The 576,716-nt window shown below is 42.0% G+C and overlaps 1 protein-coding gene and 1 non-coding gene across 2 annotated transcripts; both read left to right on the top strand.

The window, feature by feature from the left end:
* Positions 1 to 224,794: 224,794 nt before the first annotated feature.
* On the top strand, positions 224,795 to 224,869 carry Trnas-cga (transfer RNA serine (anticodon CGA)). The gene has a single exon. It is a non-coding gene; the product is annotated as a tRNA-Ser (tRNA).
* Positions 224,870 to 258,661: 33,792 nt separating this feature from the next.
* On the top strand, positions 258,662 to 573,365 carry LOC126092653 (neural-cadherin-like). The gene is made up of 25 exons (XM_049908375.1): positions 258,662 to 258,700; positions 258,756 to 258,926; positions 281,202 to 281,339; positions 305,995 to 306,181; positions 316,639 to 316,872; positions 327,232 to 327,404; positions 327,499 to 327,648; positions 327,787 to 328,092; positions 328,173 to 328,446; positions 329,400 to 329,608; positions 345,804 to 345,967; positions 359,798 to 359,966; positions 395,840 to 396,052; positions 434,108 to 434,370; positions 445,407 to 445,612; positions 445,758 to 445,900; positions 473,133 to 473,393; positions 474,966 to 475,304; positions 494,407 to 494,520; positions 505,092 to 505,263; positions 527,407 to 527,596; positions 533,195 to 533,436; positions 533,571 to 533,771; positions 561,183 to 561,341; positions 570,859 to 573,365. Exons 1-25 carry the CDS (start codon positions 258,662 to 258,664, stop codon positions 570,975 to 570,977), a joined length of 4,836 nt encoding a protein of 1,611 aa, XP_049764332.1. The 3' UTR covers positions 570,978 to 573,365.
* Positions 573,366 to 576,716: the final 3,351 nt, after the last annotated feature.

Here is a 576,716-nt window from a genome sequence, read left to right as displayed (position 1 = left end):
GCAGACCGCGTGAGACGACGCTTCATCCAGTCCCAAACATGCTCAATGGGGGACAGATCCGGAGATCTTGCTGGCCTGGGTAGTTGACTTACACCTTCTAGAGCACGTTGGGTGGCACGGGATACATGCGGACGTGCATTGTCCTGTTGGAACAGCAAGTTCCCTTGCCGGTCTAGGAATGGTAGAACGATGGGTTCGATGACGGTTTGGATGTACCGTGCACTATTCAGTGTCCCCTCGACGATCACCAGTGGTGTACGGCCAGTGTAGGAGATCGCTCCCCACACCATGATGCCGGGTGTTGGCCCTGTGTGCCTCGGTCGTATGCAGTCCTGATTGTGGCGCTCACCTGCACGGCGCCAAACACGCATACGACCATCATTGGCACCAAGGCAGAAGCGACTCTCATCGCTGAAGACGACACGTCTCCATTCGTCCCTCCATTCACGCCTGTCGCGACACCACTGGAGGCGGGCTGCACGATGTTGGGGCGTGAGCGGAAGACGGCCTAACGGTGTGCGGGACCGTAGCCCAGCTTCATGGAGACGGTTGCGAATGGTCCTCGCCGATACCCCAGGAGCAACAGTGTCCCTAATTTGCTGGGAAGTGGCGGTGTGGTCCCCTACGGCACTGCGTAGGATCCTACGGTCTTGGCGTGCATCCGTGCGTCGCTGCGGTCCGGTCCCAGGTCGACGGGCACGTGCACCTTCCACCGACCACTGGCGACAACATCGATGTACTGTGGAGACCTGACGCCCCACGTGTTGAGCAATTCGGCGGTACGTCCACCCGGCCTCCCGCATGCCCACTATACGCCCTCGCTCAAAGTCCGTCAACTGCACATACGGTTCACGTCCACGCTGTCGCGGCATGCTACCAGTGTTAAAGACTGCGATGGAGCTCCGTATGCCACGGCAAACTGGCTGACACTGACGGCGGCGGTGCACAAATGCTGTGCAGCTAGCGCCATTCGACGGCCAACACCGCGGTTCCTGGTGTGTCCGCTGTGCCGTGCGTGTGATCATTGCTTGTGCAGCCCTCTCGCAGTGTCCGGAGCAAGTATGGTGGGTCTGACACACCGGTGTCAATGTGTTCTTTTTTCCATTTCCAGGAGTGTAGAAAGAAATATCCTTTATCATTTAGCTACAATATAGCAGGTCAGCAACTGGAAGCAGTTAATTCCATAAATTATCTGGGAGTACGCATTAGGAATGATTTAAAATGGAATGATCATATAAAGTTGATCGTCGGTAAAGCAGATGCCAGACTGAGATTCAATGGAAGAATGCTAAGGAAATGCAATCCGAAAACAAAGGAAGTAGGTTACAGTACACTTGTTCGCCCACTGACTGAATACTGCTCACCAGTGTGAGATCCGTACCAGATAGGGTTGATAGAAGAGATAGAGAGGATCCAGCGCGCTTCGTTACAGAATCATTTAGTAATCGCGAAAGCGTTACGGAGATGATAGATAAACTCCAGTGGAATACTCTGCAAGAGAGACGCTCAGTAGTTCGGTACGGGCTTTTGTTGAGGTTTCGAGAACATACCTTCACCGAGGAGTCAAGCAGTATATTGCTCCCTCCTACGTATATCTCGCGAAGAGACCATGCGGATAAAATCAGAGACGCATACCGACAATCTTTCTTTCCACCAACAATACGAGACTGGAAGAGAAGGGAGAACCGATAGAGCTACTCAAGCAGCCCTCCGCTACTCACCGTCAGGTGGCTTGCAGAGTATGGATGTAGATGTAGAAACGGGGCTATTTATCCAACGTCCAAAAGGACTTGATCATTGGTTTATGTCCAAGCAAACAGACGTGCGACAGTTGAACAATCGTCGACCTAGATGAACCAAGGGCTAGCATCAGTGTCTCCCCAGTGACCATTCAGGGAACATTACTGTGTATGGGCCTCCACAGCACCCACCTGTTTCACGCAGCGATCCCGACTGCTGTTCACGGGCGACGATAGCAGCCATGATGTTCACTGAGTGGCGACGTGCCCTTTTCAGATCAAGGTTTATTGTCTGTCAGATAGATGGAGGTTGACCTGTTCGGCGTGAACCATCGGAAAGAAAACACCCTGCATCAATTTTCGACTGGGTCCAGGTAGGCGAAGGGAGCATTACGGTCTGATGAATATTTTCGTAGTATTCCCTGGATAATCTCGTCAATGTGGAAGTCAAGATGAATCAACACAAGTACGAACACTACTAGCCATTACAATTGCTACACCAAGAAGAAGTGCAGATGATAAACGGATATTCATTGGACAAATATATTATACTAGAACTGACGTGTCATTACATTTCCACACAATTTGGGTCCCTAGATCCTGAGAAATTAGTACCCAGAACAACCACCTCTGGCCGTAATAACGGCCTTGATACGCCTGGGCATTGAGTCAAACAGAGCTTGGATGGCGTGTACAGGTACAACTGCCCATGGAGCTTCAACACGATATCACAGTTCATCAAGAGTAGTGACTGGCGTATTGTGACGAGTCAGTTGCTCGGACACCATTGACCAGACGTTTTCAGTTGGTGAGAGATTTGGAGAATATTCTGGCCAGGGCAGCAGTCGAACATATTCTATATCCAGAAAAGCCCATCAGGACCTGCAACATGCGGTCGTGCATTATCCTGCTGAAATGTAGGGTTTCGCAGGGATCGAATGAACGGTAGAGCCACGGGTCGTAACACATCTGAAATGTAACGTCCACTGTTCAAAGTGCCGTCAGTGCGAACAAGAGGTGACCGAGACGTGTAACCAATGGCACCCCATACCATCACACCGGGTGATACGCTAGTATGGCTATGACGAATACACGCTTCCAATGTGCGTTCACCGCGATGTCGCCAAACACGGATGCGACCATCATGATGCTGTAGTCAGAACTGGATGTATCCGAAAAAATGACTTTTTGCCATTCATGCACCCAGGTTCGTCGTTGAGCACACCATCGCAGGCGCTCCTGTCTGTGATGCAGCGTCAAGGGTAACCGCAGCCCATGGTCTCCGAGGTGATAGTCCATGCTGCTGCAAACGTCGTCGAACTGTTCGTGTAGATGGTTGTTGTCTTGCAAACGTCCCCATCTGTTGATTCACGGATCGAGACGTGGCTGCACGATTCATTACAGCCATGCAGATAACATGCCTGTCATCTCGACTGATAGTGATACGAGGCCGTTGGGATCTAGCACGGCGTTCCATATTATCCTCCTGAACCCACCGATTCCATATTCTGCTAGCAGTCATTGGATCTCGACTAACGCGAGCAGCAATGTCGCGATACGGTAAACCGCAATCACGATAGGCTTGGATCTCGACTAACGCGAGCAGCAATGTCGCGATACGGTAAACCGCAATCACGATAGGCTACAATCCGACCTTTGTCGAAGTCGGAAACGTGATGGTACGCATTTCTCCTCCTCACACGAGACATCCCGACAACGTTTCGCCAGGCAACGCTGGTCAACTGCTGTTTGTGTATGAGAAATCGGTTGGAAACTTATGTCAGCACGTTGTAGGTGTCGCCAACGGCGCCAGCCTTGTGTGAATGCTCTGGAAAGCTAATCGTTTGCATATCACAGCATCTTTTTCCTGTCGGTTAAATTTCGCGTCTGTAGGACGTTATCTTCTTGGTGTAGCAATTTTAATGGCTAGTAGTGTATATATCCTTCCACCCCAACACGCAGTTTGTTCTTCCTCGACGTGATGGCATCTACCAACTGGACACACAGCCCGAGAGTACGTGCGTAGTTCAAAGAGCAACAGGATGAGTTTACATACTCCCCTGGCCATCTTCCCCGGATTTAAACCCTATAGAGAATCTTTTGGACCACCTCGATTCTCAACCGAGAAATCTGGAGCAGCGAGCCACGACACTGGCGTCAGCGTGACCTTCATAACCCTGTCGGCATCTTAGAGAACCGCATCCACTCTCTTCCTGAACGTCTTGCAGCGGTCCACACTCCAAAAGGTGGTTGTCCGGGCTTCTGGCAGGTGGCACATTAATGTGACTGGACAGTGCTATTCGCTCTTGCAGATATGCAAGGCAATGAACAGAGTTCCAAAGTGAGCGTCTGTCTCACCTTCTCATTCAGTTCGTGTTATCAGTTCAGTAAATAGTGGCACGTCACAAACCGTGCCTATACTGGGTGCGTGCAATGCGAGTTAAAGGCTTGGCGCGATGCTCTACCCACTGATATGTGTATATTTTCTGCATGTGTTGTCATTTTCGTGCTGTAGTCTTCTGAAGCCCTCAAGATACTTAAAATAGCCCTGACGAATACGTAATCATCTAACAACGATACGAATCGCCAATAGGTAAATCCATTCACTTAAGTGATTCTTGCAAAAGTCAGACTGTTATGGTCCTGCACCTGCGAACGAACATCTCGGTAATGGGGAGCAGGTCAGCTGCTTGCGTGTAACTGCCCACAGCGGAAGTGGTCGTCAGACAGTGAAACAAGGAGTCAGCTAAAAGTTGATGGAAGTCGACGTCTCGTCACAGAACGTGCAAGTCGGAGCCCTACCCACTATTTAAAAACAGTAGGTGGTGACCTCTGCCACATTTGACTACAGAAAAGAAAGCCGGTGAAAGCAAATAGATCATTATGTATCGAATGATCGTTGTAGATACAGTGCGAGTTCTGCTGTTGCTCTGACCAAATATTGCTCTGCAGGTGACTCCACTCCACTCCATCTACAGGTCACAAGTGACCCATCGGGACCATCCGACCGCCGTGGGGTCGGCACACGGCTCTCCCGGTCGTTATGATGGTATTCTTGACCGAAGCCGCTACTATTCGGTCAAGTAGCTCCTCAATTGGCATCACGAGGCTGAGTGCACCCCGAAAAACGGCAACAGCGCATGGCGGCCTGGATGGTCACCTGTCCAAGTGCCGACCACGCCCGACAGCGCTTACCTTCGGTGATCTCACGGGAACCGGTGTATCCATTGCGGCAAGGCCGTTGCCCATGACCTGTCATAGTTAGCCTAATTTTTTTACACCCTGTATATTTTCTGTCGGGCGTGGTCGGCACTTGGATGGGTGACTATCCAGGCCGGTATGCGCTGTTGCCATTTTTCGGGGTGCACTCAGCCTCGTGATGACAATTGCGGAGCTACTTGACCGAATAGTAGCGGCTTCGGTCAAGAATAACATCATAACGACCGGGAGAGCGGTGTGCTGACCCCACGCCCCTCCTACCCGCATCCTCCATTGCCGGCCGGAGTGGCCGTGCGGTTCTGGGCGCTACAGTCTGGAGCCGAGCGACCGCTACGGTCGCAGGTTCGAATCCTGCCTCGGGCATGGATGTGTGTGATGTCCTTAGGTTAGTTAGGTTTAATTAGTTCTAAGTTCTAGGCGACTGATGACCTCAGAAGTTAAGTCGCATAGTGCTCAGAGCCATTTGAGCCATTTGAACGCATCCTCCCTTGAGGATGACACGGCGGTCGGATGGTCCCGGTAGCCCACTCGTGGCCTGAAGACTGAGTTAACATGACAGTTCGTAGAGGCTGACATACGGGAAGTGTTGTGAATAGAAACCGTTGTATGGAAACGTCATCCAACAACGCTAGAAAGCGCAGAACCTGTAGGAAATAATGCCTGCCACTAAACAAACACTTCGACAGCATTCATAAGGTTTTGCTGTCTACAGTGATGTTTTTACAGGCGTGGACGCGACCGACGCACATCTGACGTCGTGAACACTGTCACACCCATAGTGAAATGCTCGACGTGCGCTCTGTCAATGTGGCAACTCAGGTTGGCTGCCGAAGCGGTGCCCTAGCGGTAGGTGTTGACCACTACAAATTCGACGTTCTGAAGCGTCGTTCAGTGAAGTTTCCCAATATGAATTCCTACCCTCAATTTTTTCCTGAAGACGTCTCAAAATTTGTCGTTATCGTTTTGCTACATCATGTATATGTTTCATCGATCATAGCGTCGTCATCATCATCATCATCATCATCATCAACAACAATAACAACATCGACCATTTGAAATCCTCTGATGGGTAAAGGGTTCTAGACTTAATTTTCCATTACTCATTAAAAATATCATTAGAATACTTTTTTAATCAAATTGTCAATAATATATTCAATTTTCTACGACCTTCTGAGAGAATGCTCGCATTACTTCTTGCATTAACTTACCTATTTACGTTAAGACACTGTGGCGTTTTGCCACACTGCGGGCCACTATTCATTATATCGTTTCGAACTACGTACGCTTCCGTAGCTTTGCGAGCCAGAAGGAAAGACCGACTTCCCATTCCACAAGTGACAGATGGTCGCGCCGTATGAACCGAGAGTGTGGGAAAGCGATGACAATAGGCTGAGTTGTCACTGACCGACGCCAGGATGCATAAGAATATTTTATGTTTACATGATTACAAAACCAATCTCACAATTCTGAAGACTTCATCCACACTGATTTCTATATAACTACAAGCATAGTTTCAATTATTAAACCTCGACCTGCAAAGATTAACGAAAGAATTAATTTGATATTATGAACGATTGTTAGACTTGACCAACCAGTCTCTAATGTGTATGAAACGGTGTATTCCCGTACGGAGTTTAAAACTAGACTTCGTACAGTCAACATGTGGTCGCCAGAGTGGTTATTTCATTTACTTTAAATTGAGTTTAATTTTAGCTTTGCCTCGAGAAACATCCTTATCCATTCTAGTTCTGTAATCCAGACTGTGAAGATGTATACATCGCGAGTCCTCCATTTCACTTAAGAAAATAACATGAAGTTTTGTTATGGATTTGCGACGATTTGAACGGAAGATACGTGGAAACAGATGGAGTACACTGTTTTGTGAATATTGTGGTGCCCGAAATGTTGTGATCAGATTCCGCGATCGTTACTGTTGTCAGTTAATTGAGATTGGCTCACGCTTGCGACTGATGGGTGAACACAAAATTTTGAATTAATAAATGGGAGTTCATCCCATGTGTTAGGACTTTACCGTTACAACGCAATAATATCACCGAAGGCCACACAAGAGGTGTCGTTATATCTCGTGATATGAGCCCCAAGGGCTACGGAGAAAAAGTTCAGTAGGGTCAGCGAGACAGCTTTAGAAGATGTAAGGTAAGCAAACTTGCACAGGATTATCTAGGGAAAAATCAGTTGCAGATAGAGTTTACCTTCACAGGTCATTCAACATAGGCCTCCAGATGCAACCTTCCGCAAGCTACGACTCACGTCTTTACAGTGTGTAACGTAGTAATATGAATCACAACAGGAACTTCTTCTCATTTTAAGACGCGAAACGCTGCGATATGTGCTACTATACAACTTTCGTAATTAATTTTTGTTTGTGGAAGCACATGAACACATCATGCTTCACATTATATTGCGTAAATCACAAGATTTGAAATGAAAATGAAAGAGTGTCCCCTCCATTAAATGTTTGTTGTGCAGCAGAAATTTAGTGAAGATATGACGACTGCCAAAATCTTGAGAAAGTGCTTCTTACCCTGCAGAAAAAAGAAAACGGTAACCACGTTAAGCGGCTATCATTCGCTCGAAGATGTCATCAACGAGACTACTCTCTCAGTTTTCATTATGAGTGACAAAGCATTTTCCCGCTCTGAAGACGAAGACCGCTGATTCATCACAGTGAAATAACTTACGGTCTGTAAGCGAGGTGGCGAGGGTGACACCATTGCAAAGAGACCATAAATACATTTATCTCTCTGATTTATCAGCTAAAATGGAATAAATTGGATACTCAGTCATTACCAGCATGTGATAATATCACACTGAACTTCAAAATCTGATACAGTATGATTTGCGTAATGATGGAGTACCAAATCGCCTAACATTTCCCCGTGCGAAGTTTCAAGCACAACCAAAACATTTATCCACCTGTTAGGGTATAAATTCCTCAGTACATTCATTAATCCAGTATTTACACTTTGTATAAATTCTTTGTGATCTCTGTTAACAACATAATGATTTTAATTGAATCAACTGTGCGTTCTAGGTGAAACATTGTAAATTAACTAAACAAACACTGTTTTTGTCTTGTTTCACAAATTTTATTATTAATGTTACTGTACAACCTAGGTTTCGGGTTTGAGCCCATTTTCAAGCAAATGGACTTATAGCCTGATACCTAAATTGTGCGGTAACATTAATAATAAAATTTGTGGAACAAGAGAAACAGTTTTTGCTTCATTAACTAATGGTTCTACTGAAGAACTGATGACTGTAAAAATCCAGCAGCGTGATAGCCTGAGAATTTGCTAACGCTTATTTTAGTTTAATTTAGTTTTGTTCGATAAGTGAGCGAATGGAAGAGAGACAGGTAAAGAGTCGTTGGGCCTTCAAATGGTTTTCTCTTATTATTAGGTTTGAATTTCAGATGGTTTAAAATGGTTTCTTGCAGTATTTCAGTACCTTCATTAATAACTGCGATGCTGAGCCCCCTACTGCTTTAATAAAGATCGTTACCACGGCAATCATCATCAGTGTAACATGAGTTCGAGCAATTAGGCTAACAGGAGTTTCAGCATCTGCAGAATTGCAACAAAGTACGAAACGATTACCAATTTGCACACTTCACATGTAATTGCACAAAGCCTAAAGCCCGAATTTTGCCTGCTGGATTCCTCTAAAAACCTAGTGTGAAACAGCGTTAACATCAACCGTATCTTTTACCCGGCCAGTGCTGCAATATTTAACAGCCCATTTGGCCGAAACACGTTGTTATTTGGAAAGCCGTAAATAACACAGCATTATCGATCTCTGAACATCCGCCAATCCTCCGAAAGCTTTCAGGCTGGTCCCCTTCGGTAATAAAGAAGCGGACTTAACGGAACACTGCAGAAATCGTACTTTTGTTTCATAATAAATTTTTAATTTAGAATTACAAGAAATAGATTATCAAGCACTTACAAAAACGCTGCAGATTTAAGTAACATGGGCTAGTAAGAGAACAGAACTACTGAGAGGCACTTTAGTTTTAAATGATACTTTTTGTTTTATTTATTTAGTTATGTGTTTATCTGCAGTTTCAGTAGCTTCATCTAGAATGTTCTTCTATATTCCTGACTTGAGATTTTCGCTTGTGTTATCCACTAGTAAATTTTTGTAGGAATTACTATAGTCTTACAAATTACTATTGTGTTATGAAATTTCTCCAAGTCCAAAGGTCAACCATCAATTTTTTTTCTTAGGAGATTCTTTTCGCGATAAGGAACAGTTGGTAGCTAACCATTTGAACTTAAGAAGTTTTAATACTATTATAAATTTCAATGATGGTGCAACATTCATAAAATTTGTTGCATTCAAACCAGCACAGTAATTTTGTAACCTAAATCTGACTTTAATTAGTGGTTTTGTGATTGCAAAGAGTCAGCAATCAACGTTGTCGCAGTTTTTAACGTGACGTCTGGTAATGAGTGCAGAAATAAGGCGTCCAATATGGACAGACTTGGACGCAACCTGTTGATGCAGCGCGTGGTCTTCAGAAGTGATGCTACACAACAGAGATCTTGACTAACATCCGTCCACATAAGAAAATAAATAAATAAGTGGGTTACGTGTCACGCACGAATGAAGAGTTATATGCAGCTTTAGATATGATAGGAATTATCACACATCCGATGTACTCTACCACATGCTTTGAACACCATGTTTTGAAAAACCACACCTTAATATATGGTGTAAATCGATGAACATTTCAGGAAGAACGTAACTGGTGACCCGTACCTTTAGTGTCGAATCGTGTTTCTCGTGAAATAAGGGACAAGGATAAGCAACTTACATCTGACAGCAATACTTTAACATAATCTTCTGTGAACTACTGATGTTGGATTTTACCACATGTTTGGTACTTATAGAGGTAGCGTTCGTTACTCGCTGTAGGAACTACTACTCACTAATTGTATAGCGCAGCAGGATACAGGGTCTGGATAGCTGATGGAATGTATGAAGAGAAATATAGCTGCAGACGTCGTCGTCATTCAAAGAAGTTCATCGCTATTGGTAAAAACTTGCGACGTACTGGATCGCTCAAGCCACAGACAGACGTTTAACGTTCTCGAGAAGTACTTGGTGGCACAGTAGACTTTGGGAAATTGGTTTTGGATCATATGGGAGAAGATTCATCAACGAGCACTTGTCAACCTGACCAGTTGTATACAATTACTACATTTGCATACAGAGGGTATCTAGCACCACCACTAATCATTTCGATTCCTTTTCCACTTGCAAGCGGAAACATGGAAAAACTACGATCTACATGCAGCCGTACGAGCCCTAATTTCTCGTATCTTGTCTTTGCGGTCTTTACGTGTAGTATACGTTGACGGTAGTAGAACCGTTCTGCAGTCAGCCACATTTGAGAGTCTCTAAATTTTCGTAATAGTGTTTTGCGTGTAGAACGTCGTCTTCTTGCCAGGAATTACCATTTGAGTTCATCGTGCATTTTCGTGATACTGCCGTGTTGATCGAAGTTACTAGTTACAAATACATTGAAGTGCCAAGTAAACTGGTATAGGCACGCGTATTCAAATACACAGATATGTAAACGGAGAGAATACGGTGCTGCGGTCGGCAACGTTCACATAAGACAACAAGTGTGTGGCGCAGTTGATAGATTTGTTACTGCTGATACAATTGCAGGTTATCAAGATTTAAGTGAGTTTGAACGTGGTGTTATAGTCGGCGCACGAGCTATGGGACACAGCATCTCCGAGGTAGCGATGAAGTGGGGATTTTCCCGAACGACTATTTCATGAGTGAACAGTGAATATCAAGAATCCGGTAAAACATCAAATCTCCAACCTCGCTGCGGCCCGAAAACGATCCAGCAAGAACGGGACCAACGACGACTGAAGAGAATCGTTCAGCGTGACAGAAGTGCAACCCTTCCGTAAATTGATGCAGATTTTAATGCTGGGCCACCAACGTCAGCGTGCGAACCATTCAACGAAATATCATTGATATGGCGTTTGGGAGCCGAAGGACCACTCGTGTACCCTTGATGATTGCATGACACAAAGCTTTACGCCTCGACTGGGCCCGACCCGTCAATACCGACACTGGACTGTTGATGACTGGATCCATGGACGGGTGTACGGGTATGAAGACAACACCATGAAAACATGGACCCAGGATATCAGTGGGTGAGTGCTGAAGCTGTTGGAGGCTCTGTAATGGTGCGGAGCGTGTGCAGTTAGAGTGATATGGGACCCCTGATATGTCTAGATACGATTCTGACAGGTGACGCGTACGTAAGCATCCTGTCAACCTGCGTCCATTCATGTCCATTGTGCATTCCGACGGATTTGGACAATTCCAGCAGGATAATGCGACACCCCATACGTCCAGAATTGCTACAAAGTGGCTCCAGGAACACTTTTCCGAGTTTAAACACTTCCGCTGACCACCAGACTCCCCTGGCACGAACATTATTGAGCATGTTTGTAATGCCTTGTAACGTCGTGTTCAGATGAGATCTGCACCCCTTCGTACTCTTACGGATTTATGGACAGCCCTGCTGGATTCATAGCGTCATTTCCTTCCAGCACTATTTCAGATATTAGCTGAGTCCATGCCACGTCGTTTTGCGGCACTTCTGCGTGCTCGCGGGGAGCCTACACGATTTCAGACAGTTGTACTAGTCTCTTAAGCTCTTCAGTGAATAACAGCAACTCTCTGAATGACATTGATGCATCACTTCAATCCGACCTGCGGGGGATTCAAAACACTCGAGCAGTACACACGAATGGGCCACACTAGTGTTGTATATCTGCTCTCCTTTAGAGATGGGTTACACTTTCCTAGAACTCTTCCAATGGGCCGAAGTCTACCATTCGTCTTTCCTACTACCGAACTTACGTGCTCGTCCCATTTCATATCGCTTTTCAGCTTTACACCTACATATTTTACTGACTGACGCTGTTTTTCCAACTCGTCTGCGTCACCTTACATTTCTGCTATATTTAGAGGAAGCTACCATTTATCACACTAGACAGAAATTATGTTTAAGTCTTCCTGGATCCTCCAACAGGCCTTCTACGACGACACATTCCCGTTCGCTGCAGTGTTATCACCAAATAGTCTAAACTGCTGCTCAATCTGTCCGTAAGATCGTTTATATAAGCAGAAGATATCGGAAATATGCTGCTATCGGAGCACAAAAAATGAGAAAGTGTTCCTCTGTAAAAGGCTCAAGCTGAAAAGTGGCGTACTAGCGTTCTCATTGCGCCTTCCCCTGCACCTTTAAAATTTTCCCAAAATCTGGCAATGGGGGCTTTTTTCCGCTGGTTCCCTTCATCTCCCTGCTACAGTAGGGAATGTCACTCTCGAGGAAAGAACTTTGTAGAACTAATATTTTGTGATTTTACTTACGTGAAACTGAAGTAAAGCAACTAATTTTACACCTCAGACTGGGTTTTACGTGCACAAAAACTTTGCTTGTGTGTTTTGCTGAAACATGGGATTCCCATAATCCTTCCGATGATAACTGAAACACTTTACAGCTTATTTTCCTCTGCTACGTAACTTTACAAACTACGTTTTCGCCTCACACCGGATTTTAAATGTGTGTTTTACGTCTACAAGTAGGATAACTTTGAACCTCTATATTTCGGAAACGGATAAAAATACACTCCTGGAAATTGAAATAAGAACACCCTGAATTCATTGTCCCAGGAAGGGGAAACTTTATTGACACATTCCTGGGGTCAGATACATCACATGATCACACTGACAGAACCACAGACACATAGACACAGGCAACAGAGCATGCACAATGTCGGCACTAGTACAGTGTATATCCACCTTTCGCAGCAATGCAGGCTGCTATTCTCCCATGGAGACGATCGTAGAGATGCTGGATGTAGTCCTGTGGAACGGCTTGCCATGCCATTTCCACCTGGCGCCTCAGTCGGACCAGCGTTCGTGCTGGACGTGCAGACCGCGTGAGACGACGCTTCATCCAGTCCCAAACATGCTCAATGGGGGACAGATCCGGAGATTTCGCTGGCCAGGGTAGTTGACTTACACCTTCTAGAGCACGTTGGGTGGCACGGGATACATGCGGACGTGCATTGTCCTGTTGGAACAGCAAGTTCCCTTGCCGGTCTAGGAATGGTAGAACGATGGGTTCGATGACGGTTTGGATGTACCGTGCACTATTCAGTGTCCCCTCGACGATCACCAGTGGTGTACGGCCAGTGTAGGAGATCGCTCCCCACACCATGATGCCGGGTGTTGGCCCTGTGTGCCTCGGTCGTATGCAGTCCTGATTGTGGCGCTCACCTGCACGGCGCCAAACACGCATACGACCATCATTGGCACCAAGGCAGAAGCGACTCTCATCGCTGAAGACGACACGTCTCCATTCGTCCCTCCATTCACGCCTGTCGCGACACCACTGGAGGCGGGCTGCACGATGTTGGGGCGTGAGCGGAAGACGGCCTAACGGTGTGCGGGACCGTAGCCCAGCTTCATGGAGACGGTTGCGAATGGTCCTCGCCGATACCCCAGGAGCAACAGTGTCCCTAATTTGCTGGGAAGTGGCGGTGCGGTCCCCTACGGCACTGCGTAGGATCCTACGGTCTTGGCGTGCATCCGTGCATCGCTGCGGTCCGGTCCCAGGTCGACGGGCACGTGCACCTTCCGCCGACCACTGGCGACAACATCGATGTACTGTGGAGACCTCACGCCCCACGTGTTGAGCAATTCGGCGGTACGTCCACCCGGCCTCCCGCATGCCCACTATACGCCCTCGCTCAAAGTCCGTCAACTGCACATACGGTTCACGTCCACGCTGTCGCGGCATGCTACCAGTGTTAAAGACTGCGATGGAGCTCCGTATGCCACGGCAAACTGGCTGACACTGACGGCGGCGGTGCACAAATGCTGCGCAGCTAGCGCCATTCGACGGCCAACACCGCGGTTCCTGGTGTGTCCGCTGTGCCGTGCGTGTGATCATTGCTTGTACAGCCCTCTCGCAGTGTCCGGAGCAAGTATGGTGGGTCTGACACACCGGTGTCAATGTGTTCTTTTTTCCATTTCCAGGAGTGTATTATGATAATTTTCAAGATTTTCGATAGCCGGTTCTTAGGAATATAGTGTAAAAATTAGCTGTGTATATCCGTCTTGGAATCCGCGTCTCGGTTTCGGTATCCAAAAACCATGTTTTTGGGCTGTGTCTCGATAATGGATGAATATTTTTGAAAACGGTAAGATGTCGCCTGTGTATAAATGCCTATAGAAATTTCAGCATTTTGGTGCAGTTATTTATTTAGACATCCGCTGCTGACGCGAGAACAAATGGTGGAAACCGCTTTTCTCTGGGTTTCCCGTGAACAACTCATGAACTAAATGCTACCTCCATAGGACCCTTAGGGCGCATAGTAGACCACATCTAACGCAAAAAGAAGCAACCGATTTGTTCCATTTGCCTAAGCAATTGAAGCTGTGTAGTATTCGAATGTAGGACAGTAACAGATAGACCATAACTGTGCTGGGTGCACAAATGGTCACTAACACAAAGTCTGTCCAATACACTTGTAACTACATTTGTATCACCTACAGAAACAAAGGTATGAATCCCGGAAAAATCCTGTTTTCATGGGTGGCGTTTTGGAACGTATTAGGTAGCGCAAGGTGTCGCATGGATATCGATAACGGCAGTCCTGTCACACTTCTCTGGGACACTCATGATGATACCCTTGTCTCTGATGAACGCTCTCCATCCAGGACAACTACTGGGTTCTATCCTTTCGATTCACGGCCTTATCTTAAAATAAAACAATTTCCATACGCTCCGACATTCGTTTATAAAGGGGCACTATGCCAAGTGTTTTGCAGTAATCTGTGTATATGGAATATCGCCGTTGCTCTTCATTCACGGTTAGTGGGATACTGCGGGAGAGAAGGGCAAGCTGAGTCTCGTTTGAGAGATGATTTCTGAATCCTTGCTGATTTTTGGACATCAGATTTTGTTTCTCAAGAAATTCATTATGGCAGAACTTAGAATATGCTCAAGAATTCTGCCGAAAGCCTATTATAAGGGTATTTGTCATAATTTTGCATGTCAGTTCCTTTATTCTTCTTAGATACAGAAATAATCACCCACTTTTTTCCTGTGACTTGGGACTTCGAGCTGGGCGAAAGATTCGTGACATACTGAAGCTAAGTAAAGGGTCATTGCGGAGTAGTACTCGTTGTACACTGTGGGCGAGCGCTAGCAGAGCAGCCGTTAATTCCCCTATCATAAACAACGATTGTCCAAAATAGAGCTAAATAATTTCGAACCCGGAGATCAACTTGCTAATGAAGTACCCAGTACTGAGACTAGTGGTTGTTAGTATCAAGTTGTTGCACTGATAATCATGACTAAACTAACAAGTAACAAGACGTTAAAGTTGTTCCTATAAGCTGAAAGATGTTTACGTCAAATAAAAATCGAAATATCCGTTTCTGTAATAAATGGGAAACACTTTCCTAATGTTCTGCAAAACACACTGTAAGACAAAAGAAAACGACTCACCACGAAGGCATTATCCGAATGGGACGCAAATCGGTAGATGTGATGTACATGTATGGACAAACAAGAGATTGCAGTTTCAGAAAAACTAGATGATTTATTCAAGAGAAAGAGCTTCACAAATTGAGCAAGTCAATAAGTTGTCGGCCCACCTCTGGCTCTTACATGAGCAATTATTCGGCTTGGATGTCCTCCTGAGTTATATCGTGCTAAATTCAGTCCAACCGGCGCGAAATATAGTCAAAAAGCGGAGCTGGTTTGAGGGCCCAATCCATAATACTCCAAACGTTCTCGGTTGGGGAGAGATCCAGCGACCTTGCCGGCCAAGGTAGTTTTTGCGAAGCATAAAGACAAGCAACAGAAACTCTTGCCGTATGCGGATAATCATTATCTTGCTGAAATGAAAGCCCAGGATTGTTTTCCGTGAAGGGACAAAACGGGGCGCAAAGTATCGTCGTATATACCGCTTCTGTAAGGGTGTCGCGGATGGCAACCGGAGTGGTCCTGCTACGAAAATATATGGCACCCTCGACCATTACTCTTGGTCGTTGGGCCGTATAGCGCGAGACGGTCAGGCTGATACCCTACCGCTGTCTGGGGCGTTTCCAGACACGCCTCCGGCCTGGAATCTCATTGGCTGGACTAGAACTGCCTTCAGTGCTGATTCCCGCTTCCAACTGAACTCTCATGACAAGCGATTACTTTTCCTGAGACGCTCCTGTGGGCTACCAATCTGACTGTCGACCAATCTGACTGCCGTGCTACAAACGACCCGAAAACCAGGAATGATGGCGCCGTCTGCCATTTCGTTTCGTAGCAGGACCACTTTGGTTATGATCCACGGCACCCTTACAGCGCAGCGGCAAGTTGACAACATTCTATGCCCCTTTCGTTTCCCTTGATGGCAAACCAATCTGGACTTCCATTTGAGCAATAAAATGCCCTCCCGCACCGGTCAGAGTTTCTGCTGCTTGTCTTCATGGTTGCCAAATCGTACATTGACCACACGATCTGCGGATCTCTCCCCAATTGAGTCTTTCTGCAGCACTGTCGGCAGGATTCTCCCACCAGCTCGGGATTTTGACAGTCTAACGCCCCAATTACATAGAATTTTTGATGCGATATCCCTCAGAAGATTATTCAACGATTCTGTCAATTAATGTGCAGCCGAATAACTGATTTCATAGGGGCCAGAGATGAACCAAGGTCTTATTGAGTTTCTCCATTTGTGAAGCTCTTTGTCGTGAATAAGTCTTTCACTTTTTCTGAAATCGTAATCTTTTGTTCATATGTACATGGTGCACAACTTTGCTTCAGCCGTTTGCCGATAAGTGGCGACAATGGTAAGTAGTGGTCGAAAGAGACAGATCGCAGACGTCAGGCAGTTAGCTTGGACCTCGGTCAACATAACCTCATTCAAACATTAGTCGATTTGTGTCTGCAGCATAAAGTTGTTCTTGATCGAAAATGTCACTTTACGAGTCTAATTCTCGTCATTTGCGGGAGGTGTTACTGTTTTGTTTCAATATGAATAAAACAGCGGCTGAGTCTCATCTAATGCTCTCAAGTACGTATGGTAAGGACGCTATTAATAAAAGAACGTGTCGTGAGTGGTTTCAACGCTTCAAGAACGGTGATTTTAACGTCGCAGACCGGCATAGTGGTGGAAGAGAGAATGTTTACGAAGATACAGAATTGGAGACATCGCTGAGTGAAGTCTCACGTCAAACTCAAAAAGAATTGGCACGATTAGTGGGAGTCTCACAGCAAAAAGTCTCAAGGCTATGGGCATAATTCAGAAAGAAGGAACTTCGGTCCAGTGTGAGCTGAAACCGAGAGACGCTGAACGTCGTTTGTGCGTTTGTGAACAGTTGCTTCAGAGGCAAAAACGATAGGGATTTCTGCATCGCATTGTGACCGACGACGAAAAAGGGGTTCATTACGACAACCCTAAACGCAAAAAAAAATCATGGGGATATCGCGGCTATGCTTCCACGTCGACGGCCAAACCGAATATTCACGGCTCCAAGATCATGCTCTGCATTTGGTGGGTCCAGCTCGGCGTTATGTACTATGAGGTGTTAAAACCAAGTGAAACAATCACAGGTGCTCGTTATCGCACGTAATTTATGCGTCTGAGCAGAGCATTAAAAGACAAACGGCCGCAATACAACGTTGTTGTTGTTGTTGTTGTTGTTGTTGTGGTCTTCAGTCCTGTGACTGGTTTGATGCAGCTCTCCATGCTGCTCTATCCTGTGCAAGCTTCTTCATCTCCCAGTACCTACTGCAACCTACATCCTTCTGAATCTGCTTAGTGTATTCATCTCTTGGTCTCCCTCTACAATTTTTACCCTCCACGCTACCCTCCAATGCTAAATGCCTCAACACATGTCCTACCAACCGATCCCTTCTTCTAGCCAAGTTGTGCCACAAACTTCTCTTCTCCCCAGTCCTATTCAATACTTCCTCATTAGTTATGTGATACAACGAGAGTCACGATAAAGTGATTTTGCAGCTCGACAACTCTCGACCCCACGTTGTACAACAGGTCAAAACGTTCTTGGAAACGATATAATGGGAAGTCCTACCCCACCCGCCGTATTCTCCAGACATAGCTCCCTCTTACTATCACCTGTTTAGATCAATGGCGCAAGGCCTGGCTGACCAACACTTCCGATCTCATGAAGAAGTCACAAATTGGATCTATTCTTGGATCTCTTCAAAAGGTGAACAATTTTTTCGACGTAGGATTCGTACATAGTCCGAAAGATGGGAGAAATTAGTGGCCAGCGATGGAAAATACTTTGAATTATACATGTATAACCAGTTTGTTTCATAAATGCCTCAAATGTTGGGGAAAAAACGGCGGAAGCAAAGTTGTAGACCTTGTACATGTACATGACAGCTACCGATTTGAGTCAGATTCGGACATTTATTTCGTGGTGCGTCTTTTTTTTCTGAGAATACATACAATTTTAATTATTTGGTCACAAACTGGCTTTCGACTTCATAGGAATCGTCAGTCGACAACTGAATGTCGTAAATACAAAAAATGATAACGCATGGTGTTTACAAAGGAAAGTATTACTACATGCTGAAATAGTTACATTTAAATGAAAGTAATGCAGTTCTTGTGAATATCACTATACTGATGAAAAAGTAAGTTGATTTTACAACTGCCATTTTGTATTTGTGTGAATGAAACTTAATTTAACAGAGGCGGAAAAGGAAATCGAGTTTGGCAACTTGAAACCTTTATCACACATTTACTGATTTCAAGTATTTCCAGAAGTGTCATCTTGCTAGTTTTCTCAACAGTGTGGAAAACTTCACATTGTGCAGTGTGCGGGTGGTTTTGTGTTGAAATATATTCCGCAAAGGTTGAAGCTATGTGTCATCAATTTTTTTTTTTATTTTTGACACTTCTATGCAAAATCTGTGTAAGTCGCACCACAGTCCACGAGAAACAGTCGCTAAACTGTATATGATGGAAAAAATATGTAATCTTTTGACAGCTGCAGTAATGTTGGAGCTCCAAGCGCCTGGTATCTATCAACAGAAGATTACCATGTTATCAACAGAGAAACTGCTATTTTTAATACTGTTCCTTCCATAGTTTTCAGTCACTAAACCGGAACGTAATTTTTCCAGTATGTCCTTCTAATGATAACATGTGATAAAATCTGAGTGAAATGTAATATATAGGATGTTAGGAACGTATGTGCAGATATTGTTTTTCGTGACCGAGGGCAGTTTACTGAACAATATTACATCAGTATTTACTCCATTTTCTGGCTGTTAATTAGAGCTGTTTCGAGTAGTCGGTTTCTTAGATGGTTAGTACCTCCAAATACACGTGGAAAGAGCAAGACATTACAGCTTATTTGCCCCCGGGGAGCAGGTCAGCTGCTGAAGTGTGGACGCGAAGGCGCAAAACCGTTAGTCTATATTGACACACTTTGTGGTACAGTTACGATAATACAGAAAACGTCAGGTAGTAGAATATATGACATGTTTGTGCAAGACTGTTACATGCAGAGAAAAAACAATAGAATGAAGTGAATATATACTGCATTAACGTTCCAATGATCATAATATCTTCACCTACAGCCTTAACCTGAGGCGTAAGTCTATTATAGTAAATCGTTTAACACGAGAAAATTAGAGCGTCGACTTCGTTGTAGATCCCAGCCTCAACATCACTTTATAACCTTCCTACCTCTCCGGCTAGTTAGGCTTTTCTGTATGACCGTCTACGTAAAGTCCCTAATCTCTCGGGAGAAGACATCTGAAGAATAATGCAAAACCGAAAGAAATAAATGAAGTTATAACCGAGTCGCCACTGCTCAGTATTTTAGCAATGACGATTAGAAAGAAAGTTCTGTTAAGTTTATATATTTTTAAATAAGTAAACTAGTTTTTTCATTAACAGTAGTTAGTGGAAAATTTGGAAGAAAGGTTTTCGAAGTATGTCATTAATGAAATAACCAAGGGTCGCCAGTTCCTTACCGGAACAAGAACAATTAAACTGGAACTGAACTTCATACTCTTAAGCAATCATACATAAGAATAGTTATTGGCGTCATGGCGTAGGAACAGTACCTAGCGCACACTTTCAAGTACTTCACACCACACATGTCACAGTAGTCAGTTAATAATCAAACAATAAACATATACAACATATCATATTAATTTTCAAAGATAAATTAAAGTAAGACTGTTAACTGGTTCTGGACAGAAACATTTTCTTACTTTACTCACCGTAATACTGACTGTCGTAATTGTAACAAGCAGAAAGATTTTTTGAATGTAGCAGTTACTTTGATATTTCTTTGTAATAAAAGTTACAAATTATGCCACAAGCTATAAATTAGAACTGTGCATCGAGAATGAAATCAGTGTCCAAGTTACGTAAAGGTTTACTACCAATCTTTTCTTATGAAAGTTACTCTGTTTTTAGCGAATGAATTAATACTGGTTTTTGCTTCATTCTATTTCTGACATTATTCATACTACAGCCAAGCCAAGGATTTCATTATTATGTAATTTTCCAAAAGTTGTAAAAGATATGTTTTGATAATTTAATAAATTAAAGTTCACTTGATTTTCAGTTCATTTTCGGATTATCTTGATTCATACAAAGGGACAGGATGGATACTACTTGGATAAGGACTTAGGAAAATTATTTACGTGACATTATGCACGAAATACAATGTTATTCAAGCAATAAAATTGCAACTACGCTGGTCAGTCTATTACACTTCTAGTTATAAAAATTCTTGATCTTACTTCACTTCATGATGCCGTTGGTTTGTCGAGTGTCTTCATTTAGCGGTAAATAGGGCACAGGATGATCTTCTTTCCGTACCGTAGCCAATAACAAGGGCCCACAGTACTCTTGATGTTATATGAATTACTCTTGCTGCATTTATACTGAGGCCAATAAATGCCACGGCTTGCCTATATTAAGCATCCACCAAAACAATCACTTCAGTTTTCACTGCTCCGCACTTCGGAAACAGATATTTTGCCTCCGCACTTTTGTATAGCTACATCGGCGAATACACACACACAACGACACCATTCGTCTCCTCGCGACTCCCAACTGCTACTTTTTTGGCGCTCTCGCACGCCCAGCGATAATGCATTTACAATTTATTACACTCTTTGACAATAGCTTTTCCCTGACTAGGCCAGCTTGTCTACTTACAAAATGTTAACATTCCATGCGTATTCTCTTTCTTAAATAACAAATACCATTTGTAACTTGACACCATATTTACAAGAATAATATTCGGCACAACCAATAAAGCAAACTTCGCAAAACACGTAGAAATTGTATAATCATCCACAGAGTTTTGGTGTTACAACATGCCCGCGAAAGGCAAAGGTCCCGAGTTCGAGTCTCGGTCGGGCACACAGTTTTAATCTGCCAGGAAGTTTCATATCAGCGCACACTCCGCTGCAGAGTGAAAATCTCATTCTTACAACTTCTTTCTTAGCTTCTGGCTCTTGAATAAGAATGAGCTGTCATTTTTCCAAAGACATTACGACAGCTCATTGGAAGTGTCCCCAGTAGTGTGCAAGCCGTCGTAAAGACGAAGAGCAGACACTTCCCACATTAATGTCCATTAATTGATATCCAGATACTTTTGTTCAGAGTGTTCCTGATGATAAGTACAGAAATATGTGTATGATTGATTCATTACTACGATAGTGTTGGTATAAAGAAAAGTAAGTGTACAGTTGTCGTTGGCAGTTAATTTCAGTACCCCACCCATCAGCAGGCATAATGCTCTTAGAAGTGATAACATACACCCCGTCTGATTTATGTAGCCAGATATGCCGATCTAGAGATGATGTGGACAAGGTATAACTTGGCAGTTTTTGCGTTGACATCATTGCTAGGGGTGAACGAAACCATAAGTGACAGAAGAACGGTTGAACCAACTGTGGACTGAACTCTGGGCGTTTCATTTCTTGCCTGACACTTAGCCAGACTGTCATTTTCTTTCTTTTCCTGTGACAGGACATTTCGATACCACCTCACGGGCTTTGCGAAGTTTTCAAGTTTCTGTCAGACAGGCAACGCTCTTCCGGGATCCGGCGGACCCAATGGAACCCATCCACTGAGCTACGTTTCCAGCAGTTCTGTAGCACGAGCGTCCTCTGCCGCTGCAATATAGGGCGGCTGGTGGCAGCCACTTCAGTACGACACCATCGATCGTGCTTAGCTTAGCGAGAGCCTCATCGTTGTTTGTGTTTTAATAGTAGGATGTATTTTTGCTACAATATTTGTGATGATTCTTCGTACTCTTGGAGAAATACAAGCTGAGTAAATCTTCAGTTTGTTGTGCTAACTTTTTCGCTCATCACGTCTGCTTCCATCCAGCTTTCCTACGACGACAATAGCCGCATTTCTCAGTAATTCATCTCTCCTTACTGGTGCGTACTAATTCATACACAACATTCTGTTCTTTTTGTCAGGCTTCCATCCACACTTTCCCGGCCACCTTTCGCCAAAATCACCTTCTTGGTTTTTGGAAAAAACGACTCTTTATAACAAAAGTTCACTTCAAACTAAGGCTCCTGCTTTTTTTTCTCTTCTTTTTTTTTTTAATTCTGCCCAATAGTCAGGTCTTTAGATAATGTGTCTCCATCGTTCTCTGTTTTGGGCCGTTCTTTCGGTCATTACATAACTGTTTTACAAATTCACCATGCTCTCGCAAGCATCTGTCAGTGAACACTGTCTTCTTATACAGTGTTCTAACCATTTCTTTTTTTCTAGTCTTGCTTAATTACCCCTTTTTAATTCTTCTTCATTTACAGGGTGTTACAAAAAGGTACGGCCAAACTTTCAGGAACCATTCCTCACACACAAATAAAGAAATGATGTTATGTGGACATGTGTCCGGAAACGCTTAATTTCCATGTTACAGCTCATTTTAGTTTCGTCAGTTTGTACTGTACTTCCTCGATTCACCGCCAGTTGGCCCAATTGAAGGAAGGTGCTTGTGTTGACATGCGACTCATTGCTCTACAGTACTAGCATCAAGCACATCAGTACGTAGCATCAACAGGTTAGTGTTCATCACGAACGTGGTTTTGCAGTCAGCGCAATGTTTACAAATGCGGAGTTGGCAGATGCCCATTTGATGTATGGATTAGCACGGGGCAATAGCCGTGGCGCGGTACTTTTGTATCGAGACAGATTTCCAGAACGAAGGTGTCCCGACAGGAAGCCGTTCGAAGCAATTGATCGGCGTCTTAGGGAGCACGGAACATTCCAGCTCATGACTCGCGACTGGGAAAGACCTAGAACGACGAGGACATCTGCAATGGACGAGGCAATTCTTCGTGCAATTGGCGATAACCCTAATGTCAGCGTCAGAGAAGTTGCTGCTGTACAAGGTAACGTTGACCACGTCACTGTCTGGAGAGTGCTACGGGAGAACCAGTTGTTTCCGTACCATGTACAGCGTGTGCAGGCACTATCAGAAGCTGATTGGCCTCCACGGGTACACTTCTGCGAATGGTTCATCCAACAATGTGTCAATCCTCATTTCAGTGCAAATGTTCTCTTTACGGGTGAGGCTTCATTCCAACGTGATCAAATTGTAAATATTTACAATCAAAATGTATGGGCTGACGAGAATCCGCACGCAATTGTGCAATCACGTCATCAACACAGATTTTCTGTGAACGTTTGGGCAGGCATTGTTGGTGATATCTTGATTGGGCCCGATGTTCTTCCACCTACGCTCAATGGAGCACGTTATCATGATTTCATACGGGATACTCTACCTGTGCTGCTAGAACATGTGCCTTTACAAGTACGACACAATATGTGGTTCATCACGATGGAGCTCCTGCACATTTCAGTCGACGTGTTCGTACGCTTCTCAACAACAGATTCGGTGACCGATGGATTGGTAGAGGCGGACCAATTCCATGGCCTCCACGCTCTCCTGACCTCAACCCTCTTGACTTTCATTTATGGGGTCATTTGACAGCTCTTGTCTACGCAACCCCGGTACCAAATGTAGAGACTCTTCGTGCTCGTATTGTGGACGGCTGTGATACAATACGCCATTCTCCAGGGCTGCATCAGCGCATCAGGGATTCCTTGCGACGGAGGGTGGATACATGTATCCTCGCTAACGGAGGACATTTTGAACATTTCCTGTAACAAAGTGTTTGAAGTCACGCTGGTACGTTCTGTTGCTGTTTGTTTCCATTCCATGATGAATGTGATTTGAAGAGAAGTAATAAAATGAGCTCTAACATGGAAAGTAAGCGTTTCCGGACACATGTCCACATAACATCTTTTCTTTCTTTGTATGTGAGGAATGTTTCCTGAAAGTTTGGCCGTAGCTTTTCTGTCAAGCTTATCTTTTACAACCTCCACCAAAACCAAATCTCAAAGGCCTCCAGCCTTATTTCGTCTTCTTTTTTCATCTTTAGTCCTTAAATTCCACGTTCCTGACCCATAAATAACCATGCTCGACAGAAAACATTTGGCTGTTCAGTTTCCCACCCAGAGGCCTCTCCTTCCTGTTCAATCCTTGAGTATCCACTGCATTTCTGGTTTTAAATTCTTGGGTGCGTGTTCTGCCCTACTTTATTAAGGCGCCTAAGTATTTCAAATATTTGAAGCGTTCAGTTATTTCCTATCTGTATCTTACGGCTGTATTCTTTTCGTCTACATAAGTGACCATATCTTGCCATTAATTCTAATCCCATATCCTCGGCACGCTGCACTCAGACCTTATATCATTTCGTTTAGTGTCGGTTGACCTTTAGCCAAAATCTCCGTGTCACCAGCGAATTTATTCATTCTACTCTTCTTCCACCTACAGATCTGAAAGCAAAATAAAATTATTCTTGAAAACTAGATTCTGTCGGAAACAAAATTTCTTGACAGAGCGGAACTTTTTTGGAAATTAAATCCTTGTAAACTGATAATCCTTCGGGAAACTAAATTCTCATTGGACAATTAATTTTTTTTGCGATCCAAATATTTATTGTAAAACAAAAGCTTTGCTATAAACCAAAATCTTCTTGCATATGAGAATATAAATATGAACTCCAGTTGCCGTTACTGTTTTAATAACTCAAGGAGAAAATCTACCACGGTGTCAAAAAGCAATATGCTCTCTAATATCTTCAAAATCAGCGACCCAAAATAGTTTTAGAAATATCTGAAGCTATTTTGCAGTACCCATTCCCCAAAAGTCGAACTATTTTGACAGGGTAGCTGTTTTTTAGAATCCCTTCAGGCTCTGGGGAAGTTGTTCCCGCTCTGAATAATGCAAACAAGGCTCACGTCCAACAGCGCGTTGCTTCTGATCGCCAAACAACGGCATTCGATCAGGAGTAGAAGCGAGTGTGTGTGTGTGTTCAGGCATTCCCTCGCGTCACCGCAGTGTCGTCGCGTTTGTTTGCTGGACACACACTGGCCGTGCGGATGAAGTCCGGAGCGGCGCGCGTGTGCTAGTGGGGCCTGTGCTGGCGAAACAAAGGCGCGACGGCTCGGCTCTGGCTGCCCACCTCGTTGGTAGCTGTGACGCCGCATCTGGTGGTCACGGCGTGCGGTGTCCTGTAACAGCAAATACCTTTTTATGCTCTTGAGAGAGAATATAAGGAATTATGTCACAGACCAGGCCACAGTGGTAACAGATTCATGATAACGATGAGTAACATCGGTATATCAGTTAGCGCTTGTATCAATAATTAGTTGGTCCGTTAGTTACATGCTCTAGAATGTTTTTATCGAACTGATGTGGAATGAGTCCGTTTGCAAACTATTTATACATGGTTTGGTTTACTTTTTTCTTAATGCCATTGTTAAATTTAACAAAAACGAAGATATTAGTCTTGTCCTGCACAAGTTACTAGTGAAACACCATTGTGTACGTCACATGCCAACAGTATTAAATATGGAGTAAGAGCAGGTGTGCGTAACAAATTATTTCAGATTAGACATTAATTTTTTTCTTTTCTGTCTGATAGACATTTTATGGTATTGGAAAAATAATGAATGATGCTTATAGTTGAGTCACTGAAGTTCTACTAACTAAGGAAGGGCCTTTTTGTGGTTTCATACCTCAGTCGGTAAACATGGAACCGTGATAGGATAACTTTGACACCTGTCTGTCAGTCCGCCCGACTTTGCAATACCCTTTTTCCCAGGAACTTGTAGACGCATCACGTTGAAATTTATGTCAATATATTAAGGATACAGGGTACTTTTCCGGATCAATACTATGTAAAAATCAACACCTATTTTTTTCAGGCACTGTTTATAATGTATACGTTTTACAGATTTTTTGTTGATATCAGATATTGCAGCACACATTCTAAACAAATTAGAAGTATTCAGAATATTTTTGGACCTGCTTAGGGTTATTAAAAAAATTACAAAGATATTGATGCAATTTTTTTCCCAAGTGCTTCCTCAAATTGAGGTACCATTTAATCCAATGTTGAAGGAGACGAAATTTTTACGAGATATGCATCACATGTTGGCTGAGGTACTAGACCTATTTAATTCCACCTATTATGTATATTACAACGATAAAAGATATCATATCTTAAATTTTAATTTTTATAATTTTTTCCTAATAACAATGTTATTTTTTCTATAATTTAGTTGATTCTGCAATAAAGCTTAGGTCTACTACATAAGTGTGGACTATTACAAGTTACAGAAAAAATCTCAGCAATGCTTTATAAATTTTAGGAAATAATTGTACTTGAATTCTGAAAAATACAACTTGCAGGAAATTGCGAATGAAGATATGAGTCCAATTAAATTGTGCCTCAGAACATTCCTGAAGCATAGACTTCGTCCTGCAGCATTTCTTCATCTTCAAGCTTCCTCTTGGCATTCGTTTTAGCACTTCTTGCTTCTTTGGTAAATTGAAGGGCGAACCTTTCAGCATCATGCATCCGTTGTCCATCACAAGCAAGCAACTGATCTTCCATATTAGAGCCACATTTTATGCCTAAATTTCTCAGGACTTCCAACCTTTCTACCACTGAATCATTCAAACATATCACTTCATCTAGCACACCAACGTTTAATGTATTTAGTCCTACAAAAACATTCTTGAGTAATCTTTCCCATATACAATGGTCGAAACTTTCATTTGTATTCTGAGTGCCTCCATAAAGACATATACTACGCAAAACAGGGTCACTCAAGTCTCTAAAAATTGGTTTTATTTCATTCATAACAGGTTCAGGAAGAAAATGCTTATGATGGTGTATTTGACCACTTTCTTTTACTTTTTGATAACCACACCAAGAATCTGCTCCTTTAGGGCAAAGTCCATGAACTGGGTGGTCATCTGTGGACAACTTATGAAAGTAGGTGGCCCATACAGCTTTTCTCATAGCTGTGGCATCATTCAGAGGTGCAGTTCATCTAATGGCCAGTCCATAATAACTCTGAAGAAGGTCTATTTCAATTTCCGTCAATCTGCCTCGGCCAGACAGAGATTTTCCATCAGATAGTAACTTTTCTTTCATTTCTCTTCGTAGCTTCCTCAATCTAGCACCCATCGTCTTTTGCACATATCCACACACCCCAGTTTTGTCACCAAGGTATCACCGTAAACGATGAACTCATTAATTTTACTGAAAGCTTTAGAGTCCCAATAGACTAGGTACTTCGTATATCTAACGTTATAAACGGGCACCGACCTCTTTAATTTTTTTATAACTCCATCACACTCCTTACCTCCACTGTAACCATCGTAATTCTTAGAACACTGATGTTCAATATGTCCTTCAGTGTTGCTATGGCAGGTGTGGCAGCACTTACATAAGCACTCTCCATCAACAACTTTCCCATTCTACAGAGAAGTAGCACTTACAACACCATTCAACGAACGATGTCCTCGACATTCCCATGTCCCATCAAGTGCAACAGCAATGTCCCTGGTTCCAATAATATTTACAATTTCTTCTACTGCAGGTTTCATAGATGCTTTAAAAACAACCGTCAAGGCACCTAAAAGTATTTTTATGTACATTCTGAACCTACTGGGGGGAGGAGGAGGAACCACAAAACGTTTGGGCAGCCCTTTTTTCCCTTTCCTATTGCACGCATTGCATACACTAGCTTCAAATTCACATCATACGAATTATGCACAATGTTCGAAGTCATTTTCGAGGTAGATTTATTTCAGGATCTACACAGAACAACTCATTTTGACGCTAAACCCCTCCTATTACTTTGTTGTTCAGTTATTTCCAGACAGACTACACCATCACATTGCTTACATTTCGCCACTTCCTTTATCAAAGAATATAAGGTGCCCACATCAACAACAACAAATCCACTACAAGCAGCTTCATTGTTAATACAAAAATTTGAATCACTAGGAGGCGTGACATGTGGGAGTTCCTTCCCTGAAGAACTGATGCATAGGTTACTTTCAACAGTGTGGCTTGCTTTGTTAGTGAACTGGTTACCACGGAATTTCTTTTTATTGAATTTCTTGGTGCGTGGCATACTCCGTATTTATTGCACACTAAAGGATATGTACTTCCACAAATATATGTAGCATTTGGACAATAAACATTCAGTAACACGTGAACAAACTGCTTTAGTGAAACAAAAGTAAATACTAGCAAAGATAATCATTTACAGGCATTAGAAACCTGCACTGTTACCAACATATACAATGTATTATACGTCTAATCCCTGGAAACAGAAAGTTCACAGTTCTTTTCGAAATAATACAGATTTCTGCAACAGAAATTGCCTTATCACCTCCAAACCTAATACAGGTCTCTACATCCAATATGTACGCCAACATCCACATCGAAACTTCGTAATCCGCCTTACGGCTTGTGGTGGATGGTACCCCGTACTACCATTAGTCATTTCCTTTCCTGCTCTACTCGCAAACAGAACAGGCAAAAATGGCTACCTGTATGCCTCCGTATGAGCCATAATTTCACGTATCTTATCTTCATGGTTCTTATGCGCGATGTATGTTAGAGGCTACAGAATAGTTCTCCAGTCAGCCCTAAAAGCTGGTTCTCTAAATTTTGTCAGTAGCGTTCCTCGAAAAGATCGTCCCCTTCCCTCCAGGGATTCCCATTTGAGTTCCCGAAGCTTCTCCATGACACTTGGATGTTGTTCGAATCCACCAGTTACAAGTCTATCAGCCCACCTCTGTATTGCTTCGAAGTCTTCCTTTAATGCAATCTGGCACGGATTCCAAACACTCGAGCAGTACTCAAGAATAGGTCGCACGAGCGTCCGACATGAGGTCTGTTTTACAAATGAACCACACTTTCCTAGAATTCTCCCAATAAACCGAAGTCGACCATTCGCTTTTCCTACCACGATCGTCACATCTCCGTTCCATTTTGTATCGATTTGCAACGTTACGCCCAGGTATTTAAACTACGTAGCTGTATCAACCAGGACACTACTGACCCTGTATCCTAACAAAACGGGTTTGTTTTTCCAACTCATCTGATTTAACTTACGTTTTTCTGCATATACTGGTTCATCTCGTATCCTTCTGGACTCAGTCGACTTCGACTGTACACCACGGCATCATCAACAAACAACCGCAGATTGCTGCCCACCCTAACTACAAAATCATTTGTGTATATAGGGAATAATAGCAGTCCTATCACACTTCCCAGGGGGACTCCTAACGATATCCTTTTCTCTGATGAACACTCGCCGTCGAGGACAACGTACTGGGATCTATAAGAAGTCTTCGAACCACTCACATGTGTGTGAAGGTATTCCATACGCTCGTACCGCTTTTAAGAGTCTGCAGTGGGACATCGTGTCAAATGCTTCTAGGAAATCTAGAAATATGCCCGTTGACCTTCATCCACAGTTCACAGTACATCACATGCAAAAAGGGCAAGCTGCAGTGCTTTCAAAAACACGCTGATTCGTGGACATAAGTTCCGCCATCTCAAGGTACTTTATTATATTCGAAATGAGGATATGTTCTTGTATTCCACAGCAAACCAATGTTAGGGATATTGGTATGTAATTTTGCGGGTCCGTTCTTCAGCCATCCTTATACATAGGTGTCTCATGCGCTTTTTTCCAGTCGCTTGGGACTTGGCGCTGGGCTAGAGATTCACGATAAATGCAAATTAGGTAAGCGGCCAATGCCGTACTGTTTAAAAAATTGAACTGGGATTCTGTCTGGACCTGGTGCCTTATTTGTTTCAAATTCTGATGTAAGGAAATATTATAATTATAATTATAATTATTATTAATAAGCATCAGATTGAGAAGGGGGAGCAACATATGCTTGCGTGGCTCCCTTTCCCGTTTATAAAATGCCGCGTACCATTTTGGAACAGTGAGGCTTTGTGCGAGCGATGTGCGATTTGAGAAGTGAAGTTTGCTAAGGCATTCCCGAACGTCACTCGCACTGAAAATGTACCTAAGGCCCACTTTAAAACTGAGTTTGAAGAATATTATATGTATGTTAACGTCGGCCTCGACTGTTCTGTCGACAGGTTCTAGGGGCTACAGTCTGGAACCGCGCGACCGCTACGGTCGCAGTTTTGAATCCTGCCTCGGGCATGGATGTGTGTGATGTCCTTAGGTTAGTTAGGTTTAAGTAGTTCTAAGTTCTAGGGGACCGATTACCTCAGAAGTTAAGTCCCATGGTGCTCAGGGCCATTTGAAGCATTTGTTCTGTCCACACAACGACACGTCTGATACTGTTGGCTCTGTGAAAAAACTTGGCACATAGAAAGGAAATGATTAAGGTTGCCAAGGCAAACACAAATTTAGAATAATTGACACTATAATCACGAACTTGGATTTAAAATACACATAACATGTTAACACTTACGTCAATAACAATGACAGAGCCTGAGTGGTTTGAAAAGTTTAGAAATCACATACAAATATCCATTCATTAACCACTCTGCGTTTTTCACACATACTAGTGCCACATGCAACAAAATGGCAGTATATCTCTGTAAGTTTTAACAAATTACAAATCTTATAATGACGCCTATGTAATGTCTTCAGAGTCTGCCTTTAATATCGATGTTTTTGCAAGCGCGCTGAATTAGTCTATAGTGTCTTTGGCGCTGGATTCATTTCTCCTTGTAAATCGTCAGAATACATCGTTACAATGCGTAGTTAGATATTACACATTAGCAAATAAATGGCTCTTGGCATGTTTCATTACTCAGATCAGTGTTTTATGTGACGAGATGTGGTGGTATGAAAATATAACATCTCAAACTCCTTCGGTTGTTTCTCTAAGTCAGGGGTTCTTATCATTATAGTGCCCATAAGGGTCTCCGTTCGATGGTCAAACGACGGCGAGTGAGCACGATTCTCCGGCATGAACGATTTCTTGAACGTGAAATGTAAAACTTCGGCTTTCGTTTTGCTGTATGCAACTGCCTCACCAGACCGGTAACCAGTTGACTTGATGGAAGCCTTAGACCCAATTAGCGATTTTACATAGTACTAGATTTTCTCAAGTTCTCTGCCAGATCTTTTGCTAAGGTACGACGGTGGTAGTAGTTGTACGCTTCGCGCATAGGTCTTCTTAAAGACGCACGAATCTCTACTAACCTTTGCTTGTCGTCTTTTGCACGTTCTCTTTTGAACACAGAGTCTAACACCCTTTACTTAACCGATAGTTTTCGAATCTCGTTATTAAACCATGGTGGGTCTTTCCCGTCTTTAATCCACTTACTAGGCACATAATTCTCCAGATCATGATTTAGAATCTGCTTAAACTTTGGCCATAATTCCTCCACTTCCATCTTACTGGAACTAAGTGATGCCATTTCACTGTATAAGTGCGATGCTAACAACTGCTTATCTGCTTTTTCTAGCAGAAATACTCTACTAGCCTTCTTGAATGATTTATTAACTATCGTAACCATAGTTGCTATAATGCCATCATGATCGCTAATGCCCGTTTCTATACTGAGGTTATCGATACTGTCGGGCCTATTTGTAGCTTCAAGGTCCAAGACATTTCCATTCCGTGTGGACTGCCGAACTAGCTGATCAAAACAGTTTCCAGAAAACGTGTTCAAAAGTATTTCGAATGACGGTATATCTGCGCCCCCTGCAATAAACCCTTAGACATCCCAGTCTATACTTGGTTGGTTAAAGTCACCTCCAATTAGCCACTTGGGTGTTTACGCGCTACTGACCTAGACATTCTTTGAAGGACTCTGTAACTATCACAGCAGACTGGAGTGGCCGGTAAAAGCATTCAATAATTAACATGGTTTCACCTAGACCTGTTATAAGTGACCAGAGAACTTCACTGTCACACTCAACTTCGACCTCAATAGAAACAATATTTTTGTGAACTCCAATGGGCACTCCCCCTCCTACGACCTCTAATTTGCTTTTCCGATGTACGTTCCATGACTCACTAATCATGTCAGAGCTTTCCACTTCGGATTTCAGCCACCTCTCGGTCTCGGGAGTAATTTTAGAGCGGAAACCTTCCTGGAGGAGTAAATTGGGGAACATGGTTAAGAATACTTCGACAACTTACTGATAAAATTTTGACAGACGAAGTGTCTTAATTCTGAACATTCCCTGACTTCTCGTTCTTCAAGTTGACTGGCGAGTGTTCATCAGAGTACCTCAAACTACCGCCTAGCCTAAAAATCCCTCATGTGCCCTCCACAAGTCCTCTGCTACCAGTGTAGCTGCTTCCTTTGTGTAGGTCACCCCTGACCTTTGACGGGGAGTCCTACAAATCCACAACTGCTAACGCAGGTCTAGAAATCTGCTGCTAAGAGCGTCACAGAATCGACGTATCGTTTGGTTGAGACCCTACAATTGCCTCCAATACGAAGGATCCCGATCACCTCTGGGAACAGTGTTGCAAATTGCGAGCTCTGCTTGCACCCCATGACTGAGGCCAACGGCCTTCACCACTTCCAGCAGTGGCCCTGTATGAACTGAGAATGGCCTCAGAACCCATGCGACAGACTTCGTTGGTGCCTACGCGAACCACAACTTGCAGACAGCTGCACCCTGCACGCTCGATAACCGCATGCAAGGCCGCCACAACAGGAGAAGAAACTCCCTTGACAGACGTAGCGAGTGCACATTGGCTTTCTTTCCAGCCCTGATCGCTCTCTTCCTACGTGGCTCCATAACGCGCCAAACTTTGGAGCTCCCGATAACTAGCAAACCACTCCCGCCCGTGCACCTGTACTGACGCTGTGAAGGAGCGGCCACCTGTCACTCACAGGATGAATGGGCCAGGCTGGACGATCAGTCTCAACACTGGCCCTCCGCTTCGAGCGATGCGAACGCGTTACCATTCGCCATTCACTCTGTTGTGAGAAGGGATCCATTGTGTCGGGTACACTATGAAGTGTCTTGGTAGCAGAGCCCGTAGACGAAATGATCGACACCTGAGGTGATCCATGCGACGCGCCAGATTTTCCACCACCTTTACACCACTTGGCAGCAGTCTGAAGGTGACTGACCGTAGCCAAAAGCGCAGTCAAGTATTCGCGAATTCGCGAACTGCGGCCAGCTCTACCTGCGTGCGCACACAATATGCACACATCCTCCTTATCCTAGCAAGACTAGCTGAAGAAGTAAATTATCGAAGCAGATGTAATCTTAGATATGAAATTTGTCAACCTGCTGATGTGTAACCGACGGACGCTGATGCCTCACTGAGCTATGTAGCTGGTGGTTCAGAAGAAACGAAAACTGCGCTACAGATTGTCCGAATTTAGACTTACAAAATGCTAGCTTACACCTCTTACATGGAAACATGGGCGAAATTTAATAAATGTACTACGAGAAAAAGATAGAAAAAGATAAACACTTAACATTCCGCTCTGTATATCTGTATCAGCCGAGTGCAGGAGCGTGACTCATTAGCTTACTAAACGAACGGACGCGTGTCTTCAAAACAAAGCAAATGAGAAACTACTGCCCTAAGACGAAATGAATTTACACTTCCAAAAACTCTTAAACAGAAAAACGCGCAAGAAATTTAGTAAGTACGAGGGCTATTTGGAAATTAAGGAACAATAGAACGCTAAATGGAAACCACAGTGAAAATCAAAACTGTTTTATTTGCAACAGTTAACTACAGCTTCCAGCTACTTATCTCCATAGACGCCGATTCAACTTAGACGTTTGTCGTAGCTTTGTACCAACTTTCCAATACCCTCGTTACAGGAGGCAGCCGCCAGTGCTTTCCGCCAATTCTCTACGCTGGCCTACAGCTCGTTGTCTGTGCCAAAATACTGTCTTCATAGCCAGCGGTTCTTGTGAGCAGAGATGAAACTCAGAGGGAGACAAATACTGGCTGTATTGTGGGTAATCAAACGTTTCAGATTGAAAACGATGCAGCATCATCTTCATTGCCCCTGCAGAATGAGCGTGAGAATTGTCTTGAAGAAGAAAACGCACTTACAGTTATGGGATGTTGCTTGCATACCTTCAGGCGAAATTTGTCACCAGGCCCTCGTACTTGGCGGGAGACACTATTGTCCTAGGACGCTCCCCGTGTGCTCAGAACTAAAAAGAACTATGTAGCGCGATCGATGGGCGTACTAGAGACGCTGCCCAATACACCTGTGCAAAACTTCATCGGGTTTTCACTGTGGTTTCCATTCCGCGACCGATCGTTCTTCACTTTCCGAATAACCCTCGCATATTACGACTAAAAGACAGGAAAATATAAACACTTAATTTGCCACTCTGTATACCTGTAGCAGCCGACAGTTAGAGCCTCACCCAAGCTCTGACCGCTTAGGTTGCTCTACGTGGGATATTATCAGACTAAAAGGTCTACCACGTGAAGATTAACACTATAGCACAACTAAATCAACGAATCATAAACGCAGTTGATGAAATCTCTTCGGTTACTTTGAACAGTGTATTTCCGTCTGTTTAAAAATTTTGTCTCACCCCAAAAAGTATGCCGGCCGGTGCGGCCGAGCGGTTCTACATCTAAATCTACATACATACCCTGCAATCCACCATACGGTGCGTGGCGGAGGGTACCTCGTACCACAACTAGCATCTTCTCTCCCTGTTCCACTCCCAAACAGAACGAGGGAAAAATAACTGCCTATATGCCTCTGTACGAGCCCTAATTTCTCTTATATTATCTTTGTGGTCTTTCCACGAAGTATAAGTTGGCGGCAGTAAAATTATACTGCAGTCAGCCTCAAATGCTGCTTCTCTAAATTTCCTCAGTAGCGGTTCATGAAAAGAACGCCTCCTTTTCTCCAGAGACTCCCACCCGAGTTCCTGAAGCATTTCCGTAACTCTCGCGTGATGATCAAACCTACCAGTAACAAATCTAGCAGCCCCCCTCTGAAATGCTTCTATGTCCTCCCTGAATCCGATCTGACAGGGATCCCAAACGCTCGAGCAGTACTCAAGAATAGTGTTTTATAAGCGGTCTTCTTTACAGATGAACCACATCTTCCCAAAATTCTACGAATGAATCGAAGACGACTATCTGCCTTCCCCACAACTGCCATTACTTGCTTGTCCCACTTCATATCGCTCTGCAATGTTACGCCCAAATATTTAATCGACGTGACTGTGTCAAGCGCTACACTACTGATAGAGTATTCAAACATTACAGGATTCTTTTTCCTATTCATCTGCATTAATTTACGTTTATCTATATTTAGAATTAGCTGCCATTCTTTACACCAATCACAAATCCTTTCAAAGTCCTTGTATCCTCCTACAGTCACTCAACGACGACACCTTCCCATACACCGCAGCATCATCAGTTCTAGACGCTTCAGTCTGGAACCGCGCGAGTGCTACGGTCGCAGGTTCGAATCCTGCCTCGGGCATGGATGTGTGTGATGTCCTTAGGTTAGTTAGGTTGAAGTAGTTCTAAGTCTAGGAGACTGATGACCTCAGATGTTAAGTCCCATAGTGCGTAGAGCCATTTGAACCATTTTGAATTGTCTTGAAGAAGAAAACGCTCGACAGTTATGTAATGTTGGCTGCATAGTTTTAGGCGAAATTTGTCACCAGGCCCTCGTACTTGGCGGGAGACACTACTATCCTAGGACGCTCCCCGTGTGCTCAGAACTAAAAAGGACGATGTAGCGCGATCGATGGGCGTACTAGAGATGCTGCCCAACACACCTGTGCAAACCTTCAGCGGATTTTCACTGTGGTTTCCATTCCGCGACCGATCGTTCTTTTACTTTCCGAATATCCCTAGTATATTACGAGGAAAAGATAAAAATTTAATTTGCCGCTCTGTATACCTGCACCAGCCGACAGTTAGAGCCTCACCCAAGCTCTGACCGCTTAGATTGCTTTACATGGGAAATTATCGAGACTAAAATGTGTACCACGTGAAGATTAACACCATAGCACAACTAAATCAACGAATCATAAACGCAGTTGATGAAATCTCTTCAGTTACTTTGAACAGTGTATTTCGGTCTGTTTAAAAATTTTGTCTCTCCCCAAAAAGCGTGCCGCCTGGTGTGGCCGAGAGGTTGTAGGTGCCTCAATCTGGAACCACGCTACGGCTACGGTCGCAGGTTCGAATCCTGCCTCGGGCATGAATGTGTGTGATGTCCTTAGATTAGTTAGGTTTAAGTGGTTCTAAGTTCTAGGGGACTGATGACCTCAGATGTTAAGTCCCATGGTGCTCAGAGCCATTTGAACCATTTGAACCAAAAAGTGTATAGAGATTATATTTTAATCCTATACAGGGCAAAGAAAAAATGCTGCTCTTGGAGGTCGGCATGCGATTCCTCATCCAGTTTCAGGATAAAAGTTTATCTGGGAGTATCAGGCCGAGTGCCTTTTGAACAGACATATATGGAAACGAGGAGAGCAAAAGTCACAATGTATAGAAGAACTTTTGTGAGGCTGCACTATCGTACTAGTCGTCGTAGCTCACTGGATAGCCTGCTGGAGCAGCAAACATTCATCAACTACGGAGTTAGGGTCGAATCCTCGCTAGCTTTTTTTTTTTCATTCCTTAGTTCTCGTGGTTTACAAGCAGATCTGACTTTTTCACGTGAGACTAGTCCATCACATGATAGTGGCATCCATTAAACTGCATGCAGATATCTACTAGCCATACAGTACACAACCATAGTAAGTAGTGTGAAGTTCATGTAGGGTGGCTTCCCGACGGAATACACAAACGATGAATACGTCGATATGCTTTTGGTGCTCGTTGCATTCGATGACTAAGATGCTCGTGCGTATTCCGCACGGTACACTCAAAAGTGCCATCCCAATAAGAATGTTTTTCGTCGCGTGGAGCACATCTTCGGGAAACTGGTAATTTTGTCCACAAGTAAAGGACAGAGGTCGTCCAAGGACCAGACATATTCCACAAACGGAGAACGCGGTTCCTGAAACTATTCACCAGTCACTCCGGGGAAGTTACCTGAAAAAGCAAGGCCGTTCTAGACATCTCAAACACTGTTTGTTGACGTGTTACACGGCGAAGAACTGCATCCACGTCACTGCACCTTAGCTCATCACCGGCGGCCACAAGATAACGTTCGACGAGTATAGTTTTGTAAACGGTTTTTGTACCAAGCAGAAAATAAATAACATTTTATAAACAACTTGAAATGGGCTGACGAATCTAGCATCACTCGCAAAAGTATTTTCAACCACTACAACAATCATTATTGGTCGGAACACAACCCGCATCTCACCTGTGAATTTGGCTTTCAGGCACACTTTTTCATAAACTTGTGGGCTGGAATCGTGGGAGAATTGTTTTTGGGCCTGTACCTACATGCTAGACAAGTTGAATGCGTCGTACGTTTCTGTGCAATACTTTCCGTGACGCATTAGCAAACGTCCCACTTGGTGTTTGGCGACAGGAATTGTTTCAGTATGATAGTGCACCGCCACACTTGGGAGTGAATGTGTGCTCATATTTAAATGAAGCATTCCCAGGAAAATGAATTGTTCGTGGACATCTGATGTTCTGGCCTTCGATAGATCATAATTAACTAATTTTTATTTGTAGGGACACTTAATGGAACAAGTTTATTGTACTCCGCCCACGGATGTACACATCCTAATAGTTTGTGTGCATGTTGCTTCGGCAGTGGTGGGTGCAGGTATGTTGCGTAGGTTCAAAGCATGATCCAGCGAGTGTTCGCAAATGCAGGCTCAACGTTGCTCGTGTGTGTACGTACCGGCTATGTGAAGATAAGGCTGGACAACAAACGTACAGAATTGAATTATTGTGCTTAGCATAATGTGTACTCTAGTGTAAGCCTACATGTTGTATTTTTGTAGCTCATTGAATACAGATGATGTTACTGTATCCAGCATTTTTTCCTGTTGGTTTTATTTGTATCATGGACTAAACAAAGTGGTCGTTCACGTCTGTAAGAAGTTTATGTTATGTCGCAAAGTTTAAATGAAGGTTAACAGAAAGAAATACACAGGGTACCACACTGTGAGAGTGTAAACCGGTTACATTTTGATGCTTTAATTGGAAAAAGGTTTGCTGCGAACGTGATTCGCACATCGGCGAGTCTGCATGTTGTTCCACACGACATTTCCTCGTCTCATTCAGCTAAATGGACAGTTCCATCAGAAAGCAGAGTTCGTGCTATTTCTTCTGTGCAACTCCACAGGCATGGCCTACAACAGACTCACGCTTGTGCCTGTGCGATGCCCTGGACATGTAGAGGCTGACAATCTTCGAACTATATGAAAAAAACGTAAATTAATTACAGACTACCACATGCACACACTTTATTCAACGTGTAACGGTTCTACAGATATTCAGATTTAGGTTATGAGATGTTAGATATGCCTGCCATCATTGACGATAATGTGGCGGGGACGAATAGCGAAATTCTGCATGATCCGCTGAAGTGTCGGAGCATCGATGCTGTCGATGCCCCACAAAAAAAGAGTCGGGCGTGTTCATATCCGGAGAACATGGCAGCCAATCAAAACCCATGACGGCCCCCCCTGCGGGTCCGGGGGTTAGAATAGACACGAGGTATTCCTGCCTGTCGTAAGAGGCGACTAAAAGGAGTCCCTCCCCCTCAAGGGGGTAGTTAGCGCCTGCGTCCGGAGACGGACGTTTCCACGACCTATATTTGCGGTCATTTTGGTTTTTCACTTCTTCTGGTTTCTTCCTTCCTTTGGTTGGTTCCTCTCTTTGTTCTTCTCCATCTCACTGTCTTACTTACTTTTTCCCTTGCCTACTTCTCCTTGCCTTCTTCTCCTTGCCTTCTTCTCCTTGCCTTCTTCTCCTTGCCTTCTTCTCCTTGCCTTCTTCTCCTTGCCTTCTCTGGTCTCCACCTCGGCGTTAGAGACAGTCTGTCCTTTCTCTCCCTCTCTCCCTTCTTTTTTCCTCTTCTTACTTCCTCCCTGTGCGTGCCTGAAGGCCGACCCACGCGTTCGCACGCGTAGCCGGTGACGGGGTAACGCGTAATTCCCCGCCCTGGGTAGACAAGTAAGGCACGCACGTACCCCTGGTAAAGGCCAGGCCCAGGGAGGGGTGATTGCCTGAGCTGACACCTTCTGACCATGCCGATTGGTCCCTCCGTCCGTTTCTCGGGGGTGTGACCTGAGGTGTAAACATTCACCTAAGGCGGGAGTGCCCTCTGAGAGGGTCCCCACAAGGAAGGAGCGCACCATCGGAGACGCTGGCAATCATGGGGGACTCCTCCGCAATGGATTTCTCTTCTTCTTCTCTCTCGACTTCTGCCCAAAAACGGAAACTTGACCAGCCACCAGTGACAAAAGTACTACCGCCTGCCCCACAGTTCCTCGTAGTTTCTCGATCTGAGGACGGAAAGGATTTTTCCTCTGTCAACCCTTTCGTTATCCAGAAGGGCGTAGATGCTATAGCCGGATCTGTCAAGTCTTGTACCAGGTTGCGTAACGGTACCTTGTTACTAGAAACTGAGAGCGCCTTTCAGGCACAAAAACTGCTTCGGGCCACACTCCTGTACACGTTCCCTGTCCGGGTAGAGGCTCACCGCACTTTGAATTCGTCTCGTGGTGTGGTATATACTAGATCACTCGACGGATTGACTGACGAGGAGATTCAGTCTTTCCTCGCTGAGCATGGCGTGACGGCTGTCCATAGGGTCATGAAAAGGTCAACAATGACCTTGTACCAACCCGGACACTTTTCTTGACCTTTGATAGTGTTCAGCTGCCGTCGCGCATCAAAGCGGGCTACGAGGTTATTTCTGTTCGCCCCTATGTCCCGACACGTACGCGCTGCTACCAGTGTCAGCGTTTTAATCACACTCGCCAGTCTTGTTCTAATGCGGCTAAATGTGTCACTTGTGGCAGGGATGCCCATGAGGGTGACTGTCCCCCTCCGTCTCCTCGTTGTGTGAACTGTCAGGGTGACCATGCAGCGTCCTCCCGCTACTGTCCCATCTACAAGGAAGAACGCTGTATACAGGAAATTCGGGTCAAAGAGAAAGTGTCGGCTGCTCGCAAGCTATTTGCTAGTAGGAAGCCCACGCTGCTCCCAGCGGGGAAATACAGTACTGTCCTCCTCTCTCCTCGGACTACCAGGGAGGTGGCGACGCAAACATGCGATCTGACCTTCAGCACTACGGTCATCCGTTCGGCCAGTGCTAAGATCACCCGGTCGACGTCTCCTCTTCCTCCCGTCACCCCTCAGACACAAGCACCTTCATCAGCTTCTGCCAAGACGAAGACTCAGAAGTCAGATGCACGGGCCTTCAAGAAGGAACCGTCCCGTGCAGACTTCCTACGTACCTCGAACTCCCAGCCATCGACCAGTACTTCCACTGAACGACCTTCCAAGAAGGCTCATAGGAAGCACAGTTCTCCTTCTCCGCCACGGCGCATTTCTTCTCCTGCGCCACCCAGCGGTTGCCGCCCCAGGCCGTCATCCGTTTCGCCTGGCCGCGCCGCTGGTAGCCGAACATCTGGCCGTTCATCGGTGGCGGAAGCTCCCCCTCGCGGCCATCTTAACAAGATGGCCGATGAACCTATTGAACCAATGGACGATGACTCTCCGCCTACTGATAGCGGTGGCAGTGCTCGCTCGAAGCCAGGCCCTCAGCGGCCTTCGAGGTGACCCCTTCTTGCATCTTCTTTTTCTTTTTCTTCTCACGAGGGCACTTATTCACTGGAATATTCGCAGCATTCGCTCCAACCGAGAGGACTTAAAGTTGCTGCTCCGCTTGCACCGTCCGCTCGTCGTAGCCCTCCAGGAAACGAAGCTACGCCCATGCGATCAAATTGCCTTGGCACGTTACATCTCTGTGCGTTTTGACCTACCCCCTGTGGCAGGTATTCCGGCTCATTGAGGGGTTATGTTGCTGGTCCGGGATGATATTTACTACGATCCCATCACATTGCACACCGGTCTGCAGGCAGTTGCCGTCCGAATTACTCTCCCCACTTTTACATTTTACATTTGTACCGTTTACACTCCATCGTCGTCTGCCATTACCAGGGCAGACATGATGCAACTTATTGCTCAGCTACCTGCACCATTTTTGTTAACTAGAGACTTCAATGCCCACCATCCCCTTTGGGGCTCTCCAGCATACTGCCCGAGGGGCTCCTTGTTAGCAGACCTTTTCAACCAGCTCAATCTTGTCTGCCTCAATACTGGCGCCCCTACTTTTCTTTCGGACACATCTCACACCTATTCCCATTTAGACCGCTCTATATGTACTCCCCAACTTGCACGCCGGTTTGAGTGGTATGCACTTTCTGATACATATTCGAGCGACCACTTCCCGTGTGTTATCCATCTCCTGCATCATACCCCCTCTCCGTGCTCAACTAGTTGGAACATCTCCAAAGCAGACTGGGGGCTCTTCTCTTCCAGGGCGACCTTTCAGGATCAAACCTTCACAAGCTGCGATAGTCAGGTCGCACACCTCACGGAAGTCATTCTCACTGCTGCTGAATATTCCATCCCTCACACTACTTCTTCTCCACGTCGCGTACCGGTCCCCTGGTGGACCGCAGCATGTAGAGACGCTTTACGTGCTCGTCGACGTGCTTTACGCACCTTTAAACGCCACCCTACAGTGGCGAATTGTATCAATTATAAACGATTACGTGCGCAGTGTCGTCGTATTATTAAAGAAAGCAAGAAAGCCAGCTGGGCTGCTTTCACAAGCACCTTCAACAGTTTTACTCCTTCTGTTGTCTGGGGTAGCCTGCGCCGGCTATCTGGCACTAAGGTCAACTCACCAGTTTCTGGCTTGACGGTCGCGAATGACGTCCTTGTGACCCCTACAATGCCTTCGGCCGCTTTTGCGCAGAGGTTTCGAGCTCAGCTCATTACCACCCTGCCTTCCTCCCCCGAAAACAGGCAGAGGAGGCTAGGCCACCTAACTTCCGCTCCTCGAATCGTGAAAGTTATAATGCCCCAATCACCATGCGGGAACTCGAAAATACACTTGCCCGGTCACGGTCCTCCGCTCCAGGGCCTGATTCTATTCATATTCAGATGCTGAATAACCTTTCTCCTGCGAGCAAAGGTTTCCTACTTCGTACTTACAATCGCATCTGGATTGAGGGACATGTCCCTGCATGCTGGCGCGAGTCTATTGTTGTACCGATTCCTAAGCCGGGGAAGGACAAGCACTTGCCTTCCAGTTATCGACCCATCTCGCTTACCAGCTGTGTCTGTAAGGTGATGGAGCGAATGGTTAACTCTCGTTTGGTTTGGTTGCTCGAATCTCGACGCCTACTTACCAATGTACAATGTGGATTTCGTAGGCGCCGCTCTGCTGTTGACCATCTGGTTACCTTGTCGACTTTCATTATGAATAACTTCTTGCGGAAGCGCCCGACCGCGGCTGTGTTCTTTGATTTGGAGAAGGCTTACGACACCTGTTGGAGGGCGGGCATTCTCCGCACCATGCATACATAGGGCCTTCGCGGTCGCCTCCCTCTTTCTATTCGTTCCTTTTTAATGGATCGACAGTTCAGGGTACGTGTGGGTTCTGTCCTGTCAGACACCTTTCGCCAGGAGAATGGGGTGCCACAGGGCTCAGTTTTGAGCGTCGCTCTCTTCGCCATAGCGATCAATCCAATAATGGATTGCCTCCCAGCTGATGTATCAGGCTCCCTTTTCGTGGACGATTTTACCATCTATTGCAGCGCGCAGCGTACATGTTTCCTGGAGCGCTGTCTTCAGCGTTCCCTTGACCGTCTTTACTCCTGGAGTGTCGCCAATGGCTTCCGTTTTTCTGCCGAGAAGACGGTCTGTATTAACTTCTGGCGCTACAAAGAGTTTCTCCCAGCGTCCTTACGACTCGGTCCCGTTGCTCTCCCATTTGTGGAGACAACAAAATTTTTAGGTCTTACATTTGACAGGAAACTTAGCTGGTCTCCACATGTGTCATATTTGGCTGCCCGTTGTACCCGTTCTCTAAATGTCCTCCGTGTTCTCAGTGGTATGTCGTGGGGATCGGATCGAACCGTCATATTTCTCCTATATCGGTCGATCGTCCGCTCCAAGCTGGATTATGGGAGCTTCGTATACTCCTCTGCACGGCCTCCATCTTACGCCGCCTCAACTCCATACAAAATCGGGGTTTACGTCTTGCGATCGGAGCGTTTTATACTAGTCCCGTCGAGAGTGTTCATGCTGAAGCCGGTGAATTGCCACTCACTTACCGGCGCGATATACTGCTTTGTCGGTATGCCTGTCGGCTACTGTCAATGCCCTGCAACCTTTATAGTGGGCGAGAGCCACACGCCACCTTGGCTCCAGGCTCCGGTTCGCGTTCACCTTGACCTCATCTCGCTCCCGGAGGAGGTTACCCCCGGTTCGGTATACCACTCCCGTTTTGTCGAACTTCGTTCGAAGTTCATTAATACGACCTTCATTTATACAGATGGCTCTAAGACCAATGACGGTGTCGGGTGTTCTTTTATTGTCGGCGCACAAAGTTTCAAATACCGGCTCCATGGCCATTGTTCGGTCTTCACAGCTGAGCTCTTTGCCCTCTACCAGGCGGTTCTTTACATCTGCCGCCACCGACATTCTGCTTATGTCATCTGCTCCGATTCCCTGAGCGCCATCCAGAGCCTCAGTGATCCGTATCCGGTTCACCCTTTCGTGCACCGGATCCCACGCTCTCTTCACCAGCTGGTGGACAACGGTTCTCCGGTTACCTTTATGTGGGTTCCTGGCCATGTCGGTATCGCTGGGAACGAAGCTGCAGATGCCGCGGCCAAGGCTGCGGTCCTCCAGCTTCTTGTTGTGTCCCTTCATTAGATTGTAGCAGGGTCATTTGTCGGCGCATTTTATCGTTGTGGCATGCCGATTGGGCTGCACTTAAGACAACAAGCTTCGGGCCTTGCAACCTCTTCCGCGGCTTGGACGTCCTCCTCTCGCCCTTCTCGCCGGGAGGAGGTCGTTTTGGCCCGGTTACGAATTGGACACTGCCGGTTCAGCCATCGCCATCTGCTGACGGCTGCGCCGGCGCCGTTCTGCCCATGTGGGCAATTGCTGACGGTCCGCCACATTTTAACGTCCTGTCCGGATTTTAATACACTGCGTCTTGATCTTGGCCTGCCATGTACTCTGGATGCCATTTCGTTTTATCAACTGGACAAACCTGTCTAAGGACATTTGATTATGATGTGTGTGTGTGGTTTTCTTTTAAATCCGCTGCCTGTCTATGTCTGTTATAGTATTGTCCTTTTTAGTTGCTGTTTTAACCTTGTGTCTCGCGGTGCATTCCTAACTTAGTCTGGGCGCTAATGACCATTGTAGATGTGAGCCCTAAAACCACAAAAAAACCATGACAGTGACCTCTGCGTACTCTAGACCTAGAATGCAGTCCCCAAAGTGCTCCTCCAGGACATCACCCTCCTGCTCCGATGGGTTCGAGCTCCGTCCTGCATGAACCACATCTTGTCGAAATCAGGGTCACTTTGGATAATGGGGATGAATTCATCTTCCAAAAACTTCACGTATCGTTTGTTAGTCACTGTGCCATCAAGGAATATCGCACCGATTATTCCTTGACTGGACACTGCTCACCACACAGTCACCCGTTGAGGGTGAAGACTCTTCTCGATCGAGAAATGTGGATTCTCAGTCCCATCCAAATGAAAGTTGGCTTCATCGCTAAACCAGACCACACATGCACATACTAATTCCCATCATACTCCGCGGACATCCGTGCAATTTGAGAGTCCTAACGTAAACCGTTTAGAAATTATGATGATTTTATTTCTTACAGTTCAATATGTACGATTATGTAGTACTGGGGTATGAAGAAGCTTGCACAGGATAGAGTAGCATGGAGAGCTGCATCAGACCAGTCTCTGGACTGAAGACCACAACGACAACAACAATAGTTCAATAATTGTCACCTTGTAAAAACGAGGTTAGGGAACCTAGACATAGGACGGTCAATACGCAGACAGAATGACTGAAACTGAATTAACAATGTCACAGACCAAGTATCCCGAGAAGCACAGGCTCTTATAAACAGGAGAGACCATACGCTAGAATAAGACAGCCGCCACATCTGGCATATCAGCAGAACATACGAAAGGACACAGACACTGACTCAGATGCTCACATGCAGGAAGTGAAGATGAGATACGCATACAAACATAGTAAAAGCAAGCAAAAATGGAACCTGAAAATGTAACTTTCTATATAGTTGGTTGTTATACTATTTCATAATACGTAACGCTATCTGAAAATGTGACATTTCTTCCCCTTTCACTGCACACTGCATCATATGTGACTGGCTCGAAGTTTTACCGAAACCTCGCACCTGATGCAGCTGACTACGACATATTAAAACAACTCCAAATCTCCACTGTTATCTTAAGTTCGGAAACATATTGTAACCTAATAATCAGTACATTATTAATTAAGTATTTCACTGTCAAGACAACATTTCTTACAGATTTATACCAAATACATACAAGGTATAAAGGGAAGAATTGCCACATCATTTCTAAGCTAAATTTATTGTCATCTCTTATTTCTTCCACTAAATATAATTTTAATTTTAACTTTAAATACATTTACACACACACACATATATAATATGTGTGTGTTAATATGTGTGTGTGTGTGTGTGTGTGTGTGTGTGTGTGTGTGTGTGTGTAAATGTATTTTAAGTTAAAATTAAAATTATATTTAGTGAAAGAAATAAGAGATGACAATAAATTTTGCTTAGAAATGATGTGGCAATTCTTCCCTTTATACCTTGTATGTGTTTGGTATAAATCTGTAATTTTGTGCAGACATATATATATATATATATATATAGTGTGTGTGTGTGTGTGTGTGTGTGTTTTATATTTTTTCATCCTATTGTAAAATACTCAAAAAAGTACTAGTAATAAAACTGAGTTTCTTTGATATAACACGTAAAATCACATAATGTACAACCTGCTATATAACAACAGGCAGCAGGGCTTTGCTTCAGAAATAAATAAATATAAAAATAAAATTCTCCTCTTGGCCATAGAGCGGTTAACAGAGGCCAAAATATGCGTTTTTGTGACTATAGCAACTTCACGCTGAATTCACAGTCCGCAGAGTCTGAAGTAAATCAGGTGAAGAGCAACAGAATGAAATACACCAGCCTCTGACAGGAACTTAGGACCAAGGAATTTGAAGTACTCTCCTGGGAGTCAGAATTCCGGAAAAATTGTTGTTTTGTGCAGACGCTAACCTTGATGGGTGGCCTGCGAGGAGCTAAATAGCAGAAGTTGAGAGGAAGGGAAATTTTGTGGGAATTTGTTCACTTCCCAGAACAGGCATTGGTCAGCACTGGGAAACGACGTATAATTAGCGTGACTTGCGTTGGAATTGGCATAAGTGATTTTGCTGGAGGGGAAACCGAGGTGAAGAGTGGACTGGGAGAAGTCTCCGTAGTGGTCTTCCATTCCCAGCTTGCCTAGAGTGCGGACGTGGCGTTCTTTACTCAGCTTGCCTGAGAGAGAGTGAGCATCTCTGCAGCTTAGGACTTAGCAAATGGAACGATTGAGCTCGGAGCTATGTACTGAGCAAGATAGCTAGGAGTGAATAGACGAGCACAGCCTTGCAGCACCATGAGGCTGGCCGACGACCTCACAACGACGACGCCCCGCCACACTGCATTCGGTGATATTGCACCCATTCCGGCTTGAATTACGCGACTGATTAATTTGTTGGATCACATCGGCAAAGTTTCCACGAGGGTTTCATGGGCCGTGTATTGGGGAATTCTTCTTGCACTTCGCATTACGCCTGGGTCAGTCGATAGGAATTAATTTTGATTTATTGCGCTTTACGCCACGTAAACGCAATTTATTACCACTGCCTGATAGGAGAGTCATGTAATGTGATGATTGAAGGTCGGGAGTTAACATAAATTTGTGCTAATCGACTGCATCTGTTTTCAATCAAGTAGTTGAAATTCCAAGTCACTTTCTTAATTGATTTTATGTTCAACATTTGCATCTGGTGTTCAATAGCTGAATATAACATCAATGTGCACCCCTTTTTAATTAAAAGTGATCAATTCTGAATCAATGTCAACACTGCCACTGCAGTTCAATCAGGAGTCACAGGGCGTTATTACTTTCTTTGCATTATCCGATATTGCGGCAGTTTTGCACTCTCTGTTGATCTGTTAGTCAATTAGCTGGGGTGAACACACGTCAAAACCAGATAAGTGATGGGTGGGATGTTACAAGGGATATACCAAAAACAATCATTCGAAATAAATTAGTGTAGTAAACACAGGCTCTAAATTACATACCTTAAAAGTTATGAGTGCTTGTTCATCTTCAGTACTCTCTTCTACTGCAAACTCTTTGTTTTCCATATTCTGGGAGGAGGCAGCTCGGACCAAAACAAGAAAAAATTGTTCAGTAAACGTGAGCTGTACAATGCGTATGCATGAACACGTGTTCAATAGAAGACATGTATTTCACGGTAGCGAAGATGAACATTAGCTCGTAACTCTTAAGGTATGCATCTTAGAGCCCAAGTTTACTGGAATTTTTTACTTTGACTGATCGTTCCTGTCATATCCCTGAGTACAGACCATTCCTACTGGGACACCTCATATATATATCGCGTGTTTGTAATCAAGATGATGGACTGTGCGTAATGATTGATGAATGAATGGAGAGATGAAACGCCCGCTCCGTCCATCTGTCACCGAGTCGCCGGTGCTCCCCCTGAGTTTTCTGTGACTCCGAAGGCGGCATTGTTCGGCGATTGACGAAACTGCGAAGGCCCTGGGATTTATGGCTCGGGCGCATCGCCGGGCGCCCGGCTGCGAAGTTTGCTTAGCTTCAGCTTCGGCTTTATCGCCGACATTAAAGTCTGCTGGCGCCATCTGCGGCCCCCACTCCCCAGACGCGTTACGGGCCGACAACTTCAGATGCGGTGGTGGAGAGGGGGGGGGGCGGGCGGCCCGCCGATCGCACCCTCTGTTGCCAGCGATGTTTTCTGTTTCCTCCAGAGAAGAACTGCGATCTCCGCTTCCGGTCGCCAAAACAGAAACGTCTTTAATTCTTCTACAGTCATCCAAATTCAGACATACCTAACGCTCGCCATATCGCCGACAGAAACTATCGTTGCGTGACCTCTTAAGATGATGTTTATTTGGTCTGTGTGCAGCTTGCATTCGAAACATTGGAACGTCATTCCTGGCTGGAAACAGATCGAAAAAGGCCAGATGAACATGTGTTCGGAAACGCATCGTTGCCGCTGACGAATGAAAGTTCCTCTGAGCACGTGCCGTGTGTGCCTTGCGAGTTGCAGGTTGTGTGATTCATGCAGCGTACTGTAAGCAGCAGAATGGTCCGGTATTCACGTCCGGAACAAGCCGAGATTGCGTTTATGTACGGTCGAGAGGCAGCACGGCTATACCAAAACGAGAACCCTCACAGACACCAACCACCTCAGACAAGGACCATGTTTTACATGATACTGAGATGAACCCTACTACAAGCTCCAAGCAAGTGGCCTACCATCATAGCATAAGCCAAAGTACGATTATGTGTATCCCGCATGACATCCGCTACTATCCCTATCACCTGCAGTCCCATGGATGCCACTTTTGAACATCTGTTGTGACGTGGATGTGATGCAGCTCCGTATTGTGTTCTGGGACGATTTGTTGCCGTTGGTCGCACGCAGTCCATTTCCGCATATAATATCATAAGACGTTTTTCCCTTCATTTCCCGTCAATTCGTCCGTGCAGTTTGTCGGTTTTATTAATGTTCACCCTGAATGTACTGTCTTCGCCAAAACTGTCACTACTTTACCTACCTATACCTGGACATTCACTGAAGAGCCAAAGAAACTGGTACACACCCCTAATATCGTGTAGGGCCCTCGTGAGCACGAAGAAGTGCCTCAACACAACGTGGCATGAACTCAACTAATATCTGCAGTAGTGCTGGAGGGAACTGACTGTGAATCCTGCAGGGCTGCCCATAAATCCGTAAGAGTACGACGGGGTGGAGATCCATTCTGAACAGCACGTAGCAAGACATCCCACATATGCTCAATAATGTTCTTCTTTGGGGAGTTTGGTGGCCAGCTATTTTACCTACCTGTACCTGGACATTCACTGAAGAGCCAAAGAAACTGGTACACACCCCTAATATCGTGTAGGGCCCTCGTGAGCACGAAGAAGTGCCTCAACACAACGTGGCATGAACTCAACTAATATCTGCAGTAGTGCTGGAGGGAACTGTCTGTGAATCCTGCAGGGCTGCCCATAAATCCGTAAGAGTACGACGGGGTGGAGATCCATTCTGAACAGCACGTAGCAAGACATCCCACATATGCTCAATAATGTTCTTCTTTGGGGAGTTTGGTGGCCAGCTATTTTACCTACCTATACCTGGACATTCACTGAAGAGCCAAAGAAACTGGTACACACCCCTAATATCGTGTAGGGCCCTCGTGAGCACGAAGAAGTGCCTCAACACAACGTGGCATGAACTCAACTAATATCTGCAGTAGTGCTGGAGGGAACTGTCTGTGAATCCTGCAGGGCTGCCCATAAATCCGTAAGAGTACGACGGGGTGGAGATCCATTCTGAACAGCACGTAGCAAGACATCCCACATATGCTCAATAATGTTCTTCTTTGGGGAGTTTGGTGGCCAGCTATTTTACCTACCTATACCTGGACATTCACTGAAGAGCCAAAGAAACTGGTACACACCCCTAATATCGTGTAGGGCCCTCGTGAGCACGAAGAAGTGCCTCAACACGACGTGGCAGGAACTCAACTAATATCTGAAGTAGTGCTGGAGGGAACTGACTGTGAATCCTGCAGGGCTGCCCATAAATCCGTAAGAGTACGACGGGGTGGAGATCCATTCTGAACAGCACGTAGCAAGACATCCCACATATGCTCAATAATGTTCTTCTTTGGGGAGTTTGGTGGCCAGCTATTTTACCTACCTATACCTGGACATTCACTGAAGAGCCAAAGAAACTGGTACACACCCCTAATATCGTGTAGGGCCCTCGTGAGCACGAAGAAGTGCCTCAACACGACGTGGCAGGAACTCAACTAATATCTGAAGTAGTGCTGGAGGGAACTGACTGTGAATCCTGCAGGGCTGCCCATAAATTCGTAAGAGTACGACGGGGTGGAGATCCATTCTGAACAGCACGTAGCAAGACATCCCACATATGCTCAATAATGTTCTTCTTTGGGGAGTTTGGTGGCCAGCTATTTTACCTACCTATACCTGGACATTCACTGAAGAGCCAAAGAAACTGGTACACACCCCTAATATCGTGTAGGGCCCTCGTGAGCTCGAAGAAGTGCCTCAACACAACGTGGCATGAACTCAACTAATATCTGAAGTAGTGCTGGAGGGAACTGACTGTGAATCCTGCAGGGCTGCCCATAAATCCGTAAGAGTACAAAGGGATGGAGATTCCTTCTGAACACCACCTAGCAAGACATCCAAGATATCCTCAATAATGTTCTTTTTTGGGGAGTTTGGTGGCCAGCGTAAGTGTTTAAACTCAGAAGAGTGTTCCTGGTGCCATTTTGTAGCACTTCTGGACATGTGGGGTGTCGCATTGTCCTGCTGGAATTACCCAAGTCCGTCGGAATGCACAACCGACATGATTGGATACAGGTGATCAGGCAGGATGCTTATGTACGTGTCACCTGTGAGAGTCGCATCTAGACGTATCAGGGGTCCCATATCACTACAAATGCACAAACCCCGCACCATCACTGAGCCTCCATCAGCTTCAACAGTCCCCTCCTGACATCCATTGTCCATGGGTTCATGAGGTTACCTCGATACCCGTACTCGTCCATCCGCTCGATACAATTTGAAACGTGACTCGTCCGACCAGGCTACATGTTTCCAGTCACCAACAGTCCAGTGTCGGTACTGACAGTCCCAGGTGAGGCGTAAAGCTTTGTGTCGTGCAGTCATCAAGGGTACACGAGAGGGCCTTCAGCTCCGAAAGCCCATATCGATGATGTTTCGTTGAATGGTTCGCACGCTGACACTTGCTGAGCACCCAACATCTGCAGAAATTTGCGGAAGGGTTGAACTTATGTTACGTTGACGATTGATTCTCTTCAGTCATCGTTGGTCCTGTTCTTGCAGGATCTTTTTTGGGCTGCAGCCATGTCGCAGACTTGATGTTTCACCGGATTCCTGATATTTACGATACACTCATGAAACGGTCGTACGGAAAAATCCCCGCTTCATCGCTACCTCGGAGATGCTTTGCCCCATCGCTCGTGCGCCGACTATAACATCACGATCAACCTCACTTAAATCGTGATAACCTGTCATTGCAGCAGCAGTAACCTAACAACTGCGCCAGGCATTTATTGTCTAACATAGGCGTTGCCGACTGCAGGGCCGTATTCTGCCTGTTTGTATATCTCTGTATTTGAGTAAGAATGCATATACCAGTTTCTTTCGCGTTTCATTGTATATCGGTATGATCCAGTTAATGTGTCGAGGCCATTGCACAAGGGCTTTTTAACTGTTGCACATTGATAAATGTAGTAATTCGGCCTAAGCAGGATTAACCTAAGTTAAGCCATCACCATATTGTATGTAAGACGATGTCCCTATCAGCAAACTTCAGAGAAGTGAGTTCTGAAGTGCCATGGGATATGCACGTGGACTTACGTGCAATATAACTTTTATATGTATATAATAATGCTCATTTGCTCGTCTGTCTGTTTTTAATGAATTTATCCCAAACAAGTCCAGGTGTTGCTAAATAAAGTACTGGTGCAGCTGTGTAAAGTTCGTGGCTGCCTCTTTGGCTGAGTGGTTAGAGAAAATGACTGCCATGCGAATGACCCCGGTACTATTAGAGATTTTCCCTTGGTGGAAGGACTGGATTGGGGTCCACTTGGCCTCATGAGGGCGGTTGAAGGGCTAACCGAATGAGAAGTAGCAGACTCCAAGGTCTGCAAAGCCGACAGTGGCCGAGAGACTGGTGCGGGGATGAGGAGGGAATGGAGCCGCGAAAACGGAAAAGGTAGGGCGGAGCCGGTTGAATCTAATAGTAGGGATGGATGGGTTTCGTTGTCAGCTAGTGGTAGTGTCTCAGAACAGAGTTGGCAGAGGGTAAGGAGACTGTGGCGGGCAGAGAGTAGAGTTGATGTGTGCACGGCACCACACCAAGATTTGTCATGGGGTTGTTAGAGATGCGTTTCTGGTGAGTATAGGCACATTGAGGTGTTTAATGTAGATGGGGAAAAAAGAGATGAAGTGACGAAGGATTGTCGTACGAGAAAGTAAGTGGAATTAGAAAGCAAGGCGAAGTGCACGACGTTTAAAGATTTGGAGGACTAGTGGAATGTTGGTAGAGCAGATAATCAGGTGACATTTGCGCAGGAGAGGATAAGTCGTATCATGGTTTTGTAGGTGTGGAACATGATGGAAGCATCCATGTTCGGTTGGTTAGTAGTTTTAGTCTATTGTAAGCTTCCCGTTGGATGCTTAATAGACGGAGTTTCCTCGTTATTTTGCGATCGATGATTAGTTTCACATATTTCAGTGTGGTGGTTAACTGGATATAAGTGGTACTAATAGTAAGGTAGCTGTCGTGGATTCGCAAACTGCATGTGGTTCGTCCTATAATTATTATATGGATTATGGAGGTATTAATCACGAGAAGCCACTGGCTGCGTCAGGATGTGAATTGGTTGAGATGTATCTGAATGGAGCGCTGGGACTTCTGGAAGGCAGGAAGGCGGTGTCATCGGAATACTGGAGGAGTTGGACAGGAGGTGCTGGTTTGAGCATGTCATCAGAGTAAATTATATATATAGGATTAGAGAGAGGTCAGGATTCTGGAGCACATCTGCAGCAGGACAGAAGATACGGTGATTGGCATTCTTAATAGAGATAAAGAACGGGCGGTTGATTAAAGTAGATCAAGAAGGGCGGAGATCGGCATTGGCCTGGAATTTAGAAATTGGGGTGCTACATGTGGTCATATGATTTTTTTTTTAGGTTAAGAACTGCATAAATGTTGGACTTACGATTTTTACGCTACTGTTGTAGTAGATGGATTGTACAGGAGTTCGTAATCTGATGAGAAATTGTGGCAGAAGCTACTAGGGTTTCTATGTAGATGGTTATTGATGTGTTGAGACGGGATGCGTTTAAAGAGGTTGCTAAACCCTGAGGTGTTGCTGACGAGGCGGTGGGAGTAGGTTCCATTAGAGGGTTGTTGACGGTTTAGGGAAGATAGGATTGTGGAGGTTTTTCACGATTCAGGATAACGGCCTGTGCAGAGGATATCGCTGTAACGAGTTCCAGGTGCTGGTAGGGCGGAAGGGGGCCGTTCTTTGATATGTCTGTACGTACTACAGTCCTGATATGGAGGATTTGTTTAATGTCGTTGCTGTGGTGGGTTCACTTCTATGATTTATTGTCGAAGTACTCGAACGTCGGTGCAGGGGGTGGTACAGAGATACCTTTATGTAAATAGGCTGTACGGAATAGGGAGTACTCGAAATGAAGGACAGAAAAGATATCGGAGAGACACAATGCGAAGTGATAATGAAAGTTAGTCTTTTTTTTCCTTTTTTTACATTCTGTAAGTCGTAGTGCCATCGTGGACGACGATCCAGATATCATGGTGGATTCGTTTTAGTATAAATAAACTTTTGAGGTCAACTTCTGAGGGCCTGTTTATCGATTCGTAAGACATCGCCAGTTGATGGAATGGGTGAGGATGTCATTGTAACAAGGAACGTCTCACGTCATTCCGATGTCACGATGGGGGGGGGGGGGGGGGGACGATATTGTCGTGCCCGGAGTTCTAATGCGGTACACCGAGTTACCAAAGTGTCTATTTTGTTGTGCAGGGTCGTCGCCCGTTTGCGAACTGCTGCCATAGAGTATCTTAAAGAGAACAGTCGCCTTGTATAATTGTAGCTTTACTGTGGTACTGACGTCAGTACTCTGGAAAAAAGGGAGCAGTTCTTTGACCATACCAGAAGATTTGTTCCTGAGAAAGTCAATATGTTTATTTAGAAAGAAGTGTTTGTCTGAAGTCACCCCCAGGGGATATCCCGCCCAAGCAGTCTCAAGTTAGAAGGCATCAAGACGCGTTTCCCGCTGAAGTAGATGGCTGTCGACTTGCAGGGATTTAGTTGCACATTATTGGTGTTACACCAAGCGGCTGTGGCATGACTTGATATACACTACTGGCCATTAAAATTGCTACACCACGAAGATGACGTGCTACAGATGCGAAAATTAACCGACAGGAAGACGATGCTGTGATATGCAAATGATAAGCTTTTCAGAGCATTCACACAAGGTTGGCGCCGGTGGCGACACCTACAATGTGCTGACATGAAGAAAGTTTCCAACCGATTTCTCATACACAAAATGGTTCAAATGGCTCTGAGCACTATGGGACTTAACTTCTAAGGTCATCAGTCCCCTAGAACTTAAAACTACTTAAACCTAACTAATCTAAGGACATCACACACATCCATGCCAGAGGCAGGATTCGAACCTGCGACCGTAGCGGCCGCGCGCTTCCAGACTGTAGCGCCTTTAACCGCTTGGCCACCACGGCCGGCTCTCATACACAAACAGCAGTTGACCGGCGTTGCATGGTGAAACGTTGTTGTGATGGCTCGTATAAAGAGGAGTAATGCGTACCATCACGTTTCAGACTTTGATAAAGGTCACATTGTAGCCTATCGCGATTGCGGTTTATCGTATCGCGACATTGCTGCTCGCGATGGTCGAGATCCAATGACTATTAGCAGAATATGGAATCGATGGGTTCAGGAGGGTAATTCGGAACGCCGTGCTGGATGCCAATGGCCTCGTATCACTATCAGTCGAGATGACAGGCATCTTATCCGCATGGCTGTAACGGATCGTGCAGCCACGTCTCGATCCCTGAGTCAACAGATGGGGACGTTTGCAAGACAACAACCATCTGCACGAACAGTTCGACGACGTTTGCAGCAGCTTGGACTATCAGCTCGGAGACCATGGCTGCGGTTACCCTTGATGCTGCATCACAGATAGGAGCTTACCCAATGACGAACCTGAGTGCACGGATGGCAAAACGTAATTTTTTCGGATGAATCCAGGTTCTGTATACAGCATCATGATGGTCGCATCCGTGTTTGGCGACATCGCGGTAAACGTACATTGGAAGCGTGTATTCGTCATCGCCATACTGGCGTATCTCCCGGCGTGATGGGAAGGCGTGCCATTCGTTACACGTATCGCATTGACGGCACTTTGAACAGAGGACGTTACATTTCAGATGTGTTATGACCCGTGGCTCTATCCTTTATTCGATCCCTGCGAAACCCTACATTTAAGCAGGATAATGTACGACCGCATGTTGCAGGTCCTGTACGGGCCTTTCTGAATACAGAAAATGTCCGACTGCTGCCCTGGCCAGGACATTCTCCAGATCTCTCACCAATTGAAAACGTCTGGTCAATGGTGGCAGAGCAACTGGCTCGTCACAATACGCCAGTCACTAGTCTTGATGAACTGTGGTATCGTGTTGAAGCTGCATGGGCAGCTGTACCTGTACACGCCATCCAAGCTCTGTTTGACTCAATGCCCAGGCGTATGAATGCCGTTATTACGGCCAGAGGTGGTTGTTCTGGGTACTGATTTCTCAGGATCTGTGCACCCAAATTGCGTGAAAATGTAGTCACATCTCAGTTCTAGTATAACATATTTGTCGAATGAATACCCGTTTATCATCTGCATTTCTTCTTGGTGTAGCAGTTTTAATGGCCAGTAGTGTAGAAGGCGTCGGATGTTGGCGTGAATGTGTCACTCGCTGATGAAAAACGCCGTACCATACAAACTGTGCAATTTGTACCCCTGTGACACTTGGCACGTTGGAAGTTAGTTCCGCATCTCAAGATTTCATGCAACTAGTGTGTGCAAATGTTCACGAGACGCTTATCTGAGTTGCCTGAGGGAGAGTATCGAGTTACTTCTTCACAACGCAATCTGGTTAATGTTGTAGTAGAGTTCAGTTCCAACTCTGCAACTGAAATATTCCTGTAACGTGACATCATGGGGACTCTGACTGTCTGTGATGTGCCTTCCGTGAAGTGCATGGTTCTTCAAATTGCCACATGAGTCGCTGCGTACCCGGCCGTACTCTCGGTCCACAGCGGTCGTAAATGTCAGCCGCCAAGGCCCGACGCCAAGCGCCCATCCGAAACACGAAAACTCGCCGATTTGCTGTCCGTGCTGCCGTTAATCAGCGCGTGCAGCCCTCACGCCCGGGCAGTAGCACTGCCGCAATTAGTAAACGGCCGTCGAAATGACTGCCAGCTGTAACCAGGCACAAATTACACCCAGCAGTCCGCGAACAACTGCGTAGCGGGGGACCGAGACACAGCAGCGGATAAACAAGCGTGGTGTATGCCGGGTCCCTCTGCCACGTCGTCCTATAAACACCTAAATACTGCCTCACATTTCTGTGATGACAGTTTGAGCTCCACATCTTGCCCTACACGTCTCACGGATAGCGGGAAACCCCCTCTTATTTCTCCATTTGGAATTCTAATAATGTGCTCTTAGCATAAGAGTCTTTATGCACTGAGTTTCCGTCATGGTACAAATTACAGTGCGACGGTATCTAACGGTTGATACTTCCAAGGAAACCTCCCCATCGCGCCCCCCTCAGATTTAGTTATAAGCTGGCACAGTGCATACGCCTTGAAAAACTGAACACAGATCAATCGAGAAAACAGGAAGAAGTTGTGTGGAACTATGAAAAAAAATTAGCGAAATATACAAACTGAGTATTCCATGAGCAAGATAGGCAACATCAAGGATAGTGTGACCTCAGGCGCGCCGTGGTCCCGTAGTTAGCGTGAGCACCTGCGGAACGAGGGGTCGTTGGTTCAAGTCTTCCCTCAAGTGAAAAGTTTACTTTCGTTATTTTCGCAAAGTTACGATCTGTCCGTTCGTTCATTGACGTATCTGTTGACTGTAATAAGTTTAGTGTCTGTGTTTTGCGACCGCACCGCAAAACCGTGCGATTAGTAGACGAAAGGACGTGCCTCTCCAATGGGAACCGAAAACATTTGATCGCAAGGTCATAGGCCAACCGATTCCTCCACAGGAAAACACGTCTGATACATTCTATACGACACTGGTGACGGCATGTGCGTCACATGACAGGAATATGTTGTGTAGCGTCCCCATACTATGGCGCAGTTACCTCGCATCGGACGGACGGACAGATAATAATTTTCTGAAAATAAAAAATTAAACTTTTCACTCGAGGGAAGACATGAACCTCCCGTTCCGCAGCTGCTCACGCTAACCACGGTACCACGGCGCTCCTGAGCTTACACTCTCCTTGATGTTGCCTATCTTGCTCATGGACTACTCAGTTTGTATATTTTGCTAATTTTTTTTCATAGTTCCACACAACTTCTTCCTGTTTTCTCGATTGATCTGTGTTCAGTTTTTCAAGGCGTATGCACTGTGCCAACTTATAACTAAATCTGAGGGGGGTGCGATGGGGAGGTTCCCTTGTTAGTAGCTGCTCGGCCTAACAGCCAACAATACGAGCAAACCAGTTGCGAATTTGCTTGATATTGCTCGTACCTTAAGTACTTGGACTGTCCACGGCTCTGTTTGGCTAGAATAGCACCATGTAGTCGTGGAGTCGAGCTGTGCACATCTGCTTCCATGACCCACAGCTAATTCGCTCCAAATAATATGAAGTTGTGATCCCGTTATCAAATAGACTATGCATTGCCTAGAACTGCGTATTAATAAAATACACATAAATACAAAGTAAAAGTTGAATGAATAATTTAATAACAAGGGTTCAGTTCTAACGTCCGTAAATTCTAACGTCAGGGAATTATGCTGAGTAATGTTTATTCAATACACGACATCTCAAATAAAGGAGAAGTGGTACTACGATATTCAGTTAAAATACAGACTGAATATACGCTTATCAAATGCATTATAATTACGTTGAAAAAGTTATGAGAGCGGTAACAAAATCCCCATAATAAATAGTCATCAAAGATACGAGAAAACGCAGTCCATTTCGTAATCAGAGTACACAAAATATTCACCAGCTCAAACCAGTTCAGAGTTCAACACGATGATTTACAATTTGACACAAGGGATACACAGAAGAATAACACTCTGTCTGTCCTCAGTTCCGTAACTGAAGCGATAAATTTAGAGTCGTACTATGGAGCACGTTCAGACCTCTAGAAATACACTACTGGCCATTAAAATTGCTACACCAGAAGCGAAATTTAATCGACAGGAAGAAGACGCTGTGATATTCAAATGATTAGTTTTTCAGAGCACTCACACAAGTTTGGCGCCGGTGGCGACACCTACAACGTGCTGACATGAGGAAAGTTTCCAACCGATTTCTCATACACAAACAGCAGTTGACTGGCGTTGCCTGGTGAAACGTTGTTGTGATGCCTCGTGTAAGGAGGTGAAATGCGTACCATCACGTTTCCAACTTTGATAAAGGTCTGATTGTAGCCTATCGCGATTGCGGTTTATCGTATCGCGACATTGCTACTCGCGAAGGTCGAGATCCAATTACTGTTAGCAGAATATGGAATCGGTGAGTTCAGGAGGGTAATACGGAACGCCGTGCTGGCTCCCAATGGCCTCGTACCACTAGCGATCGAGATGACAGGCATCTTATCTGCATGGCTGTAACGGATCTTGCAGCCACGTCTCGATCCCTGAGTCAACAGATAGGGACGTTTGCAAGACAACAACCATCTGCACGAACAGTTTGACGACGTTTGCAGCACTATGGACTATCAGCTCGGAGACCATGGCTGCGGTTACCCTTGAAGCTGCATTACAGACAGGAGCGCCTGCAATGGTGTACTCCAATGACGAACCTGGGTGCACGAATGGCAAAATGTCATTTTTTCGGTTGAATCCAGGTTCTGTTTACAGCATCGTGATGGTCGCATCCGTGTTTGGTGACATCGCGGTGAACGCACATTGGAAGCGTGTATTCGTCATCGCCATACTGGCGTATCACCCGGCGTGATGGGATGGGTTACACGTGTCGGTCACCTCTTGTTCGCATTGACGGCACTTTGAACAGTGGACGTTACATTTCAGATGTGTTACGACCCGTGGCTCTACCCTTCATTCGATCCCTGCGAAATCCTACATTTCAGCAGGATAATGCACGACCTGATGTTGCAGGTCCTGTACAGGCCTTTCTGTATACAGGAAATGTTCGACTGCTGCCCTGGCCAGCACATTCTCCAGATCTCTCACCAATTGAAAACGTGTGGTCAATGGTGGCCGAGCAACTGGCTCGTTACAATACGCCAGTCACTACTTGATGAACTGTGAACTGTGGTATCGTTTTGAAGCTGCATGGGCAGCTGAACCTGTACACGCCATCCAAGCTCTGTTTGACTCAATGACCAGGCGTATGAATGCCGTTATTACGGCCAAAGGTGGATGTTCTGGGTACTGTTTTCTCAGGATCTGTGCACCCAAATTGCGTGAAAATGTAATCACATGTCAGTTCTAGTATAATATATTTGTCCAAAGAATAGCCGTTTATCATTTGCATTTGTTCTTTGTGTAGCAATTGTAATGGCCAGTAGTGTATAAAGTCCCTCCGGAAGTTAATGTATGCTAGCAGCTGTTTACTGCCCAGAATCCGTCACCAATAGGACCGAATCATGCACATTTCTGCAGGCGGGACTTCCTTCTTCAAGAACTTGACATGAAGGCTCCCTAACCGCCCCCTTGACTCTTCACTCGAAAATGCCCAGTCTCCACTTCACATACGTCGTTCTTAAGCTCTAAAGACATGATTTCACCTATCATGACCACTTTCCTGCACTAAACTATTATATTACAACGACATTTAGGTAAAGATATGTTATAAACATCCTTTCACACTCAGATAATTTACAGTAATTACAAATAAAATTTGTCCATAAATAAATAAGCCAGTATTCTTGTGCAGGAGTGCTCACGATAAATGAGAAAAGATTGACGTTATTTATTATTTGAACAAGTATTGATACCTTCTTGACAGAAGCATCTTCTGGTTCTCTTCTGAATTTACTGGCTAAACAGTAAACTGTTCATTAAATAAAAACACGAGTACCGGTATGGCAAAATATAAGGTTTCATGCTGAGTTCATTTGTTGTGCAAATGTGGATAATACGATATTCTGACAAACATTTGGATAATAAAAAAGTAATAAATCAAAATATAAAATAGATACAGATATGTAGCTTTCAGAGCACGAAGTGACTAAAAGTTGTTGATTCATAGGGTCATTATGAAAATGTTTATTCAATGTGAAATATTGACTTCTTTAATTTTAAAGATGTTGAAATATTGTTGGGGTACTGGATATGCCTCATTTTTCTGAGATCACAAAGGTATTCAGATCTGCATTAATATTTGATTGTAAATGTAAGAAGTCGTCTTTCAGTTTGTCTCAAAGCCTTCCACTTCTAGGAGCATAAACGTCGCCCTTAAGCAATCTACGCATCGTCCAGATTCCCAATACAGGCTTTTCCGGTCTCCGACCACGTGCCCCTTGCCTCATCGCAGGCTGGCACGGAGCAACAGCTGCAGCCCGTACTCAGCTCCGGACCCAGAAGCGTTAAGCCCTACATCAAATACGCGTTATCTCGCAGCAATGCTGGGTGGCCGACTAGCTCACCTAAATACGCTTAACGTTACACACCTCCACTTAATGTAGCACATTAGCTTGTTGATTTGGCTCATTAAGTCGCATCAAACTTGACTTACTTACATAACATAATAAATACGCGCTAAACATAATAGATAGAATATACTACTTGTTTGGCAGAACAATAGCGTAAATACATTCGTAATTCTGTATGAAACAGCCTATACTTCCTAGAATATGTCATATTATCAGCTTCAATTATCAAAATGTAACACAAATTATGAAATTATGGCATATTAATTAAATATCAAATAAACAAATAAATTGAAATAAACTGCCGAGTCAGCCCAATCTTTACAAAAGCTTTTTAGCGTTTTTGCGCTCATTTGGTAGCGCCTTTTGCTTTGACCACATTATAGGATTTCACTACCACAAACACAGCACGTGATCGGTTTTCTGACATCGAAGTTCAAATCATTCACAGTCCAGCCGCCTCTGCAAAAATTTATGACGCCCTTAGCCACGTAATGCGCCGAAACATGCGTCAGTCCCACGTTATCGTTAGTGCTGAAGGACAATAGCTGTAGAAGCACGACTGAAGTTTAGTTACCAATAATCATACAACTTCCCAATCCCCATAGATCAGGCACTGAACGCCCTCTGCAGTGGAATCGATACTTTCACAGACTAGCAAGTAAAAACTGATTTATAGCCTAGGCAAAACGATTCAGCTAGTCATTTCAAGCACCCTGTGCACGTTACCACCAGAAAACACGCTTTTCGTGAAAATTTCTCGACATCATAGATCAACTAACATTTTATCATTTCTTAAGAATTTTACTACATCTAATTATAAACTTTAAAACTAATACTACCCTGTGCACAAATCGCTCACTTACATCTACTTTTCTCAGTAGCTAAACTATACTATAAATTCACCCACGTGCTATTTGCGTAATAAAACCGTCATCTGTAGGATTATTCTCACGACGTCTATAAGAAGTTATAACCAACATTTCCTTACAGAAATATTTTAACAGCCCTTCCAAAATAACATGCATCATAAAATTAACCTACCTAATATACTACCAAAATCTTAGCTTCTACGTTGCTCGTAACTTCATGTTTTGCTCCCACAAGCAAATAAGATTTTAATGGGGGCTGATGAACTCCACGCACTTAATTTTGTGCTAACAATTACTGCAAATAAAATACGACATGTAACACATTTCTCCCCAAATCTTATGTACTGTACAATTTATTTCGCTATTTCGCAAATAACGAACTTAATTATGTTATGCTGACGTCCGCGCACCAAGAGTCGTGCGGCCAATGTCGACACTCTCCTTGCACTGATTTGTGCCTTCATACATCTTAAATTCACCAAGTTTACCCATTACACCAAACAGAAATAGCTCCCAAAATGCTTACATATTAAACATGAAAACTCACTTATATTTCACACATGTTTTTCCACAGCACGTTCTTCAGTCACCAGTTGCAACTCTGCCACCGTTGCCTTTTAATGTATCTCGGCAGTATGAGTTTCTTTTAAGTCTCACTTTTTACGTTTTTTCACCTGCTCAAATTCCAGCCCCGTTTTCTCCTTCACCAACGGACTCGTATGTTTATATACAAAATTTGTTACTACTATTGGGCCACCAATTTTAAACTCAAGAAACACCCACTTTCTTTCTCCACCCATCAACTTCGATCATTTCACTTATAGGCAGCACATTTGTAATTTCGCCCCCGCTAAACACTTTTCCCTCAAACGGTAATTTTCAATGTGCCTTACTTTCTCATCCATATCTGTTGTGCACACTGGAACGTCAGATCAGTCCTCAATCTCTTTATCACCATCAAATAATTCATTAAACATTTCCTTCATCCCAGTTTCGTCTTTGCTCCCTTCAAGATCTCCTGCTCATTTATATTTCTCCTGTGCCCACCAGTAAAGCAGTAACGTCTACAAAATTCTTCCATACAATCTCCAATCATTTATACAGTAGTCACTTCCTTCCTTGTCGTACCATTCAGCACTAACATTATGTCCTACACAAATATTTTCCCTCTTATCCACCTCTATATTCTTCCAGTCCACCTATAAATGACATTCAAAATCCTTGTGTATCATCATCATCGTACGCATCAAATACACTGTCCCCTTCCTCTGAAGTACCGATATCAATAGCTGCAACATTCTCACATTTAACTACACGACTTAAACTTCGTATCCTTTTCACTAAACCTCTCTCATTTCCAAGCGAGCGAGGTGGCGCAGCGGTTAGCACACTGGACTCGCATTCGGGAAGACGAAGCTTCAAACCCGCGTCCGGCCATGCTCCTTTAGGTTTTCCGTGATTTCCCTATATCGCTTCAGCGAAATGCCGAGATGGTTCCTTTGAAAGCGCACGACCGATCTCCTTCCCCATCCTTCCCTCATCCGACGAGACCGACGATCTCACTGTGTTCCCCTTCCCCCGAATCAACCAACTCATTTCCATCGAATCACAACAACTTCATCACCATTAACTCCATTAACATCTACCGATAACGCATAAGCTTCTTTACGTAAATCATCCGTCGATACATTATGGAAATCACCATCAATAACTCTGTCAACCTAGCATATGAATTGCCGCTACTGCATCGTTGCACATTAGTAATCACAGTATGCATAAATTACGCCAAACTCGAATCTAGCCCCTTCTCCTTTACATTTTAACCACAGATTTCTCCAATACTTTGCATTCTGATCTGCTACCTAACACATTACTTTTGCATTCACCCTTCCACATCCACTCATAATTCATGCTTCCATTAAAAGGCGCCGGCCGAGGTGGCCGAGCGGTTCTAGGCGCTACAGTCTGGAACCGCGCGACCGCTACGGTCGAAGGTTCGAATCCTGCCTCGGGCATGGATGTGTGTGACGTCCTTAGGTTAGTTAGGTTTAAGTAGTTCTAAGTTCTAGGGGACTGATGACCACAGAAGTTAAGTCCCATAGTGCTCAGAGCCATTTGAACCATTTGAACCATTAAAAGGCCTCGGTTCACTTCCATCAACAGGAATTAATCCAGAAATTCCTTCCTTCGAGATATCTAAATCTGTGGCCAAACTCTTCAGCTCCTAAATCATAACCTCTACCTCCCATTAACAGTAAATCACCCACATCCGCTGATACACAATATAATTCATCACCAGCTGACGAGACTATTGCTACGCCGCCTTCACAAATACCTTCACATACTGCTGTCTATATACCAAGAAACTCATCTCCAGCTGACGAGACTACTGCTACGCCACCTTCACAGACAGCTTCATCAACTTCCTCCGATACAAAATCATTTAAATTACTTTTAGTTAGATTACTGTAATTGTTGCACTGACTAGTGCATCATCAAAATAAGTCACACAACACACCTTCATCAAATTCAGATCCACTCAGCCTCTCTCCTGATCACAAAACCTTTCAACAAACGTACATTTATTACCTCATTCACTTCACTTTAACAAAATTAATTTTTCAGCCCCATATCATTATCAAATTTCTCTACACATTTTACAATCTTTCTTACGCACTCTTTATGGTTCCTCTGCTTAAAATCCTTTCCCATTTTATTATCATTTATTATAATCTCAATCTCCAACATTTGTGATTTCTGTAACGAATTTTCGATATCCACAGAATTTTTAAAAGAACGTGTCCTTTTCAAAGCTGGTTTATTTCGCCATCTCGGACCTGGGATGTGGCGATCTCCAATTTCTCGACTTTGTATTCTGGCGCTGTATTTCGTAAGGCTCCTGCGTCTCAAATCTTCGTTCCTGGTTTTGATTTCCGTTATGGAAGTTCCCATTTGCCCTTAGAAAATTACTATCCCCTGCTGGCCTGGAGCTCCCGCTACAGCCAGTCCTTAGCCCTGTGCCCTCTAGCGTTCAGCACCTTACCTCGTACCAATTATGGGCGGCTATAAGCTCGCCTAAATACGAGTAACGTTAGAACACGGATGATAGAAATGTGCAAATGTTACAGTTTCAGTTACGAAACTCTGATTTCTAAAGAAGTGTAAAGTTTCGAGCGAAATTGAGAAAATTTAGAATATACCTTAATTAATCGTTATAAATGCGAAAACTGTGATGAAATATTTCTTAATAACTGTAACAACCTATACATACTAATAGTCAACAATTATTCTAAAACCATACCCGACTCCTTACTATTAGAAGAGAAGAACAGGTTGAGGAACGGAAGGAATTTGCTACACAAGTAAACAGCAAATATTCACACAATGTCGAATAGACCTAATAAGACATTTACGTTATTCTCAATAGCCATTAGTCAGTCCTGCGTCAACGTGTAGTGAGATAGTTCATCTCCTCAGGTCGCCTGCTGTAGACCCTCTAGTAGGAAAACTTAAAAGATAAACGATGTAGGCCCCTTCTTTCTTTATTTTTTTTCCCTTCAGACTGCAACCTTTCCTCTATTTCAGTGCTCTGTGCACAGATTTCGTCTTTTCTTCTTACTGTCCAGAACTCTAAGCGATATGTAAAAACAAGTGTAACTATTACTTCACAAAATTTTATTTTATTTTTTCTCTGTTCTTTGTTTCCTAGTGTTCTTTGTGTTGTATCATACATCATCTGATATTTATTTAATTGATTCTTTACGTAATTTTCAGACTGGTAGCTTACGTCGCAACCTAAGAAGTTAAAATGAAAAATTGTTCTAAAACATGATCATTTACCACTATTTTGCAACGAACAGGATTTTCTCCTTTAAAAACCATCACCTTAATATGTGAGAAATATAAAAATTGTGGTCGTTTCATATTTGATGTAGTCAATGTACTTCCATTTCCAGATTGTACTAGCACTCTTGTAAAATTATTTGGCCGTCAGTAAGCATCATTGTGTTAACCCAGTTATTTGTTCCTATCTTAATGTCTCAATTGAACTTTGTTTTACACTGTCTAACAATGTCATCAATACAGATATTAACAAGTGTGCAAGAAGCTACAGCCTTTTATTATGGTTTCTGTTTCTTGGTACAGGCTTCTAATAATTTGTATTAAGTGCTTGGGGACAGCTTATCTTTCTAAAATTCACTACATAAATTGGTAGATTCAGCCTGTTCTATCTCTTAGTCCACAAAACCAACATGTGTTTCCATATTAAAATCCCTCCATTTTTCTGTGGTTGGTCTTCTTCAGTAATCTTCCCACAAGAAGACCTTCCACACCGTGACAGATGGTACCACATTCTAGGTCCACTTCCCAGTTGTGTATGGGTCATTGGAAGAATGATTGCTGAAATACCCCTGTACGTGCTATAGTTAGTGTAATCTTATTATGACCTTACTGTATACTTGTGTAACCATTTTTATCACAGAGTTCATCATTATAGATAAATGCATCACCTGCAAAACGTCTAAAATTATATCAATATTGTCTGCAAGGGCATTAATATACAACATGAACAACAAGAGTCTCTGAACACTTGCATGGGTCACACCTGAAGCTACTTCTAATTCCTTAAATGACTCTCCATTCAAGATAACATGCTGTGCCCTTCCTACGAAGAGCTCAGCTGAGAATTTATTCAGATGCTGAATTTAGTGAAAGAGAGAAAAATAAGACTAACAAAATTGCTGAGTGACATATTAAGTATTTTCCCGTTTTCTGCCGCTCGTTGATTTTATTAGTTCGTTATTTACATACAGCGAGTCTCGTTTCGGCAGTTTCCCATTTTCAAGTAATCCTACAATATACAATATAGAGTTCGCTTGCATAAATTTATCAAAATATACGTTTGATGGCTTTCGTCTATTTCGCCACATAATTACGCTTTTATGTGTCACAATATAGTGTGTTGGAGTGTCTGCTAAGATTGTTTCTCAGTTTCCGAGTTGTTGAAGTTTGTCATATCTTTAAGTATTCTGTGCTCATTTTTATTTGCACTTATCGTCGTTTGACACCACAGTCCATTCCAGTGACACATATACTTTAACAATGAATTTACAATTTGTATTCACAGAATTTCAGTAATCGTAGCTATATACAATGATTGCAATATTCTATGGTGTCATGCACTATGTAAAGGTATAATTTTTGTTGGGAATTCCACTATTTTTTATTTATAACTTGGCATCATGAGGCGCTGAACATTATCTTTCTCTCTTAGGAAGTCTATAAAGTTTTCTACATATTGCTTGTGTTTAGTTCTCAAAACATATTATATCTCTGCACCGTAGAATAACACAGTCTTCATAGAACAGGTGGCTTCGCTGCCCCTATGGGCTTTATGCAAACCGCATCACCTTCAAAAACCATGAGTGAGATTCTCATATTCTATCAAAAATGGTTCAAATGGCTCTGAGCACTATGGGACTGAACATCTGAGATCATCAGTCCCCTAGAAGTTAAAACTACTTAAACCTAACTAACCTAAGGACATCACACACATCCATGCGCGAGGCAGGATTCGAACCTGCGACCGTAGCGGTCACGCGGTTCCAGACTGAAGCGCCTAGAACCGCACGGCCACTAGCGGCCGGCCGTATTCTATCGCTCACTATGTACAAAGTATTAGTCCTACAGAAAAAATTAACTGGATCTCTTAGTACTAAATTTAATATAGTCAAATTTTGCACTGGGATATGTTTTCGCTAGAGGCTATAGTTTACTAACTGTTCAAGAAAAACGTAAAAATGTTTCCTTCAAACTCGTTTTTTCTCGAATAAATCGAAAACCGTGGCATTCAGAGAAAACGTTTCCCAGCGAGCAAGAGAATATCAAAGTCTTTCATGTGGTATTTGAAGGTGCTGCAGGTTGCATAAAACCCACAGGTAGGTGTGGCTGAATTACCCTATGTAGCTGTTCTCACATAAATTCCACTAATATGAATTGTAAATTCATTGTAAATATATATGTGTCATTTGAACGGGTTGAGTTGTCAAACGAACGTAAGTGCAAGTGCAAATAGGAAGTGCACACAATACATTAAGTTCTGACAAACTTCAGCAGCATAGAAATTAAGGAACGATGTCAACTTACATTCCAAGACACTATATTCTGACAAGTAATGATGTTCAGTATCTACCAGAATGTACGTAAGCCATCAAACTCATATTTTTATAATTTTGTACAAAAACATTGTAACGCTATTTTGTCGAAAGTCGACATGTTAAGAAACGTGGCTGTTGTACTTAAGGTTTATAATTTATATAAAAAAACAGCTACCAGCCACATGTATGGTTTAAAAAGGTTTATTATCTTCAGACCATGACCGGTTTCAGATTTATCTTTACACATCCATCTTCAGATGGCAGATTACAAGCGTTCTTAGTTGGACCTAGTTTTGTTTATGTTATTCATTTGCTGCACTGGGAAAGAAAAGAAATATTTTTGTTGTCATATCGGTAATGGTATTTTTACGAAAGATTTACTTCTTTTACAAGGTCTAATTGCTCAGAGATGGTTTTTATAAACATTAGTAAACTTGCAGGTTAGTGTACTTACTTTCGTCAGGCAGAACTACACATCTCGTAAGTACACTAACCTGCAAGTTTACTAATGTTTATAAAAACCATCTCTGAGCAATTAGATCTTGTAAAAGAAGTAAATCTTTCATAAAAATACCATTACCGATATGACAACAAAAATATTTCTTTTCTTTCCCAGTGCAGCAAATGAATAACATAAACAAAACTAGGTCCAACTAAGAACGCTTGTAATCTGCCATCTGAAGATGGATTTGTAAAGATAAATCCGAAACCGGTCATGGTCTGAAGATAATAAACCTTTTTAAACCATACATGTGGCTGGTAGCTGTTTTTTATATAAATTATAAACCTTAAAAACATTGTATATTGTATGTTGCAGAATTACTTGAAAACTGCCAGCAGGAGATTCGTGGTGTGTAAATAACGAGATAATAAACAGTGTACAGCACAAAACGGGAAAGCACTAATACGTAACCCAAGAGTTAATGCGTGCTATGGGCCCATCGAAACAGACGTTTTTGGAACAAAATAAATGTTGGTGTTATAATACCGGGTGGTTATAATTAAATTTCCCTGCTTAACACATTATAACACACAACTAACTACCGTACGATTACCAAACTTGGTAGCATTAATGTGCAGAGTATGGTGTACATGATTTTCATGCACCACATCGCCACCGTCCGGTTCCTTCTATGGCCACCAGGTGCCGTGATCAGTCATCGTGACCATAGTCTCACACACGTGCTCGTCGCAGTGCACTTGCTGATGTGTCACCATGAATTTGGATAAAAGCAGCAGGGCATTATTCGTGAAGATCTGTTATCAAAACAACAGTAATGCTGCAGCTGCCCTTCGATAATATCGCCGGCTGAAAGGATTACGAAAAGATCCATTTTCTCCACCTACTGTGCGGAGCATGAGGAAGAAGTTCTAATGAACTGGAGAACTAGGCGGCGCTCCGGGAAGAGGCCAACGACCGGTTCCACCACAGGTGGTTGATGAAATCGCTGTTGCTATGGCAGACAACGCTGTGCGCAATTCCCGATAGTCAGGCAGTGCGCGTACTGTGTCACGACAGTTGAAAAACCCGTGGTCCTCTGTATGGAAGGTGCTTCGAAACATTCTCAAATTGTAACCGTACAAGATTCATATCGCACAGCAACTTGCACCATACGACTCACAACGACCTATTGACTTCGCTCTCTACTTTCTCTCAAGGATTGAAGCAGTTTAAGAGGGCTGGCCCTGGACCATCCTGTGGACAGACGAAGCTCATTTTTCTCTGATGAACAGCCGATTGTGGGGCTCTTCGCCTCCAGTCAGTGTGCATAAAATTCGTCTGTTTTGTGAACGTGTGACCGTATGGTGCGGCTTCACGGCTTCGTTCCTCAGTGGCCCATTCTTTTTCGAATAGGTTGGTGCTCAAGGACCAAAGACGAGCAGTATGACTGGCCAGGGTTACTGCGATATGCTTCGCCAGCATGTCGTACCCGCCCTACAGGAGAGATTCGCACTGCACTCAACGGTTTTCATACAAGACTGGACACCACGGTAAATCGGTCTTCAAATTCGCCTGCTTCTCCGAGACACACGAAACGATCGAATTATCAGCCAATCGTTTCCAAATGTTTGGCCAGCACGATCCCCTGATCTCACTCATTGTGATGTCTGGTTGTGGGGCTACCTGAAGGACAAGGTTTACCAGTGCTGATCTGAAGCGCAGCTTATCAACAGAGGTAGCAAGCATGCTTAGTTCTGCTGTGCAGAATGCTATCCTGCGCTTTCAGACTCTTCTGGACACTGATGGGCGCCATATTGAGCCCCTTTTGTAGGAGTTATGATACCGCTATGTAATGGTATGAATGTATCGTGTTGTTGTTGTTGTTGTGGTCTTCAGTCCCGAGACTGGTTTGATGCAGCTCTCCATGCTACTCTATCCTGTGCAAGCTTCTTCATCTCCCAGTACCTACTGCAACCTACATCCTTCTGAATCTGCTTAGTATATTCATCTCTTGGACTCCCCCTACGATTTTTACCCTCCACGCTGCCCTCCAATACTAAATTGGTGATCCCTTGATGCCTCAGAACATGTCCTACCAGCCGATCCCTTCTTCTGGTCAAGTTGTGCCACAAACTTCTCTTCTCCCCAATCCTATTCAATACTTTCTCATTAGTTATGTGATCTACCCATCTAATCTTCAGCATTCTTCTGTAGCACCACATTTCGAAAGCTTCTATTCTCTTCTTGTCCAAACTATTTACCGTCCATGTTTCACTTCCATACATGGCTACACTCCATACAAATACTTTCAGAAACATCTTCCTGACACTTAAATCTATACTCGATGTTAACAAATTTCTCTTCTTCAGAAACGCTTTCCTTGCCATTGCCAGTCTACATTTTATATCCTCTCTACTTCGACCATCATCAGTTATTTTGCTCCCCAAATAGCAAAACTCCTTTACTACTTTAAGTGTCTCATTTCCTAATCTAATTCCCTCAACATCACCCGACTTAATTCGACTACATTCCATTATCCTCGTTTTGCTTTTGTTGATGTTCATCTTATATCCTCCATTCAAGACACCATCCATTCCGTTCAACTGCTCTTCTAAGTCCTTTGCTGTCTCTGACAGAATAACAATGTCATCGGCGAACCTCAAAGTTTTTATTTCTTCTCCATGGATTTTAATACCTACTCCGAATTTTTCTTTTGTTTCCTTTACTGCTTGCTCAATATACAGATTGAATAACATTGGGGAGAGGCTACAACCCTGTCTCACTCCCTTCCCAATCACTGCTTCCCTTTCGTGCCCCTCGACTCTTATAACTGCCATCTGGTTTCTGTACAAATTGTAAATAGCCTTTCGCTCCCTGTATTTTACCCCTGCCACCTTTAGAATTTGAAAGAGAGTATTCCAGTGAACATTGTCAAAAGCTTTCTCTAAGTCTACAAATGCTAGAAACGTAGGTTTGCCTTTCCTTAATCTTTCTTCTAAGATAAGTCGTAAGGTCAGTATTGCCTCACGTGTTACAGTATTTCTTCGGAATCCAAACTGATCTTCCCCGAGGTCGGCTTCTACTAGTTTTTCCATTCGTCTGTAGCACATTAAAAGTGTTTATTTGATCTGATTCTGCATTATTTCTCTTCCCCATCCCCTTGACATTAATGCTATCAAGTTTGGCCCTCGTACTGTAATTAGTTTCCGTGTTATAACGTGTTAAATATGGAAAGTTTAATTACAACCACCTAGTATTAAAAAGGAAATCACTTGCTAATAAAAACTTGGAAACTTATGGTAAGGTCTTATGGGGCCAAACTGCAGGGGTCATCGGTCCCAAGCCTACACACTACTTAATCTAACTTAAACTAACTTATACTATGGACAACACACACATCCATACCCGAGGGAGGACTCGAATCTCCGACGGGGGAAGCCGCACGGACACCGACAAAGCGCCCTAGACTTCGCGGCACTTCTTGATAATCTGGAACATTTTGCAGAACATTAGGAAGATTATTCTTTTTTACTAGTAAATAAGTATTGACTACAAACCGAAAAGCAAACCATATTGCATAAGCCCACTGACGAGTTGGATAGACAGATCTACATCTACATCCATACTCCGCAAGCCACCTGACGGTGCGTGGCGGAGGGTACCTTGAGTACCTCTGTCGGTTCTCCCTTCTATTCCAGTCTCGTAATGTTCGTCGAAAGGAGGATTGTCGGTATGCCTCTGTGTGGGCTCTAATCTCTCTGATTTTATCCTCATGGTCTCTTCGCGAGATATCCGTAGGAGGGAGCAATATACTGCTTGACTCCTCGGTGAAGTTTTGTTCTCGAAACTTCAACAAAAGCCAGTACCGAGCTACTGAGCGTCTCTCCTGCAGAGTCTTCCACTGGAGTTTATCTATCATATCCGTAACGCTTTCACGATTCCTAAATGATCCTGTAACGAAGCGCGCTGCTCTCCGTTGGATCTTCTCTATCTCTTCTATTAACCCTATCTGGTAGGATCCCACACTCCTGAGCAGTATTCAAGCAGTGGGCGAACAAGCGTACTGTAACCTACTTCCTTTGTTTTCGGATTGCATTTCCTTAGGATTCTTCCAATAAATCTCAGCCTGGCATCTGCTTTACCGACGATCAACTTTATATGATCATTCCATTTTAAATCACTCCTACTGCGTACTCCCAGATAATTTATGGAATTAACTGCTTCCAGTTGCTGACCTGCTATATTGTAGCTAAATGATAAGGGATCTTTCTTTCTATGTATTCGCAGCACATTACACTTATCTACATTGAGATTCAATTGCCATTCCCTGCACCATGCATCAATTCGTTGCAGATCCTCCTGCGTTTCAGTACAATTTTCCATTGTTACAACCTCTCGATATACCACAGCATCATCCGCAAAAAGCCTCAGTGAACTTCCGATGTCATCCACGAGGTCGTTTATGTATATTGTGAATAGCAACGGTCCTACGACACTCCCCTGCGGCACACCTGAAATCACTCTTACTTCGGAAGACTCCTCTCCAATAAGAATGACATGCTGCGGTCTGTTATCTAGGAACTCTACAATCCAATCACACAATTGGTCTGATAGTCCATATGCTCTTACTTTGTTCAGTAACCGACTGTGGGGAACTGTATCGAACGCCTTTCGGAAGTCAAGCGATGGGCCTACTCCTTGAAGTGAAGAAGAAGATATGTCCCAAGCCCTAGGTTGAGTTGCGTCTCTATTAGCCTCGCCGTCGACCGGAGGCTCATCCCTAATCTTCCTTCCTTTTTTAACTGTGGCTTGTTTGTGAAAACCTTTCCACGTTGTCGGCTTTTAAACAGGGAGGACAGTGCTTGAGCCACGAGCAGGTTCGCTTTCAGAGTGGAGATCTCACACGCACCGGCTGACACGTGTCGTATCGCCGGTCCGCAGCGCCGCTTTCTCTCTGTGTGCTTTTTCCATCTCCAATTTCTGGCCCGCCGGAGGCGCCTACGTGCCTCGCACGGTTGCCTATCTCTCCCACCAGCCAGGGGCGTTTCCCGGACCGGGGGGCAAATTAAATTTCGGCCTCAATTGGTGGAAAGTCGTCCCTGGTGCTTCCCTACGCGGCCATTGTTGCGGTAATTCACCTCGCGCTTCTGCCTGACTTTATTGGCTTACATTTGCAGCTACTCCGGGTCGTAGAAATTCAACGGAAAGACCCCCCTGTAAATTCAACGTGCGTGCTTCTACCATTGTGTTACGCCTCGGTAAAGTAGTTAACAGCGGATATTAAGTCCCTGTCGGGACGAGCTATCGTTGGAATTTTGAGTCCATCACGTTAGGGACTTTACAGCCGCCCGCAAGCTTCTTCGTTCATACTCCTGAGTTAAAGTAACAAGCTACGCAATGATAAACATCAACAAAAGCAAAACGAGAATAATGGAAAGTAGTCGAATTAAGTCGGGAGATGTTGAGGGTATTAGATTAGGAAATGACACACTTAAAGTAGTAAAGGAGTTTTGCTATTTGGGAAGCAAAATAACTGATGATGGTCGAAGTAGAGAGGATGTAAAATGTAGACTGGCAAAGGCAAGGGAAGCGTTTCTGAAGAAGAGAAATTTGTTAACATCGAGTATAGATTTAAATGTCAGGAAGTTGTTTCTGAAAATATTTGTATGGAGTGTAGCCATGTATGGAAGTGAAACATGGACGATAAATAGTTTAGACAAGAAGAGAATAGAAGCTTTCGAAATGTGGTGCTACAGAAGAATGCTGAAGATTGGATGGGTAAATCACATAACTAATGAGGAGGTATTGAATAGGATTGGGGAGAAGAGAAGTTTGTGGCACAACTTGGCTAGAAGAAGGGATCGACTGGTAGGACATGTTCTTAGGCATCAAGGGATCACCAATTTAGTATTGGAGGGCAGCGTTGAGGGTAAAAATCATAGAGGGGGACCAAGAGATGAATACACGAAGCAGATTCAGAAGGATGTAGGTTGCAGTAGGTACTGGGAGATGAAGAAGCTCGCACAGGATAGAGTAGCATGGAGAGCTGCATCAAACTAGTCTCAGGACTGAAGACCACAACAACAACAACTACGCAATGCTGCATTTTTTAACATAAAGTATCCTTTTATAGCGTCCCAAGAGCTGCACTGTAGACTTCCACAGGGGAAACTGGAGTCAGGCCGGCTTCATGTAAAGCCTTCATGTAAAGCCTGATCCTGTTTGCGAACTTCAGGAACTACGCGAAAACAGGAAATTGGGGATTAGCTGTATTCATTATCAGACAAATTGTAAAAAAATGCGGGGAGATTTGCAGAGGATCGACGCTTAGTGTAAGGACTGACAGTTAACCCTAAACATAAATAAATTTAGTGTGTTGTTCATAAATAGGCGTAATAACACATCCCTACATAGAGTGCTAGAGAAATGATTGTTAAGAAAAAAATTCAGTACATTGCACCGTTTACGAGTTATTTAGCACTGAAATGAGGCAACCAGGCCGTTTCGCGCGCAATTTCAAGCAACCCCGCCAGATGCAATTAGCGTCAGTTGTTCTCATAGCGTAGATGACAACGCAAGAGACTGGTCACCCTTTGGCTTGGGTTCGATCCTTACTACCGTCCCATGTCCAATTTTTTTATCCTCTCTTGTTCGGTTTAAGGGGACCAAACGAAGAACACGATTGGCGATAACGTCTAGTGGATAGCTTGAATTTGCGCGCCCAGTTACCTGCTTGGCTAACTTTACTGATAATTAATTCGGAAACGGCGCAACGTATCGAGTTTTTTAACATTTATTTCTCAGCACGGCTTACTCTTCAACATTCTTACAAGCTTTTCAGACTGTTTCTGACGACCTTGTATAACTACAAAATGTCTGTACAATCACTGGGATCAGTCAGATCCGTTATACAGGGTGTTACAAAAAGGTACGGCCAAACTTTCAGGAAACATTCCTCACACACAAATAAAGAAAAGATGTTATGTGGACATGTGTCCGGAAACGCTTAATTTCCATGTTAGAGCTCATATTAGTTTTGTCAGTATGTACTGTACTTCCTCGATTCACCGCCAGTTCGACTAGTTGAAGGAAGGTAATGTTGACTTCAGTGCTTATGTTGACATGCGGCTCATTGCTCTACAGTACTATTATCAACCACATCAGTACGTAGCATCAACAGGTTAGTGTTCATCACGAACGTGGTTTTGCAGTCAGTACAATGTTTACAAATGCGAAGTTGGCAGATGCCCATTTGATGTGTGGATTAGCATGGGGCAATAGCCGTGGCGCGGTACGTTTGTATCGAGACAGATTTCCAGAACGAAGGTGTCCCGACAGGAAGACGTTCGAAGCAATTGATCGGCGTCTTAGGGAGCACGGAACATTCCAGCCTATGACTCGCGTCTGCGGAAGACCTAGAACGACGAGGACACCTGCAATGGACGAGGCAATTATTCGTGCAGTTGACAATAACCCTAATGTCAGCGTCAGAGAAGTTGCTGTTGTACAAAGTAACGTTGACCACGTCACTGTATGGAGAGTCCTACGGGAGAACCAGTTGTTTCCGTACCATGTACAGCGTGTGCAGGCACTATCAGCAGCTGATTGGCCTCCACAGGTACACTTCTGCGAATGGTTCATCCAACAATGTGTCAATCCTCATTTCAGTGCAAATGTTCTCTTTACGGATGAGGCTTCATTCCAACGTGATCAAATTGTAAATTTTCACAATCAGCATGTGTGAGCTGACGAGAGTCGGCACGCAATTGTGCAATCACGTCATCAACACAGATTTTCTGAGAACGTTTGGGCAGGCATTGTTGGTGATGTCTTGATTGGGCCCCATGTTCTTCCACCTACGCTCATTGGAACACGTTATCATGATTTCATACGGGATACTCTACCTGTGCTGCTAGAACATGTGCCTTTACAAGTACGACACAACATGTGGTTCATGCACGTTGGAGCTCCTGCACATTTCAGTCTTTCAGTCGAAGTGTTCGTACGCTTCTCAACAACAGATTCGGTGACCGATGGATTGGTAGAGGCGGACCAATTCCATGGCCTCCACGCTCTCCTGACCTCAACCCTCTTGAGTTTCATTTATGGGGGCATTTGAAAGCTCTTGTCTACGCATCCCCGGTACTAAATGTAGAGACTCTTCGTCCTCGTATTGTGGACGGCTGTGGTGATACAATACGCCATTCTCCAGGGCTGCATCAGCGCATCAGGGATTCCATGCGACGGAGGGTGGATGTATGTATCCTCGCTAACGGAGGACATTTTGAACATTTCCTGTAACAAAGTGTTTGAAGTTAAGCTGGTACGTTCTGTTGCTGTTTGTTTCCATTCCATGATTAATGTGATTTGAAGAGAAGTAATAAAATGAGCTCTAACATGGAAGGTAAGCGTTTCCGGACACATGTCCACATAACATATTTTCTTTCTATGTGTGTGAGGAATGTTTCCTGAAAGTTTGGCCGTACCTTTTTGTAACACCCTGTATATCTCGGACTACACGTAGAGTGCGATTTAAAGTGGAACGATCACATAAAGCTAATAATAAGAAAGCTAACACACGAAATTTCGAATCTGGAGACGCAAGAAATTTTCACTGCCAGTATTTGGCCTCTAACTGTTGTGTTAAATTTCTGGTCACTAGACATTGCACCACGATCCCCAGTTCAAAATCAGTTGCCTGTGCAAAATTAACGATTCTGTTAAGCTACTACAATTCGTGAGATGTATATTAGACGATATGTTACTGGTTAGGTGTACTTACTTTCTCCTCTGCTTGTTATTCCGATTTCCGCGAAACTCGGAATAACAACAACCGGAGTGCAAGTAAGTACACCTAATCAATAATATATCGTAAATTTACAACTCGTGAAATGTAGTAGCTAAACGGAATTTTTAATTCTGCACAGGCAACTGCAACATTCAAAGTGCTGGCGGTGTTTTAACGATGTACTTACTGAAGATTCAAATACGTATAACGCTGCTGAACATGGATGAAAGCACGAAATCCGTATTGGCATAAATAACAATGCATAAAAAAGAGGCTGGTTGCTGTATTTCTTAATATAATTCTCACCTTTTTATTGAATTGGTATTTCAACTATTGTTAGCATTTCGTCAAGCTCGACGTTCTTCAAAAATTCTGGTGTAAGCTTGTGCATTACTGCATTCTCGAGCACTCATCTGAAACCGTTACATGACTAACTAGCTTCCAACAAGACAACAATCAATGTTATAAAGAAATTGTTTCTCACGCTTAAATTCTTCCAAGGGCTTTTAACGGCAGTATCCACACCATTCAGTCGATGCTATAAGATAAAAGTAAAAACTTGAGACCAGCAAAAGATTCATGAAAAACAACGTGTGGAGAAAAGCTGTTTACGGGTGTGAAACAAGGACTAAGGGGAAAACAGAAATGAAACTATTAGATGACTTTTGAAGATCGAAAGAATTGATGAAGGAAGCAATCCAGACGTTCTGTATCGTGTCAAAGAGATAATACACCCAACAAAAAACGTAATTAATCGAAGACAGACAGTACTTTGGCACATATAATACACGATACGTTTCTAAGAAATGTAGTTAAAAGAGTAGATAAAAGAAAGAATCGCAGAGTTGGTAGTTTCGACGTTGCCGAACGGTTATTCGGCTGAGTAGTTGCTCTCTAAACAGCATCCCACACGAGCAACCCAGTTGCGATTTTACCTGATGTTATTCGCAGCTTTGGTAGCTGGACTATGCACGGCTCTGTATAAAAAGAATAACACGATTTGGTCATAGAGTCGAGGCGCATGCGCCTGGTTTGATGCTCAGCATCTAACTCGCTACAAATAATAATCCGTAAATGTGATACTGCAGTCCAATAGTCTATCCATTGTCTAGACTTGCTAATTAATAAAATAAATCGGAATATTAGAAGATAAATGAATAATTTAATGAAAACGGTTCTATTCTAACGCCTGCAACTGATTTTGACAAAAGAGATTTTTTTTTGTCAACGTTTATTCATGGAAGTATATCTCAAATAAATGGAAAATGGTTCTAAGATATCCATTTAAAACGAAGTCAGAAAATATTCTTATCAGAGGCGTAACGTTGCACCGAGAACGTTACGAGAATGGTGGCAGAATCCTCAAGCTATATAGCCTTCCAAGATGCGCGAAAACTATGTCCAATTCATGATCAAAATACATGAAATATTCACCAGCTCAAAATAATTCAGAGTCAGTATGATGATTTACAAATTAACACGAGTGAGATTACAAGTAGAAATATACTCTATCTATTATCATTTCCATAACGCAACTGGAAGAAATTAGAGAATTGAAGTTCCCAGAATCGATCACCTACACGTTCAAATACCATACAGTACCACAGGCAGGTCTCTCTTCTTCAAGAACTCTACATAAAGAGCCTATAATCGCTCCCTTCAGTACACCACTGTAAAAGTATACCTTACCACTGCTTACTTCTCCACTGGATAAAGGAGATGTCCACCAAAAACATATCGTTCTTAAGTTCTACATAGATGATTTGACTGAGCTTGATGACTTTCCACACTAAACTAACACACTAGAACAATATTTAAATAAAAGAAATTTTATAAACGTTTGGTCACATTGAGATCATTTACAATGAATATAATTAAATAGTCAGGTCATAAATAAATAAGCCAGCATTCTTGAATCAAGAACAACTGCCAAGATGAGAAACATAGAAGTAGATATCCTCGGCGTAACAAGGCAGCTGAAATCACTTAATAAGGCCAAGGCCTCCGGTCTAGATTGCATACCAGTCAGGTTCCTGTCAGAATATGCTGATAAAATAGCTCCATATTTAGCAGTTATATACTACCACTCGCTCACAGAAATATCCGTACCTAAAGACTGGAAAATTGTTCAAGTCACACCAATACCCAAACAGGTATACTTTTCTTAAAAAATTTCACTAAATAAATGAGATAAATAAAATCTTTAAGCCAACAAAGAAAATAAAAAAATTCAAAGATAAAGTTAAAAAACTTTTTCAAGCTAAGTACATTAGTCCGCTGAATTATGGGCCTATATCACTAACGTTGATTTGCAGTAGGGTTTTGGAACATAAACTGTGTTCGAACATTGTGAAGTACCTCGAAGAAAACGATTTATTGACACATAGTCAGCAGGGATTCAGAAAATTCGTTCTTGTGAAACAGAGCTAGCTAATTATACTCATGAAGAAGTAAGTGTTATCAACAGGGTATGTGAAATTGATTCCACATACTTAGATTTCCAGAAGGCTTTCCACATCGTTCCTCACAAGCGTCTTCAAACCAAACTGCGTGCCTACGGAGTATCGTCTCAGTTGTGCGACTGGATTCGTGATTTCCTGTCAGAAAGGTCACAGTTCGTAGTAATAGACGGAAAGTCATCGAGTAAAACAGAAGTAATATCCGGCGTTCCCCAAGTAAGTGTTATAGGCCCTCTATTGTTCCTGATCTATGTTAACGACAAAGGAAAGGAGACAATCTGAGTAGCCGTCTTAGATTGTTTGCAGATGATGCTGTCATTTACCGTCTTTTAAAGTCATCAGATGATCAAAACGACTTGCAAATAATGATTTAGATAAGATATCTGTATGGTGCGAAAAGTGGCAATTGACCCTGAAGTTATTCACAAGAGTACTAAAAGAAATCAGCTAAATTTCGATTACGCGATAAGTCACACACATCTGAAGGCTGTAAATTCAGGTAAATGCTTAGGGATTACTATTACAAATAACCTAAATTGGAACGATCACATAGATAATATTGTGGGCAGAGCAAACCAAAGACTGCGATACATTGGCAGAACACTTAGAAGGTGCAACAGGTCTACTAAAGAGACTGCTTACACCACGCTTGTCCGCCCTATTCTGGAGTATTGCTGTGCGGTGTGGGATCCGCATCAGGTGGGACTGACGGATGACATCGAAAAAGTACAAAGAAGGACAGCTCGTTTTGTATTATCGCGAACTCGGGGAGATAGTGTCACAGACATGATACGTGAATTGGAGTGGCACTCATTAAAACAAAGGCGTTTTTGGTTGCGACGGGATCTTCTTATGAAATTTCAATCACCAGTTTCCTCCTCCGATTGCGAAAACATTCTGTTGGCACCCACCCACATAGGGAGAAATGATCATCACGATAAAATAAGAGAAATCAGAGATCGCACAAGAAAATTTAAGTGCTCGTTTTTCCCGTGTGCAGTTCGAGAGTGGAACGGTAGAGAGACAGCTTGAAGGTGTATAGCAGAGTAATCACGTAGATGTGGATGAGATGTGAAAAAGAAAGAAAATTTATTTGTTGCGGACGAAGATTAGCGTAATCACTAGTTCAACACGTTATCAAAACCTTAAATACACTCTCTAGATCTCATGAACAAACTAAGCAATCTGGAGGTACAACGCTGAGTTCGACATGGAGCAGATCGGTCTTCAGAAAAGTTATGACAAGTGAACAGAAAACACGTTCCGTAATTCCATAACGAATCTGTGTCTGTCTGTGATGCCGCAGTTCTCTGAAATTGGAGTGTGTTGGCTATAGCAGTATACGGAGTAACACAGTCTCTGCAGCCTCTTCCCGGGCTTTGAAAGGAGACGTTAAAGTAAAGCGGCACTATTCCGCCCGTCGAATTGGCGGCCCGGCCAAAGCTGAACGCGTTCTCTGCGATGGGACCCACTCTGTCTGAGTGGTTCTCCAACAAGTGCTGCGGTCAGAGGTGCGAGCCTTTGCCAGCTGATCGGAAGATTCGATTGGCTGCCGTTACTAGCGCTTTCCGTAAACGGGTGGCGCAGGGCTTCACGATTGAGGATTTGTAGGTACGTTGCAAATCTGTTACGTTGGAAATAATGTAGACTAACACTTTGATACACTGAGTTATTGATTGGGAATGAAAATCTGGGTTCTTGTTTTACATAAAGCGATTACAAATTTTGTCAAAATCTAAAGCTTATAGAGACGATTGATAGTCTTACTGCGTATGCTACAGAATCCTCCATTCATGCTACTGAACTGTCAGAATGTAAGTACTTAGTGTCTATAATCAAACTGACGGTTTTCTGAGTGCTGTAGAGCGGGCTGCATACACGCAGGACGCTGAAACATTGTAAGTGTGTTCATAAATCGGTACGCTCGTGAAGCGCGCTGAAAAAAATAATACGAGTAGTTCCACTTCTTTCCACCAGAAGAAAATATGGCGCTGTAAGCAGTCAGAATGTGAAATGTTTCCTGTTTTACTGTCACTATGCTGTATGGTGCTTAGAGACGCTTCTTGATTTGTTTCTGAAATGAGACCTGATGTAAACGGTTAAGAAGGTTGAAGTTTTCCGTACAAGTAAGAAACTCAAAGGCTATTCGGAAGAAAGACCGTGCTCTGCTGGTGAAGTTGTTTTATCGGAATACTAGCAATAGCAGCGCTGCGTTGCGGAATATCGCAGACAGATAATGCTGTGAAGAGGCACCATGTCAATATCTTAGCTAAAGAATAAAATCAAGAAATTTCAAGAAGAAGGTGAATTAGGTCACTCAACAGGGAGATGGAGGCGGCCGTTGAACCATGGCAGTTGTTGATGAATTTGCTGCAGCTCCAGTCGACTGAGCAGCACATGCTTCAAATCCTGCAACCAGTCCTCGAGTTCTGTCACGGGAATAACCTCTCCCCCGAGCAACATTTCACATAATTTTGCGGTCGATTTTGTACTGGTACCCCTACACGATTCAGAATGTGCACCAAACGAAGCCCCACGACAGGCTACAACGTAATGACGTTGATTGTTGTTGTCTTCAGTCCTGAGACTGGTTTGATGCAGCTCTCCATGCTACTCTATCCTGTGCAAGCTTCTTCATCTCCCAGTACCTACTGCAGCCTACATCCTTCTGAATCTGCTTAGTCTATTCATCTCTTGGTCTCCCTCTACGATTTTTACCTTCCACGCTGCCCTCCAGTACTAAATTGGTGATCCCTTGATGTCTCAGAACGTGTCCTACCAACCGATCCCGTCTTCTGGTCAAGTTGTGCCACAAATTTCTGTTCTCCCCAATTCTTTTCAGTACCTCATCATAAGTTATGTGATCTACCCATCCAGTCTTCAACATTCTTGTGTAGCACCACATTTCGAAAGCTTCCATTGTCTTAACTATTTATCTTCCATGTTTCACTTCCATACATGGCTACACTCCATACAAACACTTTCAGAAACGACTTCCTGACACTTAAATCTATACTCGATGTTAACAAATTTCTCTTCTTCAGAAACGCTTTCCTTCCCATTGCCAGTCTACATTTTATATCCTCTCTACTTCGACCATCGTCAGTTATTTTGCCCCCCAAATAGCAAAACTCCTTTACTACTTTAAGTGTCTCATTTCCTAATCTAATTCCCTCAGCATCACCCGAATTAATTAGACTACATTCCATTATCCTCGTTTTGCTTTTGTTGATATTCGTCTTATATCCTCCTTTCAAGACACTGTCCATTCCATTCAACTACTCTTCCAAGTCCTTTGCTGTCTCTGACAGAATTACAATGTCATCGGCGAACCTCAAAGTTTTTATTTCTTCTCCATGGATTTTAATGCCTACTCCAAATTTTTCTTTTGTTTCCTTTACTGCTTACTCAATATACAGATTGAATAACATCGAGTAGAGGCTACAACTCTGTCTCACTCGCTTCCCAACCACTGCTTGCCTTTCATGCCCCTCAACTCTTATAAATGCCATCTGGTTTCTGTACAAATTGCAAATAGGCTTTCGTTCCCTGTATTTTACCCCTGCCACCTTCAGAATTTGAAAGAGATTATTAAAGTCAACATTGTCAAAAGCCTTCTCTACGTCTACAAATGCTAGAAACGTAGGTTTGCCTTTCCTTAATCTAACTTCTAAGATAAGTCGTATGGTCAGTATTGCCTCATGTGTTCCAATATTTCTACGGAATCCAAACTGATCTTCCCCGAGGTCGGCTTCTACCAGTTTTTCCATTCGTCTGCAAAGAATTCGCGTTAGTATTTTGCAGCCGTGACTTTTATCCTTCGTATTTTGGAGTGCATGAAAACAAATTAGATGTAGCCTGGAAATATTCCTTGGTCTGACGAGGCACATTTTGCTCTACAAGGTGCCGTGATTTCACAGAAGTGTCGCATGTGGGGTTCCACTCCTCCACATGTTGGGCAGGAACATCTACTGCACTCAGTTTATGTGACTGTGTGGTGTGGTTTTACAAGCTCCTTCATTTCAGTCCGTTTATCCTCGAGGAGATGACACCTCGCACGCATGTTAGGTGTACAGTGACCTCTGCACGTTACAAGGACTTTGCAAGAACGCAACTGTGACCACTTCACTATTTTCATGCAAGACGAGGCGACAACATATGTCGCTTGGCAAGTGAAAGATCTTCTTCGAGAAACATTCGGTAACGTCCGCATCATCTCTAGGCGGTTTCAAGGTGTGTACCAGATCCTCCGACCTAAATCCAAATGTGTTCTGGTTGTTGGGATATCTGAAAGATCGTGTCTGTCAAGTACGTATTCGGGCTCTTCCTGACGTGAAGGATAGCATACGACGACATATTGCTCGGATTACAACGGATATACTGCGATTAACTGTCGACCTTTCCGTGTTACGCATGCACTATATTGCTGAGTTGGGAGACAGTAGGGAACACATGTTGTAACTTGTGACCAAGTCCTAATAAACGAGCCAGAACCACCGTCATAATTTGTTTGATTGTTTCTCCCCTTTTCCTGCTCCCATACCACATGCAGACTACTTTCAGCGCCATATTTTCACCTTCTGACAGAAAGTGTAACTATTATTTTCTCAGAATACTCCGCGAGCGCACTGGTTAATGAATACAGGGTGGTACATTGATCGTGACCGGGCCAAATATCTCACGAAATAAGCGTCAAACGAAAAAACTACAAAGAACGTAACTTGTCTAGCTGGAAGGGGAAACCAGATGGCGCTATGGTTGGCCTGCTAGATGGCACTGCCATGGGTCAAACGGATACCAACTGCGTTTTCTTAAATAGGAACCACCATTTTTTATTACATATTCGTGTAGTACGTAAAGAAATATTAATGTTTTAGTTGGACCACTTTTTTTCGCTTTGTGATAGATGGCGCTGTAATAGTCAGAAACATATGGCTCAATTTTAGACGAACAGTTGGTAACAGGTAGGTTTTTTAAATTAAATACAGAACGTAGGTACGTTTCAACATTTTATTTCGGTTGTTCCAGTGTGATACATGTACCTTTGTGAACTTATCATTTCTGAGAACGCATGCTGTTACAGCGTGATAACCTGTAAATATCACATTCATGCAATAAATGCTCAAAATGATGTCCGTCAAACTCAGTGCATTTGGCAATACGTGTAATGACATTCTTCTCAACAGCGAGTAGTTCGCCTTCCGTAATGTTCGCACACGAATTGACAATGCGCTGACGCATGCTGTCAGGCGTTGTCGGTGGATCACGATAGCAAATATTCTTCAACTTTCCCCACAGAAATAAATCCGGGGACGTCAAATCCGGTGAACGTGCGGGCCATGGTATGGTGCTTCGACGACCAATCCACATGTCATGAAATATGCTACTCAATATCGCTTCAACCGCACGCGAGCTATGTGCCCGACATCCATCATGTTGGAAGTACATCGCCATTCTGTTACGCAGTGAAACATCTTGTAATAACATCGGTAGAACATTACGTAGGAAATTAGCATGCATTGCACCATTTAGAGTGCCATCGATCAAATGGGGTCAATTATCCTTCCTCCCATAATGCCTCACCGTACATTAACCCGCCAAGGTCGCTGATGTTCCACTTGTCGCAGGCATCGTGGATTGTCCGTTGCCCAATAGTGCATATTATGCAGGTTTACGTTACCGCTGTTCGTGAAAGACACTTCGTCGCTAAATAGAACGCGTGCAAAAATCTGTCATCGTCGCGTAATTTCTCTTGTGCCCAGTGGCAGAACTGTACACGACGTTCAAAGTCGTCGCCATGCAATTCCTGGTGCATAGAAATATGGTACGGGTGCAATCGATGTTGATGTAGCATTCTTAACACCGACGTTTTTGAGATTCCCGATTCTCGCGCGATTTGTCTGCTACTGATGTGCAGATTAGCTGCGACAGCAGCTAAAACATCTACTTGGGCATCATCATTTGTTTCTGGTCGTGGTTGACGTTTCACATGTGGCTGAACACTTCCTGTTTCCTTAAATAACGTAACTACCCGGCGAACGGTCCGGACACTTGGATGATGTCGTCCAGGATACCGAGCAGCATACATAGCACACGCCCGTTGGGCATTTTGATCGCAATAGCCATACATCGACACGATATCGACCTTTTTCGCAATTGGTAAACGGTGCATTTTAACACGGGTAATGTGTCACGAAGCAAATACCGTCCGCACTGGCAGATTGTTACGTGATACCACCTACTTATACGTTTGTGACTGTTACAGCGCCATCTATCACAAAGTGAAAAAAGTGTTCCAACTAAAACTTTCATATTTCTTTACGTAATATGAATATGTAATAAAAATGGGGGTTCCTATTTTAAAAAACGCGGTTGATATCCGTTTGACCTAGGGCAGCGCCATCTAGAGGGCCAACCACAGCGCCATCTGGGTTCCCTCTTCATGCTAGACAAGTTTCGTTCTTTGTAGTTTCTTCGTTAGAGGCTTATTTCGTGAGATATTTGGCCCTGTCACGATCAATGGATTACCCTGTATACGTTAACCAGTTGATCGGGGCTAAAGTTCAGTCATTAATAGTTATACTAGCACACACTATTCATATATTTCCTAAGTCCCAACACTTAAACTCATGCAGCTCGCAGTCGCTCAAACTTAATCACACAACCCTAGCCATCAACATCAAAAGACACCGAAACGTGCTCTGCCTCATGTTATAAAACTTTGTCACGTGAACAACCAATAAAGTCAGGTGATCACCTTATATCTAGACCAACAATCCTATGATTGCATTTTTACAGCCTTTACATTTCTTACGTACATTGCATATAAATTTAGATAATTAGCAGTCTGATAATACATCATTACTTGCTAAACATTGCAGGACGACGAACTTAATTCAGACTTTATACATCGTTATTGAACGGCGAATGCCATGCAGGTGTGGGGAGCGATCTCCTACACTGGCCGTACACCACTGGTGATCGTCGAGGGGACACTGAATAGTGCACGGTACATCCAAACCGTCATCGAACCCATCGTTCTACCATTCCTAGACCGGCAAGGGAACTTGCTGTTCCAACAGGACAATGCACGTCCGCATGTATCCCGTGCCACCCAACGTGCTCTAGAAGGCGTAAGTCAACTACCCTGGCCAGCAAGATCTCCTGATCTGTCCCCCATTGAGCATGTTTGGGACTGGATGAAGCGTCGTCTCACGCGGTCTGCACGTCCAGCACGAACGCTGGTCCAACTGAGGCGCCAGGTGGAAATGGCATGGCAAGCCGTTCCACAGGACTACATCCAGCATCTCTACGATCGTCTCCATGGGAGAATAGCAGCCTGCATTGCTGCGAAAGGTGGATATACACTGTACTAGTGCCGACATTGTGCATGCTCTGTTGCCTGTGTCTATGTGCCTGTGGTTCTGTCAGTGTGATCATGTGATGTATCTGACCTCAGGAATGTGTCAATAAAGTTTCCCCTTCCTGGGACAATAAATTCACGGTGTTCTTATTTCAATTTCCAGAAGTGTAGAACAATTCATTCACGCTGATGCTAATCGATAGTGTGTCCGTGGAGAACTGTTCGTTTCCGCGCTATTTTCTAAGGTACTAAATAATTTATTTACAACTATTTGGGTATTTGTTCAGCGATAAGATGAACGTTGTCATTTCATACCTGGCGTCAAAACCTATCCAGCTGTATGTTGTGCACGAGACTGTAACAATTGATAATGATTTTACAAACAATTTTACATATTAATTCTAATAACTTTGTTAATATTTGCTTTATAAATGAGGGAATAATTTAGTGTATTGATCTCATTACTGCTACTTCAGAACTGTCATTAAATTTGCAGTAGAATGTCTGAAAGTTTAGTTTAAGCACAGTCAGAGGCTGGCCATACTTCTCAGTGTTGATAAGCATGCGGCGGCGTAGTTTACCGGAAGGTCGCGGGATTCCCAGGCAGCGGTTAACAGATGTATACCATTCTGCGAGTGAGCTGCCGCAGCAAATGGAATACACTCCAGAGCCGAAGAACGCGAGACAGTATGATTCTTGTGAGCGGAACGGCTAAATTGCACACAGATTCAACTAGTAATACAGGCGATATTGGACCTGATACGCGGTGCCGCGTCCAACAGTAGTGAAGTGGCGCCACAAATTTGACTCACACCGCACAGACGTGGGTGAAGCTGATTGGGAAAGAAGGCCGTCGACAACACCAGCTACCGGTGATGTCCAGGCAGCGAGGAACAGATCCGCAGCAGCCACAGGCTTCCCAAAGGTCGGGACGCTCATGCAGCGGATCTCGAATGGCTCCGTGACCCAGAAGCAGATTTCTACCGTTGAGGAAATCAGCGATTGGTTCAACATGCCGACGTTTTCAGAGACTTCGTGATTATGTTAAAAAATAGTGTCATGTATCTGTGTCACTTTAAAGTGTAGTGCAGCATTCAATAAAAAATCATGGTTAATAACATTTTATTTTGCAGAAAAAGGATATCAAGTTTTTAACATTGGTGTGTGGTTGGTACGGTTCTAGACGATCTTGTATGCAGTACCGTGTGTGAGATTCCGGGTATCTCGCTTTATGCGGAAGAAAGTTAGTGACATCCCCTAAGCATGCACTATTACTCTGTTCTTCGAGAGGTTTTACATCTGGCCTGGTAATACATGCCATGTACCAGAGAATTACTATATTAACCTCTTTTAGTTGATTCATGTGGACATTCTGTGTACCAGAAGATGGGGCTGTAATACGGCACTGTTATCCTGACACGTGGTCCTGCTTTCCTTTTTTGCAAACTATATGACATAATAATGTACAACTTACTTTTTTGAATTCGCCTAGTATTACCTACCAGCGTAAATGCCTGATACCTTTAAAACTACGTAAGCGGATACCAGAGTACTTTTTCGACGTATTCTTACCTTTTTTCTCACATATCAAAATATTCCATGGAATTTAATTGCGTTGTAAACCGATTTGCTGTTAGCATCACAAATTATTATTGAGCTAGACCTCCAATAGGTTTTTTGTAGTGAGACACAATAAATAATCGTGATGAAATTATCGTTTACTTGTCATTACATCCATGCACGTACTAAAAAGTTATCGCAGAGATGTCATCATAATTATTCGTCGTCACTGGTAGACTGACAACATTTTGGGTAGAATCTATCGCAAAAGCATGAAAGACGTAGCACAAGCGTTTGATTTCTAATACTGATACCAGAAAATGTAACATTTAACAAGAATGGTCATTCAGATCTCTTGACGCAAAACCATGCATATTTCAACTTAGGTACGGATACTGGAACTGTCAACTGATAGGGTACTAGCGAGCGGAGAGTTATTTCTCACAGGGCCTGCAACAACAGAGAAGTAGGGTTCCATCCATACGGCAATCGCTTCAGGAAAAATTCTGTCGCAACGCTGTCCTCATCAGTGTGCCATTATTATTATTATTATTATTATTATTATTATTATTATTATTATTATTCCTTTCCGAAGCAACACCATTCCAGCACCAGCTCTTCAAATTCCATTTGCAAATAATGCTTCGTCAGGAACATTGTCCAGCTCTCTGTGGCTTGAATGGTCCAGATTCTCGTAAGCTCTCAGCAACACTAATAAATGTCTTCCAGTTAGGGTGACACCTGTTGTAAAACTTTTCTCTATACATTCGTTCTGTTTTCGGAGCACTCCATCGACCTGCATTATACAAGGAATGCATATGTACTGCACTGTACATCCAATACATGTGTGCTGTCTCCTATAATGAGTACTGCCCCATGTTTGACAACCAGCCATAAACAGTAAAAAGAGCTAAAATTCCATCGTCTTCATCTCCCATGAAACCATGTATTATTTTTTCAAGGTAGAGCCACAAACATCATTTCGGTCGACAGTTGCTTGCAATGAAACACGATCGCACTACAACCACGTGACTCACGTGCAATGCCCGTTTGGCATCTCGCACCGTTGAAATATTCATTTCTAGTCACTTATTACTTGTCTCATGATACCCGCTTTAGGTCCCCCCTCACTTACTGTACTTTAAGTGATCAGTCCTAGAGCACCGCGTGCAGCTACAAAGACCTCTTCCACTAGATACAATTTCCTGCTTATTGCCGCCAAACACCCTCTATGCCGATCTGAAGCAAGTTCTCATGGATTCCATCTCTCCATCTCTCTTTGGTGTTCTTCATCAAGAAACAAAATACATGGATTTCAGAGATCGTCCATGTGTATCCATCGAAGCAACATGACAAGCCCACCTAATAATTATGCCTGTTTCTAAAAATGGTTCAAATGGCTCTGAGCACTATGGGACTTAACATCTGAGGTCATCAGTCCCCTAGAACTTAGAACTACTTCAACCTAACTAACCTAAGGACATCACACACATCCATGCCCGAGGCAGGATTCGAACCTGCGACCGTAGCGGTCGCGCGGTTCCAGACTGAAGCGCCTAAAACCGCTCGGCCACTCCGGCCGGCCATGCCTGTTTCTCCATTCCCTGAGTAGTCTCATACCGAATCACTGCTGTCAAAAACCTCACTCCGCAGCATCAGTTCTCCTATCATTGTTCCTATGAACCCATGTCTTCCTACCGCACAACAAAGCTGGTCAAGGCATAACGAAGCAGAACTTCGGGACGGTATTCTTCAGAGCCTTCTTAAATTTTCATATATTAATCTCATTCATTGTTTGGGTTCCTTTACATCTTGAGTGTTTAAAATGTATAACTTGGTTTACTTTCTTGTCCACTAAAAGCCATGATTTTGCTCTTCTATTGAAATTTTCACATTTGTAATCTACAAAAATATTTTTGTGTACCATCGTTCTTTTCTTGTGTCAAATGGCTGACAGTGAATAGCAGCGTGTTCAAGTAGCTGCCGCTCGCTAGATGTATTTCATCGCGGTGATATATTTTTCATTTTTTTAAGTACAAAGTAGCTGCCGCTCGCTAGATGTATTTCATCGCGGTGATACATTTTTCATTTTTTAAAGTACAACTGGTGTATCGGAGTGCATGGAAAAAAGGGGGGACAAGTTGGCCCATTGATTAGTCCTGTTTCGTTAGCAGTTTCTTCATTGACTTCGTTGCAGCATGTAGCTAACAAGAGTTTGAGTTTTGATAACCCGTACCATCCGATGCCAGTAATAACTACCATCCTCTCCGCAATTAGATCTGAAGATGGCTTTACATTGGACGAAATCAGTCTAAATTAAAAACTTTGATCTCAATTGATTTTTTTTCGTAGTAGCTAATGACAACAATTGTAAAATTTCTTTGTCAAATGTTATTCAATGCTCCGTAATACATCTGCTTCTCCCACTACTGATTTTCTTCCCTTTTGTCTTCACACGTTCATTCTGTTGTATCCCGAACAGCACGATGAGCCGTCTGAAATTCGGTTCATTGCAGAACTCGGTTGTTCTTTAGCCAAAACCCAGTGAAACTGAAGGGGGCAGCGGTGTTCCGAAGCGGGGGTATTCAGGAGGTATTAACGTCTCTGGAAGCCTTAGAGTCAAGAAACAACGTCCGAAAACCGCAGTCGCAACCTAGGGATTAGAGTTATTTTTAATTTGTTTGTCGGATAATACGTCCCTTACAAAGATATAAACTATTACGTGTACATGTACGTGTACGATGCTCAGTTGCATAGTTTTAATTGCTGCCTCGAAAAGTTAAGAGTGCGAAATTAATGTTTTGTTTACTCGCAGGTACACGTCTGCAGTCCTGCTACGCAAAAAATGAAATGAGCGTAATCCGCTGAATTACAGATCCATATTACTGACGTCGGTTTGCAGTAGGATTTTGGAATTACCTCGAACAAAACGAAATATTGATACACTCCCAGCACGGATTCAGAAAATATCGTTCTCGTGAACCGCATCAAGCTCTCTATACACGCGAAGTAGTGAGTGCTATCAACAGGGGCTCTCAAATTGATTCAGTATTTCTAGATTTCCGGAAGCCTTTTGACAGTGTTCCTCACAAGTGGCTTCTAATCAAATCGTGTGGAGTATTGTCTCAGTAGTACGACTGCATTCACGATTGCCTGTTAGAAAGGTCACAGTTCGTAGTAATCGACGGAAAGTCGTCGAGTAAAAAGAGTGATATCTGGCGTTTCCCAAAGAAGTTTTATAGGCCCTCTGCTGTTTCTTATCTTTATAAACGATTTAGGAGACAATGTGAGTGGCCGTCGTAGGTTGTTTGCAGATGATGCTGTCATTTATCCTCTGGTAAAGTCATCAGAAGATCAAAACCAATTGCAAAATGATTTAGACAAGATATCTGTATGGTACGAAGAGCGGAAGCTGTCCCTAAATAATATAAAGTGTAATGTTATCCACATGAATCCTAAAGGGATCCGCTAAGTTTCGGTTACACGATAAATCACGCAAATCAAAAGCCCGCATCTCGTGGTCGTGCGGTAGCGTTCTCGCTTCCCACGCCCGGGTTCCCGGGTTCGATTCCCGGCGGGGTCAGGGATTTTGTCTGCCTCGTGATGGCTGGGTGATGTGTGCTGTCCTTAGGTTAGTTAGGTTTAAGTAGTTCTAAGTTCTAGGGGACTTATGACCACAGCAGGTGAGTCCCATAGTGCTCAGAGCCAATTGAACCAATTGAGCAAATCAAAAGGCTGTCAATTCATTTACACACCTAGGTATTCAAATTATGAAAAGTTAAACTGGAACGAGCGCAGAGTTAACGTTGTGGAGAAGGAGAACCAAAGACTGCGTTTTGTTTGCAGGACACTTGGAACAAGCAATAGCCTCCTAAAGAGATTGTCTATACTACGCTTGTGCGACCCCTTTCGTAGTACTGCTGCGCAGGGTGGGATCCGTATCTGAGAGATTGACGGAGGACATCGAAAAAGTTCAAAGAACGGCAGGTCGTTCTGTATCAACGGGAAATAGGTGAGATTGTGTCACAGATATCATACGAGAGTTGGAATGGCAATCATTGATATGGCATTTGTCGCTGCGGTGAAATTTCAATCAGCAACTTTCTCTTCCGAATGTGAAAATATTTTCTTGGTGACAACCTCCATAGGGAGGAATTACGATCGCAATATAATAAGAAAAATCAGAGTTCACAAGGAAATATTTAAGTGCTCGTTTCACCCACTCGGTTCTCGAGAGAGTGGGACGGTATAGGAGTATTCAGAGGGTGGTTCGATGAACCCTCTGTCAAGCACTTAGTGTGAACTGCAGAGTAGTCATGCAGATGTAGACCTTGAAATTACCGAGCCATAACACCGCAGCACACCGCTAGAGGAGTCCGCCGCTCGTGGTCTCGCGGTAGCGTTATCGCTTCCCGAGCACGGGGTCCCGGGTTCGATTCCCAGCGGGGTCAGGGATTTTCACCTGCCTCGAGATGACTGGGTGTTTGTGTTGTCCTCATCATTTCATCATCATCCAGGAAAGTGGCGAAATTGGACTGAGCAAAGATTGGGTAATTGTACGGGCGCTGATAACCACGCAGTTGAGCGCCCCACAAACCAAACCAAACCGCTAGAGGAGCCGAGCAAGATGTCGCAACCTGTCAGCAACTTAGAGTATCGTGCGCTAACTAGTTTTCTGCATTTGAAGAGGAGCGACGCTGCAAGAATCCATGCTGAGTTGTCTGAAGTGTACGGAAGAATGCTTCACCATATGACAAACTGGTTAGATAGCGCAGACGTAGAATAATCAATGGAAAGATCACTGTAAAAGGCGAAGATCCAACCGTCATTAGGCAATGTGACGCTGACTGCTTTTTGAAACCACCGTGGTGTGGTATTATGCTCACGGGCACACATCACCGAAACCACCTTACGAGATTACGAGATGCTTCCAAGATCCACATCAGCTCAATCTGCACACAACACAAACATGCTGATTCCTTAGTGTGTCAAATTTTGTCCCACGACTCTATTCTCTTCCTCTTTCCTCTGATTCAAGAACCATTTTGTGGCACACATTTCCGGAATGATGACAAGCTGATTTTCGATTATAACGTTTCCTGAAAAGCAAAAATCTAGATTTCTACAACCACGACCTGCATCAAGCCATCCATTTTTGGGAAGTATGGGCGAGAACCAAGGGTTGTGCTTTCATATTCGCAGCTTGATTTTTTCGAGGTTGCAATTATAGCTCTCTTACGTCACAGAGTGCGTAATAAACTGATATTTATGACAAGCGCAGCAATGTAAAAAGAAAAAAAATTTTCACTCTCGCAGTATGTAAATACAGCTCGCCCACTGCGAGCAAGAGCATTGAAACGTGGCGTTTTCAATCACGAATTTTAACGGTTAAAGTTAATTACATTATGTCAATTTGAGCTACATTTTTCACCTATTTCCCCCAATGCGCTTTTAATTTTGATCGCAGCTCATTTACAAAGTTCCAGTTTCATGGTTTTGACACGAAACGTTCGCGTTACGAATCGTTAAAACTCGGAGTTCCACTTCGAAGGGTCAAAGGGAACAAACCACTGTCATTACAATACTAGGATCAGTTTCCTTGTCATTTATAATTAATTACACAGTGCGTCACGGTTTTGTGTACGTGACATATAAATACTTGTCCTGCATACGCCGAAATAATAAAATTGTAGAGGCAGTACCTGTTCAGCGAATAACGTAATTTAACGACAACACACGTTTCCCTGTTGATATCCTATACTGGAACATGTTATAAGCTGAAACATTGTGGCGTTTTTTGAAGGAAAGGCCGTCTCTCAAATAGTCAGCACGATTCCGGGTAAAGACATACATGCATACCTGTGTTTCTGTTATTCATATTTCTTGAAAATCGTAGACGCGGGTGCTGATTCATCTTTCCCAGATTTCTAAATGGTTTTCGACGCTGTACCCCATTATATAATGTCGAATCAAAACACTTTTCTGCCGTCTAAATTTCCAGTTGTTATTTTATATGAGCAACTAGTTTCGGCGCTACATTACGCCATCTTCAGGCCTACTGACCGGAGTGTAGGAAGATTCCCACCTGGCCCTTATTTTGACTGGATCAGAGGTGGACATCTTCCTACACATCTGTCAGGGGCCATGAAGAAGGCGTAATGTAGCGCCGAAGCTGGTTGTTGAAATAAAATAACAATTGGAAATTTAGACTACTCAAAAGTGTTTTGAGTAAACATTCTATAATGAACTGCCGAGGTCTCGCAACTATCTGAACAAAGGCGCCTTGTCACGGTTCGCGCAGCTCCCCCCGTCGGAGGTTCGAGTCCTCCCTCGGGCATGGGTGTGTGTGTTGTCCATAGCTTAAGTTAGTTTAAGTTAGATTAAGCAGTGTGTAAACTGAGGGATCGATGACCTCTGCAGTTTGGTCCCATAGGATCTTACAACAATAATTCATACAAAAATCCACAAACATGGACTTCCAGAGACGGTGCTTCATTGTCGACTGACAACCAAGATATCATCGGATGGGCTGTTGCCCACAGATATATGACTGGCTCGGAGCATTTCTGTCTAATAGCTCTCAAAACGCTAGATCGGATGGAGAATGTTAAACAGATACATAAATAAAATCGATTGTGCTCCAAGGAACCGCAATACAAGTACGGTCTCTAATGTTCCTAATATACATGAACGATTTATCAGACAGAATAAGCTGAAAAGCGTTTCGATTCGACATTCTATAATGAGGTACAGCGTTCCCAAACTTCCAAATGGTTTTCGAAGCTGCATACAGCAGAGCACGGAACGACCTAAATCGAAACAAGGCCCCTGGTGCAGTCGACGTTCGTTCAGAATTACTGACAACTCTGGTACAGACGGCTATGACACTATTCCACCTGGTATGCGAGGTACACGAAATAGGTGAAATAGCCTGAGGCCTCAAGAAGACTGTAATAATTTCCTTTACAACGGAGGCAGGTGCTGGTAAGTGCCGTTATCAGGACACCATCACTTTAAGAAGTAATGGCTGCAAAATACAGACACGAATTATTTACAGAAGAATGGAAATGTAGACATAAGTGGCAATACTGACCCCGTGACTTATCTTAAAAGATAGGTTGAAGAAATAAAAACTTACATTTACAGCATTTGCAGATTTGGCAAAAGCTTTTGACATTAAAGACACTCTTTGAAGTTCTGGAGGGAGCAGAGGTAAAACACACCGAGAGTGCAGCCTGTCCCCAATGTTATTCAATATGCACATTGAGCAAACAGTAAAGGAAGCGAAGGAAAAATTAGGAAAGGGAACTGATGTTCAAGGAGAAGAAACAAAAACTTGAGGTTTTGCCGATGACATTGTAATTGTTCAAATGGCTCTAAGCATTATGGGACTTAACAGCTGAGGTCATCAGTCCCCTACACTTAGAACTACTTAAACCTAACTAACCTAAGGACATCACACACATCCATGACCGAGTCAGGATTAGAACCTGCGACAGCAGCAGCAGTGCGGTTCCGGACTGAAGGTCCTAGAACCGCTCGGTCACACAGGCCGGCAGTAGAAGGGAATGAACAGTGTCTTTAAAAGAGATTATAAGATGAACCTCAACAAAATTAAAAAATGGGTAGTGGGATGTAGTAAATCAGGCGATGCCGAGAGAATTAGATTATGAAAAGAGAGTATGAGTACTTAATGAGTTTTACAGTATTAGCTTCAAAATAACTGACAATGGTCAAAGTACCGCAAAGGAATTAAAATGCAGCCTGGCAATAGCAAGGAATTCATTTCTGAAAAGAGAAATTTTTTTATAGCAAACGTGAATTTAAATGACAGGAAATAGTTTCTGAAGGTATTGCACTAATGTGAAACGTAGACAGTAAACTGTTCAGACAAGAAGCTTTCGAAATGCGATGCTTTAGACGAATGCCAGAGATTAGATGGGTAGACAGAATAACTAATTCAGAGTTTGTTGTTGTTGTTGTTGTTGTTGTTGTTGTGGTCTTCAGTCCTGAGACTGGTTTGATGCAGCTCTCCATGCTACTCTATCCTGTGCAAGGTTCTTCATCTCCCAGTACTTACTGCAACCTACATCCTTCTGAATCTGCTTAGTGTATTCATCTCTTGGTCTCCCTCTACGATTTTTACCCTCCACGCTGCCCTCCAATACTAATTTTGTGATCCCTTGATGCCTCAGAACATGTCCTACCAACCGATCCCTTCTTCTAGTCAAGTTGTGCCACAAATTTCTCTTCTCCGCAATTCTGTTCAATACCTCCTCATTAGTTACGTTATCTACCCATCTAATCTTCAGCATTCTTCTATAGCACCACATTTCGAAAGCTTCTATTCTCTTCTTGTCCAAACTATTTATCGTCCATGTTTCACTTCCATACATGGCTACACTCCATACAAATACTTTCAGGGACGACTTCCTGACATTTAAATCTATACTCGATGTTAACAAATTTCTCTTCTTCAGAAACGCTTTCCTTGCCATTGGCAGTCATTCAGAGGTATTAAGTCGAATTTAGGAAAAGAGATTTCTGGGACAACTTGATTAAAGAACAGATCGGTTGCATCCAGATGCATAAAAAATGGTTCAAATGGCTCTGAACACTATGGGACTGAGGTCATCAGTCCCCTAGACTTAGAACTACTTAAACCTAACCAACCTAAGGACATCACATGCCCGAGACAGGATTCGAACCTGCTACCGTAGCAGCAGCGCGGTTCCGCACTGAAGCGACTGGAACCGCAGGGTCACAACGGCCGGCCAGATGCACCAAAGAATGATGAATTTGATAAAGGAGAGAATTGTATGGGGAGGGGAGGAGGGCGGTGAAAATTGTAGAAACCATGGCTCAAATATAGCAACCAGATTCAAATGGATATGGGTTGCAATAGTAATGGTAGAAATAACGATGCTCGCAGAGGGTAGACTACGATGCAGAGCTCCGTCAAGCCAGTTCTCGGACAGAAGACCACAACAGAAAAACCAAAATATATTTATGCATTCAGTAAAACATGGACAGAGGTAGGTGTGATGGCGTCCTTACTTGTTACACGATTTGCCATCAGCAGTGATACTGGTGATAGCGGACACGAGGCCTCGAACAATGATAGACATAGGGGGAAGCGAACGAGGGAGACGCAGAGAACGAATGTAGGGAAGACCGCGGGCAGCTGATGGTAACAGCTGCGAGGTCGCTCGAGGTGAGCGAGCTGCTAAGCACATTAGAGGCTTGATGGACGGCACTGGTCAGGTGGGTGGCTTAGCCTCGCTAATGTAATGCGGTCACACGCAGGGACCTGTGAGTTGGGCACATTTGCTCATCGCTTTTTCACGGATTGCGCGAGCGAGAGCACACACACACACACACACACACACACACACACACACACACGCACACACACGCAGGCACCCACGCACGCACACCCCAAACGTCAAAAGGGGCTTAACACGGCTGATGCGCTCTATACGACACAGTACTCTGAGTGCTCATGATTTAATTATTTCATTCTGAAACTGGCCACCTGCGCTGTCAGCTTTGATGGCTACTGATGCTTAGTTCGCTGTAACCACTTAGAGCTTTCCTGTGTGTCGCACATCAGTAGAAACTACTATATTTATTTATTTTTTAATTTTAGGTTGGTCTTATGAGAACGGCAGCAGATGAATGTGTTAAGTCCGCAAAGGATGCACTTGAAGCTTGGTGACCTTACATGTTGATGACATCCAGCGGATATTTACAAAAGCTGTTACTTATCGTATTTCTTATGATCATGGTAACAGACTAGTGTATAGCGATAGCAGAGAGAGAAACTCGCTTCTAACGGTTCCTTTATGTAACGATACGGATGAAATACACTACTGGCCATTAAAATTGCTACACCAAGAAGAAATGCAAATGATAAACGGGTATTCATTCGACAAATATATTATACTAGAACTGACATGTGATTACATTTTCACGCAGTTTGGGTGCATAGATCCTGAGAAATCCGTACCCAGAACAACCACCTCTGGCCGTAATAACGGCCTTGATACGCCTGGGCATTTAGGCAGACAGAGCTTGGATGGCGTGTACAGGTACAGCTGCCCATGCAGCTTCAACACTATACCACAGTTCATCAACAGTAGTGACTGGCGTATTGTGACGAGCCAGTTGCTCGGCCACCATTGACCAGACTTTTTCAGTTGATGAGAGATCTGGAGAATGTACTGGCCAGGGCAGCAGTCGAACATTTACTGTATCCAGAAAGGCCCATACAGGATCTGCAACATGCGGTCGTGCATTATCCTGCTGAAATGTAGGGTTGCGCAGGGATCGAATGAAGGGTAGAGCCACGGGTCGTAATGTAACGTGCGCTAATGCACACGATACTCTTTAAAGCCTGTACTATGGTAAGTTGACGGGCTTCACCTTATAAGAAAGGATTTTAGTAAATATGTTGACCGTGTGTACCTGAATGGAGGCAAAATCAGACTTACACCCACCCAGTAACAACAATGATACGTCAACCAAGTCTAAAGTGCAACTGCACGTTAGGACGGACAAGAAACATACACAGCAGATGCTACCAACTGTTAATAATACGGTCGCCAGCCTAATTAGGCATTAACTGAGTTTCTTCCCTGTACAAGAGGAAGTACGTTCAAGTGTAACAACACGTAGTAATACTGCATTATATATGGTAAATTTTAGAACCAGAAAAATCTACTGAACTAATATTTTCACTTTCTGTACTAATATGGACAAGCTATAGATACACAACATTACACTATAATGTTTACTACAAACTGCGTTTTGTCTATTGATCCGACAGAAATCAGGCATAGCTTACCCTAGAAATAGCACTTTTGAAACACACATACAATGTTAATTTTAAGAAGGGTAAAACACTAATAAATTTAGGTTTTATATTGATTTTAACTTTACTGGTCAAATCAGTTCAGTACACTTCAGAATTCAAATGAATAGAAAAGAAAAAAGGGGGGGAGGACCCTGAAACTATTATTATCACTGTAGTGAAAGTTTGATTATTGAGAGCATTAAGCATTCAAGATTTCCTAAATATGATTTACCGCTCTTTTTGTCTTATTTCCTGCTCATTTAACTACCGTTATTTTTGTCTCAATTTAAATAAACTTCATAACTAAACCAATTTCAACATTACCTTCCAACTTTGTCATACCTATATTATTCGTCCAGTATTTCATTAACAACAAAGTTCTTTAAACATCATTCTAACATAGACAGGTCTGCAGGTAATTATTATTAATATAAACTTTAAATCTTCATCTTGGGACACTCGGACTGCACAACGTGTGGAAAGGACCATGTCTAGGTTAATTGATAGGACAGTTCTGGTAAAATTTAAATGTTATTGCACAGTATGTAGCAAAAGTAACACTGGTCCACACGAATACAGTACTAAAAGTTTCAACCTGTTCGCATCGATGAGGCGGTCGGCAGGCGGTGAGATGGTGAGGCACAAAGCACACATGCAATTACAGCAATGGCTCATGAAATATTGGCACTTCACTTCTTCATAGCGTCGCAATGCTTTTCCATTTAGTGCCTATGGAATATTGCCATGCTGTATAGGCGTCGGAAACAGCGCATCCAAGGCTCAACGAAACCACTTTTTCCAGGAGAGCCTCCTCGATCCAGCACGTGTTTCTCAGATCGATGCCCAACTCCGACTACTACTGCTGAGCCCGTTATGCCGTACCGCGCCCGTGTGCATTTTCCCGCGCTCGCCTGCCTCCACCTTTTACCGCTCCCCTACAGACAGGGTATTCACCAAAGGTTTTGCATTCTACTTATCCTAATACATTGCCTACGTATGGACCAGGCGTATAATTACAACTTTCACATCTTACAGTAGTTTCAACATTAGTTACACTCCACTTTGATTACAACATTGCTTGAAATTTGACATAAATATTAAAATTTACATTGAAAATTGTTTATAGTTTCTTCAACATAATCCAAAAAAGAAATGAAATCAGAACATCGATTAGGCTAATTTATTGAAATTCAGGGGAAAAATTTATTATAAGTACAATAGTATAGTGTTATTGTTGTTACAGTAACACATCTGAAATGTAACGCCCTCTGTTCAAAGTGCCGTCAATGCGAACAAGAGGTGACCGAGACATGTAACCAATGGCATCCTATACCATCACGCCGGGTGATACGCCAGTATGGCGCTTCCAATGTGCGTTCACCGCGATGTCACCAAACACGGATGCGACCATCATGATGCTGTAAACAGAACCTGGATTCATCCGCAAAAATGACGTTTTGCCATTCGTGCACCCATGTTCGTCGTTGAGTACACCATCGCAGGCGCTCTTGTCAGTGATGCAGCGTCAATGGTAACTGCAGCCATGGTCTCCGAGCTGATAGTCCATGCTGCTGCAAACGTCGTCGAACTGTTCGTGCAGATGGTTGTTGTCTTGCAAACGTCCCTATCTGTTGACTCGGGGATCGAGACGTGGCTGCACGATCCGTTACAGCCATGCGGATAAGACGTCTGTCATCTCGACTGCCAGTGATACGAGGCCGTTGGGATTCAGCACGGTGTTTCGTATTACCCTCCTGAACCCATCGATTCCAGATTCTGCTAACAGTTATTGGATCTCGACCAACGCGAGCAGCAAGGTCGCGATACGATAAACCGCAATCGCAATAGGCTACAATCCAACCTTTATCGAAGTCGTAAACTTTATGGTACGCATTTCTCCTCCTACCACGAGGCATCACAACAACGTTTGACGAGGCAACGCCTGTAAACTGCTGTTTGTGTATGAGAAATCGGTTGGACATTTTCCTCATGTCAGCACGTTGTTGGTGTCGCCATCGGCGCCAGCCTTGTGTGAATGCTCTGGAAAGCTAATTATTTGCATATCATAGTATCTTCTTCCTGTTGGTGAAATTTCGCGTCTGTAGCACGTCATCTTAGTGTTGTAGCAATTTTCATGGCCAGTAGTGTATTATACGACACTGGAGATAAGAGTGCGATGCTGATCTCAGTGAATTCCTGGCCAGAATGCCCAGTTACGCACTACTTAAGATGAGAGAGATCAATCAGAACGGGACGGACAAGCTAGCATTTTATGAAGAACTCTTCATCATGTAGATTACATTGGGTTACGAAGTACACATGAAGTGGATCACGAAGTGTACTTAAAGTCGTAGTTGTGAAAGAAACAAATCCTTAATAGCTGCTCCATACAAGAAAGCAGCCACATTTGAGGCCAGATTAAATATAGCGGAGTTCCTGTTTCCTGGTCTTATTTCAGCGTAATGGACGCTCGTCTGTGGGCCCCAGCATAGCTTTCTGGACCGAAGAGCTGACACAATTACGGCCAAAGAAAGTTCCCCCGCCCCCACTGTCAGAGTAGCTCCATCTCCCCTTTCCTCTTCGAAGCGGCCTCATCTAAGTGGTCCTCTCAGACTTTCAGCGCAAAGCCGCTGAATTCCCCGGTCAAGCAACCAATTTATCGAGTTATAAGGAAAAGAAAGCACCGTCTTCTGTAAGAGTCACTTCTTTCCATCCTGGGTATTTGCACCGTAATTACCTGTTTCAGACCTCCTTTCCAAATCATTCTTTGCCACTTCATCAGTTTATCGTTCGGAAATCCCGACACCATCAGTCCTTAATAACTCCCGCAGTATTTCCGACTACTTCGACGCATCCTTGTGGGGGAGGGGGGGGGGGGCTATATGTTAGGAATTCGTTCTCAAAACTATAGCAGCAGATAGTAATATACTACCGCACTGAATTTTTTTTAGTCAATCTGTCTCTGCAGTGGAATGAAATTTGTGGTCTATAACGATCTCCAAACTTTGTGTGCAAACGCTCTTCACACCTTAGTGATTAAAAAAATGGTGCAGTCACTTATTAAAACTATTTTTTTTTTGCATACTCTACCTGATCAACAATACCGGACACCTATTAGTGGATATTAACGTGGAGTGTGTCCAACATTGGCTTGGACTCCGCAGTGAACCCTGCCAGACATTCAGGTGTTTGAATGTACGTGGAGAAATCGCAGCCCATTCTTACTCAAAAGTCGAAACCCGAGAAGGTAGTGAGATTTGGACGCTGATGTTTTGTGCGAAGTCGACGTTCTAACCCACTCCAAAGGTGTTCCATTGGATTCAGGTCTGGACTCTGGTCAGGTCAGTCTATTTCACGAATGTAACTGCGCACCAACCTTTGCCTAACAGATGCTGCTTGATGGAAGGTTTCACTATCATTCTGATACAATCATCGTCTCCTGATTGGTTCTCTATTGATGCAGCACATTTGCGTTTTAGTAAGAGCAATAAGGGGACCACACACTAACCATGAAAGTCACCTTTTTTTACCGCAATATCAGTCGCTCCCTATTTCACGTTGACACTACACACAATAGCAGGTAGTACTCTGTCAGCTTATTTTACATATACGTCCAGTAACACTCGTATCCTGTGTCCCTCTATACACGTGGATGTCTGATGCTTGAAATAAATTCGAAACGCGTCAAGTGAGCGATTTGACTAATAAAGTCTTTTTTCGTGAAGCGCCCTATTCAGCTCCAATACGATATTACAGTATAATATAACGATGGTCGCCTGCCACCTACGAGACTTCGCGTCTCCGCTATATCGCAGGTAATGGAAATGCCGTTGTGGCTAGGGCCTCCCGTCGAGTAGACCGTTCGCCTGGTGCAAGTTTTTCGAGTTGACGCCACTTCGGCGACTTGCGTGTCGATGGGGATGAAATGATGATGATAAGGACAACACAACACCCAGTCCCTGAGCGGAGAAATTCTCCGACCCAGCCAGGAATTGAACCCGGGCCGTTAGGCATGACATTCCGTCGCGCTGACCAATCAGCTACCAGGGGCGGACATACCGCAGGTAACGCTGTCCAAGCGTTCACCAAAGACGAACCCTTCCATCGGTCTGCCACAGGATATAGCGTGATTCATCTTTCCAAATCACCCGTCTCCAGTCATTCACTGTCCAACAGCGTCCCTCTTTACACCACCTCGAGCGTCGCTTAGTATTCACTGCACAAATATGTGGCTTATGAGGAGCCGCTCGATCGTTCCTTTTAGCTCCCTACGCACAGTCAATGTGCTAGTTGGACTACTGGAGCTCAACAGTGATTCCTTCCGCTGATTTCAAGCGATATTTTACAAACAGCCTCCGCAATGCTCGAACGTCCCTGTCCGTCAGTACACAGAGGTCGTTCTTTCGCGTTTCCACTTCAGAATCAGATCACCAACAATCGACTTGGACAGCTGTACAAGGGTTGATAGATCTCTGATGGATTTGTTACTAGGTGATATACAACTGACTAGTCTACATTAGATGCCACTGAGATCTCCTGACCAACTCATTCTCCTGGTACTGCTTGTCTGCTGGCAAAACGTTATTCTCCGCCTCATTTTGTAGTGCCGGGACCGCTCCTCGCGACGCCTAGTGGTCAATTCCGCATTACATAGCAGTGTTGGGACACTTCTTTAGGAGGTGTAAGTCTCCTTATGCGAGTCTATGTGATACTACAAATCGTTATTCCATAAGTATCGGCAGGAAGGGTGAGGTAATGTAGTAACTGTTTAAGTAAATTATTCAGTATGTGCACAATTTAATTGAATTAAGCCATTAGTCGTTCAGTGTTCACCACTCATTACCACATGAAACCACCTGTAACGCAAAATACCGGAAGTCAATTTGTGTGATGTCTGCCAACGGCAATTGCAGGCGTGTGCACAAGTCCTCCAAGTACCGGGCAGCCTTCCACTGCCTTACTGGTACCCATCGCGCCCCACATTACCCTCTTCTTCACGACAACAGCCCCTTCCCTGACAACCTCAGGAACGCTAACCATTTTGCATCCCACCTCTCCAAGGTCATCTCCATTCCTGACGATCCTCATTCTGGTTACTCCCTCTTCCCTACTGAGCTTTAATGCACCGACACATCTGTCCCATCACTCGCCCCTAGTTTCCAGTACTTAGATCAGTTACCTCTGTCAGACATGAACACTCCCATTGCTGCACACGACATCAAACTTGTCTTTTGCTCCAAACAAATGGTTCAAATGGCTCTGAGCACTATGGGACTTAACGTCTGTGGTCATCAGTCCCCTAGAACTTAGAACTAATTAAACCTAACTAACCTAAGGACATCACACACATCCATGCCCGAGGCAGGATTCGAACCTGCGACCGTAGCAGTTGCTCCAAACACAACACCACCCCTGGTCACGACGGTGTCACCTACCGCCACGTCAAGGAATCACCCCCCTCCTTCCTGGCTGCCCTTGCTACCCTTTATAACATCCCCCTCTCCACCAGCTTTCACCCTGACCTGTGGAAGACTTTCCGTATCCTACTGTTCCCTAAACCCAACAAATCCTCCACTGTCACCTCTTCCTATCGTCTGATCTGCCTCACCTCCAAGTTCAGTAAAGTCTAAGAGTCCTTCCTCTCCTGACGTACTCATCTCCACCCTAACCAGCACCACCTCCTTCCCTTTACGCAGTGTGGCTTCCGGACCTCCTTACCAATCTTCTTTCCCTCCAACTTAATTCCCGTCACGCTGCTATCTTTGTTTCCCTCGACCTCCAGAACGCCTGCAACTATAATTTCGTCCATCTCATTGCTTCCTCTCCTGTAATCCCTCATATGTCACTATCCATAATGCCAACACCCGTACTTTCTATCAGGCTGCCAGCGTGCCCCAAGGTTCCGTCCTTTCCCCTCTCCTCCAGCCTGTTCATCTCCTCCAGTTCGATAGTTCGATGATGACATCGCCTTCCTTGCCCTTTATCTTTTTATCAGTCTACTGACTGGTTTGATGTGGCCCGCCACGAATTCCTTTCCTGTGCTAACCTCTTCATCTCATAGTAGCACTTGCAACCTACGTCCTCAATTATTTGCTTGACGTATTCCAATCTCTGTCTTCCTCTACAGTTTTTGCCCTCTACAGCTCCCTCTAGTACCATGGAAGTCATTCCCTCATGTCTTAGCAGATGTGCTATCATCCTGTCCCTTCTCCTTATCAGTGTTTTCCACATATTCCTTTCCTCTCCGATTCTGCGTAGAACCTCCTCATTCCTTACCTTATCAGTCCACCTAATTTTCAACATTCGTCTATAGCACCACATCTCAAATGCTTCGATTCTCTTCTGTTCCGGTGTTCCCACAGTCCATGTTTCACTACCATACAATGCTGTACTCCAGACGTACATCCTCAGAAATTTCTTCCTCAAATTAAGGCCGGTATTTCATATCAGTAGACTTCTCTTGGCCAGAAATGCCTTTTTTGCCATAGCGAGTCTGCTTTTGATGTCCTCCTTGCTCCGTCCGACATTGGTTATTTTACTGCCTAGGTAGCAGAATTCCTTATCTTCATTGACTTCGTGACCATCAATCCTGATTTTAAGTTTCTCGCTGTTCTCATTTCTACTACTTCTCATTACCTTCGTCTTTCTCCGATTTACTCTCAAACCATACTGTGTACTTATTAGACTGTTCATTCCGTTCAGCAGATCATTTAATTCTTCTCCACTTTCACTCAGGATAGCAATGTCATCAGCGAATCGTATCATTGATATCCTTTCACCTTGTATTTTAATTCCACTCCTGAACCTTTCTTTTATTTCCATATTTCCATCATTGCTTCCTCGATGTACAGATTGAAGAGTAGGGGCGAAAGGCTACAGCCTTGTCTTACACCCTTCTTAATACGAGCACTTCGTTCTTGATCGTCCACTCTTATTATTCCCTCTTGGTTGTTGCACATATTGTATATGACCCGCCTCTCCCTATAGCTTACCCCTACTTTTTTCAGAATCTCGAACAGCTTGCACCATTTTATATTGTCGAATGCTTTTTCCATGTCGTCAAATCCTACGAAAGTGTCTTGATTTTTTCTTTAGCCTTGCTTCCATTATTAGCCGTAACGTCAGAATTGCCTCTCTCGTCCCTTTACTTTTCCTAAAGCCAAACTGATTGTCACCTAGCGCATTCTCAATTTTCTTTTCCATTCTTCTGTATATTATACTTGTAAGCAACTTCGATGCATGAGCTGTTAAGCTGATTGTATGATAATTCTCGCACTTGTCAGTTCTTGCCGTCTTTGGAATTGTGTGGATGATGCTTTTCCGAAAGTCAGATGGTATATCGCCAGACTCATATATTCTACACACCAACGTGAATAGTCGTTTTGTTGCCACTTCCCCCAATGATTTTAGAAATTCTGATGAAATATTATCTATCACTTCTGCCTTATTTGACCGTAAGTCCTCCAAAGCTCTTTTAAATTCCGATTCTAATACTGGCTCCCCTATCTCTTCTAAATCGACTCCTGTTTCTTCTTCTATCACATCAGACAAATCTTCACCCTCATAGAGGCTTTCAATGTATTCTTTCCACCTATCTGCTCTCTCTCCTCTGCATTTAACAGTGGAATTCCCGTTGCACTCTTAATGTTACCACCGTTGCTTTTAATGTCACCAAAGGTTGTTTTGACTTTCCTGTATGCTGAGTCTGTCCTTCCGACAATCATATCTTTTTCGATGTCTTCACATTTTTCCTGCAGCCATTTCGTCTTAGCTTCCCTGCACTTCCTGTTTATTTCATTCCTCAGCGACTTGTATTTCTGTATTCCTGATTTTCCCTGAACATGTTTGTACTTCCTCCTTTCATCAATCAACTGAAGTATTTCTTCTGCTACCCATGGTTTCTTCGCAGCTACCTTCTTTGTACCTATGTTTTCCTTCCCAACTTCTGTGATGGCCCTTTTTAGAGATGTCTATTCCTCTTCAACTGTACTGCCCACTGCGCTATTCCTTATTGCTGTATCTATAGCGTTAGAGAACTTCAAAAAACGTATCTCGTCATTCCTTAGTACTTCCGTATCCCACTTCTTTGCGTATTGATTCTTCCTGACTAATGTCTTGAACTTCAGCCTACTCTTCATCACTACTATATTGTGATCTGAGTCTATATCTGATTTCGGAATCTCTGTCTGACCATGATGTAATCTAATTCAAATCTTCCCGTATCTCCCGGCCTTTTCCAAGTATATCTCCTCCTCTTGTGATTCTTGAACAGGGTATTCGCTATAACTAGCTGAAACTTGTTACAGAAATCAATTAGTCTTTCTCCTCTTTCATTCCTTGTCCCAAGCCCGTATTCTCCTGTAACCTTTTCTTCTACTCCTTCCCCTACAACTGCATTCCAGTCGCCTATGACTATTAGATTTTCGTCCCCCTTTACATACTGCATTACCCTTTCAATATCCTCATACACTTTCTCTATCTGTTCATCTTCAGCTAGCGACGTCGGCCTGTATACCTGAACTATCGTTGTCGGTGTTGGTCTGCTGTCGATTCTGATTAGAACAACCCGGTCACTGAACTGTTCACATTAACACACCCTCTGCCCTACCTTCCTATTCATAACGAATCCTACACCTGTTATACCATTTTCTGCTGCTGTTGAGATTACCCGATACTCATGTGACCAGAAATCCTTGTCTTCCTTCCACTTCACTTCACTGACCCCTACTATATCTAGATTGAGCCTTTGCATTTCCCTTTTCAGATTTTCTAGTTTCCCTACCATGTTCAAGCTTCTGACATTCCACGCCCCGACTCGTAGAACGTTATCCTTTCGTTGATTATTCAATCTTTTTCTCACGGTAACCTCCACCTTGGCAGTCCCCTCCCGGAGATCCGAATGGGAGACTATTCCGGAATCTTTTGCCAATGGAGAGATCATCATGACACTTCTTCAAATACAGGCCATACGTCCTGTGGATACACGTTACGTGTCTTTAATGCAGTGGTTTCCATTGCCTTCTGCATCCTCATGTCGTTGATCATTGCTGATTCTTCCGCCTTTAGGGGCAATTTCCCACCCCTAGGACAAGAGAGTGCCCTGAACCTCTATCCGCTCCTCCGCCCTCTTTGACAAGGCTGTTGGCAGAATGAGGCTGACTTCTTATGCCAGAAGTCTTCGGCCGCCAATGCTGATTATTTATCAAAATTTAGGCAGTGGCGGGGATCGAACCCGGGACCGAAGGCGTTTTGATTATGAATCAAAGACGCTACCCCTAGACTACGGGTCTACCCCTTTATCCTACCAATGAACAGTCCCAACGTACCCTTCAAACCCACCTCAACCAGTTCACCACCTGGTGCAACCAGTGGCTCCTTTGCATCAACCCTTCCAAGACCCAGGCAATCATCATAGGTCGTACCACCCACTCCTTCCAGCTCCACGATTTTTACACCATTTACGGTTGCCCTATCCCCCTCTTTCGTACCCTGAAATACCTTATCCTCACCCTCGACCGTCACGTCACCTGGACTCCCCATCTCCTTACGATCCATCACACATCCGCAACAGCCTTCACATTGTCCACCAACTCGATCCCCCCATTCCCTGGTGTCTTCTATCCTCTCTGTCCCCAGCTCGTTCGCACAGCTTTACATCTACATCTACGTGATTACTTTGCTATTCGCAATAAAGTGCCTGGCAGAGGGTTTGACGAACCACCATCAAGCTGTCTCTCTACTGTTCCACTCTCGAATGGCACACAGGAAAAACGAGCATTTTTCTTTGCGAGCCCTGATTTTACTTATTTTATCGTGATGATCATTTCTCCCTATGTGGGTGGGTGCTAACAGAATATTTTCGCAATCTGAGGAGAAAACTGGTGATTTAAATTTCCTAAGAAGATCCCATCGCAACGAAAAACGTCTTTGTTTTAATGATTGCCACTCCAATTCACGTATTATGTCTGTGACACTATCTCCCCTATTTCGCGATAATACAAAACGAGCTGCCCTTCTTTGTACTTTTTCGATGTCATGCGTCAGTCCCACCTGATGCGGATCCCACACCGCACAGCAATACTCCAGAATAGGGAGGACAAGTGTGGTGTAAGCAATCACTTTAGCAGACCTGTTGCACCTTCTAAGTATTCTGCCAATTAATCGCAGTCTTTGGTTTGTTCTACCTACAATATTATCTATGTGATCGTTCCAATTTAGGTTATTTGTAATTGTAATCCCTAAGTATTTAGTTGAATTTACAGCCTTCAGTTTTGTGTGACTTATCGCGTAATCGAAATTCAGCTGATTTATTTTAGTACTCATGTGAATAAGTTCACACTTTTCCTTATTGAGGGTCAATTGCCACTTTTTGCACCATACAGATATCTTATCTAAATCATTTTGCAAGTAGTTTTGATCATCTGATGACTTTACAAGATGGTAAATGACAGCATCATCTGCAAACAATCTAAGACAGCTACTCGGATTGTCTCCTATGGCGTTAATATATATCAACAACAATAGACGGCCTATAACACTGTGTCCTGCCCTCACTCCATCTCAGCACCCTCCACTACCTTTCCCATTGCATCTTCCAGCAGCTACCCCTCCCGAATGATGAGCTTCGCCCTGATCTCTACCCTCCTACCACATCTAACCCCCCCCCCCATCCCAACTTCTCAGGGCTCCCTCTCCCCTCCTCTTCCCTTCCTCTGAGCAGTTTTCCTCCCTCCTGTACTCCCTCCCTTTCCTGTGCCCCTTCTGTGTCTGTGTGCTCCCTCCTGACTTGCCCGCATCGCCCATCTCCTGCCCCTTGAAGTGCCCCTCGGTCCCCCTTTTTCTTTTCCTCCCACCCCCTCCAGCCCCCACACCTCCGCTGCACCTTCCTCTCTAATTTTTTTCCCCCTCTTCTCAGGCCTCCTGTCCCTCGGCAGGTCCCTCCCAGCAGTTTTCATTTCTTCGTCGTGCGTGCCCTGTCTCTTACAGTGATTTTAAACTCTTTGTTCTGGGATGTCTTAATGCTGTGGACAACTTTTAACTTGCGCGTGTGATTTCAGTGTTTTTTTTTTAATGTGCTACGCACTTCACCCAGAGTGTTTTCTAACTTTATGTGTACCTTTTTTAACTGTCCCACATAACAGCCACCGCGTACATGAATATTTTAACCCCCAGTGTCAACCCTTACTATGTTCTCTTGCCAATCTTTATCGCCTTTTATGTATTGTGTTTCTTCTCTTTTATCATCTGTACCACTCGGCTGAAGAGCAGCGGATTGTGCTGCTGCCGGCCTTCCCCTGCCCATATGGGGCAGGGGAGTGAAACGACAATAAAGAAAAAGAAATTGTGTGCTATGTACACTCCATTCACTTTTCCCTAGCCACAACCTACAGCCGTGTGCACCCGCATGGTGCCTTATGGTGTTTAGCTGGTGAAGACTGCAAAGGGTACTGGTATAATTACCCTCCCCCATACTCCCATCCTCTGTGGATGGTACGAGGGAAGGAATCGGTACCACTCTACACAGGGTGTCACAGGAGGAATGGTCAGTATTCTGGCATGTGACAGGAACTTGCCCCCCTTCTAACAGCCATGTACCGCAAGTCTCTAGAGGAACGGAAGGTTCCAAATGATTGGAAAAGAGCACAGGTAATCCCAGTCTTCAACAAGGGTCGTCGAGCAGATGCTCAAAACTATAGACCTATATCTCTGACATCGAACTGTTGTAGAATTTTAGAACAGGTTTTTTGCTCGAGTATCATGTCGTTTTTGGAAACCCAGAATCTACTCTGTAGGAATCAACATGGATTCCAGAAACAGCGATCGTGTGAGACCCAACTCCCTTTATTTGTTCATGAGACCCAGAAAATATTAGATACAGGCTCCCAAGTAGATGCTATTTTCCTTGACTTCCTGAAGGCGTTCGATACAGTTCCGCACTGTCGCCTGATTAACAAAGCCTACGGAATATCAGATCAGCTGTGTGGCTGGATTGAAGAGTTTTTAGCAAACAGAACACAGCATGTTGTTCTCAATGGAGAGATGTCTACAGACGTTAAAGTAACCTCTGGCATGCCACAGGAAAGTGTTGTGGGACCATTGCTTTTCACAATATATATAAATGACATACTAGATAGTGTAGGAAGTTCCATGCGGCTTTCGCGGATGATGCTGTAGTATACAGAGGAGTTGCAGCATTAGAAAAATGCAGCGAAATGCAGGAAGATCTGCAGCGGATAGGCACTTGGTGCAGGGAGTGGCAACTGACCCTTAATATAGACAAATGTAATGTATTGTGAATACATAGAAAGAAGGATGCTTTATTATATGATTATATGATAGCGGAACAAATACTGGCAGCAGTTACTTCTGTAAAATATCTGGGAGTATGCGTGCGGAACGATTTGAAGTGGAATGATCATATAAAATTAATTGTTGGTAAGGTGGGTGCCAGGTTGAGATACATTGGGAGAGTCCTTAGAAAATGTAGGCCATCAACAAAGGAGGTGGCTTACAAAATACTCGTTCGATCTATACTTGAGTATTTCTCATCAGTGTGGGGTCCGTACCAGGTCGGGTTGACAGAGGAGGTAGGGAAGATCCAAAGAAGAGCGGCGCGTTTCGTCACATGGTTATTTGTTAAGCGTGATAGCGTTGCGGAGATGTTTAGCAAACTCAAGTGGTAGACTCAGCAAGAGAGGCGCTCTGCATCGCGGTGTAGCTTGCTGTCCAGGTTTCGAAAGGGTGTGTTTCTGGATGAGGTATCGAATATATTGCTTCCCCCTATATACCTCCCGAGGAGATCACGAATGTAAAATTAGAGAGATTCGAGCGCGCACGGAGGCTTCCCGGCAGTCGTTCTTCCCGCGAACCATACGCGACTGGAAAAGGAAAGGGAGGTAATGACAGTGGCACGTAAAGTGCCCTCCGCCACACACCGTTGGGTGGCTTGCAGAGTATAAATGTAGATGTAGATGTAGAACGATCAATCGAAGCTAAAAAAATTTCAGTAAAAAATTGAGTGTTTAATGCATACTGTAACAGGTGTTAGCACTTCATCTTCGATACTGTGAAACGAATCTCCTTCACTGAAAGCTCTTTGCTAGTTTTACGTGGAATGATTTTTGGAACTACGTCTTTTCCTCTAGAGGCTTCCAGTAGTACTTGTTCATTGTTATGCCCAGGCCAGGAGTCACAAAGCAGAAGTGACTTTGCCGAAAAATGTGGATTCAAATCTGACAGAAAAAAACGTCTTCATATGTTCTTTCGTCATCTTCCCGCTCACACTTGCATATACGAACACACCTGGTGGGAACCGTTTTCCTCACAAGTGACCCAAACTTTCCATTTTGTTCTTAAAAGAATGGGTAGAGTTTGTCTGCCGTTCATGTAGCAACATCGATCGTGTAGCTGTGTGTTGCAGTACTAACTAATCGAAACGTGAGACAGTGTTTCTCTCCCCTTTCATGGATAGCATTCTTTCCGAGGAAAGCTCATAGTTGGACTCTGATAATTGTTACATATAGGACACGTCTGGATGCGGTGACATGCGCATTGACTTAAGCAGAAAATGTTTGAGCTGTCTCAATCTCTTTTCTTTGTCGTCCTTATCATTTAGTGTTTGGAACATAGTATTACGGCGTGATGTTATCCTAAACTCATTTTTCTAATTAGTAATAAATTCCAATGACGCTGTGAAGTCTGTACACCCGAGATTTCTAACTGCGTCCAGTGTCCGATGTTGTAAATGCCAATAGTGAATGGAAGAACCGCATTCTCGAGCTTCATCTAAATTTGCCAACACACGCTGTTTGATGACACTGAACTGCAGCGTATTTCTTTCAAAACTGTATTGCGTTTCCTTTTCCTTGTCACATAGTCTAGTACAGTTTTAATGTTGCTTTTAGCCTTCATTTTACGATATGTTTTCGGGGGCTTGTCATAAGTGTTGAAAACATTGACGTGGTAATCATTGTATATATTCTCTAGCGTGTTGTTATCAAACACCGTGATGACACTTACGACTTTAAACTTCCTATCAGGAGAAGATTGGAAATCACTTGCACTGCTTCCATCACCTCTTCTCGAACTTGCCGTATCAACCTTGCAGCATTTTGCTCGTCATTATCATCACTAGCATCATAATTATGTGTTAGTGTTACAACAGTATGCGTTTCTGACCGGTGACAATATTTTTTGAACAATAACTGGTACCGGAAAACATGCGAATAATTTATCAACTACACCAGTACGCACTTCACGAAGAAGAGTTCGCCCTAACATCGTGTCAACCAACTGCAATACATAAGCAGGTTTGATTACCAGTCTCCGAATCACGCGACGCTTCACTACACAAATAAGTTCAAAATACAACTTCGCAAAATGTAGCTTCAGGTATAAATTGCACCGTCTCTACTGGTCGAATGACTACTACTACTCAATGAGCCAGCGGCATGCAGAGGTCGAATTCGTCACAGCATACTCAGTGGCCTCTGATGGACGGCTGTAATGGTTTTCAGATAAAGAAATATCAGCGGTGCTGTTGTGGACCTTTAGTCCCCTCACGGAATTGTGGTGTAAATTTGTTTTTTCGACACCGAATACTTTCCTTGTGAGTCACGTCTTCAAGGATACTTCAGTCTGTGTGAACTATTCACTACTCACTGCTTGTGGGGTCATGTGCGCAAATGCACGAAAGCGTGGAATGCATCCATATCGGCGCCCCGTGGGGATGGAGCTTTACATTCTTTACCCGCACATACGAATGCTGCTCTCACATACTCCACCCTCTCCCGGATCGCCAATTGGGTCTTTTCTTGGCATCCAGCAGGAAACTTCCTTGGTTCATCTATCATCCAACCGCCTTCTATATGCCCAGACGAAATCTGTTTATTTTCGTTACAACAATGCGCATCAGACCATTCCCTGCTGCGTTTGGATGTTTTCCTATCTCTCGTAGTTATTCCCAAGTCTTACTGCTGCGAGTAATACTGTAGGAGCTTCAATATTCGGCGGAGTTGGGGCTCTTCAATGCTGGATTATCAAATATACCGGATTATTAAGGTCATTTTAAAAACATCGTTAAAAAAAGGGGATACAAGCAAAACTTGTAGGTTTAACGTACAAAGTCAAGTTATTAAACTCAACAGGAGAGATCACAATAAAAGTTAAACGTATGTATTACTTTCCTGTAAAAAAAAAAATAGAATGCTATACTGCTCGATTAAATCAGTTCAACGCTCGAAGTTTTACAAAAGTTCAATACAGACAAACAATTTTGTGTACGCATGTCACAAAATAAAACAAGCAGCAATGATATGAATAGATAAAGAACAAGCTAATTAATGAAAATTGTTACGGAAATGTGGTACATTTTAATTGGAATCATTATTTATAGAAACAGCTCAGATGTCTGACGTTTCAGCTGATGGTTAAGCTGAACAATTTTTTTTTTTCTGAGCCGTGTCAAACGTTGCAGGAATACTAATTTGCTTCTTGAACTGAAATCCCTTTTGCCAAAAATGATTTTGTATGATGTGCAGATTCAAAACTTCAGAAGGTTTGTTTCTTGGCTACTCCCAGCGAATCTCACAAAGGTTTTTAAGAGTTCTGAAGTCTCCTCCCAATAGATGTGAATTGTAGGCGGTTTTTTTTCTCTCTCGCTCTGTTTCTGGTGCCTCCTATGGGTTGAAAACACTGTAATGTCACATCCTCAGCTTTTTTTTTTATAGCTAAACGTCAGTCAATGTCGATCCATTCTTAAACTTCGGAATAACAGCTCATCCCCGTTTACAAGGGGGGACGTTGAACAGATGTGCAGAACTATAGACCTGTATCTCTAACGTCAATCAGTTGTAGAATTTTGGACAACGTATTATGTTCGAGTATAATGACTTTTCTGGAGAATAGAAATCTACTCTGTAGGAATCAGCATGAGTTTCGAAAAAGACGATGGTGTGAAACCCAGCTCGCGCTATTCGTCCACGAGACTCAGAGGGCCATAGACACGGGTTCCCAGGTAGATACCGTGTTTCTTGACTTCCGCGAGGCGTTCGATACAGTTCCCCACAGTCGTTTAATGAACAAAGTAAGAGCATATGGACGATCAGACCAATTGTGTGATTGGATTGAAGAGTTCCTAGATAACAGAACGCAGCATGTCATTCTCAATGGAGAAAAGTCTTCCGAAGTAAGAGTAATTTCAGGTACGCCGCAGGGGAGTGTCGCAGGACCGTTGCTATTCACAATATACATAAATGACCTTGTGGATAACATCGGAATGATGCTGTGGTATATCGATAGGTTGTAACAATGGAAAATTGTACTGAAATGCTAGAAGATCTGCAACGAATTGACGCATGGTGCAGGGAATGGCAATTGAACCTCAATGTAGACACGTGTAACGTGCTGCGAATACATAGAAAGAAAGATCCTTTATCATTTAGCTACAGTATAGCAGGTTAGCAACTGGAAGCAGTTAATTCCGTAAATTATCTGGGAGTAGGCATTAGGAGTGATTTAAAATGGAATGCCATTTAAAATTAATAGTCGGTAAAGCAGATGCCAGACTGAGATTCATTGGAAGAATCCTATGGAAATGCAGTCCGAAAACAAAGGAAGTAGGTTACAGTACACTTGTTCGCCCACTGCTTCAATACTACTCACCGGTGTGAGATCCATACCAGATAGGGCTGATAGAAGAGATAGAGAAGATCCAGCGCGCTTCGTTACAGGATCATTTAGTAATCGCGAAAGCGTTACGGAGATGATAGATAAACTCCAGTGGAATACTTTGCAAGAGAGACGCTCAGTAGTTCGGTACGGGCTTTTGTTGAAGTTTCGAGAACATACAGGGTGTTTCAAAAATGACCGGTATATTTGAAACGGCAATAAAAACTAAACGAGTAGCGATAGAAATACACCGTTTGTTGCAATATGCTTGGGACAACAGTACATTTTCAGGCAGACAAACTTTCGAAATTACAGTAGTTACAATTGTCATCAACAGATGGCGGTGCGGTCTGGGAAACTCTATAGTACGATATTTTCCACATATCCACCATGCGTAGCAATAATATGGCGTAGTCTCTGAATGAAATTACCCGAAACCTTTGACAACGTGTCTGGCGGAATGGCTTCACATGCAGATGAGATGTACTGCTTCAGCTGTTCAATTGTTTCTGGATTCTGGCGGTACACCTGGTCTTTCAAGTGTCCCCACAGAAAGAAGTCACAGGGGTTCATGTCTGGCGAATAGGGAGGCCAATCCACGCCGCCTCCTGTATGTTTCGGATAGCCCAAAGCAATCACACGATCATCGAAATATTCATTCAGGAAATTAAAGACGTCGGCCGTGCGATGTGGCCGGGCACCATCTTGCATAAACCACGAGGTGTTCGCAGTGTCGTCTAAGGCAGTTTGTACCGCCACAGATTCACGAAGAATGTCCAGATAGCGTGATGCAGTAATCGTTTCGGATCTGAAAAATGGGCCAATGATTCCTTTGGAAGAAATGGCGGCCCAGACCAGTACTTTTTGAGGATGCAGGGACGATGGGACTGCAACATGGGGCTTTTCGGTTCCCCATATGCGCCAGTTCTGTTTATTGACGAAGCGGTCCAGGTAAAAATAAGCTTCGTCAGTAAACCAAATGCTGCCCACATGCATATCGCCGTCATCAATCCTGTGCACTATATCGTTAGCGAATGTCTCTCGTGCAGCAATGGTAGCAGCGCTGAGGGGTTGCCGCGTTTGAATTTTGTATGGATAGAGGTGTAAACTCTGGCGCATGAGACGATACGTGGACGTTGGCGTCATTTGGACCGCAGCCCCAACACGGCGAACGGAAACCCGAGGCCGCCGTTGGATCACCTGCTGCACTAGCTGCGCGTTGCCCTCTGTGGTTGCCGTACGCGGTCGCCCTACCTTTCCAGCACGTTCATCCGTCACGTTCCCAGTCCGTTGAAATTTTTCAAACAGATCCTTTATTGTATCGCTTTTCGGTCCTTTGGTTACATTACACCTCCATTGAAAACTTCGTCTTGTTGCAACAACACTGTGTTCTAGGCGGTGGAATTCCAACACCAGAAAAATCCTCTGTTCTAAGGAATAAACCATGTTGTCTACAGCACACTTGCACGTTGTGAACAGCACACGCTTACAGCAGAAAGACGACGTACAGAATGGCGCACCCACAGACTGCGTTGTCTTCTATATCTTTCACATCACTTGCAGCGCCATCTGTTGTTGAAAATTGTAACTACTGTAATTTCGAAAGTTTGTCCGCCTGAAAATGTACTGTTGTCCCAAGCATATTGCAACAAACGGTGTATTTCTATCGCTGCTCGTTAAGTTTTTATTGCCGTTTCAAATATACCGGTCATTTTTGAAACACCCTGTACCTTCACCGAGGAGTGAAGCAGTATATTGCTCTCTCCTACGTATATCTCGCGAAGAGACCATGAGGATAAAATCAGAGAGATTAGAGCTTTCCACGAACAATACGAGACTGGAATAGAAGGAAGAACCGGTAGAGGTACTCAAAGTACCCTCCGCCACACACCGTCAGGTGGCGTGCGCAGTGTTGATGTAGATGTAGAAACTTCTTCAGCTGAAAACGCACTAAGTTCATTTATCACTGGTACAACTTCACAGCAATCAGTCGACTGCTGATAAACATTTACAACGCTTTACATCTCGACTTCCTCGACCAGCGAAGCAGACAACTGTTACTGACGAGCCGCCTCCCGTAACGGTTCCGATGTTCCTCAAAGGCGTCCAACTATTACCGCACCGAGCACAAAATACGAAAAAAATTTGTGATATGTGCCAGACCATCGGGTCTGCCGGATTATCGAGAGCCAGATTATCGCAGTGTTACTATAGTTGGTAATATACACTGACTGTGAACTTCCCATTGCAGGACACCGGATGTTTATAAGAGGTCATCAAAAAGTTTCCGTTTGAGGCCGTTTCTGCAGCGTATACGCAACGTAGTGTGACTCCGATTTGAGTATATAAGCAGCGACACGTGGGGAAGGAATTCGTGTGGCATTCGTGACGTGCGTACGGTACGTGCGGAAAAGTGAATTGTGGCGACGTTATCATGAAATGCGTCCAAACAGAATCAGCGTCCTGTTATCCTTTCTTGGCTGCCGGAGGACTAACACCGGTAGACATCAATCGGAAAATGAAGAATGTGCATGGGACACCTTGTCTGCGATAATAGGTGCAGCCGCTTCGTGATGCACGCACTTCCCCTTATATGATTTGTAACGCAAAAGTTACGCCAACTCAAATGGGAGACATTCGAGCACCCGCCCTATAGTGCTGCAATTATTACGCCTTCAGTTTCTTAAAAAAGGGCGTTAAGGGACGACTACTCATGCAGAACGAGGATGTGCAGAGGGCAATTGTGGACTTCTTCACGCTTTTTACCGAACGGATGACTTCGACCTAGTGCGTCGGTGTAATGATTGCCTCAGTGCTCACGATGATTTCGCCTGATTGACATACTGATTCTGGACTGTTTGGCCTTCGAACGGAAACTTTTTGATCGTCCCTTACAGTTCTTAAAACCCTGTTTAGTTTACCAAATGCACTGGAGGCATGTTTGGTCTCCTGTCGGTCATCCTCTACCACTCTACATATTTACATTCGACATATATTTCCACGCCTTCGTTAAACATTTGTGCTATTTACTTTTCGATAGGTTGGTTGTAGATTATTTCATTCTTACTGCAATTAATTACCAAGTCTATTCGCAAAATTTCTCACTTAAGTTCATCCTTTCCTTTCAAGTTTCTCTGCTTTAAAGGCAAATAGCACAATGTCATTACCAAATGTAATGTGGTATAAATATGTTCCATTTACACGTATTCCTTCCCAGTGTAGGGTATAACTCTTCCCCTGTTGCTGCTGATAATAGTCTAAGTTATGTGGAATCTCTTCCCCTGACTCCTCTTTCAACGCTGAACATTTCAATGCAGTCTAATGAAAATCGTACATTCTTCCGTACACAAACACAGGTTGAGTCAGTGCCTTATTTCTTAACAGATATTAGTACGCACTGTGTTGAAACTGAAACAAAACATTTCTCAAAATCTTTTAATCCCGAGAAAAACGTTAATTCACCCTCCACGCTCTGTTCTAAAATTTCGTTCACCACGCTGTGTATTGGCGGCTAATTCTCGTTGAATACAAGATGTATAAACGTGCTAGGGGAACATTTGGCTCTGCCTCAGCGCAGCTCATTGATTCGGATTTTATGTTGGGTCGTTTGCAAACAATCATTTCAGGTCGTCGATATGAAGTGCTGGTGGGCCATACCGAGTTTGGACACCGGCCAAGTTGCAGCCGCTCCGGCAAGCACCCCGCGACTCACCCGTAGCGACGTACTTGTTTTGCTCCCGTAGATTTGTCGCGCAAATAAGCAATAAGCGCCATGTTTAGCCAGGGATCATTCTTTCCATAACGTCCAGGGACCGAAACGTTCTGGAAATATTGCCATTTAGAACGTTACATTTTTTATTTTTTTCAAAGTTGTACGTTGTCGAGATGTAATGCTATATTCATTCGAAAGTCCGCCCCAGTAGCTGAGTGGTCAGCGTGACGGATTGCCGTCCTCCGGGCCCGGGTTCGATTCCCGGCTGGGTCGGAGATTTTCTCCGCTCAGGGACTGGGTGTTGTGGTGTGTTCATCATCATTTCATCCCCATCCGGCGTGCAGGTCGCCCAATGTGGCGCCGAATGTACTAAGACCTGCGCCAAGGCGGCCGGACCTGCCCCGCGTGGGGCCTCCCGGCCAATGACGCCAAACGCTCATTTCCATTTCCATTCGAAAAACTGAAGCCCCGAGCAACTTGGCGCAGTGGTTATAAAAATCAAAAAGACTTGCGTTCAGGAAGGCTGGGTTCGTATCCCTGGTCATTCAGATTATTCTCCCCGGTCTTTTCTTCAATTGCATAAAGTACATGCCAAGGTGGTCCATCTTCCATCCTCGTGTATTTAGAACTTGCCCCACCGTCCATGATGGTGTAATCACCAATGGTATGATAAACCTAAGTAATTGTTTTCGATTTTCACTACGAATGAGTAGTATACCTACACCAGCTAAAAATGTAATTCATCTCCCATGCCATTATTATATAATAAGGACATGTAGCTTAACCTACTATTATAAAATGTGTACTGTTAATTGTTTACTAACAACCAGTCTTCATTCGACCAAATGAATTTGCTACCAGTGCTATTGTTACAGCACTTAGTCCAGTTGTTCTCAACAATTTTGAAATTTAGTATGTGTCATCTGACAATTAGTCCAAATTTCGAGAATCCTAGGATGGTTCTGTTGAATTACGTTCACTGATATGAAATGAATGCAAAAAATGGGTATCACTTCCCTGAACATGCTAAGACTTGATATTATAGCAATTAAAATCGTTCATAAATGTAATTAATGTGTTCGTGGCAAATAAAACTTTGGGTCATACCGGAATTGTATCGCGGAGTAGCCTTGACTACCAGCCTGATAGACAGGGGTAATATCGCTGACAGTCAAATTCTGAGTTCAGCTCGCAGATGTTTTCAGATAGCGTGATGCTCAAGGTGACTGTTCGCAAAAAGTGGAAAATACGATTCCGATTCCCAGGTTGGCACAGTTTTCATTTGTTTTGAGGTAATGAAAGATGATTAAATTTATTCATGTTATATGGAATGTTTTGAGGGCTGTGGCTGTATTGTAAATTAATGAAATCATTTATACTGTTTCAGTCACTTATTTGCTAATATTTAATTAGCACGACGCGTTTCGGCGGCATGTTGTCATTATCAGGTGCATTCCAGTTACATATACGGGGTGCATTCAAGTTCTAAGGCCTCCGATTTTTTTTCTCCGGACTGGAAAGAGATAGAAACATGCGCATTGTTCTAAAATGAGGCCGCGTTCATTGTCAATACGTCCCAGAGATGACAGCACCGTATGGCAGATGGAATTTTACCGCCAGCGGCGAGAATGAGAACTGTTTCCAGTACTTAAAATGGCACCGTTTTCCTTACTTGAACAGCGTGCAATCATTCGTTTTCTGAATTTGCGTGGTGTGAAACCAATTGAAATTCATTGACAGTTCAAGGAGACATGTGGTGATGGAGTTATGGATGTGTCGAAAGTGCGTTCGTAGGTGCGACAGTTTAATGAAGGCAGAACATCGTGTGACAACAAACCAAAACAACCTCGGGCTCGCACAAGCCGGTCTGACGACATGATCGAGAAAGTGGAGAGAATTGTTTTGGGGGATCGCCGAATGACTGTTGAACAGATCGCCTCCAGAGTTGGCATTTCTGTGGTTTCTGTGCACGTAATCCTGCATGACGACCTGAAAATGCGAAAAGTGTCATTCAGGTGGGTGCCAAGAATGCTGACGGACGACCACATGGCTGCCCGTGTGGCATGTTGCCAAGCAATGTTGACGCCCAACGATAGCATGAATGGGACTTTCTTTTCGTCGGTTGTGACAATGGATGAGACGTGGAGGCCATTTTTCAATCCAGAAACAAAGCGCCAGTCAGCTCAATGGAAGCACACAAATTCACCGCCACCAAAAAAATTTCGGGTAACCGCCAGTGCTGAAAAATTGATGGTGTCCATGTTCTGGGACAGCGAGGGTGTAATCCTTACCCATTGCGTTCCAAACGGCACTACGGTAACAGGTGCATCCTACGAAAATGTTTTGAAGAACAAATTCCTTCCTGCACTGCAACAAAAACGTCCGGGAAGGGCTGCGCGTGTGCTGTTTCATAAAGACAACGCACCTGCACATCGAGCTAACGTTACGCAACAGTTTCTTCGTGATAACAACTTTGAAGTGATTCCTCATGCTCCCTACTCACCTTGTAGTAAGTAGGCTGTTTATGTTTTCTTATTGGCAACGTTACCTAGCGCTCTGTATGAAAATCACTGGCTGTGCTGTGTGCAGTCTGTGGCCAGTATCCATTGTTGTCTGCCATTGTAGTGTTGGGCAGCTGGATGTTAACAGCGCGTAGCGTTGTGCAGTTGGAGGTGAGCCGCCGCAGCGGTGGATGTGAGGAGAGAGATGGCGGAGTTTTGAAATTTGTAATACTGGATATCATGAACTGCTATATACATTATGACTTTTGAACACTATTGAGGTAAATACATTGTTTGTTCTCTATTAAAATCTTTCATTTGCTAACTATGTCTATCAGTAGTTAGTGCCTTCCGTAGTTTGAATCTTTTGTTTAGCTGGCAGTAGTGGCGCTCGGTGTATTGCAGTAGTTCGAGTAATGAATATTTTTGTGAGGTAAGAGATTTGTGAAAGGTATAGGTTAATGTTAGTCAGGGCCATTCATTTGTAGGGATTTTTGATAGTCAGATTGCGTTGCGCTAAAAATATTGTGTGTCAGTTTAAACACAGTCATGTATAATTTTTCAAAGGGGACGTTTCACATGGCGACCCTGCCAGGTTACGTAGCGCTCTGTATGAAAATCACTGGCTGTGCTGTGTGCAGTCTGTGGCCAGTTTGCATTGTTGTCTGCCATTGTAGTGTTGGGCAGCTGGATGCTAACAGCGCGTAGCGTTGCGCAGTTGGAGGTGAGCCGCCAGCAGCGGTGGATGTGAGGAGAGAGATGGCGGAGTTTTGAAATTTGTAAGAATGGATATCATGAACTGCTATATACATTATGACTTTTGAACACTATTGAGGTAAATACATTGTTTGTTCTCTATTAAAATCTTTCATTTGCTAACTATGTCTATCAGTAGTTAGTGCCTTCCGTAGTTTGAATCTTTTATTTAGCTGGCAGTAGTGGCGCTCGGTGTATTGCAGTAGTTCGAGTAATGAAGATTTTTGTGAGGTAAGTGATTTGTGAAAGGTATAGGTTAATGTTATTCAGGGCCATTCTTTTGTAGGGATTTTTGAAAGTCAGATTGCGTTGCGCTAAAAATATTGTGTGTCAGTTTAAACACAGTCATGTATAATTTTTCAAAGGGGACGTTTCAACCTGACCTGGCTCCTAGTGACTTTTGGCTTTTTCCAACAATGAAAGACACTCTCCGTGGCCGCACATTCACCAGCCGTGCTGCTATTGCCTCAGCGATTTTCAAGTGGTCAAAACAGACTCCTAAAGAAGCCTTCGCCGCTGCCATGGAATCATGGCGTCAGCGTTGTGAAAAATGTGTACGTCTGCAGGGCGATTACGTCGAGAAGTAACGCCAGTTTCATCGATTTCGGGTGAGTAGTTAATTAGAAAAAAAATCGGAGGCCTTCGAACTTGAATGCACCTCGTATATTATATAAATATATGTAGTAAATGGAAATTCCTGTATGTAGGCCAGAATGGGAGAGGTTTCAAGAATATGTAATGAACATATAAATGGCTACCGCACGAACAATTATAATACGAGTACACAATAGCAATAGCCACCCACATAAAGGACACTGGTCACCCTTTCCATAATATAGTACATTACCTTCAAATACTAAATAAAATGGACAGCAAATGGACTTTGAAAAAGAATTAGAAATTTTTATTCATTGCACAGTACATGATAACATCTTACTAAACTATAAGCTAGAAAGTAGGAATAGTAATTTCTTCAAAAAGTCTCCAGTTTTCAGAGCTTATGTCAATGGAAGTACTGGCTTTAACAACAACCAATTGTATTTACCGAGTTATCATAGTTTCTAATTTGGCCATGATATAAATACCTTTAAATAAAAAAGGTTTCGTCGTCACTGTATGTTAGTATCTTAACAATAGAATCTAGTTTATCTCAGTAGTTATGTCTTTGGAATGATGTAAAAATCTGTACATGGAAGTGTTAAGCTGTGACGTTTTTGTCATTTTGCTCTGTGTGCCAGACAACAAAATTACAAACAAAAATGTAAGTAAATGCATTAACTAAATTGTATAAACATGCAAATTACTTAATATACACTCTAAAATATCTTTCTGTACAGAATTCTATTTTGACACATAACCTTACCGGTACACCTAACAAATGAACATAATCACACTTCAAATTAATATAATTCACATAATGCATACATAGTTGGAATCCACCTAATGATGGCAACATGCTGCCGAAAAGCAGTATGCTAATTAAATTAGTAAAACAGTGACTGAAGCTGTAGAAATTATTTCATAAATATTCTAAGACTGTTTCTCGGAAAAGGTCTTTCTCCATTTGTTGTGTCTTCCATGTCCTGTCGGAGATATTGGTACGTCTGCAATGAGGTTTTCTATGAGATTCAGAATCTCCCTTACTTCTTCCGTTAGCTGAAGGCTGTCGTTACAATTCACTGCTTTTCTATTGTATAACGTGATATGAATTTGTACATTATCATTCACCATCGATTAGACTTTAAGCCGGCCACTGTGGCCGAGCAGTTCTAGACGCTTCAGACCGGAACCGCGTTGCTACTACGGTCACAGGTTGGAATCCTACCACGGGCATAGCTGTGTATGATGTCCTTAGGTTATTTAGGTCTAAGTAGTTCTAAGTGTAGGTGACTGATGACGTCAGATGTAAAGTCGCATAGTGCTTAGAGCCATATGAACCATTTTGAACACTTTAATTTTCACGCGTTCCTTACACATTTTTTTGGACGCGAAAAGCAGAGAGAGCAATACATGTGCAGTTTCCACGAGGGGCTTCAGAAAGTAAGTTATTATTACCATGACAGAGCAAGTAACTTTTATTTAATGCTGCACTACGCTTCAAAATGACACAGACACGTGACACTGTTTTTCAACATAGCCACCAAATCTCTGTAAACAATTAATAGAACGTCCCACGAATCATAGACCTGGACTGTATGACGGATAAGCACAACCCACGTCCGTGCCGTCTTTGTGAAATTGTTGGCACCTTTTCGCTACAGCTGGAATCGTCAGTGTATTAGGTCTATATACATCGTCAGAATCCATATGCCAGTGAATCTGTGTGCTGCTCAAACATTTTGCCCACAGTTTCTCTAGCGTACTTCAGCTTTGGAGGACCTTTCCAGTTGCCGCGCGACTGTGATGCACCCGTTATCCGTACCGCAGCAGAATTTCTCTGGACAAAACCCGGAACATGTTCTCTCTTCTGAAAATGTGCCATTCTTATTGCATAATGGTATTAGCTTTGAATTACATGTGTAACTTACTTTCTGAAGTCCTTTCTACGTGTTATAAATGTACGAAACAGTCATACTGCATAAGCGATCGAATTTGTTGTTGTGGAACGATCGAAAAGTTCCCAGTGAAAAGAAAAAAATATCACACACGCTTTATAGAGGTTGCTGCAGCAGCAACAGAAAAAGCAATCATCGGCCCTATTAGGTGGTCAAACTCAAACTGCTACTCGCCAATAAACGGCCAATAAACGCTGGGAGGGAAATAGGGTACCTGTGTAACTGCCCTGGGCAAAATCCACTTGAAGTGGTGTATTCTTATAAACTCAGTCAGACCCGTTATATAAGATAGTGGTAAGTGCTAGTGATGCTATGGATGAAGTAAAAGAGACGAAAGAAAATTTGCGACAGACTCAAAAGTAACCAAGGAGACCCCAAGGAGGCGAAATACGACCACTAATTTTCTCAGTGTGTATAAACGATTTATGACATCGGGCATCAGCAATCACTGAGACGATGGTCACCAGCCCCTTAAACAATTTTAAGGAAGATCAAGATGGAAGCATTGGGTTGCAGGTTCATCTTTATTTGCAACAGCATTCAGGGTTTTCAGTTTCTCAAATCAATTAATTTACTCAAAAAATCTTAAGATTTTAAAAAACACAGAGATATAAATTAGACCGATTAATATAAACCCAAGAACTCTCTAAAACGGGCATTTACGTTAAATTTTGAGCAGCAAGAAGTTCTTTACATGATTCAAAATTTGTTAAATTCGATTTTACAAATTTCTAAAATAATAAATAATCAGCCCAAGTAAAACTAAAACTGTTTAGTCAATACAAATTTTTTAAGTTCAATTTTACCAAAAATTCTAAAATTATTTATAATCAGCCTGATTACTATTAAGTAGTAAGAGTTGACAGGATGGGCATTTAATTTAAATTTTCAGAAGTGTGACATCAAAAGGATACAACATTTTCAGCCTTGAATAATCAAGTGCCTGTGATCAACCCTGAGCTGAGAAAATCTTCTATATACATTGGGGCTCCACTTGAATACTTATAAATAGATAAAAGTAAACTCAGACCCTTGAAGCGAGACAACTCTAAAACATAAATAACGTTTAGTTACGGCACCCAAGTGCCGAAAATGATCTGATCAATCAAAAGACTGACTAGGCTCTAAGGGAAAAGGCAGTGTTTTACTGTAATAAATGTTGCTTAAGGAACACAAGATGAATTAGGTACAAACGCGGGGAGCAGGAAAGAGAAGTATAATGAGAAAAAGCTATGGTGCCATGCACCGCGCTCCCTCTTCTGGACTGCCAAGAGGAAACTGCACAGACGAAATACGGGCCAAGGGGCGTTCAGACGACTCAGAACGTATTTAGCACTGGGCAAACAAAGGTAAGCATCTGCAACCTGCCGACTGTCACAACAATCCTCGAAAACTGTTTAGCACAGAAGTATGAGACGGCCAAAATTCTAGTAATTACAGCGGTATCTTAAACTTGGTCAGTACACTGGCAAGGTCACAACTAATAATGACAACTAAGGTGACCAAAATGACGCTCTAGTACAAGAGAATGAGAATGAAATAAGATAAGGAACTGCTAAGGCCAAGGAATCAGATCGCCAAAAAATGTACAGTTTTAAACATAGTTGTCTCAACAAACGTATACAATTTTCAAACATAGGAAATATACAAGCAACTGGTTGCAAATAACTGTTTGGTACAGTTGACCTAGGTTTCGACACTTACTAAGGTTGTCTTCATCAGAATGAAATTTTGAGAAATCGTAAAATTATATTGAGAGAAAGTAATGGTTGAACTTAGAGCAGCTATGCTCAAGTCAAAAATAAAATTAAGTACGTTTCAGCCTTGTCACGCATGCCTAGCTAGATGAAGTCACCCCTCGTAGGTGTCGAAACCTAGGTCAGTTGTACCAAACAGTTATTTCTAATTGGTTGGCTGTATAATTTCTATGTTTGAAGACCAAAAATTTTAGTCGCTACTTATAGTTCGCCAATCATGAATAGATTGTTACACCCAACTGGCATGTACCACGCCCATTATACAGGCCCACTATATCCCACATTTGAAGTCACACTACTATGAGACCAAGGCTTGGTAAAAACAAAAACAGTTTAAAACAAGACGTTACACAAGGTACATCATCACACCTCAAAAATTTTTCTTAATTCCTTTCATAGATTTTCCTTAATTAAATTCAGGGTTTGATTAATATTGAAACGCAACGTTTAAAATCTCATTTGCCGTACGAAATTTGTAATTGTCTTGTCCACATTTGCTTGAACGCACCACACGGCAACTCTAATCTTAACCCTTTAACTGCTCTGGACGTGTTAACGCGTGCCCCTTTGTACCTGTCCCTGTGTGCTCTGAACGTGTCTACCCGTAAACACGTTCAGAGTACCAGGTAGAAGGACTGGTGGCGCGCGTAAACACGTCCAGAGCAGTTAAAGGGTTAATTCTGCTGATTATTACGTTAAAAGACTATTCACAAGGTCATTGCAACTTGGCAGACAATAAACACTCATGGCCATTAAACGACACGAAAGGAAACCTCCACCTTTGAGCCTCATCCCCCCCCCCCCCCCCCACCATATAGACGACGAGAAGAATGAATTTCCCGGCATCAGGGAGGCCCTGCACCACCGCTTCTCAGCCACGGCTGCGTTCCACGAAGACAGCAACAACAACAGAAGCTACCGCACACACGCAAGCGACTTGCCGAACAACCACACAACAATAGCTCGGCTTTCGCTGAGCCGCATGCCTCTGTGTACAGCACAGGGACAGCCTCTCGCCGCAGGCGCCACCTGCCCGCCGGACACTGAAAGCGTGGAAAGATCAAATTTTGCGGTCAAAGATCGACCAGATCGAGCCGCCGTGGCTCACACAGGTTATTTTAATGGTGTCAACAGAAAACTACCGAACTACTGAAGCCACAATTGCCGCTTGGTGTACTGAAAGGCTTACTTTTACAGTATGACATTTTATAAAGAATTATCGCCTGAAATAACTCATTACAAAGTTATGACTTATTCAATGCTGCAGGCCCAGCCGAAAACAAAATTTTAAAATTTTATTTGTATGTGGATCCACAGCATCAACATGTTTTGAGAATGAAAACATGGTCCAGGCAGACTGTATTCTTTTTGTTATCTATGCTATTGGCCAGTTTCAGCCTTTGATCATTTTCAAGCGTATACCTTAACCTTCTAGCTTCATTTTACATTATAATATATCCTGCCCACGTGTACCAGCTCTATACAGGGTGATTCAAAAAGAATACCACAACTTTAGGAATTTAAAACTCTGCAACGACAAAAGGCAGAGCTAAGCACTATCTGTCGGCGAATTAAGAGAGCTATAAAGTTTCATTTAGTTGTACATTTGTTCGCTTGAGGCGCTGTTGACTAGGCGTCAGCGTCAGTTGATGCTAAGATGGCGACCGCTCAACAGAGAGCTTTTTGTGTTATTGAGTACGGCAGAAGTGAATCGACGACAGTTGTTCAGCGTGCATTTCGAACGAAGTATGGTGTTAAACCTCCTGATAGGTGGTGTATTAAACGTTGGTATAAACAGTTTACAGAGAATGGGTGTTTGTGCAAAGGGAAAAGTTCTGGACGGCCGAGAACGAGTGATGAAAATGTAGCACGCATCCAACAAGCATTCCCTCAGCTCGAACAAGAAGCACAATAATTCATATTTCAGCAGGATGGAACGCCACCACATAGGCACTTATCTGTCCGTAACTACCTGAACGTCAACTACCCGAGGCGATGGATCGGCCGCCAGGCAGCCCGTGACAGAGCACTTCATCACTGGCCTCCAAGAAGCCCTGATCTTACCCCCTGCGATTTTTTCTTATGGGGATATGTTAAGGATATGGTGTTTCGGCCACCTCTCCCAGCCACCATTGATGATTTGAAACGAGAAATAACAGCAGCTATCAAAACTGTTACGCCTGATATGCTACAGAGAGTGTGGAACGAGTTGGAGTATCGGGTTGATATTGCTCGAGTGTCTGGGGGGGGGGGGCATATTGAACATCTCTGAACTTGTTTTTGAGAGAAAAAAAAACCTTTTTAAATACTCTTTGTAATGATGTATAAGAGAAGGTTATATTATGTTTCTTTCATTTAATACACATTTTTAAAGTTGTGGTATTCTTTTTGAATCACCCTGTATTATAATGTAAAGGTGGTAGCATAGGACACGTGCTTGAAAGTGGTCAGGGGTTCAAATTGTCAAATCGCATAGATGATGAAAATGATAGTCTACTTGGACCATGTTTTCATTCTCGAAAAGAAAATATTTTCTTTTAAGTTATATGTGGCAAGGGCCTTATCAACGATACGACTGCTCTACGAGCCTCTTTCGTCGAGTGTACTGCTTGTCCAATGGTGTTTAGGTTCATCCCAGCTGTGTCCTCCCGGATGTTACCTCACCTCCTTATTTTCCGTCTTCCTCTTCCTCCCGTTCCAGCTATTGCCCAGCCGAATGCTGCTCTAGGCGGTCCACTCTCCGTCAGTCTTGCTGCATGGCCTGCCCAGTTGAAACTTCTTTTGTTGAGCACTTCTCTTAATTCTTCATCATTTTCTTATCCTCCTCTCCGCGTTATTTTATTCACACACAGCTCCCAAAATTTTCCATAGTATTTTTCATCCAAATATTACCAGTTTTTCTTCATCTTTCTTTCTAAGTATTAACACTTCACATCCAGATGCGTTCCTGTATAGCCGGCCGAAGTGGCCGTGCGGTTCTAGGTGCTGCAGTCTGGAACCGCGTGACCGCTACGGTCGCAGGTTCGAATCCTGCCTCGGGCATGGATGTGTGTGATGTCCTTAGATTAGTTAGGTTTAACTAGTTCTAAGTTCTAGGGGACTAATGACCTCAGCAGTTGAGTCCCATAGTGCTCAGAGCCATTTGAACAATTTTGCGTTCCTGTATAACAATCGACTGATATACTGTATGTGCATTTTGAATTTGACACTTATCTATTATTTAGAATTTTGATGTACCTGAAAACAGTTTTGTTCGTTGTTGTCAGGCAGATATCTATTTCTACATCCATTCCGTTGTTGTTACTAGAAAGACTCCCTAAGTGCTTGAAGGGGTCAACAGTCTCGAAAGTGAATCCATTTCCAGCCAAAGGTGCATCACTTCCGATTTTCTTACTTACCAACAGTTATTCTGTCTTTGTTTCATTAACCAGTAAATCAGTTTTCTCAGCGATTTTGCAATAACTTTTCATCATTCCGATTAGTTCTGTTAGTTCTGTTCTGGAACCACTTATTAATGCTACATCGTCAGAGTAGGCAAGTCTTGTAATGTTCACCCCCTGCAGTTGGATGACTTGTGGGTTAATTGAAGTAAATTCTCTATCCATCTTCTCTAACGCGAGGTTAAATAAAATAGGTGAAACGCAGTCCACTTGTCTCAGTCCAGTACACGAGTACACCTTAAAGTTTTCAGTTAAAGTTTTCAGTTTCTCAATCGGGTGTCTTTATATGGCATAAAGTTTCGTTTATAAATATTTCAACTAATCTTGATGGTATTTCAAATTCCTTCATTATGCAGGATGTTACAGGTGTAAGTGCTAATATTCCTATTGGTGTCTGAGAATGGTCTACTGAATAACACTGAATCAGTATTAAAGTCATTTGCAGACTCATAATTACAGCTATTTTAAGTCGTATGTTTTCAGATTGAATATCATCTCCAAGTACATGAGGCGAGAGCCATTAACTTATTTTCCCCTGGTCAGCAGGTCATGTGCTGAATTATGAAAGCAAGGACGTAAAACGGTTAGTCTATGCTGCCAACATACTCCACTTAAAGAGCAGTTATGATAGTGCAGAAAACAGCAGCTAGTATATTATGTGACGTTTTTGCGGGAAGACTGTTAGACACAGAGAAAAAACAACAAACACACTGAATTGGTTACATACTGAGGTACCACTTAAAAATACACTCCTGGAAATTGAAATAAGAACACCGTGAATTCATTGTCCCAGGAAGGGGAAACTTTATTGACACATTCCTGGGGTCAGATACATCACATGATCACACTGACAGAACCACAGGCACATAGACACAGGCAACAGAGCATGCACAATGTCGGCACTAGTACAGTGTATATCCACCTTTCGCAGCAATGCAGGCTGCTATTCTCCCATGGAGACGATCGTAGAGATGCTGGATGTAGTCCTGTGGAACGGCTTGCCATGCCATTTCCACCTGGCGCCTCAGTTGGACCAGCGTTCGTGCTGGACGTGCAGACCGCGTGAGACGACGCTTCATCCAGTCCCAAACATGCTCAATGGGGGACAGATACGGAGATCTTGCTGGCCAGGGTAGTTGACTTACACCTTCTAGAGCACGTTGGGTGGCACGGGATACATGCGGACGTGCATTGTCCTGTTGGAACAGCAAGTTCCCTTGCCGGTCTAGGAATGGTAGAACGATGGGTTCGATGACGGTTTGGATGTACCGTGCACTATTCAGTGTCCCCTCGACGATCACCGGTGGTGTACGGCCAGTGTAGGAGATCGCTCCCCACACCATGATGCCGGGTGTTGGCCCTGTGTGCCTCGGTCGTATGCAGTCCTGATTGTGGCGCTCACCTGCACGGCGCCAAACACGCATACGACCATCATTGGCACCAAGGCAGAAGCGACTCTCGTCGCTGAAGACGACACGTCTCCATTCGTCCCTCCATTCACGCCTGTCGCGACACCACTGGAGGCGGGCTGCACGATGTTGGGGCGTGAGCGGAAGACGGCCTAACGGTGTGCGGGACCGTAACCCAGCTTCATGGAGACGGTTGCGAATGGTCCTCGCCGATACCCCAGGAGCAACAGTGTCCCTAATTTGCTGGGAAGTGGCGGTGCGGTCCCCTACGGCACTGCGTAGGATCCTACGGTCTTGGCGTGCATCCGTGCGTCGCTGCGGTCCGGTCCCAGGTCGACGGGCACGTGCACCTTCCGCCGACCACTGGCAACAACATCGATGTACTGTGGAGACCTCACGCCCCACGTGTTGAGCAATTCAGCGGTACGTCCACCCGGCCTCCCGCATGCCCACTATACGCCCTCGCTCAAAGTCCGTCAACTGCACATACGGTTCACGTCCACGCTGTCGCGGCATGCTACCAGTGTTAAAGACTGCGATGGAGCTCCGTATGCCACGGCAAACTGGCTGACACTGACGGCGGCGGTGCACAAATGCTGCGCAGCTAGCGCCATTCGACGGCCAACACCGCGGTTCCTGGTGTGTCCGCTGTGCCGTGCGTGTGATCATTGCTTGTACAGCCCTCTCGCAGTGTGCGGAGCAAGTATGGTGGGTCTGACACACCGGTGTCAATGTGTTCTTTTTTCCATTTCCAGGAGTGTATATTAGGTAAGTGTACAGTGTGTAGACAGCGGCTTTGCCGCAGTGCTAACACTAGTTCCCGTCTGGTCACCAAACTCCCATATCTGCATCTTTTGGCACCCATGGCCTGAGGAAGACACGGTGTTTGGTCGGTACCATTGGGCCTTGCGAGGCCTGTTCGGATGGAATTCTGTTCGGTCCGTGTGAACAGTGTGTCACATTTGTATTGTGTGATAAGGACAGCAGTGAGAAGATGAATCCTGGTACCGCCTTACAGCCTACTCCTTCCAAAAGGGGCCGTCGGATTTAGGCTGTTGTCACAGTGGCGCCGACATCGGTTGATTCCTCCGACGGAAGACATCGGCGAAAGACCACAGATCTTTTCAAATCTGTAGACCACTACTCGCGCGGCCACAATGCAGCCGATCTCGTCGTCCGAACGTAAAGAATTCGGACCCCAATAGGTGAAATTCAAATCAATTTGTTTTCTTCGGTCGTATCGGACAACAGAAACTGATACGAACAGTACAAGATACGAATTTGTGGCATCGAGTTTGTGGCATCCTGAAGATAAATATCATAATAAAGATATAGCTCGGAATCTATGGACTGAAATCGCAGCTTTATTGGAAACCAATCATCATCAACATCATCATTTAAGACTGATTATGCCTTTCAGCGTTCAGTCTGGAGCATAGCCCCCCTTATACAGTTCCTCCATGATCCCCTATTCAGTGCTAACATTGGTGCCTCTTCTGATGTTAAACCTATTACTTCAAAATCATTCTTAACCGAATCCAGGTACCTTCTCCTCGGTCTGCCCCGACTCCTCCTACCCTCTACTGCTTAATCCATGAGTCACTTGTGTAACCTTGCTTCTCCCATGCGTGTAACATGACCCCACCATCTAAGCCTGTTCGCCCTGACTGCTACATCTATAGAGTTGGAAACCAAAAGTATGTAAAATTTTAGGCATACATTATAACCTCAAAAAAAATGTGTTCAAATGAGAAAAGTACCCTACTGTATGCTTATTATTACTGTGGCGAATTATTTCTCAGCTCCGACAGGTGGGCAATATCTACCTATACATTATTACCGCTTACTGGCGTTTTTCTGCCAGTACACTGGTGATTATGGTATATGAGCTGGTTCGCAAATACGGTTGTTCCCAATTTTCAGCGCATTATGTATTCACAGTACATTATTCTGAAATTTATGTTGTCTATCACACGGGCGCAGACGACGGTCATTGAAGGTTAATTGAAATACATCTGTTTTCCTGAATTTGGTTGAATTTTTGTAGAGTGTTTGTAGTTTTGCTTTTCAATTTTACCACGAATCATGGTACGCAAAACAGGTCCGAACGCTGTTGCAGAGGCAACCGAAAAAGCATGCGTAGTGCAGAAGAACGCGAAATCCCGAAGATTGGCTAAAATTTACAGACGCGCGAAATTTGGCACGGACTTCAATGCGTGATGCCTTTAATAGGTTCCACAACGAAACATTGTCTCGAAATTTGGTAGAAAATCTGAAGAAATCCTGGTGGTATGTAAAGTACACAAGCGGCAAGACGCAGTCAATACCTTCGCTGCGCAGTGCCGATGGTACTGACACCGACGACTGTGCCGCTAAAGCGGAGTTTTCCGAAATTCGTTCACCAGGGAAGACGAATGGAATATTCCAGAATTTGAAACACGAACAGCTGCTAGAATGAGTTTCTTAGAAGTAGATACCTTAGGGGTTGCGAAGCAACTCAAATCGCTTGATACGGGAAAGTCTTCAGGTACAGATTGTATACCGATTAGGTTCCTTTCAGATTACGCTGATACAATAGCTCCCTACTTAGCAATCATATACAACCGCTCGCCTACCGATAGATCTGTACCTACAGATTGGAAAATTGCGCAGGTCGTACCAGTGTTTAAGAAGGGTAGTAGGAGTAATCCATCGAACTGCAGACCTATTTCATTGACGTCGGTTTGCAGTAGGTATACTGTATTCAAACATCATGAATCACCTCGAAGGGAACGATCTATTGATACGTAATCAGTATGGTTTCAGAAAACATCGTTCTTGTGCAACGCAGCTAGCTCTTTATTCGCACGAAGTAATGGCCGCTATCAACAGGGGATCTCAAGTTGATTCCGTATTTCTAGATTTCCGGAAAGCTTTTGACACCGTTCCTCACAAGCGACTTCTAATCAAGCTGCGAGCCTATGGGGTATCGTCTCAGTTGTGCGACTGGATTAGTGATTTCCTGTCAGGAAGGTCGCAATTCGTAGTAATAGACGGCAAATCATCGAGTAAAACTGAAGTGATATCGGGTGTTCCCCAGGGAAGCATCCTTGGACCTCTGCTGTTCCTGATCTATATAAATGACCTGGGTGACAATCTGAGCAGTTCTCTTAGGTTGTTCGCAGATGATGCTGTAGTTTACCGTCTAGTAAGGTCATCCGAAGACCAGTATCAGTTGCAAAGCGATTTAGAAAAGATTGCTGTATGGTGTGCCAGGTGGCAGTTGACGCTAAATAACGAAAAGTGTGAGGCGATCCACATGAGTTCCAAAAGAAATCCGCTGGAATTCGATTATTAGATAAATAGTACAATTCTCAAGGCTGTCAATTCAACTAAGTACCTGGGTGTAAAAATTACGAACAACTTCAGTTGGAAAGACCAAAGAGATAATATTGTAGGGAAGGCGAGCCAAAGGTTGCGTTTCATTGGCAGGACACTTACAAGATGCAACATTCCACTAAAGAGACAGCTTACGCTACACTCGTTCGTCCTCTGTTAGAATATTGCTGCTCGGTGTGGGATTGACGGAGGACATCGGAAGGGTGCAAAAAAGGGCAGCTCGTTTTGTATTATCACGTAATAGGGGAGAGAGTGTGACAGATATGATACGCGAGTTGGGATGGAAGTCATTAAAGGAAAGACGTTTTTCGTCGCGGCGAGATCTATTTACGAAATTTCAGTCACCAACTTTCTCTTCCGAATGCGAAAATATTTTGTTGAGCCCAACCTACATAGGTAGGAATGATCATCAAAATAAAATAAGAGAAATCAGAGCTCGAACAGAAGGTTTAGATGCTCGTTTTTCCCGCGCGCTGTTCGGGAGTGGAATGGTAGGGAGATAGTATGATTGTGGTTCGATGAACCCTCTGCCAAGCACTTAAATGTGAATTGCAGAGTAATCATGTAGATGTAGGTAATAGAACGTTTCTCTCTTCATCTCACATAGTTGTAAGATTTGTCTGGTTAGTGCAATAACTTAGAAATGAAAGCACAGTACTCTCTACTTTCTTAGATATAGCTCTTCCATATGCATTAAGCGTGTTTTTAGTAGAAGAAGCCGCAATGTAGCACTTACAGAGGCGTCGTTGCATCCATCCCTCCCACGGAAGTTAAAACAGATTCTAACCTCCTTGATAAAACAGATTCTAACCTAATCCAACTTAACGTAACCTCCTTGATCCCGCCAAAAACTGACGAAGGGGATCGGACGCACAGTGACCAAACTGTCGGCCGATATTATCGGGCGACCTCTGGTGACGGCGTCTGGCGATTCTTTTAGGTGGCACTGTGACCGCAGCCGTAGCGTTCCCTTCTGACGGACGGATCACCATAACAGCGTCACCAGCTATTTTTTCACTAGGCACTGCACAGTGGTTTGGAATTTGATCTAGGACACTGGTTCGAAGTCCGGTGATCAGCAACTTTACGCCACCGCCCATCGTTCGAACCAGCTACCGCAGAGAACAAGACTACAACAGCGATCTGAGCTACAGAGGCAGGTAGAAAATGGTTATCCGAGGTCATCTTTGAAAAATATTCCACAGTTTCCATCGTACATTTCGCATACATCAATAATAGTAATACTGTAGAAGAGAGGTTATGGCCGTATTGAGCTTTCAGTTTTTTTATCTAGCGCTTAATACGCGTTCGGATCAGACCTGGGAAGTTCTCATATAGTCATGAAGCTATCCTCCACCATGCAGCATAATAAGGCTTACACAGGCGTAGTGGAACAGGTGTGGTGCAGATATTTCTATTGGCCACTGAGGAAGGCGTACTGAACAACAGTACATCAGTGTTTACGACATTTGGGGACTAATAATTATAGCTATTACAAGACATATGTTTTTAGGGTGGTTAGTACTCCCTGAGCACACCGTTAATGCTAATTTTCCCATTGGCAGCGCGTCAGTTGTTGAAGTATGCACGAATGGAGGCAAAACATTTAGTCTTTGCTGACGGGCGTAGTCCTCTTACTGATGTAGTTACGACCAAGCAGAAAACATCAGGTTGTAAAGTTTGTGATGTGTTTGTAGAAGACTGTTAGGAGCAGAGAGAAAACAACCAACACATGTTGTCTGTTCATATAAGAATTTCTGCACTTTTTCCCGTTACGCTCTGTGTAAGAGGTCGTAATGCTTTCTCGACAAAATAACACTTAAGTTCTTTCCCTAATTGAACTGGACATCTAGCATTAACGAAAAGTTACTATACTGCCTTGATTCTCTTCCGCTTTTGTGATGCTGAAAATTTTCTCTCCCCTCAGGATACGGACATAGCGTGCGTTCGTAATCTCAGCTCCTGGCAATAGTATAACTCTTTCATCCATATCGAAATTCCATAAACGTCGTCCTAGGGACTCAGTGTTGATTTTTCCAGAACAGTAGACATTGTTTTTAGTAGAATAAGGAAATTTTTCTTTGTAAAATAAAATACGGACCTGGCCTTGGACAGCCTCTCAGGGCTGTTTCTGCACTTTCCGCCACCGCTGTATAAAGGAGGCTTTCGTTTCCATATGCGCTGTGTTTGCCGGCAGAAAGAAGCGAGCAAATAAAATCTGCTCCAGTCCCCTGTTGCCTGCATTACAGCAATGGGGCTCTTGCAGTACATAAATAGATGCGAACAGCCCGCATGTTTTTCTTTCGTCGTCTCATCGCTGGAAGAAGTAGCTACAGTCGTTTCATTTATGTGAAACACTCGCGTCGGTGGCTGCATAAATACTCCAGTTACGGAACTCTCCCTGTAACGCTTTCTTACGACGAGAACGTTCTACAGGTTTTACGCCGATTCCCTTGTTGCAAGGATTTTGTTCCGTTAAAACATTTACAGAATGTAAAATAAAATGAATACTAATAAACTATAAATGACGTAAAACTATTGCAGGAGTCCGCAACCATTATCACTAGTCAATTTAACTGCCTGTCTTGATCGGTATTACACCTTTATTTTTTGTTTAATACCCCCTAACGCGTTTCGGTCACAGCCATCGTCAGAATTAGATAAACAGGACAATTTCTGCAATAATTACAATAAGATATTGCATAGAAACCGAGTGAAATAGTAACACATTTTAAAAATCCTCGATACACTGTACCTCGTCAGTTCACACGTACACTTGTCCCATAATTACTGCCGTTCAGTGAAGCGCCTTTAAACGACACTCAGTCGCCGTTAGCTGTCAGTGCAAGCAATATGACTTGTTAATGTTAAATTCCAGTTAACGTCTACAAAGTAAGCATTTCATAAAAGTAATTAAAAATAACTGGCTGGAATTCTCACGCTAAAATTCTACAAATGGAGCACACATTCATTTCCTAAAAAATGATCTATAAAAATAATGAATAGCTCTTGTCATGTTAAAAATTCAAATTTACATCACATTAAGCACGCAGTCATTTCATAAAAACTAATCTGTAAAAATTAAATCTGAGAATTTTGTCTGTAAAACATTTTAACCTAGGGCCTATAACATTATACAAGGCAGAGCTTAAAGTAACTTTACCCCCACTATAAGGTAGGTAAAGCTACATTGCAACATCTTTTTACTGTCGTAAGTTGAGGATATTAAACATAATGACTTTATATTAAAACACAAAGCAAGGCATGAACATAGAAGGAATTGTTCTGGGTGGTTATAATTAAAGTGCAGCTCTTCTAGGTCCATTGTGGGCTGTAATCATCGTACAGCAGCGAAACTTGGTAAAGACGCCAATGCGTTAATGCGGAACACATTTACACTGGTTAAAACATAATTCAGATGTTCAAATGTGTGTGAAATCTTATGGGACTGAACTACTAAGGTCATCAGTCCCTAAGCTTACACACTACTTAACCTAAATTATCCTAAGGACATTCCCCCCCCCCCCCCCCAGAAAAATTAATTCCAATTTTGATCAACAAGTACAAATCTGGCGCTGTACACTGTCTGTATGACGCTGTGACATTCATCCTGTCATTTGACAAGCCCTATCGTGAGTGAGCTGTATGGCTACCGAGAAGAAAGAACGCGTGCTTAAGTGAAACTGTTTTATTTGAACGTCAGCAATTACAGTGTTGCATTGCAAGGGTATCGCCGACTGAAACGTCTCAGGAAGGGCCCGGTGTCATTAAATGGTTTAAAGAAGGTGATAATAATGTTCTAAATCACGAGGGTGGCTGGTGTGGCATCTGGAAGAAGAAGGCGTCTTATCTGGTGGAAGTTAATCACGAGGTTGCTGTTACCGTAACTGATCGTGCAGCATTTTGTGCTCGTGGTAGTGCTAGTGCTCGTGCACTGACACGAGAATTGTGCATCCCATGATCAACAGTACCCGGGAGTAGACAACATTCCATTAGAACTACTGACGGCCTTGCGAGAGCCAGCCCTGACAAAACTCGACCATCTGGTGAGCAAGATGTATGAGACAGGCGAAATACCCTAAGACTTCAAGAAGAATATAATAATTCCAATCCCAAAGAAAGCAGGTGTTGACAGATGTGAAAATTACCGAACTATCGATTTAATAAGTCACAGCTGCAAAATACTAACGCGAATTCTTTACAGACGGATGGAAAAACTGGTAGAAGCCGACCTCGGGGATGATCAGTTAGGATTCCGTAGAAATGTTGGAACACGTGAGGCAATACTGACCTTACGACTTATGGTTCAAATGGCTCTGAGCACTATGGGACTTAACATATATGGTCATCAGTCCCCTAGAACTTAGAACTACTTAAACCTAACTAACCTAAGGATAGCACACAACACCCAGCCATCACGAGGCCGAGAAAATCCCTGACCCCGCCGGGACTGACGACTTATCTTAGAAGAAAGATTAAGGAAAGGCAAACCTACGTTTCTAGCATTTGTAGACTTACAGAAACCTTTTGACAATTCTAAAAGTGGCAGGGGTAAAATACAGGGAGCGAAAGGCTATTTACAATTTGTACAGAAACCAGATGGCAGTAATAAGAGTCGAGGGGCATGAAAGGGAAGCAGTGGTTGGGAACGGAGAGAGACAGGGTTGTAGCCTCTCCCCGATGTTATTCAATCTGTATATTGAGCAAGGAGTAAAGGAAACAAAGGAAAAATTCGAAGTAGGAATTAAAATCCATGGAGAAGAAATAAAAACTTTGAGGTTCGCTGATGACATTGTAATTCTGTCAGAGACACCAAAGGACCTGGGAGAGCAGTTGAATGGAATGGACAGTGTCTTGGAAGGAGGATATAAGATGAACATCATCAAAAGCAAAACGAGAATAATGGAATGTAGTCGAATTACATCATACGATTCTGACGGAATTAGGTTAGGAAATGAGACACTTAAAGTAGCAGATGAGTTTTGCTATTTGAGGAGCAAAATAACTGATGTTGGTCGAAGTGGTTAGGATATAAAATGTAGACTGGCAATGGCAAGGAAAGTGTTTCCGAAGAAGAGAAATTTGCTAACATCAAGTATAGATTTAAGTGTAAGAAAGTCTTTTCTGAATGTATTTGTATGGAATGTAGCCATGTATCGAAGTGAAACATGGACGATAAATAGTTTAGGCAAGAAGAGAATAGAAGCTTTAAAATGTGGTGCCACAGAAGACTGATGAAGATTAGATTGGTAAATCAGTTAACTAATAAGGGAGTACTGAAAAGAATTGGGGAGAAGAGGAATCTGTCGCACAACTTGACTATAAGAGGGGATTGGTTGATAGGACATGTTCTGAAGCATCAAGGGATTACCAATTTAGTATTGGATGGCAGCGTGGAACGTAAAAATCGTAGAGGGAGACCAAGAGATGTATACACTAAGTGGATTCAGAAGGATGTGGGATGCAATAGTTACTTGGAGATGAAGATACTTGCACAGGATATAGAAGCATGGAGCGCTACATCAAACCAGTCTCTGGACTGAAGACCACAACAACAACATCGCATGAACATAAATGTAAAGTTGACCGGCATGCAAAATGCCTTATTGTGGAATAAAAAAGCTATGTTGTTGTGGTCTTCAACCACGAGAGTGATCTAATGCATCTCTGCATGCTAGTTCGCGCTATACGTCAGCAATACTGTTCAAGAATTTAATTTTACATTTTCTCTGTCGCATTTTTCAACCAAACTTTAATGTGATTGCTCACATTTTTATGCGATTCGTAAGTAAAAATGTAGGATATTATTTTGATTAAAAATTATTATTTATCTTTTTATTAATTAACATTTTCTTTTGTTAACGAATGTGGGTTGTAAATAAAACCGGAAAAAGGGTTGCCATCAACGATGTTCGAAACAAGGACGTTACAGTTACTTACCGTATGCATTAGGCACCCGGTTACCAGCAATTATGCAATAATAATATAGAAATGTTTTGCAGTTAACAGTAATTGTGAATGTACTGGCTTAGAAAACTTATGACCAGCAGCCAACCCCCAAATCTCAAATGCTATAAAAATTAATGAAATGGAAGAGAGCCATTCTGCGACGTTCCACTTTTAGTACGTAATGAAACACATTACATGTTTCAGCATTACACTCAGAGTTAGTAGATTCAGTAACTTTTTAGAATTTGGGGTGGTTTGTCTGGTTAGCCACTGCCTAACCAAACGCTTTCTCTCCTGTCTTCAGGTCTGTTCCCTACAGACCGACTACAAGGCGTTTGAGAAACCATCGGCTACGTTCTTAGTTATCGAGCTGAACTATGGTGTGGGTAATATATTACTGTGAACATAATTTTTATAGTTTCAATGTTTTACTTCCCCATTTAGACTGTTGGTTGCATTGTATACTAAATTACAATCATAAATACATATAGACAAAAAGTAAGAAACAGGATATCTGGCTGTTTTCTGAATATCGTCTTACACTGTTAATTATGTCATTTTATGCTCATAAGATACTTTTACTTTCATGAATTTCACTATTTAACAAATTTAAATGAAATTCAAAGGGTCTTAAAGCCCATTAAACCGCTTCATTTAAGTCATGTGATGCCTCTGGGTAGCTCGCTGTCCCTACTATCATGAAGCTCATTCACAGTAATATCTTGTTTTGGAATTCACGTTTCGGACAATGGTTTGCCAATGGTGTGTGTTACTACATTGTACAGATACATTTATAAAAACGCATTAAAAATTGTTTACGACTGTTCCAAAGAATAAGTTGTGCAGAATGTAGTTTCATCGCGCTCGTAGACATCGAAATCAGATAGTGGTCACTGTGAGCATTTACTTCTGATGTAAGTTGTTTGTTGTTGTTGTGGTCCTCAGTTCAGAGCCTGGTTTGCTGCAGCTCTCCGTGCTACTGTATCCTGTGCAAGCCCATTCAGCTCCAAGTATCTACTGCAACCTACATCCTTCTCAATCTGCTTATTGTATTCACTTCTTGGTCTCCGCCTACGATTTTTATCATCCACGCTGCCCTCCAATGCTAAATTGGTGATCCCTTTTGTGCCGCAGAACTCGTCCTGCCAACCGATCCCTTTTTCTACTCAAGTTGTGCCACAAATTCCTATTCTCCCCAATTCTGTTTAGTACCTCCTCATTCGTTACGTGATCTACCCATTTAATCTCCAGCATTCTTCTGTAGCACCACATTTCGAAAGTGTCTATTCTCTTCTTTTCCAAACTATTTATCGTGTATGTTTCACTGCCATACATGGCTACACTCCATACAAATACTTTGAGAAGAGACTTTCTGACACTTAAATCTATACTTGATGTTAACAAATTTCTCTTCTTCAGAAACGCTTTCCTTGTCATTCCCAATCTACATTTTATATCCTCTCTACTTCGACCGTCATCAGTTATTTTGCTTGGCAAATAGGAAAACTCCTTTACTACTTTAAGCGTCTCATTTCCTAACGTAATTCCTTCAGCATAGCTTGATTTCATTCGACTACATTCCATTATCCTCGTTTTGCTTTTGTTGATGTTCATCTTATATCCTCCTTTCAACACATTGTTCATTCCGTTCAACTGCTCTTCCAGCTCCTTTTCTGTCTCTGCCAGAATTACAATATCGTCGGTAAAACACAAGGTTTTTATTTTCTTCTCCATAGTTTTTAATTCCCACTCCATATTTGTCTTTTGTTTCCTTTACTGCTTCCTCAATATATAGGCTGAATAATTTTATGTACGTAAACACTCCAAATAAATACGTTTTCGGTTGTAGTGTTAAAGCTAGCGAGCTGGACTTCTGATGCAATAATGTTCGCAAGATCGAGTCTCATTTGGTGCAAGTGCTTTTCTTCTTTCTTTTCCCTTCCTGTTCTCTTCGCTTAATACTGCTGCCTTCTTAAGTTTACTTTATTTGTAACACAGATATGTAAGAGCATCAATTTCTATATCGTACTACATTTTAATATATGTTTTCACTTACTAGCTTTATTTTACACCTAATAAATTAGAGATGAGTCACAAGGATGGAACTGTATTTCATGTAGACTTTAATTGTAGGAATCTGAGAAATCGTTTAATAATTACCGATCACATTATTCTACCCAAACAAGTGGAAGACAATAATTAGCTTCTTCCTTGTACCTGCCACTGCGCCATTTGTAAAGCTATATGATTCTGACAAAGAGAAAAATTGAATATGCTTGGAACCTACATGTAAGTGTATTAAGAGCAGGACATCACGATAAAATAAAAGTTCGTCTTGCTTAAGTACTTTTAAAACACAGTATTCTAGCGACAGTTAAGTATGTAGTGGATCAACAGATACCGCATTATTTATCGACATAATTTTCCAGTGGTTTAAATTAATGGCGTGGAGGAAGAGAAACAATGCAATGTGTGAAGCTGTTGAAGGAAAACTCGATGATGATTTGCAGTGTTATCACGCTCCCTCAAATTTTAATACTGAGAAAAGAGGTATCTGGAAATCAATAGTCGTTCTGGCACAAACCAGAATTATCTTCTGAATGGAAAAGTTTCTACTGCGTTTTATTGTGCACGTTTTGAAAAGTTGCCCTAGGAAACATTTCAGCGTAGTCCGAACAAATAATCCAGTAGGAAGCCCCCTCAGTTTCTGAGGCAATGCAGCGACTTATAGCTGTACCCCAGTTGCCATGCAATCCAGTCTTCGCGTTTCTTATTTCTGAGACATAAAAATCTGGGATGTTCTTGAAGAACGAAAAGACCATAAACGCATCAGTTTTTGGATGGTTTCTACCATCATCCTTCATAAAATTCCTTTCCATAGTTACTTTAAAGTTGTAAATGTTTCTCGATCAGTAAATAACGAAAGTTTCTACAGTAAAGCTACCGCAAAACACCAGCACCTTCGACTGTCACTTCTATGACACACGTACCGGATGATCAAAAAGTCGGTATAAATTTGAAAACTGAGTAAATCACAGAATAATGTAGATAGAGAGGTACAAATTGACACACATGGTTGGAATGACATGGGGTTTTATTAGAACCAAAAAAAGACAAAAGTTCAAAAAATGTCTGACAGATGGCGCTTCATCTGATCAGAATACCAATAATTAGCATAACAAAGTAAGACAAAGCAAAGATGATGTTCTTTACAGAAAATGCTCAATATGTCCACCATCATTCCTCAACAATAGCCGTAGTCGAGGAATAATGTTATTAACAGTACTGTAAAGCATGTCCGGAGTTATGGTGAGGCATTGGCGTCGGAAGTTGTCTTTCAGCATCCCTAGACATGTCGGTCGATCACGATACGCTTGCGACTTCAGGTAACCCCAAAGCCAAAAATCGCACGGACTGAGGTCTGGGAACCTGGGAGGCCAAGCATGACGAAAGTGGCGGCTGAGCACACGATCACCACCAAAACTACGCGCAACAGAAATCTTTCACGCGTCTAGCAATTTTTTTTTTTTGTTCTAATAAAACCCCATGTCATTCGAAGCATGTGTGTCAATTTTTACCTCTCTATCTACATTATTCCCTGGTGTATTAAGTTTTCAAATTTATACTGACTTTTTGATCACCCGGTACTTTAACCTGAAGACGATCTTCCAGTTGCACTAAATTTATTCGCAACTGCGGAATATTTCTGACATTTTCTGCACTAGGTATGAAGATATTATCTTTCACGCGTCGAGCAATATGGAGTGTTTTTTTTCTAATAAACCCCCATGTCATTCCAAGCATGTGTGTCAATTTTTTCCTCTCTATCTACATTATTCCGTGGTTTATTAAGTTTTAAATTTATACTGACTTTTTGATCACCCGGTATATCTTCGTCTTGAATCCTTGCCTGTGACTTCAACAAAGATGCAACCAATAACAGAACGTATTCGACCACGTGACCAAATCTGAAATTTAATGAGTTTTAATCTTTAATTACATAAGAAAACAAATATTTTGTGAGAATATAAACCAAATATTATTTGAATGTTGCAGTCATTCAGAATAGCAATTCGAACCATATTTTTGTCGTAGGAAAAAAAAATTCGCTAATGGATTATCCTTTTCTGATAGTTAACGTACAACAAATTCTAAATCTGGCATTAAAAGTGCGACTGGCGCGTGAAAACCCATAGCGGAGCAAAGGGAGACCGCACTTGTTCCCCTAATAGCTTCACTGCCTCAGTGGTGCTAGAGACATCACTAATACAGGTTCACACCAGTGAATAGCGTCGGTATTGAGAGCTGGCCATTGCAGTTTCAGATAGATGGCACCTCTGGCGACGCCACCCGGTCTATAAAATGAAGTGAACGTCGTTGTTTTTCAGAGCCAAGAATTTCTCGCGCTATAATGAACGAGTCGCCACGTTCCCAGAAACTTTGCGAAAGAGCGGCGCCAGCTATTGTGTGTCGGCGTCTGCCAGGCGGCCCAGAAAAAGGAGAGCGGGACAAGACTCGCCTCGCTCCTTCTTACTCTCTTTGCTTCCTTCCACGGCGCCTTCCTTCCCTTTCCCGTTTCCGCGGAATGCGGCTCGGCTGCGCCCGGTGGAACTCCGGTTTACCGGCGCTGAAATCCGGAAAGGTGCCAGCCGGGACACCGATGTCCTGGTGGTGTCGAGTGCGGGGTTTGGTGCAGGGAGGGGGGGAATGGCCCAGGAAGGAGCTAAAGGGCGGCGGAAATGTCTCCGGCTCTCGTCGCCCCGGCGTGAAATGTCGGCCTAATTATTCTAATTGCGCCGGTCTGCTTGCTCGGTACCGTGCAGGCGGGGGGCGTCTGTAGGGCTAACAAATGTCGCACAGGCGCCCTGCTGAAGTTGTTAACAATACGGGCGATACCCGCCCAGTGACAGGTACGCACTGCACGCTGCCGGAGTGTGTGTTTATGTGTGTGGGGGGGGGCGGGGGGGTAGACCTCCTGAGAAGTGAAGCACCAGCCGGAATTTCAGGTTTCACAGCTCGTGTTCGCCAACTTAACTAAGAACTCGGCGTCCGAACAGACTCGTATATTCACATAGCATAAAAATTGCATACTGAGTGCACGCACGCACTACGTCCAAATGTTTCCGCCCTTTCCCTTCCTCTTCGTCTCTCATTCCACCGCTCCCTCTTATTTTCTCCTTTCAGCTACCTTTCTAACGACATCGCCGTCGACAGGTCGTTGAACTCTACTCTTACTTTCTTGGCCCCTCCGAACTGTCCCCTCTCTCATACCACCGTTCCACTAATCGTCCTATCGTCCCCCCCTCCCCCCTCCACACACACACACCGCCGTCTCCTTATACCTTCACTTCTCCATAAGGTCACATTGAAGCTTTCTGTTGCAAAAAATTTTGATATAAACATTAATTACCACGCAGTCGCCAGCCGGGGTTCTAGGCACTGCAGTCTGGAACCTCGCAACTGCTACGGTCGCAGGTTCTAATCCTGCCTCGGCCATGGATGTGTGTGATGTCCTTAGGTTAGTTAGGTTTAAGTAGTTCTAAGTTCTAGGGGACTGATGACGTCAGAACTTAAGTACCATAACGCTCAGAGTCATTTGAACCACGCAGTCGTGTCCAGCACTTGTAGAAATGAAAATCCTTATCATGGAACAGATAACCAGCAGAGCAAGTGTAACCATCTCTGCACAGAAAACCAAGTTTATCACTAACACAAAATACGGTAGAACTTTTACAGATATAATTTGGTCAAACAGAAAAGTTCAGAAGTTTCTAGGAAACAAAATTCAATGAAATGCTTGAAAAAATTTGCCTTATGTAAAAGTGTACACAAAATGGAAACGACACCAGGAATAACAGAAAATATTTACAATAAAAAGTGATACCAAGAACGCAAAAATAAAGCATGACAACACGGTAGTGAAGCCAGAATGGCTAAACACTAGTGAATGCCGAACACTGAACTACAATTTAGACAAACTATAAATATTACAGGGGAGAACCACGAGGTCCGGTAAGAAGTTAATATTCTTGGAAATTAAGATGCAATGATGAAATAAATCAAAATATACAAAAAATAACAGACGCGCTAACAAAAATAAGACTAATATTTTTTTTTTGAAATTTATACAAGATGACTAAAAATAGGCATTCACAACACATCTTCAGATCTCTCTGCGAAAAGAAAACAACGAACTAGATTCCATATATTTAAAAATGGTTATACACGGATGTAAACAGAAAAAGCAGTAGAAAAATTGAGCATAATTGCCAAAAAAAACATACCTTAGTTACTGCGTTTTGACATATTCAGAGATTAATAATATTGAAAGCAAAATATAACACTTTTAACATAAAGTGTTACTATCCGGTACACACACAATACCTTATTCACTTTGACATTTATATTTGGATATATACTATTGACGTTTTCCCTTAGTGAAAAATACGACAGTGGTAAAGTTTTTACAAATGGAACGTATATAGTAGAGAAAAACAAGTTTGGTGGAGGAGAACATTTTTTAAGACAAACGAGGAATTGTCTAGAAAGATAACTTCTGTTCCAAGTCGTAGATTGTTGCTGTTGTTGTGGTCTTCAGTCCGAAGACTGGTTGGATGCAGTTCTCCATGCTGCTCTATCCCATACAAGGCCCTCCATCTCCGAGTAACAGTTGTGCAGTGTAGCCGCGCGGTCTCAGGCACCTTGCCACTGTTGGCGCGGCTCCCACCGTCGGAGGCTCGAGTCCTCCCTCGGGCATTCGTGTGTGTGTTGTCTTTCGCGTAAGTTAGCTCAAGTTATATTAAGTAGTGTGTAAGCTTAGGGACCGATGACCTCAGGAATTTCGTCCCATAGAACTTACCACAAATTTCCAATTTCCGAGTAACTGCTGCAACCTACATCCCTCTGAATCTGCTTACTGTATTCATCTCTTGGTCTCCCTCTACGATTTTTACCCCACACGTTTCCCTCGAATACTAAATTGACGATTTCTTGATGTCTCAGAATGTGTCCTACCAATCGATCCCTTCTTTTCATCAGGTTGTACCACAAATTTCTCTTCTCCCCAATTCTATTAAGTACCTCCTCATTATTTACGGGAGCTACCCATCTAATCTTCAGCATTCTTCTGTAGCACCACATTTCAAATGCTTCTATTCGAAACTCTTTATCGTCCATGTTTCACTTCGATACGTGGCTACACTCCATACAAACACTTTCAGAAAAGACTTTCTTACACTTAAGTCTATGCTTGATGTTAACAAATTTCTCTTCTTCAGAAATGCCTTCCTTGTCATTGCCAGTCTACATTTTATGTCCTCTCTACTTTGACCATCATCAGTTATCTTGCTCTCCAAATAGCAAAACTCCTTTACTATTTTAAGTGTCTGAGTTCCTCATCTGATTCCCTCAGCATTGCCCGACTTAATTCGACTTCATTCCATTATCCTCGTTTTGCTTTTGTTGGTGTTGATCTTATATCCTCCTTTCAATATTCTGTCCATTCCGTTCAACCGCTCTTCCAAGTCCTTTTCTGTCATCGGCAAACCTCACAGTTTTTACTTCTTCTCCCTGTACTTTAATTCCTACTCCAAATTTTACTCTTGTTTCCTTTACTCCTTGCTCAATATACAGATTGAATAGCATCGGGGATAGGCTACAACCCTGTTTCCCTTCTCAACCACTGCTTCCCTTTCGTGCCCCTTGACTCTTATAACTGCCCTCTGGTTTCTGTACAAATTATAAATAGCCTTTTGCTCCCTGTATTTTACCGCTGCCACTTTTAGATAGATTATAACACGGAATACTAACAGCGAGGGACATTTTGTGTAGCGATTGTATATACAAAATCAATTACATATAGAAAAATACGAACTAAAGATCCAATCGAACCAGTAGGTAGTGTGTCTGAACTTTCTCGGAATCCGCTTTGTGAAGCCGAAACTTTTTTTTTTTTAGCAAAATGATTACTCCAATGGATCATATGTATGTGAGTGGTGTAGGTGTTAATCGCAGTGAACACACCTTGCTGTGGCACTGGCGCTCGTAAATGCATATTCATGGCGGCCCAGATAATGTACGGCGCGCGTTGTTTACGGCTCGCGCTACGGCAGGACCGGCCGCCAGACACATAAACACCGCTCTCGCCAGACCCAGAGGCGGCTGCTGCCTGCAGACCCGCATTACAGGACACGGCGGCCTGCCCGTCCTCACCCACTGTTAATATAGTGGCCAAGAGCGAGCCGAGATGGGTCACTGCAGGTACTAGTTAATGTGTTCAGTAATAAGCACTAGGCACTAATTAAACACGAAACTCAACGGGGGAGGGGGGGGGGAGACAGCATGAAAAATTTGGCAAAAAGAATTTACGAATGCCGATTTCGATTGCGTAGTAAAGAGAGATGCGATTACTAGGTACATATTTCGGTGGAAAAAGAATTTTGCATCTAACGGAATCAAATCTTTTGTAAGCAGGCTGTTTAGATTTTTATGTTGTTAACGCCACGTAGCGCTCTGTATGAAAATCACTGGCTGTGCTGTGTGCAGTCTGTAGCTGGTTGGCATTGTTGAAATACTCTTTATTATAGTGGGCAGTTGGCTGTTAACAGCGGGTAGCGTTGCGCAGTTGGAGGTGAGCCGCCAGCAGTGGTGGATGTGGGGAGAGAGATGGCGGAGTTTTGAGAGCGGATGATCTGGACGTGTGTCCATCACAGACAGTAAATTTGTAAGACTGGATGTCATGAACTGACTTTTGAACACCATTAAGGTAAATACATTGTTTGTTCTTTATCAAAATCTTTCATTTGCTAACTATGCCTATCAGTAGTTAGTGCCTTCAGTAGTTAGAATCTTTTATTTAGCTGGCAGTAGTGGCGCTCGCTGAAGTGCAGTAGTTCGAGTAACGAAAATTTTTCTGAGGTAAGTGATTCATGAAAGGTATAGGTTATTGTTAGTCAGGGCCGTTCTTTTGTAGGGATTTTTGAAAGTCAGATTGTGTTGCGCTAAAAATATTGTGTGTCACTTTAGTGTTGATCAGAATAGGTAAAGAGCGAAATGTCTGAGTACGATCAGTTCTGCTCAGCTGTTTGAAAATCAAGTAACGTAAGGGGTTTTCAGTACAGTAATTCATTAATTTTTCTAATGGGACGTTTCACCTTACTTGAATGCAGTCAGCTGGTGTGCTCAAGCTCCACGTTGCACTTCATATATGTTTTTATGACAGATGTATTACATATCCAGTTACTGTTCCGTCCATTTTCGGCCCGCAGCTCGTGGTCGTGCGGTAGCGTTCTCGCTTCCCACGTCCGGGTTCCCGGGTTCGATTCCCGGCGGGGTCAGGGATTTTCTCTGCCTCGTGATGGCTGGGAGTTGTGTGATGTCCTTAGGTTAGTTAGGTTTAAGTAGTTCTAAGTTCTAGGGGACTGATGACCATAGATGTTAAGTCCCATAGTGCTCAGAGCCATTTGAACGTCCATTTTCGATTTTATATGGCTCAATGACGGGTGGGTTACATATCCAGCTACATTTGCACACACTAATGATACCACAGCAGGGTGAAACGAATCACTGGTATTAAATAATTTCGCAACCAATACTATTTTAATACCGAAATAATTCAAAACAACAATCAGGTCCCGCAGACCAAATTTTTTCGGCTTTCTTGCTAGCCTTGACGCCCAGTTCTCAGAAACAAACGCTGTGAACCCTTTGCAAAGCTGGTATTCCTTTGTATTGTTCATAATGCAACAGAAAGTGCTGCGCAGTAACAAGTATTTCACTTCATTCAGTGAGAATTTCATCTTGTAAGCTTTTACTCTTTTCATTCTTCTTACACTACTTTGTCTTCTTTACGTGAATACTTGAAATCAAGTCCGGCACCATCATATTTCTCCTGCCGTAATTTAGACACCATTGACTTGGGAAAAGGTGTTCGATGACGCTGAACCGCAGTCATACAGTATTTTTGGAAGGAATACACTGACATATAACTGTATATTTCTATACATTTCCTCTGTACAATACAGAATTCGGCTTTCGGGCCATTACCGTGTACAATGTTCTTAGACTATTAACATCATTTTGCTGTGTACAGTTCAGGATGACATACATGCGGTTCAATTGTCTCTAAGTACTGTGGGACTCAACATCTGAGGTCATCAGTCCCCTAGACTTAGAACTACTTAACCTAAGGACATCACACACACCCATGCCCGAGGCAGGAAAATACATGTGGTGGACTATGTGTATGTCATCTTGCACAGTACATAGCAAAATAACGTTAATGATATTAGAACATTGTACTCGATAATGACGTGAAGGCCTAAATATAGGTGGTACACAAGAAATGTACAGAAATATACAGTCAAATAGTCAAATGGCGGTATATTCCTAGAAAAAAACTAGGTCAACATAACCCTTTTGCTGCACGCTCCATTACATTTTTCGTCAGCACTGTCATTCCTTTCTCCTTCTCTTCGTCAATAAATTTATTTTCATTACTCGACGAGTGCAGAACTTTGTGATTGACAACGATTTGCACGTACGCGCACAGCCTTGTCTAGCATGATTAGCTGAATGCTCCAGCACTGCTCCTTCCCCCAGTTCACACTACAGTCTACCAATCTCAGTCCTTTGATTCAAACTGTAACGGCAAGTCGTCACTGCTGCCCACAAAGGTATCTTCCCTGGTCACTTCCCTTGCTTGCACTGCAAGGTAACAAAGTGCGCCACCTTGAACTGCAACATGGCTGTATCTATTCACCTGACCATGTTAATCACTGCTACGACCAGGTCTACGGTTCGCTTGAGTAAAAACTTTAGAATCCGTTAATCGAATTCGCATATCGAAGGAAATACAGAAATGTTCAGGGAAATTCAGGAACATAGAAATACAAATCGCTTAGGAATGAAATAAATAGGAAGGGCAGGGAAGCTAAGGCCTAATGGTTGTATGAGAAATATGAAGAAATCGAAAAAGAAATGATTGTCGGAATGGCTGACTCATCATACAGAAAAACCAAAACAACCACCTGTGAAATTTGAAAAATAAGCGAAGGTAGTATCTTTAAGAGTGCAACGGGAATTCTGCTCTTAAATGCAAAAGAGACAGCGGATAGTTGAAAAGAGTGCATCGAAGGCTCTATGAGGGGAAAGCTTTGTTTGATAGCTTGATAGAAGAAGAAACAAGAGTCAAAATAGAAGAGATGGAATCAGAATTTAAAAGAGTTGTGGAATACTTAAGATCAAATTCGGTAGAAGGGATAGATAACAGTCCATCAGAATGTCTAAAATCATTGGGGAAAGTGGCAACAAAACGACTGTTCACGATGGTGTGTAGAATGTTTGAGACTGGCTATACATCATCTGATTTTCGGAAAAAACATCATCCACACAATTCTCAAAATTGCAAGATCTGACAAGTGCGAGAATTATCGCACAGTCAATTTAACAGTTCATGCATCCAAGCTGCTGACAAGATTAATATACAGAAGAATGGAAAAGAATATTATGGATCTGTGGATGACGTACAGTTTGGCTTTAGGAAAGGTAAAGGCAGCAGAGAGGAAGTTCTGACGTTGCGGTTGACAACGGAAGAAAGAAGACATTCATACGATTTGTTGACCTGCAAAGAGTTTTCGACAGTGTCAAACAGCGATCTGACAAGTGCGAGAATTATCGCACAGTCAGTTTAACAGTTCATGCATCCAAGCTGCTGACAAGATTAATATACAGAAGAATGGAAAAGAATATTAAGGATCTGTGGATGACGTTCAGTTTGGCTTTAGGAAAGGTAAAGGCAGCAGAGAGGAAGTTCTGACGTTGCGGTTGACAATGGAAGAAAGAAGACATTCATATGATTTGTTGACCCGCAAAGAGCTTTCGACAGTGTCAAACAGCGTAAGGTGTCAAACAGTGTAAGATGTTTAAAATTCTGGGAAGAAGAGGGGTAATCTAGAGGGAAAGACAGTTAATACATGGTATGTGTAGGATCCAAGAGGGGATAATAAGAGTGAAAGACTAGGAACAGTGTGCTCGGATTAAAAAGGGTGTAAGACGGGGATGTAATCTTTCACCCCTACTGTTCGGTCTACACATCGAAGACGCAATGACGAAAATAAAAGGAAGGTCAAGAGTGGAATTAAAATTCAAGATGAAAGGATATGAGTGGTAAGACATTGCTATCCTAAGTGAAAGTGAAGAATAATCACAGGATCTGCTGAATGGAACGAACAGTGTAATGAGCACAGAACATGGATTGAGAGGAAATCGGAGATGACAACAGCGAGAAACTTAACACCAGGACTGGTGATCACGAAATAGGTAAGGTTAGGGAATTCTGCTACCTACGCTGCAAAATAACTCACGACGGACGGACCAAGGAGGCCATGAAAGGCAAACTAGCATTGGCAAAAAGGGAATATCTGGCAAAGAGAAGTCCACTAGTATCAAACATAACCCTTCATTTGTGGAAGATATTTCTGTCTGGAGCACAGCATTGTACGGTGGTGAACCATGGACTGTGGGAAAACCGGAACAGAAGAGAATCGAAGCATCTGAGGTGAAGTGCTACAGCAGAATGTTGAAAACTAGGTGGTATGATAAAGTAAGTAATGAGGAGGTTCTCCGTGGATTCAGCGAGGAAAGGGACTTATGGACAACACTGACAAGAAGAAGGGACAGGGGGACAGAATATCTGTTAAGAAATCAGGGAATACCGACAATATGCCGTAATATATGCGAGTATAAGCAGCGGACATGATGATTCCGAAAGCTAGACCGTTCATTACATTTCTGAATACACTACTAACTATCGCTGAAGCTATTGGTACGTTCCTCGACTCTGCATGAGCTCACTTTTGTAGTGACACTCAATGAAAGTCAATGCTGTCCACGTGGGAAGCCACTAGAGCAAAGATACAATGTTATACATCGATTGTTGGATAAATCGATACTACATTAAATACTTATTGTATAACACATCTCTGTATCTATTGCCGTATTTCAGATTCGAATTTAACGAACAGATTTAGTGCGCATAGTGTCTTAAAACAGTAAACGCATGTGAACAGTCAGGTTTTAATATATTTTGTATGGGATCTAAAATTTAAAAACCTCTCTCACACCGGCCTGATTTAGCTTCACTGATCAGGATAGTAAAAACATGCGTATATTAAGGGAATTTTCATTGACAAAGCAGGCTTATCACATTCACACAGTTCAATACTGTTCTATCCTGATTAAATTAAGCTTTACTTAAATTCCATAAGGCAGTGAAGCAATTTCGAAGTCTCGGTGCGACGAAAATTGTCAGTCGATCTCCTGGAAACATTTGTAATAATTATTAACTTTCGGTGATCACATGGGGAAGACCGGAGATCTGCTGGTAAGACCGTGTTAGCCTATTTATTTGAAGTAACTGGATATCTTGAGCATACAAAACGGCAGGTTCGTCCAGTGTAAATCAGACGTTCCCCACTGATCCCGTGCAACACAGCGTAGTGAGCAGACACTGTCAATAATAGTAATCCGTTAAATAATATGCGAACACACTTACTTTAGCTTACTTTAGTTTAGTTCATGTATTAAATTCCTTCTCATACAGAATCTCATCAAGATGGCGACTAGCTCAACAATACATACACATACATCCTCCTTTCACGACTACTCGGCAAGAAGTCCCTATTCTTTTTCCTAAGAGAAAATATAGATAGCAGAGAAGCTATTCCATGGAGTAAATGGACGCTCCAAGGAATAATTGGGCTTGAAACTACTTTGCATTGATAATCGGTAAGATAAGAAGAGATATTTCGAGATATGTACTGAGTTATATAATTTATAAAATTTCTGAAAATATCGTGGAGAGACCGCTGCAAGAGACATTACAAGGTGAACCTGAAAGAACCGAGAAGGAAGTTCTTTACTACATTTGACACGAATAATTAAGTTAACTATCATCTGATCCATAAGAATAACAGTACGTAACAAGTGACCAAATACATAAATATGACAAACGTCGTTTACAACAGCAAGGAGGCGACAAGGTGCAGGACTTACATGTAGATACAGTGTACAATAGAGAATAAGCTTTTTATCCTCTAAACACCATCCCCCTAACGTTTCTATCGGTGGCCAAAGGATTAGGCGCCCTAATCATCGTATGGCGGTTAACCGAAAGAAACATACCTAAAATCTGCTATGGCTGAACATGTTTCCGTAAATATTGACAACTGCGAGCAAATCAATAAATAAATATAAATGTCGCATTTTTCTAACGACATCAATGAGCGTTGCAAACTGTATGCCAAAATGGCAGTTACACATTGGCGGTACAGGATTCCGTCAATATAAGGTAATTTCCGGGTGCCCTATCGCAAGAAAGTCTCCATCCAGCGGAAATGTAAAATGCCCCTTTTTCCACTCGTCAGATTATCATGGCCGTGGTAACAGCTTTGTGAAGGGGCTTTTTTTTTTAATCCTCTTTGCTAGTCACGCAGCACACATTATCCGCCTTAATACCTCGACAATGCATCCAAACAGCGGAAAATGTTGTGCGTCGGAACGTAAAGTGCAACTTGGCTTCGAAATTGCTCAGTTATTCAGTCCTGAAATGCCACATTTACAACACTTGTGGAATGTACGAAAATCTTCGTGAAATATATTTTAGCGAGGAATCGGGAGACTCTTCGACTACGCTTATTGCACTAATTATCAAGGCATTATTGTTTATTCTGAAGCATTATCTAGTTTTTATCTAGTATTTTAACTGGTTCTTTCTTTTTAAGATTTTGTCCGGGTGTGTTTCATTCGCCATTTTTAGTGATTATCAAGCAAAGCAGAGTACTGATAGAGACAGTGACACAGTTGAAATCTTCGTCTAATGGTCTTGATGTAAATTTTCGTGATTTTTGGCAAACCCCTTAAAGTATTTCGATTTCGTCATCAAAATGTCCATCACCGTTCTCCAACTGTACGAGTGCCCCACCTCTAAAAGCTGCGCCAGCGATGACATATCTTCCTGCCAGTTATCGCCCCCCTCCCCAACCTAGATTCTTTAAAGAGTCAAATTACCGTGCGTAAAACAACTGCAAACGTCTGATTAAATTTTTGTCATTAATCACGTCGACGAAAGATAGTTTAGAAACTGTTGGAGTTGGTTAAATGTAACTGAGCGGTCTCATTGTCAAACACTGGATGAGTATAGTCAGGACAATTTACACTATCTTTTAAGCAAAAGCTACTTTTTCAAGCATCTCAGTGCGTATGACGTCATATCTCCTGGAGTATGTGTCGTATAGTGATATGATTTTGCGATTAGATTCAGTGTTATATACGGATACTGCCTGCAAAGTGTGTTTTGTTAGTAACAAAGTAAATAAATTAAAAAGCCATGCCTTACGCAGAAGTTTTACTGCAAGAACAGCGAAAATATAGTTAGCGATAAACTCTATTGTTTTGACTATTTTATGGGAGGGTAGAAACTGTGTGTAACCTTTGTTGGAAGTCGCTAAGTGGTCTCACTCTGCAATGCTGGATGAATAAACTCCGAGTAATTTGCCCGCATTAAGCTACACTGTCCCGAGACATAAACATTGTTTCTTGCTGTAAAACTTGTCTTAGTGTGATCAACCTTTCCCATGAGATTACACATCTTAATGAGTATACTGTGAAAGCCTTTTGAAGTTTTCAATTCGGTCAGTATTTAAATAAAATACAGAAAATCACGAGTCGTCTCATAAAGGATGTAGACGTAATTTCTTTGTATGGGCTTATTTAGCTGAAGTTCTCAGCTGATATCAATCGAGTAAATATTTACCTCTCAAACCCAGCTTGAAATCCCTAAAGGGGTCCAGTCGAAAGAATGGTACTACGTAATAAAATGAAGGCTTTCAAGACCGGGTGACAGTGTTACTGGTAAATTTTTCATGGTGCATTTCGTGGTCCACGAAACTCTTCTGTTAGTTAAGTTTCGTCCAGAACTGCGCTGGACACTATGGAGAGGCGTTGCTCCTCCTTTGAGTCTTGCCGACTGACGGTCGGATGTCTGAGAGTGACATATATACCACAGAAAAAGTGCGTGGACGGAATTACGCATGATAAGCAGAGATGGTCCTTGTCAAAGATAAAACACTGTTTGGCGATTCTGCAGAGCAACTGCCCATTAAGTTTTATCTTTGACAAGGATCATCCGTGCTTATCACGTGTAACTCCGGCTACGCCCTTTCTCTACAGTATATATGGCGCTCTCAGATATCCGACAAGTCAGTCAGCAAGATCCATCAGAGGAGCAACGCCTCTGAAGATGTCCAGCCCGTTTCTGGACGAAACGTTACGAACAGAAGAGTTTAGTAGACCACGACCTTGTACTTCGAATAGTTTACCAGCAGCATGACACCACAGCTGGCAAATCTGGTTCAAATGGCTCCGAGCAATATGGGAGTTAGCATCTGAGGTGATCAGTCCACTAGACTTAGATCTACTTAAACCTAACTAACCTAAGAACAACACACACATCCATGCCCGAGGCAGGATTCGAACCTGCGACCGTTGCGGTCTCGCGGTTCCAGACTGAAGCGACTGGAACCGCTTGGCCACACCTGCCGGTGTGTTAGCGTAATTTTGGTGGTGTCAAGGGTGTTCCATATTGCATACTTCATTTCATCCAAGCTGTCACCCATAGACGTTAGTGTAGAAATGAGTCTGTCATATAAGATCATAAAGGGTAGAGGAAGATCAGAAACAGGCTTTCATACGGCTAAACATTTTGGCCTCGATTAATATTGAATCTCATATTTTAAGACAATCAAGCTATAAAGATGTTATGAGTAGGCTGCTTAATATCAAGTGTGGGTGCAGTAGATATATCCAGTTCAATAACTTGAAACACTCATTTTCAGTGATTGTTATTGCAAAATATTATGTTTAAATTAAATATATAAATATAGATAAAATTTGTTTGGTTGAAACATTCTTTTTGCCTAACCAATGACTTTGATTATAGTTACACTACTGGCCATTAAAACTGCTACACCAAGAAGAAATGCAGATGATAAACGGATATTCATTGGACAAATATATTATACTAGATCTGACATGTGATTAAATTTTCAAGCAATTTGTGTGCATAGATCCTGAGAAATCAGTACCCAAAACAACCACCTCTGGCCGTAATAACGGCCTTGATACACCTGGGCATTGAGTCAAACAGAACTTGGATGGCGTGTACAGGTACAGCTGTCCATGCAACTTCAACACGATACCACAGTTCATCAAGAGTAGTGACTGGTGTATTGTGACGAGCCAGTTGCTCGGCCACCATTGACCAGACGTTTTCAGTTGGTGAAACAGCTGGAGAAAGTGCTGGCCAGGGCAGCAGTCGAACATTTTCTATATCCAGAAAGGCCCGTACGGGACCTGCAACATGAAGTCGTGCATTATCCTGCTCAAATGTAGGGTTTCGCAGAGATCGAATGAAGAGTAGAGCTACGGGTCGTAACACATCTGAAATGTACGTCCACTGTTCAAAGTGCGTTCAATACGAACAAGAGGTGACCGAGACGTGTAACCAATGGCACCCCATACCATCACGCCGGGTGATACGCCAGTATGGCGATGACGAAAACAAGCTTCCAATGTGCGTTCACCGCGATGTCGCCAAACACGGATGCGATCATCATGATGCTGTTAACAGAACGTGGATTCATCCGAAAAAAATGACGTTTTGCCATTCGTGCACCCAGTTCCTCGTTGAGTACACCATCGCAGGCGCTCCTGTCTGTGATGCAGCGTCGAGGGTAACCGCAACCATGGTCTCCGAGCTGATAGTCCATGCTGCTGCAAACGTCGTCGAACTGTTCGTGCAGATGGTTGTTGTCTTGCAAACGTCCCCATCTGTTGACTCAGGAATCGAGACGTGGCTGCACGATCCGTTACAGCCACGTGGATAAGATGACTGTCATCTCGACTGCTGGTGAACGTGATGCTACGCATTTCTCCTCCTTACACGAGGCATCACAACAACCTTTCACCAGGCAACACCGCTCAACTGCTGTTTGTGTATGAGAAATCGGTTGGGAACTTTCCTCATGTCAGCAAGTTGTAGGTGTCGCCACCGGCGTCAACCTTGTGTGAATGCTCTGAAAAGCTAATCATTTGCATATCACAGCATCTTCTTCCTGTCGGTTAAATTTCGCGCTTGTAGAACGTCATCTTCGTGGTGTAGCAATTTCAATGGCCAATAGTGTACAATATATTATTTTTGAAACAGAAACACTGATTTGCACGTGAACAAAATGTTTACTTCTGTTTCTTTTTGTAGTTCCGTGCCACAATCGGTAAAAAAAGAACCATCTGTCTGTCTGCCCGACTGTTAAGAACTCTTTTTCACGGTAACGGGTAGACGTACGTACAAAGTTGAAATTTATCTCACATACTAAAGTTTATGGTCTTCTTGCGACATAAAAAGTTTAAGCTTCTACGTCAATACAATCAAAACATACTGAAATTTATGTCACATACTTTGATACACGTGATTACACACATCAAAACCTAAACAAGGTTCCACAGTAAAAGTAGGGGAAAAATCCTAAAAATATTAATTCGTACTGACAGCACACAATTTTTTTATACGACTGTCTATCCGTCTCTTATGATCACTCCTCCTCAGAAACCAGTAAACGTATCAAGCTGAAATTCCTGTGGCATACTAATGTACGTATCGCATCTTTAAACTTCTAAGTCAATGCACTCAAGAAATGCTGCCATTTATGTCACATATTTTGATGTCTCGCCAGTATCGATATCGACAACAGGCAAAACTCGTCGAAATGCTCGATTCCCTGATGGATGAACTATCCGCATGCATAAGTAACTTTGTATGGATTCCTCGGTGCGCGAGTCCTGTTCGCACTTCTCCAATTTTTTTTATAATATAGCTATTCATAGCAATATTAGTAAATCCTGTTGAATTCACTGATTTCAATTAATTTCATTTTCTTAAACTGGTACTCCACTAAATCATAAACTGCACAGTAAAATTTTATAAGGTCAGGTAATAAACTTTAACCCTTTCATTACCATTTGTTTTCAGCGTGAAAGGCATTAATGTAGGAGTATTTTAATTAATGTAGTCAAAAGTAACAAAATGAAAAATTATTTCTCTCTGTTTTGTTCTCTAACTCGGTGTGGTATCATTACGAAGTACTGGATGAATGTATTCTGGTTAGTTTAAGCCCCATTTTAAGAAAAATCTAGCTTTTGTTGTATCTCCATGTAATGACGTCACATCTTCTGAACTATGTGTCGTACAATAACATAATTTTCCAGGTAAATTCAGTGATCTAGGTATATGCTGTCTACAAAGTGTCTTCCTAAAAAAAAATTAGTTATACAGAAATAATAAATTAGATCGTCATGCCTGATGAAATTACACTGCGTGCCATTTCAAGCAGAAGCTAGTTTTTGAGGCAGCTAAACGTTTATAACGCCATATCTCATGACCTAAACGTGGTTCAAAATGGTTCAAATGGCTCTGAGCACTATGGGACTTAACATCTGTGGTCATCAGTCCCCTAGAACTTAGAACTACTTAAACCTAAGGACATCACACACATCCATGCCCGAGGCAGGATTCTAACCTGCGACCGTAGCAGTCGCGCGGTTCCGGACTGAGCGCCTTAACCGCGAGACCACCGCGACCGGCCCTAAACGTGGTACAACGACATAATTCTGTAGCTACTTTCAGTGGCATCTGTAGATACTGTTTGCAAAGTGTGTTACGGATATAGCTGATAGTAAAGAAGTAATAAATTATAACGTCTGCCTGGTGCTTAAGTTTGACTAGATGAAGATCAGATCGTAGTAAGCGACAGGCATTTTTCCTTTCATCATTTTGTGAGTGGCGTCAGCGAGAAAAAGTTTCGCAACATTCAAAATTATGTGTAAGTTTGTTGGAAGTCGCCAAGTGCGCTCATTGTCACGTACTGAATGAATATAATCAGGGTATTTGCGCGACGTCTATTTCGCTGCCTTAAAACAACCATATACTTTCTAACTGTAATACTTGTTTTATTGTGTTAAACTTTTAACGTAAGATTGTAGCTCTTAATGATTAGATTATAACAGCAGCTTAAAATTTTAAATTCGGCCAATAATTACGCGAAATATTGAAAATGAAATTTTTTGTGTGCATCTGGAAGCCGTCTGCTAGACAACCCGCAAGTAGTCTTGGGTTCCAGGATATCGGTCTAGTAAAATAGATTTTCTTCTCTTTGACACGTAGCATTAATTCTTCATTTCAATCTATCCGATGCGAAATTTAAATCTTTTCCGGCATGCACATTGTTCCATGAAAGCTGTTCTCTGAAAATTTGCTGCCAACTTACTGACATCCGACCGTTCACCCTAAATTTCATGCAACTATCCATTTGACCTTCGACAGTCTCCGGTAATAGTCAGTTTCATTTCCGTCTTTCCAATATGCACATTTCCCACCAATACAATACTGCACTTCAAACATAGCTTTTTATGAATATGTTCCTCTCTCACGGTTAATAATCTTTCGTAGTTTCATTTTATACGAAATTCTTTTGCATTTTAAATCCGTGTAACTACTGTTTTCTTGCATCTGCAGCCTTTGTTTACACTTACGAGATACTGAAATTAGAGCAACCCTTCAAACTCCTGTTGTATGCTTACTCATTTTATCGTACAGCATGTTCACATACAGCACATTAATAGTTTAATTTTTTAAAGAAAAGTCTGTGACGCGAAATATAACTGCTGTACTACCTTTCCATTCCAAAGGTGATGAAAACTTGCAACAATGTCAACCAAAAAGCAGTGTCACAATAATCTTCTCTTCCCTATTGTAATCCTATTTTATTCTCTATCAAACTGCGGGTCATAAGTCTGAATTTTGATAGATGTAATAATTTTACTTTTAATTAGTGTGGTAAAATTTTTGGCAGTACGGGATGACGATGAGGTCAGTGAAGGCTGTGAGTTGGCGTAGTCAGTGATGGGTATCAGCTTCATGTTTATTATCTCGCTTGTTACACTAATTGCAGCAATCGAAAACGCAGAATTTCCGGGAAATACCTGCATGCCAAGGATTCCGCGAAATTCTTCCACATCTCAGTTTTTTACTCAGCCAGAAATCATGACATCAGTTCTTAATTCAGTGTCGAATACCCTGTATGAAACAGTAACTAATAAAACAACATGCCATGACAAAAAACATAGACGCGTCCTTATCTCGTGAATGCTACCGACGAACTGTTACTTAACCGCAAGTCACACAAAACTCATGCCCAGCTCGATCAACGACGATAAACCACACAACATGTTCGGCAGGCAAAGATTAATTTTTGCCACTATCACAGCTTAAGCACGTACTGTTGCATAACTGTAGATACTTAACGATGCATACCGCCAGAGGAAAGAATGAACTTAAGAAATATGAACGTAATAAATATCGAAAACGTGTGAGGATATAAGATTCTCACAAACTGCTGAATAGGTCACCCCTCTTTGGAAGTAAATGGCTCGATCACCACTCTACGTACATTTTCCGTAACAGCTTTGCGCCATGTGCTGCGGATCCCGGCGCCTTATCCCGCTCTAGTTCGCCCTACCCTGCACTGCGCTGACCCTGCCGTGAATCTGCACGCCCCCAGCGCTGGAGACGGCTCGCAGCATTTTTCCAGACCCCCCCCCCCCCCCCCCCCTTTGCCAACGTACGCTCTCGGTAGTATATTCGCCGGTGCCGCCTTTGCTATTGCGAGCGACACCGAGTTATGGAACCTGCCTGCCTCCCGATATCGCTGCTGTCGCGGCGGGTACTTTAACGTTATTGTCACACCAGACGATTGTCAAGAGGACGAAATACAAGCGGCCGCGCGGAGAAAGTGGTGCGAGAATTTCCGCCGCTTGCAGCACCTGTTACTCCAGGAAAATAGAAAGGAACTTCACATCCCCGTACAGCTGTCACACTGCTAAAGGAAACACAATGTTCCACAAAAATACACTGACAAACTTCTGTGACGGTCTCTCATATCGAAAAACGAGAAAGAATATCATATAAAAATGCATGTAGAAATGCTTTCTTTTTCAGTTACCATTCAAAGAACATTGTACCAAGACATATAACAAGTTTTCAGTTTTAAATTCGTAGGCATTGTTTACATCGCCATCAATTAAAACAGGATAAAACAAAGACGTGTGACCAAACATGATACATTCCTCAGATATGGAAGGAGAAAATACACAGTTTAATCCAAACAATACAGCCATTTTAACAACCGTAGGTTTTCAGTTTTACTTTTTTAACTCACAATGCATATGAATCCCATTACTGGAATATAAAACAAAAAACAAAAAAATTGAAATTATTTAATAAGGCCTAGTGGCATTCTTGCAGCAATAACAAGTGTCTGATTATACTTACACACACCAAAAAAAGTTTTGCATCACCCCCCGCTCCCAGAACTCCTGAAGATAGACGTTGACTGTGAATATTGTATCACAGAGACAGTCCCTTTGACTGTTCAGAGATGTCACTAAACCCGCACAAATATTTAAAAAACCAAGAATGAGCTGCGCGTATTACACGGAGGGGTCCGACAGCCGATCGAAAGTCAATACCGCGGTTCGATCGCCTCCGCATTGTTTCTTTGTGCCAGGAAGGGCTCTCAACAAGGGGAGTGTCCAGGCGTCTCAGAGTGAACCAGAGCGATGTTGTTCAGACATGGAGGAGATACAGAGAGACAGGAACTGTCTATGACATGCCTCGCTCAGGCCGCCCAAGGGCTACTAGACCACTGGATGACCGCTAACTATAGATTATAGCTCCGAGGAACCCTGACAGCAACGCCACCATGTTGAATAATGCTTCTCGTGTAGCCACAGGACGTCGTGTTACGAATCAAACCGTGCGCAATAGGCTGCATGATGCGCAACTTCACTTCCGACGTCAATAGCGATGTCCGTCTTTGCAACCACGACACACGCAGTGCGGTGTCCAATGCTAAACTGGTGATCTCTCGACGCCTCAGAACGTGTTCTACCAACCTAACCTTCTTCTAGACAAGTTGTACCACAAATTCCTCTTCTCCACAATTCTATTTAGTACCTCCTCATTAGCTAATGATCTACCCTCTAATCTTCAGCATTCTTCTGTAGTACCACATTTCGAAAGCTTCTTTTCTTGTCTAAACTATTTATCGTCCATGTTTCGCTTCCATACACGAATACACTCCAAAGAAATGTTTTCAGAAAATACTTTCTTACACTTAAATCTATACCTAATGTTAACAAATTTCTCTTCTTCAGAAACGATTTCCTTGCCATTGCCAGTCTACATTTTATATCCTCTCTACTTCGACGATAATCAGTTATATTGCTCTGCAAATGGCAAAACTTATCCACTGCTTTAAGTGTCTCATTTCCTAAACTGATTTCCTCAGCATCACCTGATTTAATTCGACTACATTCCATTGTTGTTGCTTAACTTTTGTCGATGTTAATCTTATATCCTCCTATCAAGACCCTGTCCGCTACGTTCAACTGCTCTTCTGAGTTCTGTACTGTCTCTGACAGAATAACAATTTCATCGGCAAACCTCGAAGTTCTTATTTCTTCACCATGGATTTTAATTCCTACTCCAAATTCCTATGTGGTACTAAGCTATTATCTAGGGGTATCGACAACGCTACCCCTACGAACTGGTTAGTTGAGTTTGAGAACGTGTCCTGCCCCTAGAAATAAATTTGATAGAAATTACACAAAGCCTATTATATCCAGCTAATATTTTTTTGAAAGTAGACTGTGCTATATCTTAAAGATAGGCGTACTTCGTTAGTGTACCCAAAGTACATCTCATTTTAATTATTTATATGGGTATCGATGGAAGAAAGTTTCGAAAACAATCATCAAATTGGTCGGTAGAACCAACTTATTAAAAGCCTAGGATTCAACCACAATGGTCTTCGTTTCCCTGGTTTGACACGTTGCTGTGTAGACGTGGCAACTTCATTTCGCACTGGGTTACATACTATACAGTTTAAGAACTGCATGGTTTAGGAAGTTTCAAACACCTTTTCGAAGATATCTCACCATTTTTTCCTCTCATCGCGTGGAGATGCATTTTTCCTCCATTGGAATGGCAGATACACTCCTGGAAATGTAAAAAAGAACACATTGACACCGGTGTGTCAGACACACCATACTTGCTCCGGACACTGCGAGAGGGCTGTACAAGCAATGATCACACGCACGGCACAGCGGACACACCAGGAACCGCGGTGTTGGCCGTTGAATGGCGCTAGCTGCGCAGCATTTGTGCACCGCCGCCGTCAGTGTCAGCCAGTTTGCCGTGGCATACGGAGCTCCATCGCAGTCTTTAACACTGGTAGCATGCCGCGACAGCGTGGACGTGAACCGTATGTGCAGTTGACGGACTTTGAGCGAGGGCGTATAGTGGGCATGCGGGAGGCCGGGTGGACGTACCGCCGAACTGCTCAACACGTGGGGCGTGAGGTCTCCACAGTACATCGATGTTGTCGCCAGTGGTCGGCGGAAGGTGCACGTGCCCGTCGACCTGGGACCGGACCGCAGCGACGCACGGATGCACGCCAAGACCGTAGGATCCTACGCAGTGCCGTAGGGGACCGCACCGCCACTTCCCAGCAAATTAGGGACACTGTTGCTCCTGGGGTATCGGCGAGGACCATTCGCAACCGTCTCCATGAAGCTGGGCTACGGTCCCGCACACCGTTAGGCCGTCTTCCGCTCACGCCCCAACATCGTGCAGCCCGCCTCCAGTGGTGTCGCGACAGGCGTGAATGGAGGGACGAATGGAGACGTGTCGTCTTCAGCGATGAGAGTCGCTTCTGCCTTGGTGCCAATGATGGTCGTATGCGTGTTTGGCGCCGTGCAGGTGAGCGCCACAATCAGGACTGCATACGACCGAGGCACACAGGGCCAACATCCGGCATCATGGTGTGGGGAGCGATCTCCTACACTGGCCGTACACCACTGGTGATCGTCGAGGGGAAACTGAATAGTGCACGGTACATCCAAACCGTCATCGAACCCATCGTTCTACCATTCCTAGACCGGCAAGGGAACTTGCTGTTCCAACAGGACAATGCACGTCCGCATGTATCCCGTGCCACCCAACGTGCTCTAGAAGGTGTAAGTCAACTACCCTGGCCAGTAAGATCTCCGGATCTGTCCCCCATTGAGCATGTTTGGGACTGGATGAAGCGTCGTCTCACGCGGTCTGCACGTCCAGCACGAACGCTGGTCCAACTGAGGCGCCAGGTGGAAATGGCATGGCAAGCCGTTCCACAGGACTACATCCAGCATCTCTACGATCGTCTCCATGGGAGAATAGCAGCCTGCATTGCTGCGAAAGGTGGATATACACTGTACTAGTGCCGACATTGTGAATGCTCTGTTGCCTGTGTCTATGTGCCTGAGGTTCTGTCATTGTGATCATGTGATGTATCTGACCCCAGGAATGTGTCAATAAAGTTTCCCCTTCCTGGGACAATGAATTCACGGTGTTCTTATTTCAATTTCCAGGAGTGTATATACAGGTGAATACACCCTTTGTATAGCATGACCGTATTCTTCATTCTTTGTTACAATCGCTCGCTCATGTAAAACAAAATAAAATTTCAGCATGCCTTGACGGTTCAGATGCAATCTTACTGCTTATACGAGGGTTGTCCAGAAAGTAAGTTCCAATCGGTCGCAGAATGGACACCACACTGAAAATCCGATGAAGCTTTGCACAGATGTGTTGGGTTGTGTCTGTAGTATGACCGTCGATCGCATCAAGACTCTCTTTTCAGTTGCGAGCGCACTGTGAGCGAGTAAAGATGCCTAGAACAACGATGTCTCCCGCCAAGAAGGAAGGCCCGCTGAGAGGCTTCGCCTTAATGAATGCAGCCCACCTAACACAACTGCCACGCACTTCCTTCTTCATGGCAATACTCAGCCACACTCTGCAGGGGCAGTGAAGACGATCCTGCAGCCTTTTCGATGGGAAGTGTTCGATCATCCACAACACAGCCATAATTGGCTCGTCCTGAGTATCACCTCTGTTCACATGAAACGCTGGATGCGAAGACAATACTTGGTCGCAGGCTACGCGCTATAGACCAGCGTAGAGAAGTATCGGTAAGCACAGGCGGCTGCCTTCTACGACGATGGTGTTGGAAATTTGGTATAACGCTCCGACAAATGTCTAAGATGGAGCTGCGACTATGCAGAGAAGTATCTGGAAAGACTACCCAACTCTTGCAAATAAAATGTTTCTGAGTTTCACTGTGGTTTCCATTTAGCGACCGATTGGAACTTATTTTCTGGACAACCCTCGTATTAAGTCGTAAGCAGGCGAAGCGGCTGTTCCTGTGAGAACTGGGAACTGGTCTCGGGTGAATGTAACGCAGCCACGTTTGTAGTGTGCTAGGTGTCCGTTTCTGTAGCTCATGATGGGATGTACAAGAAAGAGACACAAGAAAGATCGGGCACTCTATTTTGGTCATGTTATGCAATGGTTCACACATCCTAAGATCGTGAAACCCCCTGCACGACAAGAGAAAGGTACATCCTCACGCGAAAAACGTGAAAACCAAACAAAGTAAACTATTGTCCGTTAAAATTGCTACACCAAGAAGAAATGCAGATGATAAACTGGTATTCATTGGACAAATATATTATACTAGAACTGACATGTGATTACATTTTCACGCAATTTGGGTGCATAGATCCTGAGAAATCAGTACCAAGAACAACCGCCTAATAACGGCCTTGATACGCCTGGGCATTGAGTCAAACAGAGCTTGGATGGCGTGTACAGGTACAGCTGCCCATGCAGCTTCAACACGATACCACAGTTCATCAAGAGTAGTGACTGGCGTATTGTGACGAGCCAGTTGCTCGGCCACCATTGACCAGACGTTTTCAGTTGGTGAGAGATCTGGAGAATGTGCTGGCCAGGGCAGCAGTCTAACGTTTTCTGTATCCAGAAAGGCCTGTACAAGATTTGCAACATGCAGTTGTGTATTATCCTGCTGAAATGTAGGGTTTCGCAGAGATCGAATCAAGGGTAGAGCCACGGGTCATAACACATCTGAAATGTAACGTGCACTGTTCAGAGTGCCGTCAATGCGAACAAGAGGTGACCGAGACGTGTAACCAATGGCACCCCATACCATCACGCCGGGTGATACGCCAGTATGGCGATGACGAATACACGCTTCCAATGTGCGTTCACCGCGATGTTGCCAAACACGGATGCGACCATCATGATGCTGTAAACATAACCTGGATTCATCCGAAAAAATGACATTTTTCATTCGTGCACCCAGGTTCGTCGTTGAGTACACCATCGCAACCGCTCCTGTCCGTGATGCTGCGTCAAGACCAACCGCAGCCAAGGTCTCCGAGCTGATAGTCCATGCTGCTGCAAACGTCGTCGAACTGTTCGTGCAGATGGTTGTTGTCTTGCAAACGTCTCCATCTGTTGACTCAGGGATCGAGACGTGGCTGCACGATCCGTTACAGCCACGCGGATAAGATGCCTGTCATCTCGATTGCTAGTGATGCGAGACCGTTGGGATACAGCACAGCGTTCCGTATTACCCTCCTGAACCCACCGATTCCATATTCTTCTAACAGTCATTGGATCTCGACCAACGCGAGCAACAATGTAGCGATACGATAAACCGCAATTGCGATAGGCTACAATCCGACCTTTATCAAAATCGGAAATGTGATGGTACGCATTTCTCCTCCTTACACGAGGCATCATAACCACGTTTCACCAAGCAACGCCGGTCAGCTGCTATTTGTGTACGAGAAATCGGTTGGAAACTTTCCTCCTGTCAGCACGTTGTAGGTGTCGCCACCGGCGCCAACCTTGTGTGAATGCTCTGAAAAGCTAATCGTTTGCATATCACAACATCTTCTTCTTCTCGGTTAAATTTCGCTTCTGTAGCACGTCATCTTCGTGGTGTAGCAGTTTCAATGGCCAGTAGTGTAGAAGTTGCTGAAGCTATTGTCTTGCCCCATGCATGGAGCTGAGGACAATCAGAGATAATCATTTATAGAAATACGTGAGAATTTTGAAATTAATAAGAAGTCTGCTTACAAATTCGACGGGGAGGAGGTCCCCACTTGTAACCCCCAACACCAACCCTCGTAGGCACCTACGCGTCTACTGTACGACTAAACGCTCGTTTAAGGGTGTCCTTAATTCGTCCGGGAGGTGTCAGCCAGTTCTGGCGGGGCAGCTGGCGAACTGAGCTGCTGTGGGGAACCACTTGGCGGCCACCGGCTCCTGGCAACGCTCCACGCGGGCTGCGGGCCCTGCCAGACCGCTAATGGCCCGGGCTTTCTCTGCTCTCCGCCTCATTACTCTGAGCGAGCTACTCTGTCCGCCACCCCACTAGGCACGTGCCGTGGAGCGATGAATCGCTGGAAGCAAGATAAAACCTATGACGCGTGTTTGACAATACAGCGTGGGTCAGTGCCTCAGAGGGCAAGTGCTGCACCACAAATCAAAAGGTTTCAGATCGACCCCAGTCAGCCCGGTCATTTCATTTCTGCTGATTACCATCTGGTAACCAAGATGTATGAGATATGCGAAATTTCCTCAGATTTCAAGAAGAATATAATAGTTCCAAACCCAAAGAAACCAGGTGTTGACAGATGTGAAAATTACCGAACTATCAGTTTAATAAGACACAGCTGCAAAATACTAACGCGAATTCTTTACAGACGAATGGAAAAACTAGTAGAAGCCGACCTCGGGGAAGATCAGTTTGGATTCCGTAGAAATACTGGAACACATGAGGCAATACTGACCTTACGACTTATCTTAGAAGAAAGATTAAGGAAAGGCAAACCTACGTTTCTAGCATTTGTAGACTTAGAGAAAGCTTTTGACAATGTTGACTGGAATACTCTCTTTCAAATTCTGAAAGTGGCAGGGGTAAAATACAGGGAGCGAAAGGCTATTCACAATTTGTACAGAAACCAGATGGCAGATATAAGAGTCGAGGGGCACGAAAGGGAAGCAGTGGTTGGGAAGGGAGTGAGATAGGGTTGTAGCCTATCCCCGATGTTATTCAATCTGTATATTGAGCAAGCAGTAAAGGAAACAAAACAAAATTCGGAGTAGGTATTAAAGTCCATGGAGAAGAAATAAAAACTTTGAGGTTCGCCGATGACATTGTAATTCTGTCAGAGACAGCAAAGGACTTGGAACAGCAGTTGAACGGAATGGACAGTGTCTTGAAAGGAGAATATAAGATGAACATCAACAAAAGCAAAACGAGGATAATGGAATGTAGTCGAATTAAGTCGGGTGATGCTGAGGGAATTAGATTAGGAAATGAGACACTTAAAGTAGTAAATGAGGTTTGCTATTTGGGGGGCAAAATAACTGATGATGGTCGAAGTAGAGAGGATATAAAATGTAGACTGGCAATGGCAAGGAAAGCGTTTCTGAAGAAGAGAAATTTGTTAACATCAAGTATAAATTTAGGTGTCAGGAAGTCGTTTCTGAAAGTATTTGTATGGAGTGTAGCCATCTATAGAAGTGAAACATGGACGATAAATAGTTTGGACAAGAAGAGAATAGAAGCTTTCGAAATGTGGTGCTACAGAAGAATGCTGAAGATTAGATGGGTAGATCACATAACTAATGACGATGTATTGAATAGAATTGGGGAGAAGAGGAGTTTATGGCACAACTTGACTAGAAGAAGGGATCGGTTTGTAGGACATGTTCTGAGGCATCAAGGGATCACAAATTTAGCATTGGAGGGTAGCGTGGAGGTTAAAAATTGTAGACGGAGACCAAGTGATGAATACACTAAGCAGATTCAAAGGATGTAGGCTGCAGTAGGTACTGGGAGATGAAGAAGCTTGCACAGATAGAGTAGCATGGAGAGCTGCATCAAACCAGTCTCAGGACTGAAGACCACAACAACAACAACTGATTACCAAATCTTTCACTCCTGAAAATTAGTTCTTAATGAGAAACACTTAAGTTTCGCCGTTGCTCGCATTCCATGTTAAACAGGAAAACCAGACCATACCACCTTCAATACCACCGCGCCTAGTTAAACACTGTGGTGTTCAAACCAACCACCGGGCTATAGACCTGTTCACTTACGTCTAAAAACTAAATACACAGTTCACTATCATTTCGCACTGGGGACAATTTTCGAGTAAAATGAGGCTTACACTTCAGGAAAGCAACAAAAGAATGGGCTTCAGAATATACAACACATTGCGATCACAAATCTGTCGTAACATGAACTACGATGCAAGTACTCCATCCTAATATGTTGATGTCTAGGTACAACATCCTCTACATTTCCAACAAACATTGCCGAGAAGAGGACATGTGATCATCTAAATACATTCTGTACGTCATTTCTCTTTGCATGTAATCTACTTAATTATTTTTAATAAATACCATTCTTCATTAGATTGTCTACATTGGCAGTTGTTGGTAAGCACTGGCTGAGCCTCTGTTGAAGTAATACGTGCCTTCCCAATTGCTGTAGAGTATGTACTTGGCAACTTGTTTTATTATTACTCTTTCACAGTTCTGTTATCTCCAAATTTGCCAAATATTTATTACGTTTCCTAGTAAACAGTGATCATTATTTAATTTAAAATCCATAAAACACGAATATCTCCACTTTTCAAGTGGTTTTTAATGCGAACTGTGAAATCGATGATTTTTTAAATATTTGGGGTCTGGTATGTTGACTTGTTAACAACCTTCTACCTAAAGGAAAGATTCACTATGTTTAGATCATTCATCACCATCATCAGTTATCTGCTATATTAGCAGGTCCTTTGCCTCTCCATTTTCTGCGATCCATTGCTTCCTTCTTAAGGCTGCTGTATGTTGTACCGTACATCATGTCATCCAGTATCTGGAATCTCTTCCTTCCTCGCTTCCTTTTCCCTTCTCCATAACCTTCTAAAACTGTTTTTATCAGTCCGTCATTCTTTCTTAATATATGCCCAATCCAATTTCTTTTTCTTCTCTTTATTACATCTAGTAACTGTCTTTTCTCTCCCACTCTTCTCAGTACCTCTTCATTTTTTTACTCTGTCCATCCAACTTATTCTTTCCTTCTACCTAAAGGAAAGATTCACTATGTTTAGACCATTATAAGAGGCAAAATTCATCAGAAGGTCTGTATTTTGAGTTCCTTGGTTTTCTCTCAGTGCCAACGACTTGTGGTTTTGATTGCTTGCCTACCGAAACATTTAAAAAGCCACAATTGATTGTTTCATTTAGTTGTTTCCCCTTAATCATTGTTCATAACATTTCTGTTTAAATCAAATTTAAGATATTAGGAATACAGCCTAGGTATATTTACAGAGAGTGACAGAGAAAAACTGCCTTATATAGCTTACATTCCCCGATTTAACCGAAGCAAACATATGCAATGCGACATCTGTTTGTCTTGTGCACTGCTCCGTATCACAGTGCCGTACGTGGTAGGAACTTTCTACTATACCTCCTATCTGTACAGCAAATCAAAATTTCTGACTCTGCATTTTCGTACAACGACAAAGGTTCTGCATATTTGGAAACTGGCATTTCGCTTTAAGTGTCATAAACACAGTCTACTTCATTTTAACGTGTTCATAATAGCAAGTTTTGCCTAGAATACACATTTTAATTTCATTCAGTGAAAGGAAAATGTTTTTAAAATTTTTAAATTCTCTATTGTAATACTAATGGTCGACTGATGTGTAATGCGTAATTATTTGCGAGAGCAGGACGACGGTAGCTGATTATCTATTGACAATGAGCACACGTATAACAATCCTGTCACGGTCCCAATTTGTGGCACAACTGGCGCAGCGTAACCGTGGATAATTATTCACATGCAGGCAATTAGTGGGAGTTGCCAATTACTAATTTCACGAATTAATCTCATGTTTGACACAATGGTATATAATTTAAACACGAATGCAACGTTTATTTACTCATAAACAGAGTGATTACTTGCGTATCTGGATTTTCCATAAATTTTACAAGTCAACGACGCATGAGTGAGTCGTCTAGTTTAACCACCAACTGCGGTCTCACCGATCGAGAATAGATCACATTTTCATTGTAAGACTTTAAAAAAAAAAAAAAAAAAAAAAAAAAAAAAAAAAAAAAAAAAAAAAAAAACACTGTTAATATGGTAAATATATCTACAGTCTGTTCGTCAACTTTCAACGTGCATACTTCAACATCCATAGGAATAACTTATACAGTGAATTGCGTGACATCAGAATAGTAGAAAAGCTAGTGAGAATGGTGCAGACTTGTATGGATGGGTCACCGGCAGTAGTACGTGTCTGAGCGGTCACATCTGACATGTTAGAGATTGAGACAAGTCTGAGACGAGGGGATGCTCTCTCATGCGTTCTGTTCAATGTCATTTTAGAGAAAGTAATTATGGAATGTAGGTAACAGGAGTGGGCTGGACTGCAGATGGATAGTAATTTCAATTTGCTCGCATATGCAGATTATGCCGTACCTCTAAGTGAATCAAACCATGAGCTGAAAGAAATGTACCAGAAAATGGACAGCTGTGCGCAGATGGTTAGGCTAAGGCCGAACCAAGGCGAAACGCAGTTTATGCTATTAGGAAGAAAGAGCAAGAAGAGTTTCTTGAAACAAATGACATGAGTTTCAAGACAGTTCACCAGTTCACATACTGGGGATCTTGGTTTAACAGTGACAACAGCATAGAAATGGATATCAAGGAAAGAACAGCAGTGAGTATGAAATGCATGAGATGAGACTCTACAATACAGTGATATGCACAGCAGTCATATACGGTTTGGAAACGTGGAGCATGGCTAAACGAGAAAAAGAAAAACTCTTAATATTTGAAAGAAGAGTAATGAAAAAGATACGGGGTGGCCGATCATAGATAAAGAAGAATAGAGTAGGAGGAAGAACGAGGAAATCTATCTCTCGATGCAACATCCAACAATCCTACAGAAGCCGAAGAGCAAAAGAATCCAGAGGGTCGGCCATCTAGCCCGAATTACACAAGAAATACGGGTGAAAGAAACATTCGAGAGAAAACATAAAACCAGACGGCCCATAGGACGACCAAGGCAGCGCTGGATGGACGACCTGGCGAAGGACCCAGCAGCGCTGGGGACTGAGGAACAAACTGGAGGAAGCGAACACTAAACAGAAAGGAGTGGAGGCAGCTTGTGGAAGCAGAGCGTGGTCTCTCAGGTTCAAAAAATGGCTCTGAGCACTATGGGGCTTAACATCTGAGGTCATCAGTCCCCTACAACTTAGAACTACTTAAACCTAACTCACCTAAGGACATCACACACATCCATGCCCTAGGCAGGATTCGAACCTGCGACCGTCGCGCGGTTCCGGACTGATGCGCCTAGAACCGCTCGGCCACAAAGGCCGGCGCTCTCTCAGGTTCTGCGATCGCTAGATATGTACACTGAAGCGTCAAAGAAACTCTTATAGGCGTGAGCAATCAAATACAGAGATATGTAAACAGGCAGAATACGGCGCTGCGGTTGGCAACGCCTATATAAGACAAGTGTCTGGCGTAGTTCGTGGATGGGATACTGCAGCTACAATAGCAGGTTACCAAGATTTAAGCGAGTTTAAACGTGGTGTTATACTCGTAGCACGAGCGATGGGACACAGCATCTCCGAGGTAGGGATGAAGTGGGGATTTACCCGTACGGCCGCTTCACGAGTGTACGGCAAAACATCAAATCTCCGACATCACTGCGGTCGGAAAGAGAGAACGCAAGAATAGGACCAACGACAACTGAAGAGAATCGTTCATCGTGACAGAAGTGCAACCCCTCTGCAAATTGCTGCAGATTTCAATGCTGGGCCATCAACAAGTGTCAACGTACGAACGATTCAACGAAACATCGTCGATATTGGCTTTCGGAGCCGATGGACCACTCGTGTACGCTTGATGACTGGACGACACAAAGCTTTACGCCTCGCCTGGGCCCGTCAACACCGACATTGGATTGTTGATATTTTAAACATGTTGCCTGGTCGGACGAGTCTCGTTTCAAATTGTATTGAGAGGGTGGACGTGTACAGGTATGGAGACAACGTCACGAATACATGGGTTCTGCATGTCAGCAGGGGACTGTTCACGTTGTTGGAGGCTCTATAATGCTGTAGGCCGTGTGAAGTTGGAGTGATATGGGACTTCTGATATGTCTAGATGCGACTCGGGCGGATGACATGAACGTAAGCATCCCATCTCATCATCTGCGTCCGTTCATGTTCATTGTGTATTCCGACGGACTTGGGCAAATCCAGCAGGACAATGCGACGCCCCATACGTCCAGAATTGCTGTAGAGTGGATCCAAGAGCAGTCTTCTGAGTTTAAACAATTACGCTGACCACCAAACTCCCCAGACATGAACATTATTGAGCATATCGGGCATGGCTTGCAACGTGATGTTCAGATCTCCAACCCCTCGTACTCTTACGGATTTATGGACAGCCCTGCAGGATTCATTGTGTCAGTTCTTTCCACCACTACTTCAGACATTAGTCGAGTCCATGCCACGTCGTGTTGCGGCACTTCTGCGTGCTCGCTGGGGCCTTACACGATATTAGGCAGATGTACGAGTTTCTTTGGCTCTTCAGAGTACGTAATGCACAGTATCTTTTAAACGGTAGGCTTATTGCTTCTCATGCACGTTCTATTTTTATGGCATCGTGTGTTACGGATCACTAATGCAAATGTGTGGCAGACCAGATTCGGCCGGCCGCGGTGGCCGTGCGGCTCTAGGCGCTTCAGTCCGGAACCTCGCGACTGCTACGGTCGCAGATTCGAATCCTGCCTCGGGCATGGATGTGTGTGATATCCTTAGGTTAGTTAGGTTTAAGTAGTTCTAAGTTTTAGGGGACTGATGACCTCAGATGTTAAGTCTCATAGTGCTCAGAGCCATTTGAACCATTTTTAGACCAGATTCGAATCTGGTTTCTTGTGTTTTGTAAGCAGTCTTCTTAAACATCAAACTTTCTGAGGCCGCCTCTAAGCGTAACCCACAAGCCAATGTCTGTGGGTTTCTTGACATCTGTCTTCTGAACTGTTGAAAGTGGCTCTCCTGTGCCAACCTCTTGGTAACAGAGTAGCATTTACATCCAGCTTCAATTACTTTTTGCATCTGTCCAGGTTTCATCGTAACCTCCCTGTAGTACCATGTAAGTTATTTCATGTTCTGCTAAAACATGTCCTACCATCCCACTCTTTCCATATATTCATTTCGTTGTGGATTCAGTGGAGAACCCCGCTCACTTCTTATCTTTCCAGTGACCATAATTTTCAGCGTCTTCCTGTACTACCACATCTTAATTGCTTCGACTCTGTTCTCTTCAGGTTTCCCGCAGTTCATGATTTCCTTTCACAGAATGCTGTACTCCAAAAGCATATTCTCAAATATTTCTTCCTTGTGTTTCATAGCACGAGGACACGCTGAAAACCAATGCCTTAGAATTTTTATGTGAAAATTCTTAAAGCGTTTTACATAAAACAAGCTTTATTAACATTTTACATCTTTATTCTTATTATCTACATGTTTGTTTCTCAGTACAGTCCACAGTGCCAAAGAGAGACCAATTTGTTGACAACGTCACTGTATAATGTTTGGCTTTGTTGATGGAGCCACAACCCTACCTACGCTTGCAACCCTCCATCACTATCAGACTGAAGTCCTCGAAGGTTTACGTTTTGGAAACAGATGAAAATCAGATGGGGTGATCGATGACAGTGAACCCAAGGCGTTGGACTGTTGCAGATGTTGCGCTCGTGTATGGTCGGGCATTGTCATGCTGAAGGAGAGCGTATTCCACGTGTGGACGGCTACAAACTCGACTTCACCACCATGTTACACGTTACAATTTGGAGCCCTCTGGCGGCAGAGGGTTAAAGCTTTGCTTCAGCGAAGCGGGAAAGTCGACCAACTAATATGCATGGCACACAATGCCTCAGCCGATATTGAGAACGAATAAAAAATTCGGTGACCTTGGTTTCCAGCATGCCCTCGCAGAATTCTTTTAGCGAGGGAAGCTTTCTTTGTCTGTGCCTCTTATATGCTACTAGCTGTGTTCTTCAAGCATCATATTGCTTCCAATGTAGGATTCTTTCATTTCTATTACTTCTCGTTACTTTTGTCTTTCTTTGGTTTTCTTCTATCAGTATGTAATCAGAAGACCCTTGAACCCATTCAACAGGTTCCACGAGTCTTCCTCGCTTTTGCTGATAATAGCAATATCATCACCGAATCTTATCACTGACATCCTGTTTTAAACGACTTGCTTAATCGGAAATCATGTTTAATTTTTGAGCATAGAATCACCACTTTTGGATAGTGGCACTACCTGCTTCCATTCCTGTGGCGGCGATCTGTGGTGCGTGTGGTGTGGCGTAATGGCCAGCTTCGCTGGCTACTCTGTTATGGGTCGCCAGTTGAAACGTAGCCACCAGCAAATGTTTGTTATGTCATGTATCATTTCTAGAAAGTTCTTAAATTAAATGTTTCTAACGTTTGTTTATTCACTAATATTCTGTTGGTATAAACAGTTGCTCTCTTCACACAGGAGGTCAGTACTGTTCTGGATGATAGTCTATAAACGTCCTTTCAGTGCTGAGCGTTATATTTCATTGACGAACCTTTTTCGGACTTAGACTTGAATGTGGTTACGACGTGACAATATCGGTGATTTGTCGGTTTAACGGGTTAAATTTCCGTTGCCACCGATGTATCCGAATCACTCGTCCAACGTTGAACCGTGATTTATTTTCAAAGAATATTCCTAAGAATTTATTTTATTTACTAGCGATTCATCAAGAACATTAACACATTTAATCACACTATGTAAGCATGGAAGTAGTTGCCAGGGAGTAACTGATGAAACCATAACCAAATTCCTTTTAACAAATGGGAATTTTATTCACTTTAATAGTGCCTAAAAGCATTTTTTAAAAGAAACAGATTTAAAATGATAATCAGAAAGCACACTCTAAATATCAAAGTTACAATTTATTCAGAGGAAGAAAGAAACAAGTTTTGACTGTATGAGCTTTCGGGCAGAGAACCTTGCCGCTCCCTTTTGACACGGCCGTAGTTACGACCGCTCACAACAGCCTCTGAAAGACTACACTGGTGCAAATCTGCAGCACACCAGATAACTTTAAACTAAGAGTTTTAACAATTTACACAAGCACACAAACTATGCACCACCCGTAGGAGGCATGGAAATGGTACAAAACACTAACAATTAAAATATTTACCTTGCCACTGAAGGTGCAACTTGATTTTAACTTTTAAGAAAAGTCTTACAGTGAAATTTTGGCAGCTTTATACACTAAAATGATCATTTAAATAAAAGCCCATGAAATGCAATCTTATATAAAATTCTACAAGGTTGGCCAAACAATAATTAAGATGGTCTACAGTACACAGATACCGCCTCTCAAGATCATAGGCAGAAATATTAAAGTTTCCAAAGATGAAAACATATTTCAGGTATTAGGCCGTTACACTCCAAGCAATAAATTCGTTAACACACCGAATCCGACAAACATGACAGAGGCAGTTACTAACGTACGGTAGATTGATAGGGAGATTACCGAACAACCCGTACCGCTGGTTGCTCTTACCCGCCCCTACTCCACAAGGGAAAAACGGACCACCTAATTTATAAACAACCACCTTCCAACGGGTAGGCAAACGGAGAAGAATGGTGGGACGACCCCAAAGCAAAACGGCTGGTGACCTCACCAAGAAAACAAGTAGAATTTAACAAGAGTAAATCAAACAACATATCACCAATCACTTAACTTCTAATGAACTGCGATTTCTCTAGAAGACCTGGCGCAGCACCCCCAAATCGCTCTCCCGAACCGTCCGCTGCCAGCCGCTTCAACGGACGCAGGAAGGCGCGCTGATCTTCCGCCTCCCGCCGTTGCAGTTCGCACCGGCCAGACTGATGTCGTGGGTTGACTCCTGACGCTCTCGTGTCAAACGCGAAGTCACTACCCCTTACTACACGCCGCGGGCCACTGGATTCACGTGGCGACCTCACATGCGCCGACGCTCAAGACGGACAAGTCATCTTGTGTCTCAGTGCGCCACCGACCAACCGATCGATCCAACCGCCAATGACCATTGCCTGAGCAAACTCGAGCAGACTGGCGGCCTAACGCGCAGACTCAGATGCAGGAACTAAGCCCCGACCGGGCGACCACTCGCTGAGTTCTGTTACTGGCGGAGTGTAAAGACTCTCATTTTGCCGGCTTTAAAGATTGATCCGAACGACAGACATACTAGCACTCCGAACGACAGACAGACACTAACTGCCTAACAAATGCGGACGAGAGACAAACTAGCAAGCTGTGGACGAGAGACTGACCCAGACTACCCGACTGGCGAGCTCATAGCGCCCATTAGATGCACGTGAACAGGCAACCCTTCCCCTTTCCCAGCAGAGGGAGACACCAAAGCTGCGATTGCCACAGCGGCGCCACCGCCAGAAACGGAGGGCGACTGCTTCACACTACGCGCTGCGGAGCGCTCCTCAAAACAGCAATTTTTACCACGGCTCAAACGTGATTTTAACAGTAAAACAAATTACGTTTCTACTCGTAGGGCTCAATAACACAGAAATAGTATCGAGTAGGAAAAGTCAGTAGCCACCATTTAACCCATCAGGTTTAGCTGTAATATGGTTCGACTCATAAAACTTTATGCATACTGTTATACTATGTTATACAGTTTTCAGTATTTCAGTCACTTGCACACTATCTTCTTTCTAGGCACCGCTCAGACGTTACCTGGTGGTGGTCTATTAATCTTTAAAGCGAGAAAAAACCTAACAGACCAAATTAGTTTTGGGCGCTTTTCTCCATTGTAATGAAATCGGAATATTTCGGTATATTTTCGTATTTGCTTGATATGTACTCGTAATGCCAGAGGAAATGTTTTAACACCGTTGTAAGACTAACATTAATCCGCGGGAAATACATCAATAAATCTTAACGTTAGCACTGAAATGGGAGATGCCTCCATTTCAAGAGGAGAATTATGTTCCATCAACTGCTAACGGTGATACTCATTACCGAAAATTACTTCGTGCCATATGGGCTATGAAAATACTTAACCGTCGACTCGCTCCTCACTCGAAGCTTAGATTCAACGAATTTTAAAACCAGCAGCAAGTGCATTTCGCTTCAATAATGACCTTTCCCTCACGGGTTTACTACATAGTAACAAGTAAGCAGATGAAGAAGCGTAAAGTCTTTACTACGCGAGTCATAAAAATGCCATAACACCACCGAAACAGCTAATAAGGTTCCAAAGTCTGCAGCCAACTAAGAAATTTTCCCCAACGGTTTTGCCGCAACACATGGCAATAACTGTCTATGGAGAAACAGGCTTCCTTGCACCATCACTTAGACTATTTCAAGTTTTGATCAGAGAACTTTCAAGTACAACGGCATTAATCATGTTATTCGTTTTTGCATTTACCCATGTATTTAGCTTTAAGTGTGAACGGAGTTGAGAAATGTAGTAGGTCTACAGACCATACAAAATATTATCAAATAAGAATTTTGAAGAATGGTATCTTCACGCATGTCAAACGATAGCATTTGATGTAGGGACTATGAAACTAAAATTAGTTTTCGTCTGGGCAACATATATGAAAGTCATAAAGTAATCCATTTTTATATTTCGATGCTTTAATTAGCGCCTATTACTTAATACGAGGTCTTGTGAAGGAAACTCTAAATCTGAATGAAGGTATTTTGATCTCCTTCTTCGATTCAGATAGGTCAATTATTTCGCGAGGCTGTCTGAACACCTTATCATAAAATTAAGTACCAGAGGATTTTCGTTCTGTCGTTGCAACCACAAAAAATGCGTGTTTCTTTCACCAGACGCGTTTCGCTTTATTGCTGTAAAGCATCATCATTGGTCTGTAATTAAGTTATTTACATTTTCATTCGCTTTAAGATCGAAAAAACGTTCGTTAACAATATGTTGGTTTTTACTTACGGTGAGTTCAGCCGCGCGGAGTGGCCGAGCAGCCTGAGGCGTCATGTCACGGACTGCGCGGCCCCTCCCGCCGGAGGTTCGAGTCTTCCCTGGGGCATGGGTGTGTGTGTTGTTCCTAGCATAACTTAGTTTAAGTTACTTTAAGTAGTGTGTAAGTCTAGGGACCGATGACCTCAGCAGTTTTGTCGCTTGGAAACTCACACACACTTGAACATTTGAACGGTGATTTCCACTTGATTTCTCGCCTACATTGGGAAATGCAGTCTGCTGGAATAACAATAACGCGAAACGCTTCTCGTGAAAAAAAAACACACACACACACATTATTTTAAGTTGCAACGACAGAACGAAAATACCCTCAAGAATTGTAAAGCAACTACGGACAGTATGGCCACACAGTGAAGAACTTAAGTACCAGAACCTTGATGGCATTACCTGACAGAATGCGTCCTCCACTAAACATATTCCCCAAGCGACTGGAAAAAAGCGCCAGTGACTGCTGTATACACTGAAGAGCCAAAACGTTATGACCACCTCCTTAAAAGCGTATTGGAACGCAATTCAGCAGTGATTCTGCGTGCCATGGATTCGACAAGTAGTTGATAGGTTTCCAGAGGTTGTGGCACGAGATGCCCACGCACAGGTCACACACTTCCCGTAATCTACGGGCGGTTGGTTTGTGGGCACTGAGCTGGTACCCGATAAGGTCACAGTTGGGTTTCATCAGATTCACGTAAGCCGAATTTGATGGCCAAAACATTAACGTGAGTTCACTGTCATGCTTCTCAAACCACGGCAGCACAATTCTGGTCTTTTGGAGTCTGGAACCGCACGACCGCTACGGTCGCAGGTTCGAATCCTGCCTCGGGCATGGATGTGTGTGATGTCCTTAGGTTAGTTAGGTTTAAGTAGTTCTAAGTTCTAGGGGACTTATGACCATAGCAGTTGAGTCCCATAGTGCTCGGAGCCATTTGAACCATCTGGCATTTTGGCATCTACAATTACCCTGCTGGAAAAAGTCATCGTCGTTGAGTAAGACATAAGGGGTTACAGACAGTTCACAGTTGTCATCGTGGTTTCGATTACCACCGCAGGTACGAAGTCCAGAAAAATGTCCCCCACAACATACACTCCTGGAAATTCAAATAAGAACACCGTGAATTCATTGTCCCATGAAGGGGAAACTTTATTGACACATTCCTGGGGTCAGATACATCACATGATCACACTGACAGAACCACAGGCACATAGACACAGGCAACAGAGCATGCACAATGTCGGCACTAGTACAGTGTATATCCACCTTTCGCAGCAATGCAGGCTGCTATTCTCCCATGGAGACGATCGTAGAGATGCTGGATGTAGTCCTGTGGAACGGCTTGCCATGCCATTTCCACCTGGCGCCTCAGTTGGACCAGCGTTCGTGCTGGACGTGCAGACCGCGTGAGACGACGCTTCATCCAGTCCCAAACATGCTCAATGGGGGACAGATCCGGAGATCTTGCTGGCCAGGGTAGTTGACTTACACCTTCTAGAGCACGTTGGGTGGCACGGGATACATGCGGACGTGCATTGTCCTGTTGGAACAGCAAGTTCCCTTGCCGGTCTAGGAATGGTAGAACGATGGGTTCGATGACGGTTTGGATGTACCGTGCACTATTCAGTGTCCCCTCGACGATCACCAGTGGTGTACGGCCAGTGTAGGAGATCGCTCCCCACACCATGATGCCAGGTGTTGGCCCTGTGTGCCTCGGTCGTATGCAGTCCTGATTGTGGCGCTCACCTGCACGGCGCCAAACACGCATACGACCATCATTGGCACCAAGGCAGAAGCGACTCTCATCGCTGAAGACGACACGTCTCCATTCGTCCCTCCATTCACGCCTGTCGCGACACCACTGGAGGCGGGCTGCACGATGTTGGGGCGTGAGTGGAAGACGGCCTAACGGTGTGCGGGACCGTAGCCCAGCTTCATGGAGACGGTTGCGAATGGTCCTCGCCGATACCCCTGGAGCAACAGTGTCCCTAATTTGCTGGGAAGTGGCGGTGCGGTCCCCTACGGCACTGCGTAGGATCCTACGGTCTTGGCGTGCATCCGTGCGTCGCTGCGGTCCGGTCCCAGGTCGACGGGCACGTGCACCTTCCGCCGACCACTGGCGACAACATCGATGTACTGTGGAGACCTCACGCCCCACGTGTTGAGCAATTCGGCGGTACGTCCACCCGGCCTCCCGCATGCCCACTATACGCCCTCGCTCAAAGTCCATCAACTGCACATACGGTTCACGTCCACGCTGTCGCGGCATGCTACCAGTGTTAAAGACTGCGATGGAGCTCCGTATGCCACGGCAAACTGGCTGACACTGACGGCGGCGGTGCACAAATGCTGCGCAGCTAGCGCCATTCGACGGCCAACACCGCGGTTCCTGGTGTGTCCGCTGTGCCGTGCGTGTGATCATTGCTTGTACAGCCCTCTCGCAGTGTCCGGAGCAAGTATGGTGGGTCTGACACACCGGTGTCAATGTGTTCTTTTTTCCATTTCCAGGAGTGTAATACTGTTCCCACCGGTCTGCATCTGTGGCGCGCTGCAAGTCTCCAGCAGCCGCTCACCTGGTTCACGGCGTATCTGGGCACGAACATCAATCTGGTTTAACAACAAACGAGTTTCATTCGACCAGGCGACACGATTTCATTGACCCGAAGTCCAATCATGACGATCCCGTGGCCATTGTAATCATAAATGACGATGATTTTGGGTCAATATGGAAACTAGTAGGGTTCCTCTGCCGCAGAGCGCCATGTTCAACACTTGAACGATGTGCTCCAAAACACTTGTGCCTACATCAGATCTGACACAGATCGCCGCCTGTCCTGCTTTAGAGAGCGGACAATCCTCCAATCCCTATGTTCTGTGATACGTTGTGGAGGTCCAACTTCTTGTCGTGGTTTCAGTATTCTTCAAACACGTTCTATAGACGCTCACGACAGTAGCACGCGAACAGTCGACAAGCTTCGCAGTGTCAGAGGTGCTCGCTCCCAGGCACTGGACCACAACAGTCTGGCTTTTGTCAAAGTCGCTTAAGTCGGCCGATTTCCGCGTTCCCCTTTCGTCTCTGCTCCACTCATATAGTTGCCTGATCACGTCACGTGTCCTCAGCGCCATCTGGCGGTATACCACCTCGCTATGGGCAGTGATCATAATCTTTTGGCTCATCAGTTTATTAGAAGGGTAAAAGAATGGCCGTGCAGAATTGCAGACAAATATCTGCATGATCCTATTGTGATTTTTTTTTGTAATGTCATATAGACTGATGATGATGTATACCCTCGAAACATGTCGCACAATAAATGAATAATACATCAGTTAACAAATTTTGTGACTGGTAGCGGTAATTAGAAAACCTTTACATATTTTTTGAGACAGTCACGGTCGAAAAATAGTCAAGATGGCTTCAAATACCGATGACATTGGTTGGCTGCAGAATCTTTGAACGTATTCTCAGTTCGAATATAATATACAGGATGATTCAAAAAGAATACCACAACTTTAAAAATGTGTATTTAATGAAAGAAATATAATATAACCTTCTGTTATACATCATTACAAAGAGTATTTAAAAAGGTTTTTTTCACTCAAAAACAAGTTCAAAGATGTTCAATATGGCCCCCTTCAGACACTCGAGCAATATCAACCCGATACTCCAACTCGTTCCACACTCTCTGTAGCATATCAGGCGTAACAGTTTGGATAGCTGCTGTTATTTCTCGTTTCAAATCATCAATGGTGGCTGGGAGAGGTGGCCGAAACACCATATCCTTAACATACCCCCATAAGAAAAAATCGCAGGGGGTAAGATCAGGGCTTCTTGGAGGCCAGTGATGAAGTGCTCTGTCACGGGCTGCCTGGCGGCGAACCATCGCCTCGGGTAGTTGACGTTCAGGTTTCATAACTAACCTTTTTCGTAGGACTCTCCATACAGTTGATTGTGGAATTTGCAGCTCTCTGCTAGCTCTGCGAGTCGATTTTCCTGGGCTGCGAACAAATGCTTGCTGGATGCGTGCTACATTTTCATCACTCGTTCTCGGCCGTCCAGAACTTTTCCCTTTGCACAAACACCCATTCTCTGTAAACTGTTTATACCAACGTTTAATACACCACCTATCAGGAGGTTTAACACCATACTTCGTTCGAAATGCACGCTGAACAACTGTCGTCGATTCACTTCTGCCGTACTCAATAAGACAAAAAGCTTTCTGTTGAGCGGTCGCCATCTTAGAATCAACTGACGCTGACGCCTAGTCAACAGCGCCTCAAGCGAACAAATGTACAACTAAATGAAACTTTATAGCTCCCTTAATTCGCCGACAGATAGTGCTTAGCTCTGCCTTTTGTCGTTGCAGAGTTTTAAATTCCTAAAGTTGTGGTATTCTTTTTGAATCACCCTGTATTTCCTTGAGAGGGGAAAGCTTCTGGCCACAAACCAGCACGGTTTTAGAAAGATTCGCTCTAGCCAAACTCGATTTGCCCTTTCCTCACAAGAGATCCTGCGAACCATGAATAAAGAGCAACAGGCGGATTCCGTATTCCTAGATTTCCGTAAAGCATTTGTCACGGTGCCACACTGCCGACTGTTAACGAAAGTACAAGCACACGGAATGGGTTCCCAGGCATGCGAGTGGCTCGAAGACTTCTAATAAACAGAGCCCAGCATATTGTCCTAGACGGCGAGTGTTCATCAGAGACAAGGGTATCATCAGGAGTGCCCCAGGGGAGTGTGACAGGAGCACTGTTATTTTCTGTATACATAAGTGATCTGGGAGACAGGGTGAGCAGCTGTCTGTCGCTGTTCGCTGGTGATGAAGCTGTGGCGTACGAGGAGGTGTCGTCGTCGAGTGACTGTAGGAGGATACAAGGTGACACAGACAAAATTTCTAGTTGCTGTGACGAATTACAGCTTGCTTTAAATACAGAAAAATTTAAGTTAATGCAGATGAATAAGAAAAACAAATCCGTAATGTTCGAGTACAGATTAGTACTGTGCTTCTTGAGACAGTCGAGTCGATTACATATCTAGGCGTAACGATGCAGAGCAAAGTGACATGAAATGAGCATGTAAGGGTGACCCATTTCTGAGTACTGTTCGAGAGTTTGGGACCTGCACGAGGTCGGATTAAAGGATGACATCGAAGCAATTCAGAGGCGGGCTGCTAGATTTGTTACCGGTAGGTTCGAACAACACGCGTCTTTCACGGAGATGCTTCAAGAACTCAAATGGGAATCCTTGAAGTGAGGGAGGCGTCCCTTTCGAGGAACACTGTTGGGAAAATTTGAAGATCCAGTATTTGAAGCTGACTGTAGAACGATTCTGCTGCCGCCAACTTACATGTAGCGTAAGTATCATGAAGACTTGGTAGATTAGGGGTCGTACGGAGGCAGATGGACAGCCATTTTTCCCTCTCTCTGTTTCGAGTGAAACAGGAAAGGCCATGACCAGTAGTGGTACGGGATACCAACCGCCATGCACCACACGGTGGCGCGCGGATTCTGTGTGTAGATGTACATATTACTTCACTGCCGATCGAGGGTTGTTCTGAATGTCAGCAGGTCAGGCATAAGTTCTCGAAGAGGCACACCAAAATCGAAAATTGGGCATGTAAAGAAACCTTATTTTGTAAATACATGCTGCCGGGCCAAAACGATTTAACTACCCAAAAGTGAAGAAGAGGCGTATGTGACGTTATTTCAGCCAAATTTACAAAGACTTTGGCTGTATGAGCCCACTTACGTTGCACTCCCTCCGGCCTGGATATGTGCTCTGATTCAGTTGCGAAGGCTGTGATGAAGCCGTTGTAAACTCTCCTGTTACAGTCGGGCCCACAACTGTTGTAACTGTTCGTTGATATCCTGGACACTGGCAATGGGACGGAATCTACGTCCGAGCTGGTCCCACACATATGTTCTATCGGGGAGACATCTGGGGGTATATACCCCGATAACATTTCGACTAGTAGTTGCTCGGATACTTATGATCAGATAGTGCACATTTATTAACGCTGTTCAGAAAAAGTATGAAAACTGAGCGTTAATTCAGACAAACGTTTACAGTTGCAGGTTAAAGTAATAACAGATTACCACCCTACGTAACGACTCATACACTATTGGCCATTAAAATTGATACGCCATGAAGATGACGTGCTACAGACGCGAAATTTAACCGACAGGAAGAAGATGCTGTGATATGCAAATGATTAGCTTTTCAGAGCATTCACACAAGGTTGGCGCCGGTGGCGACACCTACAACGTGCTGAGATGAAGAAGGTTTCCAACAGATTTCTCATACACAAACAGCAGTTGACCGGCGTTGCCTGGTGAAACGTTGTTATCATGCCTCGTGTAAGGAGGAGAAATGCGTACCATCACGTTTCCGACTTTGATAAAGGTCGGACTGTAGCCTATCGCGATTGCGGTTTATCGTATCGCGACATTGCTCCTCGCGTTGGTCGAGATCCAATGACTGTTAGCAGAATATGGAATCGGTGGGTTCAGGAGGGTAATACGGAACGCCGTGCTGGATCCCAGCGGCCTCATATCACTAGCAGTCGAGATGACAGGCATCATATCCACATGGCTGTAACGGATCGTGCAGCCACGTCTCGATCCCTGAGTCAACAGATGGGGACTTTGCAAGGCAACAAACATTTGCACGAACAGTTCGACGACGTTTGCAGCAGCATGGACTATCAGCTCGGAGACAATGGCTTTGGTTACCCTTGACGCTGCATCACAGACAGGAGCGCCTGCGATGGTGTACTCAACAACGAACCTGGGAGAACGAATGGCAAAACGTCATATTTTCGAATGAAATCAGGTTCTGTTTGCAGCATCATGATGGTCGCATCCGTGTTTGGCGACATCGCGGTGAACGCACATCCTCATACTGGCGTATCACCCGGCGTGATGGTATGGGGTGCCATTGGTTACACGTCTCGGTCACCTCTTGTTCGCATTGACGGCACTTTGATCAGTGGACGTTACATTTCAGATGTGTTACGGCCCGTGGCTCTACCCTTCATTCGATCCCTGCGAAACCCTACATTTCAGCAGCATAATGCACGACCGCATGTTGCAGGTCCTTTACGAGTCTTTCTGGATACAGAAAATGTTCGACTGCTGCCCTGGCCAGCACATTCTCCAGATCTGTCGCCAATTGAAAACGTGTGGTCAATGGTGGCCGAGCAGCTGGCTCGCCACAATATGCCAGTCACTACTCTTGATGAACTGTGGTATCGTGTTGAAGCTGCATGGGCAGCTGTACCTGTACACCCCATCCAAGCTCTGTTTGACTCAATGCCCAGGCGTATCAAGGCCGTTATTACGGCCAGAAGTGGTTGTTCTGGGTACTGATTTCTCAGGATCTATGCACCCAAATTGCGTGAAAATGTAATCACATGTCAGTTCTAGTATAATATATTTGTCCAATCAATACCCGTTTATATCTGCATTTCTTCTTGGTGTAGTAATTTTAATGGCCAGTAGTGTATTTGTGATCATCAGATTTCAGTTATCTGGCTACATACATGGTGAACATAAACACCACTTATAAAATTTTTAAGGTTGTTTAAGTATACTTTCAGAGTAGTTTGGTATCTACATCTATATACTCCGTTAGCCACCAAGCGGTGTTTGGCGTAGGGCACAATTCGCGCCGAAATTTTATTTCCCTACCTCTGTTCTACTTGCGGATCGGACGAGGGAAAAACGACTGTCTGAACGCCTCAGTACGAGCTCTAATTTCCCTTATCTTTGAATGGTGACCATTACGCGATTTGAAAGTTGGTGGTAATAATATATGCTCTACATCCTCGGCGAAAGTTGGATTTCGGAATTTAGTGAGCAGCCCCTTCCGTTTAGCACGTCGCCTGTTTGCAAGTGTGTCCCACTTCAAACTTTCTATGAGATTTGTAAGCTAGCGCGATGGCGTAATGTACCAGTCACGATTCTTGCCGCTCTTCTTTGGACCTTCTCAATCTCTTGAATCAGACCCACCTGGTAAGGGTCCCATACAGACGAACAGTAATCTAAGACTGGACGAACTAACGTATTGTAAGCAATTTCCTTTGTTGAAGGACTGCATCGCTTCAGGATCCTACCAATTAACCGCCATCTAGAGTTTGCCCCTTACTTGTGTAATCTGATCATTCTACCAATTCAGTCTATGTCACCAGTGAACCGTTAGAGAGTAAATGCACTTAATTTGAGCTCTTGCCTCCATTTATCTTTGGATCAGTATTCCACTGGAAATATCTGCACAATAGTGTAAATGTTAACAGTATGCGTTGTGTGCCTTGCTTGCAAATTTCCATTCACTCATTGTATGCTCTCCGAACAAACATATAAAACATTACAGGCACTAATACGGTGTAATTCCGTCCCCGGACTTGACAGCCACCTGGATTCGGTTAGGGCGTGAGTTCACGTAGTTTTGCAGGTTCGTCGCATACAGGCTGTCACTCACTGAGGATTTAACCGCGCAATTTCACCAAATTGTGAAATTGCTGATGTTGGCGTTTTACCCACTGTTTCAACATGTCCCACAGATTTTCTATGCGGTTCAAGACAGGTTATGTTGCAGACCAGTCGAGATGTAATAGGTTTGGTGTGAGTGTTCAGAAAACCACTCACATACACTTCCAGCCCGATGAACTCTGTTATTATCGTCTTGGAAAATAAGGATCAATAGCATACTCATCATGCAGGTGTTGTCTGGAAGACAACACCTAATCATTCAGAATGTCTAAATAAACACGCTGGTTCATGTTAGCAATCACATCAGTGTTGTTGTTGTTGTGGTCTTCAGTCCAGAGACTGGTTTGATGCAGCACTCCATGCTACTCTATCCTGTGAAAGCTTCTTCATTTCCCAGTATCTACTGCAACCTACACCCTTCTGAATCTGTTTACTGTGTTCATCTCTTGGTCTCCCTCTACGATTTTTACCCTCTACACTGCCCTCCAATGCCAAATTGGTGATCCCTTGATGCCTCAGAATATGTCCTACCAAGCGATCCCTTCTCCTAGTCAAGTTGTGCCACAAATTTCTCTTCTGTCCAATTCTATTCAGTACCTCCTCCTCAGTTATGTGATCTACCCATCTAATCTTCAGCATTCTTCTGTAGCACCACATTTCGAAAACTTCTATTCTCTTCTTGTCTAAACTATTTATCGTCCACTTTTCATTTCCATATATGGCTACACTCTATACAAATACTTTCAGAAGCGACTTCCTGGCACTTAAATCTATACTGGATGTTAACAAATTTCTCTTCTTTAGAAACGCTTTCCTTTCCATTGCCAGTCTACATTTTATATCCTCTCTACTTCGACATCAGTGAGTGGAACTAATTCATAATAGGGACAATACCACAGAACATCACAGATCCACTTCCAGCTTGAACCTGACCTTGTACACATTCAGAAGTAAATGATTTTAGTTGGCCTTCGGTGCACTCGACGGCGTGTGTCATTTGACTATAGGCAAAAACGTGATTAATCAGATTACATTACGTCTCGGCAATCGGCTAATGTCGACATCCGATGATTTGTAGCAAACTGAAAACGCGCAGCTTTATGTGCTTGTGTGATAAGTGGCCTCTTGCGAGGTCACTAACACACTAACATAAAATGTTCATTGCGTGCAGTTACCGTCGCAATGTTCTCTTGCTAATAGTTTTATGTGCTTGTGTGATCAGTGGCCTCTTGCGAGGTGACTAATACACTAACACCAAATGTTCATTGCATGCAGTTACATTAGCAATGTTATCTTGCTAATAAGTAGGAATAGACCTTCACACACTGCTGCAGCAATTCCTGTCTGGTTTGGAAGCAATTTTAGTTCACAAGCCATTAGGATTTTTTTCCGACCACATTTCTGACGTCGTGGTTCCTGGCCAACTGTGTTACTACATCACTTCTTGTAAGTCCGCCCCGGTAGCTGAGTGGTCAGCGCGACAGACTGTCAATGCTAAGAGCCAGGGTTCGATTCCCGGCTGGGGATTTTCTCCGCTCAGGAACTGGGTGTTGTGTTGTCCTAATCATCATAATTACATCCCCATCGACGCGCAAGTCGCCGAAGTGGCGTCGAATCGAAATACTTGCACCAGGCGAGCGGTCTGCCCAACGGGAGGCCCTCGTGACACGTTATATAGTACTTCTTGTAGTCTCGTTGAACACTCCGCCGAGGACCACCAACAAAACCAGCAACGTCACACACGGTATGGTCACGGGCACAGCCAGACACAATTGCTCCTTTTTGCCACTCTGTCACGTCTTTACATTTACCCACCTTGACGTATGTAATGGTACTTGAATCACGTAACCATTACGGCACCTCACCTCAACCTCTCGATACCAGCAATATTCTACTGAGTTTCTGTAAAATAGTTAACATATTTCTGTGACAAAATTCAGATTTGATTTCATTAATGTAGAGGTACTTCGATACATCGATATGTTTATATTGCAATGATATTATTCTTATGTGTATTCTTTCTTTTGTCACTATGATCTTTGGGCGCGTAAGCAGTTATTAGACAGTCAAGTCTTGGTCGTCATGTTGAAAAGACGCAAATTGTAGTCAGTTTATGAAATGTGAACTTTAACAGTGAGGAAGATATTTTCAAGTACGTTTTATATTGTGAAGTGATGTTGCAACAAAAGTAATAAAAAGAAGTGTAACTTAACTTAAATTCGGAGAGATGATTACTTTTTTACGTCACCATTGTCCTAACTTGCAAAAGTTTAATCTTCAAGAATGGTTTATGAAACACATGTATAAAACTTTTGAATATCGCAGAAAAACACTTAGGCCTCTTTGCATCCGAGCTTGGAATCATCACTACCTAGATTTTCGACAATTGAGCCATGAATTCACAACGAGACCAGCGTGGGAAACTCGAAAAGATGAGTGCCTAGTTTATCCATTATTTCAATAAATGACTTTAATAACTGTGCTCTAATGACACCTGCCACATAATATAACTTTGTTGTTGCCCGAAAATGCAATATTTAGCAGCGTGAGCAACACTACAATCATAATTAATTTTTTACTTTTGTTGTGGTAGAGTTGTTAGACGTACAACGTCCGCTTGAAACATAAATGCCTCACTGTTAGCTACTTCCTTGTGCTCACATAGACACAAAGCGCGCGCTGATGAGCTCGTGACGCAATCGCTGCGCCATCTGTAAAGACAACAGAAAGGGTAGTTTAACTGAGGAAGTGTTGGTCGATATGCGCTATTGTATGCGTTACAGAATGCAATGGAAGAGCGGTGCAACTATGCAATGCTAAGCTGTTCCCGCAGCGATGGCGACCACAACACAGTGGTTTTTGCATTGGTCAGTCTGAGGGCTGGTGCTTTACTGTGGGCCTTGCGTTGTAAGTTTTGGTGGTACCATATAACAGCCAATTTCACTACCTCTAGGTATTTTCAAAAAAACAGAGGAAACTGGGGTAACAAACCGAATAAATCATAATTACTCTATTATTTTACAACAAGCCGCAGAAGGTCATGGGTGCCTTACGCGAAAATACACAGAAAATGTAAATGAACAGCCACCGAATTTTTGTTGGTGGAACTTAGTTTCGTTCGTGTACAGGCCGCCCCAGGAAGGGCGGTCAGTGTTCACGGATATGACAGGAACAATCATTCGAAGCACAAAATTTTAATAAATATTGGCTCTAAGGTATATACCTTAAGAGTTGTGAACATGTCCTTCTCTTCCATACTTTGAAGCTAATCTCTTTACTGTAACTATTTACTTTTCATGTCTTGAGAGCTGGAAGTATGGACTCAAACAAGAAAAACATGTTCATTAAACATTGGCTCTAAAGTGCATACCCGAAAATCTGTGAGCACTTATTTATGTTCGCTACAGCTGAACAAGTGCACACAGTTCTTAATTTTTGCATTTTAGATCCCACGTTTAGCTGACAGTTTTTCTTGCATTAGTACATATACCACCTCGTCGAACAACATGGAAAGCAAAAAGCTTGTAGTACAAGAGACTTGTCACTGTACGAAGATGAAGAAATGCTCATAACTCTTCAGGTATGCGTTTTAGAGCTCATGTTTACTGTACTTTTTTGCTTCGAGTGATCATTCCTGTCATATCCTTGATTGCTGATCACTCCTCCTGGGTTACCCCGTACGGAAACGAATGTGTGTGTTCCGGCAGAGCTCTAGAACACTTGGAAAATTTTCAACCAAACTTCGTACACATATGACTGATAACCTATGATGGCGAAGGGAAGACACCCGTAGTACAGCAACTTGCAAGGTAGGGTTGGGTAAGAGATGATACATAACCGTAACACTGGAATTCCTGTGTCAGTTTCAACCAAACGCGTATGAGATAGCTTACTATCTAGGAAAATATACTGTTCGGGTTGAGACACTCTCTAAAATAGCCCTGTGGTTGTTTGTAGAATGACACTTGCGTCTATGTCTGAACCAACTTGGGTCTATGGCTGAGAATCATGTCCCACGCCAACAAACTGAACTGTATTGTAAAACCACAATGCTTGGTACAGTGGATTCTTGTGTACCACCTATCAACGAACCACCGTACCACATTGTGTTGATATTCGTCAATCTGATGATGATTTAAGATCGCAACTAGTCGAAAATAGTAATAAAAATATTAATACAACATTATAACGAATCTTTTCTTAATCTTTATAGTATGTTAAAGAGGGGAAACACACAGATACAAAAAGTACCTACATACTCCACTTCACTCTTTCCTGTATATGAAGCGTTCAAAATCCCCCTCCCCCCCTTACATACTGACACATGCTTCAACGCACAGTCGCACTGAACCCCGGATGAGGTGATGTACCCCTACGATATTGTATATGGTTTCGCAGCCTTACACAATTCGCTCACGAAGACTCTCTGTATACACAATAGTTTTTACGTCTAAAATCGCTTAGAAATTACAATGTTCGCATTAGCAGGTTCAACACTTGATTGCCATCTTCAAAAAAATGGTTCAAATGGCTCTGAGCACTATGGGACTTAACTTCTGAGGTCATCAGTCCCCTAGAACTTAGAACTACTTATACCTAACTAACCTAAGGACATCACACACATCGATGCCCGAGGCAGGATTCGAACCTGCGACCGTAGCGGTCGCGTGGTTCCAGACTGTAGCGCTTAGAACCGCTCGGCCACCCCGGCCGGCTGCCACCTTCAGATGTGATTAATTCGCTAACAGTTTCGTCAAGATGTATAAAAATTTCAGTTACGCATGTGTGTTTGCGTATATGAAGAATTCATTAACATATAACACTTCATGATGTTCACAACGCGTAAATGGAGTTGTTGTACATCTTGACGAAACTGTTAGCGAATTAATCACATCTGAAAATGACGGACAAGTGCTGAACATTGTGATTTTTAAGCGACCTTGGTCGTAATAAATTTTTACATAAACATTTAAAATGTCGCAAACTTCCGTTTGGAAATATGTCAACTTTTAAAATTTGTGTATCTTGGCCCGTTGTTCGAGACACAAGAGCTTCCATACGCTCCCACAAATCAAGTCTGGACAGTTTAGGTCCAGAGAACGTGCAGGCCAAGAAATAGACGCACCTCCTCCTGTCCACGGATCGAAGAAGGAATGAAGAACATTTCGTGTAAGGAAGCGTTTCATGCGGTTTGCTGGTTCCTCTATGCTTTCGGCAGTTAACGCACTTTCAAGAGATGTACATAATGTGTCCTGACATCGAAATGAAGCGTGTACCGAACCCATGTCCGCAATTTTCTTCTTTTATCTGTGAGCAATATGTTGTGAAAGTTTCGGCGCGTCTTTTTTTACCCACTGTGTAAAAAAAATCTGGAGATATCTAAGGGTTAAGTATAAGTGGAAAACAGTAATGGGCAGTGTTGTACTTTGGAGCACTTTACAGACTTTCACCTCTAGTTAGCCATGTAATAGAACTTTAATATACTTTTCTATTCCATTTTTAAATTATGACATTCAGGTTTTACGTGCTGCAGTCTTTTTCTGAAATTAGATAAATTACTCCAGGAAAGTAAGGTTTTTCCAAATTTGCAAATATGTTACAAGGGATAACATGGTCATGTACCTTGGAAGAGTATTCTTTTGAAATTTAAAAGCGTTGCTATGGAGAGAATCATATCAATAGTCAGTCGTCTACCTGTTACATTATTACCCTAATACACACCAGTAATCAGTAACTGAACTCATACTAATCAGAAGTATTATCAAATACCACTAAGAAGTTAAATATATTTTGAAAGAGAAGCTATTTGAAACTAAAATCAATTTCCATTTTCAAGACAGGTAAAGTTATTAGGACGTTAAGGAAACTTACTTCATTTGCAAGTATCAAATGTCACTTTGTACAAGAAATCAGTCACTAGATTGCTATACCGAGCAACAAGCATCATGTGCTCCTACGCACACACCCTCTAAATACAACTCTCCAACGATCTAAAATAGTTACAGATCGACTAGGGAGTTCGAGAAAATGGTAGTGTGATTTGTGTGAATGAATATAAAACGTATTTCTTTTTTTATTGTGTATCTGAAGATTTCCACTACCACAAACTCAACTCCGCGATTCAGCTTCCCGATTTATGATGTTAGCTCCACGACAAACCAGACAACAATGCTAATAGCTAAGCGTACACCCTCTCTCTTCTTTAATTTTCTAAAGAATAAACCTGTTAGATGAGGCGGAATTTGCAGGATTAATACAACCTGCATTGTAGGTGCAGACCGTCAATTCTGACATGACACGAGGGGAAAAAGTAATTTATATGTGACTGGTCACTGGTAGTACGTTATTTGATCCACTGCAACGAGGCGGAAATCCCATGAGCCGAGGATTGATGTCAAGCGGAACAACCCGTAATTGCAGAACTAATTTAATTTTCGCGCAGATTGGAATTTAAGTGCTCGGATAATGAATGCTTGAATTGCGTGGAACTTCGCGAACCTGCAGTTAGGGGATGGCGGTTATGGGAATCTACTACGAGTAAGGCAAATGAATAACGATGTACAGAGGAGTTTTTTTCTCTCTAAATAACAAAAATAGGGTTTTCTTTGCCATACGACTAACGTTAAAGTAATTGGGGTATCTAAGTGAGTGTAATTGTTTCTCTGTTCTTGCGAATAGCGAGAACTGGGTGAAAAAATTATTCTTGGCCCAGCAGCTCTGGATACTGGCACGGAAAGGTTCTCAAACAGTTCGTCCGTTCTTCCCCCGTTTCAGCGTGGTGAACACGTTTCAAGCGAGGTGATCACCTCCAGTGATTCACATTGTAAGTTGTCACCTGTAAGTAGACACATGTTACGTATGTCATCCTTCTGGAGTGTAGCATCTTTGTCTTTGAAAGGCATCTTCCCACACCAACAAAAAAAAAAGCACTCCGTCTTCAGGCCACAAGTGGCCCATCGGGACCATCCGACCACCGTGTCATCCTTAGATGAGGCTGTGAACAGGAGGGGCGTGTGGTCAGCACGCCGCTCTCCCGGTCGTTATGATGGTTTTCTTTGACCGAAGCCGCTACTATTCGGTCGAGTAGCTCCTCAATTGGCATCAAGAGGCTGAGTGCATCCCGAAAAATGGCAACAGCGCGTGGCGGCCTGGATGGTCACCCATCCATGTGCCGGCCACTCCCGACAGCGCTTAACTTCGGTGATCTCACGGGAACTGGTGTATCCACTGCGACAAGGCCGTTGCCACACCAACAAAAGCCCCACATGAAATCGTACATATTTTGTGGAGACATTCCTGGACGCAAGAATGAGGCTGATAGTTCAACAAGCTTTCTCGTAATTCAGGTTGGCCTAACTCCTAAGAGTTGTCAGGTGCATTTTCTCTGGTGTGTTAAAGTGCGCGTCATTTATGTTGGCGGCCGAGTTTAGGTTCGTTCTGCGCATCTGACGTCACAAAACACAGTCAGCCAATGAACAGAGAACGACGTTGCCACATCTCGACTGCAGTGCAGAGCATGGACGAGTGTCTTCAGTTTTAGAAACGTTCAGTCATAAATAAAGTAATAGAACAAAAGCAATGTCTTGATAGCAGACATTCTTTTATAGAAAGTTTGGAAAAAGCATTCTTCATACCAATTGCTTCATATTCTATTAATTAATTAAACCAAACAAGCAATAAGACTCCTAATTCAGGCGATAGCAAGGAAAGGTGTTTGTATCACTCTCACGAACCGCTTTTTCGCAATAAAGAACAGCGGTAATTGTTTGTTTCCTATTGTACTTCGACGAAACGTGAGTAATTCATAATCATACCAACAGTGTTTGTCAGTATTTTGCGTGACGTGTTATAGTTCTCATGGCATCACATAGTCAGACAAGGTGCGTTAGCGTAACGGTTAAGGTGTTGAGCTGCTATGCGAAAGGTTATGAGTTCAAACCTTGTGCGGTTCCTAATACTTTCATTATTTAAAAACAATATCGAAGTGCCTTACTTCACGAATTATATTCGTTTTAATGCAATTTTTTGAAATTTCTAGTGCTTTTGTCTCTTCATTAACCCTTTCGCTGCTACAGACACGTGCTCGCCGCATTCCGCACTGTGCGCGATTTTGTCATCACTGCACTGCTCGCCTGTGCAGACACATGGTGTTCCCACTGCTTTGACACACTTATCATTCGATTTCACAAAAACTATTTGGCCTAAAAATTTGATTTTTACACGTCTTCTTGACTGATACCTTCCCCTCATAAATGACTTAATTTTGTTTCGATGTTCAACGCAGTTATTATGCAGCATTAAATATAGTAAACCATTGCACGAAATTTCGAAGAGTTTGCAGAAGTAAAAGTCCATAGAGTATACTTTCCCTATGGTCGAGTGGGTGACATAAGGACGACGTGTACTCTCCTGAGGCAACCTGGCGAACAACTCTTGCAACTGGTGCTAAATATATTACATACTGGTACCGGGGTGGAACCCGAGCTGGTTCCGGACATATTCTGTCAGGCAGCGATCTGGGGATGTTGCTGGCCATGGGAATACCTCAACATCAAGCAGACAGTTCATAGAGACAACTGCCATATCAGGACGAGCATTGTCTACGTCTTCATCTACATCTACGTGAATACTCTGCTATTCAAAATAAAGTGCCTGGCAGAGGGTTCAATGAGCCGCCTTGAAGCTGTGTCTTTACTGTTCCACTCTCGAACGGCGCGGGAAAAACGAGGATTTAAAATTTTCTGTGCGAGCGCTGATTTCTCTTATTTTACCGTGATAATCATTTCTCTCTATGTATATGGGTGCCAACAGAATGTTTTCGCAATAGGAGATGAAAATTGGTGATTGAAATTTCATGACAAGATCCCGTCGCAACGAAAAACGTCTCTGTTTTAACGATTGTCACTCCAGTTCACATATCATGTCTGTGACACTATCTCCCCTATTTCGCGATAACACAAAACGAGCAGCCCTTCTTTGAACTTTTTCAGTATCATCCGTCAGTCCCACTTGATGCGGGTCCCACACCGCTCAGCAATACTGCATAATAGGGCGGAGAAGTGTGTTGTAAGCAGTCTCTTTAGTAGACCTGTTGCACCTTCTAAGTGTTCTGCCAATGAATCGCAGTCTTTGGTTTGCTCTATCCACAATATTACCTATGTGATCGTTCCAATTTAGGTTATTTGTAATTGTAATCCATAAGTATTTAGTTGAATTTACATCTTTCAGATTTGTGTGACTTATCGCGTAATCGAAATTTAGCTGATACTTGCTTGGGGAACGCCGGATATTACTTCTGTTTTACTCGATGACTTTCTGTCTATTACTAGGAACTGTGAACTTTCTGACAGGAAATCACGAAACCAGTCGCACAGTTGAGGCGATACTCCGTAGGCACGCAGTTTGGTTAGAAGACGCTTGTGAGGAATTGTATCGAAAGCCTTCTGGAAATCTAAAAATATGGAGTCAATATGATATCCCCTGTCGATCGCACTCATTACTTCTTGAGTATAAGAAGCTACTTGTGTTTCACAAGAACGATATTTTCTAAATCCATGCTGAACATGTGTCAATAAATCGTTTTCTTCGAGATAATTTACAATGTTCGAACACAGTATATGTTCCAAAACCCCACTGTAAATCGACGTTAGTGACAGGGACCTGTAATTCAGCGTATTACTCCTATTTCCCTTTTTCGGTATTGGTGTGACTTCAGCAATTTTCCAGTCTTTAGATACGGATCTTTCTATGAGCGAGCGGTTGTATATAATTGCTAAATATCGAGCTATTGTATCAGCATACTCTGAGAGGAACCTGACTGTTATAAAGTCTGGACCGGAGGCCTTGCTTTTATTAGGTGATTTAAGCTGCTTTGCTACACCGAGGATATCTGCTTCTGTGTTTCTCATCTTGGCGGTTGTTCTTGATTGGAATTCAGGAATATTTACTTTGTCTTCTTTGTTGAATGAGTTTCGGAAACCCTGTTTAATAACCATTGTTATCGCGTTATGGAGGTACTGATTGCGTCTTGCCACTGATCTGCTTTATGTTTCGCTTACTGACAATCATTCTTCCCACGCACTCCTCGCGAGTGGAACAGGGTTGGAGGGATCAGATAGTGGTACCAAAAGTACCCTCCGCCACACACCATTAGGTGGCTTGCGGAGTATGATGTAGATGTAGATGTAGATGTAGATGTAGATGTATGACCAGACCCCGAGATAGAGTTTCGGTGTTCTGTTGAAAAATGTCACCAAGATGCAGCTGAGCGTGCTGGATGTCCATCACATGCCGTTCTGCCGTATGAGTATCTTCAGCGGCGACCGGAAGTCGTAATCGACGCCCGCATCTCGTGGTCGTGCGGTAGCGTTCTCGCTTCCCACGCCCGGGTTCCCGGGTTCGATTCCCGGCGGGGTCAGGGATTTTCTCTGCCTCGTGATGGCTGGGTGTTGTGTGCTGTCCTTAGGTTAGTTAGGTTTAAGTAGTTATAAGTTCTAGGGGACTGGTGACCATAGCTGTTAAGTCCCATAGCGCTCAGAGCCATTTGAACCATTTTCGTAATCGACGACTCCCCATACCATGACGGCACGACAAACACAGTTGTGCCTCTTCAACACATTTTAAGAATGGCGTCTCTCCCGCAGGTCGCCGTCATACTAGCCAACGATGGTCATCTGTCGTAGTGCAGAATCGTGATTCATTCTTGAACTCAATGCGACGTCATTCGTCGGCAGTCCATGATTTCGGCACCTCTCCAAACGCAACTGCTTGCGTTGTAGTGTTTACGGCAGCCTGTCCATGCGATGGTAATTGCCTTGTCTGGCTGCTGCTGATCTCCGTCCACTGCTACGGGATGACAAAGAAATACGCGAGAAATCTGTTGTTCTCGGATGCCAGGAGCACATGTGAAGAGGTTACCATGCGCTTGGTGCACAGTACTGCGATCATCTCCTTTGGTGGTCAGAGGCGGCCGACCAGAACCTGGTCAACGGGTTTACGTGCCCCATGCTCCCGTTTAGCCCAGCATCGGACGACCTTCCAATCCGAATGCCCCAAAAATCTGGATATTGCACGATCTACCAGCTGGTCGAATGGAGATCCACAATGAGCCCCCTTTCAGACTGTCGGGTACTGTCAGCTTTCTCACACGAGTACGAGGGAACTCTGTGTCCTTCAGAGTGATCAGTCAACATCTGATGCTTTCCACACGCCTTACATACCATACCAGATCTGGTAACAACACTAAACACGAACAGCGCTAATTCACTCTGGTGACCGTTCTACCTGTTACAGAGAATCGCAACTTGTCGTCTACATGTATATAATACTCCGCAAGCCACCTACTATTGCATTGCGGAGGGTACTGTTTGTACCACCAACTGACCCCTCCAACCATGTTCCATTCGTGAATAGCGCTTGGAAAGAATGATTGTCGGTAAGCACCGTATTGGATATAATTTCTCGAATTATCTCCTCATGTTCGTCACGCGAGACGTATTTGAGGGGAAGTAACATGTTGTAAGTAGGCTGTTTATGTTTTCTTATTGGCAACGTTACGTAGCGCTCTATATGAAAATCACTGGCTGTGCTGTGTGCAGTCTGTGGCTAGTTTGCATTGTTGTCTGCCGTTGTAGTGTTGGGCAGCGGCAGCTGGATGTGAACAGCGCGTAGCGTTGCGCAGTTAGAGGTGAGCCGCCAGCAGTGGTGGATGTCAAGAGAGAGATGGCGGAGTTTTGAAATTACATATATTATGACTTGTGATGATATTAAGGTAAATACATTGTTTGTTCTCTATTAAAATCTTTCATTTGCTAACTATCCCTATCAGTAGTTAGTGCCTTCCGTAGTTTGAATCTTTTATTTAGCTGGCAGTAGTGGCGCTCGCTGTATTGCAGTAGTTCGAGTAAGGGAGATTTTTGGTGAGGTAAGTGATTTGTGAAACGTATAGGTTAATGTTAGTCAGGGCCATTCTTTTGTAGGGATTTTTGAAAGTCAGATTGCGTTGCGCTAAAAATATTGTGTCAGTTTAAGCACAGTCTCGTATACAATTCTTCTAAGGGGACGTTACAATGTTATCCAATTGCCGGTCGTTGTGACAGAGCGATTCCAGGCGCTTCTGTCCGGAACAGCGCTACTGCTACGGTCGCAGGTTCGAATTCTGGCTCGGGCATGGCTGTGTGTGATGTCCTTCGGTTAGTTAGGCTTAAGTAGTTCTAAGTCTAGGGGACTGATGACCTCAGATGTAAAGTCCCATAGTGCTTAGAGCCATTTGAACCATTTTTTTTTTTTTTTGCCCAATTCTTCCCGGAAAGTGCTGTCTCGAAATCTCAGTCGTAAATCTCTCCGTAATACACAACATCTCTCTTGTAAAGTCTGACAATGGAGTTGGTTGAAACGTCCCGCTTTTCACTGGATCTTCCTCTCTTCTGTCAGTCCTATCTGGTATGGATCCCAGATAGATGAACAATACTCAAGAAGCGCCTTATAAGCCACTTCCTTCGTGGATGAGTTACATTTCCTTGCCCGCCCGGCTAGCCGCGCGGTCTAACGCGCTGCTTCCCGAGTGGGAAGGTGTGCCGGTCCCCGGTACGAATCCGCCCGGCGGATTAGTGTCGAGGTGCGGTGTGCCGGCCAACCTGTGGACGGTTTTCAAGGCGGTTTTCCATCTGCCTCGACGAATGCGGGCTGGTTCCCCTCATTCCGCCTCAGTTATACTAAGTCGGCAATTGCTGCACAAACACTGTCTCCACGTATGCATACACTACAATTACTCTACCGGGCAAAAATATGGGGTTACACTCGTCTGGTCTGGGACCTATCTACCTGCCAACTGGGGGCCGAACAGCACAATAACCCTGGGTTCTGTGTGGGGTGAGCGGACAGCTGTATCCTGTTGTGTGGTTGTGAACCACTGAGGGCTACGACGGGACGAAGCCTCTCCATCTTTTCTGTCCCAGTTCAATACACAATACATTTCCTTAAGATTCTTCCTATGAATCTGAGTCTGGCATCTGCTTTTCCCACTGTTTTATATGGTCATTCCACTTCCAGTCGCTCTGGATAGTTACTCCTAGATATTTTACGGCAGATACTGTTTTCAGCAGCTTGTCGTCAGTAGTGTAGCTACACGCAGTAGTCGATTTCTTTTCCCATGTATGAGCAATATGTTACATTTATTTACGTTCAGCGTCAACTGCTGAGCCTGCACCATACATCAATCCTCTGGAGGTCATTCTGCAAATCTTTACTATCTTCTGGCGTTGCTACTTTGTTATAGACAGCCGCATCATCTGCAAACAGCCTTAGACAGCAACCGACACTTTCTACTAGATCATTTGTACACAGTACATATTGTAAAAAGTAACGGTTCTATCAATTTTCCTTAGGGTACAACGGTAATTACCCTTACATCTGTCGATTTTGTTCCATTAAGACTAACATGCTGAGTTCTGTATGTAAGAAAGTCTTGCATCCAGTCGCAAATCGGCTTCGATACTCGATAAGCTCGTGTTTTTTCACTAAACGGCAGTGCGGAACGGTGTCAAATTCCTTCCTGAAGTCAAGGAACACAGCAGCAATCTCAGCGCCATTGTCTACGGCGATGTGGATCTCATGGAGGCACAGAACGAGCTGAATTTCACAGGATCTCTGTTTTCCGAATCCATGTTGATATCTATAGAGGAAGTTTTCCTTCTCCAAGAACGTCACAATTCTTAATCACGTACGTGTCCACCTGTAGTGTGTACGCGCAGTATATATATATTTCGTCTTTAGAATGCACAGATAGTTTGCTGAGTTATGCTTGCCACCTATCTACCTGGAATACAAATTAGTTTGCACCCCGAATTCAATCAAGTGTCTGGCAACTTGCCAAGAGGTCAGTGGAGTAATGTATGGTCCCTCCGATTAGCTGTGGCTCGCTGAATGTCGACGGTTAACCACACATCGCCACTGTGCTTTCCTGAAACTTGTTATCTGGAGTTTCCTAAGTTGTAAATTCAAATTATAGAAATAAAGGATCATTTGTGAATTTTATGCGAGATATGCCGAATTAGTCTCCAATGATGGAGTTTATTTCCACAAACAATACAGCAAACTGCTACTGGTGAATGAACACAGCGACGGATTACTACAGCGTTCCAGACCTCGGCTTAGTACTTCACAAGTTTCGAGTTAAGCTTCAACCTAATTAAATTTTCAGCCAAGTGCAGCGCGAGTGAATCCAATAATTATTCGCTGATACATTTCTAAGTCTGCAGTGCTTTCACTAGACCAACATTCTAACTTCAGATCGCCACGAAAAAATATAGTTCCAAATTGAGTGTAAGAAATAAATCAAACCTTCTACGCCATAGACTCATCACTGAATCTCGAAGTCAGTCGCGCCAAATTCTATAGGTCCTTTGAGTTATACCTAGATACTGAACGAGAACAGAAGTCAGCCTTCGCGAAAAATTGTCTAATAAGGGGATCACACGACTATCGGAGTGTTGTAATTTTTTATGATTACGGTACATGCAGTTCAGAGATCAAATACCAATCCCCCAAACTGGTTCCATACGACTCTAAAGAATTCTCGACAAAACCGACTTTGAGGTTCTTCGACCTATTTTAATTCAATAAAGGCAGGCTCTATCGGCAGTGCTCAAGACTGGTACTCGTTTGATAGCTGGTTCGAGTCTCGTTTTTTTTTTTTTTCGTTCAATTCGAATACAGAAGGCGTTTAAATATAAAATTAGTTATATACCTTTCCTTTCTTACTTGTGTCTTTAAAGCACAGGTTAAAAACTCTTTAAGCAGCTATCTAGTCAACTTTCCTGATTTTGCTGACGTGATTTTGGTGTTTCGACATTGTTTTTTTTATATACGTGTCGACCGATCTTTGACCCCAATGCCAAATGATCCCAAGTCCAAAGCGTTCTGTTAGACTTAAACCAGAGGCAACAATTTTCTTGATTGGGTGTCCGAGTACTGAGTTGTATCGGAACAAGGTGACTTTCTTCATATTCGGTTTCGTCACTAGCACAACTTTCGGTAGCTTAGTCATCAGAGTTCTGCCAAAAACTGACTGGTACAGGCGTTCTGAAAAGAAAGGCAAATGAATAAATAAAACCTACAACAAAAATAAAATAAAATGCAGCTTCCACTGCGTTCCTACCAGTGGGTACAGTCATTTGTAATGCCAGCAACTAAAAGTTACAACTTTCTAAGCCTATTTAAAATAAAAAACATCATTAGTTCCCTAAGCATTTAGATATAATTCATGACTTAGTTAGCTATATTTCTCTTCATGAAATGAAATACTTAATATTTTCAGTTTTTCGCAGAATTAATCACTTATCTTAGCTTTTACAAACATGATCAGACAAATACATTTTACATTTCGTCTGGAGCTAGCAAAACATTGTTATCTTGCACCGTTCGCTACTTAACCATCAAATTGGGATAATCGGATTAACAGAAACGTAACTGCACATGGTCGTATACACGGAAAGAAATGAATGAAAGGATAAGAATGTCCTAGATGCATACTGTGGTGTGTTATTATTTGTTTGTCAACATTAGTTAGTGATTGTGATTACTGGATTTATATGGTTTGTTAGCCCTCGTGGTCAAATAAATACGTTTATCAAGAATACCGTACTATCTCTAGACAGCGCTTCCCAAGTGCCAGCTAAAGTTGATTCAGAGATAATAGTTTCATCAGTGTACTTCATTACTCAAACAAGAATATCAACCCTTATTTTTAATATAAATTAGGCACGGCGTAGTACAACATTTTCTATTAATCTGCTTGAAAATATCTGTAGTGTCTTCATATTTCCTGTGGAAAATATTATGCACTCACGTTCACGTGTTATGTTGTTGTTCAGGCAGTAAGTGCGTGATAAACTAAACTTTAGAGATAGTTTGTTGTCACTCGGAGAACAGTCAGGCGTCTACCCGAGGAAGAGAGAACACCTCTTCAGTTTGCTAATGTGCCGGTTTCGCCATCGCCCTCCACTCAGTCTCTTTAAAAGCATGTGGCGTCTTAACGGCGAGATAAGCTGTGCCACCGAATTTTCCCATCTTCTCACCTTTCAGAATATAAGAGCGTTAGCCTTGTTTCAAGGGTTGTTGTTGTTGTTGTGGTGGTGGTCTTCAGTCCTGAGACTAGTTTGATGCAGCTCTCCATGCTACTCTGTCCTGTGCAAGCTTCTTCATCTCCCAGTACTTACTGCAACCTACATCCTTCTGAATCTGCTCAGTGTATTCATCTCTTGGCCTACCTCCCTCAAGAGTATTAAACCAAAAGCGTACCGCAATAAGGTAAAGAGGGATGTTGCACACATTACATCTTTAACAAAGAAACAGAGCAACTGAACATGTCGAAATTAAAAACAAGTTATTCCAGAAAAAATTACGCTAGAACAAAAATATGAATATTTATTAACCGTGAGCAGGCAGAGATGAAGGTCTTACGTCAGCAAAGACATCGTAGTACTTTCACCACGTGAGAAATCACAATACTACTGTCTGTCTTTCGTGTGCTATTACAGCTTCAGTCACGATTGTACCATGTTTTGTAATCGAAGGTGCTGCAAGCAATAGAATTTTCAAGTAGCTATATTCATTCCTGAGATAATCAAGCGATTTAAATATTTTTAAAAAGGCTTTTTTCTTTAATTGATCTGAAGATGGTTGTATGAAGAGCCGAAACTAGTCACCATTTTATATGCTTTTATTTACGATCTTCACTTTCAAAACTTCTGTGGAAAACCTTTTTACCTTTTTTTTACTTTATTTCCAAGCATGATCCTGAACGGGCTACAGCAGCATCAGCCTTCAGTCTCAGTAATTTAATGTGTAAATTAGGGTTTACCCCATTTATCATATTTCCTCTTATCTCTTTTACACATCATTACAGCATAGCTGACCAAAAACACCCAGTCGTTGCTATCCTAGTTCCACATATTCGAAGAAGAAACATATGCCTGTACAAGTATGCTTGAACTGAATAAAGGCGAAGGAGTTTCATGCACGCTTGCTCGAAACGCTCGATCAAGCAAGTCTGTCAATCTTGCAAGTACGTGTGTAGCCATCTTAACACTGACGAACAGCTTACTGCTGGTTACGCCAACGCCAACTCTGTACTACTGGAAGTGGTATGTGTTGGAAGACTATAAAAACGGAGCTAGCAGAATAGTGCGCACCTTTTCACACAATGGTCTCATCAGTCACACGTACCTTCAATCATTTATGCTACACTCCGGAACGTCTAGACTATCTTATCACAACTATCCAGACATCTATTAGTGTACATTAATACAGTCTGAGTCCGCCCTTCAGACTTACAGAGGCTTTGCTAGGGACATTTCCAGTGACTTTTCTGAATGTCTGCGGAAGAATAATTGCTTGTTCTTCTTCAAAAGCCGAAACTAGGGAAGCTGAGACTCGGAGCAGGCCAGTCCATTCCAGGAATGGTATTGTCCATGAACCATTGCCTGACAGATGGTGCTTTATGACAAGGTGCACTGCCATACTGATAGAATCTGTTGTTCTACTGTACAGAGTACACAATCCTTGAGCATTTAGCGTTCCCTTAAGTGCAGTATGGGAACCACACCCTAACCACGACAAACACCCCCTACCATAAAACCATCTCATTCATACTTACTGCTGGCACTATACATGATGACAGCAGGTAACGTTCTCCAGCCATTCGCCAAATCGAAACCCTTCCGTCAGAGTGCAGCTGGGTACATCGTCATTCATCAATCCAAATCACTCGTTTCCAGTTATCGACTATCCAAGGCCGTCGCTGTTTGCACCACCCCAGGCGGCGCTCGGAACTGAATACAGAAATACGAGGGTTATCCGGAAAGTAAGTTCCGATCGGTGGCGAAATGGACACCACAGTGAAAACCCGATGAAGCTCTGCACAGATGTGTTGAGTTGTGTCTCTAGTATGACCGTCGATCGCATCAAGACGCTCTTTCCAATTTTGAGCGCACTGTGAGTTAGTAAAGGAGCCTGGAACAACGATGTCTCCCACCAAATACACTCCTGGAAATTGAAATAAGAACACCGTGAATTCATTGTCCCAGGAAGGGGAAACTTTATCGACACATTCCTGGGGTCAGATACATCACATGATCACACTGACAGAACCACAGGCACATAGACACAGGCAACAGAGCATGCACAATGTCGGCACTAGTACAGTGTATATCCACCTTTCGCAGCAATGCAGGCTGCTATTCTCCCATGGAGACGATCGTAGAGATGCTGGAAGTAGTCCTGTGGAACGGCTTGCCATGCCATTTCCACCTGGCGCCTCAGTTGGACCAGCGTTCGTGCTGGACGTGCAGACCGCGTGAGACGACGCCTCATCCAGTCCCAAACATGCTCAATGGGGGACAGATCCGGAGATCTTGCTGGCCCGGGTAGTTGACTTACACCTTCTAGAGCACGTTAGGTGGCACGGGATACATGCGGACGTGCATTGTCCTGTTGGAACAGCAAGTTCCCTTGCCGGTCTAGGAATGGTAGAACGATGGGTTCGATGACGGTTTGGATGTACCGTGCACTATTCTGTGTCCCCTCGACGATCACCAGTGGTGTACGGCCAGTGTAGGAGATCGCTCCCCACACCATGATGCCGGGTGTTGGCCCTGTGTGCCTCGGTCGTATGCAGTCCTGATTGTGGCGCTCACCTGCACGGCGCCAAACACGCATACGACCATCATTGGCACCAAGGCAGAAGCGACACTCATCGCTGAAGACGACACGTCTCCATTCACGCCTGTCGCGGCACCACTGGAGGCGGGCTGCACGATGTTGGGGCGTGAGCGGAAGACGGCCTAACGGTGTGCGGGACCGTAGCCCAGCTTCATGGAGACGGTTGCGAATGGTCCTCGCCGATACCCCAGGAGCAACAGTGTCCCTAATTTGCTGGGAAGTGGCGGTGCGGTCCCCTACGGCACTGCGTAGGATCCTACGGTCTTGGCGTGCATCTGTGCGTCGCTGCGGTCCGGTCCCAGGTCGACGGGCACGTGCACCTTCCGCCGACCACTGGCGACAACATAGATGTACTGTGGAGACCTCACGCCCCACGTGTTGAGCAATTCGGCGGTACGTCCACCCGGCCTCCCGCATGCCCACTATACGCCCTCGCTCAAAGTCCGTCAACTGCACATACGGTTCACGTCCACGCTGTCGCGGCATGCTACCAGTGTTAAAGACTGCGATGGAGCTCCGTATGCCACGGCAAACTGGCTGACACTGACGGCAGCGGTGCACAAATGCTGCGCAGCTAGCGCCATTCGACGGCCAACACCGCGGTTCCTGGTGTGTCCGCTGTGCCGTGCGTGTGATCATTGCTTGTACAGCCCTCTCGCAGTGTCCGGAGCAAGTATGGTGGGTCTGACACACCGGTGTCAATGTGTTCTTTTTTCCATTTCCAGGAGTGTAAGAGGGACCGCTGAGAGGCTTCGCCTTAATGAATGCAGCCCACCTAACACAACTGCCATGCACTTCCTTCTTCATGGCAATTCTCAGCCGCACTTTCCATGGGCAGTGAAGACGCTCTTGCAGTCTTTTCGATGGAAAGTCTTCGATCACCCATAACACAGCCCTAATTGGTTCGTCTTGAGTATCATCTCTGTTCACATGAAACGCTGGATACGAAGACAATAATTGGGCGCAGGCTACGCGCTATAGACCCGTGTAGAGAAGTATCGGTAAGCACAGGAGGCTGCCTTCTACGACGATGGTGTTGGAAATTTGGTATAACGTTCGGACAAATGTCTAAGTGGGAGCGGCGACTATGTAGAGAAGTACCTGGAAAGTGTAGCTAACTCTTGCAAATAAAATGTTTCTGACGAAATAAATCTCGGGTGAACAGTATGAATGTGCATAGGACACAATATTTCGGCAATCGACCACGTTGCCATCATCAGGTGCGCTGATGTACAGCATATTGTGTCCTATGCACACTCATACCAGGCTGTTCACCGCAGATTTATTTCGTCGTAAAATACGCCTGAAGAAATTGAAGAATCACATCAAAATGTTTCTGATGTTCATTGTGGTTTTTTAGCGACCGATCGGAACTTACTTTCTGGACAACCCTCCTATTTGGCTTGTGACGAGCTGGTCGACCACTCTACATTCTTTTGAACTCCCCACCCACAGTAATTTCGCTGTCTGGAGTACTGGTAGCACTTTGAAAGTCAGGAGTGATTTCTTCCACTGATATCATGCCGTTTTTTATAACTGTCCACCTCAATGCCTCGAATGTTACTGTCTGTCAGTATGTAAGCTCTGCTCGGTCTCGGTTTAGCTGTGGTTGTTCCTTCGCGTTTCCACTTCATGATCACGTCAGCTAGAGTCGACATGGGGACAGCTTTAGAAGTACTGAAATGTTCCTGATCGATTTGTTACTCAAGTGAAGTGCAATGAACAGTCGACGTCCGAAGTCGCTGATTTCTCCTTGCAGAGTCAGTCCGGTGTAGCCTCTTCAATACTCCCCACCTCCTTTTATTTGATATCTAACGGTCGATTCCGCATTAGGGGACAGTCGTGCAGTATCGGCCGGCTTACAGCATCGGCCACCACTGTGATTTCCCTTTCTGCCACCAAATGACGGAAGCGAACAGTAAGCAGGAGCAAGCTTGTGTATCAGTGTACACTCGAATTGGTTACCTTCTTCACCTCTTCAGTGCTTTGTCTGCTCTGAGTGCTTGATGGTGTTACCTTCCCCTCTTCAGTGCTTTGTCTGCTCTGAGTGCTTGATGGTGTTACCGGAGCTCTTAGTTTAGTTTAGCTATGTCATGCTCCGTAGATAATTTTCACGATTATTTTATCGATGTGATGTGGAACAAGTAAGATATATATATATGATTAGTGCTAAAAATAATATTACTGAAAGTTTTAGTTCTTCACATGTAACTACATTTAGAGGTAAGATTAATTTTTTTTTTTTTTTTTTTTTTTTGCCAGTTCTGAAACAGAAACTCGTCCATGGAATAGAAGAAGCTGTCCAAAAGAAATAATTTTAAGCTAGATTTAAAACTTGATCTGCTACTTGCCAGACACTTTATGTTGTTGGGCATATAATCAAAGATTTTTGTTGCTGAATAATGTACTCCTTTTTGAGCAACTGAGAGCTTCAATAACGGATAGGAAAGGTCATTTTTCCCTCTAGTTGTACGTAAGCACATCACTGTTCTTCGAGAACTGAGATGGATTCTTTATAACGAATTTCATTAGCGAATATATGTGCTCTGATGGTGCAGTTAAAATCCCTAACTCCTTGAATAGGTGCCTACATGATGTCCTTGGGTGAACACCACTAATTATTCTCACTGCTCTCTTTTGTGCAATCAATACTTTATGTCTAAGTACACGGAAGATATTTTAAGGCCTGTGGTACCCGTTTTTAAGGTAGGGGATTAATTTCGTGTCTATATTTCGGTTATCTATATTAAGTGAGAAACAACGTCTAACAAACATTTCATGATAATTTCTATAAAAGAGCGTACAATATTACTAGATCATACTGAGTGTTTGTCGTACAGTACTAGCTGCCCGCGAGTCTTTCAGTACTGGCCAGAAGTAATTTCAGTGTTTGAATTATATATCTTCTTCTTACTTCCTTTCAGAATGAAATGGCGGAATATGTGAATAAAGTAAGAGGAAAATGGAATGAAGAGCGCATGAAAATGCCTGTCATCAAGGTAATGTCTAACGAAACGATCGCGAGGGAGGCAGCTGAAGCTTTTTCAACAATTATTAAAAAAAATTGCCGCCGAATGGAAGAAATTGAAATCAGAAGGAATAGTCGGGTAGAGTGTTGAAGAAAGCTGAACTTAAGCCGGGTGTTCCAAAATAAAATTATCAGGCAAAAGGTGGCCATGGAAAGCCAGTTACAGAGCGGCGAAGAAAATTGGAATTTGCTGGAAATAATGGGTCAACAGAAGAGACTGAAAAATTCATTATGTGTCTGGGTTTTTTTTTTTTAAAGAAGACTGAGTGCTATGTACAAAGTGTAGAGGCTGGACACATATTGGACGTATGGATCAGGAGAATATTTCGTATTTTATTTGCGATCTCTGTAAAAAAAAGTGTGCTAAACATTGGTGAATTTATCTGAAATAGGAGCAATGTTGTCATGCTCGTCTGTCCTATTATTATTCAATAAGCGTCAGTGTGTATCATTAACAACCGATATTATCGGGAAACAGACAATGGCCGACACTGCAAGACACCTTTGACATACCTTTTAATTGTAGCTCATTTACTTTAGATTTAATCAAGCACTATAAATGAAAAATGAAAAACACTATAATGTGCTACTCATAGAACATACACGTATAATGGGGTGAGAGAACAGTATATTAATGCTTCTATTAACCGCCACAGTTACACAATAAAGTCAAGAAACATGTTGGCCGTTCCTCCACGACAGTCCCCTACATATGCATATGGATACTTTGACCAGATAGTACACTACTGGCCATTAAAATTTCTACACCACGAACATGACGTGCTACAGACGCGAAATTTAACCGACAGGAATAAGATGCTGTGATATGCAAATGATTAGCTTTTCAGAGCATTCACACAAGGTTGGCGCCGGTGCCGACACCTACAACGTGCTGACATGAGGAAAGTTTCCTACCGATTTCTCATACACAAACAGCAGTTGACCGGCGTAACCTGGTGAAACGTTGTTGTAATGCCTCGTGAAAGGAGGAGAAATGCGTACCATCACGTTTCCGACTTTCATAAAGGTCGGATTGTGACCTTTCGCGATTGCGGTTTATCTTATCTCGACATTGCTGCTCGCGTTGGTCGAGATCCAATGACTGTTAGCAAAATAAGGAATCGGTGGGTTCAAAAATGTTCAAATGTATGTGAAATCATATGGGACTTAACTGCTAAGGTCATCAGTCCCTAAGCTTACACACTACTTAACCTAAATTATCCTAAGGGCAAACACACACACCCATGCCCGAGGGAGGACTCGAACCTCCGCCGGGACCAGCCGCACAGTCCATGGCTGCAGCGCCTGAGACCGCTCGGCTAATCCCGCGCGGCAATCGGTGGGTTCAGGAGGGTAATACGGGGCGCCGTGGTGGATCCCAACGGCTCGTATTACTAGCAGTCGAGATGACAGGCATCATATCCTCATGGCTGTAACGGATCGTGCAGCCACGTCTCGATGTCTGAGTCAACAGGGACAACAGGGGACGTTTGCAAGACAACAAACATTTGCACGAACAGTTCGACGGCGTTTGCAGCAGCATGGACTATCAGCTTGGAGACAATGGCTGCGGTTACCCTTGACGCTGCATCACAGACAGGAGCGCCTGCGATGGTGTACTCAACGACGAACCTGGGTGCAGGAATGGCAAAACGTTATTTTTTCGGATGAATCCAGGTTCTGTTTACAGCACCATGATGGTCGCATCCGTGTTTGGCGACATCGCGGTGAGCGCACATTGGAAGCGTGTATTCGTCATCTCGATACTGGCGTATCACCTGGCGTGATGGTATGGGGTGCCATTGGTTACACGTCTCGGCCACCTCTTGTTCGCATTGACGGCTCTTCGAACAGTGGACGTTAAATTTCAGATGTGTTACGATCCGTGGCTCTACCCTTCATTCGATCCCTGCGAAACCCTACATTTCAGCAGGATAACGCACGACCGTATGTTGCAGGTCCTGTACGGGCCTTTCTGGATACAGAAAATGTTCGAATGCTGCCCTGGCCAGCTCATTCTCCAGATCTCTCACCAATTGAAAACGTCTCGTCAATGGTAGCCGAGCAACTGGCTCGTCACAATACACCAGTCATTACTCTTGATGAACTGTGGTATCGTGTTGAAGCTGCATGGGCAGCTGTACCTGTACACGCCATCTAAGCTCTGTTTGACTCATTGCCCAGGCGTATCAAGGCCGTTATTACGGCCAGAGGTGGTTGTTCTGGGTACTGATTTCTCAGGATCTATGCACCCAATTTGCGTGAAAATGTAATCACATGTCAGTTCTAGTATAATATATTTGTCCAATGAATACCCGTTTATCATCTACATTTCTTCTTGGTGTATCAATTTTAATGGCCAGTAGTGTATATAGTGCAGAAGCTGTTACAGAAACGTTTCAGTGTTTGAATTCGTGTCTTTGTATGTGAATTATTCGTCGATTAAATGCTGTACAAAAAGGTTGGCCATACTGAAAATTTTTGTCTCTGGATAGGCTTTAAGATGCTGCATCTCAATAATTTTTTCAAGTTCATAGATGTAATGATGTGAATGTTTACTTTGTACGAAGTGTCCCACCAGTGTCTGTGTACTATACGCGGCTGTGCAGTTACAGAACAGCCCTGAGAATTCTCAGCTCGCTGAACGCACGGTGTAGTAGCGAGCCCCTATTTCAAATGACACTTGCTCGCTCTTCGATCCGGACACGAGAACATGCGTGACGTTTCACGTACTTAGATAGTAAGTGCCGTTCTGAGACGTGTTAACTCGTACACTAGTGACTGAGGTGTGTGTGGACGTGTGTGTTGCAGACCCGGAGGCGCGCTACGGCATCGCAGCCGGCAACGTGGGCGGCGCCTTCTCGGTGGACCCGGAGACGGGCGACGTGCGCGTCGCCAGGCCGCTCGACTTCGAAACCCGCAGCAGGGTGAGTCCCCCGCAGCCTCCTCCTCCGCCTCTCACTTCCAGCACAGGCGGCAAGGCGCCACGTGGCCGCTGCCGTAACTCTTTGAAGCATTCTCAAGAACGCTGCTTCTCTGTTAACAACACAGCTAAACTGACCTGCTTCTTGAACAAAATCATTTTGGTCGTTGCGTCGCGTCAATAAAAAAAAAAAATCTTGAAAGTGTTGTTAATAAAAATTCTCTATTTAAACTAGACTGAACTGCATGTGACTGCTTTAGTCTTTAATAAAACTTGCATCTGACTGCGTGTTTAACTGAACTTTATCTGACAGCATGAAAATATTGTTGGAAAATTAATACTCAAAATACACATCTGACTGCATGAAAGTTTAGTGGTAAAAATAAATGAAAGTCACCAACCTGCATCTGACTGCGTCTGCAGACTTAGCTCGTGCACTCCTTCCCGTTTAACCGATAATAAAACATATATTCAACTCAGCCGTAGTGCAATGGCATAAAATTGTCATTCTAGATAACTTTACTCATTTTGGCCCTGTTTGTTACTTAATACAAATTCTGTCCTGATCTGAATAATTTGCCAACTGTGCAATGGCATATAGATTATTTTACTCTGATAAATGAAATTATTAGCTTTACTCATGGGAACTTTAATGTACCTTTTGGTTCAATGCAAGCACAGGATGCGGAGAACGCCATAAGGTGTGAGATGAAACTCTAATTTTGTCTAAAAAATATTTATTGTTCAAACTTTTAAGGCACATGTGAAAAACTAAAAAAACTTCTATAGCATCAACAATGGGATTTCTGTCTAGCTTTTAGACATTATTTAACCAAAGAAAACATATTTTATTAATTATTCTTTCTAGTTTCCCCAGGTATGTCCTGAGTTTCGCTCAATATATAGCTTATTATGTGCGTAGCGCCAATTCTTACTTTGATGCTGTCACGACCCGGCTGCCTCCTGCAGGCATCTAGCTCCGACTCGAAATACGTCTGCTGTCTCTGCACATCTCCTCACCACTACTCAAACTTTTACCGCGTGCACCTAGCTCTGTTAGCTGCCAAAGATCTTACTACTCGAAGATGTACTACTCGTCCAACCTTGCGGTTGAGAACTATCGACATTTTTCACTGGCTCTATCCGGATCGAATCTCAGCACATACCTTTCAACCTAAACAACTGAAACGCCTACGTTTTAAGCGATTTTGTAGCCGACCTTGCGGCGGCGCGGTTCTTTCCGTCCCTTTACGACTGACCTGCACCTACCTGTGAACATTGTCTCAGCAGATCATCAGTAGGAAAGCCGAGCGAAACCTACTGTACTTCAACGTGAACCAGGCTGCAATTTAAGTCACTAATCTACGTTTCGGGAGAAAGTTTTCACACGAAATGAAAGGTTCCAAATTTTGTCCTCAATTAATATATTCTGAAAAGGTGAACAAGTATCACTGCCAAGCCCGTGCTAATCTTAACACAGTCACTCACAATCCCTTTCACTCACGTTAGCAAGTTTATGGAGCTGCATTTCCCGAAAACGTAATAGCCACAAAAATACTGATTGTTTTTTATTGATAATGCTCGCCAGATATTAAGTCTGTCGGTACCTAATGCAGTCACAGTTTTTAGCCACCGACCTGCTCAATACGCCACGCGGAATATATGTCTTTTGTCGTCACAAAATTCACTTAAAAATTCCGAAATTTCTAAACACACATTATAATAATTATGCCGTCACTTTCCAACACTTTTTATGTATGAACACTGCTAGATCCGGCAACTTATCGTTTCCATCGGAACTACTACTACACACGTCCGAACTGTTTCATGGCTAGGCTCCTACTCCTCTCTAGAATACTCTAAGTCTTCTCTACCAGCAGAGAAAGGCGCGCGAAGAATATTGCTTTACCATTGGTCAGTTTACTCAACAGCCAATACCAAAACAACATTCTCCCGCATCAGTCCGCGCTTTTCATCAATAACCAATCCAAAATAGTAAACCTAACGACTGCACTTTTTACTGACGTAGTTATCTAATATTATGAAGTTTTGTTTATGCATGAAGTTATTTACTATTGTTATTTATACCTGAATTAACTTTCCCTTCACCATAAACTTACTTTACAAATCTATTCTACAAAAATCCCCTTTGTCCACATCCATACTTCTTCGAAATGTTCCCACACTAAATCCCACTACATAACTCGTTAAACAATTATCTTCATATTAACCTTAAACCACAATCACACTTCATTCATACCGCTAAAACACATTTATAACATTTTACCTACACAAAAAGACATAATAACACTTTATGAAAATACTAGAACAGTTTATGAAAAACATTCTATTACTTCAGTGCACTCTAGTGGGCACAATCGACACTAAATCAGTCCCCTATCCAATATTGTCCTCTATCGGCTGCTACATAAACTACGTGCGCGTCCAGTCTCGCGTCACCATCTGTCACTATCCACACTCCAAGGCAGGATCGGTATACGGCGCTACGCCTCAACCTCTCAGTCCGCCGGGAGAGAATCACAGCAAAGGCGGTCGAAATGTCGTAGGCCTTTCACTTCTTTTAGTGTTTTATAGAGATGCGCCTAATAGTCAAAATTATTTCATTCAACCTGACACTTACCGAATAAAGCCTACGAACTTACAACTTGTTTTTTATTTCACTATGCCTGTGAACCATGACGTATTTCACAGTTTGGAATACCAGAAGTCACAAACCGCTACCTGTTGTATACAAACATACACTGATGAGCCGAAATACGGGGTGATTCGAAAAGAAACAACAGATTTCAATTGTTTATTACTGTGAAAGAGAGAAACATATTGCGCATGCCATTACATAGGGGAAGGTTCAAAGTTTTATATTCACACAGACTCTGTACCATGTACTCAACATGAGCACCGTGTGTTGTTCGAGAAACATCGAAACGGTATTCCAAATAACTTCCGGGAATTCAGCCAGGTAACACTTTCAGCGACCGCCGATATTTCGGCGGGAGAACAAGGCAAACTGCAGCGGACAGGAGACGTACATGCAAATTTAAAACCTCGGTTCTCGGACTGAAGCTGGAAAGATAACACACACACTGAACACTAGTGCCACCAAAGATGACCAAAGTCAAAGCTATCGATAGTGAGACTACGAATTCGCAGGTGAGGTAGCATTGACTCCGTCCCTCTGTTTTTTGACAAGGGAGAGAGCCGGATTCCAAACAGAGTTTAAACAGAAAACTCCATCCCTGTTAACAAGATTGCTCGCTAATTTAATAACAACTGCCTCCTTAATAACACTATCCCAACAGCTGGACGTGTATGCCAATATCTCGGTGTTTTTATGTAACAATGGGGTGACCAGTATCCAAGCAATGTTCTGCAATAGCAGATCTACTTGGCTGCTGTAATCGTGTGTGCCGTTTATGCTCAGTACATCGGTCCTCCACGGTCCTGATAGTTTGACCAATATATGCCATGCCGCAGCTACAAGGAATACGATATACACCCGCCTTACGCAGACCAAGATGATCCCTAACAGAACTCAAAAGCGCTCTAATTTTAGATGGAGGTCGGAAAACACATTTCACATCGTATTTCCGTAAAATACGACCGATCTTGTTGGAAATGTTTCCTACGTAAGGCCAAAAGGCAGCAGACTTAGGTGTTGACTCAGAATTATCATCAATCACCCGATGGTCGATAGTGCAACGCACGTTCAATCTGTCTATCACTATAACCATTTTGACGAAATGTAACTTCAAGATGGGACAGCTCAGCTGGCAAAGTCTCAGCGTCAGAAACGACACGTGCCCTGTGTACCAAGGTAGGAAGTATCCCTTCACGCTGAGCCGGATGGTGACAACTATTAGCCTGTTAGTACAAGTCGGTGTGAGTACGTTTCCTGTAGCTTGCATGTCCCAATGATCCATCATCCTTCCTCCTAACCAATACGTCAAGAAAGGGAAGGCAACCATCGTCTTCCACCTCCATCATAAAACGAATGTTCTGGTGGATCGAGTTCAGATGTTCTAGAAAGACATTCAAATTCTCCCTACCATGAGGCAAAACAACAAAGATATTGTCAACATATCTAAAGATACAGGTGGGATTCAAAGGCCCCGACTCCAATGCACGTTCCTCGAAGTCTTCCATAAACAAATTTGCGATCACAGGAGACAACGGACTACCTATCACAAGTCCATCTGTCTGCCCGTAATATTGGTCATTGAATAAAAAGTGAGTGGATGTCAACACATGCCGAAAGAGGTTAGTTAATTCAGCACCAAACCTGGCCTCAATTAACCGCAACGAATCAGACAGAGGAACACGAGTGAAGAGAGAGACCACATCGAAACTCACTAAAATATCAGTCATTCAACCGCAGTGCCTCTAAACGACATAAAAAATCACACGAATCAACAGGTCCCTGTTTATTGAACTGACAGCTTCGACAATTCGATTTTTCAGCTCTTGAAGAGTAGCTGCTATAGATGGGACAAAGACACTTTTATGTGCCCCCATAGAAAGAAATTCGCAAAATGTGAGGTCTTGTGACCTGGGAGTCCAGAAACAATTAACTAGATCTTATTGTCCACCTTTCCAATCCAATTTTGTGGGACTGTGGTATGAAGATAACACCACACGTCAAGATGAAAGTGAGACTTGGCTCCGTCATACATAAAAATGAAGCTACCAACTATTAACTAGTTGATGGTTGCAGACACAACATTGCTTTACAGTTTTCTACCAAAACTAGATCATAGATATTGGCCACTGATGGAATCGTTTATACGACTGGAGTTCAAACCCTCAACTTTAGTTAAGGTTGTCGAAACTGTTTGAGATATAATAAAACAACATCAAAATGACGGTTGCAAGTGTTTCAATTTATTAGGTAAGGGAACGGCCAAAGTCCAGCTGACCATCATTCGCAAAAATGGACATAGATGTTCTGTTTCGGTGAGTCTCTTTCGTGTTCGACGACGACGCCCTGGTTCTGTGACACCAAATTCTTACATTATGGCGGTTTATTTTACCCAAAAGATGAAATGTTGTTTCGTCCGAAAAGTTGGGTCCTTCAAAAAAACTGTCCTCTGCCATATCCTGGAAAACTAACACGCAAAATTCTGTTATGGTCGGCGGGACAGAACTGCTCAGTAAGTGCAAACATGTGAGGCTTCACATGCAGGCATCGTTTCAGAACACGCCAAACCGATGAGAAAGTTGAAGTTCCTGACCTTTACGTCTTGTGAACTTCAGAGAGCTCCGTGTGAACACATCTCGGATACCCTCGACATTTTCATCTGACGTGCGTAGCCGACCAGTGTTCTTCCCCTTGCATACCCAACCAACTTGCAAGAATTTTGTAAGCCAGTCACAAATCTGATTACGCAAAGGCGGCTTCCTCCTGAATCAACGGCGGAATGCACGTTGCACTTGAACAACGAATTGACTTCGCGCAAATTCAAAAACACAAAATGATTTCTCTTGTGGTGTAGCCGTCTCGTTGCTACAAACAAACACAGAGCAGATTGAATCAACCTTTGGACCTTCATCTATTCAACGACGTGCGCAGTGTGTTCCTATGTTTTATTGTTTGCCTATAATGTACAACAGAAATACGTTCTTTCTTTCTGAGTCAAACTTGAGGCAGCAGCGAGCTAGATTGGAGCGGTAAGGTGCTGGTGCCCAAATGAAAAATCTAGTACACAATACGAATTTATCAAACAAACTTGATGTCTTTAAATTACAGGTGTCCGTGATTAAACAATTTTGCATGTAACACGAGTCGGAGCCAATTAAAGTTTAACAAATTCTAACTGCACTTATTACTCTAAAGTCATTAAGCAAAGATTATTCAAACTTCGGAGATCAACACTGCTGGCTGCTGTAAACTTTACTCAAGAAAGGCATTCAATCAGATTCATACTTTGGAATAAGGCTGGGCATCTCGGACATATTCTGAGTCGTGGTCACCTTTGTGCTCATACGGCAAAGACTACCAAATCCACCGGTTAGTCCCTCAGCCGTTAGGGGTAAAACCCAGTGGGACTCGGGGCAAGTAAGGCTAGCAACCTGCTTCCCTGGTACTTTAAATATGATGCTGGCAACAGTCAGAGCAAAATGCCTCGGACCTTTGGAGGTGACGGAGTCCCACCTCTAACTGACAAACCAGGGGCTCCTAAGATACGACTTGGCAAACAAATGGTAATGAGATGGGGAGCTATTAATATCAATGGGGGCTACTCTGGGAAGAAGGTAGAGCTGGCAGAGGCTGCAAGTAAGATGGGGCTGGACGTTTTAGCTGTTAGTGACATTCGGGTAAGGGGTGAAAAAGAAGAGGAAGTGGGAGAATACAAGATCTACCTGTCAGGAGTCAAAGCAGGAATAGCACAATGGGGTGTAGGGCTTTACATCAGGAAAGAAATGGAACCCAGCGTAGTTGCAATAAGGTATGTAAACGAACGACTGATGTGGATAGATTTGACAGAGTCTAGCAAGAAAATTAGGATTGTGTCAGTATATTCGCATTGTGAAGGGACAGATCAAGATAAGATGGATAGTTTTTATGAGGCACTCAGTGATGTAGTTGTTAGAGTAAAGGACAAGGACAGTGTTCTGCTCATGGGTGATTTTAACGCCAGGATTGGAAATCGAACAGAAGGGTATGAAAAGGTTATGGGTAAATTTGGAGAGGATATGGAGGCCAACAGGAACGGGAAATAACTCTTGGATTTCTGTGCCAGTATGGGCTTAGTAATCACAAACTCCTTTTTTAAACATAAGAACATTCACCAGTATACTTGGGAAGGCAGGGGAACCAGATCTGTCATTGACTATATAATAACAGATCAGGAATTCAGGAAGGCTGTGAGGGACACACGTGTATTCAGGGGATTCTTTGATGACACTGATAATTATTTAATCTGCAGTGAAATTGGGATTGTGAGGCCGAAAGTGCAGGAGGTCAGGTCCATATGTAGGAGGATAAGAGTGGAGAAACTTCAGGATAAGGAAATCAGGCACAAGTACATAACAGCGATCTCAGAAAGGTACCAGTTAGTTGAATGTAGTCAATTACAGTCATTGGAAAAGGAATGGACAAGGTACAGGGACACAGTACTAGAAGTGGCTAAAGAATGTCTTGGAACAGTAGTGTGTAAAAGTAGGATGAAACAAACAGCTTGGTAGAATGATACAGTCAAGGCAGCCTGTAAAAGCAAAAAGAAGGCGTATCAAAAATGGCTACATACTAGAACCCTGGTAGACAGAGAAAGTTATGTTGAAGAAAGAAACAAAGCCAAACAGATAATTGCAGTATCCAAGAAGAAATCTTGGGAAGACTTTGGAAACAGGTTGGAGACTATGGGTCAAGCTGCTGGAAAACCATTCTGGAGTGTAATTAGCAGTCTTCGAAAGGGAGGTAAGAAGGAAATGACAAGTATTTTGGACAGGTCAGGAAAACTGCTGGTGAATCCTGTGGATGCCTTGGGCAGATGGAGATAATATTTTGAAGAGTTGCTCAATTTAGGTGAAAATGCGATCAGTGATGTTTCAGATTTCGAGTTAGAATGGGATAGGAATGATGATGGAAATAGGATCACATTTGAGGAAGTGGAGAAAATGGTCAATAGATTGCAGTGCAATAAAGCGGCTGGGGTGGATGAAATTAAGTCGGAACTCATCAAATACAGTGGAATGTCAGGTCTTAAATAGCTACACAGGATAATTGAAATGGCCTGGGAGTCGGGACAGGTTCCACCAGACTGGACAAAAGCAGTAATCACACCAATCTTTAAACATGGAAACAGAAAAGATTGTAACAACTACAGAGGTATCTTTTAATCAGCGTTGTGGGTAAAATCTTCTCAGGTATTGTTGAAAGGAAAGTGCGAGTATTAGTTGAGGACCAATTGGATGAAAATCAGTGTGGGTTTAGGCCTCTTAGAGGTTGTCAAGACCAGATCTTTAGCTTACGGCAAATAATGGAGAAGTGTTATGAGTGGAACAGGGAATTGTATCTATGCTTTATAGATCTAGAAAAGGCATATGACCGGGTTCCTAGGAGGAAGTTATTGTCTGTTCTACAAGATTATTGAATAGGAGGCAAACTTTTGCAAGCAATTAAAGTTCTTTACATGGATAGTCAGGCAGCAGTTAGAGTTGACGGTAAGTTGAGTTCATGTTTCAGAGTAGTTTCAGGGGTAAGACAAGGCTGCAACCTGTCTCCACTGTTGTTCATATTATTTATGGGTCATATGTTGAAAACAATAGACTGGCTGGGTGAGATTAAGATATGTGAACACAAAATAAGCTGTCTTGCATATGCAGATGACTTAGTTGTGATGGCAGATTCGATTGAAAGTTTGCAAAGTAATATTTCAGAGCTAGATCAGAAATGTAAGGACTATGGTATGAAGATTAGCATCTCCAAAACGAAAGTAATGTCAGTGCGAAAAAAATATAAACGGATTGAGTGCCAAATGGAAGGAACAAAGTTAGAACAGGTGGACGGTTTCAAGTACTTAGGATGCATATTTTCACAGGATGCCAACATAGTGAAAGAACTGGAAGCGAGGTGTAGCAAAGCTAATGCAGTGAGCGCTCAGCTACGTTCTACTCTCTTCTGCAAGAAAGAAGTCAGTACCAAGACTAAGTTATCTGTGCACCGTTCAATCTTTCGACCAACTTTGTTGTATGGGAGCGAAAGCTGGGTGGATTCAGGTTAGCTTATCAACAAGGTTGAGGTTACGGATATGAAAGTAGCTAGGATGATTGCAGGTACTAGTAGATGGGAACAATGGCAGGAAGGTGTCCACAATGAGGAAATCAAAGAAAAACTGGGAATGAACTCTATAGATGTAGCAGTCAGGGCAAACAGGCTTAGATGGTGGGGTCATGTTACACGCATGGGAGAAGTAAGGTTACCCAAGAGACTCATGGATTCAGCAGTATAGGGTAGGAGGAGTCGGGGCAGACCGAGGAGAAGGTACCTGGATTCGGTTAAGAATGATTTTGAAGTAATAGGTTTAACATCAGAAGAGGCACCAATGTTAGCACTGAATAGGGGATCATGGAGGAATTGTATAAGGGGGGCTATGCTCCAGACTGAACGCTGAAAGGCATAATGTCTTAAATGATGATGATGATGATGATGATGATGATGATGATAAAAGAAAAAGAGTCATTAAGCAAATTAAATTAAGATAGATTATTTGAGAGGATTCAGAAACACACGCTTGACGGCTGATCCAAAATCTACATCACGCTTATAGTCAAAGAAATTCATTACTTAGTAACCAATAGTAAAAGATTTACTAGTTGAATAAACAAAAAAATCAAAATGTCTTAATGAACAATATGGAGGCGCTCATGCAAGTACGTTTTTGCAGCAACAGCTGCATCACGCCTAACAGCTCACAACAAGAGTTTATACTAATTACGATTTTCAGGTAACTTAGCCAAGTCAGAATGAGATTTTCACTCTGCAGCGGAGTGTGCGCTGATATGAAACTTCCTGGCAGATTAAAACTGTGTGCCGGGCCGAGACTCGAACTCGGGACCTTTGCCTTTCGCTGTACTGGCAGAAGTAAAGCTGTGAGGACGGGGTGTGAGTCGTGCTTGGGTAGCTCAGTTGGTAGAGCACTTGCCCGCGAAAGGCAAAGGTCCCGAGTTCGAGTCTCGGCCCGGCACACAGTTTTAATCTGCCGGGAAGTTTCTTAGCCAAGACACTTCAAAGAATCTGAAATCACCCAAACTTTCCAGTGATCGGTCTGTGAGTCAATTTCAAATTACAATTCCGAACCCAAATCATGACAAGCCACTCAATTCAAACTGGCAAGTTAACGGCACTGTTTATTACTTAACAGGCACACGCCTAACCGGTGGAAGGTTCCAACAAAACATACGAGGTGCATTCAAGTTCTAAGGCCTCCGATTTTTTTTCTAATTAACTACTCACCCGAAATCGATGAAACTGGCATTACTTCTCGACGTAATCGCCCTGCAGGCGTACACATTTTTCACAACGCTGACGCCATGATTCCATGGCAGCGGCGAAGGCTTCTTTAGGAGTCTGTTTTGACCACTGGAAAATCGCTGAGGCAATAGCAGCATGGCTGGTGAATGTGCGGCCACGGAGAGTGTCTTACATTGTTGGAAAAAGCCAAAAGTCACTAGGAGCCAGGTCAGGTGAGTAGGGAGCATGAGGAATCACTTCATTAGTTGTTATCACGAAGAAACTGTTGCGTAACGTTAGCACGACGTGCGGACGCGATGTCTTGGTGAAACAGCACACGCGCAGCCCTTCCCAGACGTTTTTGTTGCAGTGCAGGAAGGAATTTGTTCTTCAAAACATTTTCGTAGGATGCACCTGTTACCGTAGTGTCCTTTGGAACGCAATGGGTAAGGATTACGCCCTCGCTGTCCCAGAACATGGACACCATCATTTTTACAGCACTGGCGGTTACCCGAAATTTTTTTGGTGGCAGTGAATCTGTGTGCTTCCATTGAGCTGACTGGCGCGTTGTTTCTGTATTGAAAAATGGCATCCACGTCTCATCCATTGTCACAACCGACGAAATGAAAGTCCCATTCATGCTGTCGTTGCGTGTCAACATTGCTTGGCAACATGCCACACGGGCAGCCGTGCGGTCGTCCGTCAGCATTCGTGGCACCCACCTGGATGACACTTTTCGCATTTTCAGGTCGTCATGCAGGATTGTGTGCACAGAACCCACAGAAATGCCAACTCTGGAGGCGATCTGTTCAACAGTCATTCGGCGATCCCCCAAAACAATTCTCTCCACTTTCTCGATCATGTCGTCAGACCGGCTTGTGCGAGCCCGAGGTTGTTTCGGTTTGTTGTCATACGATGTTCTGCCTTCATTAAACTGTCGCACCCACGAACGCTCTTTCGACACATCCATAACTGCATCACCACATGTCTCCTTCAACTGTCGATGAATTTCAATTGGTTTCACACCACGCAAATTCAGAAAACGAATGATTGCACGCTGTTCAAGTAAGGAAAACGTCGCCATTTTAAGTATTTAAAACAGTTCTCATTCTCGCCGCTGGCGGTAAAATTCCATCTGCCGTACGGTGCTGCCATCTCTGGGACGTATTGATAATAATGAATGCGGCCTCATTTTAAAACAATGCGCATGTTTCTATCTCTTTCCAGTCCGGAGAAAAAAAATCGGAAGCCTTAGAACTTCAATGCACCTCGTATCACATGGGCATGCCAAAAGGCTCCAAGTGTCAACAGCATTTAATGTTGCGCCCAGAAGACAACGAAATAGTTTTCTGACACAGAGATTAAAGTAGTGGACCAACAAATAGACTTTTTCTCACACAGGCTAGCAAGCGGTGGAACTAATTTTTAGCTCTCTCGGATTCACGCCACTTAGGTAATCAAACATCAACCCCAAGGCAGTGGTCTACATCAGTGCATTTAAAAGAAGTTGGCCGTTACTGAAACATACGACACACCAATTACTGAACCATCCATAATACAACGGTACACATATGTAAAATCAAAAGGAACAATTTAACACCAAATTATCTAACACCTAAGTCTCTGTTTCAAGTACAGCAACTTAACATATCTTTACCCTGCCACCTTCTTTGATCATGATCCGTACCAAAACCTTTGACTAACAAACATAATACAGGTAATCAGTTCAATGGCATGACCCACGCCCCTTTACACAGTATAATGTAGAAACCATAACTGGCATACAATCTGCTTACAACGCAAATATACAGAATCTAAGATTCTGTGTGGTGTCTGTTTGTTCTAAGTCGTGTCTCCCTACCACTTTCGTGCAACGACGCTCTGAGCGTGTTTTTTAGGGAATTGACTAGTTTGAACCTGGGACCTGTTGCTGGTAAGGAGACACCAGACCACACATGACATGTAGAGTTCAGAAGAGTTCAGTGAGACTAGCGATGATATAACGAAATACTTAATGATTTCACCGTCAGCTCCACTGCACTCCCTGTAAAAGAATCTTAATACTAACTAAATATAGTGAAAGGGGTTCAAGGCTTTCCTATTTTTAGTTAGCTGGTAAAATAACGTCGAAATCGCAGTTAAGTTTACCATTGGAAATTTTATTCTACTCACAAAACATTGTTTATAAATTGCACTATTGATAAAAGTAAATGTTTTAATACAGGATGATAAAAACCAATTGCATTCAACAAAAATGTGAACGAATATTCCCTGAGTGGGTTTCCAAGTTCTACAATGGATCGAAGGATGACCTATGCCATATCACATCTATAATCTAGGTTTAAATTAAGTTTCACAAAAGAGAAAACTATCAAAATGGTCTACAGTGACCCTCAATTATCTTTAATTACTTATCTAACTTGTCGTAAATTACAGTGGCTGATGTGGCTTCTCAATAATTATATAACAGAAAAATCATCGCATTTCATATTTTAACTTACGTAGCAAATGTGAATACCATGAGCTTCAATTGACGATCGACACTAGTATTACGTAAAAAGGGGATGTAACAGATGAGACTTCTGCAGTTCTGAGTGAAGCCTTATGCGCTCAAAAATGCAGCATCGCATGCATTCATTTCCTTGTCGGTGTTCGTCAGGGGGCGGCGGGCGGCACAGCTCCACGCACCGCGCCGTCTGGGAAGCAACTCTCTTCTAACTTCTCCTTACTACAATTTACCGAAGTTGGTTTAAAAAAAACTATCTGGCTGTGTTTTCACCTGACCAATCAGGGTCTCAATGTTAGCCTTAAGCTCCGCCTACAAAAATTCTGTCTATCCAATGGGCAATGTTTTTAACGTTTGCAACGTAACAGAGACGCGAAAAAGTCTCACGCTAAAACTTGCAGCTGGTGTGGCCCTTTTAGTGTTATCGTAAGATCTATACTATTCTTCTGGAGGGCTCTATCTTTTAACATGGGCTGTGGGGTGGTCCTGGTGGTTGGCTGGCGACGTGGGTGTCCGTCCCTTATTGTAGGGCCTTCTAGCTTAACACGGTTCTGCTCTCGGCTTCTGTTCTGGTTTCTTCCCTCGGAACTGCGTCTGTTTCACGGTGGGAAGGTATGACATGCATTTAGGCGTTCTTGTGTTAGTCTGTGGTATTCCATTTGCTCACTCGTTGATCGTATTACTTTGGTTAATTTAATGTGAGGATTTATTCGGAGCTATGCGACATAATGCCGGATTTGCTTATCATGTTAGGGTTTTCATGGAAGGTGTTGCATTTGCCTGACACCTTACAAGAACATTACGTTTCTAGTGTACAATATACAAATCCGAATGCACACGGTAAAAACAATTATGTGTGAACTGGAGCTGACATAAATCAGCCCACATGAATTCAAAGTAACGTCACCGCAAGACAAAAAGACAATTCTAAGCGTTAACGACTCTCTGCATTTAACAGAAAATTTATGTACCACAATAATTACAAAATACAAGTCCGAACAGGACTGCAAAGTGCGCGACCTGCAGATACATTAATTCCGATCACACTGTACAGGGTGGTCCATTGATCGTGACCGGGCCAAATATCTCACGAAATAAGCGTCAAACGAAAAAACTAAAAAGAACGAAACTTGTCTCGCTTGAAGGAGAAAACCAGATGGCCTATGGCTGGGCCGCTAGATGGCGCTGCCTTAGGTCAAACGGATATCAACTGCGTTTTTTAAAATAGCAACCCCCAATTTTATTACATATTCGTGCAGTACGTAAAGAAATATTAATGTTTTAGTTGTACCACTTTTTTCGCTTTGTGAGATGGCGCTGTAATAGTCACAAACATATGGTTCACAATTTTAGACGAACAGTTGGTAACCGGTAGGTTTTTTAAATTAAAATACAGAACGTAGGTACGTTTGAACATTTCATTTCGGTTGTTCCAGTGTGATACATGTACCTTGGTGTACTTATCATTTCTGAGAACACATGCTGTTACAGCGTGATTACCTGTAAATACTACATCAATGCAATAAATGCTCAAAATGATATCCGTCAACGCCAATGCATTTGGCAATAAGTGTAAAGACATTCCTATCAACAGCGAGTAGTTCACCTTCCGTAATGTTCGCACATGCATTGACAATGCGCTGACGCATGTTGTCAGGCGTTGTCGGTGGACCACGATAGCAAATATCCTTCAGCTTTCCCCACAGAAAGAAATCCGTGGACTTCAGATCCAGTGAACGTGTGGGCCATGGTACGGTGCTTCGACGACCAATCCACCTGTCATGAAATATGCTATTCAATACCGCTTCAACAGCATGCGAGCTATGTGCCGGACATCCATCATGTTGGAAGTACATCGCCATTCTGTCATGCAGTGAAACATCTTGTAGTAACATCGCTAGAACGTTACGTAGGAAATCAGCATACATTGCACCATTTAGATTGCCATCGATAAAATGGGGACCAATTATCCTTCCTCCCATAATGCCGCACCATACATTAACCCGCCAAGTTCGCTGATGTTCCATTTGTCGCAGCCATCGTGGATTTTCCGTTTACCAATAGTGCATATTATGCCGGTTTACGTTACCGCTTCGTCGCTAAATGGAACGCGTGCAAAAAATCTGTCATTATCCCGTAATTTCTCTTGTGTACAGTGGCAGAACAGTACACGACGTTGAAAGTCGTCGCCATGCAATTCCTGGTCCACAGAAATATGGTACGGGTGCAATCGATGTTGATGTAGCATTCTCAACACCGACGTTTTTGAGATTCCCGATTCTCCCGCAATTTGTCTGCTACTGATGTGCGGATTAGCGGCGACAGCAGCTAAAGCACCTACTTGGGCATCATCATTTGTTACAGGTCGTGTTTGACATTTTGCATGTGGCTGAACACTTCCTGTTTCCTTAAATAACGTAACTAGCCGGTGAACGGTCCGGACACTTGGATGATGTCGTCCAGGATACCGAGCAGCTTACATAGCACACGCCCGTTAGGCATTTTGGCCATAATAGCCGTACATCAACACGATATCGACCCCTACCGCAATTGGTAAACGGTCCATTTTAACAAGGGTAATGTATCACGAAGCAAATACCGTCCGCACTGGCGGAAAGTTACGTTATACCACGTACTTACACGTTTGTGACTATTACGGCGCCATCTATCACAAAGCGAAAAAAGTGGTCCAACGGAAACATTCATATTTCTTTACGTACTACACGAATATGTAATAAAAAATGGGGGTTCGCATTTTAAAAAACGCAGTTTATATCCGTTTGACCTGTGGCAGCGCCATCTAGCGGGCCAACCATAGCGCCATCTGGTTTCCCCCTTCCAGCTAGACGAGTTTTATTCTTTGTAGTTTTTTCGTTTCATGCTTATTTCGTGAGATATTAGGCCCGGTTACTATAAATGGACCACCCTGTATACGAGATCAGTACGCTTGTGGTAATTTAACAGATGCGGTCAGTGACCTAAATGCACCCAGTCTAACTCGCAGCCAAACGATCGCAACTCAACACCAGTGCCTCAGCAACAGAATTATCAAAATGTGCTTAATGACCAGACGCTGTAGTGCTCACCATAACGTCCAGTCTGTTACACGATCTGCAAATTAACGTTCAGTCGCTATCTGTGCAATTTCAAACAGCTGACAACAGCCTTTTCCAGTTCCTGTCACCTCCTTACGCGTTGCTCGGCCTGTATCACCAGCGCCGCGCCCTGCCCAACACTTCACAACGGGTCTCCGCACCGTCTCCAGAATTTAACCGCAACTCCCCTCTGCTCATGCCGTGCGAGCCTCCGTATCCGCGTTTCGGCAGCTCGCGGACTCCTCAACTCGGCAAACCCCAGGCCAAAATCGGGGAGTGGCGCTCGGTCGACAGATCGCCAGTGCCTTGCGCCAAAAGCTTTTTGAGTCACCTTTGGAGGGCAGTACAGCAACGATATTGCGTCACGCGGATTCGACAAGTGGATGGTAGGTTTCGGAAGGTATGTGGCACTATGTGACTGTGCACATTTTACGCAACTCCCGTAAATTACAGACCAGTGATATGTAGGCGTGCAGCACGCGATCTATAGCATCCCAGATGTGTTCCGCCAGGTTCAGATCAGGATAATCTGGTGGACAAGACTTCACAATTTCATTTTCACATTCCTCGAACCACTGCAGCATGATTCTGGCCTTGTGAGACGAACAGTTATGCTGTTCGAAGATGCCATCGCCGTCGGTGAAGGCATCGAACACGAGGCTTGCAGGTGGTTCGCAACAGTGTTCACATAGTGCTCTGCTTTCTTGGTCCCTTTGATTACTGGCATAGGTCTAATGGAAGCCCAGATGGACGTTCCCCATAGCATAATACTGCCCGTAGGGGTCTACGTCCGTGGAGCGGTGCACTTTTCGAGTAACCGTTGGCCTGACATGTCAGGAAATGTGATTCATTCGACCAGGCGAGACGGATCCATTGCCCCTCAGTCCACTGCAGCCACGACAGACGATGTCGTTGACATAAAATTTAGTGTGAAGCTCCGTATTCACTAATGCACTCTGTACGGCGTGATCCGAAACACTGGCGCCTGCACCAGCATTGTACTCTATCGTCAGATGTACTCCAATTAAGGCCTGGCTGTTGAGACGCTCTAGCTTATTTAACGTTACCCAGAGTGCGCGTGCAGTATTTCACTACGGACGCGAGCTAGATTTACACCCCAGTGCAAAGAGGTGTGCTGCGTTTCCCCTGTACTGTTGTGCTTCGGGTCCTCTGCGAGGAATTCCAGGTGTTGAACCAGATGAGTGGCTAAAGACTATAAAAATACCGTTGTGCTTCGATTACAGAAACAAACTCTCATCCTCTTCTGATTTGCTGCCGGCCGCGGTGGCCGAGTTATTCTAGGCGCTTTAGTCTTGCACCGCGTGACTGCTACGGTCGCAGGTTCGAATCCTGCCTTGGGCATGGATGTGTGTGATGTCCTTAGGTTAGTTAGGTTTAAGTAGTCTTAGTTCTAGGGGATTGATGACCTCAGATGTTAAGTCCTATAATGCTCAGAGCCATTTCCTTCTGAGTTTCTGAACAGTGTGATCTGGTTTCTCAAATGGCTTTAATCTGTTTCATATAAACTAAACTACAGCATGACTCAACTAAGACGGCATTGTCAGGGCTGACATTACACAAGAAAAGTGTTTTGTTTCCCACTGTGCTGCCGGTCGCAACTACAGGATGAGTCAAAAAGGACTTTACAAATTTGGAATGATACTGAAATTTATTGAGAAAACTTGCAAAATCGATAGATGCTTCATTTTCTAGCAAACAACCTTAAGTTTCACATAAAACTGTCAAATGTCATTTTGGTTTGATGTGACTATCATTTTTGTTACGGCAAACATTCCACCGGTAACCAGTTTCTTTCCACACTCGTTGCAGCAAATTGGGTGTACCTTGCCCAACGGCAGTATAGATTCGATTTTTCAGGTCGTCTAAATTGTTTGGTAGGAGAGGAACATGCACAGGTTCTTTAATGAAAACCCAGAAAGAGAACCTCAGTGGTGTGAAGTCTGGGGAGCGAGGTGACCATGCTATTGGCAGTACACGGCCAATCCACCGACCTCGAACTTCCGCGAGGAAATGAGATGATGTAGCGTCTTGCTAGCAATAAACCATCCCACCTCAGCCGTCCTTATCGATCTGTGGAATTAACTGGTATACACAATACCAGTGACAGTTTTCTCCACGAACAAGAAGGGGCCATACACCTTTAGTTTGCTAAGGGCACAAAACTCATTAACGTGTTCTAGGGTTGCATGTGCATTTTCGCTGCCCCATATTCTGCAGTTGCTGCTGTTCACCATACCACGGATACGAACTCATCGCTGAAGATTATTGTGTTCACGAATGTCTCGTCGTCCTCTATCCGATGCAACATTTACGCACATGATTCCCCACAACCAACCTTATCTGCGACACTAATGTGCTGTGCCATTGTGAATCTGTATGGTTTTAAGTGTTAACGTCTACACAGTACTCGTCAGTCTAGCGAGGCGCACGTCGCGTTGGCTTTTGTGGACTGCGGGCAAAGCTCTCCCTAATCTGTTCGACATAATCATCAACACGGGTGCGACCTGGTGATTAATCATGCCGCAGTGAGCAACCCGTCTCAACAAAGTTCTTGTGACAAGTGTAAATTTTAAGACTGCTTCGACGTTCTTTATTCGGTGCGAAATTTACGCCAAACAGTTTTCACAGAGTTCGTTCCATGAAACCAAAACACAAAGCGAGCACGCTTCGCATTTTAATAGTGCACTGCACTGCTGCTCCTGGTGGCGGAATGAGATACTGATGCACTACGTGAATCAACTTGAGGTTATTTGCTACCAAATGACACATTTACCGGTTCTAGAAGTTACATCAATAAATTTCTATGTCATTCCAAAGTCGTAAACTCCTTTTTGACTCACCCCGTGTATTGTAGTTGATCACAGCTGGCTGCAAGGTATTGCGTCATTAGCACAGTCGGGAAGAAATGAGAGGAAAAATGAGGTAGTCTTCGTAAACATGGCCGATAATTAGTTCTCCTCAGTCCGCGCCGTGCCGACAATATTCACACTCCTCGCCTGATGAGTCATCTATATGCAAATTATATTTTATTGCATATGTAAATTAGGCTTCATCCCCTGAGAAACTTTCAAAAAGGCTCCAGTGACGAAGTTCGCGTACAACAAATGATGAATTTGTCGGTTAACTGCAGAAATATTACAATTTCATCGTTTCACAGCTAATGCGCGACACTTAGTACCACAAAGTGAGATTGTCGTTTCATTGATTCAGCAAGAGGTAACCCTTCTTTATAAAAGTACAATGGATCAAATAATAAATAAAATTCTATTTCATTTCTAGTTTATGACGTTGCACAAGAAAATCTAGTACTGTATAGTTCCACCATGAAACTTTGTATGAGAGAGGATGCTCTAGTATTTGCGAACTTATGATGCCATGTATCATTCTACGAGTACTTAATGAAAATGGTCTTATTTGAAGTTTTCGAAGTTTAATTATGTAATTAGCCTACCATTTTTTCAGCAGTGGCCCTTACTCGAAATTTTTTTGCTGGCAATGAATGGTGTGCTGCCATTGATCTGACAAGCGCTTCCTTTCAGGACTGAAAAACGGCATCCATGTCTTACGCTCTGCCACAGTGGATAAGAAGAGAGCCCCATTCAAGCTGTCAACATTGCCGGCCAACATATCACGTGCGTAGCCATGTGGTCGTCCGCCAGCATTCGTGATAGCCACCTAGAAGACACTTATCGCATGTTCAGGTCTTCGTACAGGAATGTGTTCACAAATCACACGGAAAGGCCAGCTTAGAAGACGATGTGTTCCACACTCGTTCGGAGATCCTCCAAAAAAAGTTTTTCCACTCGGTCGATCATGGCGTGCGAGAGTGTGTTTGTTCTTGGTTTGTTACCACACGACCTTCTACCTTCTCTGAGGTGTCGCACCTGCAAACGTACATTAGACATATCCATGGCATCATCACCACATATCTCACTCAACTGAGGATAAGTTTCAATGGGTGTCACACCATGCAAACAGAGAAAACGAATGATTGTACGCTGTTCTTGTAATGAAAACGTCGCCGTTTTTAATGTCAAACACAAGTCCTTACTCTCGCCATTTCCGCTATAGTTATTTGTGTGTGTGTGTGTGTGTGTGTGTGTGTGTGTGTGTGTGAAATCTTATGGGACTTGACTACTAAGGTCATCAGTCCCTAAGCTTGGGACTTGACTGCTAAGGTCCTCAGTCCCTAAGCTTACACACTACTTAACCTATGTTATCCTAAGAACAAACACACACACCCATGCCCGAGGAAGGACTTGAACCTCCGCCGGGACCAGCCCCACAGTCCATGACTGCAGCGCCTAAGACCGCTCGGCTAATCCCGCGCGGCAGTTATTTGTGCCATACAGTGTTGCCATCTCCGCCACAAATTCACATCGATTGCACGCCGATTTTAAAATAAACTGCAAGTTTCTACCTGTCCCGAGAAAAAAACCAGAGGTGTCATAGCTTGAATGCGTCTCGCACAATAATCAACTTAACCGTGTTTCTTCTTTATTGTGTGTTTCATTCCCTGTCTAACAGGTCGAACCATCTCGAACCACCGGTTCTTTCAGCCGAATCCGGAAAGATGGGAGGCGTCGGACAGTTGAGAATATTTTTGAGGAAAACCACACTGCAAGCATTCACCTAATAATAGAGGGAAACCTCCCAAAAGCCTCGGATGAAATGGGAAATTGAACCTAATTTTAAGCACTTTCTGTGACCCTGTTGCCCCAGAAGAAAATATAAGAGACAGAAAGAGAGTTCGTGTGTGTGCACGTGCACCCGCGCAAACAGATTTCGTTCCATGAAAACAATAATCAGTTAAACTTGTTGACAGCTGTGCCTGCCAGAGTCGACATTTGCCCAGGAATCAGAATTTAGTTTCCTTTTTGACATTAACAGCTTACGTCTTATAGTAACAACTGAAGCTCTTAGAAAGTGTTCAAAGTAGTGACCACTAGACTCATTGCATGCATGTGAAACAGACCTCTCACGTAACTGAATTTGGATTCTATATTATTTGGCCGTACGACGTAGACACGTTGTTTATGCCATGGTTGTAACTGTTGCTCCACTAGTAGTCTGTGTGCTTTGACGGGCAAGGTTGCTGTACTGAGCACGCAAAAAATATTATATCAGTTCTACCAAGGTGACCAATTCAGCTGCTGGGCGACGGTTCTGAGTAACAGTTCACAACATTTGTTACTGAATAAACCTTGGAAGCGCTGATGTTAGACACTATCGTTGACTCGAAATCACTTTGTATCGAACTCCTGGACAGGTTAGTTCATGCGATCAAGAAGATCTAATTCCACTCGTAGTGGTGAATTGTTGGGCGATCGGCAGCTCTCGAAGACCTGTGATCCGCTGGCTCTCGTAGGACTAGCTGATAAGAGGTCGCTACTGGAAGTCGGCGCACTAACTCTCCGATTGAACTAAGTTGACTCCACTTTGCTATACTGCTGTCGGGTCGTGCAGCCTGCTAACTACCTTAGAGACGGAAGGATACTAAGAAACGCTCCAATTCAGCTCGGTTGACAGGCGCAGTAACACGCGGCGACCTGCTTACGCCGGAATGGAACGTCGGGGTCTTCTTGCCGCTTAACGCCTGCTGCTCAGGCAACCCCGCTGACTCTGCTGTATCGCGTGAAACCCGAGAGCCCCGTGGATACAGCGAGGATGAGGGATCTTTCACGCGTTACACAGCTATGAATTTGTTCCCATTATGTCCGCTTGCTTAGCTGGGTGGTAACGTGCTCGCCTCCCGTACAAGAGGGCCCGGGTTCGATTCCCGGCTGGGTTGGAGATTTTCTCCGCTCAGGGACTGGATGTTGTGTTGTCCTCATTATCATCTTCCTCGTCACCGACGCGCAAGTCGTCCATTGTGGCGGCGACTGAAATAAGACTTGCACTTCGCGGCCGAACTTCCCCGGATGGGGCCTCCCGGCCAACGATGCCATACGCTCATTTCATTTTTATTTTTGCTCCCATTATGATGACACCAGTTGTAAAACTTGCCATCCTACATTCGTTCGGCATTCCGGGCACTGTATCCCTTAGGACTATACGCTAGATGCTTGTCTAACGGTTGTTTTAAAGGATAATGCTCCATCTTCGAAACCCAACCATGATGTGTAAACACTAGCACTGCGAACACTTCACAGGCGACTGTGTATTCTTCTTCGCTGTAATGCCACCAATGGTGGCAATTGTCTGTAGGCCGGCCGGAGTGGTCGTGAGGTTCTAGGCGCTACAGTCTGGAACCGAGCGACCGCTCCGGTCGCAGGTTCGAATCCTACCTCGGGTATGGATGTGTGTGATGTCCTTAGGTTAGTTAGGTTTAATTAGTTATAAGTCCTAGGCGACTGATGACCTCAGAAGTTAAGTCGCATAGTGCTCAGAGCCATTTGAACGAATTGTCTGTTATGAAACATGACCAATTTACAAACACATGTCTCTTACACTCCGCCCCCGTTCAATACAGCATACCTACAGACAATATTAATTTCCAGCTGTAAGTTAGTCGTTTCGAAACGCTCCGTATCAACGTATCTACATTTACGTAGATACTCCGCAAGCCATCATTCGGTGCATGGCTGAGGGTACCCTATACCACTATTATACCTGGATCAGAATAATAAAGTGATCGACAGCTGAGCAGGGAAGGGGGAACTGTTGCGGTTCGCAGTTTCGCGCGAGGGCAATATCGCTCCGGTCAACATATGCTGTGAGGTTTCGTACTGAGTTTCTTCATGCGTTCCTCACTGATGTACAATAGTGAGTCCTCTTTGCAGGATAATAATGGTTCTATCACTTTCCTATCCAAATTTACAGCTGTCTTCAAATATTCCGAAAAAAAACATATCGCACAGACAAAGGAGCATATAAGAAGGAGTCGCAACAATATGTATAAACAATAATTGTCCGCAGCTGACTAGTAACCGACAGCTGAGATAGGGATATGACAGAAGTGCGCAAGACAAAAGTTATGCCCAGGATCGAACTCTGATTGCTTGTTGCTGTGACAGCTTTTCTGTAAACAAGTAGCTGTGAGTCACTTTCTTATTTTGATCCAAGTATAGTCATATTTGCTGATCCACTAGCAAATGAAGCGAGGGAATACGACTGTCTAGATGCCACCGTATGAGCCCCAGTTTTTGTCGTCGTGGTCCTTGAGTGAAGTACACGTTGGCAGTAAACGACTAGTTTTGCAGTTAGCTGTAAATACTGGTTCTCTAAATTTCCTCAATAGAGTTTTTCGAAGGATACGTTGTCTTTCCTCCAGAGATCCCCATTTGAGTTCACGAAACGTCGTGCGGTACTCGCATGTTGAACGAACCTGCCAGTGACAAACCTAACAGCGCACCTCTGAATTGCTTCTAAGTCTTCCTTTAGTCCTACCTGATAGGGATCCTAAACAAATACTACCGAAGAAGGGGTCGCACTGGTGTTGTTCGTGCCATCTCCTTCACAGATGAACCCGCAACAAACCAAAGTTGACCATTTGCCTTCCCCACTACAATCGTTACATGCTCTTCCCATTTATCATCGCTTTACAACGTTATACGTAGGTATTTAATGGACCTGCGTGTGTCAAGTAGCACACTACTAATGATGTATTCGAATGTCACTGCAGTGATTTCCCACTCTTTGCATTAACTTATATTTTACTACATTTAGAGCCAGCTGCCGTTCATCACACCAACTAGACATTTTGCCTAAGTCACCTCTGTGTCCTCCAACAGCTACTCAACGACGACACCTTCCCATACACGACAGCATCATCAGCAAACAGCTGCAGATTACTCCTCATCCTCACAGTCGGATCGTTTATGTATGTAGAGGATAACAGCGGTCCTATGACACTTCCCTGGGGCTCTCCCGACTATAGTCTTGTCTCTGATGAACACTCCACCCTCCAGGACAACGTACTGGGTCCTTTTCTTAAGAAGTCTTGTAGTCAGTCGCTGTCGGAACCTACTCCGTGCCGAACGCTTTCCGGAAATCTAGGAATACGGATTCTGCCTGTTGCCCCTCATCCACGGTTCGCAGGATACCATGCGAGAAAAGGGAAAGATGAGTTTCGCACGAGTGATGCTTTCTAAACCCGTGCTGGTTTGTGGACAGAATCATTTTATCTCAAGGAAATTTATTATACTCGAACTCGGAATATGCTCAAGAATTCTACAGCAAACCAATATTACGGATACGGGACTTTCAACTACCATTTGTATAATTTTGAGTCTGGTAATCTGGGCTACCCTGCAGATGTACATGTAGAGTTTAAAACCATCAGCATCACCGTCATTTCACTCGGCCAGTAGTAGGTGTGAAGAGATAATAATACTCCTGGTTGGATTTTGCTATTAGAATGTCCGGTTGCGAGGGATGCGATCATAATACTAACTCTGTTGTGTTTACTTACAACTGTACTAAGCCAATTTCACTGAGGTTACTACAATTGTAATCGTGGAACTGTTATCTAGATTTAGGGTAATTTATCAGATTACATTTAGAAGAGGCTGAAATAATTAGATACAACCGCGATATTGAATTCATTAATGAAACCAAGTCCCATAATAACGTGTAACACTGTACTTCATTAATATTTTAGTGATATACTATCTAACATAACTATGGATGCGAAGTATAATCCCACAGTAACAACGCTGATAAAATCACAGAGGATTAACACATCAGCAAAGTCGCAAGTACAACAGATAATATAATAATTGTTGGATGTGAGGTCCGCCAGTTATGCAAAACACCGTTTTTCTCAGCACCCAAACATGTTTCGGCACTGTGCCATCATCAGTGGGTTTTCGTTTCTATTTATTCTGCAATGTGAACATTTTTGTTAAATGGTTATAAAATCATGTGCATTTTTAGTTCAACAACACTTTTTTTTTTTTTTTTGTAAATACATTTTACATTTGGTGTGCATGAATTTTCTGGATCACTTGTGTGCAACCAACCGATGCCGATGAGAAAGTTTTTTTTGTTTTGTTTTTTGGGGGGAGTTAACATATTATCTAGAATGTAATTCAGTTTTTCGCGGTGTTTTCGCGCCTATGTTCGTTTTTACTTACGTTTTCGTGTGGCAAGCACTTCCATTCTCCGCATCATGCTGAGGTGTTGTGATGTACACGTAACAGTTTGCTGTATAGGCTGTGGCTGGGTGTTAGTATTCTTAAGTCTGTTTCTACTGAACATCTCAGACCTTTAAAAAGCAACAGCTCCATAGCACATTCGCTGACCACCTTGTAGCCAACAATCACCACTCAACCACAATAGAAACAGACTTAAGAATACTAAAACCCAGCCACAGCCTATACAGCAAAATGACCATTGAGGAAAACTTCCATATACAAAAGGCATTAGCAGAAGGAAAACAGGTCTTAAACGAATACACTATACTCTGCAAGGGCACACTATTTAACACATCAAAGGAACTTTACAAATAAAAACAGCACAAACGGATAAACTCTACACACACACACACACACACACACACAAAGATAAAATGCAAACAAAATTCAAATTTGGCGCCGAACTCTCTGGTGAACAAATGGATACTGACTGGGCTGGGACACATAACAAACCACAATCACACTATGTTCTGGTGAAGTGAAAAGTGATTCACTATGTTATTTGTCGAAAATGTTTGTTATAGTTACGTGTGCATCACAACACCTCAGCATGATGGGGAGAATGGAAGTGCTTGCCACACGAAAACGTAAGTAAAAACGAATATAGGCGCGAAAACACTGCGAAAAACTGAATTACTTTCTAGAAGATAGGTTAACTCCCTACAAAAAAACAAAAAAAAAACTTTCTCATCGGCATCGGTTGGTTGCCCATGACAAGCTACCCGTAGTAATTAACACACAAGTGATCCAGAAAATTCATGCCTACCAAATGTAAAAGGTATTTAGAAAAGAAACGATCTGATGTTTGAACTAAAAATGCACATAATTTTATAATCATTTAACAAAAATGTTCACATTGCAGGATAAACAAAACCGAAAACCCACTGATGATGGCACAGTGGTGCCGAAACATGTTTGGGTACCGAGAAAAACGGTGTTTTGCATAACTGGCAGACCTCACATCCAACAGTTTTAACTGCAAAAACAGCCAATACAAGGAACTGCAAATCAAAATGATGGAGATAATATAATATTATCAAAACTAAAGCAGTTCATAAAATTACCGCACATTTCTACAGTCTGTCATGGATAAAAATTGTGCTTTTGACTCGCAAAACCTTAGGTTGCAAAAACGTTACGCTGAAATTCTGACATCAGTGGATTCCATTTATGATAATACCTACAGCTTTGGAAAGCGGCAGGAAATAAAAAAAAACACCAATAATCATGAAACTTCAGTAAACATTTATGGATGAAACAGAAAACCTGAATTTGCTCAAGGCAGAATCCTTTTCCAAAATATGTGTATTTGAAAGAAAATACAGATACAAAAGTGAGATTTAGCCTTAGATGGATGTTTCAGAAAACTTCGAGCAAAGCCCCACGAATATCTACACCATAATGTCACATGTCGTTAACGTGACAGAAACAGCTGGACTACGAAGAGATTATGTTTGTCTGACGCAAGAGTGAGTATCTTGCGAGTCTTAAAAAGTTCTCCACTACAGGCGAAATTGCTCCAGCTTTACGTGGACCATCTGAAGTACAGTGACAATAGAAGACACCCAGATGGCCTCTACTTCGATCCAAATCCTACGAACCCCCTCCCTCGACCCTCTACGCTGCAACCGCCATTCAAATTAATCTGGTCTTTTTCGCTCGTAAAATGCAAATTCTGTATCCCAGGGCGCCGTTTGCCGGAGAGGAAGGGATGAAAGCGGCGTGCAAATCGGTAACGCGATCTACAATTCTAATGGGCGTCATTCAGAGCGCCCATCTCCCTCGCAGATGCGATCCGTTACTGGACACGCCGGCGCAATAATAGTGGCGAAATATTTTAGTAGATGTCCAGCCGGCATCTGTCACGCCAACTGACCAGTCCGCGTACTGCGCGTGTCTATGGAGAACGTTGGAGGGAGGAATGGAGGGAGAAAAATGTGGGGTATGAGGCTCGTGCGTGAACTGTCGGCTGTAAGGGTTCGCACGGAGTGCTAACTGCGGAAGGCGTGGAGCACTAGACTACAGTCTACTGTTTCTGTCGTATCGTATGAAACAAGACGACTAATAAGGTGAACGTGCCAATGCATCATCACCGTTTTCGTCCACATTTGTAGTGTATGCAGGGCTTGGCCAGAAATTAAAGTCACAGAATTGCGATCTACAGATGGACAAGTGTTTAGAGGAAAAAAAACTGCATTTTTGGCGAGCGTCGGGTGAGGCGTAGACCATTTACGTTAGCTCCGTTTCCAGACGGCGAATGGCGCAGCCGAAAGAATACAGAACGAAGATCCAGTTGTCATAGGTTCGAGTGCCTATGCGAATAATTTTTATTTATTTTCAGTTCTTATGTTATTTATACTGCAAATAAACCGAAATTATGGTCGATATACTATATTTATTAATATAGGTTTTAGAAAAATGCCGGCCGAGCGGTTCTAGGCGCTACAGTCCGGAACCGCGCAACCGCTACGGTCGCAGGTTCGAATCCTGCCTCGGGCATGGAAGTGTGTGATGTCCTTAGGTTAGTTAGGTTTAAGTACTTCTAAGTTCTAGGGGACTGATGAACTCAGAAGTTAAGTCCCATAGTACTCAGAGCCATTTGAACCATTTGAACCAATCTAGAAAAATAATAAATAAAAGTTTTTTTCATTAATATTTTCATAAAAGACGTGACAAGAAAAGGCAAAGGAAAATTTGGGATATCAAATAAATTTCAGGAAGGAATTGTCAGAAATACAGAAGAGCTTGGTATATAAAATTAGATGATTTTATTGTTTCACAATTGATGATTTATATGTGCTGGGGTAACACTCATCGTAAAAACAGGGAAAGCACTAGTTTTCTCGGCATATTGCACGTGTTGCTTTAAATGCGCTATACAAAAACAACCGTGGTTTACATTCATATTGACACTAACCCACGCACGACGGATCGTTTCACCAAATATAAGCGAGGACAGCTTTTGATGTACAGTGGAGTGTATTTTGATGCAGTCTTCTCTACATACGATATCTTTCTGTCTGTCGGTGAGATAAGAGCAGTTTTGAAGCTTTGTGATTAAATTCTTTAGCTGATGATAAAAAACAGATATCGCAGGGTTACACTAATGCTATGCATTTGGGGGCAATCACTTTGATGCTGCACGTTGGCAGTCCTCATCCGTCTTGAAAAATCACATATAATTATGCATCTGTTTGTCCTCACTATGAACCAATTAACAGAAGAAATTTATTCTCCTGCATCTGGGGTTTCATCATATCAAAGTTTTGCATCAACTTGGTTTCGAGAGTTCCGGAACCTGTACAGAAAATTGGAATACTGATCAATATAAACATAATTTCCGGCGTTTTTATTGCTCATGAAAACCACACATAGCATATTGTTCCACCAACAGCGAGACCTACAGAGGTGGTTGTACAGATTGCTGTACACACCGGTATCTCTAATACCCAGTAGCACGTCCTCTTGCATTGATGCATGCCTATATTCGTCGTGGCATACTATCCATAAGTTCATTAACGCACAGTTGGTCCAGACTGTCCTACTCCTCAACGGCGATTCGGGGATGATCCCTCAGAGTGGTTGGCGGGTCACGTCGTCCATAAACAGCCCTTTTCAATCTATACCAGGCAGGTTGGATAGGGTTCATGTCTGGAGATCATGCTGGCTACTCCAGTCGAGCGATGGTATCCTAAAGGTATTCATTCAAGTCCACGATGGGGGCGCGAAGTGTCGTCTACGGAGACGAATGCCTCGCCAATATGCTGCCGATATAGTTGCACTATCGGTCGGAGGATGGCATTCACGTATCGATAGCCGTTACGGCGCCTTCCATGACCACCAGCGGCGTATGTCGGCCCCACATAATGCCATCCCAAAACTGCAGGGAACCTCCACCTTGCTGCACTCGCTGGACAGTGTGTCTAAGGCGTTCAGCCTGATCGGGCTGCCTCCAAACACGTCTCCGACAATTGTCCGGTGTAAGACATATGCGACATTCATTGGTGAAGAGACCGTGATGCCAATCCTGAGCGGTCCATTCGGCATGTTGTTGGGCCCATCAGTACCGCGCTGCATGGTGTCGTGGTTGCAAAGATGGACCTCGCCATGGACGTTGGGAGTGCAGTTCTGCATCATGCAGCCTATTGCGCACAGTTAGAGGCGTAACACGACGTCCTGTGGCTGCACGAAAAGCATTATTCAACATGGTGGCGTTGCTGCTAGGGTTCCTCCGAGCCATAATCCGTAGGTAGTGGTCATCTACTGCAGTAGTAGCCCTTGCGCGGCCTGAGCGAGGCAGTTCCTGTCTCTCTGTATCTCCACCATGCCCGAACAACATCGCTTTGGTTCACTACGAGACGCCTGGACACTTCTCTTGTTGAGAGCCCTTCCTGGCACAAAGTAACAATGTGGACTCGATCGAACTTCGGTATTGACCGTCTAGGCATGGTTGAACTACAGACAACACGAGCCGTGTACCTCCTTCCTGGTGAAACGACTGGAACTTACCGGCTGTCGGACTCCCTCCGTCTAATAGGCGCGGCCCATGCATGGCTGTTTACATCTTTGTGCTGGTTTAGTGACATCTCTGAACAGTCAAAGGGACTGTGTATGTGATACGATATCCACAGTCAACGTCTATCTTCAGGAATTCTGGGAACCGGGGTGATGCAAAACGTTTCTTTGCTGAGTGTACTATATATGTGAGATGGAAAGCGCAAATGTACCTCTTGTCGGAAACTTGGGATCTTGAGCTTTTGTAATTTTTACATTCAGAATTAAATTCTGAACAATTTGTTAAAAGACTAGATTTCCGTCGCTAAATGTGAGTTATGGCAGGTTGAATATTGATCAAGGAGTTTAGTTGTTTTGAGATAATGTTTCACTTTATTTGCATCTTTTGATTTAATATATGTAAGAAACCAATTTTGCATATACAGGGTGTTACAAAAAGGTACGGCCAGACTTTCAGGAAACATTCCTCACACACAAATAAAGAAAAGATGTTATGTCGACATGTGTCCGGAAACGCTTAATTTCCATGTTAGAGCTCATTTTAGTTTCATCAGTATATACTGTACGTCCTCGATTCACCACCAGTCGTCCGCCGCTCGTGGACTCGCGGTAGCGTTCTCGCTTCCCGAGCACGGGGTCCCGGGTTCGATTCCCGGCGGGGTCAGGGATTTTCACCTGCCTCGAGATGACTGGGTGTTTGTGTTGTCCTCATCATTTCATCATCATCCAGGAAAGTGGCGAAATTGGACTGAGCAAAGATTGGATAATTGTACGGGCGCTGATAACCACGCAGTTGAGCGCCCCACAAACCAAAACATCAACATCATCACCACCAGTTGGCCCAATTGAAGGAAGGTAATGTTGACTTCGGTGCTTGTGTTGACATGCGACTCATTGCTCTACAGTACTAGCATCGAGCACATCAGTACGTAGTATCAACAGGTTAGTGTTCATCACGAACGTGGTTTTGCAGTCAGTGCAATGTTTACAAATGCGGAGTTGGCAGATGCCCATTTGATGTATGGATTAGCACGGGGCAATAGCCGTGGCGCGGTACGTTTGTATCGAGACAGATTTCCAGAACGAAGTTGTCCCGACAGGAAGACGTTCGAAGCAATTGATCGGCGTCTTAGGGAGCACGGAACATTCCAGCCTATGACTCGCAACTGCGGAAGACCTAGAACGACGAGGACACCTGCAACGGACGAGGCAATTCTTCGTGCAGTTGACGATAACCCTAATGTCAGCGTCAGAGAAGTTGCTATTGTACAAGGTAACGTTGACCACGTCACTGTATGGAGAGTGCTACGGGAGAACCAGTTGTTTCCGTACCATGTACAGCGTGTGCAGGCACTATCAGGAGCTGATTGGCCTCCACGGGTACACTTCCGCGAATGATTCATCCAACAATGTGTCAATCCTCATTTCAGGGCAAATGTTCTCTTTACGGATGAGGCTTCATTCCAACGTGATCAAATTGTAAATTTTCAAAATCAACATGTGTGGACTGACGAGAATCCGCACGCAATTATGGAATCATGTCATCAACACAGATTTTCTGTGAACGTTTGGGCAGGCATTGTTGGTGATATCTTGATTGGGCCCCATGTTCTTCCACCTACGCTCAATGGAGCACGTTATCATGATTTCATACGGGATACTCTACTTGTGCTGCTAGAACATGTGCCTTTACCAGTACGACACAACATGTGGTTCATGCACGATGGAGCTCCTGCACATTTCAGTCGAAGTGTTCGTACGCTTCTCAACAACAGATTCGGTGACCAATGGATTGGTAGAGGCGGACCAATTCCATGGCCTCCACGCTCTCCTGACCTCAACCCTCTTGACTTTCATTTATGGGGGCATTTGAAAGCTCTTGTCTACGCAACCCCGGTACCAAATGTAGAGACTCTTCGCGCTCGTATTGTGGACGGCTGTGATACAATACGCCATTCTCCAGGGCTGCATCAGCGCATCAGGGATTCCATGCGACGGAGGGTGGATGCATGTATTCTCGCTAACAGAGGACATTTTGAACATTTCCTGTAACGAAGTGTTTGAAGTCACGCTGGTACGTTCTGTTGCTCTGTGTTTCCATTCCATGATTAATGTGATTTGAAGAGAAGTAACAAAATGAGCTCTAACATGGAAAGTAAGCGTTTCCGGACACATGTCCACATAACATATTTTCTTTCTTTGTGTGTGAGGAATGTTTCCTGAAAGTTTGGCCGTACCTTTTTGTAACACCCTGTATATTACCCTTTAAATGTCCTTCTTCAGACGATACAGTCTTTTTTAAATTGTCATTGAACATTACGTAGTCAACCCCTTCAGACCTGTGGGACTCAGAATGTCCAAAACTATAAAACCGAATAAATTGGCCCCAAGTAGAGAAATATTAGCGTACCCTACACAGATTTTTTTTCACAATGTGGGTATTTTTTCTCTGTGTTATGGCATCTTGTACATCAAATTCTGATTTTAAATTTTTAATTCGCAAAACCCCTCAAAAATAGATCACTGAGATGAAATATTTTGTATTGACCAAAGGATTTGATTTTCTGCTTCTAAAATACTTGTGTCTGAAGGCGTTCAAGATCATTCACAAATAGTGTTTTCATCTCTCCTTCTATGGTTCTGGAAAATCTGGCTGGTCAATTCTTCTTCAGGAGCCTCATTGTCATTGACATGAGGTTCTAGTCCAGGTTCTGGCTCTGTTTCATAACACAGAATCTCTTTTTATCTTCTTTGCAGTAGCCCTGTTGTTTTCAGAAATATAATGTTCTCATTGTCTTATCATCCCTACTGGAATTACTGCACCAGGAAACCCAACACATCAATTTCCTTTGGAGGAGATACGGTGAGTAAATGCATTTCCATCATTGTCCATTTTGCAATGTACACTACCTTTGTAGCTAACGGCGAAATCAGGGTGGATATACTGTATTTAGTTATATGAGGTACTTTATTAGCATCGCAGGTCTTCAAGACATTTAGCCAGTAATATACACTCACAAATACTTCACCTTTTTCGTTTCTAGCAACAACAGCAGAATTAGCATGTGTTGTAGGTGTAGGTTTTTGTATCTATAGTAACGTCAGCTGTCAGCTGGCATTTTAAGGCTGCCAACTCCAAATTGGTAACACCTGTAGGCATTTATAACTCTCACATAAAAGGGGCCACTTCTCTTGTATGGCACTATTGTATTCATAAAACATTCTTCTTTGATGCAAAGCTGTTCTGAGCTCTTTAAATCCCTATAAAATTTAGGATATACTTATGTGTGAAGCATTGCATACACAGCTGCGACATTAGGAAAAGGGCCCTTTTGCCGGATCCATGTTATTTCCCCATAAAGACACGAGGTCCTTTTCCGGAAGACGGACATCAATTGCTTGTAATGATATTATTGAATCCTGTTGGGTTAAACAAATTGAAATCTACATGTACATCTACATACATAATCCGCAATCTACCATACGGTGCGTGGCGGAGAGTACCTCGTACCACAACTAGCATCTTCTCTCCCTGTTCCACTCCCAAACAGAACGAGGGAAAAATTACTGCCTATATGCCTCTGTACGAGCCCTAATCTCTCTTATCTTATCTTTGCGGTCTTTCCGTGAAATGTAAGTTGGCGGCAGTAAAATTGTACTGCAGTCAGCCTCAAATGCTGGTTCTCTAAATTTCCTCAGTAGCGATTCACGAAAAGAACGCCTCCTTTCCTCTAGAGACTCCCACCCGAGTTCCTGAAGCATTTCCGTAACACTCGCGTGATGATCAAACCTACCAACAACAAATCTTTCAGCGCGCCTCTGAATTGCTTCTATGTCCTCCCTCAATCCGACCTGATTGGGATCCCAAACGCTCGAGCAGTACTCAAGAATAGGTCGTATTAGTGTTTTATAAGCGGTCTCCTTTACAGATGAACCACATCTTCCCAAAAGTCTACCAGTGAACCGAAGACGACTATCCGCCTTCCCCACAACTGTCATTACATGCTTGTCCCACTTCATATCGCTCTGCAATGTTAGGCCCAAATATTTAATCGACATGACTGTGTCAAGCGCTACACTACTAATGGAGTATTCAAACATTACAGGATTCTTTTTCCTATTCATCTGCATTAATTTACATTTATCTATATTTAGAGTTAGCTGCCATTCTTTACACCAATCACAAATCCTGTCCAAGTCATCTTGTACCCTCCTACAGTCACTCAACGATGACACCTTCCCGTACACCACAGCATCATCAGCAAACAGCCGCACATTGCTATCCACCCTATCCAAAAGATCATTTATGTAGATAGAAAACAACAGCGGACCTACCACACTTCCCTGGGGCATCCCATATGATATCCTCACCTCCGATGAACACTCACCATCGAGGACAACGTACTGGGTTCTATTACTTAAGAAGTCAATCGATACGAGTGTGTCCAGAATGAAGTAAATTACTATAATGTACAAAAAACGAAAATAGATACTTTAAACATTATCAAACGTGTTTTCTTGTACTGAAAATTATACGTCTCCGACAAGTGATTCCTTTTCGCTTTCCGCCTCAGATATTGAGCAGTTTGTCACTTTATTTTCAGTGTACGTGACGTAAAAATCGAAGATAAAAGGTTTATGCGTAGTAATTCGAATCCACGGCTACAGGATTACCTTTCTGTACTGTTTTGGCTGGACCAGTCGCTGTCTGGGAACTAAGCTATCGTAAATGGCTCATGCTTCACCCGACCCTTGCCAAAAATGCTGTTTCTTCTAAACGCTTGGCCGTCCGGAGCTGCCAATTCCGTCACTTTCATTTCTGGCCAAGCTCTGGATGTATCACAAACATTGATGAAATGGGTGATGACAAGTAGACGCGGTCCCTTTGTAAACTGTACTCGTCGAATACTGAACTGCTTTTCGAGATGTTTCAGCTCCTCAGTCATTTTACAGTGGACGAGTAGAATGAACACTAAACTAGGTTGTGGTGATAATATTGTCACAAAGATTGGTTTCGTGTTACACAGCGCTGCCTATGTTCCCATCATAAACTCTTAACTCTACTAATTAAGGTAGATCTTTGGCAAAGAGATATTGCTCACTTATTTGAAACACAGTTAAATAATATCATGATAATCATACGCAATTTGCGTCATATATTGGACCCCAACAACGTATCAGAAAACAGCGAAAGACTTGGGTGTAACTTACCCCGATTAGGGAGAAGATAACGTCGCCACGTGCAGATTTACTTTCACTAGTCTCTATGCTCTCCATAAATCTCGGATCATATTTCCTCAGGTTGTGGAACGAAGACTTCTGCAGTCACTCATTTGTCCAGACTCCATTATTACGATGAAATCATGCATGGTATGAGTATCGAAAACTCCAAATGTTTAGATCTAACCAGGTGTGCTTGTATCCATCAAGACTGCATCACCCACCGGTTTTATCGTGTCAGTACGTCATGGACTCATTTAGAACCGTTGCGGCCAGATAAGTTAGGGGAATGTGTCTACTTCATCGCTTCCACATTGTGCTAGCATCCCAGTATCTTGAATCACACTTCAGGTACCCACTATCTTACTGTATTTGCTACACAAGGTCTAAAATATTGATGCTCTCCGACTCTGGAACAAACCACGCTACACACAACTGCAGATCCTGCTGTGTTTGAGAAAAAGTTGAAGTTTTTTTTTTTTTTGTCCTGATAACAGTTCCTGTAAAAATTTCACACATGATCATTTCGCTCTGTCCAACAGTGAAACATGTGCTCACTTCTCCTAGTTACTATCGCTCTTTTCATTTCTCATTGTGTTCTAATGCGTTCATTTTTCTGTCTCTCTCCCATCCATTACACCCACGGTCCGAAATCTAAATCTACCTGCCAATTTTTACCACTCTCCACAACTTCTAAACTTCATTCTCTCCACCTCACATTCTACATTTGCCAAACCTTCCCTACACGCATTCTTCACCAACAAATAATGTTTCCATCCTTCCTCAAGTTCCTAAAACACCTCCATAGATACTACATAACCCATAAACTTGCTTATCAAAACCCCATAAGGTCTCCTCTCGCCATCTATCTTGGGTTGCTGTCACGCTCCTGTCCTTCTCATCATATTCAGGTTCTCGACAGTATTTCCTGACGCAGCTTAGCTTCTGCTAGCTCATCCAGAAATCTGTCTTTCTAGCAGCTACACTCCTACCTTTTCTCTCCCCAGCACAAGCTCTGTCACATTTCACATCTTCAATTCCCACTTCCCATCCAAGGCCCATAACTCCCCTTTCCAAGCACCCAACGAACTCCACACAAAAATTTTGCTGTCCATATTATCTTAGAAGCTTGCACGCAATCATCCACCCATTCATACTACTCGCCGTTAACCAAAATCGTCAGAAAAGAAAGCGTTACAGTCAGCCATCGGGCTATCTTTGTTACGCAAATGTCGAATTGCTCTGTGCAATGATTCAACGGGAATTTTTTGGATATCGGAACCTCATCCAAAACATTGGAAGTTCAGTCCCGCATCAGTGACCAGGTTGTTGGTTGGTTGTTTTTGGGGAAGGAGACCAGACAGCGAGGTCATCGGTCTCATCGGATTAGGGAAGGACTGGCAAGGAAGTCGGCCGTGCCCTTTGAAAGGAACCATCCCGGCATTTGCCTGGAGCGATTTAGGGAAATCACGGAAAACCCAAATCAGGATGGCCGGACGCGGGATTGAACCGTCGTCCTCCCGAATGCGAGTCCAGTGTCTAACCACTGCGCCACCTCGCTCGGTCAATGACCAGTATTACTTCACTCTGAAACATTATACTTGCTGTACTTGTCGTTGGCATAGATTGTCAGGGAATGTTCGTATGCTGAGTGAGCAGTTCGCAAAGGACAGACGCTGGTGTGGCGCAGTAGCCGGGCGACCTTACACTTGTCACTTCTCGACGGCAAAGGCATCGACTTCACAGAAGCAGGGGGTTTCACTTCATCGTAACTTAGCCGTTTAGCTCGTAATATTTGTAAAGTAGACAGACAGACCTTCCTCTTGAATCTCTCTATTACTGAAAACCAGATCAAAATGCCTACAGTAGCTTCTGAGGTTTTTGCCGTATTACGAACGCGATATATGTTTGTAATAGAAAAAATATATTTATCTGATATAATTACAAATTAACAATTTTAGGATTTTTTCATGTACTTGTACTGTGAAACGTTGCTTCCTGACAAACTTCACGGTTCTACGTCAACGGGAAGTACCCCATGTGTTTTGATGAGTGAGTTTGCGAGTATCAATATATGTGACATCAACGGCCGTATCTTTTCACTGCACTGACTTAGAAGCTTCCATTCTTTACAACTTCAAGGGATTATAGGCTCTAGTATGTGACATGAATTTCAACTTGAAAAAACGGTTTTTAACAGTCCGATAGTCAGACGGAAAGTCATCCTGTAAGGATTCCATTTTTACGGATTGAAGTACGAGCCCTAAAAATGGCCAACATGCACGCTGAGGGGGGGAACAAGTGCCTTAAACGGGGAAGAGACCGCGTGGCCGCATGCTCAAACAGTCGATGCGTTACACTCCATCGACGAAAACAAAATATATATACGCAGGTTGAGGTTTCCTCTTTTGTATACAGTTGTACATTTATTCTCCACAAATCGAGAGTGTTAACTGTGTTACTAAAACTGGGCATACGGACCACATAATTGTGTATAATAATTTTCTATGTAATTATTACTACTAATTGTTATTATAAATACGAAAAGCTAATATTGTAAAATCAAACTAACAGAAGGAAAGAGGAAATATAGAAATATAGTTCCGTTTTGTCTGTATCGTTTACGAGTGTCAAGAGCTAGTTATTCTAAAAAAATAAATGTTTTTCATGAACCAATAATATTTAGATATACTGCTACTTCACAGAGAATGCAGAAGCAACATTTATTGTGGAATAATAGAACATTTGTACAGGCTCAAATGTAATGATGTACTTCGAACAGAATGACATCCTCCACGACAACCAGCATGGATTCCGAAAATATCGATTATCGATCGTATCAAACCCATCTCGCGGTTTTTCGCCCACAAAGAAGGACAGCACGAACGGTCACAGGTTTGTTTGAACCATGGGAGTGTGCCACAAAGATGTTGAAATAACTGAACTGAACTTGTAGAAACACAGAAACTAAGAAACTATCGGTTGAAAATTTCGTAGAACTAACTTTAATTAATGTAGGAATATGCTACAGCCCCCTACGTAGTGCATCTGTAGGTATCACTAAAACAATATCAGATTAATTATAGCATGCATAGAGACATTTAAACAATCATTCTTTCCCGCGGTCTATACGTGAATGGAACTGGAAAAAGCCCTATAAATGGTACAATGGCCGTACTTTCTGGCATGAACTAAAGAATGTTAACAGAATATAGAAGTCGACTGTGACGTTACATCTTCTGTCTCTCAATGAGGTATTCACTGGGAAGATTTCGCAAAGAGGAGAAATTAATTAGTAGCTAATAAGGTATGTGATTATTACATAGCTGAACAGTTAGACGTGAAGGCAATGCACATTGATGGTGGACAATCTCTTCACAAAGTACCATACACGGCAGCTCATTAAAACTTTTGTTACTTTAACTGAAACATTACTTTATTAAGATCCGTCATCAGAACGTTATCTTTTAATTGGGTTTGCATCACCTAGCAAGCAGGCTGCCCGACTTCATTATTCTATAGCGGTAACCGATCAAAGACACGCAATTCTCACAGTAGAATGTTATGTACGGCAATGGAAATGATCGGTTAATATATCTCAGGGTGCGGGGAGGGGGGGGGGGGGAGGCAAAGCAGTTAACGAAAGATCACGGATAGTATACAGGGTGTTCCCTTAAAAGTTTACAAAAACAAGACACAGAGGATGCTCCACTGAACAATTTGAGGTACGAACTTGAGGTCGGAGAAGCCATCTCAAGGAGATAATGGGGATAAAATCACATTACTGTGTGCTTTTTTATTTACGCTAGTTACAGTTAACTGCAAATACCATCACTGATATGGTGCAGGTATCTTTTGTGCTGTGTCTTACAAAACGTGCTGAAACTGACGGTTATCAACCTCAGTGCAAGCATGACATCGACGTAAAATATTCTGACGCATCCTGACAAATATCCTTGGTGTGTTTCGAGTCACATCACAGGAAGCTAATTCTGGCAACTACACTACTGGCCATTAAAATTGCTGCACCACGAAGATGACGTGCTACAGACGTGAAATTTAACCGACAGGAAGAAGATGCTGTGATATGCAAATTATTAGCTTTTTAGAGCAGTCACACAAGGTTGTCGCCGGTGGCGACACCTACAACGTGCTGACATGACGAAAGTTTCCAACCGATTTCTCATATACAGACAGCAGTTGACCGGCGTTGCCTGGTGAAACGTTGTTGTGATGCCTCGAGTAACTAGGAGAAATGCATACCATCACGTTTCCGACTTTGATAAACGTCGGGTTGTAGCCTATCGCGATTGCGGTTTATCGTATCGCGACAATGCTGGTCGCGTTCGTCGAGATCCAATGACTGTTACCAGAATATGGAATAGGTGAGTTCAGGAGGGTAAAACGGAACGCCGTGCTGGATCCCTACGGGCACGTATTACTAGCAGTCGAGATACAGGCATCTTATCCGCATGGCTGCAATGGATCGTGCAGCCACGTCTCGATCCCTGAGTCAGCAGATGGGGACGTTTGCAAGACAACAACCATCTGCACGAACGGTTCGACGACGCTTGTAGCAGCATGGACTATCAGCTCGGAGAGCATGGCTGCGGTTACACTTGACGCTGCATCACAGACAGGAGCACCTGCGATAGTATACTCAACGACGAACCTGGGTGCACGAATGGCAAAACGTCATTTTTTCGGATAAATCCAGGTTATGTTTACAGCATCATGATGGTCGCATCCTTGTTTGGCGACATCGCGGTGAACGCACATTGGAAGCGTGTATTCGTCATCGCCATACTGGCGTATCACCCGGCGTGATGGTATGGGGTGCCATTGGTTACACGTCTCGGTCACCTCTTGTTCGCATTGACGGCACTTTGAACAGTGGACGTTATATTTCAGATGTGTTAGACCCGTGTCTCTACCCTGCATTTGATCCCTGTGAAACACTACATTTCAGCAGGATGATGCACGACCACATGTTGCAGGTCCTGTACGGGCCTTTCTGGATACATAAAATGTTCGACTGTTGCCCTGGTCAGCACATTCTCCAGATCTCTCACCAGTTGAAAACGTCTGGTCAATGGTGGCCGAGCAATTGGCTCGTCACAATACGCCAGTCACTACTCTTGATGAACTGTGGTACCGTGTTGAAGCTGCATGGGCAGCTGTACTTGTACACGCCATCCAGGCTCTGTTTGATTAAATGCCCAGGCGTATCAAGGCCGTTATTACGGCCAGAGGTGGTTGTTCTGGGTACTGATTTCTCAGGACCTATGCACCCAAACTGCGTGAAAATGTAATCACATGTCAGTTCTAGTATAATATATTTGTCCAATGAATACCCGTTTATCATCTGCATTTCTTCTTGGTGTAGCAATGATAAAGGCCAGTAGTGTAACTCCATCTCTGTATCCACTGAGGTCTCATACACAAGTGAGTTTAGATATCTCCATAGGAAATAATCAAGGGAAATCAGGTGTGGTGACCTCGCAGGCCGTGGAATAGGACCTCCCCTTCCGATCCAGCGACCAGAATATACAGATTTGCGATGGTTACGGAAGTCCACACTGAAATGAGGCGGTGCAGCATCATGTGTTATCCACATCCTCTCACGAACAGCCGAGGCTACGTTCTACGACAACTCAGGTAGAGGTCTTTGCGCGAACCTCAAGTACAGGTGGTTATTCAGACGCCCAAGTAGAAGACATGGCCCAATGAGATTGTCACCTACATTGCCCTTCCAGATATTCACAGCAAAACTACTTGATGATTTGACTCCATTAAAGCGTGAAAGGTTTTCCTCATCCCACACATAGCTGTTCCTGCTGTTCGAAATACCATCAGGATCAAATGAGGCCTCGTCAGTAAACAGTACGATTTGGAGGATATCTGGTCGATCAATCGATTGTTGGAGCAACCACTGACACAATGCGACCCTTGGTGCAAAGTCAGTCACAAGCAGTGCATGGACTCGTTGTGAGTGATATGGGCGTAATTGTTGATGTGTAATTATTGTTCACGGAGTGCTTAACATACGCTAGTATGTGCGGCGCACATTTAACGTGCAGTGCGACGAGTACTTGTAGTGGCGCCGACTGCTACACATTCCAGCGCCACCTCTTCAAAACCGGGCTTGTGAGCGCTCCTCTTATCCTCTTGCTGCCATGTCCCCTCATTTCGACTTTCCAATGGACCAGTCTTCCGCATTCGTCGATCGAGAGAAATAAACACTCGTCGTGACGGATGGTGCCTGTTAGGAAATCGTTCGCTGTACAACCTTTCAGCAGCGACAGTATTGCAATGTATTTCCCCATACACAAAGTGCATGACAGTGAGTTCTGCAAAACTGTAACCGCACCTTTCCATCGTACTGTACTGTACGTCTCTGAATAGCACTGAGCAATGAACGCGTATGTCGTGGGACAATGTACATACGATACAACAGAGCCAAATTATGGACAAGTAAAGTAAACAAAACCTGCATCATGACTTCCTAGTAATCAGGCTCGTTCTCCTTGTTTCCTTGCAGGAAAGAATGTGCATGCAAATAAACAGCACAGTACTTGGAAACCTGTACGCATGTCAATTGTAAGTAAACTGGAAAATAGTGAGCGGTAGACAAGTTTACTTCCATATCTCCTTCAGCTGGCTTCTCCGACCCCAGATTCCCTGCCTCTAATTGTTCAGTGGAGCATACTCTATGTCCTGTCACATTTCTGCACTCTCTCCCGGAAACACCCTGTATGTGCAGACTGAAGCGACGAATGAAAATTTGTACCAAGGCTGGGATTCGAATCTGAATCTCCTGCTCATTAAGCAATTGCGCTAATCACTAAGTCAACTAGGCACAGTGGGTTTGCATAACTGCACAGACTACCCTAGCATGCCTCCCTCAATCTCAATACCCATTCATGTCTCAGCCCAGTTGAGACTCTGAGTCTTCAAAAATGGTTCAAATGGCTCTGAGCACTATGGAACATCTGAGGTCATCAGTCCCCTAGAACTTACAACTACTTAAACCTAACTAACCTAAGGACATCACACACATCCATTCCCGAGGAAGGATTCGAATCTGCGACCGTGGCGGTCGCGCGGTTCCAGACTGAAGCGCCTAGAACCGCTCGGACGCACCAGCCGGCAATCGGAGTCTTAAAAAGTTCTCTGAAACCATGTAGTTTCATTTGAACACAGATAGTGTTCGAAAATCTGCCCCCGAAAATTTGCCACCAGCCTCTCCTACAATCTCCCTGAAACACATTTTAAACACACAATATATCTTAAGTAAATTATCTGGAAACGGGATGGTATTCCCTCTGAAACAATGAACTCGACTAATTATGGTGAAGTAGATAATTATTAAGCCAGAAAAATTACGCTCAATTCAACTTACATCTGTTCTGTACAAGCTAACATCAACAAAAGACAAAATGAAATTACGAAAGGGCGTTGCTTTAACTTATGATTCAGTTCTGGAAGATCTGGCAGTGTAAAAGTGTTCACTGATTTATACATAACGACACATTTTATCAGATGAATTTAGTGGTGTTTTACCCATGTATTTGAGTACATCACTATGGATATCAGTCATATAGTAAGAAGATAATAGGAGTGAAAGGAAATACTTGGAGATCTAGATTCAGAAAGTACACTATTGGCCATTAAAATTGCTACACCACGAAGATGACGTGCTTCAGATGCGAAATTCAGCAGACAGGAAGAAGATGCTGTAATATGCATATGATTAGCTTCTCAGAGCATTCACACAAGGTCGGCGTCGGTGGCGACACCTACAACGTGCTGACATGAGGAAAGTTTCAACCGATTTCTCATACGCAAACAGCAGTTGACCGACGTTGCCTGGTGAAACGTTGTTGTGATGCCTCGTGTAAGGAGGAGAAATGCGTACCCTCACGTTGCCGACTTTGATGAAGGTCGGATTGTAGCCTATCGCGATTGCGGTTTATCGTATCGCGACTATGCCGCTCGCGTTGGTCGAGACCCAATGACTGTTAGCAGAATATGGAATCGGTGAGTTCGGGAGGGTAAAACGGAACGCCGTGCTGGATCCCTACGGCCACGTATCACTAGCAGTCGAGATACAGGCATCTTATCCGCATGGCTGCAATGGATCGTGCAGCCACGTCTCGATCCCTGAGTCAACAGATGGGGACGTTTGCAAGACAGCAACCATCTGCACGAACGGTTCGACGACGCTTGTAGCAGCATGGACTATCAGCTCGGAGACGATGGCTGCGGTTATCCTTGACGCTGCATCCCAGACAGGAACGCCTGCGACGGTGTACTCAACGACGAACCTGGGTGCACGAAGGGCAAAACGTCATTTTTTCGGGTGAATCCAGGTTCTGTTTACAGCGTCATGATGGCCGCATCCGTGTTTGGCGACACCGCGGTGAACGCACATTGGAAGCGTGTATTCGTCATCGCCATACTGACGTATCACCCAGCATGATGGTATGGGGTGCCATTGGTTACACGTCTCGGTCACCTCTTGTTCGCATTGACGGCACTTTGAACAGATGTGTTACGACCGGTGGCTCTAACCTTCATCCGATCCCTGCGAAATCCTACATTTCAGCAGGATAATGCACGACCGCGTGTTGCAGGCCCTGTACGGGCCATTCTGGATACAGAAAATATTGGACTGTTGCCCTGGCCAGCACATTCTCCAGATCTCTCACCAATTGAAAACGTCTGGTCAATGGTGGCCGAGCAACTGGCTCGTCACAATACTCCAGTCACTACTGTTGATGAACTGTGGTACCGTGTTGAAGCTGCATGGGCACGTGTACCTCTACACGACATCCGAGCGCAGTTTGACTCAATGCCCAGGCGTATCATGGCCGTTATTACGGCCAGAGGTGGTTGTTCTGGGTACTGGTTTCTCAGGATCTATGCACCCAAATTGGGTGAAAATGTAATGACATGTCAGATCTAGTACAATATATTTGTCCAATGAATACCCGTTTATCATCTGCATTTCTTCTCGGTGAAGCAATTTTAATGGCCAGTAGTGTATTTCTGGGCAGTTTCCGCAGTGTTGTGGGTGCGGCTGGGGTGAGGCCTGCAACTGGCGGCGCGGCGCTGTGTGTTGCAGTACGAGCTGGTGCTGGCGGCGGTGACTGCGGAGGGCCGCGTGGTGGGGCAGGCGACGCTGCTGGTGCGCGTGCGCGACGCCAACGACCTGGCGCCAGCGTTCGAGCAGCCCGTGTACCGCGCCACCGTCCAGGAGGAGGACTCGACGCACCTGCCGCGCAGGATCCTCACGGTCTGTACACCGGCCTGCCACTCGGCCGACTTACCTTGCGTCCTGAGCTTACTGTAAGGGTCAATCAAACGAAAACCGAACACCCGCAACAGTCTGATCACGGAATGGTTCCACTGAAAAGTAATCACCAAACGCGTTACGGTTTCAGTCGGACGAGAAAGTCAAGAATGGGTGCGGTTGTGGATACGTTAGCGGCAGACCGCGTTCTATGAATCGGGAATTGATTGTCTCGTCTCCCAGTGGAATTAATGTCTTAACACACCTGCTGATTACTTTTGGATGGATCCATTCCACGGTCCGGTTGTAGACAGTGTTCGTTCTTCGTTAGACTGCCCCCCATAGTTCGGAACCAGTACAAGACTTCGGTACACTGTAGTGCGTCTCACGTTCGAAGAAGGCCCATTTCTGAAGTGCCTGACAATCCAAGGGTGAAGCAATGTGTTGTAACTCCTCTGTAAGAAAGGCGGTAGGCGGAAGCCCCACCACTTACAGCGGAGGAGGTTGGCCGTTACACTGCTTCAATACGCACGCCTATACCAGTTTCCATGGCACTTCAGTGTATATTGTTGTAAGTTGAAGGCCTACAACTATCCCAATTTTTCTCTAGGTAAATCTATACTCTGTTTATAATGTATAAATTTCTCAACCCGGTAGCATGTGAATTTTAAGTTCCAGAATCTTTCAAACTGAAGCGAGGGTGTGTAGCGGCCTCTGAAATGTCTCTTTATAATTTCTATCCTTATTTAATTACAATATCATAGTGAAATACGGTACATTTTCATTATTACTTATATCAAATGAAAGGCTTATTTCAATAGTGGTACAAGTCCATTACCTCCACTTCTCTGTCTATAATGCTTCTGAAATTAATGATCCAAACAAACAGAAAGAAAGGTTCATCTCTAGCAAGAAGCCATACGCTTGAATATTTCTGGTATCTCAATTGCAGATTTTTCAGCGCTCATGTAACTTTAGGACTTTGTATCTCAATATGAACAAAAATAGACTTGTACCACTATTGAAATAAGCCCTTCAAATGCAGTGCTGTGATTTTAGCTTTGTATCTTATATGCCAAGGTAAGTTAATTTTATTCGTTTTTTTTAGTTTTTAGTACCAATATCAGTTTTTACTTGATAATTCAAGAAGTAAAGGAGATAGGTTCATGTGATCTGCCATTTGTTTTTGTCAAAAACTCAATGTAATTTCAAAGGTACAACTCTCACACACTTATATTATGTGCTTTTAAGATTTCGAAAGAAGCAGGATAATTGAAAAGATAAAAGATATATCTTAATGAAAACCTCCACAGAATCTTTTTGTAACCAACTGAACGTAGTTTCAAAAGTAGAACTTTCGAGTTTTATTATTACGTACTATTAAAATTTCGTCAGGACTGGATTTTTGTAGAAAATGAATATCGGACCATGCTGAGACTCGAGACCTCTCATATTGGCTTAGTTTTACATAAAGTGACCAAATTTTGTAACAAAATTTAAAAATTTAATTTTACATTAGGTAATGGTCACCCCCACATTGCTGTTTGGAAGTGAAATCTGGACAAGTACTAAAAAGCAAGAAAGTAGAAGCCAAACAGCAGAAATGAAAATTCTAAAGTGAGTTAAGGGCAGTGCAAGATTAGGTAGGCTAAGAAACTAAGACAGAACAGCAGAGCTTGGGATATATTCTATAACTGACAAAATCAAGTCAATCGACAAAGAACGTCCACAAACAATGCCTGATTCAAGACTACCAAAACAAGACTTAAATTTTTAAATCTTTAGGTACACGATCCGTAGGAAGACAAGAAAAAGATGGCTGGATAGTTAGAAGACGAAACAGGCCTATGGCCTAGACCATGAAGGAAGAAGAAGATGAATTTTTCATAAGATTACTGCGCAATCTCTGTGTTCGCTCTGTTCATGGCAAGCGATAGAAGCTGCCATCTTGATCTTGGTCGAAAGATGGAGAAAAATAATTCACGTTCCGCTAGACATATCTGTGAGACATATTCCTCACAAGTGGATCTATATTTTGGCATCCACATGCTGATGGAAAAATAGTGGGAGAAAGGCAAGGTCTTGTTCAAATGGTTCAAATGGCTCTGAGCACTAAGGGACTTAACATCTGTGGTCATCAGTCCCCTAGAACTTAGAACTACTTAAACCTAACTAACCTAAGGACATCACACACATCCATGCCCGAGGCAAGATTCGAACCTGCGACCGTAGCAGACACGCGGTTCCGGACTGAGCGCCTAGAACCGCTAGACCACCGCGGCCGGCAAGGTCTTGTTAAATGTGTTCCTACACGTAAATAAAACACATGATAGTGTTGCAAGAGAGAAGATCTGGGAGTGCCTAACGGAAAGGAACGTACCTGAAGGACTGGTTAGGAAAATCCAGATTCTGTACAAGGGCTGTACTAGTTGTGTACAACTTGGAGAGGGACGATCTTCATGGTTTCTGACCAAAAGTGGAATCCAGCAATGTAGTGCGCTGTTCTTCTTACCGTTCACTGATGTTATGGATGATATACTAAGGAACACCAAGAAAAGTTTTGGTGAGTTTAAAGCAGTTGCCTTCTCTGATGATGTCATGATATGGAGTGAAACAGAAGAGGAAGTTCGGAACAGACTCAACGTGTGGAAATCACAGTTCCAGGAATACAACATCCACACCGGCAACACCAAGAAAATGGTGATGGCAATCATCAGTGATGGGCATCCCATAAGTGACAAGTAAGAGACAAGTAGGTAGAGTGTGTGGGTGGTTTTCTGGACCTCAGAAGTATAACATCCAGGGACAATTTGATTACGCAGGAGAATACCAAGAGAGCACCAAAGTGTTCTGAAGTCTTCCATCAACTGAGAACCCTTTTATGGGATGACTTGATTCCAGAAAGAGTAAAATCAGTGTTGTTCAACAGCTACTTCACAGCAGTATCAAAGCATGCATGTTCACAATCGAGACTCCAGGTTACAGAAATGAATTTCCTTAGATCCACTGTCCAGAAGACCAAGATGGATAATTTAAGAAATGAGGTGAGGAGGAGAAAACAGGAATCAACCCTTTTAGACCGAATAAGCACATGCAGACTACAGTGGTACGGGCATGTAATGAAGCGGCAGCGTTACCGCCTACCACGCAAGGGGCCCCGGTTCGACTCCCGGCATGGGACTCGGTGTTGTGTGTCCTTCATCATTATTTTATCATCATTGACACGAAAATCGCCGAAGTGGTGTCAACTAAAAAGACTTGCAATACGGCAGCCGAAACCCGAAGGGGATATCCCGGCCAATAAATGCCATACTATCATTTCATGTAATGAATTTGGAGCCTACAAGAGTAGGCCGAATAAATTTTGGAACAGTGGTGGAAGGAAAACGTCCTGCAGGAAGACACAGAATTCATCGGATGGAGATATTCAAGGACGACCTTGTTTCCAAAGAAGAAAGATACATGATGTTCTCTGTGCGGGGATCTTCTGATAAAAGTAATTACAGGTAAATATTGGATAATTTTGTTTCGAAACCGAATACTTTTAGAATCGAGTCATTCTTTCGACACTTACTCTGTATCTAATGAAAAGTACTTGCATGCAACCGACTTTAAGTATTTTACAATATCTAAAATTATACTGATGATTAATTGTTTGTCAATGGAATTCTATAATATCACGTCAGTCTGACCAATTATCAAACAATGAAAGAACATTTTATTGAGAGAGCTGATGAGAACATATTCTTTAATTGAATTACACGACCGTGTAACCATTACTACTCCATTTGGATCCAGGGTTTAAAACATGTATTTTCAAGATTCAGCAGCACGCTGGCGATCCATACAATAAATCGAAAGTACGCTTTCTGAGCAACAAAGTAGCCCGAGTGAACTGGAGGAAGATGCTGCTTCGGCTACTGTAACAAGGGAATACTGCATTTGGAAACATCATCGGCAGCTAGACACCAAAGTGACAAAGTATCTCTTAATTTGTGAAATCCTGTAATATCTCTGAAAATCAATCTGAAGCGGGAAATGGGTGATTTTTACAGCTTTCAAGTAGGTCGTGAGGTGACCCGACTGTTATTGCCGCACCCACACGCTAAATTCAGGATGTAGGCACAAGCGACGGTAATTGATCAAACACGTGGTTACATAATAATATTCTTCATTTGTGTGGACAAATTTATTGACAGCAAATGGTACATTAAAAAACATGCAGAGGTACTGTCTGAAATGTCCACATGCCGCGGTCGTGCGACTGTAGAAATAGCCCGACCACTGATCCCAGACGGCGCACGTTCCTAAGTGATCGAGCTTATAGTATGGTCTCACGACTGCAGAGAGACAAAGAGCGCATGTCCGGCCAATGGGCAAATTACCACTCGTCTCGCAGGGCTCCGTTTAATTCGCGGGCACGATGGGGCGGAGCGAGCATCGACACCTATACAAATTTGCAAACGTGTTGGTAGGGTTCAAAATTGGTTCAAATGGCTCTGAGCACTATTGGACTTAACTTCTGAGGTCATCAGTCCCCAAGAACTTAGAACTACTTAAACCTAACTAACCTAAGGACACACACACATCCATGCCCGAGGCAGGCTTCGAACCTGCGACCGTAGCGGTCGCGCGGTTCCAGACTGCAGCGCCTGGAACCGCTCGGCCACCACGGCCGGCTGTTGGTAGGGAGTGCGCATTATATTCGACTCAGTGGACCGCTGCTGACGGAATCTACGACCGGCCTAAACATCTCCAAGCCACAGAGGCTAGCTCGCACTCACTTTCGTTTTTGTCTCTTCCGCCCCGTGGGCACTTAACTGTTGCCAAAGATTGGCCTAATGGTAAAATCTGCGCTAAGAGGCGAATACTGGCGCGCCACCGTCCACGTGGTTCTGTGGTACTGCTACTACAGAGATGCTCTCTGGAGCTGCGAGAAGTGAAAGCGATCTACATACAACCAGTGTATGTATCGGCCTCAAGCACTTTGTACTGAGACCAGTGCGAGCGTGATAGTGGTGGGCGGGTCAACAATGACTGGGTGGCGGTGCATGACGTCATGCGCAGCTGGTCAGATGCTTGGTGGGTGTGTCCTTCCATGGCCTGCTTGCGACAGCAGTTACAGGCAGGGCTGTCTGGGAGCTCTTCGTAGTGATGTATGGTTGAAAATGTTGAATGCAAAGATCTCCCTCAGAGGGCACTGGGACATGATCAAAATCTGGTTAAACACGAAAAAAAAAAAAAAACATGAAGTGTTCAGCCAGATACGCTCTTCATAATGCACTGAGTTCTTGACACACCTGACACAGAAACACCGTGTGGCACTCGGTGTTGCCTTGATGTACGGGGCAGCAGGTGTGCAGAGACTACAGAGAGCCTAGACTCGTGCAAACACGGTGTCATCGGGACACAACAGGTCCTGGAACTGGGATTGACAAGCCCGGCAGTGTGCGAGGCTGTGCAGACCTCGATAGGATTGTGACTTGGAGATCAGTGTGGGAGTCAATCCTGCCTCAAGGCCTGACATGCTGGAGGCACAGAGACGCAACAGCAGGTCCAGGAGCTGCGACAGAAAAACAGCTCGTGAGATGGGGGGCAATGTCTGCAGCTCGACTGGAAATGGTATTTTCAGCTTGTGAGGTGGCCCACTGGTAACAGTGCCTCAATGGCATGTGGCAGGTAGGGTGCATGCTGGCTGTGGCATATGGCGTGATGTTATTATGATGCATCACGGACATGTGAAACAGATGCAACAGCTGGTTTGCATGACATAGTCCATTGACTGCTATAGTCAGGGTGGCCAATGCACATGGGTGCAGGGTGGTCCAGGCAGCTGCTTGGGCATGGTGAGGCAGGCTGAGGCACATGTGGCTATGTGGTGACAGCTGGCGGGTCTGCACGCCGCTGGCGGCTTCTGCACGCCACTGGCGGCTATGGTGGCAGACTCTGCCTGACCAAATGCATGGGGAATGTCATCCATTGACAGGTCCTCCACTTTAGCCAGCTTGCCATTACATCTGATATGTAGAGTCTTCTCATCATGGGTGATCAGTCGGTGCAGTTCTGAGCAGGACGGGCTATATGGTGACTGTGCCACTTCTATGCACAACATAACATAACATGCATGCAGGACTGTAAGTTGTCATGAACAACTACTTTGTTGGTGCCATGCCATGTCAGCGAATGCATTCGGAGGCTGGCCATGTGAAGTGCAGACGTTCTGTCAGTGCTGGGGCCGAGGCATCATGCGGCAGTGGTAGCTCTTCCATGAATTCACCGGAGATGTTGAGCGATTTTGGTAGACAAGGGTCTGCAGGTGAAATACTGATCCCATCCTTTGGTGTTACTTGCCAGCCAAGAAGTATGTGTGGAATTCCCTTTGTCCAGGCAATGTATTGACCTGTCATGGATACTTTCAGTGTCCAATGGAGCCTCTCGACCATGCTGTTAGATGCTGCATGATGTCTGGGCAATTGATGTAGGCACACTCCACACAGTTGGGTGATGTGTGTAAACAGTGCTCTGTCGAACTGGCAGCCATGGTCTGTTATGTGACTGGGGCAGCCAAAGCATGACACCCAGGTGTTGCCAAAGGTAATGGCGATGGTCTCAGTGGTGATGTCCGGTATTGGCGTTGCCTCTGGCCAGTGCATGAAACGGTCCACCATTGTCAGTAGATACCGCTTGCCATGGGGCAGATGATGGGGCTCATAATATCTGCGTGGATGAGTGTCAAGCGGCAAGTCACACCAGGGAAGGTGCCGATGGTATGTCTCCGGATTTTGGGATGCTGGAACACAGTGCTGATGCGTGCCCATTTTCCAGGATCCCAGCCAGTCGAAACACACAGCCACAAGCATCCCAATAGTGTTTACACCAGTGTGTCATAGCCCATGGCTACAGTCAAATACAATGCACCAAATATTCTCTGGGAGAAATAGTCCTTTTATGCCTGCTGATAGTTTGCAGAGAATGTTGGGGGACGAACTAGGAATGGACCTAGTTCCAGCCATAGGCCGCTGGAGGTGTCCAGAAGCTGTCAAACTGTTCACCAGTCTCCTGTTCTTGGGCGATGTCCTCATAGTTCATGGGGGAGGAGATAAAAGAACAATCGCAGCACAAGCAGTTAACGACGACATTGTCCATACAAGAAATATGGCGGATGTAAATGGTGAACAATGACAAGTACTCAAGTACTCCAGCAGTAGAAGTTGATATGGTGAAAGGTTGATGTAGTTACTCCGAAACGCGTGAGGTATCAGCTTGTGGTCAGTGAAAATAATGAAAGTGCAGGCTTCCGCAAACGAACAGAAGTACTTCACCATCTGGTACATAGCAAACAACTTGTGATCGTATGCACTCACGACAGTAGAGACGCAATAACTTGCATGAAAACAAACTGAGTCTGTCAGCTGCTACCAACGCATTGTTGAAGTGCTGCACCTATAGCGGTCTGGCTGGTGTCCACAACTGTGCCTAACTCCGTGTCGTGTATCAGATGGGGGAGCAGCTTCACTTTGGCAAGGCTCCAATCGGACTTTGTCCTATCGCATTTGTCCAAGTAATGAGAACCCTTCCTTTGGTAATGGGGCCACATAGTGCAGCAGGCAGGGGTACCAGCACCATGGTTGCGTTATGCTAATGACACTAGTAAAAGTTGATTAAACCGAGGTATCGGCGGAGGCCTTTGTAGTTCTATGGGTATGGCATGCTCAAGATCGCCTGTACCTTGTCCGGTAAAGGCTTGGGTCTCGTAAGAGAGATTAGATGCCCTAGTAATTCGATTTCCATTCCCCGAATACACGTTTCAATGAGTTTCCAACTATGCCAGCCTGGCTGCGGCGCCAGAAGACGGTCGTTAGATGGCTGCGGAGGAGCTCACGCGACTGTAAGAACATGAGAATCTTGTCGAGTTATGCGAAACAGCCTGGTGAGGCTCGTAGAACATCGTTCAGGGAACTCTGCCAAGTCTGACCAACTTTCAGGAGGCCGAATGTCATATAAATTCTCTCAAAGGACCCAGAGAAGGTGACAGTTGCCATTTTTATATGTATTGTAGCGCCACAGGGCTCTGCATGTACACCTTTGCATAGTCGATGTTATTGAATACAGCAGAGTCCGCCAAGTCATAGCTAAAATCCAGCATGTGTGGCACTGAGAATCTATCTAGAATCGTCCTTGACTTCAGTGCACCGTAGTCCCGACATGGGCGCCGTGAATTGTCCTTTTTTTGGTACTAAATCTAAGACGAAAGACCTCGGATTGCTTGACAGCCAACAATGCCTTGTCACAGCATGGCCTCAAACTCAGCCTTTGCTACTGCGAGCCTATTGGAGGCAAGGTGACGCGGGCAGCTCGAGGGGGTGGGACAAGCATAGTAATAACGTTATGGAGTGTTGAATTTTAGACTTCCTTCGGTGCCCCAAAGAGTCGAATAAGCTCCCAGGTAGATGCCATTTTCCTTGACTTCCGGAAGGCGTTCGATACAGTTCCGCACTGTCGCCTGATAAACAAAGTAAGAGCCTACGGAATATCAGACCAGCTGTGTGGTTGGATTGAAGAGTTTTTAGCAAACAGAACACAGTACGTTGTTCTCAATGGAGAGACGTCTACAGACGTTAAAGTAACCTGTGGCGTGCCACAGGGGAGTGTTATGGGACCATTGCTTTTCACAATATACAGTATATAAATGACCTAGTAGATAGTGTAGGAAGTTCCATGCGGCTTTTCGCGAATGATGCTGTAGTATAGAGAGAAGTTGCAGCATTAGAAAATTGCAGCGAAATGCAGGAAGATCTGCAGCGGATGGGCACTTGGTGCAGGGAGTGGCAACTGACCCTTAACATAGACAAATGTAATGTATTGCGAATACATAGATAGAAGGATCCTTTACTATGTGATTATATGATAGCGGATCAAACACTGGTAGCAGTTACGTCTCGAAAATATCTGGGAGTATGCGTACGGAACGATTTGAAGTGGAATGATCATATAAAATTAATTGTTGATAAGGCGGGTGCCAGGTTGAGATTCATTAGTAGAGTCCTTAGAAAATGTAGCCCATCAACAAAGGAGGTGGCTTAGAAAACACTTGTTCGGCCTATACTTGAGTATTGCTCATCAGTGTGGGATCCGTACCAGGTCGGGTTGACAGAGGAGATAGAGAAGATCCAAAGAAGAGCGGCGCGTTTCGTCACAGGGTTATTTGGTAAGCGTGATAGCGTTACGGAGATGTTTAGCAAACTCAAGTGGCAGACTCTGCAAGAGAAGCGCTCTGCATCGCGGTGTAGCTTGCTGTCCAGGTTTCGAGAGGGTGCGTTTCTGGATGAGGTATCGAATATATTGCTTCCCCCTACTTATACCTCCCGAGGATATTACAAATGTAAAATTAGAGAGATTTGATCGCACACGGAGGCTTTCCGGCAGCCGTTCTTCCCTCGAACCATACGTGACTGGAACAGGAAGGGAGGTAATGACAGTGGCACGTAAAGTGCCCTCCGCCACACACCGTTGGGTGGCTTGCGTATTATAAATGTAGATGTAGATGTAGAATTTCTCCTGGATGTCTATGGTCCGGAATATACCATAGGTCTTATGCTAAAGAACGCAGTCTGCTGTTGCTGTCCCACTATCCTCAAACTCATTGTGGAGTCGATCACTTGGGTATTTGAGATGTCAGCAAGCAGCTTGTAATGGCCGAGGATATCTGTGCCCAGGATCAGCTCGCTGACGTCGGCCATAGTGAACCGAATGTGCAGTGCAGTTCGAGGTCCACATTCCGTTGATGAGGACTGTATGTTTTTATGGCAGAATTGTTTGCCGCCATGAAACATAGAGTTTTGTCCTTCCTTCGGTCTCTTAACGTCGGCCGAGGGAAAATGTATTAATAAGAACCAGTGTCGACCAGGTAAGTCAGGGCTCCACCCAGTTCTGCTGCGAAAAGGTGCTTCCATACTGCATTGTACCCAGGTGCGTCTGGATTCAGTCGCACCTGGCATTTTGCTGTGAGCATGGTGAATGACATATTGTCAAAAGGTGCATGGTACCAACAGTAACAGCTGAGAAGTGGTGTACCGTTACAAAGACTGTTGCTGCATTTATTGCGTCAGCAAGGCGCCCGCAGCCAGATCTGCTGGTGCTGCGCTGCTTGCTGCCCTGTGGCTACGAGAGCACCAGCTAACGGACCTCTGTGGTTCGTGCTGCCACGTGTCGCAGGTGTACTCGATCAGCCCAGTTTGCAACAGTGTCCAGTTGCATATATGTGCATTCAGCTATTATTGTTTGCTCCCAGATAGTGCACAGAAGCAAGTCTGGGACCATGTCAGACTGCATGTGGCTCTGTGGGTTGCGCATAAACTCAGGTCGCCGCATTCCTCTCGGTCCAGAAATTATTCCACCCATTGTTCTTCGAATGACTAAATTCGTCGAATCAGTTTCTCCTTCAGCGTTTTTTACGAGGACTGCGTCGGTTGGACATGATTATGCACCACTCTTGATATAGAGTTGCGCCGGCCGTGTGGCCGAGCGGTTCTAGGCGCTACCTACAGTCTGGAACCGCGCGACCGCTAGGTCACAGGTTCGAATCCTGCCTCTGGCATGGGTGTGTGTGATATCCTTAGGTTAGTTCTACGTTCTAGGGGACTGATGACCTCAGAAGTTAAGTCCCATAGCGCTCAGAGCCATTTGAACCATTTTTTGAGATAGAGTTGCCTCACGATGTGTCCAAATTTGGCGAACTCATAAGTGACGTTGTTACTTAGAAAAACCGCCTCCACTTGGCTAAACCACATGAATGGGTCGCAGTGCCAAAAAGAGGCAGCCTAACGAACATCCGTCCTGCGCTAATCTTCACCCCAGTGATGGCGGGTGGCGTCCCAGTGTCTTACTTGTGCAGATTTTCATGAGCTGGATCCAGGTGCGTTCCGTGTCTGTAGCTCACTCTCCAGGGGCCGACTGCTTGCCGGCAGCTCTTCTATTGCCTTTTGGAGTTCCGAGTTCCTTCATAGTCGTCGTAATGCAACAGCTAAAGCAGGGGCGGGCAAACGTTGCACGCGGCTCATGAGCACACAGCGCTGCACGTGTACTGCACGCGTGCAATCGTCGAACGGGACAGTGCCGACAGCCTGCAGGTTGCGGCAGTGTAGTGCCAGGCTAAGCTGCGGACGTTGAAGCGAAGCGACCACTACGTAGTGAACGTTGTATTTCAATAACCGAAAAATGCAGAGTGAATCAAGGAAACGGAGAATTGGAGATTTGCTATCTTTTAAAAAGGAATGGGAGAATCATTAGTTCTCTGTGGAAAAACGTGGAAATTGGAAATGTATAATATGTGACAGTATTCTCGCTGGTGAGCGGAAGTTTAATATTGAACGAAATTATAATAAATTTCAGTATGTTGCCGTTCTTAGTGCAATAAAAGAGGAATTTCTCAAGCGATTTGGGGATATATCTTACTTATCCCAAGGTTTTGAATAGTTCTCGAGAGAATCTGGTTTCTGTAGATGATATTCATCTCAGTTTGCAAATGGAATTAATAGATCTACAGTGTAATTCTCGTCTGAGAGACAAGTTCCTTTTGGCAAGACGTGACCTTTATCACGACTTTCCACGGCAAGAGTTTCCTCGTCTCCATCGTGAAGCCATGAAGATAGTCAATGTTGAGCTCGACATACTTTTGTGAGAGATTTTTTTCTGTTATGAAAATTAGTAAGTCTCGTTTAAGAGCAAACATCAGTAATGAAAATTTACGTAACTGTTTGCGTTTGTCTGTATGTAGAAATTTTGTTCCAGACATTAAACGTATTGTAAACTCCACCTGTGATAATTAAACAAAACGTATCGTAGGTAATAGGTACTCTTTCAAACCATGATTACTTTCAAGCACTCCTACTAACCTTATTCCTTCATTTAATAAAGCAGGCCAGGAAAGAAAACGCATTAGAGGGGAAGAAGCGGAGAGACGGTATGGTGGGGAGGGGTGAGAGGCGGGTGGCCAGCTTGCCCCTGTGTGCACGCAGAACACCTGTTAACTGCACGCGTGCATGTGCACCGCACACGTGCAGAATTCCTGCCCGCACCTGAGCTAAGGTCTCACGCACAGGGGAAAACACACAGTAACGGTAACGCGACGCACACGAAAAAAACACGCACGCAAAAGGAATAAACGTTCAACTGTCAAACCACGTGCGTGCGGGAACTCACGGTTCCGCGTCACTTCCGCCGATTGAGTCCGTCACCACGTGTTTTCGCTACAGATCACGTCAGGGTCACCAGCGAAGCGGAAAACTGGTCGTCTTAACGGCTTTCAAGTCTGTCTTGCGGTGAGCCGGCCTTTACTGCCACGCCTGTGCACTAAGTTCAGAGTGTAGGCTCACTTGACGGTAACTGATCAAACATGTGATTGCATGATACTGCATTTATTGACAACGGTCGGTACATTAAAAAACTTGCAGAGGTACTACCTGAAACGTCCACACGCCGCGGTAGCTTGACTGCGGTAAAACGCTCGACCACAGATCCCAGAAGGGTGCACGCTCCTCAGTGATCGAGCGCCTAGCATGCTGGGGAGAGACAAAGGGGTGCGATCGGCCGAACGCGCAAATTACCTCTCGTCTCGCGAGGCGCCGTTTAATCCGCGGACACGGCGGGACGGCGCGAACGATCGGCAGCTGCTCAGATTCGCAGACGCGTCGGTGGGAAGGGCGCTTTGTTCTCGACCCACGTGGTCCGCGGCTGACAGAGGGGAGTAAGCCATAAAAACTGTTGTGTCTAGACAAGACAGCCTAGACACAATGAGAGGAAGCCGAAAGGCACGCGCTTAAACTCACGCAGGCTGGCGTGAGGTCTGAAACAGGATACGTAATGAATGCCATAAAGAAAAGTACGTAGCTTCTGGAATACTTAACTTTAATCCACATTTGTAGAACATCGCTCTTGATGATACATTAATAGAATCTCAATATCTATACTGGTAATGGCGCCTTGCTAGGTCGTAGCAAATGTAGCTGAAGGCTATGCTAACTATCTTCTCGGCAAATGAGAGCGTAATTCTCAGTGAACCATGGATAGCAACGTCGGCTGTACAACTGGGGCGAGTGCTAGTACGTCTCTCTAGACCTGCCGTGTGGTGGCGCTCGGTCTGCAATTACTGACAGTGGCGACACGCGGGTCCGACGTATACTAACGGACCGCGGCCGATTTAAAAGCTACCACCTAGCAAGTGTGGTGTCTGGCGGTGACACCACAAAAACTACGGTGGTACTGGTGCTCTAGGGTACGACATTCTGACCACTGACCATATCCTTCTCTATTCCTGACCTTCTTCACTCTAAATTCGCCAACGTATACCTAGCACAGCCAAACCCCTAGCACAGCTGCTTAAACATCTCTGTCCACACGACGTCTAGAACTCAACAGAGTTTGTGAAAGTTCTTCAAGAGATACGTCTGCACAAGGATGGTCTCCTAGTCATCTTTTACGCCCATCTCTCTTCACACAGGTACCGCCAGAACAGTCCATGGTACTGCTAGAGAGTCACTTCTACAACGACTCGGCGAAACTTTTTCGACACGCGTCCAGTGGGATGGAAAGTTCTGTCAATAGACAGACGGAGTCGTCTTCGGATCGTGTCTAGCGCTAGGCATCCTAGCCTACACAGGATGATTCCGTTATGATGTTACAAGCTTTCAGGGGTGATGGAGATGTGTAAATGTGCCAGTTTGAGGTAAAGGACCCTGGTCCAGCAATAACTGAGTCAAACTTTATAAGCGAAAATCGTTTTGATACCTCTTTCAGTGGAATACATGTACCGGTACTGTTGTTGCTGCAATTGGATAGTAGGCAAATTTCGGAGGTGGTAATATGGACCAAAACAAGAAAAAAATTTTCAGTGAACATTGGCTCTAAAACGCGTGCCTTAAGAGCTATATGCACTTGTTCATCTTCGATACTGTGAAACACATCTCTTCTACTGCTAGCTCTTTTGTTTCCATATTTTTAGTGGACGTAGTATGGCCCAAACAAAGACAAAAATATCCAGTAAATATGGGCTCTAAAATGCATACCTTAAGAGTTATGAGCATTTGTTCATCTTCACTACTGTAAAAAAAGTCTCTTCTACTGAATAAATGCATTTTAGAGCCCATGTTTGATTGGCACTTTTTTCTTTAGTACGTACTACCTCCTCCGAAAACATGGAAACCTAAGAGCTTGCAATAAAAGATTTCTCACAGTATCGAAAGTGAAAATGGGCTCACTGCTCCTAACGTATGAATTATAGAACCCATGTTTACGGCATTTTTTTTTCCTGTTTTGGTCCAAACTACCGCCTCTGAAAGTTGCCCATTCTACAGTCTCAGAACCACAGTATCTTCTCGCTGTCACAAGTATCAGAACGCTTTTCGCCTTTAGCTTGAGATTCTGTCATTTCCGGACCAGAGTCATTCAAACTGATACAGATAACCCTTAAAGTTTATGACATCACCACGGAATCACCCTGTATATGGAACATTTCCAGCTATCGAAACCGCGCTCCTGCAACCAAAGGTATTCTACAGATATGTTGACGACATATTCGCAGGTTAGCCGCATGGCGAAGAAAACCTTAAAGAATTCCTGTGCCATTTCGACACCATTTACAACCGTGACAAGTTCATCATGGAGCTTGAAGAAAACGGATGCCTACATTTCCTAGAAATTCTGATAACGAAGAACCATGAAGGCACGCTAGGGCATTCCGTTTACAGGAAGAACAAACACAAGGAGCCGAGCGTACCTAAACTGCCAATAATTGCCACCATCCAGTGCAACGCAAATCTGTGCTCGTCACTCTGGCACAAAGACCGCGAGTCATATGCGACAAGGCAAGTCTGCCTGCTGAATTGAAGCATCTGCGCGAAACATGTTACGTGTACAGCTACTCGGAGACACAAATAAAACGTGATCTGCAGCCGAGCAAGAAGAAGAAGGGAGAAAAACTCCAGAAGAAGGAACCTGTGGGGCGGTGGGTGGAAAAATTTTTATATTGTTGCCGTTATCAACACAGGCTCTGTAACTACAATGTTGGCAACCAGACAGTGATTAGCAAAAACGTGATGCCTGTAATTAAAGTTCACTGTTCCCACTCTGATGGAGAAATAAAGTTACTGGTCATTGAAGTTCATTATGCTGAGGATTTAGGATGATGTCTGGGATTCATTGAAAATGTAATTTACTATAACCATTTTCACTATATTCTGAAAACGATAAAGCGTAAAGTTCCAGACAAAAGTTTACCCAAGCAATGCTCCTATCAGCTATTGTACTATCAGAGTTGTTCAGAGTCTATTGCGAGGATCCTATTATTCCTAGATAACGAAACTGTTCAATAATTGTTATCAATGTAAATGTTCAAAGTGAATGCTCGCCAAAATTTGATGTTAATACTGTTCAAACGCCATGCCACTAATGACAGAAGGTCTGTCCTGCGGCGACACGTGAAAATACGACATATGCAAACTGAGAATAAATCAGTGAAGTCGTTCCACAATTAACACTTTACCCCAATGCAAACTCATTGTTACGCGCATACCGAGTTACGTAACACGGCATCCAAGGCTGTTCCTAGCAACTGCACAGACACGACGTTTCTTCCGACACAGAGTGTGCGCTGATACGAATCTAGAAGAGAACTGGGACCCGACTCTAGCTCGCAGCGCTCTTATTTATATAGCCGTGGTGCGGACCGCCGAAAGTGCAGCCGACTAAATTTGCCTTCCTGACTAGCTGCTGGGGCTAGTAAGCACCACTTCAAGTTACTAAATAATTAATTGCTTCATTCGTTGAAGGCCGATGAAGCTCTCAGTTTAATTGTGCATTCAGCACACAGGTAAGTATCTATAATAAAATTCTGATGTGGCTAGGTTTAATACTTTTGGCGAGAGAACATTTTAGTTGCACTGCACATAATGGATGAGCTCTGAACTTGCCCTTTGGATAGACGCTACAGCTATAGTTTTATAGCTACCTTTTGGAAACTTCTCACATCTTTGTTATTATACAGTATCTCCATTCTACCTAAATCTAAACATCCTAGCTTTATCTAATCACTTACTAAATCTATCTTGCTTTCGTACTTTTGGAACACAAAAACACAAAATCATGAATTTCAACCAAAATATTACTTCGAGATATCCAGCATGCTATTTCCATTAAATTACAATGAAAAAGGAATCCGAATATAAAGTTTGAAGTTTCTAGCTCCTTCCTGTTGCGCCGATGATTTTTACATAAAATATCCAAATTTTGAAAACTGTTAAAGTTACTAAACTTAAACTTGACACATCATCATTTTAGCATCACTCCTGACATGCTATTAACTTTTCAGATTATTTACTTTACTTTCAAGGTATTGTGCAACATTCGTGACCTCATAGCTAGTTACAACGGACTAGGCTGGCACACAATGGAAAGCATATGAATTCTATATGGCGTGAGTAGACTGCTTCCCTATAAACCGAGCGGCTGGTGCTCTTTCCGTATGCAGGACTGCACACAATCAAGACTGCCAGAATAACGGAGAAACACAACATAAAAACCATTTGCCGCTCAACTGTTAAAATCAAGAACATGTTTAGGTCAAAGACCAAAAAAGGCTAAGGGTCTACAAAATCAGAGCGAGTGTACCACACAGGACGTCTCTGAGTCCGCGCCCAGTCAGAGTATCGATATGGAGGACAGGCCAGAGATACTCGGGCTTCATACCTTGGTCGGAGCTGGCTCCCACGAGGGGATCCACTGTAGGGGCAGACATATCACGTGGACCTGTCCATTGGCGCGAGAGTGCCTGCACATGTCATGGACCGGCACTTACAAGCGAGTTCTCACTATTCTATAAAGCCTTCAAAAAATGCCGTTAATATTAAAGTAACTGATTTCGCCTGTTTGACGTTTCACACTCGAATTGCTCCCTTGACTGTTCGTGCTCGCTTACGACGACTTCGCTGCGCTTTGGAGTCCACCATCATAGAACTCAGGAACCGCCTGCTTGTAGCATCGGTCTCTAAATTACCGCCAGCGTGAGTGACCATAAACTATTGTTTCTGAACAGACAAAGGTACTGTGCTGCGTCAAAATGTCCTGGGATTCAGACATGCAAGAGGCAATTGAAATAAGAATACATAATGATGTTCTCAACCAGGACAGCGGTTTCCAATTAAGCTCCACATGGTGTGTGATGTTAGCAAAATTACGTCAGGAATACCTGATGCGGAAGATGAGGAAGCAGTTAACAGAATGCAGAGGCAGCCCAAGGACTCGATCCCTTGACCCTCTTTAGTCCGCCGCTCGTGGTCTCGCGGTAGCGTTCTCGCTTCCCGAGCACGGGGTCCCGGGTTCGATTCCCGGCGGGGTCAGGGATTTTCACCTGCCTCGAGATGACTGGGTGTTTGTGTTGTCCTCATCATTTCATCACCATCCAGGAAAGTGGCGAAATTGGACTGAGCAAAGATTGGGTAATTGTACGGGCGCTGATAACCACGCAGTTGAGCGGCCCACAAACCAAACATCATCATCATCATCCCTTGACCCTCTTCCACACCGCCACCCCCCTCCTCCTAGCGCCCACGCGTCTGACCTTTGGCATAAGAGTCTACGGTCCAGCGGCCATAAAGGAACACTTGGGGAAATGCAAGATACATATTGTGCTGTCTTACAATATGTTTATTCTCAACCGTTTTCGATCATGGACCATTTTCACAGTGGAAAAATATCTACTGTGACAACTTCACATCTCATACATGCTATTTAACCAAAAAAGTATACGCCATTTCTGACTTGAAAGCGTCAAAAAATGATACTTAATGTCATAATACCGGCTTAAGCAAGCAGAAAACATTGAAAACGTTAAAATACGAAAACATGTAACAGCGGTAAGCGTACAGGACTGAGCAATTGTGCTGTGCACTTACTCCTGTTACGTGTTTTCATGTACTCAATGATTTCCACTTGCTTAAGCCGGTATTATGGTTTTAAGTCTCATTTTCTGACATTTTAAAGTCAGAAATGGCGTACACTTTTCTGTTTAAATAGCATGTATGATATGTGAAGTTGTCAGAGTAGGTATTTTTCCACTGTGAATATGGTCCATGATCGAAACCGGTTGTGAATATATTGTAAGACACCACAGTGCATATCATACATTTCTCCAAGTACATCAATGCTGTTGACAGTATCCTGAAAAAAAATTGGTATAAGGGAACAAATTGGACATTAACTCGACACTTCGCCTGGAGAGCAGAAGTACTAAACTCATCGAAAAGTTGCGAGAAGAAGACGCCATGACTCGGCTGATAACCCGCGAGGATTTCATAAATGAAATTCTCCGATAAAGGAACAACCCAAGATGACTTCACAGATGAAATTCGCCGAGAAATCCTGAATTTCAAAACACGACAATCGAAACCACAAGACACATCCAAGATAGGAGGAAGGGGAGCATCCCTTATAAAATTTTAATCTGTTTATTCCAGATCGATTTCAGGTGTTGGTAGCTATCTTCAATGCAGTTACTAGATTGGTGCATAATTCTGCAGCGTTGCTGTTTTGCATGTTGATATTCCGGTTGCTATGGGTTCAAATGGCCCTGAGCACTATGGGACTTAACATCTGAGGTCATCAGCCCGTAGAACTTAGAACTAGTTAAACCTAACTAACCTAAGGACATCACACACACCCATGCCCGAGGCAGGATTCGAACCTGCGACCGTAGCGATAGCGCGGTTCCAGACTGAAGTGCCTAGAACCGCTCGGCCACCCCGGCTGGCGGTTGCTATGGGTTTATTTCTCGATTGTTATTTTTACTTGTAGCTCACAGCGCTATTTGAGTTTACATATTGTTATTTTGCCGTTTGGAGATAGTGAGTGGCGTGTGTACGGTAAAATGTGGAGGAGTGCCAAGTGGAGCAATCGGAACGTTTGTGACACATTCTTCAATTTGAGTTCGATAGAAGCGTGCCATCAGCGGAGGCACCCAGAAACATTTGCGCCCAGTATGGGGATAATGCCAACGGACAGATCACGGCAAGAAAATGGTTTTCTCGTTCTAAGGAGGGTCGTTTTGACATTAGTGACTCTCCACGTTCAAGAAGAACTTCGGGGTTTGATGAAGATCGTTCAGATGCCGTAATCCACAAAGACGCACGTCAATATACTCGAGATCTGTAAAATGTGGTGAAATGTAATCACTCCCTCAGCGTGCTACATTTGCATACAATGGGGAAGGTTCATAAAGCTGGAGTATGGGTACCACATGCTGTAAGCCAAAATCAGCAGGTGGCCATCTCTGCTTGCTCGTTATCATTTGGTTTGTGAACAACATAGTCCATTCCTATCCTGAATCGTTACTGGTGACGAGAAATGATGTCTTTATGACGACATAGGGAAAAGAAAAGAATGGTTGCACCGAAACAAAGCAACAACTCCCTGTACAAAGATTGCGCCCGTCCACAAAAGACAGTGTTACGCATCTGGTGGAACAGCGACGGTTCAGTGTACTGGGAATTGCTTCCCCGAGGCGTAACCATCACTGCTGGCATTTACTGTCAACAAATGAGGCGTCTTGGGGAGGCAATCAAAGAACAATGACCAGTAAGACTGCTTCTCCACGATAACGCCTGTCCGCATTCTGCTAGACTGCCAAAAAACACTACACAGGAGTTGAGTTGGGAAGTCATTCCGCACTCCATTTATACAACTGATCTTGCGCCCTCAGATTTTCACCTTTGCGGCTCTCTCTCGAACAATCTTGAAAGAACTTCCTTTCGGGATGAAAATGCGCTCCGAACATGGCTCGATGCGTTCTTGACCTCAAAACCTCTGATTTCTGCACCTACGTCTACATACATACTCCGCAATCCACCATACGGTGCGTGGCGGAGGGTACCTCGCACCACAACTAGCATCTTCTCTCCCTGTTCCACTCCCAAACAGAACGAGGGGAAAATGAGTTCCTATATGCCTCTGTACGAGCCCTAATCTCTCTTATCTTATCTTTATGGTCTTTCCGCGAAATATAAGTTGGCGGCAGTAAAATTGTACTGTATTCAACCTCAAATGCCGGTTCTCTAAATTTCCTCAGTAGCGATTCACAGAAAGAACGCCTCCTTTCCTCCAGAGACTCCCACCCGAGTTCTTGAAGTATTTCCGTAACACTCGCGTGATGATCAAACCTACCAGTAACAAATCTAGCCGCCCGCCTCTGAATTGCTTCTATGTCCTCCCTCAATTCGACCTGATAGGGAACGCTCGAGCAGTACTCAAGAATAGGTCGTATTAGTGTTTTATAAGCGGTCTCGTTTACAGATGAACCACATCTTCCCAAAATTCTACCAGTGAACCGAGGACGACTATCCGCCTCCCCCACAACTGCCATTACATGCTTGTCCCACTTCATATCGCTCTGCAATGTTACGCCCAAATATTTAATCGACGTGACTGTGTCAAGCGCTACACTACTAATGGAGTATTTAAACATTACGGGATTCTTTTTCCTATTCATCTGCATTAATTTACATTTATCTATATTTAGAGTTAGCTGCCATTCTTTACACCAATCACAAATCCTGTCCAAGTCATCTTGTATCCTCTTACAATCACTCAACGACGACACCTTCCCGTACACCACAGCATCATCAGCAAACAGCCACACATTGCTAGCCACTCTATCCAAAAGATCATTTATGTAGACAGAAAGCCGGCCGGGTGGCCGAGCGGTTTTAGGCGCTACAGTCTGGAACCGCGCGACCGCTACGGTCGCAGGTTCGAATCCTGCCTAGGGCATGGATGTGTGTGATGTCCTTAGTTAGGTTTAAGTAGTTCTAAGTTCTAGTGGAGTGGTGACCTTAAAAGCTAAGTCCCATAGTGCTCAGAGCCATTTGAGCCTTTTTTTTTTTTTTTGTAGATAGAAAACAGCAGCGGACCTCCCACAGTTCCCTGGGACACTCCAGATGATACTATCACCTCCGATAAACAAGTCAATGGATCAAAAAGTTACCCAGCATCGGCAGACTGTCGTAAATAATGAAGGATAAAATATTATTGATGACTGAATTTTCTGTGATGTGGATCTGTTGTGTTAATTAAAATTAAGTAAAAACGCTACGAACTTACGCACCAATCCACCATAACAAAATCATGATGATTCACCGCATATAAAATAGCACATGGTACTACTTGACATTACGGATAACGTGCAGTTAAAGTAAGCTGCTCCTGATGGAAACAAACCCGAAAGAACAGTATTTGAAGGCAGTGGTAGACTGGTTGGTGTTGCAGAGAAATGTCAACAAGAAGATTCATATCTGAAGAAACAAGATAAGACGCTTAAGATCAAAAAGCGAAGTAATACAAGAACTACCAAAAAGAAGTAATAGCATACATAGAACGCCTGTAATAAAATTCAGAATACAGGAAAAGCAGACACAAGTAAAAGTAACTATGTACGTTGAAACAATAATTATGGAGGTAGAGGTAGCTTGGTATAAATATTTAATCTGAAAAAATTTCGTTATTGGCGGCAATGATTTCGCCAATAACCTTTCAAAATATAGGAACACGACTTAGAACGATATATAAAGAATATTTGTGAGAAATATTATTTGTTAAATAGTACAGAGACCTTGAGAATCGCCCGCATCTTGTGGTCGTGCGGTAGCGTTCTCGCTTCCCACGCCCGGGTTCCCGGGTTCGATTCCCGGCGGGGTCAGGGATTTTCTCTGCCTCGTGATGGCTGGGTGTTGTGTGCTGTCCTTAGGTTTAAGTAGTTCTAAGTTCTAGGGGACTGATGACCATAGATGTTAAGTCCCATAGTGCTCAGAGCCATTTTTTTGAACCTTGATCATCACGCGACAAAATAGGAAGACCCATCAGAAGAAACCAACAGTAATCAAATGGTCGGACTTATTTGATTCTGATTTTTCTCATCTCCCTACTTCGCAAGCTAATAAGTTATGTATTTTGCTATACAAACGGACGCGAGTTTCGCAAATGGTAATTCTGGAAACTTTTTGGTGACGCCCTGACTCATATTGATACTTGAACTGATGAACTTTAGTTTAGGAATAAATGTGTTATTATTATTATTACATCAAGTTGTGGAACCGTCCCATTTTGAGGTAACTTGGGAACGCAATCAAAGCAGATGTTTCCGAAGCTGCATAATTATTGATTAAATAACTGTCAACAAATGCCGTGATCTTAATCAACACAGTTTGTGTAGAGTAGTTAATCGTATGGTGCTTACAGGTAAAGGCGGTGGACGGAGACACGGAGAGGCCGCCGGACGTGGTTTACTTCATCACCGGACCCGGAGTCAACCCCGACAACCCGTCGGCTGGCAACTTCCGCATCGACCCGAACACAGGGGACATATTTCTTCTCAGGGTAAACATTCTTTATCAGTAGCTCAAAATAATAACTTAGTATGTTCTTTGTGCCTTCGGTACAACTAGACGACGCATCTAAAAACTCTCCTTTCACAGAAAAGGAAACACAACACTACGAAGGCAGCACGCAACGAACGTCAAACTGGCATCAAACGTAGAAATGATTAGCCTCCCTCCTCTTCAAGTAGGCAGGTGTAACGCTACTGCATTCCGTACACTACCTGATGACAAGTATCTGGGCACTCCTGTGAAATGAATGGATCATGGGCGTATACAGATGTCGACAGTATCGCATACGCGAGGTATGAGAGGGCAGTGTCATTTGTACTCAGGTGAAAAGGAATGCATGGCGGGAATTAGCAGACTTTGAATGAGGAATAGGACTTGGAGCTACACTCCTGGAAATTGAAATAAGAACACCGTGAATTCATTGTCCCAGGAAGGGGAAACTTTATTGACACATTCCTGGGGTCAGATACATCACATGATCACACTGACAGAACCACAGGCACATAGACACAGGCAACAGAGCATGCACAATGTCGGCACTAGTACAGTGTATATCCACCTTTCGCAGCAATGCAGGCTGCTATTCTCCCATGGACACGATCGTAGAGATGCTGGATGTAGTCCTGTGGAACGGCTTGCCATGCCATTTCCACCTGGCGCCTCAGTTGGACCAGCGTTCGTGCTGGACGTGCAGACCGCGTGAGACGACGCTTCATCCAGTCCCAAACATACTCAATGGGGGACAGATCCGGAGATCTTGCTGGCCAGGGTAGTTGACTTACACCTTCTAGAGCACGTTGGGTGGCACGGGATACATGCGGACGTGCATTGTCCTGTTGGAACAGCAAGTTCCCTTGCCGGCCTAGGAATGGTAGAACGATGGGTTCGATGACGGTTTGGATGTACCGTGCAGTATTCAGTGTCCCCTCGACGATCACCAGTGGTATACGGCCAGTGTAGGAGATCGGTCCACACACCATGATCCCGGGTGTTGGCCCTGTGTGCCTCGGTCGTATGCAGTCCTGATTGTGGCGCTCACCTGCACGGCGCCAAACACGCATACGACCATCATTGGCACCAAGGCAGAAGCGACTCTCATCGCTGAAGACGACACGTCTCCATTCGTCCCTCCATTCACGCCTGTCGCGACACCACTGGAGGCGGGCTGCACGATGTTGGGGCGTGAGCGGAAGACGGCCTAACGGTGTGCGGGACCGTAGCCCCGCTTCATGGAGACGGTTGCGAATGGTCCTCGCCGATACCCCAGGAGCAACAGTGTCCCTAATTTGCTGGGAAGTGGCGGTGCGGTCCCCTACGGCACTGCGTAGGATCCTACGGTCTTGGCGTGCATCCGTGCGTCGCTGCGGTCCGGTCCCAGGTCGACGGGCACGTGCACCTTCCGCCGACCACTGGCGACAACATCGATGTACTGTGGAGACCTCACGCCCCACGTGTTGAGCAATTCGGCGGTACGTCCACCCGGCCTCCCGCATGCCCACTATACGCCCTCGCTCAAAGTCCGTCAACTGCACATACGGTTCACGTCCACGCTGTCGCGGCATGCTACCAGTGTTAAAGACTGCGATGGAGCTCCGTATGCCACGGCAAACTGGCTGACACTGACGGCGGCGGTGCACAAATGCTGCGCAGCTAGCGCCATTCGACGGCCAACACCGCGGTTCCTGGTGTGTCCGCTGTGCCGTGCGTGTGATCATTGCTTGTACAGCCCTCTCGCAGTGTCCGGAGCAAATATGGTGGGTCTGACACACCGGTGTCAATGTGTTCTTTTTTCCATTTCCAGGAGTGTAGATCCTTGGCACATTCAGTTTCGGAAAACTCTACGGAATTCAGTATTTCCAGAACCACGGTGTCGAGAATATTAAATTTCGGGCATTACCTCCCACTACGGCGTTATGCCTTCACTTGAAGACCGAGAGCAGCGGCATATGCGTAGAGTTGTCAGTGCTGCGATACAAGCAGCACTGCGGGAAATAACCACAGAAATCAGTGTGGGACGACGACGAACGTTTCCGTTAGAGAACAGTGGGGCGAAATTTGGCGTTAATGGGCTGCGGCAGCAGACGGCCGACGAGAGTGACTTTCCTAACAGCACAACATCGTCTGCATCGTCTCTCCTGGGCTCATGATCATATCGTTTGGGCCCTAGACGACTGGAAAACCGTGACCTGGTAGATGAGTCCTGATTTCAGTTGATAATAGCTGAGGTGGGGTGCGAGTGTGGCGCAGACCAACAAGGTACTGTGCAAGGTAATGGTTGAAACGTCCCCTTTGAACAATTTATACACGCCTGTGCTTAAACTGACACACAATATTTTTAGCGCAACGCAATCTGACTTTCAATAATCCCTACAAAACAATGGCCCTGACTAACATTAATCTATACCTTTCACAAATCACTTACCTCACCAAAAATCTTCGTTACTCGAACTACTGCAATACGGCGAGCGCCACTACTGCCAGCTAAATAAAACATTCAAACTACTGAAGGCACTAACTACTGATAGGCATAGTTAGCAAATGAAAGATTTTAATAGAGAACAAACAATGTATTTACCTTAATAGTGTTGAAAAATCATAATATACATAGCAGTTCATAATATATAGTATTACAAATTGCAAAACTCCGCCATCTCTCTGCCCACATCCACTACTGCTGGCGGCTCACCTCCAACTGCGCAACGCTACGCGCTGTTCACATCCAGCTGCCGCTGCCCAACACTACAATGGCAGACAACAATGCAAACTAGTCACAGACTGCACACAGCACAGACAGTGATTTTCATATAGAGCGCTACGTAACGTTGCCAATAAGAAAACATAAACAGCCTACTTATATAAAGAAAACATAAACAGCCTACTTACATGGTGGCTCCATAATTGTTATGGTGTGAACCAGTCATTGACTGGAAACGATTATGTTCGGCTACTTGGATACCATTTACAGCCATTCATGGACTTCATGTTCCCACACAACGATGGAATTTTTATGGATGACATGCGTCATGTCACCAAATCACAAGAACATTCTGGACAATTCGAGCGACTGATTTGGCCACCCAGATCGCCTGGCATCAGTTCCATCTAACACTAATGGGACATAATCTAGAGGTCACTTCGTGCACAAAATCTGTACTGGCAAAACTTTCACAATTATAGACGGCTATAGAGGCACCATGGCTCAATATTTCTGCGGGGGACTTGTAACAACCTGTTTGGTCCCAGCCACGTCAAGTTGCTGTCGGGCAAAAGGAAGTCCGAGACAATATTGGGAGGCCATAAATGAACCAAAAATATTGGCATCTTAACTAAAAAAGCCAAAATTATAAATACATAAAATATAAAATAATAAGAACCAAAATCAACCAATAAAGGGAAATATAAAGTGTTAGAAAAATCATAAACCTTAAATAAAACCAACAACAAAGGTAATCTAGAAACCAAAGTATAAAAAATTATATAACCAGCCTGCAAACGCTCAGGCTGATAACCTCAACCTAAAATCAAAATCAAAGTGAGAACTAATCTAGCCTCAAAAATATATAAAAAGAAAGAAGACTCAATCTAGCGAATGAACAATAAAGCATAATTATTAAAATTAATACCATAAAAACAAAAAAAATTAGAATGATAAGAACTCAAATAAACTGAACCTCTAGCAGTAATTATTAAAGAACAAATTCAAAAACTCAACAAAATTAAACAAAAGAAAATAATCAATATCAAAATAATATCAATTTATATTTACATCAGCATTTGAATACACGCAAATTATAGAAACAAAACTCGACAGAAACATTAAAGAATGAACCAACCACCAACAATTATTTAATAAACAAAGAGGGATCAAAAAATAGTTATAAATAAATACTTTAACATAAAGATAAACCAAAAGACTTAAAATATCATTACCATGAGACCGAATTATTGAAACCAAAATAGAAAGACCCAAAGCACCTTCACAAACAGAAAAAACTATAAAAAAACAGGAAAGAAATAATCGTAATCAAATTCAATAAGTAAAACAATAATTAATATAAATAAAGAAAGAACAATATACTACAGTCTCAGAAGAACCATTAATAAATGCTTACGTTTAGAAGAAAAAACATAAACACCAGCAAAATATACCAACAAAGAAGTAAAAACGGAGAATATAAACATTAGTTTTAGTAGTTTAAAAAAAACCACCGGTCTTGTGTACCGGAAATAAGTGCCCGGGGAACGTTACCTGACGTCCTGTGTAGTGCCCGTAGTGAAGTACAAAGGAGGTAATGTTATGGTGTGGGGTTGTTTAAGCACGAGAAACATTTAGTACCCCCAAGAAAACGCTATATGCGGAAGGCTAGAAACACATTTTAGAGCACTGTGCTATGTACAGTAGAAGAACATTTCGGAGATGATGACTGTATCAGTATAGCAATGCAGCCTATCATAAAGCAGCATCTGTGATGCGATGGCTTGTGCACAATAACATTATTCGACTGATGTGCCCAGAATCTCAACCCTCAACCTGAACCCAGCGGAACACCTTTGGGATGAGTTAGAAAGTCGACTTCATTCCAGGCCCCAGCGTCGAACATCAGTACCTTCTGTGGCTTCGGCTCTTAAGGAAGAATCGATTGTCATTCTTCCAACAGCATTCAGACACCTCACTGAAAGGGTCCCCACCAGAGTTGAAGACGCCATAAAGACAAAGGATTGACATACCCCATATTAATGACCACTAATAGATGACCAGATACTTTTGATCAGATAATATACGAGAGCAGTTCAATAAGTAATGCAACACTTTTTTTTCTGAAACAGGGGTTGTTTTATTCAGCATTGAAATACACCAGGTTATTCCCCAATCTTTTAGCTACACAACACTATTTTTCAACGTAATCTCCATTCAATGCTACGGCCTTACGCCACCTTGAAATGAGGGCCTGTATGCCTGCACGGTACCATTCCACTGGTCGATGTCGGAGCCAACGTCGTACTGCATCAATAACTTCTTCATCATCCGCGTAGTGCCTCCCACGGATTGCGTCCTTCATTGGGCCAAACATATGGAAATCCCACGGTGCGAGATCGGGGCTGTAGGGTGCATGAGGAAGAACAGTCCACTGAAGTTTTGTGAGCTCCTCTCGGGTGCGAAGACTTGTGTGAGGTCTTGCGTTGTCATGAAGAAGGAGAAGTTCGTTCAGATTTTTGTGCCTACGAACACGCTGAAGTCGTTTCTTCAATTTCTGAAGAGTAGCACAATACACTTCAGAGTTGATCGTTTGACCATGGGGAAGGACATCGAACAGAATAACCCCTTCAGCGTCCCAGAAGACTGTAACCATGACTTTACCGGCTGAGGGTATGGCTTTAAACTTTTTCTTCGTAGGGGAGTGGGTGTGGCGCCACTCCATTGATTGCCGTTTTGTTTCAGGTTCGAAGCGATGAACCTATGTTTCATCGCCTGTAACAATCTTTGACAAGAAATTGTCACCCTCAGCCACATGACGAGCAAGCAATTCCGCACAGATGGTTCTCCTTTGCTCTTTATGGTGTTCAGTTAGACAACGAGGGACCCAGCGGGAACAAACCTTTGAATATCCCAACTGGTGAACAATTGTGACAGCACTACCAACAGAGATGTCAAGTTGAGCACTGAGTTGTTTGATGGTGATCCGTCGATCATCTCGAACGAGTGTGTTGCCCGCATCTCGTGGTCGTGCGGTAGCGTTCTCGCTTCCCACGCCCGGGTTCCCGGGTTCGATTCCAGGCGGGGTCAGGGATTTTCTCTGCCTCGTGATGGCTGGGTGTTGTGTGCTGTCCTTAGGTTAGTTAGGTTTAAGTTGTTCTAAGTTCTAGGGGACTGATAACCATAGATGTTAAGTCCCATAGTGCTCAGAGCCATTTGAACGAGTGTGTTCGCACGCTCCGCCATTGCAGGAGTCACAGCTGTGCACGGCCGGCCCGCACGCGGGAGATCAGACAGTCTTGCTTGACCTTGCGGCGATGATGACACACGCTTTGCCCAACGACTCACCGTGCTTTTGTCCACTGCCAGATCACCGTAGACATTCTGCAAGCGCCTATGAATATCTGAGATGCCCTGGTTTTCCGCCAAAAGAAACTCGATCACTGCCCGTTGTTTGCAATGCACATCCGTTACAGACGCCATTTTAACAGCTCCGTACAGCGCTGCCACCTGTCGGAAGTCAATGAAACTATACGAGACGAAGCGGGAATGTTTGAAAATATTCCACAAGAAATTTCCGGTTTTTTCAACCAAAATTGGCGGAGAAAAAAAATGTGTTGCATTACTTATTGAACTGCCCTCGTACATATGGAAATATTACGCACAAGGTTTCATTCAGAAGTTGCATTTAGATGCTGTTTGTCTGTCATTAAGATCTAGTTATGTCTCATGCAAGAGGGAGAAACATCTATCAGCACGTGTCGGAATTCTGCAAAAGTGCGATCGTGGCCTATTCAGACAGGTTTATCATTCCTCTGTATCGCTGCTCGCGTTGTTCGGGATCCCACAGCTGACATACGAATACGGAAACCATTTGTTCATGAGGACCACACTCAACTTCATTGTCAACCGTGACTAGCGCCTTACAGGACTACTGAAGATACTTAAAAAAAAGCGAAATGCGTATGTTCTAAACAAGACTTTTATTACAGTAGCAGAAGACGGGGTATAACCTATTACCTAGCGAGGTCGCGCAGTGGTTAACACACCGGACTCGCATTCGGTAGGATAACAGTTCAAACCCGCGTCCGGCCATCCGGATTTAGGTTTTCCGTGATTTCTCTTAACCGCTTCAGGCACATACCGAGATGGTTCATTCGAAAGGGCACGGCCGACTTCCTTACCCATCCTTCCTTAATCTGTGCTAGTGCTGCGTCTCTAATGACCTCGTTGTTGCCAGGACGTTAAATACTAATCTCCTCCTCCAATATCTTATTTTACTTCTAATTCTACAATTAACCAGGACGTGCGTTTATAATGAATCACCAGCTTGCTTCCTCATTTCATTATGAGCTTTTTGCGCGTTATTGTACACAGTGACACAGCATGTAGCATCCTGCAAAACAAGTGTGGAAAGAAGCAGACGTTGCATCATGTAGGTACAATGCCTAAGAATTTTAATGCTTTACTGTTCCGAACTACGATTAAACCAGCAGACGCCTTTGATCTTTTCACAACCTAAACGTGCTTAATATTCAAGACAACAGACACATTTCCAAAACTTCTACTAGTTTGCGAGAGAGAGAGTAATCAAAATTAGCTTTCTTATTAAACTTCCTGGCAGATTAAAACTGTGTGCCGGACCGAGACTCGAACTCGGAACCCGTGGGCAAGTGCTCTACTGACTGAGCTACCCAATCACGACTGAGGACCCGTCCTCACAGCTTCAATTCTGCCAGTGTTTTGGGACTTCCTTATTGTCAGTATTTGTGGACAGACGAGAAAAGGTCGTCATCTACATCCACATGGTGCCTGGCGGAGAGGGTGAGGGGGCGTGCCGTGTACCACTACTGGTCACTTCCTTTCCAGTTCCACTCATAAACAGAGAGAAAGGAAAACGACTGTCTATATGCCCCCGTATGAGCCCTAATTTCTCATACCTTCGCGATCCTTACGCGAAATGTGTGTTAGCGGCAGTAGAATAGTTCTGCAGTCAGCTCCAAATGCCGATTCTCTAATTTTTTGCAATATTGTTCCTCAATAATAATGTCGCCTTCCCTCCAGGATTCCCAGTTGAACTCTCGTAGTGTCCCCGTAATACTGGCATGTTGTTCGAACCTACCCAGTGACATATCTAGCAGCCCTCGACTGAACTGCATCGATGTCCGACTTGGTGCGGATCCCAAACACTCGAGCAGTAGTCAAGAACAGGTCGCAGTAGTATCTTATATCCAGACTCCTTTACAGATGAACCGTATTTCCCCAAAATAATCCACAATTCTCACATACTCGTCCTATTTCATATCACTTTGCAACATTGCGCCCAAAGATTTCAACTACGAGATTGTGGCAAGCAGGACATTGCTGTATTCTAACATTACGGGTTAGTTTTTCCCAGTCATATGCGTTAACTTACATTTTTCTGCGTTTAGAACTAGCTATCATTCGTCACACCAGCTAGAAATTCAGTTTAAGTCATATTTGTATCCTCCTACAGTCAATCAACGACGGCACCTTCCCTTAAACCACAGTATCACCAATAAACAGCTCCAGACTGCGGCCCGCCCTGCCGCCAGATCAGTTTGGTATGCAGATAATAACAGTGCATTTGTAGACTTAGAGAAAGCTTTTGACAATGTTGACTGGAATACTCTCTTTCAAATTCTAAAGGTGGCACGGGTAAAATACAGGGAGCGAAAGGCTATTTACAATTTGTACAGAAACCAGATGGCAGTTATAAGAGTCGAGGGACATGAAAGGGAAGCAGTGGTTGGGAAGGGAGTAAGACAGGGTTGTAGCCTCTCCCCGATGTTATTCAATCTGTATATTGAGCAAGCAGTAAAGGAAACAAAAGAAAAATTCGGAGCAGGTATTAAAATCCATGGAGAAGAAATAAAAACCTTGAGGTTTGCCGATGACATTGTAATTCTGTCAGAGACAGCAAAGGACTTGTAAAAGCAGTTGAATGGAATGGATAGCGTCTTGAAAGGAGGATATAAGATGAACATCAACAAAAGCAAAACGAGGATAATGGAATGTAGTCGAATTAAGTCGGGTGATGCTGAGGGAATTAGATTAGGAAATGAGACGCTTAGAGTAGTAAAGGAGTTTTGCTATTTGGGGAGCAAAATAACTGATGATGGCCGAAGTAGAGAGGATATAAAATGTAGACTGGCACTGGCAAGGAAAGCATTTCTGAAGAAGAGAAATTTGTTAACATCGAGTATAGATTTAGGTGTCAGGAAGTCATTTCTGAAAGTATTTGTATGGAGTGTAGCCATGTATGGAAGTGAAACATGGACGGTAAATAGTTTGGACAAGAAGAGAATAGAAGCTTTCGAAATGTGGTGCTACAGAAGAATGCTGAAGATTAGATGGGTAGATCACATAACTAATGAGTAAGTATTGAATAGGATTGGGGAGAAGAGACGTTTGTGGCACAACTTGACCAGAAGAAGGGATCGGTTGGTAGGACATATTCTGAGGCATCAAGGGATCACCAATTTAGTATTGGAGGGCAGCGTGGAGGGTAAAAATCGTAGGGGGAGACCAAGAGATGAATACACTAAGCAGATTCAGAAGGATGTAGGTTGCAGTAGGTAATGGGAGATGAAGAAGCTTGCACAGAATAGAGTAGCATGGAGAGCTGCATCAAACCAGTCTCAGGACTGAAGACCACAACAACAACAATAACAGTGGTCCTGTCACACATCCCTGGGGCACTCCTGATGATACGCTTGCCTCTTATGTGAGCATTCGCCATCGAGGACAACGTACTGGGTTCTTTTACTTAAGAAGTCTTTCAGCCACTCACATATCTGGGAAGCTATTCCTCGTACCTTTCTTAGCAGGCTGCAGTGGGGCACCGTCTCAAATGGTTCTCGGAAATCTAGGAATATGGAACCTGCCTGTCGCCCTTCGGGACATATCGCATGAGAAAAGAGCAAGGCGAGTTTCACATGAGCGATACTTTCTAAAAGCGTGCTGATTCTTAGACGGAAGCTTTTCGGTCTAAAGGAAATTTATTATCTAGAATGAAATTTTCACTCTACAGCGGAGTGTGCGCTGATATGAAACTTCCTGGCAGATTAAAACTGTGTGCCGGACCGAGACTCGAACTCGGGACGTTTGCCTTTCGCGGGCAAGTGCTCTACCAGCTGAGCTACCCAAGCACGACTCACGCCCCGTCCACACAGCCTTAATTCCGCCAGTACCTCGTCTCCTACCTTCCAAACTTCGCAGAAGCTCTCCTCCTGAAATTTATTATATCTGAACTCAGAATATGTTCAACAAACCGATGTTAAGGATACTGGTCTGTAATTTTGCGGGTTCGATCTTTTACCTTTCTTATATACAGGAGCTATCTTGGCTTTTTTCCAGTTATCTATAGATGTAACCTAAATGTCTAATTGCTTGGAAAAATTCTCCCTTCAGCCTAGCTACATACGACGGATGTATTAATCGGTCTCTTAATTTGCGAGACCAGGCTTCCTCATTTGCTTCTAACAGTAAATATAATGAAAACTATTCATAGTGATAGATGCGTTTAACAATTTCCAGTGATTGCAATTGACTGGCGGCAAGAAATAATATCGACCCGCGCATCAGGTACTGAAGGACTGTACTTTAAACTTTTGTAGTAAACATTGCACGCATCCTTGATAGGAACTGTTCCTTTAGTAATGAAAGGTGGACAATACAGCTCACATTACTCAGGTAAGGTATTGTCAACGATCCCACCGCTGTCGTTCATCGCAGTCCGACATTATGAATTTCAAGAAAATTAATTGAAATGTATCTGTTACTATAACAAAATGCGTGATTCGTCCTGATTATTCTTGTTCAAAATCAAATCTATTTAGCATGGTCTAGGTGGATCCGCGGAGTTTTGACCACAGTCAGATGAAACAGACAGAAATTGCAACGTTCTCCTGGATCCGCTATAGGAGAAACACACGCTGATTTAATAATCGCATTAGCTGAGAATGCAGCCTCTGTTCAATGCTGGTTCCAAACAATACCAGCGAACAGCGCGAGCTTTTGTTTTTCCAGCAGTCGCTTTTCTGGGCAGTCACGTAAACTTTCGATGCACAATGCAACGGATCCACCGGGGAAGCCAAATGTCTGCAAACTGAAGGGATCTGTTACGGTTACGGTAGAGCTGTTTAAGCATAGACCTTTAGTTCAGGTCCCGTAGCCTTCTATTTTCATTGCTGCTTCAAATGCAGGGGAAAATGGTTCAAATGGCTCTGAGCACTATGGGACTTAACTTCTAAGGTCATCAGTCCCCTAGAACTTAGAACTACTTAAACCTAACTAACCTAAGGACATCACACACATCCATGCCCGAGGCAGGATTCGAACCTGCGACCGTAGCGGTCACGCGGTTCCAGACTGTAGCGCCTTTAACCGCTTGGCCACACCGGCCGGCAAATGCAGGGGACACTGCTCAATTGTTTTTAAGGGGATTTTATTTTGGTGCGATACTCGTCCGTCGCAGCGAGCTCTTTGCCTTGGAACATTCCTCGTTGCATCTGATTATTTGTTTTGTTTCTCTGTTGTGTTACATACTTTGCCTTTCTCTTTACTAACGACCACATGCGTCCGCGGAAATTTATCCAACAGGAAGCAAGATTCTGAAACTGCCTTGTTTTATGTAACTAATTAAGTGAGTTTGAGTACACGTTGTGCCCCGTGAACTAAATTTGACAAAAAGTATGAGAATACTTATCGTATCTCAAACGTGTGACAGTCATCCACTCAATATTTCTTGAACGTAGATTACGCGTAGGGGAGAATGTTGTACAAGAAGGATAGTGTACATAGGGCCACACAATGTTATCTGGTCGGTTTTTCAGCTTAATGACAGATTTCACAATAACATGAAGGGGGCGGACACTAGCACGACCTTTAGGTGGCGGCGGCGGCACTAGAGACCGCCATATGCAGTTTCCGACATTTCTACTGTTTTTATTATTGTGTTACATGAGGCTGTGTTTTGTTCAGTATCTATAAATATTGCGAGTTTACATATTTAAGTGCTGTATAATATATTACAGTTGTTTTGAGGATGTTGTTAATTCTTCAGTTACAGAGTTTTACGGTGATATGTTTAAAACTATATTGCGCATTAAAACTAAAGGATCACTTTTTCGAAACCAAGTAATTGTCTTCCATTGCGACGCGTAAGTTTTAAATTTCGCTCAAAGGCGCTTACAAACTTCCTCTGTAATGACGCAAAAACGTAACGCCTTGTGACGTCACCCACGAGCTCGGTGAACTTCGTGTAAAGTGTCGACACATACAAAAAACAAATAGAGAAGGCTACAGCTGAATTGCTCACGCGAGCTGTAAGGTTGGTTGATGATGTCACGTTGGTACCAAATTTCACCGCAATGCTGTCCAACGCCATCATGGACATGTCGTTGCAGCCTCTGTTACCCACATTTCACCCCTTCTTTTGATGCCTCTGCAATGAGAACGTCGTTACAGCGTCTGTTAACCATATTTCACCCCTTCTTTTGATGCCGCTGTGATGGTGCTCAGAACCATGACACACAGCCTTGAAATCAAGCGGTCTGCTTACGGGGGGCCCAGGAAAACATTTCAGACACACCAGCGCTCAAAGTCGACACAAAAAGGCCTCAAGGGGTGAATTGAAGCACCCCTTTCCCTGGTGCAATGACTCCCACACATTTCGCGGTCGAAAACGACAGTTCGCAGTGCAATGAGCGAAAGGAAGATGTTCTTTACACACTTTGGCGCTGCTGACACCCCCGGATGTTTCAACCCTTCACTAAGAACATTGTGGGGCTACATCCCTATTGAACATAATCGCACGCCTTTTGAGTGCAGCGCAACCTTTGACACTGTTGACACCCCCAGATGTTTCAGCCCTTCTCTAAGAACATTGTGGGACTACAGCCCTATTGAACATGATCGCACGCCTTTCTAGTGCAGAGCGAACGCCATATTTGCTCTTGCGTACAGGTTGGAACTACTAGGAACCGTTCAGACCAAAAAATTTGAACGTGATCCAAAACTTCAAAGAGTACTTACGCTTTTTCAGCCCTCCTTTGTCCCGCCCTTCTGTGTGGTAATCTATCGAGAGCGCAACGTTAGCGTAGGCATAAATACGAGTACAACAGTAGAGGCTCCCTCTAAGACGACCCTCCCCCCCCCCCCCAACCGCCAGTTCGGCAACACCCTCGGTGACCCAAGCAACTTTGTTGAGCACGTTACAAATGTACCTGTCAGGAACTTCGACGCCATTTCAGCGTGACGGTTGTTCTATCGCCTGAAGAAAGGCAAACCGCACCAATGAGATGTCGGAGTAGTCGCCTAGCCCTCAGGTGTTATAGCAGCCGCCAGGTACACTCCTGGAAATTGAAATAAGAACACCGTGAATTCATTGTCCCAGGAAGGGGAAACTTTATTGACACATTCCTGGGGTCAGATACATCACATGATCACACTGACAGAACCACAGGCACATAGACACAGGCAACAGAGCATGCACAATGTCGGCACTAGTACAGCGTATATCCACCTTTCGCAGCAATGCAGGCTCCTATTCTCCCATGGAGACGATCGTAGAGATGCTGGATGTAGTCCTGTGGAACGGCTTTCCATGCCATTTCCACCTGGCGCCTCAGTTGGACCAGCGTTCGTGCTGGACGTGCAGACCGCGTGAGACGACGCTTCATCCAGTCCCAAACATGCTCAATGGGGGACAGATCCGGAGATCTTGCTGGCCAGGGTAGTTGACTTACACCTTCTAGAGCACGTTGGGTGGCACGGGATACATGCGGACGTGCATTGTCCTGTTGGAACAGCAAGTTCCCTTGCCGGTCTAGGAATGGTAGAACGATGGGTTCAATGACGGTTTGGATGTACCGTGCACTATTCAGTGTCCCCTCGACGATCACCAGTGGTGTACGGCCAGTGTAGGAGATCGCTCCCCACACCATGATGCCGGGTGTTGGCCCTGTGTGCCTCGGTCGTATGCAGTCCTGATTGTGGCGCTCACCTGCACGGCGCCAAACACGCATACGACCATCATTGGCACCAAGGCAGAAGCGACTCTCATCGCTGAAGACGACACGTCTCCATTCGTCCCTCCATTCACGCCTGTCGCGACACCACTGGAGGCGGGCTGCACGATGTTGGGGCGTGAGCGGAAGACGGCCTAACGGTGTGCGGGACCGTATCCCAGCTTCATGGAGACGGTTGCGAATGGTCCTCGCCGATACCCCAGGAGCAACAGTGTCCCTAATTTGCTGGGAAGTGGCGGTGCGGTCCCCTACGGCACTGCGTAGGATCCTACGGTCTTGGCGTGCATCCGTGCGTCGCTGCGGTCCGGTCCCAGGTCGACGGGCACGTGCACCTTCCGCCGACCACTGGCGACAACATCGATGTACTGTGGAGACCTCACGCCCCACGTGTTGAGCAATTCGGCGGTACGTCCACCCGGCCTCCCGCATGCCCACTATACGCCCTCGCTCAAAGTCCGTCAACTGCACATACGGTTCACGTCCACGCTGTCGCGGCATGCTACCAGTGTTAAAGACTGCGATGGAGCTCCGTATGCCACGGCAAACTGGCTGACACTGACGGCGGCGGTGCACAAATGCTGCGCAGCTAGCGCCATTCGACGGCCAACACCGCGGTTCCTGGTGTGTCCGCTGTGCCGTGCGTGTGATCATTGCTTGTACAGCCCTCTCGCAGTGTCCGGAGCAAGTATGGTGGGTCTGACACACCGGTGTCAATGTGTTCTTTTTTCCATTTCCAGGATTTGGTGTCGAAATTTTTGAAGTGCATTTCTAACGCGCTCAACAAAGTTTCGTGAGAGGTAGTGTTTTATACGGCACACGTTAACGTTGCACTACCGCGATATCACGCCACTGGATGGCGGAAAACAGGAGGACTAAACAAACGTAAGTACCCTTTGATGCCTCGGATCACGTTCAAATTTTGTCGAATAGCTTTGAACGGTGCCTAGTGGTTCCAGCCTATACACAACAGCAAAAACTGCGGTCGAGCTGCACCCCAAAGGCGTGCGATGACACAATGGGAATGCAGCTCCACAATGTTCTTAGAGAAGTCTTGAAACGTCTGAGGATGACGAAACGTCAAAGGTTGACAAGAACATCGTTGTCTTGCTCACTGCACTGGGAACTGTCATTTTCCACTGCGGAATGTGTGGAAATCGACGCCCCAAAGGAAGGGGTGATTTTAATGAAGCTCTTTGCGTTACTCCCTGAGGCCTTTTCGTATCGATTCCGAGCGTTGATGTGTCTGAAATACACTCCTGGAAATGGAAAAAAGAACACATTAACACCGGTGTGTCAGACCCACCATACTTGCTCCGGACACTGCGAGAGGGCTGTACAAGCAATGATTACACGCACAGCACAGCGGACACACCAGGAACCGCGGTGTTGGCCGTCGAATGGCGCTAGCTGCGCAGCATTTGTGCACCGCCGCCGTCAGTGTCAGCCAGTTTGCCGTGGCATACGGAGCTCCATCGCAGTCTTTAACACTGGTAGCATGCCGCGACAGCGTGGACGTGAACCGTATGTGCAGTTGACGGACTTTGAGCGAGGGCGTATAGTGGGCATGCGGGAGGCCGGGTGGACGTACCGCCGAATTGTTCAACGCGTGGGGCGTGAGGTCTCCACAGTACATCGATGTTGTCGCCAGTGGTCGGCGGAAGGTGCACGTGCCCGTCGACCTGGGACCGGACCGCAGCGACGCACGGATGCACGCCAAGACCGTAGGATCCTACGCAGTGCCGTAGGGGACCGCACCGCCACTTCCCAGCAAATTAGGGACACTGTTGCTCCTGGGGTATCGGCGAGGACCATTCGCAACCGTCTCCATGAAGCTGGGCTACGGTCCCGCACACCGTTAGGCCGTCTTCCGCTCACGCCCCAACATCGTGCAGCCCGCCTCCAGTGGTGTCGCGACAGGCGTGAATGGAGGGACGAATGGAGACGTGTCGTCTTCAGCGATGAGAGTCGCTTCTGCCTTGGTGTCAGTGATGGTCGTATGCGTGTTTGGCGCCGTGCAGGTGAGCGCCACAATCAGGACTGCATACGACCGAGGCACACAGGGCCAACACCCGGCATCATGGTGTGGGGAGCGATCTCCTATACTGGCCGTACACCACTGGTGATCGTCGAGGGGACACTGAATAGTGCACGGTACATCCAAACCGTCATCGAACCCATCGTTCTACCATTCCTAGACCGGCAAGGGAACTTGCTGTTCCAACAGGACAATGCACGTCCGCATGTATCCCGTGCCACCCAACGTGCTCTAGAAGGTGTAAGTCAACTACCCTGGCCAGCAAGATCTCCGGATCTGTCCCCCATTGAGCATGTTTGGGACTGGATGAAGCGTCGTCTCACGCGGTCTGCACGTCCAGCATGAACGCTGGTCCAACTGAGGCGCCAGGTGGAAGTGGCATGGCAAGCCGTTCCACAGGACTACATCCAGCATCTCTACGATCGTCTCCATGGGAGAATAGCAGCCTGCATTGCTGCGAAAGGTGGATATACACTGTACTAGTGCCGACATTGTGCATGCTCTGTTACCTGTGTCTATGTGCCTGTGGTTCTGTCAGTGTGATCATGTGATGTATCTGACCCCAGGAATGTGTCAATAAAGTTTCCCCTTCCTGGGACAATGAATTCACGGTGTTCTTATTTCAATTTCCAGGAGTGTATTTTTAACATGTGACTGGTTTTTGATAACTCTTTTTTTAATTTGATTTCTGTTACAGATTTCTAGTACATAGTAGAGTAGTAACATAACACAAACACTATTACACTGAGGTGACAAAAGTCATGGGGTACCTCCTAATATCGTCTCGATCCACCTTTAGCTTGGAGTAGTGCAGCAGCTAGATGTAGCTTGGACTCAATATGTCGCTGGAAGTCCCCTACGGAAACACTGAGCCGTGTTGCTTCTTAGCTATCCATAATTGCTGAAGTACTGCCGGTGCAGGAATTTGTGCACGAACTGACTTCTCGATTATGTCCCATAAATGTTCGATGGGATTCATGCTGGGTGATATGGATGACCAAACGATTAGCTCACCAGTTGTCCAGAATGTTCTTCAAACTAATCGCGAACAACTGTGACCCGGTGACGTGATGCACTGTCGTCCATAAAAATTCCATCGTTGTTTGGGAACTTGAAGTGCATGAATGGCTGCAAATGGTCTGCAAGTAGCCGAACATCCAGAAGACCCAATTCATTCCGTGTGAACACAGCCCACACCATTATGGAGCCACCACAAGATTGCACAGTGTCTTGTTGGGTCCATGGCTTTGTCTGAGCCACACTCGAGCCCTACCATCAGCTTTTACCAACTGAAATCGGGACTCATCTGACCATGCTTCGGTTTGCCAGTCGTCTAGGGTCCAACCGATCTGGGTCACAAGCCCACGTGAGGCGCTGCAGGCGATGTCGTGCTGTTATCAAACTCACTTGCTTCGGTCGTCTGCTCCTATAGCCCACTAACGTCAAATTTCGCAACACTGTCCTGACAGATAAGTACGAGTATCTTTTTTGCCTCATATACCAATAGCGGTCACCTCTTCGGTAGCGACTATAGGGTGTGATGGTGGGGAGTGGATGCTTATCAGTGCTCACTTAGTGGGAGAAGGCCAGAGAAAAGCAAGTCTGTATGGAGTTCTTTGAGACGGTGTGAACTCTGGTGCGATACTTGTCACAGTTGCGCACTTGTTACGGACTAGAGTGGCCAACCGAAGGGGAACGCCTGTATTATCGTGATGTTTCGAAGCGCGACGCCGCTAGAGGGTTCGCTGGCCTGGGGATAGCGGACGGAAACTACTGCTGCACGTCTTGGGAGAAGCCATGGCTGTATGTCTCTTGTGATATGGTAGTGCGATGGTGACTTCTCACCTGTATCGTGAGCATCCTGTGGGTCTGGCTTGATTTTTCTGCTTCTTGCGAATACTTCCTTTATTAAATTCTTTAGCTCTGAAAAATTTCCTTTGGCTATTGTTCATATGTGGAAACCTATAAGCCTTGCCACATTCTAGTTGTCAGTTCCACATTGATTTCTGCGATTATTTTGTGCAGTCTTGGTTTTATTTTAGCTCTGATAACTCTAAGCAAACGCCGCTGCTCTCGTTAAGTGAAGGCCGTCGGCCCCTGCGTTGTCCAGGGTGAGGGGTAATACCTTAAATCTGGTACCATCGGCACGCTCACGACGCTGTGGATGTCAGTATACCGAATTGCCTAACAATTTCCGAAATGGAATGTCCCATACGTCTACAATTAAAATCGCTCAAAAGAGGAAAGGCCGCTCGACCTGATGGGATACCAGTTAGATTTTACACAGAGTACGCGAAGGAACTTGCCCCCCTTCTTGCAGCGGTGTACCGTGGGTCTCTAGAAGAGCGTAGCGTTCCAAAAGATTGGAAAAGAGCACAGGTGATCCCCGTTTTCAAGAAGGGACGTCGAACAGATGTGCACAACTATAGACCTATATCTCTAACGTCGATCAGTTGTAGAATTTTGGAACACGTATTATGTTCGAGTATGATGACTTTTCTGGAGACTAGAACTCCACTCTGTAAGAATCAGCATGGGTTTCGAAAAAGACGACCGTGTGAAACCCAGCTCGCGCTATTCGTCTACGAGACTCAGAGGGCCATAGACACGGGTTCCCAGGTAAACGCCGTGTTTCTTGACTTCCGCAAGGCGTTTGATACAGTTCCCCACAGTCGTTTAATGAACAAAGTAAGAGCATATGGATTATCAGACCAATTGTGTGGTTGGATTGAAGAGTTCCTAGATAACAGAACGCAGCATATCATTCTCAATGGAGAGAAGTCTTCCGAAGCAAGAGTGATTTCAGGTGTGCCGCAGGGCAGTGCCGTAGGACCGTTGCTATTCACAATATATATAAATGACCTTGTGGATAACATCGGAAGCTCACTGAGGCTTTTTGCGGATAATGCTGTAGTACATCGAGAGGTTGTAACAATGGAAAATTGAACTGAAATGCAGGAGGATCTGCAACGAATTAACGCGTGGTGCAGGGAATAGCAATTGAATCTCAATGTAGACAAGTGTAATGTGCTGCGAATACATAGAAAGAAAGATTCTTTATCACTTAGCTACAATATAGCAGGTCAGCAACCGGAAGCAGTTAATTCCATAAATTATCTGGGAGTACGCATTAGGAGTGATTTAAAATGGATTGACCATATAAAATTAATCGTCGGTAAAGCAGATGCCAGACTGAGATTCAATGGAAGAATCCTAAGGAAATGCAGTGCGAAAACAAAGGAAGTAGCTTACAGTACACTTGTTCGCCCTCTGCTTGAATACTGCTCACCAGTGTGAGATCCGTACCAAATGGGGTTGATAGAAGAGATAGAGAAGATCCAACGGAGAGCAGCGTGCTTCGTTACAGGATCATTTAGTAATCGCGAAAGCGTTACGGAGATGACAGATAAATTCCAGTGGAAGACTCTGCAAGAGAGACGCTCAGTAGCTCGGTACGGGCTTTTGTTGAAGTTTCGAGAACATACCTTCACCGAGGAGTCAAGCAGTATATTGCTCCCTCCTACGTATATCTCGCGAAGAGACCATGAAGATAAAATCAGAGAGATTAGATCCCACACAGAGGCGTACCGACAATCTTTCTTTCCACAAACAATACAAGACTGGAATAGAAGGGAGAACCGATAAAGGTACTCAAGGTACCCTCCGCCACACACCGTCAGGTGGCTTGCGGAGTATGGATGCAGATGTAGATGTAGTTCCAATTATCATTCTGCGTTCAGGGTCTGTTAATTACCGGACATAATCACGTCGCAAACCTTTTCACGTGTATGACCGCTCCACCAATGCACTGTTCTTTTATACCTCGTGTCCACGACCGCCACCTGTGTGTGTACATATGCTATCCCATGAATGTTCTCACCTCATTGTAATTACAGTATTGACAGTATTTTCTCGATTGCAACACTTTCAAAATTTGGATAGAATATTTGTTCCTAGGTACACGACCATTTTGTTCATTGAAGTAGTTTTTCACATTTGGAATAATCTTACTTTTGCAGAGTAATTTTAATAATTTCAGAAAAAAAACGGCAGCACACTTAATGTGAATGCTGTCATTTCGAAATGGAAAAAGAAAATATACTAAACTTCTATCATAGAGGCAAATGTCAGAAAGTGTTCCAAGGTACAACTATCTTCCTTACTAACAAAATATCTTCCTGGTATGAACGTAAAGTTCCTCTTTGTATGTTATTAATACATGTATGGTGGTCATTTTTCTTCTAAAGATCTGAAATCGCATGCCCAATCTAGATCAAATCTACTGTATCCAATATTTTTATCCGGCATCGTGGTCTCGCGGTAGCGCTCTCGCTTCCCGAGCACGGGGTCCCGGGTTCGATTCCCGGCGGGGTCAGGGATTTTCCTGCCCCGAGATGACTGGGTGTTGTTGTGTCGTCTTCATCATCATCATTCATCCCCATTACGGTCGGAGGAAGGCAACGGCAAACCACCTCCATTAGGACCTTGCCTAGTAAGGCGGTGCGGGTCTCCCGCATCGTTCCCCTACGCTCTGTAAAGAAGCATGGGACTTCATTTCCATTTCAATATCATGACATTTAAAATGAAAAATCTGCTTAAAAATAGTATAGTCTATCGAGTGAGTGAATCCTTTTGGATGTCAACAAAAATAAGCAGTTAAAATGTAACTAAGACACATTTGGCATCCCTTCCTCTTGCAAATTATGCCCTCGCCCTTGAACAAAGGGGTTACGGACGCGTTTGCAACAGTCGGTAGTAGTATACACTAACTGATCAAAAGTATCCGGACACCCCCAAAAACATACGTTTTTCATATTAGGTGCATTGTGCTGCCACCTATTGCCAGGTACTCCACATCAGCGACCCCAGTAGTCATCAGACATCGTGAGAGAGCAGAATGGGACGCTCCGCGGAACTAACGGACTTCAAAAGCGGTCAGGTGATTGGGTGTCACTTGTGTCACACGTCTGTAAGCAAGATTTCCACACTCCTAAACATCCCCAGTCCACTGTTTCTGATGTGGTAGTGAAGTGGGAACGTGAAGGGACACGTACAGCACAAAAGCATACAGAGCGACCTCGTCTGTTGACTGACAGAGGCCGCTGACAATCGAAGAGGGAATTTGATTCCATGAGACAAACACGGCAGGACAGATGGAAAATCATGACCGACACTTTTCGAATTTATTTTGTGTGTCTTTCCTTTCATTTTTTTTGTTTCATAGCACGTGTAAGAAGCGTTATTACTGAAGGACATTTATTTATAAAATGAGTTGCTACGATGGTAGAATTCAAGATTCGTGAGTTATTATTTATTCTTAAAATTTCCAATGTTAATTAATGATAGCTGTGTCATCGCACGGTTCCATTCGGCAGTTCGCCTTAAGTTGTTAAAAGCGCTGTGTTTCCGACAGACGTAATATACCTTACAAACAATTTCAGAAACATACGTGTGCGTATCTTAAGAAATAATGGTTAAACAAAGCAATACGAGAGAGTAAATAGTTATGCAACATATTAATTACCCTTTGCTAAAATTATCATTGATTGTTCCTGTAGTACATATTCTATCGAGGAATCACTTTCAAACTGCTGTAGTTAAGCGTCAAAAAATATTACAAAGTTGTATCATTTATTAAAATCTTTCCCTAAAAGAAATGTAACAAACACTCGTGATATGTGCCTAAATACGTTTCCTGAAATTCTTGCTTTACATAAGAAGCCAGTTCACGTTTCTGCACGAGAATATTAAATAAGAATAACTGTATTGTGAACTCACCCTGTACTGCATCAATCCGATAAGGGAGACACGCCAAGATACTCGTAGTCGGAGCAGGATCTGGAAATTTCACGATCAGCTGAAACCTCGTACTCAGAGCTGCTGCTGGCACTCGTAGCATCATGTGCTTCACCAAAGTTAACAGTAATGTTTTCCAATGGGTCTCCACAAATCCTCTCTCCCAAGTGTTTCCAATGACTTTTTTTGTGTGTAGAACCGCGGATCGCCACATATCTGCTACAACTTCATTCAAAGCTTGATGAAACAATTTTAAAACCTTGCTTTGTGAGAAAGGTGGACGCGTGTTATTTCTCGCCACATTTCCTTTCACTTGAGCCCAAAAAAGATCAATGGCATTGTACGTGCAGTGGTATGGTGACAAAGAATAACTTTGTGACCCGCAGCTCTAGCGATTCCGTCGACTGTGTATGCAAGAGCTTGTGGGTAGTTAAGCTTAAAAAGCTTTTCTATTTGACATAGTCGGCGCTTTGTCCACTGAGTAGAATGATAAGGTGCGTTAATTTATCTATCATTATAATAGATTCGGGAGGAATATTCGGAAGAAGTTTATCCCGAAACCATGAGATGCAACTCACGGAATTCATTTCTTCATGGAAATTTCCCAACTTCTTCGAAGCGAAAGCCCGCAAAGCACCGTTTATGAACCTTGCACTTGTCTCAGAGTGGCAAACAATTAATCTGCCAACTTTCCCGGTTGGTTGTCGTAGAACTGAAGGACCCGTGTCGTCAGTCCAAATGTGTGAAACACTATGGTTTGTATTAATACAAGTCTCATTCGTAAATATGACTTTGTCAAAGACAATAGTGCACATTTTTCTCAGGAAACTGCAGAGCAGAATTACTATGTCCGTACTCTCCATTACAAATTTACGATTGTTGTATGTTTTATACCTGAAGCCTCAAGGAATCAGAACCGAAGAAAGCGACGTCTTACCGCCGGAAAACAGCCCTGCTTCACGAAGAGAAACTATAAGTTTTTTTCCTAGTTGGTAATTCACCTTTACAGTAATAATTGTAAATATGGTCTCGAATGGCATACTGATTAAAATTGTCAATAGCTGTCACTCGCTTCGTATCCTTTCTGCGTTTACCTCGCGTGCTAAGCTTGAAGTCTTTCTCACCATTGCCGGCCGGTGTGGCCAAGCGGTTAAAGGCGCTACAGTCTGGAACCGCGTGGCCGTTACGGTCGCAGGTTCGAATCCTGCCTCGGGCATGGATGTGTGTGATGTCCTTAGGTTAGTTAGGTTTAAGTAGTTCTAAGTTCTAGGGGACTGATGACCTTAGAAGTTAAGTCCCATAGTGCTCAGAGCCATTTGAACCAATTTTCTCACCATTGTCAAGGCCTATATGTTTTTCCTTAGTCACGCGTTTCACTGTAGCAGTTCCAATACCGAGCGCATCGGCTGTTCGCTGCACTACATTTGACACAGGAAGAATAGGTCCTTCATTACGCCTCTCACTTTCAAATTAATCCCGCACACGAATAACAAATTCGTGGTCCTTTGCGACCAGCGACATGCTTTCGCGTAGCATTTCAGCGGCCTTTTTTAATCGCGAGATGACACTTTTGGACACACCCATTATTGCGCTCACAGCAGCGACACTTTTACTGGCTTTAAGCCGTTCAACTGCTCGTTCTCGGTCGGAAGCGCTCAAATCATGTCTTACAGGCTTGTTACCTTACCACACGGAGTGCTATACCACTCGCCGGCCGAAGTGGCCGAGCGGTTCTAGGCGCTACAGTGTGGATCCACGCGACCGCTACGGTCCCAGGTTCGAATCCTGCATCGTGCATGGATGTGTGTGATGTCCTTAGGTTAGTTAGGTTTAAGTAGTTCTAAGTTCTAGGGGACTGATGACCTCAGAAGTTAAGTCCCATAGTGCTCAGAGCCATTTGAACCATTTTTTGCTATACTACTCGGTTTCCTAAACAACCTTCGTCGAATACCGTACTGCATGAACCGTGGAATGCATACAGACTGCACAAACTTCGCTGCAGTTAACACGTCCCACCCTCTACATTTCCTTTGGTCTGGCGTTCCGTAGCAGTTTCTTTTCAGTTGTCAAACAGTATATATTTTAATATTTAATCATTAATATAGACGTTAATCTAGAAGATTAGCGTTACATCTACGAATCTTTCCGTCGTGACTTCTTTTCGCCACCTAGCAACCAAAGCAACATTAATTTGTATACGAAGCGGTGTGAAACACAACGATTCAGTAGTTGCGAAAAGAGACCTTAACAATCGTCATCTAATTGAACTCAACAATGAACCAAACACTACTTTGTCAACTATGCTGCTAGCTTGCCTTCCATGTTTTGAAATTGCGTGCAGGCCTGTGTGTGTGTGTGACCAACAGTACAGTGTGTTAACTGTAAGACGGCAGAGTTGTGAGGGGAGTGCGGGGAGAGGAGGAAGCAAGCATTGTCTGGCGAGGGGAGTGGAGCCGTTGGGGGGGGGGGGGGGGGGGGGGGGGGAAATAAGGCACGCCTACCAGTTGCAATGCTGGCACTACAAATTGCGCGTCATGCTTACACGAAAGCAGACGAAAGGCTTGGAAGTAAAACACGCTTTAAATGTTGTTCGTAAACGAAACTGAAACCGTCATGTACATTAAAATCTATATATATATATATAAATGAATGTATGTATATGTGTGTCTACTATGCGCTCACAAACCATTCATCAGATTGCAATGAAACTTTGGTGAGTTGTTCTCCGTAGGCCTACCGGTAGGGGTTGTTGGCGACTCCCGAGATGGGCCAGCAACTGCCTCTTCACTCATTTTGATAATGTTTAGCACAACTGCACAATAAAAACACGCAGAACAGTACAGCGCAAAACAATAACGAAGCAGACGACAATGGCTACCTTGTACAACACATTCAGCTACGTAATGTTGGCAGCAGTCGAAACTGCGTGCCTACCGAAGCCTCCCGACGTTTACCGACTTCTACCGATACAGGACTAGGGAGAGGTCTGCCATCTAAAAGTTTACACACTGTACTGAGTTTCGTAACTGCTGTAGAGGTGAGATTTTATTGTTGCACGTATCAGGCGCTGGACCGCGATCCACCGGATGGGAGATCGCACTGGCGCTTCACGGCTTTCGCTCAGGATGAGGCGGGCCAAGGACTGGTGGGGTATGCCGACGTCCACATCGCCGTCACAGACGTCAACGACAACGCGCCCGTCTTCCCGCAGGCGCTCTACTGGGGCTCCGTGACTGAGAACAGCTCATCCGGTGAGATGTAATCTACAATGCAACAGAGGCGACATTGCCTAAATCGCTATCAGTTTTTTGGTGTAATAAGTGGAAACAGAAGAGCAATGCATTCAGCAAATTAGCTTACTCATTTGTGATTCGCCTTTGACAGTTTTTAATTATAGTAAATTAAGTTCACCACTGCCTTTCTTAAATGCCACCACACCGGTTTTGGGAGACTAAAGTCGATTCACACTAGAAAATGAAACGAGACGGGCGAACGTCTACGTCATGAAATTGCGGAAAGGGAAAAGTGGCGTCACTTATCAACATTGGAAGTTAACCATCCTATTCTTGTCGCTCTCGCACACGTTAAAACACTGTAGTGTATTTTGTGTATTCTTCGTCCTTTATTGGCTGCTTTACAATACCTTGAAAAAAAAAAAAAAAGCTATGCAGTCCGTGAGTAACAACGTAAACTAATGAAAAAATTTTCTCTGAAAACATTTTTTGATAGTGAAAAGGTGAGCTCTATTGAAGGAGAAAAATGCAGTTCTCTAGAAATTATTTGTCATTTAGTTGGGGAACAAAATACAATAGAAATGGTAAAAACGTTCAATGTATTGTCTTTCAATTTCAGTTCGAGCGATTTCAAAACTTCTAGAAAATAAATGTCAATATTTTGGAATGTTTGGATGTCTGTTTTCCTATTCTTTTGCATCTCAGCACCGTATAAAATTTATCATACAACCTTTGTCAGTAACGTAGGTTGTGAATTCTGTTTTTCCTTTAATACACTCAGTACCACTGCTGATTTCTTAATTCTGACAGGTTCTATTATCCGGACATTTTGCATCACGGATGTTGTCTCATAACATCGCTTTAGACCGTTCTTCACTTGGCTAAGAAAAGTGATGTTGCGTGCAGCATGAACGTACATCCATTTGTTTGTGTTGTTCTGTTCTGTTCCGTGGACGTCCACTGTGAATCAACATTTAATCCTCCGTCTTCAGTAGTCTATAATAGTCTCAAAATACTCAGATATCCTGATGCCCAGCCAGTACAATTAGAGACTGGTTACCCATTCTATGCTATGTCGTTGTGATTCCCACAGTGAAAAGCCTGAAAAAGGAAGGTTAACCTTGTAAAATCTTTAATAAAGGACACTGTGAAAGAGGCAGATGGAGTAATTATGGGATAAGGAGATAACATTGGGGACAACGCTTAATTATCGGCTTTTGAAACAAGAGCAGACGCTAAGCCAATGAGGGCATCTGGTGCCAACATTTGGAAGCTATAAGCCCGGTCCACACGCAACGATCTGTCTGCGCAGACATTGGCGCAGATGTCTGTACATGCAAAAGATCGCTGCAAATGTGGTGTGTTCACACGACACAAACCACAATCTACTACTCGCCCGCCATCTGTCGGTGTAGAAAAGAAAAATCCGTGGCTAGCGACTAAGCTCCCCGTAAACGTCAAAAATTTAATTCAGTTATTTTGAAATATGGAAATCGAGGAAGTTCTGTTGTGGTCTGTGTTCGCAATTTGTGTTGCAAAAAACATTCAGACCAACCGCAGGAAACAGAGAAGGCGGTCAAAATGGTGTAGACAATGGTTGCTAAAGAGAAAGCAGTTTTCTCACGTACATTTACTGCGAGAGTTGCAGGGTGAACCTGTTTTGTTTTACATTAACTTGTGTTCCATTTCCTGGCACATTGACACTTCAATTTCATCTTCAGTTGTACTCCTGCTTGGTTTTGGCGTTTCTTGATCACTAAGAAAGCCAAGCAGATCAAAATACCATAACGTTGGCTGGTATACTTGATCTACTCTTACACCAGATCTTCTAGATTTCTGAACTTTGGATAACCTTTTTCGGTAAACAATTCGCTGACAGACTTAATTTACTTAGCTTGCCTTCATGAACTCATCCTTCAGGACAGCGTAAATAGCTTCACATGTGTTGGGTAATATTTTACTCAACGCTTGTTTCGATATTGCAGTTGAAAATTCCAAATCCTTGTAGCTCCTTCCAGTTGCTAGGAATCTTAATGTTACCTCCAGCCGTTCATGAGGAGACATTGCCCTTCTCATACAAATATTTTTTCTCATAATATGAGGGGTTACAAGCTTTAAGAGATAATTATAAGTTTCGACATCCATCCGCAAATAATTTCGCCAGTTCGCAACGAATTTTTTTTATTACCGTTTCTCTGTTTGCCGAGGCGTCAACTGCCCGCAATTTTTCAATTAGAGCATTGTATGCTGCTGTCTTTTTGTCTCGGTCACTATATTCTTTACTTTTAATCTTCCACAAACATGGGTGGTGTCTATATATTTCAATGAATTCACTTACAAACTCTCGAGAACACTGACGAGTATCAGCCATTTTAATGCCCTATGCGCACAAATGCAAACACTAGACTGAGCAAACAGCTGTTTCGTGCCAGATTTGCGGCGATCTCCTGTCCACACGCTCCAACTTGTCTGCGCAGATGTGGTTTGAACCCACAGATTTGAGAGGTTTCGCTCAAACCTCCAACTCCAACTTCCAGGTTTGCACACACCTCAGGTTGGTGCAAATCTTCTGTCCACACGCAACGATCTGTCTGCGCAGATGTGATGTGCGCAGACAGATCGTTGCGTGTGGACGGGCCTATAGTGCCACTGCCGTCTGAGTAGATAGTTTTTGCTTTTCGCGCCGATTTTTCAAGGTTGGTTGTTTACCGGAGACTGTCATACATCAAGAGAAAACTGCGCATTTTACATTACTGACAGGTATTTACTTTGAAAATTACATCTTCTAACACCTCTTTTCTTTCACTGTAATATTTTTACTTTGCATGTATTACTGTACAACGTCAAAACTGTAAAAAGTCATCAGAGTGGCGCAACTTTGGGACAGTCCCAAAGTCAATCCATTTGCTGTAACAAGTACACATAGGGTGACCATACGTCCCAATTAATAAGGATTATTTTCAGACATTTACAAAGTGGTTAAAATATTTTCTGAGTGTCGATTTTATAAACTATCAATTGAAACTGACATTCCGTACGTTGGTACCCCCTGATAATGTACAGCTTCAGCACTATAATTGTTGCGTACTCCTATTTTCTTTGCTTTTGCTTGCCATTGTTGTCAGCACTCAGTATCAGTTTCGTGAAGTGTTAGCACGTCGTGGCGATGCCGAAACGAAAATCAAAGTTTTCGGAAGAGCTTAAGGGAAATTTCCTTGCTTCACTGCTACAGACAATGACTGTTCAGCAAAATGTAACTGTGCTGTATCCGTGTCTCATGGTGGTGCTGCAGATCTCAGGCATCATATGGAATCAGAGAAACACAGGAAGAATCTTCGATCGGCAGGGCCCTCGCAAAAAATGACGAGATATTTTGTAACTTCAAATACACAGGAACAGAAAAACGTAGCTGCAGCAGAAGGAACCCAGTCATTCCATGTTGTTATTAAACACCACCAAAGCTATCGTTCTAATGACTGCAGTGTTCAACTAAACAAAAAAAATTTCCTGTTTCTAAGCTTGCAGAAAAGTGTGAAGCAATTATCAACAATGTTGTAGCTCCGCATTCCCAGAAACAGGTAATAGCTGCTGTAAACAGTGCAAAATACTTTTTAATATCTACTGATGCTAGCAACCATGGGCATCAGAAAATTTTACTTGTGATAGTTCAGTTTTTTTTTTTGTAATTGAGGGTGGACTGTTGACGAAATTGCTTGATCTTGATGAATTGCAGAACGAAAATTCCGAAACAATTTCCAGTTATCTTTCTCATGTTATACAGTCATTCAGTATCATCGCAAAGTGTGTTGCATTTGGTGCAGACAATACTAACTGTAATTTTGGGGCGTTAATGAAGAAAGAGGGTAATAATATTTTCACACATCTGAAAGAAAAATTAAAAAACTCTTAACATTGTTGGCATAGGTTGTCCAGCACATGTTGTTCATAACGCACTTCAAGGTGCTTGTGATGTTTTACCTGTTGACATTGACTGCTTTGTCATGAAGTTGTACAACCATTTTCATATTTTTTCTATTCGTGTTGCAGAACGCACTGAATTCTGTGAATTTGTTGGTGTCACTTACAAAAATTTACTTTCCTTTTCCAAAACAAGGTGGCTTTCATTGTTTCCAGCCATAGAAAGGATCTTTAAAATGTATGAACCTTTGAAATCTTACTTTTTGTCACAGTCTTACTCAAAGGCCCTGCAATCTTAAAGAGTTTTTTCAGTGATCCTATAAATGAATGTTATTTACTTTTTGTACATTCACAAATGAGTGTTTTCCAACAATCCATTCTGAGCATTGAGAAACAGAATAATTCCACATGTGAAGTATCAACAGTCTTAAATAAAGCTTTGATAAGTCTAAATTCAAGGAAACATGAACATTTTGCACCAATAAGTGTAAAAAAAAAAATGCTGAATAACTGTGATGACCAGTCTGTTACGAAATTTGACATAGCAGTATCAATGTTTTATGATGCTTCAGTAGACTATTTATCCTCATGGTTACAGAGAATAGCTGAGTTTTCTGTATTCTCATGGATGATGCTCACAGAACCACCAGAATGGTCAGTAGTTGAAAATACTTTAATGTGGCTAAATGAAAAGGGCATTCTAGTAAATGACAGCCTCTTATTTGATGAAATAGTTCATATACAATCATTTGTAAAACAACAAGTGGAAACAGACAGTGAACAATGGAATCAGTTGATGGCACATGAAAAATGGTGTAGGTTTTTCAGATCTTGCCAGTGAAATGAACAGTTCAGAGAATCGCTTAATATAGCGCAGTACTTCTTTTCACTCCCTGCCCACAATGCAAATGTTGAAAGAGTTTTCAGCTTACTATCATCACAGTGGACAGATGAGAGGAATAGATTTACGGTGAAGAGCTAAGTTAATACAGTTGCACTGACTTCTATTCATACCCATTAGGCAGACCTGAGTTGCTGAATGAAATTTTATCTTCGAAGAAATATGATTGCAGTGTGGAATCCACAAAATCATAAATTCCTTGTGTTCACTAGGAACTTTTTTTGTAGTGATTGTTACTGTATGTATTTCTACATTCTGTGTTACAAATGTTACATTTCTTAATAAGTAAATTTCTGAAAACTTGAAATGTACTTCTTTCCAGTATTTCCATTCTTACACACACACACACACACACACACACACACACACAAATATCAGTGAAGGCTGTATTTGCAGAAGAAGAAGAAATGTTAGCATTAAAAGTGATATTTAATGAGAAATAAAAATCGTCCCACTTTTTGGCCAAGAAAATGTATGAAAGTCCCACTTTTGTCTGAAGAAAATATGGTCACCCTAAGTACACACACTATTTTTTAGGATTACAATTGGTCAGCCATGTCCAGCAATCCAAAACCGCTTTTGTTACATGACCAGGCAAGAATTATACAGAGGCAGGATGTATGAAACCTTGCAAGCAATGAGAATCAAAACTTCGTTGATTCGTCAAGCAATACCAAAATTTTGGAATCGCAAAAACACACTGCAAGATCCAAGAGAAACACTTCAGTGCTGTTGGTAGAGCTCACGTCTTTACCTATGAGGAGCTGCGATGTGTGGCGCACATCGTTGGTGTAACGAATTGTGGATTTCCTGTCAATGTGGTTAGTCTTCAGTGCATTGTCAAGCCCTTCTAGTACTTGGACCACATTGGGAAGAAGGAAGTGAGATTCAAAAATAACCAACCTGGAAAGGATTGGACAGAAGGATTCATGCAAAGACACAAATCAGTGTTGACCCAGAGAACTGTGGAAAAAATTTGATTCTCAAGAGCAGTAATAGATGAAGATGTTGACTGCAAAGAGTGAAGCTAAGTACCTTGAGAGGATACAAAATTGTGCCACCTTATGTCAACTGCAAAGCAGAGAAAATATGGACAACTTGGACTGAAAATGATTTCTCCGGTGCCTGTTGCAATCAAACCAAGTTACGGTGTTTTGGTGGACACCCTTTTGACAACTGGTTCACATCATTAATGTTGCCTATTTTGAAGAGCCGGGAAGAATCAAAGGGTATTATTGGTAACAACCTTTGTTCCCACATTAATTTAAAGGTACTAAAACTGTGCGAGAAAGGCAACATAAAATTCCTAGCACTTTCTCCAAATTCCACACATGTCCTGCAGCCACTGGAATTGGCATACTTATACTGAATGAAAGTTGCCTGGAGAAAAATGCTAAAGATTGGGAGAAGACGGCCACTGGAAATCACTGTACATCTGTAGCCGAGGAACAGTTTCCCACACAGCAGAAGAAAATGTGGTTCATTTGTACAATGGTCCTGGCAGCTTGACTGCTGGATTCCCCAAGGCAGAAATTTATCCTGCTGGCACACAAATGGCCCTCTAATGGTTGCTTTCACAGAGTCTGGACATATCCATTTCTTCCCTCATAGGAGATAGTTTCTTACAACAAATTGCAAAGAAACAGGAGGAAACAATCAAAGGTAATCACCAAACAGTGACAATGAAGAGACTGAAAGCCCCCTCCCCCCAATCCCTTTCCAGAAGAGAATCTCTTGGCAGAGGAACTCGAAGCTGAAGTGCCATTCCAACACCAGCCACTGACATTAGCTCATACACAAGCTCAAAATAATGTACCATGGAAGAAGACACCAAGCAGCAGTAGTCATGGTGGCAACATTGTCTCGTCATTACAAGACAGTGAAAACAGCATAAATGTAAATGATGAATTCAGTTATTTTAGCAGTGACTGCATACCCACAGTGTTGCACCCACAACATGAATGTAGCCTCCAAAGTCTGGCTGTAGGACTGTATGTTCTGGTATATTATGAAGGCGAGCTTCATCAAACACAGATAACTAATATGGGAGACAAAGGTGATATACTAACCACTGCCGTGAGTGAGTTTGGGTGCTTTGGAAATGGACAACTAAACTTGATGAAATTTACTGCTTAAAGGATGTAATAGTACAGCTGATCAGGCCACCCAAACAACTTGCTTTTTGAAGCATAAAAAGTGAGTCTGAGCTTCTGATTTACATTGAACTCTTCAGTTTTTGCAGGAATTTGAGTTTGGGGTGTAAACCTCATTATTATCAAAATTAAACTCACTTTTGTATTGTTGTAAGATGTTTATCTATAAATTTTATGCTGATTAGCCACAATAAATAGTTGTAATAAATGTACCATAGCATACACTATTTTTTTCAGGTATTCATGATTCAATGATTAATGGGTAACAATGTGAAAAACTGATTTGTCTTAGTATTTCAAAGAGAAGATGTGCTTTCTTGATGTTACCTAACATGATGGGGTAAAATAGGGACACTGATTGTTAGCAGTTATAAAAACATCAATGCCCATGAAGTAGAATGACATCCATGTTTGGAAAACAGAAGGTCAACTTTATATGCAAACAAAGTCTTCATGTATTCACTGGGTAAATATAGACAAAAAAAACTGCAAAACATTTCCATAGTTACTCCATTTTACAGTACCCTATTTCAGTTAATATTGTTTATTATTTAGTCACAGGGAAACTTAGTGATCAAATTACTACAATGCAATAGTGACCATTTGCAAATAAATATCACTATTCCACTTGTTAAAGTATGATGAAATTTCAGTTTCAGTTACATGAAACATAAAGCACTGTTTACCTCTGTCTCTGTAGATGTTGTGCAAGGGATAAATCCCATTTAACTTATTGCTGTGTTATTGAAGGGAGGTACAACTTACTCCCTGTGCACCAGTCTTTTTCATGCAAGAACCTATGCTATGTAGAAATTCCTTCCTCTAGTCTCTTCATACCCTTCTAGAAACACTAAAGAGCAATTGCACACAGTGTAGCCTATGTGCTGCTACAATGGTCGAGATATTGACGAAAGGTCAGCTGTTAGACCTCTCAGGATTTGTGCATTTTCAACAAACTTAATACTGACAATTATGTGGTCTGGATTCAAATAGTGTGGCACTATCTTTTTTCTTTTCTCTTCTCATATATGTGCTTGAACTACGACTAAGGTCTAGAATAGGGATGGTACAGCCAGGGCTCTTTCCCTTTATAATACATATGACATTGAAAACATATCAGTTTCATAAAGCCAATGAGAGGAAATTTATTTTCAGTGCTGAAATTGAAACCATTGGAAATTCCTTACAGAATAGTTGTGAGTATGTTGTACATTTATATTTTAAGAATCACTGTATAATGCTTGGCAGAGGCCAATTTGTTATTGTACAATATTAGGTATTATTCCCATTTCATTCATAGATGCAATCTGAGAAGAATGGCATCTGATACATCTCTGTGAAAGCTGTTATTAGCCTATTTCCATCCTCACAATCGCTGTGGGACTGATTAATAAGAGACCAAAGAATATTCAGAGTTTCTACACTGAAATGTAATATTTGGAGTTTTCTAATCAGGTTGTTGTGAAATATTTCTTACAGTATAAGCATTTCTATTACATAATTTTTACCAATCAAACAAGTCTTTTTTTTTCCTTTTCACACTTCTTGGCATACACTCTTCATTTGTTAGTGCAATTTGATATGAATCCCATGCAATTAATCAATACTGGGATATGAGATGTGCAAGTGTTCTGCATGCTGTTTCTTGTGTAAACTACATGCAGTTTCCCAGTATTCCACCAATGAATGGAAGCCTACCATTTGCTTTATCTACAACTAAGCAAATGTTATCATTCCAATTCATCAATTCATATCTGTACACACTGTTGCTCCAAAGTGATTGTATGGCACAACAATCTAGTTGTGGTTTATTAATGCTGCTGTCAAAAATACATTATATATTTATGTTTTTTTTTTTTTAATTCTACAGTTTTACTTTTTACCACTCTTTACACCTTATTGCTATGCTGTCAAGATCTAACTGGAATTTACTGCAGTATTAGCCAGGTCAAATATCCTCAGAGACAATGACTTTATCTGTGAAAAGTATGAGATAGCAATTACTACCGTCAGCTACCTCATTTGTGTGTAACATGTTCAGTACTAGTTCTGTTACACTTCCTAGGCACATAAGGCAGTGCAGGAAATTTTCCACACAGGATGACATGTTATATCCTGGCTGACAAGAAATTTTCAATCTAGTCACAACTTCATTGGAATATATTTTCTTTGGTGGCCATTGATGAATCAGAAGTTTAGAAACAATTTGCTTATCTATATCCATGGCAAAAAATTTCATGTAAGAAGAGGGCAAGTTAAGTTTTGTGTGATCATGCTGATTTATGTCAAGAAGACTATTTTATTTCTGACAGTTTGTTAGAAGTATGTCATATTATTCTACTACAAATGCTCGCAGTTGTGCCTTGAGAATGGCAGGGTGCGCTCCTGTCGAAATTTCAGCAGTGGTCTACAAAGTCACCCGGGAGCAAACCCGCAAGTTATTTGAACATGTTAGTGTCAACTACCATTTGTGAAGTTGAAGTGCTAATTACTACTTATGAAGTTGTTATTTCAATTGAGTCATTAGAAATTGATAAATCATTGTATAATAGGAACCAACAGGCAGTGCAGTTTTTAATACACTGACTCCATATTGGGGAAGATGGAATTTGCTGTTCCCAGCCATCCTGATTTAGGTTTTTCTGTGGTTTTCCTAAATTCCTTTAGGCAGCTATCAGCATGGTTCCTTAAGCAGGGCCACAGCCAGCCACCTGTTCTACCCTCATAAAACTTATATATTGTGTGTGTGTGTGTGTGTGTGTGTGTGTGTGTGTGTGTGTGTGTGTGTGTGTGTATTTGAGCTATGTGTTATGGTGCCAAGTACTATATCATTGTGAGAAGATCCATGGATGAATTAATAAATAAATAAATTGTTATCGCTACAGCTTTGGTATTTTTTCAGTACCTTTTGGAATGAAGTTTATGGTGACCAAAAAAGCTGGAGTGTAGCCCAAGCTCTAGCTTCACTAGAAGATGATACTTTGGTTGATGTAATGTCAGGAGAAGCTCACCTACAGTTTCCTGAACAGTTTAAGTTGTAAATCAGAAGACAGTCGATGATCTCAAGTAACATATATCTCATATAGCTTCACATTGTAATTCCAATTGTATATCATGTACTAGAAAATTATATTTATTGATATGGTGAATATCTTGTGGAGATTTGGTACTCCACACACTTTGTGCATTTCATTTTGTGCTTTCCATGGTTTAATTCACTTTATGATGCACTACAATTACTTCATCTATTTATATGGAACAACATTTGCATGGTGCTCTCTCATAGAGTGCTTACAATCAGCCAGTAAGGGATGTTCTTTTGTTCTTGTCACACCTCACGGTGATCACTAGCAATGTTACTCCACAAAACACACAAAAGAAATGGCTGTGCCCATGTTCTAGACTCTAAGCTTTAAGGCTTCTCCATATCAGTCTTCACTATCTCTTCGTAAACTTTGTGAACAATTAATGTAGGACTAATACCATATTATTTTGGTGCACAGGGGAGATAGTAGCCAACTTGACAGCTACTGATAATGATGATCCAGATGAAGGAACTAATGCAAAGATAACATACACTATTGAGAAGAATGTCATTGAAGAAGACAGTGGAAAACCAATATTTGAAATTGATCCTGACACTGGTTTCATCAGGACAGCCATATGCTGCCTTGATCGTGAACGCACTGCTGAGTACTCGATTCAGGTTGTAGCTGTGGATGGTGGAGGACTGAAAGGTAAGGGTCCCTCTCATTCCTTCCCCCGCCTTCCACTAACTGCTCTTGTCCATCTTTTTTTTCATACCCTGCCCTAAGAGTAACAACCCAATGACATTCACTCTCCTTTACCCCTGTCTTCTCCCACCTTTTTCCTTCACGTCTTTTAGCAGCATTGTTATAAGTCTTTTGCACTTATTCCCTCCTAGTACATATCTGCTCGTATGTCAGTTCATAAAAATTGAAGCACGTAATGTTAAAATAATTTGGGAAATCAGCCTATGAGTACTGAAGTGTATTTACATATGTAATCAACTAGCATAACTAAATTTTAGAAGCCACTTATTGAAATAGTTTATTGTTCACCATTTCATGCCAGACAGAGTCACAGGCTGCCCAGTAAATAAAATGTGCAGACAGTTAATTTAAATTAACTCTCATTATATGGAGATATAATCCACCATAACATGTGGCAAAAGGATGAATAAAAGCAGCTTGTTACAATTATTTGTATATTTCAATTTATAGTACAAAGTCTGACTCAGTGGGAAAGTGCCAGACTATAAATTCAAAAGTCTGGTGTTTGAACCCTGATCAGGCCTACGGTTTTTTGTCGCTTACTGCTTTTTCCACTGCCATCAATGACTTGTTATTATCAAAAATATTAAGTGCAATTTCCACACTAAACCGTGGGTCTCCCTCCCTATAACTAGATGGGCATCCGTTCAAAGGCAAGGAAATTCCACATACAGTAGGATCACACATAGCAAAGCACTGTTGTTGTCAAATCAACATTTGGCTTTATCACAGCTTTACATTAACCCTTTAACTGCTGTGGATGAAGTAATTTGCCATGCTCCACTGCTATCCAAGTGCTGAGGATGTGTTTAAATGTGGGTCCTGGGTTTTCCCTAAGCACTATTTACGTGTTTATGCATCCCTTTCTGCCAACCTCTCACTGCTGCAAATGAGTTACTACCATATCTTGGTTAATAAAAAAGTTTTGTGTATTTATCATGGTCATGAAACAGATGTGCCCCTTCGTATGCTATCATTTGCAAAAAACATAATTTTGATACCTTGAACCATTTATGAAATATGATGATTGTTTCTGACCAACTGATTCCCAGGGTGCAGGGATGCAAACAGACACATCACAATCTGACAATACCACCACTTGCAAAGTAGGTTAGAAATCAGATTAATAATGTTGCTCACGCAGCATATGTTCACTTTATTGGGCAACAACAAAGTTATTGACTGTGGATGGTATTATCAGAATGGAAATAATGAAGTCACTGTAAAAAAGTCATTAATTTTGGTACTTATCTTGAATGGATTCCCACATAGATTCCGTCGAAGTTGTTACGGCTCACCTTGTTGATTGTAGGGTGATTCCTCTTCGACTGCTAGAAGGTCCAGATCTGTATTTTAGCAATATTTGAAGACCTAACAAATGCGTTTTTCAGGAAATTCTTAATGATCAAACAATCCCAAATCAGAATAATGGTATGGTAGAAATAATTTTTGACTTGGTGTTCACGATCCACAATTTTATTAAACTTCTTGTAAATTCACATATACTTCTTCTTAATTGTCACATCATCAAGAAAACAGTTTTGTATCAATCTTCATACATTTAATTTCCACTTTAACCAAACACAAGACTTGACTGTTCTTTTACTAAGCAAAATAACAACTCAACTTCTGCAAAGTGAAACAAAGACTGTTCTGTGCACATTCGCGCCAAAACGATTACAAGTAAGTCAAAGATTATGACAGTCTCACAGAAATGAATACACACAAGAACCATATCACTGTAATATATCGATACATCGGAGTACCTATACATTAATAAAACCAAATGTGAATATTGTCACAAAAATATGTCTGTCACTTCAGAGAAAAGTAGTACAATATTACTGGTATCGAGAACTGGGGTTGGAGTGCCATAATGGTCACGTAAATAAAGAACCATTACAACATGCAACCATCTCTCAAATATAAAAAAATCAGTAACTGAAGAATGAAATGAGATATTGTTCTGCTCTCAGCTTTAAATAAAATTTATATATATTTTAATCACATTTTGTTCAACCATACACAGCATTTACGCAATGCATTTTTATCTCTTCAAACTCTTGAAAACTTCATGCTATGTTTAATTAATTTGGTGCAGCATAGTAACTATGAAGAATAATTGTTGAGAAAGATATCAGATTGTTAGAAGTGCAAAAATAAGATGCTTCCTCCAAATATTTTTCTTCGTATTTGTTGATAAGTGTTTCATAGCACCTACCAAGTCCACATTAACAGAATTGGGCACACCGTGCATGACTCTCTGTCAAGTATAAAAAATCAATAACTCAATAACAAAATGATATATTGTTCCACTCTCAATTTTAAATAAAATTTTGATATCTTATCTACATTTTGCTCACAACAATGTATAAGCAAAAATCAACCATACACTAAGTTTACGTGGTGTGTTTTTACCTCTAAAAAATCTATAAAATCTCATGCTATGTATTACTTAATTTGATGCCACACAACATCTGTGATGAATAACAGAAAGAAGTTTACTCCTTTTTTGAGCAAAGATCTCAGCTGTAATATGTGCAAAAATAAAATTTTTCACCAAATAGTTTTCTTAAGTCCGCAGCTCGTGGTCTCGCGTTCGCGTTCTCGCTTCCTGAGCATGGGGTCTCAAGAGATGACAGGATGTTTGTGTTGTCCTCATCATTTCATCATCATTCATGAAAGTGGCGAGATTGGATTGAGCAAAGGTTGGAAATTTGTACGGGCACTGATAACCACACAGTTGAGCACCCCACAAACCAAACATCATCAGTTCTTTTAAAACTGGCTGATTAGTAGTTCATAGCACCCACCAAGTCCACATTGACAGAACTGGGCACACCATGCATGACCATCTGTTAAATATAAAAAATCAATAACTTAAGGACGAAATGATACATTGTTCTACTCTCAATTTTAAATAAAATTTTGATACCTTATCTACATTTTGTCCATAGCAATGTATGAGCTAAAATCAACCATATGTGAAGTTTTTGCAGTGTGTTTATCCCTGTGCAAAATCTATAGAATACCGTGCTATGTGTTACTTACTTTGATGCATCAAAGCAACTATTTACGAATAACAGAAAGAAAATCAGTCCTTTATTGAGTTAAGATGTGCAGAAATCAAATTTTTTCACTAAATAGTTTTCTTAAATTTGGTTGTGAGTATTCGATAAGAAACGGAGCCCTGGCTCTCAGCGCAGATAGGAGCGTTTGGTGAATGAGGAGCAGGGGTGAAATTTCTAATGAACGTCATTGGAAGTAAGAGAGTTGGTGTGGAATGGAGGCTAAAGTAGACTGAATGCATGATAGGGAGAGGATATGTTGAAGGATGGTTTCCTATGTTGGAATTCAGGACAATTAATGCTTTGAGAAAGGTTCCAGATGGCCCAATTGATATAGCAGACACTCACATCTCTTTAGTCATGTTGTAGAATGTCCTTAGCTGGTGACTGCTAGATATGCCCAACACAGATTGTTCATCTGTGTCCACTCATATGCTCTGTTGGTTTGGTGGTGGTCATTAATGAATGAATCAGTGGGTCAATTCATAAGTAGAAAGTTATGCACAGCCAGAGACAAACTGCCTTGATATCCATTAAACACTTCCTGATCAGGTTCTACAGCACGACTCAGGAGATGTGGTGGTATAGTATATATTTTTGGATCCTCTGTCCATCACCAGTTTCTCTGAATTCTGGTGGTAGGAGACTCCTGTCTACATTATCCTCCAGTTTGGCCACACTCAGCCTAAATTACTCTCCCTTGCACATCCCCTTCTTATCACTCCGACATTTCATAAATGTCATACTGACTAAACGTGGAAACTGGAAATCTGTTAGCAGCACAGTACTCATTTTAAATAGGCTCCATTCTTATACTATGTACATAACTACAATCCTTAGGCAGTTATTAAAGTATGTAAATGTTAAGCAAGTGCAGTTGATAGAGAGCACTTGAGCATAGTCACTTTTACATTGATTCAATAAACTAGTCATTTTTAGTATCATAAGCACAGAGTTTAGCAGATACAATTGACATATACCACAATAATATTAACTTGAACACACAAACTGTTACCTAACTTTGGCTGAGAAGTACATAGGTGCGAAGCCAGGTGTATCAAAGCTAACAAGTTACGCAGGCAAAATGTGTAGTGGCTCGCCGTCTATGAAAATGAACAATGTTGCTAGGTCATCTCCTCGGGATCAAATGGGCAGAATCTGGAGCGGTGCTCATGGAGCTGCACAGTGCCGGCTACAGGGCGCTGTCATCGGTGTCGGTGTTGTAGTGCCAACCTAAGAACTTTTACCTACAGCATGGCATTGTAGCTATCGATACCACATCCCTCCCCCCTGAAACGGCGCACCGTCGTTGAGTAGGGGTTCCGACGGCGGGTGGAGGGACCCAGGGGCGGCGCAACTGAGGGGGCGGACAGCGGAACTGCTGGGGCGTGCTGCCCACCCACGACCCCAAATTCCTCATGAGGGGAGAGGAAAATGCCCCATGAGAAACCTGCCTAGGCCACGCACTGCCACTGGGTATGCTCAGATGAGGAGGCGGAACAACAACCTCCATGGGCGACAGCGGAGGTGGCATGATGGCAGCCTCAGCGTCTATCAGTTCCGGCACCGCAGAGGAATATGACAGCGGCGGCCGGAGGTGGGGCCGTGGCGGCAGCGAGAGGCGCCCCTCTGGTGCAGGAGACTGGACCAGTAGTGGCGGCGATGGCAGGAGCGCCCGCAGTGGAGGCGTGAGTGGCGGAGGTGCCGTTGGTGGAGTCGTGGGCTGAGGTGGTAGAAGCCACGAAGCCTCCAATTCTGCTGGAAAACAACCAACGGCAGAAAACCGAGGACGACACAAATGGACCTGGTTCTGGTGTCGCTTGACAGTGCCAGAGGGACCAAAAATGACAAATAAGGCGTGGTCAAGCTGGAGAAGAATGCACCCCTGCTCTCAGCGCAGCTTACCGGAGAAAACATTATAGAACACCAAATCCTGCAGTGCCAAGCTAGAACGAGGCGAAGCAGCGGGAGCTCGCCATGGCCGTGGCGGGTGCAATAGCTGCTGGAGTGACCGCTGAGTGTCGCCATGTAGCAATTCCACTGAGGAACAGGTGCAGCACGGCTGGGAGCGATATGAAGCAAGGAAAGTCCATAGCGCGTGCTTGCGAGAGTGCGTGGCGCAACTTGCTCATCTGTGACTTAAATGCACACATAAAGCGTTCAGCCTCGCCGTTGGACTGGGAGTGGAACGGGGCTGAAGTCAGATGGCGAATGCCATTAGCAGCCCAGAATGCTTCAAACTCGGAGGTCACAAAGTGGGGACCATTGTCGGAGACAGTAACTTCAGGAAGGCCCTCAATGCAAAAAATAGATGTCAAAGCCCGAATAGTACTGGCAGATGTAGTAGAAGACATAGTTACAACAAAAGGAAAGTTGCTGTATGCATCAATAACTATCAAACAGTGGGTGTCCCAGAAATGACCCGCAAAATTAATATGAACGTGCTGTCAAGGTGCAGTAGGAGTAGGCCACGCAAAGAAGCGCTGGCAGGTAGCAGATTGATGCTCCGCGCAAGAGCGACAATTAGCAAGCAAATTCTCAATTTGTTTATCAGTGCCGACCCAAGTGCAGTGATGACGCAATAATTGCTTCATGTGGACTATACCCCAATGACCAGTGTGCAGCAATCAGAGGATTTCCAATTGCAACGAACGAGGTACAACCACACGAGACTGATCATTGTCAGTTCACAACAAGATAACACCATGGTGTACAGACAAGTGGCGACATTGCGCAAAGTAACGTTGAACAAGTGGATCACGAATCTGTGTAGCAGATGGAGGCCATTGAGTACAAATATACTGTAAAAGAATCTGCAAATAAGCATCTGTGGCTGTCGCAGAAGCAATGTTATGAAAATCCACCCGAAAACCATCAGCTAATTCTTTATCTTGCGAATCAATAAACATGCAGGACAATTTGGAAGAATTGAACACTTCGTCAGGACCAATAGGCAGACGAGACAAAGCATCAGCATTGCCGTGATGGGCAGTAGACCAAAACAAAATTTTGTAATTGTAGTTAAACAAAAACAAAGACCAACATTGCAACTTTTGTGCGGTACGGGCTGGAACTGGCTTTGACGGGTGAAACGACAATGTCAAAGGCTTATGGTTGGTGACCAAATACAACTTGCGACCGTACAAAAAATCATGAAACTTTGTCACTCCATATATGATAGTTAAAGCTTCTTTCTCGATTTGATAATAGTTTTGCTGGGCAGAATTGAGTAACTTAGACGCAAAAGCGATTGGGCAATTGACAGAATTAATGTGGTGCGACAGAACTGCTCCGATGCCATGAGAAGATGCATCGACTGCAAAAACAACTGGTTTGGAGGGATCTAACGGAATCAAACAGCAATCACTCAACAAAGCAGATTTGAGCTTGTGGAAAGCAGTGTCACATCCAAAGACCAAACAAAAGGAACATTCTTATGCCAAAGGCGATGCAAAGGCACTGCAATCTGCACTGCATTTGGGGTAAACCGAATATAATATGTAATTTTGCCCAAAACAGACTGAAGTTCTTTCAAGTTCCTGGGTGCTGGCAAGTCTCGAATTGCACGGAGATGTGATGGCAAAGGGTGGATACCCTGTCCATTAACCATATGTCCTAAATACTGAATCTCAGTCTGAAAAAAATTGCACTTGTGCCTGTTACACTTGAGTCCTGCCTGCAAAAGTACAGTAAATAGGACACGCAAATTCTGCAAATGTTCGTCAGGGGTTCGACCTGACACAACTGTATCGTCCAGATAATTTGAGCAACCAGAGACAGTGGCACACAAGTGCTGCAAGTAAGACTGAAATATAGCAAGAGTTGAAGCACAACCGAATGGGAGGCGGTGAAACTTGAACAAGCCAAGGTGAGTGTTGATCACAAAATAGCGCGGCGACTGTTTGTCGAGCGGAATTTGAAAGTATGCATCCCGCAAGTCAACCATGGGAAAGAATTTTCCCGCACTCAACTTATCAAAAATGTCTTCAGGACGCAGTAAGGGAAACGTAGCTACCAGTGTCTGGAGATTTACTGTAGATTTAAAGTCAGCACAAATACGGAGCTGACCATTTGGTTTCTTCATACACACAAAGGACGAAGCCCATGGCGAAGCAGAAACAGGTTCAATGACACCACTGTCTTGCAAATGCTTAAGTTCAGTAGCTACGGTGTAGCACAGTGCATGCTGTACCAGGCGTGCATGACAGAAAATAGGTATAGCATTGTCTTTAACTACAACATGCGCTGCAAAGGCTGCGGCACAACCAAGACCATCAGAAAAGAGTTCAGCAAAATCATCACATAGTGTGGCAGCACTGTCTGCATGGTCACTAGCGTTGATGCAAAGTACGTTGTCCTGAATTGTGAGGTCAAAAAGTTCAAATGCGTCCATGCCAAAAATGTTCGGAGCATCACTAGAGCTGAGCACATGAAAAGACACAGTTTTCGTCATCACACTATATGCAGCCTGCAAACTACACACGCCGAGCACCAAGATTTCCTGTCCAGTAAATGCAGTCAGTGTGAAATGTGAACAACAAAGCGGGGGTAAACCAAGCAAGTCATACGTGGCTTTGTTCAGTAAAGAAACTGACCCACCAGTGTCCATCTGTATGCAAACAGAATGTCCACAAATGTTCAAAGTCACAAAAAGTTTCCTCGCATCATGCTGAATACGAGAGGAAGTGTCTGACAAAACTTTATTCACACAATGATCTGTAGAAGCACGTGAAGCAGAAGGCTTTGAATAAATGGCATTAACGTCCATAGGCTGATATGAATCATGATCAAGGTGGTTTCCGTTGTGGTGACATCCACGCGAGCTACACAAACAAGAGACAAGTTGTGAATTAGAGTTTCTCTTACTACATACAGCTGCACATGTCCTTTCTTATTACACAAATAACCCTGTGCTTGATGGGATGGGCAACTGTCCTGTGGGTGGGTACGAAATCAGTTAGGACATGATCTCAGTTTCTTGGTGGGTGCCTGGTTTGAAACTTGTTTACGTGCGTGCAAGCAGCACGGCGTGGCTTGCTGTGCTGAGGCAGGATGGAAAGGCACGTGTTGTGCCGCACTAACAGTACACACACACAGGGGTCACATCGAATGTGGAAGTAGCCATGTCTAATGTATCTTGTCTGTCTAGAGTCCACTACTTCCTGCAAAGACGGGGTTTTATATTTTAGGATTTGTTCGCGAATGCAGTGATCCACCACATTCTGTGCAATAGTGTCTTTAATCATTATATCCGCATATAAGCGTCCATATGAGCAATTAAAGTCACAGTCAGATGTTAGTCCCTGAAGGTCCGCTAACCAAGATTTATTGGACTGAGTAGGACCATGCCGGAGACGAAAGAATTTGTAGCGTGCAGCTACCACATTTACACTATCACGGAAGTGGGAGTTCAAAGCATCAACCAATTTGTCACAAGTATTAGCTTTGGGCGAGTGGTGGGAAACAATTTTACAAATACATGGTATAACACAACACCCGCGTTGGCAATGAAAAAGGCAAGCCGCTCTGTACCTGGTATGTTGTATGCTGCGAAGTGTACCTCGAGCTGGGCAATGTACAATGTATTCTGGCCAGCATTCAGTGTCCGGATTGAAGGCACAAAATGGCGGCGCTGTAGGCGTCGTTGGCGGTGGTACAGGCAGAGACATCGGAGGCACTGAAGTAACTGCAGTTTGGAGTGTGACCAGTCAGTTTATGGCAGCAAGCAGCTATGTCATATGCTGAGCGTGAAAACGTACCAGATCAGACAGCAAAGCCTGTTCCTGTGGTGAAGCCATGGTTTACACAAAAGAAAACCTTATAGTGAATGGCGGAAGTAGTCAGACACTGAGGCACACAGGCAATTTGACAAAGCTAAAGCAGTACCACGCAAAAAAAAAAGAAAGAAAAAGAAAAATCCTCGTCGCCAAGCTTTTGTATCCCACCTGGAAGGCAGTGCGTAGGTCTCCTCCTGTAAACTGAAGGGTAGGCCAAATGTAGGAAGCGAGTAGGAGCAGGTGAGGTAAAAATCTCAGTACTGCATATAACTGGTTTTACTATATCGCAACAATATAACTTGAATACATAAACTATTACCTAACTTTGGCTGAGATGTAAGTAGGTGCGAAGCCAGATGTAAATGAGCAGAATCTGGAGCGGCGCTCATAGAGCTGCACAGTGCCAGCTAGAGGGCACTGTCGTTGGTGTCGGTGCCATAGTGTCAACCTAAGAACTTTTACCTACGCTGTGGCATCATAGCAATTGATACCATAGGGAGCATTTTAAAAACCAAACAAATATACCGTGATGCAAATTTCATAAATATCTCAGATAAGGGCCATGGCAAAATAATGAAATGACATGTAATCATTGACCACCAATTGCACTATGTTCTTCCTTACATTGGTGCCAAGTGCTGTACCTACTAAATAAGCAAATGCAGTTGCATTAGATGGTTTAAATAATAACTGGATTGTGATTTACATGACAACAATAAAAGATGTTAAAGTAGGCTTTATTTTCATGTGGTTGTTTTCTGTTACAGAGGTCATTAACAAACTGAAGCAAAACATTAAACAAGGAATTGATAATCCCTATAAATTTTAAAGAAAATTAAATAAGTATCTAAAGAAAATTAAATAAGTATCTAACTATTCAGCCCCCCCCCTCTCCCCTCCCTCTCCCCCCATAAATTAACTGATTATCTGGATGCAAGGACTGAAGATTCTGTTAGTCGTATAACAAGTGGTAATGCTTATTGTAAATGAATTAAATGTGCTGAAATGATTGGGTGAGTCACTTTCTGCAGCAGCTTCAGTCCCCCAGAGATGCTATTCCCAATGATAATTTGGGAATATAGAGGAAATCAGCAGACCTATAATAACAAAATCCATTTAACATAATTTACCATATGCCTCATCTGGAACTAAAATTTTATAAACTTTGAGTCTAGTGGTCTAACACAACTTGCAGGGACAATTAGAGAAATCAGTTTTATCCCTAGAAATATCAGTTTTATCTGTAGAAATCAAATAGTGTCAAGCATATTATACAATAAAGCAACCACTTGTTTTTGTAATACCCCATGCTTATCAGATATAAATGAATTCACCTGCACAGTAATGTTAATTGATATTAAGTTCTCATATAATATTGACAAATATCATATTTCAATTTCAGTATGATTGTCACTGTCAGTGTAGCTGCCAGTAATTAATGTGATGTTTTCCAACAGGCACAGGTACAGTTTCCATCTTGGTCAAAGATGTCAATGACATGCCACCAGAGTTTACAAAGACAGAATGGATTACTGAAGTTGACGAAACGGAAGGATTAACTGTGCCAGAAGACACAATTCTAACTGTTACTGTTCATGATCAGGATGAAGTAAGCTCTTTGCAATACAAGGTATTAATCACTACATGTGTTCTCTGTCATACTATTCATAACATACAGATATAGACACCAGACATTAAAGTCATGGTAGTGAATCATTTCTCAGGTTGTTGAGAATAGTGGCTATGGCTCTGACAAATTTGTACTGATTCCAAATTTTGATGGAAGCGCAGCACTGAAAGCCATTAAGCCATTAGACTATGAAGAAGGGAAATATAATAATTATTTTAGGTTCAAAATACAAGTTACTGACAAGGTATGTATTTAAACTGCACATTAAGAACTTTATTATTTCCCTCTTCCTCCCTTGAGTTTTGTAGCTTAGTATAAGGTACATAACTTTGGCATTACATAACAAGTTTGTACTTTCTATAAGCACCTTGTCTGTTTTAAGGACACAAATAATGATACAGATGAGTATCATACCAGATATTCGTGGGTTGTGATAAAATTACGAGATATAAATGACAATCAACCAACATTTGAGAACAGTATACGTGAAGTTTCTGTTGAAGAGAACACAGAAGTTAATACGTCTTTAGCTACATTTAGGGCAACAGATGCTGATAAAGGAGGGAAAAGTAAAGTTAGTTACCAGATTCAGCGCTCCTCTGATACCAGGAAACATTTCCGGATAGACCAGCAGGGGACAGTCTATCTACAACGTAACCTTGATAGAGAAACATCACCTAGACATGAGGTAAAATATTAACTATAATTTTTCTGCGTATTATTGTTATGCTTTCAGAACCTGAATAAAACTGCGCTTTAACTGTACAGGTACAAATTTTGGCAGTTGATGATGGATTTCCACCAAAAACTTCAACAGCAACTTTGATTATACTAGTTAAAGATATAAATGACAATGCCCCTGTATTCCAGCACAATTATCAGCCAGTTGTACAAGAAAATGCTTCTCCAGGAATCATTTTAGAAATTTTTGCAAGTGATGAAGATGACAGTCATATTGGAAATGGGCCACCTTTCACTTTTCAAATGGCAGATGATGCAGATGATGCTATAAAATCCTCATTTCTCATTGAAAATATTCACAGTAAGTTAACACAGTATTTTCTTTTTACAAATGTATTCCAACTAAAAATTTAATTCATTCATAAGTGGGTTAATAATATTACAAAAGTTTGGATATTTTTAGCAGTTCTAAGATGAGCAGAAGAAATAAAACAAAATGGATACATGGGGTATTAGAAAATATTTTACTAACACTCTCATCAAATATGACAAGTTCAGTGGATAAGTGGAACATTGAAACATGCATATTTAAGATTAGAAAATTATGAACATTGCTTTAAGACTGCAAAGAAACAAAGAGAATCTCTGTGGATACCTCTTAGTCATATAGAAATGCTGTTTTGTTATTGTTTATTTACAATGTAGGTCCCTCAATCTGCCTGTTAAAACTGGCAACAATAAAGTTGATAGGAACTGATTAAAATCCAGTGCAAAGAATTGGGTAATATTTAGTGTGGGACATGAACACAATGAAAAATGAAAGCAATTATATAAAAAGAATGAGAAAATGTATGTGTAAAATAAGGAATTTAGAAATACAGAGTGAGAATGAATAACTGTCTGTAGTTAAAAGGCATCCCCATCTAAAGTATTCGATACTGAACTTGGTAAATAAAATGATTCATTCAGCATGCTGAAAAAACGGTCATAGTGCAACAAGAGAACGTGTTAAAAACATGTCACACTTAGTCAATTTGTGTAATTTGTGTATCTTTTGTGTAATTTGTACAACTATTGATACCACCTCCATATAAAATGCACAAAGATGGAAATAAGTATTCAACTGACATGAATTATTTTTCCTTATGCTTCCACATGTCTTCTTTTTTTAGCAATGTTTGTTCTAACAGCATCTTTCTTTTCTTTTTATACATTTCTCTACACTGTTGTATCACCAGTATATTTGATGAAAGTTTAACTACATGCAATATCTATCAAATTCTGTGCCAGGTTTATAGTTAATTTTTTTTACAGGTGGTGCTAATGGAAATGGCTCAGCTGTTGTATCATCTCTGCTGTCATTTGATAGAGAATCACAAAAGAAATATCTAATTCCTGTAGTCATTAAGGACTCAGGTAATCCTGTTATGTCTGGAACATCGACTCTCACTATCACAGTTGGTGATGAGAATGATAATTCTATGGCTCCTGGAAACAAAGAGATAGTTGTTTATAATTATATGGTAAGCTTCCTCTTATTTTTTTAATTAGTGCTTTAGCTCATAGCATGAAGAATGAAGTAAATTTGTAGTGATGTGTTAATAAACACCTTTTTTTATTAATTATCTGAATAACACATATAAAACTACAATATCATGCTAAAAAACATGTACACACACAATGACAGTTTCACATGAACAGCTACATTATCCTGGTGTGTCAGCTCAGCTTTGGAGTTGTGCTGGATGGAGTAGATACAAGCGATATCGAAATTATGATGGAATAAAAACAGTGGATGGAGTAAAAGTAACCTCATATCATATATTTTAAGTGTTGTGTAGCAAAAGGCACATTAACAAGGCTAAACTGCAGCTAAGTTACATTAAGGTTAGTTTATTCCATCCAAGAATTGACACTGTCTTAAGCTGCTAGCAGAGTAAGTCACCGTGTGAATGACAGTATGAAACAGAGAAAGAGGATGACCCCAGAGAGACAGTCTAAAAAAAAATAGTCACACACACGCTGTACATGCATCCACTACCCTCCACCCACATACATTCCTCTGTGGTCTTTCTCTTCTTCTGTTCTATCCTTGTTCTTGTCTCTCCCTGTCCCTCTCTTAACCATAACTCCTATTTCATCATGTAACTCATGCAGCTGTCCCTGTCCATACCAGGGTGAGCTCAGCAATGTAACTTTCTTATGCCATTCCCTTTATGCCTTACCCTTCTTAGCTGTGATCCTCACTTCACTCCATTCATCCATTCCTCTTCCCTCCTTGTTTTAATTTCATCTGCTTCATGGGCACAACCCCTTATTCTAGATGGGCCACAGTGCTGGGATGGAAACCAAGCTACAGTTCAATCTTGTTTAAGTGCCTGTTTATCACTAGACATCCTGTTTATATGGTGACTGGGTACCTTTACTCTTTAAAATTAAAAATCCTGTTTATCTGTACAAACATTTGAGCTTTGTCTTATTATTTATTTGGCATAAAGTGAACAATCAACAGCCTGAGGGGGATTTCTTCTGCCTGGTGGGTAGGGTGAAAGGATTTTGAATAGTATGCATGACAGAAAATGACCTTCACCTAAGTTTTTTGTGAATGAATCACAGTTCCACCTAAGTGGATACATTACTTTACATAATACGCATTGTTGGAGCTCTGAAAAGCCAAATGTAAAACGTGAGGCACCCCTGCATGATCAAAAAAAATAGGAGTCTAGTGTAGTGTTGGTGGAGAGAAAACAATAGGCCCTATTCTTTTACAGGAAACAATTAACAGTGAGAGATATATGGAAAATACTTTGTGGCCTCTTTTTTGGGCAATTGACCAAGAGAGAAAGTGTTTTGGTGACCTTCCAGCAGGACTCTGCAATGGCACATACAGCCAGCATCTAATTACAGAAAATTCATGATGTATTTCAAGATAGAGTTATCACTAACATGTGACCCCTTGTCCCCCCCCCCCCCATTTAAGCCCCTGAAATTTTTATCTGTGGGGGGATATTAAAAGAGAAAGTGTACAAATGAAATCCATCCGCTTTAGATGAACGTAAAACTAACATCCGTCAAGAAAATGCTGCCATTTCTCAGTGAAAGTGCAGGGTGTAATGAGGAATTTGCTGAGCAAGTGCTTAAACAACGAAGGGAGGCAATTCCAGCATCTCCTTGCTTAATGTACAAGGGGATTATAATTAAAATTTCAAAATGCTATAGAAATAACATCACTTGTCAGAATTATGTCAAATTGCAATGGACTATTATCAGAGAAGGGGGAAACATATGGCAGAAGAAAAAAAATAATGTGAAAACTGATCAATACATGGCACTGTATGTGGCAGAATATGTAAGTGAAAATACCTGTCATGTGCATGACCCATTGAAGTTTGTTTCATGTCTGCAACATTTGCCATGACTGTCTCAATGTAGGATTGCACTCTGCTTGTAAATTGGTATTACAAGAAAGATGACTATGCAGACATCACTCTGCAGAAGTTCCAGATACTGAAGGGTTTGAAAAAAAGGTGGTGGTCTGATGAGTGCCATGAGTCTGGAGAAAATGATTCTGAAATTCGAAAAGTCTGGTTCTTTTTGTGTGCAACCTAGTAGAGGAGGAAATGAATTGGTTTGATGTCAGTGGAAGCAGTGGCCACAGCAATGCAGGAGGAGATGAGTGGTGGTGTGCAACCATGTAGTGCATGGACAATTGCCCGGACATTGGACATACCCATGAGCATGGGTATGAAACATCCTTCTTTGCTGTCCATTCAAAATTACCCATGCATACAAGTTGTTTCCTGTTGAACATCTAGCAAGAGAGACCTTTGCCTTAGAATTTCTTGCTCGCATAGAAGTGGACAACGACTGGCCTTGGAAGATTTTGTGGACAGACGAAGCCCACTTCCGTCTGACAGGATATGTCAATAGACAGAATTGTCGAATATGGCCAATGGAAAATCCACACGTAAATCAACCAGCACCAATTCAGCCTGGAAAGGTGACTATGTGGTGCAGTTTTATGGCATCATTTATCATAGGGCCATATTTTTTCGAAGATACAAGTGTTTCTGGTCTTGTTACCATCACTGGTAAGTGCTATGAGTGTCTTTTGCACAACCATATCATTCCAGCTCTCCAACAGTGTGGATGTGTGGATGGGATCATTTTTATGCAAGATGGTGCAAGTCCGCAAATTGCAAAACCAGTTAAGCAGCTGCTGAAGTGCCATTTCGGAAATGCTAGAATTAGCAGCTGCCATTTTCCTACAGCCTGGCTGTCCTGATCTTAATCCGTGTGACTTCTGACTGTGGAGCTATCTGAAAGATGTTGAGTTCAATGTTCCGATTGCAAACATAACTGCATTGAAGGCAAACATTGCACAAAACATTCTGAATGTGACCCTGGAAACACTTCGATCAGTTGTGGGGCATGCTGTTTCTCAATTTCGCCGGCCGGTGTGGCCGTGCGGTTAAAGGCGCTTCAGTCTGGAACCGCGTGGCCGCTACGGTCGCAGGTTCGAATCCTGCCTCGGGCATGGATGTGTGTGATGTCCTTAGGTTAGTTAGGTTTAATTAGTTCTAAGTTCTAGGGGACTGATGACTACAGATGTTAAGTCCCATAGTGCTCAGAGCCATTTGAACCATTTTTTCTCAATTTCAACTTGTTGCAGAAAATGGTGGACAGCATATTGAACATGTTTTGCACCAGTCACACTGAAATTAATAATTCGATTTGATTTTTATTGATGCTTTTTATGCAGTTTTTGGCCTCAGGACAATTAAAAACTGATGTGATTGATGCTTTTATGTGGTTTTTGGCTTCAGGACAATTAAAAACCGATTTTTCCCATCTGATGTGATATGGCCTTGCCATGGTGGATGTTCTTACGTAACTAATAGTATCACACCTGTACAGCCATGCACACTGAGTAGCACAGTTTGTTTAATGTCAAACATACATCTTAGGCAATGTTGTATGATTCATTTGGCATTTTTAGTCAACCACTATTAAATTATGATGTTTACAGCACCATTTATTGCTACATTTTGTAACTATTTATTTTTCTTCTGTCATACATTTTCCCCCTTCTCTGATAATATTCCGTTGAAATTTGACGTCATTCTGACCAGTGGTGTTATTTCTACAGCAGTTTGAAAGTTTAACTTTAATTATAATCACTATGTACATGCATATTTAGTGTTTTTATGTTATGTATGTTAGAAATAATAATAACAAATTGCCTCCAGGAGGTGCAACACCCAGTATATGATATAGAAAAATATCAAAGTGGATAACAATGCTTCCAGTTTTCAGGACTGGAGAGAATTGGTTTAGTGTGTTTAGATAGGAGAAACAGCCAAATCACTAATAAAGCAAGTTAAGAGGGACCCATCTTGTACAAGAAGTAAGAGAGCCAAAGCAGAAGGAAAATACATTGTAGTGACTAAAAGCCAGAATACAGCATTTTAGCAAGTGATGTTGTAACAGATTTACAGGGTTACCCAAAAGCAGTGTTGTAGCAAGCCTAAAGGGTTACCAACTAGTTAGTATGGGGAATGCAAGGCTAGTTCAGGTGCAATCAGTTGTGGTCAAGTAGATGTGGTGGATCATTAGACAACATTATCTAGAAGACAAACAACACGCCCCAGTCATCTTCATTGTAGTTGCTACTTTCTCTGGTAAGACCAAGAGAGACATACACCATCAAGTTGTTGTTGCCCCTGCCAGAAACAGACTGATCCTTTTCCAAAGCATCACTGTCCACTCCTCAAGGGATACCCGCAGCCCGCTCTTCCCAACTTGCGAGCACTGCCTAACTGGAGGCGCAACTCATCAGGCTATTTAAAATCAGCAGGCTTGCTGAATAATGCCACATGCTCCCTGCTGCAAAACTCTTTGGGGGGGGGGGGGGAGGGGGGGGGGACTTGGGCTCATTCCTCAACCTCAAGTATTCATAAACAACAAAACTTACACAGTATAGAGACATAATTACAGCAACAAATTCAAACAGCAAAACTGCCCCTTCTGATTACAATTAGTGTAAATATAAATGTTCAAACAAAAATGATAACAATTTTTCATTCAAATAGGCCTTAGCTTGAGATGGATAGATTCTGCACTTCAGGATTTCTGATCGAGATGGTCACCTCGGTAAAAGTCAACAGCTGTACAGCAGTGGATACACCAGTTCCTCTCAGAACACAGCATTGAGTGTGACCAGTATTTGAATGGGTGACCATACAGGTACACCATGCATTGCTGACAGTTCTCTCTTTGCCTTTAAGCTATGGGAGACAGGAGGGTGTAACATAAAGTCCCTGATCACCAGTGGATGTCAAGCTTGGCAGACTGTTTGATGCTATTCAAGAGGACCAGGCTATGTGCCAGCACTGTGTTTCACCCTCTCCCTTCTCTCATTATCATTATCATCCAATACCTACATGACACCATACCACACACACATTACAGATACACTTAAACAACACATATTGCTCACAATTCCTGAAGGAAAGGTGTCTGTGGGTGCAAAGGATAGAAAACACATTTCTAATTCAGGAGGCGGAACCTGCCTCTTGGAGTCTTCCAGCCAGTCATACCAAACAACTTTACTTTTACCAGCATAACAAATTTCACGTCCTCCACATGTCCCCTAAACTGGAGCAGCAACTTGCCCACAACTCTTGTCAGTAGGTGCACTAGCTACACCAGAGTTGGGAATCCAAAATGTATCCTCTGGAGGTTAGCCACCTCCCAACATTGTACCTTCTCTGCTTAAGAACACAAGAGGATCTCAAACTGTCCATGGCTCCTCTGGAGTTCTAGATTTGCATCACACTGATCTGGTGCAGGAAGAAATCATTAATATTCCACAAGTTGGCCTTTGGACAATTAGGCTTAAAAGTAAACATAAGAGCAACAGGAGCTTACTTTTGGACCTCATGGACAAGGGTAATAAAGGCAATGGAAAGCCACTGCTAGGACTAATCCCAGAGAGAATAATCATTATGGTGGCAACCTATAAACGCCAGTCTTAAGGTATGATTAACCCACTCAATGAAGGATGGATTGGGAAAATATGGTGTAGTGTTTACACGTGCTTTACCCATCCCAAACTGGAAACTGAGCAACAGATTGGATTTAAATGCCATAGGAATGTCAGAAACCAGAAACTGTGGAGGACCAGAAGTACTCAATATGGACTGCAAGCAATGAATAGTACCACTCACCATGGCCTCCCGTGTCAGGGCTAATCAACAGAAGTGCATCAACACAAACCTGTGTAAATTGGTTACCATGCTTTGAAAGCATGAAGGGCCCACAAAATCAATATCAATCTTCTCCCTTGTGGAATCCACTACATTAGATGCCAGTAAACAACGGCACGTATTCGTCACTGACCTACTTATCCCATGAAGTGTACATGCTTAGACCAACATGCTGATGTCTTTGACCCTCCCCTTCCAGAGAAAATATTCTCCTGAATTTCATCCTACCCTTAAACACTCCCAGATTACTGCCAACAGGGCACGCAAGATAACATTTAAATGGGAACCAAATTTAGGAATCAAATTATGGGGCATCATAATTTCGCAGTCTTGGTCTCCATGACTAATCCAATACAACACATTATTCTTCAATCGATACCAAACCATATAATCACCCACCTCAGTTAAGTCAGATTAACCTTAGAATATGCATATTTACCTATCATCAGACTCTTAAATAAGAGGGGCAAGTCTGCCAATATAAGGTGGATTATGTCAACCAGGAGTTCTGAACAATCTTCACTAAATGGGGTTGTTCCTCTCCACAAAGGTGCAGCTCAAGGTACCCAGCACAATATTCTCTAATTGCATGATATGCTGAACCGTAAATTGGAAAGTCAAGTTACAAGTGGCTCTTGTAGCAATATGCTCAGTACGCCTTGGTCTCCCAGATACTCAACTAATGGCCTGATTATCAGTTTCAGGATGGAAAGGACAGTGTTCTAAAAACGTCCAGAACTTTTACTCACTGAAGAGAACCACTAACACCCCCTACTCATGAACAGAATACTTGCTCTCCAAGTCCGATAAGGTTTGTGATGCATAAGCCACAAGAAACCTAACTATGTGATATTCCTGCAGCAATAGCCCAGCAACACCAGACATAGATGTTTCAGTCTCCAGTATATTCTCTTTGGAGAAACCTGGAATTGCCAGGACTGTTACACTGGGCAAGGCATTTTTAAACCTTGAAATACTGAAATGCTGAAGGATTCACTTCATTGGAATTTTTTCCCTTGTTCCTAATTTCATTCGTGGGGCTTGCCACCTGGCCAAAATTTGCTATAAAACTGGTAAAAAAAATATTATTCCAATAAATCAGGCTATATCCTTAGTATTTCTAGGTAAATCAGAAGCATAAATACCTTGAGTACATTCTTGGTCAATGCTAACACCATCAGGTGACACAATATGCCCTAAAAATGACCCAGTCCAAGGTCAGTATGCTGAATAAAACCAGCCTCAAAGATACCTGGTAATCCATTTGCCATCCTAAACATAAACTTCCAAGTGAAATCATTGATCCACAATTTAAAATATAATTAATGTAATAACTGTGTCTGGGATCATTGGCAACTTTACATATCCTGAGAACAGGACCAAATGTAAGGAATTTACAATAACATAACTGACAAAGAAGATGTGGGGAACCTCCTCATTCCTTACCTTATCAGGTCACTTGATTTTCAAAATTCTTCTGTAGGACCACATCGCAAATGTTTCACTTCTCTTCTGTTCCAGTTTTCTCATTGTCCACGATTCATTACCATACAATGCTGTGCTCCAAACATACATTCTCAGAAATTTCTTCACTGAATTCAGGCCAACGTTTGTTACTAGTAGACTTCTCTTGGCCAGGCCTTTTTTCACCTCTGCTAGTCTGCTTTTTATGGCCTCCTTGCTCCATCCATCACTGGTTATTTTCAGCCTAGGTAGCATAATCCCTTTTTTTTGTGATCCCCATTTGAGGACCATTTTTGTAGAACTTGCTTTATTAAAAATATAAAATTTTGCGGTAGACACATTTATTTAATTAACAATCAAGTTTAAAGAGAATTTTTTTTAATTAACAAATATTCTGAATGCGTTTTAAGACAGTCTTTGCATATACATAAAAATTTTTATAATTTATCAAGTGCTGGAAGTAAAAAAACAGTTTTCTTTTTCAAAACTCACTTTGTGCCCAAACTAGATCAGTATGACACTTGAATATTAAATGTCTATTTTTTACATTGAAGTTTTTAAAAAAATTTTCTCTTATACACAGCTGCAGAGGACTCTTCATCCTCATAAATTCTCTGTGAGCTGCTGTGATTTTCATATTCCTCACCACTTGCAGAGAGTATGTCACTGTTAAAGCTTGGTGCATCCTTATCAATGAGATGGAAATGTATTAGCTTCATTACATCCTTCTTCTTTTCTGCACTCATATGGTTTATCTTGGGAATAATTGTAGCATGTTCATGGTTTTGAACAAAGGAACATCCTTCTTCAAAAGATCACAACAAAATTCCGATCCAGGGAAATATATTGTTTCCACAGCACATCAAATCTGGCCACAATCTCCTCCACACCAGCACCTTTCCAAACTTTGTTGGAATATTCCTATATTCACAAGGCGATATGATCTCTCCTTTCTTCTGATATTCCTTCTCAACTCTACTGCACATATGATCCAGTGGCATGAAACTATGATCCAGTGGCATGAAACTGTATCCACAAGTAAGAAAATAGTGGGTTAGTTCTGAGAACACTGTAGTCCATTCCATAAAATGTACTGGCATACAGAGCATTATAGAACTCTAGTTCTGACTGTTGCTTGAGTCTGAAAAAAGCTCAAGTTTCAAACCTTTCTTACCAATATCTGTAGTCCTGTATTCCAAATAATGTAGGAGAAAATATTGTAGTGCAGATGCAATTTCATTTGCACCTATCCTACCTTCTCTTTCACACCAAGTATGCCGAAAAACTTCACCAACACCTTGCTTTGGTTTGTGTATCACCACAGTCAGGTTATAGAAACATACCTGTCATGTGTAAAAGACTTCTTCCATAGAGAGGTTCCGCAGGGGTCCATTTTGTTGTATGTCAAAGACAATTCATATAGTATCTTCAGAGTATTTGTTCATGATGCTGTGGAACTTCTTTGCTCAGGCCTTACACAAGCACAGGTTAGTTTTACATGCTTCCTGGCATTCTTCAGTTTCTGCAGTCTTTATTTTCAGTTGGAGCTCCTTACATATTGAACCGGTCTCACAGTGAAGGTTATCACACCCAAGATTAGACTTCTTATAAAACAACATCTTAAATTTTGACATGCAACAACTTTATTGCCTGCTTGTCTTTGTTCTTTGCAAAAATTTTCCCACATTTTATTTACTTTTAATGTTGGTGGCAAATGTGACCTGCTCATTTTCTCTCTGTTGTAATGACATTGTGTCATAACTATGTCATCTTGAGTTCCTCTTCAACCATCTCTTCGTTCGTGTAGTGCAGTCCCATTTTCTCAGTAGTGCCAAGCAATCAAGGCTAAGTGACCCCACAATACACTTACTTTTTTCTGAAATGTAACAGCGCAAACTGGAACTTTGAATCCATCTCAAAGTTTTATCTTATACTTGATACACACTTCAGTGGGATCTCTAACGTATCTGGCTGGTGCTATGGTATCCATGTACGACAGCTGGAGCTTCTTACTTGCTCTTATCTCCTGAATAATATAATAAATTACTGAAATATGATAAATCAGCATAAGAGAATTTGCCTGTACAGTAGTCTTTCCCTACATGATTGCTTGCCTCTCTCATTTCGGAATGCCAGCAGTCAATACCAGGAACAGCATTTTGCTTTGAATATTGAGATGATTTTGTTTTGAAGATATTGGACTACTGCTTTTCTCATCTTTTACAGTCACCACTTGTTTCACTCACAGCACAGGAATATTATATTCACCATCACCTTCCATAGTTACTATTTAACACAAGTCTAGTCTTCTACAGTTAATTCCACAAAATGGTGGAAACTGGTAACCAACTCACATAACAGCTATCATCAACAAACATAGTTTAATACTGTTCATGCAAACTAAATAGACATACTTCGCAGTGGCTAATGGTAGCTCCCATCAGCTACCGCACCAATTGTCAGCCTAGAGGCGCCAAGGAAATCATTTATACCAGGAATGCCATAACACAGAAAAATCCTTGCTCTTACTTCTATCACATCACACATTAAACAAATTACAAGAAAACGCAACAATACCTCTAACACCTTTGGTAAATTAAGTAGCGTAAAGTGAGTTTTTAAAAGACCCCTACATTCACATGACATGGATTTTGCAAAAACAGCCTGTGTGCTCTGTTGTATAAGTGTGGAATAAAGCAGATTTTGATAAAGCCGAGTGCTTAGGCTGGTAGAGGAAGCTGAATAGTACGTGTTAAGAAGAAAAAGCTATTTTCAAAACAAAACAAAAAAAAGGCATTCAAATGTGATGTTAAATTTCATGCTGTTCTCATTATTTTTATCTTTCTTTGATTTACTCTTAATTCATATTTTGTACTCATTAGACTATTCATTCCATCCAACAGATCCTGTAATTCTTCTTCAGTGTGACAGAATAGCAATGTCATCAGCAAATCTTACCACTGATATCCTTTCAACCTGAATTTTAATTCCTTTCTTTTATTTCCATCATTGCTTCTTTGCTGTACAGAATGAACAGTAGGTGTGAAAGACTACAGCTTTGTCTTACTCCCTTTTTCATCCAAGTACTTCATTCTTGGTCTTCCAGTCTTATTGTTCCATCTTAGTTCTTGTACATATTGTATATTAACATCTTTCCTTATAGCTTATACCTACTTTTATCAGAATTTTGAACATCTTGCACCATTTTACATTTTTTCCAGGTCAACATATCCTATGAATGTGCCTTGATTTTTCTTCAGTTTTGCTTCCATTATCAACCACAATGTCAGAACTGCCTCTCTTGTATGTATACCTTTCATAAAGCCAAACTGATAGTCACCTAACCAAACGACGGTTTTGTTTTGCAATTTTTCAGCAACTTGAATGAGTTGTTAAACTGACTGTGCAATAATTTTCACAGTTGTTGGCTTTTGCTGTCTTTGGGATTGTGTGAACGATATTTTTCAGAGAGTCTTATGGTCTTTCGCCAGACTTGTACACTCTGCACACCAACATGAATAGTTATTTTATTGCCACTTCTGCCAAATATTTTAGAAATTCTGATGGACCCTCTTGCCTTATTTGATATTAAGTCATCCCAAGCTTTTTTAAAAATTATGATTCTAATACTGGGTCACCTATCTCTTTCCTGTCGACTCATGTATCTTCTTTTATCATATCATCTAACAAGTCCTCCCCCTCATAGACACATTCAATTTACTCTTTCCACCTATCTGCTCTCTCCTCTACTTGTAACAGTGGAATTCCCATTGCACTGTTAGTGTATTGTCCTTGCTTTTCTGTATGCCAAGTCAGTCCTCCCAACGATGCAATGGGACTGCAGCTGGTGAAAGGCTTGAAGACAGTAAATACCAACAGCTGTACTTTTATTATACATATGTTTTTGGATAGGGTCTGCCTTTAGCAAAACACAATTTTGTTTTTTAACCCAAACATGTTTCACTGCAGTTGCAGCATCTTCAGTGGGCTTTTATTTTTCATCTTTTTACCACATGGTGTGGTTTTTTGGTAGAGTTTGCTCAGAAATGCCTAGCAGGGCATCAAAATATTAATCTTGGGGTTGAAGCTCTTTTTTCTGTGTTTGCTTTAATAATACATATGTTTTTGGATAGGGTCCGCCTTTAGCGAAACACAATTTTGTTTTATAACCCAAACATGTTTCACCGCAGTTGCAGAATCTTCAGTGGGCTTTTATTTTTCATCTTTTTACCACATGGTGTGGTTTCTTGTAGAGCTTGCTCGGAAATGCCTGGCAGGGTGTCGAAATAATCATCTTAGGCTTGAAGCTCTTTTTTCTTTTTCCCATGTTTGCTTTAATAATACGTATGTTTTTGGATAGGGTCTGCCTTTAGCAAAACACAATTCTGAAAATATGAGAAACCTGTTTCATTGTAAATGTAAATGTGTGCTCATGTGTTGTAAACTGACGACATCCATACAATATTTATTGTTCCACGGATGAATAAATAAATAAATAAATAAATAAAACCAAACATGTTTCACTGCAGTTGCAGCATCTTGATTGGGCTTTTATTTTTAAAACTAATCCCTGTGATGCCATGAAAATCATTCAGATGGTTGCTATTATGGAGCAATTTAGATTCAGTGTGCTTAAGTTGCAAAGGCGAAGGGTGATTCATTTCAAGGAAAGAAACTACAAGGACTGTTTCTTATAACATGGCTTCAGTATGGGATATGATTGTTCTCACCTCTTTCACTGAAAGATCAGAAGAAACTACCAGCTGATTCAGCACCTCCCACAGTGCATTGGTGTAATCTATGGCACTGCCAGTAAGCTGCTGTGTGTGTACTGTAAGGTCATAGACCTACTGCTTCTGTCAGGGACCATCCATGCAGCCATTCTAGAAAAGAGCACATCTTACAGTAGTAAATCAAATGACAAACAATTAATGACAAATTCTTCAATTAAGTCTAAACTGTAGTTGAATATTACCAAACATTTGACCAAAACTGATACAACTGCACTCTGCTGCCAACATGCAACTGGCCTATAGAGTGATTAAATACTTATCAGAATTTAACAGGACAACTAGTTAGGATGGGGTATAGAAAGCTGGGTCCAGTTGTCATCAAGCAGATTTGGTGAACCATTAGACAAATAGAAAATAAAAACTGCAAACAATTTCAAATTTATTTCATAAAAACTAGTAAATTAGACTTTAACTATCTTGGAATAGATGGGTGTCAATAAGACCAAGAGAGACATCTGCTGCCAAATTTTTGTTGCTTCTGTCAGAAAGTGAGTGCTCCTTTTCAAGCACAGCACCACTTTCAACTCCTCTAAGGACAGGCAGCACTCTCTGCTCGACTCACAAATGCTGTGTAACTGGAGGAGAAGCACAGCAGGGAATTTAAAATCAAGGACTGTGACTCTTAATGAGCAAGCACAAATGTGTCAAAATCAGTTCACAGATTATAGAGCAATAATGTGAGTGGTGAATATAAATATATAAGATGAAGAGAAAATGGCAAAGAATGATCAGAAAAATACAAAAAGTTTACAATAAACAGAGACAATCTGTTGGATATGTGGGAGGGGAGGCTAAGAATAATTTTTTTAAAAAAATAGATTGACTACTTATGATAAAATGGCCCATGTAATATAGCAGACACTCAGATCTCTTGAGTCATGCAGTAGACCATGTTCAACAACTGTGTAATGGACATCCCCAAAGTGGATAATTTACCTTTGTCCATTCATGTCAGCATTGTCACAGTTATGCCTATGTGAAATGCTGTGCTCTGTGCTGGAAAATGATGAGAACTTCCCAATGTGGCCTTGCCTTTAATGTTGAGTTTTTCCTGTAATGAGCCTGGAGTATATGTTGTTATGGATGAGTAAAAGAGGCTGGATTATGTAGTCATAGAATACATTTTACAGTGTGACTTTTGTCCCACTTCACTCCTGTCTGTATGTCCCCTACTTCACTTATATTATACTCACAGTCTCTTTGTCTGTTCTATCTCCCCTCTTAGTCCACTCTTTCATGTCATTGTACATCAAAGACAACTCACCCTGCTTGCACCAAAGTGATCGCACCGATGCCATATTCCAATACTGTGTACTTGCTGTTCCTCCTTCCCAGCCACCAGCAACACTTTTCCCTCTAACCCTCCCTTCCCATTCCCCACTTTTCTTCCCTCACACACTTCTCTGTGTATGACCTCTCACTTCAATCAAGCTGCAGTACCAGCACAATGTAGCTGGATGGTAAAATATAGCCATTCTTCTCATTACATGCTTGTGCTTGTACATTGTTAGTGTGAAGGCTCATTCAAAAGCTTAGCAACATTTTTGTCTTGTTTATGTGCCTATCAATCACTCAACACCTCAGTTATGTGGTGAGTTAAACATACAGCTTCCTCTACTTATATTACACCAAAAACTTTCCATTCCCATATTTACATGTAACTTATCTTCTGGGCCAAACCATAAACACATCAGACTGACAGTTTTGGGAAACAGGATGACACTGTCAGCTTTTGCATGGGCCACATGGAAGAGGCATTTTCCAAAAGCTGTGCCCAATGCCTTGATACATATCTATTGATATTTTTGTGGTCTGGACTCATTATGAAGAATGGCTCTTCTACTTCCGTCTACAGCTTAACTTTTTTTTTTCCAGACTGAGATTCACATAATCCCCAAAATCCCAACTCATCTTCATGCGTGCTGATCTCCAAAACTCCAAGAATGGTAAACATATCTACCCCAAGACCAATAACAATTCCAAGGCATTTCGCTCTCTTTTATACATCACTGGCCTTGTCCACAAACAATATCATTGACAGTCTCCTCCACTGTCTCCAAACAAACCACCACTCAGAAGCATCCAGTCATCACTCAGTAACATACATGCCTTGAATGATTCAGTGCAACACACTACTATCTCAATACAAGTCTCATCTGATAGGAATTGTTGACCCTTCAAGGCCTTTTTTTAAGGGATCAAAGGTGAAATAATTGCTTGGGGAGAGATCAGAACTTTAGATGCTCAAGTCTCTCATACTTGAGATGGCATAACTTCTGTGTTACGACACTTGCCATATTGGAACATGTGTTGTCATGAAGCAGCAGCACCCCTTGTTGCAGTTCTTCTGAATGTTTTGCCTTAATTGCAACACCATAATTTCTCCACCATTGCATAGTACTGTTCACCAGTGATGGAGACACCAGGTTCCGTGTAATCAATAATCAAGGGGCCCGGTAATCAAGAAACAGAGTGGGCATTACCTTTCCAGCAGAGCGCTGTCTCTTGAACTTTGTTGGGTGCAGGGGATGATGGATGACAGCCATACTTTTAACTTCAGTTCCCAGCAGTGGTACCAGCTTTCATTACCTGCAGCAATGTGTGTCAAGGAATATGTTGCCTTCAACATTGAAATGCATCAGGTGCTTCAGACAAACAGCCATCTGGTTTGCAGCTTGATCGGCATTCAGTACTGAGGTATTCACTGGCTGCAAACCATATGGCACCCTAATTCCAGCCGGGTAATGTATTGCATGCTACCGAAGCTGATGTCAAGATCCTTTACTATCACAGAAAAGGTTTTGCACCAGTCCACCCTAATTGCATCACCAACTGTCTACGTATTTTTGTCCATAATGGTGAGGCAAGCCTCCCAAATCAATCACCATCTTTTATCAGGTCAATCCAGCAAGGAACTGTCATGACTTCCTTGCATGCTAAGTCACTCTTTAGTGGATTCAGAACCGAGGAACAGATTCTTTTCATGAACAGAGGATTCAGATATTAATTTATTCTAGATGTAATATCAAACAGTAAAAATAATTCATAACTTTGTTGCTGTATTTGCATTGGCAGTTGCTAACAGTAGATGTGAATGTAGAAGTGTATACAGATATAAAAGATTTATAAATCTCTCACTCTTCAATATAATGTCTGTTCAGAAGATGTTGAGCCCTGGCCACTCTGAAAGTCTGTAAATGTTATTCAGCTGGCAAACACTCAAAATGGGATCAGTGCATGAATGTTTTAACTTAAGTATATCCCTACTGGAGCTCTGGAGAGGGGATGTTTGCATCTTATTGGCAGTGGTGTAATCATTCATGGCAGCACCCTCGTGCTGCAGTGGCAACTGTAGCAAATGCAGCAGCATAACTGGTAGCATGTGTGTTTGAAAATGTGGGTGACCAGATAGCAGCCAATACTGCAGGAACTTGGTGCACAATTCCACAGTGGTCGTTTTCAACAGACATTCTGCCCCTTACACATTCTTCGTTCTCCAATGGATGTCTGCTGGTGTTTATCCTCCAGCAGCCAAGAAAAGAATAATAGCACATTGGTCCTGTTTGGATGAATTTGGTAATAACGTCGCCATAGTTCACATTTTCACATTTACCGCATACTTGTCGGAAAGACACAAATCCCTTGCCTACATGTCAGTGCATGCATACTGACATCAGAGTTATACTGTGTTGCATATATGCTGCAGTAGTGCCCTTCAAACAGAAAGTTTTTGATCGCCCTTTATAAGTCCTGGTTGGAGCATATTTCTCCTGAGCATTTAACATTCATACGGTTCATAATTGATCTCTCATGGAACCAAGCCAAGATTTTTATATAAAAATAAAATACAAAAACGCAGGAGGAAGTAACATGATGGAAATTAACTGTTTCTGCTAACTTTCTCTGTTTTATGTCAGTCAGGTGTGTTACAGTCCAGTCAAAACAGCATCATTTGTTGTTGTTGTTGCAAAGTCATTAAAAAGTGCACATAGAGCATGTGTGAGTAGAGACTACTGTGATGCATAAAAGTAGCATTTAAGTATTAACCCTGCATTCTATTCTTGTTTACATAATTTCACAGATTGAAACTGTAAACCATTTTAGTTAGAGTATAATGGAACATTGAGGCATCAAACAACGAAGAATACTAAAAGTTACTGGATGCTTGCACTTTTTTTCTTTTATGTTAATAGGTTCATACTTCAGAAGCTGAAATTGGCAGAGTCTTTGTTGATGATGCGGATGATTGGGACTTTCCTGATAAAAGGTTCTTTTGGCATGGACATCAGCCTGATAAATTTATACTTGATGAGAAATCAGGAATGATAAAAATCAAGAAAGGTATAGAAGCAGGAAGGTGAGGATGTACTTTTCACTGTTCTTGAATATCTTAATTATAAAGATTAATCACAAGGAAAAGTGTTTGTCAGAGAGATCTTTTGTAGCCATTGCCTTGACTGAATTTTTTTTTCACTTCCTAGCTCAAAAGGCAACAGTCTTCAGCTTCATATCTCAGTAATAATACTAGTTAATGCTTATGCCCAGAAAAAAGACAGTGTCAAATAAAATTAATACCAAACAAGCAATTTTGTAACTGTCTAGTATCAGACACAATACCATAAAGGAAGGAAAAGAAAAGAAACCCTATGATCAGGCCCTGAGGACTATGCTCTAGTTGACTGATCACTGTGTCATTCTCAGTCTTTCATCATTGCATGTGTATGGAGGAGCATGGGATCAGCACACCACACTCTCAGCCATTGTCAACGTTCTGATCTTGGAGTCAGTACATCTCAATCAGTTAGCTCCTCAACTGGCATTACGAGGTTGAGTGCACCCTGGTCCAGTACTCTCACCAAGGAAAAATCCCTGGCAGTCCTGGAAATTGACCCCAGGTTCCCTGCATGAGTGTCTGTCATGTTGACTGCTTGGCTACCGAGGCAAATATTTTAGGAAATGTTTTGTTGTTCTGTTTAATCTTAAACTCTTCCATGAGTTGTTAATCTGCCCATGTAAGCAGCAACATAAAGCAGCCACACTCCTGCACGTGACAATATGTGAAAGGACATTAAGTTTTTATAAATTGATCTGTGCAGAATTATTCTGATAAGAAAACAATAGGAAGAAGTGAGGTGAATCAAAAATACAAGATGGGGTGGATTCTGATATATGGAGGCAGTTACGGTCGCAGAATAGCACAAAACATTTCTAGTATCTGAGACAGCTTTATAGCTGTTGCTCACATTCAACCTGCATTGCCTCTTTCTGCTGTGGAGAAGTCATATGCGCAAGATAGTGAATCTTTCTCATCAAATGATTGTGTTACAATCGTGAAAGGTACAAATGGTGTAGCAAAAAATCAAGCAAATGACGCTATCAGACACATGAAAGTGACACTCAGTAAGTTAAAGATGATTTTTTGTAATATTTTACCTTGTTTCTATTGGAAAGTCAGTGGTTATAACAAATGTTAATTTTTGTATAATAAAACAGTCCCAACCACATAAAGATGTTTGTTTATTTACTGGTGAGTAGTTTCCACCACTGTTCTGGTCATCAGACTGCTTACTACATGGGAGTCTGCTGAAGCTGGTGAAGAGTAGGCACCACTCTAGAACACACATAACCAGTGGTTATATGCCTTTTAGAGTGGTGTCTGCTCTTCATCAGCTTCAGCAGACTTCCATGGAGTAAACAGTCTGGTGATGACCAAAACAGTGGTCAAAGCCAGTCAGCAGTAAATAAATAAACATCTTTATCGTGTTGGGACGGTTTTATTACAAAACAATTTAAAAGTTAATTAACATTAAAGTAAACAGGTGACTAAAACGATTGAAAATGCAAAATTGAAAATTACAGACCAATCTTAACACTACCTGTCTTCTCCAAAATAGTTGAAAAAGTCATATATAACAAAATTATAAATTTTCTCAGTAAGCACAACCTAAGGTTTGAAAATCAGAATGACATTCTTAGAATGTAAATTAACTGACACAGTATCCGCTCAGATAATTAACGAGGCAGTAAGTGGCATCGATAACAAACAACATGTTGCAGGTATATACCTTGACTTTGAGAAATCTTTGACTGTGTGAACGCAACTATCTTCTTAGATAAGCTATGGAACATTGGCATCAGAGGCACTGCTCATGACGTAATGAAGTCCTACGTTAGTAACCAAAAACAGTTTGCACTGCTTAAAACTGAAAGTGGTGTTCACAAATCCAAAATCAGTATTCCAAAATATGGAGTGCCCCAGGGCTGTGTACTGAGTTCTCTTCTGTTTTTCATTTATGTAAATGACATAGAATATTGCACTCAGAGTTACTAAGTAGTTCTGTATGAAGATGATATGCCTGTCTTGTGTAAAAAGGAATCATTTAATGAAATAAAGACCCATTATAATAATGTGATAAATGAAATTGTTCAATACTTTACAATGAAAGCCACTTAAATGTAAACACCAGTAAAACATGTCTCATGGAGATCAACAAGAGTAGTTTTAATGGTGAAATTCAACTATACGTAGGCATTGGAGTGGTTTTAATGATGAAATTAAACTATAAATAGGCATTGGATTAGTAAAAAAAGAGTTTAGCAAAAAGTTCCTCGGTTTAACAGTTCAAAACAATCTGAAATGGGGCACACATGTTGACACTCTAGCATGCACATTGTCTAAGAATATATTTGCAGTTAATGTGATTAGCAAGTTCTTCAAAGACACCATTGTCCTAAAGTCTACATCCAATGCTTTATTTTACTCTCAGCTGAATAATGAAATAGAAATTTGGGGAGCAACAACCAAAGCAAATCAAAATAAGCTATTGCTACTTCAGAAAATTGCTATAAGAATCATCTGAGGAGAAAAATGTTAAGGGATAATGCCATGGTTTGTTTACAAAAACTAGTATGCTAATCATAGTAAACAATATGCAGGTTTAAAATTATCCAATGCACTACCCAGGGCAGTTATGACCCTTCCCACAATGAAGCTTAAAATTCAACTAAAGAAATTCCTGCTACAAAATTCCTTTTACACATTAGAAGAATATCATACTTACATGCAGAATAAGAAATGTTTTGAAAAAAATATTTAAATACTGTTAAGCAAGCCATTTTCTTTGTAGTCTTATCATTTTGTTAATCAATGACACATTCAGAAGTATATAGTATTGTGTTATGTGTCAAGTATTGTAACCTGTTTTTGTGCATATGCAATGAATCATTCAATGTTGAATAAATTATTATTATTATTATTATTAATATTATTACTATGCACATTTTGACAGAGGCAGCTTTTATATTTTCAACTGGAATTTTGAAGAATCAGGCAGCTTGTAGGGAAAATGATGACATTATTTATTTTAAATGCACAAATTTACCTTTTTACCTTACAGTGGTGACAGACTGTTAAAATTTGTAAAACAAGGTTTTGATTATCTTGTCATTTGGTTATAGGCCACCCTATTACTTTACCCACTTCTCATGCCTAAATCACACTTTGGAATATTGTACAAAATATATAGCATTGTAGCCTGTTCTTCCAAAGCATTTCTTCCAGGCATGTTGAAACATTATTTTGTTTCATGTCCAGTTGAAGAATTGAGAGGTGCTTAAACAATTTTAAATAATGAATATGATACTTTGAAATTATAGAAAAACCAGAATAGAATGTGGCAATATTATGAAAAGGGTTAGTTGTGACTCACCATATAGTGGAGATACTGACACTCAGATAGGCACAACAAAAAAGACTGTTAGAAAGTAAGCTTTTGGCCAAAAAGGCCTTCATCAGAAAAAGATAGCACACACACACACACACACACACACACACACACACACACACACACACAGACTATGGTCATGTGTATGCGAGTTCTATTTGTGTGTGCATGCGCACGTGCCTGTATGGAGAGTAGTAGTAGTTTTTTTTCCATCAGTTGGCAGCCTACCATGAATGCCTTTGTCATCACCTGTTGTCTTAACAGATGTCCTATCGTCCTGTCCCTTCTCCTTGACAGTGTTTTCCAGATATTCCTTTCCTCTCCAATTCTGTACAGAACCTCCTCATTCCTTACCTTATCAGTCCACCTAATTTTCAACATTCATCTATAGCACCACATCTCAAATACTTCAATTTTCTTCTGTTTAGTTTTCCCACAGTGTTAAGTTTCTGCTGTTCTCATTTCTCCTACTTCTCATTACTTTTGTCTTCCTTCGATTTACTCTCAATTCATATTCTGTCCTTATTAGACTGTTCATTCCATTCAGCAGATCATGTAATTCTTCTTCACTTTCAGTCAGCATAGCAGTGTCATCAGTGCATCATATCATTGATATTCTTCCATCTTGAATTTTAATTGCACTCTTGAACCCTTCTTTTATTTCCATCATTGCTTCTTTGATATACAGATTGAACAATATGGATGTAAGACTACATCCCTATCTTACACCCTTTTTAATCAGAGCACTTCATTCTTGGTCATCCCCTCATATATTCCCTCTTTGTTCTTGTACATATTGTATATTATCTGTGTCTCCCTACAGCTCACCCCTATTTTTGTCAGAATTTCAAACATCTTGCACCATTTGACATTGTCAAATGCTTTTTGCAGGTCAACAAATCCCATGAATGTGTCTTGATTTTTCTTTAGTCTTGCTTCCGTTATCAGCTGCAATGTTAGAATAGCCTCTCTGGTGCCTTTACCTTTCATAAAGCCAAACTGATCATCATCTACCACATCCTCGATTTTCTTTTCCATTCTACTGTACATTATTCTTGTCCGCAATTTGGATGCTTGAGCTGTTAAGCTGATTTTGTGATAATTCTCACACTTCTTAGCTCTTGCAGTCTTCAGAGTTGCGTAGATGATATTTTTTCGAAACCCAAATGGTATGTCGCTAGACTCATACATGCTACATACCAATGTGAATAGTCGTTTTGTTGCCACTTCCCCCAATGATTTTAGAAATTCTGATTGAATGTTATCTATCGCTGCAAAGCTGTCTTAAATTCTGATTCTAATACTGGATCCCCTGTCTCTTCTAAATCAATTCCTGTTTCTTCTTCTATCACATCAGACAAATCTTTCTCATGTTAGAGACCTTTGATGTCCTCTTTCCACCTACCCACTCTCCCTTCTGCATTTAACACTGGAATTACCATTACACTCTTAACATTACCATCCATGCTTTTAATTTTGCTGAAGGTCATTTTGATTTTCCTATATGCTGAATCAGTTCTTCCAACAGTCATTTCTTTTTTGATATTTTCACATTTTTCATGCAGCCATTTCATCTTAGCTTTCCTGACCTTCCTATTTCTTTCACTTCTCAGCGACTTATATTTCTGTATTCCTGAATTTCCCTAAACATTTTTGTACTTCTTTCTTACATTGATCAACTGAAGTATTTCTTCTGTTGCCCGTGGTTTCTTTGCAGTTATTTTCTTTGTACCTATGGTTTCCTTTCCAACTTCTATGGTTGCCCTTTTTATAGATGTCTATTCCTCTTCAACTGTACTGCTTACTGGGGTATTCCTTATTCCTGTATCCATAGCCTTAGAGAATTTCAAGTGTATCTTGTCATTCCTGAGTACTTCTGCATCCCACTTCTTTGCGTATTGGTTCTTCCTGAGAGATTAACTTCAGCCTGCTCTTCATCACTACTACATTGTGATCTGAGTCTATATCTGCTCCTAGGTATGCCTTACAACCCAGTATCTGCTTACGGAGTCTCTGTCCAATCATGATGTAATCTAACTGAAATCTTCTCATGTAACCTAGCCTTTTCCAAGTATACCTCCTCCTATTGTGATTCTTGAAGAGAGTATTCACTATTACTAACTGAAATTTATTACAGAACTCAATTAGTCTTTCTCCTCTCTCATTCCTTGTCCCAAGCCCATATTCTCCTGTAACTTTTTCTTCTACTCCTTCCCCTACAACTGTGTTCCAGCCCTCCATGACTATTAGATTTTCCTCTCCCTTTACATACTGCATAACTCTTTCAATATCTTCATATACTTTCTCTATCTCTTCTCCTCAGCTTGCGATGTCGTCATGTATACTTGAACTATCATTGTCAGCATTGGTTTGCTGCCGATTCTGATAAGAACAAACCTATCACTGAGCTGTTCACAGTAACACACTCTCTGCCCTACCTTCCTATTCATTATGAATCCTGCTCCTGTTATACCATTTTCTGCTGCTGTTGATATTACCATGTACCCATCTGACCAGAAATCCCTGTCTTCTTTCCATTTCACTTCACTCATCCCCACAATATCTAGACCGGGCCTTTGCATTTCCCCTTTCAGAATTTCTAGCTTCCCTACCAAATTCCACACCCCAACTCATAGAACGTCATCCTGTCGTTGGTCATTCAATCTTTTTCTCATGATCTCCTACCCCTTGGCAGTCCCTCCCAGAGATCTGAATGAGGTACTATTGTGGAATCTTTTGCCAATGGAGAGATCATCATTTTCAATTACAGGCCATATGCCATGTGGATACAAGTTATGTGTCTTTAATGCAGTGGTTTCCATTGCCTTCTGCATCCTTATGCCATAGATCATTGCTAATTCTTCAGCCTTTAGGGGCAATTTCCCACTCCAAGGACAAGAGAGTGCCCTGAACCTCTGTTCACTACTCCGCCCTCTTTGACATCAGCATTAGCAGAATAAGGGTGACTTCTTAAGCAGGAAGTTTTTGACCGCCAGTGCTGATTATTAATCATAGTTTAAGTGGTGGCAGGCTTCGAACCTGGGACCAGGGACATTTTGCTTACTAGTCAAAGACACTACTCCTAGACCACAGGTTTATTTTAGTAAATACTGAGTATATCCATGTATTGTCTCAGAACAGTTTAATGGTGATGAGGTTGCAAATAATATATTCCATTATTGTACCAATTTCAGGACACACATAGGAATTTTTTTTGCAAAATGTTAAAATACAGAGCTATTACATTTTGAATAAAACATAAAAGAGAAGAATTATAAGTAATGTGTTACACATTGGGTTAGGAAGTTATTTTGATTAACCAATAACACTGTATTATTTGACTTTTATGCAACATACTGTTTTTCTGAGTGGACTTTTATGTGTGCACTGCCCTTCCTGCGTTCTAGCACAGCCTACCCAGATTTTTCTAGAAACTCGAATTTTATATTTTGAATATTGTAGTAACTAAAATATATTCCTTGAATAAGTATCAATTTTTTGAACATTAAGTCTACAAGAAAGTAACAATGGCATTTTAGTTATACCACAAAATTTTTGAATAGTAATACTTCCTGAAGTGCAAAATTCTTAAAGTATATAGATATATATAGTATAGAAACAGAGTTTTTAAATGAGGTGAATCAATCCTGAAACAAACTATTATAAGTGGGGTCAGATTTCTGAGTGCACATGGTTTCCACAAAGCCTAGTTTTGAATATTTCCTCAAAGAAAATGTTTTTACACAAAATGCGTATCCTGTTCAAGTCACAAAGGGTGTGTGGGAAGAGCAATTGTTGGTAAGCCTCCACACAAGCTCAAATCTCTCTGATTTGCCTTCATGGTCTTTTAATAAAATATATGTATATACAGTGAAGTAATATATTGGTTGGCTCATCTAGGGACATATAATTCCAGAATTTTAACTGTAAACCACTCTGTGGTGTATAACACTTCTCTTGCAATCTCTCCTACCAGAGTTGGATGAGCATTCCATAACATTTTTGCACTTACTGAATGACCCTGCAATGAAAGGCACTGTTACTCTTTGAGTTTTCTCAGTATCATCTGTCAGTCTTATCTGTTAAGAGTCGCAGACTGATGAGCAATATCAAATTACTGGTCAAACAAGGATTTTGAATGCTACTTCTTTTGTGAGTGAATTACACTTCACATGTACATCTTCATGGCTACTCTGCAATTCACACTTAAATGCCTATTTTCTAACATTTCACTTTTGAATAGTGAAGGAAAAATGAACACTTGAATTTCTCCATGGAAGTTCTGATTTCTCTTATTTTATTGTGATGATCATTGCTACTTATGTCAGTGTGTGTCAACAAAATAGTTTCCCATTCAGAGGAGAAAGCTGGTGACTGAAACTTCATGAAAAGTGCAATGAAAAACATCTTTATTTTAGTGACTGCCATTGCAACTCACGTATCACATCCAAGGTGCTTTTTCCCCCTGTTTCGTAGTAATACAAACTGAGCTGCCCTTCTTTGAACTTTTTCAGTGTCCTCCATCAATCCTCTCTGGTAAAGATGACATACCATACAACAGTACTATAGCAGAGGATGGACAAGCATAGTGTACGCAGTACCTTTCATCGATTTGTCTTCTATGTGTTCTGCCAATAAAACACAGCCTTTGGTTTGCCTTCCCCACACCCATTATCAACTGATCATTTCAGTTTAAGTTGTTTGTATTTTCAATCCCTTGATAGCCTTTAAATTTGTGTGGTTTATCGTGTAACAAAAATTTAAAGGATCCCTTAGTACTCATGTGGATGGCCTCACACTATTCATTATGTAGGGTCAATTGCCACTTTTTACATACCATATATCTTGTGTAGATCATTTTGCAATTTGTTTTGATCTCCCAATGACTTTACTAGATGATAACTGACAGCATCATTCTCAGACAATCTAAAAGGAGTGCTCAGATTACCTCCTAAATCATTTATGTAGATTAGGAACAGCACAAGGCCTATAACACTTACCAGGTGTAGAAGTATGAAACCGTTATTTCCCTATAGATGGTGCAAGCTGTCAGTGTAGGTCCCATGAGACTGCATCTGCAGTGCCATCGGCTTCCTTTAATGGCTGACAACAAATGTCAACACACAGTAACCCAAGTTCCGTTCATTGATATCTGTGGCTATGAACTACGATTTGTGGACAGCATTGGTTTTCTGTTATTGTTCAAAGAAAACTGCTGCAGAGTCACATCAAATGCTTGTCATAGCTTTCAGTGAACGCACTCTAGGGAAACAAAGTGTTTTGAGTGGCTCAACAAATTCAAAAGTGGTGATTTTGTTGTGAGAAACAACGAGCGCAGGAAACCATCAAATAAGTTCAAAGACAATGAATTGCAGGCCTTGTTGGATGAAGATTATACCCAAACTCAACAGGAACTCGTGGAACAATTGAATGTGACATAGAAGCCGTTTCTCTTTGGTTGAAAGCTATGGGAAAGGTGTAGAAAGTAGAAAATGAGTTCCGCATGAACTGAATGAAAGAAGCAAGCAGATTGAAAGACAACTTGTGAAACGCTGCTCATGAGATACAAAAGAAAGTTGTTTCTCCATAAAATAATGACAGGTGATGAAAAATGGATATATTTTGAGAATCCTAAGCATTGTAAATCACAGGTGAATCAAGGCAAACCATCAACCAAATCGATTTGTAAAGAAGATAATGCTCCATATTTGGTGGCACCAGAAGGGAGTCATCTATTATGAGCTGCTAAAATCTGGTGAAACCATTGACACTGATCACTATCAACAGCAATTGATTGATTTAAATCAAACATTACGTGAAAAATGACCAGAATATGGAAAAAGGCAACACAAAGCCATATTGTCCAAGATAACACCTCATCAGCCCAGCAAAATGGGTCAGGAAAACAATCGAGGTGTTCAGTTGGGAAATACTAGGGCATGTGGCTTTTCTCCAGACTTGGTTCCATCGGATTATCACATATTTGCATCACTGGGACACGCTGTCATTGAACAATGCTTCAATTCTTATGAAAATGTACGAAAATGGGTGCCTCAAAAGAAGAACCGTTTTTTGGTGTGGTATTCATAGCCTGCAGGAGAGGTGGGAGAAATGTGTGAATAGCAATGGAAATTATTGTGAATAAAATGTTGTTTATCAGTTCCAAACAACATATGTGTAATTATTGGAATCAAATCCTGATTTCATACTTCTACACCTGGTACCTGGGGAATTCCAGATATCACTTCTCTTTTGTTGTATGACTCTCCATCAGTTATTTTCTGATGGAAATCATGAATCTAGTTGTGGAGCTGAGGCAGTACTCCATAGGCAAGCAGTCTAACTAGAAGCCACTTGTGAAGAATGGTATTGAAACCTAGAAATATATAATCAATTTGAGATCCCTTATCAATAGAATTCATTATGTCATGAGAATAAAGAACTAGATGTGTTGCACAAGAACAATATTTTCTGAATCCATTTTCTTTGAGGTAATTGATAATGTTTGAACACAGTATACATTCCAAAATCCTCCTGCAAATCGATACCAGTGGTGTGGGTCTGCAATTCAGTGGATTATTCCCATTTCCTTTCTTGAGTCTTGATGTGACCCATGCAACTTCCCTGTCCTTAGGTACAGATCTTTTGTTGAGCAAGCAGTTGTATGTTATTTCTGAGCATGGAGCTATTAGATTAGCATTCATTGAAAGGTGCCTAATTAATATACAAGCTGGACCAGAAGATTTGCCTTAATTAAGTGATATGAGTTGCTTCGCTGCACCAAGGATATCTCATTCTATGTAACATATGTGGACAGCTGCCCTAGATTCAAATTCAGAAATATTTATTTTCTCTTCGTTGATGAAGGTATTTTGGAAAACCATATTTTGTAACTCTGTTTTAGTGGTGCTGTCCTACTGTGCAGTGAAGTTGTTGTCTGAGTCTTGTCACTGGTGTACTTTACATATGGCCAGAATCTCTTTTGATTTCGAGACAGAGTTTCGTTTTGGAAACTACTGCTAAATTTCAAGCTCTGGTTAAACTTTGCCAATATTGGGGATTTTGAATTCTTTTACATTTGGCACACTTTTTTGTTGCTTCTACAACAATGTTTTGACCTGTTATGCATATCATGGAGTTTCAGTTCCATCTGCTATTAATTTATGTGGTATAAATCTTTCAATTGCTGTCAATGCTATTTCCCTGAATTCAAGCTAGGTCTGGTCAATGCTTACATAGTTTGTAAGGATTGGAGACCATCTCTCAGGAAAGCGTCAAGCAAATTTTTTTCTGATTTTCTAAATAGATGTATTTTGTGCTTATATTTTGTGGGTTTGGATGTTGTGGTATTCAGTCTCACTACAACAGTCTTATGTCCACTAATCCTTTTATCCATCATGATGCTCCCTGTGTACTCAGAATAATTTTTTGCTAAGAGGTCAAGTATATTTTCATAACTATTTATGCTTTGAGTGAGCTCCTGAACTAATTACTCAAACATATTTTCAGAGAAAGCACTTAGTACAATTTCAGATGATGGTTTGTGCCTGGCACTGGTTCTGAACATGTATTTTTGCTAATATATCAAGGGTAGATTGGAGTCACACCAACTACAACTGTATGAATGGGGTACCTATTTGATATGATACTAAAAGTTTCTTTGAACCTTTTAGCAACTGTATTAGCTGAACTGAGGAGTCTGTAAAAGGAATAAATTACTAATTTATTGTGGTTGTCAAGTATAACCCATACCCTTAGTACCTCACAGTAACTATCATCTTCAGTGTTGCTACAAGATAAACCACTTCTAACAGCAAGAAACACACCACCACCAACTGTATTTAACCTATCCTTTCAGAACTCCTGCAGATCTTTTGTAAAAGTTCCAGCAGAACTTATCTCTGGCTTTAACCAGCTTTCAGGACCTATAATGATTTAAGCTTGTAATCTTACCCTCCCACATATCGCCATTAAATTTCTCTTAGTCTCTTCATTATTTGCAAAAGCTTTGAGAGATGTAAGATATACAGAAGAAAAATTGTTTACTTATCTTCATTTTCTTTTGTTGTTGGCTCCAAGCCTTGCATCTAGGGTACAGTCTTGCAGCTGAAATTTTGATTTAATGTTGTGGGTTCCTAATGACCAAATAACTGATGAAGATTTGCCTGTATATTTCTTGAATTTTATTCTTTGTAAAAAACGGTATGGTATTTAATAATGTGACAATTTCCACTTAATGTTCCAAATTACATTGTTAGTGTTGATCATATAAAAACATCCGTCTCCATCAGAGGCACGCATGTCCATTACTCCCTACATTCTGTGGTACTCTCAGTATTCCAAAGAGTTTACAAACTTTCTTGACAAAAGAGTAATCTTTGCTAAAATATGTCATTATTTTATAAATGAATCCAGAAATAAATTTAATAATTGGCATTAGATTGTGCAGTTAATAATACGAATTTTAAATATGCCAGAAATTTTGTAATTTCAAATGTTTCTAAAAGAAGAGTAGTTTTAACTGCACATACAGAGTACTAACAAATTATTTCTTTTTACACATTGTAGTCTGAAATATAATACATCATATCCAAAATCGTATGAAATTCTTTCAGTGAAACAACCAAGAATGTTCACCTGTACGAGATTTGAGATTAATCCTGGTATCAGCTACTTCTATATAAAAAAAAATAATGCTAGAAAGGGTGTCCCATTACAAGCTTCAGTGCTCTCTATTAGCACTTGCAGCTCTGGTTCTTTCGCAACACTGACAATCTTTATCATTTCAGATAGCCACCAGAAACCAAAGACTTTCTCTTACAGTACAATACAATACACATCATTAGCACCAACATGAGCCACCACCTGCAGTTGGCTATCCCCTGTGCTCTACATGGCATCCAGAAAGAGCCACTCCACATCTGGAATGACTTTCCGTGGTATGAACAAAAAATACACACATCCTCCTTCCTGAGGGGTGGCATTATGCACCTACATTGGAGCTCCCAACTACTAGTAATCCCGCCCTATAAGAATGCCTGGATCTTCCTGGGGATTCTTCCATTTAATCTGTCTGGTGTCTACCTTTACCACAATTAGTTTTACGTGAGTGTTCCATTTTAAATCACTCTATACACATACTCCCAAGTACTTGGATTCAACTACTTCCAGTGACTATTTGGCAATTGTGTTATCATATAACAACAGGCCTTTCCACCTATTTATGCAGAACATGATACATTTTTATGTTAAGGATCAACTCCCAACCCCCACACCAAGGGTTAATTCTCTGCAGGTCTTCCTACATTTTCCTTCACTTTTCTAATGTTTTAGCTTCTTTATACACAATGGCATCAACTTGCAAACAGCCTCACGGAACTTCTGGTGTCAATATTATCTGCTATACCGTTTATGTATATTGTGAACAGTTATGGTGCTATAATTAATTACCTGAGATATGCCCAAAGTTACTTTTACATCTGAAGATTTCTCTGTGTTAAAAGTGACATACTGCATCCTATTTGCTAGGCACTCTTCAACCCTACCACAAAGCTAGTCTGATGTTCTGTAAACACATATATTGTTCATTAGACAACATCATTCAGAAATCAAAAACCCTGGCAGCAACTCAGGCACTGGTCATTATCATGTTCAAGATCTCATGAACAAACTAAGTGGCATGAGTTTCATTCAATCATTGTTCATGAGATTCATACTGACTCTTACAGAGGAGATTTTCAGTCTTCAAAAAGGTCATAATACGCAGACATAGACTGTGTTTCAAAGTCTTATAACAAACTGACACCAGCAATATAGGCCTATAGCTTTGTATGTCTGTTCTATGGCCCTTCTTGAAAATGGGAATGATCTGTACATTTTTCTTAACTACTTGGAACTCTTTGCTGCTGCAGTAATCTGCATTAGATGGCTGTTTGAACAGACGCAAATTTCTTTCACTTGCTCTATGCAGAGTCATGTTGGTTTACTATCAGGTCCATTGCCTGTCCCCTGTTAAGTGAGTTCAGTTGATTTCTATATTTTTTTCAATAGTAATACTAATTGCAAACAAGTGTTATTTACTAAATTTTCCTACATTGTGCTCTACAGCCTGTCTTAAACTGAGAGCAAAAATGTATTATTTAATGTTATGATGCTTGATTATATGTACTTTTTACATGCTACATTTATCTGAAAATGTGGGACATCATCCAGCTCAAACATTTTGACTGCCTCTCAATGTGTAACATGAAAAATGTGCTCACTTTCTTTTCAACCACTCTCTCTCACTCTCAATTTCTGTGAACATGAACTTCAGAGCTCCATCAACCTGTAAATTTTCTGTACTAAGATTTCAAGTTTTACTTGCACTTGTCTTAAATTTTTCTAGACAATTAAATGCCGAAAGTGTAATATTGTACTAAAAATAATTATTTCCTAGATATAACCTTTTATCTTTTCCACAGATACACCTTGCAATTCAATGTGTATGATCATCAACATGGTCAAGTTGACATATTGGCGAATGTCTCAGTTATTGTAAAAGATATTTCCTATAATGTAATTGCCAATTCTGGTTCAGTCAGAATATTAGATTTGTCAGATGAAAACTTCATCAGGAAAATCTTCAACAAGGTACGTACAGTCTAACAGGATGAGGTGAATTTTTATATAATCAAACCTTATGAAATTTAAAAATTTCTTTCTAGAAAACTTATTTTTACTTAAATGACAGAAAAGCATGGCAGTATGTATTTTCTCTTATACCTCCAAATTTTTGTAGATCTTTGACATTAAGAGGCATGGAGAGGAATGACAAAAAGAAAAAAATCTAAAAAGTGTTTATTATTGTATGTTAGATTACCTAATAAATGTTAGGCCATCTGCTTGCTACAACTGACAAGTCAGACTGTGGTAAAAATAATGGAAAGAGGGAAAGGTAACCCACAACACTGCAGCTGGCTGGAGATGAGGGATTACATCAACTGTAATGGGTGAGGGGAGCAAGGAAGGGCAGTGGCAGGGAGACGAGGAGGCAGAGTCAACAGGGGAATGGGATATGAGTGTGGCAGCAGGGAGCTTGCTCTGACAACAGAGGCATGGAGAGTTGGGTGTGGCACATGATGAAATTGAAGATTTGGTTAAGTGTGAGGGATGGGAAGAGGGGGATAGAACCCATAATAACTTTTACAGTCATGGAGATGATGATTAATAAAGTGAAGTAGGAGGCATGAGGATGGGGATCGAGACTTGTGGGACAGGTACTGGCAGAGACTGAAGCCAGGATAACTACAGGATGTTTTGTAAGAAAATCAGGGAAACTGGAACTGATAGGGGGAGGGTTGGGGGTTGTGAAGTAGCTATTTTAGTTGAGCATATTGTAGTCAGCTGCACATTTTGGCACTGCTTAGTCTACATTGCTTTTGTCCATAGCTTAGTGGTGGACATTCACTCAGAAGGATGATGATCATGCTCACATAAAAGTCTGTGGACAAGTTGGTATATGATCCAAATGCTTTCACAAATTGTCCTGCATTTGACAGGATGGGATATGACTGATGAGATGGATGTTCTGAGGGTGTGCATATGAGGTGTTTTATCTGACTCTTCCACAGTAATATGACCCATGTAACAAAGGGTGGGAAGTAGGCATATCATAAAAATGGGCAAGGATATTTTGCAGACTGGGTGGGAATACCACTTTTCTAGATGCGGGAATGGTGTTCCTCACTTCAGGGAATGATGAGAGGTTGTCAAAGCCCAGGTGAAAGGTATACTTTGCTGAGCTACTCCACCTTCACGTCACCTAAAACTTCCTCCCAACATCCCCAAAAACACAAAACACAAACAAATGCAGAACACCATTGAAATGTTTTAACTGAGAACCACAGTACCAGTTTCAGTCCTTTCTGAAGGTCACACATTTAGTTGCATGCTCAAATCAAACCATGTTAGACTGATCAAAGCTCTATTCTTCATTTACCAAATCTCTACAATGAAAACACTTTTTTGCCACCAACCCCGGCAATTTAAACTGACCAAATGCTAACATTAAACCTTATCTCTCTCAGATGATTGTTCTATCCAGCTGTGGCCCTCCTTCACTGCCACACAACTGATCCCTAGTTACATTTCAGTAATTCCTAACCTCAAACCTCCTCACCTTCCTTCCCTAGGTCTCTCCCAAAGAACGCAAACCTCTGGGTGGAGGAGAAAGCAGTCACCCATCATCTTGGAACAGACCAGATTTGATCATTCTCGCTGCAGTCAAAGGCTCTACTGTCATGCTGACGGCAGTGGTTCTGTGACAGAAAGCATATGCCCATTGTCAGATTCTTCAAGCTGCAAGTGCTGCCATAATGAATCCATCCTAGAAGTCCAGCATAATCTTTGATTGCTACTGAAAGTCCTAGACCCATTCCAGAACTTCAACTCTGCAGTCATCTCTTTTCTCATCCTAACTACTATTTATGCACCAGGAAAAGTCACAGCAGCTTGTAGGCACATCAACTGGCACCAACACTACAGCCTGAACTACCATCATTGCTCATTACCACACTAACATGGAGATGATTGTGTTTACCAATATGTTTTTGCCACTCATGTTGCACTGTGAACACAGCGCACTTTAACCTTAATATGCATCTTGTGCTTCTGACATCTTGTAGCATAAGCATAATATCTCTGCAGACCTACATATCTTCTATGTGTTTCTCAAACTCCATAAACCGAACCATCCCATTGTAACTGCTTACTGTGTTCCCACCAAAAAAATCTTGGCCATAGTTGAAGAACACCTCCAACCCAATGCCTGTATTCTAACTTCCTATATCAAGGACATGAACCACTTCCTTTGTCACCTGTCCACCACTCCCATTCCTTTACCACCTGGATCCTTGCTTCTCACTGTCAACACCCCCCCCCCCCCCCCCTTGCCTCCCTCCGCCTCCCCCAGTTCCGGCCATTCACCAGCATCCTCCTATGTCTATGAACTTCTTGTCATTAAACACTACCTCTCCCACTTCACTGTCTAATTATTTGTACTGCTGGCCAACTCTATAATTAGCCAGAACCAGCTCTCCTTCGTGGGGAAAATAAACAAATAAATCCATGTCGTACCCATAGGCACTGGTATGCTCCCTAATATGTCGGTCTTTGTATACATCATCTAGAGGAAATTTTCTTTACTACTGAAGATCCTCAGCCACCTTATTCATTTCAGGTTCATCAGTGGCATCTTCATTATGTGTACCCAGGAGCATGATATTCTTTCCTTACTTTTAGCAGCCTTTAATACCTTCCTTCCATCCTTTCACTTGATTTTCTTCAACTCAGTGTGTCACCTTCCTAGACACTCACTTCAACCTCTCTCATGGCACCATAAAAATCTTCATCCATATAAAGTCCACCCACCCAACATCATCTCTACCTCCACTTTAATGTGTGCTATCCCTTCCACATGAAAAATATTCTCCCTTACAGTGTAATAGTCATCACTGTATGGCACCTCTGCAGTCATAAGCAATCCTTTGTCCAGAACTGAAGGTCTTACTAAGGCCTTCACAGACAAGCACTACCCTTCAAAGCTAATGGACAAACATACAGTGAATTCACAGTTGCAAATACGGATAACCATCTGCTGTATAACTGAATGACAACAATGAAAATTTGTACCAGACCAGGATTCAAACTAGGATTTCCTGCTTATTGCAGCTTGTCATCTTACCATTAAGCTATTCCAGCACAACACATGGCGATATCCAAACTTCACCATGTCATCAACAATATGTCTACAACCTGCACTTGTACATTCATTATATATCTTGCCATACAGAGGAGTCATTTTAATTAAAATTCACTTGGCAGATCAACAATATTACAGTACCTGTATTGTTCAGATGTTCTGTTTCATAATGGCTGTAGTCATCACTGTTCTTGTGTCATATGGCTGGATGGCACAGGCACCATAATATCATATAATGCATAAACAGATCTCAAGAGCCATGTCCATACATGCATCTAATTCTCCAACCACCTCCATGAACCACCTGCAGAGGAGCATACCCATTGTTACACAATGTCATACATACATACATAACATAATCGTCCACCAGGACCTAAACTACCTTTCATCAATATTATTGTTGTTTTAGTAGTGGTTCAAAGTAATAACTGTTCACTAGTAGCATGAATCACTTTCTTCTTCTGATTAGCCTACACTTGCATGTGCTCACAACATAAATATATTGGCAGCTCCATCCACTTCATCCATGAAACCAATTGTAAGGTTACCTAATTTTTTATTTCAACATCTGAATAAATTTGTTTGAATCTTCTTTGGGTTATTACATCTGCCTTTTTCTTTCCATAACAACTTAATCATTCACTGTGGTCTTCAATCTAAAGACTCGTTTAATGGATCTCTCCACATTAGTCTAGCTGGTGCAAGCTCTTTAATCCATTTGAATCTGCTTACTGTGGTAAAATATTGCTCTCTCTCTCTCTCTCTCTCTCTCTCTCTCTCTCTCTCTCTCTCTCTCTCTCTCTAGTAGTTCCACCCCCCACCCCCCTCCACCCCGTTACCAACATTAGCAAATTCACAATTTCTTGGTGCCTTCAGATATGTCCTCTCAACCAATTCCTGTTTTATTTATTAATTTTACATGTCTAGGACCAAATCGAGGGGCAAAAATCTTCAAGGTCATGGAATGTGTCAGTACATGAAATTACAACATGAAAGTAATAACAGATAAAATAAAATGCTTATGAACCTAAAAAAGACAAGCTATAAGTTTATATTGGCTTTGTTATAGGTTTGTGAGTAGTGGGTTACGGTGTGAGATTTGTTCAAAGTATTTTCATTGGGAGGAATGCAGTGGGGAAGCCAGTGGGTTTTCTAGCAAGATCCTCTTCTGGAAATGCAGAATCTGTGGCAGAAATAATTTGATAGAGGAGCAGGAGCCTAAGATCTGTGCCCTTCAGGTGCAGTTGCAAGATGCAAAGGAAGAGCTAGGTAGGTTGAGGAGGGTGAAGGACACTGGGGAATGGGAAATAGCAGTTGGTAAGAAGGCAGCTAGGAGAGGAGATACTCAGACAGTTGTACTTTGCATACAGCCAATAGATTTGACCAACTTCCAGAGTTGAGTGGAAAGGAGCTTCTTGTAGCTGTAGGTGTAGTACTTCAGCAGCAGCACCAATAGCAGCAACAAGCAACTCACCAAGGCCCAATATACAGGTACGACCCGAGAGGTGCGGGAAACCTGTCCTTATCGAGGATTTTTGGTATCTCACCAGGACACAGGAACAAATATGACAGCACAAAATGTAAATAAAACTGTAACCAGTTCTTGTCCTAGTCATCTGCAGATTTTAAGCCTAAATATTCAGTTCCTTAGAAATAAGTCATCAGAACTTGAGGTAGAAATGAATGGTGCATATATTGACTGCATGTGCATCATGGAGCATTGGTGCAAAAGTTTTGAACTAAGTAGCATTACTATTCATCCATATAAGTTGGCAAGTCAGTATTGTAGAAAAAAGGCCAAAAATGGAAGTGTTTGTATCCTTACTAAATCAAGTATCAGGTACAAAAGAAAGTGTGAAGCTTAATCATTGAGTGTGGAAAATCATTTTGAAGTAGCAGCTATACAGTTGTATGAAATACATGAAAAATTCATTGTCCTAGCAATATACAGGCCATCTACTGGGGGTATAGACTTATTCATTAATCAATTAGAAACACTGCTTAACATTTGTTTTACTGAAAGAGCCACTGCAGATGTCTGTGGGTATTTCAACATAAATCTTATGAATGAAAGTAGGTTAAAAAAGATCAATTCCTAAATCTATTATGTAGTTTCAATCGATTTCTGCACATACATGAACCTACTACAATAACATATAATAAAACAGTCTTCTAGATTATATATTTTCAAATGTACGATCCACAGAAGTAGAAATAACAAATACTGATTTGGGATTATCAGACCATAATGCTCTTATCCTCAAAAGTCCTTCAATGCTACTGCAAGAAAAAAAAGTGTACTTCATGTATAAAAGAAAATTTTCCACTGAAAACTGTGTAGGATTTACAAATATCTGAACTAGTGATTCCTGGGCAGAAGTGCTGTCCCTAACAAATATGAATGATTCATATAACACTTTTTCTTCAATTTTCATGGGATATTTCGAAATGTGCTTTCCACATAAGCTGTCAAGAATCACATCATGTCACAATTTGAAGCCAAGTTCTTGGATCACAGCTGGCATCAAAACTTCTTGTGGAATGCTAAAGAGACAAATTCAAAATGAAGACATCTACAGACCAGGATATCATTCTCAAAAACACAGAAAATGTCAATATTAAAAAACAAGATTTGCCAAATTACATCAACAATTATTTCATAAATGCAACAACTTCCTTAAGCTCAAAATTTACAAACCAAGAGAAACCAGAATATGCAAAAGCTGCTTGTAGCATGAGGATAGATCCAAAAGATCAACATGTAGTGTTCAAAGCAATAAAAAGTTTCAAACCTAAAATGTCAGCAGGAGTAGATGAGATGCCTGTTTATATTATAACAATCACAGCTGTACAAATCACAAGGCCCTTGGCATACATAGCCAACTTATCATTTAGTGAAGGAGTGTTTCCGGAAAGGATGAAAATGCCGAAAGTGAAGCCGTTACTCAAAAACAGTGACAAGCATAAGGTAGAAAACTATCAGCCAGTATCTCTCCTTCTGGCATTTTCCAAAATAATAGAAAAATTAATGAAACACAGAATCAACAAGTATCTAAATGACCATAAGTTACTAAATAGAAATCAGCATGGCTTCCAGGCAGGTAAAAACACAGAAGCAGCACTAATGTGCTACACTGAACAAATAATCAAAAATCTAGAAAAAGACAATCTACATCTACATCTACATTTATACTCCGCAAGCCACCCAACGGTGTGTGGCGGAGGGCACTTTACGTGCCACTGTCATTATCTCCCTTTCCTGTTCCAGTCGCGTATGGTTCGCGGGAAGAACGACTGTCTGAAAGCCTCTGTGCGCGCTCTAATCTCTCTAATTTTACATTCGTGATCTCCTCGGGAGGTATAAGTAGGGGGAAGCAATATATTCGATACCTCATCCAGAAACGCACCCTCTCGAAACCTGGCGAGCAAGCTACACCGCGATGCAGAGCGCCTCTCTTGCAGAGTCTGCCACTTGAGTTTGTTAAACATCTCCGTAACGCTATCACGGTTACCAAATAACCCTGTGACGAAACGCGCCGCTCTTCTTTGGATCTTCTCTATCTCCTCCGTCAACCCGATCTGGTACGGATCCCACACTGATGAGCAATACTCAAGTATAGGTCGAACGAGTGTTTTGTAAGCCACCTCCTTTGTTGATGGACTACATTTTCTAAGGACTCTCCCAATGAATCTCAACCTGGTACCCGCCTTACCAACAATTAATTTTATATGATCATTCCACTTCAGATCGTTCCGCACGCATACTCCCAGATATTTTACAGAAGTAACTGCTACCAGTGTTTGTTCCGCTATCATATAATCATACAATAAAGGATCCTTCTTTCTATGTATTCGCAATACATTACATTTGTCTATGTTAAGGGTCAGTTGCCACTCCCTGCACCAAGTGCCTATCCGCTGCAGATCTTCCTGCATTTCGCTACAATTTTCTAATGCTGCAACTTCTCTGTATACTACAGCATCATCCGCGAAAAGCCGCATGGAACTTCCGACACTATCTACTAGGTCATTTATATATATTGTGAAAAGCAATGGTCCCATAACACTCCCCTGTGGCACGCCAGAGGTTACTTTAACGTCTGTAGATGTCTCTCCATTGAGAACAACATGCTGTGTTCTGTTTGCTAAAAACTCTTCAATCCAGCCACACAGCTGGTCTGATATTCCGTAGGCTCTTACTTTGTTTATCAGACGACAGTGCGGAACTGTATCGAACGCCTTCCGGAAGTCAAGGAAAATGGCATCTACCTGGGAGCCTGTATCTAATATTTTCTGGGTTTCATGAACAAATAATGCGAGTTGTGTTTCACACGATCGCTGTTTCCGGAATCCATGTTGATTCCTACATAGTAGATTCTGAGTTTCCAAAAACGACATGATACTCGAGCAAAAGACATGTTCTAAAATTCTACAACAGATCGACGTCAGAGAGATAGGTCTATAGTTTTGCGCATCTGCTCGACGACCCTTCTTGAAGACTGGGACTACCTGTGCTCTTTTCCAATCATTTGGAACCTTCTGTTCCTCTAGAGACTTGCGGTACACGGCTGTTAGAAGGGGGGCAAGTTCTTTCGCGTACTCTGTGTAGAATCGAATTGGTATCCCGTCAGGTCCAGTGGACTTTCCTCTGTTGAGTGATTCCAGTTGCTTTTCTATTCCTTGGACACTTATTTCAATGTCAGCCATTTTTTCGTTGGTGCGAGGATTTAGAGAAGGAACTGCAGTGCGGTCTTCCTCTGTGAAACAGCTTTGGAAAAAGGTGTTTAGTATTTCAGCTTTACGCTTGTCATCCTCTGTTTCAATGCCATCATCATCCCAGAGTGTCTGGACATGATGTTTCGAGCCACTTACTGATTTAACGTAAGACCAGAACTTCCTAGGATTTTCTGTCAAGTCGGTACCTAGTATTTTACTTTCGAATTCACTGAACGCTTCACGCATAGCCCTCCTTACACTAACTTTGACATCGTTTAGCTTCTGTTTGTCTGAGAGGTTTTGGCTGCGTTTAAACTTGGAGTGAAGCTCTCTTTGCTTTCGCAGTAGTTTCCTAACTTTGTTGTTGTACCACGGTGGGTTTTTCCCGTCCCTCACAGTTTTGCTCGGCACGTACCTGTCTAAAACGCATTTAACGGTTGCCTTGAACTTTTTCCATAAACACTCAACATTGTCAGTGTCGGAACAGAAATTTTCGTTTTGATCTGTTAGGTAGTCTGAAATCTGCCTTCTATTACTCTTGCTAAACAGATAAACCTTCCTCCCTTTTTTTATATTCCTATTAACTTCCATATTCAGGGATGCTGCAACGGCCTTATGATCACTGATTCCCTGTTCTGCACTTACAGAGTCGAAAAGTTCGGGTCTGTTTGTTATCAGTAGGTCCAAGATGTTATCTCCACGAGTCGGTTCTCTGTTTAATTGCTCGAGGTAATTTTCGGATAGTGCACTCAGTATAATGTCACTCGATGCTCTGTCCCTACCACCCGTCCTAAACATCTGAGTGTCCCAGTCTATATCTGGTAAATTGAAATCTCCACCTAAGACCATAACATGCTGAGAAAATTTATGTGAAATGTATTCCAAATTTTCTCTCAGTTGTTCTGCCACTAATGCTGCTGAGTCGGGGGGTCGGTAAAAGGAGCCAATTATTAACCTTGCTCGGTTGTTGAGTGTAACCTCCACCCATAATAATTCACAGGAACTATCCACTTCTACTTCACTACAGGATAAACTACTACTAACAGCGACGAACACTCCGCCACCGGTTGCATGCAATCTATCCTTTCTAAACACCGTCTGTGCCTTTGTAAAAATTTCGGCAGAATTTATCTCTGGCTTCAGCCAGCTTTCTGTACCTATAACGATTTCAGCTTCGGTGCTTTCTATCAGCGCTTGAAGTTCCGGTACTTTACCAACGCAGCTTCGACAGTTTACAATTACAATACCGATTGCTGCTTGGTCCCCGCATGTCCTGACTTTGCCCCGCACCCGTTGAGGCTGTTGCCCTTTCTGCACTTGCCCGAGGCCATCTAACCTAAAAAACCGCCCAGCCCACGCCACACAACCCCTGCTACCCGTGTAGCCGCTTGTTGCGTGTAGTGGACTCCTGACCTATCCAGCGGAACCCGAAACCCCACCACCCTATGGCGCAAGTCGAGGAATCTGCAGCCCACATGGTCGCAGAACCGCCTCAACCTCTGATTCAGACCCTCCACTCGGCTCTGTACCAAAGGTCCGCAGTCAGTCCTGTCGACGATGCTGCAGATGGTGAGCTCTGCTTTCATCCCGCTAGCGAGACTGGCAGTCTTCACCAAATCAGATAGCCGCCGGAAGCCAGAGAGGATTTCCTCCGATCCATAGCGACACACATCATTGGTGCCGACATGAGCGACCACCTGCAGATGGGTGCACCCTGTACCCTTCATGGCATCCGGAAGGACCCTTTCCACATCTGGAATGACTCCCCCCGGTATGCACACGGAGTGCACTTTGGTTTTCTTCCCCTCCCTTGCTGCCATATCCCTAAGGGGCCCCATTACGCGCCTGACGTTGGAGCTCCCAACTACCAGTAAGCCCACCCTCTGCGACTGCCCGGATCTTGCAGACTGAGGGGCAACCTCTGGAACAGGACAAGCAGCCATGTCAGGCTGAAGATCAGTATCAGCACAATTGTGTAGTAGAAATAAATTTAGACCTCTCCAAAGCATTTAACACTTTTAATTGTGGCTATCTTTTAGAAAAACTGGAAGCATTATGTATTCATGGGACAGGGAAAAAGTGGTTTGAATCATTCCTACAAAACAGAACACAGATTGTTGGACTGATGTCAGATTACTCCAGCCACAAAATAAACTTAGCATCAGATGCAAAAAAAGTGTAAACCAGAGTGACACAAGGCAGTATTCTAAGTGCCTTATTGTTCCTTGTCTACATAAATGACATTCACACCTCAGATGGAGCAGTAAAGGCCATCCCAGATGACACTAGTGTGATACGAGGATGGTTTGAAAAGTTCTCGGAATCACCACGAGAAGTCAGCTGTAGCGCAACAAGTTGTTCATGTGATCTTCACTGGACTGTTACCTGTAAACACATGCCATGTCAGTGCTCTTGAAGAGAGCTGTGGCGGTTATGTGGCTCTGTTGTTGTTCCCGTGTAGTGATTTGCGAAGATGGAAAAAACCGAGATTTGAGCAGTGATTAAGTACTTTGTAAAGAAACGTATGAAAGCAAAGGACATTCATGCTGATATCCAGAATACTCTGGAGAACTTTGCTCCTTCATATTCAACTGTTGGCAAGTGGACAAACTAATTTAAATTTGGTCAGGAGAGCTTGGATGATGATCTGAGCAGTGGACCGCCAAGATGTGTCACAACTCCAGAAATCATTGCAAAAGTGCACAAAATGGTCATGGAGTATTGCCGATTGACAGTATGTGAAATTGCTCACACGTGCCAGATGTCATCTGAAAGGATATATCACATTTAAGTGAAGAATTAGAAATGAAAAAATTATCTGCAAGATGGGTGCCACAATTCTTGACGCACGCCCGCATACACGTGCCGTCGCCATGGCAAAATTACACAAACTAAGGTAAGAATTGTTGCCATACCCACCTATTTCACCTACAACATACTGCCAGCCAACATTAGAAAGTTATAAAATGAAAACAGATTTAAAGTAGGAGTTAAAGAATTTCTACTTAAACGATGTTTTTGCTCAGTAAATGACTATTTAGGCCAGTAAATAATTCTGATAATGTTTATATTAAGACAAACACTATCTTTCATCCCCTAAAGTTTGTGTTAATTTTGTATATCTGACGGACAGCTGTTGAGTGTATAAAATATTTACTGAATTATTGTAGTGAATAAAAGGGTTTCCTGTTTAGAGAAGACAGATGCATAAATAAATAAATTTAAAAAATAAAACATTCAGCAGCCCTCAGAAGTTAGGGAGCCTAAGTCAGCTGCAAATTGTAACAGAAAGAAGAAAGTTCTGCTGCTAGGTAGTTCGCATGGCAGAGGTGTGGGCAAGCAGTTGCAAGAAGGTATAGTAAGTAAGCAACAGGTCACCAGCATTATGAAGTGTAGTGCAGGCTTGGCTCAAGCGCCTGTTAACGTAAGGGAGTTATGTAGGAATTTTACAAAAGAGGATCAGGTAGCGATTGTGGGTGGGGCAGGGAATAGTCTTGATAGGGAAGGGGATATGATGTAGATGGTGACCTGGTAATAATAGCTGCTCAGACTAGTGGCACTAATGTGCACTTTATGCAACTGTTTCAGTGCCAAGATCGGCCTCATCTTAATGCTGTGTGGAATTAATATTTAATTTAAAGGCAACTAGACACTTCAACAAGAACAACAAACAACAGGATTAGCGTTGCCACAACTTACAAATAGCCTCTAGTCCCCTAATGTTACATCAGTGCCCGTTCCCAACTGGCCATGGTTGATTGGCTAATGGATTCAAGTGCCTTCAATAACTGCTTACACAACATTACTGATTTATGTAATTTATTAATAATAGTTCACTGAAAAACAAGTCTTAAAACACTTCATAGAAAGGCTGGTTAAATAACTGTTCCTTTGATTAATTGGGTATTAAACTCTCAACCAATAACAGTAGCAAACAACATCACTTCCAAATAAAAACTTAAAGAATCGTAATGGTAGAAAGGTACCTTAAAAACTTCAAAATTCACTTTCATTCAACATGCAGATATAAAAACTTATCAAAAATTCACAGTTAGCATATTTGTCAAATTCTAGTAATTATAACCCACTGAACTACAGCGCAGAACTGACAATTTCAAATCTGTCCCATGAGTAATCCTGATAAGAGAAAATTATGTTAAAAAATGAGAAATATAATAACTTTATGACAACACCCATCCGGCATGGCCACACCTTTACCCAATTGTAAATTCCATTGAAAAGTGACAGTTACTGCTCAGTCTCCACACAGTTAAGTAAACTAACCGCAGAAGTCTCTCAAGGTTAATACACGTACCATATTCCACTGCTTTCTTTTCCAATATCATGACATCCTTATTGTGGGCGATCGTGCTACAGCACAGTGTGTTCAGGTTGTGTCCACGCGGTCTTGTTTATCTGCCATGGCAAAACACCCACAAATGACATCAGCCACAGCTCACCGTAAATTGTTGCAGAGGCCATGGCTTATCATTCCACAGCAGCATTGAATTCCCAAATGTCTTGGTTTCATCATCAATTCATTACCACAGAGTGACAAAATCATTAATGCACAATTCGGACCATCCAGACCCCAACACTCTGCCATTCTGTCCTTTTCGCTCAGTACTCTCTAACCCTCCACTCCTTGTTGCCAGAGGCCACTCACCACCTACTCAGTGCCCCAATATCTCTGGCAAGGCCAATATTGACCTTAACACTCACAGAACACAATCATGCTGAAAATTGGCACATACTCTCCCCCTTAATTGCCAATCACAGCTCCCTTAAGTTCCCAGAATGCATAAGTGATGGACCCAGCTTTATCTGAGAGAGATGAGCTGTTATTGTCTTTTCTTGCTAAGGGTCCATCAGCATAATGGTGACCGGTGTTATGAAATGTCTAATAACGTACGGCCTGATGAAACATGGGAAGAGTTTTTTCATAACCTTATCCACCTTGGTGCTCATGGCCTGGAAATCTTTTACATACACTGAATCTCCCAACTTATACGGGTTTGACCGCCGCCCCTTGTTGTAACACTTTGCGCGAATCTGATGAGCCTTAAGAATATTGAACTTCTCCCTATTCCACTGATTCACCAGCTGCTGAGGTCCAAGTTACTTGGCTGTTACAACCAAGTATTGTCAAAAATTAAAGTAAATTATTCATTTCAACGATCCTCAGTTAAGAACAGTCAAATTATGTAGAAGATTTAAAATTAAACCTCCACTATTTACAGACTTAAAACTTACATCTGCTTTCCATACATCCATCATTCACACAGTAGGTAGTTACTTGACTGTTACAACCAAGTATTGTCAAAAATTAAAGTATAATAAATTTTCATTAAAATGGTCTACTGCACTTGTCGAGAAATTCATGGATTGATTAGAAGGAGTTGGCCACCAAAAATTCTTTTAAATTGTGCCTTGTCTGAAACTAAACTCTTAATGGTTGCTGGTAACCTATTGAAAATATGTGTTGCTGAATACTGGACTACTTTCTGGGTAAGAGTAAGTGATTTTAAGTCTGTATGTATATTGTTCTTATTCCTAGTATTGATACTGTGTACTAAGCAGTTAGTTGGAAAAAGAGATGTATTATTTACAACAAACTTCATTAAGGAATAAATATACTGAGAAGCTGTGGTTAGTATACCCAATTCTTTGAACAGGTTTCGACATGATGTTCTTGGATTTACACTACGCATTACTCTTATTATATGCTTCTGTACTCTAAAAATTTTTTCTTGGTTTGTGGAGTTACCACAAAATATGATACCATATCACATAACAGAGTGAAAATAAGCAAAATATGCCAATTTTTTATATTTTATCTCCTATGTCTGACATCATTCGCATTGCAAACACAGACTTGTTTAGGCACCTTAGCAGCTCGTTAGTATGTTGCTCCCAACTGAATTTATTATCAAGTTGTAATCCCAAGAATTTTACACTCTCAGCTTCTCCTATTTCCATGTCATCATATTTTATACAAACACTAGAAGGAAATCTCTTGGAAATTCTGTACTGCATATAGCGGGTCTTATTGTCAGTGGAAATCTTAAAGTTCAATATGAGCTCTGCAGGAGAGGACAAATGTGCTTCATGCTTGGCTGTGTTAAATGCCATCATAAGTCAAGGGAGTTTGCAATCCCAGAAGAAGGGAAAGCAGAAAGGTGGAAGGAGTATATAGAGAGTCTATACAAGGTTGATGTACTTGAGGACAATATTATGGAAATGGAAGACGATGTAGATGAAGTGAAGAGTTTGACAGAGCACTGAAAGACCTGAGTCGAAACAAGGCCCCGGGAGTAGACAACATTTCATTAGAACTACTGACGGCCTTGGGAGAGCCAGTCCTGACAAAACTCTACCATCTGGTGCACAAGATGTATGAGACAGGCGAAATACCCTCAGACTTCAAGAAGAATATAATAATTCCAATCCCAAAGAAAGCAGGTGTTGACAGATGTGAAAATTACCAAACTATCAGTTTAATAAGTCACGGCTGCAATATACTAACGCGAATTCTTTCCAGACGAATGAAAAAACTGGTAGAAGCCGACCTTGGGGAAGATTAGTTTGGATTCCATAGAAATGTTGGAACACGTGAAGCAATACTGACCCTACAACTTATCTTAGAAGAAAGATTAAGAAAAGGCAAACCTACATTTCTAGCATTTGTAGACTTAGAGAAAGCTTTTGACAATGTTGAAATGGCAGTTATAAGAGTTGAGGGGCATGAAACGGAAGCAGTGGATGGGAAGGGAGTGAGACAGGGTTGTAGCCTCTCCCCAATGTTATTCAATCTGTATATTGCGCAAGCAGTGAAGGAAACTAAAGAAAAATTCGGAGTAGGTATTAAAATCCATGGAGAAGAAATAAAAACTTTGAGGTTCTCCAATGACATTGTAATTCTGTCAGAGACAGCAAAGAACTTGGGAGAGCAGTTGAATGGAATGGATAGTGTCTTGAAAGGAGGATATAAGATGAACATCAACAAAAACAAAACGAGGATAATGGAATGTAGTCGAATTAAGTCGGGTGACACTGAGGGTATTAGATTAGGAAATGAGGCACTCAAAGTAGTAAAGGAGTTTTGGTATTTGGGGAGCAAAATAACTGATGAGAGTCGAAGTAGAGAGTATATGAAATGTAGACTGGCAATGGAAAAGAAAGCGTTTCTGAAGAAGAGAAATTCATTAACATCAAGTATAGATTTAAGTGTCAGGAAGTCGTTTCTGAAAGTATTTGTATGGAGTGTAGCCATGTATGGAAGTGAAACGTGGACGATAAATAGTTTAGACAAGAAGAGAATAGAAGCTTTTGAAATGTGGTGCTACAAAAGAATGCTGAAGATTAGATGGGTAGATCACATAACTAATTAGGTGGTGTTGAATAGGATTGGGGAGAAAAGAAGTTTGTGGCACAACTTGACTAGAAGAAGGGATCGGCTGGTAGGACATGTTCTGAGGCATCAATGGATCACCAATTTTGTATTGGAGGGCAGCGTGGAGGGTCAAAATTGTAGAGGGAGACCAAGAGATGAATACACCAAGCAGATTCAGAAGGATGTAGGTTGCAGTAGGTACTGGGAGATGAAGAAGCTTGCACAGGATAGCGTAGCATGGAGAGCTGCATCAAACCAGTCTCAGGACTGAAGACCACAACAACAACAGTTTAAGGTAAAGGCCCTACAAAGTCAATTTACATTTTCTGAATTGGATAGTCTGCAGGTACAGATTCCAGCCACCCAACCCTACCATCCTGCACTGATTTGGCAGCAGCACACACCTGACATGTACTGTCATTGTGCTTAATACCTTTATCCATTCCCTTCCAAATGAAATTCTGACGAATTTTTGCACAAATTTTAAATATTCCCTGATGGCCACCCACCAGCAATTCATGAAAATATTTAAAAATGAAAGGCACCAAATCCCCAAGTACCACAATTTTGTAACCTTTATTGTACCGAGCCTTGCAACACAATACACCATCTCTAAGCAGGTATGGTTTCAGCACCTTTCCTTCTTCAGTTTTTTTGTTTTATCTCCTGCACCCCGTCATCCTTCCCCTGATATTCCTGAATGTCTTTAAACAGCTGTGGAATATCAGTGAGAATTGAACTAATTCTCCCTATGGAAGCACTACCTTTGTCCAATTCATGACTATCATGTTGTATGTCAAGTTCCTGAAAAAGGTGGCTGAGACCATCGGCTACCTGGTTTTCTGATCCTTTAATGTTCTTGACCTGGAACTTAAATGCCAAGATCCTTGTTGCCCACCTGGCTATCCTTCCAGTCTTACGAGGACGTGCAAGGAACCAACTGAGTGCCTTGTTATCAGTCTGTGTGTTTGTTCCAGATAATACCGAAATTTCTCCATGCCAAATAATACTGCAAACGCCTCCAGCTTGTAAATAGAATAGTTCTTTTCTAAATGGTTCAAACCACGTGAAGCATAGGCAATAGGCCTCCTTCCCTCATCCCCTTCCTGAAGAAGGACTGCCCCCACCCCTGCATTTGAGGCATCAGTCTGAAGTATAAATGAGCATTGAAATCAGGAAGCGCGAGTACTGGTGCTGACACCAAGCACTGTTTCAGGTATTCCCAAGCGGCTTCCTGCACTTGCCCCTTCTTACGTAAGGCATTCAACAGGGCTGCCTTCTCCGCAAACCCCGGAATGAACTTACGGAAGAAATTTGCTACCCTGACACACTTCTTAAACTCCTTCACATTTACAGAAGTGGTAAACTGCTTTACAGCTTGCACCCATTCCTCAGCAATGGTTATCCCCTTCGTAGAGACCACATGACCAAGGAAGTGCATAGATACATAAGCACACTTTACCTTGGCTGGATTCACCATAAGACCCGCCTTCCTTAACCTCACTAAAACTTCCCTTAAGTGTTCATAATGTTCCTGCATGGAATTACTATAAACTACCAAGTCATCCAAGTAGTGGTATATGAACTTAAACTTTATGTCCAAGAATATTTTATCTAGGAGCTGAGATAGATTTGCAGCACCCATAGATAATCCAAACAGAACCCTATTGAATTGGTAAATATTCCAATCAGTAGCGAAGGCTGTAATTGGTTTGGAAGTTTCGGCTAGCAGAATTCGATTATAAGCCTGGTTTAAATCTAAGGTGGTAAATTTCCTTGCACCGTGAAACGATGCAAAACAAGAATGCAGGTCGGGAAGAGGTACTGATCACAATACCACTTTTTTATTCAAATCCCTATAATCGAACACCGGGCAATAATTCCCATCGGGTTTCCAGACCAGAAATATAGGCACAGCATATGGTGGATTAGAGGGCCAAATTACTTCCTGATCTAACATCTTTTCAATCTTTTTCTTCAACAATTTCATTCGAGGTGGAGCCAACCTATACGGTGCTTTGTTAATAGGCACATAATCAGATAATTCGATGTGATATTCCACAAGAGACATCACCCCCAACCTGTCTGTCAAAACATCTGGGAATTCACTACATAATCTCTGTATTTCCTCTTTCTCTGCTAATTCCAAATGTTCCAACTGCAACCCTTTCTCTTGTCTCTTTTCGGTTTGTAATGCCTCTTCACTAGTCACAACTGCCACAGAAACTCCCCTTGGTGCTTACAAAATTCAAAACGCTTCTCCATTTTTAATCTGAAGCCAAACTGGCTTACACCCCAATCAGTCACTAATCCGATCTTTTTCATAACATCAGCTCCTAGAATGCATGTCATGGCAAGCCTGCTTACCACTCACATCCTCACCCTCCACGTGAAATCCCTAATTCTCAGTTTAACCCATACGACACCCTTCACTCTTACACTGGACTGATTTATCACCTTGTATGTAACTGTATCCTTTTCTATTTGACTCCACTTACAAATATCATTGTTATGGTTAAACCAATTTTCTTCGATCGCCGTAATAGCACTACCAGAGTCCAACAATGCACACCCAGGTTCCTCATTCACAACACAGCATACAAGAGGTAAACCCTGTTCCTCCCCTCTACTTATCGCATAAATCTCTTTCCGTTCTGTTCGTACCTCTTGTTGTAATTGTCAGGACGTCTCCGGCTTACTCTTCCAACAATTCCTACTAATGTGACCCAACTTCCCCAAATCCAACACCTTATCTTACTTTCCTTTTTCCACTGCTGATTCGTAGAAGTAATTTTCTTACTATTCCTATTGTTTGCTTGACCATTCCTATTCCATTCCGTCTTATCAAACTGGTTCTCCTGTCCACGGAACCTTCCATAATTAATGGCCTGCCCCACCCTCCATGAGTCTACATACATAATAGCCTGGATATGCCTTACCAATTCATTCAGCTGGGCAAACATTTGCGGTGTCCCGCCAAATACTGCCCTCTATCTTATCGCCGGTTGTAATCCTTGAACAATATGTAAGACACATTCTCTTTCGCAGTATGGCAGGCAGAAGGCTAGTACACTCTCTCTAAGTCTCTCGACAAAGTCGACAATCTTCTCATTATCCCCCTGCTCTCAACCATACTCCCCACAAACTAATTCTTTCAATGCACAGGGTGGAATCAAGGTGCAAATTTTTCCTCTAAATTGTTCCAATGTTAGTCTCTCCTGAATAGCATTCAACAGGTGTTCTACCAACCTACTAAGAGTTTTAAAATTTTAAAATTTCCAAGTCCGTCATGTTAATAGCTTGCACTTTCCACTTAAAACCGATGATGAAATACAAAAACTCCACAATATTCTCCACCAAATCTAAACACCATTCCTTACATCCTGTCAAATAATCTTGCATGGAGCGACATAATTTTGAATATGGCCAATCTGAAAACGCACCCCCCCCCCACCCCCCCCACCCCCCCCACATGGCCTCGTTCAACCTGCCCCGCTACACTTTCCGCATCACCTTCCACTCCTCTGACACAAGCCAGCCCATCACTGATTCACTTTAAATAATCTCTTATTACATTCTCTTTCTTCCTCTCCATACTTACTAAATCATCCACCCGATTTAGGTAATGGGCATGTCTCGCCTGTAACCTCCTAACCTGATTTTCAGTTTGTGAACCCATATTCAAACTCTCAACACTTTCCAACATTACCTCAAGCAGCACAACTATAGCAGCAGCAGCCAAACTTACCTCTCTTTCCTCAGTAATTTTTATCATTACCGGGAGGTGCCTATTCTTCCTTATTTATTCCAACAATTCAGTTACATTGCCTTGTGGTTCCAAACCCCTCCTTTGAAGTTCATACATCAACTCACATCTCCTCAATAAAGCCGCGTCCTTCACCAGATTCGATGGCATCCTGGAATAATTACAGCAGTATCAGGTCCAAAATAGTAGCAACAATATTATACTACAACATAATTTTCGACAGTTTGAAGACACTTCCCTCCAGCCAATCAACCACACTCTGATACCAATGTGCAGAATTAATATCTAATTTAGGGGCAACTTGACACTTCAACAAGAACAACAAACAACAGGATTAGCGTTTCCACAACTTAACAAATAGCCACTAGTCCCCTAATGTTACATCAATGACCATTCCCAACTGGCAATAGTTGATTGGCTAATGGAGATGGGTGCCTTCAATAACACAACATTACTGATTTATGTAATTTATTAATAATAGTTCGCTAAAAAACAAGTCTCAAAACATTTCATAGAAACGCTGGTTAAATAACTGTTCCTTTGATTAAACGGGTAATAAACTCTCAACCAATAACAGTAGCAAACAACATCACTTCCAAATAAAAACTTACAGAATTGTAATGGTAGAAAGGTACCTTACAAACTTCAAAATTCACTTTCATTTAACACGCAGATATAAAAACATATCCAAATCTCACAGTTAGCATATTTGTCAAATTCCAGTATTTACAACCCGCCGAACTACAGCGCAGAACTGACAATTTCAAATTTGTCCAATGAGTAATCCTGATAACAGAAAATTATGTTCACAAATAAGAAATGTAATAACTTAATGTCAACGTCCATCCAGCATGGCTGCACCTTTACACAATTGTAAATTCCGTTGAAAAGTAACAGTTACTGCTCAATCTCCACACAGTTAAGTAAACCAACCGCAGAAGTCACTCAAGGTTAATTCGCGTACCGTATTCCACTGCTTTCTTCTCCAATATCGTGACATCTTTAGTGTGGGTGAACACGCTACAGCACAGTGTGCTCAGGTTGGGCCCACGACATCGGCCACAGCTCACCGTAAATTGCATCCATACAATTGCAGAGCCCATGGCTTATTGTTTCACAGCAGCATTGAATCCCAAACTTCTTGGATTCATCATCAATTCATTACCACAGAGTGCCAAAATCATTAATGTGCAGTTCGGACCATCCGGACCCCAATACTGTCCTTCTCGCTCAGTACTCTCTAACCCTCCACTCCTCATCACCAGAGGTCACTCTCCGTCAGCTCAGTGCCCCAATATCTCTGGCGAGGCCAATATCGACCTTAACACTCACAGAACACAATTGAGCTGAAAATCGGCATAATGCTGCTGTTAGGCATGTTAACTTGGGGCTGGAGAAGGCACCGATTGTGGAGGGCATGGCTTACATTGCAATGGTGCCAGTTGAGTCTGTCAATAGATTGGATTTCACTAGGAATGGCCTGCACCTCAATAGGTATGGGAAGAGGAGGCCAGCAAAGCTTATGGGTGACAGTGTAGTGGGTGGTGGTGGGATCACTCATGGAAAAACTCCTTTAGTAATTGGTGTTAGAGCTGCACCTTTATTGGACTGTAGTCAGCTGATAGGTATTGCTGCTTAAAGAAAGTCCCTATAATGAATAAATCACCTTCAGAGGAGGTCAGATATCTGAGTAGAGAAGGAATTAGCATATTTCATCAAAATATAAGAGGTGTTAGAGATAAAGTTAGTGAACTGCTTATAGATGTTGACTGGGACATCATTCGTATATCAGAGCACCACATGAATAATTTGTCTATTCAGAGGCTTCCTTTATCAAGATACAGATTAGCTGGCTGTTTTTCAAGGAGTTCTTTCAGAATGGAGGAATGGCCACATGCATAAAAAACAGTATTCCATTTGAGTTCATGGACATATCATGGCACTGCACTGAACAGGTATTTGAATGATGTGCAGGGGCAGTTGAATTTAGTGAAACTAAACTTCTAATTGTTGTCGTTTATAGGTCCCCTAACTCTGACATCAGAGCATTTCTGCTCAAGCTAGAGAGGGTTGTTGGTTCACTTTATAGGAAGTATTACCCGCATGCTTAGCTGGGTGGTAACATGCTCGCTTCCCATGCAAGCAGGCCCAGGTTCGATTCCCAGCCAGGTTGGATGTTGTCTCTGTTCAGGGACTGGTTGTTGTGTTGTCCTCATCGTCATTTCATCCTCATCACCAATGCACAAGTTGCTCAATGTGGCATTGAATTAAATAAGAATTGCACTTGGCGGCCAAATTTCCCCGAATAGCCCTCCCCCCCCCCCCCTCCCCCGGCCAATGATGCCATACGCTCTTTTCCCTTTTTTTAAAAAAAATGGGAAGTACCAAAAATTAGCTATATGTGGTGACTTCAATATTAATGTTGTATGTGACTGTGCAAGAAAAAGGTTGTTGGAAGATCTCCTAAAGACACAAATCTGATGCCGACTGTGTTTTTTCCAACCAGGGTGCAGGGGAACAGTACCACAGCCATAGACATTATTCTTCATTAATAGATGGGCATTCTGTTAGAAAAATGTGAATGGCCTTTCACACCATGATGCACAAATTTTAACACTAAAAGGTTTTTGTACTCAAACAAACGTTATACATAATTACAAATCATGTAGAAAAGCTAATTCAATGGCAACAGAGAGTTTTTTAAACCTCTTAAGGAACAAGAGTGGCAGGATGTTTATAGTGCTGATAACATAGATGACAAATGCAATGCTTTCCTTAACACACTTCTCATGCTCTTTGAAAGATACTTTCCATTAGAGTGTTCTAATCAGGGTACTAGCACAGGTGGCTGACTATTGGGATAAGGAAATGATGTAGAACAAGTGGGAATTATATCAAAATGTTAGAAGTAGTCATGATGACTCTACAGTAGCCCATTACAAACAGTATGTTAGGTGCTTAAAAATGTTATTAGGAACACAAAGAGTATGTGGTACACAAATAGAATAGCTGATTCACAGAGTCTGGTCAGCAGCATAAGGTCGATCATCTAAAGTCAGTTTGTAGTAAAAATATTACTCTTACTGATAAATCAGATGTATGTACAGTATTTGACAATCATTTCTGGAGCATTGCTGGTGAATTAAATAAAAACTTAGTTTCTACAGGGAATCATATGTCTCTCTAAGTAAACGGCCTTTCCGAGATTGATATCTGAAATACTCCTCTGTGATATTGATAAGGGGGAGATTGAGCCAATAATTAAATTACTGATGACTAAGGATTCTCATGGGTATGATGGAGTGCCAAGCAGAATATTAAAGTACTATGCTGCACATGTTATCCCTGTACTTAGCCATGTTTGTAATTTTTCCTTTAAGAATTGTCAGTTTCCTGAACAATTAAAGTACTCAGTAGTAAAGCTACTTTAAAAATGGAGAAAGGGATAATGTAGACAATTTTAGACATATTTCTACGCCATCAGTGTTTGCTAAAGTTATTGAATAGGCTGTGTATGTAAGGATAATTGCTCATTTTATTTCACATAATATGGTATCATATCTACACTTTGGCTTTAGAAGTGGACTAACAACTGAAAATTCTATGTTCTCTTTTCTCTGTGAGGTACTGGATGCATTAAACAAAAGGTCTCGAATGCTAGACATCTTTTTTGATTTACCTAAAGCGTTGAACTGTGTTGATGACAAAATATTGCTCCAGAAGTTGGACCATTATGGAATATGGGGGTAACTCACAATTGTCTCACCTTGTACTTAAACAACAGGAAACAAAAGGTCTTTATTCACAGTGTTGAGAATGGCTGTGATGTGGGGTCTGAGTGGGACACGTTCAAATCGGGGTGCCCCAGGGATCAGTGCTGGGGCCACTCCTGTCCCTTATTTATATAAACGATATGCCCTCTAGTATTACAGCTAATTCTAAAATACTTCTGTTTGCTGATGACACTAGCTTGGTTCTAAAGAATGTTGTAGGCTACATTGGCACTATTTCAAATAGTACAGTTCGTGACATTTCATGTAGAAAATAAAAGAACACTAAATCACAGTGAGACACAGTTTTTACAGTTTCTAGCACACAATTCAACAAAACCTGATGTTTTAATTTCACAGAATGGGCATATGGTTAGTGAAACTGAACAGTTCAAATTTTTAGGTGTTCGGATAGATATAAACTATTGTGGAAAGCCCACATTCAGCGTCTTGTTCAAAGACTTAATGCTGCCATTTTTACTATTTGAATCGTATCTGAAGTAAGTGTAGTTTGACCCAAACATAGTCTACTTTGCTTATTTTCATTTGCATATGTCATAAGTTATTATATTTTGGGGTAACTCTTCCCATTCTCAAAGGATATTTTTGGCTCAGAAACGGGTAGTTCGGGCAATAAGTGCATTAAGTTCACGAAGCTCTTCTCGACCCCTGTTCATTAGTATGGGTATTCTGACATTGGCCTCTCAATGTATACAGTATATTATTTACTGTCATATCTTGTAACAATGTCAGCTTATTCCCAAGAATTAGCAGCTTTCACTCAGCTAATACCAGGAAGAAATTTAATGTACATTTGGATTGCACTTCCTTGACTCTTGTGCAGGAAGGTGTGGTGCATATTGCTGCATTCATTTTCAGTAAGCTACCACAAGAATTCAAAAAGCTTAGCAGTAATCCATGCACTTTCAAACCAAATTGAAGAGTTTCCTCATGGGTCACTCCTTCCATTCTATCAAGAGTTCCTTGAAAAATTAAGCTGATTCCTATGTTATATTGTTGATTGTGTTTACATAAATCAATTCCTTCATGTAGTCAGATTGTGTCATACACCTCTTTTCTCCCCAATTCAGCTTGGTAACTCCTCATGAGATTTGAGCTACCCATCTAGTGTTCAGCATTTTTCTTTAGCATCACATTTCAGAAGCTTCTATTCTCTTCTTGTCTGAACTATTTACTGCCCACATCTCACTTCTCTACAATGATACAATCCAGACAAATACTCCAGGAAAGACTTCCTAACATTTAAATTTGTGTGTGGTCTCAGTTGCCTGAGACTCCAGTCATGTGTGTGTGAGTTGCATTTTCAGGAGTGTGTGTGTTGGTGTGTTAGTCATCTAATTTTGACAAAAGCCTTACTGGCCGAAAGCTATCTTTGTGACAGTCTTTTTTTTGTGCCTATCTGCAACTCAGCATCTCCACTATATGGTGAGTAGCAACTTTCCTTTTCACAATTTTGTTACACAAATTGTATTATACACAACATTGTGAATTTATTTATTTATTTTTTAACCAACAAATGCTATAAATGTAGGTTTGCCTTTCTACATAAAGTTTTACTCTCAGTATTGTCTCGCTTATTCCTGCATTTCTCCAGAACCCAAATGATCTTCCCTGTGGTCTGTTTCAACAAGTTTATCAGTATTTTATAGATTATTCGTGCTAGAATTTTACAACCAAGACTTATTAAAATGATTATTTGGTAACATTCACATCTGTCAGCACTTGCTTTCTTTTGAATTTCAATTATAACATTCTTCCTGAAGTATGAGGCTATTTTGCCTCTCTCTTATATCTTGCACTCCAGGTACAATAATTTGTTCAAGGCTGGCTCTCCCAAGGATCTCAGTATTTCTGAGGGAATATAATTTTCTCTAGTAGCCTTGTTTCATCTTAGGCCTTTTAATGTTCTGTCAAAGTCTTCTTTCAGCATGATGTTTCCCATGTCCTCTTATTAACTTTCTCTTCATTTTCTATAGCACTGTCTTGAAATTCATTTTGCTTGTACAGAGCTTCTGTGTATTCCTTCTACCTCTAAGTTTTCCATTCTTTGTGTAGTACTGGCTTTCTGTCTGCACTCTTGATACTCATACAGCTGCTTCTCTCTCTCTCTCTCTCTCTCTCTCTCTTTCCAAAGGTTTCTCTAATTTTCTGATAGGTGGATTTTCCATTTGAGTTCTTGATGTTAATACAGCTGCTTCTCTTTTTTCCAGAGATATCTTTAATTTCTATTTTTCCATAACTCATGTATGTTTCTAAAGCTTTTCACTTGTCCTCTAGCCATTGCTGCTTAGCCAAATTTGCAGTTTCTTTCAGTCCCTTGTTTTAGACACCTCTGTTCTCATTTGTCTGCTTCATTTTTTACATTTTCTACTTTATCAGTTAATTTCAGTATCTCATGTGTTTTCCAAGAATTTCTGGTGAGTCTCCTCTGTTTGTCTATTTGATCCTCTGTTGCCTCCACTATTTCATCTCTTAAATGTATCCATTCCTCTTGTATTGTATTTCTTTGCCCTGTTTCAGTCAGTTATTGCGTGATACTCCCTTTAAAACTTCCATCATCCTATGGGGTATTCAGGTCCCATCTCCTCAATTTTCTATTTTGCTGGAATTGTTTTCATTTTTAACTTGCATTTCATAACCAATAAATTACGGTCAGAATCCACAACTACACCTTGAAATGTTTTGCAGTTTACAATATTTATTTCAAAATCTCTGTCTTAAGATTATACCATCAGTCTGAAATCTTCCAGTGTCTCCAAGTCTCTTCCTTGTATACAACGTCCTATACCTACTGTTAGTTTTACTTCTTAGAATCCTGTTCAGCTCAATCACAGTTTTAGTTAGGCTCGTGTACCTTTCTCCATGGCCAAAAAGGAAAAAATAAATTTAAAATTTATCTTCATAGTGAATGGATGAAAATTGCGTGTTGTTTTTCAAGAGAAAGCAAAGGTGTTAAATACTTGAAGGTATAGGCAACAACAGATAATCAGGAAAGCAAATACCAAGATTGTCATAGGACTTCAAAACTCCTTTTTTTGTGTATATATTTGATGAAAATGGACAATAACAAAACAATAGCCATTTGAAGGTGAAGTGGCCTTATATGGTGCCACAGCTCATAAAATAAAGTCAGTTTCCAGGATACAGTGAAAGAAATGCAGTTATTGGTATACAAACAACTGAACAGTTCTCAGCTCTGATGTGAAAAAAAATAATAGCCACTTCTGACAGAATGTTAGTCTCTCAACTGGCATCCAGTTGGAGATTCTACATCAGTGTCTGGTCAAAGTTCTAGATGGTATCTGGATCGGTCAGTGTGACATCATCAGATTGCTAGCAGCTGATAGAAGACTCATGGTCAAACCATAGTGTCTGCTGAGACATGAAGGTGCAGGCGGGCTTCACCACACAATGACATACTGGGTGATAAGTAGTCAGCATAGGTTAGCTGATGGGGCACCAGCAGAGTGCCAGCAGCTGATGGGAGACTCATATTTCAACCAACAGTGGCTGATGGGATGCAAGAATGCTGACAGTTCAGTCAGATGATGATGTCCTAAGTGGTGTCCAGCCAGTGTCTAGGTTGGAAGTCCAGTTGGAGTCCAAGGCTGCACTGGGTCAACATCCAGTCAGAATCCTGGGCTGCGCTGGAAATGCTACTGGTGAATGCTGTTGATAAATGAGCTACAGTCCATAGACAGTGTAGGGCCCAGAGCATGAGCGATTGCTGTTGAGTAGTGGTTGCATAGCATCTTAAATAATCCAGTGGAAAGATTTCTGTGAGGTGTCATGTGATGCAGGGATGCACTGTAGTGTCATGCACATAGTGCTCTGGTTGGATGAGTGCATTGCTGATGCCTCTAGTGGAGCCTACTGGAACCTTGTATGTACACAGAGCAATGTGTTGCTGTTGTTATCTGGCACATTCACAGATAGGCATGCTGTTTCTGGGGTTTGCCAATTTTAGTAATCACTCAGTGTGTTTGCCCACCTGTGGCTGGCTTTGACAAGTTCCAGCTGATCACTGGTGTTTGCATTGGCAGTGACTGTGGCAATTGTCAGCTGAGTGGCCCAGCCCCAATACTCCCTTCCTTTTAAAAAGATGGCAGAGGTGCTGAGGTACTGACTGGTTCAATCAGAGCAGAAGGTCCAGTGATACATTGGCAGCAGGTGGGCAGGAAGGTCAACTGATGGCAGCTCCCAGGAATGCCATGACACCATCAAGCATGGCCAAAGGGAAAATGGAGATGTCCAGTCAAGCACAGATGGGGCCCTTGGGCAGTGGGCGCGCCTTAAGCACCGGAAGAATGGGCCCAGGATGTGAATGCGCCAGAAAAACAAGCTGTTGGAGGTGTCACAGAAGGAAGAATCACACTGGAAAATTGCACAGAAAATGGTACTGAAAGAAGAGTGGAAGATCAATGCACAGTTGAGGCACAGAAAATGAACACAATGAACCATCCTGAAGGAGGTGTTGTATCAGGTAAAGGTGCCATGCCGACAGCTAAACAAACCAGAGGCACAAAAACTGAATAGGCATAAAAATGGAAAACTGAAGACCTGTCTGGAAGGTGGCGTTGAACCAAGTAAGGGACCATGCTGGTGAGAGAAGAAGCCTTGCATGGTGGAATGAAAAGCTGTGCCAGAAGTGGAATGGAAAATCCACGCCAGTGTTGGTGAGAGCCATGCTGGTAGCAGAGAGAGCCATAGCAGAAGAGCAGTTCCAAATGCTGAGAATATGAGCCCAAAGTCCTGGGGAAAAGGCAGTGACAGGGTCATGTGTGAAGACAAGGAACATGGCAACCAGGAAGTGCAGTGTGGGATCTAATTCTTTCAGGAGGGGCAGACACTGGCTCGTCAGTGGAATGTCAGCACAGTGCCGGCAGACAATGGGAGATGAGGGCTCAAACCAACAGCAACCACTAGAGGTGCAATGATGCAACTTTTGAGGAGGACATGGCTGCAGCCAAGTCTGGAGATGACAACGCCTGATCAGAGAGCTAAGAATGCCAATGGAATCCTCGTCACCAGTGGTAGGTGAAGTCCAGGGTGCTGAGCATCCTCAGAAGGAAGGCTAGCCATAGGTGCAGGCTTCCAGCCAAAAACACTAGCAGCATTGCCATGGACAGTGGATGGCAACCACCAGGCTGGACAGCGGGGGGTGAGTGAAGTGAGGTGTGTGGGTTTGCAGTCAACAGCCCCACTGCCAACTGGTGCATTGCTGTGGAGCTAGACTGTCTTATTGCCAATTAAAGGGTCCATATTTGCTGGCAAGGACTGCAAGTAATAATGTCAGCTTCCAGGGAACAATGAAAGTTACACATTTATTAATGAACACATAAATCAGCAGTTCACAGTTCTGGAGTGAAATAGAAAATAATAGTCACTTCTGGTTGAATGCTTAAGTCTCTCAGCTGGAATCCAGCTCAAGGTACAGGGTCAGAAACTGATCAAGGTCCTAGATGGCATCCAGATACGGTGGGTGCAGACTGGCAGGTGTAATGTTGGCAGTGCATTAGTGGTTGATGGGAGACTTGTGCCCGCAGCAACAGCAGTTCACAGAACACAAGGGTGGCTTCGCCAAGTGATGATGTCCTAGGCAGCTGTGGCCAGTGCCTAGGTTCAAGTCCAATTGCAATCCTAGGCTACTCAGGGTTTATGTCTGGTCAGAATTCTCGGCTGTGCTGGAACTGCTGCTAGTAAATGGTACTGATAGATGAGATACAGGGGGCAGTCAGAGTAGAACCCGGAGCATGTGTGAATGCTGTCAAGGAGCAATCACACAGTGTCTTAAATAATCCAGTAGAAAGATTTCCGTGGGGTGTCATGTGATGTGATGATGCAATGTAGTATCATATTCATAGTGCCATGGCCAGATGCATACACTACTGGCAGCTGCTGCTGATGCCTCTAGTGGAGCCCACTAGAGTCTAGTGTATACAAAGAGTGACATGCTGCTGTTGTCATCTGACATGCGTACAAATTGGCATGTTGCTGTTGGGGTCTACCAATCTTAGTAATCACATGGAATGTTCAACAGGTGACGCCAAGAGTAGGGCAACATGCTGGCCACAGGTATATGTACCAGCAGCAGCAGTGGTTAGGAGACTGGCCTGGCCATAGTAGAAGGAATCACAGAGCACTGTAATATTTACTGACATGTGAAGAGCACAAATTACGGCAATTATTGGCTATTTTAAATAAAACAGTGTTGAGTTGACCAGAAAATCTTTATTAAAATTGATATAAAATAAGTGTTTAGGAGATATTTGCCAAATATTTCATTTATTTCTTATAGCAATAGAATGTGCTTACTGACAGTTGAAATAAATTAATTGTATGTAAAAAGCCAAAAATTCAGATTTCTTATAATTAAAGCCTCATAGAAATGTGCATTCCTTCAAATTCATTCTATCATAACTCCTATATTCTAATAATTCCATTATGGCATTTGTGTATGTAGATACAATTCTTCCTTGGGTTAGCTATTTATTTTAGTTGTGTCTGTACCTACTTTTTATCTCAGGCAAACTTGTGATTCAGTGATAGAAGTTTTCCTACAAAATGTCAATTATGTCATCAAGGGAACTTCTGGGAATGGAAATAGTTGTATCTAATATGATGTCAGGATTCCAAAATTCATAACAGTCAGGTTCAGGTGAGAACTCCAAACAGCCTAGTCATTATCACCAAACATTGCTGATGGCTGAGCAAGTCTTTCATTTTACACACAAAGTATGGTGTGTGTATGTGTGTGTGTGTGTGTGTGAGAGAGAGAGAGAGAGAGAGAGAGAGAGAGAGAGAGTGAGTGAGTGATGAGGAGGAACAATAGATAGCAGTTAAATTTGGCTGTAGAGCTGATTTTTCAGTGACAAAGACATTTGGTTTGATTTGGAATACATATAGCGTCCCAGCACTGAATTTGACAGTTTGTTTATTATGCAACAAACTGTTTTGTGAGAAAAAGGAGACAATGAAGGAAGAAACACTCAACACTCCAAAATATTGGTTTTGTCAATCAGGGGTGAAGATTTCAGCAAGTGGAAGCTGTGTGCAAGGTTTTGTCCCACACACTCTGATATCAGAGCACGCAAATGAGAGAGTTGAGTCTTTTTAAGACATGTTGTCCATGATTGCTTGCAAAAGTACTTTTTAGACAAGACTGTTACTGTTACAAGGCTTGGTGGTTAGCCTGAAATCTTCAAAATGAAATGTTAGGGTTTCAAATGGGCAGTGAAAAATCCCAAGACCATTAAAGCTGTGCAGTAACTCAAAGATAATGACAATGTTAAACATGTTTTATCATAGCAGTGGTTTCATTCTCAAAGATTTTGTGCCTCCACATAGAATGTAAAATGTCCTTACGTATCAGCTAATACCCCTCGACCTCTCTACATTACACAATTTTTTTCTTCTCAGATATGATGTAATTTATATCTTTAGTGGAAATTGATTTATTTCATTTGTAAAATGTAAGATTTTCTTTTATTCCAAATTATCTGTTACTAATAAGACCTTTGTCAAAGTTCTCAGTATAATTTTTTTCTGAATTCTGTTTGTTCCTTTTATACTCTATGTGATCCAGACACCTGTCTGAAAATGACTTGGAAATTCATGGCGCCCTCCATCGGTAATACTGGAATTCAATATGGTGTTGTCCCACCCTTAGCCTTAATGACAGCTTCCACTCTCGCAGGCATATGTTCAATCAGGTACTGGAAGGTTTCTTGGGGAATGGCAGTCCATTCTTCATGGAGTGCAGCACTGAGGAGAGGTATCAATGTAGGTCGGTTAGGCCTGGCATGAAGTCGGCATTCCGAAACAATCCAAAGGTGTTCTATAGGATTCAGGTCAGGACTCTGTGCAGGCCAGTCCATTACAGGGATGTTATCATTGTGTAACCACTCTGACACAGGCCGTGCATTATGAACAGGTGGTAGATCGTGTTGAAAGATGCAATCGCCATCCCCAAATTGCTCTTCAACAGTGGGAAGCAAGAAGGTGCTTAAAGCATCAGTGTAGGGCTGTGCTGTGAGAGGGCCATGCAAAACAACAAGGGGTGCAAGCCCCCTCCCTGAAAAAAACGTCACTATAACACCACCACCTACAAATTTTACTGTTGGCACTACACACACTGGCAAATGACGTTCACCGGGCATTCGCCATACATATCTACACCGTGCCATTGGATAACCACACTGTGCACCGTGATTCGTCACTCCATACAACATTTTTCCACTGTTTAAATTGTCCAATGTTTATGCTCCTAACACCAAGCTAGATGTCATTTGGCATTTATTGGCGTGATGTGTGGCTTATGAGCAACCACCCGACCATGAAATCCAAGTTTTCTCATCTCCTGCCTAAATGTCATAGTGCTTGCAGTGGATCCTTATGCAGTTTGGAATTCGTGTGTGATGGTCTGGATAGATGTCTGCCAATTACACATTATGACCATCTTCAAATGTTTGCAGTCTCTGTCAGTCAACAGATGAGGTTGGCCTGTACACCTTTGTGCTGTATATGTCCCTTCACATTTCCACTTTGCTATCACATTGGAAACAGTGGACCTAGGGATGTTTAGGAGTGTGAAAATCTCACTTACATATGTATGACACAAGTGACACCCAATCACCTGACCACTTTTGAAGTCCACGAGGTCCACGGAGCGCCCCATTCTGCTCTCTCACTATGTCTAATGTCTACTGAGGTTGCTGATATGGAGTACCTGGCGTTAGGTGGCAGCACAATGCACCTAATATGAAAAACGTATGTTTTTGGGGGTGTCCGGGTACTTTTGGTCACACAGTGTATGCTAGATTTTTTGCCAAATGTGTGTGGATTTGTATTTCCTTCATAATGCACATGTATATTAGTGTTTATGTCCACTGTACTGTGTCAATTTTCTTGTAGATACATACTAAATATGGAGAATCTGCGTTCACTTTTGTTTATATGTACTTTAAATCTTGTAAATTTTTGTCCTGTTTGTCTGGTGTAGGACATGTTACAACTGCTACATTTAATTTTATATATTTGTGATTGGTCATAATTTTCTGCTTTATCTGTTCTGTGTATTATCTTCACCCATAGTTTATTCCGTGTTCAAAAGCTGATTAAAACATTAGTACTACAAAATATGTTACATTCAATGTAACTCCATCAAATAGCAACCATGTGCAAATATAAGGAAGCATAGTGCATCATATATGAGAAACAGGATTTATGATCTTATAGCAAAGTAAAAAAAAATCATAATAAAACCAAACATTACTATTTTTTTACAAATATATAGATATGTTGTGTTCTTCTGTCTGAAGACTGGTTTTATGCAGCTGTCCACACTAATCTATCCTGTGCAAGCCTTTTCAGCTAGGAATAACTATTGCAACCCACATCCATTTGGACTTGCTTACTGTACTCATCTCTTGGTCTCTCTGCAGTATCTCCCTCCTCAACACACACACACACACACACACACACACACACAAACACACACACACACTTCCCTCCAGTACCAAACAATTCTTGACATATCAGAATGAGTCTTATCAACTGATACCTTCTTTTATAAAATATATACCACAAATTTCTTTATTCCCCAATTTTATTGATTACCACCTCATTAGTTACTTGATCTGTCCTTCTGATCTTCAGCATTTTTCTGTAGTACCACATTTCAAAAGCCTCTAGTCTCTTCTCATCTAAACTGATTATCATCCACATTTCACTTCTGTACATGACTACACTCCCAACAAATGCTTTCAGAAAAGGCTTCCTCACACTTAAATTTATATTTGATGTTAGCAAATTTCTCTTCTTCAGAAACACTTTTCTTGCTGTTACCAGCCTGCATTTCATATCCTCTTTACTTTGGCCAAAATTATTTATTTTATTGCCCAAGTAGCAAAACTCATCTACTAACTTGTAGTGTCTCATTTTATAATCTGATTCCTTCAGCATTGTCTGATTTAATTTGACCATGTACCATTATCATTGTTTTGCATTTGTTGATGATCAGCTTGCATCCTCCTTTCAAGACACTGTCCATTCTATTCAACTGCTGCTGAAAGAATTACAATGTTATCAAAAAACCTCAAAGTTTGTATTTACTCTTCTTGAATTTAATTCACTCTCCAGATTTTTCTGTGGCTTCCTTTATTTCTTGCTTAGTGTAAAGGCTGAATAATATTGGAGAAATGCTACAACCATCCCTCACTCCCTTCTCAACCACTGCTTCTTTTCCTTGCTCTCTGCCTTTTGTAATAGCTGTGGTTTCTGTACAAGACGTAAATCACTACTGGCTCTCAGTGTTTTATCCCTGCTACCTTAAAAATTTCAGAGATTGTACCCCAACAACATCAGCAAAAATGTTCTACAAATGATGTAAATGTAAAGTGGCCTCTCCTTAATCTATATTCATCAGTATTGCTTGGCATATTCCAATATTTCTCTGGAACTCAAACTGAAATTCCCCAGAGTTAGCTTCTGTTAGTTTTTCATTCTTCTCTAAATAATTTGTGTCAGTATTTTGCAAACAGGACTTATTAATCTGATAGTTGAGTAATATTCACACATGTCGTCATCTGCTTTCTTTGGAACTGGAATTCTTCTTGAAATCAGAGGATATTTTGCCGATTGCATATATCTGGCACACCAGGTGGAATATTTTTGCTGTGGTTGGCTAACCCAAGGATATCAGCAATTCTGAGAGAGTGTCATCTACTCCAGGGGCCTTGTTTTCACTTATGTCTTTCAGTCTATGCAGAGTTCCTTTCTCATATTTCTGGACTGTGTTCAAAAGTTGAGGAATGCATGAACAAATACATAAGTCTGTGGTTACTGCTGTGCCATGTTAAGGAAATGTATACTATTCTTGTGGATATCCTACTTGCCCTCTTCACACTTATGGGAGAAGTGTTTTTTAGGGAAAATCTGGATGCATATATCATCCATTTTCTTGGCGTGAAACTGATACAGAGTCATTTCTTTGCTATTTATGACATTAACTGTCAGCCTTCACAGCTATAATTAAATCTCTAAGTTTCTGTTGACAGAATTCCAACTCAGTTCTTAGTTCCTGGAGATGACTGTGGTATGTGTGTGTGAGCTTTGCTTATGTGAATGTGTGTAGGCTCTGTTTTTGATGGCTGATGGACTTTACTGCCACCCACTTCATCGCCTCTCTTTGTTTCAATTAGCGCCTGACCTATCAAAGTGTTGTTATTCCATTCAGGATTTCCCATTGTTTGATTCTAAACTCCATATTGGTTAGAGAGTGAAGTAGTATTGACAGTGGATCTTCCTGGTAAGAAGTGTGTCCTGTAAATTTTTATAGAGCAGGACACATATGCCATAAAGATAAAATAGAAATAGCTGTTGATGTGTAAGGTAGTAAAATCAGAATAGCTAAGAGAAAAATGTAAAACATGGGAGACATTCTTTTCTCCCAACATACAAGGGTGGTTTGGAAAGTTCTCAGAATCGCCATGAGAGGTCAGCACTAGTGCAGTGAGTTGTTCAATATTCATTCGACTGTTGCCTGTAAACATGTGCCACATAAGTACTCTTGCGAGAGAGCTGTGGTGGTGATGTGGCTCTGTTGTTGTTCCCACATAGTGATTAACGAAGATGAAAAAAATTGAGATTCGAGCAGTGGTTAAGTACTTCATGAAGAAATGTATTAAAGCAAAGGACATTCATGCCAATTTCCAGAGTACACTGAGGGACTCTGCTCCTTCATATGCAACTGTTGCCAAGTGGACAAATGAATTTAAATTTGGTCAGGAGAGCTTGGGTGGTGATCCATACAGTGGTCGGCCATGATGTGTCACTACTCCAGAAATCATTGCGAAAGTGCACAATATAGTCATGGAGGATCACCGATTGAAAGTGCGTGAAATTGCTCACACTTGCCAGATGTCATCTGAAAGGGTACATCACATTTTAACTGAAGAATTAGAAATGAAAAAATTATCTGCAGGATGGGTGCCATGGCTCTTGGCGCTGGGTCAAGAACACATGAGAATGGACATATCGGAACAAAGTTTGGCCCATTTTAGGAGAAACTAAAGAGATTTTTTGTGCTGGTTTGTGATCACAGATGAGACTTGGGTGCACTACAGGCTGAAGAATATTGGGGAAAAGCGGTGGAAACGTGCTGATTCTCCGCCACCAAAGAAATCAAAGACAATTCCTTCGGCAGGAGAGGTCATGGCATCAGTGTTCTGGGATGCGAAGGGAATTCTGTTTGTAGTCTATCTCCCCACTGGGCAAACAATTACTGGAGAATACTATGCTTAACTCCTGGACAAATTGCGACAAAAGATATGCAAAAAAAGGCCAGGATTAGCAAGGAAGAAAGTCAGCTTCCTTCAAGACAGTGTGCACCTGCACACCTATGCCATTGCCATGGCAAAATTACACGAACTAAGTTATGAATTGTTGCCACATGTGCCTTATTCACCTGTATGGCTCCATCAGACTTCCATCTCTCCCCAAAACAGACAATTTTTCTTGGTGGCCAAAGATTCACTTCAAATGAAGAATTGATAGCCGGAGTTGACAACTATTTTGCAGGCCTGGAGGAAACTCATTTTCGAGATGAGATCAAGGCACTGGAACATTGTTGGACCAAGTGCATTAATCTACAAGGAGACTACATTGATAAACAAAAAAAGTTTCAGTGATGTAAGTACTTTTTTTTATTCCGTTCCGAGAACTTTTCAAACCACTCTCATATAACACATTTTCTTTGGTGTTCCCAATACTTAATACAATCACTCAAAGGAATTTGTGCTTCAACTCACTATAGAATCGCAAAAAGTCATAGTACAGAACTGCTCTTATTTCACCTTCATTGTTGGCAACAGCATATCAGTCGAGTCCCTTCCACTACTTCTAATAATTGCACATTACTGAAAATCATAGAACTGACTGGATATTCCCCATCAGTAATTAAAATCATTTTATTTTTTCCTTTAATGTTAGATAAACAAGTATCAATCTTACCTTAACTTTCAGTGTGAGCCTTTTGAATGAACATTTATTTAATATATTTTAAAATTTATCTTACAATAACATATTGTTGTTCTGCAGACAGATTTTCCCAACAAGAGTAAAGGAGATTTACTTCAAGAAAAACTAGCTAAAATCTTCAAAATCAAGACTGAAAATCTATGCATATTTAGCATAAAATCAAGAACTCAGCGATATATTATTACAGATATACATTTTTCTATTTGTGGTCCTGGTTCTTATGTGTACCAACCTACAAGACTTAATGGGATTGTTCAGATGCACTGGCAAGAGGTAAGTAGTCTGTCAGCTTCTGCTTATCAGTTATCCAAGCATGAAATAAATATCAAAATATGAATTGAGGGAGACAATGTCCTTTAGACAAAATGCAGACATTCTTATATACAGGGCTATTACAAATGATTGAAGCGATTTCATAAATTCACTGTAGCTCCATTCATTGACATATGGTCACGACACACTACAGATACGTAGAAAAACTCATAAAGTTTTGTTCGGCTGAAGCCGCACTTCAGGTCTCTGCAGCCAGAGCGCTCGAGAGTGCAGTGAGACAAAATGGCGACAGGAGCCGAGAAAGCGTATGTCGTGCTTGAAATGCACTCTCATCAGGCAGTCATAACAATGCAACGACACTTCAGGACGAAGTTCAACAAAGATCCACCAAATGCTAACTCCATTCGGCGATGGTATGCGCAGTTTAAAGCTTCTGGATGCCTCTGTAAGGGGAAATCAACGGGTCGTCCTGCAGTGAGCGAAGAAACGGTTGAACGCGTGCGGGCAAGTTTCACACGTAGCCCGCGGAAGTCGACGAATAAAGCAAGCAGGGAGCTAAACGTACCACAGGATGGTGCTCCACCGCACTTCCATCATGATGTTCGGCATTTCTTAAACAGGAGATTGGAAAACCGATGGATCGGTCGTGGTGGAGATCATGATCAGCAATTCATGTCATGGCCTCCACGCTCTCCCGACTTAACCCCATGCGATTTCTTTCTGTGGGGTTATGTGAAAGATTTAGTGTTTAAACCTCCTCTACCAAGAAACGTGCCAGAACTGCGAGCTCGCATCAACGATGCTTTCGAACCCATTGATGGGGACATGCTGCGCCGAGTGTGGGAGGAACTTGATTATCGGCTTGATGTCTGCCGAATCATTAAAGGGGCGCATATCGAACATTTTTGAATGCCTAAAGAAACTTTTTGAGTTTTTGTATGTGTGTGCAAAGCATTGTGAAAATATCTCAGATAATAAAGTTATTGTAGAGCTGTGAAATCGCTTCAATCATTTGTAATAACCCTGTACTTTAAGTATGAAATCTGCATTGTAACTCCATTGTCACTTCTCTGAACCAGTTTTAAATGAACAAATCAGAATATTTTACGTTACTGCAATGACGAATACACCATAATCACTCACATTCTCATTATTTATATGAAATGCATTTTTTGCCTGAGACTGTCTTCAAGTAGTGGCACATACACTGATGGAAAAAAAATCACAACACCAAAAAATAGTTAACGCAGAGTAATGAAATTTCGGGAATACATTTTGCTAGGTGTCATATCTAAGTGATTAAAATTTCAAGGTTGCAGGTTAATGTAAGCAAGAGAAAGCCATTTCAAATATGAAATGCTGGTACATTAATAACCAGCGGGTAACCACCAAAATGTTGAATGCAGGGTTGCAAACATGCATCTATTATGTTGTACAGGTGCTGGATTTCAGTGTGTCAAATGGAGTTTCTGACTGTCATCACCCTCTCATAGCTCAAAGTCTATGTATTAATTTTGAAGTAAGTTAATAATTTGGGTGGCTGGTCATGTTTTCACAGCACTTGACACACTGAGATAGAGACACACTGCAGAGGGAGGTAGAGGTGTTAGAATCTGAATAAACACTTTTCATAGCACTCATTTTTTATTATTATTCTTCCTTGTAGACTGCAGTCTTGTAGTCCATTCTAAAATGTAACTTTTTATACTGGTCTAGAAGATGCTTGAGTTCATTTCGTTAAATAATATAAACACTGGAGGACTTTTTGGTGTTGAACACATATATTCTCAGTCATTTCAATTCACAGTACAAATCAACATCAACCACTGCACTAACACTACAGACTCGCATTCGGGAGGACGACGGTTCAATCCCGTCTCCAACCATCCTGATTTAGGTTTTCCGTGATTTCCCTAAATCGTTTCAGGCAAATGCCGGGATGGTTCCTTTGAAAGGGCACGGCCGATTTCCTTCCCAATCCTTCCCTAACCTGAGCTTGCGCTCCGTCTCTAATGACCTCGTTGTCGACGGGACGTTAAACACTAACCACCACACTACTAACACTACACACATAACCTGTACTCCATCCTCACACTTCAAATTCACACTACTAACTCCCCAAAGACAACATGTAGCAAAGAAAATACTACCACATATTGATCTATTTATGCAAAATCATCTTTGTCACACACATTTCAAAATTATAATACAAACATATCTAAAAACAAAGATGATGTGACTTACCAAACGAAAGTGCTGGCAGGTCGATAGACATACAAACAAACACAAACATACACACAAAATTCAAGCTTTTGCAACAAACGGTTGCTTCATCAGGAAAGAGGGAAGGAGAGGGAAAGACAAAAGGATGTGGGTTTTAAGGGAGAGGGTAAGGAGTCATTCCAATCCCGGGAGCGGAAAGACTTACCTTAGGGGGAAAAAGGACAGGTATACACTCGCACACACACTCTCATTTGAAATGAGATCCATCCTTCATGAAATCCTCCCCGCTCCACCAAGAGTGTCTTTCCGCCGTCCACCTAACCTTCGTAACCTCTTAGTTCATCCCTATGAAATCCCCCAACCACCTTCCCTACCCTCTGGCTCCTACCCTTGTAACTGCCCCCAGTGTAAAACCTGTTCCATGCACCCTCCCACCACCACCTACTCCAGTCCTGTAACCCAGAAGGTGTACACGATCAAAGGCAGAGCCACGTGTGAAAGCACCTGCCTACACTGTGAAGCTTTCTATGTGGGAATGACCAGCAACAAACTGTCCATTTGCATGAATGGACACAGGCAGACAGTGTTTGTTGGTAATGAGGATCACCCTGTGGCTAAACATGCCTTGGTGCACGGCCAGCACATCTTGGCACAGTGTTACACCGTCCGGGTTATCTGGATACTTCCCACTAACACCAACCTGTCAGAACTCCGGAGATGGGAACTTGCCCTTCAGTATATCCTCTCTTCTCGTTATCCACCAGGCCTCAATCTCCGCTAATTTATAATTTCAATTTGCCGCCGCTCATACCTCACCTGTCTTTCAACAACATCTTTGCCTCTGTACTTCCACCTCGACTGACATCTCTGCCCAAACTCTTTGTCTTTACAAATGTCTGCTTGTATCTGTGTATGTGCGGATGGATATGTGTATGTGTGTGTGTGAGTGTATACCTGTCCTTTTTTCCCCCTAAGGTAAGTCTTTCCGCTCCCGGGATTGGAATGACTCCTTACCCTCTCCCTTAAAACCCACATCCTTTCGTCTTTCCCTCTCCTTCCCTCTTTCCTGATGAAGCAACCGTTTGTTGCAAAAGCTTGAATTTTGTGTGTATGTTTGTGTTTGTTTGTGTGTCTATCGACCTGCCAGCACTTTCATTTGGTAAGTCACATCATCTTTGTTTTTAGATATATTTTTCCCACGTGGAATGTTTCCCTCTATTATATTAAAATACAAACAGTTGTTTATCATTGCTTATCTTTTTAAGAAGTCCATAATCATCCCCATAATTACATTAAGTGTTTATATATGTTGATGTTTACATATTTTTGTATAGGTATTGGTAATGGATTTCTGTTTTTTGAGCCTTCGACTCGGGAATCAGTCATTTCATATGGTTCAAGATTAGTATATTTATCTCACCATAACCAGTTTTATTACAATTACCCCTTACACCCCAAAAAGATTGAAAGCATAAAATGCGAGAAAAATTTTGATACAAGTTAATAAAACTGGTTATGCCAACAAGATTTGGAGCATAACAAATCAGTATTCATAGTTTCTTCATTACATGATAGACAACATGTTGACTATATTAGCATAATTACTTCATTCAAATAAGGACTAGGACTAGAATTTCTCACAAATTTTCAAAACATTTACAAAGTCTGACCTTTCACTTATTCTACAGCTCTCAAATTATTACCAAATATCATATAACATACATGGGATAAGCAAAAGATGGTACACATAACAAAAATACCTATTTGTAACTCAGTTGATTGACATGAAGCTACATTCATTGATTTTATCACACTGGCATGACAGTATAACCTGTATTTCAAGAGAATGTCTAATGCATTTTTAAAAACCTAAAAATACTGTGATCAACTAGTGTCTGTAAGTAACTACTACAGGATCGTTCTATCTGAAATCAACACAATTTTGAACAAAAATTTACCTTGATGTCTTAGATTTTGATGAAATTTGGTGTACCTACTGTCCCTACATAGTTATGCTTGATAACCATACAAATTTTTTTGTGGTTTAATTAGAAATTGATTTTCAAATTTTTGTTAAAAGTTGGTACACCCTAGAGTAGTAAATAGTCATTTTCTCCAGAACCAGATGAGATACAGACCTGCAAAATGTGTCTTTTTAAAGCTCTTTAGATGGGCTTTCATTTCATTCACAACATGGCAGAGTTAATTTTTTTTTTTTTTTGAAAAATATAAATATATTTTAAATTTTAATTTTCTGAAAAAGTCATATTTTTAAAATTTTGGAAAAAATTACAAAATTTCCTTGCACTATACTTTACACCTCTGAAAGTTTCATTTTGGCATCAACATGAGGTCATGTCATACAAGCAATAAATCTACTACATTAACACCTTCCCAAATTATGTCAGGTGAGACGGATGACACCATATTGCAAATTCCACAACTACACACATCAAAAAAAATTTTGCATCACTTTGGTTCTGAGAGTTTCAGAACTTGTACAGAAACTTGAAATAGAGATCAACATAAACATCATTTCTGCCCTTTTTATTACTCATGAAAACCGCACATTGCATGTTGTACCACCATACAGCAAGACCTTCAGAGGTGATGGTCCAGATTGCTGTACACGCTGGTACCCAGTAGCACACCCTCTTGCATTGATGAATGCCTATATTCATCGCAGCATACTATCCACAAGTTCAGCAACGCACTGTTGGTCCAGATTGTCCCACTCCTCAATGGAGATTCAACGTAGATCCCCCAGTGTGGTTGGTGGGTCAGGTCATCCATAAACAGCCCTTTTCAATCCATCCCAGGCATGTTCAATAGGGTTCATGTCTGGAGAACATGTTGGCCACTCTAGTCGAGCGATGTCGTTATCCTGAAGGAAATCATTCACAAGATGTGCATGATGGGGACGTGAATTGTCGTCCATGAAGATGAATGCCTCGCCAATATGCTGCCGATTTGGGTTGCATTATTTTCGGAGGATGGCATTCACAAATTGTACAGCCGTTTTGGCGCCTTCCTTGACCACCAGCGGCAGACGTCGGCCCCACATAATGCCATCCAAAAACAGCAGGGAACCTCCACCTTACTGCACTTGTTGGACAGTGTGTCTAAGGCATTCATCCTGACCGGGTTGCCTCCAAACATGTCTCCAGTGATTGTCTGGTTGAAGGCATATGCAACATTCATCAGTGAAGAGAACATGATGCCAATCCTGAGCGGTCCATTAGGCATGTTTTTGGGCCCATCTGTACCACACTGCATGGTGTCATGGTTGCATAGATGGACTTCGCCATGGACATAGAGAGTGAAGTTGTGCATCATGCAACCTACTGCACACAGTTGGAGTCATAACACGATGTCCTGTGGTTGCATGAAAAGCATTATTCAACATGGTGGATTTGCTGTCAGGGTTCCTCGAAGCCATAATCCGTAGGCAGTGATCATATACTGCAGTAGTAGCCCTTGGGCAGTCTGAGCGAGGCATGTCATCAACAGTTCCTACTCTCTGTATCTCCTCCATATCCGAACAACATTGCTTTGGTTCATTATGAGACACCTGGACACTTCCCTTGTTGAGAGCCCTTCCTGGCACAAAGTAACAGTGGGGACAAGATCGAGCTGTGGTATTGACCATCTAAGCATGGTTGAACTACAGACAACACAAGCCGTGTACCTCCTTCCTGGTGGAATGATTGGAACTGATCGGCTGTCAGACCCCCTCCGTGTAATAGGCACTGCTCATGCATGGTTGTTTACATTTTTGGGTGAGTTTAGTGACATCTCTAAACAGTCAAAGGGACTGTGTCTGTGATAATATATCCACAGTCAATGTCTATCTTCAGAAATTCTGGGAACTGGGGTGATGCAAAACTCCTGTGTCAACAATAGCTCACAGTGTCACTGTAGAACATCATGAGTTGTTAATTTGTACCTACCTATATTTGCCTTTCAGACACACATGTTTGTAAAATCTCTGTCCGAAATTTAAAAGTATATGGGGTGAATTCAGACATAAATTGATTTTTTTTTAATTCTGTATTTTTCCTACTTGATTTCAGAAACTTTCAACACATATTATGGCAGGCCTAAAAACTTTATTCTATCAGGTCCCTGTGGTACACACACAGTGTGTGTATGTGCAATTTACCAAAATTTTAAACTTATGATTGAAAAAGTGAGGTTGAAATCTGTAACAAGTGGAGAAATACAGACATATAAACCTTGTCTTGCAAAGGTTCTGTGCAATCCACCGTCAATAATTGTCAGTTGGGAGACTGTAATTCATGCCCAGGAAATAAGGAAATGGAGACCATACTTCAGAAGGCATTCCAAGAAAACTTGATAGACAGTGTCGCCTCCTGACAGTGGATTTCTGAGGACAAGTGTAAATTGGAAACATCACAAAAATCAACTAGAGAGTTCATGAATTTGTTTTCCAGTAAGCCATCTATGTTGGTCCTTCATGACTATATTGCAAATCAATGAAGTTCATTTATGATACACATTAGAGAAAAGATTCCCAGTTTGCTGTACACTATGATTTTTCAGAGAAATAGTCATTTTTGGTGTCATATGAGGTCAGAGCTATCACTGGATGAGTCAGCACACCACTCTTCACCCATTTGTTGTGTACTACAAAGGAGAAACAGAAACAGAGCGTCTCGGTTTATGTTGTTATTTCACATGTCTTGAATATAACACTATGGCTGTCTACTGCTTTCAGAAAAAGCTCATTGATTTATTAAGAAGCACTTCAGACCTAAAGAAATATATTACTTTCCTGATGGTGCTGCTGCTCAGTACAAAATAAAAACCAGATAAACTTTTTACATCTATGTTTTCATGAAGCTGATTGTGGCATAGGGGCTGAATGGCATTTTTTTAGCAACAGCTCACGGAAAAGTGCCTTGTGATGGAATTAAAGGAACAGTCAAGAGGTTGGCAGCACAAGAAAGCTTGCAACATTCATATGAAATTAAAATTCTAACATCGTGGCAGATTTTCAGCTGGGCAGTGGAAAACATCTTGGGAGTACATTTCACATTTGTAACTCAGGATGTTCATAGCGACAGTCACATTACTAAACAGTCACTTCAGCAAAGAATTAACAGTTCTAAGAACTGTGGACTTCCACTACTCAGATCACAATTTTCAATTTGTAGACTATGAACATACAAGCACCCAAGAAAGGACTCAGATCATAGAACATAAAAAAATGCTTAAAGAGAAAAACATTAATGCTTTTAAAAGTAAACTAGCATCTGAGGAATGGCAACTAGTTCTTCAGCAAAAAGAGTCTGAATTCAAATGGGCCAATTTTTATGATATTATTTTACAATATCTTAATTTTTGCTGCCCAGTGAAAGAAATTAAGAAAGTAGTAACTCACAACCAAAATGTAAAAAACACCAGACTGACTCTTCCTGCTTACATGATTAAACTCAGGCAAAATATCGAGGCCCCAAGTGTGCTACATAAGTCAACTAAATTGCAAATATTTAAGGCTAAGTACAATCAAGCTAGAAAACTATTTCAGGAAGAGCTCTCAAATTTAAGAAAACAGAACCTAGATAAGGAAATAGCTCAGTCAACAAATATAGGGAAGGCTTCATGGAATATAATAAATAGATATCGCAAAGCCACCCCTAAGTTAGATGCTCAGATTGACAGAATCCAACATAATCCAACATAAAGGAAACCTTATTAATGATCCAGATAAAATCTGCAATATATTTAATTAATATTTAATATCTTCAGCTGTGAATGCAGTTAATAACAAAGGTCTGACTCAGATGGTAAAGCCTTACCCTAGGCTGGAAACAGCATTTGAATTTAAGGAAGTGAGTGTGGAGGAAATAGGTAAAATAATAAATAACTTAAAGAATAAGACCTCATCTAGCTGGGATGTACTGAGTAGTATCATAATTAAAAATGCAATAAGGAATTAGTTGGAATAATTACCCATATGATCAACAGTAGTATCAGGGAGCACACATTTCCAAATATATTGAAGAAAAGTACAGTTAAACCTGTGCATAAAAAAAAGGATCAAAAGAAGAGCTATCAAACTGCAGATCCATATCACTAATACCAATTTTCAGTAAAATATTTGAAATTGTTTTATTGACACAACTTATTGATTATTTCACAAGGGATAATTTACTAGCAGAAACACAGCATGGCTTCATAAAGCATCACAGTACCATTACAGCAATTACCAAATTTCTCCACAAGGTGTATGATGCCCAGGATGAGGGAATGCAGACAGCAGGGATATTTCTAGACCTTTCTAAAGCATTTGACTCGGTGAACCATGAGTTACTACTAAGCAAATTGGAAACTTACAATGTAAATGCCACATCGATACAACTACTGATCACTTATCTAATCAATCGGAAGCAGTGTACAAACCTGAGTTATGAAATTAATAATCAGATCAAACATTCACAATCCAGCTATGAAACAGTAAAACACGGTGTACCTCAGGGCTCGTATTGGACCCTTCCCTTTTCCTGGTCTACATTAATGATTTAGAGGCATCTCTGTACTCCCAATTAGTAAGTTATGCAAATGAAACCTCACTTTTGTTCATTTGCAAAGAAACTAATGACTTGACATTGGCTGCAACTGATGGCTTAAGTCAAATAACTACTTACTTCCATGATCAAGGTCTAAAAGTCAATATTAGCAAATCCCAGCTATTACCATTTAAACTTGATGATCCATACCAAACTTGCATTGATAATATAAGTGGCATCAAAAACGTAGACACTGACAAATGTAAATTTTTGGGGATATACCAAGACGAAAATCTTAGATGGGTAGACCATATCAATTTTGTGTGCAATAAATCAGCAGTTGAAACTTCCGGGCAGATTAAAACTGTATGCCGGACCGAGACTCGAACTCGGGACCTTTGCCTTTTGTGGGCAAGTGCTCTTCCAACTGAGCTACCCAAGCACGACTAACGCCCTGCCCTCACAGATTTACTTCTGCCAGTACCTTGTCTCCTACCTTCCAAACTTAACAGAAGCTCCCTGCGAACCTTGCAGAACTAGCACTCCTGAAAGAAAGGATATTGCGGAGACATGCCTTAGCCACAGCCTGAGGAATGTTTACAGAACGAGATTTCCACTCTGCGGCGGAGTGAGCGCTGATATGAAACTTTCTGGTAGATTAAAACTGTGTGCCGGACCGAGACTCGAACTCAGGACCTTTGCCTTTTGCGGGCAGGTGCTCTACCAACTGAGCTACCCAAGCACGACTCACGCCCCGTCCTCACAGATTTACTTCTGCCAGTAACTCGTCTCCTACCTTCCAAACTTAACAGAAGCTCTCCTGCGCACCTTGCAGAACTAGCACTCCTGAAAGAAAGGATATTGCGGAGACATGGCTTAGCCGCAGCCTGGAGGATGTTTCCAGAATGAGCTTTTCACTCTGCAGCCGAGTGTTCGCTGATATCAAACTTCCTGGTAGAGTGAAAATCTCATTCTGGAAACATCCCCCAGGCTGTGGCTAAGCCATGTCTCCGCAGTATCCTTTCTTTCAGGAGTGCTATTTCTGCAAGGTTTGCAGTTGGTAGAACGCTTGCCCGCGAAAGGCAAAAGTCCCGAGTTCGAGTCTCGGTCCGGCACACAGTTTTAATCTGCCAGGAAGTTTCATATCAGCGCACACTTCGCTGCAGAGTGAAAATCTCATTCTGAAATCAGCAGTTCACTGCAGTTAATTAGCAAACTATCAAAATTAGTCTCTAAACAAACATTATAAGCTGCTTATTATGGGACAATATTTGCATATATTAATTATGGAATAGAGGTATGGGGATGTGCTGCTGATAGACACATGAGCAGAATCCTAACACTGCAGAAAAGAGCAATCAGGACCATGCATCGACTAGGATACAGAGATTTGTGTAGGAAAACCTTTCCTTGTGTCTGTACAAATTAATAACGTATCTTTGTGGACCATAAAAATAATGAATGTAAGTGCTCTGATGTGCATACCCATAACACAAGATAAAAAGACTGCTTCTTCAGAAACAGAACCAAACTAAAGAAAACAGATCATAGTTGGATTAATGGCCAGATATGGTTTAACAGACTGCCAAGTGCTATAAGATGCCACAAAGGTAAAGTATTCAAAAGGGAATCATTCGTAACTCTCAAATTTTTGTACTCACTGAATGAATACTGATATTAAAATGTAGCTATTCTTAAATGTAGGCCTAACTCTTCTGTCTATATAATGTACTATTCTGAGGTGATTGTAGTATATACTATTTTTGTAACAACATGCTGTAAATTCAAATACCTAAATATGTAAGAACTTTATGTTGCATTATGAAGTACTGTATCATATATTGCCAAGTGCATCACCCGTAAGTGGCTTCTTGTACATGTGAATTGCAAATTCCTACTGTTTGTACAAAAATTGTATAAAAATGCTATGACATTTGCAAAAGTCACCAGTTGGGGACTATATGCAAAAAAAAGATGATAAATAAATAAATAAAACATTTCATGCACTCCTGTAGTTTCAGGTACAACAAAAATCTTTGTCAAGATAGTCTCATATGCTCAAAGTTCATAACAGTAATTGACCACCAAACCCCAAAAACACTGTCATTGACACATATAAATAGATGCATAACTACGGAGTAATAAAACAAATGGTTGCTTTCATACATTTTGGGAAAAGATGAAGAAGAAGGTAAACTATAGGTGACTTTATTCATCCATGTGATCCATCTCATTTTGCATACCTGGAGAAGTGAATGTTCTACACTACTGGCCATTAAAATTGCTACACCATGAAGGTGATGTGCTACAGACACGAAATTTTACCGACAGGAAGAAGATGCTGTGATATGCAAGTGATCAGCTTTTCAGAGCGTTCTACATCTACATCCATACTCCGCAAGCCACCTGACAGTGTGTGGCGGAGGGTTTTATTGTATCATCTGTGTGCTTTAATAGTTTAGTTTCTTGAGTTTCTGCACGTAAATGTAATATCTAATAGCCACAGTTGTCGCTTTTTTGTTTGCGTCGGAAAGTAAACTGATTTTGTGACATGTCACAAGTCCCTAATCAGGGGCGAATTATTTAGTTTCACCTGAGTGCTTCGATAGTTAGGTTTTCGTATATTTGCGTATTACTAGACACAGTTTGTGCCTTTCTGTCAGGGTCTAGAGTAGAGTTGTGCAGTACGTGCCGATAGTCCATTCATCTGCATCATTTAGTTTTCCACGGTCTTTAGTACAGACAGGGACTGTGATTGTTGTGTGCGGATGCGAGCCTAGTTGGTGACACAAAGTTGGTCACACAAGGTTGGCACCGGTGGCGACATCTATAACATGCTGACATGAGGAAAGTTTCCAACCGATTTCTCATACACAAACAGCAGTTGACCGGCATTGCCTGGTGAAACGTTGTTGTGATGTCTTGTGTAAGGAGGAGAAATGCATACCATCACATTTCCGACTTTGATAAAGGTCGGATTGTAGCCTATCGCGATTGCAGTTTATTGTATCGCGACATTGCTGCCCGCGTTGGTCGATATCCAATGACTGTTAGCAGAATATGGAATCGGTGGATTCAGGAGGGTAATACGGAACATCGTGCTGGATCCCAATGGCCTCGTATCTCTAGCAGTTGAGATGACAGGCATCTTATCCACATGGCTGTAACGGATCGTGCAGCCACGTCTCGATCCCTGAATCAACAGATGGGGACATTTGCACAACAACAGCCATCTGCACGAACAGTTCGACGATGTTTGCAGCAGCATGGACTATCAGCTCGGAGACCATGGCTGCGGTTACCCTTGACGCTGCATCACAGACAGGAGCACCTGCGATGGTGTACTCAACGGCAAACCTGGGTGCACGATTTTTTTTTTTTTTTTTTTTTTTTTCCGGATGAATCCAGGTTCTGTTCACAGCATCATGATGGTCGCATCCGCGTTTGGTGACATCACGGTGAACGCACATTGGAAGCGTGTATTCGTCATCGCCATACTGGCGTATCACCCAGCGTGATGGTATGGGGTGCCATTGGTTACACTCTCGGTCACCCCTTGTTGGCATTGACGGCACTTTGAACAGTGGACGTTACATTTCAGATGTGTTACAACCTGTGGCTCTACCCTTCATTTGATCCCTGCGAAACCCTACATTTCAGCAGGATAATGCACGACCACATGTTGCAGGTCCTGTACGGGCCTTCCTGGATACAGAAAATGTTTGACTGTTGCCCTGGCCAGCACTTTCTCCAGATCTCTCACCAAATGAAAATGTCTGGTCAATGGTGGCCGAGCAACTGGCTCGTCACAATTTGCCAGTCACTACTCTTGATGAACTGTGGTATTGTGTTGAAGCTGCATGGGCAGCTGTACCTGTACACGCCATCCAAGCTCCGTTTGACTCAATGCCCAGGCGTATTAAGGCCATTATTATGGCCAGAGGTGGTTGTTCTGGGTACTGATTTCTCAGGATCTATGCACCCAAATTGCGTGAAAATGTAATCACATGTCAGTTCTAGTATAATATATATGTCCAATGAATACCCGTTTATCATCTGCATTTCTTCTTGGTGTAGCAATTTTAATGGCCAGTAGTGTATGTAAGGTGAACTCAGTGACCACAACAAGCCAAATATACACCTTGCGAAAATGCCATGGTCAAAACCAAGCAAGGCTTTACAGTTAATTCCATTTTATAAGAACTTATGATAGACAGAGCTGTTCATAAATGCCATGTAGTAAGTAAATTTTTTTAAATTAATTTCTTAATGTGGAACCTCTATAAAAGTCATTTTTCACACAACACACGGGACTTGAAAATTTTGCGACATGAGATCCCATGATGATCCCAAAATGAAACTTTCAGAAGTTTAAGGGTATAATTCAAAGAATTTTTGTGATTTTTTTCCAAAATTTTAAAACTATGGCTTTTAAAGAAAATTTAAATTTAAATTTTTTTTAAATAATTTTTAAATTCCATCATGTTGCATATCAAATGAAAGCCCATCTAAAGCATTTTAAAATGACACATTTTTCAAGCCTGCACCCCACCTGGTTCGAGGAAAATGACAATTTACTACTCCTTGAAAATTCAAGGCTCAATTAATTTTTAATTAAATCGTGAAAAATAATTTATGTTTTTCATTCATAACTATATAGGGACACGAGGTGCACCTAGTTTTATAAAAATCTGAGGCCTTCAAACTTAACCAGTACATACATACACAGATTAATCCTTGTTCCATAGATCATGAATACGTTTCATAATGATGTTGAACGTGTCACTTTAACATAAGTTTTCTTTACACAAAATATATATATATATATATAATTTTTTTCCCCCAGTTACTACTTCATATCTAAGAACTCTTCCATTGAGTAGGAGTTGGCATTCAGTAATTCTTTCAATTTGCTTTTAAGTGTTGGTTGACTATCTGTCAGACTTTTAATACTATTTGGCAAATGAACAAAGAGTTTTTTGGCAGTATAATTCACCCCTTTCTGTGCCAAAGTGAGATTTAACCCAGAATAGTGAAAATCATCCTTTCTTCTAGTGTTGTAGCAATGTACTTTGCTGTTATTTTTTAATTGGGATGGGCTATCAATGACAAATATCGTGAGCAAATATATGTATTGCGAAGGTACTGTGAATATACTGAGTTCCCTATATAAATTTCTGCAAGGTGATCTTGTGTGGGGTCCAGCTGTTATTCTGATTACACGCTTTTCTGCATGAATACCTTCTGTCTTAATGGTGAGTTGCCCCAAAATATGATGCCATATGAAAGTAGTGAATGAAAATAGGCATAGTAGGTTAATTTACTGATAATTTTATCACCAAAATTTGCAATAAACCTAATAGCATAAGTAACTGAACCTAACCGTTTCAGCAGATCATCGATGTGTTTCTTCCAATTCAATTTCTCATCAATGCACACACCCAGAAATTTTGAGCATTCTGCCTTAGCAACAGACTTTTGTTCATAGTCTATATTTATCAATGGTGTTATGCCATTTACTGTATAGAATTGTATAAACTGTTTTCTCACAATTTAGTGAGAATCCATTTGCAGAGAACCACTTAATAATTTTCTGAAAGACATTATTTTCAATTTCCTCAGATGATTCTTGCTTTTTGGGTGTGATTACTATACTTGTATCATCAGCAAAAAGAACTAGCTTTTCTACTTCATGAATATAGAGTGGTAAGTAGATAATATATATTAAGAACAATAAGGGACCCAAGACTGAACCCTGTAGGACACCATTCTTGATAGCTCCCCAGTTAGAGATTTCCGGAAAGCTTTTGACACCGTTCCTCACAAGCGACTTCTAATCAAGCTGCGGGCCTATGGGGTATCGTCTCAGTTGTGCGACTGGATTCGTGATTTCCCGTCAGGAAGGTCGCAGTTCGTAGTAATAGATGGCAAATCATCGAGTAAAACTGAAGTGATATCAGGTGTTCCCCAGGGAAGCATCCTGGGACCTCTGCTGTTCCTGATCTATATAAATGACCTGGGTGACAATCTGAGCAGTTCTCTTAGGTTGTTCACAGATGATGCTGTAATTTACCATCTAGTAAGATCATCCGAAGACCAGTATCAGTTGCAAAGCGATTTAGAAAAGATTGCTGTATGGTGTGGCAGGTGGCAGTTGACGCTAAATAACGAAAAGTGTGAGTTGATCCACATGAGTTCCAAAAGAAATCCGTTGGAATTAGATTACTCGATAAATAGTACAATTCTCAAGGCTGTTCAACTAAGTACCTGGGTGTTAAAATTACAAACAACTTCAGTTGGAAAGACCACATAGATAATGTTGTGGGGAAGGCGAGCCAAAGGTTGCGTTTCATTGGCAGGACACTTAGAAGATGCAACAGGTCCACTAAAAAGACAGCTTACACTACACTCGTTCATCCTCTGTTAGAATAATGCTGCGCAGTGTGGGATCCTTACCTGGTGGGATTGACGGAGGACATCGAAAGGGTGCATAAAAGGGCAGCTCGTTTTGTATTATCATGTAATCGGGGAGAGAGTGTGGCAGATATGATACACGAGTTGGGATGGAAGTCATTAAAGCAAAGACGTTTTTCATCATGGCGAGATCTATTTACGAAATTTCAGTCACCAACTTTCTCTTCCGAATGCAAAAATATTTTGTTGAGCCCAACCTACATAGGTAGGAATGATCATCAAAATAAAATAAGAGAAATCAGAGCTCGAACAGAAAGGTTTAGGTGTTCATTTTTCCCGCACGCTGTTCGGGAGTGGAATGGTAGAGAGATAGTATGATTGTGGTTCAATGAACCCTCTGCCAAGCACTTAAATGTGAATTGCAGAGTAATCATGTAGATATAGATGTAGATGACTCTGCTGATTTTTGCAGACTATCTATGATGTTAATTTCAATCTCCTGCTTTCTTCCTTTTAAGTACGAATTAAACCATTTGTGCGCTGTTCCACTCATACCACAATATTTAAGCTTATCTAGAAGAATTTCGTGATTCACACAATCAAAAGCCTCTGAGAGATCACAAAATATCCCAATGGGTGATGTTCGGTTATTCACTGCATTTAATATATGATCACTGAAAGCAAATATAGCATTTTCTTTTGAAAAGCCTTTCTGAAAACCAAATTGACATTTTGTTAGTACTTCATTTTTTACAAATATGTGATGTTAGTCTTGCATACATAACAATTTCAAGAATTTTGGATAAAGCTGTCAGAAGTGAGATTGGGTGGTAGCTGTTAGCATCAGACCTATCCCTTTTTCTATGCAGTGGCAGTTTGTTGATTTGACATGAAATGGCACTACACAAAAACATTTTCTTTTTACTCCCATGGGGAACAGGTCATACAGTCATCATATTAAAAACCTGAAAACCACTTTATATACAAACTCTGTATTTATTAAGAACACTATACACACTACACCATCACATACCAAATGGCAGAATAAGACTGAAAAATGAACCGCAGTGGTTTCACAAGTTCTGGATAGTCAAAGATTTTGGTAGTTCAAAGATAGCACACTCCATCGACAGTCGGTTCTTGTGGTCAGTGGCCACCACAGAGCCATCCCCTCCCTACTGCAGAGCACAGGGAGAGTTGGTGATGTAGGTTGGTTAGGTTGGCGCGGTGCTCAGTCTGTGGTCTTGTCTAAAGACGTCCCCACAATTGTAGATCCCATTAATGATGAAGTCACGTTGCCACATCAGTGGGCAGGAAACTGGAATTGGAAAGCCCGGTGATGTGGGGGCATTGCATGCCGTGAGTGGCAGCCAAATAGAGAGGTGGCCATCGCCATCTGTTGAGGCAGTGATGGCTGTCTCCTCTGCATCTGGAGGGATCACGAACATGGAAGATGGCAGCACAGGTGACATCAGATGGCATGGGCTGGTCAGTGGAATAACTGGGATTGGGGGAGGGGGGGGGGGGGGCAGAAGGTGAGAGGAATCCTTCACACGCAACCTCTGAGCTGGGGTGGAGGACATGAAGTACTAGTGTCACACGCATCATCACATGCACTAACAGAGCTGGAAGGAGAGATTGGCTCATTAGGAGCACTGGGAGTGACGAAGTGGGATTGTGGGAGAGTCATCCTCCCAAGTTTGTATCTTTGTCGACCTGCGAAGCTGGTTTGAGAAGAGAGATGGTCACTGTTCATCTGTTACCTTGGAGCAGAATATCAAAGGTCTCCAGTGAGCAGTGTAATACTTTATGTGGGCCCAAGTAGGAGGTGGGGGGGGGGGGGGGGGGGGGTGCAGTGCGGGTCACACCTTGTAATTGCGTGCGCAACATCACATAGTCACTAACACGTAACCTTTGTGCATGAAGGTACGAGGGCCCATGTGTGTCTTTGGTGGTGTCAGATGCATTCTATTAATGTCGGAAGTTCAGACTGTGCGGGAGGTTTGGAGTCCTCAACTAATTGCACCAGAAGGATGAGATGTTCCTTGTACAATAAGTCAGCTAAGGAGGCTTTTAAAACTTCTTTGTAGGCTGTATGGATGCCAAATGGGACCCAGGGGAGGGCCTCTGACCAAGACATGTCATGACACATCAGCGCAGTGCCAGCTTTCAATCAACCTGTTGCTCTTTGGGTGGTAGGGTGTTGAATGTTGTCCTTTACAAGTCACAAAGCTTGGAGGAAAGAACAGCTTCAAATTGTCATCCCTGGTCTGTTGTGACCAAAGACAGGCAGCCAAACCACCTGATCCAGGAGGCGATAAAGGCCCTTGCAACAGAGTCAGCTGTTATGTCTATGATAGGAATGGCCTTGACCCACTGACTAAACCGGTCGATGATAGACGGGATGTATCAAAAAACCTCTGACAGGGGAAGCAGCCTGAATAGGTAGAGATACACATGATGGAACCTGCCTTTAGGAATGTTGAATGAACACAACACTAGGTATGCATGACGATCAACCTTAGATTGTTGGCAGGGTACACATGCACCGGTCCAGATTTTGCAGTCTGCCCTAACCCCTGTCAATACAAAATTCTCCCTTATTAGGCATGTGATGGCCCAAATACTAGGATGTGTGAGGTCTTGAATAGCAGCAAATATCTTATGGTATGAAATGGCCAGAACTGAGGGGTAGGCCATGCCTGTGGAAAAGTCATGGAGGACCAGTAGGGACAGTCAACATCTGCAACACAGAACGTCGAGGTGCAGTGTAAGGTGGACGAGAGATGCAGTTGAAGTTCAGCCAAGCCATGGACACGAATTGCAGAGTTGTTGGCTGCCTGGAGTGGTATAGCAGGTGGCAAGAGCACAGGAAGAGTGGTAGGCTTGGGAATGTCGCTAGCATTGGCACCCATTTGTGTGACAAAATAGAGCATTCTGATCCTGTCACAGATGGGTGGTCTGAGTGGTTGGCGAAGAATGTGATCAGCACCCTGAAGTGTTGGTGCAAGCCATGGTACTTGTTTGGACTTGCACTTCACATTTGGTTAATTGAAGTCTGCACAGCAAGAACGTGCGGCATCCCCAAACATAACATATACCAGCGTAGTGGGTATGCTGCGTGTGGCACCTGGCCTGGTGAGCTGGCGGCATGGGTTGGCGCATTCTGCCTCGGCATAGGGGTGGGGCAGCTGTGCAAGAAGTGGCAGCAGGTACAGTAGTCTGGCTCCCAGGTGGCACCATTGTCTGCTATTGGGTGCTGCCAGCCGGTCGATGAAATGCAGGTGCTGGGGACAGCACATTGCTACTAGCTTCTGGTATATCCAAAAAACAGGACGACATGGGCTGGTGGTGCTTAAAGATGCTGCAGGCTTGGTCTGTCAGGTACAGCTCTCTCTGTGGCAGCATTTCTATGAGCTGATGTCAATTTCATGAGCCACAATGACCAGAGTACAAGGTTAGGGAGTTCATATGTGCTGACCTGAGCTTGTAAGTGAAACCAAATTTGGGAAGGTGTACAGTCCCCTAAAGGCACTTCAAGTATAATAGAGTTGATGGTTTCTGCAGAAGGATGCATTAATCACTTGATGATGCGAGCCACTGCAGTAACGTAGTTGTGTTGGCTCTGGCATGATCACTGACCAGGGTCAGGTCATCACGTAGATGGCTCATCAAACAGATGAACCATTCATTGTCTTCCAACATGGATGTTCAGGATATTATTCACTAGCACAAACCATGTTATAGGGTTGTTCTTTTGAAGTTGTGGAAGCTTCGGAAACTGTGCGACAGGTGGCTGCTGTAGTGTCGTTGGAAGATGGCAGTGGGCGTGCAGTGGGTACCCAGAAACTGGTATATTATCTGTCTGTAATGCAGCACAAGTAAGCATCTGTCCACACAAGACCTGGGAGAAAACATGGTAGGCAGGGGCATCATGGCGGCTGTGAATGTAGTCACAGGCTGTTGATGTGGGAAGACAACGACATACTAGTTGAACCAGAGTAGTTGCTTGTGTGTCAGGCTAGCATGAAATGTGTTCTCTTCAAATGTTGTGGGACATTGCGGTGAAAGTAGTTATTTTTTGAGCTTTGGTGTGAAGCTCGGGAACTGTCGCACATGTAGACACGGTTCAGTCTGTGTGCGCCACGCCTTTTGGACAGTACTGGTTAGGTTATTTTGTGATGGCATGGGAACACATGCTCATGAAAACACACTTGGAACCGTTGATATCTCAAGTGCTGGTAGCTCATCAGTGAAAGAGACTGTAGGTAAACCCATGGCCACTTCTGGATCACACACCACATGGATATCCATTAGTACTTTATGTCACATGACTAGTGCAAAATGAGTGTAGCAAGAACAGGTGCACAATTATATCCAAGAAGTCCGAGTTCACCATTGTGGGTATCACTGTATTAAAAACCTGAGCACCACCTTGTATATAACTTCTGTATTTATTAAGAACAGTGTTCACAATACACCATCAGATGCAAAGTTCCAGACTAAGACTGAAGAAAAAACCACAATGGCAGCACTAGTTTTGAATAGTCAAAAATTTTGGTAGTTAGGAGGTAACACACTGCATTGACACTCAGTTCCGTTGGTTGACGACCACCACACTTCTTTATATACCAACACTTATAAATCTGTCTTCTATTAGTGAAATATTATTGATTGGTATTGCCCTATTATAACATGTGGGCTGCAAGTTGGTGCCAAGTATGACACTCACCTGCACGTTAGTGTTACACTGTGGGAGGAATTTTGAAATGTTTGACCGTGTGTTTGCCTATTGAATGGAGGGTATCAAACATTAATTTCATATCTATGGCAATTAATAGAAAACTGAAAGGCTTTATTTTGGGGATAATGAAAGTAGTAAATGCATACAAATGAAATAACAAATGGTCACCAGCCTAATTAGGCATCATAATTTGAAACATTATTTTTCAAGATACATGAATATGAGTCACTAAATTGACTTTCATTAATACTCCTTTTAAATAGTGCAATGAATACACATGACTACCGGACGAACCGAGTAGTGGGTAGCAGGAGTTACGATTTACACAAATCAGCAATCATAGGAAATTTAGAAGTTATTTCACTCATAGTAATAATAGTTACTGTTGCAATCAATAACTAACTCAGCACTAAAATGTTACTAAAGACCTCACAAGACTGAAACTGGGCATGACAAGAGTCCTAGTTTAACTAGCATACCAGACACCACAAATGATATTAAATAACATTACACAGTACTTTTTTTATACTCACACTTTTATGGAAATTCTTCAGATTTCTTTAGCGAAAGCAGTATTTAGTTTATCTTTCTTGAAAAGAATGTAGTGGGGACCTATAAATTGAAACTGTCTTTACAGGCAAATTCTGTGACTATTTCAGAAACAAACTGCAATTTGCCAATATTGATTTCTAACCCCACTTGAAATACACTCCTGGAAATGGAAAAAAGAACACATTGACACCGGTGTGTCAGACCCACCATACTTGCTCCGGACACTGCGAGAGGGCTGTACAAGCAATGATCACACGCACGGCACAGCGGACACACCAGGAACCGCGGTGTTGGCCGTCGAATGGCGCTAGCTGCGCAGCATTTGTGCACCGCCGCCGTCAGTGTCAGCCAGTTTGCCGTGGCATACGGAGCTCCATCGCAGTCTTTAACACTGGTAGCATGCCGCGACAGCGTGGACGTGAACCGTATGTGCAGTTGACGGACTTTGAGCGAGGGCGGGTATGCCCACTAGCATGCGGGAGGCCGGGTGGACGTACCGCCGAATTGCTCAACACGTGGGGCGTGAGGTCTCCACAGTACATCGATGTTGTCGCCAGTGGTCAGCGGAAGGTGCACGTGCCCGTCGACCTGGGACCGGACCGCAGCGACGCACGGATGCACGCCAAGACCGTAGGATCCTACGCAGTGCCGTAGGGGACCGCACCGCCACTTCCCAGCAAATTAGGGACACTGTTGCTCCTGGGGTATCGGCGAGGACCATTCGCAACCGTCTCCATGAAGCTGGGCTACGGTCCCGCACACCGTTAGGCCGTCTTCCGCTCACGCCCCAACATCGTGCAGCCCGCCTCCAGTGGTGTCGCGACAGGCGTGAATGGAGGGACGAATGGAGACGTGTCGTCTTCAGCGATGAGAGTCGCTTCTGCCTTGGTGCCAATGATGGTCGTATGCGTGTTTGGGGCCGTGCAGGTGAGCGCCACAATCAGGACTGCATACGACCGAGGCACACAGGGCCAACACCCGGCATCATGGTGTGGGGAGTGATCTCCTACAGTGGCCGTACACCACTGGTGATCGTCGAGGGGACACTGAATAGTGCACGGTACATCCAAACCGTCATCGAACCCATCGTTCTACCATTCCTAGACCGGCAAGGGAACTTGCTGTTCCAACAGGACAATGCACGTCCGCATGTATCCCGTGCCACCCAACGTGCTCTAGAAGGTGTAAGTCAACTACCCTGGCCAGCAAGATCTTCGGATCTGTCCCCCATTGAGCATGTTTGGGACTGGATGCAGCGTCGTCTCACGCGGTCTGCACGTCCAGCACGAACGCTGGTCCAACTGAGGCGCCAGGTGGAAATGGCATGGCAAGCCGTTCCACAGGACTACATCCAGCATCTCTACGATCGTCTCCATGGGAGAATAGCAGCCTGCATTGCTGCGAAAGGTGGATATACACTGTACTAGTGCCGACATTGTGCATGCTCTGTTGCCTGTGTCTATGTGCCTGTGGTTCTGTCAGTGTGATCATGTGATGTATCTGATCCCAGGAATGTGTCAATAAAGTTTCCCCTTCCTGGGACAATGAATTCACGGTGTTCTTATTTCAATTTCCAGGAGTGTAATTTAGATGTTCATACTTTAAAGCAAGTAATTCAGATATTAAGTTCAATTAACTTCAGAAATTAGTTCATAGTACTAATCAAAGCAAAATTACTTTTCACGTAGGTTCAATTTGTGTGCCTTACCCATTACCTGTAAAGCAGGTATTTTTACAGTAACACTACACACTTTGGCACTGAAATTTAGCACATTTAGTGCAAAGCAAATCATTAATTAGTTAGAAACAGGATACTTGATTTCTGCACATTTAGGATGGGACCCTGCATTGGTTTCATGATCAGGACAATTTTAAGGTTCAAAAACATGTTTATATCACTGGAATTTTTATTGAAAAACACCCACACAATCATACTGATTCATACTATGATACTTCTCTGAGTTCCTGAAGTTGGCAGAGAAGTGGTGCAATAGTGGTGGCAAGCACGTGGCAAGCATATGACAGCCAAAACCACATCTGAGGCAATTTCAATATAAATTGGCTTTCAGGTGCCTCACTTAGCACCCTTGATGTTAACTGTACAATGGCTAGCCACTGACAGCATAACATGCTGACCCTGTAGCTGCCCAGATCGACCACCAAATACACCTTTTAATGCACACCAAGCCACTTCTGTAGTGGAGGGGGTTCCCTACACCTTTTATACTGTGCAACACAAGTTCCCTAAGCATGAACCAAGACAAGTACAATTTCTCTTACTGAACATATTTTACAATGCTTCTTTATTTTTAAACATTATTTTAGTTTTCATAATACATATATATCTAAAAACAAAGATGATGAGACTTGCCAAACAAAAGCGCTGGCAGGTCGATAGACACACAATCAAACACAAACATACACACAAAATTCAAGCTTTTGCAACAAATGGTTGCTTCATCAGGAAAGAGGGAAGGAGAGGGAGAGACGAAAGGATGTGGGTTTTAAGGGAGAGGGTAAGGAGTCATTCCAATCCCGGGAGCGGAAAGACTTACCTTAGGGGGAAAAAAGGACAGGTATACACTTGCACACACACACACACACACACACATCCATCCGCACATACACAGACACAAGGAGGCATTTGTAAAGGCAAAGAGTTTTTGCCTTTACAAATGTCTGCTTGTGTCTGTGTATGTCTGTGTATGTCTATCGACCTGCCAGAGCTTTTGTTTGGTAAGTCTCATCATCTTTGTTTTTAGATATATTTTTCCCACGTGGAATGTTTCCCTCTATTATATTCATATATACATACATATACTTCCACTTTCTCTCTGATAATTCAGTGACCTTCCTTAATAAAGAACAACCTCTTCATAGTTACATACACATAATTACACAGTATAAACTACTTACAATCAATAATGGTGTTACACTATGACCAAAAGAAAACATCTTAGTCCACACAGAGTTATTTGAAGTATTTGAAAGAAAATATAGCAAAATTATTTTTTTTATATTTTCTTTCAAATACTTCAATATACAACCTAAATACTTCAAGAAAATATAGCAAAATACCCCTTCATGAACCATGGACCTTGCCGTTGGTGGGGAGGCTTTCGTGCCTCAGCGATACAGATAGCTGTACCGTAGGTGCAACCACAACGGAGGGGTATCTGTTGAGAGGCCAGATAAATGTGTGGTTCCTGAAGAAGGGCAGCAGCCTTTCCAGTAGTTGCAGGGGCAACGGTCTGGATGATTGACTGATCTGGCCTTGTAACACTAACCAAAACGGCCTTGCTGTGCTAGTACTGCGAACGATTGAAAGCAAGGGGTAACCACAGCCGTAATTTTTCCCGAGGGCATGCAGCTCTACTGTATGGTTAAATGATGGTGACTTCCTCTTGGGTAAAATATTCCGGAGGTAAAATAGTCCCCCATTCGGATCTCTGGGCGGGAACTACTCAACAGGACGTCATTATCAGGAGAAAGAAAACTGGCATTCTACGGATCGGAGCATGGAATGTCAGTCCCTTAATCGAGTAGGTAGGTTAGAAAATTTAAAAAGGGAAATGGATAGGTTAAAGTTAGATATAGTGGGAATTAGTGAAGTTTGGTGGCAGGAGAAACAAGGCTTTTGGTCAGCCAAATACAGGCTTATAAATACAAAGTCAAATAGGGGTAATGCAGGAGTAGGTTTAATAATGAATAAAAAAAATAGGAATGTGGGTAAGCTGCTACAAACAGCATACTGAACGCATTATTGTGGCCAAGATAGACACGAAGCCCATGCCTGCTACAGTAGTACAAGTTTATATGCCAACTAGCTCTGCAGATGACGAAGAAATTGAAGAAATGTATGATGCAATAAAAGAAATTATTCAGATAGTGAAGGGAGACGAAAATTTAATAGTCATGGGTGACTGGAATTCGGTAGTAGGAAACTGGAGAGAAGGAAACGTAGTAGGTGAATATGGATTGGGGGTAAGAAATGAAAGAGGAAGCCGCCTGGTAGAATTTTGCACAGAGCACAACTTAATCATAGCTAACACTTGGTTCAAGAATCATTAAAGAAGATTGTATACATGGAAGAAGCCTGGAGATACTGACAGATTTCAGATAGATTATATAATGGTAAGACAGAAATTTAGGAACCAGGTTTTAAATTGTAAGACATTTCCAGGGGCAGGTGTGGACTCTGACCACAATCTATTGGTTATGACCTGTAGATTAAAACTGAAGAAACTGCAGAAAGGTAGGAATTTAAGGAGATGGGACCTGGATAAACTGACTAAACCAGAGGTTGTACAGAGTTTCAGGGAGAGCGTAAGGGAACAAATGGCAGGAATGGGGGAAAGAAATACAGTAGAAGAAGAATGGGTAGCTTTGAGGAATGAAATAGGGAAGGCAGGAGAGGATCAAGTAGGTAAAAAGACGAGGGCTAGTAGAAATCCTTGGGTAACAGAAGAAATATTGAATTTAATTGATGAAAGGAGAAAATATAAAAATGCAGTAAATGAAGCAGGCAAAAAGGAATACAAACGTCTCAGAAATGAGATCGACAGGAAGTGCAAAATGGCTAAGCAGGGATGGCTGGAGGATAAATGTAAGGATGTAGAGGCTTATCTCACTAGGGGTAAGATAGATACTGCCTACAGGAAAATGAAAGAGACTTTTGGAGAAAAGAGAACCACTTGTATGAATATCAAGAGCTCAGATGGAAACCCAGTTATAAGCAAAGAAGGGAAAGCAGAAAGGTGGAAGGAGTACATAGAGGGTCTATACAAGGGCGATGTACTTGAGGACAATATTATGGAAATGGAAGAGGATGTAGATGAAGATGAAATGGGAGATATGATACTGCGTGAAGAGTTTGACAGAGCACTGAAAGACCTGAGTCAAAACAAGGCCCCAGGAGTAGACAACATTCCATTAGAACATTTGACGGCCTTGGGAGACCCAGTCCTGACAAAACTCTACCGTCTGGTGAGCAAGATGTATGAAACAGGCGAAATACCCTCAGACTTCAAGAAGAATATAATAATTCCAATCCCAAAGAAAACAGGTGTTGACAGATGTGAAAATTACCGAACTATCAGTTTAATAAGTCACGGCTGCAAAATACTAACGTGAACTCTTTCCAGACAAATGGAAAAACTGGTAGAAGCCGATCTTGGGGAAGATCAGTTTGGATTCCGTAGAAATATTGGAACACGTGAGGCAATACTGACCCTACGGCTTATCTTAGAAGCTAGATTAAGGAAAGGGCAAACCTACGTTTGTAGCATTTGTAGACTTAGAGAAAGCTTTTGACAATGTTGACTGGAATACTGTCTTTCAAATTCTGAAGGTGGCAGGGGTAAAATACAGGAAGCAAAAGGCTATTTACAATCTGTATAGAAACCAAATGGCAGTTATAAGAGTCGAGGTACATGAAGGGGAAGCAGTGGTTGGGAAGGGAGTGAGACAGGGTTGTAGCCTCTCCCCGATGTTATTCAATCTGTATATTGAGCAAGCAGTGAAGGAAACAAAAGAAAAATTTGGAGTAGGTATTAAAATCCATGGAGAAGAAATAAAAACTATGAGGTTCACCGATGACATTGTAATTCTGTCAGAGATAGCAAAGGACTTGGGAGAGCAGTTGAACGGAATGGATACATCTACATCTACATCTATACTCCGCGAGCCACCTTACGGTGTGTGGCGGAGGGTACTTATTGTACCACTATCTGATCCCCCCTTCCCTGTTCCATTCACGAATTGTGCGTGGGAAGAACGACTGCTTGTAAGTCTCCGTATTTGCTCTAATTTCTCGGATCTTTTCGTTGTGATCATTACGCGAGATATATGTGGGCGGTAGTAATATGTTGCCCATCTCTTCCCGGAATGTGCTCTCTCGTAATTTCGATAATAAACCTCTCCGTATTGCGTAACGCCTTTCTTGTGTATTGAAGGGAGGATATAAGATGAACATCAACAAAAGCAAAACGAGGATAATGGAATGTAGTCAAATTAAGTCGGGTGATGCTGAGGAAATTACATTAGTAAATGAGTCACTTAAAGTAGTAAAGGAGTTTTGGTATTTGGGGAGCAAAATAACTGATGATGGTCGAAGTAGAGAGGATATAAAATGTAGACTGGCAATGGGAAGGAAAGCATTTTTGAAGAAGAGAAATTTGTTAACATCGAGCATAGATTTAAGTTTGATGAAGTCGTTTCTGGAAGTATTTGTATGGAGTGTAGCCATGTAAGAAAGTGGAACATGGACGATAAATAGTTTGGACAAGAAGAGAATAGAAGCTTTCGAAATGTGGTGCTACAGAAGAATGCTGAAGATTAGATGGGTAGATCACATAACTAATGAGGAGGTGTTGAATGGGATTGGGGAGAAGAGAAGTTTGTGGCACAACTTGACTAGAAGAAAGGATCGATTGGTAGGACATGTTCTGAGGCATCAAGGGATCACCAATTTAGTACTGGGGGACAGTGTGGAGGGTAAAAATCGTAGAGGGAGACCAAGAGATGAATACACCAAGCAGATTCAGAAGGATGTAGGTTGCAGTAGGTACTGGGAGATGAAGAAGCTTGCACAGGATAGAGTAGCATGGAGAGCTGCATCAAACCAGTCTCAGGACTGAAGACCACAACAACAACAACATAGCAAAATACTTAAGATCACAAAACAAAATTAATTTACTTACTACTTAGGAACTTAATCATTTTGCTTAGAACACAAATGAAATGTTTTTTCAATGACATTTTACAATGTCATTTACATTTTATCGCTTACAGCTTCAGCTGTCATAACAACATCAACACCTTTTCCTCCACCTAAACCTCTCTTAGTTCTTTAAAGGAAGCTCTCTTTTGTGCATTGCTATTTGGACCACAACATATGGCACAAGAACCACTGCCTCTTTATTGATGTAAACACTCCTTTTTGTGCATTGCTACCTTGCAGAAAATGTAAGGAGGGCCACATGCACACAAGACAAAATACCTGTGATTACTGGAGTCAGAGGAACACATTTTTTAGGTTAGAGTCAGGTTACATACAGAGAGTATTGAAAGAGATTAAAACAGAACAGTGCCATAATGTCTGTAGCAGTATCCAAAGAAATAAAATTTGTGTGTTTCATCAGAACATTAGAGGACTGAAAAATAAGATAGATAAGCTTCTTGTATGCCTAGAAAGTGGGGTAATTTCTGAAGGTATAGAAGTTTTGTGTCTCTCTGAACACAATGTAACTGCAAGGATGGAGAAATTAAATTTAAGGGATTACAGATTAGCATCTTATTTGTGTAGAGTCAACATGCAAAAAGGAGGAGTTGCTACTTATATAAAAATTGGACACAAAGTCAAAAATATTGAAACAAATAGTTTTTGTGTAAATCAGATCCTTGAAGCATATGGTTGTGAGTTGCTACTGCAGTATACTTCTATAGTAATTTTAACAATCTACAGATCCCCTCAAGGTAACTTTCAGCTATTCATGAAAATCTTGAGGCATTATTGAGCTATATGTCATACAAAAAGAAGCAGTTAGTGGTTTGTGGTGATTTTAATGCAGGTATTTTAAAAGATACAGATAGGAAAAATGAGCTAGAATTTTTGTTTGGATGTTTCAATCTAGTAGTATCTAGTATCTGTTGTAAATTTTCCAACTCGTGTGCAGCAGGATAGTAAGTCACTCATCGATAACATTTTCATAGACAGTGCTCAGGCGGAAACAATTAATGTGTACCCAGCTGTTAATGGGCTATCTGATTATGATACGCAGTTAATGGAAATAACACATATAGCACTTTACAGGATTCAGGCAGGTCCACAAAAGGCAGAGGGGTTTATTAATGCGAACAGGATACAGAGATTTTAGGGGAGCCTAGAAGAGGTAGAATGGGATGAAGTATACACAGAAAATGATGCTGATGCCAAATTCAATTAATTCCACTGTAAATTTGTCTCAGTATTTGAGAGTTGCTTTCCTCAATAGTTATCCAAAAAAGCCATTACAAAGTCAAGTAAGCCATGGATTACTAAGGGAATTGAGATATCGTGTAAGAGGAAGAGGGAAATATATGTCAGGGTCTGACGATACTTGCCTACTACAAAAGATACTGTAATATTTTAAGGAAAGTCATTAAGAGGTCAAGAAGCTTATGTGTTCTGACAGAAATTAATTATGCAGATAATAAGATTAAAACCATATGGAATATTGTCAAACAGGAGATGGGGCAGCCTGACAGTACACAGCATACCATAGCAATAAAGCTAAATGATGATGTTGTGAGTGATAATTCACAAGTTGCAAGTATTTTTAACAGTCACTTTCTGAATGTAGCAGCAAAAATAGGGTTAAAGGGTTCAGTTGGAAGCCAAAAAAAAAATGTTAAAAATGTCATTCCCCAGGACTTTAGGCCTTTAGATATAGCACCAACAGCCCCTACTGAAATGAACGGAATTATAAATATACTGAAAAACAAGAGCTCATGTGGTGTTGATGGAGTCTCTAACAGAATTTTGAAGTGTTTTTCTAATTTAATAAGTGGAGTCCTTAGTGATGTATGTAATGCTTCACTGGCACAGGGAATTTTTCCAGACAGATTGAAATACGCAATTGTCAAACCTCTTCTTAAGAAACGGAACAAGAGTGACTTAAATAATTATAGATCAGTCTCATTGCTGACTTCATTTTCTAAAATATTCAAAAAAGTTATGTATTCAAGAGTAGTGTCACATTTAAGTGAAAATAATTTACTCAGCACGTCACAGGGTTACTCGACTGAGAATGCTATCTACACATTTACCCATCAAATAGTACAAGCCCTACATAACAAATTATCACCAGTTGGTATTTTTTGTGATCTCTCCAAGACATTTGACTGTGTGGATTATGTCACACTCTTAGAAAAACTCAGGTTTTATGGAATTGAAGGCTCTACACACAGCTGGTTTGAATCATACTTAATGAACAGAAAGCAAAAATTTGTGCTGAATAGCACAAATAATGTTGGGAGGATGGTAAATTCTAGTGAATGGGGAGTTATCACAAAGGGAGTCCCACAGGGTTCAATTTTAGGTCCCCTACTGTCGTTCAGCAAGCGGAAGTTGTACTTTTTGCAGATGACACGAGTGTTATAATAAATCCCATTCCAGAAAAAGCAGCTGAAGATATTGTTAAGGATGTCTTTCAAAGAATTATTAAGTGGTTCTCAGAAAATGGGCTCTCCCTTAATTTTGAAAAAACTCACTATATCAGTTCTGTACACCAAATAGAGCCATACTGACAATTGATGTAGCATATGAACAGGGCTCAGTTAACAGTGTAGATTTCTCCAAATTTTTGGGTGTTCACATTGATGACAACTTGAACTGGAAGAAGCATATTTCTGAGCTTTTCAAACAACTTAGTACAGCTTCTTTCGCTCTTCATATAATTGCTAGTCTTGGTAATAAATAGATCAGTCTCCTAACGTACTTTGCATATTTCCTCTCAATAATGTCTTATGGAATAGTTTTCTGGGGTAACTCACCACTTAGACACAAAAGAGAGCAGTGAGAATAACTAGTGGTGTTCACCCAAGGACATCACGTAGGAACCTTTTCAAGGGGTTAGGTATTTTAACAGCACCATCAGAGTACATATATTCACTAATGAAATTTGTTACAAATAATCCATCTCAATTTGCGAAGGACAGCGATGTTCATAAGTACAACACTAGAGGGAAAAATGACTTTTACTATCCGTTATTGAAGCTGTCAGTTGCTCAAAAAGGAGTACATTATTCAGCGACAAAAATCTTTGATTATTTGCCCAACAACATAAAAGTGTGTGGCATGTAGCAGATCAAGTTTTAAATCTAGCTTAAAATATTTCTTTTGGACAACTCCTTCTATTCCATGGATGAGTTTCTGTTTCAGAACTGGTAAAAATAAAAAATAAAACGTACCTCTAAATGTAGTTGCATGGGTAGAACTAAAAATTTCAGTAATATTAGTATTAGCACTATTCATGTGTGTAAATATATCTTGTAATCTGACTTGTTCCACATCATATCGATAAAATAATTGGGAAAATGATCTGCAGAACATGACATAACTAAAACTAAACTAAAAATGACATGGAAGTGACACAAGTACTAATTCATTACATACCACAAAGAAATTTATATAAGAACTGAAGAAATGCTCAGGAATTGAGTGAGATTTCTACTTAAAGCTGTAGCTTTTCAAATGATTATGTAGTTGAAACATTGCTCTAAACATTGACAAATAACACTGTAAGAGAAACTAAGTACTTTTCATGAAATAAAATATTAAAATTCAAATCATGATTTATTTACAACCTTTAGAGAAGTAACACAGCATGAACAAAAATAATAAGGTACCACATTTGAAATTGCTTGTGCAAAAATTATGAAAAACTGTAACTACGTAGTTCTTTACATATGGTAGAAAACATTTTGTGTATACAATATTCCAGTAAGAATCCTTTTCATTAGTTATCTTTACTTTTTTGTTTGTATGGCTTCAGTGCGGTAACGTTTCTTAGCCCAAGAAGCTTTTCAAATTAAGGATAAATCGACCGATAGGCATTGAGATACGGGTTCTCAATGACCTCACAAGGACCAATATAGATATTGAATAACTTTTTTAACTCAGATACTAACATTTTAGATTTCTCATGTTGAATTTAGTTATTCCAACCTTATTATCATGTCTTTTCTTACATATCTCCCTGCTTTTTCATGGTTTCTCTCACAACTGCTTCATGTTCTCGAGTAGACATGACAGTACTTGCTGGATAATCTGCTAATTCAGAGATAAAATTTACTGGTTTATTGTGAAGCATAACTTCAAAAGGTAAAAATGCTGTGGAACTGTGTTGCAAGCTATTCATTACATCTTCAAAATCACTGATGTATTCACACCATATGGGGTGTTTGCGGCTACAGTATGTGAAACATAGGTGACTAATTTCATGCATGTATCTCTCTACTGGATTTGACAAAGGATTATAAACTGAAATTAAAGTGTGTCTAATACCAGATTTTTCTATGGATGACTTCCAGCACTTTGATACAAACTGTAATCCATTGTCTGACAGTATTACTTTAGGTTTTCTTACATTTTGGAAGTAATCTTTTTCCATTTTAGCAGTAATCTCTTTACATGTCACTGTTCTGACAGGATATAATTTTATATATTTGGAGAAAACATCAAAAATAACAAAAATATAACAATTACCGGTTTTACTTTTTGGTAAACTTCCACAGAAATCCACAGCAACTAAATCTGTAGGTTTCTCAGGTGTTGTATTTTGCTTCTCACCATGACAAGTTCTGTTACTTATCTTGACCCTCTGACACCTGTCACAAGTAGATGGTTCTTTCCTAACCTTTTTAGCCATGTTGCAGAAATAAACATTTTCTTGTAGCTTTTGTATACATTTTTGAATACCACAGTGTCCATAACTCTCATGTGTACACTTAATCAACATGCCAGCTTCTTCCTCTGGCCAAGATAACTTCCAATCATCAGAATCCACATCTGTACTCCTGAAAAATGTTACTTTATATACTTTATAATACCTGTCCAATTTTTCATAACCTATTTTGCCTCTTTACTAACCTCCAGTTTGAATCATGGTTTTGGTTCCTTCTCATTTTGTTACACATTTCCGTAATAATTTTCTAATTATGTATACCCTTCATATATCTTTTTCCTTGTTTTAATCAAAATTTTGTTTACTTTCACCCAATGGCATCCTTGATAAAGCATTTGCAACAACATTGTCTGAATCTTTTATTTATTTCATTTCATAATCAAATTGTTGCAAATACATTATCCAACTGGTAAGTCTATTGTGATATAGTCTACATTCCCAGTAGCTTAATGCTTTGTGGTCTGAATATACAATTACTTTATGTCCCAAGAGATGGGTTCTGAATTTGGTAAATGCCCAGTAAACAGCTAATAATTCTTTTTCTATAACTGTGTAAGATTTTTCATGTTTTAGCAGCATTCTACTTCCAGAGGCAATTGTGTCATGTATGATTTCCCCATTACCTTCTTTTTCCTGAAATAGTTCTGCTCCCAAACCGTAATAACTACTACCTGTGTGTAAATAAAATGGTAGGCTGAAATCTGGTCTGTGCATCAAATTTTGATTATTCAAACAATGGAATTTCCAGATAAGAATATCAACAATGTAGGGTAAGACAGGTTGCTACTTACTATGAAGAAGACACATCAAGTTACAGAGAGGCACAATTATAAGAAACTCACATGTAGCTTTCGGCCACAGCCTCCTTCAATAAAGAGACACACACACATGCAGACACCATCACACACCTCTCTCTCTCTCTCTCTCTCTCTCTCTCTCTCTCTCTCTCTCTCTCTCACACACACACACACACACACACACAGAATTTTTCCACTGTTCAGTCATCCAATGTTGTTTACGCTCCATACACTAAGCGAGGTGCCGTTTGGTATTTACCGATTTGATGTGTGGCTTATGAGCAGTAGCTCAACCATGATTCAAGTGTTTCAAAGCACTATGGGACTTAACAGTCCCCTAGACTTAGAACTATTTAAACCTAACTAACCTAAACACATCACACACATCCATGCCCAAGGCAGGATTCGAACCTGCGACTGTAGCAGCAGCACGGTTCCAGACTGAAGCACTTAGAACCACTCGCCCACAGCGGCTGGTGCTCAACCATGAAATCCAAGTTTTCTCAACTCCCACCTAACTGTTGTAGTGCTTGCAGTGGATCCTGATGCAGTTTGGTATTCCTGTGTGATGGTCTGTATAGATGTCTGCCTATTACACATTAGGACCCTCTTCAACTGTCGGCAGCCTCTGTCAGGCAACAGACGAGGTCAGCCTGTACACTTTTATGCTGTACATGTCCCTTCACATTTCCACTACACTATCACATTGGAAACAATAGATCTAGGGATGATTAGGAGTGTACAAATCTCATGTACAGACATATGACAAAAGTGACACCCAATCACCTGACCACGTTCAGAGTCCGTGAGCTCTGCAGAGCACCCCATTCTGCTCTCTCATGATGTCTAATGACTATTGAGGCTGCTGATATGGTGTACCTGGCAGTAGGTGGCAGAACAATGTACCTAATATGAAAAACATATGTTTTTGGGAGTGTTCGGATACTCTTGATCACATAGTGTATTTGAAAACCACTGCACTTAGTTGGTATCACACCATCAACTTAGCTAAGTTTCAATATTTTTCTTTCATGTTTCACCACCTTCTTTGCTGGCACTGTCACATTATCAATAAATTTAATAACATTAACAGCACGCCATATCACCTACTAGTGAAAGCATTTTCCACAATCATTTTCTATGATTTCACTGTGAGGTTACAGCGCACACTACTTTGAATTGGAAGGTGGCTATATCTAGTTTCATAACCAAATTATTTCATGCTACAGTTGGGTCTGTGGTTTGCTTTGTCCAGTGATATTTTCCAAAAGCTTTTAGTAGATAATATTTTGAATCCTTGGGGCTTATGTTGTACTATTCAGGAAGTACAAACTATAATCAACTAAAGTCGTAAGTACGAAAGTTTCTCTAGACACTGTATCTAAAATAACCTCTACTACAACAATGTTGTGAAACACATAGTTGCTACTCAACACACTCACCAGCTAGAGACTGCAGTCATGTGTGTGTGAGTTGCATTTTGGTGTGTGTGTGTGTGTGTGTGTGTGTGTGTGTGTGTGTGTGTGTGTTCTATCTCTGACAAAGGCCTTGCTGGCTGAAAACTCATTTTCTGACAGTATTTTGGTGTGCCTATCGGAGGCTCACCATCTTCACTATATGGAGAATAACACCAGTGCTGGATTTTATTAGCTTCGCTGTCTTTTACAAAAGCCTGAAAACTATTTCTGCAGTCAGCTAGAAAGCAATGGAGAACATACTGACCATAATTTCCAGTGTGCAAGTACACATTCTTCTTGTGCTCACTGAAAGAAATTTTTCTATTTCCTATTTACTTAGTAGGATCAGGAAGTATGACTACAAACAAAAGTTTTGATTTATGATTCATATGTTCAGTAAAAGTTCACATACATAAACTTAGTAATATTCCTGATAATAATAATGTCCCTGTCATAAACAGCACTATGGGTAGGTCAGGGGAGACTTCTATGCTAAGTTCCGATCAAAATGATTTTCACCCTGACTTCTAATCATCAAAGTTAGTTGCTCACCACAAAAGTGGAAAATAACCCCACCACTTGCTATGTAGTTTTTTGAACATTGTGGGCAGCACACAGACAGTAAAATATAAGTGATCCATGATGGTGCACAACTCTCACAGTACCGTTACTGTTTACACCTGGTGAGCACCAGTTTTCTTATAGATGGGACTTAGTTTCCCTCACATGGCTAGTTGTGTTCATTTGATACAGTATCAGATAGAGTAGCATTCTGCTCTCCATCTTGTCTCAGTGGCACATTATGTACATTTCTACTTTCGTTATAATAATTATTGATAAAGCGTGGTTGCTGTCTACCCCTTCTTTCTCTACTATTACCTTGACCAAAATAATTACATTTTGTATTCTGGATCTCTATACCTCTATCATTCATGTTCCCATTGCCATTATTGCTGTTGTTTACATGATTATTAGAAGACCTATTTTTATGTTGCACCTGCTTCTCAGCAGCTGCTGCTCTTTCAACTCTCTCCAGATATTCAGTAAACCTATCCATTTTATCTCTACGTGTGGAAATGGTTCTTTCTGCCAATACCAAGGCAGTTTATCATCTAGTCCCATGATAATCTTTTCTGGTTTTATCTTTTCTGTCAGGCACGGGTGAGCCTGCACAGTAGCTTGCTGGTAGCTCACAGGTCCATGCAGCTCCCTGATGATGCACCGTCTTCTTCTAACCTCAGCGCTGGTGGTAATCAGGATCTAGTGTCGTCTTCTTCCCTCCTTCCATCACAATCAAGGTTCCTGTGACTAACATTCACAGTTTAGTTTCCACACTTGCAAGCAAATCTTAGCACTGTTCTCACACAGGTTTTGGCATTGGCATATTTCACTTCAGTATCCTGTTAGTATCTATCAAGTTTACTGTTTTGTTCTGATCACTGTAAGTGTTCAGTTTCCCAATCAGTACACCATATGTGGGATGGCAGATGGATTTTATTAGCTTTGTCATCTTTTACAAGAGCCAGAAAGCTATTTTTGCAGTCAACCAGAAAGAAATGGAGAACATGCTGACCATAATTTCCATTCTGCAAGTCCACTTTCCTCTTGTGATCATTTCCTATTTACTCAATGGGACCAGGAAGTATGACTATAATTAAAAGTTTTGAATTTGAACTGATTCATATATTCAGTAAAAGTTCACATGCATAAACATAGCAATATTCCTGATAATAACAATAATAATAATAGTAATGTCCCTGTCATAAACAGCACTATGAGCAGTTCAGAGGGGACCTCTATGGTAAGTTCCAATTAAAATAGTCTTTCACCCCGACTTCTAATCATCGAAGTTAATTGCTCACCACAAAGGTGGAAAATAATCTCACCACTTGCTATGCGGTAACATGCGGTAAAGTCACCATTACAGGCAGTATACAAACAGTTACTTCTGCAAAATCTTAGCAATCCAGGACAGGGTACAGTCCTCACGAGCTCACTTGCTATTATAGTCCAATCCATGAATGATAGCAGCTCACACATGTTGAGGCATGGATGGGAATGGCATTGTTGGTGATTGCAAGTGACAGTTGCGGTACGCACATGCACATGCTTTCCACTTGAAGGACATGTATATCCTGCAAATTATGTCTCTCCCTTGCTTATGCATAATTTATTGTTTACCACCACTGTCAGCAATAACAACTCACAACAAGTGAAATATAAATTCACTAAACAACTTGCGACAATCATGTTTAATGCTCGCATTAGCTACAGCATTCAGAGCAGAGCACTCAGAACAATACTGAACGCTCATGGCTGTCAGAGTATGCATGATGCAGGTGCACAGAATAAGCTGAAACTCGACCGCCACTGTTCGTGACTCCAACTATAATACCGAAAAACACGTGTTTGGTAGCAGCCTGGCTGTGATATTATTTGAGGCAGCATGTATGCTGGCATTTGACTGATGCAGACAGATTGATAGCTCAGAGCGAAGTGTGTCCTCTCTGTCTCTCTGGCCATATTTATATATGGGCATAGTGGACAGCCTAACAGAACGTCAGCTGTCAACCACTCTACGCCCAGGTGGTAGCATCTAAATGGCCACTTTCTCAAACACATATTGTTTAATAACTCTGTTGTGTATCAATTTACAATCTTCATAATTTTTGTGTAACTGGAGTTAAGTTGGCTTTAGTTACAGAAAAACATGTAGCTCAACTGTATTTAAACTTTGCTAGCTGGAACGTTTAGAACAGAACTGACAGTAGAACATGACCTCTGAACTACTTCTTTAAGAGTCCTTGTATTGATTATTATTTACATTAAGGTCTTGAAACTTGGTACAGCTTTATGATTCATTGAATGTAATCAAGTGCTGTAATTAGAACTTTCTATGAATAATACAGATATACTTAATCTATTATGAACAAGGACATTTTTGTTCCAAATATAGTTTTTAGTAAATTACCTGAAGACTATTGGACATAGCTTAATCGAGTAACATAGTTAATGTTTTCATATCAAACTGATTTCTTACAAATTTTCTTATTTCTGAGTCTAATATTTAGCACCTTCAATTTTTCGTAAAAACACTAGTTTTGACCAAAATATTGCTCCAATCCTGTTGAGACTTGCCACAGTTCATTGTGACATACATTTGCACATTCTGACCAATTTTTAGCTTTCTAGCTGCATTATTTAGTGCAACTGATTATTTTCTTAAAACAATGTATTTAGCGAAACATATTCATCTGATCACCCTGAGATTTAACAATTTTAACATTAATATGCTGAAGTATATACTGACAAAGACTGGAAAAGCTATTTCCATTTTTAATTACATACTTAGATTATGCCACAATATTTTGTATGCTGTGCACAGCCATGTTACGATGACATGACAGTAGTAGTAGTGAATTGGGTAAGTCCCAGTACACTCACTCACCTCTGTACCTTTCAAATGATATAGCTCTTGTTTCGCCACACACCTATCCTTTTCATAATATTGTTACATTCCCTCCTGGATTTTCCATTGTTGAATAACCCCTAATACAGTGTGATATGCAGCCTCTCAGAATTTATGCCTTTGTTAAAGGATACCACTTAGTTATAATCCTGAAGTTGTACATTATAGTAACACCTTTCCAGGTGCCATGTACATCCTGCCTCATGTTACATTTTGGGATCATGATTATAATTTCTGTGCAGGTACTTAACAGAAAGCTAAAGAAAAGTAAGGTGTAGACAAAATGTTTTCACCATTTGTTGTTGAAGAAAGTCACAATATCAACTGTTTCTTTTTTAACATCACAAGATACAACATTTACATGGGATTATTCATATTGCAAAATCTACATCAGAAAATGTTTGTTTATTGCTTTACAGATAGAGAGAGAGACTGGTATCAGAATGCTTATGGTTGGCATTAATGAATGTCTCCAGGAGAATCATAAATGCAGAGAAAGTTGCTCAAATGTTGTGAGAATTGGTGAGTTGCCACACTTGGTAGATGCCAACAGAACAGCTTTTGTTGGAATTGATATGCAAGTTGCAGCAGAATGTCGATGTGAAGCACAAAATTTTAAGAAACCTGAAACCTGTATCTGTTATAATGGAGGCACATGTATCTGGAAAGGAAACAGCATAAGGTAATTGCATAATGTGCTTTGTGTCATTGTTAAGAAATTTCAATAAGCAGTCAAACAAGGATGAGCATTGCTGCCTGAACTGATTATTCACTCTGTTACTTTACGATTTTACAGTTATTCTTTCCACATATGATCACTGTGTTTTTACTGATATACAAAATGACTGTTAAAAAAGTATATGACTTTCATTTATAAACTCGTCTATATCGAGAAACAATTGTTTGATGCAAGTCACCTTCAAAGTAATTCCCTTCAGCTTCTATACACCTCTCCTAATGCTGCTGCAACTGACAGAAGCATCGCTGGAAAATCTCTTTTGGTATGGTGCACAGTTGCTCCATCAAATTCTGCATAATATTGCCCCTGTTCTGAAATCTGTTCCCTTTTTCAGTTTAGGGAAAAGCGAGAAGCCACTTGGTGCTAGGCCATGGGAACAGAGAAGCTGACAAATCACAACCATATTGTGTTTGGCCAAAAAATTCCGAATTATCCAACTGCCCACCGGCCACATATCTGGCATTTTGCCTCTCACTGCTTCATCAACGTGAACAGTAACTCTTGGTAGAACTTCTTATTGACACTAGCCCCTTCTGGGGTTACTCATCATAGACCGCACCACTAGAGTTAAAAAAGATGTTCTGCCTGACTTTCACATTGTTGTGTACTTGTCTTGCTTTTTTTGGGTCTTGTGTTGATGGATGCAGTTATTGCAATGGCCTGAACTTTGTTTCTGGGTCGTATCCATAAACCTAGGACTCATCACCAGTGATCACTGTGTTAAGAAAGCTTGGATTGCTGTCCACACTATCCAGTATGTCCTGTGTGATATCTGAATGAAGTTACTTCTGCTCAGTTGTTAGCAACTTTGGCATAAATTTTGCTGAGATCCTCCTGAGGTCCATACATTCTATAAAATGGGATGAACAGATCCAATACTAATGTTAATCTCATCTGCAAATTCTCTGATCATGATTTGTCTATCCTTCATCACCAGGTTCTTTATGTGATCAGTAACATCATTCTTTGCAGATGTTGAGGGCCCACCTGAATGTGTTTCATTGCTCACTGATGAGCAGCTGTCTTTGAAGTGGTAGTACCACTCATTTACATGTGTGACACTGATTGCTTCAACCCCAAGCTCTTGTTGAATCTTGTGGACTGTTTCAACTTGAAAATTGCCAAGCTTGAAACAAAATTCCACAACACAAAATTCAGAAAATGCCATTTGCACATGTTCACCTGGCAACAGCTAATCAGCAACATTGTTTCTGCTGTTGTGAAAAAAAAAATCAGGCATGTGCACTATGTGTGCCTACAAACATAGAGAGACTGGGCAAGCCAAAACACCATTGTTGCTTTCAACGATAAAAAATGATGTTGGATACTTTTAAAATGTCTCTAATAGATCATTTCAATTTCCCTAGGTCTGCTTTACTTTTTGAATCTAAAGTTGTGAGAAATACGATACTGTAAAATGATATATGTAAATGGAATGTGTATACTGGCACTCCACCTTTCTTCTTTAATTCATCCACTCTGCCTAACATAGCATCAAACCCCAGTCCACAGTAGTAGCTCCAATGCAGCAACAGCATGAGGATAATCAGGCAGTGAGTTTCAGAAGAAGGATGTAAGTGCATAAAGTGAGACACTATGTTCACATTCTCGTTTATACACCCACCTACTGCTCAATGTGTGTGTGTGTGTGTGTGTGTGTGTGTGTGTGTGTGTGTGTGTGTACAGAGAGAGAGAGAGAGAGAGAGAAGGATCACTGAGCATTAGGTTGGTGTATAAACAAGAACAGGAACATGGTATCTCACTTTATGAACTCATATCCTCCTTCGTAACATTCAGACACACACTGATCAATTATCCCAGTGCTGCTACTGCATTGGGGCTGCTGCTTTTCAACTGTGATCTGAGGCTGTGTTAGGTAGAGTAGATGAGTTGAAGAAGAAAGGAGTGTCAATGGCAGGTAAAGGGAGGACCAGTAAGGGAATGGGATAGGCTAGGCTAATGATGACTGGTGCTTTAAGAGACTAGACTGCTTAGTCATCTCCCTGCTGATTGTAAGGTGCTTAGATGCCAATAATAGTGTGGGTGGAGAAAGGCAACACCTTTCCACTAAGCTGTAGTATAATTAAAGAGGTACATTAATGTTACAGGTTCAGTGAAATAGAGACTAGATGATAAATCTGTGGATCTAGATATCTAGACGTGTTGTAGGAATGGTGGTAGTTTTTAAGAAGGGAGGCTGGGGTCAATGCAGAAAACATCTCTGGAATTTCTTGCTGTTTTAGTTGCAATCTCTGTGTCTACCTAGCACAGACCTCAGAAGGATAGGTGGGGTGTGAATATGACATTCGAGGCATCTTTACCTTGGCTGTTGAATGTCCTGGCTGTAATCAATGAGAAACTGAGACTGATTTCAGGGGGATTTCAGCGCCAAAGTATGTGTTGCATGTACAGTTTCCATCTACATAATTCAGATCAGCTGATGAAAGCGGGAGGGGAAGAAGGAATCTAAATGGCAAAGGCTGTAAAGCAGCAGCTAAAGTGATCTATATGTTCCATAATTGCATGGCAACTTCTTCCATGGCCATAGCATACTCATGGCCTTTCATCTGGTTGGACAATTAGTTGTTAGTCATGTCCACAGAGAAGGTTGTTCAGTAATAGCAGCAAAGGTGGTATAAGCCATGCTGGCTTTCATGTCCAAGCATTTAGCAGAATAAGATATGCTTGTGGTACAATGCTCAATCCATATACCCTATCACAGAAGTAATCTGAAATGAAAATATTCAATAATGGTAAAATATTTAAGCATTTGGAAATACACAGTGACTTTGCAAATCAATTTAATAGGATTAAGACCCATGTAAAACCTTTATAGCTAGGCATCAGACAGTGACTGGATTAGTTATTACTTTGCTTCCCACTGATTCATGATTAACTAATCTGTTTAATCATAAACATCAGTAACTGCAGTCAATACTAAGAAGTGGTAATGATAATTGTTAATACTTTTATATAACAGTGAATTATTGCACTAATGTCTACAATCACAAACTAGTAAAACCTTACAAAACTACATTTCTAGTAAACACACACATTTATTACCTGGTTTGTCATCAGAAAGCATATATGAAAGCTAATTATAAGTTCTTGTAAATCAAATAAATGGCACATTAACAAAAGAACCATTCTGTTTCAAACAGAAACGCTGTACAGTAAAAGACCTTTCTTCATATGAAACTGACACTTCTATGAAACAGTGATCTCATTGAACACTACTGTCATAAGAAGTCCTCTCAGAAGTCGAAACCAATGTGTTATTAATACACAAAACGAGTGTCTGAAGCATAAATGTACTAACTGCTTCAGCTTTAAAATCTGTGATACCTTCCAACATTATTCACTGCAGTAATAGTTTCATTCTGTTTGTGCTGGACACTTGTTTCTCTTTCTCTCTCCCTCTTTCTGTCATATGAAGTCTATTAATATACATATGAAGTCTATTAATATAATGGCCTCTGTATATGTCTGCTTGTGTCTGTATATGTGTGGATGGATATGTGTGTGTGTGTGCGAGTGTATACCCGTCCTTTTTTCCCCCTAAGGCAAGTCTTTCCACTCCCAGGATTGGAATGACTCCTTACCCTCTCCGTTAAAACCCAAATCCTTTCGTCTTTCCCTCTCCTTCCCTCTTTCCTGACGAGGCAACCGTTGGTTGCGAAAGCTAGAATTTTGTGTGTATGTTTGTGTTTGTTTGTGTGTCTAGAATTTTGTGTGTTTGTTTGTGTGTCTATCGACGTACCAGCGCTTTCGTTTGGTAAGTCACATCATCTTTGTTTTTAGAATTCTATTAGTAAATGCACAACACACACTGTTAAGTTCGTAGTCTTGGAGATGGCTTTTATTTATTCCTTTAATTTTATTTGCTTTTTGTAGGTAATAGTATAGCCATTACAACTGCTTAATGAGATTAGTGACAACTATTATATTTTAAGTACACAGTTATTCATACACACAGGAGTTGGATGAAAATATGGAAACACTGTGAGAAATGCATGCTTGAACGTAAATGCAGATGTTGGCCAAACCTACAGATAGTGCTGTTTTATTTAACCATGAATGGTACCTGTGCAATGTTATCAAAATGTAGCAATTGTTAGTCATGATCAGAACAGTGAATCGTGTAGTTCTAAGTGCATTATGTCACAGTTAAGCAAATTTGAATATGCGCAAATTGTTGATTCTTGTATGACGAATACTTCCATAACCAAGGGAGATGGAGTGTTTGGTGTTTCAGGAGGCACTGTATCAAAGATTTATATTGCATACAGGAAAAGTGAAAGACATTATCTGCTGAGTCACAGTGTAGACAAAGGAGTGTGTTGAAGGTTGTGACAGACAGTCATTCAAGAGGATTGTGATGGAAAATAGGATGACGACAGCTGCAAAAGTCACTGCAGAACTTATTGTCACACTCATGAACCCTGTCAGCAATAACCCAACATGAAAGCAGTTGCACAAGCTGGGAACTGCAGATGGTGAAATTCCAAAACCACACGTCAGTGATGCAAATGTCCACAATAGAAAAATGCTGTGCTGAAGCCGTAACACTTGGACTTTGGAGCAATGGAAGAAAGTCATTTGGTTGTATGAGTCTTGTTGCACACTGTTTCCAACTTCTGGATGAGTGTATGTCCCCAGAGTGAAATATGGTGAGGGTTTGGTGATCAGATCCATCCCATGGTATAGTGTGGTACCCCAGTGGTAATGCTGTTTTCCAAGATGACAGGACCCCGTTCACACACTTTTGATCAACCAGGACTGGTTTTGTGAGCACAAGAATGAATTGTTGCATCTCTCCTGGCCTCTGCTGCCATCAGATCTCAACATTATTGAGCATTTGTGGTCTGCCTTGGAGAGAAGGGTGCATGATCACCATCCACTTCCACCATTGTTACCTGAACTTACCTCTATTTTGCAGGAAGAATGATGTAAGCTTCCCTAGAAAACCATACTGGACCCATATTTATCCATTCTGAGATGACTGTAAGCTGTTTTGAATGCCAGTGGGTTTCCAATCCTGTATTAGGAATGGTAATGTGTTATATCTTGGTGTTTCCATATTTTTGTTCCGTCCTTGTATATAAAATTACATATTCATTATTTAAAAATAAAGATGCTGTTACTTACCAAACGAAAGCGTTGGTATGTTGACAGGAGACAATAAAATACACACAAACACACACACACAAATTTCAAGCTTTTGCAACCCAAGGCTGCTTCGTCAGGAAAGAGGGAAGGAGAGGGAAAGACGAAAGGATGTGGGTTTTAAGGGAGAGGGTAAGGAGTCATTCCAATTCCGGGAGCGGAAAGACTTACCTTAGGGGGGAAAAAGGGACAGGTATACACTCGCGCGCACACACACACACACACACATCCATCCGCACATATACAGACACCAGTGGGTTGGTGTTGGTGTGGGAAGGAGACACTTCATGGCATTCGCTTCAGAACTGCTACTAATTCGTCAGGCAATAGACCGCAAGGCTCGAACTGTCAACACAACTAGCACTGCTAAGAGTATCCTACGACTTCCACATCACTGGCAACAGGTTATACACAATGCTGGTGACTACTTCAAAGGTCAGTAAAACTTTGAAACCCATTTCTATTTTGTACGAGCTGTAAATAAATAGTTGCCACTATTAAAGTTCCAACCCTCGTATAAGCAACAAGCAGATGTAGTTCTGTGATCTATTGGGTTTTCTTGGTGCAACTGACAAAAAGAGTGTGGCTCTGGGTGTTCAGCTGAGTTGTTGTTTGCATAAAATGGAAAATATAGATAATATAATAAGGCCTAATGGAAAACTTCAGCAATTGAAAACATAAATGAAATTTTCATGAATAACTGGTTCCTAGTCCTACAAATGGACTAACACACAGCTTGGATGAAACCCAACATATGTAGCTCTGTTGTGCACAAAGTTCATCCACACAATTAGAAATACTGTATGAGGGAAAATCAATAACTTAAACAGAATGTTCTGAATTGTTAAGTACTTAAATTGATAAGAACCTGAACGTAGTATCAGATGGGTCTGTCTAGGCAATCATACGCTGATTTGTGGTCAATGAAAAAATGATGTATACTAATCCTGAATTTAATTGCCTTTTGTAAAATTTGCCTTAGGGTGAAGATGTGGTCTATAGTTGATTTCCGTGGGAAAATTCTACACTGATACGAACCACTCCCTCTATAAACTATTGGGAGGAGTTGGTCAGTCAGTATGTTACAGTCTACATAATATCCCAAGTTTAGCAGCATAATTCCTTGATAGTAAACACACTGCAGCTTATCTCCTTTCTTGTATACATAGCATTTAATTCCTCCTGTCCACTGCTGAGTCATTGTCTCATTGTCCCATACTGAAATGACCAGTTTTAGGAGAATCTGTTCAAATTGACTGCCACCTTGATTGAAAAATTGTGCTGGAATATTATCTGCTCCTGGTGACCTATTGTTCTTCACACTGTTCAAGGCAATTTTCATCTCTTCTGGAGTTGGTGATCCAGAATTTTCATCCAAGTCATTTAATCCTTGTACATCTGTTGGACATCTTGGTATCATTCTGGAACTGAGGAATTTATCAGTACCATCTCTCGCAAATCTCTTCCCTGTCACACATGATTTTCCCTGTTTCTTCCCATACCAAGGTAGTTTTTTCACTAAAATATTTCTGGGCAGCATTTACTTAACTATAAAATGTCCTCACATTGCTCTGATTCCTCAGAAGCTCTAGTTCTGTGGTGTTTGCTTCCATCCAGTCTCTCTTTTTTCATTGATGGATCCCCTTTTCAGACATCCTTATTTTCTTTTTAAGCTTACACCATTGCTCTTGTGCAGTTTGATAGTTACATTCTTCTGTATTTTGTGCTATTTTCCTCTGTTCCTATCTCAAAACAGCATCACATCAAGGTGATCTCATGTGCCTTGCTTCAGTTTGCAGTGTTTCATTTGCTAGCTCCTCCAATGCAGTGTTTATCATTTCCCATTGATCTTTGAAGTTGTCGCACTCTTCTGACCTTTCAAGGATCAGTGATGTGCTTTCCTGGTGTAGCTCACTAACTGCAAATGATTCTAGAGCTAAAACTTCCTGGCAGATTAAAACTGTGTGCCAGACCGAGACTCGAACTCGGTCCGGCACACAGTTTTAGTCTGCCAGGAAGTTTCATATCGACGCACACTCTGCTGCAGAGTGAAAAATCTCATTCTGATTCTAGAGCTGTTACATTATCTTTCTGTTTGTTGGTTCAGGTCCCTTTAGATTCATTGGAGATTCTAGTCCTCACTTGCACCCATACCTAAAAGTAGTCCCAATTTGCATTTGAGCCTCTGAGCTCCTCACATCCAAGGAGTCCAACTTGTGTCTTGCATCAGTCAATACATGGTCAATCAAGCTGGTGAATTCCACGTTCCTTCGTGCATTAACTGAAAGGAATCTACAACCATGTTTCAGGATGCTGCGAGTAAGTTGAGCCTTGTTCCATTATTGTTGCTTGTGGTGTGTGTGCCACAGGATCCAGTTGATGGTTTAAATATCTGTTCCCCTCCCACCTGAGTGTTTAGATCACCAGTGACTATTTTTACACCATCATACACTGCTCAGCCAGAACATTATGACCACCTACCTGATAGCCAATATGTCCACCTTTGGCATGGATAACAGTGGGGATGCGTCATGGCATGGAAGCAAGAGAACTTGATAGGTAGCTGCAAGGAGCTGGCATCACATCTGCACACACGTCACCTAATTCCCATAAATTCCATGGAGGGGGCAATGGGCTGTGATGCCACATTCTATCACATCCTAGATGTCTTCGACCGGGTTCTGATCTGGTGAGTTGGGGGTCCATTGCATCAACTGGAACTCACCATTGTCCTCCTCAGATCACTCCATCACACTCCTGGCCTTGTGACATGGCACATTATCTTGTTGAAAAACACCACTGCTGTTGAGAAACATGATAGTCATGAAGAGATGGACGTGGTCTACAACCAGTGTACAATACTCCTTGCCCATCATATTATCTTGCACGAGTACCACTGGAGCCATGAATGCCCACGTCAATGTTCCCCAGAGCATAATGGATCTGCTGCCAGCTGGTCTTCATCCCACAATACAGGTGTCAAGGAACTGTTCCCCTGGAAGGTGACAGATTTGTGTGCTCCCATTGGCTCGATGAAGAAAATATTGAGATTCATCAGATCTTACAATTTTCTGTCACTTTACTAACATCCAGAGCTGATGGTCATATGCCCATTTCAATCATAGTTGCTGATGTTGTGGTGTTAACATTGTCACATGCATGGGTCATCGACTGTGGAGGCCCAAGGTTAGTAGTGTTTGGTGCACTGTGTGTTCAGATAGACTTGTACTTTGCCCAGCATTAAAGTCTGATATTTGTTCCACCACGTTCGCTGCCCATCCTGTTTTACCAGTGTGCCCAGCCAACTATGTCCGACATCTGCAATGATGAGTGGCCGCCCAACTCCATGACATCTGGATGTGGTTTCACCTTGGTTTTGCCACGTGTTGAAGACACTCACCACAGCACTCTTCAAACACCTGACAAATTGTGCTGTTTCTGAAATGCTCATTCCAAGCCTCCAGGCCATCACAGTCGGCCCGTGGGCACACTCAGATAAACTGTGTGCACACGGACACGGACAGCACTCGGACAGCACTCTCATTGATGCTACAATGCATCATGCATGTGTCTGACTAGCAGTCATTCCTCAGCAGGTGACACTGCTATCACCTGGACAGGTTTGTATTGATAGTAGGTCGGTGGTCATAATGTTCTGGCTGATCAGTGTACGTTCTTTCCAGGAGTTCATAAAACAAGACATTTTCTTCTTCTCCAACTTCTTCAGTTGGAGCATGTTCATTAGTTATAGGATAATTGAAAATGTTCCCCTTTTTCCTGTGTCTAGGACCAATAGTCCTCCCAAAGTCCAACCACTTGTCCACGTCATGGGAGATGCATAGTGACACAAAGTTAAGGACTGCCTAATTGAGTGATGTACAGTGGGGACTACATGTGCTGAGATACTGCTATGATGGTTGTGAAGGCCCATCAGAAGGCTGCTAATGTGGCTCTGGTAAAGATGCCACTGCCTTTTAGTATGTGGGATTGGCTTCCCAGAGGCTAAGGGGAGGAAACCCTGACTAAAAATTACCAAGAGATTGGACACAGGACAGACAACCACCTCCATAAATGGAAAACAAGTCATAAAACTCCACCAAAAGGAAGCTGGACCAATTTGTCCATGCAACTGTGCCATGTGATCACACATAAACATGTAAAGGAGTACTGTAAGTGTAATTAATAGCTGGAAAGTTTGCAAAGATCCAAGTATTAGCATTATATTACATGGAGCCAGAGTGACTGGTTTGTACCTAATTTCAGGATGCCGAATTGTAAGTACTGCAGTTAGACACACATAAATGTGCAAATAGCTATGTTTTGTTACAGAATTATTAGCTCCCTCATCTTGGAGGAAAGAAGTGTATTTTGCAGAAGGTTAGGAAGTGGAGAAAGACTATACATTGCCTCATTTTTATTTAACTGAGTTGCTGAGTTCACATACATGTCATGTCAAAAGGACAGATTTTTATAGGAGAGACAGAGAAAATTATAGACCAGAGAACTGATGGTTACCCATTAAATATCTTTGGTAGGTAGATCAGTTAGATATGTAAAAGGCTACATGTTTTCTAGTAACACAGTGCATATAGAAACTGAATCCCATGTGTAGAGAGCTTACCACAGATACAATAACTTTCGGGTCTTAGCACCCGGAGACAATTGCGGCCGTGTGTGTGTGTGTGTGTGTGTGTGTAAATAAATACGTGTGTGTTTTGTTTCGTCTGATCATCTGATTTTTTTGTTATGTTGAGATTTATATTAAGAAACATAACTGTCTCTTCAGTAAATTTGTGAGGGACATTAAATATTTTTAATTCCTTGAATTTTGACTGGATACTGTGGAAGTTTTACACGCATTATTGTAGAGCAGTTCATTTTAATACATACTACCTTCTTACCCACAGCTTCATCCTTTTATGTCACATGTATTGCATTATTCAGATTATGTATTATATTATTATTACTAGCCAAAATAATTTACTTGCTGCAGTGCTCATTCTCACAACCTGATTGACACACTGAACAGCACATGTATGAGAAAAATTCCACTTCAGCCTTTTAAAGGAAAGAAACATTTTTACAGATCACTCCCTTTTCAGCACTATTCTCATCTCTACAGTTAGTGGGGTTATCTTACTCCTACAGTACCCATACACAAAAAAATGTGTCATGTATATACCAAATTTGGTTGAAATTTCTCCAGGCATACTTGATTTATGCTTTTACAACATCCTTTTTCACCCCCATCCTCAGCCGTAGTTGTGCTAGTGAGCATCTTACAGTCACAGAAATTTTTTTCCATGTTACAAGAGGTTCATGTTCCGAGTTTGGTAGAAATTGTTTCAGGACTTTCAGAGATGGGCCGATATTTCATTATCTTTGTGTTCCCCTGCCCTTCCCCTTCAAAAACACACACACACACACACATACACACACACTAGGAGCAATACATCAACAGGAATTTCACCACTGAGCCTAACAGCCCCAAAAATAATAATCACTATCAAATATATTTACACCCACTGCTATGGACGGTAGGTAAGGGTATATTATCCACACAGTATTTTTATACAAATAATGAGTCATGTATATACAATATTAGTTGAAGCTGTCTACAGACATTCCTGAGTTCCTGGAAAGAAAGTCGGGGGTTCTTATTCACACAGTGCTGCACAGGAAATGTAAAACATACATACATTTTTCTAATATATTTAGATATCAGAATTAATTTTTTTACTCTATCCCTCAAAGTTGTAGGAAAGAGAGCATTTTTTCCTGCGTGTGTTAATAGTTTTGTTTTCTCTTTTCAGTTGTTCCTGTCCACATGGTTATCATGGCCCAAGATGCCAAGAAACTACAAGAGCATTCCAGGGAGATGGATGGGCATGGTTCCCTCCCCTTAGTGTTTGTGACAAATCACATCTGAGTGTAGAATTCAGAACGAGGAACCCAAATGGTATTTTATTGTACAATGGACCCATTGCAGCATCAAGCAATGAACAGGCTCTCACATCAGGTTCCACTTTTTTTCTAGGAGGATTTTACATTTCTTCTATAAACTTCATCCTAATGAGTAGCATAGCATTTCCTTTGCTAATTCAGTACTTGATCTCCACAGATCATGAAATTTGGTTGACACACCTGTTTTTTTCTGTTGCTAGATTTTATATCCTTGGAGATAGAAGAAGGTTTACCAAAACTGTTAATCAATTTTGGTTCTGGTGTACTTACAATGAAAATAAATAAAAGTCCACGATTGGATGATGGACAGTACCATCACATAGATATCTTCTGGAACACAGAGGTAAGGAAAACTATTGTGCTTTGCAGTACATAAAGTTATATATATGTCCAAACCACCTGGTAAAAGTAGAAAGTACACAGTTAAAGGGATTTTACCAGAAAGTAAGCTTATATATACATTGCATCTTCTAATTATTTCATACACAGATGTAATACTTTGATATTGATAAAATAAACAGCTTATATGAAGTGGGAGGTACATAATTGTTGGTAATAAAGTGGCAAAGGAGACTTTTGTAAGATAACGAGGCAAAAATCATATCTGCGTAAATATTTTACCTGCACTTGATCAGGCAAAACTATCATGAACAAAAACCATTACTTTTTGAAACGATCATATTTAAAAGATGCTCTAATTAAATATAAAAGAGTATGTTGAAATCAAATCATTTCTTAATAGAGCAGCTATTCATTTTAATTAAGATTTAAAAATAATGTTTACCCTTACTCCTTTACGCACAAAATTACATTCTAAAGATACAGTGTGAAAATATTACTCATCTTAATTATGTGTTATTTTTTTATTACTTGTTGTTGTGGTCCTCAGTCAAAAAACTAGTTTCATGCAGTACTTCATGTTGGCCTATCCTATGCAAGTGTCTTTATCTCTGTATAATCCCTGAACCAATATCCATTTGAACTTGCTTACTGTATTCAGGCCTTGGTCTCCTTCTACATTTTTTGTATGTCCACACTTCCCCCATTAGCTCACTGATAATACATTGATGCCTCAGGCTAACCCCACCGCACCATCGTATTGACGAACTAGGATCACATTAACAACTTCAATTCCTCTTCCTCCTTTTTTTATGTTTCCTATTTTTCCAGTAATCCCTCATTTTCTCCCCATGAAATCTCTTCCATTCTTCTGTCCATGTTGTTCCTGATTTTTTATTTCTTCTGCTTTGAAAGCCTTCCAGATTTAGTATTTTATTTTTTAAATGGTTTCTGTCTTTAATTTCTGATTATTTGATGTTGTTTCTTTCTAGATCCATCCTTACTTCTGTAATCGATGCTATTGTTGATTTCTTCTTCCATAAATATAGGAGTACTTGTTTTGTTAGTTTGTTTCCATCCATTTGGTAGAGGTGTCCGGAAAATGTTAATCTTCATTTGGCCATTACTTCAGATATTTTCTCTATATTTTTGTAGAGCTCCCCAGTACAACTTATTTTCCAACCATCTGCAGTTTTTATTGCACCTATTATTTTTCTAATAATCCTTCTTTCCATCACCTCTAGTCTGTCCATCTTATAGTTCATCATCGTTAGGCATTCAAATCCATATAAACATTCTGGTCGTACCATTGTGGTGTAGTGTTTTGGTTTTGTTTTTCTAGATATACATTTCTTGTTGTAAATATTTTTGGTCAAACCATATGCTCTTTCCATTTTGTTAATTCTTACATCTATTGCATATTTTTCTAGTCCATTCTGTTGTATAGTCTCTCCGAGATATTTAAATTTATTTACTCGCTCTATTTTACCTATTTGTGTTTCTATGAATTTTGCTGCATTTTTTATATTTGTCATGAATTTTATTTTTTCAACTGAAATTTTGAGACCAGTTCTGTTTGCTATTTTTTCCAGAAGGTTTATCTGAATAATTGCTTCTGTTAGGTTTTCTGAAAGTATTGCAAAATCATCTGCAAAAGCCAAGCAGTTTACCTTGATTCCATTTGTTTTCCTTCCCAGAGTTATTGGTTCAATTTTGTGATTTTTTAGTCCAAATTCCAGATCCTTACAATTTCTTTTAGAACACAATTAAACAGTGAAGGTGATAAACCATCACCTTGTGTAACACCAGTTTTTATTTCAAATGGCTGAGATGTTGTTGTTGTTGTGGTCTTTAGTCCTGAGACTGGTTTGATGCAGCTCTCCATGCTACTCTATCCTGTGCAAGTTTCTTCATCTCCAAGTACCTACTGCAACCTACATCCTTCTGAATCTGCTTGGTGTATTCATCTCTTGGTCTCCCTCTACGATTTTTACCCTCCACGCTGTCCTCCAGTACCAAATTGGTGATCCCTTGATGCCTCAGAACATGTCCTACCAGCCAATCCCTTCTTCTAGTCAAGTTGTGCCACAAACTTCTCTTCTCCCGAATCCTATTCAACACCTCTTCATTAGTTATGTGATCTATTCATCTAATCTTCAGCATTCTTCTGTAGCACCACATTTCGAAAGCTTCTATTCTCTTCTTGTCTAAACTGTTTATCATCCATGTTTCACTTCCATACATGGCTACATTCCATACAAATACTTTCAGAAACAACTTCCTCAAACTTAAATCTATGCTCGATGTTAACAAATTTATCTTCTTCAGAAACACTTTCCTTCCCATTTCCAGTCTACATTTTATATCCTCTCTACTTCGACCATCATCAGTTATTTTGCTCCCCAAATAGCAAAACTCCTTTACTACTTTAAGTGTCTCATTTCCTAATCTAATACCCTCAGCATCACCCGACTTGATTCGGCTACATTCCATTATCCTCGTTTTGCTTTTGTTGATGTTCATCTTATATCGTCCTTTCAAGACACTATCCATTCCGTTCAACTGCTCTTCCAAGTCCTTTGCTGTCTCTGACAGAATTACAATGTCATCGGTGAACATCATAGTTTTTATTTCTTCTCCATGGATTTTAATACCTACTCCAAATTTTTCTTTAGTTTCCTTCACTGCTTGCTCAATATACAGATTGAATAACATTGGGGAGAGGCTACAACCCTGTCTCACTCCCTTCCCAACCACTGCTTCCCTTTCATGCCCCTCAACTCTTATAACTGCCATTTGGTTTCTATACAAATTGTAAATAGCCTTTCGCTCCCTATATTTTACCCCTGCCATCTTCAGAATTTGAAAGAGAGTATTTCAGTCAACATTGTCAAAAGCTTTCTCTAAGTCTACAAATGCTAGAAACGTAGGTTTGCCTTTCCTTAATCTAGCTTCTAAGATAAGTTGTAGGGTCAGTATTGCCTCATGTGTTCCAATATTTCTATGGAATCCAAACTGATCTTCCCCTAGGTCGGCTTCTACTAGTTTTTCCATTCGTCTGTAAGAATTCACGTTAGTATTTTGCAGCCGTAACTTATTAAACTGATAGTTCGGTAATTTTCACATCTGTCAACACCTGTTTTCTTTGGGATTGGAATTATTATATTCTTCTTGAAGTCTGAGGGTATTTCGCCTGTTTCATACATCTTGCTCACCAGACGGTAGAGTTTTGTCAGGACTGGGTCTCCCAAGGCCGTCAGTAGTTCTAATGGAATGTTGTCTACTCCTGGGGCCTTGTTTCGACTCAGGTCTTTCAGTGCTCTGTCAAACTCTTCACGCAGTATCACATCTCCCATTTCATCTTCATCTACATCCTCTTCCATTTCCATAATATTGTCCTCAAGTACATCGCCCTTTATAGACCCTCTATATACTCCTTCCACCTTTCCGCTTTCCCTTCTTTGCTTATAACTGGGTTTCCATCTGAGCTCTTAATATTCGTACATGTGGTTCTCTTTTCTCCAAAGGTCTCTTTAATTTTCCTGTAGGCAGTATCTATCGTACCCCTCGTGAGATAAGCCTCTACATCCTTACATTTATCCTCTAGCCATCCCTGCTTAGCCATTTTGCACTTCCTGTCAATCTCATTTTTGCCTGCTTCATTTACTGCATTTTTATATTTTCTCCTTTCATCAATTAAATTCAATATTTCTTCTGTTACCCAAGGATTTCTAGTAGCCCTCGTCTTTTTACCTATTTGATCCTCTGCTGCCTTCACTATTTCATTCCTCAAAGCTACCCATTCTTTTTCTACCTTATTTCTTTCCACCATTCTTGTCATTTGTTCCCTTGTGCTCTCCCTGAAACTCTGTACAACCTCTGCTTCTTTCAGTTTATCCACGTCCCATCTCCTTAAATCCCTACCTTTTTGCAGTTTCTTCAGTTTTAATCTACAGTTCATAACCAATAGATTATGGTCAGAGTCCACATCTGCCCCTGGAAATGTCTTACAATTTAAGACCTGGTTCCTAAATCTCTGTCTTACCATTATATAATCTATCTATTTATTCCATGTGATCTGGTGGTACACAGTGTGTTGCAGATGTCGGAAAATATCATTGAACATTGTTAACATATATTAACGTAAGCCTATAGTATCCTAATGTATTATATTGCTCAATGTTTTCAATTTAACACAAACAGCAAGATTACTGTTCTAAGTATTCATTTACAGAGTAAAAACAGTGACACAACAAATATGACTTCACGGCTTTGCTAAATTTTATGTTGTCTTTGATGGACTTAATACCAGTGGGAAGATTGTTGAACAGTTGGAGGCCATGTGGAAAACTCCCTTTTTACACAGTTGAGTGTTTGTACATATAACATGCAGGTTTGCGTTTTTCCTGGTGTTGTGTTAATGTATTTCATTATTTTTTATGACTCTGGGGTCAGTTGGCACTATGTGTTTTCTGAAGAATTTTAGAGTCTCAAGAATGTAGAGGCAAGACAGCGTAAGGATTTCCAACTTTCTGAAGATAGGTTTGCAGGAGTCTCTGGGTTTGCTCCCAGTAATAATCCTCATTGCTCTCTTCTGGATTCTGAATGTGCTCAGAGCAGTTGGAGCATTTCCCCAGAATATTACACCATATTTTAGGTGGGCTTGTATGTAAGCGTAGTGTGCACTGGTTAATGTTTTCAGGCTAGCACATGTTTTCGGTACACTCAATGCATAACAGCCAGTACAAATCCTGGCATTTACCTTTCCTGTATGTGTATTCCACTTCAGGTCATCTTGAACCCACAGACCTAGGAATTTGAAAACAGTGTCGGTATCTATTGACTGGTTGTTTATAGTGACAGATGGCTGAGAGGAATTTGCATTTTGTGGTGTGTGGAAGTTCATGGAAGCTGTCTTTTTGGTGTTGATAGTTAATCTGTTGATTTTTGCCCAGTTGCTGAGTTGATCAGTAGCCAAGTTCACAGCTTTTTGCATAGCCTCTGTATTCTCCCCTTTGAGGAGTACAGTTGTGTCATCAGCAAATATTATTGTTTTGTGTGCATCAACATTTAGGCTCAAGTCATTAATATACAGGAGGAAAAGTAGGGGGTCCCAATACTGAGCCCTGTGGAACACCTTGCTTTACAGTTTTATTACTTGATAGTATTTCGGTTATTGAGTTGCTTTGTCTATTAGTATATTTCATGCTGACTCTCTGCATTCGATTGGTTAGAAATGTAGCAATCCAGTTGTTTGCAATTCCTCTGATACCGTAGTGTTCTAATTTTTCCAGTAATATTTTGTGGTCAACAGTGTCAAAAGCCTTTGACAGATCCAGAAATATGCCTGTTATGGGTTGTTTTCTATCTAACAGTTCTAAAAGCGTATTTATGCAATCATAAACTGCAGTTTCAGTAGATTTGTTGCTTCTGAACCCATGTTGAGCTAAACTTAGTAAAATTTTATTTTTTTTTTTTTTCAATGAAGTCCATCATTTTTTTGGACATTATTTTTTCAAAAACTTTAGAAAAGCAGGATGAGATTGAGATAGACCTGTAGTTATTCATATCTTTATTATCACCTTTTTTGAAGACAGGAATTACTTTAGAAAGTTTCAGAGCTTCAGGGAAGATACCTGCCTGGAAAGAACAGTCACAGAGGTGAATTAATGGTTCAGCAATTGTGTGTTCACAATTTTTGATTACAGTTGCTGGGATACCATCAATTCCAGCTGAATATGAATTTTTTAAATCTCTGAGGGCTTTTGCAACATCATTTTCAGTGACTTTGGTAATGAAAATTGACTCTGCACATGTGTGATGTTTTTGGTTTGCTGGATGGTAATTTGTGTTAGGATTATTTTGGACCAGTTTTTCAGCTATGCTTGTAAAGAAATTGTTGAATGAGTTCACCACAACTTCGGGATTAGATATAGATTCATTGTGGAGTTTGATTTCTATGTTCGTGTGTGAAGCTTTCATTTCCCCTCTTTCCCTTTTTATGATATTCCACATTGCTTTTACTTTATTGCTGGATTTGTGAATGTACTCATCATTCTGCATCCTTTTTGCTTGTCTTATCACTTTTTCTAGGATACATGTGTAGTTTTTATAGTATTCTGTTAGTTGGGGGGAGTCACTACTTTGTTTACGTAACATGTGGAGTATTCTTTTATGTTTGCAAGGGATTTTTATAGCTGGTGTAATCTAACTCTTATTTCTATTATTATTATTATTATTATTATTATTTATTCTTACTGGTTTTTGCAGAAAGGCCTCTTCAAAGTGGTGGATCATTTTGTCAAGAAATATGTTGAATTTCATGTTGACATCATTGGCTGTGTACATCTCTGTCCACTTTCCTTTACTAAGGAGGGCATTTAGCTTGTTCAAGTTCTCTTGGGTGAAAAACCTTCATAAAGTTTTAGGTGGGACTGGGTTTGAGGTATCTTTGCTAACATCGACCTTTAGAATAACAGCTTGGTGGTCACTGAATCCTGCATTGTATACTTCTAGAGTTGGGCTAAGTTTATTTCTATTTGCAAAAATTTGATCTAGAGCTGTCTTGGATGTGGGTGTTATTCTAGTGGGCTCGTTTACAAGGCCATGCAGATTATAAGTTTTTGGAATGTTAATCAATGTTTCCCTATTTCTGTTGTGGGTGAGAAAGTCTATATTAAAGATCTGAAATCTGTCTGTATCTCCAGGCTTCTTCCATGTATACAATCTTCTTTAATGATTCTTGAACCAAGTGTTAGCTATGATTAAGTTGTGCTCTGTGCAAAATTCTACCAGGCGGCTTCCTCTTTCATTTCTTAGCCCCAATCCATATTCGCCTACTACGTTTCCTTCTCTCCCTTTTCCTACTACCGAATTCCAATCACCCATGACTATTAAATTTTCGTCTCCCTTCACTATCTGAATAATTTCTTTTATTTCATCATACATTCTTCAATTTCTTCATCATCTGCAGAGCTAGTTGGCATATAAACTTGTACTACTGTAGTAGGCGTGGGCTTCGTGTCTATCTTGGCCACAATAATGCGTTCACTATGATGTTTGTAGTAGCTTACCTGCATTCCTATTTTTTTATTCATTATTAAACTTACTCCTGCATTACCCCTATTTGACTTTGTATTTATAACCCCATATTCGCCTGACCAAAATCTTGTTCCTCCTGCCACCGAACTTCACTAATTCCCACTATATCTAACTTTAACCTCTCCATTTCCCTTTTTAAATTTTCTAACCTACCTGCCCAATTAAGAGATCTGACATTCCATGCTCCGATCCGTAGAACGCCAGTTTTCTTTCTCCTGATAATGACGTCCTCTTGAGTAGTCCCCGCCCGGAGATCTGAATGGGGGACTATTTTACCTCTGGAATATTTTACTTCTCCCATAAATTTGACTTTAGATATTGTACCTGTTAGTGTTCCATGAATTATATTTGCTAATTTTGATTTAACACCAAATTTACTAACGACCTTATCTATTGTTTCTCTGTATATACAATCAAATGCGTTCTTGAAATGAATAAATGACACTATTATTAGTTTGCTGGTTAACATTCAATGGCAAATTATTGACTTTTGAAGTTAAAAATTCGTTCTGCACAGGATCTTCCCTTTCAAAAACCACCCTGATATTCTCCCAGTTGTTTGTCTAAAGTATCTACCACTCTGTTCAGGAGAATTTTTGATAATATTTTGTATGCTACTGGCAGAAGTGACACTCCTCTGTAATTATTTACATTTTGTTTGTCTCCCTTTTTATGTAGTGGGTGGATTAACGCTATTTTCCATTCAACTGGAATCTTTTCAGTTTTCCAAATGTTCTCAAGAAGCAGTTGTAGGTCCTTTATGATTTTTGGTTCTGACCACTTTAGTAATTCTGCTTTAATAGATTCTTCACCACTTGCTTTATTGTTTTTGAGTGTTTTGATAGCTTCATGAATTTCTAACTCTGTTGGTGGGAAATCTTCCTCTAGATTTTTAAGTGTTAGTGGAAATTGTAATTTATCTGTTGGAACTGGACAGTTTAACAGCTTTTCAAAAAATGTTGCTAAGATTTCACAATTTTCTTTGTTATTTAATCCCATTTTGCCATTTTCATCTTTGAAACAAATACTTGATGCCTGATATCCTTTAAGTATGTGTTTAAAAGTTTGGTAAAAATTTGTAATTTTTGGTGAAATTTTCTTCTATTTCAATAAACTGAGAATTTACAAAGTTTCTTTTGATTTTCCAGATTATTTTCAATGTTTCTTTTCTTTGTTGTCTGAATTATTCAAGGTCTTCCTTTCTTTTTTAACATCTCCATTTTCTCCATTTTTGAGCTCTTTCTATTAGTGCTTTTTCACACTCCTCATTCCACTATGTCTCCTTTTTATTCTTGGCCAGTCCTAAAGTTTTCTCTGCTGCTTGAGTTATTTGTGTCTGGAGTTCGCGCCAATCACCTTCTTAACTTGTCTCAATTTCTTCTCTAAATTTTTCTATATTTTCTTTTGTAGTATTAGCCATAGTGGTGTTGCATCTGTTCACTTTCTTGGTCACCTTTTTTTTGTTTTAGATGGGAGAAATTTTATTTTAATCTTAGAGAGATAATGATCTGAGTCGAATTCCCCATTTCTGATTATTTTAACATTCATAATTTGTGTGATATACTTTTTAGATATGGCTATGTGATCCAATTGAAATTCTCCTAGGTTTGGATTTTGATGTCTCCGAGTTTTGGCTTTTCTTGGTAGTTTGTGGAAATGTGTGGACATGAGTTGTAACTGGAACATTTTACACATATTGATGAGTCTTTCACCATTTCTGTTTGTTCTTAAGTGTGCTGGATATTCACCTACAATAGTCCTAAATTTCTTTTCCCTCCCAGTTTGCACATTGAAGTCACCAAGAAGTATTTAAAGCATCTTCTTAGGTATGACAGAAATTTCGGATCCTAAAAGATCCCAGAATTGATTTACCTTCTCCAGATTTCTACTGTTGTCTGCATTTATAGGTGTATGACAGTTTATGAGAGTGAAACTTTTATTCTTGCACTTTATTGTTGACATGGATATTCTTTTTGAATTCAATCTAAATTCTGTTAGATTGTCTACAATTTTTTTGTTTGTTTAATGGTTTTTTTTCCATAAAATGCTGTTCCAAACATTGGCATGTTTTCCATTATTCTCACTGCTGGTTTCTCTTTATAAATTCTATAATGTTGTGTATCAACTACATTCTCATCTAAGAATAATGTTTCCTGGATTGCTATAATTTGTGTATCATTCTTCTGAAGAAATAATTCTAATTCCTTTTGTTTCCCAATTTTTAGAAGAGAATTTAGAGTTAATGTTCCAAAGTAGTACTTCTTCTTGAACTGAAACTTGGAATGCTTTTCAATATATTCCATCTCTTCTTCATCGCAAATGTTGGGACTCCCCAGAGCCCTAGGTCCCATTGCATTACATGATGTAATGTTGCATTCCTCATGAGAGTTACTACCTGGGGTATTGCATCCATTGTGCGAACTTTCCATTTTGCGGCCTATAAATTGTAAAGAGTAGGGTAACCAAAGTCATCCCTGAATTCCCTAAGTAAGACCAGGTTGTTAGCCTGGAATATTACTTATTCAGCTGCCACTAACTATGTGGAACAGACGCTGTCAGGGTACCTCCACTAATATGTGATACAGTCATGCCCTCTGTCCACTTTGTCCTTGGACAAGAGGCTGCCTCTTCCCCCAGCTCCACTGTACCGTAGTCCACCTTCTCCACCTTTGCTGCCATTGAGGTCTTCACCGTATCCCTGGCAAGGGGCCCCCATGAGGTACTATCACCCAGGCCAGGTGTTACTCCTCCCCCTCCTCCTTTCTCAACCGGGCTTAGGACCAGCTATGGCGGAGTTTACCTCCTCTTTATTCATTTGACCTACCCATCTAATCTACATCATTCTTCTGTAACGCCACATTTCAAAAGTTTCTCTCCTCTTCTAGTCTGAACTGTTCATTATCCACTTTTTACCTCTGGACAGTGCTACACTCCAGCAAAATACTTCCCAGAAAAATACTTCAAGCTTTTGTTTGATGTTACAAATTTCTGTTCTGTAGAAATGCTTTTCTTCCTATAGGCAATTTGCATTTTGCATCCTCTCTAATTTGGTCACCATCAGTTATTTTGCTGCATGGATAGCAAAACACATCAACTACCTTTATTGTCGTATTTCTTACTTTATTTTCCTCAGCTTCACTTGATTTAATCTAGCTACATTCATTGCTTTGTTTTACTTTTGTTGATGTTCATCTTACAGCCTCAATTCAAGACAATATATGTCCCATTGCACTCCTCTTCAAAGTCCATTTGCTGTTGCTGACATAATCACGGTGCCACCAACAAACCTTAAAATTTTAATTTCTTATGCCTGAACTTTAATTCTGTCTCAAAATTTGCTCCCATGTTTAATAACATGACAGGTAAGCTACAATACTTTCTGACTCCCTTTTGGACTACTGCTTCATTTTCATGTCTCTGACTCTCATAACTCCAGTCTGGTTTCTGTGCAAGTTAGGAATAACCTTTCTCTTCCTTTATCCCTGTTACCTTCAGACTTTCAGAGTGTAGTCCAATCAACACTGTCAGAAACTTTCTCTATATCTAAAATTACTATGAGTGCAGTGTTGCCATTCTTTAACTTATCTTAATAACCCAATTATAAGGTGAGGGTTTTTTTCCCGAATTCATCATTCGAAAAATACGGGGTGATCTTATATTCACAGATTAAACTATTATTGCTGAGGTCAACATTTTTACATTGTTTAATAGATTAGTGTAGGGGCTGTCACACATTTTCAATTGAAGCTTTGGCTATAGAGGGTTTGTACAAATTTATTTTGGAGAGTTGCGAGGCTATGCTTAGCAAACAATGCTTTCATTTTAATGGGCTCGAGATCCCCACTTTGCCAAAGTGCTTGATACAATATTAACCTTACTTGAACAATCATGTGACATTTGACTCCACTTTGGCCTTGGACAAGAGGCTGCCTCTTCCGCCAGCTTCACTGTACCGAAGTCCACCTTCTCCATCTTTGCTGCTGATATGCTACACGATATGCAAGAAACTATGACCCAGAGGTGGAATAGTTTTAACTGTCACACAGATTTTAATCATTGCATGTAATGTCATCTACTCCAGGAGCCTAGTTTCAGCTTAAATCATTCTTCTCATAGTACCACAACTCCCATTTCATCTTCACTCACTTCCTCTTCCCTTTGTATAACACTCTTCAAATTCAGTTCTCTTGTATAGATGTACCACATATTCTTTCCACCTTTCAGCTTTTCCTTCTTTCGTTAGTACTGGCTCTCCATCTGATTTTCAAACAGGTGCCTCTCTTTTATCCAAAAGTCTGTAATTTTCTGGCACCTATCTTCCACTTAGTCATACATGCTTCTACAGCCTTGTATTTGTCCTCTAGCCATTCCTGCTAGTCATTTTGGACTTTCTGTAAATCTCATTTTTAAACACCTGTATTCTCCATGGCCTACTTCGTTTACTGTATTTTGTTTTTATTTTCTCCTTTCATCAAGTAAATTCAATATCCAAGGATTTCTTCTGTGGCTTGTCCTTTTATCTACTTGGTCCTCTGCTGCCTTCACTACTTCATTTGTCACAGGGACATTCATATTCAATTGCTTATTCTTTCCTCTATTTCAGTTAATCATTGCATGATACTCCCTTTGAAACTCCCAGCAACCTCTGGTCCTTTTAACTTATCCAAGTCCCATCTCTTGAAATCTTTCTTGTGCCTCATACAATCTACCAGAAACATGAATTGTTGATGGTGAACAGCAACCAGCCTTATGAACAGTAACCAGCCTCAAATTAGTTTTGTATTACTTCATTCAAAAAGTACCATTACCAGTTTCAAATTTTTTACAATTCATTATCTGATTTATTTATTTTTTATTTTTTTATTTATTTATTTTTTTACCAGCAATATGGGCTATATACTGGTTTCCTGTGAGCTGCCCTAGGATAAACAGTAATTTATAAATTACAAATGTCTAACCAAAATGGTTGTGCTACGTATCTGTGCTGTAATGCAACTTACGTGAAATGTTCATCTGGCACATTTGTATTAACATTCCAATACAGATAAATAGCGCAACTTTTTTTTTTTTTTTTTTTTTTTTTTTTTTTTTTTTTTTTTTTTCATCAGTCTTCTGACTGGTTTGATGCGGCCTGCCACGAATTCCTATCCTGTGCTAACCTCTTCATCTCAGAGTAGCACTTGCAAACTACATCCTCAATTATTTGCTGCATGTTTTCCAATCTCTGTCTTCCTCTACAGTTTTAACCCTCTACAGCTCCCTCTAGTACCATGGAAGTCATTTCCTCATGTCTTAACAGATGTCCTATCATCCTGTCCTTTCTCCTTATCAGTGTTTTCCACATGTTCCTTTCCTCTCTGACTCTGTGCAGAACCTCCTCATTTCTTACTGTATCAGTCCACCTAATTTTCAACATTTATCTGTAGCACCGCATCTCGAATGCTTCGATTCTCTTTTGTACTGGTTTTCCCACAGTCCATGTTTCACTACCATACAATGCTGTACTACAGACATACATTCTCAGAAATTTCTTCCTCAAATTAAGGCTAATATTTGATATTAGTAGACTTCTCTTGGCCAGGAATGTCCTTTTTGCGATTGCTAGTCTGCTTTTGATGTCCTCCTTGCTCCATCTGTCATTGGTTATTTTACTATCTACATAGCAAAATTCCTTAACCTTATCTACTTCATGAACATGAAACCTGATGTTAATTTTCTCACTGTTCTCATTCCTACTGCTTCTCATTGTCTTCGTCTTTCTTCGATTTACTCTCAATCCATACTCTGTACTCATTAGCTGTTCATTCCGTTCAGCAGATCATGTAATTCTTCTTCATGTTCACTCAAGATAGCAATGTCATCAGTGAATCATATCATTGGTATCCTTTCACTTTGAATTTTAATTCCACTCCTGAACCTTTCACATCCTTGTGTTAAACCCCTTTTAATACAAGCACTTCATTCTTGGTCATCCACTCTCATTATTCCCTCTTGGCTCTTGTACATGCTGTACATTACCTGCCTCTCCCTATAACTTACCCATACTTTTTTCAGAATTTTGATCATCTTGCACCATTTTACATTGTCGAACGCTTTTTCCAGGTCGACAAATCCTATGACGTGTCTTGGTTTTTCTTTAGTCTTGCTTCCAGTATTAACCACAACATCAGAATTGCCTCTCCCATGCCTTTACCTTTCCTAAAGCCAAACTGATCATCTTCTAGCACATCCTCAATATTCTTTTCCATCATTCTGTATATTATTCTTGTAAGCAACTAGGATGCATGAGCTGTTAAGCTGATTATGTGATAATTTTGGTTACACATTTGTAATATATAAATTATTGCTTATCCTAGGGCAAATCACAGGAAACCAATGTACAATCTGTATTGATATGAAAGCATGAAAAAACTGTCTGATGGAGAATTGTAAAAGATTCAAAACTGATCTGGTACTTTTTGAATAAAGTAATGTAAAAATAATTTGTGGCTGGTTGCTGTTCACTATCAACAATTTATATTACAGCCACGATCTCCAACCACGTCTAGCTATGACAAAATTGCATATCTGAAACATTCCAGTGTCTCCAGACCTCTTCCAGGTGTACAAACTTCTTTCACAGTTCTTGAACCAAGTGTTCCAAGTCAAAGTAGTTCTGCCCTCAGGAAATGAGTGTAGGGGTAGCAGATGCATGAGTCTTGCATTGCCATTCTAGGTAAGGTCCTAGTGTAGTTAGTTTGTCATTGCCTTCCTCTGACCTGTTACAAAATGCCAAATGTGTATCTGTAACAATATTATGAGAAGGAAAGTTGCTACTCACCATATAGCGGAGATGCTGAGTCGCAGGTAGGCACAGCGAAAAGACTCTCACAATTAAAGCTTTCAGCCATTAAGGCCTTCATCAACAGTAGACACATGTACACATACACACACACTCATGCAAATGCAACTCATGCACTTGACTGCAGTCTCAGGCAGCTGAAACCACACTGCGAGCAGCAGCACCAGTGCATGATGGGAGTGGCGACTGGGTGGGGGTAAGGAGGAGGCCGTGGTGGGGAAGGGGAGGGATGGGTGTGGCAGACAGTGAAGTGCTGCAGGTAAGGCAGGAGAGAGGTGGGGAAAGGGGGGGGGGGAGGGGGCAGAAGTGGTGGAAAAGGAGAGAAAATGTGTATCTTTGTCATGTAGATAACTGTAATGAGTGGTTGTTCAGTGCTGTGTTGGGTTTATGTTGCTGTGTGTGTGTGTGTGTGTGTGTGTGTGTGTGTTCGTGTGTATATATTGCTGTAAAAGTAAGATAATTGGTAAATCCTAGAATTAACTGGTGAAACCTAAGATTTACCATCACAGTATGGTAAAAGACCGAAATTTGTCTTCTCATTACGTGCATAGTTTTCGAACTTTTACCAAGAGACGTTGGTAAATCTTTGGTTTTATCAATGCAGACTGGTAAAAGCTGGATCGAAGACTCCTGCCTCCCTCGCGCAGGATCAGAAAAATATTATTGTTGCCAATTTTGTGTTCTGACAAGTTTCTTTGTTGGCAATTACAAGTTCTCAGTCCATTCACTGCTGCATAGTTTCAGTCAGTGTTGAGCATCATGTGTACGGTCATCTATGTGACTTGTTTTAGTGGTATTTCTTCTGTGGCTTTACATCAGGATGTGTGATGTTATGCTTAACAGATTTTATGAACTTTTAAGTGAATCACTGAATAAGAAGGAGGACAACAATTTTATGTAACTGCTGAAGAATATAATATTCTGTTAAAAGAAGTGAAAAATGCAAAAAATCATTTCCAATAAAAAATCTGTTCACTGCAGACGTTTTAAGCAATATGATGTTCACAACATCGGAGGTGAAGAGAAACTCAGTGCCTGCTGGAAAAGAAGAAATTCATTATTATGTTTGTTTTAATGAACTGTTTAACATACTACATGAGACCCACATTGCTATAGGCCAAAGCAACCAAACTTGATGGTTGTGGAACTGAATCGTAAGTACAAGAATGTGACTGCTGAACCAATCATTACTTATTTTAGATTACGTGAACCATGTCAGAAAAAGCAAAACACATTGAAAAGAGGTGTTGTAGTGAAACCTATCATACACGGTGAAATGAATCCATGATGCCAAATTGACTTAATCGACATGCAGACAAACCCAGACAGTAAGTCGAAGTTCATACTTGTATACCAAGATCATTTGACAAAATTTGTTAGCCTCCACGCACTACCTTCAAAAAGGGCTGATAAAGTAGCATATCATCTTTTGGACATTTTTACCACCTTTGGTGCCCCAAGTAGCCTTCATTCTGATAATGGTAGAGAGTTTTGTAACCAAGTCATTCAAAATTTGTATGGGTTGTGGAGTGATATAAAAATAGCCCACAGAAGCCGAGGCACAGTCAATCTCAGGGATCAGTCGAAAGAACAAGCCAAGATACTGAAAATATGTTATCAACTTGGATGGAAACAAATGAAACTTCAGAATGGTCTGAAGGGCTGAGGTTCTTGCAAGCAATGAAAAATAGGGCTTATCATGAAGGGATCAGATGTTCACCATATGAATTCATGTTTGGGGTTCCAACAAAAATGGACATGTGCAACCTCAATTGTTCCATGTGATTTAATAATAAATATAAACACTGAAGAGGACTGGAAAATAATGTTAAACACCACTTCCACTGACTCACAGGAAATTGAAAATGACGGCCAAGAAATTGATGCCAGTGAATCAATTATTGGAAAAGAAGGAACAGAGGTAGAAGGTGCAGCTGTAGCAGGTGAGGAAGCACCAGAGACACAGGATTTGTTGACAGTTAACAACAAGATACCAGCACCAGCTGATGGTTGTGACTTGACGTTGACAACTTCCAACAATGTTAACAAAGTGAAACGGATCCTAGAAGCTACGAAAGAAGGTCTTCAATTGCAGGCAAAGGAAATGGAAGCAGCCTCATGTAACAAAATTCCAAAACCTTCTGTTGAACATAATGTAAGAATTAAAGCACTGGATGTAGACAGGCCAAAAATTGATGAAAAATCTATAATAGCAGTAGTGATAAATATCCAGGATGACAAATTTTTTCAACTTGGTACCAAAGCTGGTAAACTGAAGTCATTGTACTCTGGAACCAATTTACATTCTGCAAGGAAAATTTTATCAATGTTGGAGAAGTAGCAAGAGAAGAAATTAGTCTACAGGAAGTGGTTGCTAAACAATTTTTTGTTGGAGGACAATGGTTCAAAAAGTGCAATTGCTTAAAAAAGTGTTCAACTATAAAATTCTTGTGTAAATCTCTTCCATATTATGTAATTTGAAATGCCAGAATAGTTAGCCTTGTTGTAACAAAAATTAACATTCATAATATAAAATTATTTTACAAAATTTTTATTTATATTGAATATTACTCATTATAATCACACTGGAGTGTAAGAATGTTTAAAATACATAAATTTACAGCAAATACAAACTATTCCAATAAACTGCTAAGCTGATTTTCTTAATGAATACAGTTTTACCAGTTGGTATAGGTACATCCTAAGATTTACCAACGTCTCTTGGTAATAGTTCAAAATCTATGCATGTAATAAGAAATTTTTTACTTTTACCAAGCCGTGATGGTAAGTCTTAGGTTTCACCAGTTAATTTTAGGTGTTACTAATGATCTTACTTTTACAATAGATAATGTCAGAAGTTTCATGAGACTTTTAGTGAATAATGTTGTTGTATACAGAGGAGTCACAATGCTAGAAAACTGTAGCAAAATGCAGGAATATCTGCAGGGGATTGAGACTTGGTGCAGATTGTGGCAAGTGTCCCTCCATGTAAACAAATATAATGTATTGCATATATGTAGACAGGAAGACCCATTACTGTATGATTACATGATTGCAGAATGCTCACTGGAAGCAGTTACTTCCATAAAATATCTATGAGTATGCAAGCAGAGCAGTTTAAAGTGTAATGACCACACAAAATTAATTGCATGTAAGGCACATGCTATAAAGATTCATTGGAAGAATCCTCAGGAAATGTAGTCCATCAACAATGATGATATCTTACAAAATTGTCAATTGACCAGCACTTAGATATTGCTCATGATCAGTCTGGGATCTGTTCCAGATAGGATTTATAGAGAAAATAGAACAGCTCCAAAGAAGAGCAGCATGCTTCAGTAAAGGTTCATTTACTAAGTGTGAAAGCATCATGGAGACATTCAGGTAACTGCAATGGCAGATGCTACAAGAGAGGCATTATGTATCAAGTTATGGTCTACTGTTAAAAGATCCGAGAGCGTACATTCCTGGAAGTGTCAGCCAATATGTTGCTTCCTTGTACATATATCTCATGAAAAGATAATTAAGATAAAATTAGAGGGATGTGAGCCCACACAGAGGCTTACCAGCTGTCATCCTTCCCTCAAACCCTTTGCGACTGGAACAGGGAAAGAGGGAAGTGACAGCGGTATGCAAAGTACTCTCCACCACACACTATAAAGTGGCTTGTGGAGTATAGATGTAGATGTAGAAGAGTGCCACTGAGTTTTAACATCTCCATCTGATGGACGATCACCATCAGCAGTGTCACATGACCTCCACTCCAGTGGAGAAGTTTGCCATTTAATCAAGGATGTTGGTGCGAAGACTGGGAATCAGGAACTCTGTACCACCACCACTCCTCTCCTTTTTGGCTAAATATTGGTGATGAAAATTTTTCACCATCAGGATCTGAACCACCCATCACTATTAAAGTGTGCATTACCAACCTTGTCTAGGGAGGTGAGTGGAAACCAAGTATTAGCAATGAGTACGTTATGCTCTGTCCAAAATTCTAATAGGTGGCTTTCCCTTTACCCCAGTCCATATGGTCCTATTAATTTTCCTTTCCCTGTTATTGAATTCCATTCTCCCATCCCAATTAAATTGTCATCTCCCTTAACTGTCTGAATAATTTCTTTTATTTCACCATAATTTCTTCGTAATCTGCAGAGTTAGTGGGCATGTAAACTTGTATTACTGTAATGTGGCTGCCTGTCTGTCTTGGTTAGAATGCATTGTGCTGTTCATAGTAGATTTTTCGTTTTTGTATTCTCTTGTTCAGTATTAGATCTACTCCCGCATTATCCCTATGTGATTTTGTATTTATAAACTTGTACTCACCTAAACAGTAGTCCTGTTCTCCCTGTCACCACACTTTACCAGTTCCCACTACATCTAACTTCAAACTACTGTTTCCCTTTTTAACATCTCTAACCTGCCTATCTAGTTAAGGAATTGAACATTACATGCTCTGACATGTAGAATGATAGTTTGGCTCACCTGCTGACAACATTTTCCTGAGTATTCCCCAGACAGAGATCGAAATGAGGGACTATTTTGTCTCTGGAATATTTGATCCAAGAAGATGTTATCATCATTAAACCATACACTAGAGCTGTCTGCCCCCAGAATAAATAACTGCTGTAGTTTCTCCTTGTTCACAAGGCCATGGTAGCTAATGTTACATGGCCAGACCAGTCACTGCAACTACTGAAACAGCTGTTGCCCCTCTTCAGGAACTGCAAATCTTTGTGGTCTGTCTACAAATGCCCCTGCATTGTGATGTGCACATACAGTACAGCTGTCTCTACCACTAAATCTAGCAAGCCACACAATCTTGGGAAAGTCCTTGGTTCATTGCTTACATCCTACATTTTAGTTTTCCTGTTAAAAAAAAAATGTGGAAGGGCAATCACTCATGCAAAAATGTTTATTGCTGACTTGCAAACACAAGCAACAATTCAGAAAATTACACTAGCTTTTGTATCTGTGTGCTGATAAGAGTAATTTTCTGAGAAGATAAATGTCTCTATGTGCCACCCTTCACTCTACTACAAACTAGCATTTGTGTTTCCTCATTTTTGTTTGTGATTTATGTCTTGAAATATCTCTCATCATATAATTTTTCATGTAAAATACATGATATGTGTTCCATATGAGAGTTGTGTGCACATATTAAGATAACTATCTCAAATAACTGGAAAATACACTTTGACTTGAAATAACAAGTTTATTACAATTTTCCTTTGTTCTGTAATAACAGTGTAGTTTCAAACACATGTAGATGAGGAAGGCTACACAGTTGTGTGTGTGTATGTGTGTATATTTTTCATTCACATGTATTCTCTGAATTTGTTTATATTATACCATCTGAAATTTTCTTTCGAGTAAAAAATGTGATTTTTCTAGAGGACAAGCTACCTCTTTTTTTCCCCCTGTGAGTACGTTTGATGTTTGTTGTATGTTGAGAATCAATGTTTTCAGGAGAGTTCACAGTTTATGTTTGTATGTGTGTATGGGGGGTGGGGGCTGAAAAAGCAAATGCTCGCAAATTGTTCCCATGCACAACTAAGATTTCTGTGCCTTATTAACTATTAAATTTCATATAAATTATAACATTTGTCCATAGCTCTGTGTTATTTCATTCTTTCCAGCCAGCTGAACCTAAGAGCTTATTCTGTAGCCTATGTTGCTTAACTTTAACACACACTACACTCTTTTCTTCTCCTTAAGAAAGTGTGTTCCTTAATACTTTAGTAATGAGCAGGTTAAATGCTGTAAACTCCATTTTATTAGAGTTTTAGAGTTATTAGAAATAGTCGCCCCATGCTCTGGCCTTCATTGTCAGTGTGCTTTCACATTTTGGAAGGCCAGTGCTTTCACATACTAATTCTAGGTCATCCACAAATTGGAGTTTGTTGTGCTGGTGGTAAGTACATCTCAACGAATAAAGAGGTAGAAGAGAGAATGTAATTAACTACAGGCCCTGCACATTTTTCTCTTGCATTTCAAAGAATATTAGAAGAAAATGTGTGAGACAGACTTACAGAATTTGTAAATAAGAACATAATATGAGGCGTGTTTTATAACTAAGTACTGTTTTGAAAAATAAAAAAAAATAAAAAATACATGTTAAGATATCTCAATAATTTTAACTTTACATGAAAGCCTGTACCTTAATCTACTTTTCTACATAATTTCCGTCAATATTGAGGCACTTGTCATAATGTTGTACCAGTTTTTGAATACCCTCCTCATAGAAGTCTGCCGCCTTACTTGTTAACCACTGCACCACCACTGTTTTGACTTCGTCATCTTCTTGGAGATGCTGACTGCCCAGGTGTTTCTTCAAGTGCAGTAACAGATGGTAGTCACTGGGCACAAGATCATGTATGGAGGATGATCTAGAGTTTCCCATCGAAAAGATGTGATGAGATCTTTGATCTGATTCGCCACATGTGGACGGGCATTGTCTTGCAGCAAAACGATACCCTTGCTCAACTTCCATGGACTGTTACTTTGATTCTGGTGTGATGTAGGCTACCCATGTTTCATTGCCCATAACAATTTGTCTTAAGAAATCATCACCATCATTGTGGTACTGCTCAAGGAAAGTCAATGCACTGTCTAAACGTATGGTTTTGTGCACATCCGTCAACATTTTCGGTACCCAACGTGTGCACAATTTTCGGTAATTCAGTGCTCGGTCACAATGCCATATAAAACAGTACAAGAAACATTAGGAAAGTCATCCAACAAGGAGGAAATTGTGAAGCATCTGTTTTCTCTCACATTATTGTCCACTTCCTGCACCAAACTTTCATTAAGGACCGAAGGACGACCACTCCATTGTTCATCATGCACATTTGTGCAGCCATCTTTAAATGCTCTCACCCACTTTCTTACCATTCCATCCTCATAGTGTTTTCGCCATAAACTGCACAGATCTCACAATGAATATCGATCGCTGTTAGGCCTTTAGCACTAAGAAACCTTATAACAGCCCGTACTTCACAGTCGGTGAAACTCACAATTATCGGAGGCATCTTAAACACTCATTACACAACGTAAACAAGGAAGAATCAGACTGTAATGGTGTCAGTGAATAGATTAAGGAACAGGCTTTCATGTAAAAATAAAATTATTGAGATATCTTAGCATGTCTTTTTTTTTTAATTTCAGAGTGGTGCTTACTTAAAAAACACACCTTGTACTATGTAAGAAAGAACATGGATTCAGAAATAAAAGGTTAACAACAAATGCTGCTTATGAGTGCATTACTTGTGTACTTAGCCTGATGGACAAGAAAAGAGAACCAACAGGAGTATTGATTTATCTATCAAAAGCTTTTGACGTAGTGGATTGATCATAAGATTCTGCTGTCAAAGCTTGAAAAGTATGGTATTTGAGTTCTATGCAACAACAGGATCACTTTCTACCTGAGCAATTATAAACAAGCAGTCAGTATCAAACACACTAACATCAACTTTAAAACTATTTCTGAACACTAATCAGAGTATAATCTAATTAAATATTATGTACACCAAAGGTCAGTAACAGGACCACGTCTGTTCTTTTTGTACAGTGACAATCAAAGCTTCAGCAAGACTGCTTATAAAATGATTATATTTGCAGATGACTCCACACTTTTATTTAAAGGGGAAAATAAGGAAGTGCTAAAGCAATCAGTAAACATTGTTTACTATATTATTATTGGTTGTTAGTTAATTATAAATATTCTTTATGTGTGCTTTTGTTTTAATTATTGGTTTAGTTGATGGTTTTAGTTGCTTTAGCTTAGTTGCTTATTTCCTTTCATCTTTATTCTCCTGAAAACCTGTAAAATATTAATATTTTATTTTGAATACCACAGGAGAGCAAGAGATTTATTCCACAGCGACAATCTCACAGAAATTTGTTGTCATTATCTGCTCCACCTGAAATCTCTAAAACCTGTACTCGCTATACAGATCGTTCAGCACAACTGTGTGATATGTTGTTTTATGAGTCTGCATGATAAGCCCAACAATTTAGCAAGTTAAAGTTTATTAATTTGGAGGTACTCTATCGATAAATGATGACCGTGGAAAATGAAGGTTTGCACTATCATTCCAAACTTCACCCCCCAGTGATCTACGTCTCATAATATCTGTACCGTGGTAATTAACTAATTTTGGTATGGAGATATACACACCTTGAATACTTTGTTAGTTATTGGATTTTATTTTGAACTATTTGAACATTTGCTATGTACTGTAATGGCATCTCACAACAATACTATCTCTCTCCTCCTCTCACACATCTGATCTCTCCATTTTCTTCACAAATAGTCCCTAAAACAAAATCTTCAGTTCAGTAAGACTCAGAGATGCATTCCTAGCATGGAATGTCTGATTCTCGCAGTCAGTATGTTCCATTCACCACAATATCAATTTGTCACACCCAAATTAGAGTTTTGCATACAGTGATACACCATAGTTGTCACAAATTGCTCTAAAACAATCATATTTGCAAGTGACACCACAGTTCTGTTCAAAGAGAATGGTAGAATAATTACAGCACACAGTATACAATCTAAGGGACCAATGTAGCAACTGTCTTCAGAATAATCAGCTTTTATTAATAGTAAAAAACAATACAGCAGCAAAATTTCATAGTGCTCTAAACAAGGACATGTACATCTGATTCATCTTTATCAGTGATTAAGGAGTTGATAATAGTACAGATACCAAATTCTTAGAGTTATGGATGTAAAGCAATGATAACTATAATAAGCACATAGAATATCTTAGTGCAAAATTGAGCAAGACCTGCTACCTCCTTTGCTCATTACAATCCTGCTGTAGTGACAAAACATCACAGACTGCATATCACGACTCCTTTATTTTCACCTTAAATATGGGTCACATTTTGGGGTAACTCTAAAGCAGCTATTACTACTTTCAAATAGCAGAAAAAGGTCATTACAATTATATTTGGATACTAACCTAGAGAATCATACAAAGTGCTGTTTAAGATTTTGGGTATTCCACCTTTACCATTTATCCACAAGGGGTGTTCAGTGAGTAATGTAACACTTTTTTTCTGAAGGCAGGTTTCTGTCATCTGCTAGGCAGCAAGAAACCTAGTGGGCACACACTTTTGAGTACCGCAACTGGTAGGTGAGTGTGTCAGCACTACCAAAAGAGATGCCCAGTTGTGCAGCAAGGTGTTTAATTGTGATCCGTCAGTCATCTTGAATGAGTGTGTCTGCATGTTGCAACAGTGCAGGGATTTCCAACAGTGCAGAAGTCACAGCTGTGTGCGACCATCTGGAACGTGGGAATTCAGACAGGTTTGCAAGACCTGGTTGCAATGATGACAGATGCCTTGCTGAATATATTACTGCACTTGTGTTCAAGGACAGGTCTCTGTAGACATTCTGCAGGGACCTATGATTATCTGTGATGCTCTGGCTTCTCACAAAATGTAGCTCAATGACAGCTCTTTGCTTGGAGCACACCTCCATTACAGACACCATTTTGAAAGCTGCATGGATACTTTTACATTCATTAAAATAAATGTAATAGGAAGGACAGTAGTCTGCAAAAAACTGATATTGATGATCATGAAAGATTGCTACTCACCATATACAGGAGATGTTGAGTCACAGACAGACACAACAAAAAGACTGCTTTACATGCTAAGATTTCAGGCAAAGGGCCTTCAACGTAAATAGATAACATACACACATGCAAGCACAGCTCATACAAATGACCACTTCTCTGGCACTGAGGCTGGACTCTGAGCAACTCCGCCTTGTGGGAGAAGCAATTGGGTGGTGTAAGTAAAGAGGGGCTTGGGGCCAGAAGGTTGAGAAATATCAGGTTAGGTGTGGGGGAAGGCAGAGTGCTGCTTATGGCAGCATATAAGGATGTGGTGGGGAGAGGGTAGGGCAGCTAGGTGTAGTCACGAGATTTGAGAAGGATGGATGGGGCTAGGTGGGCGGACAGGGACTAATGATGATTGGGGCCAAGATGTTATGGGAACATGGGATTTATTACAAGGAGAATTCCCACCTGCCTAGTTCAGAAAAGCTGCTGTAAGTAGGTAGGATCCACATGACACAACCTGTAAAGTAGTAATTGAAGTGTAGAAAATTGAATGGGCAACATACTCAAACTGTGCAAGCCACCTATTTCTTGGCCACAGTTTGTTGGTGGCTCTTTCAGTCTTTTCTTTTCAGAATATTGTCATTATTTGATATTTATGGTCATTATACCAAACAAACCAAAAACTTGTATTTGGCCCAAATCAATACATTTCTGTGCCAGCAAGGTGTTTACCACATGGGAGTTAAAATTTATAACAAATTTTCAAGAACATAAAGGCAAATACTAGGGGTAAAGCCTTTAGAAAATCTTTAAAGTCATGCCTACAGCATCACTGCTTTTACAACATTGCAGAATATTTGAACATATGAAGTGTACTATATATATAGTTATAATAGAAGGAAACATTCCACGAAGGAAAAATATACCTAAAAACAAAGATGATGTGACTTACCAAATGAAAGTGCTGGCAGGTCGACAGACACACAAACGAACACAAACATACACACAAAATTCAAGCTTTCGCAACAAACTGTTGCCTCATCAGGAAAGAGGGAAGGAGAGGGAAAGACAAAAGGATTTGGGTTTTAAGGGAGAGGGTAAGGAGTCATTCCAATCCCGGGAGCGGAAAGACTTACCTTAGGGGGAAAAAAGGACGGGTATACACTCGCACACACACACATATCCATCCACACATATACAGACACAAGCAGACATATTTAAAGTCTTTAAATATGTCTGCTTGTGTCTGTGTATATGCGGATGGATATGTGTGTGTGTGTGTGCGAGTGTATACCTGTCCTTTTTTCCCCCTAAGGTAAGTCTTTCCGCTCCCGGGATTGGAATGACTCCTTACCCTCTCCCTTAAAACCCAAATCCTTTTGTCTTTCCCTCTCCTTCCCTCTTTCCTGACGAGGCAACCGTTGGTTGCGAAAGCTAGAATTTTGTGTGTATGTTTGTGTTTGTTTGTGTGTCTATCAACCTGCCAGCACTTTTGTTTGGTAAGTCTCATCATCTTTCTTTATATATATATATATGAAGAGCATTATTTGTAATTTCAGATATTTATTCATAGAAATTGCTTTGACCTTTATACGTATAAACTGACTTGTCCAATGTCTTATGCAAAAACTGATTTTGTGCACAACAGGACCAATAAAAATGTAATACAATACAAATATCAGATGGCAGAATTTTATTTCTGTGGCAAGACATTATTCAAGATATGTATCTACATTTTTCTGTTCAGGATACCACAGTAATGCTGGTCTGAAAGAATATTATTTAGTAGAGAAATAGTCTACTGACAAATGTTCACTACAAGGATGTGGAAGGGCTTACCATTGAAAGTTACACATCCTAGTCAAAACAACCTTGGTAACACGTTGGCGGGCATTTTGTTGGCAGATTGTTTCAACTTCACTGCAGAAGTTTCACTGGGAAGCCCTGCACAGCCTTCATACGGTCCCAGTCTCTCCCCATATAATTTTGACATTTTTGGAGCCCTGGAGAAGACATTCATGACCATCAATTGGCTTCGGAAAAGAGATACATACCTGGCAACAGTCTTGGTTCTGTAGGCAGCCACCAAAATTTTTCCGTGAAGGCATTGACAGTCTTATCTCACAGTGGTATCAATTTATTAACAGTGATAGTGACTACTTTTGAAATACTAAATAGTTTAGTTACTTTTTTCCATCTGTCTTGTTTTCATATGACTGCCCCTTAGAAAATGGGAGGTACTTAAACATGCACAAAAAATGTTATATGATGATCCAAATTGAAAAATGGTGATCCAAATTGAAAAATGCAAGAAGTCATCACTTCATTGAAAGATGTGATATTTTCAAGAACTCCATCAAAAGAAACAATTTCTTTTGACATCATGTTGCCTAGGGTTAAGTCAAGTTCCTCCATGTCAAAGTTGTGAGGAATGTTGTTTTATTTAAACTCCCATCTCTCTCTCTCTCTCTCTCTCTCTCTCTCTCTCTCTCTCTCTCTACCTCCCCCTTTCTTTTTCTCTGTGATCAGTGTATAAACCATCCATTTATAACCACTTTTGAGAGAAGCTCCATTATGGTCTTCTTCCTCATATGCTCAGATGTGGTGATGACTGTCAAAACCTTCAACATACATTACTGAATAACTGAAATATTTTACTGAGGCCAGCTGCCTCCAGTAGATTTCTAGACATTTAGCTCAGTGTGCCATTGGTTTCCCATGTCACACTGAAGTGATGACACACAATGAACTCTGCAAGCTATGATTTGACATAAATTTCACTGTCATAATGCTGATGATAAAATGCACTAGTATGAACTTTTTTCACCTCTGTAGATCTACATAACCCTCACAAGAAAATTCTGTTTAGTTATTATATCCAAATCATTGTGTAGCACAACAGGAAATATATTCCACTCTTTGTTGGTGAAACTAACTGATGTTTGAGAGACGTATTTGTCATACATAACTACTTTTGCAGTGTAATATTACCTTACTGGAAGAATTAGCCAGTAATAGTACTGTTACCAAACTGCTTCCAAGATTATCAGACAAACAGTGAAGTTGTGTTAACTGTTTAATGTTGCTTCCACAAGAAATTTTGTTATTTTGGTTAAGACAGTCAGAACTAAGAAAGGTTGCATGACAGTCAAAGAAAAGTCAACAAATGCAATATCTTAAGTGTATTTTGTCTGTCTCTTATGAATAATAATTTCAAATTATTTTTAAGTTTTATTACTTTCTTAATTATTTTTATTAGTCTAAATTCTTATTGCTTCATTAAAGTATTACTAAATGGCTAAACCACAAAAACATAATTCAGTCCTAAGTAACTAACTTGGATGTTGGATGTCATGTTTCTTCTTCTTCTTCTTTTACATCCCTTCTCAAATTGTTAAACCACAACAACACAATTCAATCCTAAAAAAGTAATGTACATTTTATATGTTTTGTTGTATTTGCTTCCCATTTTATTACAATCAATTGATGAGAAAGCTAAAAACAGGAAGATATGTTTTTCCCTACATAAATACTGACTCACAAAATCCCATTTTAATATCTGTATGTGTTATATTTAATTTACTTCTGAAAAATAATAAATATGTTGTACTTTACATTCTGGTTGTATTGTTTGATATGTTCTTGTTTATATGGAAAGGTAATATGAAGCTAACATGCATAACATAAATCGATAGAAGTTCTTTCTTTTGCTTAAATAGAATATTCATCTTGTAGTGGACTTCTGTAAATCTGCTGTCATGGATGATACTGAAGATGGTACACCTGCAAGGTTTGATGACAGCAGCTGCCAAACCCAAAGAAAAATTCCATTTTTCAGTGAATACTTGAATGTCAATTCGCCTCTTCAAATTGGTGGCATTTATGCTCGGCCATTGCCATTGGGAAAGTATAAATGGAATTTGATGTCCAACATGACTGGGTTTTCTGGTTGCATCAGAAACCTGTTTTACAATGGCCAGGTAAGATATATTTCTAAATGACAAAAATATTTGTATTTTTAAAATTATTAATGAAAAATATGTGTAAATATACAGGGTGTCCATAAAGTCACTTTACAACTTCAAAATTTTATTACAATGGCAGTTGGTGAAATATTTTAACAACATTTATTTTATTGTAATCAGTGTTTACAAAAGTTTTTTTGACAGTGTCTAATAGACCTCTATATGGGCACCTTTAGTTGCACAAAGCACATCAAGACGGTACTCAATTTCTTGCCATGTGCGCTGTAGCATAGCATCATCAATGGTGGCAATGGCATTACAAATCCTTTGTTTCAAGTCAGCAATGTCCCGTATCCATGATTGATACATGATATCTTTTACATACCCCCATAAAAAAAAAAAATCCAAGGGAGTGATATCTGGTGAACGTGGTGGCCAAGGAATTGGCCCATCCCTCCCAATCCATCTGCATGGAAATGTTTCATTGAGGAACCAACAAATATGCAGTCCCCAATGTGGTGGTGCACCATCTTGCTGGAAAATGATAGTTGGTTGTACGTCAATCAATTGTGGTGCTACATATTCGGTCAGAAGGTCAAGGTAAACATTTGCAGTAATTGTCGACTCGTTGAAGAAAAATTGACCAATTATTTGGTTTCACATGATTCCACACCACACATTCACTTTTGGACTATCCCGGTGAAGCTCCCTAGTTACATAGGGGTGTTCAGATCCCCAGATTCTCACATTGTGTCTGTTTAATGTCCCAGAAACATGAAAAGTTGCCTCATCACTGAAACAAACTTGCTTGAGGAATGCTTCATCCTCCAAAAGGTATTCCAGCATGTTGAGTGCAAACTCTGTCCATTTTGGCTTGTCATTTGGCTCAAGTGTCTGTAACAGGTGCACTTTGTAAGTGTACAACCATAAGTTCTTGTGGAGGACCTTATGCACAGTTGAACATGGTAGTTGCAACTGTCTGGCAGCAGAGCGGATGGACTTCGTAGGTGAACGAGTGAAGACATTTAAAACATGATCGATGTTTTCCTCGGATGTTCTTGGTTGCCCGCTCCTCCCTTTATCCAACACTGTCCCTGTCTCCATTAATTTGTTGTGCCATGCATGGATGAGGAGTTGCCATTTTATAGAGGTTCAGTTCCCTCCATCAACAGAGTATCTGAAACGAAATTTTAGTATAAACAAAAACTTTAGTAAACAGTGATTACAATAAAAGAAATCTTGTTAAAATATTTCAACAACTGCCGTTGTAATAAAATTTTGAAGTTGTAAAGTGACTTTATGGACACCCTGTATTTTAGAATATAAAGCAAGGTCTCAAGAACACATAAAGTTCAAAGACTGCAGTGTGTGTGTGTGTGTGTGTGTGTGTGTGTGTGTGTGTGTGTATCATTTTACATAAATTGTTGTGTGGTATTTTTGGTTTTAGTGAATAATTAATGGCTAGGTTGAGCTTTCAGTTGCCTTTATACGGTGTAGAACATTTATAGCTACGATTTGAGTATTTATCACAATAAATTTTTATTCTCTTTCGAATATTGGGTATGACCTTTTTGCCTTGGCTTACAGCTGTATGATCTTTCTGATCCGGCTTTGTCAGAAAACAGTAGAAGAGGCTGCCCAGTGACAGAGCAGCTGTGCTCCACTACTGATTGTGGTGCCCATGGTTATTGCAATGCTGACACTTCTGATGTTCATTGCACCTGTGATTCGGGATGGACAGGACACAGCTGCCTTACACCAACTGTACCTACACGATTTGGCTCTCACAGCTTTGTGAAGTTTTCATTGTCATTTGAACCGAACAAACTGTGGATGCTAGTTCAGCTCATGTTTCGAACAAGAGAAGCAAATGGAGAGCTGTTTCGTGTTACAAATCAGGAAAGCAAGGAATATGCTATACTTGGGGTATGTATATAAAAAAAATAGATGCAGTATGCTTTTATTCTGCCCATATTTCTATTAAATTGCAATTTTGAATCACAGACTTGAAGCAAATTTTAGCCAACCAGCAGATTTTGGCTTAAGAGTTTGAAATAATGATGAGTCCTGAAAACAGACAAATCTGCATGTGAAAAATTTTACAGAAACAGTGCATTACATCGGAGACATATTTGCTGGAATTAATTGTGATACATGAAAATTGGCCATGGCTGCTTAACTGAAGTTTTATTTGTCAACACCATTACTCATAAACAAAGCAAAATTATGCAGCCATGGTTGATTTTTATTCAGCAAAATTAATTTCAACCAATACCCTCATACTACTGAAGACATTACTACATCTGAGAACACAATTACTACTAATGGCTTTGAGACATGCAAAGGCAAGGTGTCTCTATGCCTGAGAGTGTGGCAGGCCAACCCAACTGGACATACTACAGAAGCAATTAAAGAACCAAGTTGTGCTGAGACATTGTAGCAATGTCCTGGGAATTTACAGGAAACTTGGTAAGTAATTACTCCAGTTGGCCATCTAAGTGAAAATAAACTTTTTTCTGGCTGATCAAATTCCGTATGTGGATGTGCTGGAAGGCCAGATAGTACATTCACATTAGAATTCTGAATGAAAGTGTGATAATAAATGGAATGTTGGAAATTCATCAAATAGAGAACCATACACTCTGACAATTTAACCTTGGCTCAAAAGTGTGACATGAATGGTTTATATTCAGTGATAATACGAAATATGTGTCCATAAAAAATACATTATTTAAGGACACCAGGAACGATGGTCAACACTTCCTTTCCAGTCTGAGAGTAACACTGCTGAGCTGGAGTAACCATCTTTAAATGCATCTAATTGGCATCTCTGTACCATCCTCTTAACTCATGAGGGAGAACATCCCCATGCTTTATGAGGCTGCATCTGTTGCCAACACAGTGGCAATTTGGGCTGGTAACTCACAAGACAGCGTGCTGATTGGAGAACCTATTTTAATTTTTGAAATGCCAGATGACATTCTTTTGATCACTGAAAGGGGACTCCCGTTTCATGGAGGCAGTTTAACAGAGAGGCTGTGAAAGCTGTCACGGGGGAATAAATCACACATATTATTTCATTTTTGATATAAATACTTGAAGGACCTTATCAGATTTAGACAGTGGCATGTTTGGAATATCCTGTAGATATTCTTTTATGGGCCAAAGGCCATCTTCTCTGAGGATGTAGTGATAAATAAGTGACTGCTAGCAGGAGAGCACATTTGAAAAAGTTACACTTGAGACATTTCTGTGCATTTGCTGCAAACACCAAACTTAAATTATGCAAATATTTTTCTGTCTTGTGATCAGTGACCAGAATATTGTCAAGTTAATTCACACAATACAGAATTAGTGTAGTAGACTGTTCACGAAACCTCTGAAATGTTGCGAAGGCTCTAGCCACACCAAAAGGTAACCTTTTATATTGATAGAATCTGAATGGTTTAAAATCATCAAGAGGCACCTGAAAATATGCCTCTGCTAGATTTATTTTAGAAAAGAGGTTTTTTCCTGCAAGTTTAGAAAAAAGTTCATCTGGACAAGACAAGAGATACAAATCAATGTGTACTTCAGCTTCAATGGTTTGCTTGAAATCTCTACACAACAGAAGAGAGCCCACAGGCTCCCCAATCACCACTAATTATTAAGCACACTGACTGTAGGAAACAGGGTACAAAACTTGCTGTTCTAATCTGGCTAGTTCAATCTCAACTTCCTCCGTAACGGCCAGTGGAATAAGGTGAACTTTGCAAAATCTCAGACTTGGTTTTAGCTTTAAGACAATGTGGGCCTGAAAAGCTTACTGACTTCCCCAAACAAGGTTCACACAGTAGTATAAATTGTGTACAAAGTGTATCAAGGGCTTCACAGGGCACCAACTAGCTGATGGAGTGTACTTCATAGTGTAGTGAAAGTCCAAACAAGGAATATGTGCTGAGGCCAAAAATGTTGTCAACAGATGGATCCACCACAACAAAAAAATGACAACAATCAACATGCCTGCTTATAAGCAACCGTCAGCTGCATGTGACTTAAGAGTGGCATCTGATGATGGCTGAATGCCCACAACTCTGACTGGACTCTGCTGAGTGAGTTAGCACTCGCATTACAGTACGTAGACTGGTTAAAGGCTGAACTGAAGCCCTGCTAACAAAATGAAAAGTCAGTGGAATGTTTTGCACTGCTGCATGGAACAAAATTTTACATGGTGCTACCAGCTGATCACTACCTGAAATGTTATTAATTAAAATCAGCTTGAACTGATGTATGGTGCCCACTGTGCTACGGCATACATCTGCAGTGTGAACTCTATGGAAACACTTTAACACTTTTGTGGTCATTGTCATCTGGAATGCAAGAAAAAACAGTCTGGGCAACTATTAAACAAAGCGTTTTGCCGCAAAAGACATGCAGTACACCAGCACAGGTTTGTGGAGAATGAGGCCGGTTGATTGATTGGCAATGACTGGAACATTTTTACAATTTTAGAGTCTATTACAGAACATCACTGCACTGTGTCACTATGGCCCTGGGCCACATGTGAAATATCACACTTTGCTGAAAAACTTCGTTGCATAGCTTCTGATATTTGAAATGCACACACAGTTTGCAGCATATCAGCCAGATAGAGGTCAGGCTGTCTCAAGTAATGTGTGTGGACCTCCTTATCCAGGACTAGGTGAATCGCTACGTCACATATTAAATTTTCTGTGTATGATCTACCACACTTGCTTGTGAATTTACATCTTCTATCCAACACCAGAAAATTTTCAATCCAAAATGATTTGTGGTGTTGTGAGGCACAGATAAATTAGACAATGGGGATATTTTTTGAGCCAAGTAATATAACTGTGGATTGCTAGATGGCAAAAAGGCCCATTGATCTTCAGCCATTTTGTGTCATTTGCCTGAAAGTGCAGCGTGAGCCATTTTTGGTATATTTCCCAGTCTCTTTGACCTTCATTGAATGCCTGAAACTCCAAGATGGCTGGGAGCATGTGTGACTGTTTCAGCACAGGTCTAGTTAAGTGTTTGACCGATTCCTGGTGCCAGTCTATCTTTTTCTATAGTTTTTACCCTCTACAAGTCTGTCTAATACCATGGAAGTTATTCCATGATGTCTTAACAGATGTCCTACTATCCTCTTCCTTCTTCTTGTCAGTGTTTTCCATATATTCCTCTTCTCACCAGTTCTTCAGAGAACCTCTTCATTCCTTATATTATCAGTCCACCTAATTTTCAACAGTCTTCTGTAGCTTCATATCTCAGTTGCTTCTATCCTCTTCATTTCTTGTTTTCCCACAGCCCATGTTTCACCACCCTACAATGGTGTCTTCCAAACATAAATTCTCAGAAATTCGTTCCTCAAATTAAGGCCTGTGTTAACTACTAGTGTACTTCTCTAGGTCAGGACAGTCCTTTTTGCCAGTGTCAGTCTCCTTTTTATGTCATCCTTGCTCTGGTCATCATGGGTTATTCTGCTGCCTGGTTAACAGAATTTCTTTGCTTCATGTAGTTTGTGATCACCAATTCTCATGTTAAATTTCATGCTGTTCTCATTTCTGCTATTTCTCATTACTTTCATCTTTCTCCGATTTTCTCTCAATCCACATTCTGTACTCATAGACTGTTCATTCCATTCAGCAAATCTTGTAATTCTTGTTTACTTTCACTGAAGATAGCAATGTCATCAATGAATGTTATCATTGAAGTCCTTTTGCCTGAAATTTTAATTCCATCGTTCAACCTTTCTTTTATTTCCGTCATTGCTTCTATGATGCATAGATTGAATAGTATGGGTGAAAGACTACATCTCTGTCTAACACCCTTCTTAATCCAAACACTTCATTCTTGGTCTTCCACTCTTATGTTCCCTCTTGGTTCCTGCACATATTGTTTATCACAGAATTTCAAACATCTTGTATCATTTTACACTGTGGAACACTTTTTTCCAGGTTGACAAATCCTATTAATGTGTGCCTGCCTGGTGCCTTTACTTTCCTAGAGCCAAACTGATATGCATCTAATGGATCCTCAATTTCCTTTTCCATTCTTCTGTGTATTATTCTTGTCAACAACTTGCATTCATGAGCTTTTAAACTGATTGTGTGATAATTCTTGCACTTGTCGGCTCTCTCAGTCTTCAGAACTGTATGGATGTTGTTTTTTTCCAAAAGTCTGATGGTATGTCCCAGTCTCATACATTCTACAGACCACTGTTAATAGTCATTTTGTTGCCACTTCCTCCAATGATTTTAGAAACTCCAATGGAATGTTATCTATCCCTTCTGCTTCATTTTATTTTAAGTCTTCTAAAGCTCTTTTAAATTCTGATTCTAATACTGGATCCCCTATCTCTTCCATATCAATTCTGGTTTCTTCTTCTATCATATCATCAGACAAGTCTTCCCACTCACAGAGGCATTCAGTGTACTCTTTTCACCTCTTCACTTTCTTCTTTGCATTTAATAGTGGAGTTCCCATTGCATTCTTAATTCTACCATCCTTGCTTTTAAATTCACTGAAGGTTATTTTGAGTTTTCTGTATGCTAATTCAGTCCTTTTGACAACCACTTCTATTTCAATTTCTTCAGTTTTCCTCCAGCAATTTCATCTTAGCTTCCCTGCACGTCCTGTTTATTTCATTCCTAAGTGACTTGTATTTCTGTATTCCTGAATTTCTCTGAACATTTTTGTACTGCCTTCTTTTGTCTATCAGCTGAAGTATTTCTTCTGTTACCCATGGTTTCCTTGCAGTTCCTTTCCTTGTATTATACGAGGTGTGTTTTTTAAGTAAGTACCGTTTTGAAATTAAAAAAAGACATTCTAAGATATCTCAATAATTTTATTTTTTCATGAAAGCCTGTACCTTAATCTGCTTTTCTACATAATTTCTGTCAATATTGAGGCACTTGTCATAAGGTTGTGCCAGTTTTGGATACCCTCCTCATAGAAGTCTGCCGCCTGACTTCTTAACCACTGCATCACCACTGTTTTGAGTTCATCATTGTCTTGAAGACGCTGACCGCCCAGGTGTTTTTTCGGGTGCAGGAACAGATGGTAGTCACTGGGCAGAAGATCGTGGCTGTACAGAGGATGATCTAGAGTTTCCCATCGAAAAGATGTGATGAGATCTTTGGTTTGATTCACCACATGCGGACGGGCATTGTCTTGCAGCAAAACGATACCCTTGCTCAACTTCCATGGACTGTTGCTTTGATTCTGGTGTGACATAGGCCACCCATGTTTCATTGCCCATAACAATTTGGCTTAAGAAATTATCACTGTCATTGTGGTACCACTCAAGGAAAGTCAATGCACTGTCTAAACGTTTGGTTTTGTGCACATCTGTCAACATTTGCGGTACCCAACATGCACACAATTTTCAGTAATTAAAGTGCTTGGTCACAATGCCATACAAAACACTACAAGAAACATTAGGAAAGTCATCCTGCAAGGAGGAGATCATAAAGCATCTGTTTTCTCTCACCTTATTGTCCACTTCCTGCAACAAACTTTCATTAACGACTGAAGGATACCCACTCCATTGTTCATCATGTACATTTGAGCGGCCATCTTTAAATGCTCTCACCCACTTTCTTACCATTCCATCACTCATAATGTTTTCTCCGTAAACTGCACAGATCTCAAGATGAATATCGATCGCTTTTAGGCCTTTAGCACTAAGAAATCTTATAACAGCCCGTACTTCACAGTTGGCGGGACTCACAATTATCAGAGGCATCTTAAACACTCAGTACACCACATAAACAAGGAAGAATCAGACTGTAATGGCGTCAGTGCATAGATTGAGGTACAGGCTTTCATGTAAAAATAAAATTATTGAGATATCTTAGCACATCTTTTTGTAATTTCAAAACAGTACTTACTTAAAAAATACACCTCATATTTTTCTTTACAACTACTGTGCTTATCCTTTTTAGATATGTCCATTCCTCTTCAACTGAACTGCCTATTGAGGTACTCCTTATCACAGTCTATAGTGTCAAAGAACTTTAAGAATCTCTCTTCATTCCTTAATACTTCCATGTCCTACTTTCTAATGTTTTTGACGACAAGAATGTGTGAAGTTGTATTACAACTTTCTCACTTCTTTTACATGCATAGACTTACTAGGTATGCACAGCCGCTCTCTCTCTCTCTCTCTCTCTCTCTCTCTCTCTCTCTACTCGTGAAATAAATAGGTACTCAAAGAATACTTTTAGTTCACTGTCAGTGTATTTCAACTTCCATAAAGAACAAAATTAACATTTCTCACATAAACATTAGACTTCTTGTAAGTCACCTGTGTTGTCTCACATTAGACACAAATTAAGTTACATTTTCCACATAAATGATTCTACCACGGAAATCGTGAGCAAGTCTTGCCTCTAGCATGTCTATGTTAAAAGTTACTAAAAATCTTTTTTCAACTCAACAGTTTTTTTTGTCACTACAATAGTCAAAGTTATAAAACAGCACTGAATAACACAGAAGTTCCTTGAGGCTGCCGTGTTCTTTCATTACAACTTCCTTGGCGCAACCGATAAGTACTTGTCGGTGCCATTCAACCACCGTGTCTACAGTCCTCACTACACACTTCGGACCTGCAAACACAGACAGGTGACGTGCAGTAGATAGGCTCTTTCACACTTATATTTAAAATATCATGTGTTTGGGACGGTAGAAGGCCGAGTGGTTCTAGAATTTACAAGGAAATTCTTGAAACACTACAACTTCTTCATGCATTGTTTCTTCCTGTCTAGTATCTTAAACTTCAGGCTACTCTTCATCACTATTAAATTGCAAGCTGGGTCTATATTTGCTCCTGGGTATGCCTTTCAATCCAATATCTGATTTAGGAATCTTTGCCTGACCATGATGTAATTCAACTGAAATTTTCCCATATCTCCCGGCCTTCTCCAAGTATACTTCCTCCTCTTGTGATTCGTGAACAGAATATTCACTATTTCTATCAGAACTTACTGCAGGACTCCATTAGTCTTTCTCATCTCTCATTTCTTGTACCAAGCCCATATTCCCCTGTAAACTTTTCTTCAACTCCTTTCCAATCCCCCGTGATTATTAGATTGTCATCTCCCTTTACACACTTAATTACGCATTCAATATCCTCATGTACTTTCTCTATCTCTTCACGTCCAGCCTGTAATATCACCATGTCACCTGGGCTATTGTTGTAGGTGTTGGTTTGCTATCGATTCTGATGAGTACAGCCCTATAACTGACAGAGAACAACACTATCACTGAATTGTTCAGAGTACCTCATAATGAATCCTACTCCTGTTACACCAATTTCTACTACTATTGATGTTACACTGTACTCATCTGATTAGAAATCCTTGCCTTCTTTTAATTTAACTTCACTCACCCCACCATATCTAGACTGAGACTTAACGTTTCACTTTTCAGGTTTCCTAGCTTCCCTATCATGTTCAAATTTCTGACATTCCATGCCCTGATTCGCAGGATGTTATCCTTTAGCTAGTTCTTTGACCTTTTCCTCATGGTCATCTCTCCCTTGGCAGTCCCTGCCTGGAGATCTGAATGGGGGCTAGTCCAAAATCTTTTGCCAATGGAGAGGTCATCATGACACTTTTTCAATTACAGGCCACCTGTGGATACACATTATATGTCTTTAATGCAGAGATTTCCATCGCCTTCTGCATCCTCATGTCATTAACCTTTGCTGATTCTTCTGCCTTTAAAGTCAGTTTCCCACCCCAAAGGCTAGAGAGTTCCCTGAACCTCTGTCTGATCCTCTGCACTCTTTGGCTAGGTTGTTGGCATAATAAGAATGACTTCTTATGCTGAAAGTCTTCAGCCACTATTGATTTTAATTCAAAATTTAAGTGTTGGATGGGTCAAATTCAGGACGAAGGACATTTCAAAGACACTATCCTAGGCCATGGAGCCAAACACTGCAGCTTTGTTATGCACACACATGCTGTTGTTGTTGTTGTTGTTATTGTTGTGGTCTTCACTCCAGAGACTGGTTTGATGCAGCTCCACATGCTGCTCTACCCCTTTATCTCCGAATAGCTACCACAACCTACATCCTTCTGAATCTGCTTAGTGTATTCATCTCTTGGGCCCCCTCTATGATTTTTACTTTCCACACTTCCCTCCAATACTAAATTGGTGATCTCTTGATGCCTCAGAACGTGTCCTACCAGCCAATCCCTTCTTCTAGTCAAGTTGTGCCTCAAATTCCTCTTATCCCCAATTCTGTTCAGTTCCTCCTCATTAGTTGCGTGATCTACCCATGTAATCTTTGACATTCTTCTGTAGCACCACATTTTGAAAGCTTCTATTGTGTTCTTCTCTACACTGTCCATGTTTCACTTCCATACATGGCTATACTCCATACAAATACTTTCAGAAAAGACATGCTGACACATAAATCTAAACTCAATGTTAAAAAAATTTCTCTTCTTCAGAAATGCTTCCCTTGCCATCACCAGTCTACATTTTATATCGTCTCTGCTATGGCCATCAGCAGTTATTTTGCTGCCCAAATAGCAAACCTCATCTACTACTTTAAGTGTCTCATTTCCTAATCTAATTCCCTCAGCATCACTTTACTGAATTTGACTACATTTCATTATTCTCCTTTTGCTTTTGTCGGTATTCATCTTAGTTCCTCCTTTCAAGACATTGTCCATTCCATTCAACTATTCTTCCAAGTCCTTTGCTGTCTCTGACAGAATTACAATGTCATCAGCAAATTTCAAGATTTTTATTTCATCTCTCTGGATTTCAATTCCTACTCCAAAATTTTCTTTTATATCCTTTATTGCTTGCTCAGTATAGACATTGAATAACATCAGGGATGGACTGCAACTGTACCTGACTTCCCTCTCAACCACTGCACCCCTTTCGTGCCCCTCTACTCTTACAACTACCATCTGGTTTCTGTATAAATTATAAATAGCATTTCACTTTCTATATTTGACCTCTGCCACCTTCAGAATTTGAAAGAGAGTATTCCATTCACCATTGTCAAAAGCTTTCTCTAAGTCTACAAATGCTAGAAATGTAGGTTTAACTTGCCTTAATCTACATTCTGAGGTAAGTCGTAAGGTCAGTTTGCCTCACGTGTTCCAACATTTCTATGGAATCCAAACTGATGTTCCCCGAGGTTGGCTTCTATCAGTTTTTCCAATTGTTTGTAAAGAATTTGTGTTAGTATTTTGCAGTCATGACTTATTAAACTGATAGTTCAGTAATTTTCACAACTATCAACACCTGCTTTCTTTGAGATTGTAGTTATTACATTCTTCTTGAAGTCTGAAGGTATTTTGCCTGTGTCATACATTTTGCTCACCAGATGGAAGAGTTTCATCACGACTGGCTTTCCCAAGGCTATCAGTAGTTCTAACAGAATGTTATCTACTCCTGGGGCCTTGTTTCAACTTAGGTTTCTCAGTGCTCTGTCAAACTCTTCATGCAATATCATATCTCCCATTTCATCTTCATCTACGTCCTCTTACATTTCCATAATATTGCCCTCAAGTACATCACCCTTGTATAAACCCTCTACATACTGCTTCCACCTTTCTCCTTTCTCTTCTTTGCTTAGGATTGGTTTTCCACCTGAGCTCTTGATATTCATACAAGTGGTTCTCTTTTCTCCTACATCCTTTCATCTGTCCTCTAGCCATCCCTGCTTAGCCATTTCGCACTTGCTGTCGATCTAATTTTTGAGACATTTGTATTCCTTTGTGCCTGTTTCATTTACTGCAGTTTTATATTTTCTCTTTTCATCAATTAAACTCAATATCTCTTCTGTTTCCCAAGGATTTCTACTAGCCTTCGTCTTTATACCTACTTGATCCTCTGCTGCCTTCACTATTTTATCTCTCAAAGCTACTCATTCTTCTTCTACTTTATTTCTTTCTCCTGTTCTTGTCGACCATTCCATAATGTTGTCTTTGAAACTCTCTACAACCTCTGGTTCTTGTAGTTTATCCAGGTCCCATCTCCTTAAATTCCCACCTTTTTGCAGTTTCTTCACTCTTAATCTACAGATCATAACCAATAAATTGTGTCAGAGTCCATATCTGCCCCTGGAAATATCTTACAATTTAAAACCTGGTTCCTAAATCTCTGTGTTACCATTATATAATCTGTCTGAAACCCTCCAGTGTCTCCAGGCCTCTTCCATGTATGCAACTTTCTTTCATGATTCTTAAACCAAGTGATAGCTATGATTAAATTATGCTATCTGCAGAATTCTACATGGTAGGTTCCTCTTTCATTCCTTAGCCTCAGTCCATATTCACTCACTACTTTTTCTTCCCTTCCTTTTCCTAATATCGAATTCCAGCCCCCCATGACTATTAAATTTTTGTCTCCCTTAATGATCTGAATAATTTCTTTTATCGCATCATACGTTCCTTCAATCTCTTCATCATCTGTGGAGCTAGTTGGCATATAAACTTGTACTACTTTGGTAGATGTGGGCTTCATGTCTACCTTGGCTACAATAATGCGTTCACTATGCTGTTCATAGTAGCTTTCCTGCATTCCTATTTTTTATTCACTATTAAAACTACTACTGCATTCCAGAATGAGATTTTCACCCTGCAGTGGAGTGTGCGCTGATATGAAACTTCCTGGCAGATTAAAACTGTGTGCCCGACTGAGAATCGAACTCAGGACCTTTGCCTTTCGCGAGCAAGTGCTCTACCATCTGAGCTACCAAAGCACGACTCACGCCCGGTACTCACAGCTTTACTTCTGCCAGTACCTCGTCTCGTACCTTCCAAACTTTACAGAAGCTCTCCTGCGAACCTTGCAGAACTAGCACTCCTGAAAGAAAGGATATTGCGGAGACATGGCTTAGCCATTGGTGGGCGAGGCTGTAGTGTCTGTTAGGAGCATGAGCCCACGATGATCGAAGGTGACGATCGACATGTCGTCCACACAACACAGTTTGAATACAGGACAGCAAGTCTCTGCATTTGGTGAAGTGGTGGCAAAACCTGCACTTGGGATGGATGGCGACATGCCTGGAAAACCTGCAAATGGCGATGACGAACCATGGGTTGGAGGATACAATGCCGTGGGATGAGACAAAGCATTTTCAGGCTCCATGGCGGGAAAGTCATCAGGAGGGTCCGACTGAGATGGCAGAGGGGTGTGGAGTCCATGAAAGCAGGTTTGAGCCTGTGCAGTTAAACATTTTGAGGATGATCTATAACCATAATGTCGAATGTTGTCTCGCCCCACCAGAGTACTTTAAAGAGGCTGAGGTACGGTGATTGCAGGGGTTGTCTAATAGAATCGTCCCTGAGCATAACGTGGGAGCAAGTGTTGAGTGTGGTTGGCACGTAAGTGTCCAGCAGGGAATAGCTGATAACTGGGTGAAGCCACGCATGTTTGAAGTGAGTGTGCATGCAGCTAATGAATTCTGGGGAGGGGGGAAAATCCTCGGGTGTATGAGGCAGTATAAGTTCCCCTGGTAGGACTGGGTTCTCCCCAAAAACAAATTCAGAGATAGTTCCCTGTAAGTCTGGTTTAAAGGTCGAACTGAGACCGAGTAACAGCCATGGAAGCGCCTCGGACCAGAGGCAGTCATGACACTTGAGGGCAGTTTTGAGGGTTCGGTGCCACCGTTCAACTAACTCGCTTTGCAGGTGGTACGCTGTTGTGTGAATTTTTTTAATGCCGCAGATATGACATAAAATGGTGAACAGGGCAGACTCGAACTGCCGACCTTGGTCGGTGGTGATGGTGGTCGGGCAACCGAACCTGGCAATCCATGAGGAGACGAAACCGTTTGCCACGGTTTCAGTGGTGATGTTGGGTAAAGGAACAGCATCCACCCAATGAGACATGCTGTCAATTGTGGAGAGAATATATCTGTGGCCCTCCGACGGTGGCTGTGGACCAATAAGGTCGATAAGTACATGACGAAATCTTCCTCGCGGAATGTCAAGCTTACCTAATGGAGGGGTGGTGTGGTGGCCGATTTTGTTGCATTGACAGGAGACAAAGCTGCGTGCCCAGGTCTGACAGTCCCATTTAATATTTTTCCAAATGAAACACTCAGATACAAGCCATGTGGTGGTGTGGATGCCAGGGTGAGCGAGGTTATGCAAGGCGCCGAAGGCTTGCCGGTGCCATATGGGCAGGAGTAACGGCCGCAGGGTGCCGGTAGAAGAATCACACCACACATCATCCAAAACGCTGGGGAACTTGGCTATGGTAAACACAATAGATGTTTGAGGATCTGCGAGGAGAGCTTGAGATTTCTCGTCAGAGGCTTGGATAAGTCGATGATGTGTGAGACAGTATAGATCCACGAGAAAAAATCAGCAGGGATGTTTTCTGTGCCTTTGATGTAGCGAACGTCTGTTGTGAATTGAGAGACTAAATCAAAGTGGCGGAACCACCTAGGGGGTGGGTCCTCGGCAGGGTTACAGAAAGCATCCACTAGTGGTTTGTGATCAGTAAGGATGAAGAAAGAGCAGCCCTTGATGTTGGGGTGAAAGTGTTTTGACAGCTTCATATACCTCCATAAGTTCCCTATCAAAAGCGGAATATTTCTTCTGAGCTGTAGACAGTTTTTTTAGAGAAGAAATGAAGGTGAGGAACCATGTCGCCTTTGCGTTGCTGTGGTACTGCCCCCACCGTGATGTCGCTGGCATCCGTAGTGATGAACAACTCGGCCGACGGGTCACGATGGGCAAGTGTCAAGGCGTGAGCTAAGGAAGTTTTTAGAGCCTTGAAGGCCTCCAGCATAGGTTCAGTCCAGTGAACTGGTTTAAGGCCTGAAGTCTGTTTGCCTGACAGCGAGTCTGTCAGCAGGGCCTGCTTGGCGACGGCAGAAGCCAGATGCCAACAGTAGTAATTTATTGTACCCAAGAAATGTTGGAATTCTTTGTAAGTAGCCGGAGGCAGCAGTGATGTGATGGCCTGCACGTAGGATTTGGGAGGCTGTATTCCATCTGTGCAGACGGTGAAAACCAAAAATGTGACATAAGACTGGCGCAATTGGAATTTGTCCTTGTTGACCTCGACACCATTGGAGATCAAGATCTGGAGGACCTTGGATAAATGATTTTCATGTTCCTCAGCTGAGTTCCTGAAAATTAGTATGTCGTCCAGATACGCAAAGCAAAACTCAAACTGTTGTAAGATTGAGTCGATGAAACGTTGGCATGTTTGTGCCACATTTTTCAGGCCGACCGGCATGACTTTGTATTGGAACAAACCAAGCGGCATGATAATAGCTGTCTTTGGAATGTCTTTCGGTGCTACAATAATCTGGTGAGAGGCACATTTACAGTCAATAACACTGAAGATTGTGATGTCCTTAGGTTAGCTAGGTTTAAGTAGTTCTAGGTTCTAGGGGACTGATGACCATAGATGTTAAGTCCCATAGTGCTCAGAGCCATTTGAACCATTTTTTTTTAAACATATGAGTGAAATCATTTATGTTCATCATGGGGTAATCATCCTTGTGCCTAATAGGAGAGTTGGCAGTGGTAACTATCTTGTGTGTCGTTCCATCAGTGACACAAGAAACTCAGAACTGCACACAAGACTGAGCAATGTCCTGACATGAAGTTTTTGGACGAGTGGGGCGTGACAAGGTATAATCGTTGGGAAAAGGCTGCACGAAAGTCACATATCTATTACGTGAGCGTGGCATGCGCTTGTTTGGAGAGGTCGGCTGCATGTGCTGTGCAGATTGGGTCGGGACGAACAGTGACTGTCTGTTGTCAACCTTGCCTTGGGTAACCAGCGCGGTTGAGAGAGTCATTGGCGTCACGCGGGGATCAGCGATGGCCGCCGAGTCACGTGGGGCAGCTGCCTGGACAGTGGGCATGGTCGTATCGCGCTCGCGACTGTCATTAGAAGCACTGTTTGAAATACACGTCACTGAATGTGGCGAGCGTGTCGGGGGTGCGGTGTCTACCGGACATCAATCGTCACATGCAATTAATGTTTTTGGACTAACCTGCCAAGTGTCTGAGCTGGTGTCTGCTGGAGAAACATGATCAGGTGGCAGCACTGTGGACTGCAGTTTTAGCAGCGATGTATGAACCGCGACGAGCTCATTGTAAGTGTGTGCTATTCGTTGTTTCAGTTCATTCCCAGAAGAGTTGAGCCACCAGTCATATTCTGACAGTAGGTTAGTGATGCAGCTCACAATGTAACTCACAAGGGCGGAGCATTCGCGTACTAACTCACGTGTCGCAAGAGCAACAGAACGTGGAACATAAGTGTGAGAGCACAGTATCTGAGCGTTAGTGGGATGACGTAGCACTGAGCCCTGAACCACATTTGGAGAGAGTTTGTAATGTGACAAAAAATCCATACCGAGAATTGGTTCATCGATGTCAGCAATGTAGAAAGTCCACAGAAAACACAGAGGAGGAGATAGGTGCTCCGCAACTTTGACAGAGCTTGAGGTTTGTAACGTTGGTGCGTTGACAGCTCGTAGAAGTGACCTCGTCAGTGAAAAGGCAGGAGGAGCCAATGATGTGGGTATGATAGACACATCAGCACCTGTGTCGACTAGGAAGATGAGCCGTGACGAAATGTTGGTCACGTATAAACGACCACTCAGCTGGGTGGACGAGTGGATGGAGTGCAATGTGTGAGGATGCCTGTGAGGTTCCCTACAGGACTCGGTGTGTTCTAGATCCTGCAGTCGGCGTTTGGGTGCTGGCACGGTAATTGACACTTCTTGGCATCATCGCTGAAAATCTTGTGGTACCAACAATACGGATGAGCTAGATGTGGTGGTGGTGGTGGTGACTGTGGCAGCAGAGGAGGCTTGTCCTCATTGATTTGTTCCAGGATGTATAGTGGCACATATGGTGCATGGGTGATTCTTGAGTCCTCGGACGGAGGAGAGAGTGAGTGGATACTGCCAGGCAGTGTGATGGCACGGAGGTGGAGCGAGCTCAGCCTCTGCCCACAGACAACCACTGGTGAGTGGTGTGCTGGTTGGTGTTGTTGTAGCAGCGCAAAGATGAGAGCCAATTGACTCGAAGGCATGCAGTAGCAGGTGAATCTGTAGGTTGGTAGGTAACTTGGCAGACCATACCACCCATAGAGTAACGTCTGGCATCGTATGTTCACTCACAAGTAATCTAAGGCGGCACCAGGGTTGTGATGGAGTTCGGTCCCCCAGGTGTTCCTCGTACAAGATCTTCGTGATTCATGATTAATTCTTGTGGTGAGCAGGTGAGTTGGTCCAATATTGTTTTCTTTGCGAACTCATTCTCCGGTGGGGGCTGTGGCAAGAGGAGTAGATCACAAATTAAGTCCGAGTGATCATGGAGGTGCATGACGAGACATAGGAATTTAGAGTTGTCATCGGACACATGCCTGCTGGTCTGTGGTAGGAGGGGCTGTACTGCAGCCCGGCGCCATAGGTGTAGGTGTGTTATTGGCAAGCACGTCCGAAGCAACTATGGGTTGCATTGTCCTTGATGTGTCGCGAAAACACAAGACAGCTGGCGCGGTCGATACCATGGGAACAAGCGGTTGCGCAACACATGTGGCAGCCCTGTAAACTGGACCGGAGGTTAGAGGTACAGATTTGAAACTGTCCACCTTGAAAATGACGTGGAAGGCCGGTGCAGCAGACACAAAGCTGTGCCTTCTCAGTGAAAGTGCTAACATAAACCATTGTTCTGCTTTCAAATCTTTTCTGTTATTGTTCTCTTGTTCTGATATTGTGCCATTACAGGCATTGTTCAAACACAAATGCCTATGTCTTCCATTATGTAAACATTTTTGCATCTGGTCTACATACCAGATACATTCCTTAAAGAAAGCCACTGAGGTGGCAAGGGAAGTTCAATTTAGGATAGCAACAATAAGACCCTTACATATGGTGCTTGCACTTAGAGAAGGACAATGAGTTGGTATTAAATTAGCTGTGATCTTATCAAAGGAGCCATCCTGGGATCTATCTAATGTGATTTATGGAAATTGAGAAACCATAAATGTCGATGGCTATACAAGAATTTTGGCCCCGCTCCTCCTAGATGTGAGTTTAGTGTGTTAGCCATTGTGTAATTTCATGTCATTTTTCAGCAGAGAAAACTGCTATTACCAAGGAATAAATTCACTCTCTCTGCACGTGAGAGACAGTTCTTGTAGTCTCTTAGATGCCTACTGTTAGACATTACTCAAAGTAGTACAATCTGCTGTGGTATCTAGATTGCAAGAAGAATGAAACCTCCCTGTCTGTTTTAACCAAAATCTGGCTGATAGTGGTGTCTCAGAATTGAGGGGAAAGAATATTGATCCTCCCTCTCCACTCTGACCCCCCTCAATTGATAATGTCCCTGATTATGTGATGTTGCCCTCATTAGCTATGTATATGGTCAACTGACTTTTGAACAACATCCAATGTGAAATCGGGAGATGCCACTTTTATCTTTCACATTATGTGTACAGAGGCTGTGAAATTTATAATCGTATATTCAGTCACACACTGATGGTTTTGATATGTCAGTCACTATTTTTATCTTGACTATATTGTTAGGCACCACATGTTTGACAGCATACCCTCATCATTTGGTGTATTTTACAAAAAATTTTTTTGTACAGCATATTTAAAGCTTTTCAAACAGTTTTATTTTATGGCATTTGTTCATTTTTGTAAGTCTCTCATTTGTCTGTGGGCACACATCACTGCAAGATGACCTGTGCCAGGACAGGACAGTCGAACCAATAGGCCTTAGATGACAAGGTGGATTGATGGCCTTACCCAGAGAGATTGACAAATCATGGAGGGTGAAATTCATGTCAGGTCAGCATTAGTGATGGCTCCATGTATGCCATCATCAAAGACCACTTGCATTACCACAAAATTAATGAACAGAGGGGCCACCTCAGCTGACGGACGGTCAAAAGATGGACAGAATGGCATCAAGTCTGAGACATCTGCTGTAGTAACACAAGGAAGGGCGTGGATTTCTGTCCCTTATCATCCGAGGAGACAAAACATGGTACCATTACTTCGAGCCTAAGGGCAAATGGCAAAACCAATTGTGTAAACATCCCACATCTCCCACAACAACAAAACATCCAAAACTGTTAGCACAGTCATAATGATCTCCTTCTTCAACTACAGAGGCCCTCTGCTTATTGAGTTTCATGAGCATGGAACCATAATCAATGCACAGCACTATGAAGATACATCACAGAAACTGTGAAAAGTCAAAATGCCCAGTAAAGCTGTTGTACACAATCATCCTGTTGCACAATCATGTTCAATCCTACACTGCCACTCGAGCAAAGGTTACACTGCAATGATTTGGTTGTGAAACAATGCAACACCCTCTGTTTTGCCAAAATCTTTCACCATATGATTTTCACATCTTTGGTGACCTGCAAAAAGATATTTGTGGATGTCAGTTTCAGTCAGATGGGGAAGTGCAAGAATGGGTGCATTACTTCTGGATGGAACCATTCCATGGTCCCGTTGTGGTGGGTGTTCTGATTTCAGTTGACTGCCCCTCATATACTTCCATTAATATAGTAGAGATAAATGGATTTGTAAATGTGTCTAGCAAATTCAGATTGAATGTGACAGTTTAGTTCAGAGACTCGTCTGTATTTGTTGTACTCATTTTGAGGCCTCTTGGCATATTTAGAATGAATTACATGAAAAACTGAATGGATGACCAGTACATAAAAACAAAATTTCAGCACTTCCAATATGAACATTTAAAATGAAAAAAAACTGTTCTTAGCTTTTGGAACTGTTAGTTCCTTACTCAGGGACGTAAGGTCAGCTTTGGGAAGGAGTGACCAATTAGTCAGACCTAAAGGTATAAGAGACCCAAATTTAATGAGGACAGTGTGAGAACAAGGGAATTGAAAAGGGGAGGCCAGGGATGGGTTTTCACTGAGCTTTAGGCTGGGGGATCACATGCATGCAAGATAGATTGGCCCCTTCCATACACTCAAATGGAACTGCCGCTGAGAGTTAGAATCCAAGCAGCACAATCACTAAAATGGCTGCTGAAGTCAGCAGTGTTTTAGTGGGCTGTATTTTCAGCAGATACAGGGTTGACATTTATATTTAACCACAGTTTGCCACTGTTTTCAGTTTGTTACTGCCCTTTCATGCAAGAAGGAACACAACTGATGAGTTACCGTGTTTAGTAGTTGCAGCATAAATAATAGCTCTCATGGCTGCTATTACTCACAGCTCTGCTCACAACCAGATAGCAAGTATATGAGTTTTGTGACAAGTCTACAATACAAGAGTGTGAGGGGATAGGTGTGAGAAGTTTTTCATCACAGTTGAAAGACGTGGGATAGTTTACAGGGTTGAGAGTAATAGTGGCATAGGAGAGTGACTTTTTGATGTGGAGTAGTTATAGCTACACCCAATCCACACCAAAAAGTCTCTCCCCTAAAGCCTTGTCGCCCGTGGGCATATCATCAGCAGCACAAAGCAGTAGCAAATGAAGTATACAGACCCCTTGTAAGATCCTTTACAGTCAGACAATACCCTGCTCACCTCTTCTCTCATTATTTACACCCCCATTTTGTTTTGTGATTATCAAATCATCCTCCTTTTGAAACTTGGAAGCTACCTGATTCCTTCACTCCTGACACCCAACAGCATCTCTTGTCCCTGCCCAGCCCTTACTAGATGTCTTACCCTCAGTTGGCAGAATTCCCCCTCAACCAGCTACCAGCTTCCGCTTGTAAAAAGTTTGTGTCATTGCAGCCATGGTGGTATGTATTTAAATTGTGCATATGTGTGGGTGTGCATGTCTGGGGGGGGGGGGAGAAGGAGGGGGGAGAGAGAGAGATTATCATGTCAAGTATGTGTACACAATACATCAGTCAGTTTCAGGTGAGAGACTGCCTTTCTGCATTTTTGTTTGTTGTTTCAATTATTGTCATACAGATGATAACAGTGTGATGAAGTAGGTATGACAAAAAAACTAAAATCAATCTTTTATATGCATACAAATTGTATCAGTGTTTTCCATTGTTATCCCCTGTTCTACAGATTAAGAACCATCATCTACAATTCTGCCACAAGATCATTGATGGTTCCAATACAGAGAGAGTAATCAGCCTGGATTCTGTTGCTGTGGATGATGGACAGTGGCATACAGTTAAGGTAAGTAATGTAGCAGGAGGGGCTATTAAACAGGAAGGCCAGGAAATAATTGTAAGAAAAATGTAAAGCCAGACAGATGGCAACAGAGGATATGTGTGTGTCTGAAAGCCAGGCAGCTGTTTTGTCCTTTCTATGTACCTGTCCACTCCTGTATTCAGTGAGCAGTATCTATCCTCACATGCATATTATAATGGATACAGCTGCAACATATTAAATTTCAGTCTGACAAGTATAAAAAGCATTTCATTTAGTTATATTTATTCAATGTTTTTAAAGCTTAATTTGCTCCTGGTAAACTGACTTTACAGTTAAAATTATGATATAATATATAGTCCTTAGATTGCCATTTTTGTCCATATTCTAAGCTGAAATTTTCCATTTTCAAATTCTTTAAACTGCCTATCAGATTAAGGGATCTAACATTCCTCACCAGTACCAGATATTCTTCCCCTCCTATGACAGCATCCCACTGAGTAGCCCCTGCCTGGAAATCCAGTTAGGGTACTATTTTACCTCCAGAACATGTCATCCAAGGTTGCTGGGAAAATAACAGCTTTCAGGTATTTGCAGTACTAATGCAGCATGGCAATGTTGGCTAATGTTACTTGACCACATCAGTCAGTCATCCAGACTAATATCCTGTAAATACTGAAAAGGCTGCTGCTCCTCTTCAGTAGCCATATGTTAGTGTGGCCTCTAACAGATACCTGTCTAATTTAGTTGCACCTACAGTATGGCTATCTGTATTGTTGAGGTATGCAAGTGTACCAAACAAAGCATGTTATATGGTTCTTCTGTACAGTATGAAATGTTATTAAACCAACAAAGAGACAGGTGGCCGAACTTCCAGTACACCTGTTGTTGTGCTCCTCAGTGCAAAGGCAGGTTTCATGCAGCTCTCTTTGCTAGCCTATCCTGTGCAAATCTCTTCATCTTTGCATAACTACTGCTGTATACATCCACTTGCTTTGTTAAGTCACACTCTGGCCTCCCCCTACAGTTTTTACCTTCCATACTTTTCTCTATTGCAAATTAACTATTCCTTTACGCTTTATGATGTTCCCTATCATTTATCCCTTATTTTAGGTAAGTTGTGCTATAAATCTATTTTCTCCTAAATTTGATTCAGTACCTCCTCATTAGCTGGCCAACCCAACCATCTAATTTTCAGCATTCTACTGCAACACCACATTTCTAAAGTTTTTATTTGCTTCTTGTCTGTACTGTTCATCATCCATATTTAACTTCCATAGGTGGGCTACATTCCAAATATTTTCAGAAAATGTTTGCCAACACTTAAATTAATATTAGATGCAACAATATCTCTCTTTTGCGAGAAACTTTTTTTTTTTTTTTTTGTTGTTGCCAATTTGAATTTTGTCTTTAATTCTTAAAAGTGATTTAACATATAAATTAGTGGTCTTGCGGTTCTAGGCGCTTCAGTCTGGAACCACACAACCGCTACGGACGCAGGTTTGAATCCTGCCTTCGGCATGGATGTGTGTGGTGTCCTTAGGTTAGTTAGGTTTTTAGTAGTTCTAAGTTCTAGGGGGCTGATGACGTCATATGTTAAGTCCCATAGTGCTCAGAGCCATTTGAACCATTTTTAAGATATAAATTAAAAGAAGTGAAAGCCCTGGTTTCCAATTTTCTGTGAATCTGGGAGAAGAGAGAGATAGAGATGGAAATTACCTAACACTATTCCCTCTCTACAGGAGTAATTTTGGACCAGATTAAATTTGAAGGCAACACTTTTCAACTATAGTTACTGGTGGTCAGCATGATGGTGGCGACCATTAGAGAGACTCCTTTGTTTGAAGAACACCAGGATTGGATGAATACATTCATGGGATGTAGTTGGCAGTTACAACCAGCCAGTCAATGGCAACATCACAGATCTGGTGAATTCCCTCAGAACTCACTGAAAAGATACATAATTTTTTGTAGAAATGACCATTTAAGGTGGCAATATAAAATAGTGCCTACCCTACAGAACCTCACTGATCTGACCTTAGATGGTCTGACACCCACCTCAGTCCAACTATCTCATTTCTGGTGCTTTTTTTACATACACGGCCAACACTACAGTCAGGTCTAGACTTGTCAATGACTAATTGTCTGAGATATGGATCAGTAGGCAGTCGACCATTGATAGGTGTGATAGTTTGATCAGATTTAGTATGAAATAACTTGTTTCTAACTCAATCAATAACTATTACTGTGCTGCATTTGTTTTATAAATTAGTGACTGTGTACTTCTTACATATTAGAGTGTGTAAAAATTATAGCATCAATTATGCAAAACTATGTGACACTGTCTTTACAATCAGAGGTGATCCCAGTGATGTGAGTGACTGGATCAGTACAGCTGACATTGAATGCACAATGGAAGCAGAATTAACTGATGACCAAATCATTGACACTGTAACTCAAACAACTGATAAGAACGAAAAAGATGATGACAGCAACAAAGACAATGAATCTATCACATTAGACACTAAAAATGCATTTGATACACCCATTCAATACATTGAACAAAACTCTATGTCCACCGCAACAGACATTTTGTAGATTAGGAAATGGTGAAACAATGGGGCAAAATCAAGGTTGATGTCTACTAAGCAAAAAAACCTAACAGAGTTTTTTTCATTCTGCTTATGAACAGAACGTTTTTTACTGTGTGATTTCTCAAATTATAAACAGTTAGGTGCAAGTCAGTTGTGTGTCAGTGCAGTACTGTGATAAGGTATGTACAGGTATTAAAGTTACGTTCATTGTAACAATATCTTACCATACTAAACAGACATATTTTACAGTACATGCACTACTGAACATTTCACTTTGGGGTAAGATTTCGTAGTGTCTCAACATTTTCTTTTTGCTTTGTAACTATTTTAATGTGGACCAGTATTTCAGACAATATTTACAGTTGAAAATTGAAGTTGTACTGTACTGTAGTGTTATGTTGTGGGTCAATAAAAGTGTTCCTCTGATAATCTACCCTTCTTCTTCTTCTTCTTCTACCTTTTTTTTTCATCCAGACTCACTGTCCTGTAGGGGTAGGATTAGCAAGGTTCTGCTGTAGTTTTCTTGCTGGGACAAAGTTGTTAAATAGGACCCAGCGGGGTCACTCAGCCGCACTTTTGTCGGTGTTCTGGAGCAGTCAGCGCATAGCATCCACGTCTGGTCACAGAGGACCTCAAGGGTGACTGCCAGTGGCCATCAGCACATCACAGCAAGATTTTATTAGATTAGATTAGATTTACTTTCATTCCAATTGATCCGTGGTGAGGAGGTCCTCCAGGATGTGGAACATGTCAGAAAAACAACAACACATGACAAATATTTACAACTAAAACAAATAAGCTAATGTACCATTCCACAGGTCCCAAGTGGAATGATCGTCATTTTTTAACGAACACTAAGAGTCATTTTACAAATACTAATGCACTGAATTTAAAATAAAAAAGTTTTTTATTTATTTATAAGGTAATAAACATGTAATACAACTACTGTAATACTTATTTACAATGAACACATTACTGCACTGAAATGGTGCAGAAGTTAGATTATACTTACACACAACCACACACACACACACACACACACACACACACACACACACACACAGACACAAATTTTCAGTGAACACATTACTGCACTGAAATTGTGCAGAAGTTATGTTGTACTTATATACAAATCAGTTGGTTTTACTAAGAAATTCATCAATGGAGTAGAAGGAGTTGGCCACCAATAAATCCTTTAGGCTTCTCTTAAACTGAATTTCATTGGTTGTTAAGCTTTTTATAGCTGCTGGCAAGTTATTGAAAATGTGTATTCCTGAATAATGCACACCTTTTTGTACAAGACTAAGTGACTTTAAATCCTTGTGAAGATTATTCTTATTTCTAGTATTGATTCCATGAATTGAGCTGTTGGTTTGAAAAAGTGATATATTTTTAATGACAAATTTCATTAAGGAATAAATATATTGGGAAGCTGTAGTTAGTATCCCTAGTTCCCTAAACAGGCTTCTGCAGGATGTTCTTGAGTTCACACCACATATAATTCTTACTGCACGTTTTTGTGCCCGGAAAACTTTAGCTTGGCTTGATGAATTACCCCAAAAAATAATCCCATATGACATTATGGAATGAAAGTAAGCATAGTATGCCAGCTTTTTCATTTTTATATCCCCTATGTCTGACAAAATTCGCATTGCAAACAGAGATTTGTTAAGACGCTTCAGCAGTTCTGTGGTGTGCTCCTCCCAGTTGAATTTATTATCAAGCTGTAATCCCAAGAATTTAACACTGTCCACTTCTTCTATCTGCTTGTCATCGTATATTAGGCATTTACTCATGGGTCACACCTTACAAGTTCTGAACTGCATGTAGTGTGTTTTTTCAAAGTTTAGTGACAAAGAATTGGCTAGGAACCAGTGATTAATGTCCACAAATATTTTATTGGCTGATCTTTCTAAGACTACACTTGATTAGCTATTTATTGCAATGTTTGTATCATCAGCAAACAAAACAAACTTGGCATCTGGTAATGTTACTGATGAAAGGTCATTGATATACACAAGAAAAAGTAAGGGCCCCAAAATGGAACCTTGTGGGACCCCACATGTAATTAGTTCCCAGTTGGATGATGCCTGATAGCTTGATACATGTCTCTTTCCTAATAACACCCTTTGTTTCCTGCCAGAGATATAAGATTTGAACCATTTTGCAGCATTTCCTGTTACACTATAATATTCTAGTTTACTTAAAAGGATATTGTGATTTACACAGTCAAATGCCTTTGACAGATCACAAAATATACCAGTTGCCTGCAATTTTTTGTCTAATGAATTAAGCACATTTTCACTGTAAGTGAAGATAGCCTTCTCAATATCAGAACCTTTTAGAAATCCAAACTGTGACTTTGACAGTATGTTATTTGAGATAAGATGGTTATAAAGACGACTGTACATTACTTTTTCGAAAATTTTTGAGAATGCTGGCAACAGTGAAATTGGACGGAAATTTGATGCTATTTCTTTATCTCCCTTCTTAAACAGTGGCTTAACTTCAGCATATTTCAGCCATTCAGGAAATATTCCACTGATAAACGACTGGTTAAACAGATAGCTTAATATGTTACTTAGCTCAGAATCACATTCTTTAATTAACTTTGTTGATATTTCATCATACCCACTAGATATTTTTGATTTTAAAGATTTTATGATGGACATTATTTCTGTTGGGGTAGTGAGGGTCAAATTCATATTATGGAAGTTACTTGAAATGTCTGGTCTAAGGTAATCCATAGCAGCATCTACCGAACCTGACAACCCCATCTTTTCAGTAACAGTTATAAAATGTTTGTTAAAAAGTTCTGCAACACTATACACATCTGTCACCAATGTATCATTTACTCTTAATGCTATTTGTTCCTCTTCATGTCTGGTTCTACCGGTCTCCTCCTTCACTATATCCCATATTGTCTTTATTTTGTTATCTGATATGACTATCTTTTCCTTGTAATATATTTGCTTTGACATCCATATTACAGTCTTTAATATTTTGCAGTATTTCTTATAATGTGCTATAGCATCAACATTGGAAATGTTTCGGATTGACAGATACAGTTTTCTTTTTGTTTTACAAGATACCCCTATTCCTCGAGTAATCCATGGCTTCTTTGTAGACTTTGCTCTAACCTTGGTAAGTTTTGGGGGAAAGCAGTGTTCAAATAAGGTAAGCACTTTATTAGCAAAAATGTTATATTTTTCATTCATGCCATGAGCACTGTAAACATCAGTCCAGTGAATGTCTCTGAGGAGGGTCCTAAAATAATAAATTTTTGGCTTACTGATTACCCTCTTGAGCTCAGATTTAACAGATTTTATATCCTGTTCAGTATTAACATTTAACAGAAGGAACTGCATGTCATGATCTGAGAGGCCATTGACTATTGGTAATATAATTTTGTTCATTGGACTTTTCTATAAAGATATTATCAATGGCTGTTTGTGAGCAAGTGGCTATCCTAGTGGGGAACTTTACTGTGGGAATTAAGTTGAATGATAGTGTTACTAACCCAAATAAGTTCTTATTGGGAGAGTCTTTAAGGAAATCTACATTGAAATCACCAGCAACCACTATTTCTTTGTTTTTGATTGTTAAATGGGCCAGCAGGGTAGGCAACAAGCCATCATGCTCCACTATTGATCCTCACTGTTAATCTTCCTGTCTCTCACTTGTTTCACCCTTGTAGGTGTTTCAGTAATTGCAGTTTTGTAGCTCTGGTTCTAACTGATGCTCAATAACCTTTGAACTTGATATTGAATACTTTTGCTTGATATTGAATCCTTTTGATTGATACCGAAGACTCTTTTTTCACAATTTCAGTGATTGATACTCTTTTGATGTTATCTTGTCAATCTGGAATGCAGAGTATTTCTTAATTATGAGTCAGATTTGTGCTCTTGCCTTTGTTATGAGTGTGGCCTATCCATTCTGTTCACCTACATCTCCATGATTTATTTCAATTAATCCATCTGCAGAGTGACTGCTTGGTTCACACCTGCAAGTTAAGATTGAGTCAGTGCTTCCAAGGCGAAAAGGTATGGTATCACCTTCATTGAATGCCATTTATTACCAGAAGCAGTGGCCAGGCAAGTTGTAACACCACAGATTCGATTAGATTAGATTAATACTAGTTCCATGGATCGTGAATACGATATTTCGTAATGATGTGAAACGAGTTAAATTTTCCAATACATGACATAATTCAGTTAATTTAACAACATAATTAAGTTAATATAACAACTTTTTTTATTTTTTTGTTTTTTTTAATTTAATTTTATAATTTTTTTGTTTGGTTTTTTTTTCTTAATTTATATCTAAAAATTCCTCTATGGAGTAGAAGGGGTTGTCATTCTGAAATTCTTTTAATTTCTTCTTAAATACTTGTTGGTTATCTGACAGACTTTTGATACTATTTGGTAAGTGACCAAAGACTTTAGTGGCAGTATAATTCACCCCTTTCTGTGCCAAAGTTAGATTTAATCTTAAATAGTGAAGATCATCCTTTCTCTTAGTATTGTAGTTATGCACACTGCTATTACTTTTGAATTGGGTTTGGTTGTTAATAACAAATTTCATAAGAGAGTACGTATATTGAGAAGCTACTGTGAATATCCGTAGATCTTTAAATAAATGCCTGCAGGACGATCTTGGGTGTACTCCAGCTATTATTCTGATTACACGCTTTTGTGCAATAAATACTTTATTCCTCCGTAATGAATTACCCCCAAATATGATGCCATATGCGAGCAATGAGTGCAAATTGGCATAGTAAGCTAATTTACTAAGATGTTTATTACCATAATTTGCAATGACCCTTATTGCATTGGTAGCTGAACTCAAACAGCAGATCATCAATGCGCTTCTTCCAATTTAATCTCTCATCAGTGGACACACCTAAAAATTTTGAGTACTCTACGTTAGCTACATGTTTCTGATTAAGGTCTATATTTATTAATGGCGTCATACCATTTACTGTACGGAACTGTATGTACTGTGTCTTATCAAAATTCAGTGAGAATCCGTTTACAAGGAACCACTTAGTAATTTTCTGAAAGACATTATTGACAATTTCATCAGTTAATTCTTGTTTGTCAGGTGTGATTACTATACTTGTATCATCAGCAAAGAGAACTAACTTTGCCTCTTCATGAATATAGAATGGCAAGTCATTAATATATATTAAGAACAACAAAGGACCCAAGACTGAACCCTGTGGATCCCCATTCTTGATAGTTCCCCAGTGTGAGGAATGTGCTGATCTTTGCATATTATGAGAACTGCTTATTTCAACTTCCTGCACTCTTCCAGTTAGGTACGAATTGAACCATTTGTGCACTGTCCCACTCATGCCACAATACTTAAGCTTGTCAAGCAGAATTTCATGATTTACACAATCAAAAGCCTTTGAGAGATCACAAAAAATCCCAATGGGTGGTGTTCGGTTATTCAGATCATTCAAAATTTGATTGGTGAAAGCATATATGGCATTTTCTGTTGAAAAACCTTTCTGGAAACCAAATTGACATTTTGTTAGTACTTCATTTTTACAGATATGTGAAGCTACTCTGGAATACATTACTTTCTCAAAAATTTTGGATAAAGCTGTTAGAAGGGAGACTGGACGGTAATTGTTGACATCAGATCGATCCCCTTTTCTATGCAAAGGTATAACAATAGCATATTTCAGTCTATCAGGGAAAATGCCCTGTTCCAGAGAGCTATTACACAGGTGGCTGAGAATCTTACTTATCTGTTGAGAACAAGCTTTTAGTATTTTGCTGGAAATGCCATCAATTCCTTGTGAGTTTTTGCTTTTAAGCAAGTTTATTATTTTCCTAATTTCAGAGGGAGAAGTGAGGGAGATTTCAATTGTATCAAATTGCATAGGTATGGCCTCTTCCATTAACAGCCTAGCATCTTCTAATGAACACCTGGATCCTACTATATGCACAACATTTAGAAAATGATTATTAAAAATATTTTCAACTTCTGACTTTTCGTTCGTAAAATTTTCATTCAATTTGATGGTAATACTGTCTTCCTGTGCTCTTGGTTGACCTGTTTCTCTTTTAATAATATTCCAAATTGTTTCAATTTCATTATCAGAGTTGCTGATTTCAGACATGATACACATACTTCTGGATTTTTTAATAACTTTTCTTAATATAGCACAGTAGTTTTTATAATGTTTGATAGTTTCTGGGTCACTACTCTTTCTTGCTGTCAGATACATTTCCCTTTTCCGATTACAAGATATTTTTATACCCTTAGTAAGCCATGGTTTGTTACATGGTTTCTTACGAGTATATTTAACTATTTTCTTGGGGAAGCAGTTTTCAAATGCATTTACAAAAGTGTCATGAAATAAATTATATTTTAAATTGGCATCAGGTTCACGGTACACCTCATCCCAGTCTAACTGCTGTAGGCTTTCCCTGAAATTTGCAATTGTTAAATCGTTGACTGAACATACTAGTTTGGAGGACTGTTTAGTACTGCTGAATGGAGCTATGTCATATATTGTAACTAGCTGTGCACCATGATCAGAAAGACCATTCTCAACAGGCTGAGCATTTATCCGGTTAAACTTATCTTGGTCTATAAAGAAGTTATCCTCTGCCATAAACAGTTATTCTGCTATCAGAATAGTAAAACGCATCTCTATTAACAGTGTCTCATTTACTAATCTAATTCCTTCAGAAATACCTGACAAATCAGTTACATTTTATTACCCATATTTTACTTTTATTTGTGTCCATACAACATATTTTCAGGGCAATATCTGTTTCATTTTTGTATGTCCAACCTTGTGCTCGATGGTCTGTCAGACTTCAGCTGTTCACTTACGTAATAAACACCTGTAGCCATCATTCTGATGTTATTTTATTGTATTGGAATCAGTTTTTGTGTCTCATTACACCATCTTCAGGCCTTAACTGACACTGAGGGGGTGACCTCCAGTCAAATAAATGATCTGCAGAAGACAGTTCATATATGTTGGCCACTGATGGGATCATGTATATGATTGGAGGTCACCCTCTCAGTGTCAGCTAATGCCTGTAGATAGTATATTAAGTCACCAAAACTGATTGCAATATAATAACATCAAAATAATGGTTGCAAGTGTTTCATTTTATTACTATCAGTTTCATTCAGCTCGTCTTCTAGGCCCATTGCAAACTCTCACAGAATTATAATGTCATTATCAAACCTTAAAATTTCTATTTCTCCTCTCTGAACTACAATTCCCTCTCCAAATTTCTCCACAGTGTCATTTACTTGTCGCTCTAGGTATAGACTGAATAACATGGACAATATGCATCAACTCTGTCTCTCTTTCATGTCTTCCTACTCTTATAACTGCAATCAGGTTTTTGTACATCTGGTAGATAACCTTCACTTTATACCACAGATAAATGCAGAATTCCAAACATTGTATCCATGTCAACATTGTTAATAGATATTAATTAATCTGCAAATGCTATAAATTCTAATTTGCCTTCCTTCAGACTCTCTTCTAAGGCAAGACATAGAGCCAGTCTTGGTTTTTGAGTTCCTACATTTCATCAGAACCCAGACTAGTATTCCTGCATGCCTGTTTCCACCATTCCATGTTTCTATTAAACTGGGCGTGGATGGGATAGATGGATGAGTGTTTATGATGGCAGGGAGGAGGGAAAAGAGGTCATAGATCATTCAGAAGTCAGGCTGAGAGGAGACCATATTGTATGGGGAGGATGGACTGAGCCTGGGATTTATGCCTCATGAAGGTAAGTACAGGTGAGCCTACTGTCTCATTGTGAATTTAACAGCTGTGTGAATAAGAGTTTTCCATTAAACAGGAGTGTGACACATTTCAGATAAATGTTATTCATTTTGTTTAGTTGTTTGGATCTGCAATTTGCAGATTCTTAACATTTTAACTCCATTTCCATCACAAATTCATTATCTGTAATGTTGTAATTAATTGAGACTTTTGAAAAAATCCCACAGGTTTCACAGTATGGCTTTACAGCCATTCTAAAACTTGATGTCGGGGAAGGCCGATATTATAATGAAAGCAATCAGTGGAATTTTATTAGTGTACAAAATGAATTATACGCAGGTGGATTTACAGAAACTGGAAGTAAAAATATGCTTCAATTTTTTGGTGATTTCCAGAATGGTAAGTATTGTGAGACGTGTTATGCAAAGAATAACTGTTTTTTATTATTATTATTAATTTTATAACAATATCTGAAATGAAAGAGGAAGCCGCCTGGTATAATTCTGCACAGAGCACAACTTAATCATAGCTAACACTTGGTTCAAGAATCATAAAAGAAGGTTGTACACATGGAAGAATCCTGGAAGTACTAGAAGGTATCAGATAGATTATATAATGGTAAGACAGAGATTTAGGAACCAGATTTTCAATTGTAAGACATTTCCAGGGGCAGATGTGGACTCTGACCACAATCTATTGGTTATGAACTGTAGATTAAAACTGAAGAAACTACAAAAAGGTGGTAATTTAAGGAGATGGGACCTGGATAAACTGAAAGAACCAGAGGTTGTACAGAGTCTCAGAGAGAGCATAAGGGAACAATTGACAAGAATGGGGGAAAGAAATACAGTAGAAGAAGAATGGGTAGCTCTGAGGGATGAAGTAGTGAAGGCAGCAGAGGATCAAGTGGGTATAAAGATGAGGGCTAGTAGAAATCCTTGGGTAACAGAAGAAATATTGAATTTAATTGATGAAAGGAGAAAATATAAAAATGCAGTAAATGAAGCAGGCAAAAAGGAATACAGACATCTCAAAAATGAGATCGACAGGAAGTGCAAAATAGCTAAGCAGGGATGGCTAGAGGACAAATGTAAGGATGTAGAGGCTTATCTCACTAGGGGTAAGATAGATACTGCCTACAGGAAAATTAAAGAGACCTTTGGAGAAAAGAGAACCACTTGTATGAATATCAAGAGCTCAGATGGCAACCCAGTTCTAAGCAAAGAAGGGAAAGCAGAAAGGTGGAAGGAGTATATAGAGGGTTTATACAAGGGCGATGTTCTTGAGGACAATATTATGGAAATGGAAGAGGATGTAGATGAAGATGAAATGGGAGATGTGATACTGCGTGAAGAGTTTGACAGAGCACTGAAAGACCTGAGTCGAAACAAGGCCCCGGGAGTAGACAACATTCCATTAGATCTACTGAGAGCCTTGGGAGAGCCATTCCTGACAAAACTCTACCATCTGGTGAGCAAGATGTATGAGACAGGTGAAATACCCTCAGACTTCAAGAAGAATATAATAGTTCCAATTCCAAAGAAAGCAGGTGTTGACAGATGTGAAAATTACCGAACTATTAGTTTAATAAGTCACAGCTGCAAAATACTAATGCGAATTCTTTATAGACGAATGGAAAAACTGGTAGAAGCCGACCCCCTTTCCGGGGGTAACCATCCTTGTAACCATTGATGCCACTTCCTTATACACAAATATTCCGCATGTCCAGGGCCTCGCTGCGATGGAGCACTTCCTTTCACGCCGATCACCTGCCGCCCTACCTAAAACCTCTTTCCTCATTACCTTAGCCAGCTTCATCCTGACCCACAACTTCTTCACTTTTGAAGGCCAGACATACCAACAATTAAAGGGAACAGCCATGGGTACCAGGATGGCCCCCTCGTACGCCAACCTATTCATGGGTCGCTTAGAGGAAGCCTTCTTGGTTACCCAGGCCTGCCAACCCAAAGTTTGGTACAGATTTATTGATGACATTTTCATGATCTGGACTCACAGTGAAGAAGAACTCCAGAATTTCCTCTCCAACCTCAACTCCTTTGGTTCCATCAGATTCACCTGGTCCTACTCTAAATCCCATGCCACTTTCCTTGACGTTGACCTCCACCTGTCCAATGGCCAGCTTCACACGTCCGTCCACATCAAACCCACCAACAAGCAACAGTACCTCCATTATGACAGCTGCCACCCATTCCACATCAAACGGTCCCTTCCCTACAGCCTAGGCCTTCGTGGCAAACGAATCTGCTCCAGTCCGGAATCCTTGAACCATTACACCAACAACCTGAAAACAGCTTTTGCATCCCGTAACTACCCTCCCGACCTGGTACAGAAGCAAATAACCAGAGCCACTTCCTCATCTCCTCAAACCCGGAACCTTCCACAGAAGAACCCCAAAAGTGCCCCACTTGTGACAGGATACTTTCCGGGACTGGATCAGATTCTGAATGTGGCTCTCCAGCAGGGATACGACTTCCTCAAATCCTGCCCTGAAATGAGATCCATCCTTCATGAAATCCTCCCCACTCCACCAAGAGTGTCTTTCCGCCGTCCACCTAACCTTCATAACCTCTTAGTTCACCCCTATGAAATCCCCAAACCACCTTCCCTACCCTCTGGCTCCTACTCTTGTAACCGCCCCCGGTGTAAAACCTGTCCCATGCACCCTCCCACCACCACCTATTCCAGTCCTGTAACCCGGAAGGTGTACACGATCAAAGGCAGAGCCACATGTGAAAGCACCCACGTGATTTACCAACTGACCTGCCTACACTGTGAAGCGTTCTATGTGGGAATACTGTCCATTCGCATGAATGGACACAGGCAGACAGTGTTTGTCGGTAATGAGGATCACCCTGTGGCTAAACATGCCTTGGTGCACGGCCAGCACATCTTGGCACAGTGTTACACCGTCCGGGTTATCTGGATACTTCCCACTAACACCAACCTGTCAGAACTCCGGAGATGGGAACTTGCCCTTCAGCATATCCTCTCTTCTCGCTATCCACCAGGCCTCAATCTCCGCTAATTTCTAATTTCAATTTGCCGCCGCTCATACCTCACCTGTCTTTCATCTTTGCCTCTGTACTTCCGCCCCGACTGACATCTCTGCCCAAACTCTTTGCCTTTACAAATGTCTGCTTGTGTCTGTGTATATGCGGATGGATATGTGGGTGTGTGCGAGTGTATACCTGTCCTTTTTTCCCCCTAAGGTAAGTCTTTCCGCTCCCGGGATTGGAATGACTCCTTACCCTCTCCCTTAAAACCCAAATCCTTTTGTCTTTCCCTCTCCCTCCCTCTTTCCTGACGAGGCAACCGTTGGTTGCGAAAGCTAGAATTTTGTGTGTATGTTTGTGTTTGTTTGTGTGTCTATCGACCTGCCAGCGCTTTTGTTTGGTAAGTCTCATCATCTTTCTTTTTAGATATATTTTTCCCACGTGGAATGTTTCCCTCTATTATATATATATATGTATATATATACCTAAAAACAAAGATGATGTGACTTACCAAATGAAAGTGCTGGCAGGTCGACAGACACACAAGACCTGCCAGCACTTTCATTTGGTAAGTCACATCATCTTTGTTTTTAGGTATATTTTTCCTTCGTGGAATGTTTCCTTCTATTATAACTATATATATATATATATATATATATATATATATATATATATATATATATATATATATTTTTTTTTTTTTTTTTTTTCCACGTGGGAAAAATATATCTAAAAAGAAAGATGATGAGACTTACCAAACAAAAGCGCTGGCAGGTCGATACACACACAAACAAACACACAAAATTCTAGCTTTCGCAACCAACGGTTGCATCGTCAGGAAAGAGGGAAGGAGAGGGAAAGACAAAAGGATTTGGGTTTTAAGGGAGAGGGTAAGGAGTCATTCCAATCCCGGGAGCGGAAAGACTTACCTTGGGGGAAAAAAGGACAGGTATACACTCGCGCACACACACACATATCCATCCGCATATACACAGACACAAGCAGACATGAAAATGTCTTTCCTGATGAGGCAACCGTTGGTTGCGAAAGCTAGAATTTTGTGTGTATGTTTGTGTTTGTTTGTGTGTCTATCGACCTGCCAGCGCTTTTGTTTGGTAAGCCTCATCATCTTTCTTTTTAGATAGAAGGAAACATTCCACGCGGGAAAAAATATATCTAAAAACCAAGATGATTTGACTTACCAAACGAAAGCACTGGCACGATGTCTGCTTGTGCCTGTATATGTGTGGATGGATATGTGTGTGTGTGCGAGTGTATACCCGTCCTTTTTTTCCCCCTAAGGTAAGTCTTTCCGCTCCCAGGATTGGAATGACTCCTTACCCTCTCCCTTAAAACCCAAATCCTTTCGTCTTTCCCTCTCCTTCCCTCTTTCCTGATGAGGCAACCGTTGGTTGCGAAAGCTAGAATTTTGTGTGTATGTTTGTGTTTGTTTGTGTGTCTATCGACCTGCCAGCACTTTTGTTTGGTAAGTCAAATCATATTTTGAGACTTACCAAACAAAAGCGCTGGCAGGTCGATAGACACACAAACATACACACAAAATTCAAGCTTTCGCAACAAACAGTTGCTTCATCAGGAAAGAGGGAAGGAGAGGGAAAGACGAAAGGATGTGGGTTTTGAGGGAGAGGGTAAGGAGTCATTCCAATCCCGGGAGCGGAAAGACTTACCTCAGGGGGAAAAAAGGACAGGTATACACTCGCACACACACACATATCCATCCGCACATACACAGACACAAGTAGACATTGCTTATTGTTAATTGCTTATTGTTAATAGCAGTCCACACGTGAGTGGGGAATGCTCCAAATGCTTATGCTTTTGCTACTAGGATTAATAACGAGACGTAAGGGGTCTGCTTGTGTCTGTGTATTTGCAGATGGATATGTGTGTGTGTGCGAGTGTATACCTGTCCTTTTTTCCCCCTGAGGTAAGTCTTTCCGCTCCCGGGATTGGAATGACTCCTTACCCTCTCCCTTAAAACCCACATCCTTTCGTCTTTCCCTCTCCTTCCCTCTTTCCTGATGAAGCAACTGTTTGTTGCGAAAGCTTGAATTTTGTGTGTATGTTTGTGTTTGTTTGTGTGTCTATCGACCTGCCAGCGCTTTTGTTTGGTAAGTCTCAAAATCTTTGTTTTTAGATATATTTTTCCCACATGGAATGTTAGACTTTACCAAACGGGAAAGCGCTGGTAGATTGGCACAATAAAAGACACACAAACTCACACACAAAATTTTGAGCTTTCGCAACTCCCGGTTGCTTCGTTAAGAAGAGGGAAGGAGAGGGAAAGATGAAAGGATGTGGGTTTTAAGGGAGAGGGTAAGGAGTCATTCCAATCTTGGGAGCGGAAAGACTCACCTTAGGGGGAAAAAAGGAAAGGTATACACTCGCACACACACACATATCCATCCACACATATACAGACACAAGCAGACATATTTAAAGGCAAAGAGTTTGGGCAGAGATGTCAGTTGAGGCGGAAGTGCAGAGGCAAGATGTTGTTGAATGACAGGTGAGGTATGAGTGGCGGCAACTTGAAATTAGCAGAGGTTGAGGCCTGTTATCTTCTCGTTATCCGCCAGGCCTCAACCTCTGCTAATTTCAAGTTGCTGCCACTCATACCTCACCTGTCATTCAACAACATCTTTGCCTCTGCACTTCCGCCTCGACTGTGTTTGTTTGTGTGTCTATCGACGTGCCAGCGCTTTCGTTTGGTAAGTCACATCATTATTATTATATATATATATATAATTAAAAAGAAAGATGATGAGACTTACCAAACAAAAGCGCTGGCAGGTCGATAGACACACAAACAAACACAGTCGAGGCGGAATTAATATAATTAAAAAGAAAGATGATGAGACTTACCAAACAAAAGCGCTGGCAGGTCGATAGACACACAAACAAACACAAACATACACACAAAAATCTAGCTTTCGCAACCAACGGTTGCCTCGTCAGGAAAGAGGGAAGGAGAAGGAAAGACAAAAGGATATGGGTTTTAAGGGAGGGGGTAAGGAGTCATTCCAATCCCGGGAGCGGAAAGACTTACCTTAGGGGGAAAAAAGGACAGGTATACACTCGCACACACACACACACACATATCCATCCACACATACACAGACACAAGCAGACATTTGTAAAGGCAAAGAGTTTTGGCAACTCTTTGCCTTTACAAATGTCTGCTTGTGTCTGTGTATGTGTGGATGGATATGTGTGTGTGTGCGAGTGTATACCTGTCCTTTTTTCCCCCTAAGGTAAGTCTTTCCGCTCCCGGGATTGGAATGACTCCTTACCCTCTCCCTTAAAACCCATATCCTTTTGTCTTTCCTTCTCCTTCCCTCTTTCCTGACGAGGCAACCGTTGGTTGCGAAAGCTAGATTTTTGTGTGTATGTTTGTGTTTGTTTGTGTGTCTATCGACCTGCCAGCGCTTTTGTTTGGTAAGTCTCATCATCTTTCTTTTTAATTATATTTTTCCCACGTGGAATGTTTCCCTCTATTATATTCATATCATTAATTTGAACCCAACAATCACGTTTGTTATTGTTATTGTCACTGTTACATTTCGTAGTCTTTTCTGTCATCTTATTTCCTCCTTCTGTTTTTGCCAGCAGTTTTACTTTCTATTCACCTTCTCCTTTTTTACCGTAATCCAGTATACAATTTTATCCCGCCTGGCCAAAACTCTTTGCCTTTACAAATGTCTGCTTGTGTCTGTGTATGTGTGGATGGATATGTGTGTGTGTGCGAGTGTATACCTGTCCTTTTTTCCCCCTAAGGTAAGTCTTTCCGCTCCCGGGATTGGAATGACTCCTTACCCTCTCCCTTAAAACCCTTATCCTTTTGTCTTTCCTTCTCCTTCCCTCTTTCCTGACAAGGCAACCGTTGGTTGCGAAAGCTAGATTTTTGTGTGTATGTTTGTGTTTGTTTGTGTGTCTATCGACCTGCCAGCGCTTTTGTTTGGTAAGTCTCATCATCTTTCTTTTTAATTATATTTTTCCCACGTGGAATGTTTCCCTCTATATATATATATATATATATATATATATATATATATATATATATATATATAAAAAAACAAAGTAGATGTGACTTACCAAATGAAAGTGCTGGCAGGTCGACAGACACACATACGAACACAAACATAAAATTCAAGCTTTCGCAACAAACTGTTGCCTCATCAGGAAAGAGGGAAGGAGAGGGAAAGACGAAAGGATGTGGGTTTTAAGGGAGAGGGTAAGGAGTCATTCCAGTCCCGGGAGCGGAAAGACTTACCTTAGGGGGAAAAAAGGACGGGTATACACTCGCACACACACACATATCCATCCACACATATACAGACACAAGCAGACATATTTAAAGACAAAGAGTTTGGGCAGAGATGTCAGTCGAGGCAGAAGTGCAGAGGCAAAGACGTTGTTGAATGACAGGTGAGGTATGAGTGGCGGCAACTTGAAATTAGCGGAGATTGAGGCCTGGTGGATAACGGGATGAGAGGATATATTGAAGAGCAAGTTCCCATCTCCGGAGTTCGGATAGGTTGGTGTTAGTAGGAAGTATCCAGATAACCCGGACGGTGTAACACTGCGCCAAGATGTGCTGGTCGTGCACCAAGGCATGTTTAGCCACAGGGTGATCCTCATTACCAACAAACACTGTCTGCCTGTGTCCATTCATGCGAATGGACAGTTTGTTGCTGGTCATTCCCACATAGAACGCATCACAGTGCAGGCAGGTCAGTTGGTAGATCACGTGGGTGCTTTCACACGTGGCTCTGCCTTTGATTGTGTACACCTTCCGGGTTACAGGACTGGAGTAGGTGGTGGTGGGAGGGTGCATGGGACAGGTTTTACACCGGGGGCGGTTACAAGGGTAGGAGCCAGAGGGTAGGGAAGGTGGTTTGGGGATTTCATAGGGATGAACTAAGAGGTTACGAAGGTTGGGTGGACGGCGGAAAGACACTCTTGGTGGAGTGGGGAGGATTTCATGAAGGATGGATCTCATTTCAGGGCAGGATTTGAGGAAGTCGTATCCCTGCTGGAGAGCCACATTCAAAATCTGATCCAGTCCCGGAAAGTATCCTGTCACAAGTGGGGCACTTTTGTGGTTCTTCTGTGGGAGGTTCTGGGTTTGAGAGGATGAGGAAGTGGCTCTGGTTATTTGCTTCTGTACCAGGTCGGGAGGGTAGTTGCGGGATGCGAAAGCTGTTGTCAGGTTGTTGGTGTAATGCTTCAGGGATTCCGGACTGGAGCAGATTCGTTTGCCACGAAGACCTAGGCTGTAGGGAAGGGACCGTTTGATGTGGAATGGGTGGCAGCTGTCGTAATGGAGGTACTGTTGCTTGTTGGTGGGTTTGATGTGGACGGACGTGTGAAGCTGGCCATTGGACAGGTGAAGGTCAACATCAAGGAAAGTGGCATGGGATTTGGAGTAGGACCAGGTGAATCTGATGGAACCAAAGGAGTTGAGGTTGGAGAGGAAATTCTGGAGTTCTTCTTCACTGTGAGTCCAGATCATGAAGATGTCATCAATAAATCTGTACCAAACTTTGGGTTGGCAGGCCTGGGTAACCAAGAAGGCTTCCTCTAAGCGACCCATGAATAGGTTGGCGTACGAGGGGGCCATCCTGGTACCCATGGCTGTTCCCTTTAATTGTTGGTATGTCTGGTTTTCAAAAGTGAAGAAGTTGTGGGTCAGGATGAAGCTGGCTAAGGTAATGAGGAAAGAGGTTTTAGGTAGGGTGGCAGGTGATCGGCGTGAAAGGAAGTGCTCCATCGCAGCGAGGCCCTGGACGTGCGGGATATTTGTGTATAAGGAAGTGGCATCAATGGTTACAAGGATGGTTTCTGGGGGTAACGGATTGGGTAAGGATTCCAGGCGTTCCAGAAAGTGGTTGGTGTCTTTGATGAAGGATGGGAGACTGCATGTAATGGGTTGAAGGTGTTGGTCTACGTAGGCAGAGATACGTTCTGTGGGGGCTTGGTAACCAGCTACAATGGGGCGGCCGGGATGATTGGGTTTGTGAATTTTAGGAAGAAGGTAGAAGGTAGGGGTGCGGGGTGTCGGTGGGGTCAGGAGGTTGATGGAGTCAGGTGAAAGGTTTTGTAGGGGGCCTAAGGTTCTGAGGATTCCTTGAAGCTCTGCCTGGACATCAGGAATGGGATTACCTTGGCAAACTTTGTATGTGGTGTTGTCTGAAAGCTGACGCAGTCCCTCAGCCACATACTCCCGACGATCAAGTACCACGGTCGTGGAACCCTTGTCCGCCGGAAGAATGACGATGGACCGGTCAGCCTTCAGATCACGGATAGCCTGGGCTTCAGCAGTGGTGATGTTGGGAGTAGGATTAAGGTTTTTTAAGAAGGATTGAGAGGCAAGGCTGGAAGTCAGAAATTCCTGGAAGGTTTGGAGAGGGTGATTTTGAGGAAGAGGGGGTGGGTCCCGCTGTGACGGAGGACGGAACTGTTCCAGGCAGGGTTCAATTTGGATAGTGTCTTGGGGAGTTGGATCATTAGGGGTAGGATCATTTTTCTTCGTGGCAAAGTGATACTTCCAGCAGAGAGTACGAGTGTAGGACAGTAAATCTTTGACGAGGGCTGTTTGGTTGAATCTGGGAGTGGGGCTGAAGGTGAGGCCTTTGGATAGGACAGAGGTTTCAGATTGGGAGAGAGGTTTGGAGGAAAGGTTAACTACTGAATTAGGGTGTTGTGGTGCCAGATTGTGTTGATTGGAATTTTGAGGTTTTGGAGGGAGTGGAGCTGGAAGTGGGAGATTGAGTAGATGGGAGAGACTGGGTTTGTGTGCAATGAGAGGTGGTTGAGGTTTGCTGGAAAGGTTGTGAAGGGTGAGTGAGTTGCCTTTCCGGAGGTGGGAAACCAGGAGATTGGATAGTTTTTTGAGGTGAAGGGTGGCATGCTCTTCTAATTGGCGGTTGGCCTGTAGGAGGATGCTCTGAATAGCCGGTGTGGATGTGGGAGAGGAAAGATTGAGGACTTTTATTAAGGATAGGAGTTGACGGGTGTGTTCGTTGGCTGAGTTGATGTGTAGGTGAAGGATTAGGTGGGTGAGGGCAATGGATTGTTCAGTTTGGAACTGGTATAGGGACTGATGGAAAGAAGGGTTGCAGCCAGAGATGGGAACTTTAAGTGTGAGGCCTTTGGGGGTTATGCCAAATGTCAGACAAGCCTGAGAAAATAAAATATGCGAGCGTAATCTGGCTAGGGTGAAGGCATGTTTGCGGAGGGAATGTAAATAAAACTTAATGGGGTCGTTGTGGGGGTGTTGTGAGGGTGACATGGTATTAGAAGGTGGAAAGTTTAACATGAGGTTGAAATGAAAAAGAAAGATAGAAATATATGGGGAGAGATAAAGGTGAACTAGAAAGCAATTGGAGATCTGGTATGAAAAAAGGCGAAAAAGTGTTGGTTAAGTTGATCTTGTGGTGAACTTGGGTTGGTAGACAGCGATGTGCAAAAAGGTTAGGTGGTTGTGTTGCCGCTAAATCACGTTAAAGGACGGAGAAATTCGGGAAAATTTCGAGAAAATTTCGAAAAAACGTATTAAAGGAGTGGTGTTGTGGTGAAAAATTACGAAAATAGGGCTAACAATTGTAGAAAAAATGACGTTAAAACCTGTGGGGAGCGGCTAAAATGATCAGTGATATGCGAAAAACGGAAGTGGAAATAAAGTTAAAGTTATTAGAACTAGCCGAAATGGTTGTTAAATACGTGAAAGCAGCTGCCTGAAGCATTACACCAACAACCTGACAACAGCTTTCGCATCCCGCAACTACCCTCCCGACCTGGTACAGAAGCAAATAACCAGAGCCACTTCCTCATCCTCTCAAACCCAGAACCTCCCACAGAAGAACCACAAAAGTGCCCCACTTGTGACAGGATACTTTCCGGGACTGGATCAGATTTTGAATGTGGCTCTCCAGCAGGGATACGACTTCCTCAAATCCTGCCCTGAAATGAGATCCATCCTTCATGAAATCCTCCCCACTCCACCAAGAGTGTCTTTCCGCCGTCCACCCAACCTTCGTAACCTCTTAGTTCATCCCTATGAAATCCCCAAACCACCTTCCCTACCCTCTGGCTCCTACCCTTGTAACCGCCCCCGGTGTAAAACCTGTCCCATGCACCCTCCCACCACCACCTACTCCAGTCCTGTAACCCGGAAGGTGTACACAATCAAAGGCAGAGCCACGTGTGAAAGCACCCACGTGATCTACCAACTGACCTGCCTGCACTGTGATGCGTTCTATGTGGGAATGACCAGCAACAAACTGTCCATTCGCATGAATGGACACAGGCAGACAGTGTTTGTTGGTAATGAGGATCACCCTGTGGCTAAACATGCCTTGGTGCACGACCAGCACATCTTGGCGCAGTGTTACACCGTCCGGGTTATCTGGATACTTCCTACTAACACCAACCTATCCGAACTCCGGAGATGGGAACTTGCTCTTCAATATATCCTCTCATCCCGTTATCCACCAGGCCTCAATCTCCGCTAATTTCAAGTTGCCGCCACTCATACCTCACCTGTCATTCAACAACGTCTTTGCCTCTGCACTTCTGCCTCGACTGACATCTCTGCCCAAACTCTTTGTCTTTAAATATGTCTGCTTGTGTCTGTATATGTGTGGATGGATATGTGTGTGTGTGCGAGTGTATACCCGTCCTTTTTTCCCCCTAAGGTAAGTCTTTCCGCTCCCGGGACTGGAATGACTCCTTACCCTCTCCCTTAAAACCCACATCCTTTCGTCTTTCCCTCTCCTTCCCTCTTTCCTGATGAGGCAACAGTTTGTTGCGAAAGCTTGAATTTTATGTTTGTGTTCGTATGTGTGTCTGTCGACCTGCCAGCACTTTCATTTGGTAAGTCACATCTACTTTGTTTTTAGATATATTTTTCCTTCGTGGAATGTTTCCTTCTATTATAACCATATCATTAATTTGAACCCAACAATTACGTTTGTTATTGTCGCCTTTGCATTTCGAAATCTTTCCTGTCGTCTTATTTCTCTTTTTTCCCTTTATTTTCTCTTTCTGTTTTTACCAGTAGTTTCACTTTGTATTCACCTTCCCCTTTTACCGTAATCTAATACACAATTTTATCCCGCCATATATATGCTCAACAATACGTAACCCACTTCCCAACCATAACCAAAAGATTTTATTTTCCGCTTTCAACACTACCGCTGCCATAAAATCCACCGTTTCTAGTTCAATAACAGCTGCTTTCACGTATTTAACAACCATTTCGGCTAGTTCTAATAACTTTAACTTTATTTCCACTTCCGTTTTTCGCATATCACTGATCATTTTAGCCGCTCCCCACAGGTTTTAACGTCATTTTTTCTACAATTGTTAGCCCTATTTTCGTAATTTTTCACCACAACACCACTCCTTTAATACGTTTTTTCGAAATTTTCTCGAAATTTTCCCGAATTTCTCCGTCCTTTAACGTGATTTAGCGGCAACACAACCACCTAACCTTTTTGCACATCGCTGTCTACCAACCCAAGTTCACCACAAGATCAACTTAACCAACACTTTTTCGCCTTTTTTCATACCAGATCTCCAATTGCTTTCTAGTTCACCTTTATCTCTCCCCATATATTTCTATCTTTCTTTTTCATTTCAACCTCATGTTAAACTTTCCACCTTCTAATACCATGTCACCCTCACAACACCCCCACAACGACCCCATTAAGTTTTATTTACATTCCCTCCGCAAACATGCCTTCACCCTAGCCAGATTACGCTCGCATATTTTATTTTCTCAGGCTTGTCTGACATTTGGCATAACCCCCAAAGGCCTCACACTTAAAGTTCCCATCTCTGGCTGCAACCCTTCTTTCCATCAGTCCCTATACCAGTTCCAAACTGAACAATCCATTGCCCTCACCCACCTAATCCTTCACCTACACATCAACTCAGCCAACGAACACACCCGTCAACTCCTATCCTTAATAAAAGTCCTCAATCTTTCCTCTCCCACATCCACACCGGCTATTCAGAGCATCCTCCTACAGGCCAACCGCCAATTAGAAGAGCATGCCACCCTTCACCTCAAAAAACTATCCAATCTCCTGGTTTCCCACCTCCGGAAAGGCAACTCACTCACCCTTCACAACCTTTCCAGCAAACCTCAACCACCTCTCATTGCACACAAACCCAGTCTCTCCCATCTACTCAATCTCCCACTTCCAGCTCCACTCCCTCCAAAACCTCAAAATTCCAATCAACACAATCTGGCACCACAACACCCTAATTCAGTAGTTAACCTTTCCTCCAAACCTCTCTCCCAATCTGAAACCTCTGTCCTATCCAAAGGCCTCACCTTCAGCCCCACTCCCAGATTCAACCAAACAGCCCTCGTCAAAGATTTACTGTCCTACACTCGTACTCTCTGCTGGAAGTATCACTTTGCCACGAAGAAAAATGATCCTACCCCTAATGATCCAACTCCCCAAGACACTATCCAAATTGAACCCTGCCTGGAACAGTTCCGTCCTCCGTCACAGCGGGACCCACCCCCTCTTCCTCAAAATCACCCTCTCCAAACCTTCCAGGAATTTCTGACTTCCAGCCTTGCCTCTCAATCCTTCTTAAAAAACCTTAATCCTACTCCCAACATCACCACTGCTGAAGCCCAGGCTATCCGTGATCTGAAGGCTGACCGGTCCATCGTCATTCTTCCGGCGGACAAGGGTTCCACGACCGTGGTACTTGATCGTCGGGAGTATGTGGCTGAGGGACTGCGTCAGCTTTCAGACAACACCACATACAAAGTTTGCCAAGGTAATCCCATTCCTGATGTCCAGGCAGAGCTTCAAGGAATCCTCAGAACCTTAGGCCCCCTACAAAACCTTTCACCTGACTCCATCAACCTCCTGACCCCACCGACACCCCGCACCCCTACCTTCTACCTTCTTCCTAAAATTCACAAACCCAATCATCCCGGCCGCCCCATTGTAGCTGGTTACCAAGCCCCCACAGAACGTATCTCTGCCTACGTAGACCAACACCTTCAACCCATTACATGCAGTCTCCCATCCTTCATCAAAGACACCAACCACTTTCTGGAACGCCTGGAATCCTTACCCAATCCGTTACCCCCAGAAACCATCCTTGTAACCATTGATGCCACTTCCTTATACACAAATATCCCGCACGTCCAGGGCCTCGCTGCGATGGAGCACTTCCTTTCACGCCGATCACCTGCCACCCTACCTAAAACCTCTTTCCTCATTACCTTAGCCAGCTTCATCCTGACCCACAACTTCTTCACTTTTGAAAACCAGACATACCAACAATTAAAGGGAACAGCCATGGGTACCAGGATGGCCCCCTCGTACGCCAACCTATTCATGGGTCGCTTAGAGGAAGCCTTCTTGGTTACCCAGGCCTGCCAACCCAAAGTTTGGTACAGATTTATTGATGACATCTTCATGATCTGGACTCACAGTGAAGAAGAACTCCAGAATTTCCTCTCCAACCTCAACTCCTTTGGTTCCATCAGATTCACCTGGTCCTACTCCAAATCCCATGCCACTTTCCTTGATGTTGACCTTCACCTGTCCAATGGCCAGCTTCACACGTCCGTCCACATCAAACCCACCAACAAGCAACAGTACCTCCATTACGACAGCTGCCACCCATTCCACATCAAACGGTCCCTTCCCTACAGCCTAGGTCTTCGTGGCAAACGAATCTGCTCCAGTCCGGAATCCCTGAAGCATTACACCAACAACCTGACAACAGCTTTCGCATCCCGCAACTACCCTCCCGACCTGGTACAGAAGCAAATAACCAGAGCCACTTCCTCATCCTCTCAAACCCAGAACCTCCCACAGAAGAACCACAAAAGTGCCCCACTTGTGACAGGATACTTTCCGGGACTGGATCAGATTTTGAATGTGGCTCTCCAGCAGGGATACGACTTCCTCAAATCCTGCCCTGAAATGAGATCCATCCTTCATGAAATCCTCCCCACTCCACCAAGAGTGTCTTTCCGCCGTCCACCCAACCTTCGTAACCTCTTAGTTCATCCCTATGAAATCCCCAAACCACCTTCCCTACCCTCTGGCTCCTACCCTTGTAACCGCCCCCGGTGTAAAACCTGTCCCATGCACCCTCCCACCACCACCTACTCCAGTCCTGTAACCCGGAAGGTGTACACAATCAAAGGCAGAGCCACGTGTGAAAGCACCCACGTGATCTACCAACTGACCTGCCTGCACTGTGATGCGTTCTATGTGGGAATGACCAGTAACAAACTGTCCATTCGCATGAATGGACACAGGCAGACAGTGTTTGTTGGTAATGAGGATCACCCTGTGGCTAAACATGCCTTGGTGCACGACCAGCACATCTTGGCGCAGTGTTACACCGTCCGGGTTATCTGGATACTTCCTACTAACACCAACCTATCCGAACTCCGGAGATGGGAACTTGCTCTTCAATATATCCTCTCATCCCGTTATCCACCAGGCCTCAATCTCCGCTAATTTCAAGTTGCCGCCACTCATACCTCACCTGTCATTCAACAACGTCTTTGCCTCTGCACTTCTGCCTCGGCTGACATCTCTGCCCAAACTCTTTGTCTTTAAATATGTCTGCTTGTGTCTGTATATGTGTGGATGGATATGTGTGTGTGTGCGAGTGTATACCCGTCCTTTTTTCCCCCTAAGGTAAGTCTTTCCGCTCCCGGGACTGGAATGACTCCTTACCCTCTCCCTTAAAACCCACATCCTTTCGTCTTTCCCTCTCCTTCCCTCTTTCCTGATGAGGCAACAGTTTGTTGCGAAAGCTTGAATTTTATGTTTGTGTTCGTATGTGTGTCTGTCGACCTGCCAGCACTTTCATTTGGTAAGTCACATCTACTTTGTTTTTAGATATATTTTTCCTTCGTGGAATGTTTCCTTCTATTATATATATATATATATATACAACAAAAGCGCTGGCAGGTCGATAGACACACAAATAAACACAAACATACACACAAAACTCAAGCTTTCGCAACAAACTGTTGCCTCATCAGGAAAGAGGGAAGGAGAGGGAAAGACGAAAGGATATGGGTTTTAAGGGAGAGGGTAAGGAGTCATTCCAATCCCGGGAGCGGAAAGACTTACCTTAGGGGGAAAAAAGGACAGGTATACACTCGCACACACACACATATCCATCCATACATACAAGACACAAGCAGACATTTGTAAAGGCAAAGAGTTTGAGCAGAGATGTCAGTCGGGACGGAAGTATAGAGGCAAAGATGATGTTGAAAGACAGGTGAGGTATGAGCGGCGGCAGATTGAAATTAGGAATTAGCGGAGATTGAGGCCTGGCGGATAGCGAGAAGAGAGGATATGCTGAAGGGCAAGTTCCCATCTCCGGAGTTCTGACAGGTTGGTGTTAGTGGGAAGTATCCAGATAACCCGGACGGTGTAACACTGTGCCAAGATATGCTGGCCGTGCACCAAGGCATGTTTAGCCACAGGGTGATCCTCATTACCAACAAACACTGTCTGCCTGTGTCCATTCATGCGAATGGACAGTTTGTTGCTGGTCATTCCCACATAGAACGCTTCACAGTGTAGGCAGGTCAGTTGGTAAATCACGTGGGTGCTTTCACACGTGGCTCTGCCTTTGATCGTGTACACCTTCCGGGTTACAGGACTGGAATAGGTGGTGGTGGGAGGGTGCATGGGACCCACCTCCTCTTCCTCAAAATCACCCTCTCCTAACCTTCCAGGAATTTCTGACTTCCAGCCTTGCCTCTCAATCCTTCTTAAAAAACCTTAATCCTACTCCCAACATCACCACTGCTGAAGCCCAGGCTATCCGTGATCTGAAGGCCGACCAATCCATCGTCATTCTTCCGGCGGACAAGGGTTCCACGACTGTGGTACTTGATCGTCGGGAGTATGTGGCTGAGGGACTGCGTCAGCTTTCAGACAACACTACTTACAAAGTTTGCCATGGTAATCCCATTCCTGATGTCCAGGCGGAGCTTCAAGGAATCCTCAGAACCTTAGGCCCCCTACAAAACCTTTCACCTGACTCCATCAACCTGCTGACCCCACCAACACCCCGCACCCCCACCTTCTACCTTCTTCCCAAAATTCACAAACCCAATCATCCCGGCCGTCCCATTGTAGCTGGTTACCAAGCCCCCACAGAACGCATCTCCGCCTACGTAGATCAACACCTTCAACCCATTACTTGCAGTCTCCCATCCTTCATCAAAGACACCAACCACTTTCTCGAACGCCTGGAATCCCTACCCAGTCTGTTACCCCCGGAAACCATCCTTGTAACCATTGATGCCACTTCCTTATACACAAATATTCCGCATGTCCAGGGCCTCGCTGCGATGGAGCACTTCCTTTCACGCCGATCACCTGCCGCCCTACCTAAAACCTCTTTCCTCATTACCTTAGCCAGCTTCATCCTGACCCACAACTTCTTCACTTTTGAAGGCCAGACATACCAACAATTAAAGGGAACAGCCATGGGTACCAGGATGGCCCCCTCGTACGCCAACCTATTCATGGGTCGCTTAGAGGAAGCCTTCTTGGTTACCCAGGCCTGCCAACCCAAAGTTTGGTACAGATTTATTGATGACATTTTCATGATCTGGACTCACAGTGAAGAAGAACTCCAGAATTTCCTCTCCAACCTCAACTCCTTTGGTTCCATCAGATTCACCTGGTCCTACTCTAAATCCCATGCCACTTTCCTTGACGTTGACCTCCACCTGTCCAATGGCCAGCTTCACACGTCCGTCCACATCAAACCCACCAACAAGCAACAGTACCTCCATTATGACAGCTGCCACCCATTCCACATCAAACGGTCCCTTCCCTACAGCCTAGGTCTTCGTGGCAAACGAATCTGCTCCAGTCCGGAATCCTTGAACCATTACACCAACAACCTGAAAACAGCTTTTGCATCCCGTAACTACCCTCCCGACCTGGTACAGAAGCAAATAACCAGAGCCACTTCCTCATCTCCTCAAACCCGGAACCTTCCACAGAAGAACCCCAAAAGTGCCCCACTTGTGACAGGATACTTTCCGGGACTGGATCAGATTCTGAATGTGGCTCTCCAGCAGGGATACGACTTCCTCAAATCCTGCCCTGAAATGAGATCCATCCTTCATGAAATCCTCCCCACTCCACCAAGAGTGTCTTTCCGCCGTCCACCTAACCTTCGTAACCTCTTAGTTCATCCCTATGAAATCCCCAAACCACCTTCCCTACCCTCTGGCTCCTACCCCTGTAACCGCCCCCGGTGTAAAACCTGTCCCATGCACCCTCCCACCACCACCTATTCCAGTCCTGTAACCCGGAAGGTGTACACGATCAAAGGCAGAGCCACGTGTGAAAGCACCCACGTGATTTACCAACTGACCTGCCTACACTGTGAAGCGTTCTATGTGGGAATGACCAGCAACAAACTGTCCATTCGCATGAATGGACACAGGCAGACAGTGTTTGTTGGTAATGAGGATCACCCTGTGGCTAAACATGCCTTGGTGCACGGCCAGCATATCTTGGCACAGTGTTACACCGTCCGGGTTATCTGGATACTTCCCACTAACACCAACCTGTCAGAACTCCGGAGATGGGAACTTGCCCTTCAGCATATCCTCTCTTCTCGCTATCCGCCAGGCCTCAATCTCCGCTAATTCCTAATTTCAATCTGCCGCCGCTCATACCTCACCTGTCTTTCAACATCATCTTTGCCTCTATACTTCCGTCCCGACTGACATCTCTGCTCAAACTCTTTGCCTTTACAAATGTCTGCTTGTGTCTTGTATGTATGGATGGATATGTGTGTGTGTGCGAGTGTATACCTGTCCTTTTTTCCCCCTAAGGTAAGTCTTTCCGCTCCCGGGATTGGAATGACTCCTTACCCTCTCCCTTAAAACCCATATCCTTTCGTCTTTCCCTCTCCTTCCCTCTTTCCTGATGAGGCAACAGTTTGTTGCGAAAGCTTGAGTTTTGTGTGTATGTTTGTGTTTATTTGTGTGTCTATCGACCTGCCAGCGCTTTTGTTGGGTAAGTCTCATCATCTTTCTTTTTAAATATATTTTTCCCACGTGGAATGTTTCCCTCTATTATATATATATATATATATATATATATATATATATATATATATATATATATATATATATATATATATATATATAAAACAAAGATGATGACACTTACCAAACAAAAGCGCTGGCAGGTCGATAGACACACAAACATACACACAAAATTCGAGCTTTCGCAACCCCTGGTTGCTTCGTCAGGAAAGAGGGAAGGAGAAGGAAAGATGAAATGTCTGCTTGTGTCTGTGTATGTGCAGATGGATATGTGTGTGTGTGTGCGAGTGTATACCTGTCCTTTTTTCCCCCTAAGGTAAGTCTTTCTGCTCCCGGGATTCTAATGACTCCTTACCCTCTCCCTTAAAACCCACATCCTTTCGTCTTTCCCTCTCCTTCCCTCTTCCCTGACGAAGCAACCATTTGTTGCGAAAGCTTGAATTTTGTGTGTATGTTTGTGTTTGTTTGTGTGTCTATCGACCTGCCAGCGCTTTTGTTTGGTAAGTCTCATCATCTTTGTTTTTATATATATACTTTAGCTGTCAATTGAAGGAGTTTGGTTTTAGTTATATCTTTTATTTTGTTCGGTGACAGGAAGTGTAGTCTCGAGCTTTTCATTAATTTTTCTATGTTAGTAAATTAGGTGTTCCATGTGTCACTTGCATGATATTATCTAATAATATGGAATATGTCAGTTTACAGTTTATTAACTTAATTTGTAGTTACCGTTTATAGATGAGTTCATGTAACAGGAAAAAAAATCTACTTGATTAACCCAAAGTAACAATTTTGCATCAAGTTAGCTAAACTTCCTGAGTAAGATCTCTGCTATGGGAGAAGAGGAATAGCCCAGAAGGAACGTTTTTAGTTTACTTTCAAATTTAACTTTGTCATTTATCAGGCACCTAATTCCCATATTGGACCAAACTTTTGGCAGAACAGAGAGTAACAGTACAGCATTTGAAATCATTTGGATACAACAGAACATGAAATGGGATATGCATAGTAGTATACAGGATTAGCCCAACTATGCTGCTCAAGTGCATGCTAGATGGCAGACCTGTGACAGCACTATACAAGATGGTAGCAATGCAAGAGAAGAGTTTTTATGTCTTAAAATACATGAAATGTTCATCATTACAAGCATTCAGCATGCATTCGTACGCAATTACAGAAAACCTGCACCAATCACTGTATCAGTATCTCCATCCACATCAAGCCTACTGACCCCCAACAATACATCCACTTTGAAGCTGCCACCATTTCCACAGAAGTCCCTTCCACACAACCTAGCCACTCATGTGCATTTCATCTGTGATGATGAGCAGCCCCTCTCCAAATATGCCAAATGTCTCAATGAGGCCTTCACAGACTGAAATTACCAACCCCACCCTCTCCAGAAACAGACCCCTTTCTCCACACCAACCATGCCCCCATACCCACTGACCAGCCACAATGGAGCATCCCACTTGGGACTCAGTGTTGCTCAGGACTGGCGCAAATGAATTACTTTCTCTGCCAGGGCTTCTATCACCCCTCATTGTGCCCTGAAATGAGAACTGCCCCGCTATCCCTCCACCTGCATATCTGACTGACCAGGAGGCTTGGGTTCAATTCCTGGCTTGATTGGAGATTTTATCCTCTCATTGACTATGTGTTTTGTTGTTTTCATCATCATTTCATCATCATTTCATCATCATCAATACACATGTCACCAAAGTGGCATCAAATAAAAAGACTTGCACTAAGCAGCTGAATAACTCTAGATTGGATCTTCTGGGTAATAATGCCATACAATCATTTCATTTCATCCCTCCCACAGTGGTACTCTGCTGCCCACCCAACCTGCATGATGTCCTTGTCATCCCTATTTTACCATTGCTCCCAAACCCTTGTCCCATAGTCCACATGCCTGCAATAGACCTAGATGCAAGACGCAAGACCTGACCCATACAACCTCCCACTAGCACCTACTCCAGTCCTGTCACAGATGTCTCCTACACCAGTGAAAGCAGCTGTGTGATCCACTAACTAGCTGCCAACCATCAGCATTCTATATGACTGTCAGCCCACATGAACGGCCACCAGGAAACTGTGAACCAAGAAAGAGCCGCACACTCAGTTACTGAGTGTACTGTCCAACACAATTTGCTTGATTCCAGCAACTGTTTCATAGCCTGTGCCATCAGGATTCTTCCCACCAACACCAGCTTTTCTGAACTGCACATTCTTGGAACTAAAAGGCCTCAGGCTTCACTAGGCTCTGTTCTCCACCTGCTTCTAGCCACTTCCAGACTCTTTATAGCCTTACACACACCTTCCATCCTACCAGTGCACCACCTGGGGTGCTCTTTCCCAGTCTCTACTTCTCTTCTCTCTCGTTTTCTCAACCCTTTCCTCCCCCCTGCCCCCCCCTCCCCACCACACACACACACACGCACACACACACACACGCACACACACACGCGCACACACACACACACACACACACACACACAGCCACCTGATTAGACCAAGAGATTACAGTGGTCACGTGTGTGTGTGTGTGTGTGTGTGTGTGTGTGTGTGTGTTTTTTATGCAAGTGTGACTGTTTGTGTGTTTTGTCTACATTTGGTGAAGGACTGAGTCTGATAGCTAATAATATCTAGCAGTCTTTTTCCAGTGGTTCTATGTGTCACTCGAAACCTCCCATATGTGGGGAGTAACAATCTTGTCTTTTCGATATGGTTTTTAGTCCGGTCCAGATTTTAATTGTTTGATTCTTTTCTATTAGAGAAGTTGTTATAGTATAAGTAGCTCAGCACATACCTGGTGTAGCTCTTATATAATAAACAGAATACAGTGAGGTACCCTAAGCTGTTTGTGTAATACAAAGATGGATGATACCACATGCATGCATGTGGAGAAATTACAGTTGGAATCCTATCGGGTTCAATCATTATCTCACTACCTGTCTTGCTTTATGTTAATTATATACATTTTTGAGAGTCATGAGGCAGAATTTGTCCTATTTGCAAATAATACAAGGATTTTGTGTGAAGCTGAGCAAAGGAGCAGCAAAAGGAAAACAGTAAATGATGTTTTTGTAAAAGTTACTAACTGGCTATTTTGGACATATGGGCTAGTTTTAATTGTCCGTCACAGTATTTGCTGTCTGTGTGATATATCTTTTAGTTTCTGAACAACTTTGAGATAGAAAAGCTAGTAAGAGATTTATCAAGATTTTTAATTTCTGTCAGATGGTCTTTCAGGAAAATCAATTTCTTCTTACATACCAATGTACTGATTATTCATGTATACACTTTTTACAGTGCAAACTTATTATAACTGAAACCTTAGTGTGTAGAGTTTGTACCATACATGTGCATTTAATACATTTTTAACTGTTGATCTGTTTGTATGTTCAGGGTGCATTGACGATATACGTTTTGGTGGCAAAAATCTTCCTCTTCCACCATCAGTGAATGGTACTCAGTGGGCACAAGCTGTTCTAGCTCAAAATGTGGAAAGAAATTGCTTATCTAACATATCCTGTGATGAAGTTGTTTGCCAAGAACCTCTCACATGTCATGACATATGGAACAAACATGAGTGCAAGTAAATGTTAAGTGCTATTTATACTAAAAGTATTATTTATTTAATAGTCTGGTAAATCTAGTGTTACACTGTGTACGATAGAGACTGGATGGTCCTTAAGTGCCACAAACTTTTCTTACAGTAAAATACAATCATTTATCATCTAGAAATGATATTGTAAAAAGGACTGATTGCTACTCACCATGCAGTAGAGATGGTGAGTCACAGACAAGCACAACAAAAAGACTAAGCTTTCAGCCAGAAGGCCTTCTTCCAAACAGACAACATACATACACTCATTCACAAAAATGCAACTCACACACACATGACCATTGTCTCTTGCTGCTGTGCATGGTAGGAGAAAGGAGAACCAATCATGGTGGTGGGGGTAAGGAGGAGGTGGGGGCAGTGAGTGGAGGGGGAAGCAGGGTTATGGTGGGGGATGGTAAAATGCTGTTTGCGGAAGCATACTGGGAGTAGGTGGAGAAAGGGTAGGGCAGCTAGGACAGTCGGGAAGTTAGACGATGTGGGTGTGTTTGAGAAGTAGAAGGCTGTGGAGTCAGAACAGTAAAGGGGATAGATGGCTGAAAGACAATGACTAACAAATGTTGAGGCCAGGAGGATTATGGGAACATTGTATATATTGCAGGGAGGTTCCCACCTGCACAATTCAGAAAAGCTGGTGTTGGGAGGGGTGGGGAGGATAGTGGGCAGAACGTTCCTAATTTCATGGAGTTATGAGAGGTAGTCAAAACCCTGGTGGAGAATGTGATTCAATTGCTCCAGTCCTGGGTGGTACTGAGTTGTGAGGGGAATGCTCCTCTGTGGCCAGAAGATGGGACTTTGGGAAGTGGTGTGTGACTGGAAAGATAAGTCACAGGAGATCTGCTTCTGTACAAGTTTAGGAGGAAAATTACAGCCTGTGAATGAGAGGAACTGCTCATCACTACAGATGCAACGGCCATGGGTGGCTTGGCTGTGTGGAAGAGGCTTCATTGTATGGAGTTGGTGACGTATGTCAAGTGAAGATATGACTAGTAGTTGGTAGGTTTGATATGGACAGAGGTACTGACATGGCCATCTTTGAGGCTGAGTTTAACACTGAGGAAGTTGGCTTGTTGGGTTAAGGAAGACAAGGAGAAGCTAATGGAGAAGAAGATATTGAGGTTCTCGAGGAATGTGGATGGGGTGTCCTCACCCTCAATCCAAATCACGAAGATGTCATCGATGAATCTGAACCTGGTGAGGGGTCTGGGATTCTGGATGATTCGGAAGGATTCCTCTAGATGGCCCATGAATAGGGTGACATAGGATGGTGCCTTGTGGGTGCCCATTGCCATACCCTGGATTTGTTTGTAGGCGATGCTTTCTTAGGAGAAGTAATTGTGGGGAGGACGTAGTTAGTCATGGTGACCAGGAAGGAGGTTGGTGGTTTGGAATCCGTAGGGCATTGGGAAAGGCACTGTTTAATAGTGGCTAGGCCATGGGCCTTAGGGATGTTAGTTTAAAGAGAGGTGGCATCTATAGTGACAAGCAGGGCATCATCATGTGGTAAAGGAACTGTGGAGAGTCGGTGGAAGAAATGGTTGGTATCTTTTATATAGGAGGATCAGTTGCATCTGACAGGCTGAAGGTGTTGGTCTACAATAGCAGAGATTCTCTCAGTGGCGGCACACTAGCTGGCCACGATGGTATGTCCTGTGTGGTTGGATCTGTGTATGTTAGGAAGCATGTAGAAGGTAGTGCAGGGAGTGGTAGGTGTGAGGAGAGAGAGGATCTGGATGGGACTAAGGATCTGAGGAGAGGCTGGAGATCCTGCTGGAATTCTGGAATGGGGTCCTTCAAAACAACAGTGGCAGAACCTTTGTCAGTTAGTAGGATAATAAGGTCAGGATCAGATTTTAGGTGCTGGATTGCAGTTCTTTCTATAGTTTAAGGCTAGCTTACATTTTGAGGGATTTGGGGTATGATGGTGAGACAAGGTTTGACGTTAAGAAATTCTGGAAAGTTAACAGGGGTTGATTTGGATCACGGTTGGAAGGAGGAGTGAACTGAGTCAGGCAGGGCTCGACATTGGACTTAAGTTTAGTCTGATTGATAGGGTTGGTGGCAAAAAAGTGTTTCCACTGTAGGGCCAGGAGAAGGACAGAAGGTCTTTAACAACTCCAGCATGATTGAATTTGGGAGTGGGGAAATGGTAAGGTCTTTGGAAATGACTGATAATTCTCTGAGGCTAAGGCTTTTGGAGGAAAGGTTCATGATTGTATTTCAGGTCTGTTTAGGTTCTGGTTTTTGTGTGGTGGTAGGAGGAAATTTTTGAGGGTGGGGTAAATGCAGTAGGTATGTGAGGCAGAGTTTGTAAGCTATGAATGATTGTGAGGAGGTTTGGAGGCTGTGAAAGAGGTAGCAGATAGTCGCATTCCAAGGCAGGAGTAGGAAGTGAACAGGTTGAAGGGTTTTATGAGGTGGCATTGTGCATGCTGCTCTATTTCCTGGAGGTCAAGAGTCTCTATGTGTGAGATAGAAACCTCAAATCTGAAATGTGACAGTAGGAGAATTTTATCGGTGGAGAGGAGGTACTTTAAAGAGGTCTCGGCCTGATTTATGTGGTTTTGTGGGCCGACTATGTTGGTGAGGGTTAAAGACTGGCAGAATCTGAACTGATGGAGGTCATTGTGTAAGTAGGAGCTGCTGCCAGAGATAGGTAATTTAATCATTTGGGGGAATTCCATGAGCAAAGCAGCAATGAAGGAACAGTATGTGGGACTAGGTTCTGGCTAGTGATAAGGAAACTTACCTGTTTTGGCACAGATGGAAGGAGCAAGGATTCCTGGTGGAGGATAAAAATATGTAAGTAACACAGAAGTACGTGTGAAAAAATTCCCAAGTGGTCATGTGTGTGTGAGCTGCATCTGTGTAAACGTGTGTTATATGTTTTCTATTTTTGCAAGAAGGCTTTCTGGCAAAAATCTTACATATGTAGTAGTCTTTTTGTTGTGCCTGTTCAAATGGTTCAAATGGCTCTGAGCACTATGGGACTTAACATCTGAGATCATCAGTCCCCTAGAACTTAGAACTACTTAAACCTAACTAACCTAAGGACATCACACACATCCATGCCCGAGGCAGGATTCGAACCTGCGACCGTAGCAGTCCTGCGGTTCCGGACTGAAGTGCCTAGAACCGCTCGGCCACCGCGGCCGGCTGTTGTGCCTGTCTGTGACTCAGCATCTGTGCTGTACAGTGAGTAGCAGTTTATGCTTTTCATAGTACTTTCATTATTCCATGCTGGAGTTTCCATTGTTAGAAATGTTATTGTGTTACTGAGGGCCTATTACAAATATAGCATCACAGGATGGCACAATTTTTTTTCCAGGTACTCCCACATAGAAAGAAATGGTAATAAAACAAGTAATCATTTAATGATGATTTGAATTTATACTTCTCTGTTACTTTTACGTAAAGTATCTCAGAAGTGCATTATATTATGTGATGCTAACATGGTACACACCTTTTTGGAATATTGATGTAGTTTTCTGCTGAACATGTGCATCATTTGTTTGTCTTTTACAGCAGCTATGCACAGATTTGTTACAGGAGATACAAGGATCACTATTGTTCAGTTTTTGCTTTTGAATTATTAAATTTTCTAATATGTGCATACAAAAAAGTTCTAGAATTTTATTTTCTCTAAGTAGTTGAGTGCATGACATTCTTTTATCTACTTCTAACATTGATGTAATTGTTTGTGCAGTCTGAAAGATTTCTGTCTTACTCTGCTGTTTCCTCAAGATACTATCTTATGAGGATTGTTCAAAAGAAAAGGTACAAAACAACATAGTAGATATGACTGAAGTTTTTATTTAAAAGTAATCACCTGAGGCCTAAGGAGAACTATCCCACCGTTTCATGAGACCAAGTATTCCATGTTCCCAGAACTCCCATGGCCATGGCAGGAGCCAGTCCTCCACTGTGTCCACTTTGTTGTCTGAATTGAAGTGCTTCCCTTTGAAATGCCTTGTTTTCTGGACCAAATACATGGGAGTTGCAGGGCCACATGCCCAGGTTATAGGGCATATGCTCAAGCTGCTCCCACTTGAAATTGGCCATGACACTTTGTGTGACCTTGGAGACATATGGATGAATGTTATCAGGGAGCAAAATCACTCCCTCCAATAGCTGCCCAGATCATTTGCTCTTGATGGGCCTGCATGGGCTACAAAGTGTCTCACAGTACATGTCACTGTGAATGGTTTTGCCATGCTTGTGGAATTCAATAAGTATTGGTACTCAGTCATCGAAAAAAACAGTGAGCATCACCTTGTCTGCTGAGGGTACAGCTATGAAATTTTTAATGCATGCTGTCCTGCTTTGTATCAGGCACTAAGTGATGGCATCAGTTCTTGTCACCAGTGACGATCCACTCCAGGAAAGCAGGGTCTTTATGACACCGAAACAGGTGTTTCAGTGCTAGACCCACACAAAGTTCCTTTTGTGGTTCACTGAACTTCTTCAGAAACCACTGCATGCACACCTTCAGATCACCCGACACTGTTCCAACTACGGCCTACACCATCACTGCCAACATTCCCATTGTGAAATGTTGACCACTTCTCATGAGATCATTCACCTTGTTGATAAGTTCAGCCACAATCACAGTGTTTGCCTGGCTTGGTCTCAGGTCATCACTAAAACACTCCTGGCCTTCACAAAAATGGACATTCCACTTCCTCATTGACTTGCCAGACACACAATCTCTTGCACATACTGCCACCATCCAGTGATGAATATTAGCATATGCAAATTACAATTTGGTCAATGTCATTCTAAAAACACACAAAGATATACATGGCTCCACTGTCCTGGCTAACTATACTGTCCCCATGCTGCATCTGAGTTTGTGCTGCACTGAGACTGTAGTCAGCTGGGACAATGTACCAATGTGCATATGCACACGGCTGTGTGTTTTTTGTTAGCTCTTACAGAGGGCAGTGTCTGAAAGTTCAGCAATGTTCTCAGTCTTGTTTACATTAGTTTTAACCATTTAATACCTAAACTATACAGTGTGTGGTTACCCTTCCTCCATCCATTATTTGTACTCCACTCAGGAATTTCTCATATCATTTTTGAACTTATATTTTTAGTATGCAACAACTCCTCCTCTATCCATATTAGATATTCCTAAATATGCATTATGATTTTTCATATCTTTGTTATATGGTGTTCATAAAAAAAATTCAGTTTCTTTCCATATCTTTATATCTTCCAATGAAAATTGGTCACTGCATGTCAGCCACCATATCCTGCATAGGCTCTCCTGCCAATGCAAACTTAAAAGTAATAGTGATACATTCCTTAGCTTTTGGAACAAACAGTTTCTTCCTCAGGGAGTAGAGGATAGGTTAGGAAAATTAAAAGGAAAGGTAGGTCGTGCAGACCCCAGAAAAGCAGAGCCATATATAAGTATGGTGCATGTAAAAGTTGATGAAGATGTACAGCCATCACATTTTTTGGGTTAAAGCTGTTTCATTATTTTCAGCAAATATTTTTCAGTACCATTGGTGCTTTATGTCTATCAGTGGTATAAGAAGCCTTTGTAATGCTGACAAATCTTTTCAGTTGTGGCTCCAACAAAGTGTTTGATGCTGATGAAGGCATCTGTGTTGAGAAAAATGATTGTTATGAAGAGTCATGTCTGAATGGTGGAACATGTGTCAGTCAGTACCCCTACAGCAATTACCAGTGTGTATGCCCCAAGGATTTTTGGGGTCAACAGTGTGAGCACATGGTTCAAGAACAGTCTGTGAAACTTAGCTTTGGTGCTCTGCTAGTAGTTATAACATCCTTCATAAGTGTTCTTGGTAAGCTACTTTGATTAATAAACAGTTATGGAAACTATCTTCTGCTATATTTAACTTCATCTGACTGTGATTTCCGATACTGAATTTACTGAGACTTTGTCTCCTGAGCAAATAATTAACCAATATTTTTTCAGCTTTAGTGGTATTTCTTGTGGTATGTAAATGGAAACAAACAAGGAAGTGTAAAGTCCCAGGACCAAAAGAAGACATTCGTGAAAATATCATTATTTATGATGATGAAGGAGGTGGTGAAGATGACATGACAGCATCTGATGTTAAACCCCGTAAAGTTACAGTACCAACCTTGGCAGTAGTTGAGACAGTGGAAATGAAGCGTAAGTATCAAAATTGTTTGTTTGTGTGCTCCAGCCTTAACTAAAATAGCTACTGTGTATTAATAGATAGAAACTACATTTACTATTATTAGAAAAGAAGATTAAACCAGCTGTTTGCCAGAAATGAATAGTTTGTTTTTAGCAAACTTGTATTTACACTGAAGCACAAAAGAAACTGGTATCAGCATGTGTATTCAAATACAGAGATATGTAAACAGTCAGAATATGGTGCTGCAGCGAGCAATGCCTATATTAGACAACAAGTATCTGGCATAGTTGTTAGATCGTTTACTGCTGCTACATGGCAGGTTATCAAGATTTAAGTGAGTTTGTACATGGTATTATAGTTGGTGCATGAGCAATGGGACACAGCATCTCCGAGATAGCGATGAAGTGGGGATTTTCCTGTATAACCTTTCATGAGTGTACTGTGAAAATCGAGAATCTGGTAAAGCATCAAATCTCTGACATTGCTGCGGCCGGAAAAAGATCCTGCAAGAATGGGACCAATGACAACTGAAGTGAATCATTCAGCTTGACAGAAGTGCAACCCCTCCTCAAACTGCTGCAGATTTCAATGCTGGGCCATCAACAAGTGTCAGTGTGTGAACCATTCAAGGAAACATCTTTGATATGGGCTTTCAGAGCTGCAGACCCACTTGTGTACCCTTGATGACTAAACGACAAAAAGCTTTATGCCTCACCTGTACCTGTCAACACTGAAATTGGAAAAAAGCTTTATGCCTCACCTGTACCTGTCAACACTGAAATTGGACTGTTGATAACTGGAAACATGTTGCCCGTTCAGACGAGTCTCATTTTAAATTCTATCAAGCGGATAGACGAGTACGGGTATGGAGACAACCTCATGAATCCATAGACCATGTCAGCAGGGTCTGTTCAAGCTGGTGGAGGCTCTGTGATGGTGTGGAGCATGTGTAGTTATAGTGATATAGGACCCCTGATACATCTAGATACGACTCTGACAGGTGACATGTACATAAGCATCCTGTCTGATCGCCTGCATCCATTTGTGTCCATTGTTCATTCCAAAGGACTTGGGCAATTCCAGCAGGACAATGCAACACCACACAAATCCAGAATTGCTACAGAGTGGCTCCAGGAACTCTCTTGAATTTAAACACTTCCACTGGCCACCAAACTCCCCAGACATCAACATAACTGAGCATATCTGGGATGCCTTGCAACATGCTGTTCAGAAAGATCTCCACCTCTCATACTCTTATGGATTTATCGAGAGTCCTGCAGGATTCATGGTGTCGGTTCCCTCCAGCACTACTTCAGACATTAGTCTAGTCCATGCCACATCACGTTGTGGCGCTTCTGCTTGCTCACAGGGGCCCTGCATGACATCAGGCGGGTGTACCAGTTGCTTTGGCTCTTCAGTGTGTAAGATAATATGTATTATAGTGGGATAATATATCTGAACACCATTGTATGTCAAAGTTAAGTTATAATATCTAGTTTTACAAAAATATTAGTAACTTTATGCAGATATTAATTTTGTGTAATTGCAGTATTTCCCAAAGCTATTAGTTGCATACTATGTAGTAGAAAGTTATTACGGTTTTTGCTGATTGTGTAGTGGTTTTGGTCTAACCTAACCTCATTTCTATGGTAGTAAACATTTGCACCCATAACAAAATCTTCACCACACAACACCTTAGATTACTGATTGACCGAATGCAATATTTCATAAATAATTTCAACAATATTATGAAAAGGGTAGTTGCTACTTACCATACAGTAGAGAAAGTGAGTTACAGATAGGCCAACAAAAAGACTGTCAGAAAGTGAGCTTTCAGCCAACAAGGCCTTCATCAAAAATGAGAACCTGCACACACATACTCAGACAAACTCAACTCACACACATATGAACACAGTCTCTGGCTGCTGAAGCCAGATTGGCTGGAAGCTCACTTTCTGAGAATTTTTTTGTTGTGCCTATATATGTTTCAGCCTCTCCCCAAAAGCATTCATACATCCCAAGAAGTTTTAATGTACAAGTAAAGTGTGGGAAGAAAAATTTGTAGATGACCAAAAGATCTTACTGCTCAGTAGTATTCACCCTACGCAGGCTCCTAGGAATGTTACAATGGGTTTACATTTTGTTGGGAAGTAATTAATTTTTTTAAACCAAGTGCAGGGCTCAGTGATGTCATCTGTGAGCTAGTCACTTTGGGAAGAATCTTGGAAAAAGAATGTAATAATAATAGGGAGAGCAGGTAACAGTTTACAATGTAACCACAATTATACAAACTGAGGATGGCACTGGGCTAATTGCAGAGAATGCTCTTCACTCTGGTGGGAATATGGTACTATTCTTTGAGTGATATGATAAGTCCTGGATAAAGTGTTCTAAGGAATGTGTTGATGCAGATCTTGGGAATTCACTCGCAGGAGAGGGATGATCACGCATGGGTGTGAATGATGCCTCACCCCTCACTTGGTCATGTCATATATGTCATTCTCAGCAACTGAATGCCCCTGGTAAAAGGTTACTTACATGGCTAATTGCCAGAAGCATCCAGTGTGACCATAAAAGTATTCATTCCATTCCAGTGATTTCCAGTGTGCTCACAAGGCCTTTTTTTCCTAGTAAATTCATCCAGGAAACAGAGCTGCAGAATACATATTCTTACAGTTGATACAGCTATTAGTACAACACAACACTGCAACTTAGACAAAGCCAAGGATATTAAAGAAAATGCATTTATTAGAGTCTTCCATCAAAATATCAGATGCCTTATAAATAAAAAGATGAACTTCTCTTATCAATTCAGGAAAATAAAAAGTAGATCAAATTTCATCAGAGTTATTGTGCATATCAGAACATCACATTGAATTGAATTGAATTGAATTTTTTTTGATCCTGTAAGATTACATTGTGTACAGTAAATGTACGTGTAATATAGGACATGTCAAAGTATTAACATTCTTTATCACTTAGTTTTCTACACCTTTAGCTTACATTTTTACATCACTGATAATGAATAACAATATATACAAATTTAACGGCATAAGTATTCTGCAACACTGTAAAACTCTTTTTCAATGAGATAGTCTTTAAGTTTCTTTGGAAAGTCATTGTGAAGTACACTGTCTTGCAGGTTTTTGGGCAGACTTCTTAGTAGTCTGATACCAGAGTACTGGAGTCCTTTTTCTAGCGTTGCCAGTAGGTGGGGTATGCTCCGTACTTCATTCTTCCTTCTTGTATTGTGGGTGTGTACACTAGCATTTGTAATCCAGTCCTCACTACCTTTTGTGATGTACATTATTGTTTTGTATATATACAACGATGAAAAAGTTAAGATACCTAAATTCTTGAAACAGTTTCTGCAAGTTTCAGAGGTCTTTCTTCTTAAAATGGTCCTAATTGCTTTTTTTTTTTTTTTTTTTTTTTTTTTTTTTTTTTTTTTTTTTTTTTTTTTTTTTTTTTTTTTTGTAATGTGAACACTCGTTCTGTCTCTTATTTGTTTGAGTTTCCCCACACAGTCACTCCATACTGTAAGTATGGTTCGAAAAGTCCATGATACACTGTACACAGGTTCTTGTCTGAATACTGTGATAGCTGCATCATTAAGAATATGACAGAGCTCAGTTTCTTACAGACATTATTAATATGTTTTTTCCCTTTTAGTTCATTATCCACAAGAATACCTAAGAATCTAGCAGATTCTACTTCTTCCAGCCTTGTTCCATCAACCTCTAAATCCATGTCTACAGTCTTTTCCTTGTTTTTAAACACTGCAGACATAGTCTTTTTTAGATTTATAACCAGTTTATTTTCCAACAGCCATTGAGCTGTGACATTTGCAGATATGTATGCTCTTCTCTCAAGCTGTTCCATATTTTGGTCACTATTTAGTATTGTCATGTCATCAGCATACAATATTTTCTTTTCTCCCTCCTCAACACATATATCATTAACAAACACATTAAATAACAATGGCCCCATTACCGAACCCTGCGGCACTCCATAATTGATGGGTTTGGTTTCTGATTGGTATGAGTTTCCTAATGATACGTACTGCTTGCAGTTGCACAAGTATGATTTTATCCATTCACCTGGTTGTCCCCGAATGCCATAGTTGCTTAATTTTTGTATCAGCATTTCATGGTCAATGGTGTCAAATGCCTTTGAAAGATCCAGAAACATTGCAGAGACAACCTTTTTCTCATCTAACGACTGTAATATGTATTCTGTTAGACTGCCAATTGCTGATTCTGTAGATTTACCCATTCTGAAACCATGTTGTGAGGGTATGAGAATGTTATGTTTGTCCAAATAGTTAACTAATCTGGTATACATAAGCATTTCTAGGATTTGAGAAACCTGATATCAGTGAAACTGGTCTGTAGTTGTTGGGATCATCCTTATACCCTTTCTTGTACACTGGCACTACCTTCGTTATCTTCAGTTTTTCTGGAAAAATTTCATCTTTGAAAGAACAGTTTGCTATGTTCAGCAGTGGTGTTATTATTTGCTCACTTACCAGCTTTATTACATGATTTGATATTTCATCATCACCAGCTGATTTCTTGGACTTCAGTTTCTGTATAGTTTTCCGCAATTCGTCTTCCGTGACTGGTCTTAAGAACATAGTACTGTGTGATCTTTGTGGTACCTTAATACCCTTTTGTTTTTGACTATTTCTTTCCAATTTTAAGTTTTCTACTACACTGATATAGTTATTATTCAGTATGTTTGGTATTTCCATACCATCTGTGACCAATGTGTTGTCTACTTTAATTGACCTAATACCTTCTTCTTTGTTTGACCCATCTTTTTCCTTTCTTTCAGCATTGATTGCATTCCAAGCTGCCTTTGCCTTGTTTTTTGAGTTCGCTATAGTGATGTCAATTGCTCTTGCTTTGGCTTCTCTTATTGTTTTTCTATACTTCTTTTTTAACATTTTATAGGTTTCAGCTTCGCCCATCTGTCTCACATCCTGAAGCTTCCTTCGCTGTTCTAGTATTTCACTGGTAATCCACTGTGTTTGATCTTGCTGCCTTTCTTGTCTCTTTACTTTGGGAAATGCTACATTAAAATGGTACTTAATTGTTGAAATAAATGCATCATATTTTACATTTACACTCTGGGCCTGTAAGGTTTCATTCCAGGTTTCCTTACTTACCATTGTTCTAAAGATGTTGATATTTTGTTCACTGGTGATCCTAATTTCTTTGGTTGTTTGTTTTGGTTCTGATACTGTGTCATTACTTCTGCAAAATCTGATTAGTTGTCCATGATGATCAGATATTTCTGTCTGAACTACATGTGACTCATAGTTACACATATTAGTAATTATGTTGTCAATAACTGTCTCACTTTGTGAAGTGACTCTTGTTGGTGCAGTTATTGTTACTTTCATGTTATGCTGTATTAACAATTCTTCAAAATCCTGTCTTATTTTTGCGTCTTTTCCCATGTCAATGTTGAAGTCTCCACATATAATAAGATTTCTCTTCATATTCATTCTCAATTGGCTAGCAGTTTTTTTCAGAAAGATGCTAATATTGCCACATGGTGACCTGTACACACAAAACACTCTAAAATCCTCTGCCACTATAGCAGTAACTTCAAAGTCTTTTTCTCTAGCTATGGGCAATGTAGCAGCTTCACTGTTTACATTCTTTGATAGAGTACCTGTTTTAATATATATACAAACGCCACCACCCTTATATTTAGACCTGCAAAAGTAACTAGCTAGTTTGTAGTCCTTTATTGCAACATTATGTATTTTACTTTCAGTTAGTCCATGTTCACTTATGCATAATATGTCTGGTCTTACTTCACTCAGGAGTACTTCTGCTTCTAATTTTTTCTTACCAAAGTATTGAATATTTTGATGAAGTACTTTTATGTAATTTTTCTTTTGTTGTTTTACATGTTGTGAGCTGTATTCTGGGCCAAATTCTTTAGTATCGTCTTTTTTTGTATGGTGCTTATATTTTTCTTTTCCAGCTGGAGTGTATGATTTTTCACTGCCTTCAGGCCATATTAGTTTCTCTTGCTTCTAATGATTTTGCAGACATCTGCAAACATTCTGCTGAACTTTACAGACCCAGTCTATTTAAATGCAAGCCATCCTTCGCTAGTGAGTTTTCATGTAGGAATTTGTTTGGGTCTATAAAAATTGCCCCAAGACGATCACGTTGTTCTTTAAGAGCACAGTTTATTTTGGCGATATATTTTTCACTCACCAACCTTCTGTTTATGATTCTGCTAAGTATCAGCCGATATCCTGCATTTATATTTCTTGCAGAACGAATCATGTTTCTTGTTTCGTTTGCCATTTCTTCCTCACTGCTGCTCCTTAACGAATTCGTTCCAACATGTATAATTACCTCTTTATAGTTATGTCTGGTTTCACAATCTGGTTCTGTAGTATCTTGTCTTGCATTTACCATATTTTTAAAATGTTTACCAAGTTGTTGCGTTATAATTCCAAGTCATACGTCGATCTTGCAATTGGGGCCAGTGACATTCTTCAGCAGCGAATCGCCAATTATTAAAGTCATTTTCCTTTTGTTGCGTATCTGTTGCCTTGTTTTTCCTTTTGCTGTATGTCACCACCTTCCATTTATATTTATCTTCCGGCTTTTGGCTTACTGAGTTTACCGAGACATCAACAGGAACACTTGAAATGTTGTTGTTTTTAAAGTCCGATCGGTCACTCGTATTTTCGCGATCTGCTTGCTTTTCCGTTTGATGGCTTTTACACACACAGGACTTCTTTTCTTGTATTAATGTATTGTTTTCTTTCTTGGTGGTCGAAAGTTCGGTTTTTAATGCCTCAATGTCACTTTGTAGTAACTTCATAATTTCGTTTTTTTTGTATCAACTGCACTTACAAGTTCGGCCGTTTCGTCACATAAACAACCGTGACATGTCCATGGAAAATCATCGCTGATGAACTTTAGATTTACTTCTGCGCACTTTTCGTGTAACCAGAAGTTGCATTTGATACACAGAATACCGTTCGTCACACGCTTTTCACATTCTCTACATGAAGAACTGTTCATTTTTTGCCTTTTTAGCGAGAGAGAAGTGTCACTACACTTTCCTATCGGCGCCATCTGGAAATCACTGAAATTGGACAGATTCATCTTGATGGGTACAAGCTAATATCATGCTGCTGTAGAGCCAATAAAATGAAAGGAGGTCTGGCTATGTATGCAAAAAATTGAATTATATCCCAGCCACTTCAGGTTAATGAATAATTGTGTTGAACAGCCTTTTGACTTACCTGAACTTTGTGGACAAATGTTAACAATAAAATTTACTTAACAAATTATATAAAAATAGTATTGCCTCACAGGCTCAAAAACAGTGGCTTGATCACCGGGTTTAGAGAGAAACAACGAGAAGAATGGTGAAAAGAAATCTATAAAGCAGGCAGTGTATATTGAAAATGTATCTCTTACATCACTTTGAGTCTTGTTTTACCCTAAAAAAAAATAAGAGCAAAATGAAAAGAATCAAGGATAGTGGACGGGTAAGTCCTGGAAGTAAATCATCTTATGCTAGGTAGAGAGAGTTCTACGTAAGTCAGATAACATGCAGTTGACTAGATTTGAAACACCATTACCATCATTATTGCTGAATACTACACTCTGTTATTAAAAGAGCAACACTCATGCACTATGTTCAATTAATAAAACTTTCCAAAATTAAGTTAAAAACTATTTTGAACATTATTAAATGAGAAACAAACAAAACCAGTAATGCAAAAGTAATTGACCCTGCAGAAAATAGCCCTGGAAAATGTGATGACTCTTTCCAGTCACTGACCACCAAATTCAACAATTTCTTCCTCACAGTGGGAGTAAACCACTGCATCTAATAATAAACAACCAAATACAGTTTGCATTAGATTACTTGTGCACACACTGCATCCATTACCGGCAGTCATTAGTTTCAGAAATACAACCCTTAAGGAAATTACAAAATTCATCAGGTCACTTGTTGCTGTCATTGTCATCTTCAATCTGAAGACTGGTTTGATGGCAGCTCTCCATGCTACTCGATCCTGTTGCAACCTCATCATCTCCAGATGCCTACTGCAATCTATAGCCATTCAAATTTGTTTACTCTATTCATCCCTTGGTCTCCCTCTACAATTTTTATGCCACATTTACCTCCATTAGCAAACTTATGAGTCCTTAATTAATCAACGAACCCTTCTTTTTTCTGAACTTGATTCAGTACCTCCCCATTAGTTACTCGATCTGCCCATCTAATCTCCAGCAATCTTCTGCAGCACCACATTTCAGAAGCTTGTATTCTCTTCTTGTCTGAATTGCTTATCATCCACTATTCACTTCTGTATGAGGCTACACTCCATACAAACAGCAGAATATACTTCCCAACACTTAAATTTATATTAGACTAGTAGGTACTCAGCACATTGCTGCCATAGAAGAAACAATTGTGGAAACATTATTTGAAATTGGGAAGAACTGTCTTGTTTGATTGGGAATGATATTTGTTTTACTGTCAATAATGAATACATTTATTGAAATTAAATTATATATAAAGGAGAATTATAGATCATATTCATTTTATTTTGTTGACTTTATTATTGAAGTGTTTTAGGGTAGACAATATTTTTTGTTTTCCTGCCTTCAGCAAAAAAAAAAAAAAAAAAAAAAAAAAAAAATTCTTGCTTTCTGACTCATTAGCATGCAACATACAACTGGCCATGTGAGAAACATGGATTTTCTGGATTCAGTCCTCACACTTGAAGTGACTGACCTTGTGCCTTGGTGATGGTCATAGAATGCAAGTCAAATGGGGAACTGCAGTCATTTGAAATTAGATGGCATCTCAGTGCGAAGGTTGCGAATGTGTGGATTGAACACATCTTCTCCACTTGACTTTCCATTAAGAACAGAGTCTTGTTCCTTTACAGAATTGGGGTGGATTTATTTTCCACAAGAGAATAATTGACACGCTGACTTTGAGTGTCAGTTTGTGCAGTGGCACATAAGAAGATCCAAAAAATTTAAAAATTCAGTTGGATAATTGACAACTTCATCTGCAATCTGCATTCACGATGCTATCAGTCAATTTTTAGGGAACAGAATTGCCTGCAATTTGTTCTTGAACTGCGTAATTGATTGCATTGGTGCTAGTGTCTTTTGCTGCCAAAATAAAATGTTCAAACAGCATTTTTTATTTATATAACTGATAACAATTTCTGGAAAAACTTTTTGAATGAATTGTTCAATGGATGGCATGAGGACACAAGAGTTCAGTGGAAATTAAATACATGTTGTGATAGCATCAGCTGGTACCTTTCCTTAACCGGTGTGCAATAACTGTTTGAAAATGAGATTGCTCAGGTATCATATTGCACATGTACATGCATATTCATCTTTAATGTGAGTTTTCACATGTCTCCAAAGATGCAATGCTTTGAGGCAAGCTCTGAGCTCATCAGCTGGTGTTAATGTAGGTATCACTGGAAGAGTTTATCTAAAGTCACCAGATAATAATACAAGAATGGTTATGCATTTGATTGTAGACCATTAAGAATTCAATCAAGTGCAATTTCTTGTGAGCTATGGTGGATTTGTCCCAGACAATGACCTTGCAAAGTTTCATAACTTGAGCTGTGCCAGATCCCTTTGAAATATTACATTTTGGAGCTCCCAAGAAATGCATATCCAATGGCAATTTAAGCACCAAATGCACAGTTCATCTACCATTTATTAATATAGCTGTAATACCTGATGAAGCAAGGGCCAAAGCAATTCCATTTTGAGATCAAATGTGAGCCAGTAGCAAGCTGATTAGGAACTTTTTTCCAGTGTCACCAGGTGCAGTAAAGAAGAACAGACAACCTCTGCCATTTGAAACAGTATTTGTAATTGTGTTGTAGGCCAGTTTTTGTCCTGCAAGCAAAATTTATTCATTTACTTCATCAGATGCATGCAGATCATTAGAATTATATTGCTGTTCTCTCACTAAATCATGATCATAAAGGTCAAGTGCAGAACATCCTGGTGCAATCATGCTAAGATGAACGAGTTCTTTGTTGTTGATGGTTAAGCATATGTCCAAAAATTGATGGAACTGTCATTTCTAATGGTATGAACATGGTGCAGAATGTCTTCACTCACATCCTCTCTGAATTTATCCCAAAAAGCTTTTGGGTTAGATGGTGAACATGTGGTCAAAATTATGGTGTACAATGTTCAAATTTGTCATGGATGACAGCTGGCACATGCCACTGTGAATGTTGCTTCACATTAAACAATGGAAAATCCAGGATGGAATGTAACAATATTATGAGAGGCTCTACCACTGTTGTTTTGAACCACAAGGATTACCTGGCGGAAGGACTCCGCCAGTTATCAGATACTTCCACCTACAAACCTTGCCACAGTGACCCCATTCCAGTAATCCAGCAGAATCTCCAGTGACTGCTCAAATCCTTAGCCCCATCCCTGAACCTCTCCCCAGAGTCCATCTCTCTGCTCACCCCTACCACTCCCTGCACTCCTACCTTCTACATGCTTCATAAGGTACATAAACCTAACCACCCAGGATGCCCCATTGTGACCAGTTACTGTGCCCCCACTGAGAGAATCTCTGCTCTTGCAGACCAACATCTTCAACCTATTACCCAGAATCTACCCTCCTGTATAAAAGATACCAACCATTTCCTCAAACTATTCTTCACAGTTCCTGTCCCTGTACCACACGGTGTCCTGCTCGTCACTATTGATGCCACCTCCCTGTACGTGAACATCCGCAATGCCCATGGCCTTACCACTTTTGAACATTACCATTCCCAATGCTTGATGGATTCCAAACCAATAACCTCCTTCCTAGTCGCCATGACTAATTATATCCTCACCCACAATTACTTCTCCTTTGAAGGCATTACTTACAAACAAATCTAGGGCACAGCTATGAGCACCCGCATGGCACCATCCTATGCCAGCCTATTCATGGGCCATCTAGAGGAATCCTTCCTACAAATCCAGAATCCTAAATTCCTCATCTGGCTCAGATTCAGTGACGACATCTTTACTATCTGGATCGAAGGTGAGGACACCCTATCGACATTTTTCCAGAACATCAACAACTTCTCCCTCATTTGCTTCATTTGGTCCTACTCAACACAACAAGCCACCTTCCTACATGTTGACCTCCTCCTCAACGACGACTACATCAGTACCTCCGTCCATATCAAACCTATTAACCACCAGTAATACTTCCACTTCGACAGCTGCCACCTGTTCCATACCAAGAAGTTCCTTCCATACAGCCTAGCCACCCATGGTCATCGCACCTGTAGTGACAAGCAGTCCCTCTCGAAATATACGGAGGGTCTCACTGAAGTCTTCACTGACCGTAATTATCCTCCCAACCTTGTACAAAAACAAATTTCCCATACCTTATCTTTCCAGTATGGAATGTAGTCAAATTAAGTCAGGTGATGCTGAGGGAATTAGATTAGGAAATGAGACACTTAAAGTAGTAAAGGAGTTTTGGTATTTGGGGAGCAAAATAACTGATGATGGTCGAAGTAGAGAAGATATAAAATGTAGACTGGCAATGGCAAGGAAAGCGTTTCTGAAGAAGAGGAATTTGTTAACATCGAGTATAGATTTAAATGTTAGGAAGTCGTTTCTGAAAGTATTTGTATGGAGTGTAGCCATGGATGGAAGTGAAACGTGGATGATAAATAGCTTAGACAAGAAGAGAATGGTGCTACAGAAGAGTGCTGAAGATCAGATGGGTAGATCACATAACTAATGAGGAGGTATTGAATAGAATTGGGGAGAAGAGGAGCTTGTGGCACAACTTGACTAGAAGAAGGGATCGGTTGGTAGGACATGTTCTGAGGCATCAAGGGATCACAAATTTAGCATTGGAGGGCAGCGTGGAGGGTAAAAATCGCAGAGGGAGACCAAGAGATGAATACACTAAGAAGATTCAGAAGGATGTAGGATGCAGTAGGTACTGGGAGATGAAAAAGATTGCACAGGATGGAGTAGCATGGAGAGCTGCATCAAACTAGTCTCAGGACTGAAGACCGCAACAACAACAACAACATCTTTCCAGTTTCCCACCACCTCCCAAAGTCCCACCATCCAGCCACAGAGAAGCTTTCCTCTTGTAACTCAGTACCACCCAGAACTGGAGCATCTGAATTACTTTCTCTGCCAGGGTTTCGAATACCTCTCATCATGCCCTGAAATGAGAAATGTCCTGCCCACTATCCCCCCCCCCCTCCCACAGTGGTATTCTACCGTCCACCAAACCTACACAATATACTCGTCCATCCCTACACAACCCCTGCTCCCAGTCCCTTACCTCATGGCTCATACTCCTGTAATAGACCTAGATGCAAGACCTATCCCATACATCCTCACACCACCAACTACTCTACATCCACCTCTACATCTACATCTACATCTACATCGATACTCCGCAAGCCACCCAGCGGTGTGTGGCAGAGGGCACTTTACATGCCACTGTCATTACCTCCCTTTCCTGTTCCACTCACGTATAGTTCGTGGGAAGAACGACTGCCGGAAAGCCTCCATGCGTGCTCGAATCTCTCTAATTTTACATTCATGATCTCCTCGGGAGCTATAAGTAGGTGGATGCAATATATTCAATGCCTCATCCAGAAATGCACCCTCTTGAAACCTGTACAGCAAGCTACACTGCGATTCAGAGCGCCTCTCTTGAAGAGTCTGCCACTTGAGTTTGCTAAACATCTCCGTAACGCTATCACGCTTACCAAATAACCCTGTGATGAAACGCACTGCTCTTCTTTGGATCTTCTATATCTCCTCTGTCAACCAGACCTGGTACGGATCCCACACTGATTAGCAATACTCAAGTATAGGCTGAATGAGCATTTTGTAAGCCACCTCCTTTGTTGATGGACTGCATTTTCTAAGGACTCTCCCAATGAATCTCAACGTGTCACCCACCTTACCAACAATTAATTTTATATGATCATTCCACTTCAAATCGTTCCATATACATACTCCCAGATATTTTACAGAAGTAACTGCTACCAGTGTTTGTTCCGCTATCACATAATCATACAATAAAGGATCCTTCTTTCTATGTATTCACAATACATTACATTTGTCTACGGTAAGGGTCAGTTGCCACTCTTTGCACCAAGTGCCTATCCGCTGCAGATCTTCCTGCATTTCACTGCAATTTTCTAATGCTGCAACTTCTCTGTATACTACAGCATCATCCGCGAAAAGCCGCATGGAACTTCCGACACTTATATACTAGGTCATTTATATATATTGTGAAAAGCAATGGTCCCATAACACTCCCCTGTGGTATGCCAGAGGTTACTTTAATGTCTGTAGACGTCTCTCCATTGAGAACAACATGCTGTGTTCTTTTTGCTAAAACTCTTCAAGCCAGCCACACAGCTGGTCTGATATTCCGTAGGCTCGTACTTCGTTTATCAGGCAACAGTGCAGAACTGTATTGAACGCCTTCTGGAAGTCAAGGAAAATGGCATCTACCTGTGAGCCTGTATCTAATATTTTCTGGGTCTCATGAACAAATAAAGCGAGTTGGGTCTCACACGATCGCTGTTCCCAGAATCCATGTTGATTCCTACAGAGTAGATTCTGGGTTTCCAGAAATGACATGATACGCGAGCAAAAAACATGTTCTAAAACTCTACAACAGATCGATGTCAGAGATATAGGCCTATAGTTTTGCGCATCTGCTCGACGAGCGTTCTTGAAAACTGGGACTACCTGTGCTCCTTTCCAATCATTTGGAACCTTCCATTCCTGTAGGACTTGCAGTACATGGCTGTTAGAAGGGTGGCAAGTTCTTTCGCGTACTCTGTGTAGAATCGAATTGGTATCCCATCAGGTCCAGTGGACTTTCCTCTGTTGAGTGATTTCAGTTGCTTTTCTATTCCTTGGACACTTATTTCAGTGTCAGCCATTTTTTTGTTCGTGCGAGGATTTAGAGAAGGAACTGCAGTGTGGTCTTCCTCTGTGAAATAGCTTTGGAAAAAGGTGTTTAGTATTTCAGCTTCACAGGTGTCATCCTCTGTTTCAATGCCATCATCATCCCAGAGTGTCTGGATATGCTGTTTTGATCCACTTACTGATTTAATGTAAGACCAGAACTTCCTAAGATTTTCTGTCAAGTTGGTACATAGAATTTTACTTTCGAATTCACTGAACACTTCACGCATAGCCCTCCTTATGCTAATTTTGACACCGTTTAGCTTCTGTTTGTCTGAGAGGTTTTGGCTGCGTTTAAACTTGCAGTGAAGCTTTCTTTGCTTTTGCGGTAGTTTCCTAACTTTGTTGTTGAACCACTGTGGGTTTTTCCCATCCCTCACAGTTTTACTCGGCACGTACCTGTCTAAAACACATTTTACGATTGCCTTGAACTTTTTCCATAAACACTCAACATTGTCTGTGCTGGAATAGAAATTTTCATTTTGATCTGTTAGGTAGTCCCAAATCTGCCTCCTATTACTCTTGCTAAACAGATAAATCTTCCTACCTTTTATTATACCTATTTACTTCCATACTCAGGGATGCTGCAATGGCCTTATGATCACTGATTCCCTGTTTCTGCGCTTACAGAGTCGAAAAGTTTGGGTCTGTTTGTTGTCAGTAGGTCCAAGATGTTATCTCCACGAGTCGGTTCTCTGTTTGATTGCTCGAGGTAATTTTCTGATAGTGCACTCAGTATAATGTCACTCGATGCTCTGTCCCTACCACCCCTGCTAAATATCTGAGTGTCCCAGTCTATATCTGTTATATCTGGTAAATTGAAATCTCCACCTGAGACTAACATGCTGAGGAAGTTTATGTGAAATGTATTCCAGACTTTCTCTCAGTTGTTCTGCCACTAATGCTGCTGAGTCGGGAGGTCGGTAAAAGGAGCCAATTATTAACCTAGCTCGGTTGTTGAGTATAACCTCCACCCATAATAATTCACAGGAAGTATCCACTTCTATTTCACTACAGGATAAACTACTACTAAGAGCGACAAACACGCCACCACTGGGTGCATGCAATTTATCCTTTCTAAACACTGTCTGTGCCTATGTAAAAATTTCGGCAGAATTGATCTCTGACTTCAGCCAGCTTTCCGTACGATTTCAGCTTCGGTGCTTTCTATCAGCGCTTGAAGTTCCGATACTTTACCAATGCAGCTTCGACAGTTTACAATTACAATACCAATTGCTGCTTGGTCCCCGCATGTCCTGACTTTGCCCCGCACCCTTTAAGGCTGTTGCCCTTTCTGTACTTGCCCTAGGCCATCTAACCTAAAAAACTGCCCAATCCATGCCACACAGCCCCTGCTATCCATGTAGCTGACTGCTGGGTGTTGTGGATTCCTGACCTATCCAACGGAACCCGAAACCCCACCACCCTATGGTGCAAGTTACGGAATTTGCAGCCCACACGGTCGCAGAACCGTCTCAGCCTCTGATTCAGACCCTCCACTTGGCTCTGTACCAAAGGTCAGCAGTCAGTCCTGTCGACGATGCTGCAGATGGTGAGCTCTGCTTTCATCCCGCTAGCGAGACTGGCAGTCTTCACCAAATCAAATAGCCACCGGAAGCCAGAGAGGATTTCCTCCGATCCATAGCGACACACATCATTGGTGCCAACATGAGCGACCACCTGCAGATGGGTGCACCCTGTGCCCTTCATGGCACCCAGAAGGACCTTTTCCACATCTGGAATGACTCCCCCCAGTATGCACACGGAGTGCAAATTGGTTTTCTTCCCCTGCCTTGCAGCCATATCCCTAAGGGGCCCCATTACACGCCTGATGTTGGAACTCCCAACTACCAGTAAGCCCATCCTCTGCGACTGCCCGGATCTTGCAGACTGAGGGGGAACCTCTGGAACAGGACAAGCAGCCATATCCGGCCGAAGATCAGTATCAGCCAGAGACAGAGCCTGAAACCAGTTTGTCAGACAAACTGAAGAGGCCTTCCGTTCAGCCCTCTGGAATGTCTTTTGCCCCCTGCCGCACCTCGAGACGACCTCCCACTCTACCACGAGTGAGGGGTCAGCCTCAATGTGGGCAGTATCCCGGGCAGCCACAACCGTAGTCCGATCAGGGGATGCATGGGACGAGCTGGCCGTCCCCGACAAACCCCCGTCTGGACCCCCACAGTGATGTCCATTGGCAACAGCCTCAAGCTGTGTGACCGAAGCCAACACTGCCTGAAGCTGGGAAGTGAAGGAATGCCAACTCAGCCTGCATCCGAACACAGCAGTTGCAGTCCCTATCCATGCTAAATACTGTTGTGCAAAGAACATCTGAACTAATCTACAGAGAGCACAAACAATTCGACACAAAATTTAAACGGTTATTAAAATACAAGGTTGCCTAGTAAATGCAGTAATGCAGCTACTTGCGCACTGCTGACACACTGCTCGGTGGCAGAAGGAGACTACGTGATTTTACACTATTCAGGTACTAAAATGCGATGCTACAACTCTCAAATACTATAATATGCCTGAAATTTATGAATTAAACAATGCAAGTACCCAAAAACACGCAAAGAAATTAAGAATTATACTATGTAACAAATAAGTGCACTAAGAGTATACGACTTGCTGCTGGCAGCTGCTTATCCATCGGCGGCAGGGAGCACACTGGCTGTGACCAACCGACACTGGTCGTTCAAAACAAAAACAGAAGACAGACGACTATGCAAATTTACACTATTCAGGTACTAAAATACGATGCTACAACTCTCAAATACTATAATACGCCCAAAATTTATGAATTAAATAATGCAAGTACCCAAAAACACACAAAGAAATTAAGAACTACACTATGTAACAAATAAGTGCACTAAGAGTATACGACTTGCTGCTGGCAGCTGCTTACTCCAGTCCGGTCACTAACACCACCTATCCCATCAAAGGCAGGACTACTTGTGAAACCAGCCATGTGGTCTACAAGCTGAGCTCCAACCACTGTACTGCATTCTATGTAGGCAAGACAACCAACAAGCTGTCTGTATGCATGAATGGCCACTGACAAACTGTGCCCAAGAAACAAATGAACCACCCTGATGCTGAACATGCTGCCAAACATGATATCCTTCATTTCAATGACTGCTGTTCTGAATTGTGCAGGTGGGAACTTTCCCTGCAATACGTCCTACGTTCTCATAACCCTCCTGGCCTCAATCTTCATTAATCACTATCCTCACCCATCCAGCCTCTTCTCTTGCCCCATTCCAGCACTGCACAGCTGTCATTCCATCACTACACCCAGTATTTTTATTTCTCTACTTTTCTGCTACTTCCCCCCTCCCCCCCCGCCCTCCTCCCTCCCCACCTCACCCCTGCTCTCAGTCTAACCTGCAGCACTTCGCAGTCTGCCACCCCCACCATACTATCCCACCCCCTCCCCACTCCAGCCTCCTCCTTACTCCCACCCAGTCGCCACTCCCATCATGCACTGGTGCTGCTGCTCACAGTGTGGTTTCAGTTGCCTGAGAATGCAGTCGTGTGTGTGTGTGTGTGTGTGTGTGTGTGTGTGTGTGTGTGTATCTATTGTTGATGAAGGCCTTATGGCAAGTTTCTCTGTACATCTGGCACTCTATGCCATCAGCCATTCTCATATTTGCAAATGAAGTATTACCTTTGACATTAATCAACAGCATTCCAAGACAGTAACACTCGGAATTATTTGGATATACTGTGTAAACACAGATTTTGATAGCCCTGGTGTAGCATACCATGTATAGTACTATGGAACTTCTGCATACAATAATGTCTTGGCAAATACATCTTCTTCACACCGTGCAAAAAATTCTGTAAGTGTTGTGTGCACTGGTTCAGCAACAACATTTCATGCAATGTCTGCTTTGAAATAGACTCTTTGCCCATTTTCAAGATGAACATTGAAACAAGCATCATTTGGCTAGCGACTGTGAATTGGGAAACTCAAAATACACCAAGCGGTCTTGTTACTGCTTATATACTGACCTGTTTGAAATTGACTCACTTCATCGCTGCACACGTCAGGTCTATGAATACTGACTACTGCCATATCGCTGTCTTTGTTGATGTGTTTGGATACATATTTGATTGATCTGATGGAATGACAATATTTGACGTTGATGTGAGCTTTAAATGTTTTTATTAATCAAGGAGAATATGTCACAGTCCATCTGTTGTTGGTTTCAAACTCAGCATTTCTCATTCTGATTGTTGTTGAATGACCTACATCTTCTGTCTTTCAGCATCTGCATTGTGGATATCTGTCATCACCAGTGCATGTGTTTTATGAACTAAGTCTCTGGGATACTTTTTCTTCCATTTCTTATCTGCCATGTATGGAGATTGTGGACCATAGCTCCACAGTGTCCAATGCACCATCTTTTCATCACAATATTGAACATCAGTGGATCATCTTGGGGATTAGGAATATCTGCAAAAATGACGTGATCAATACGAGCTGCATATATTTCTGTTTTGAGCTCTATGAGAAAATGAGCACATGGAAGTCCTCTCTTCTGCTTTTCAGTCACATACATCCAGCAGTGAGTTTTTGCTTGAATATTTATGCAAGCAAAGAGCTTCACTTGGATGGATGCTGATCAGGCTATAGAAGCTCTTTTATCTTGTCCTGTGCTTGATTGCATGTAAATGTGATGAAAAAGTCAGAGTGGCACATGTCATGGCATCTTGTGCATATTCATGTATACACCATGGGCTGCCATTAAATGTTGCTGGAAGTATGACAATTTTGCCAATGTCGGAAACATTTCCATCATTTGCAATTGCATCTTGTAAATGAATGTATTCTTCTGAAAGCAATGGTGTTTGATTTAAGTGAATATATAACAAATGTTTGGATTCAGCTTTGGCATGTGTCTCCCATGCATTGATGAAATAGTTGATGGCACTGCAGAATATGATTTGTTCCACTCTGAGATATGATTATGTGGTATGGCTAATAACTCATTGCTGATACTGGTTTATTGAGTTGTTCACCTGTAAGAATAAAAAAAAGAAAGAGAAGAAAAATGAAAGTTTTGCTTATGAATGTTTGAAAGTTAAAAAGAAAATAATATTTGCATTTGATAAACTGAAAGATAAAAATTATCGGATACTGCAGTGCATTGTATGATCACTGTTTTTCAGCAAGATGTTGAATTGTATTATTCCATCAATGAAGAGGTATATCATGTGTATCACATTCTTCACTGTGACAGTCACATCATCATTGATGGTAGGTGTGTTACAGTGTCCAGCATGTTGACGAAATGGAGTTTTGCCAGCTCATATTTGAATTGCATAATTATCTGCTGGTAAGTTGTCAATCAAAGTTTTGAATAATTTTGTCAATGTGATGCATTGGTGGAAACGAGTTTGCAAATAGGATATAATGCAACATTTGGTATCTGGAATTGCATCACAGTGTTGGTCAACATGTGCATCATAGTGATCCATAAAGTAGATTTGCAGAAATTTATGTTCAGTGTCAGAAACAAGTAGAAGTGAACCAGCATGGTGAAATATTTGTCTTTGAGCTTTGAAAGTAGGTAGGTAGGTAGGTATCTTCACTGGCTCCAAAAGATGTCATTTGATATGTTGAATTATATTTGTGAATGTTCTGCATAATGTATTTGGAATCAGGTGAGTTACCCAAAACCAACTATCACAATGGATCAGGTGGTGGATGCAATGTCAGCAGTTTAACTTTGCCGTTCATGCAGCACATAACTGTTGTTTCATTGTTGAACTTGAGGAAACTCCAGTGCCCACACACCTTATCCTATTTGCCAACATTTACACTGGGATGCAAACTGTAGTCTCAGTTAACATATAATTGAAATGCAGCAAGAATCAAATCAACATTTACTGTTTGTCGAGATTGAGTAGCTTGTGAAAATTCTCTTTCAATTCGCACTGTATATTGGTCTATTGTCAAAATGAATAAGAGACAGTAAAATGCTGAGCTGTTTATTTCTGTCATATTAAAAAGTCTCACTACTTACACACTCTTTCAAATACATTTTCTGGTATGACATGTGTGTCACCTACTGTAAGTTAAGTGCCCTATGCCTATAACCTTCATGTAAGTGCAAGAAATAAGTTCACAAAGTTTTATTTTGATCAAATGAATGGTATGGCAGTGCATAAAATTCAAATAAACAAACATTATGTTTTATATGTTAGATATTTACAAATTCCTTTTTTTCAAACATATTTCATGCTAGTCCATTAAATTTCTGGCATGCAGCCATGCAAATAAAATTTCCTCCAGTGATATTTTGGCTGCGTATCATCCGGCCATCCTCAGAGTGAGTCACAAGACTGACAGCAATATGCCAAGTGCAGCCTTATATGCTCCACCACGGCGGTACTGTGCTTGCAGGTCACAGATACTGGTCAGTGGCAAAGACATACGATTACACTTGCGCACACTATGGCCTCTGTACATTTTATATCCTCTCTACTTCAACCCTTGTTAGATATTTTGCTGCCCAAATAACAAAAGTCATCTACTACTTTTAAAGTGTCATTTTCCTATCTAATACCTTCAGCATCACCTGATTTATTTCAACTACATTCAATTACCCTTGTGTTATTTTTGTTGGTGTTCATCTTGTAACCTTCTCTCGAGAGACTACCCACTCCATTCAGCCGCTATTCCTAGTCTTTTGCTGTCTCTAACAGAATTACGATTTTATACGCAAAACTCAAGGTTAAGTCATAGGGTCACTATTGCCTCTCATGTCCCTGTAGTCCTCAAGAATACAAACTGATCAGTGAGGTGGCTGTGCCAGTTTTTCCATACTTCTGTAAATAATTCAAGTCAGTTCGTTGCAAGTATATTTTATTAAGTTGATTGTTCAGTAATATTCACACCTGTCAGCCGCTGCCTTCTTTAGAATAGGGATTATTACATTCATCTTGAAATCTGTGGGTATTTCTCCTGTCTCATAAATCTTGCACACCACATAGAATGTGTGGCAGGCTCCCTTAAGATCCTCAATAATTCTGAGGGAACATCATCTTCTGCAGCAGCCTTGTTTTGACTTGAGTCTTCCATTGTTCTGTTGAATTATTCTCACAGTATTGTATCTCCCAGCTCATCTTCATCTACTTCTTCTTCTGTTTCCTATAATATTGCCTAAGTTCATTTCCACTGTATAGCCCTTCTGTATATTCCTTCCACTTTCAGTCTTCCCTTCTTTGCTTGATACTGGTTTGCCATCTGAGCTCTTCGTATTGAAATAGTTGCTTCTCTTTTCTCCAGAGGTCTCTTTAATTTTCCCACATGTGGCATCTGTCTTCCCCTAGTTGTGCATAATACTGTATCCTCACATTTCTTGTCTAGCCATCCTTGCTTTGCCACTTTGTATTTCCTATCAGTCATGTTCATTAGACATCTACATTTCCCTTTGCCAGCTTCATCCGCTGCGGGTTTTCTGCTTTTATCAGTTAGATATCTTAGTATTATCCACGGATCTCTATGGAGTTTTGTTGTTTTACCTTTTTGGTTTTCTGCTGCCTACACTATTTCATGTTTCAAAGCTACTCATTCATCGTCTATTGTACTACTTCTGCATGTTTCAGTAAATCACTGCCTAATGCAAGCAGTATATTGCTCCCTCCTACGTATATCTCGTGAAGAGACCATGAGGATAAAATCAGAGAGATTAGAGCCCACACAGAGGCATACCAACAGTCTTTCTTTCCACAAACAATAGGAGACTGGAATAGAAGGGAGAACTGATAGAGGTACTGAAAGTACCCTCCACCACACACCGCCAGGTGACTTGTGGAGTATGGATGTAGATGTAGATGTAAAGAATGCTCCTTCTGAAACTCTCAGCTACCTCTAGTTCTTTTAATTTGTCCAGGTCCCATCTGCTCAATTTCCTACCTTTTTGCAGTCACTTCAGATTTAATCTTCAGTTCACAACCAGTAAATTAAAATCAGAGTCCACATCTGCCTCTGTAAATGTTTTTCAGTTTAAAATTTGGTTTCAAGAATCTCTTTCTTACCATTATGTAATCTATTTGATACCTTCCTGTCCCTCCATGTCTCTTTCACATATTCTACCTTATTTCATGATTTTTGTGATAATTAAATTATACTCTGTGCACAATTCTGTAAAGTATTTTGCTCTGTCATTCCTTTACCACAGTCCATCTTCTTCGACTATATTTTCCTTCTTCTCATTTTCCTGCTATTGAATTCCAGTCCCCCATCACAATACAGTTTTTGTTTCCCTAACTATCTGAGTAATTTCTTTTGTCTAATCATGTATTCTTTCAATTTTTTTCATCATCTGCAGAACTAATTGTCATATAAATTTGTGCTGTTGTTGTGGGTGTTGTCTTTGTGTCTATCTTGGCTATGATAATGCATTCACTACCGGTAAGCTCTTCATAGAAGCTTACCCACATTCTTATTCATTATTAGACCTACTCTTGCATTACTCCTTGATTTTGTATTTATAGCCCACTGCTCACCTGATGAGAAGTACTGTTCTTCCTGCCACCACACTTCACTAATTCCCGCTGTATCTAATTTCAACCTGTCCATTTACCTTTTAAAATTCTCTGGGCTACCTGCCCATTAATGGGCCTAACATTCCACATCCCAACTTGTACAATGCTAGTTTTTTCATGATGACAAAGTCCTCCTGAGTAGACCTTGTCCTGAGATCCAAACAGGACAATTTTATCTCCAGAATATTTTCCGAAAAGGTTGCATCAACATTTAACCACACAATAGAGCTGATCCTCTCAAAAAATGTAAGAGCTGTAGTTTCTCTTTGTTCTCAACCATCAGAATTACCAGCACTGTAAGGTCATGTTGGTTAATTTTACAAGGCCAGATCAGTCAATTATCCAGACTGTCACACTGTACCTACTGAAAAGGCCGCAGCCCACTTCAGGAATGAGATGTTTATCTGCGCTCTACACATATTTCCATCTATTGTATTGGTACCTGCAGTACAGCAAACATCTGGAATGTATAAGTGAGTGTCAGATGTATACTTGGCAAAGTAGAGTAAAGAATAAACATAAGGTTATATCTTATTTGCCTTAAGTGGATTTTACATCATGTGAAACATCTATGCATATTTAGAGATCTTTAAGAATTTAACCCAAGTTTAAATAAAGTTGGGTGAAGAAGAGTTGCTAGTGGGTTGCATTTTTTCAGAGGCACTTGTTTGCAACTTAAGTAGTAGCACCTTTGTAAAAAGTAATAATTCTGCTAGCTATGATCAAGTTTCCAGCAGAAAATTAAAAACTTCGCATGACTTGATAGGATTTCCTTTCAGCTATCTTTAAATCAATCATTGGTTTGGGGCTTACCTGAAGACAGTCTTATATATGCTGTAGTAACACTCATCTATGAAACTGGAGATAAACAAACTACCTCTTATAAATTACAGATATACATCTCTCCTTCCAGATTATTCAAAAGTATTTGAGAAAGTGACCTATGGCAGAAAAAGAACTCTCTTAACTGAGCAAAACTTGTTAAATGCCTCTCAGTTTGGTTTTTGTAAAGTGTTCTCCACACATAAAGCAATATAAGGCTTCATAAACTAGTTTCTGTCAGAGCTAAACAAGAAAAATATGCTGCTGATAATTCTTTGACCTTGTCAAAGCGTTCAGTTGTGTGGATCGCAAAAGCCTACTTACCAAACTAAAGTGTTGTGATATTGATGGTCTGCCTCCTGCGTGGATTGACAGACTGTATCTGTGGCTTGAAGTCAGAATGGGGGAACGTAATGCGCGGAGTGCCACAGGGATCAGTACTGAACCCACTCTTGTTTATGACCTACATAAATTATCTTCCTATGACTTTAAAAAACAGTTAAAAACTGTAATGTTTGCTGATGACAGAGCATACTAATCAAGGGTCCAGAATCAAACCTACCTGACACAGCTCAGCTGATAGCTGAATAAGCCGACAAGTGGTTCACAGTGAGCAGTTTTAGTCTTAAGCTCACGAGGACTCATATTCAGCAATTTCTTATCTGTACTACTATATAAGGGACATCATTTTTACCAATCTTGGGAAGTTCTTATGTGATTTACTTTAGATTTTCATGTGATACTCTAATAAATGTTCAGACAGACATAGGCTACATATTTTGTTAATGTATATGGTGTATAAATAAGTATCTACTATGTAAAGGGTAAATATTATCAAAAAAAATCTCAAAAAGTTGTTGACCAATTTTCTTCAAATTGTTACGTGATACTCTAATGTGGACAGACAGCCTACATTTTCTTTCCCACAGTCAGTTTTAACTACAATAGCAGAGCATTTAAACATTTGACGAACTGTTTCTCTCATATATATTCTTTCTCCTTATATTTAATTTCAAATAAAACTGTATACATGTCTGTGTCCATTTTGTTTTCTTCCTCACATACAGTTTTAATAGAAAACAGAAAAACTGTATTTATGGCTTATTGGCTTATGATGAGAATACTACCACAGAGTCTGAACTGTCTAAAACTTTGTGATCCTGCCTACTCAGAGATTAAAAGTGTGCACAACAATGTCTTTGCGGGAGGAGGTGGAGGGAGATAGGAGGGAGGAGGAGGTGGACAGAGAGAGGGGATAGGAAGTGAGAGAGGGGGAAAAGGAGATGGACAAAGAGATGAGGGAAGAGGAGATTGACAGAGAGAGGAAGGAGAAGGAGACTAGGACATATCCAATTCCTATACATATTTAGCAATTGGGAGTTCATTAGTAAGCAATAATGGCCTTTTAGCACTATAAGTAAACATTAGTGAATGAAGTACAATGTGCAGAATTCCCCCTGGTTGTGCTGGATAGTGAGTTAAAATGGGGTCAACTCATGGATAAATATCTGCAGCTCATAGTCTAGTGGCTAGTGTTGCTGCTTCTGGATCACAGGGTCCCAAATTCAATTCCCAGTTGGGATGGGGATTTTCCCTCCCTGGGGACTGGGTGTTTGTGTTATCCTTACCATTCATTATCATCATCATTTGTGACAGTGGCTAGATTGGACTGAGTAAGAAATTGGACTGCGTAAAAACTGGGAAATTTGTACAGGCACTGATGACCACACAGTTGAGCGCACCACAAACCAAACATCATCGTCATAATGGATGAACTAATCAAGCAGCTCAGGTTCAGCATGTTATGCCCTTAGACGCATCTGCCATTGAGTTGACAGTGTTGGTTATGTAGCTTCTTTTTATTCACTGTTGTCTTATGGAATTCTCTTCTGGGGCAGTGACCCATAGTAAATAAAATGCTTGTTTAGTAGAAATGAGCAGACAGAACATTGTTTGCAAGTATGGGTGTCCAGCCAGGTGCATTCATTTACATAACAAGATATTTTGACAGCATACCTTGCCATAACCTTCAGGTTTTACCTGTAGAATGAATGTATTCACTACACTGCACTTCCTTGATACTCTTACTGCCCCCCCCCCCCCCCCCCGCCCCCCTCCGTCCTTCCCGCACTACTCTGCCATAAGCCACGTCATGTGGAGCGGTGGGGGTATACCATCATTGAATGCTGATTGTGAACTCATATAACTCTTTGCTTCTACCACCTCTGTCAGATGTGGAAGTCACAGTTGGGTGATGTTGTGACTTCAGTTGGCTGAAAAATGATGTTTTTGAGGACTGTGTTCTATAGGGGGCTATAAAAATGAGTGGCTGATGGCCTGATCAGTAGAGACAGTGGTTTCACTCTAAGTAAAGTGTGGGTTCCAGTTCTCAGCCAACTGAAGTCACAGTGGTGCCCAAGAGCAACTTCCACACCTGATGGGTGCAGCAGAAGCCCTGGGGGATGAGAGTTTGCACACTCGGCAATCTCGTCTAACCACCACACCTTAAGATGCAGTGTGCTACCAGGTAATGAGGGAAGAAGTGTGGAGTGATGAAAGTATAAATAAGGTGCAGTGTAACAAGAAGCTAATTCTACAGGTGTTACCTGAAGGTAATGTCAAGGTGTGTTGTCAAAATATCATATTACATACAGCTGATAAACCAAGAGAGATAGAGTTCTCACAGGGAGAATATTGTGTAAATTTCCCAATACATTTACTCCTAAATGTTTCTTTTTGCTGATGGTAAAAATCAGTTTCATCTGGACTGCAATATACACAGTTACAATACAATTCACAAAAATAACTTTCATGTAGACTTTGCCTACTTGTCCAGAGTTCAGAATAGGGTTACATACTCTGTTGGTAACATATCCAACAAGATTCCATTTGATGTGCAGCAAGAAATTGGGAATCCCTACCAAATCAGAAGGAAATTAAAAGCATACCTTATCAGCCACTCTTTCTACAAATTATCTGAGTACCTAGATTCAGACTGAAAATTTCTGTTAGCTTCATAGCATTTAACAGTGTTTGTTATAAAGCTGTATGAAAAGTAATAATTTAATATAAATATTACTTTGTATTTATAGATTAAGATGTTGCCAAGATTATTTTGAGTACATTGCAGAAGTTTTGCTGGGAAGCCATTGCACAATCTCCATATAGTCCTGATCTCTCTTTGTGCAATTTCCATATTTATAGAGCCCTGAAGATGGATCTTCACAGCCATCCATTTGCTTCAGGCAAGGAGGTACACACCTGCATACAGTCATGGTTCTGACAACAATTGGAAACATTTTTCCATGAAGGCACTGACCTTCTTGTTTGCATCATGTTGGGGTCACCAATTATATGTGGTTAACTAGTGAAAAGATTTATTGCCACATAGAAATTAATTGCACAGAAGTATGTGTTCTGCAAGACATTCAGTGTCAACAGGACAAAACAATGGAAAACTATATAATCAAAAACAAAGGACATACAAGATGTGGCACAAAACCGTGGAAATCTTGTACAGTCTACAACATTGTACCATGGAATGTGTATAGTGGGATTCACTACAGCCACATTATGGTGCAGCTGGGGATGTTTCATCCACAGAAAGCACTGTCAGAGATGGAAGTAACAGTAAGGAAGAAAATCATTGGTCTAACTGGAGATCATATCTATCTCTATGGATCTGTAATAAAAGTTACCTACTAAGACACAAAACCATATGATCATTCTAAATTAACTCCAGAGTAAGACAAAAATAAATTACACAATGGTTAAGGTGCTGAAGATGTATTCATTACCCATGCTATTAGCTGTTTCATAAATCTCTTTAAATAAATGTTGGGATAATTCTTTTGCCAAGGGAATGGCCAATTATTAATCCCTTCTTTGTGCAATGGAACTAGTTCTCAGTGTCTAATGACTTGTATGCTGTAATATTCCTTCTTTTCTTCTTCCAGTTTCACATTCATCTTATCAAAATAGGAACTCTAGGATAAAATCTTAATTTCTTTTGTGTTTCAGCATTGCCTGTACAACCAAGTAAAGATGTTGATGCTTTAGTTGAAAAATACATGAAGCAAGCAGATGAAGAAGTTGGTTGTCTATCATTTGATGATCTACGCAGTTACACTGACGAAGGATGCAATAGTGTAACTTCTTCTCTCTCTTCCATTGTGTCTGGTAAGAGAATCTCTTGTTCATTTACTGATTACAGTGTGGCTTAACATTAATTTTAAATTATAACTTTGCATAAAAAGGTAGAACAACACTTTGTGGTGTGGAAAGCAGTGGGAAAGAGGCAAGTGATGCTGAGTGCTGTTGTTTTATATGTATTACAATGTCCACTGCCATTTCTGTTTCTTCCTCTAGTCATATGAATGCAGGTAATGTAAAAGCATCAGCTACTTCTCATTTTCTGTACCAAACCGACTAGTAAATAATTCTTCAAATTCAAGGCATAATCATTACAATGCCCGGAAGGGGGAATAATGTCAAATACCAGATTTACCTTGAAAATACAGAAGTTATAAATCCACTAAGGCCAAAAATGTTCTTTGCTAAAGGTGAAACGGTTGTGTCCATAACTGCAGAAGGTGGTGTAGAACACTACGAATGTTAGTAAATGAATAAAACATCACATTTATTTACACTATATATGGAATAAAGAATTAAATACAAATATTTTGGTCATGCATTTCTCTGTTCCACACTGTCTCTGATTCAGTAAACAAACAATTGCTAGCTTTTACAATATACAAATAATTGCTAGCTTTTACAATATTAGTGCATCTCGCTATGCCCTTCTATTCTCACTGTGAGTCTCCTGAGATCTGGGGTAGAGCTCAGTGTGTGGCATCTTCAAGAGACATGCAGAAGATTACATTTGCATTAGCTGAAATGAAGATGACATTCTCTGGCGGCATCCTTAGCACAATGCATAGGAAGACAGCAAGCCCTGGAGAGAGCTTGGCGTTCAGTGCAGCCTTTTTGAATCAGTCTTCTTTCATTGAGATTGGAGTAGCATGTGTCATGCCATTTGTAGTTGACAAAGATATCATCATTATTTCAGAAACCTCTACCAACAAATTCAAACTCACAGTGACTTTTCTGTGTATGACCTCATTGTAGGTTGCCCATATTAAGGACTCATTGATCATTATAATTCAAAACTTTGCAGTGTAGCAGAGAAGATGTTGTTTGCATCAGCTGTATAACAGTATCCTGGTTATCTAAGGATACTGGGGAATCTGTTTCCACTTGATAATTTGTGGCTTTTGATTTAATTTTTAAGCTATATCATTTAGTGACTCTTGCAGGAACTCAGGCACCTTGTTCCTGAGTGATTTTGTTGTGTACATCTCAGCCCAAGTCTTATTTCTAGGTGCTCACTAACATATGCAATGTTCTGTATGGCAATAATGACTCCCATCCCATTGATATGGGCACACATGCTAAGTGTGTTTGTGAGGTCTTGATGGTAGATTTTAATGAGTCCTTGGGCTTGGATTTGATTTGGAAGACAACACGACTGACAGCGGGAAGGGTTGTTGAAGATGCTACAGCCCAGTATGTTAAATAGTATCAAGTTTGCATAGCTTTCCTGTATGATGTTGAGTGGCCTTCAAGTTGTGTTGTTGTTATGTGACCCTGACCAGCGAGCACATATTGAGGAAACACCATGGCTGGAAACCAAATGGTCAAGCCAAGAGTGCCACTGAGTCTTCCTGTCTGTAATCCGTCTTGTAAATTCCCATCAGTGGCTACTGACACCTCACATTCCCATGCCAATGCTCTGCCTGTGCTTGGCACTGTTGTTTTCATTGCAACCAAACTGACTTCACCATCCAGTGTCAATTGGATTACAGCACTTTGAAACAAAGGATCAAGATAGAACTGTTGGTAAGTTGGCAGACTTGAATGGATTGTGCAAACTCGAACTCTATATACCTGCTGCTTTACTCTTATAAAAATATGATTGTGGTGCTTAAATGACAGATATTTTATTACTCTAATATAATGTTTTGAATGGAATGAATCTTTCACTCTGCAGCAGAGTGTGCACTATTTTTAAACTTCCTTGGTTGAAGGAGAGTTTCTGTGAAGTTTGGAAGGTGGGAGAAAGGTAATGGTGCAAGTAAAGTTGTGACAGCGTGTCATGAGTAATGGCTAGCTAGCTCAGTCAGTAAGAACATTACCCACAAAAGGAAGATATGTTTGAGTCCCCATCAAACACACAATTATCAATTTTTATGTAGTTTTTGGCTTGTATTGACACTAAGGCTCACTCTATGTAATTAAAAATTGAGCTAAAGTAGAAAAAGAAATGAGGCTAGTGCCATATCTATGAGCAGCAAATTATCTCAAAGGATTAGCAATGAGTGCTTTTTGTGGATGGAGAAAGACTGTCAAACATTTTAATTCTTCCAGATGAAATTGCTTTCAGAAGAGCTAATCACTGAGTTGAAAGAGTCCATGTAACTATACATATATGACATAGTACTCTCTAGAATTGAATGTGGACAGCATAGAAGCTAGAAAAGATTCCTCGAAATCTTTGAAGTTGCAGAGTACTGTGAAATAGATCTGTAATTGTGTTGACATTTACCTGGACCTGTCCTCTTCATAATTAATATCTCAAGTTTTTCATAATGCATATGGTCGATAAGGTTTTAGATTGTCAAACTGGAAATTGTCTCTCACTGCATATTTCCATTTATGTCAATATGCTAACATTTACATTGACATACATGTGGGAATTGAAAATGTGGTAAGCGCAGAGAATTTGTTGACACACATTTATATGCAAGTATCCTTTGACAATGGCTTAAAACCCAAAACAATAAATTTATACTTTTGACAGAAGTTTACAGCCCAGGTGGAATCATGGTTTTAACCTTCAGTAGATTCTTAGTGGCATAAGTAGATGATAATTACAAACTGGGGACCGAGCGAGGTGGCGCAGTGGTTAGACACTGGACCCGCATTCGAGACGACGACGGTTCAATCCCACGTCCGGCCATCCTGATCTAGGTTTTCCGTGATTTCCCTAAATCACTCCAGGCAAATGCCTGGATGGTTCCTCTGAAAGGGCACGGCCGACTTCCTTCCCCATCCTTCCCTAATTCAATGAGACCGATGACCACGCTGTCTGGTCTCCTTCCCCAAACAACCAACCAACCAACAAACAGGGGCTTTAAGTCTTAAGGCTTTTATAGCTGCTGGACCATGGGCTCCTCTCATCCTCAATGCCAGTCAGGTCAATTGAACGGGAGTGGAATCGGCACAGCAGCATGTGGTGGGGGAATAGCCACGGGTGCCAGGTCCCGGCGACTCATCCAGTACGGTCTGTTTATTCCATCCACTGCTGCCATCCTGCCTCCATTGTTGTGCTGTCATTGTATTCTTGCTAAAGTTGTGACCCATGTGATGCAGAGTTCAAAGCCACTGTCCCGGTTGACCAAGTTACCATTGACTCTTATAACCACTGCCTTGTTAATAATAGAGTCCCAGAAACCTTTTGCTCTTCACAGTATCTTGGTTTGTTCAAAATGAAATGTGTGTTCTTCACTGAGGCTGTGCTCTGCTACCGCGGAGTTTTCCTTTTGTCCGGGGCGAACTCTTTTCACATCTTCAGAGATGTGTTGTGTGATGCAATGCTGCGTCTCTCCGATATGTTGTTTTCCACATTCACAGGAAACACTGTAGACACCTGGTGTTCTTAGACCCAAGTTATAATTCATTGAGCCCAGCATATTTCCAATTTTTGCTGGAGGATGGAAGATGATTTTTATCTTGCTCTTCTCCAGTATCCTTGCAGCCTTTGCCATGGGTGGCCCTCATACAGGAAGAATGCTAGGCTCTTCTAGTACTCTTCTTCCTGAAGTTCCTCCTCCTCCTTCTTCTTCTTCTTCTTCTTCCTCATCTTGAGAGGGCATCTAACCTCCATTTCAGTGTAGCCAGAAGGAAGGATATCTTCGGGTGCTGCATCTCAGTAGGTAGACTGTCCTTGTTGCATAAGTCATGAGCATTGCAGACGAGGATAGTCATCGCAGATTTCCATTGCGCTGGATGATGGCAGCTGTTGATGGTGAGGTACAGATCTGTGTGCGTTTTCTTTTGGTAGACCAACTGTACCAGTGTGCCGCACATTTTCTTCTTTGTTAGGATGTTGCAGAAAGATAGGCACCCATTTCCTTCTAATTCCATTGTGAACCTGTTATTCTTGTATATGCTCTTCAGTAGTAGTAGTAGTAGTACTAGTAAAAACTAGTAGAAGCCGACTTCGGGGAAGATCAGTTTGGATTGCGTAGAAATACTGGAACACGTGAGGCAATACTGACCTTACGACTTATCTTAGAAGAGAGATTAAGGAAAGGCAAACCTACGTTTCTAGCATTTGTAGACTTAGAGAAAGCTTTTGACAATGTTGACTGGAATACTCTCTTTCAAATTCTAAAGGTGGCAGGGGTAAAATACAGGGAGCGAAAGGCTATTTACAATTTGTACAGAAACCAGATGGCAGTTATAAGAGTCGAGGGACATGAAAGGGAAGCAGTGGTTGGGAAGGGAGTAAGACAGGGTTGTAGCCTCTCCCCGATGCTATTCAATCTGTATATTGAGCAAGCAGTAAAGGAAACAAAAGAAAAATTCGGAGTAGGTATTAAAATCCATGGAGAAGAAATAAAAACCTTGAGGTTTGCCGATGACACTGTAATTTTGTCAGAGACAGCAAAGGACCTGGAAGAGCAGTTGAACGGAATGGACAGTGTCTTGAAAGGAGGATATAAGATGAACATCAACAAAAGCAAAACGAGGATAATGGAATGTAGTTGAATTAAGTCGGGTGATGCTGAGGGAATTAGATTAGGAAATGAGACACTTAAAGTAGTAAAGGAGTTTTGGTATTTGGGGAGTAAAATAACTGATGATGGTCGAAGTAGAGAGGATATAAAATGTAGACTGGCAATGGCAAGGAAAGCATTTCTGAAGAAGAGAAATTTGTTAACATCGAGTATAGATTTAAGTGTCAGGAAGTCATTTCTGAAAGTATTTGTATGGAGTGTAGCCATGTATGGAAGTGAAACATGGACGGTAAATAGTTTGGACAAGAAGAGAATAGAAGCTTTCGAAATGTGGTGCTACAGAAGAATGCTGAAGATTAGATGGGTAGATCACATAACTAATGAGGAAGTGTTGAATAGGATTGGGGAGAAGAGAAGTTTGTGGCACAACTTGACCAGAAGAAGGGATCGGTTGGTAGGACATGTTCTGAGGCATCAAGGGATCACCAATTTAATATTGGAGGGTAGCGTGGAGGGTAAAAATCGTAGGGGAAGACCAAGAGATGAATACACTAAGCAGATTCAGAAGGATGTAGGTTGCAGTAGGTACTGGGAGATGAAGAAGCTTGCACAGGATAGAGTAGCATGGAGAGCTGCATCAAACCAGTCTCAGGACTGAAGACCACAACAACAACAACATGCTCTTCAGATGGTTGAGAAATTCCATTCATGTGTCCTTGCAGTGCTGCCAGATTGTGAAAGTATTATTCACGTACTGATAAAGGACCTTGAGTTTGAGGTATGCTGTTTCCAAGGTGATATCCTCAAAGTATTACATGTACAGATTGGATTCTGGTGCCAATGACGATCCCATAGCAACTCCATCCACCTGTTTGTAAAACTCACCCCCACACTGGAAATATGTGGTTGTGAGAGCATGACAGAATAATTCCACTGCATCTTCATTGAAATGACTCTGAAGTAGCTTCAAGAAGCCCTCTAGCAGTAGCCTCATGAAGAGGGATGTGACGTCAGAATTGACCATAATATCATTTCTGTTGAGATCCCACTCCTTGAGCGTCTTAACAAACTCTGTGGAATTCTTGATGTGGTGGGGACATTTACCCTTGAGAGGGTTGAGTAGTTGTGCCAGGTGTTTGGCTATACCTCTGGTAGAAGAATTTATCATGTCTACTATGGGGCATAGTGGTACCTCCCTCTTGGGTATCTTCGGGAGCCCATATACCCGTGGTGGAACCAGTGTTCTGGCTAAAGCCTTTTTACCAGGTCCTGGTACAGACCCAAGTTGTTGAGAAGACCAGTGGTCTTTTTAGTCACAGCTGCTGTAAGGTCTTTCTCAACTTGTTTGTAGGCCTGGTCCTGCAGCAGCAAATTAATCTTGTCCCTGTAGTCAGCCACTCTCAGCAGCACCATCACTCTCCCTTGTCTGCTGGTAGAATGACAGTATCCTCATCTTCTCTGAGGCTGCATATTGCCCAATGATCCACCACTGAGATTTTGGTTTTAGGCATTCTCTCTTTGTCTAGGATTCTGCAGGTCTTCCTTCTCATCTCGTCAGCGGCTTCAGATGGCAACCTGCTTATGGCCTGCTCGATGCTGCTGATGATCTCTAGTTTGGTAGTGTTCTTGGAACTGGTGCAAAGTTTAATCCTTTGGATAGCACAGATGTTGTCACCTCCTCCAGTTCCTTGCTTGTCAGGCTGGCAATGGTCCTCGAATCCTCGGTGTCAGCCGCCTGCCTTCATGCCCCTGGTAGTTATTGGAACTTGTTTTGTTGTAGAGAAGCATTATATGATAATGCAGGCATTCTCAGTGAATCTCAGTGATAAAAGCTTCTCAGGCTGACAGCCGAGTCAATACGTCATTTTCCGGCAATGTTTCAGCAAGTTTCTTACTTGCCATTTTCGGGTGAAGTGTTGGGTTGACGTCTCATTCGGATCTTTATAGCTGTTGGACCACAGGTTTCTCTGCATACTTGGTGCCCATTGAGCCATCAGGTGCAAGCAGAATGGGCACAGCAGCGTGTGGTGGAGGGGAGCCACAGGCACCGGGCCTCAATGTCTCATCTCGATGCTGCCTCTTTATTCCATCTGCTGCCACTGTCCTGCCTCCATCAGTGTGCTCTTATCTTATTAGCAAGAGTGTGATGGGAGCACACCCAATGGAGGCAGGACAGTGGCGGTGGAATAAACAGGCCACTCCGAGACGAGATGCTGGGTCCTGCGACTACCAGGGGCACAAATGTAGGGGACCGACTCTGAAGATTCTAGGACCATTGTCAACCTGATGGGCAATGAACTGGATGAGGTGACAACATCCATGCTATCCAAAGGATTAAACTTTGCACCAGTTCTGAGCACATTACGAAAACTAGAGATCATCAGAAGTGTTGAGCAGGCCATGTGTGGACTGCCGTCTGAAGCCACTGAAGAGGTGAGAAAGGAGAGCTGCAAAATCCTAGACAAAGAGAAAATGCCTAAAACTAACATCTTGGCATCAGAACGGAGGGTGTTATACACAACCTCGAAGAAGATAAGGATACTGCATTCCGGCAGCAGACAAAGGGAACATGACGGTGCTGCTAAGAGCGACTGACTATTGGGACAAGATTAATTTGCTGCTGCAGGACCAGGCCTGCAAGGAAATGGGGGAGGACCCTACAGCAGCTGTGACTAGAAAGACCACTGGTCTTCTCAACAACTCAGGTCAGAGCCAGGAGCTGGTAAAAAGGCTTCACTCCAGAGCTCTAGTTCCACCATCGTTATACAGGCTCCTCAAAATACACAAGAGGGCGGTACCACTACGCCCCATAGTAAGACATGACAAATTCTCCTACCTGGCCAACCACCTGGCTCAGTTACTCTAGTATCTCATGGGTAAATGTCCCCACCACATCAAGAATTCCACAGAGTTTGTTAAGACACTCAAGGAGTAGCATCTTGACAGAAATGATATGATGGTCAGCTTTGACATCACATCCCTCATCAAGAGGGTACTGTTAGAGGGCTCCTTGAAGGTAGTTGAGAATCATTTCATTAAAGACACAGTGGAATTATCCCACCATGCAATCAGAACCATGTATTTCCAGTGTGGGGGCAAGTTTTACAAACAGTTGGATGTAGTCACTATGGGATCCCCACTGGTACTATGTATCACCAATCTGTACATGCAATACTTCAAGGATATCACCTTGAAAACAGCATGCCTTAAACCCAAGGTCCTTTATCTGTATGTGGACAATACTTTCATGGTCTGGCAGCACTGCAAGGACACCCAAATGGAATTTCTCAACCATCTGAACAGCATATATGAGAATATCAAGTTCACAATGGAATTTGAAGGAAATGGGTACCTACCCTTCCTCGATATCCTAACAAAGAAGAAAATGTGCGTCACACCAGGACACTCAGTCTACCAAAAGAAAACATACACAGACCTGTACCTCAACATCAACAGCAGCCATCATCCAGCACAATGGAAATCTGTGATCACTACCCTTGTCTGCAGAGCTCATGACTTACGCAACAAGGACAATCTACCTACTAAGATGCAGCACCTGAAGAAAACTTTCCAGAAGAATGGTTGCACTGAAATAGAGATTAGATGCCCTCTCAAGATGAGCAAGAAGAAGAAGGAGGACCTTCAGGAATAAGAGGACTACAAGGGCTTGGCATCCTTCTGTATGCAGGGCCGCCCATGGCAAAGGTTGCCAGGATACTGGAGAAGAACAAGATAAAAACCATCTTCCAGCAAAAATCAGAAATATGTTTGGCTCAATGAAGGATAACTTGGGTGTAAGAACACCTGGTGTCTACAGCATTTCCTGTGAATGTGGAAAACAATATATCAGACAGATGCAGCATTGCATAACACAACGCATCTCTGTACACGTGAGAAGCATTCACCTCAGAAAGGAAAAATCTGCAGCAGTGGAGCACAGCCTCAGTGAAGAACATACATTTCAGTTTGAACAAACCAAAATACTGTGTAGAGTAAAAGATTTCTGGGTCTCCATTATCAAAGAGGAAGTGGAGATATAAGTCAGTGATAACATGGTCAACCAGGACAGTGGCTTCCAACTCTGCATCACGTGGGACACACCATTACCAAGAATATGATGAGATCGCACCAATGGAGGCAGGACAGTGGCAGCAGATGGAATAAAAAGGCCACACCGAGACAGGATGCTGGGACACGCGCTCGCGACTCTCCCCCCCCCCCCCCCCCCCCCCTCCCCCTACATGTCACCACACCAATTCCACTCGCACCAAGGACGCGGAGCCTGTGGTCCAGCAGCTATAAATATCCATACAATACATGAACCTGACACTTCACCTGAAGATGGCAAGTAAGAAATTTGCTGAAACATTACTGGGTAACGATGCATTGACTGCGCTGTCAACCTGACAAGATTTTATCAGTGAACATACCTTTCTGTCTTATCCCTTTCCTTTCTTTTAGAGATAAACCATATTTCAAAATATTCTATACTTCGTACTTGTGACATTAATGGCAACATTTGTCTATCTTTATTTAAATTCAAATTTGTATCTTACTAAGCCTTTGGGATTCATCATCTTAGCACTTTTAAATAAATCTGTTGTGTATAAGTAAAGTACATGTTCGAGTCCCAGGCTAGCAACAATTTAATCTGCCAAAAGTTTCAAATTATCAAACACCCAACTGCAGAGTGAAAATTTGTTTGTTATTTTCTCTTAGTTCTGAAGCTGTGTGACCAATTTTGCTGTATGTGTAGAAAACGAATTAAAGTATTGTTTTTACACACACACACACACACACACACACACACACTCGCACACACATGGTCTGGGGGGGGGGGGGCCTTGCAGCTCTTTGTAATGTGATGAAATGTATTGTCATTATTTCTTTCATAGGTTCAGATGACAAGGAGCAAGATTACAGCCATCTCTATGCATTAGGAGCAAAATTTAGCAGACTTGCATGTATGTATAATAAGGAGGAAACAACAGAGGAAGAGGCAGCACAGGAATAAACACAATTACCACTATTAATCAGTAATATTGCTGATACAAATACATGAAGCAATTAACTATGTTTCCAGTGAGTACATAATTCTCATACATATGGCTGTGAAAGATTTCTGTCACAATAATTACCTACAGACCTAAGTGTTGTGTTATGTGACTGCACATCGCAAAATAACTGAAATGAATGTATTTTGTAATTACACATTCCCAAATATTTCTCGTATTGTGTTGTTCATCATTTACAGAAGACAATTCAAATGACATGAACTGTACCTTTGGCTGTTTCTCAGGTGTTTCAGTTAAAAACCTTGCAAAGGTATAATATGACTGAACTAAACAACTACAGCTATTTTATTGTTACTGAGATATTAGTTATTTAAAACTTAGTAACTGACTGTTACTGAACATCAACTTTTTACTGTGATTGTGTATGTGTATGCTTTGGAAGCAGGGACATACATTTTTGAAGTGCCTAAAATTTATTTGATCTATTTGTTATCGAGGTAGTGTTGGAAATGAGTATTTTTAATAAAGAAATAAATTTTGTGTGTGGTACTTAGCTTTTAAAGCAATTTTGAATAGTATGATGGATACTGTGGAGAAATCAGAAACTGATAGTGAACATACAAAAAAAATGAAGATGTTATTTATAATGTCAGCTTAAGTCATTAAATTCTGTTTACACGAGAACTCAGTAACTGCAGGTTGGTAATATAGTTTCACACTAACGTGAATCCCATATGAAGAAAAGAAATACTGTGTAGGTTGCTAATAATTGTAGAGACAGAGTTTGAATACAATGTGTCTCTAAAGCCTTCATCCACTTTACTGTAAGAAAATTTATTTTCTTTTCTCTCAATATCCAGAATAATTGGAAAAAATTTCAATAAAGTGTCAAGCCAATAGCTGAATTATTTCTACATCTTATGCAGCACATGTGGCATTGCAGGATTGTTGTAATCTTTGCCTTCAGTTTATACAATGCATTTCATGAGAGAGACCCATGAATTGAGATTCTTGTGACGCCCCTGCCCCCCTAAAAGAAAATGGCATACCATGATACAAAGAGGATGAAGCAGCCAATTATGAAATGTGAAATCTTGAGACTCATTACATCTATCTAAGCTGTGAGGGAATTTGTTGCTCTAATAATTCCCTTAATGCCATCTGTCAGTGCTGTAAATGTTTGCAAGTTGGGAGGTATAGGAAGATGGCCTATAGACCCTTAGTCTCTCTCCCCCCTTTTGACTGTTCTGTTTGCATTAACTGTAGGGAAAAATTCAAATGTTCTGTGATAACAAGTAAAAATTGTACTCAAATTTTAACAAGATGTCCCTTCATTTTATTTATTTATTTATTGTTGAAACAAATGAACATTGTCTCATCATTAAATAACAACATCATCTGGCAGCTTTTCATAATCTTCTATATTCTCATCCAAAGTGATGTGAGAAACTGGAGTATGTTTCTCCTTATCTCCTTCATTAAGTGCTTTCAGAAGTATAATCATTTTCAGCTATTTGCTCGTGTTGTATTTATGGATTATGATGGATTACGAATTTTGCTCATTGTAATCCTAATATGTATGGGAATAATTAAGAGATTTTCAAAATTGGACATACTTATTTTTCATCTATTCACCACTGATTGCTGTTTTTATTATCTCAAAATTACTAGTTTCAAACTATGTCACCCACCTTTGGATCATTTCTGGTAGTCACAGAGTAACCAGTCTTAACAGAACTATCAGTTTCATACTGTTTATGAAACAAAGAAAACAAATTACATCCTGCTGTTGACTCAGCATCTAGAATGATGCTGCATCACTCCAGTTCTGTAAGCTATACTGTTGTCTCTTACTGATCAAACTAAAACTGACAGTTCCCTCCTCTGAACCGAGGACAAATTCTTCAAATATCATTAAAATTTTGAGGTTACAGGCCTTTGAAATGGAATGAATACTTTAGAGACTCCATATATTCCTTCTGGATATATTAGGAGAAAGTGAGGAAAATATGCTTAAAGAAGAAGCAATATCAATTATTACTTTCTGTCAATCAAATGAACAAGAACGAAAAATAAATTGATATGTTGACTATAAATTGTCTCAATAACTGAAAGTGGGAAGTGAAAACTGTTAAACAAAAGTATTTCTATTGTATAAAAATAAATTTTACAATCTGGAATGTTAGGGCCCTGATATTTTATGTTCTTCGTAAGTTTCACATTATTTTTTACCATTCATAATGAATGATTTTTGTGTAAATACTGTACTTCATTATGTTTACAATGAAGTGTTTTGTGTAATTGATGTGATGTATTTAATGTTGCAGTGTGTGTACGTGTCTGTATTCCATATGAAAGAAACAATGAAAATATTTCCTGTTGTTTGATATGCCATCAAAACAATACATTTTGTACAGTTTTTACACTTTTCATAAATATTGTTGCATTTTCTCATTAAAATGTGTGAGCTTTTTGTAAGTAAAATAAATATTTGGATACAAAACAACAAAAAATTATGCAGTAATGAATACAAATGTTTTCTTAAAATTATTCTGTAAGAAGAAAATAATTTTTGCCATTTGTGTACTTTCTCTTTGTTGCCTTCACAGAAGTGTGAGTGGAATGAGACATACCATCTTACCAATACAACATGAAGTAGATGAAGGTGCTAGCTCCATTATGTCATGAAGGGATGAATGTGTACTTCGCTCATAGCATGTGTGGAAACGCAGACTAACATACAGAGCTGACTTAGTGCTTAAATGATAAAATCATATCTGGAAGATTTACAAATACAAGTAATGTGTGATATATACTCACAGATGAAATACCAGTTCTCCCAGAAATGCTGCATTTCAAACAAAGCAGTTCAATACTGTCACCAAGCATGATAATGTATTAGTGCAGTTTATCACAGCAAAGTTGGCAGTTTCCTCTTCTGGCTGAAATCTAATTTTTGATGGATGAAGATTTGGCACCATCATAATCAAAAACACGTTTCATAGTGAGAGAATATCATTATTTTTAATAATTACTCCTTAAAAATGGTTGAGAAAGTTGGTTCACATAGCTCATAAGAGGAAGGAGAATAGTACACTGAAGATGCAATACATAGGTAATTTAGTGCCTTAAAAATTCATCTCATATCCCCACCTGAAATAAAGAAGATCATCATGACAGTAAGATCAGGTTATATTTGATGTACTTTTGGTTCCAATGGATGCATAATCAGGGGATCCTCCGGGATGATGAACATGTTAGAAAAACAAGATTATACAATAAATATTTACAAAGAAAAACAAATTTACTGAGATACCTTCCACAGATCCCATGTGATATGGTTGTCATGTCTGTGCAATAAGTAAAAAAATCTTATACAACATTTTCATGTAAAAGGTAAAAATAACTTGGCACAAAGCCCGTATAATGAGGTCACAAAAGTCATGGGATACGTCCCAATATCATGTCGGATCTACTTTTGCCCAATGTAGAGCAGCGACTCAACATGGCACATGTTCTAACCTCAAGAACATTGTAATTTATTTCTTGAACTGTTTACACACATTAAGGCAAAGTGCAATACAACAAATGATACACAAGTGCCCAAGCACAGCCTTGCACTCCAGTCTATAAAGTAATTAGTTCTAACATGGGGTGCAGCTAGAGGCTGCACACAGAACTGCTGTCATATTAGCAGGCTGTGTAGCCCCTAGTGGCCGTGAAAGCAGCATGGCCTCGACAAGTTGTCGGAAGTCCCTTGCAGAAATATTGAGCCATAAGTGCTGACCATGCAGGTTTTTGTGCATGAACTGACCCCTCAATTATGTCCCATAAATGTTCAATAGCATTCATATCAGGCATCTGGTTGGCAAAATCATTCACTTGAATTGTTCAGAATGTTCTCCAAACCAATCATAAAGAATTATGGCTCAGTGACATGGCACATTGTCATCCATAACAATTCTGTCATTATTTGGCAACATGAAGTCCATGAATGTATAAAATGGTTTCCAAGAAGCCAAAAATGACAATTTTCACTCAACAATCAGTCCATTCCATGTAAACGCACCCCACATCTAATGGTTCAAATGGCTCTGAGCACTATGGGACTCAACATCGGAGGTCCCCTGGAACTCAGAACTCCTTAAACCTAACTAACCTAAGGACATCACACACATCCATGCCCGAGGCACGTTTTGAACCTGTGACCATAGCAGTTGCACGGTTCCAGACTGAAGCGCCTACAACCGCTCGGCTACAATGGCCAGCGCACCCCACATCATTATAGAGTAGCACGAGCTTGCACAGTGCCTTGTTGACAACCTGGCTCCATGGCTTTGTGTTGTCTGTGTGACACTGAGACAGTACCATCAGGTCTTACCAACTGAAATCAGGCTTCATCTGAACAAGCCATGGTCTTCCAGTCATCTAGTATCCAACTGATATGGTCACGAGCCAAGGAGAGGCACTGCAGGTGACATACTGTTAGCAAAAGCACTCGGGTTGGTCGTCTGCTGCCATAGCCCATTAATGCCACATTTTTGTTGCACTGTCCTAACAGATATGTTTGTCATACATCCCACGTTTATTTGTGCTGTTATTTCATGCAGTGTTGCTTGTCTGTTAACACTGACAACTCTACATGGACACTGCTGCTCTTGGTTGTTAAGTGAAGGCCATTGTCCGCTGTGCTGTCCATAGTGAGAGGTAATGCCTGAAATTTGGTATTTTCAGCACACTCGTGACACTGTTTACCTTGGAATATTGAATTCATAAACAATTTCTGAAACGGAGTGTCCCATGCATCTAGCTCCAGTAACCATTCTACGTTCAAAGTCTGTAAATTCCTGTCATGTAGTCATAATCCCATCGCAAACCTTTTTATGTGAATCACCTGACTCCAAATGACAGCTCCGCCAATGCACTGCCCTTTTGTACCTTCTGTATACAATACTACTGCCATCTGTGTGTGTGCATGTCGCTATTGCTTGACTTCTGTCACCTCAGTGTAAATGTACAATACATTCAGATGCCTTTGATAATTCTTTGACTATCATAGCCATGCATCATCAAATAGAAAATTTATTTTACAACACTTATTTACAATATGACTGTTCAGGCTTTCCCAATGGATCTGTTGCAAATACTCTTCTCGTGTTTGCCATCAAATCATTTTGTAAAGCCCACAGTAATTTGTCGATACAACTGTTCGACATTGTCAGGTCACGATAGCTGCTGTTGTCACTCTTACACAGCGTGACAGATGATAGGCATGTGGCGGCATCAAAATTTGTCAGGCCTGGAGCAGGCAGTATGCGTGTGCAGGAAGATGCTCTCAGTTGGAGGAAAGTAGCAACCATAGTGTCCCCTGCAGGAGCCACAGAAGGCCTTTCACATGTGCACTGTGGGCAATGACTGTGCTGCAGGACACTCCTGTAGTTAAGAGCTGAATTAGATCTCAGGAGTGCACTGCATCGGGTCACGAGTTGGAAGTTCTTGCATCATCTGTTCTGATGTAATGGCAGCTAGTGCTGGATTCTCGGCAACCCTTAATAGGAAATCTGCATCCCTGTTGATAAGATTGTCCACTGTATGAATATGTATCACCTCCTTAAAAACACAGGCTCAGAAAGATGAGCTGAGGATAAAACTTCAGTCTTCTCATAAAACACGTGATTCCCCATGTCCAGGCAATACTTTGCTGCTGCTGCTGATTTATCAGGTTAGCCAAGGCACTT

The sequence above is a fragment of the Schistocerca cancellata genome, chromosome 7, assembly GCF_023864275.1.
Source record: "Schistocerca cancellata isolate TAMUIC-IGC-003103 chromosome 7, iqSchCanc2.1, whole genome shotgun sequence".
Lineage (NCBI taxonomy): Eukaryota > Metazoa > Arthropoda > Insecta > Orthoptera > Acrididae > Schistocerca > Schistocerca cancellata.
The sequence above is the reverse complement of the archived record's forward strand: the minus strand, read 5'-3'. Positions and strand labels throughout refer to the sequence as shown.

Excerpts from the sequence above, each read along its gene's own strand:
- LOC126092653 (XM_049908375.1), top strand. The coding sequence starts at position 258,662 with ATGGCCAGTAGTGTATTTCTGGGCAGTTTCCGCAGTGTT. Across the intron at positions 328,447-329,399 it reads TCTCATTGAAAATATTCACA|GTGGTGCTAATGGAAATGGC; the intron begins GTAAGTTAACAC and ends TTTTTTTTACAG. Across the intron at positions 533,437-533,570 it reads ATCCTTCATAAGTGTTCTTG|CTTTAGTGGTATTTCTTGTG; the intron begins GTAAGCTACTTT and ends ATATTTTTTCAG.